General features: G+C 39.7%; 8 protein-coding genes, 2 long non-coding RNA genes and 3 pseudogenes across 13 annotated transcripts; 4 read left to right on the top strand and 9 right to left on the bottom strand.

Moving 5' to 3' along the window:
* Window positions 1-1,214: 1,214 nt before the first annotated feature.
* LOC127440378 (receptor-interacting serine/threonine-protein kinase 2-like) lies at window positions 1,215-28,020 on the bottom strand. Its single transcript, XM_051696907.1, has 11 exons — window positions 27,403-28,020; window positions 26,553-26,706; window positions 26,256-26,411; window positions 22,264-22,421; window positions 18,582-18,631; window positions 17,584-17,745; window positions 11,326-11,411; window positions 10,961-11,050; window positions 10,767-10,860; window positions 10,443-10,664; window positions 1,215-6,200 (listed from the first exon to the last, which is right to left on the bottom strand). Exons 1-11 carry the CDS (start codon window positions 27,591-27,593, stop codon window positions 5,818-5,820), a joined length of 1,746 nt encoding a protein of 581 aa, XP_051552867.1. The 5' UTR covers window positions 27,594-28,020; the 3' UTR covers window positions 1,215-5,817.
* A 5,675-nt stretch (window positions 28,021-33,695) lies between these two features.
* On the top strand, window positions 33,696-36,642 carry LOC127440385 (uncharacterized). The gene is made up of 3 exons (XR_007897127.1): window positions 33,696-33,770; window positions 33,945-34,081; window positions 35,824-36,642. It is a non-coding gene; the product is annotated as an uncharacterized LOC127440385 (long non-coding RNA).
* Window positions 36,643-115,399: 78,757 nt separating this feature from the next.
* On the top strand, window positions 115,400-119,591 carry LOC127440382 (agouti-signaling protein-like). Its single transcript, XM_051696910.1, has 3 exons — window positions 115,400-115,614; window positions 116,756-116,832; window positions 118,093-119,591. Exons 1-3 carry the CDS (start codon window positions 115,470-115,472, stop codon window positions 118,276-118,278), a joined length of 408 nt encoding a protein of 135 aa, XP_051552870.1. The 5' UTR covers window positions 115,400-115,469; the 3' UTR covers window positions 118,279-119,591.
* A 1,318-nt stretch (window positions 119,592-120,909) lies between these two features.
* On the bottom strand, window positions 120,910-197,869 carry LOC127440611 (uncharacterized). Its single transcript, XM_051697290.1, has 61 exons — window positions 197,813-197,869; window positions 196,775-196,845; window positions 196,236-196,401; window positions 193,812-193,949; window positions 191,830-192,004; window positions 191,574-191,710; window positions 191,390-191,493; window positions 189,832-189,997; window positions 189,531-189,716; window positions 189,298-189,450; window positions 188,165-188,309; window positions 187,872-188,030; window positions 187,649-187,767; window positions 180,104-180,319; window positions 179,872-180,027; window positions 178,666-178,850; window positions 178,391-178,573; window positions 178,211-178,302; window positions 177,179-177,348; window positions 176,922-177,075; window positions 176,676-176,755; window positions 176,382-176,562; window positions 176,119-176,274; window positions 175,909-176,039; window positions 175,634-175,792; window positions 175,307-175,490; window positions 174,942-175,153; window positions 173,850-174,038; window positions 173,551-173,693; window positions 172,491-172,650; window positions 171,776-171,859; window positions 171,507-171,641; window positions 171,203-171,319; window positions 170,879-171,096; window positions 170,557-170,750; window positions 167,705-167,929; window positions 167,466-167,617; window positions 166,479-166,568; window positions 166,249-166,328; window positions 166,045-166,126; window positions 165,342-165,479; window positions 165,028-165,190; window positions 164,740-164,843; window positions 164,464-164,610; window positions 161,277-161,390; window positions 160,980-161,108; window positions 160,681-160,839; window positions 160,011-160,172; window positions 159,615-159,777; window positions 157,522-157,703; window positions 157,323-157,415; window positions 155,160-155,364; window positions 153,962-154,149; window positions 153,752-153,849; window positions 141,548-141,726; window positions 127,149-127,351; window positions 126,891-127,053; window positions 126,154-126,263; window positions 123,923-124,042; window positions 123,481-123,634; window positions 120,910-122,499 (listed from the first exon to the last, which is right to left on the bottom strand). Exons 1-61 carry the CDS (start codon window positions 197,867-197,869, stop codon window positions 122,495-122,497), a joined length of 8,883 nt encoding a protein of 2,960 aa, XP_051553250.1. The 3' UTR covers window positions 120,910-122,494.
* A 4,042-nt stretch (window positions 197,870-201,911) lies between these two features.
* On the top strand, window positions 201,912-211,186 carry LOC127440381 (Krueppel-like factor 9). Its single transcript, XM_051696909.1, has 2 exons — window positions 201,912-202,702; window positions 207,302-211,186. Exons 1-2 carry the CDS (start codon window positions 202,198-202,200, stop codon window positions 207,571-207,573), a joined length of 777 nt encoding a protein of 258 aa, XP_051552869.1. The 5' UTR covers window positions 201,912-202,197; the 3' UTR covers window positions 207,574-211,186.
* A 2,633-nt stretch (window positions 211,187-213,819) lies between these two features.
* LOC127440610 (procollagen galactosyltransferase 2-like) lies at window positions 213,820-224,415 on the bottom strand (annotated as a pseudogene).
* A 9,981-nt stretch (window positions 224,416-234,396) lies between these two features.
* On the bottom strand, window positions 234,397-244,086 carry LOC127440609 (uncharacterized). The gene is made up of 9 exons (XM_051697289.1): window positions 243,072-244,086; window positions 242,190-242,259; window positions 241,615-241,755; window positions 239,184-240,391; window positions 238,605-238,791; window positions 237,373-237,592; window positions 235,259-235,380; window positions 234,889-235,055; window positions 234,397-234,763 (listed from the first exon to the last, which is right to left on the bottom strand). Exons 1-9 carry the CDS (start codon window positions 244,084-244,086, stop codon window positions 234,570-234,572), a joined length of 3,324 nt encoding a protein of 1,107 aa, XP_051553249.1. The 3' UTR covers window positions 234,397-234,569.
* Window positions 244,087-248,888: 4,802 nt separating this feature from the next.
* LOC127440377 (roquin-1-like) lies at window positions 248,889-287,412 on the top strand. Of its 3 annotated transcripts, none has more exons than XM_051696904.1 (19): window positions 248,889-249,031; window positions 255,690-256,143; window positions 256,238-256,358; window positions 257,876-258,115; window positions 258,208-258,383; window positions 265,057-265,257; window positions 265,435-265,567; window positions 265,746-265,977; window positions 269,721-269,966; window positions 270,292-270,491; window positions 274,477-274,904; window positions 275,131-275,289; window positions 275,388-275,534; window positions 275,639-275,858; window positions 281,597-281,684; window positions 281,821-281,911; window positions 282,020-282,187; window positions 282,409-282,503; window positions 282,604-287,412. In XM_051696904.1, exons 2-19 carry the CDS (start codon window positions 255,913-255,915, stop codon window positions 282,764-282,766), a joined length of 3,339 nt encoding a protein of 1,112 aa, XP_051552864.1. In that variant the 5' UTR covers window positions 248,889-249,031; window positions 255,690-255,912; the 3' UTR covers window positions 282,767-287,412. The 3 variants fall into 3 exon arrangements, with proteins under 3 accessions (XP_051552864.1, XP_051552863.1, XP_051552865.1); XM_051696903.1 differs by having other exon boundaries at window positions 281,594-281,684; window positions 282,604-287,411; XM_051696905.1 differs by lacking the exons at window positions 248,889-249,031; window positions 255,690-256,143; window positions 256,238-256,358 and adding an exon at window positions 257,375-257,766 and having other exon boundaries at window positions 281,594-281,684; window positions 282,604-287,410.
* Window positions 287,413-306,842: 19,430 nt separating this feature from the next.
* Window positions 306,843-329,852, bottom strand: LOC127440383 (uncharacterized). 2 transcript variants are annotated; one of them, XR_007897126.1, is made up of 4 exons: window positions 329,736-329,852; window positions 329,367-329,623; window positions 313,152-313,415; window positions 306,843-307,985 (listed from the first exon to the last, which is right to left on the bottom strand). It is a non-coding gene; the product is annotated as an uncharacterized LOC127440383 (long non-coding RNA). The 2 variants fall into 2 exon arrangements; XR_007897125.1 differs by having other exon boundaries at window positions 313,152-313,405.
* Window positions 329,853-332,784: 2,932 nt separating this feature from the next.
* On the bottom strand, window positions 332,785-359,216 carry LOC127440379 (dual specificity protein phosphatase CDC14AB-like). The gene is made up of 15 exons (XM_051696908.1): window positions 359,171-359,216; window positions 356,992-357,082; window positions 356,583-356,658; window positions 351,489-351,581; window positions 344,264-344,343; window positions 343,643-343,709; window positions 342,925-342,987; window positions 342,482-342,569; window positions 342,045-342,275; window positions 340,909-341,047; window positions 340,545-340,710; window positions 336,716-336,813; window positions 334,293-334,421; window positions 333,564-333,954; window positions 332,785-332,802 (listed from the first exon to the last, which is right to left on the bottom strand). Exons 1-15 carry the CDS (start codon window positions 359,214-359,216, stop codon window positions 332,785-332,787), a joined length of 1,776 nt encoding a protein of 591 aa, XP_051552868.1.
* A 15,222-nt stretch (window positions 359,217-374,438) lies between these two features.
* On the bottom strand, window positions 374,439-416,241 carry LOC127441125 (xenotropic and polytropic retrovirus receptor 1 homolog). The gene is made up of 15 exons (XM_051698340.1): window positions 415,896-416,241; window positions 408,417-408,468; window positions 391,527-391,628; window positions 390,968-391,188; window positions 390,552-390,701; window positions 389,758-389,841; window positions 389,567-389,648; window positions 388,886-389,082; window positions 383,724-383,903; window positions 383,379-383,547; window positions 383,049-383,243; window positions 382,480-382,640; window positions 382,183-382,322; window positions 376,839-377,060; window positions 374,439-376,440 (listed from the first exon to the last, which is right to left on the bottom strand). The coding sequence occupies exons 1-15, from the start codon at window positions 415,962-415,964 to the stop codon at window positions 376,386-376,388; spliced, it is 2,079 nt and encodes a 692-aa protein (XP_051554300.1). The 5' UTR covers window positions 415,965-416,241; the 3' UTR covers window positions 374,439-376,385.
* A 1,547-nt stretch (window positions 416,242-417,788) lies between these two features.
* Window positions 417,789-426,402, bottom strand: LOC127440604 (discoidin domain-containing receptor 2-like; annotated as a pseudogene).
* Window positions 426,403-433,742: 7,340 nt separating this feature from the next.
* On the bottom strand, window positions 433,743-448,366 carry LOC127440603 (carboxyl-terminal PDZ ligand of neuronal nitric oxide synthase protein-like; annotated as a pseudogene).
* Window positions 448,367-449,650: the final 1,284 nt, after the last annotated feature.

Below are 449,650 nucleotides of genomic sequence, written 5' to 3'. Positions count from 1 at the left end.
TTAATCCATAAGACTCCAGTGTTTAAATCCATATTTTCAGATGCGATTTAATAGGTGTGGGTGAGAAACAGAACAATATTTAAGTCCTTTTTACTCTAAATCTCTACTATAACTTTCACTTTCATATGTAACTTTCAGATGTAAAAGTGAAAGTGGAGATTTAGAGTAAAAAAAGGACTTAAATTTATCAATTTCTCACCCACACCTATTATATTGTTTCAGGAGACATTGATTTAACCACTGGAGTCTGGATTACTTTTATGTTTCCTTTATGTGATTTTTGGAGCAACAAAGGTCTGATCACCATTCACGTGCATTGTATGGACCTACAGAGCTGAGATATTCTTCTAAAAATCTTTGTGTTCTGCTGAGAAAGAAAGTGATTCACATCTGGGATGGCATGAGGGTGAGGAAATTGAAAGAATTTTCATTTCTGGGTGAACTATCCCTTTAAGCAGTGTCAGACAGAATCACCAAAGACTTACATTTCTCCAAAGCACCTCACAAAAACAGAAACATTACTCACAGCAGAGGTAATCATCTTGTATTGTTGATGCACTGAAACAGCAGTGGTGCATAAATGGACTAAACTTAAAGCATTAAAAAGAGACACTTCTTGCAGAAGGTTTTACTGTGCTGACTGTTATTCACTTTTAAGCACAGCAAGCTATAATCACACAAAAACGCTCTCCAAGAATTTGCGCATCTCAATTAATTTGAGAATTGTGTCTCCCATTAAAAGCACCACCACTAAAAAAATTAATGTTAGTAGTAGACTCCACTAATCGACTAACTGGTTGTTGAACGACTAGTAGATTAGTTGACCACCATGGCACATCCCTAATCATAACCCTGAAAATGTTCTTTAGATTAACACTTAGGGTTAGGGATTTGTTCAAACGTCTAACCCCAAGTATGAGCAGTAATAATAGACATGCTTTTCTTGAAAACATGTGTTTTAGAAAATTCAGAGCATGATAATAAAAACTTGTTCTAGAGCAAAATTTACCAAATACATGAAAAAGTAAAAGACCCGTGTACAGTTCAATGAGGAAATAGTTTTCAAGGTACAGTAATAACATTTCACAAGCACGCTATTGTAAAAAGTGGTCACCTTAATCTGGATTAGTAACAGCCATTGTGTAAATGCAGTTCAGGCTGTACTTTTTGTGCACCAGACAACACAAAACAAGAGAACACACATACACTTTCAGGAAATTCTATACATTTTAATAACACTTTCAAGTTTACCATTTGTGGAAGTTCCTCATCACACAGTACCAGTGAACTGCTACTTATCCATTGCTACATAAGCTATACATTATTGTCATTTTATATTTAATACTTGATGACAAGACATTTGTGTTCAATCTAACAGCTCAAAAGTCAAGAACGAACATTGATATCAGTAGTAATGTCATTGCAACTAAATATATATTAAAAATGAGATATGCATGAAAATGTTGTAACAAGCAACATCTGTATCCAGACCTATACAGACCGTTTCGGCAATTTAAAATTTGACTGAGCATTAGCACACAGCTCAGCAATATGTCAATGTATATTCAGCCTCTGAATAATTTAAAGATGCATTTAGCCACATAGCAATAACTGGATTGGCACAGCACTTTGAAACATTATAATGACATGTTCAAATGAAAAGCTATACAGAAAAATACAACTACCCAATATAAACCACTTAAGAAGCATGTAAATGTTAGCCATAACTTCATAAATAAATACAAAACAAGTACTGTTCATATATACTGTTGATATTGTAACTGGTCCCAAACCTTAGACATTAAAAAAAAAAAAAAAAAAAACTGTAAATATAAAGGACATTTCTAGAGATCTGAGTCACTGAAATCAAGATGATACTATTAAACACCAACTGATCAACAAAAGGCAAGACTGGTGTCTTTTGACACTTTGACTCAATTTTTCTACAGAAACTGAATTATTCTGATATATATGAGACCCAAGGAATTACAAAGCCCAAAATTGCACCTTCAAAGTTTTTAAAAAAGGGAACATAAAAGACAAGAACCAATTTCAGGACATTCCATGTACTAAACTGTGAAATCAAACGAGGAACATTTTTAAAATACTGTCACCTCTAGATACTGGTAGAAATTCTGCAATAAAAAGGCCTCTAAACTAACTCCGTTCACCCAGAGGGGAAATCAACAGTGTAGAAGCATGCAAAAATCAATATCACAGGCATTTCAAAGCCTTTTCAATAAGTTCAACACTGACAAAAAAGACAGAAGGGGCAAAACATTTATCAAAGACTTCATTCATAAAGCATATGATTGGCTTAATTGTGTTTTGAGTTGAAACAACACAATGAAGATCAAAGCATATTCACAAATTTAATTCATCATCCAGAATTTATATTTGAGTTCTGCTTGAAGATCAGAAGAGCCTGTATTTATAGTGCTAACTCAATGTATTGCTTTGGTCTCATTTCTAAATAATTTCAAACTTAAATAATACTTAACACAAGACTCATCAGAAACATTCATTTTGTATTCAAATCTTCAAACTCCATGGAGAATAACTGCTGGTCTGAAGTCTGAACATGTAACTCTGTTGTATAAATGGTGGCAAAGGAGTCATGAGTTCCTTGATAAAAGCGTCTAGAAGCCTTTTTCAAAATGTACCAAGCTGTGGTGATGCAAACCTCTGTATATTTTATACGGTTGCTTAATGATATGTCGATTATACTTTAAGGAAAAGTGCTGTAAACTGCAATCAATGTTTGATGCTACATATGGAGCCAGTGTCACAGGTGTCTGTATTAAACACAACACAAATCAGGTTGGGTGAATCTCACGAAACCTGTCAAGAACATATCCAGGTCATATTTCACTTCTTAATGAAATATATATATATATATATTTGACAAAAAGGCTATTTTAGGAACATTAAAATTTTATGCATTGTGACATTTTCAAGACAATTTAGCATTCAGTATTTCTTTTACTGCCTTTGAACGTTCAATAAAGTTTAAGCTTAATTGACAGCATTTGTGAATTAATAATTTAATAATTTGTGGATGTTAATAACCACAAAAAAAATAAGAGGCTCTTCCCTTTTTTATTAGAAAAAAAAATCTAATAATAATAATAATAATAATATATATAGATAGATAATAATATATATAGATAGATAATATATAAACATTAAAATAATTAAAAAGATTATAAAAAAAATTATTTATTTTTTAATATTATGGTTACAGTGAGGCACGTACAATGGAAGCGAATGGAGCCAGTCCATAAATGTTATATTACACATTGTTTCAAAAGTATAGCCACAAGATGAATACATCATCCGTGTTAACATGAAACCAAAAATAACTATCGGAAACTATCAGAATTAATTCTTTTTCCGATAGCAGATAGTTAAAAACACAACTATCGACCTTTATTAATTGTTAAATCTGATATATCGGTCAAAATCACAATTAAATCATGTAGATAAGAGATTTTATCACACTAAAATAATATTAACATATATAAATGTTTACGTCTTGTGGCTATACTCTTGAAACAGTGTATTTTAAGGTTTATTGACTGGCCCCATTCACTTCCATTGTAAGTGCCTCACTGTAACCACAATTTTTTCTCTCTTTTTATTTTTTTTTTTTTTATAAACGAAATTAGTATTTGTGGTTATCAACATTCTGCCACAAGTGCTGCCAACTTGTATTGAACCCATAAAATATTCCTTTAATTCATGCTGATTTATATATATATATATATATATATATAAAAATCACTGTATTATAGTATGAAAGTCTAACTGTAATGAAAATAGTTCAATGCAAAAAAAAATAAATCAAAAAATCCTTAAAATGTACAAAAGCTTCATTTTCTTTCTGCATAAATAAAATGTATAGTTTTCTTTGGATTTGGACATGTTTTCATGGGATTCACCAATCTTTTGTCACTATACTTATGACTATTTTACCAAGTATAATAAGCTAGGCAGGTGAGGCAAACTGCTCACCTTGTTTAATGAGTTAATGTTTGTCATTTGCCACCTAAGCATCTTTTGATAATGGCAAAAATGTAACTGAGATGGAAGGGTTTGTGGTTTTACTAATACAAAGTTCAAAGTTGACTATGCACCATTATAGAGTCCACTGCACCGCCCCATTCTAATCGGGCTGATATGGCTTCAGACCTTATTCACGCTAGCGCCATCTTTGATTTTTAATGGGAATGACAACGAGGCTGTGAGGGATGGACTGTCTCTTCAATGGGCTGTCCTGCAGTTTAAAGTGTTTTTGGATCGTTCTGCGGACAAAACTTTGAAATATCTGTCCAAGGACATTCAGTATGCAAAGAACTCCAGACAACATGAGTTGTGGAAAATCAGATGTGATCAAGGAGCTTTATACAGCTTTATACCGTTCGTGCCACTGAAGAGATGGTAAATCCATCCCCTCCCAACCTCGTTGTCATTCATAAAGATGGGCTACCGCGCATAAGATCTATTGTGTGTGCTGTCTAGTACTGCTTATGATCAGGATGCTACAGTACAAAAATGTGAAAAAGCAAGGAAAGACTGACATATCATTTTGTCTCAATGCCAACCTATTCTGACGATAAACTGGTAGAGATTATTTCCATAAAAATAAAAAAGTGGTCAAGTCTCCAATTTACTGCCCATTCCGAAGTTCATTAGTATTTTAGAACGAAAAGGAGCTGTAGTCATAAAAGCCAAAAAGAGAACTCTGAGAATATCTGTGCACTGTCAAACAAAATGGACTGTAACCCACAAACAGAATCAAACACAAAGTAAAACGACTGTCAAAATGACCAGACCTCATTTAGAGTCTCACTGTGAGAAAAACAAGCACTGGTTTACATGAAGGAAGACAGAAACTTCTTCAAGTCTGCACATGCAATCATACAGTTATGTTGATGTTCCTTTCAAGGGTGGAAAGAGGACACTGCCTCGCTGGAGTCGATTGTTACCTCATATGGTTGAACATTTTTATAAAATGTGCTGGCATGAAAGATGCTAATGATGAGGCAGGATTGATTACTTATAGGGATAGTTCACCCTAAAATTGTCATTATTTACTCACCATGTTATTCCAAACCTGTATGACTTTCTTTCTTCAGTGGAACATAAATCGAGAAATGTACATTTTATGATGCAAAGCAGCATGGACTACTTTTATTATACTTTTTTGGTCCTTTTTAAAGCTTTAAAGTGAGTCACTATATCCACTGCCATTGTATGGAAAAGACGCACCAGGATATTTAAAAAATTTCTCCTTTTGTTTTCCACATAAGAAAGTAAGTCAAAGACACGAGTTAATAACAGGATTAAATAATTATTTTTGAGTAAACTACCCTTTTAAGTGCTTCACTGCTTTCAAAGTAGCAGCAACCAGATTCTTTTGACAGGTGGAATCAAGTTTAAATATGACAATGTGGTACAGCCACAATAATCAAGATTTTAGGCATTCAACTTAAGCCAGTGACGCCACCTAAAAATCAGCAGCAGAAGTCAACATGAGCTGTACTAAACTATGTCCATTTAAGTCTTTCTTGCCGTGGCAAAGCGGTCAATGGATGTAGTATACAATTGTTCAAAAGTTCATACCATACAAAGTGTGTCACGAGTACCAACACCAACCACCAAGACTTGTCCTGGCCCACAAAGTATAGTCTAAGCAGCACGAATAAAGTAAGAGCAAGTGAACAGGAACCGTTCTTCAGTGGAATCGTAAACTGAAAGGAGGACTCACATTTCTCCAGTTCAAAAGCAGGGAATAGGAGTTGGGTTGGGAGAAGGTCAGAAGATGTTTCGAGTGTTGTTGAAGGAGTTGGAGAGGAAGGGGGCACTGGGGGCGGTATAGGGAGGTGGAGGGCTGCTGTTACGGAGGTCAGGGTAGGGCTGCAGCCCCATTTGTTTGTTGTCCTGGAGTTTACGCACCACCACACGGCAGAACTCCTCGCTATGCCGCTCGCAGGTGTCCAGAAGCTTCCGCACTTTGGCGGTACGTGTGGGTTGGTTCACAACCAGTTCGTAGTCCTCACGCATGAGCAGCTCGCGGGCCAACAGAGCATCTAAACTCTGGTTGAGACATGCCTCTGTCATCTGCCGCACAACTTCCTCACGTCGGGATGCGATCCAGCGTGCCACAGGACCTTGAGAGTCCAATGCTGTGGGTAAATCTGTAGATATAAACAGTAGGTGGACATTAAGAAAAGACCCCAAACTAGGAATGTCAAAAGTACTGGTACTGGAAAAACTGCCTGAATACGGTATGTGTGTGGCAAGATTATAAAACCTACTATGATGCTGATTTAACATGAGATCATTAGCTTTTAATGCACTTCTTATGGTCATAAGTGATTATAAAAAGCACAAAAGAATGCGATTTAATTGCATTAAAGGAATAGTTCAACCAAAAATGAAACTTCTCTCATCATTTACTCACACTCATGCCATTCCAGATGTCATTGACTTACTTCTGTTGAGCACAAATGGAAGATTTTTAGAAGAATATTTCAGCTCTGTAGGTCCATACAATTCAAGTATATGGTGACCACAACTTTGAACAAAAAGCACATAAAGGCAGCATACAAGTAATTCATAAGACTCCACTGGTTAAATCAATTTCTTCAGAAGCAATGTGAGGTGTGGTGAGAAACAGGCAGATAATTAAGTCCTTTTTTACTATAAATCTACAATTTCACTTCTTTTGTTTTTGCTGATTTGCATTCTTCGCACATATCATCACCTACTGGGCGGGGAGGAAAATAGGTAAAGTAAAATAGGATTTAAATATTCATGTATTTCTCACCCAAACCCATCATATCGCTTCACAAGACATAGATTTATTTAAGTTGTATGGATTATTTTATGTTGCCTTTGTGCTTTTTGGAGCTTCAAAGTTTTGGTCACCATTCACTTGCATTGAATGGACCAACAGAGCTGAGATTTTCTTCTAACAATCTTTGTTTTCAGTGGCAAGAGGGGAATAAATGAGAGAATTTTCAATCCCTTTAATACATGGTCTGTGCGTGCTTCAGAGTGAAGGGGTAACACTTATGTGTGCACTCGCTGTTCTCATGATACGTTGTTTTCAGCACTTTTAGAGCGGTTCATGTGCACTGTGAAAGCAAAATGCTGCAGGTTAACACATTTTTGCAATTCTAAACAGGTTGCAAATATAATTTGTCCTAGTGCTCATTTTATGAAAAACTGTAAAATTGCATTATTTTAAATTGCATTAAACATTTTAAATCTACTGTAATACATAGAGCAAATACATAACATTCGAGATATATATCGAACAGGCTCAAAAATACAGAGATATCATTTTTTAGCCATATCGCTCAGCCCTATGTTCATAGTACAATTGTAGTTATATAACCTTTATAACCTTACTAGAGTCTATATATAAGCCAAACCTTAACTATAAATTCTGACTACTTCACATTTAATATATTGCTTTTTTGACTCAAATCAGGCAATAAATAAATAAAAATTAAATAAATAATAAGAATAATTCATTAAAATAATAATACTATTATATATACACACTGTATATATATGACTCCGTGTTGGGATCTGGGCTCTGTGGGGGCCATACAATCTGTTGTAGGACTCCCTGTTCTTCTATTCTATTTGCAAAAAGGAATGTTTGGAAATCTAAAATGTATATTTCCTATTGACCCACTAAAGCAGAAGATATAAAATAACCATCTTAAGACAAATGTTTATGTGAAACATCTAACGTGCATAAGACTTTTGCACAGCACTGTGTATGTAAATGTATATAAACAGTGCATTCATAAAGTATTCAGACCCCTAACCCTAACCTATTTTCTCACATTTTGTTTTGTTGCAGCCTTATGCTAAAATGCTTTATAAAAAATAAAATTAAAAAATAAATAAAATAAAAAGAAAATTAAAAATCACATCAATCTACACTCCATACCTCATAATGACAAATAAAAAACAGATTTTTGATAACTTTGCAAATTTATTTAAAAGAAATATCACATTGACATAAGTATTCAGACCCTTAACTCAGCACTTAGTTGAAGCACCTTTGGCAGCGATTACAGCCTCAAGTCTTTTTGGGTATGATGCGACAAGCTTTGCACACCTGGATTTGGGGATTCTCTGCCATTCTTCTCTGCAGATCCTCTCAAGCTCTGTCAGGTTGGATGGGGACCGTCGGTGTACAGCCATTTTCAGGTCTCTCCAGAGATGTTCGATTGGATTCAAGTCCGGGCTCTGGCTGGGCCGCTCAAGGACATTTACAAAGTTTTCCCTAAGCCACTCTTGCATTGTCTTGGCTGTGTGCTTAGGGTCATTGTCCTGTTGGAAGGTGAACATTCGGCCCAATCTGAGGTCCTGAACACTCTGGACCAGGTTTTCATTAAGGATATCTCTGTATTTTGCTGCATTCAGCTTTCCTTCAACCCTGACCAGTCCCCTAGTCCCTGCTGCTGAAAAACACCCCCACAGCATGATGCAACCACCACCATGCTTCACCGTTGGGATGGTATTGTGCAGGTGATGAGCGGTGCCTGGTTTCCTCCAGACATGACGCTTGGAATTGAGGCCAAACAGTTCAATCTTAGTTTCATCAGACCAGAGAATCTCGTTTCTCACAGTCTGAGAGTCCTTTAGGTGCTTTTTTGCAAATTCCAAGCAGGCTTTCATGTGTCTTTCACTGAGGAGAGGCTTCTGTCTGACCACTCTGCCATAAAGTCCAGATTAGTGGAGTGTTGCAGTGATGGTTGTCCTTCTGCAAGTTTCTCCTATCTCCACACATGATCTCTGGAGCTCAACCAGAGTGACCAACGGGTTCTTGGTCTCCTCTCATACCAAGGCCCTTCTCCCCCGATTTTCTCAGTTAGGCCAGGTGGCCAGCTCTAGGAAGAGTCCTGGTTGTTCCAAACTTCTTCCATTTAAGAATTATGGAGGCCACTGTACTCTTGGGAACCTTCAATGCAGCCAAAATGTTTTTGTAGCCTTCCCCAGATCTGTGCCTCGACACAATCCTGTCTCTGAACTCTGTAGGCAGTTCATTTGACCTCATGGCTTGGTTTTTGCTCTGATACGCATTTTCAACTGTGAGTCCTTATACAGACAGGTGTGTGCCTTTCCAAATCATGCCAAAACAATTGAATCTGCCACAGGTGGACTCCAATCAAAGTGCAGAATCATCTCAAAGATGATCCAGAGAAATGGGATGCATCTGAGCAAAATTTCAAGTGTCATAGCAAAAGGTCTGAATACTTAAGTCAGTGTGATATTTCAGTTTTTTATTTTTAATAAATTTGCAAAGTTATAAAAAAATCTGGTTTTTGCTTTGTCATTATGGTGTATGGAGTGTAGATTGATGTGATTTTTTTCCTTTTTGTTTTCAGCATTTTAGCATAAGGATAACATAACAAACGTAACACATTTGCAACATAAAATATGAAGAAAAAAAACGAAGGGGTCTGAATACTCTCTGAATGCACTGTACAGTATATATATATATATATATATATATATATTTATATTAGGGATGTTCAGAAAGACTTATTTCACTGATGTCTAAATGAAAATTTGTCTAAAAAGTAAGAAACCTATAGAAAACAGTCAAAAAACATTGTGTTTATGCGACCCATTTACAGTCAAATGCTTAATCTAATCCAACAGCCATGTCTGACTCTAAATTCTGCTCAAAGGGGCATGATTGCGGTACATGAAATATTGAGCATGACACAGATATAGTATATACACACACATTTTAAACATTTATTTATATTCACTCAACATAGAAATACAAAAAGGACATAAATAGTTCAGATGCACGTTTGCGAGAAACTTGCAGGTTACATGTCAAATAATAACGCCTCCTCCACACACTGCGACTACCAATAATGGCTGATACAGAACAGTATCTGGCCAGCTGTTTGGCCTTCCTTTTGGACATACCTGTAAACCCATCTCTACAAGCCTGTGTATATGACCTAGACTCCCAAAAATAAAGATTAAGAGTTGAGACTTATACCCAATGTTGTTAATACACTGAACAAGCGGTTGATTTTTAAACAGTTTAGTGAAAAAGTCCTCCTCTAGACTACGGTCAAACGCACACCCCACTTCCAGCAAACATTCTCTGTTGCATCTTGTTTACAATGATGACATCTGGGGTGTTTTCGGTTATGTGAAATAATAATATAAAACAAAAAGGTGTGTTTAATGGGATTTCAGTTTTGGCAGTAGTATTGAAATCGGTACCAAGGATTGTCAAATTTCATATAATTTCATACAATATTAGTATTAACTAATAAAATTTAGGTATTTTGACAAACTAAATGTATTTAAATTGTTATTTTTCATTTGACATGCAGATGTTTCAGATGTTCAGATGTTCAGGGTATAACTGAAGAATGTGTGGATACCTTGTGGGTGTGGCTGCAGAGTGAGTGGTTGTATGGCAAGAGCCAGGTCGCTCTCATTCGGCGACTGTGGTTTAATGGGTATGTTGAAGTCAGACACTAGCTGGGCCATCGGGTACTCGGGGCTCGGGTTGTTCCGGGAGCAGTGGTCCACCAGAGGCTTTGGAGGATCCAGTGGAACTGACATTAATGATGACTGTGGGCCACACTGAGCAGCTGACAGACCTGATGAACATGTACAACAGTAGCGGTAAACTAACCAAAGTTAAAAATAATTAAAATGCAAATAAGATTAGATTGAATGTGTTAAGAAGTGATGATTCCTGCCTTGAGAGGGATTCGATATGGTAAGGAAGCCCGGATGGGACATTTCTGCTTCCTGGGAAGAGCAGGAGCCCGATCCAGATGTGGAACTATTGTCCTGTCATGTAACAAGAACAACAACATATAAACCCTCAATCACCAGACAAAAAAGTTTGGATAAAGACTGGATAAAGATTGGATAAAGAATTGAAACTGACTGGCCAGGGGACATTGTGTTCCTTCACAATCTTTTCCTCCATTCTTTTTCCAGTTGTATGAGTTGAGCAGCTGTTTGCTGGCCTCATATACTTGGGTAATGGAAGGCAAAAGAAATTGCAATATTATAGAGTAGTCTGTGACCTCACAACCACAGATTAAACTAAAGCCAAGACTGATTACAACATATAACAGGCAGAACTACATTCTGATAATGCTCTGTAAGTTCAAGTGTTTGACAAAAAAAAAAAAAGAGGCGTGATAAAGAACCCTGTGTGCCCCATACTCTAAAATTAAAAAAATAAAACAACTGTCTTGGCTCTAAAACACATCTATACATGGTTAGTTTAACCCCTTCAAAACTTACTTTTGTCCGTTTGACTGTCAGCACTGCTTCTAAGACATCAATCTCATCAAACCTTCTCAACATGGGCTCCAGCTCGATAAGGCAATCTTAAAGGTACAGACAAGGTAGCTTTTGAGACACTTCCTGCATTGTATAAGTGGATAAAGATATTATTTATGTGCATCAGATAAGTCTTTGAACTAGGGCTGTCGATTTAAACGCATAAACATCTGGTTGCTATATATATATATATATATATATATATATATATATATATATATATATATATATATATATATATATATATATATATTTAAATGCAGCTTGGCATTAGGAAAATTAGTCAGTTTGTGAATGATTTATTAAAAGAACGGGTTAATAAGAGTCATTTTCAACTACACTGGATGTGCTGTCTGTTTTGAATTACTAAAAAGAATCGGTTCATAAGAGTCACTCGTTTGTGAATCGGAATACACACGCTGGGTGCTGTGTTCCACCCGCGAGGACAAACTCATTTGAAAGACGTACTTGCCTTTTTTTTTTCCACCAACATTCAATTCAGACTGCAAACGGACATTCACAACTCGGGAAAATATGTTTTTTTTTGCCGTGGGGCTGTAGATTCTGCAGTTGGGGAGCACCACTGCTGGAAACAGTGCAAGACCATTTTGTTTTGCATGAAGCCGAGAAGTAAATGCAGTTTCTGTTTATTTGTTGTACAATAGATAAAATAATGGAAAAATGCAATGCCTATTCTTCCTTTTTCTCTATCATCCTCCCATTCAGGAGGGGAAAATGAGCCTTTCTTGTCCTGCACATATGAGGAATTTGTGCAGGAGACAGATATTTGTGCAGATAATCATTGGTAAGCAGAAAACAAACTGATTTGATGACGTTCGGGATTGAGAACGCCGACACACTTCTGATTATAAAACCAAACACAATCTGGATATATGCATGTATGCAGGTTTAATGACACTTCACGCTTTCACTTTTAACGAGCATGACTGACAATGAACAGATAAGACACGCCTGTTCAACACTTGAAGAATGGAGAATAAAAAGCAAACGTTTGTGTATTTCCTTTAAAGGTTTGATTTTCATCATCGATTTATCTTTTGTTGAAAAAAAGTTGTGTATATGAGCTGACATCACTTCTGTAACAGCTGTGAAGTTTGTTTTTTTTAAGTCCGTAGTTTTGACTGCACCTGCTAGCTAAGCAATTTGCATAAATGGCCTACATTTTGACTGAATAAGATGCAATAAAATGTGCTCACCTAAAAGTTGCTGGTTCATGTTTTAAATAGCAGTGTAACTGAACTAATCCCAGACAAGCTTAAACATGCACGCTTTGGTCCGGAACTGGACCATGACAGATCGCTTCTGATAAACACTGATGCTGTTGCATGTGCTGCGGAGTGTTGTTAATTATTTTTTATTTTTTTTATTTTGCGCAGAGTGCTCAGATGCTTAGACTGTGATGCAATTTTATCAAAATCCGTCGGAGGGTGAGATAAATTGCCGGTCCACATCAAATCAACCAATGTATTACATTAAATAAAGAAATTACATCGTACTGAGAGACTCTGAGAAGTGGTGGTACGCAAGAAATACTGCAGATACTCTGTTGACTAAATAGAGAAGTGCAGGTACTGCGTACCGGTGAGTACCCACTAGGGCTGTTCGATTCCAGAAATTTGAGAATCAACTTCCGATTCCTCATCGATTCCAAGAGTCGATTCTAGATTAATTTTTTTATTCTGAAAAAAAAAAAAAAAAAAGGGGAGGTAAAGTTAAATCTCATAATATAGAGCTCACTACAAAAACGTTCTTTACACTATTTATAATAGCATGAACAACATTTACTATTAATAAGTCCATTCTAAATAAAATCAGGGCCTATATACACATGCCAAAGCATGATGCTTCAATCCCATGAGATAAATTTGAGGAAAGTTTGAGTAGATGCAGCTGTATTTCGCAGTATTACCGCAAATAATCTTAAAAGCCCCATTTAACCTACATTGAAATTGTCTGTTACCACTCAAGAGTTCATGTTTAGAAAGAGGTTTAAATTAGAATGTACAGTAATTGTCCACTACCTTTTGTACATTGAATAAAATGTCCAAACAATACACATCAGTTTTAACAATCCAGGTTGATGTGGTTTATTTCATACAATATAAAAAAAAAAATAAAATGTATACCATGTATTTAAAATTTGTGTCTTTCATAAAATCATTTTATTGTAAAATTGTGTAAAATGCAGGCTAATAAAATTATACTTTATAAAGTTGAGAATGTTGAGAATGAGTAGAGAAGTGTTAGATTCTCACTTTTATAAGTGCAGCACATTGACCATTTCAACTTTAACATACCGATTTATTGATGTGAACTGGGAAGCTAACTGAACTCTGCCATCTCCTTGTTGCAGACTTGTTGCAACATCAGGAAAGTTGTTGCTGTATGCCAATTTACTGTCACTAATTTGGCATGCTACTTTTCCAAAGTAAAATACCAGCAGACTATACTGGAAAACAGGTGTATTGATGGGCTTGTGATTGCTTCATACAGATGAACTAACGGAGTGGATTTATAGATGCTGACGGACTACAAAAGACTCTAGATGCAGTAATTTTGTAAGACTTTTTTAAATTGTAATTTATTAGTGCTGTTAGGTTTCTGAAAAGAGTAGTTGTTCAGTGGTCAAGGAAATAATTAGGGCTGGTTATTGCCAGCCACCTCATGATGCAATACGTATTGCGATATACATGCCACGATTTGATATAATCGCGATACATCATGATATTATGGTTTGATTTTGCTTTTAATTTCAATTAATTTGGGTATAGTTCAGTTATAATGTCCATTTTGCTTGCATACAGTATGAAAGAATTTCTCTTTCAGCTAATGTTATTCATTATAGAGGGAACCTTCTAACTTGTTAAATTACAGACATCAATTTTACAAATTTTATTTTATCATTAGTTTTTCATCATTTTGGTGATATTTTAGCTTTACAAATGTAGTGCATGTACTGTATTACATCAATAAATATGGTTTATTATATTGCATATATACAGTGCTGTGAAAAAGTATCCTGATTTCTTCTATTTGTGTATTTTTCCATACTAAATTGTTTTAGATCTTCAAATGTGTATATATAACATAAAACAAAGGCAACCCGAGTAAACACAAAATACAGTTTTCAAATATATGTTTTCTATTGAAGCAAAAAAGTTATCCAGCAACCTATATCACCCATGTGAAAAACTAACTGCCCCCTTAAATGTAATAGCTGATTGTGCCACCTTAAGCAGCAACAACTGCAATCAAAGGCTTCCGATAACTGGAGATCAGTCTTTCACAACACTGTGGTGGAATTTTGGCCCACTCTTCTTTGCAGACCTGCTTTAGTTCAGCCACATTGGAGGGTTTGAGCATGAACTGCCCGTTTAATGTCCTGCCATAGCACCTCCGTTGGGTTCAAGCCAGGACTTTGACTAGGCCACTCCAAAACTTTAATTTTGCTTCTTTTGAGCCATTCAGAGGTGGACTTACTCCTATGCTTTGGATCATTGTTTTGCTGCATAATCCAGTTGCGCTTCAGCTTCAACTCACGGAATGATGATTGGAAGTTCTGCTTAAGGATTTTCTGGTAGAGAGCAGAATTCATGTTTCCCTCAATTATTGCAAGTCGCCCTGGCCCTGAAGCCGCAAAGCATCCCCACACCATCACACTACCACCACCATGCTTGACCGTAGGTATGATGTTCTTTTTGTGGAATTCTGTGTTTGATTTACTCCAGATGTAACGGGACCCCTGTCTTCCAAACAGTTCCACTTCTCTCATCAGTCCACAGAACATTCTCCCAAAAGGTCTGAGGATCATCAAGTGTTTTGGTAAAATTCAGACGAGCCTTAATGTTCTTCTGGGTTAGCAGTGGTTTTCGCCTCACCACTCTTCCATGGATGGCATTTTTGGCCAGCGTCTTTCTGATAGTGGAGTCATGAACAGTGACCTTTATTGATGCAAGAGAGGCCTGCAGTTCCTTGGATGTTGTCCTTGGCTTTTTTGTGACTTCCTGGATGAGTCGTCGCTGTGCTCTTGGAGGAATTTTGGAAGGTCGGCCACTTCTGGGAAGGTTCACTACTGTGCCAAGTTTTCTCCATTTGGAGATAATGGCTCTCACTGTGGTTCTCTGGAGTCCCAGAGCCTTTGAAATAGCTTTGTAATCCTTCCCAGACTGATGTATTTCAAATCACCTTTTTCCTCATCATTTCTGAAATTTCTTTTGACCTTGGCATAGTGTGCTACTGGGTGAGACCTTTTAGCCAACTTCTTGCTATTGAAAAAGTTCTATTTAGGTGTTGATTTGATTGAACAGGACTTGCAGTAATCAGGCCTGTGTGTGTCTAGTCCAGCTGAACCCCATTATGAATGTAGTTTTGTAGATTTGTGGATTTTGTAACTAAGGTGGCAAATAATTTTCAAACAGGCCCAGTTGGTATTGGATAACTTTTTGCTTCAATAAATAACATTTTCACTTAAAAATTGTAGTTTGTGTTTACTTAGATTGCTTTAGTTTTATGTTAGTTTTTGTTTGAATTTGTGAAACAATTTAGTATGCGATATACACAAAACGAAAAGAAATCAGGATGGGGCAAATACTTCTTCACAGAACTGTACAGTATAGTGTTACATATTAGTTGTTTACATGCCTAATTTGTACTATTTACAAGTATTTACTTCGATATGTAGAACAAGTGCTAAAATGGTACTTTCTCTTTAAGACAAAGCTGCAGGGAATCTGACAATAGTGTTTGTTTGGTCAAATGGCTTCTTTACAGCATCCATGCCATGTGCGATTAGAATTAAATGTTTCTTTTTGTTAAATAACTGACTGTAGAGAACAGAAAGGATATTAAGATAGACATTATTAAACAAATGGTTTGCTTGTATCTAGTCTGTGGATTCACATTACATAGAAAGAGTCAAAACTTTTACTCTCAGCACGCAGTGAAAAGATCTCTATGCTGAACTTCTATGCCACTACACCACTCAAATGGTGCATGATGCACTGAAAATATCACGATACATGGATAAGTATCAATACAATATTGTGAGAAAAAATATTGCGATATATCAACATTTGATTGTATCGAATAAACACAGTCAGAAAATATCAACCAGTTTCTCCAAAATTTTAAGTCGATCCTCGATTCCCAATGCCTTGAAATCGAGGAGTCGATTCTTTTTGGAATCTATTTCCTGCCCTAGTACCTGCCCAATTCAAGCACTGGTACAGAGAACAAACCACACTCGGGCTTTCTTGAGACTTTATATTCATGCTGTTTAGCCAGAGGTGAATTGGCCCCCCACAGTGAGCCTGGTTTCTCCCATGGTTTTTTCTCCATTAACCAACATCTTATGGAGTTTTGTGTTCCTTGCCACAGTCGCCTTCGGCTTGCTCACTGGGGTTCTAAATACAATTATTTACTTATTTATTTTTATACACAATTTACAATCATATTTCAATCAAAATACACAATGATGACTCAAAAGACTTTCATTTTCTGTAAAGCTGCTTTGAAACGATGCATGTTTTGAAAAGCGCTATACTAATAAAAATGGCTTGACTAGCGATAGCAGATGATGAGGATGCGTTCCTGCATTCAAACACAGCTGGACGGAGCACAATTACGAATTCAGAGATCTTGAGATGTGTTGTTCTAATTTTCAAACTACATTTAACTTGACACAGCGACCTAAAAACGTTGTATTCGTGAGTAACACATTTAGGGTCTTCATGATCGATCAATGCTGTCACTTCCAGCTCAGGTACTCATTGTGCCCTAGTCCTATTACACCATATCTAGAAAAATGGTTACCAGTATTGTATTTGGATAAAGTGACGCATGTTGTTGACCTTTTTGCCATCTCTTTCTGCGCACACAGCCATTTCCACATTATCCTGATCAGTCCACATCTAAACATTGTGACAATTTGCAATGGAGAAATCTTTTGAGTAAGCAAAAAAAGTGATGTCAAAATTCATTTGACTAATTTCTAATGCTAGACAAATCATGAGCAGACAAAAATGCCAGTAAAGTCATATAATAATGACACAATTCTGGTTAGATGTTTCTCCAATTAAAAAAAAAACCCCACAACCACAGGTCACTCTCTGGATTGGGACATCATGAATAACATGATGATTCACAGAGATTGGGTAAAGCAGAGGAAAGGTCAAAGGCGATGTGCAAGCCAACACTCACTAAGGAAAGAGGGACGTTCATCTGGGTTGGTGGTCCAGCCACAGGTCATGAGGTTAATGAGGGTCTCTCTGCTGGGAATGTTTGCCGACAGACTATCTAGGCCGGTGTCAGGCCGAGATCCTCGCAGAACACTGAACATGATCTGCATGGGGTTGGTGGCCTCTGCCCACAGAGAAAAATAATGTCAAATGTCACAGGATGAAAGAATGTTGCCTGAATTGATCACTACAACAGTTTATGAAATTGAGAAGGAAGTAACCTAGAGAAATATGTGTCAATTTTCTTTGCATCAAAAACATGACTCTGCAAAACTGGCCACAGCTTAGTGCAGAGTATGCCAATTGTTACGCTTTTGTTTTATAGTTCTCTAGGATTTAAGTAGCTGCATATTACTTAGCAAATCTGCAATACTGATACTACATATGTAGGAGATAATGCAATGTCAGTCAATCATTGTCACAAAATAAACCCAGACTGGGTGATCAAGACCAGACACAAAGTAGACTTACAGTATCAAATAAAATCCACTATTGAAAATCATTTCAATTTGTATTTTTCTAATGTCATACTGTTTTTCTCATTACAAATTATAAAAATTATTACCACCTTACCAAATAATTACCAAATTACTATCCCTAATACAACTATTCAGTTTATTTCCATATTAAAATTAGTCTTTAAATTTGTAAGATTTTTCATGTAGACTTTTTGTACAGCGCTGTAAATGGATATGAAAATACTGATTTGAGTTGAGATTATTTTATAATGTGAGAAGAAAAAAATAGCAGATGATATGAGATACATAAAATTAGCATAGCTATGAAGGAAATCACTTGCCTGTGTCAACGGTCAATTATACAGTATAGTGGTCACTATACAAAAATCTTTCACATTTTTATAAAGTGTGTGTTTAATAAAACGTAATACCATGTGGATCTCTACATGGTATCTCTATCAATCATGGAGCTCAACAGCTATGATTGCCCAATGTTCCCTACCTTCATATGGTATCCGCCTTGAAAGCACCTCCCACATGATGATGGCATAACTGAAAGAGGAAGCAGAGAACAGATGAGTGAGTGGTTTCCCTGCTGCCATGCAGTCTCTACATCCACACTGGGCAATCCCCTTCAGAGATAAAGCACTCTCCTATTAGTCCAATGATTTCAACATGCCCTCTGACTAAGGTCAGAAAACTTTGGCTAAAAGGTAAGATGAAGACAAGACCATTTGGCCAGTCCTGTTCAGTGCTGGGAAATAGTTAAGAGTGCCTACACACTAGAGAAAGCTCAGGAGAGTTTGACCCATGGGAATGCGAAAGCAAAAATCCGGTGGCAATCCAGACTGATCTAACAGTGAAATTGGAAAGAGTAGTTAGACTTTTCTTTAGCTAATCGGTCTGTGATTACTCAAATGCGAAACACTGCACCCAGTGGGCAAAGTGGTAAGCGTTGTTCGACCTATGGTCTTGTGTGAGCTTCATTTTCCAGAGTGTAATGTCCACAGAGGGGCGCCAAAATAGAGATGTGAAGTTGTTTTCAGCTGTCCAGGCAGTAATATAGTGAAGAGGAATGCATATTGTATAAACTGTACCCCCAACCCAAACCTCACACCAAACAATCAGAGTAAAAATTTAATATTAGAGAGAAAAGTGCAACCTCCGAATCATGCTCATCACCGATTATGCGTATGTAATTACTTCCAGGTTTCAATGCAGTATCTGAATCCGGGTCTCCCACACTGCTAGCATGGCGTGCTTCCAGTCAGTCCACAGGGGAAGGTAAACGCACTAGAGCAGATTTAAACATGTCTGATAGGAGATAGAGATCATCAGAGAGTCGGCATATGTGGCCATACCTAGGGTACCAGAACTCTCGCTAACAACATGCTGACCTCCCGTGTGATCATGTTGGCTGATCAAGGGTAGAGATGGCTATCTAAAATATATCTTTTTGACAACGTACCAGTAAGCATTGCAACACTTCATCTTTTGAGCCTGACAAGAGAAAAATAATAAGGACTGGTAATGAATACACCGCATGTATGAGTTTGTCCGCCACGTTTTTTGATTTCACAGCGCAACTAGTTGCGCCTCTATGAGATTCCCATTGGTCAATGCATTCCTTCCCTCTCCGTCTCGCCGACGCATCATCCCCTTTGAAATCAATGCATACGCAGCGTTCTCTGATGCAGCGTAAAGCCTAGTGTGTAGGCGCCCTATGTAAAAGTAGTGCCACATAAAGTGCCACACATTTTCCAGTAGCATGATGGTTGCTCAGCTAATTTCAAAATAGAGTTGCTTTTCCAGTTACAAACTACTTTTTCAGACACGTAGACGCTACAATGCTATTTTTGTAATATTGTATTACACACGTAGCTTTAAAAACGAGCAAACTGAGATAAGAAACACGTTCGTCTAAAATGTTTACGCTCTCGGTCAGGTTTGAAGCACTGGGAAATCATTTTATCATTTCTATTTAGTGAATCAGTTCATTCGGACGGTTAGTTTACATTAATTATTTTAAAAAAATTGGTCTGCCTTCACAGCATTTTACATCTTTTTTGTAGCTAAAAACTAAATAATTTTGTAATATTTATTACAATAACTTTACAAAGTCACATAACATTTTCATCACTATGTTTTCAATTTAAGTTACATTAAAGAGGCCCTATTATGCTTTTTGGGATTTTACCTTTCCTTTCGTGTGTAATATAGCTCTTTGTGCATGTAAAAGGTCTGCAAAGTTACAAAGCACAAAGTCCACACAAAAGGGAGTTATTCTCCCCACAGACAACACTGCTCAAGAACTACACAAAACAGCTGGTTTGTAGTCCAACCATTTCTTCTGTAAAGTATCTACGTCACTATGCAATACATTTGCATAATGCCTGCCTAAGGGCTACTTTGGCCCGCCCTCAAACAGAGGTAGTTATAGCCGACGCCAGGATGAGTTGGGTCAGTGTTGTTGCCATGTCGAGAAGATGCCGTTTTCTTCACTGCGAAAGCAAAACCTCTTTGTTTGGACTTCAAAAAGGCAGACAAATTGAAGTATCAGTGGTTAAAATGTATTTTTACCATTATTCCTCAGCAGTATAACCACAACCAATGCCAGATTTTCAAGTCAGTTACCCCTGAAAGATGGTGCAGTTCCCACTTTGTTGGGACAATCTGGTGCTTCAGGATCACAACCTGTAAGTATGTTTGATTATTTGTGGATTTATCCGCTATGGTGTACACCCAGTGCACAGATGTAGGCCTCTGCTAACCTGCTAGCTAATGTTATTGTGTTGAAATAGATTTGCTAATCAGCGGTGGGCCCACTTTTACCTACAATTGTGTAGAATTATGCAGATTGTTTGTCATTCTTACTATCATGAATTCATGAAAGCTTTATTAGGTTCACAGTAATCAATGTACTTGTAAGAAAGCTACTAAATTAAAACTTAACCACTGTGAAACGTCCTGCTCAAGTCATGCTTGCGAAGGTGGTTTGGGTCAATCAGCTTGTTCTTCCAAACTTTCATTATTTCATTCATTATCGGACTTGGGCTAGAGCTGGTACGGCAGAACCGACGCCACTGTTACCATAGTTACAATAGTTTTTACAGTTTGAGAGCTGAAACTCGGTTACGGTCAGGGGCGTTACATTTTCGATATGCTCTACACGGCTGACCAATTACAACAGACTAAGTCAGCTGACCAATCAGAGCAGACTGGGCTTTTCGGAAAGGGGGGCTTTAAAGAGACAGGAGCTAAATCAGAGTGTTTCAGTCAGATTATGAAGAGCGGGGAGAAGAAATGTACAGTATGAGAAAAATAATGTGTGTTTTTGAACATTAAAGCATGTAAACCTATTCTAGTAGACCCCCAAAATAAAATTATTAACCTGTAATTTAGCATAATAAGGGCTCTTTAAATGATTATTGTACTGAATTAAATTAGTAGTAAATTACTGCTTCAGTGTATCTTACTACTTTTTCTTAATAGCTTGTAGTGTAGCTAACTACTTTTTAGCTACAAGTATACCAACATGGTAGTAGTAATTTTATTTTACTGCTTTCAATTATGAGAAGTTTGTAACTTGACAGGCTACAGTTAACAAGTAGCTTCCCCAATATTGGTCTTGCTCAGGCTGACATTTTTAACATGAGCTATTAAGTCACTTCCATTTTTACACCAGAGCAGTAGCTGAATAAAATAAAGGCCACTTTATTTTTTTTCTGATACAGTTTTGGTGAACTATGAGTAACTCTTTAGAAATTCATTTGTTGTGTTCCGTTTCCCAGCCTCTCTCTGTGTTCTGGGAATTCATTCGAATATGACCAAAATCCAAACAGGGATGTGTGACTACACACAATATGAATGCAACCATCACCCATATTTTCAATGTCCTGCACTTCTAGCCTCACCACTTCAATTTTTTGGGTAAAACATGTCCCTCATCTGACAGGAACTGTGCTGAATCAACCACAGACTGGGGTAATGGTGCAATTAGAGGGACAGTTGAAGCTGAAGGGAACTGCTGAAGGGGATGCCACAAAAATATAGGAACTGAGAGAGCAGGACAAAAGGTACATTTAAAAAGGTGTAGGACTAGTTTGAAATTTATCAGGCTGAAGTTTATGCGGACAAATCGGTGCTTGCATGAATCTACATGAAGACCTGTAAAAGATACTGACCTGTACATGTCATATTTGACATCAGCTCGACGGTTCTTGGAGGGCTCATACTCCTCCGGTGGCATATAGATGACGGTGCCTCCCATTTCGGCAGGTTTTGAGCTAGACCCTTTAGTGATAGAGAGCTGACGCCATTTAGACAAGCCAAAATCAGCTATCTATCCACAAACACAGACATACAAGATGTATAGCACTTTAGATCAAACAGTCAAAAAGGGAAAGCATCTATCTATCTACTTTAATGACGTTGATAGATTACAGCTCATTTTAGAAGCAGGCTTGCTAATATTTAAAGACCCCATGAAATCAAAGCGGGAGTTTGTGACTTTTAGTCCATTCCTATTAGCTTTGAGGGCATCATAATATTAGTGAACTTCAAAAAGTTGACAAAACTCCTAACAGATTTAAAATGAACAGTGTTTCTCTTTCAGGAAAAAAAATATTGATGACTCATCTTGTACTACACACATTTTTGTCCAATAAAATGCTCACTTGAATGACAAAATCCCCTCCGCCAAATTGTAAACTCCACCTGTCTCCGATTAGCAATAGCAAGCAGCAAACTAGATAGGTAAAGTTTGTCGAGACAAACTTTGATGTTGGATTGACAAAGCCTTGTCTTAAAGCTTAACCTAGTTTAACTGATCATTATACAGACATTACAGTAACAGACCGCATTGCGCCTTGTTGCACAGACAGTAGTAAATGGATTCCCCATTCTATTTTGCCCTGCACACACTGGCAGCAGTAGTGCCAGCAAGACAAATAAACAGTTTAGAATGTTTGTTTTGATGTGCCCAGTGTAGACAGCCTCAAGGCATTGCAACAGAGAGATAGATAGACAATCATAAACCAGAATAAAGGAATATTCCGGGTTCAGTACAAGTTAAGCTCAGTCGACAGCATTTGTGTCATAATATTGATTACCACAAAAATTAATTTTAACTCGTTTCTTATAAAACAAAAATCTGGGTTACAGTGAGGCACGTACAACGTAAGGGAATGGGGGCCAATTTGTTATGTTAAAATACTGTTTTAAAAGTATAGCCACAAGACAAAGGATATGCATGTAAACATGATTTTAGTGTGATAAAATCACTTACAAACCTTTTCTGTGTAAAGTTATGGGCAATTTTATAGTTGTGCTCAAATGTTTGCACACCCTTGGAGAATTGGTAATATATGTACCATTTTTAAAGAAAACATGAGCAGGCAAAACATATTTCTTTTATTTCTTATGGGATTCATATTCAACTGTAGGTTATAATAGAATGGCACAATCATAAAACAAAACATGGCAACAAAGAAAAAAATGAAATGACCCCTGTTCAAAAGTCTGCATACCCTTAGTTCTTAATACTGTGTATTGCCCCCTTTAGCATCAATGACAGCGTGCAGTCTTTTGTAATAGTTGTCTATGAGGCCCCAAATTCTTGCAGGTGGTATAGCTGCCCATTCATCTTGGCAATACACCTCCAGGTCATGCAAAGTCTTTAGTCGTCTTACATGAACCGCACGTTTAAGATCTCCCCAGAGTGGCTCGATGATATTAAGGTCAGGAGACTGTGATGGCCACTCCAGAACCTTCACCTTTTTCTGCTGTAACCACTGGAGGGTCAACTTGGCCTTGTGCTTAGGGTCATTGTCGTGCTAGAAAGTCCAAGAGCGTCCCATGCGCAGCTTTCGTGCAGAAGAATGCAAACTGTCTGCCAGTATTTTCTGATAACATGCTGCAATCATCTTGCCATCAATTTTCACAAGATTCCCTGTGCCTTTAGAGTTCACACACCCCCAAAACATCAGTGAGCCACCACCATGCTTCACAGTGGGGATGGTATTCTTTTCACTATAGGCCTTGTTGACCCCTCTCCAAACATAGCGTTTATGGTTGTGAACATAAAGCTCTATTTTGGTCTTGTCACTCCAAATTACAGTGTGCCAGAAGCTGTGAGGCGTTTCAAGGTGTTGTCGGGCATATTGTAACCGGTGGGTTACCTGTGGGTCTTTCTTTGTATCCCGAACAATTCTTCTGGCAGTTGTGGCTGAAATCTTTCTTGGTCTGCCTGACCTTGGCTTGGTATCAAGAGATCCCCGAATTTTCCTCTTCTTAATAAGTGATTGAACAGTACTGACTGGCATTTTCAAGGCTTTGGATATATTTTTATATCCTTTTCCATCTTTATAAAGTTCCATTACCTTGTTACGCAGTCTTTTGACAGTCCTTTTCTGCTCCCCATGGCTCAGTATCTAGCCTGCTCAATGCATCCACGTGAGAGCTAACAAACTCATTGACTATTTATACACAGACACTAATTGCAGTTTAAAAAGCCACAGGTGTGGGAAATTAACCTTTAATTGCCATTTAAACCTGTGTGTGTCTGTAACAAGGCCAAACATTCAAGGGTATGTAAACTTTTGATCAGGGCCATTTGGGTGATTTCTCTTGTCATTATGATTTAAAAAGGAGCCAAACAACTATGTGATAATAAATGGCTTCATATGATCACTATCCTTAAATAAAAGACAGGTTTTTTGCATGATCAGTCATATTTTCAAAATCAATGCCAAAATTTCACAATTTCTGCCAGGGTATGCAAACTTTTGAGCACAACTGTACAACTTCGTTGCCATGACGGTGTAATGTCAACAAACCCTAAAATGACTAAAAATGACTATTTAAACAACATTATAGCTCAAATAATACACAAGTTTTAAAAGAATAATTAAAGTGCTTTTATAAAATTATAAGCCGCACATGTGTTTAAACCCTCCAAAAATTGGCCACATTCAATTTCATTGTCCCAACTCACTTCCTTTGTAAGTGCCTCACTGTAACCTCGATTTTTGCTTCTTTTAAAAGAAGAGGAACAAGTCAAAATACATTTTTGTGGTAATCCCGCTTCCTTTGGTGATTGTTGTGCTGCACTGATAGGCTGAACACGGGGGCAGGTGAATGCTCCGACATCGCAAAATGCAACTGTTGTATATGGAGATCAGAGATGGTGAAATGGGGGCTTTTTCGCCCGAGTCATTGATGCTCTATGACAGTTTGGGCATACCAAGATGGCCGCTCGAACACTTCCGGTGGCTTCACCACCTGCTGGCAGTTTACTGCTGTGTCAGCGAACCAGTTCTATAAATATGTATCAGTGGATTTTTCCCATTTTTGACCATCTGCTATGTGAAAACCTTAAGTCCAATCCGTTAGAAAAGACATAGCGCACTATTACAGACAGTGTGAAGGACTGTGCCAAGTTTGGTGAATGTAGCTTGAAAGCTCTAGCAAAAATTAGTGTTCTCGGTTTAGAAAAATTAGCAAAGTTTGTTGAATCACAGTATTTTGGCTTTGTCAAGACAGCGTAAGTCTTTGGTTGTGTTAACCAATTTATTCAATTTGAAAGTGTTTTCATTGTGTTTGTCCCTGGTAGAAGCTGTCAAGTGTGGTTTTGCCAGGCTGTGACAATGAAAATGTATTGGCTATTAAAAAAAATTAAGATGCGAGCCCTTCAATACCTTTGGTCCCAATAAAAAAAAATATGTGAACATAGGGGTGAAATTTGTGCTCTTCAAGCCATTTCAAAAAAAAAATTTTTTTTTTTTTTTTGTAAAGAGTATGAAGGAGGTGTCAGGTAGAGGTAAGACTTTCAAGCTTGTAAAAGAAATGTGAAAATTTCTAACCATGTTTCACAAGGATAGCTGTGAACTGAGAACATTTAGAGGAGGGAAAGCATACAAGACACTGATAACATACACACAAGCATGTACTGTACGACTGCAAACTCTCAATGTTTCACATACCAACAAGGGTTTGCAAGCAAAAGTCAATACATCCATAGCAAATCACCCTGACATTCAAAACCCTCAGTTAGCAACTCTTTCATCTGCAAGCTATCAGCAAATAGCATGAATCAGGCAAAAGGCAGTTAAATTGGGGCGCCTGCAAACTTCTCAATTCAAGCAACCATCACATCTGCTTGACCAAGTGCACAGACCTTGACATGGTACTCTCCATCGAGCAATATGTTCTGAGTTTTGAGATCATGGTGTAGAAGAGGTGGGGTCATATTATGGAGGAAGTTGACCCCAAGAGCAATCTCATAAAGAATACGAAGTCTTAACGGCCAGGCCACCACTGGGTACATATCTTTCTGTAACACAAGTAAGAACATACAAGAATCAAATTTGAAGAAACTTTATGCCAGCCACAAGAGAGAAAGTGAAACAGCATTGCTCAATTTAAAGTAACGGTCATTTATACAAAAAACACAATGTTGACTGTACAGTTCTACCTCATGTAGCAGCTCATCTAGCGATCCATTGGTCATGTACTCTGTCACAATGCAGAAGAATTCAGGCTCGTTGCACACCCCAAAGATCTGGATGATGTGGTTGAATCTAGCTTTGTGAAGCACCTCAGCTTCTTTCAGTAAACAATTTCTTTCCCTGCAAAGGGGTTAATAATTAGAAAAGAGCTGGGGAATTTCTCTACAAGGCAAAATAAAGGGACTATCGGGGTTCCCAGACCTTTTAACCAATGAATTTCCATTACTTCTCCAGTCGTTTTGTGAAAACTTTTCAAAAGGAATATTCTAGGTTATACAATATACAAGTTAAGCTCAATCGACAGAATTTGTGGCATAACATTGATTACAACAAAAATTATTTCTTAAAAAAAAAAAAAATGACTTGACTTCTCCAGGCCTGGAAATCACATTTTTCCTGTCTCTGGACAAGGAAATCACAGCTATAACTCATCACTCAACAGCCCCAAAACAATAATAATTGCCTGTCAGTCTGGTCTATATAACTGCCAATGAACCAATAAACTATTCAAACATCTTTAACATTCAGTTCCCCACTGTCAATAAAAAATGCTGTATGACCACATACTTGGGTCAAGGGATGCAAAACGTCAGAGGTTTGTGCCTGATTTCTATATTACCATTTCCAAGTATAAAGTTAATCCCAAAAGCATGCTATACAAGCATTGATGTCCATACATATCAGATAGGAGGGATCACAGCTAACAGACAAACGCCCTGCTCTGATCAATAACATACAGAATTTGACAATGTTTTAAGCACTGTTTATCTGAACTAACAAGAAAGCAATGCACAGATCACTCTACACTGTACCCACCTCTCCCCAACCGGTGAATCCAGTTTCAAGCACTTGATCGCGACTGTGGTGCGCCAGTCACTGTGCTGCGCCCTGAACACGGTTCCAAACCCTCCATTGCTAATGTAGTGCAAGTCTGTTAGTTTCCGATACGGGATCACCGGTAAGGTGCTGGTGAGACTGCAGATGTTGACGCAGCCGGTGTGCTCCATGCTTCGGGTTCTTATGAGACGAAACGGGCTCGTTCAGCTTCAGTGTCAGACACGAAACGGGAATTGAAAGCTCACGCGGCACAGTCAGTGAGAAAAGCACGCGCATTTAACTACATGTTGTGAACGCGGTCCGGTTTAGGCATTAAAGGATCCATAGACAAGAGTTTGAGATGCATTTAAATGACTACAAATTAAGAAAGTTAAATTACCCTTATTAAAAGTGCTACTAATTAACAGATAGAAATGAATCGTGCCATATAGCTCGCACGTGGAGGCACGCCCCCAGGCAGAACAACGCTATTATAGAAATTCGTTAAATAAACTTCGGGTTAACCATCAAATCAAATCAGTGCGAAACGAGGTTTCTCGACAACGACACGTAACTGTAGTTGAGGTCAAATGTGTCATAGGTGTATGAGTTAGTGGGTCGGACAACATCCGCACACGCAACGTTTGTATGTTTTTTGATTAAGTTTCGTCAAGTCCCGCCCTGCGGTTGCTGCGGATGTGTGAATGACTTCTCAACTGTTCAATCACAGACGTTTGGTAAATCTCTAGTAGCCAATCCTGTCACAGGAGGCGGGGATTCTCGCAATAAAGGTGGGGCAAAATCAAACGTCGATCACACGACTGTGATTTCATCTTCCGGTTGCCAGAGGTTTCAACATGCCACTTAAATAGTCCAACTTTTTTATTTATTATTATTATTTTTTTTAATATATAATTTGTAGCTGTTTTGTTATATGGCAGTTATATTGTTACATAGCATTTAGGCATAATAATGCAGAAAAAGTTTTTTTTGTTTCTTTTACCGTTTTTTTTTTTTTTTTTTAGCATTAAGGTTAATAAAAGTTCAACTATTTTTAACTTTAACACTATTATAAATGCGAAGCTCATGGCACGAGACGCGACGCAGCAGCAAGGCGTCCGTCTGACGCATGTGTACATTTAAAAAACATAAAAAAACAACCAAAAAAAACCAAACAAAAAAAAAAAAAAAAAAACACAGCAGGCCTGGGTGATTCCATTATGATGTAACAAAGGGAATCACCAACATCAGAGGCTTCTCCTCACAACCAGGCTGCATTCTGTCTGTTACTAAAAAATAGAGACTTCAAAGAAATTGACCAATTTGTGAATTTTATATTTATACTGACATGAAAATGTATCAACCCCTCAGATACTTAATTTCATACGTGCTTCTGGATTCAACAACAACAATAAAAAAAAAAAAAAAAAAAAAAACTGTTCTGCAGAGGATGGAGGTTGTCTTTGTAACCTGAAGTGTTTTGCTCTTGGCACAATATAGAAGAGGAAGTGACCTGAGGAACATAATTGTGCATCCTATTTATGGTGATGCCTTTTGTGACAACAACCCAGTATATTCTTCGAAATTCAATGTATTAAAAGAAGATATTTAATACTAGCAGCTTCCAATGTTAGTATGTTTGTTGGGGAAGAAAAATGACCATCTGACTATATAAAATTTTAAACCCACAACTATAAAATCCTGACAAAATCATGGCCTAATGTTAGTAAGTTTACATTCTAAAGGTGAACACAGTAATATTTTTTCCTCATTAAAAAAGATTTCCTCGTAAAGAAATGAATTGTACTTTTGAAACATCTGTATAAAATCATGAGCACTTACCTGAGATGAGGACTCTAGTCATATCAGTAACCTTATAAAAGCTGTTTTATTCTACATGGGGCAGGGGCGCCCTCATGGGTGCTGCCATGTTAGCACCAGCTGAATACAACTTGCTTAAACTCAATAACCGTCCTGTTATTGGACACATTCACTCATGGATTAAACTAATTTTGGCTGACCATAAATCAGTAACTAAAAACTATTGTGTTTGAATGATGCTTTTATACACAACTCTAGCTGTCAGTGTAAGTCCAAGATGGCATAAAACAATTACTGAGTGCACCTTTAAATGTGGTGTAAAGGGTAAAATGTGAGAGATATTTCTGCCTATCCTTATGCAGTTTCATGCCTATATACAGACAGAAAAAGACAAAATGACAAAACAAGGTCATACATTTAGCTACCATACGTGTCTCATGTCTGTGCTATAATGCAGAGTGAGGCAAAATTCAGTACATATTTTGTCAGAATTGATTTATAACTTAAATTGAGTCTCTTAGAAGTTGCCATGTTGATCTGTCCAATGTGTATTTGTACAACACATTTGGCTGGATGATAAACTTTGAAGCCATTTCCTCATTCATTCGCATTCATTACTTAAAGAACCTCACAAATAATGAAATGCACTTTAACAACAATAAACAGTATATTGTAATTGACCATCAGAGATCGGTTAGATGTTGGCTTGCACATCCACACCATTGAAGGCAAATATAGCAGAATAAAAAATAGATATATATTAGCAGAATGGCAAATATCCTTGTTGCAATTATCAATGACTATTAAATGTGAACAGGCAAACAATCATGAAGCTATTTGTCCCACTTTACCTGAACTCACCCTACAACAATCCATGTGGTAAAATCCAGAGTGAAAACATTAGACAGACAGTCTCCTAAATTGGAGTGCATCTTTTTGAAAATACTCTTCTGATAGCCTAAAATGATGAAAACTGTGTTCTCACAATCCTAGACATTCTTTGCTCTACTATTTTTTTTTTATTTTAAACTATCTCCAATGTTCATTGTTATGATTGTATAGTTACTCTCCCTAAAATAAAATGCGCCGATTCTGCAACACTGTTAGGAATAATGAGACCATGATGGTCAAAGCAATTTGTTGATTTTACCCTATGATTTAGTACTTTGTACATTTAAAAAAAGAAGAAACCACATCAAGAGTTTTAAACAGTTGGTCTTATAATATACAATGCATCCAGAAAGTATTCACAGCGCTTCACATTTTCTTATGTTACAGCCTTATTCCAAAATGGATTAAATTCATTATTTTCCTCAATTCTACAAACAATACCCCATAATGACAACGTGAAAGAAGTTTGTTTGAAATCTTTCAAAAATCTTGATTATTGATTTCAGAAATGCTAAAGCTCAGTAGTATTTTAATATCTGAGTGAAAATATTTCATGTATTGGGGCAGATACTGTAGCTGCCATTTTGTGCAAAAAATTTACACTTACATGACTTGAAGATCATGTCATGATAAAAATAACCAGTAGATGGCTGCAGAGATCCACTAATATATTCCTGATTGTCACAAGATGAATTTGTGTGTGTGTGTGTGTGTGTGTGTGTGTGTGTGTGTGTGTGTGTTCTGTATTGTGGCTGAATTACTGATTTTATATGAAAAAAAAAATATTTTTTGACTACAATTTCTGTGTTATATTCTCACCAATTCATTTCTATGTGTGTTTGTTAGCACAAGTGTTCTTCATTGTGGATGTGTTATAGTCTCACCACCTCATTTCTGTCTCTGTGTGTTCTGCATTGTGTATGTGTTATAGTCTCACCCTTTCATTTCTGTGTGTTCTGCATTGTGGCTGAATTAATGATTTTATTTAACAAATAAATTTTTTTTTAAAAAAAGGCTCTGTCTTATAGTCTCGCACATTCCTTTCCTATGGTCGGTCAAATTTGTCAGTGAACAACCTAGCTGTCACTTTTTTTTTGTCACAAAACCGAATCAATTCCAGTCCAATATTTATTTATTGTCTGTGTTAAGATGGCAAACATAGGAAAAGTAACCAAGCCTCGAGCTACTAAGATGAAGTATGCCATTTTAATTAAAGAAGCAAAATTGATTTCAGTCAAAAATTACCAAACAGCAGAAAATGAAATTCAAACAGCTTCTGCTAACATTAAGATTTATGATTTTGTCTGTTCATTGGGTCCCAAACAAGTCTAAACATCTGGTCAGATTATTAAGCCATTTTTTGGTAAGAGAATAACATTTATATTTAAAATGTGATTGTTTAAGTGTTAGATGCATGCTTTTGACATTTAATCATGTGCAGGATATGAATTATAGATATCTTTATTTCAATTTTCACTGTAGTAAAATGGCTAATTCTTGACATCAGCAATGGAATTACAACTAGTAAAAAATGCTAATTTTTGATATCAGTAATTCAGCAACAGCACATGAACGTGAATCCCGCGATATCTGCCTTCGATCTCGAAGGTGTCTGATCCAGTACGAGAAGTGAGAATTGTCTGACTTGACAGCTCTTATTTCACTCCTCCCCTGACTGCAGCCGTCTACTCTTGTCTACTTTCACGGCGAGGCATTTGGCATCTCAAACGAGCCTAATGTATTAGTATGTACTAATGTAGTCTTTTTCCCTCTTTCTCAGAATTTCCTTCCTTCGATTATGGGTAATTGTGTATATTTGTATTTACATTTATTGCAGCTGAAGGAGAAGTTTTCTGTGTTACTTTTAAGATCTCTGCTGATAGCAGAGCGTATAAATTTGATAATCCATAGAGAACCTTTTAACATGGGTTTAAATGGTCCATGACATGAACATTAAATTGACAACAGCATGACTGCAAGGATTAACTTGCATTAAAGGAAGCACCTTTTACATACATCTCAACACTATCACTGCGCATGTGTTTATAGGGTGATCCATAAACAAGCATTTAGCTCCTCCAGCAAAACGCAAAGGTCCACCTTGAGTATCCTCCTAATATCCACCTGGGGTGGTGGTATAGTCAGTCCCATCATGATTTCACGTACTTTTTCCTGATTATTGTGGCCCAAAATGACTGAATTTGCTGTGGCTTTGCTAAAAAAATTTAATATGCAACTGAATATGCAACTAGCAAGCAAAAAATTATAATTACACACAAAAATACAATGCGTTTAGGATGTGAAATTTGAGAAATGGCTAATATAAGTTCAATGAAAGACTCTTAATTATGTTTATTTTAAACATTTCTGCCTCAGACAATGCTAGTAAGATTAAAATAGTAGACCTACAATCAAAACTGAAAACACAAATGAGGCCTGTTGAGAATATTGCATCACCTGATCGTGATCATTTGTTTTAACTGTGATTTTCCGAGATAACTTTAATTATTGAGCACTTGAAATTCTAATCACTTAATATCCAAATGAGGGATTTTTAAGTGAATATAGAAATGAATGTTGAGTCTCATTTTCCAGTGAAACAGTGCATTATGTGAGCATTCCAAATGAACTAAGGCCATCACCAACCCGCAACCCAGACCATTTAGAGCAGCTTCTGAAGAGCATGTGAAGATTAAACGCTAGCTCTGATGTACGCACACTGTTTAAAAGTTTAGACAGGCTTTTGACAGTGAACACAACTCACACAACTTTCACTTTTACATTTGTGTTATGGCAAATGTTTTTGGTCATTGCGGGTTCATTCACGCAATGTTTATGACACACAATGTCATAGAGGAGGAGACGAGGAGATGCTTACTCCGTTACTGTGGAGATGATACAACGGCAGCTGTGCAGTTGGATATGTCTTGACTGCTTCAAGCTTTTTAAGCACTTGTTTTGCTGCTGTCAAAATGGAAAAAAGTGATCAGACTACCTCAGATTCCTGGTTTATGCAGAAACATTATGGAAATTATACAAAGTTGCAAGCTACCACAAATAATGCGGAGATTTGTTGAATTTGCATAAATTCTTGCAATGGCAGATCGCAAATTCCTGGAGGGACTGTAGTGGTGAGAATATCTGCCTTCCAAGCAGTTGACCCAAGTTTGAATCCTGGCCAACACATTCCCTTTGGATCAAGCTGTTAAATATTGAACCCCGGTCTTCCATGTGACTGGCGGAGATGCTGTCCACTATAATTACAAGGAGTGGCCTCTGAATCACTAACTGAGTGGAGTGGCAACTTAGCAGACAGCCTCCCCATTTGCAAGATTTTATTTTGAATGTAACTTGTAATCACTTAATAAAAACTAAAAATTAACATGCTGGGATATTTATGACTTTTGCTCCACTCTGGACCAACAAGGATGTTGCTTCATGAACATGTCCTACTTGGCAAAACCACAGTAACCTGTTGAGGAAACTAGCCTTGAAGCATTTTCTATAGGTGTTAGGCATACTATAACCATTATTATTACTACAGAGAGTTATTCACTGAATAATTTTGTTTTCTATATTCTAGTGAAGCAGTCAGAGAGTTCTTTTGTCTGGATGACCCACCCACTATATCCTTTGACAGTCATGAAGAGAGAAAGGTAAGCGTTCTCATTTATTAAAATTGTTTAGCTCTAAGCCACCATATTATAGCTCCAGGAACAAGTTATCTTGGCAAACCAGCTTCCAACCACATCTCTGACCACAAATTAAAACGTTTCTATAACTTCAGTCATAACACACACTGAACTAATCTATTTCTTTTTCTGTTGAAGACCTTCTGTGAGACACTGGAAGAGACCAGCTGTTGCCTTCAGAGAGAATTAACAGACAACAAAAGTGAGACTGAGTCTCTGAGAAACATCATGGTGGACAAAGAGCTCCACATTAGCAAGACTAAGAGAACAAAGAAGTAATGTAACAATTTACCTATTTGTGAGTTGCTTAGGTAACAGGGACAAGCAGGTGGATTTTGTATTCTGAACTTAATGACACAAAATGATTATTATGCTAAAGGAAATGAGGTCTGATTGGATAAATTGCTGCACATAATGCTCTGGGCTTGTTTTTGCGTGTTTGCGGCAATCAGACTTGAATTGAATTCAATTTCTGAATTTGAACTGAAGTAGCAAACAGGATGCTAATGTAGCCGGTGGGTTGTAAAGAAACAACACAGGATACAAAAATATCTTTTGGGGTTTTATTCTGACAGCTGTTTATAAAAAATTAAAATAAAACAGCGGCAGATGGGGACATATATATACAGGGTTGGGGAGAAACGGAATACATGTAACTCGATTACGTATTTAAAATACAAAATATAAGTAACTGTATTCCACTACAGTTACAATTGAAATCATTGGTAATTAGAATACAGTTACATTCAAAAAGTATTTTGATTACTGAAGAGATTACTTTGCATTTTATTGTCATTTGTTTCATTTAATATTTAGTCCTTCAGATGGAAAACATTTATACATATAAATGATGTGATCCAATGTGCATTTGAACAGCGGTGAAACACTTTCTTATGATGTGTTACATTCATATGAGCAGACAGAGAAGTAAGTTTGAAGTAAGTTTGGAGCAGAAGAAATAGAAATAAACCTTGTGTAAATTGTCAGCTTTACGCTAAGCTAAAATGCTATTTCTAGCCATTTTACATGCACGTTACCAAGCACAATCATATTTTTTATCAAGAAAATTCATGTTGGATCATAATTTCTTTTTTTTCTAGTAAGACCTTTGATATTAGGGCAAAATCAGATTTTTGATAATAATTTTTGTATTTTCCTGTAAAAATATCTAAAAATCCTTAAAACATGATCAATATGATTGATCTTGTTTTAGAAACTACACTGAACAAGATATTTAGGTTTTTCAGAGAATGTATTTTTAACGTGTATTTTGTCTTACTGTACTGGCAGAGTTTTTATAGTCAAAACAAGTGAAAAAATCTACCAGTGCTGAAGAAGTAATCCAAAGTATTTAGAATACGTTACTGACCTTGAGTAATCTAACGGAATACGTTACAAATTACATTTTACAGCATCCCAACGCTGTGTGTATTTATATATATAACGAACAATAGAAAGAAAATACAAAAACTGAAATATGGTACAACAAAATACAGTAGAGGCTAATATCCAAATGAAAATACAAACAGGACATTAGCCAACCCATATGCTTCAGCATACATCACCTTAATACATGCTTATATTATTCACAGCATTTTATGCATTTAAGTACTTGCTTAAATCACTTAAAGCATTTTATGCATTTTTAACCTGGCTTTAATGACATGTATAACAGTTTAAATAATAGAATTCACATTACACACATTTTCACATATAACATGTATTACACTTATTCACTAAACTGGAAACAGGAGTGCCGGAAAGCCTGTGTAGCAAAGCTCCGGTTCTTAAAGGGGCCACGTCCAATTTATGACCAGAGTTAAATTACATAAAATTTCTCCACTTAGTTAAACTAAATTTAAATTGAGGGAGGTAGAATTGGAATGGACAAAATTTTATGTAAGTACTGAAATTGCAGTTTTTTAATTATATAAAAATGTTCAGTAGGAATTACCCATTAACATGATAGAAGGCCATGTTGTGTTATTAAACTGCTTGTGTCTCTCCTCCTCTATAGGTCTGAATTGCAGTTCATGAGGAGCCATGGAGTGTGCTGGTGTGGATCAGCAACTGACAGCCTATGTACAAACATTCAGAGCAAGGATCTGGAGGTCCATTCCAAGAACTTCGTTAACTAAATTAAAACAAGTTTAACCCAATAAAAAAGAAAAATGTAATTGCTGCCTTTAAGTTTTAAGTAAAATTAAAATGGTTCCACAGTTACAACCTGCAATGATTAGCTTATTGCACTTTTTCTTTGACTATTTTGAATTTTAAAATTACAGAAATTATTGTGACAAGTTAAAGGGATGAAAACAAAAATTAGAACACTTTCTCCAAAACATCTTGTTTTAGTTTGTTCTTCTCCTCAATACAAACAGAAAGCCTGTTTTGTGGTTGCAAGATTAACATAAACCCAAACCAAACCATTTTTAGTGCCAAATACTGATTTGTAACACATTAGACGTTTAACGGCTTTCAACTGAAAGATGTTCTATAAAATGTTTAATGACGTGAGTACTTATGTAACATAAAAGCTTTGCATTCTATCAGTTTGTGCACTTTTATCGAGATTTTACGTGTTTATGCTTTGATGCGTTTTTACTTCTGTGTTAAACCCACGCAATACTTGCAGCCAAATAGGTAATGTCACTAGCTCTCCTACAATACTGTCATTCCCCTATTTATATTTATTGTGCACAATATTGTTTTGTTTTACTCATCACTGATGTTGTGTTTCTTCCAAGTGTATGTCAATCTGAGCATACAATTTCTGTTCAATGGAAGCATGTTACCTGGATTTTTGTATGTTTTTGACTCTGATTTTTGATTCATTACGGACATTTATTAGATTTGTTATTTGGATTATGGAATAAATTGTCTCACTGAATCCTTCTGACTCAATCTGATTCATCCTAGGGATGTGTGTTCACACAGATTTGTTCACAGATGTATCATCAAGCCATAAACTGTGAATAGAAGCTCTTGGAAAAAGAAAAGCAAAATTTTCACAAGTCCTTTATAGACATGTATTCTGACTCTAGTTGGTCACCAAAAGACAAAAAAATGCATTCTTCAAATGACAATGAATTACCATCTTGAACAGAACAAAATCATAAATATCTGCGGTTGCCCACTTGGTGGAGCAGTAAACAGTTTTCTCTGATTCCTGTAAGAATACTTAAGGTCTTCACTGTATAGTGTTTTTTTCCTCCCACTAGGACTACTACATGCTATGCTTTCTGTTGGGAAGAAACATTAGATGCTTAGACTTGTAACAACCCAATAAAAGATCATAATTAGACCTTGCTCTCATTTAGTGTCTATTCTGTCATTTGAATATTTAGTAAATTTTTTTTAATTAAAACTCCCTTCGAACATCTGTATGACTATAGCCACATGGCTATATGCACCAAATGGAATTGCAAACAGAATAAGAGTTAAAGGAATATTCCAGGTTCAGTACAAGTTAAGCTCAATCAACAGTATTTGTGGCATAATATATTGTGACATAAAATATATATATATTTTTTTAAATCAAGGTTACAGTGAGGCACTTACAATGGAAGTGAAAGGGGGCCAATTTTTGAATGTTAAAATGCTCACTTTTTCAAAAGTATAGAAACAAGATAAAAACAATATGCGCGTTATCATGATTTAAGTGTAATAAAATCACTTACAAACCTTTTCTGTGTAAAGTTATAGCCAATTTTGTTTCCATGATGATGTAATGTCAACAAACCCTAAAACAACTGTAAAAATGACAATTTAGACAACTTGACAGCTCAAATAATACATGAGTTTTAACAGAAGAATTAATGTAAGTGCTTTTATCAAATTAAAAGCTTCATATTTCTGCCTTTAAACCCTCCAAAACTTGGTTCCATTCACTTCCATTGTATGTGCCTCACTGTAACCTTTTTTTTTTTTTTTTTTGCTTTTTATAAAGAAAAGGAGGAACGAGTCGAAATAAATTTTTGAGGTAATATATGACATATAATGTGGTAAAATAACATTATGCCACAAATGCTGTTGATTGAGCTATACTTGTATTGAACCCAGAATATTCCTTTAAATGCACCCAGTGTAACTGCAAAAATAATCTCTGTTTTCAAACAGGTTCTGATGAACACTATCGCCGTCTGATAATGCTTGGACAATCAAGTAGTCACATCATTGGCTGAGGATGGCATAGAGTTGCTAATTTAACATGTTCATTTAGCGTGATTAATTATATGAAAAATGAACAATTAATCATGTAAATTCTGTAATAAGGAATGTACCAATCATCTGCGCAATTCAAGCTTGATATACTTTTTCACCTTGATGTTTTTGCTAAACTGTGGAAGTAAGGGTGAGTCAGCTCAACTCCAACTGTACAGACAACGCGCCTCGTAAAACCAATGACAGCAGGCAGCACAGTCTTCCACAGAGCGTGTCAAAGTCAGCTGGACCAAGCACAACAGAATTCAGGGATCTCAAGACAGTTTTTTCAAAGCTTCAAACTACTTTTAACTTGACACATTGTCCTAAAAACATGTCGTTTATTAATAGAGACGCTGAAAACTAGTGAGTCCATGGCAACCAAGTAGACCCTTCAAAAGCACCCATCTGATCCACACATATGACCAACAATTAAAAATAATGCAGACAGAAGTAGGCCAATAATAGGGTTATCTTTAATGATATGGAAATATATTTAAAACATTCCTATATTTGTGGTTACTTGTGGCTTATTTGGAACCACAAGAGTCGTGCATTTAATGAACTGGAAGATGAGGACTTCCAGAGACTGTTTAGCCAGAGACAAAGCACTTCTTATCAATGGGAGAAATTTAAACACTCAACATAGCGGGTGTAGAAAAGGAAGTCCCACCTTACTGTTAAAGGAGCCAATCACCTTTCAGAAATAGACATCGCCTGTCAGATAACTCGAAAATATGCATGTGCATTTGGCTGGACTAGACAATTTTTTTTGAAGAAGCACAATAATCAGATTTCAGCACTGATTTTAACTATGCTCTTTTATCATTATCTTAACCAATGGTTTTGGAGATTTTGGTTTTCTTAATTTAGGTAGACAGGAGCTGTACTTATATCCCACTTGTATCCATAGAAAATAGCCGCCAGGAAGCATTCCCATGATGGCTGCAAAGTGGACAGACTTGCCATGTCTTAACCACCTTTAAAACATGATCTGAGACATGACAAGATTTTAAGCTCTGCAAAAGGTCACTGCAGTTGGTTCACTGATGTGAATGGAAATAATGCCAAGCTAATAATTAGGCATTAGTAATGAGCCCTGTAAGAATTAATTTAAATATCCTTATTAAAATGCTGTGGCTTCATTTAAACGAAGAATTTCACATTCTTATTAATCACATTGCAACGATTGCAATAATGAATACATACTGAATACATGAATACATAATGAATAAAACTCTTCCTCTCTGAACATGCCACACAACTCCTTGTTCAGTCGCTTGTCATACTGTGTCTAGACTGGACTACTTTAATGGTCTTTTAGCCGGCCTTCCTGCATGCGCAATTAGGCCTCTGCAAATGATCCAGAATGCAGCAGCACATCTGGTCTTCAACGAACCCAAGAGAGCGCATGTTACGCCACTCCTTGTCTCTCTACACTGGCTGCCGGTAGCTGCAAGTATCAAGAGGGCCTTTCCCACTGGCAGTACTAAAGCCCGTTTTAGGTGCTTTGCACCTAAGGAACTATGGTTCCTCGAAGCCATTTTAGGGGACATTTTTAGCTCCGGGGTAGATACTTTTGGGGCATATAGACCAATTCCAGGACTGTTCGTTGGTGACGCCAAGTGACGTCATTGTTCCATGAACATTTCCTGCTTATCCAAACAGAGACTATTTAGGAGAGACTGGCCACTTCTATTAAAATGAATGGGAGAAATTGGAACGCCCAACAGTAGCCAACGGTCAACAGATGTAGAAAGGAAGTCCCACCTTACAGGTAAAATAGCCAATCACCTTTTAGATACAGATCGCCTGTCAATCAACTCGATGGTAAAAATGTGGCTTTTAGCATTATCAGAGTTAAAACGCACAATTTATTACACCAGTAGTGACAAAACAACACGCCACTCCCGTGGATCATCGTCGTCCGCGGTTACTTTTCCCTGTTTGGCGGCCCACCTGAACCCAGTGAAGAGCCTCATCACAGCTGCCTTTAAACATAGAGTGCGCCTCTCCTCGGGAGAACGGTCTCTACCTGTTGGTGTCTTTGCAGGTCCACAAATGGAGCGGTGATGTTCCAGTGTGAGTTAGATGTGTCGCCGGACCTGCACCACGGCGTGAGTTAGATGCGATGCCGGGGATTGGAGCACTCGTTGCGGCCGACGGGCCAGGATGCCGGGCCGCTATTCTTTCCCCATTCAAGTAGATAGGAGCTGCACTTACATGACACTTGTTTACATAGAATAATAGCTGCCCAAACCGCCCAAGAGTGCTCCAAAAATGGCTGCCGAGTGGACTGACTTCCCTTGAAAAAGAGACTTTGTTGAAAGGATCCAGAAATACGTTTGGACCGTTCTAATTCCTTTGTTTTTGTTTACATTCCTGAAACAGTCTATAGGAACTGTGGGAATGTGTGAGGTGCTGCAGCCTGTGATTGGACAAAAACCTGCATAGAGAAAGGAGAGGAGCTTCCACAGCCACCGTTAGTAAACAATTTTACAATTCCCTTAACAGAAATAATATATAACAAAAAGCAACCAAAGAGAATCACCCATTTCACATGTGTGTGTGACTTCATCGGGAGACACTATTTGAGTTTTCATCAAATCTGTACTGTGTGACTTAACAGAAAATAAAGTGATTTCTGTATTACTGCATCAATTTTTTCTTGGGATGATGGATATAAATAATCAGATGTTTATCAAGAGTGGGTAATTGAACTATTATATACTAAACCATCATTAAATCTAGTTTACATGAGGGAAGTATTGCATGCCTGTTACTGTGTGATTAACTTGCATCAAGACTTTAAATCAATGAGTGAGTACTTCAGTACTGTAATTTCATAAGATTCATAAAAGCCTTTATTGTAAATGATTGTGTTGATCAATAGGTTTTAGTGCATTTTCAGCATGTTGTCCGCCGAGTTCAGTGTGTGCAGCATGGTTAAACAGTGCTTTTGCCACCACGTCTCACCTCTCCGGCTGCAGCACCGCATGCACGCACGCCTTGTGGGCCCAGTTTAAACTGTAACCTGAAGACACAAGCTGCGTCTGAAAACTGGTAAATGCTGCCTTCAGATGCTGTGTAAGGATGGATGAAGGTTGGATGAAATAAGGTGCTTTTTAAACTGTTCAGATAGTTCCATTAATCCAAAAACATTGTTGTTTAAACCATTAACTGATAAGGCAGCTGTCTACATTTTCCAATTGCAGACACAGTTCGTATAAAACAGCCCTAAACAAACAAAAGTTTAGCTCCGATCCTGGTGTCCTCCGTCGGTGTAATTGATTTTTTTTTGTTGTTGTTGCTATTGAAACGCACGTGCATATAACTTCAGAAAAAATTATTGATACTAGATGACATCATTACGGTGGTTACTTTGTGAGTGTGAATGCAAAGCGCGTTTTCACAAGAATCAGAAACTATGTCACCACAGGGTAAAGCTACTTCCGCTACGGGTTTGCGGATATTGCTTTAGTTTACATTTGCCTCTAATTATGCTTCTTACCTCTTCTGTATGGTCTGTTTTCCAACAAGTTACAAAATAATGTACACAGAAATGATTTATCATCTTTTCGCAACTGATTCGGCTATTCAGGCAGCAGTCACTTTTGAAATGCAGCGCTGCAATGTTTTCTTCACCAGCTCCTGTCTCTGCAGGAATATTCATTCAACCATTTCCCTCCTCTTACCACCGTATCATACAGTATATACTCCCAGCACAGATGCAAAAATACAAATAAAATTCAATATGTCTAATTGAACCTCGTATGAAACTCCCAAAAATATTAAATGCCGTTTTTAAAAGTATAAATAATCAAATTTAGTAATGAAACCAAATCATCTTGTCCCATGTGTATTTTACCTATTTTCATAAATCATATGCAATGTACATTAACCCCGCCATCCCAGTAAAAGATCAACAGACAGCAATAAGGAACTGTGCAATAAGCAAAGTATTTAATACTAATTATAACAACAATGTGAACATGACATGGAATAAGCACAACATTGAATATTACAGTGTAGGTTTACAGACTTAAAGATGGTGATGAGCAGCCATAAGAGCCATTACAGTTTAAGAGAGTAATAATATTAGCTACATTTATCAAAAAATATTGTAACAGGTCGGGCACTTTTGGGTAACAAAACAAAATATAAACAGGTTGTAAATCCTTTCCTATTACTCACAACTGTGTTAAAACAGCAGCAGACTTTCAGAGTTTTTTCTCCTTCTCTCCTCTCTTTCAACCTCCTGCATTCTACTTAAATCCCACGCCTTCACCAGTCAGAACAGGTTGAGCTCTAAATGACCCAATCACAATATTTCTGACAAAATAATAGTAAAGCTGACAAAATAACAAATATGTAAGTGTGTGTAAGTGTTTGTAACAATGGAAATGAAAGGGGCCGATCTCCTTCCTCCAACACTTGATCTCACTCTCACTTGTTGTGTTTTATTGTTCTTTTGATGACTTTGGGATGCAGCGTCAGATGCTACTTGGTAGGCTTTCTTCAAGTCTGATCACAACTTGGCAACATACTGCTGATATTTCACCTCTTCACCGTCAGAGGTAACAGTGAAGCAGAGGTCAATAGGGAGTCTGGCTTCATGCCCAAACATGAAGAGGTAGGGCAAGCAACCGGTTGCACCATTTCTGGTACAACTGTAGGCGTACACCATTTGACTTATGTGTTGACTCCATTTCTGCTTCACATTTTGCTCAAGTATTCCTAGCATGGAAAGGAGAGTTCTGTTTAACCTTAATGGCTGTGGATCCTCCTGAGGATGGTAAGGCATAGTTCTGGCTTTTTTATCCCTAGCATCTTCAAGACTTCCTGGATCAAGCAACTTTAGAAGTCTCGTCCTTGGTTGGAATGTATGCGGGCAGGGAGACCATAATGGACAAAATACTTTGCACACAACACTCTAGCCACTGTTAGTCCTTTTGATCTTTGGTTGGGAAAGCTTGGGCATAGCGTGTGAAGTGGTCAGTGACTACTAAGATGTTGGCAACTACCTTAGAGTCAGGGTCAAGAGACTAAGTCAATACACACAAGATCCAGGCGACCATTACTGATGATCTGATTCAAGGGTGCAGCTCTCTGAGGTGGTGTTTTGTGGAGAATGCATCTTCCACAAGTTTTGATGTAATGGCCTATCTCATCTCATTGGACATTTTGGGACAATAGAACCGATCTTTGATTAACTCTGTGGTTTTTTTAAACTCCTAGATGAACTGATTCGTCATGTAAGGACTGCATCACCATGAGATGAAACTTTTGTGTAGGGCAAGTTGTGTGTTCTTCACTGGGTTGTCTCTTTATGACCTTGTACAATAATCCTTTCCTCATCACCAATTTTGCTCCCTCCCTTTGCAGTAGGAAAAGTTCAGGGTTTACATTCTTGGATAAGGATGACAACTGTCCCTTGGATATGGCATGTCATACAGGTGCAATGACAGGGTTCATTTTTTTGTGCTTTTTTTATATTTTTTATTTCTCCCCTTTTTCTCCCCAATTTGGAATGCCCAATTCCCAATGCACTCTAAGTCCTCGTGGTGGCGTAGTGACTTGCCTCAATCTGGGTGGTGGAGGACGAATCTCAGTCGCCTCCACGCCTGAGACCGTCAACCTGCGCATCTTATCACGTGGCTTGTTGAGGGCATTACCACAGAGACATAGGGCGTGTGGAGGCTTCACACAATTCTCCACGGCATCCACACACAACTCACCATGCGCCCCACCAAGAGGGAACCATGTTATGGCGACCACGAGGAGGTTACCCCATGTGACTCTACTCTCCCTAGCAACCGGGCCAATTTGGTTGCTTAGGAGACCTGGCTGGAATCACTCAGCATGCCCTGGATTCGAACTCGTGACTCCAGGGGTGGTAGTCAGTGTCTTTACCACAGAGACATAGGGCGTGTGGAGGCTTCACGCTATTCTCCACGGCATCCACGCACAACTCACCACGCGTCCCACTGAGAGCGAACCACATTATAGCGACCACGAGGAGGTCACCCCATGTGACACTACCCTCCCTCGCAACTGGGCCAATTTGGTTGCATAGGAGACCTTGCTGGAGTCACTCAGCATGCCCTGGATTCGAACTCGTAACTCCAGGGGTGGTAGTTAGTGTCTTTACTCGTTGAGCTACCCAGGCCCCATCTTTTTGTGGTTTTATCAACTCATGGGCACTTAACTGTTCAAGGGAACCAACATCCAATCGCGTTGGAAAGGCTTAGCACTCAGGTATGACTTCAGGAGTAACTCCTAGCTGCTCCACACACATGTGGGCTGTTGTTTGCTTGCACAGAGCGTTGATGCTGGAAGGTGGTATTTCTTCCCAATCAGTATCCTCTTCCTTTGAGAAAATATTGCGTAACAGGGAATCTGCATCAATGGTATTTTTCCCTGGTCTGTACTAGACACTAAAGATATAAGTGGATTAGGCCGCCAGCCACCTATGACCTGCAGCGTTAAGCTTTGCTGTGGTGAATACTTGTTATCTGTTCACACAGTGAACCTGGCACCATGTAATTAGTCATGAAACTTATCTACCACTGCCAATTTAAGTGCTAAAAACTCAAGCTGGTGGACAGGGTAACGCTGTTTTGAGGGTTTCAACTACTGGCAGGAGCTACTGGTCTTAGGAATCTCTTGGTTTAGAATGGCACTCAATCCATTCAAACTGGCATCAGCATGCAACACATATGGCTTGGTTGGGTCAGCAAAGGCCAAGACAGGCGCATTGGTCAGGCAATGGATGATTGTGATATGTTCAAGTTTGGGGCAATGGAGGAGTCAGGAGGCAGCGAACTGTCAGCGGAAGTGTTTTATATTCTTATTTCCACTCTTGGTGTACAGCGCAGTAACTCTCTGTTAATCTTCCACTCAGGCAATAATTCACTTCCAACATAAACATAAAAGGCTCTGCAAACACTCATTCGATTTTTAACACTTCGAGAACATGCCACTGCTGTACACTCAGTCTCTCTCTCTCTGCTGGTTCTCCTCCACACTGATGCTCTGGCATGCCTTATTAGGTCTCCCTCCACCATCACTATAATGAGAGACAGGTGTTAGAGTAATCACAACCCAGGTGATAAGCCTAACCACTCTCCCGCTGACAGACACATGACCACACCCCCATGCCACAATGATCTTATGAAAAGCATCCGTACACTCTGAAGTCCATCTCTCACCATATGGTTCAGACTCTTTGTAGTACTTTCCTTTGTTGATTACAGCTTTCTTACTATGCTGAGTGGGTGGGTATCCTTTGGTAAGTTCTGTGAGTGGTCGGACAACAGCGGAGTAGTTGGCTATGAAATGCCAATAATATCCACAGAAGCCTAGGAATGATCTAAGAGACTTCATATCTGTAGGCTGTGTCCAATTTGTCACTGCTTCTATTTTTGCTGGTCAGGGGTGATTCCTTTCTCGGATACAATGTGCCCTACATATTTTACCTGAGGTTGAAAAATTGCCATTTGTTGAGGGATATCTTCAATCCACTCTCTTCAAGTCTGTCAAGAACTTTCAGTAGACAATCCTCATGTTCTTCAAGGGTTTTGCTGAACACAATCAGGTCATCCAAGTACACAAGAACTATCAGCAGATTCATGTCCCCTACAGCCTTCTCCATTAGTCCCTGGAATGTTGTGGGTGCCCCAGTGATTCTTTGTGGCATCCTTTTAAACTGTCCTTGTCCTCTTCAGCCATCTTACTTTGATAGCATCCACTCCTCAGATCTAATTCGGAGAACAATCTACTACCATTGAGACAATCAAGAGCTTCATCAATATGGGTTACAGTATACTGGTCAGGGATTGTTCTTGTGTTCAGGGTTCTATAGTCAAAGCACATTCTCACATTTCTGTTCTTTTCCCGTGCAACCACAGTCAGGGATGCGTATGGGCTTCTTGACTCTTTGATGATCCCTGTTGCTTACAACAACAAGTCATCAATGTCTGCGGGGGCTAGACAACGAGACCTTTATCGGAATGGTGTATTATCCATGAGACGATGTGGTGCTCTACTCCCTTGTCTAATCCCACATCCCACTCATGCTGCGAGAACACTTCGGGCCTCTCAGAGAGTTTTTTGTCCAGTCCCTCTTTCCATGAATGGGGTATGGGGGAATCCCATCCAAACAGGCTTGGATCTAGAGAAGCTTTCTTTGAACAAGTGGTTCTCTGGGCAGTAGAAGCGACGTCAGCAGAGTACACATGAGCGATCACAGTGCCAACAGGTATAGTGGCTTCTTTTTGGGACTCATTTCTTAACGTCACAGGGAATTGATTTGTTCAACTGAATGGCAGATGACTGAATGAAGGTAGGCTTTGCCAATACATCAGCAGGCAGAGTTAGGGTTGACGGTTGATCAACTACTAAAATACTGTTCTCCACTGACTGTTTTTTCCATGCTTTTCCAGTGACCTGACACTCACTTCTAGGAGGAATTATGAGAGAACTGGGACCCATCCGCTGGACTTCAGCTACTGCATCATCAGTGTCAGTGCAAACTCTGGGCATTGCATGCTTTGGGACTTCAGATTTCTGTATCTTTACAGGTAAGGCTTGAGCAAAATCTACTCCAGTGGTATCTTGGCAGAGTTGGGCTAGTCGCTGGAACATACTGTCATTTTTACCAATAAGCACAGGAACTTGACTGGGACCACATGGCTCAGGACACACTAAGGCCAGGACAGTTATGGACTCTTGTACTCCTGTCATCTTCTGAGGAAACTTCAACTCAACTTCCACATAACCACATAGGGGAAACTGGAATTACTGATGCCCCATACAGCCAATCCAGAAATGGGATGAATGGGAACATCAGGTATGTGCTTGGAATACCAGCCTTCAAAGATGTTGGTGACAACTGAACCACTGTTCAGTAGTGCTTGGCACTCAAGGAACTGTATGGGAGTATAAGTGAGCAGGAAACCGCACACCCTGAGGCCGCGTTCATTGTGAGCCAGTTTAAAACAGTCGCACCAAAATGCCACCAGCACATTAGTTTCAACACACGAGGGGACCGGGTTTTGGACCATTGCTATTCTCCCTTCCGGGATGGCTACAAATCCCTCCCCCGCCCACCATTTGGCAAATCGTACCACTCTTCCATTCTGCTTCTGCCCGCTTACAGGCAGAAACTGAAACAGGAAGCACCCACCCTCAGAACGATCCAGTGATGGTCGGACCAATCAGACTCTACAAGACTGTTTTGATCACACGGACTGGGAGATGTTCCGGTCCGCCTCTGATGACGACATCGAGCTTTACGCTGATAGCGTAATGTGTTTCATCAAAAAGTGCATGGAGGACGTGGTTCCACCAGAACAATACGTATCTATCCGAATCAGAAACCATGGATAAATAATGATGTTCGCGCGGCACTTAATGTGCGGACCTCCGCTTTTAATTCCGGGAACGCGGAGGAGCATAAACAAGCCAGTTATACCCTCAGAACCGCAAAACGCCAGTACAGGAGCAAGATTGAAGGACAGTTTAACACCACCAACTCTAGAAGCATGTGGCAGGGAATTAACATCATCACAGACTTTAAAGGGAATAAAAACTCTGCCATGAACACCGCTGCCTCTCTACCGGATGAGCTAAATACATTTTTTGCTCGTTTTGAGGGAAATAACACCACCCTCGTGGAGAGAGCTCACGTGGCCGAAGCTACAGAGGTTATTTCACTCTCCGTCTCTGTAGCGGATGTAACCCAATCCTTCTGACGGTTGAATATCCGCAAAGCCGCAGGTCCAGACGGCATTCCGGGCCACGTCATCAGAGCATGCGGGAACCAGCTGGCTGGTGTTTTTACGGACATTTTCAACCTTTCCCTCTCTTTGTCTATAGTCCCCACATGCTTTAAAACATCCACCATTGTGCCTGTTCCAAAGCAATCAAAAATAACTTGCTTAAATGACTGGCGTCCTGTTGCTCTGACCCCCATCATCAGCAAATGCTTTGAGAGACTAATCAGAGATTACATCTGCTCTGTGCTGCCTCTCTCTCTTGACCCGTTGCGGTTTGCTTACCGCAACAACTGCTCCACTGATGATGCCATTGCATTTACAATCCACACTGCTCTCTCCCACCTGGAAAAAAAGAACACTTATGTGAGAATGCTGTTTGTAGACTACAGCTCAGCATTCAACACATAGTGCCCTCCAAGCTAGATGAGAAACACAGGGCTCTGGGCTTAAACAGCTCGCTGTGCAGCTGGATCCTGGACTTCCTGTCAAGCAGACGCCAGGTGGTTAGAATAGGCAGCAACATCTCCTCATCACTAACCCTCAACACTGGAGCCCCACAGGGCTGTGTTCTCAGCCCACTACTGTATTCCTTGTACACACATGACTGTGTGGTAACACATAGCTCCAATGCCATCATTAAGTTTGCTGATGACACGACGGTGGTAGGTCTGATCACTGACAATGATGAAACAGCCTACAGAGAGGAGGTGCACACTCTGACACACTGGTGTCAGGAGCACAACCTCTCCCTCAACGTCAGTAAGACAAAGGAGCTTGTGGTGGACTTCAGAAGAAAAGACAGAGAACACAGTCCCATCACCATCAATGGAGCACCAGTGGAGAGAGTCAGCAGCTTCAAGTTCCTGGGTGTCCACATCACTGAGGAACTCACATGGTCCATCCACACTGAAGTCGTTGTAAAGAAGGCTCTTCAGCGCCTCTTCTTCCTGAGACGGCTGAGGAAGTTTGGAATGAACCGCCACATCCTCACACGGTTCTACACCTGCACTGTAGAGAGCATCCTGACTGGCTGCATCTCCGCCTGGTATGGTAATAGCACCGCCCACAACCGCAAAGCACTGCAAAGGGTGGTGCGAACTGCCAGACATATCATCGGAGGTGAGCTTCCCTCCCTCCAGGAAATATATACAAGGCGGTGTGTGAAAAAAGCTCGGAGGATCATCAGAGACTCCAGCCACCCGAGCCATGGGCTGTTCTCACTGCTACCATCAGGCAGGCGGTATCGCAGCATCAGGACCCGCACCAGCCGGTATATATATATATATATATATATATATATATATATATATATATATATATTGTATTTATTTATTTTATTTTTTTATTGAATGTGTATCTATATAGTGCGTATTGTATACTGTACAGTGTATGTTATTATTTGTATATTGTTGAGTGTAATTATGTGTATATCAGATGTTTAAATTGTGCTGTGTTAATTTGATGTTATTGTAAATTGGTACTGTCTCATCACTGTCACGACTGCTATGTTGATCGGAACTGCACCCAAGAATTTCACACACCATTGCACTTGTGTATATGGCTGTGTGACAATAAAGTGATTTGATTTGATTTGATTTTGATTCTCTAACTTTATATTCTGATTTGTAACTGTGTTTCTTGTAGGAATTTTAGTTTCTCTCCTGTTTCTACAGTTCCCTTGACGCTCCATTCTCTTACCACTTTAGTTACAGTATTTTTACATTTTGATCTCTTCTTGCTATATTTTATACATTTCATAATCACATGTTCAACCTTTTCTTTACATTTACATATTACGCATTTATCCGTTTTTATTTTATTCATGAGGAATAAAGTATTGTTTAGTCCTGTGTGTCCCAAGTCTGGAATAAATTACTTCTGCATCTATTATAGACTGTTTTGATTTTAACTGATGGTTGGATTTTGTAATATTCTCTGCCTTCATTATCCATATCCCATCTGATTTGCCATGTTTGACTAATAGCATTCTTGATTAATGATCTTCCTTCACTTCTACTGTATGTTAGTTCAAATATATTGTTGTCCTTTATCTTTAGGGCGGATTTTGCCAAATGGTCTGCTACTTTGTTTCCCTCTATTCCAACATGAGCTGGAACCCAGCTGAACTGCACAATTATTCCAAGTCTTTGAAGATTTATTATACTAGTATAAATGTCTATTAAAATATCTTCTCTACTTGATTAACTTGTTCCCCTTCTGTCACTCACTTGATGTTGTGTCAATGTAGTGACACTAGGTGTCGCTCTCGAGAGCCCCAAACACCTCTGATTTTTGAGAAAAGGCCAATGAGAATTGGTGAGTGGAATTTGCATGCCACTCCCACGGACATACGGGTATAAAAGGAGCTGGCTCGCAACCACTCATTCAGATTTTTACTTTGGAGTCGAGCAGTTGTACTATCAGCGAGCTGAATACTACTGCTGTTCCATTCACCTCTTAAGAAGCGTATCCTGTTGGATATATTTCCAGCGGCTTTCTCTCCTTCTGCACGACGAGTGCAGATTTCGCCCCTGGGTGCTTCGACAGCGCTAAAAGAGTGTATATTCCTGCTAAAGAGTATATTTTCTCTATTAGAGCACACACATTGATGTTGAACGTCTTTTTAAAGACGCGTCTTTATAAAGATGCCTTTCGGTCTTTGTGTGATTCCTGGATGCGGTCGCTATCTCTCCGCTTCCGACGGCCACAGGCGCTGTCTTTCATGTCTGGGCAGCAATCACACTGAGGCAGCATTCGTGGATTCATGTTATCATTGCGAGAATATGACCATGGCAACCTTGCGGTCGCAGCTTTCCTTCTTCCGGGGGAAAGCCACTCTAGCCACCCCCCTCGCCTTGCCTTTTACTTCCGGGTATGAGGCTGGCCCAGCTGGCGCTGGAGGTGATTTGGGGGCTACCCTTCTGCGCAAGGGCGCGATAGAGCCTGTCCCTCCAGCCAAGATGAAGAAAGGGCTTTACAGCCCTTACTTCATCGTACCGAAGAAAGGTGGTGGGTTGCGGCCAATCTTGGACCTGCGAGTTCTGAACCGGGCCTTGCACAGGCTCCCGTTCAAGATGCTGATGCCAAAGCACATAAAAGAAAAGGAAACCAAGGATTTACCTCCTGGTGGCGATAGCCCTGAAGGATGCGTATTTTACGTCTCAGTTCTACCTCGACACAGACCCTTCCTACGGTTTGCTTTTGACAGCCAGGCGTATCAGTACAAGGTCCTCCCCTTCAGCCTGTCCCTGTACCCTCGCGTCTTCATGAAAGTTGCAGAGGCAGCTCTTGCCCCGTTAAGGGATTGAGCGTTAAAATGGCCTCAGCCGAATAACTGAATACTCTGTGGAGAGAAAACATTGAGAATTTCTGGCATGGCCTGCTTCCATACTAGATATGTCTCTTCCCCCCCCAGGGATGTGGGGAACTATACAATGTTTTTTGGGGCGTTGGGGGAGGATACGTGCAGACCGGTGCACCTGCTACTATGCACGCAGCAGCTTGCTTGCACCTGCACCAGCAGTCCGTGTAACACGGTTCAGCTAGTTGTGGTGTTTCGTATAGGGACCCCTAGTGTCACTACATCGACACAATGTTGAGTGAGTGACAGAGGGGGAACGTCTCAGTTACTGTCGTAACCTCTGTTCCCTGATGGAGGGAACGAGACATTGTGTCCCCCTGCCACAACACTGTACTAACCGCTGAAATGGCCGGGACCCTGTCTCGGATCCTCAGCACAAAACCTGAATGAGTGGTTGCGAGCCAGCTCCTTTTATACCCAGATGTACGCGGGAGTGGCATGCATATTCCACTCGCCAATTCTCATTGGCATTTTCTCAAAATTCTGAGGTGTTCGGGGTGCTCAAGTGCGACCCCCTAGTGTCACTACATCGACACAACATAGGTTATGACAGTAACCGAGACATTTTAATGCTATAAATTAAGGCAGCAGAATCTGAGCATATTACTATTTCATTGGGCTTGACTTCTATCCATTGTAAGCTTAAGGCTATAGCTACTAGTTCAGCAGTATATACTGAAAGGTGATTTGAAATTCTTTTAGCTATGCATTTTTTAAACTCTGGAATATGAATACCCAACCCAACGTGACCATTAACTGGATCTTTTGAACCATCTGTAAAGATAATTAAGTGACTGTAATATGGTTTCATTAGGTAAACTTGTGTTAAATATGCCAGGTTAGAATTTTCTCCTTCAATCCATTTCCTTTTCTTGTCAATTAACTCCATATTAACACTAGGTTCTGAGAATATCCATGGTGGGACTTTACTTTGAACAACTGCAGAGCAGAATTTAATATTATTCAAACTATATTCTTTAGATCTCTGTCCTATAATCCACCCAAACACTCTACTTGTGTATTTTCTATATTCCCAACAATCTAGAAGGACGGATGATGCAAAGTTATTTTCCACCTCTTTCAGTCGTATCCAGTATGAAAGTAACAATTTCCTCCTTCTAAGGCTAGTGGTAGTCCATTGGTTTCTATTAATAAAGCATTGGTTGGAGTAGTTTCAATTCTTAGTGCTCTATAATGAACTCTGTTAAGCTTTTCTAAGTGAGAGTTAGCTGCAGCACCATAAACCATACTGCCGTAGTCCAAGGCTGATCTCATCAAATCTCTATAAATATCTATCAATGCTCATTTTTCTGCTTCCCACTCATATACGGAAATACTCATCATCAAATTCAGCACTTTTTTACATTTGGTCTCAGTGTGCTCAATATGACTCTTCCATGTATATTTTTGGTCTACCCATAATCCAAGATATTTAAATTATTTAAATTTATAATTTAAAATTAATAATTTAACATGATTGTGAAGCGGGACATGGTCGTGTGTCTGTCAGTGGGGAGAGAGGAAGCGGTAAGAGCCATCACCTGGTGTTTATTGATGCTAAACACCTGTGTCTCATTTCAGTGACGGCGGAGATGGGTTTTAAAAAGGTCGGCGGAATGCTAGAGAGAGAGAGAGAGAGAGTCTGAGGTACACCCAAAGTTGGATGCTGAAAAGCTGTTTATTGTTTGATTTGAGTTGTACTAACTGTTATCCCTGAAGCTGTGTGTGAAAAAGGAAAAGACTTGCTGGAAAGCATCATTTGAGTTTGATTTGTGAGAATAAAATCCAATTTACATGGACTGCAACCCCGGCTCCCGCATCCTTCTTGCTGAAACCTTTTACAATGATTTTGACATAGATATTTTGAAACCCCATTCATATGACCATTCCTCAACTCTTTAAATTGAGCTTTGTATTTTTTTAACTAAATTAGTTATATTCTTTCCTCTTATAACTCCATCGTCAGTGTAGATGATGTTGTCAACCACCATGAAGTAAGAACTGATCATTTATTAAACATGCTGAGAGCATTAAATGTGACACACACACTGTGTCATGTACAACAACCACACACTAGGCATTACATGAGCGTAAGCATGTATATTACGTAAGCTCGTAACAAGTATGGTATCTCAAAGTGTCTAGACGCAATGGTAGAAATATGTATACAAGATCATCTACTCAAATGATCTACATCCCTTTCCTTTAGCTTGTGTTTCTTACAGAAAGATAAAGCAAGCATGTTGAATGATGTTAGCACTGGAACAATCAACTTGTATAAACACAGAACCTTATCACAACAATATGTCATCAAAGTGTATGACTGAATAAATTACAGATTACAAATAATCTTAGCAAACAGCAATAAAGAACATAATATAGTTATGGAAAGTATAAGCATATTACACATACCTCAGGCAATTAGAACATGTTACTACATTTCACCTCACATCCACATAAAATTTACTGATTATACTTTGGATTTGGCTTACAGATGTGACCTGAACATGTTTTGTAGGGAGTTTTGTTGACTTTAGTGGGGGAGTGTGCAGTGTAACTTGGTGTGTGAGTAGGTACAGTTTCTGTGTGTGTGTGGGTTGCTGCAGAGTGCATGCTGTAGGGGGAGCAATGTCCGATTCAGGTGGGGTTATGTCCTGAATGTTCACATCCTCTAGGATGTGTTCAGATGGTGGGGGCTCTGCAACAGGAAGAATGTGGTGGCGGTTTCTCCTGTATGTTTTCCTGTTGTACTGAATGGAGTAGGAACGTGGCTCCTTGGTCACCCCCGTCACTGTGCCTAGTCGGTCGTATCCTCTTGGGGTCTGCATTCTGACAACTTGACCCTCCACCAGTGGTTGTAATGGGTGACTTGTAGCATCAAAGTAGCGCTTTTAAATGAGTCTCTTGTTGAGGATTTGAGCACTATCTTGTTGGGCACATTTAGGGACTGGCTCCAGGAAGGGCAAAAGGAGTCTGTCGTGACTTTAGACATTCAGCAGGGGAGCCTAACTTTGGGTCGTGAGGAATATTTCTAAGATTGAGGGGATTCAAAAAGACATCAGTCCCATCAGTGAGATTTCTCCATAAGCTGCTTGGCACTGCGGACCGCTCTTTCTGCTAAACCATTTGATTGTGGGAACTCTGGACTGCTGGTGACATGGATGAAGTCCCACTGCTTAGCAAAATCTTTGAAACGCTGACTTGTATACTGTCTAGCATTGACAGAGATGAGGGTGCGTGGTGTGCCATGAACGGAGAAATGTCTCTTAAATTTTGTGATCACAGCTGATGATGTTGTTTCACGAAGTAGGTCGATTTCATACCATCCTGAGTATGAATCCATGAGCACATGGTACTGCTGCCCATGCCACTCAAACATATCTGTGGCCACTGTAGACCATGGCAGGTTGGGAACAGGGTGAAGTTGCAGAGGTTCTTTCTGCTGGTGTGACTTTATGCTGCTGCAAACTGAACAGGACTGGAATTCTGCAGTGATGTCACTCTCATTGTTGGCCAGAAAATTATACCTCTTGCTCTGCGCTTGGTTGCTTCCATACCCCGGTGACCTCGGTGCACTATGCTGATATACTCTCTTGTAGTTAGTGGGGAATAACAGCTTTGTGGCCTTTCATCACTATTCCACTGTCTACATTCAATTCACCTCTATAGGGGAAAAATGGACATAGTGAAGGTTGGATGTGATGTTCTTTGCTGGGCCACCCGCACTGAATGATTGTGCTGAAATTTTGTAACACCTCATCCTCTGCTGTGTGTTTTATTAGTTCTTCCAGACAGATTGTGGAGATGTAACTGACAGAAATGACTTCAAACGTGTCACTTTCAGTGGTGTTTGTAGAGATATGGTGTTTAGGGCCCGTGATAATGTGTCTGCAAAGTACATGTGTTTGCCTTTCTTGTACACCAGGGTGATGTCGTAGCACTGCAGCTGCAGCATCATCCTCTGCAGTCGTGCCAGGGCTATGTGTATGGGCTTTTTTCAGATGGTTACCAATGACTGGTGGACTGTCTCAACAACTACAGGTTTGCCATACACATAATCTCTGAACTTGGTACAAGCAAATACAACAGCCAGCAACTCAATCTGTGCGTAGCGTGTCTCAGTGTCCGTGAGAGTGCGGGACACATACGCAATTGGTTTGCCGTCCTGTAGACATGCAGCTCCAAGTCCGTAACTGGACCCATCACAGGGAACGTGACTGGCCATTTCACATCGTAATGCGATAGAACTGGTAGACTGGATAAACACGATTTGAGAGAGTTGAATGCCTGCTGATGCTGCTGGAACCAAAACCATGCAGTCTCCTTGTGTGTCAGCACAAGTACATCTGTAGTAGATCTCCCCTTCCTAAATCCACTTTGATACCCGTTGATTAAAGCTATGGAGAGCAATCTTTTCCAGAAACATTTTTTGTTATACTGGTTGAAAGTCTCTTCACATCCTGATAACAATCAATAATTTAAGTGGTCTAAATGTAAAATATATATATATATATATATATATATATATATATCTTCTGTGGATGGGACAGGACTAAAAAATGATCGACCAATCATTGCATTCAGTCCGAATGTAATGATAGGATGTCCTTCCTATATTTGCATACCGCCATGCAACTTGTTTGCGCAGACAATAACACATCATCAGCATGGGTTCCTTGATGCTGTGCAGAGTGAGCGCGAGAATGGAAGGCGAACCGCAGCTACCTTATGTTCCTCCTGAACCACCAGTAAAAGGAAACAAGAAAAGAAAGACCGTGTTAGAAACTTCTACAAATAAAATACGTCTGGATCAAGAGCGTGCTAAAAGCAGAATTAACTCTGCTCTTTGTGTGTGTGTGTGTGTGTGTGTGCTCAAGTGTGATAGAAGAGGCGTGGCTTTGGAGACACCTCTGAAGTGAGGGCGGGCTCTATGCTTTCAAAGCTAGCTTGCTAACTGCTGGCCTCTCTGGATTACACAACCTAGCTTTAAACCATTTCGTTCTAATAAGTAAGAAAGTCATTGTACAACTATCTTTTCCATCCATTTGCCTAAATGTGATGTTAAGGCTATAGGTCAATAGCTATCTGCACTTGAAGGGTCTTTAATTACTAATGCATTTTTCCATAAGGATGGAATTTTTCCTTCCCTCTATATCTTATTGAAAAGCTCAAGTACCATCTTCATGGCCTCTTCTGGTAATTGATTGAACATAGAGTAACACAACAGATCTTCTCCTGGAGCTGAATATTTGCTTTATGCTATAGCTCTTACCAATTCTACCAATGAAAAATCTAAGAACATTGTGGAGTTACTGCAATCTTTCCTTTTATATACCATATTATTCCTTTTAAGGACCTTTCTCCTTTTTTTTTCTATGAATTTCAGTAAGATGGTTACCACTATGGAAGGTGATTACCACTATGGTACTACCTAATAAATTATCTTTTTCTGTTATTGCATTTTCATTATTAACGGTGATAACTGGAATTACTTTATTAACTCTTTTCCCACACATTTTTTTCAACATATTCCAAACCACTCCCAAATCAAACTCTTGTCATATCCACCTTTTTCACAGGCAGAGAAATTATCAATTATGTTTAGCGTGTTCTTCCAATGCGAATGCTACAGACTTCCGCTTTGCAGCTTATTCACATTACCAAGCACAGAAATATCACTAACAATGAATTCACGTATATGATGCGCTAGATTTAATTAAATTTTTTGTTGAGCAGTTCAATATGAAGACATTTAGAGAATCTAGAAATCCTGACTGGTCTCTTTTTAAGGTTAGAAAAAAGAGGAAACATCCGTGAAAAGAGGACGTATGGTCATAATAGGTTACATTTAAAAATCTTCAGATTCGTAACTTTGCCTTATTCCTGCATTAACAAGTGCTGCCTTGTCACGCACTCACAGACAACGCCGAGAACAACTTGATCTCTCCCTCATTCACATACACACAACATGACATGAGATATTAACATTGTAAAGATGATTAATTAAAAAAATGCTTGGTTTAAATGTTTTTCATCTTTGTTATCTTCCAAAATGACAGACAGTATTTGGAATTATCTGTCAATGTTTTTTAAAAAAAGGCAAGTGACGGAGAATTCGTTTAATGCAATCTCTGATTATTAAATCTGGTTCAACTCGGAATGTTTCAGCATCGGTAGCTTTTGGGGGGCTTATTGTTGTGACATTCATTTTCCAGTAGTTTTTAAGCCACCTGTAGTTTTTATAACACCCTTTAACAGCGCATAATTATCCATTTTATTTCTTGAAATGTCCATTCTTGTATACCTTGTATACAACTTACATTATTTCTGTTATCCATAATTTCTTCAATTACTTTCCCATTATTGTCTGTATGCAAACTTTCCCATAAACTATTGTGTACGTTGAAATCCCCACACCAAATTTCCATTTGTTTGTGTTCACCAACTATTTTGTCAAAATCGTCAACTAATGAATTATGGCATGGGCTGTAATAGTTAACTACAGTAATTGGGTATTGAACACTGTATATTTCTATACAATACACTCAAACATGCTAAACCATCTTTACAAAGTATTACATCCTCCTCCTTGATTATTCATTCTGTCAAGTGTAATTGTCTAAGTGCAGTCTCAGCCACGTTTCTTGAATGCAGATTATATCAGGTTTGACTTCTAATTCATATAAATGTTTTTTAAATTCGTGACCATTAGCTATTAAGTTTTTCACATTCCAGTGTAGAATGAGGAATGCCATTAATAGACTGTTTTTTTGTGCTTCTTAAGCTTGCTTTTGTTTTATACATCCTCCACATGCTGCACTATGCTGATCGCCACAGTTACAACATCTTGGAGGGGCATCTTTATCACATTGACCATAACTATGATTATCACCACATCTTACACATCTTTCTTTTCCTTTACAGTGATTTGCAATATTTTCCAATCGTTGCCACTTAAAGCACCTCAAGACTGGTGGAATATACTCCTTAACCAGGTAGCTAAAGAAGCCTAACATAACTCTGCTGGAATTTTGTCCTTAAATTCAATCATTACTGATAGTGTCTCCACTTTTTCTAGTTTTTTTTTTCTTGTAGACAGCCTTTTAGCATCAACTATTTTTCCTTTTAGCATCAATTCTGCCTTAATCTCATCAATAGAGACAGATGTAGGACCACCAGAGATAACACTATGTCTTGTGGCAGAGCCAGGAATATGAGCCTTAACTTTCTTTTGATTCAGAGTTTGAATATTGACTATTTTCTCTTGTTGTTCTTTGTTTACCGGATGAATCATTATTTGTTTATTGCTTAGGTATTTTGCAAATTTAACCTTCCCATCTTCTTTCTCTAATTTCTTGGCTGTTGCAATGAGATTGAAATTGTCTTCAAAATGTTACAATAACTTTGAATACTTTTGTTATATCTCTTTTAGTCATCAAACTTGTATTTCCTTTATCTCTTTTGACAACATCTGTGGATCCTTCCCCTATCTTATTTCTGCTGCCTTCTCCATTCTATTTCTGTTTGTTTGTTACTTGTTGCCAGTTCATACTTCCTAATTGCCACTCATCATCTTCTGAATCACTACCAGAAGCCATATCAGCTACATTCACGATATAGTTGTTGTAAATACCACCTTGATAATCCAATTCAATGACCTCCGCTCCAACAATCGGGCGTGCTCAACATTTACGGCCAGCTCAATGTGCGAAGACCATCCCAACCCTCATTCGTCATGATGTCCGGTTCGCGTGCCCTCCTCTCTTTCAACCTCTTGATCTCTACTTAAATCCCACCCCTTCACAAATCAGAACAGGTTGAGTTCTAAACCAATCGCAATATTTCTGACAAAATTATAGTAAAGCTGACAAAATAACAAACATGTACAGTGTGTGTAAGTGTTTGTAAATGAATATGAACTGTGTAAATATGACTGGAACACATGACATGTTTCTAAGCAATATTTAGGGGAAAATATAAAATAGTATATATATATATACTTGACCGGGCTACAGTATTAAAAAATGAGAAGAAGAAAAATAAAAAAACTTCTCACAAAGAAACAGTCATGAAATGAGACATTTGACATTTGAGCCATGTGCTATAAAAAGGGCAGATGTACCTGTATATCTTAGTTGGTTTGGCTTCATGATGTGAAAAGCACAGAGTTTAATGAATATTATTGACTCGAATGTCGACTCGAACATTAACTTTATCACACTCAGTTTTATGATGGTCAAAAGCATGTGAATGAGATGAAATATCGGAGAGAAAGATGACAGAAGTGTCCCTATTTATGAAAGTGTCCATGGTGCGAGCTATCAGAAGCACTGCTACTCATTCTGGAGCTGTACAGGGAGGGGAGCAGGCTGCTGCCGATAAATTTCTCCACAACATGCTGTTTTCACTTGTGATAATACAGAGCCAACCCAAACAGACACAGAATTAAATGGGCTAGTAGCAGCTCAAATTTCTCACTGAATAAGCTGTATTCAGTCACGTTATGCCTATCTCAAAGTTGTCAGAATGTTCTTTTATCATAATCAAGATCCCAATTAGAGCTCTTTAGAGTCGACAACAAAGCAAAATGTCAGATCAAACATTTACATGCTATTTAATTTGTGTGAAGACTTTGATTTCAGCACATCTTGTTCACGTTTCAATGGCTGTTGTTGATCCTGGAAGTAAGCTTACCCTGCGAGGGCACCCCCGGAAGCAAGGAATGCAGAAGTGTGAAAAAGGCCAACAGGGGAAAAGTCTCTTAGTGTGTTCCATTCCATTCTCATCTAGAAAGTTACAAAGGAAAAAGTACCAGGACTGTAGGTGGGAGAGGGCCTAAGTTCAATGCTCTGATGCTGGCATACAAAACAGTCACTAGATCTGCTCCAGTTGACCTACAATCATTCCTGGGGGTGTATTACAGAGAAATTCCTATCTTAAGTCTTAGACAGAAGCAAATCCTAACTGTAGTTAAGATAAAGCACTTAGGAAATGATGTTCTGTTATAGCTTTTTTCCCAAATGAGATCCTAACTGAAATTGCCATGGTAACAAAACAAATAAGATAGGATGTTTCTGTAATATGCCTCCTGCAGAGCGATGTTCCCACCAGAAGCCTACGGTCTGCAAATGAGGGGTGCCTTGACGTACCAACACAAAGAGGCACCAAATCACTTTCCTGGACTTTCGGCTTTTACTGTACCTCGATGTTGGATCGACCTTCTCAACTACATACGTGAAGTAGACTCTGTCTTCAAAAAGCATCTAAAGACCATGTGTATTATGTATATGTATATAATAATTAAAATAAATAAAATAAAAAAATACATATATATTCTTGTTGCACTCTAATCTGTCTTCTGAAGCAATTAAACTTTGTCTCTTTGAATCACTTATGTTGTATTCTTCCTCTTTTTGTAAGTCGCTTTGGATAAAAGGGTCTGCCAAATGAATAAATGTAAATGTAAAATGTCTAAACATTCAAACTGATTAGACTTGAATTCGACTTTATTCCTAACATTTAATGTGAATGTGTCTTGAAGATCACAACAATTTCTCAACACTGTCACAGACGGGAGTGCAAACAAATCGTCATCTATTTCCAGCAGATAACAAATAACGCAGCTTGCTACAGTCATACGCGTGAATAAGGGCCAGTAAGCAATTTCATTTGTCCCTGGGGATAAAGTTATCAGATATTATCTCCCGTAGGCTGTTACAATCAGTTACTCCCTTACTTTACAATCTTCATGCTCTCCATAGATAACCAGTTTAGTACAGGTTAACTGATTGTCCTTTCTGGAAATCCAGCAGTGGTTTATGATGTTGTGGTGATAGGGGCATGGTCAAGCACCGGTTTGTGAATGGAGAGCGAGTTCGAGAGATGAAAGCGGTAAGAATTTTCACCTGGAGGGAATTATTCCTAACAGCTGCCTACTATTTTGCAGTGAGAGCTCGAGGCGTATAAGAGGGAGCCAGATGTAGAGTGCAGTGTGTATTGGAAGCTTCACTGCCAGGCTGAAAAGCAGCAGTTTCATAAGACGCAGAAAGTGCAATTTTCGTTTGTGTTAAGTTCAGTGTAAATAAACTCAAATGGTTCGCTGAAGCCAACTCCTGATTCCTCCTTCCCATATAACCAGAAAACCTGTTACAGTGGTGCAGAAACCTGGGATTTTGGAAGAAGGATACATCGTCATGGAGACCTTGCTGGCATCCACCAGGCTCAACATCAGGCCCTGTTTGAGCTTTGCATGGTACAGAAGCAGAGGTTCCAGGTGCTGATCCAGACTCAAGCAGAGGACCGGCAGATGTTACGGAGCTTAGTACCCCAGGAGGGGTCTTCCACTGCGACCCCAGCCACAACTAAAGCCACTTCCCAAGTCTCGCTTGCCAAGATGGGACCACAAGACGACACTGAGGCATACATCGAGGTGTTTGAGCGAATGGTCGAGGCCGGACACTCAGTGGGCAGTCCGCCTGCTGGTGACTGGAGAAGCCCAACTCGTGGCTCAACAACTCTTGGTCGACAACCTCCTGGAGTAGGAGGATTTCAAGAAAGCTATCTTGCAGTGGGTCGGCTGCAGCCCGGAGCAGCATCCCCAGCGCTTCCGCACGTTGACGCTGGGTGAGCACAGCCATCCACAAGGCTGTCCGTTCACTTACTCTCAACAGCTCTGTGATGCCTGATGGTGCTGGAGGTGGCTGCTGGACAGACAACGCTACGTTGAGGCAGTAGTCGATCAAGTGGTACTGGAACAATTTGTTACCCGGTTAACAAAGGGGATGGTGGAATGGGTCCAGTGCCACTGCCTAGCATCGCTCGAGGAGGCAGTCCAGCTGGCAGAGGACCATATGACGGCATATCCGGGGGTCGGCAAGCCCCTGGCTTCTTCTTCTTCTCTCTCATTTCTCCCCTCCTTTCTTCCCCTTCTTCCCATCCTGTTGGACTCCCCAGAAATGGGGAGTCCCCACTCTCAAACCGGCTCCCCAGGGTCGGCAAGCCCCTGGCTTCTTCTTCTTCTCTCTCCCTTCTCCCCTCCTTTCTTCCCCTTCTTCCCATCCTGTTGGACCCCCCAGAAATGGGGAGTCCCCACTCTCAAACCGGCTCCCCAGGCTCAGGGATTGGTCAGCCCACCGGTTTCTGCTGTCCCTTTGCGCTTTTACCCCCAGGTGGATGAATTCGTCACTGCGGGTGTGGGCATAAAGCCTGGACCGGTCTGTTGGAGCTGCGGGGAACCTGGGCATTTCTAGGACCGATGCCCAGTGATGGACGTGGTGTGTTGTTCTGGGTCCCCGACATGCCGCAGGCCACCCCTGATCGAGCTGGAGCATACTGGATACCTGTGAGTACTAAGGGGGTACATACCAAGCCTTGATGGATTCGGATTGTAACCAAACCTCCATCCACCAATGCTTGGTTCAAGACGAGGCTTTGGGTACAAGCCGTCGGGTGAAGGTGAGGTGTTTGCATGGGGATATTCATGATTACCTCTTAGTGACCGTCATTATACAGTTCAAAGGGCAAAAGCATAGAATAGAGGTGGCGGTTAGTCCCCACTTCGCCCATCCACAAATTTTGTGTATGGATTGGCCAGCATTTACAACTTTATTTAGGGGATATGTGTGGATGGGTCCTGCAACGAAGTGTATTGGTGTGTGGTGTGCAATTCACTGGCTGGGGAGGTAGTGTCAGGGCCGTCTACGTCAGCTCCACATCTGGGAAACTCCGTGGAGGGGAAGTCTCGGCTTCTCCAGCCCTTAGAGGATCCTGCAGGGGATTTTCCATTGGAGCTGTCATGAGACGAGACCCTTAGGCATGCCTTTGACCAAGAGAAAGTGATTGATGGTCAATGCCTCCAGCCAGACATTGCACTCTCATACTCCTATTTTTCAATTATTAAGGATCGGTTGTATCGAGTGACGTAGGACACTCAGACAAAGGAAGATACATCCCAGTTGTTAATAGAAATTATAATCCAATGGCGGGTCACTTAGGGCAGGGAAAGCAACTGATGGCCCATATCTATTGGCCAGGCATTCGCGTGGATGTTCGCATGTCAGCTGGTGAATCTACCAGCCAACCCAAGAGCACCATTGCGCCCGCTCCCATTGATCGAGGTCCCTTTGAAAGAATTGGTATGGACCTCATCGGGCCATTAGAATGGACAGCACACGGGCATTGCATTGTGTTGTTTCTGGTGGACTACGCAATGTGATATCCAGAAGCAGTGCCTTTGTGCAACATTTCAGCGTGAAGTGTTGCGGAGGCACTCTTCAGAATCATTTCCCAAGTGGGGATTCCAAAAGAAATCCTTACTGAACAAGGCACTACGTTTATGTCATGTACACTATGTGAACTGTATGGATTATTGGGAATTAAATCGATTCGGACCAGCGTTTACATCCCCAAACGGATGGCTTGGTTGAACGATGTCCTTTGGGAAAATTGGGAGGAGGGACCTTCAAACAGCAAAAACGAAATTCAATATGTTCTTGAGCTGAGAGCAAAACTCCAAACACTGGGGCAATTAACACAGGAGAATTTACTCCAGGGTCAAGAACATCAAAGCCGGCTGTATAATAGGGGTACTCGGCTACGGAAATTCACAAAGGGAGATAAAGTCCTTGTATTGCTCCACACATCCAGCTCTAAATTACTCGCCAAGTAGCAAGGACCCTTTGAGGTCACACAGCGAGTTGGGGAAGTCAATTATGAGGTTAAATGAATGGATAGAGGTGGAGCATGTCAGATTTATCACCTACTAAAACCGTGGAGAGAGGTGGTCCCTGACTTTGGCGACGGTGGTTCTGGAGAGGGAGGAGCTCGGACCGGAAGTTAACTTAAAGCCCCCAAATCGAATCACGCTGGACACATGCGGAGAGCACCTCTCACCGTCACAAGTCTCGGAGGTTGCCAGGTTGCAAGGAGAATTTTCCGACGTGTTCTTGCCTCTTCCCAGTCGTACGAATCTCATAGAGCACCATTTCGAAACAACCCCAGGGGTAGTGGTATGCAGTCTTCTCTACCGATTACCCAAGCACAAGAAAGAAGTGGTTTGGGAAGAATTAAAGGTCATGCTAGATATGGGGGTAATAGAAGAATCCCACAGTGACTGGGCCAGCCCAGTGGTGCTGGTTCCGAAGAGTGACGGTTCAGTCCATTTCTTTGTGGATTATAGGAAGGTCAATGCGGTATCTAATTTTGATGCATACCCAGTGCCTCGTATTGATGAACTGCTCGATCGGTTGGCCGTGGCTCACTTTTATTCAACACTGGATTTGACAAAGAGATATTGGCAGATCCCCTTAACGCCAATGTTCCATGAGAAAACAGACTTTTCCACACCTTTCGGATTACACAAATTTGTGACCCTTCCATTCGGCTTGTTCGGGGCCCCGGCTATGTTCCAGTGGCTCATGGACAGGATCCTCAGTCCGGATGCTGCCTATGCTGCTGCCTATCTAGATGACACTATAGTAACAACTGGCAGCAGCACATGCAACATCTGAGGGCTGTTCTGAGATCGTTGAGATGAACAGAACTCACGGCCAACCCAAAGAAGTGTGCAATTGGGTGGGTGGAAGTACGGTATCTGGGCTTCCACTTGGGGCATGGACTAGTGGACGGAGCTGTGCCAACAAGCTTTTATGCAAGTGAAAGCTGCACTTTGTGGCAGGCTGCTCTTACACTCTCCTGATTCTACATTCTCTTGATCAGACGGGGGGTTGGGGGCCGTGTTGTCCCAGGTGGTCGAGGGGGAGGAGTGTCCGGTGCTGCACATCAGCCGGAAACTTGCGATGAGAGAGGCGAAGCACAGCACCATTGAGAAGGAGTGTCTGGCCATCAAGTGGGCAGTCCTGACCCTTCACTACTACCTCCAGGGATGGGCCTTCACCCTCTGTTAGGACCACACCCCACTCCAGTGGCTCCATCGCATAAAAGATGCCAGTGTGCGGATCACCCGTTAGTATCTGGCTCTTCAGCCTTTTAAGTTCGAGGTGGTCCACAGGCCAGGGGGCCAGGCCAGGCCAGATGGCTGTTGTGGATTTCCTCTCCAGGAATGGGGAGGGGGGAGGAGGAGGGGGGAGTAAGGGATAGGCCGGATGGCTCCCCGGCCTGAGTCAGGCGATGGGGGTATGTGGTGATGGGGGCTTGGTCAAGCGCCGGTTTGTGAATGGAGAGTGAGTTCGGGAGATGAGAGCGGTAAGGATTTTCACCTGGAGGGAATTATTTATAACAGCTGTCACCTATTTTGCAGTGAGAGCTTTAGCGTAATTTTCGTTTGTGTTAAGTTCAGTGTAAATAAACGTGGTTTGCTGAAGCCGACTCCTGATTCCTCCTTCCCATATAACCAGAAAACCTGTTACAGATGTCAATACAACCAAAAATAAAACACAATACAATGACTGCATTATGTTTAATTATTGACATTATAAAGCATGTTGTGGCCTGAAATATTATTAAAAGTGCATTAGCACTGGATCAAGTGGTGGATATTTGAGATGGGTGAACAAGAAGGTGACACTCCAAGCTAAAATTTGTCTTTTGCTGGATGGATGTGAGTCTGGAAGATTTTGAGGTTTGGGGATGTGGTTTTGAGGTGGGGAACTTGATATGGTCACTATGAAGTGTCAGTTTATTGAAAACAGCAGTGTGAAGATTCTTTAGTAATTTGTCTTTTGTGTTCCACTGAAATATATTCCACAACAACATATTCCACATTTATGTTGCCGTCACTGTTGCTTTGAAATTGAGCAGACCCTCTTAAAATGATTGCACACAGACAACCTAATCCTGCTCACACAATCTGGGTTACTCACAGAACAAATCTGAGAAAAGCAAGGCAAATCAATCAATCAATCAATATTTATTTATAAAGCACATTTAAAAACAACCAAGGTTGACCAAAGTGCTGTACAGTATAAAAAGAAAAAATTGCTTAGCAGATATAACTGGAAACAAGGTAAAAACACATAAAATATTAAAATTAACAATTCACAATGATTATGGGATATTAAAAGCCAGAGAAAACAGGTAAGTCTTTAGGACAGATTTGAATGCTGAGATTGAAGGGGCTAGCCTGATGTGGAGAGGTAGACTATTCTATAGTTTCAGACCGGCGAACCTAAATGCATGATAACCTCTTTTTTTAAGTTTAGATCTAGGCACAGATAGTGGGCCAAGATCACAAGATCTCAGATTTCTCGATGGAGTATATGGATGGAGCAAATCAATCAGATATTTGGCCAAATTATTAAGGGCTTTATAAACATATGATAAAATTTTAAAATCAATTCTATACTTAACTGGAAGCCAGTGCAACGCAATTAAAATAGGTGTGACTAATTCATACTTGTGAGTCCCCGTGATAAGTCTGGCAGCAGCATTTTGCACCAGCTGTAATCGTGAAAGGGACGATTGAGAGATGAGTTGCATAATAAAGCGAGTTGCAGTAATCTAGACGAGAAGTAACGAAAGCGTGAGTCACAGTTTGAAAGTTGCTCTTAGATAAAAAAGTGTATGAACTTAGTGAGTAGCCGAAGGTGGAGAAAGCATGACTTTACGACTGTACTAAACTGATTGTCAAAATTTAGATTGTTATCAAACTGAACACCTAGGTTTTTGGCACAGTCAGGTTTATATGAAGCCAGAGAGCCTAGGTCCAGGTCTACAGCACAATTTTCCTTGGGCCCAAATAGAATAATTTCAGTTTTATTTTCATTTAGGTTAAGGAAGTTACTTTCAAGCCATAACTTTAATTCATTTAAACAAGCCATCAGAGGTTGTAAGGGGTGTTTATCATTATGTTTTATAGGAAGATAAAAGCCAAAGGGAGCATATACAGAGAAAACAACATCGGGCCAAGTATTGATCCCTGCGGAACTCCGCAATTAAAAGGTATACTAGAGGAAGAGTGATGGCCAATATGAATAGTGAACCACCTATTAGACAAATAAGAGCGGAATCACTGTAATACTGTGCCTCAAAGGCCCACTGATATCTCCAAATGTGTCAACAGGACCTCATGGTCAACAAGGTCAAACGCAGCACTCAAATCTAAAAGAACTAAAGCCATGGATTTCCCAGAATCAGTCTCAGTAAAAATATCACTTGAGACTCTTCAAAGAGCAGATTCAGTTCTGTGTAAAGCTTTAAAACCTGATTGAAAAATTTCATGGATAGAATTCAAAGCCAGATAAGATTGTAGTTGAATCAGTACAACTTTCTCAATGATTTTGGAAATAAAAGGTAGATTGGAAATAGGACGAAAATTGGACAGAGAGGATGGATCATGACACCACAGCATGTTTAAGGCAGTTTGGGAAAGAACCTGTAGATAAACATTTTTTGACAACCAATAACAGACCAGTACCAACCGTGTCAATGATTTGTCTAAGGAAATTTGGAGTAATGATATCCAGGGAACATGTGCTTGGCTTTAAGTGACTAACAACTTCTCTGAGTTGGACCAGATCGATGGTCTCAAACTTGATTGAAGAGCTTAATGGAGCATCGTTTAGAGCATATACTGAGTGAGACATCTGTGATCTTAAAGTTGTAATTTTGTCTACAAAGAATTTTCCAAAATTTTCACATAGAGAAACTGAAGGATTTGAAAATGGATGCACAGGAGGATGATTAATGGTGGAAAAGAGAACCTGACGTCTATGACAAATTTTTGTGATGAGTTCAGAGAAGTATTGACATTTTGCGGCCTTTGCCGCTTTCTGAAACAAATTGTATGAGTTTCTCAAAATTTCGTAAGAAACCTGTAGTCTGTCCTTTTTCCATTTACGTTCGGCACGTCTGCATGCCTGTCTAAGGGAGCGTGTAGTATCAGTATGCCAGGGCACTGGCACAGGCTTTTGATTTTTGTATCTTAGAGGGACAATGGAGTTCATGATATCTGCACATGTAGAATTAAAAAGATTAAGATGATTGTAACACAACTTCACAGCAGAAGGGAAGGAGAACACAGGGAAGCGGGTTTTCCAGGCTCAGGTAAGACTTTTAATCAGCCACTTAATGCTTTACAACTTCACAAACTCATCAGCTTCACAAGCACGTAGTCACTTAAACACATCAGCTTCATAGGCACGTAGTTAGACGCATCAGCTTCACAAACACAACAGATTAAACGCAACTGCTTCAGGAGCACCGTGGCCTTCCTTTTGCCAGACTCTCTCTCTCTCTCCTCTGCTGGTGGCATGGCTGCTTATATGCTGCTCTCCCCATGCTCAATGGAATTAGAGACAGGTGTTAAACATAATCTAGCTCAGGTGCAAGCACCCTTACCACTTTCTCTCTCTCCGGACGGATGCTTGACCATGCCCCCGCTGCCACAATGATCATCAGCATTCATGTTATGCAGAGTAGAGTCCATTTCCAGAGAATAACATATTTCCTGATATGATGCAGAGAACTCCTCACTGGAACGTTGATTAAGTGTATGTGATAAGCATGCCAGAGATGGATTTTTGAGTGCTCTGCCAGTTAGAGGGAGTGAGAAAAGTACAGACCTATGGTCAGAGAAAGTTTCAGTACTGCTTTCAATATCAGAAATTGAAAATCCATGAGTTAAAATAAAGTCCAGTGTGTGACCAGTACGTGGAATTGATACCCATTGAACAAAGTCAAGTTACTCAATTAAGTTTAAAAATTCAGTAGAGTATGGTTTAGAGGCACAGCATACAAGAATATTAAAATCGCCCAGCAGCAGTATTTTTTCGTGCCTAGTAACTATGTCACCTAGTAATACAGCAAGTTCACTTAGAAAGTCCTTATTTTGCTGAGGTGGACAATATATTAAAGCAAAAACAATAGGATTTGCTAAGACTAATTGTAAAAATTGCACCTCAAAACAATGATATAAGCCAATGGGTAAAGATCTGTAATGAAAAGTATCTTTAAAAACAGTCACAAGACCCCTCCACGAAAAGTTACAGCCATGAGGCACCAGTTCCAAAATGGATATAATTCGCCTGGCTTAATCCAAGTCTCCGTAACACATAAAAAATCGAGCGCATGTGAAGTAAAAAAGTCGTTTAGAATAAAAGTTTTGTTTACCGGAGACCGGGCATTAATAAGAGCCATCTTCAGCTGTGATGAAACTATCTCAGACTGTGTTTCGCAGCACAGTGAATGAAGGTTTTGAAGGTTTGCTCCTCCATGGCGACAGCGAGGAAACATCCAGCAAGGGGTGCTGAAAAGAATCCCGGTACAATAGGGCACAGCCATCGATACAAGCCATCCTGAGGATGCTGACCAGCACTGCATCGAGATGAGATCCACTCAGGAAAGAAGAGGGTTGCATGTCATAGTACCACGACAAAGCCGATCTGAGACGCACTGCGACACCCCCAGGCTTTCCGCGCCTCCTCCGACGTCTCCGTCGAGGCAGTTCCGCAGGAAGCCAACACAGGTATGCGGGGGGATGAGAGGACAATGGTGGGAGGCAGAGACATGATCCACAGACATCAAACTTAGGCAGGGCAGTGACCAAACTACAAATATTAAGTAGTGTTAGACGGTCGTAAACCAATGTAGAGTTGCAGTTGGAGGTTAGAAAAGACATATATAGAAGCATAGCAAAAGCCAGGGGCAAAATCAAGGAGGACCGCAGACGGCATGCCACAGACACTGGCGCCATCTTGGTTTCAATGAATCATTACATGATTTACCTTAAATCCCCAGTGTTTCAATTGGCACAAACATCAAAGATGTCTCTTTTGCTAGTTTATCCACAGTTCATCTCAATACAGTAAACAACAAGATCCATATTTCAAGACTTAATGAATGGTGCATGTGTTTAAGGTGCTGTGTTCTAAACCATCCAATACACTTCTTTGAAGGTTATTTTTAGAACAGTGAACCTGTGCAAATCTGCAAAAAATAAATAAATAAATAAATACGTCTTCACATCAAACAGTACAAACACTAGCAATTTATTAGCAGAAAGAAAATGTGGTAATATATCACATATGTGCAGGACTCAAAGCTGCAAAAAAGCTGCAAAAATCCCTTAAAATCATTTCAGTGGGGTGTTGGCCTGACCCAGTATTTCATGGGAAAGACCTTATGGTACATACACCATACTGTGATACTGTCATTGCTGTACATTCAACCATATGCTATGTATTTAGTCTCGGCAGGAGACAGGAATTGACTCTGTGACCTTTCGATGCAAATAAATAAATAAATGCCGTTTAGGAGCAGATAATATATTGTGAAGAACCTTGCCAACAATACTTATCTCTATGCTTGTGGCAATAAGAGGCCTGTTAGATGCAAAGTTTTATACGGTTTCAGTCACTGAACTCAACAGCATCTTACCAGTCTGCGCACGCCTAATTTCATATAGAACGGAGAATTCCCCCTTCTAGACGCTATGTAAAACGTACACATTATATGTGTTCGCTGCGCTCTGTGCTTATAAGTTAATGCACTGCACATTGCAGACTCCTTGTAATTTCATGCTTTCACAGAGATTTCATACATCTGGACAAGTTCAATATGTGTAGAGCAGAATTACAATACCTTCTGCAGTGATACTTAGTAGTACTTGATGCTCCCTGGAGAAATACTTATGGTCTTGGCTTTTCTGGATCAGTTAAAGGCTGATTAAGGTGGTCTGACTCAATCTGACTATATTGTTCTCATGAAGCTTGTTTAAAGTTTTTATGGTCAGCTGTTCGCAGTGCATTTAAATATATTGGAAGTTCTTCAACATTTCTGACATTCTGAAATTTCATCTATGTCCTCTGAATTGTGTGTGTGTGTGTTTTTTGTTTGTTTGTTTGTTTGTTTGTTTGTTTGTTTGTTTGTTTGTTGTTGTTTTGTTTGTTTGTTTGGTCCAGAAAGAAAGAAAAAATAAAAACACTATAAAAGTTGACAGCTGTCGACACTATAAACTGTCACTGTATGGAAAAGAGCTGCATGCAATGGAAAAGAGCTGCATGAAAAAATCTCCATTTGTGTTCCACTGACAAAATTGTTTTATTTTGGGGTGAACTATTCCTTCAAGTATCAACTTTGTCTTAGATGTTTCTCTTAAAATGCATTAGGAGAAATAATATTAAAAAAAAAAAAAAAAAAAAATGATGTAAAACAGTAAGACTATAGAGTTATAAATGAATGTGGATAGCATAGCTCAGTTAATTTGGAAGAATTTGCAACATGATCATACAGGAAGTCGGTGTAACAATGTGGCAAGCAGAAGCAAAACAAGACGATGAAGATGATGACGCGATGAAGTAGAACCCAAGTACGGTTTATTTACTAAAAACGTGAAAGTATCCAAAACAAAAACCATGAACTAGAAACAAGAATGTCTCCAGTTAAGCATGTAACCTCGGTTCCCTTTGGATTCAGTTAACTTCGACATTGCTATGGGGAAAGTACTTTCCTCGATGACCTAATTGAAACCCTTGTACAATGATGTTTAAGCTCCACCCCTTTAGCCGCACATTAGGCATATATAAGCGGGCACTCAAGCATTATTACTTCAGATTTTCTGACTGAGGGACAGAGGGCATTACTCATTCCTCAAATCACTGAAGCAGCAGTGCGGCCAACTTTCACAATGTCTCATTTCCTTCAGCTCAGGGAACCGAGATTACATGCATACGTTCCCTTTCGATTCAGTTCACTTCAGCATTGCAATGGGGAGCAGAATCCCATCCCGCCACACTATGTGACATCACACCCCCAGTGGTAAAACACTTAAATACGGACATGTGTAAAGAGTCACAGGCCTGTAGGCCTTAAGTGTTGATGGGGTAAGACCAGCGTCTAATCGCTCTTGAAGGCATGTAAAAATCTCAGCTATGGAGCAATTCACTGGGTCTTCACTACGTGAAGAACACCAATTTGCAAACACTTGCCATTTAAGTGCATAGAGGCGTCTCGTGGACAGTGCTCTAGCCTGTAAAATGGTGTTTATCACCAACCGAGACAATTCTGCCTGGTTCGATGTGCTCCATTCAGAGGCCACACATACAGATCCCACAGCTCTGGCTAGGGATGACAAATCGTGCCTTGCACGTGAGAGAGGAGGTCCCTCCTCAGTGATATTTCCCACATAGAGCCGTCCAATACCTCTATCATCTCTGGAAACCAGGACTGATTGGGCCATTTCGGCACAATGATGTGCCAAGCCTGCTTCGCACCTGTCCAGGTGCCGAAAGTAGGGCGTCCATCGCATACTGTGCCCCAACCCATGTTGGACGCATCCGTGGTCATCACTGACCATCTGAAAACTTGAACCAGCATAACACCTTGCTGATAGAAGGCTGAAGCTGTCCAAGGTGCTAAAGCAGCCAGAAAGCTGCAAGTTACCCCAATGTGCATTCGCCCATGGCGCCAGGCTTGATGTGGTACATGTCATTTGAGGACTGGAGAGGACTCATGTAATGGACCTAACGGTATGATGGTGGATGCTGCTGCCATAAAACCTAGTATTTTCTGAAAAGACTTCAGTGGAAGTGTTTTTCCAAGTTTGAACTAAGAATGGCCTGAACGCGCTTGCTCGTGAGGCGCGCACACATGATCACGGAGTTGAGTTGAACCCCCTAAAAGGAGATTTGACATTTAGACCCAGGCTTTTTAGATGGTAAAGCAATAAGTCTCTGTGTTCGCTCAACAAAACCTCTGATTGGGCTAGTAGCAGCCAATCGTTGAGGTAGTTCGACGCATGCACACCATTCAGTTTCAATGAGGCGAGTGCTGCATCGATACATGTGTGAATGTGTGGGGAGCCAGAGACAGACCGAAAGGAAGGACTTTGAATTGATACGCAGTTCCCGTGAACACAAACACAAAAATGTCTGTGACGCTGTTCAATTGACACATGAAAGTACGCTTCCTTCAGGTCTATTGACACCAACCAGTCCTGTGGATGGATGAGCGAAAAGACCTGTTTCTGAGTTAATATTTTTAATGGGTGCTTCCCGAGCACAAGATCCAAGCATCTCAGATCTAGAATGGACCAGAACACACCGGCTTTCTTTGGAATGAGAAAATAACAGCTGTAAACCCTGCTGTGTTGTCGCAGTCTGGGACAGTCTCTATCGCTTTCTTAGCAAGGAGATTGTGAATTTTTGCGTGTAATACCGGCGCGTCCTTTAGTGGGACCACAAATGGCAGAATGCTGTTGAAGTGAGGTGGTCACTTACAAACTGAATCACATAGCAGTGTTCTATTGTTTTAGCATCCAATTTGACATGCCTGTGAGGGCTCACCACGTGTCTGCACAGTGAGACAGCGGGCTTATTGATTCGCTCACTACAGAAGACAGAGTGCTGCTTGCCACAGGGAAGCGGTTGATCATTGTGTGTGGGGTGTGACATTTGTGTATCAGCCCGGCAAACTCTGTCGGAGAAAGAGCAACATGTAAATGTGCATGTGTCTCGCACGTTCAAGCACCTTATCTTTTGTGTGAGAACACTGTTTATGTGAGGACAATACACAGAAACACATTTGAGGTCCATTCCAACAACCTACAGTGGGAAGTGAGCAGCGTGTGAATGTGTGCTTCTTGAATAGGTGCAATAAGTACATTTCTGATTCATGCCACATAGTTTACGTAAATACAATACACAGAAACAGCATGCGTGAAGCCTCCCAGTGAGCACAAACGGGGAATGGAAACGAACAGTGTGCAAGTGCTTTCTGTTTTTGTAAGAACATTGTTTATATGAAAATCATTACACAGAAACAACAAATATGCAAACTCCCTGCGAACTCTGCTGGGGAGGGCGTATAAATGCTTGCGCGTCTCAAGCAGGTGCAGCAATTGCTTTCTCTATTGCGTGAGAACATTGCTTATGTGAACATAACACACAAAAAGCACTTTGTCTATACTCCCGGCGTACCCACTGGGGATGAGTAGCATGCGTTTGAAATGAAGAACCCGTTCACCGAGAGCTCCTTCAACAGCGAGGTGCAAAAACTTCACTGGAACACACATTGGAGCAGTAAGCCTTCTCACTGCAGGCACTAGGAACACAGGCAACGAGTCATCCTGTTAACGTCTCGCAGAGAAGAGCCGTCCACTGAATTGTGTATCTCGACGGCAAAGCAGTAGAAGGTTTCCTAGATGAAGTCGAATGATCGTAGTCGGGAAGAAAGAAAATAAATAATTATGCTTGAGCGCCCAATTATATATGCCTGATGCGGGGCTCAAACATCATTGCCAATCAGAAAATTGGTATTATTGTACATGGGTTTCAATTAAGTTGTCGAGGAAAGTATTTTCCCCATAGCACTGTCAAGTGAACTGTGAATGTGAATGTGAATGTGAATGTTGCATTTATATAGTGCTTTTTCGGACACTACACTCAAAGCGATTTACACAGTGAACAGGGGACTCTCAACCTCCACCAGTGAGCAGCATCCACCTGGATGATGCAACGGCAGCCATAGTGCGCCAGTACACTCACCACACACTAGCTATTAGTGGTGAGAGAGAGTAGTGTTATAGAGCCAATTTATGGATAGGGATTATTAGGAGGCCATGATTGAGAAGGGCCAGTGGGGGGAATTTGGCCAGAACACTGGGGTTACACCCCCAACACTTTTACAAGAAGTGCCCTGGGATTTCTAATGACCACAGAGAGTCAGGACCTCAGCTTAACGTCTCATCCGAAGGACGGTGAATCGAAAGGGAACCATGACCATAACTATGAAAGCAATACAATGAGCACCAAACCAAACAACATTACATTCACACAATACTCGACAATGGACAATGGGGACAAAGGACATGAGGGCTTAAATACATGGACATGGGCAAACAAGATAACAAGACAACCAATGACAGGACAGAATTAAGAAACAAGATAAGACTAATAAACATGATAACAAGACAATGTCTATAAACCAATGAGAACAAAACACATGAAACATGAGGGACACATGACATGACAGGGGAATCACATGACAACACATGACAGGAAACAGAAACAAGGAAACACTGAACTAAACTTCAAAATGAAAGATATGATACAAAGCACAAACAAAACACACAAAAACATTACATATTTCCACCCCACAATGGGCAGATCTCGACACCCAACAATCAACAAAAACAGGACAGAGTTCAAAAGGGGGCTTGGTGGGCCAGGGGGGAAGTGGTAGACCTGGACCTTGGGGCAGGGGCGGACATGGGCTGTGAGGCAGGGACACCAGGGGACTAGACGGGGCTAGAGACCATGTGGGACCAGAGGGTTCTGGAGACCATGGGGGACCAGAGGGTGATGGAGACCATGAGGGACCAAAGAACACTGGAGAGCAGGGTGGAGCAGGTGGACCAGGAGACCAGAGCGGAGCAGGTGGATGGCCCAGAGACCAGGGTGGTCCATGCGAGGCAGCAGGAAACCACAGTGGATCCGGCAGATGGCCAGGATACCAGGAAGGTCCAGGCAAGGCGGCAGGAGACCATGGTGGATCCAGCAGGCATGGAGCATGGCCTGGCGAGACAGGGCGTGGAGCTTGGCCTAGCAAGGCAGACGTTGGCTGTGGAGCAGTGCCTGACGAGACAGCATGGCATGGCAAGGCTGACGAGGCAGTGACATAGCGAAGCTGACAAGGCAGTGTGGCATGCTGGACTCTCAGTGGGCAGAGCTGCTGGAGATTCAGGGGGCAGAGTTGGTGGAAGTGGAGTCTCTGGAGGCATAAAACCAGGAGGCAGAGCCGCTGAAGGTGGAGGCCTAGGGGGCAGAGCCGCTGGAGGCAAAGATCCAGGGGGCAGAGCTACTGGAAACAGAAACCCAGGGGTAGAGCCTCTGGAGGCAGAGACCCTGGGGTGGAGTCGCTGGACGCAGAGGCCCAGGGGTTAAGGCGGCTTGGCATTATGGGTCAGATGTGGCTGCTTGGCATGGTGTGTCAGACGTGGCAACTTGATATCTTGGCAAATCTGAGCACAGTTTGAGATATTGTTGAGATTTCTTCTGAAACAGGAGACACATTTCTTTTCTCAGAAGAATCAGGAGGATAAACAAAAGCCTCCATTTGCTTTCCATTTAATCTCATTACTGTTTAGGAGAAACAGTTAAGATATTAATGCAATGCAGTATCAGTTAAAATTAATTAATGAAATATGCCAAACATCCTGTAAAATAAGGAATTGTCCCGTAATTAAGGGAAAAAATTGCATTCCGTATGAAATCCATATACGATGCTGTTTGTCCCATATTTTAGCTTCACACACCCAAACTGCTTAGAATGTTTCACAAATCGAGAGAAATGGACCTGAAATGCACACCTTTCATGTGCAGTGTGTGAGATATTGGCTGTTGCTTTACACGGATGCTACACTTGACAGAAACTGCTTTTTTCTGTCAGAAGCCAGATCATTTTGTCAAAATCATATAGCGTTCAAGTGCATGTTAATTGTTTCCCAACACTGGGATTTTAAAACACCAGTAAATACACCTATTCATGACATGCCATTACATTTTATTGCACATGTCAGAGCTCGTTCTGGAAGAGAAAGAGGTAAGAAAAACTGCATTACTGCATTAATTCAAAATAAAGTACAGTAGTACAGGTTTAGTTAAAACAAAATATGATTTTCTTCCATTTCCCTTATGATAAACACTATTTACTGCCAAAACAACGATACTAATCCAATGAGAAATACACTATTTTCATGTTAAGCCTTTTCTCTCCCTTTCTCTCTTCTTCCTGGTCATTGTATTAAAGTATTTTTCATTTTAAGGTTAGTAGGGGAAGTTCACACTGAATGCTTTTTTGATTCCGTCCGAGCTGTTTTTCAATGTTAAGCAGTGTCTCATACAGGAACGCCTGTAAATATGGGTCATTCCTACAATTCTGTGACATTTAAGTCCCCATTACAAGTGTGTATGGTATTTATATTGATTAATTACAATTTTGATTGTTAAAAAGAATAAAGTTACACATGTCTGTGGGTTTAAAAGTTAAGTTTTAAATAACTGAAATCCTTTTCTATTGCACTGTGCCATTTTCTCTTGTCCCAAAAACTGCATGTCAAATGTCTTTGACAAAATAAATGCTAAATCATTGGATTTCTCTTTTTCCCCCACATGCAGTAAAGAGTTTAATATTATATTCTCTCACTAACAAGTATTCATTTGTGGTAAATGTGTAATTTTAACACTGATAGTGGAGGTTTTTTGTGTATCCTTTGATTTATTGCCCACCCTGTTATGTCATATTATGACCTTTCATTGAAGATATATGTAATGAAGTGACATCACACACACTGGAGGTGTACATCAGCCATTCTGTGAAATTACTTTGAGTTATCTGAAGTTTATAACTCTATTGTTTTATTTGTGTTTTCCTTTATTTTGTGGTGTTAGTCATATGTGGTCAAGCATAACATGTCCACCCTGGGAAGATATATGGTAAATTAATATAATTTAAAATTTCAATATACAGTATTTATGTTAAAAGAAATAAAATATTTATTAGTAATTATTAGTTTACAAATATGTTTCCTAGATATCAATCACAGACCATGTAGCGGCTCATTTATCCACTGAATGTCCACCCTATTATTGTCCACCCTGATGTTGCCCATTTAACAGGATGGACATCTGAATTTTTTAGTAATTTATCTTGAACAGTATGACTAATAAAATATATAATATGAGACTGTAATGATGAAACATGAAGAAACTTGTAAAAGTATGTTTTATTAAAAAAAAAAAAAACCAGAATGTCACAGAATTGGAGGAATGACCCATTTATGATATGTACAGAGTTGCAGTTCTGCCGCTCTCTGTACACAGATTACACAGTCTGCAGTAACAGTAAAGTACAATCCAGCATCTGCTGATTGACTGTGTGTTTAATGATGTAAATAAGATTTTTCCCTTACAGTGGCTAACACTTTTTTTTTTTTTTTTTTTTTTTTTTTAGTTTGACAGCACACAGTGCCCTTTACATGTGCCTTGCTTGTCACTGTGCTTACATAAAATGCTGCACATGTAACCAGAGAATGTAAAAGAAAAGCTATGGAATAATGACCCAAAATCCCAAAATCAGTGCCATCAGTTGCTGTTCTGGCAGGTCTATCTGATATTATATGCATTAATGCAACATCAAAAGCACTATTGATTTTCATTTTCATGGTATAATACTATGTGCATAAAAGAATGAATTCGGGAGCATTTAGAGCAAGAAATATTATATTCCCATACAAAGTATTTCTATATTTCTACATTTCATATTCACTTTTCCAGGATTTCGATCACATGTTTTTATGATCACCTTGTTTACAATGTGTGATATTTAGCATTACTCCAACTCCCGAGCTATTATGATAGTTTGAATAGGCTAGTTGCTTAGTAACGCAATCAGGAGAGCCATAACAATGTGTAAAAATGCTCTTTTGAAAACATACGCCTCCAAAGCCAAGAAACATTTTCAGTCCAACCTGTTCTGGACCATTTGCTGAGGCACATTACTGCCAAACACAAAAGCAAAACTAAACACAATACCTCCATAGGGAAATAGAAAACTAACCCCAAAAAGACTAGTTTCCAGACCTCTTTAATCATTTGCAAGACACTTAGTCTGTTCCTGCATGACCCAGGTCATGGTGTTTGAGTGAATAAAGTGTCAGCTCACACCAAGATAGAATATAATGGTGGATAGAGCTGAATGAAGAGTTGGATGATGTGTGTGTGCACATTAAACACCTGTCAAGTCAGACTGAATGTTTGGACTGAATGTTCTGAGGTCTGCTTTTTGGTTTCGTACAATTGTACAAGTGTGAAGGAGGAATAAAATCCCATGAATCTACAGTTTGACTTGAACGTCATCCCGTTACAAATATAAAACACATTCTAAGGGGTGCTTTACGGCCACACTGTGGAGCTCTATTAATTAAAGAATATAACAAAACACAAGACCATCAGTTTCAGTCATCCTTTTAACCTTAAGCGTTAGCTGTCATCAAACACCTCATGTTGAGTGCGAGTGTGCGTTTGTTAGACAGTGTGTGTATGCATGGAATTTAATACATTCAGTCTGTAGTATGGGTCATTAAGTTAGGTAGTGATTTAATATCCATTGATGCCTAAGGGAGGGGAGTGAGGTTTATTATAGTGTCTTGACTCTTGAGCGATAAAAAATATATCCCTCAACCTACTTCAGGACCAATTTCAGTGTCAGAGGAAAGGCCTGACAATCAGCTCTGCTTGATGAATGTGAAAAGATCATTTGTTTCTGGAAAAGAGTTCAAACTACAAATTACTAAGCAGTAAACTCCTTGATGTTTCTGATGTAATGTGGTCTTTAAATAATAAAGGACTTTCAGTTGCAGCATTTTATGCCTTAGAGACAGTTCCCAGAGTTTTGGATTTTGCACACTTCAAGACTGAAAGTCGTCATTATTTTAATTTAAAACTTTTCTGAGTTTGATGTCTTGGCGTCTGTTGCATATTCATCATGCTTACTAGAGAAGCCTGTTCACACTGTGAATTCAGATACAGTAGGTTTGTATTTCTTGAGCTAAAAATCTGTCTGTGCTTGCTTAAATTTGAAACACTGCCACCAGTGGCAAAGTGAGAAGTGTTGTGAAACGTATGTGCATGTTTGAGCTTCAGTTTCTGGGTGAAATGTCCAAAGGTTACCAAAAGTGAGTTGTTTTTAGTTGTAAATGATGTAATACAGTGAAAAGGATGCATATTTCATTGACTCTATCCCCAAACCCTAAACCTAACGGTCAGTGGAGTAAAAAACAACATGTATTCTTATTGGGAAAATGGAACCTCCAAATCACGTGTGTCATTGACTATTTTCTCATTTTAACATGGGATAAGAACCTGGGTTTCCCACATTGCTGACGGAATACACTATTGGTTGCGCCACAAAAAATTGCTTGTACACCACTTGAACTGATTCAAAAATGTCTGATGAGATATGCCGCTTGCCAGTAACTCGGCAGAATGGGGCTGATGACGGTATGATTTTCAAGACAAGTATTTTTGTCTTGTTTTCCAGTAAAAATATCTAAACATTCTTAAAATGTGATTTATTTTCTTGACAAGCAAATTGGCATAAGATTTTAAGTCTTGTTTTGGGAGAAATCTAATCAAATTTAGTTAACTTTAGACTTAAAACAAGAAAAACAATCTGTCAGTGGGGTAAGCAAAATAAACTTGTTTTCTCTTTGAATTAAGTTTATTTTGTTTACCCCACTGGCAGATTTTTGTTCTTGTTTTAAGTCTAAAATTCACAAATGTTGTCAGATTTATATTAAAACAAGACTTAATATCTTATCCCATTTTGCTTGACAAGTAAATAAATCATGTTTTAAGAATGCTTAGATAACTTTACAGGAAAACAAGACAAAAGTATTTGTCTTGAGAATCATTTTTTTGCAGTGTACTGGAACATTCAGTCACAACATGCTGACTTCCCTGTGTGATCATGTTGGACAGGTTTGCGTTTTCAAGAGATTTTAGCATCGTTGAGCACTAAAAACACACATGAACACAAGTGGAATAGGAGAAAATATTTTAACATAGACTAAATTACACAAGTTTCTTCACAACAGAATACTGTTTCTTGAAAAAGTATTGAGCTAGAACTGAACCAGACAGTAGCTTTTCAAAAATGTTGTCCTTGAAAATGTTGAACTTAATTTGCCTCAAGCTTCTATACATTGTCTCTCAGCTCTAATTCAATGGATTTCCTCTCTGAATAAGACAAATATGGACTATCGAGGGGAGCTATTATGCTGCTAGGCTTAACTCAATCTATTTTTAATCTATTTTCATGAAATCTTTATAAAAACAAGCCGCAATTCTCAGAATTATTTTCTGCAACAGAATTTCCTCTGTTGAGTCTCAGCTTTAAAATGAGTTTGGTTAAGATGGACTTGGAATCCCACATAGTTTTTGTTCTTTATTGAAACAAGATGCACTTGGCCATCTCCAGTCTTAAAATTAAAATAAGGCATGTACTATTGATGTCTATCCCAACAACACCCCTAACTCTATTTCAGTCATGACAACTCTTGAAAAGATTTAGCATGTTAATGTGGGTATGACAGACTGATAGGATTTTGGTCTTGGCAGACTATCTGCTACGCTGCTGCTACTGTGGCAGAGCAAATACGAAGACTTGCTATCGCTAGAACATACACAGACATGCTGACTTAAGCATGTCGACATGCTGCTGCACAATTAGACAAAACACAAGACAAGCTGCATTAAGCATGTAGGATATGCTGCTGCACAATAAGACATACATACAATCCCCATATAGCAGATCTAGATAGGAGGAACTGGGGAGGAGGAGGGTTTCAAAGAAAACTCTTGCAGTGTGCTGGAGAGGGTACTGTCAGAAAGCCTGTCCTAGAAACTAAAGTTTACATATTGTTTCCTTGTTTCAGTTTTGCACACATGAAGAGATGAGCAGTGAGCTCCGTCTTTGCACCTTGGTTTTATACTGTGATAATGCATTTTTGCAAGAAATGTAATTGCAAGTTAATGTTGTTATTGACCTAGTATATATTGTTGATGTTACCACTGATGACTGTTTATATATTCATGTTCAAACGGTTAAATCGTGGGTGTCATTTACAGATGAAAATGTGCTAGTTAGCATTAGCCACTTGGATTAGTATGCTAGGCCATAGGTGTGTTTTCATTATGTCATAGTTTACAGCGGCGTGACAATACATTGTATTTATCTGTATTAATCAGGGATGTGCCCGAAGCCAAATACCTTATTCGGAAAGGCACGAATAATGACTTCAAAACATATAACAGGTTCATCCGAATAATATAAAAAATGTTGTATGACTGATTATCCAAAAAGCACAAGGATAAAGCGACATTTCAATTAAACATACATAGAGTAAATGTTGATACAGGGCTGATGGATGGAGGAGGAAAACAAAATGAATTACAACCAGAACTTGGATTAATTTGTCAGGAAAATGGCAGAGTTTTCTTTAGAATGAAATAGGAAATATTTATCCACAGAGCCTGATGATTTCCAGTCACAGAAAGCCCAGAAGACTAATTTCCTATAATTTTACTTCTTGGACTTTAAAAAAACAACAACAGCTGATGCAAAAAGCTGCAGCCAACACTATTAATGAAATGCACAATTACGTGCATTAAATTTGATATTTTATTTTCGAATTCTACAGTGGAGTCTGAAAGTCTGAGACCACTATTTAAAATGCTTCTATTTTGCATTTGTCTATACATACATACAGTATATAAAAATCAGAAAAATGTTGTGGATGATCGGTGTGTGTATATATATATATATATATTTATATATATACATACACACACACACACACACACACACACACACACACACACACACCGATCAGCCACAACATTAAAACCACCTGCCTAATATTGTGTAGATCCCCCTCATGCCACCAAAACAGCACCCACCCACATCTCAGAATGGCATTCTGGGATAATATTCTTCTCACCACAATTGTACAGGGTGGTTATCTGAGTTATCGTAGACTTTGTCAGTTCGAACCAGTCTGGCCATTCTCTGTCAACCTCTCTCATCAGCAAGGCATTTCCGGCCACAGAACTGCCGCTCACTGGATGTTTATTGTTTTGACTGTTGTGCGTGAAAATCCCAGGAAATCAGCAGTTACTGAAATACTCAAACCAGCCTGTCTTGCACCAACAATCATGCCACAGTCCAAATCACTGAGGTCACATTTTTTTTCCCCTATTCTAATGATTGATGTGAACATTAGCTTGAATTTATGCACTGCACTGCTAACATATGATTGGCTGATTAGACAACCGCATGGATGATTGTTGGTGCAAGACGGGCTGGTTTGAGTATTTCTGTAATTGCTGATCTCCTGGGATTTTCACACACAACAGTCTCTAGAATTTACTCAGAATAGTGCCAAAAACAAAAACAAAAAAACATCCAGTGAGCAGCAGTTCTGTGGATAGAAATGCCTTGTTGATGAGAGAGGTCAACAGAGAATGGCCAGAGTGGTTCGAACTGAAAAAGTCTATGAAAATGCAGATAACCGCTCTGAACAATTGTGGTGAGAAGACTATCATATCAGAATGCTATTCTGAGATGCAGGTTGGTGCTGTTTTGGCGGCACGAGGGGGACCAACACAATATTAGGCACGTGGTTTTAATGTTGTGGCTGATCAGTGTATATATTACTGAAAAGCTGATAAGAAAAAATTAGAATTAATTTAGAAAAGTTAGAAACAAATTTTTTTAATACTTAGTATGGGTGAACTACCCCTTTTGTTTTAAACGGATAGTTAACCATAAACGAAAATTCTATCATTGTTTACTCAATACATTGACAATACATTGTATTTATCTGTATTAATTAGGGATGTGCCCGAAGCCGAATACCTTATTCGGAAAGGCACGCATAATGACAAAACGAATAATGGATTCATCCGAATAATATATAAAAAAAAAAATTGTATGACTGATTATCCAAAAAGCACAAGGATAAAGAAACATTTTAATTAAACACATTTTTGAACCTGTGCAGTCAATTTTTCTAAAGTGCGCACGGTGTGATTTCAGATCGGATGGTCGCAGTCTCGACTCCGTTTGCAGTCTCTGTTAATTGTTTGCATCTGGAGCTTATCAAGTGTAACATTACGATAGGATATCATGTACACTTTCCACTTCTTAAAATGTCTATGTTAATGTATCACACGATTCACACGTGATTCTCATGTATTTATTTATAGCCTAAACCTGAGCGCGATGTTAAATTCCTGACCTGAAGTGATGATTTCACATCAGAGCTCGTCTATCCGTCTCTTAAAGTTGACCACATTTATATACACATCAATGATTAAGGTAATTAACTGGTTAAGACTTTATTCTGAAAAAAGTTTAAATGTTCCATATAGGTTTAAATGCTCCATAGAGTAATCATCTATTAGGAATATTCCCCCTTATGTAAAATGAAGAAACTGAAATATGCTCCATTTTTTTCTTACATAACACTGAAAAATGAGCATTTCATTTAGTTGTGATGCACTTCCGGTTTAAGCCACGGCCCCATACCCGTTTCTATCTGAATACAGAGACAGATACTGATAATTTTGTCATATAAACAATTACAGACACAAATACAGATAATGGCTTCGCTGCACACCCCTAGTATTAAATACACATTTAATTGATTATATTCATATGTTTACATTGCCAGTATATACTGTACCTACTATCTGATTCATGTGTATTATGCTGCTAATGCATGCAGTTGAATGTTGTGTTGGATATATGATGAGACACATGTACACAGAATACAGTTTGTAATTGTATTTCTTTGTTTTTTCTGTCTACAGACCATTATACACATAATTATTATCTACAGAACCATTAACATCAGAACAAATGTATTCCCTGTGAATTGAGAGAAGTTATTAACTCTGCCTGTTATTCAATAAATGCATCAAACTGTGGAAATCTCTTCTCCAACTCCTGATTATCTGACCGGAATCTAGTCCATATTTGTCCGCCTCAATCAGCATAATTAAAATTGTAGTAGGGCTTCGCTACAAGTAAACAAGTTGATTGTTTACCCGATTATATGTCAAAGGAAAATAATAATATTATAAAATTTGATCTCTAAGACGAATGTGTTGGTTATGGTGGCAGTTGTGGTACAATAACAGAGGAATGGTTCATAGTCATCTTTTATGTATGGGAGGTTTCCTAGTGGCCACTAGTGGAGGCTAGTTTTAATGTGAGTCCTTAATTTTGAAATTCTGTTTTTGTTTCCTGTCTCCCATGTTGATTAGTCCTTCTCTTGGTAAGTAGTCTTTATTATCTTATTAGTCCAGTGGTTCTCAAAGTGTGGGGCTAGGGGGAGCGGAGGTATTATAAGGGGGGCACAGAAGACTGCCCCATTCTCAGATCTCGTTCACTTTTTCATTTTTTTGACAATACATGCAAGAATCAATGTGCACAACTTCTTTTCTTCCTCATGTTCTCCATGTTAATACTTTTGCCTACCACCAGCAGTTCCTGTGTGTGCAGCTCTCAACAGCCCAAAGAGTTTGTGTGGTGTTAGGTGCGGTCACTGCGCTGCGTGTATGTAAACAAAGATGTCATGTGCGCCGTATTCAGTAGGTGAATTAACATTTACATTTCAGCCTGTTCCTCACACTACACTATGGTATGCCTGAAGAAAAATTGGAATATAGCACACACATGATATGGACGACTTTATGGTGCTTTTTATGTCCTTCTATCACTGATAAAAAAGTCATACTGTTTTGAGTGATGAGGGTGAGTAAATGATGGCAGAAATTTATGCAACACTGAAAGTATACAGAAAATAACAGTGTAAACCTAGTGATAAAGTTAATCCAGATAATTTATTTTCACCGAAAGAACACATTCTTTAATAAATGTTTTTAAATAAAACTTTTGTCCAACATGAAATTCAAAGAAAATGCATTTACACTTAAGGGGTGCGTGACCAATTAATACACACACACAAACACACACACACACACACACACACACACACACTGTCACGTGCTGTATGTATGAAGCGAGAGAGCAGGATCCATGTGCAGCAATCCTTTAACAATGACGAGAAGGTGAGGATATGAAGACGACAATTACTAGGGTTACCAAAACACGACAGTCGTTTGTGTCAACATAAACAGTGTAACAACTAACAACGAACAAGAACTGACAAGGATGGAACTAAACGTCCTGGTTACTTTCGTAACCTCCGTTCCCATATCGGTATAAAAGGAGCTGGCTCGCAACCACTCATTCCGGTTTTGTGCTGAGGAGCCGAGACAAGGTCCCGGCCATTTCAGCGGGTAGTTCAGTATTGTGGCAAGAGGGACACAATGTCTCGTTCCCTCCATCAGGAAACGGAGGTTACGAAAGTAACCAGGATGTTCCCTATCTGTCACTCACTCGACGTTGTGTCAATGTAGTGACACTAGGAGTCCCTATACGAAACGCTACAATAAGCTGAACTGTGTTACATGGACTGGCGGTGCGAGACGGGCAGACCGCTATGTGCCTCGTAGCCAGCGCACCAGGCCGTCACATAACCTCCCCCAATGCTCTTATGAGCGTCGAATGGTCCCTTCAGGGACAAGTCAACTGCCCAAAAAATAGGGACAGGCTAGCCCATCCGTGGCCTCTTTTCCTCTTTTTTCTCCCCAAAATGAGTGGAATCTGTTTACCGAATGGGGGCCATAAGTGTCTACGTCGGGGGGTTTGACTCCCAAGGGGGAGACACCGTGGAGACCACACCCCGCCCAGAGGGGGGGGGGGGGTATTTTGAGTGGAAATACGTCACATGGTCTTACCGAGTCTTGTCGGAAGTATGTCATGTGGAGAAGTCCCATGGTAGGTCCTACCCGAGGGGGGAGAAGCTCTACAAACGTGGTGACCGGGGCAGAGGAACCTCTGCCCAAGGAAGACACAGTTTACTGACAGGGAAATAATTTAGTGGAAGATACATCAAATGGGGTCACCTATGGGGAACCAGCGCATGTGGAGCACCTACCCCAGTACAGGGCTTAGTTAGCACATGTACTGGGTCTGCCACAGGGCTAAGGAGGAAAGTCATCCAGGGATCACAACTTTGTGAACATGACTGGGAGTCAAAGCGCACGTCTTCACCTCAGGGGAGGGTAAAGGTGCTATGCGCAAGTGGTACACCTGGCCAGCTGTCCCAGAACTTACCTGCTCGTACCTAACAATACACAGGACGAGACCGGCTCAACCCGGAGATTGTAGAACCTAGCACACTCCTAGTAGAGTGGGCTCATAGCCCCACAGAGGGCGGCACGTCCTGAGCGTGATATGCCATCATGATGGCGTCAAAGAGCCAGTGGGTGATCCTCTGTTTGGAGACAGCGCTCCCTTTCCGCTGACTGCCAAAGCAGACAAATTGCTGCTCGGAGCTACTAAAGCTCTGCGTGCGATCCAAATAGATGCGTAAAGCACGCACCAAACACAGCAACGCCAAGGCTGGGTCTGCCTCCTCCTGGTTAGTGCTTGCAGGTTCACCATCTGATCCCTAAATGGGGTAGTGGGAACCTTAGTCACATAGCCCGGTCGTAGTCTCAGGATCACGTGAGAGAAGCCGGACTGAACTCCAGGCACGTTTCGCTGACAGAGAACGCCTGCAGGTCCCCTACCCTCTTGATGGAAGTGAGCGCAGTCAGAAGGGCAGTCTTCAAAGAGAGTGCCTTTAGCTCAACTGACTCCAGGGGCTCGAAGGTAGCTCCCCGTAGACCCCAAAGGACTACCAAGAGGTCCCACGAGGGGATGAGGCGTGGTCTGGGGGATTCAACCTCCTAGCGCCTCTCAGGAACCTGATGATCAAGTCGTGCTTTCCCAAATACTTACCATCTACTGCATCGTGATGTGCCAAAATGGTGGCTACATACACCTTCAAGGTGGAGGGGGACAGCCGCCCCTCCAGCCTCTCCTACAGGAAGGAAAGCACCGATCCGACTGCGCATCTCTGGGGGTCTTTGCGTCGGGAAGATCTCCACTTAGCGAACAGATACCACTTCAAGGCATATAGACGCCTCGTAGAGGGAGCCCTAGCCTGAGTGATTGTGTCTACCACCGCGAGTGGTAGGCCACTTAGGTCTTCCACGTCCCGTCCAAGGGTCAGATGTGGAGATTCCAGAGGTCTGGTCGCGGGTGCCAGATGGTGCCCCATCCCTGAAAAAGAAGGTCCTTCCTTGGGGGAATTTGCTGGGGGGGGTGTCGCGAGGAGCGTGAGGTCCGAGAACCACATCTGGGTGGGCCAGTAGGGTGCTACTAGGATGACCTGCTCCACGTCCTCCCTGACCTTGCACAGAGTCTGTGCAAGTAGGCTCACTGGGGGAAATACATATTTGCATAGTCCTGGGGGCCAGCTGTGTGCCAGCACATCTATACCGAGGGGTGCCTCGGTCAGGTCGTACCATAGCGGGCAGTGGGAGGATTCCCGGGAAGCAAACAGGTCTACCTGCACTTGACCGAATCGGCATAACCTGCCGTGACAGCGCATCTGCTGCGGTGTTGAGGTCGCCTGAGATGTGAGTGGCTCGCAGCGACTGGAGGCGCTGCTGACTCCAGAGGAGGAGACGGCGGGTGAGTTGTGACATGCAACAGGAGCGTAGACTGCCTTGGCGGTTGATGTACGCTACCGTCACCATGTTGTCCGTCCGGACCAACACATGCTTGCCCTGGATCAACGGCCGGAGCCTCCACAGGGCAAGCAGTACTGCCAACAACTCGAGGCAGTTGATGTGCCAACGTAGTCACGGGCCAGTCCAAGAGGCGGTGGCTGCGTGCCTGTTGCATTTGGCACCCCAGCCTGTCTTGGAAGCATCCATCATAACCACAATGTGCCTGGAGACCTGCTCTAGGGGAACCCCTGCCCGTAGAAATGATAGGTCAGTCCAAGGGCTGAAGAAGCGGCAACAGATCGGCGTGATGACCAAGCGATGTGTCCCACGGTGCCATGCCCATCTCGGGACTCAAGTCTGAAGCCAGTGCTGAAGTGGTCTCATATGCATCAATGTGTGGCCACCGCTGAGGATGCCATATGCCCCAGGAGGCTCTGAAAAATTTTCAGTGGGACCGCTGTTTTCCATCTGAATGTCTTCAGACAGTTCAGCACTGAGGTGAAGCGGACACCGCTGAACCTGGGTGGGCCCCTGGCGAACTGAATCGCATAGCCGAGTCAGACGGTCCGGGTCAGCCATTGCGACGGGTTGGGAAGCGCAAGCCACGCATCCAAGCTCCGGGCGAGGGGGACCAAGGGGACAATCTCGTCGGACGTACCGGCAGGTGGGGCCTCACGGTGGGGCGGAGCCTGAGGCACCACGTCAAGAGGGCTCGAGCCCTGTGGCCGTGCTGAGTCCAGGGCCATCAAAGCACGTACCTGGCTTCTGATACCCACCATAGGATCGGCCGGGGAGGGGGGAGGAGGAATATCGTCCCCGCAATCCCTCGGAATCAACCTGGTGTGGGCGTGTTTGTGCTACAGCTGGGTGCGTAGGGGTGGGGGGCCCGCCGCTGGAGCGCCAAACCTGCCAAAATGGGATGGTGGACGGAAGAAAACTGCTCTTTTGTTGAACTTTTGGATACCGCAGCTTCTTGGGCATGCGGCAAAATTAAATGAAAATGAAACAAAAGATTCTCCTCCCGGCCCTCCACGGGGGATGGAGTGGCCTGTCCATCAGCTCCAGAGCAGCGGGTCTCCTCGTCCCTGGGTCACCCATCTCAGGGGCGCTTCGAAGCCTTCCTTGAGTTCTTGGTGGCTGGCCGTGAGACGTGTGACATCTGCTTCCTGCGGTGGGCTCCACGCCAGGGCCATGCCGTGGAGCTAGTGCTGTTGCTGCAGGAGGACACCCTTGGCAACGAGCAGACGGGGTGTGGGGTCTTGAACCGCGCCGGGGCAGGATATGTTGGATAGCCTCCATCTGCTTCTTCACCAACGAGAACTGCTGGGCAAAATCCTTGACGGTGTCACCAGACAGGCCAACCTGGGAGATGGGGGCGTCAAGGAACTGTGCCTTGTCAGCCTCCCTCATCTCGACCAGGTTGAGCCAAAGGTGGCGCTCCTGGACCACCAGGGTGGACATCGCCTGCCTGAGAGACTGCGACGTGACCTTCGTCGCCTGAAGAGCGAGGTCGGTCACCGAGCACAGTTCCTGCATCAATCCTGGGTCAGAACTACCCTCGTGCAGTTCTTTTAGTGCCTTGGCTTGGTGTACCTGCAGGAGAGTCATGGCGTGCAGGGCAGAGGCGGCTTGTCCAGCGGCACCGCAAGCCTTAGTTGCCAGAGATGACGTAAACCTACAGGCCCTGGACAGGAGCTTCGGGCGACCGCGCCAGGTGGCGGCGCTCTGCGGGCACAAGTGCACCGCGAGTGCCTTATCCACCTGGGGAATCATAGAATACCACTTGGCCGCCCCACCATCAAGGGTAGTGAGAGCGGGGGAGCTGAAAGACTGGGATCGGGTAGTAAAAGGTGCCCTCCATAATCTTGTCAGCTCCTCATGCACCTCCGGGAAGAAAGGGACCGGGGCAGGGCGTGGCCGTGAATGGCGCTCTGGGCCCAGGAACCAATCATCGAGCTGTGAGGGTTCAGGGGAGAGTGGAGGGTTCCACTCCAGCCCGACACTCACGGCTGCCTGGGCAAGTATGTCTGTCAGCTCCGTGTCGTCTGAGACTGGGCGAACATACCCAAAGGAGGAAGCCCAGCCGAAGCCTCCACATCAGACTGGACGAGCCTGATCTCCGATGCTGCGATCGAGAGCTCATCGTCTTCCTGAGCTCTGAATAAGAGGTCGAACTCACCCTGAGATGAGCCGGCGGTCTCATCTGAGAGCCCAATCAGGGCAAGCGAGCGTGCTGCGGAATGGGAGGTCTGTGGGGGGTTACCCGGTGGAGGTGCTCCCATTGAAGTCCCCAAATCGCCCCCAGCGCTAACCGATGTGGCCTCATACCTGTAGGTAGAAGGACCGAGGCGGGGAGCCGCTGGGGTGGCTGTCCCTCTTACGAAGGAAAACCATGACCGCAACGTTGCCGTAGTCATGTTCTCGCAATGAGGACATGACCCATCCACGAATGATGTCTCCGCGTGGGCAGTGCCCAGACACGTAAGACAGAGACTGTGGCCGTCAGAAGCGGAGATGTAACGACCGCAACCATGAATAATACACAAATGGTAAGGCATCTTTAAAAAGACGTTCCTGTAAGTGCCACTCTTTTAGGAGAAGAAAATATATTCTTTTAGGAGAATATACTCTTTTAGTTTGCCAAAGCACCCAGGGGCGTTCTCTGCACTCCACTGGTGCAGAGGGGGAGAAGCCACTGTAATGCACCGTAAATCCAGCAGACTGAGGTGAGTACAGGCAGCAGAGGAATTAAGCTCACTGAGCACAACCACTCGGCTCCAAAGAGAAAATCTGAATGAGTGGTTGCGAGCCAGCTCCTTTTATACCCGTATGTCCGGGGGAGTGGCATGCAAATTCCACTCGCCAATCCCCATTTTTTTAAAAATCAGAGGTGTTTGGGGCTCCCAAGACCCCTAGTGTCACTACATCAACACAACATCGAGTGAGTGACAGATGGGGAACTAGTGGGTATTTATACACAAGAGGGCTGATGACAGAATCGAGAACAGGTGACAACCTGGTGATGGGGAACAGATGGCAGTGATGAGGGCAGTGCAATTTGGGAAACCTAGTCTGGGGGAAACAGAAGACAAAGGACAAAAACTACTTCAAAATAAGAGTCCTAGGAAACACAGTCACTGTGACATTTCCTGGAAGTGTCCCGGATCTCTGCAACTCCAGCAGACCGGCCCAGGCACCACGCCCGCACCTGCGTCGGCGGGCACTTCCACCTGAGGGGGAGAGACAGGTGTTACACATAATCTAGCTAAGGTGCAAGCGCCCTTACCACTTTCTCTCTCTCCGGATGGACGCTTGACCACGCCCCCGCTGCCACAACAGTACTGTATGTATGTATATATATATATATATATATATCTGTATATATATATCTGTATATATAATTTGTATATACAGTACGGTGCAAAAGTTTTAGGCACTTGTGAAAAATGTAGCATAGTGAGAATTTCTTTAAAAATAACATCAATAGCTGTCATTCATCAATTAACATCATATAAAGTCCAGAAAACATAAAAGCTAAATCAATATTTGGTGTGACCACCTTTGCCTTCAAAACTGCACCAGTTCTCTTAGGTACACACGGACACAAGTATTTTTGGTTTTTGGCAGAAAGGATGTTCCAAGTTTGTTGGAGAATTTGCCACAGTCCTTCTATCTGTTTAGGCTCTCTCAATTGCTTCTATCTCTTCATGTAATCCTAGAATGACTTTATGTTCAGTTGGGGCTCTGTGGGGGCCATACTATCTGTTGCAGGGCTCCATATTCTTCTGTTCTATTCTACTTGCAAAAAGAATGTTTGGGGGTCCAAAATGTATAATTCCTATTGACACACTAAAGCTGAAGATATAAAAAACAACTTAAGAAAAATGTTTTAGTGAAACATCTTATGTGCCTTGTAGGGCTTTACTGGTTGTTTAGATCAGTGTTACTATCAGAAATAATTAATAATTATTTCTTTAGTTATTAATTAATATTTACATTAACTAATTGAATGTAACTCATTAAAACCTCATATGGGGCTCCAGTAAATGTAGTGCGCTACGTTTAGGAGCGGGTTTGGTTATTAGCAATAATTAATATTTATCAAAGATAATTATTAATTATTAAAATCAATAGAACATTGATGAGAATCAATGTTAGCTTTTTTTAATCCTTTAAATCAACAATTATCAAAGATAATCGTTAATTGTTAACATCGACGAAACATTAATTAAAATTAACACTAGCTTATTGATCATTCAAATTCAACAATCATCAAAGATAATTATCAATTATCAAAAATCAATAGAATATTAATAAGGATTAACATTGATGGGGCTCCACCCTGGAATCAGGTACTAATAACCAGATAGTAAAACAGTCTCAATATTAGATTGTTTTCTTAGGAAAATCGACATCCGAAGAATATCGATTTTCGGGGGAAAAAACAATGAATGAAGGCTTGAATCTGAGCGCTGACATCCCATCAGCATGACACAGGCGTATGCAAAACAAACCAAAACACTTCTCTTTGTAATATAAACAAAGTTTATTTATGCAGTAATATCAATTAATAATTAATACAATGCAGTCAATAAACTTCCGACTTACAACTACAAACTAAACAGTGATATGATTAGATATGGAAATAAAAAGAATCCTATAACACATAAGATGTGTGTGTGTGTGTGTGTGTGTGTGTGTGTGTGGTTAGTACGAGAGAGAGAGAATTAAGTGACGGCCCTAAAGCCGATTTCGCGATCGTGGGAGAGAAAGCGTCTGTTAGTTTATCACTCAGAGACGCGTGGACGGCTCGTAAAAGTCTCGCGTTCTTTGACTCTTTAATGGATAACTCAGTTTGCCGGTTTCACCCACGATGGCGAAAATGCACAACAGTCCAATTTGGTTGGACCACAATACAGCAAATCAAATTCGTGATAATTAATACCTTGAGTATTAATAATGAGCAGACATGGCGGTCCGTAAACTGTACAAACAAAAAAAACCTTGAAACACAAGAATAACACACTATAATATTCTATCTCTGCCCAGACGTTAACCTCTTACTTGAATCGCATGAGGACACAGGTAGAATGTTTGTCCCTCCGTCCTTTAACTCCGACCCAGTTCCTTGAGGCTCGTGTGATGACGGGAGGCCGTTTCCTCGCTCTGTCTGTGGGCGGTACGGCTGCTGATTCTCGGTGGGCTGGCGGAGAACTTCAGAAATGTCGACCTGATTGAAGATGGAAGAGAAATCTTTAATCTCTTCACTTCTGCAGGCAAACGGATGAAGACGCGGATTGCTCGACGGTCTCCTTCGGATCCGTTAGAGTGTTCGGTGGAACACAGAGTAATCTCAACTCGTCCAGCGAGATGGAGATTGTATGGCCACAGTTTCAAGTCGGACGTTACTTCCTTGTACCACGAGGTTGCACCTGAGAGCAGCGATGAGCTGTGTCTACACACTGCAAACAAAGTTGCTGGAAGCAAATCCCGGAAGCATTTCAGAGGTATTTCTACTCCTGATGATGTCATGGTTTGAGGGACGTTCTGTTGTGTGCCTCATGCAATAGGAGTTGAGAGTTCGATCCTTTAGTGAGCAAGGCTTCGTGGGAATTGTAGTCTGTTTTGGACTCCCTTTGTTTGATTTTGGCGCGATTATTATCAGTAAGATTTACGACTTGGTGTGTGGGGGCTGAGTTAGGTTTTACGACTGTGTAAGGCCTGCCTTTGTCTTCTATCTGAATACATGAGGCCCAACATTCCCCCCTTTGGTCTGAAGAGTTGGTTGTTGTCCAGCATCTTTAGAGCAACTGAAGGGCCGAACAGTTCTTGTCGGTTCACAGTAACCTGTGGGTTACGCCATCCATATATTCCTGATAGGAAAGAAAAATGGTTGCACAGTCCAAGTTCATTAGAGTTCACAGAGGCTTTATTGTCTGGACAGAGATTGAGGCACATCTGGGCATAGAACTTCTAGCTAATTCTAAAACTACATTCATCACACATAAACATTTCAAGTTATTGGAAGGCACAGCATTAACCATAACACAATCCTTTGTTGTTCTTTGGTCATAACACAAAATCAAAGTAAAACCTGACATTGGTTACTAGGAACAAAATGTTAGAGTGTAAAGGAGGAGGCGAGAAGCAGCTTTCCTTGTTTAGGTTAGGACCCAATTTTTTAATGTGTTTATCCCCTATATTGATGACTGCCCCATCGTCTAAAATACAGAGTCTGAGGTAAAATGAAATTTGAGTGCCCAATACATCACACATAAAACTCTGAACCTTCAACCAAAATTCTTGGATCTTAACACACCATCAAAGAATATGGGTTGTGTTTACATCTTCTGATTGGCATTGCCAGCAGGTGGGTGTGTTTTTAAGACCAAGACTATACAATCTAGAGGGGGTCCAATAGAATCAATCTAAAATTGCATAAGGCACACCCTTGCATCTCTAAATACAGACTTGACGTTTTTTAGAATCCTAGCCCACACTCCCTCCTCCAATACCAAGTTAAAATCTTCAGAATCAGAATGAGCTTTATTGCCAAGTATGCTTACACATACAAGGAATTTGTGACAGGAGCTTCCAGTACACAACAATACAAAAACAGCAACAAGACTTTTAAAAAAGAATTAAAATTGAATAAAAAACAGATAAATATTGAAAAGAAAAAAGTATATATAGAATACACAATAGACAAATATATATATATATCTATATATATATATATATCATATATATATATATATATATATATATATATATATATATATATATACACACACATACACATATACACATGTACATACATACATACATACACATTCGTATATAAATATATATATATATATATATATATATATATATATATATATATATATATATATATATATATATATATAATAGTGGGGGTTAAATGTTGATTCTGTGTATATATGTTTTGCTTTTCTTTGTTATCTGTATGAATCAATAAAAAAAATGTTAATCAGAAAGAATGTGAAAAGTCAGAATAATAGGAGAATGATTTATCTCAGCTTTTATTTCTTTCATCACATTCCCAGTGGGTCAGATGTTTTATATACACTTTGTTAGTATTTGGTATCATTGCCTTTCAATTGTTTAACTTGGGTCAAACGTTTTGGGTGGCGTTCCACAAGCTTCTCACAATAAGTTGCTGGAATTTTAGCCCATTCCTAAAGACAGAACTGGTGTAACTGAGTCAGGTTTGTAGGACTCCTTGCTTTCACACGTTTTTTCTGTTCTGCCCACACATTTTAAGATTGAGGTCAGGTCTTTGAGATGGCCACTCCAATACCTTGACTTTGTTTTTGCCACAACTTTGTAGGTATGCTTGGGTCCTTGTCCATTTGGAAGACCCATTTGCGACCGAGCTTTAACTTCCTGGCTGATGTCTTGAGATGTTGCTTCAATATATCCACATAATTTTCCATCCTCATGATGCTATCCTGCAGCAATGCACCCCCACAACATAATGCTGCCACCCCCATGCTTCACGGTTGGGATGGTGTTCTTCGGCTTGCAAGCCTTACCTTTTTTCCTCCAAACACATTGATGGTCATTATGACCAAACAGTTACATTGTTGTTTCATTAGACCAGAGGACATTTCTCGAAAAAGTAAGATCGTTGTCCCCATGTGCACTTGCAAACTGTAGTCTAGCTTTTTTATGGTGGTTTTGGAGCAGTGGCTTCTTCCTTGCTGAGTAGCCTTTCAGGATATGTCAAAATAGGACTTGTTTTACTGTGGATATAAATACTTGTCTACCTGTTTCCTCCAGCACCTTTACAAGGTCCTTTGCTGTTGTTCTGGGATTGATATGCACTGCGGGGTCAAAATCAAAAGTAACAGTCAGTATCTGGTGTGGCCACCAGCTGCATTAAGTACTGCAGTGCATCTCCTCCTCTAGGACTGCACCAGAATTTCCAGTTCTTGCTGTGAGATGTTACCCCACTCTTCCACCAAGGCACTTGCAAGTTCCCGGACATTTCTGGAGGGAATGGCCCTAGCACTCACCCTCCGATCCAACAGATCCCAGATTGAGATCCGGGCTCTTCGCTGGCCATGGCAGAACACTGACATTCCTGTCTTGCAGGAAATCATGCACAGAACGAGCAGTATGGCTGGTGGCATTGTCATGCTGGAGGGTCATGTCAGGATGAGCCTGCAGGAAGGGTAACACATGAGGGAGGAGGATGTCTTCCCTGTAACGCACAGCATTGAGATTGACAACAATGACAACAAGCTCAGTCCAATTATGCTGTGACACACCGCCCCAGACCATGACGGACCCTCCACCTCCAAATTGATCCCGCTCCAGAGTACAGGTCTCGGTGTAATGCTCATTCCTTCGACAATAAAGTCCGACCATCACCCCTGGTGAGACAAAACCACGACTCGTCAGTGAAGAGTACTTTTTGCCAGTCCTGTCTGGTCCAGCAAAGGTGGGTTTGTGCCCATAGGTGACGTTGTTGCCGGTGATGTCTGGTAAGGACCTGCCTTACAACAGGCCAACAAGCCCTCAGTCCAGCCTCTCTCAGCCTATTGCGGACAATCTGAGCACTGATGGAGGGATTGTGCATTCCTGGTGTAACTCAGGCAGTTGTTGTTGCTATCCTGTACCTGTCCCGCAGGTGTGATATTCGGATGTACTGATCCTGTGCAGGTGTTGTTACATGTGGTCTGCCACTGCGAGGACAATCAGCTGTCCTTCCTGTCTCCCTGTAGCGCTGTCTTGTGCGTCTCACAGTATGGACATTGCAATTTATTGCCCTGGCCACATCTGCAGTCCTCATGCCTCCATGCAGCATGCCAAAGGCACATTCACACAGATGAGCAGGGACCCTGGGCATCTTTCTTTTGGTGTTTTTCAGAGTCAGTAGAAAGGTCTCTTTAGTGTCCTAAGTTTTTATAACTGTGACCTTAATTGCCTACCATCTGTAAGCTATTAGTGTCTTAACGACCTTTCCACAGGTGCATGTTTATTAATTGTTTATGGTTCATTGAACAAGCATGGAAAACATTGTTTAAACCCTTTACAATAAAGATCTGTAAAGTTATTTGGATTTTTACAAAATTATCTTTAAAATACAGTGTCCTGAAAAAGGGACATTTCTTTTTTTTTCGCTGAGTTGTAAAGGAGGCCCCTCCACTCTCAGAGGTTCCCTTTGTGGTGGTCCCTCGGCTCTCCAAAATTCCTTCCTCCCAGGTCTCTGCCTCTCTAAAGTCCCCTGCCTTTGCCTTGAACACGCCTGAGTCTCCTGTTGCTCCATCTGAATCTTCTGTTGCTATGCCTGGCTCTGTCATTAATGGGACGTTCCCTAGTGGCCAGTAGTGAGCGCTAGGTTTAATGTGTCTTTTATTTTGAAGTCCTGTTTTTTTTTTTTTTCTGTTTCCAATATTGATGAGTCCCAGTTGTGTCTTGTTAATTCGTCTTCTTAACCTCTTTATTCTATGTGTATATTAATATAATTATTGTCATTGTTAGGCTGCAGTGTTGTTATGTTTTGATTTCCTTTGTGTTCACTGATGGTGCGTTCCATTAAATTCCTAAAGTCAGAATTTCCAACTTCCTAATAGGAAAAGTGCAAATTACGCCACTTGAAGTCGAACTTTCAACTTGCAAACTCGTGTGGAAATCTTCAACTCCGATTTTGCCAAGATGCAGCTGCTTGACGTCACACAAACTTGTCAGCACCTTGGGGATGTACAAATTTAGTGATAAACATTCACTTTTATTAAATAATATAAATCAGTTAGTCAAAGTTCCTACATTACATGATATTAAAGCTTGTTTAACAAACATTTGTAGAGACCGGTCTACAAAACATGGTAAAGTATATTCTCTTTTGAAGAGGTGTATAGTAACGAAGTATAAATACTTTGTTACTGTACTTAAGTGCAGTTTTTCAGTATTTGTACTTTACTTGAGTATAAATATTATTTTTGACTTTTACTTCTCTACATTTTGAAGAGAAAATTTATACTTTTACTCCGATAAATTTCTCCAGACCCTTTCGTTACTTTTGCGACATGGTAACACCAAAAAAAAAATAACAGCTGTAGTGCAAAAATGCGCGCAGATTGGCGATTGTGATGTATGATTCGTTGAAAGAATCATTTGATTAGAATCTTTTAAATTTGATTCTTTTGAACTGAACAAAAAGATTCAAAAAGTGGTCTGAATGATTCGTTTTGCGAATCATGAATCTGAATCAAAATCACAAGCAAGCAAGCGCCATATTATGTGCTCCGTCTTCTGTCTCTGCTGGGGAAGACAAGAAACTGCTCATGTAAGTTTAAATTTGTTTTTTGACTAATTAATTTGATAAGTTTAGGCTTAAACATTATGAAAGCTGTGTAATAATGAAGTTATTTGCGATCAGTCTCCTGCCTTTCCAAGAGACCTGTTCATATAAAAGTCAATCATGCGTTCACGTTTTACATTTAACCAAGGTATGATGTGTATGAATAATTACTGTACCAGCACTCATGAAAATGTCCAACAATATTCATTTTTATATTTAATGAAGATGGATGAATGGTCTTTGCCTAAGCAAAACTAGTTTTCTGGTGGTTGCTAAAGTGTTATATTTGCTTTGTAGTGACTATAAATCTTGACATTAGCAGTCTCCTTGGTGATCAGGATTTCAAGCTCGATTACACTTCTTATAGAGCCACCTAGGGCTCTGCGCATGCATCAAGCACTAGAAAGTGAAATTGAGCTTGAAATCATGATCGTGCCTAGAGATTGCAATGGCAAGATGTACAGTGAAAATTATTTAAATTTGGTTTGTTCTCACCCAAAAACCAACTGAATCGCTTCAGAGAACATGGATTACCACTGTAGTATGGTAACTTTATGCTCCCTTAATGTGCTTTTTGTAGCTTGAAATGTCTGGCCACCATTCACTTGCATTGAATTGACCTATAGAGCTGAAATATTATGAAAAATAGTGTTCCGAAGATGAAAGAAAGTAAATGATGAGCACCACCAATCAAATAAGTTGCCATGGGTTTAATGATCTGTTGCGTAATTTATGCAATTTACTTGTACTTTTGATACTTAAGTAAATTTAAAATCAGTTACTTTAATACTTTGACTTAAGTTGTTTTCTCCTGAGCTACTTTAACTTTTACTTGAGTCAATTTCCATGAAGGTATCTTTATGACAAACCCTGGTTCACAGCCAAACTCAGGGAGCTAAGGTTAGAGAAAGAAGAAGCGTTTAGGCGTGGGGACAGAGACAGGTTCAGAAAGTTAAAGTACAGGTTTAGTAAGACAGAGAGAGATGCCAAACAGCTGTACTCTGAGAAACTACAACAGCAGTTTTCAGCCAACGACTCTCCTTCTGTCTGGAAAGGGATCAGACAGATCACAAACTGCAAGCCTAAAGCCCCCCACTCCACTAACGACTTGCACCTGGCCAACAGCCTGAATGAGTTTTACTGTCGCTTTGAAAGACAATGGGACATTCCTGACACCATCACCCATGACACCATTGATCAGCTCCAGACCTGTTCCACCTCCCCCATCACAGCAGGGGCCTGGTCCTCTCCACAGCTCCTTACCTCAGAGGCCCTCTCTTCTCCACCACAATGACGACTCTCTTCATCATGGAGAGAGACGTAAACAGACAATTCAAGAGACAGAACCCCCGCAAAGCAGCTGGGCCAGAATCTGTCTCTCCATCCACCTTGAATCACTGTGCTGATAAGCTGTCTCTGGTGTTCACAGACATCTTAAACACCTTACTGGAGACATGCCATGTGCCAGCCTGCTTCAAGATCTGCACCATCATTCCCGTACCCAAAAAAACAAGGACCACTGGACTTAATGACTTCAGACCTGTCACCGTGACCTCTGTGGTAATGAAGTCATTTGAGCACCTTGTGCTGTCCCACCTCAAAGCCATCACTGATCCTCTCCTGGACCCCCTGCAGGTCGCCTACAGAGCTAACAGGTCAATAGACGATGCAGTTAACGTGGCCCTCCACTTCATCCTCCAGCACCTGGACTCCTCAGGAACTTACGCCAGGACTTGTTTGTGGATTTTAGCTCCGCCTTCAACACCATCATTCCAGCTCTGCTGTAGTACAAGCTCTCCAAGCTGAGTGTGCCTGACTACATACGCAGGTGGATCACAGACTTCCTGACTGATAGGAGGCAGCATGTGAGGCTAGGAAAACATGTATCTGACTCCCGGACCATCAGCACTGGTTCCCCTCAAGGCTGTGTTCTTTCCCCTCTACTTTTCTCCCTGTACACTAATAGCTGCACCACCAGTCACCAGTCTGTCAAGCTTCTGAAGTTTGCAGATGACACCACCATCATTGGGCTCATCTCTGGTGGGGATGAGTCCAACTACAGGTAGGAGATTGTCCATCTAGTGACCTGGTGCAGTCAGAACAACTTGGAGCTCAATGCTGTGAAGACAGTGGAGATGGTCGTAGATTTCAGAAAGAACCCAGGCCCACCCACCCCCATTATCCTGTGCGACTCTCCAGTTGACACTGTGGAGTCCTTCCGATTCCTGGGAACCATCATCTCCCAGGACCTCAAGTGGGAGCTGACCATCAGCTCTCTAATTTAAAAAGCACAGCAGAGGATGTACTTCCTGCGGCAGCTGAAGAAGTTCAACCTGCCGAAGACAATGATGGTGCACTTCTACACTTCCATCATTGAGTCCATCCTCACCTCCTCCATCAACATCTGGTACGCTGCTGCCACTGCCAAGGACTAAAGCAGACTGCAGCGTGTCATTCGTTCTGCTGAGAAGGTGATTGGCTGCAATCTGCCATCTCTCCAGGACCTGTATGCCTCCAGGACCCTGAGGCAGGCAGAAAATATTGTGACCGACCCCTCCCACCCAGGACACAATCTCTTTGAGACACTCCCCTCCGGCAGGAGGCTACAGTCCATTAGGACCAAAACCTCATGCCACAGGAAAAGTTTCTTCCCGTCTGCAGCTGGCCTTATAAACAAGGTCTAGAACCCACCTGACACTGTCTCTTATCCCACCTCCATAGACACTACACGTTACATTAACATAGTTTCCACATCTGTCTTGCGTCAACGTAAAGAACATTTATCTGGTCTATTGCACTTTTTATTATACTCAAACTGTGAACTTTTCTGTGAACTGTGAACAACTGTGAACAGTGAACATTTGCACATTCTATGGTTCATATTCTGCACATATTTTGCACATCCCTGCACAACTGCACATATTTTGCACAACTCTACATCTCCTTTGTTAAAACCAGTCAGTTTACTTTTTCTATATATATAGTATCTTAAATATAGCTTATTATTTATCTTATTATGTTTATTGTTTATTGTATGCATCAAACACCAAAGCAAATTCCTTGTATATGAAAACTTACTTGGCAATAAAGTCAATTCTGATTCACTTTTACTCAAGTATGACAAATGGTTACTTTATACAACACTGCTCTTTTGACAATCATACACCTGTAGCACAAATGCTAGTATTGCAGCATTGTTTATCAACTGAGTTGCTAGGAGACATTTCTAGTGGCAGTCGAAAACCTGATAAGCTAACGGGAGTGGTGCAGTTTTGTTTCCTTTCACATCATCTTCCAAACATCTGGCAATGGAATGCCTTTATGGTAGGAGATTGGAGATATTGAGTAGGAATATCCCACATCCGACTTTGAATGGAATGCAGCATGAGTCTTTTCTGTTATTTGAGTTTTGCATCAAAGCTGCATTTAGGTTCAACAGTCTTTACTTCTCAAGACTCCCATTATTTCACTGTTATATAGCAATACTGTATGTCCAGGGCTCAATATGTTTGGGTTGTTATAGCTGACTGACACTTGAGTGGTATGTGAAATATACACCGATCAGCCACAACATTAAAACCACCTGCCTAATATTGTGTTGGTCCCCCCTCATGTCGCCAAAACAGCACCAACCCACATCTCAGAATAGCATTCTGAGATGATAGTCTTCACACCAAAACTGTACAGAGCGGTTATCTGAGTTACCGTAGACTTTGTCAGTTCGAATCAGTCTGGCCATTCTCTGTTGACCTCTCTCATCAACAAGGCATTTCTGACCACAGACCTGCTGCTCACTGGATGTTTATTTGTTTTTGGCACCATTTGGAGTAAATTCTAGAGACTGTTGTGCGTGAAAATCCCAGGAGATCAGCAGTTACAGAAATACTCAAACCAGCCTGTCTAGCACCAACAACCATCCATGCAATTATCTAATCAGCCAATCATGTGGCAGCACTGCATAAAATCATGCATATACAGGTCAGGAGCTTCAGTTAATGTTCACATCAATCATCAGAATGGGGAAAAAATGTGATCTCAGTTATTTCGACCGTAACATAATTGTTGGTGAAATATGGGCTGGTTTGAATATTTCTGTAACTGCTGATCTCCTGGGATTTTCATGCACAACAGTCTCTAGAATTTACTCAGAATAGTGCCAAAAACAAAAAACATCCAGTGAGCGGCAGTTCTGCGGATGGAAATGCCTTGTTGATGAGAGAAGTCAACAGAGAATGGCCAGACTGGTTGGGACTGACAGAGTCTACTGTAACTCAGATAACCGCTCTGTTCAGTTGTAGTGAGAAGAATATAATATCAGAATGTTATTCTGAGATGTGGGTTGGCGCTGTTTTGGTGGCACGAGGGGGACCTACACAATATTAGGCAGGTGGTTTTAATGTTGTGGCTGATCGGTGTATTCCTATGAAAGTTAAATAGGTAAAATGTGCCAGGCAGCCATACTGCATCACTTTTCTCTAGCATCAACCAGCAACCACAAACTGTTACTCTCCAAAAAAATTTGTTGTGTTAAATTGGCTTATTTGACCAATGGGTCAAGGTTTGGCTGGTTAGGTAGATGCATTAACTAAACCATTCTGAGGCCATCTTCCCTTCTGATTATCATCCAAAATTAGACATGTTTTCTGACAAAAAAAAAAAAAAAATATATATATATATTTTTTTTTTTTTTTGTTTTTTTTTTTTGCAAGCAACAATTAATTTTATTCACCATTCACTATCATTGCATCTTTTTTTCATACAATGAAAGTGAATAGAGACAGAGATTAATATTCTGCCTAAAATTTCCTTTTGTTTTCCACAGAAGAAGAAAGTATGTTATATATGCTTGGAAGAACATGAGGGTGAGTAAATGATGACAGAATTTTTATTTTTGGTGAAATATCCCTTCAGTGCATTTCTTAAATATAAGGGAGCCATTAAAGGCTTGTCAGCACGTGTATGAATGCTGAAATTATAATATTGAAAACTTAAGCTCCTGGAGTATTACAGAGAGCAAAGAAAACAAATTCATTTTTTTTTTTTTTTTAAGTAGAAAATACAATAATAACTGACCTGTAGACTCTCTGTAGACCAGACAGCTGAGTGATAGTTTGGCAGTGTGTGGCAGATGGTTTTCTGAAAATCCAGTGATCAGAGTGCGAGCACACACACTTGCATTTAGAGGAGTGAAAACTACAAGAGACCAGAAATTACTCAAGAGCCTTCTGGGGAATTCTGGTGCCTGTGGGATGAGTCTCTACACAAAGAAGAGTAAATGTTGATTCAAGGCTGATGAATTGAGGAAGAAAACAAAATAAATTAGAACCAGAACATTAGTTTGTCAGGGGAAAGGCAGAGTGGCTTAGGGACAACTCTGTGGATGTCCTTGAGTGGCCCAGCCAGAGCCCGGACTTGAATCCAATCGAACATCTCTGGAGAGACCTGAATGTCCACCAACAGTCCCCATCCAACCTGACAGAGCTTGAGAGGATCTGCAGAGAAGAATGGCAGAAAATCCCCAAATCCATGTGTGCAAAGCCTGTAGCATCATACCCAAAAAGACTTAAGGTTGTAATCACTGCCAAAGGCGCTTCAACTAAGTACTGAGTTATGGGTTTGAATACTTAAGTCAATGTGATATTTCAGGTTTTTTTTTTCTTCTTTTTAATAAATTTGCAAATGTATCAAAAATCTGTTTTTTGCTTTGTCATTATGTGGTATGGAGTGCAGATTGATGTAAGAAAAAAATAATTTAAAGCATTTTAGCATGAGGCTGCAACAACAAAATGTGAAAAAAATGAAGGGGTCTGAATACTTTCTGAATGCACTGTACCTTCTCACGACAAAATTGATGGCATGGGCTGATGTTGAATGCGTGCAAAACCAGCAAATATATCATTGTCAATCAGCCTTTTTTAATGCTGCACTTTATACTCAGTGAGACTTAAGTTAAAAAGGAACACATGGCTAAAATGATATCCTTATCCATTGTGAAAATTCAGTGTAGCTGTGTTTCAAGCACTGCCCACACGGAGGTCACTGCCAAACCAAGCAAGTTCCTCTTGATCAATGCAGCGATTTCACCTGTCAAAGTTCACCAAACTTGAACTCGAGATGACATCAGCGCAAGGAAATTCTTCACCACTGGAAGTCCACTGCGTGAAGTTCACGATTGCTCAGATTCCCATTGAGATGTATTACTGTATTTCGCCCGCAGAATTTCGCCGTGCGAAAGTATGTGACCACGCCTATGCAAATCACCATGTTGGCCACTATGCGAAGCCTACGCTGTAGGTTCGAAGCAGAAGTATAAATTGGCCTTTATAAATGTCCAATTCAGGCACTTCAAGTCCAGTATGAGTGTCATGGTCCAGACCGCCAATCGGGTTTGTTTTGTGTGTCCACTAGCTGTCTGTTTATTTTTTCCCTTGTGTCACAGGTGTCACATGTTTTTCGTGGGTGGCATCACTAGGCAATGGTGATTCGCGCCACACACTGATTATCAGCGACACCTGTTCCTTATTTCCCTTGCCCTATGTTTCCCTTGTGTTCACAATATCTTGTAGCTAGATCGTCTTGTGTGTTATTGAACTGAGTAAAAAGTCTGAAAAGAGTGCATCTGCTGCACATGAAGGCAAAGAGAATAAAAGACTTACCTGAAGTGTGACACTGCTCCCCGTCTCCTCCTTTCCACACCCGAACCCTGACGTTGTGTCACACTGGTGCTGAAACCCGGGAGAAATTTGAGGAGATAAGTCGTCATGGAATCCTTACCACTGGGCGAGGTGATCAAGATCCCCTCAGCCAACCTCCTCATCTATGCTGACCAGAAGAGCCATCATTCACCGGGTCGGCTGGACCCCCGCTCCCTGAAGCTGGGTTCTCCCTCGTGCAGCAGCTCCGGGACACCTGCCAGAAATGGTCGCTGGCGGGGGAACCCCACAGAGCTGGACATCGTGGGCTAGGTGGTATTGGAATCGTTCGTCACTCAGCTGCCCTGTGGTGTGTCCGAGTGGGTCCAGTGCCACCGTCCGGCATCGCTGGAGGTAGCGGTCCAGCTGGCCGAGGATTGCATGGTGCCGTTTCTGGGAAGTAGTGAACCGGAGTCTCTCTCTCTCTCTCTCTCTCTCCCCCTCCTTCCCTCCCTCCCTCCCCTACCCCCAATCCTCATCCCCGCCCATCCTCTTTCCATCCCATCCCTGCCCCCAGGAAACTGGGCAGTCCTGTGCCCAGGTTTCTTCCCCGATTAGGGGGGTCCCACCCCGCCGCCACCCCTCCGTTATCCCTCCCAGGTTGGCGAGCCCGGTCCCACGGGTGTAGTAGGGGGGCCTGGGCCAGTCTGTTGGAGATGCAGGAATCCATGGCATTTCCAGGACTGTTGTCCAGGAATGGAGGAGGGCACTCTGGTCCAGATTCCCGACACTCCACAGGCCACCCCCAATCGAGCTGGAGCATATCAAGCGTTGGTGGATTCTGGCTGTTCTTAAACCACCATCCACCAACGCTTGGTACAAGACGGGGCATTGGGCACAAATAGTCGGGTGAAGGTGCGGTGTGTGCACAGGGTTATTCACACGTATCTGGTGGTTACCATTGAGATACTAATCAGGGGAAGAAAACAGAGTGGAGGCCATGGTTAATTCCCACCTCACCCATCTGCTAATTTTGGGAAAGAATTGGCCTGATTTTAAGAATTTATTAAGGGAAAAATGTGCGGATGAGTCCTGTGAAATAATGCCCCGGTGTCTGGCATGCGATGCTATGGCTGGAGAGGTGGTGCTAGGGCCATCTACATCTGCTCTATGTCAAAGTGACACAGAGGAGGGTGTCCCCACCCTCAGGGAATTTCCCTCTTGAGCAGTCACGTTACGAGTCCCTCAAACACTCATTTAACCAAGTTATAGTAATCGATGGTCAACATCTCCAGCCTAACGTCATGCTCGCATACCCATATTTTTCAATGATTAAAGATTGGTTGTATCAAGTAATGCAGGACACTCAAACAAAAGAGAATACAACCCAGTTATTAGTCCCGAAGAGCCGTCGGGAAACTCTCTTCCAGGCGGCTCACCATAATCCAATGGCAGGCTATTTAGGACAGGAAAAAACACTAAACCGAATAATGGCCCCTTTTTTTGGCTGGGCATTCATGGGGACATTCACAGGTGGTGTACGATGTGCCGTGAATGTAAGTTCATTCACGAGGATGCTAGAAATTGGGATAAATGGCTTGAACTCCTGTTATTTGCAGTTCGAGAGGTCCCACAAGCCTCCACATGATTTTCCCCATTCGAGCTGCTGTATGGGCGTCGGCTGCATGGCGTGCTTGACATCATACGGGAAGCTTGGGAGGAGGGACCTTCAAACAGCAAAAATGAAATTCAGTAAGTTCTGGATCTTAGAGAAAAACTCCACACTTTGGGTCAACTAACACAGGGGAATTTGCTCCAAGCTCAGGAACGTCAAAGCGATTGTATGACAGGAGCACTCGTCTATGGGAATTCACACCGGGAGATAAAGTGCTTGTATTTCTGCCCACCTCAAGCTCTAAATTACTCGCCAAGTGGCAAGGGCCCTTTGAGGACACACAGCAAGTCAGAGATCTCGATTATGAGGTTAAGCAAACGGATGGGGCGGGGCACGTCAAGTTTACCACCTCAATCTCCTAAAGTCATGGAGGGAGGTGGCCCCTGTAGCCTTGGCGATGGTAGTCCTAGAGAGGGCGGAGCACTATTACACCCATGCTTGACATGGGTGTAATAGAAGAGTCGCACAGCGATTGGGCCAGCCCAGTGGTTCTGGTACCTAGGAGTGACGGGACAGTCCGGTTCTATGTAGACTATCGAAAAGTGAATACGGTGTCTAAATCTGATGTGTACTCAATGCACCAGATTGACGAATTGCTCAATCGGTTGGGCGTGGCTCAATTTTATTCAACACTGGATTTAACAAAGGGCTATTAGCAGATCCCCTTAACTCCAATCTCCTGAGAAAAACAAAACTGCGTTTTCCACACCTTTCGGTTTACGCCAGTTTGTGACTCTTCCGTTCGGTTTGTTTGGGGCCCCTGCCACGTTCCAGCATCTCATATATAAAGTTCTCAAGCCACATACAGCATATGCCGCCACTTATTTAGACGATATCATCATTTATAGTAATGATTGACTGTGGCACATGCAACATCTGAGAGCTGTTCTGAGGTCGCTGCGACGGGCAGTGCTCATGGCCAGTCCAAAGATGTGCGCAATTGGCGGGAGGAAGTTGGGTATCTGGGGTTCCACTTGGATCATGGGCAGTTGCGACCCCAAGTTAACAAAACAGCAGTGATCATGGCCTGCCCAGGACCAAAAAGGAGGTGAGACAGTTTCTGGGGCTGGCTGGCTACTACTGAAGACTTGTGCCTAGTTACTCTGATGTCACCAGTCCCCTGACTGATCTTACTAGAAAGAGGGCTCCCGATCTGGTCCAGTAGACAGAGCCATGCCAACAGGCTTTTCTAAAAATAAAATCTGCACTTTGTGGGGGACCACTCCTACATGCTCCAAACTTCTCTCTCCCCTTTATTTTGCAGATGGATGCATCTGACAGAGGGTTGGGGTGGGCCTTCACCCTCTGTTCAGATCACACCCCACTCCAGTGGCTCCATTGCATGAAGGATACCAATGCGCAGATCCCCCTTTTGGTACCTGGCACTTCAGCCATTCAAATTCACAGACCAGGGGCACAGATGGCTGTGGCTGAATTTTTCTCCAGAAATGGGGGGGGAGTTGGCAGGCTGGATGTTGTCCCGGTCTGAATCGGGCAGTGGGGGTATGTGGGGATGGGGGCATGGTTGTGTGTCTGTTTGCGGGAGAGAGGGAGTGGTGTGGCTCGTCAAGCTGGCTGGCATAATTTCTAACAGCTGTTTCTCATTACAGTGATGGTGGAGAGAGCCCTTAAAAGCAACCAAAAACACCAGAGAAGACAGAGAGAGAATGAGTGTGCAGCATTAGCATCTGTTATATTGAGTGTTTGTTATATTGAGTATTGTGAAGAAGTGTGTTTATTTTGAGAGTGAATTATTGAACTGAGTGAAAAGCCTGAAAAGAGTGCATCTGTTGCATACAAAGGCAAAGAGAATTAAAGCCATACCTGAAGTGTGTCTCTGCTCCCCATCTCTTCCTTTCCACACCCGAACCCTGACGTTGTGTCACACTGTCATAATTTAGTAATATATAATAATTTCCACCCTGTCTCTGGCCCTCTGTCTGAAATACTTTGTTTTAACCTGTCTAGCCTTTAACACTTCAACAAAGCACCCACAAAGAATTTCCCAAAATGTTCACAGAGAAACAGAAGAATCTGAAAATGAATGCACAGGAGGATTTAAAACAGAATTGAATGGTAGAAAAGAGAACCTGAGGTCTATGACAATTATTAGTAATATGTTCAGAGAAGTATTTACATTTTGCGGCCTTTGCCGCTTTCTGAAACATATTATATGAGTCTCTCAAAATATCATAAGAAACCTGCAGTCTGTCCTTTTTCCTTTTGCGTTCTGCACGTCTACATGCATGCCTTAGGGAGTGTGTAGTGTCAGTATGCCAGGGCACTGGCACAGGCTTATGTACCTTAGAGGTGCAATGGAATTCATAATATCTGCACAGGTGGAATTAAAATGATTAAGATGGTCATCAGCATCCAAGTTATACGGAATAGAGTCCATTTCCAGAGAGTAACATACTTCCTGATATGTTGCAGCAAACTCTTCACTAGAGCGCTGATTAAGAGTACGAGATAAGCATGCCAGAGATGGATTTCTGAGGATTCTGCCAGTAAGAGGGACAGAGAAAAGTACTGGCCTGTGGTCAGAGAAAGTTTCACTACTGATTTCAAGGTCAGAAATTAAAAATCCATGTGTTAAAACCAAGTCTAATGTGTGTCCATGATACCCATTGAACAAAGTAAAATGACTCAATTATATATACAAATTCTGTAGAGTATGGTTTAGACGGGCAACGTGTGAATATTGAAATCACCCAGTAGCAATATTTTTTCATGCCTGGCAACTAGGTCCCCCATTAGTACAGCAAATTCACTTAAGAAATACTTGTTTTGCGGAGGTGGACGATATATAAGAGCAATGACAATGGGATTTACTAAGATTAACTGCATAAGTTGCACTTCAAAGCTGTGATATAAGCCAGTAAGTAAAGATCTACAGTGAAAGTTGTCTTTAAAACAGTTACCAGACCCCCTCCACGACCAGACAAACGCAGGGAGTTTAAAAAGCTACAGCCATGAAGCACCAGTTCCGAGAATGGATATAACTCACCTGGCTTCATCCAGGTCGATTGAAACTCAGTCGAATAAAAACGAACAAGCTCCACAACATTATTAAACAAAATTTCAGGATTTACACATAATACACATCCAACACATTGCATCTGAATATATTAATCTGTTCACTCAAACTCAGCAGCAAAACAAACTATAAAACAGTCATGACATTTGAAATATTCATGAATGAAACTGTTTTGCAGTTGGGTCCAGTAGTGTTTTAACTGCCCCATCCTTAAATAACAGTTCTTTTGTAAAGTTGGAATTAGGGGAGGGCGATATGACCAAAATCTTATGTCACGATATGAGTAATTTTATATCATGCTATTTCGTGATATAGTAATTTCTTTCTAGAAAACCAATAAAATTCGGTTAGCATAATAAATAACCATACTGTAATGCCTATTTTGGAAAATCTAGTCAGTGAAATAAATACTTTTAATGAAAACTACTTCCTCTTATATAATTTTCTCTTTATTTAGAACTTGACAAAAGTTAAAAATAAAATAAACACTAGTTTTAAATCAACCTTACTATAATACTCAATTTCACATTATGCCACATTTCAGTCTGATATGTTGTTGGCCAGTATTATTATAAACTTTCCTCAAGAAACTGAAGATCTTTTCAAAGCAAAGTAACAAAGAAAATATTCCATCATTTTAGTAAAAAAATAAAATAAAAATAGCAGCAGCAGAATGAGACGCTTTTTTAAAAGTTGTGCTTGTACCGCTCTTAAAACACTGGAAACCAATCGAAACGATAAAATACGTCCATCTAGTGCATATTTACAAAAGACTAACAATTAAAAATAGCACAGATGGGTGCAAAAACGGTCCAGGACATCTTCAAAACAGCAAGAAACAGCAGCTGAATGAAACAGAATGGGGTTCTCCTTTTTTTGAGGTATAACTTGACATGGCATCTTTAAAAGTGGCGTGAGATGCATGATAACATCAAAGCTGTTCATCTAGTGCATATTTATGTAGAAAAACATTTAAATCCAGATAGGCACATGGTGTCCTGTGTTAGTCCATTTTGGTATAGATGAATCTCCCATGACAGGCCCATCTCTCTCCTCTTCACCTGTGTGACTGACTGTGAGCACCTGTGGGTGGGGCCAAGGGTGCAATGACGAAAAATAGGCCATGATGTCTTGCTGAAAAGGCAGTCATATGCAGATGTATTTAGTCCTTGTAACGTTACAAGCAGTGTTGGGTAAGTTACTCTAAAAGTAATTAATTACTAACTACTAATTACATCTTTTACTGTTTAATTCTTTCAAATAAATCATATAAAATCAAATAAATTCACGAACTGGCCAAAGAATTTAAGGGAGCAGCGTTAAATTAGAAAACATATTTTAACATTAGATGTTAAATTTATATTTTAAATTCACTATTGTTTTATATAGAATTTTCTATAGTCTATACAGTATTTAACGCAATTACATCAGAAGTAACTAATTAAATTACTGAAAAATGAAGAGTAATCCTTTACTTTTTTCAATGAAAAAGTTATTTAATTATAGTAATTAATTACTTAGTAATGCATTACACCCAACACTGATCACAAGTTCCACAAATTCCAAACAAGTCGTTTTGCAGCTTGGTTTAAATAAATGCTCTTTTTCTATTGAGGAAGTTTTCAGTTCTCAAATTTACAGTATGTTTTTATAGTACAATGACCTCTTATATGTCAAAAGATTAAGAAAAATGTGATTCCTTGTGTCATGATCCCTTTAAACCTTTATCTTGAGATTTCACTACACTAAAATGCATTTATTTGCCAACATACTGTAGAAAACTGAATTTTAACCTTATGTAACCAAGTTTATGGTTGTTACAAAAAGGCTAATAAGAACTGTGGAATGCTGATTTAAACTTTTATAACCCATCACAGGAATACCTCTGACAACTTTATGTACACTCTGCAACAACCTCACTTCATCTTAAAAACTGCATTGGCACCATGCTAGTGCTTTCTGAGAGCAGAGTAGACCACTATCTGTACAAAAATTTAAATACAGAGTTGTTGGCAACATAAAAGGCAATGGTGGAAAAAAAAAAACAAAAAAAACATCAGGAATTGATTGTTCCAAGTACTTCAGCTAAGTGAACAATTCTTAGACTCAATAAGCTACTCTAAATATATATCTGTATGTGAGCTGATATAGTTGTAAGGGAGACTGGGTTGTACATGCAAACTTGTAAAGTAAATCATACTTTTAGATAATTCAGTCTCAGAGTGTTGATTACGGGTCGGTGCACAGCACACAAGATTCTCAAAAACATGCCTTAAAAATGTGGGTACAAAGATTTACTTAGTGCTAAACTGGATCCTTCATGTACGGTTATATAATATTGCATTTATTTATTGGATTGTTTGCTGTAAGTGGAGTCAGTTGGCACTGTTACTATTACAAAATATAAAATAGTTCCAAGAAAAAGCGATATAATTGATATTGCAAAATCTCTGTCAATTGATACTTTATACCATCGCCACAATACTTTATAGTTCCAAGAAACATGCAGCACCCCTACCAAGACATTTTTACTAGCTCAGTCAGCAGAGCATAGTGCTTGCAACACCAAGGTCATGGGTTTGATTCCTAGGGAATGCATGTTCCCTGAATGCTCTGCAAGTTGCCTTGGATAAAATCATCTGAAAGATATTTGACAATGTCTAAAATGTTAAGTAATTTCCCCAAATGTTTTAGTTATTAGAATATGTTTGAATTTACACATTTATCCATTCTTATTTGACACAACTCCATTAGTCCTGATGTAACGAATTCTCCTCAAAGGCCTCTTTATATTAGCATTTCACCTATAAAAGTGCATTTCCAGTGGAACTCTACACAACATTACAAGAATATCTGAGACAAAATACCAAGATAGCATATCAAAGATAAATCAGATAAAATATAAAAATCATGTCACGGAGTGGTGGGCAAAGTAACAATGTAATGTGACTAATTGAGGTTTAAGTTAGAAAAAGAATTAGACTACGCCACCCTGTTATTAAAAGGGAAATACTAACCCAAATCACAAAACGGGGTTTTTCAAAACAAAAGGGCTAGAGACATGGATACCAATGCACAAAAATATTTTATTTATTTTAACATTAGATGAGTCAGATGGGCACTGCACATTCATTCCATCATTTAAAACGTGTAAAAAGCGTGGTTCGCAATAAGGCTTCTCACACGCTCACACACACACACACACACACACACACACACACAAGAATAGAACAGCAAATACACTTGCTGAACACAGAGAGCTGAGGCTCTTACCAGGAGCAGGTAGACTAGCCGAGTGCAGCAGTCCCCGATAAAAAGACACTTCACCCACAAGTGTACACTCTCACAAGCACATGGGTGAATCATTTGTGAATACACAACACTCAACATGTGACAGGGGCACTACCATCATTTAGCGGGAAATGGCTAGCCCCCTACACTGGGCCCTCAGTAAAATAATCATGATAAATCAACAAAACAAAAAGACAAACTCTGGCCACAATTAAGAGGACACAGAGCTAACAAACTCAAACAATGGTTTTAACCCACACAAAAGAAAATGTATGTTAGTGTGAAGAGCAGGGGAAAGGGAGAGAGCTGATGACAAATCACCCTGCTAAGATCAACTTCACACAAACAATAACAATATAAAATAGTTTCAACCAGAACAAAACATGGTTTCCAAACTCGTATGACGATCTCGTTGGCTCAAGATATACAAATACTGAGACAAAGATATCACACTTGTCTCTATGAGTCCCAAAACAGCACTTTCAGAGATTTTAATGGAAACATACCAAAAACCAAAATGGGTCATAAACAAACAAAACAGAAACAAACAGAAAAAAAAAACAAAAGCAAACCTAAGCAGTAAAACAAAACAGCAGCGTTGGATGTTCAGCCCTGCCGACATACACATCCCGGTGAACAGTTTATTTCACCTATAAAAAAAGACAGTTACAAAAAACTAAAAACATTTAACCCACACGTGTTTTATTCACCATCGTATTTAATGATTTCACATACAAAAAGTGTTGGAGCTATAGCCATAATTACAGCCACGAATACACGGGCGGTATCTGGAACAGGCAGACTGGAGGAAGGCAGCAGTTGGCCAGCGGAGCTCGATATGAGCCTCACACAAACAACAGCTATCACATAAAAAGGAACTAACATTAGCACCTGGTACCAGAGCCAAACAGTTGGCCTAACACCTTACAACAACAACACATACCTTTGGAGCGGTAGGGTCTGATACTGGAAAAAGGGGTGGTCATTAGACCATGACGCGTGTCTAGGTGACACGTAGCCGGCCTAAAATACCTCACGAATGCTCAGTGATAGGCTACCAAACCTCACCTAATTCCAAGGGGGCATGATACAATAAAACAGGAAGAAGCGTTGTGTCTTCTCCACACGGTATAATGCAGATCGCATGAGGGAAAATCCCCACTATACACAATATAACAGAAATGACAAAACCAGGGGAATACTACAAGACAGCAGTCTGTCTCAAGCAATCAGATCAAATATGGAACGTCTATGAGTCTACATGTCAAAACTACTTTGTAATTTACATAAAGACATTCGTGAGGCACAGCCATTTGGAGGGAGATTCTTTGGTCTGATGAGACCAAAATTGAACTTTTGGGATTCAGTGTTATTGGTGCAAACCTAAGACAGCACATCACACTGAAAACAATATTATCGTGGTGGCAGCATCCTACCTTGAGGGTGTTTCTCTGCAGCAGGGACTGGAAAACTCATGATAAAGATGGAAAAATGGATGTAGCTCAGTGCAGAAACATCCTGGAGGAAAGCATGTTGTGATCCGTAAGTGCACCTGGCAGACGATTCAGTGTCCAACAGAACAGTGACCTCAGACAGCAAAATGTTTCAGACGTTTATTGTCCTGATGTGGCCCAAAACCCAGAGCTCAGTCCAGTTGCGCATCTGTGAAATGACTTTTAAAAAGTTGTTCACAAACAGTTCCCACTGAAATTGATCGAATTCGATCAATTTTTGTCAAGAGCAACAATTCTAGCTTAAAAAATTGCAATTGACATTGAGATTGAGATTGCTATAAACTTCACACAATCAAGAAAGTGATCATGTGACTTTGAATTGCACTTTTAGAATTGTCTCCATCAGTCATAATTTAACTGTGTCAGAGCAAGAGGGTGAAATACTGCCAGATTGTATAATTTTCTGTCTTTATTTTAATTAATAGTGGGGGGGGGTTACCTTTGTCATAATAGATTACTTTGTGTTGATGTGTGGAAACTCGTTAAAGTACATGATGTTTCTAATGCGGTAACAATAAACGTGCCGCTTTGGCTCATGTCCTCCTACTGAAATGAATGAGGAGTGCTCCTTAAACTGGGCGTGGATGAGTTTGCTGGCTCTATAAACGGTGGGCTTTATTACAGAGAGAACTCACTTCTTGAGGAAAGCCTTGCACTTATCTGACACATTTACAGACTTAAGTTGATCGACAAATGACGACGGTGATGATGAGAGGATTTTTGCTCTTCATCTGTTTGGTCTTCACAGCTGTTCAGTCGATCACAGGCGAAACGAGCAGGATAGATGTGCAAAAAAAGCATGAAAACGACGTGGCGCACCACAGCACCACTACAACAGGTAAGAAGATCTACATCTACATGTAATTTATATTATAAACGAGGCTATTAAATACGAAATAAAAATATCGTTATTATAATATTTAATGTAATATTTGATCATTGCATTTCATTATTTTATTAAATATTATTAAAAAATCTAATATATTTAAATGAAATGTTATTTAATATAAAAAAAATTAAAAGTTAAGATTATATCTAATTGACTTTGTAAATTAGCCTTTTAAAAATACGAAATGAAAATATAATTATAATATTTAATGTAATATTTTATCATTGGTAACACTTTACAATAAGGTTCCATTCGTTAAGATTAGTTAATGCATTAGGTATCATGAACAAGCAATTAACAGTATATTTCTACAGCATTTATTCATCATAGTTAATGTCAGTTAATAAAAAAACACAATTGTTCATTGTTAGTTCATGTTAGTTCAGTTAACTAATGTTAACAAATACAACTTTTGACTTTAAATTTATTAGTATGGTGAAATTAACATCAACCAAGATTAATAAAGGCTGTAAAAGTGTTGTTCATTGTTAGTTCATGTTAACTAATGTTGTTAATGTTAACATATGAAACAGTACTGTAATGTGTTACCTTGTAATTTTATTAAATACTACAATATAATGATACTATTTAAATATGTATATATTTAAATACATTTATATTGAATTGTTTTTTAAAGTTAAGATTATATATCTAATTTATGTTGTAAATTAGCCTATACATATAATAATACATCATACAAATATAATTACATTATATTAGAATAAGTAATGTAATTTAATTATATTGAATATAATATAAATTATAATATATTACATTACAATCAAAATGTTTAATGTGGCTGATCCTCATGCATCAGCCAAACTAAACATTTTAATAGTCAGTAGTATAATTTTATTCATATAACATATTTGATGTATTTGTATGTATAGGCTCAGAATTGTACAATTAAAATTAAGAAACTTTGTATATGCATAACATGCAAGCCATGATATTTTTTCATTTTATTATTTTTTTTATTATTATTATTGCAGACCTGTACAGTCTATTGTATTTTTGTAGATTTTGGTTTGCCTTCACAATGTGTTCTAAGTCCTAATTCAAAGTAAATGGGTGTCTATGTGTCCAACAGGAGTATGGAATCAGGAGAAGCCAAAGAGGCTCTTTGCCAGGACTCATTATCTGTCTCAGCAGAGACATCATGTGGTGGTAAGTTACTCACTTTCCAACATGTAATTTAGGAGATCTCATAACATAGACCCAAAATAACCTTTTTTGTTTTTTTTTTTTTTTTACTCATTTTTTATTTAAAACAAAATATTTATAGAGATAGTTCACCCAAAAATGAAGGTTGTATCAACTGTCATTATGTAGTCACCCTCGTGTTGTTTCAAACCCTTATGACTTTCTTCTGTAAATCACAAAAGGAGATGTTTTGCAGTGACAGCCTCAGTCACCTTCAGTTTTGGATGTAATTTAATAAAGTAATTAACTACTGTTATCTAATTACTTATTCAAAAAGGAGTGTAACCATTACCTAAATTATTGTAATCAGATTGCAGTTACTGCCTTTCAATAAAGTTAAAGGAATAGTTCACCCAAAAATGTAAATTCTCTCATCATTACTCACCCTCATGCCATCCCGGATGTGCATGACTTTCTTTCTTCTGCTGAACACAAACAATATTTTTTAGAAGTATATTTCAGCACTGTAGGTCCATACAACGCAAGTCAACAGGGTCCAAAACTTAGAAGCTCCAAAAAGCACATAAAGGCAGCATAAAGGTCATCAATACGACTCCAGTGGTAAAACCCATGTCTTCAGAAGCTATATGATAGGTATGGGTGAGAAACAGATCAATATTTAAGTCCTTTTTTAATATAAATAATCCTCCCTGCCCAGTAGGTGGCGATATGCACGAAGAATGTGAATCGCCAAAAACAAAAGTCGTCATCGTCTTAGGAGCTTAGGAAGGCTGTATGAAAGTGGAGATTTATAGTAAAAATGGACTTATATATTGATGTTTTTCACCCACACCTATCATATCACTTCTGAAGACATTGATTTAACCACTTAAGTCGAATGGATTACTTTTACGCTGCCTTGACACTGGTCACCATTCACTTTCATTGTATGAAAACGACTGTGTGAAAGTTAATATTGACAGAGGCTGTCATTCTGCCCAACATATTCTTTTGAAGCAACATAAGGATGAGTAAATAATGACAGAATTTAAATTTTGGGTGAACTATTCCCTAATTTAATGTGCGAGTTCATTTTAGATGTCCAGACCATATAATAACATTGTTCAAGTAGATTGCATGCGCATATAACCATCATAGACAATATGTTATTCCTTTCAGAAACCATGTAAATCTTTTTTACATTAAAATGTTTGAGTTAATAGAAATATATTAGTTGGTCTTTACCCTGTTAAGTCTTGTCTCATGGAAATTTGTCTCTTCCAGAGACCTAAGCCCAGACCTGAGGCAGTTCCTCCAGCCCAAACTCCAGCACGGCGTTGTGCTGGATTAATGGAGAGCTGTTCCTCGCTCACTCCCTGCTGTGACCCCTGCGCTTCATGCCACTGCAGGCTTTTTAACACAATCTGCCACTGCTGGAGACTGGTACACCTCTGCCCCAAGAAGACCTAATGACCCTTAACACATGTACAAACACACACAGACACTAACTATATATCACGCTGCTGTGCACATACAGGAATTAAACATGCATCTCGACACACACATGCGCTCTCTGATTGAAAATGCTTTATTGAGCACCATCAAACATGACGTTTAACTAAGAGGTAATTATATGTATTACTTTCTTTACAGTGTATGTTCAACTTTTACATAATCTACCAGGTAATATTTTGGACACACCTACCCACATTCTTAAGTGTTATGTTTTACACATTTCAGTATAGCAGTAAACACATCAAAGCTGTGAAATAACACAAATGAAAGTATGGGAATTAAGCAAATATTTTCACTTCTTCAAATTATTTGTCTATGGGCATTCTCTCAACCAACTTCTTGAGTTATCTACTGTACCTGGGAATGTCTGATCAGTACTGAAGTACATTCATTTTCATGCATGCTGGACACTTGTTGCCTGCTTTTCCTTCACTATCCATTCCAACTTTTAGATTTTAATTATTAAAAATACCTTGATAGCCAACATTTATATTTGCCAACAAACTAATGTCAAGCATTTGAGCATAAACCTATAGATCAAACAGGGTTTTAACAATTTCAGTCAAGTTTGTCCAAACTTTTGACAGGTAGTGTACAGTATGTAGAGTAATTTGCTAACTTTTTGCACCATACTTCTTTTATGATATGTTTACCAACTGGAGCTGACAGAATCCTTTAGGATTCATGCCTCATTTTGGCAAAGTTTCTTTTTTTAATTTTTTTATTATCGTTAGTATCAAATATTTTTGGCCCTATTAAGATAGGGGCATATACTATGTAATCTAAACTTTTTAACCTTTGTAGGCTCTGTATAACAATCCCTAAAATAACTTTATATATTAGAAGTCATTTTAGGTGCAGTAAATGTGAATGTCATTATTGTTATCCTATTCTATTGTGATTTGTTTTGGTCATATATAAAGCTGTGAGTGTAGCTTTTAAGATGCACTCATTTCTACTGTGATTATTCCAATTGTCATGTAACTGTTTTTCACAAACACACACACACACACACACACACCAAAGTTATACCTGTGGAAGAAAAATGCAAGCCCTACTGTAGATGATAAGCTCCTTTGAAAGATTGACTTTAACAATTATGTACTGGAAAAGTTGCCAGCTATACCCTTGTCATTTAGTATATTCCAACCCACTGTCAAGTCATTTTGACTGAATATTATTGAGGAAAAAATCAATGTCCAATCAAATAAATCAAATGTTTTCTTTTTAATAATAATACAAAAAAGAATAAATTAAAAACATTTAGAAGCCCATTGCTTTATGGTGAGTTCTTTCTTTCTTTCTTTCTTTCTTTCTTGTATCTGTGGTTTGGTTTTGTTTCAATTTATTGTATGTTAAAGGGTTAGTTCACCCAAAAATGAAAATTCTCTCATCATTTACTCACCCTGATGCCATCCCAGATCTGTATCTTTAGGTCCATACAATGTACGTGAATGGGTGCCAAAATGTTGAAGCTCCAAAATTCACATAAGCGCAGCATAAAAGTACTCCAGATGACACTGGTGGTTAAATCAATATCTCCAGTAGTGATTTGATAGGTGTGGGTGAGAAACAGATCAAATATTTAAGTCCTTTTTTTTACTATAAATTCTCCTGTGATTCACATTCTTCATGCATATCGCCCCCTAATGGACAGAGAGGAGAATTTGACAAAAAATGACATAAATATTGATCTGTTTCTCAGCCACACCCATCATATCATGTCTGAACACATGGACTTAACCACTGGAGACATATGGATTACTTTTATGCTCCCTTTATTTTGGAGCTTCAAAATTTTGGCACCCATTCGCTTGAATTGTATGGACCTACAGAGCTGAAATATTCTTCTAAAAATCTTAATTTGTGTTCTGCAGAAGAAAGTCATACACATCTGGGATGACATGAGGGTGAGTAAATCATGAGAGAATTTTCATTTTTGGATGAACTATTCCTTTAAGTGGTATGTGTCTTCAAAGACAAGGGCCAAGTCATCAAAGATCTAAAAAAAATGTTGATAATGAAGCCATGACATATAAGCAGCATTTTAAGAAATTAAAATGAGTAAATTTAGTTGTAAGAGAAATTTATGGGAATTTGGAGTGAGGCCCTTTACACACAGCGTCAAGGAACAAATTTATATTGCAGGTTAAAAGGGAGGAAAGTAGTTTGAAAGAAGGGAAAAATGCCAATTCACGGTCTACTAGTGTTTCATGAATTTTTGTTGGGGGGGGGGGGGATAACTTCAATTGACAGAACTGGTAAGATACACAGGTTCCTCTTCTTCAATATCATAAAGATCTGCTACTGAGATCTGCTACAAAATGCACGTATCAGTTTTTTACGATAATGTGACAGGGTTTTGATCTTAAACGACCCTTGCCAGATTAACACTCTGAAAGACGAACAAAAATATTTCTGCTATACTTCATGTCTGCAGAGCCGTGGCCAGTCATGCATCCTGCTTCAAGGAGTAACAGGAGAACACAAGCCAAACGTCTCCCACATGCGATGTGTAGATATAATTTATGTGTTGGGATATCATCACTTTTACACAAAAAAAATTGCTTTATATCTGGTAATCAGTGAAGCTTTTATTGGCAGTGAATCAGGTAAATGAAGAGAGCTAATGCACACATCTAAGTTCACAGAGAAGAATATTAATAATTATATGTCATCATAGGCAGATGCTTTAGATCATCTATTTGCAATGCACATCCATAACACAGTGAAATTCTGTAGTGTCCAAACAGTTTCATCCTTTGATTTAGTATCTTAATATTTTAATAAACAGTTTTATTCATGCTTTATTTATAAATCTATGATAAATATACATTGAACAATAAAAGATTAAATTACATTAACTGGTAACACTTTCAATAAGGTTCTTTTGTTAACATTAGATAATGAATTAGGTATCATGAACAAACGAACAATATATTTTTAAAAGCATTTAATAATCTTTGTTAATGTTAGTTAATAAAAATACAATTGTTTATTATTAGTTAGTTAAATGTTAGTTCATAGTGCATTAACTAATGTTAACTAATACAACTTATGATTTAAAAAATGTATTAGTAAATGTTGAAATTAACATTAGCCAAGATTAATAAATACAGTAAAAGTTTTGTTCATTGTAACTTTTGTTAACAAATGTAACCTTATTGTAAAGTGTTACACATTAACTAAATGTGAAATTGTTACATCTAAATTAATACATGCCAGATAGTTGTGATTATTTTCTTACATTTCTCTTCTCTTACTGAAAGAAAATGACATTTTTACTCATGAAATACTACACTACAAAAATGGTTGCAAATTGATTTAAAGAATGCAGTGTCAGGTAAAAACTAGTAATTGCACATGATAATAATAATAATAATAATGAGGGCCGTAACAGCCACAGACATTGACTATGCTTACATGCACTTATTTTTCTGATTATGGTTCATATTCTGGTTATATCACCCAGAATTACCTTTCTTTGGATGCAATGATATAAATAAATGTTAGATATTCTTAACAAGCTGTTTACATGAACCAAAATTCTGATTTATACAGCCATATGAGAGTGGTGCTATTCAGATTTTTAGAAAACAGATATACATCATTTGGTTATGGCAATCAGGGACTGTATGAATGTAGGCAATGATGTTTCTTCTAATGTTTGTAAAATTAGTGAAAAATGTACTCCTCACTAAAAAAAAAAGAAAAAAAAGGTGTCTAATATCACTTGACATAAGTGTCTCATATCACTTAGATATACAGATATGTTATTGTGGATATTCTGAACAAGGCGTTTACATGAACCAAATTCAGATTCATACAGGCACATGCCAGCTGTCTTATTCAGGTTTTTTGAAACTGGAATATTGGCTTAAATAGATGAATACATTTACGTGATGCTTAAATAATCGGAATATGGCCAAATTCTGATTAATATCTGAATATCTGTGTGCATGTAAATGCAGTCATTGAGAAACCAAAGATTCAGTATTGTATTTTTTGTTACATCCTTTGTAATAATATATATATAACTTTATAACATTAGTAATAATAAAAGTAGTAGTAATAACATATTTTGTACATGTTTTATTAATATAAAACAGGGAAGGTGACACTTCCTATCATCACTGGAATCAGCATAAAGACAGAAAACCGAACACCACTGTTACACTGAAAACAAAGCAGAAAAAAAATGAATATTAATGAAAACTTTCCACTACAATCTTTCACTTTGCTATTAAATAACACGGAATACACTTAGTAGTTATTTTATTTTTAAACCACAAAAGACTGTTATTTAATTAAATATTATCTGGATGTGCTGGGTGCTTCAAAGTGAAGGGACGGCACTCTATTCTGTCTGTAGTTTACTACAAATTATAAGCATGTGTGATGGTAGAATGTTTTCACACTCAGTTTGTTTAAGTGGTCTCAGAGTGGTTTGCAATATGTGCACACTCCACTCAATCTCTCAGGAGGAGTTCAATTCGCTTTAAGTCTTCACTTAAAGTCTGCATTCACTCACAACTTGAATTATGGAAGCAATTCCAGACATATTTTGGCTATAATAATGAAAAATGTTAAAAGGATCATTTAAAACACAATATATTACAATATTGTTAATATGTTATTCAATAGGTTCAAAACAGTATGAAAGAAAATGCAGACTGTTATAGAAAGAACTATTATAACTAAAGTGGACCAAAAAGAGATCCACTTTCAAGTCCAGGTAAAGTGTGAATGCAAAGTGAACTGGGTTCTTTTTATTTTTTCACTTTTGGGTCAGCTGAAAGGGATCCGAGTTTGGTTCTTTTAAAAGGACTTAAGTGTGAAGTGTAAGGGCCAAAGTATACTTCGGTTGTCCATTTTGCTGTTTGCTATGCACACAGTATGCGCAATGCAAATTTCATCATCAGCACAGTCTGAAAATTTCAGATTCATTGAGATTGTATGCCTTTTTGTTCTTTCAGCATATGAGATGTTAAATGTTTATCATATCACAGTATGCATTTAGCAAATATTTGTCAAAATAATGTCAATATGGTGTTTTTATCAAATCGTGCAGTCCTAGTAGTTATCTAATTAAAATATGGTATAATTTCCATATTTTTACCATCTCTGCACAGTCATGTAAGAAGGGGAAATACTGACCGCAATGAACAGGCAGCTCCAGTGGAACATAGTTTCTATGGCATAGATGGATATAGGCAGAGGCCAGTGTGCAAGGGGCTGGTCTAGAAACTGAACGTTTGCCACGTTCACACTCCAATTCTTCACATACCGACATGAACTGCAAAGGGTCCACCTAAAAAAGAAGTCTGAACAATGAGTGCTCATCAACGTGATATGAACAAATTAACAGTGTGACATGTGAACATGCAGAAAGAGAATTCTTAATCTGAAGTAGATTGTGTTGTATACAATTGCTTTTATTTTCTTGTTCATTTCCTCACTTTCCCCAAGGAGTCAATGTCTTTTGATCAATCTAATCAAAGGGGTCTTTACATACACTGGCTTGTAATAGATAGCACATGTGGACCTAGTGAAAGCTGTGCTGTTGAGTGAGAGGAAACAGAGACAGTGCGGTAGTTACCACTCTGAAACAGGTGCTCAGAGGAGAATTTGTTGAGGTGAACAGAAATTTGCATGACAGGGAGTCGGCAGTGTTGTTCTGACAGAATCCAGCTTTCCTGCTGACACACTCAGAATTCACCTACAGCAATGGACACAGTCATAAAAACAACATTAGTTACATTCGGATATATACAGTACATGTACAGAACGCTTATGCATTACAATACATTCTCATTCCTTTACTGTAATAGATGTAATTACATTTTATCCAGCTTATGGGGGGTTTTGAATCACATATACAATTACTTTGCGTCTACATGAAAACACATGTTAGACCAACAATATTCCCCCAACTGTTGTCCCTACTATCCTAACAGTGATGTCTGAAAGAACAATTACATATTAAACAATGTTGCTGATTTGCAAGTTCACAGCTGTTAGTTAACTGTTGTGTGGTGATTTTAGGAGCTCATGTAATGAGGTTTGTTGGTCGTCACCATTATTGGGGATTGCGTATTAAGGGTTGAGAATTATTTTGTGTCTTGTGCATGCATACTTTGCCTTGCAAGACATACCTTTCTTCAGAGGTAAAGATTACAGCTAACTTCATGTAAAAGTGATTGAAATGGTGACAAAATAAAAGTTCTTGTATTGCGAAATGATAGTTGGCAGAACAAGAAATTAGTAGTTCTCTCAAAAATATGTTTGCATTTAGTGAACAAACAAATTCACATTGACTAAACAAACCAATGTTACTAGGGGCCTGGGTAGCTCAGCGGGTAAAGACGCTGACTACCACCCCTGGAGTCGCGAGTTTGAATCTAGGGCATGCTGAGTGACTCCAGCCAGGTCTCCTAAGCAACAAAATTGGCCCAGCTGCTAGGGAGGGTAGAGTCACATGGGGTAACCTCCTCGTGGTTGCTATAATGTGGTTCGCTTTCGGTGGGGCGTGTGGTGAGTTGTGCGTGGATGTGCGGAGAATAGCGTGAAACCTCCACACTCTGCGGTAACGCGCTCAACAAGCCATGTGATAAAATGCGTGGGTTGAAGTTCTTAGACGTGGAGGCAACTGAGATTTGCCCTCCGCCACCCGGATTGAGGTGAGTCACTACACCACCACAAGGACTTAGAGCCCATTGGGAATTGGGCATTCCAAATTGGGTAGAAAAAGGGTAGAAAATAAAAAAAATAAAAAAATTATTATTAAGACAGTTGTTAAGAGCACTCAAAAATATTACTGCATCATGTTGCATTGATTTTTTTTCAGTTTGCTCAACAATTCTTTTTTAGAGTGTCCTTTCAAGGATCTTTAACAGAATAGTTTAGCCAAAAGCTAAAATATTGCCATCCCTCATGTTGTTCCAAGTGTTTTTGAAGAATATTCATGCTCCTCTTTTCCAACATAAATGCATATTAAACATACACTGTAGAAAGTTGTCACTTGCATTTGTTACTTTAAAGAGCTATTTCTACCTGTTCTAACCCTTGAAATGGCTTTTGTTGGTGTAACCTAATGTATTCAGGTTGATTCAGTGATGTCAAAATTATATTTTGTCTTGGATAAAATTTCTACAATTTAGAAGTTACCACCTTAAGTTTGATTATGTGCAACCAGAAATGAGGTTTAACAGCTTCAATGTAGGATCTCAGAGATTTTCAAAAACAGAAAACTTGGAATAAAGCACACAGCCCATATGGGCTAATTTTATGGTGCTTTTTTGTCCTTATTGGAGCTTGAGAGCTCCTTGTCACTGAATGCTTTTATAGTATGGAAAGGAGCAGCATGAACAATCTGCTAAATTTCTCTTTCGTTGGCTACTGTATGATAAATTGCTTGTGACTTTCCTCATTTGTTAGTCACTTTGGATATAAGCATCTGCTAAAAGATTAAATGTAAATATAACCTAAATGTGTTTCCTGGAGGAAAGAAAGTCATATAGGTTCAGAATGACATGAGGGTGGAATATTAAGACTTTTATTTTTGGGTGAATTATTCCTTCAATCCGTTATATTTTTTTCTATGCAACATTTTTTCTTTGTTCTTATATTTTCAGTAACAGTTTTTGCACACTTCTGTTTTGCATTCGGTTATATGATCCATGAAAACACCAAAGAGCATGAACACCATAAGTAAACATAATAGCAAAATAATAATAATAATAGTGCCATGGTTCATGCCCGGCTGTTAATGCTGCGCTGTGGTCTTATATACTAAACAGGTGTTCATTCCTCACAGGTTTCTCTCATTACCTGCCAGCTATGAGTAAAGTGAGGCACGCTGTGTGTGTGGGAGCCATCTGGTAGAGGAAGCTCATTAACTGCCTCATTATCATTGGTTCCTAAAAGACCAGCAGATACACCTGAAAAACAAACTTTAATTAACATAAGCTGTATTAAATGATTCACTCTATTAATGAGTAGAACTTTTTTGATAAAGCAGTTATTTTAAGTGCCATTAAATCTATTAATATGTTACAGTTGAAGTTACAGTACATTAGTATTTATAATAGTACACAATTTTAAGCAGCCTTGGTTCTGGAAGTATTTTTCCCATTTAATTCATCCACAAGCATTTGCAAAAATTCTTCAATAGACCATTTCGTAGCATATTCGTTGGTTTTGGAAAGTGACGTCTTTGTTTCTAGAATGTTTCTGGTTAGTTGTCAAACACATACAAAACAACAGTGGGAGGCACTTGTGACTCATTGATCGTGACAAAAATATCATAAAAGTACCACAAGATGACTTGGTTGCTTCAGCATTTGCTTATTTCATGTCACATTTGCTTTCTGATGCCATCGCTTAGGTTTAAGGTTTAGGGTAGGGAGATCGGTTTTGTTGATTTAAACCTCGATAAAGCATTAACCAAAGCCTTATCTGTTTGGGAGAAAAAATCTTCTCGCTTCAGAACTGCCATGATATTGCAAAAATGTTGCCACAGTCACAAAATCTTCTTGAGGACAATTAGGACACAACAAAGGTCTTACCATGAAGCCATCCATCTAAGATTACACTGCAAACTTGTAGATGAAGGTCACATGATACCCAAACTCCTCTCTCATTGGACACCTCAATCAAGTTCATATACTTTCTGATAGCCACTTCACTGCTAGTGTATGGTGCATGTGCTACATGGCAATTAACTTCCACCTGAAAAAACACACATTTTAATTGTGTTCATATTATGTGTCTAAATCAGCTTCATGTAATGATGGATATCAAAATACTGTAATAATAACTTGCACCTCTCCATTAGGGTGAATTGCAATCACTGTGTTTTGCATTTGCACCATGAGCGAGCGATGCTGGAACCTGTAGGATTTTAAAACAATGCTGAAGGTGTGCTCAATGACATCAGCTGCAAGGACGAAGTCACAGGACGCTGGGAGTTTTAACAGGTGTCCATCAAATGACACTAAATAGTCATCTGCCACTAGAAATGCCTGATCTGCAAAGAAGAATTAGAGCACAAAGGCAGATGTGAGAAAACATAGAGAATAATCATCCCAAACAAAAACAAAAAGTTTCCATAAAACATTTTGTTCCCATGAAATAACTTGAAAAGCAATTTCAGTCTGATGAATAGAAAGCACACCTACAATAAAAATGTAAATCCCAGAAGTGGCGATTAACTGAATTGGTGGTCTAGGACAGGACAACGTGTTTGACATGATGTCAAACCAAGAGATTTTAAGACTTAGTCTGACAATACGTCTGACAATACGTTTGGAATGGAACACTAGCTTACTACTTATGCAACACGCTCTCACTCACAAGGTGTCAAATACTGCCTCTTGTGCAATAGACAACATGTGGACACCAAAAGCAGCCTTCGGCTCATTGAAAGTACATTGCTTTCAGTGAGAAACCTTTGAAATTTTTATCATCATAAAATGTTATATTAGGGTACAATTTTGTCATCGTGACATATGTTGGGGTATGGTTTTCATTTAATTTGAAATCAGCAACATTTATTAGTTTGCAGTAGTTCATGTTTAATCTGTTGTTCTCTGTACACATTCTGCTCTGCTGAAGTTACCTGTTGGTTTTGGAAAGTGACGTCTTTGTTTCTAGAATGTTTCTGGTTAGTTGTCAAACATACAAAACAACAGCGGGGGGCTCTTCATTCATAGTGACTCATTGATCGTGACAAAAATATCATAAAAGTACCACAAGATGACTTGGTTGCTTCAGCAATTGCTTATTTCATGTCACATTTGCTTTTCTGACACTATTGCTTAGGTTTAGGTTTAAAGTTTAGGGTAGGGAGATCGGTTTTGTTGGTACAATTTTGTCGTCGTGACATGATATGTTGGGGTATGGTTTTCATTTTATTGGAAATCAGCAACATTTCTTAGTTTGCAGTAGTTCATGTTTAATCTGTTGTTCTCTGTACACATTCTGCTCAGCTGAGGTGACCTGTTGGGCATCCGCCATAACACATCCTACACTCGTTATAACATATAAAAAAATAGCCATCTCTGTGACGTGTGCTCATGAGAGGGATGACGTAAGCTCGTTGGTAAGGTCACGCGTCATGTGGAGGAGTCAGGAAGCGTGTCATTGTTTACATTGGTTTTTTCTATTATTATTATTTGGAAGTCATTTTTTATTTTATTTTATATTGGTTTGAAATTGTTTTGGACTGTTTTGGTTTGTGAATGGCACAAGTTTCTCTTACAAATAGTGACGCGCTTCCTGCCTCCTCCTCCACGTGACGCATGACATTACCAACGAGCTTATATCATCCCTCTCATGAGCACACGTCACAGAGATGTACGGAAGCGAACATTTGTAGTTAAAAAGTATATAAGTATTGTTTTGTTTCTAAAAATAATTAATCATTTGCATTCAGAAGAACTTTATTTGTCAACTGGAGTCATGTGGATTATTTTGATGCACCCTAAATATGCATTTTGGACCGTCAAAAAATGGAGGACATTCACTTGCATTGTTTAGAGGAGGAGGCCAGAAATGAAATCCTAAGAGTAAATTATCTGCAAATTTTCATTTTTGGGTGAACTACTCCTTTAAGAGCATTACTTTGAAAGTACATTTTAAATCATTAAGTTTTATTCTCTTTTAGTGTGCTTTAAAGAAGTATAATTAATTGGATTTATTGATCCATGAGGGGATCCAGTTCACGCTACCTCTCACGTGACGTAAGTGCGCTGGCATATTCAAATTAAATAAAAACCAATTAAGCTTTTGAACAGCGTTCTCTTGCAAAAAAAATTTAGCTGCACTTTTGGTTGTATCGCATTGTGACAAATTGGCTTCTGCTTATTGAGAAACACAACTGTTACTGCAAGGATCGGGAATTCTGAAATAGTGCAATCAGTTCAACGGTTGATATTAAACATCTTGATTACTGTTGTAACCTCTGTTCCCTGATGGAGGGAACGAGATGTTGTGTCGATGTAGTGACACTAGGGGTTTGATCTTGAGAGCCCCAATCACCTTAGCTTAAAATAGAAAAGGCCAATGAAAATTGGCGAGTGGAATTTGCATGCAACTCTCTGCCCCGGACATACGGGTATAAAAGGAGATGACGTGCATCACTCATTCAGATTTATGCTGAGGAGCCGATAGAGAATCCCGGCCATGTCAACGGCCGGTTCAGCGCAGGAGGGACACAACGTCTCGTTCCCTCCATCAGGGAACAGAGGTTACACCAGTAACCAAGACATTCCCTGTCTGTCACTCACTCGACGTTGTGTCGATGTAGTGACACTAGGGGTTCCTATAGGAAACACCGCAGGTGCTGAACCGTGTCACGAGGCACGGAAGAGTGGACATGGGCAAGCTGCTGCGTGCCTCACAGCGAGCACTCAACCACGTCATGACCTTCCAGCGAGTTAGGTAAGGCGTCTCCCTAGTCCCGTTAAGGGGGGAGAGGAACTTACAAAAGTAGGCAACCGGTGGTGTCTTTCTCAATTTGCTGTTAAGCAATCTCCCGCCGAGCACTTTCTAGAATGGCGCTGGGAAGTGCTCTTCCCTCTCCAGGAAGGAGAGCACTACGGAGACCGCATCCTGCCGGAGGGAGGTTAACATGTGGAGCATACCTCACGTGGACTTGCCAACGGGGAGTACACATATGGAATGATACCACAGGAGGACCCTATCCACAGAGAGGGTATGCAGCACAGTGGCTGAGACAGAGAAAGCTCTGACAAGGGGAAACACAGGTTTCACCTAAGGGAGAAACCGAACAGTGGAAACTCATCATACGGGATTACCAAAGGGGAATCACCACGCATGTAGCACTGAGACCAAGCACACGGGCTCACCTGAAAAGGGGAATACCACGAGTACTGGGCCTGGTGGCATTACTCCTCCGCCATGTTCATCACCGGACAGTGCTAAAGAATTAAAGAGGCATCCAGAGTTCACTGGTACGGGGAACTGTTGTGGACAAAAAACGCACATTACCACCTTTGAAAAAGGGGAAAGGTGCAATGCAAGCGGTACACCCAACCGGACGCCTGCTGTTACCGCATAACACTTGGGTCGAAACTGGGTCTATGCGTAGGTTATAAAATTTCGCAAAGGCATTGGGTGTAGCCCAACCCACAGCTCTGCATATGTCTGCTAGAGAGGCCCCCCTTGCCAGTGCCCAGGAGGATGCAACACCTCTAATGGAGTGCGCCCGGACTCCCAAGGGGCACGGCAAGTCCTGAGACTGGTATGCGAGAGAAATGGGATCACAATCCAATGGGCCAACCTCAGCTTGGAGACAGCTTTCCCCTTCTGCTGTCCTCCAAAACAGACAAAGAGCTGCTCCAAGCATCTAAAGCACTACATGCGGTCCAGATAGATGCGCAGGGTGCAAACTGGACTCAGCAACGACAAGGCCAGGTCTTCCTCTTCTGAAGGGAGCACTTGCAGGTTCACCACCTGGTCCTGAAAAGGAGTGGTGGGAACTTTGGGCACATAACTAGGCTGGGGTCTCAAGATTACGTGAGAATGTGCCAGCTCGAACTCCAGGCATTCGCTGGTAACAGAGAGCGCCTGCAGGTCCCCCACCCTCTTGATGGAAGTGAGCGCCACGAGGGGGGCCGTCTTCAGAGACAGAGTGCTGAGCTCGGCCTGCTCCAGGGGCTCAAACAGGGCTCTCTGTAGGGCAGGTAGGACCACAGAGAGATCCCAAGAGGGGATCAGGCGAGGTCAAGAAGATTCAATCTCCTCGTGCCTTTGAGGAACCTGTTGATCAGGTCGCGCTGTCGTGAGTGACTGCCATCCAGTGTATCGTGGTGAGCTGCTATGGCAGCCACGTACACTTGAGGGAGACAGCCGTCTCTCCAGCCCCTGAAGAAAAGACAGCACAGACCCGATGGCGCATCTCTGTGGGTCTTCCCCATGGAAAGAACACCAGTTAGTGAAAAGACGCCAATTCAAGGCATACAGCCACCTCGTAGAGGGGGCCCTGGCCTGAGTGATCGTGTCTACCACCGCTGGTGGAAGACCTGCTAGGTCTTCCATGTCCCATCCAGGAGCCAGACGTGGAGATTCCAGAGGTCCAGCTGTGGGTGCTGGAGCGTGCCTTGCCCCTGAGTGAGAAGGTCCTGCCTCAGGGGAATGTGCCAGGGAGGTGCTACTGTCAGGAGCATCAGATCCAAGAACCAAGTCCGGTTGGGCCAGTACGGCGCAACAAACAGGACTTGCTGCCCATTCTCCATGATTTTGCACAGAGTCTGTGCAATGAGGCTCACTGGAGGAGACGTATACTTGTGTGGCCCCTGAGGCCAGATGTGCACCAAGGCACCCGTGCCGAGGGGAGCCTCAGACAGGGAGTACCAAAGGGGGCAGTGAGAGAACTTTTGGGAGGCGAACAGGTCTACCTGCGCCTCCCAAATCTCTCCCAAATCAGCTGGACTACATGAGGGTGGAGTCCCCACTCCCCACTGAGCGTTACCTGCCATGAGAGCGCGTCTGCTGCATGGTTGAGGACGCCCGGAAGGTGAGTGGCTCGCAGCGACTTCAATGTCTGCTGACTCCAGAGGAGGAGGAGGTGGGGGAGTTGCGACATGCGACGTGAGCATACGCCGCCTTGGCAGTTTATGTACGCTATGGTCGCTGTGTTGTCGGTCCAACACATGCTTGCCCTGAATCAAAGGCCGAAGCCTCCGCAGGGCCAGCAATACCGCCAGCAACTCTAAGCAGTTGATGCTCTGCCAAAGGAGTCGGGGCCCTGCCCAGAGACTGCCTGCCCATTGCACACGCCGCCCCAGCCCGAGTTCGAGGCATCTGTCATGACTATGACGTGCTTTAATACCTGCTCTAGGGGAACACCTGCCCGTAGAAACACCAGGTCCGACCAAGGGCTGAAAGCCTGACGGCACTGTGGCGTGATGGTCACACGCCGGGTGAAGTGGAGCTATGCCCACCTCAGGACTCGAGTCTGTAGCCGGTGCTGAAGCGGTCTCATATGCATCAACCTGAGAGAGCGCTAACCAGGCCTCCAGCCTCCGCAACAGCGGCACCAGGGGGACGACTGGACTTACCGTGCCCGGGCAGGGTGGTTCATGGCAGGGCAGAGCAGGCGCCCTGCCTGGAAGACAGCCCAGTGGGGACGTGCTGCTCCGCCAGCCTGTAACGGTGGTGAGCAGGCGAGTGGCCCCAGAGACCAGCACACTTACCTGTTCGCCAGCTGTCTCTCGACGGAGAACGGGACGTATTTGCGTTCACCTGATTGACCGGAAAGACTTCCAGCGCCAGGCCGCTGCGAGTGCGCTGACCCAGGGAATGTGGAGACTGCTGCTTTACTGACCATGTGGGCGCCAAGGCCCAGAGGGCACCCGGCGATATAATACTTACCATGCGCTGGCCCAGGGGTGATGGTGGGGCTGGAGAGTTCACCCAGAGTCAGTCGCCTCATCCCCGGGTCGCCTGTGCCAGGGAGTCAGTCGCTTCATCCCCGGGTCACCTGTGCCAGGGCCGCCTCGAAGCCCATCTGGGGTTCTTGGGGGCCGGCTGACAGGCAGGTGGAGCCGACTTCCTGTGGGAGGATCTTTTCCTCTGAGGTCGGCGTGCAGGCTCCGATGGTACAGGAGCCGGGGCCGGCACCACAGGGGAATGGCTCTGGTGAGAAGCAGACAGGGTGCGGGACCTCGGTGGCCTGAAGGCGGCCAGGTCGCGCCACGGCAGGATGTGTTTATTCGCCTTGGTCTGCGAGGGCATGGTCAAAAATTATAGAGGCCAAAGGGGGTAATGTGTGCAGTCTTTTCACTACTGCTCTTCTCCATATCCACCTGCCAATAACCTGACTTTAGGTCAAGAGTGCTGAAGTACTTTGCACCATGCAGCGATTCCAGTATGTCATGTATTATGGGCATGGGGTAGGAATCCTGTGGGGTTTTGGCATTTAGACATCTGTAGTCTACACAGTATCGCAGGTTCCCATCTGACTTTGGAACTAGTACTACTGGTGATGACCAAGAGGACTGAGAGGGTTCAGTGATGCCATCTTGGAGCATCCTTTATATCTCCATTCGCATAATGTTTTTTAAGGGTGAGACTCTATAGGCTTTGCATCTGACTGTTACATTATCTGTAGGTATGATGTGGTGAGTTGTATGGTTAGTCTTCCCAGTTTGTCTGAACAGACAGTAGGCCATGCATACAGGAGACATTGTATTTCTGGAGGGTGGCTCATTATCAGGTTGCAATGCATTGTGGCCTTGGCAGAAGTCAGAAACTCAAGCTTTTCAGACCCCTCTATGGGCAAAGCCATTCACAGATTGCTTACCTTATCCCTTTGCTGAGTCACTGAGAGGCTGGTGGTGAAAAGGAAAAATGGTCATTCGTCCTCTAATCCTGAGCCCATAACTGTGCTCTCCCATATTCAGATGTGCTCCAGATCAACTTAGAAAATCAAGGCCTAGTATGAGGGGATAAGCAAGTTGATCATCAAACATAATGTGAGTGACCAGAGTCCATACGAACCCATGCCATTCATAAGTAATAGGTATTCTGCCTTCTGATGTATGTGCCTTCCCATCTGCTAGTACAAAGACCCTGCTTAACTTTTCCTGCATTTCCTCACCAGGTTTTGCCAAAGTTTCCCATAACTGCTTCCCATAACATTAATTTGTAAGTGGAACCATTGTCCACAATGGCTTCTATTTGGAATCCATGTATTCCTATGGAAACCTTAAGCAGTGGAGGTGTGGTGGACTGAACTAAAGACACATGGTGAGTTTGACCACTAGGGGGTTTTGTGATGTTGATGTGGCGAGAGGTACTCTTTTTCCCCCCTTTCATGGGCTTTGAGCTGGTTTACCTTGGCCCAGTAGTCTTTTTTTAGTTCAGGTCCCTTTCAACCATTGATCTAAGCTTAACTAACTGTTGTACTGTATGTACCGCACCTCTCAGTCTGCCTGCCAGTGAAGAGTTGCAATTATTTAGAATTCTCCTCACCACTTCAGTGTTAGGTAGTTCAGCCTTCCAATTTAAGTACAATGCTCTGTAGTCATAAGCAAAGTCTCGAATACATTGGTCAGGGCCTTGAACCATATCTCTGAGTTGATCCCCTACCTATGTGAGGTAGTCCGTAGAAAGAAAGGCTACCAAAAATGCTTTTTTAAACATAGTTATAGATCTTATTCTTCTCCACCATCCACCAACTTCTGGCAGGCCCAGTGAGTACAGCGTTGAGAGTGGCCATGAGTTCTGTATCTGACATGGGTCTAAGTGTCAAGAAATTTTCACATTTTTCTATAAACTCCAACACATCACTTGTTTCTCTCATCTCTCCAAAACTAGGGAATTCTAAATTAATTGGAGGTTTGGGGTAAGAAGCAGATGGGATGGATGAATGTTGCCCATTATTGTCAGAAGTGACTTGTCTAAAAGAAAACTGTGACACAGGAGTACTGGTTTTCCTGATATGGGCAATTTCCTTTTTCCAATGCTCATCCCTCCTTTGGAGACAGTCTACCATTCTTTGTTCTAGCTGAGCTAGACATCTTTGCACTGCTGCTTCCATATCCTCAAACCGCTGTTCAATTGAATCTTGGAACCTCTCTGTTTACAGCACTTTCATTGGAAGATCTAAAATAATTTTTCAGTGAATGTATTTCGGTCTGTAATGCTTGGACAGTCTGAGAGAGGCTTAATACTTCAGATTCAAGTCTTCCAATCACACTCCCAACAGGGTTCAGAGCTGGCTGTTCATCTTCATCACTCTCCTTCGTGGACTATCAATATACATCTAACTCAATAGAGAGCTAATTTCAACCACTGAAACTGGGTTTCTATAAGTGTCTCCAGGAGGAGGGATGCAGGGAAGGGACTCTGCACCACCCATATTACAAGGAGCATTATCAGGATTTAACTCAGCCTGAACCCTAACACTATGAGAGTCAGCAATACTCTGTGTGTATGAAAAGAATATTCAGCAATGTGTGATACAAATTAAACAATGAACTTAAAATAATTTTTACAGATTCCCCGTATGGTCCACCATATGTAACAAATTGGCTTCTGCTTATTGAGAAACACAACTGTGTTGGGCGCTTCGTTAAGGAGCGGGTTTGGTTAGGATCCATGTGCTGGAAGTTTATTATGAACACTAGCAAACAATCCAAATCGGCAGGCAAATAGAGGTAGTCGTAAAGCAAGCGGTATAATCCAATAAACCAAAAAGACAGTCCAAGGCAAACAAAACAAAGGGGTATCCAAAGGCAATAAATCCAGGAAAACAGGCAATGGTCATAACAAGAGAACAATCAGCAATGGCAATGGAAAAATGCTTGGTAAGGCAGGGTAAACTGGCAATACTTTGCAAAGTCAAAATGAAACAGCATGGTATTTATATAGTTCAAATCAAGTCATCAAAGAAGAAATGGTACAGAGTTAGTATTCAGGAGAGGGCTCCCTCTGGTGGTTGGTAGGAGGGGTAACAACCTTGGATGTTACAGAACCCCCCCCCCCCCATCTACGAACAACTCCTGGTGTTCTTCTGCTGGGATGTCCCCTTGGTCGTGGTGCTGGATGATTAGGATGGGCATGATGAATTTCTTTGATCAGGGACGGGTCCAATATGTTCTTGGCAGCTACCCATGATCTCTCCTTTGGTCTGTAGCCCTCCCAATCCACCAAGTATTGCATCTGGCTCCCTCGTCGTCTTGAACCATGATCTCTCTGACCTTATATGCTGGGGCTCCATCTACCTCCAATGGAGGTGGAGGCTCAGAATCAGTGTTTCCAGAGCCAGACGCCGGGTGGACGGGTTTCAGCAAGGACACATGGAAGGAAGGAGAAATGCGGTAATTAGCAGGAAGCTCTAAACGGTAAGTAACTGGGTTTATTTGACGGATAATTCTGAAAGGACCCACATACCTTGGACTGAGCTTCCTGCAGGGTAGCCGCAACTTGATATCCCTTGTGGACAACCAGACCCTCTGTCCTGGCTGATATTTGGGATGGGGGCGCCTCCGTTGGTCAGCCTGGAAGCGTTGTGCTCGGACCGCTCGCTGTAGCTGGACATGTGCGCTGTCCCACACCCTCTTGCTTCGCCTAATCCAATCATCCACCGCTGGCACCATAGAAGGTTCTCCTGACCAAGGGAACATCGGGGATTGGTAGCCCAGCACACACTGGAAGGGGGTTAAACCCGTAGAAGTATGAGTGAGGGAATTCTGTGCATATTCGGCCCAGGGCAGGAAGTCACTCCACTTCTGCTCTTCACAGCTACAATAGCTCCGAAGATATCTGCCAATCTCTTGGTTTAGACGTTCCACCTGTCCATTGGCCTGAGGGTGATAACCAGAGGTGAGACTAACATTAATGTCCAGTTGTTTGCAGAACGCCTGCCAAACTCGGGACGTGAACTGTGGGCCTCGATCGAACACGATGTCCTCTAGTAATCCATAGATCCTAAACACTTGGTGGAACAAAGCATTGGTGGTTTCCATGGAAGTGGGTAAACCCTTGAGAGGGACAAGTCTAAATGATTTAGAAAATCGATCAATTATTACCAGAATGGTAGTATATCCATGGGAGTTTGGCAGGCCTGTGACGAAGTCGATGGACAGGTGAGATCATGGTCTTTGTGGTATGGGCAGTGGCTGAAGCAAACTCGTTGGCAGTTCTCTGGGGGTCTTGAATTGGGCACACACCTGACAAGACTTCACATAGTTAGTCACATCATGAATCAACGATGGCCACCAGAAAAATTATGTACCAGGGTAACAGTTCTTTGGATACCAGGGTGCCCTGTGCTCAAGGAAGTGTGGACCCATTGGATAGTCCTCTGATGTTGAGCTTGGGGAGTGCTTGGTAGGGGGGCAGTTAGGTGGTGACGGTCCATGCTGTTGTGCTCATTGTATCTCCTCCATGATGTCCCAGCTAATCGGTGCTATGATGACAGATGGTGGCAGGATGGACCAAGTGTGAGGTTGGAGGTGAGGTGGTTCATGTCTGCGTGATAGTGCATCTGCCTTGCTGTTCTTGCTGCCAGGGCTGTAAGTGACTGTCAAATTGAACCTGGTGAAATACAATGACCATCGTGCTTGACGTGGGTTCAATCTCTTGGCTGCCTTGATATATTCAAGATTCTTGTGATCGGTGATAACTTGGAATGGGTGGACTGCCCCCTCTAACCAGTGACGCCATTCCTCGATTGCCGCTTTCATGGAAAGTAATTATTTATTCCTGACATCATAGTTACATTCAGCTGAGTTCAACTTCCTGGAGAAAAAGGCACAAGGATAAAGCTTGCCTGGTGTTCTGTGACGTTGTGACAGGACCGCTCCAATCCCACAATCTGAAGCGTCTACCTCAACGACGAAAGGAAGATTGGGGTCAGGATGTTTCAGTATCGGAGCGGTCATGAAGCTTGACTTGAGGGAGATGAAGGCTTGGTATGCAGCATCATTCCATGGCAACTTGCTTGGCTTTCCCTTGAGCAACAATGTGAGTGGTGCTGCAATGGTACTGTAATTCCTAATGAAACAGCAATAGAAGTTGGCAAAGCCCAGAAACTACTGTAGTTCCTTGATTTTAGAAGGTCAAGGCCATTCGGTGACTGCTGTTACCTTTGAGACATCCATCTCCACACCTTAATGGCTGATATTGTAACCCAGGAAAGTGGTATGAGAGGTATGGAACTCACACTTTTCTGCCTTGACAAATAGTTGGTGTTCCTAGAGACATGATAAGACTGTCTTGACCTGCTGGATATGTGGTTCCATGTTTTGTGAGTAGATGAGGATGTCGTCAATGTAGGCCACCACACAATGATTCAGTAAGTCTATGAATAGTTCGTTGATAAAAGACTGGAAAACTGAGAGGGTGTTAGCAAGTCCATATGGCATGACCAAATATTCAAATATTCCTGGTGGTGATGAAAGCAGTCTTCCACTCATCCCCTTCTCGAATCCTGACGAGGTTATAAGCACACATTAGATCAAGTTTGGTATAGATCTTGGCTTCACAGAGTTGTTCAAGTGCTGAGGGGATAAGTGGTAATGGGTAACAATATTTTATGGCGACAGAGTTCAGGCCTGGATAGTCGATACAGGGACGTAGACCTCCATCCTTCTTCTCTACGAAAAAGAACCCTGCAGCAGCTGGGGAGGTAGAGGGATGGATGTAACTGGAGGCAAGGGCTTCCTCAATGTAATTCTCCATGGCGAGTGTCTTGGGGCATGACAATGCATATGCCTTGCTTCTCGTGGGGCTGTAAATGACAGAAGTTCAATGGCGCAGTCCCATGGAAGATGAGGAGGAAGTTGTGTAGCTTTGATTTTGCTAAACACCTCACTGAACTCTGCATACTCCTTGGGGATCGTGGGCTGTTTCTGTGATTCGGGGCTCTCAATACTGGTGATAAGACAAGGCATGGAAACAGCAACATGGAGACAATGTTTGTGACAAAAACTTGATCATTGCGTGAGCTCACCTTGGTTCCAAGATATCGATGGGTCATGGATGGCCAGCCAGGGATGACCCAGGATAAGGGCATGCTTGGGTGAGTTGATGACATATAGTGAGATTTTTTCTACATGAAAAAGTCCAACCTTGATGGTTATCGGAACAGTCTGTTGGGTTATGCCAGTACCGATAGGAGTGTTGTCAACAGTGGTGATGTTAATCGTTGGGGAGCATTGAATGGTGGGTATGTTGAGTTCTTGTACAATCTCCTGATTAATGAGATTAACAGCAGCACCAGAATCCACTAAAGCTGTAAAACACTTTACATGATTACCAATGGAGACCTCTACAGGTAACAGAAAATTATGTGAAACGTGTGATACAGTGTTCATTGTACTCACATTTTGCCTTGACTCAGGAGAACTTGATTTCTTGTATGGGCATACAACGTTGAGATGACCTGGTGAGCCACAATAAAAGCAAAAGTTTTCGTTGCGTCGACATTCCTCCATGGAAATGCGAGTGTAAGCAACTTGCATGGGTTCGGGTGATACAGTGGATGCCTGGGTCTGTACTGAAACTGTAGAATTCAAGGTGAAGCGAAACTGAGGCCGAGAAGCATTCTGAAGCAGGTTATCAATCTTGATGGCCATAGTTATGTATTCAGAAAGATTCGTACCTTTACCCTTGCAGGTCAGTTCCGTCCTGAGTTTCAGGTTAAGCCCTTCACAGAAAACAGTCTTCAGAGCGACATCATTCCACCCACTCTGAGCCGCTAGTGTCCTGAACAAAACTGCATAATCCGCTGCTGATCGATGACCCTGGCATAGATGAAGTAGCTGAACAGAGATATCTTGGCCGCCCGCTGGATACTCGAAGACTTCGTGGATTTGTTGAACAAAGTAATCAATTGAAACCTGGATTTGAGTATCTTTATTCCAAACAGCGGCAGCCCAATCGAGAGCTTTGCCGGTAAGCAGTGACATCAAAAAAGAACTTTTCCTGGCATCTTGATCAAATGATTCAGGTTGATTTGAGAAAAATACCTTGCATTGTCGTAAAAACCCCTGGCATTTTTCAGCAGAACCATCAAACTTATCAGGTAGAGCAAAGCTTACCGGTTTAGCATGGGGAGCTGGCAGTGAGTGAATGTATTGTTTCAAACATTCGTTGGCAGCTCGTAGGTTGTTTAGCTGGTAGCACTTGCCATAGATGTGGCTGTCTTGTCGGGCAGTCTTGTCATGTTATTATCAGTTGAATGCCACTTTGGTGAATTAAAGTACCAATTTCCTTCCGAAACAGCAAAATCTGTATATTATTCCACACTTTTGGCCAACAGTGTAAATTTAGCCCCCAATTAATTGCCACTTAAGAACAATGAAGTGGCAACAACTTGTCTGAAAGCATTAAATTTTACATACACTTAAGTATGTTATTTGAAAGTACATGACCAGTATTTTAGAGCTGCTTGGATGTCACTTCCCTCCCGGAGGGGGATGAGTTTTAACGATTAAAACTTTCAGTTTCACTCTGTTCCTCACACAAAGCTATCATATGTTTTGGAAAATTATTATAGTACTTTTGTAGCATTATTTTTAAATAAATTATTGTGACTGTACTTTTATTTAGTTAAGAATTTGTTAGGTTTAGTTGTAGGAGTGGGGTTAGGTGCTCAAAAATATCTATATATAGTTAATGTAAACCAAATTATTGTGACTAGATTTACCCAACTTTTACGTTTTATATTGTAGATAACTGGTCAGGTTTGCAGGTAATCTGATAACAAGAACTTAAAATTTAATCCGTTACACTACTTTTTCAACTAAATGTTATTAGATTACAGTAACTAATTACTTTGTAATCACATTACACCCAACAATGGTACTGCTTACTATCTTTTAAAATAGTAAGTGGAACAGTAGAAAGTTGTGATGAGGAGGAGGGTGGGGCCGGGCCGTGAGGACACACGGCCGGCCCTGAATCAGGCTAATCAGCCGGGACAGGGATAAAGACTAGCCGGAGGCGCCAGTTCGAGAGAGAGGCACGCAGTCACGTTGCATGTGTGTCTGTGATTGTTTATGTTTGTTTTATGTTGAGTTTCTTATTAAATTTTATGTTTACTGTTCAGCCGGTTCCCGCCTCCTCCTTGCCCATCCTTTACTTGTTATAGAAGTATTTCCTGATAAACATTTCATAGAGTAGTATGCTACACTGCTGTCATGTGACAGTTGCATTTCCCATAAGTGGCATCCAGTTACCAATTTGAAAAACAAAACAAACAAACAAACAAAAAACGTTATCTTCCATTTTTTTTTAAAACAATTTGTGCAAAAATGCCATCCAATTTTGGCAGTTCAATCAAATAATGGCTTACCACTTACTGAATACTGCACAGTACACATTATAGTATACCAAGGTCAAAAATCAAGGGGGATTTGCATGTGATTGGTGTCCAGTTATCATCTTGGAAATACAAATGGTTATTTTGCATTGCAAAATTCAATTGTGTTTAAAAACTTTTGCTAGTCAAATCAATTTATGAGTCAAAAAGTTCATTTGTACTGGAAGGTCAAGTCAGCCACATTGCATTCCTTGCAGTGTGCTCTGTTGTACTGTATACTGCACATTTTGGCAAATGTCATAGGTCATCCAGGTATTTTATACAAACAGAAAATACACATTGTGCACAGTATACATGCATATCCTGCAGAAATAGTAGGATTACTATGTTAGTGTGCTATTCTGTCTGTAATTGTCAGGTACTCACGGTTAACAGGACTGTCCATTATCTTCCTCTTCAGTCGATAGAGCTCTGCAGTGGGGTTCACAGAGTTTAAGGCCAGAAGAGGTTTCAGGACAAACTCCTCCAGAAGCACTTCAGTCACACCTGCCTTCTTCATCTTTTGCCAGGGGCCCACAGGAAGAGGCACTCTGAACATCACCTCGCTAGAGCAACACAGAGTTGTGAAAAAAAAAAGTGATAAATGATAAATAAAAGCAGTCTTCAAGTGACACTGCACATTTTAATATGACTAAGTTCAGGTCATGGAGCCTATACAAATAAGCAGACGAATTGAATCACCCTTGTTAAAAGAGTTGTATCATGGAAAATCGGTATTCAGTATTGACATTTAGAAATAAAAGGCATTAATTTACAATGGAAACATACTGTAACTATTAGAACTCAAAACTTCCTCCCCAGTGCAAAAAGACCATTTAATGAAACTAAACTTCAAAATGGCTTGATCGACCTCAGAAACCCACATTAACATATGATCGCAAACAATTATAGAATAATGATGCCTAAATTGGTGGCCAACAATGTGGCCTGCCAATTTGCCGTGCAGTAATTAGAAGAAAGTTGGATAGATTCTATTATTCCTTAACTCCAGAAAAGAAGATACAAAGATGATACATAACTAATGTTAACAATAAGATATGGGGAAAGTCTACCAAACATGCTGTTCCAGACTATGGTGCTCTGCACAACTTTAGAAATGAGTGGTTTGATTTTAATTTTAACAATGTCCCTAATTTAATGATCTCATTAGTTTGTGTGGCACATTTCTATGAGACTTTTTATGAACCTGTCACAATGTGATGCAGGCTTTGCCTTGGGGAGTTTGCAAAGACATCTTTATATAGAAATCATTTACATAGAATTCTTAAAGGCTAATCAAATAAAAAAATTGGCACAGCAGCAAAAAAAAAAAGAAAAAAGAAATAATAATTAAAACAATAAATAATAATAAATAGCCAGTTTAATTCTAAATATCAGAGAGTTTATGGAACATCATCATGAAAAATTAAATTACGTCTGGTGCAAGAAAGCTTGACTAACTTAATAAGTGAACCACAGGGCAAAAATAAAATAATGAAAAAATTTATGTAACCCCTTTAAAGCAGCTGTAACCAATTTCTTTTGGAATACCATGTATAAAATACCCCTGGCTGTAACCTAAAATAGGTGCCCAGAGAAATCACTCTTGTCTATATGATCGCAAGAAGCTTCTGACCGCGTGTTAACCAATCAGATCAGTTGGAGGTGGCTCTCTGCCAATGCAGGGCAGGCAGAGCTACCTGTTTGACCAAACAATGAAAGACAGGGAGAGCATTTGGGAAATCTCTTTGGAAACAGTCATTATTTTTGCAAATCATCTGGTTCCGCTACCAACTTTAACCTCCTGAGACCTGTGCGTGACTGCTGTGTGCATTTTCCATTTCAGTTTTTGATTTGTATCTAGTAGGGCCTAATAAACAACAAAAAAAAAAAAAAAAAAAAAAAAACATTATAGAATAAATAGTTTTCCTAAAAAATTTATGTCCACATATGTGGACAGAGGGACTAAGTTGTGAAATTTTACATTTCTTTTGTGTGTCTTTTTTTTCCATCAAATTGTTTATGTTTCCAGGAGTGTTGGTTATTCGTGTTTTTGAGACGTTACAGACATTACAGCTGATTTTCTATAAAGCTGAATAAATAATTATTATTCAAATTAATGGCCTGCATCATCAAATCACTGCCAACCATTTTCAAATAAAATTTAGCATTATAAAATTCTGAATCTATGTACTGATTATCATTGTCCCATGTCTGCCAAACATGTTGAGTGGTCCAAACATCATCTGCAGCCTGAAACTGAACTATTGGTCGAATTTTAGGAGTGAATGCACCTAGCTGCATAGAAAGCTATAGGATGGTCACTTTTTAGTGAATTACTTAAATTCTAGTGTGCTGCCTATTGGCACTGGTCTCAGAACAGTTCAAAATGCACCTTATTTTCATCCTAACTCCATATAAAGCCTCTGAAAGCAACATTTTTCAGCTTTTGGATTAACCCATTGATTCTCCATGTGAAAATGCACAGTTAATATAGGAATACATTTACTAATGTTTATGACTAGAACAGTGTTGTACAGTGATAACAAAATAAAATATAACAAAATGTATATTACAATGAAGCGAAATGACCCACAGATGTGGTAATGTTGAAAGTTATTAAAAATAACTAACATGTTTTTTCAACTTTTGATATATGGACTTCATCTTTATCAGCGCGCTGACACGCGAAAAATGAATGCATTTTTTAAAGCGGCATATCAAACGAAACTAGAGACGCTACTCTTTACAAGCAAACAAGTTTAAAAAAAAAATTTTTTTTTAAGAGGTTTCTTTCCAGAGGCACTTTTGTTGGCTTCTGCACCCATAGAAGCGCTCCACGGAAACTGATGCCATGCTGTTGTGTCACGTGACACGGTGCGCCAGAATTTTAACCCTTAAATGACAGTCTAGATTGTTGTGAACAGTATTCAGTCAGTTTAAATTCATTTTAATTATGCGTTGCGTATAACGAAGCCAAAATACAACATCCACACATGTGGATGTGGGGCTGCACGAGGTTAAACATGAAGTTTATACAACACACATTGCATTTAGCAATAAAATTAACCTCCTTTATAGTGATAACCTCAACCAAATGCTTTCTATCTGCTTATTTTATTTGGCCTATACAGTTTCAGCTTTTTTTGGATGATTCTTGAACATTCTGCTCCAGTTCACAACACAGCATTTTAATCAAACTGAGGACAGAGCTTTGACTCAGCCATTCTATGAATAAGTAATTTCTTTGATTTATTCTTTTGTTGATTTACTTCTGTGTTTTGGATCACAGCATGATCAAAGACAGATGCCCTTACAATCTGCTGAAGATTTTCCTGTTACAAGTGAAAATTCATTGGTGCCTCAATGGCTGTAAGCAGCCCAGGCCCTGAGGCATCAAAGCAACCCCACATTATTCTTCTGACACCATGCCTCACAGTTGGGGATGAGGCTTTGATGATGGTATGTGTTTTGTTTTCAACAATACATCACACTGTGTATATGTAGCAAACAGATAAACATGTCTCAATCGCCCACAGAACATTGTCCCAGTAGTGCTGTGTAGCAAACTTAAAATAGGAAAAAATGTGCCATGGTTTCTTCTGTTGTCATGACCAGCGACTTAAACATTGGTTTTCTTATAGTACATTTATGTACACAGACACTATCAATGTAACGGTCTCTGTGAGTGTGCCGGTTTGTTCTGTTTGTTTTGGTAATCTTTTCCTTATGTGTGTCAGGTGCTGCCGGCATACGTGATCAGCGTTTCCATGAGAACACTGATCATGCCACCCTTCAGCAGATTGACGGCACCTGTCCCTCATTAATTACCTCCTTATTTAAACCCCCTTATGTCTTATGTTCGTTGCTAGATTGTGGTGTTTGTAAGAGTAACTCACCTCACTCTCTCTGCCTGTTTCGTGTTTTCTGTGTTGGTTGACAGTCTCAGCCTTTGCTATTGGATGCCGGTTACCAGCCATCCAGCATCTTCGCTCACCACCAGCCCCGCATACTCTTAGCCTGAGGGTTCCTCACGGTTCTGCATTCCACACTGCCATGGCACATACACTCCTCAACACAACACACTCTTCATCTTCATGCTGCAGTCGGTGCTGGGATTCTCCCTGCTCGCCAGCCTTTATTACTTTTTATTTACTGAGTTCAATAAACTTTGTGAACTGTTCCTCCATGCTTGAATCTCTTGTATTTTCTGACAGATCTAGCCAAGATGGATGTAGCGGAGGAGTCCATCTTTCAGTCTGCACTCACTCAGCAGGGGGCATTACTGGGATGCCAGTAGGATCAGATTTTTGCTTTAAACCAGGCCATGGAGATGATGATGTCACAGCTCACTGAGCTCACATCACTGGTACAGCAACTTCGTCAGCCTCCTGATAATGGTCCACCTCCAGAAGTGCCCATACCAGCCCCGGCGGTTTCTCCCAGCATCGGACGCTCATCACGCTCCTTACCGAGAGGGCTGTTGAGTGGGGAACCACCATGTGGGACAACGGACATCCCTGTTGTTCGTCCTTCCAGGCATTTTCAGCTGAGCTTTGCTGGGTTTTTGACCGCTCGGTCCAGGGTCAAGAGGTGGTGAGGGTCCTGTCTGGATTGTCTCAGTGTGACCAGCCAGTCGCAGACTATGCCTTCGAGTTCCTCACCCTCGACGTATCCTGTGAATGGAATGATCGAACAAAGTGGGACAAGTTTCAGCATGGGTTGTCCAACAATATCCAGGATGAGATCTATGCCTTAGACCTGCCTCCACATTTCAACGACTTGGTGGACCTGGCCATCAGGGTGGACCAGTGCCTTGCTCTTCGTCGCTGCCGCCGCCGTTTCCCACATGCCAGGACGGCCGACCGTCACATCCTGTCCATTTCTTCAGCCGTGCTGTCGGAACCGCTGTCTGAGGCAGAACCCATGCAGATCGGGAGGACTCGCTTACCACTGGAGGAGAAGCAGTGATGCCTCACTCAAGGACTCTGCCTCTACTGTGCCCATCCTGGTCATGTCTCCACCACCTGCCCAGTAAAAGGTAATGCTCGTCAGTAGGTAGGTGGTTACTGGCGAGCACAACTCCACTGAACAAACCCCCAGATTATGGACTCTTCTCCCAGTCGACTGCATGGATCGATCAGCCACACTGTTTCTGCATTGGTGGACTGCAGAGCCAAAGGAAATTTCCTAGACATCACCACGGCTTTTAAGTGGCAAGTTCCGGTGGTCCAGTTGGATGAGCCCATCACTGCCCATACCATAAGCAGCACTCCCCTGATCATCGTCAACCATTCCACCAAACCCATGACTGTAGTCTCCGGCAGCCACTCGGAACAGCTGTCATTTTATCTGATCCAGTCACCATCAGCGCCGGCTGTGTTGGGGCATCCATGGTTGGTAACTCACAATCCACACATTGACTGGTCAACCAATACTGTTCTTGCCTGGAGTCTGTACTGTCCCACTGTCTTACCTCTGCTGTCTCCCCTGTCCAGTTTTGTGTTTCATTTCAGGATGAATCAGTGGATTTACCAGAGTACCTGTAGTATACCATGACTTGAGGGTGATGTTCAGGTGGTCCCGTGCCACGACCCTTCCTTCTCATCGCCATATGATTGCGCCATTGATTTGCTTCCTGGAAATTCTCCCCCATGGGGTCGGCTTTTTTCGCTCTCTGCTCCCGATAGCGAGGCCATGAATGAGTACATCAGTGATTCTCTAGCAGCCGGTCTCATCCGCCCTTCCTTTTTTCCAGCAGGAGCGGGGTTCTTCTTCATGTAGAATGATGGCTCACTTAGAACCTGCAAAGATTATCGGGGGCTGAACGACATCACGATAAAGAATCGTTATCCTTTGCTGTTGATGTCTTCAGCTTTCAAACTCTTGCAGGAGGTGTCCATCTTTACTAAGTTGGACCTATGCATCACCTTGTCCGGATTAGGGAGGGGGATGAGTGGAAGACATCGTTTAACACCCATAGTGGGCACTTTGAATAATTGGTCATGCCTTTCAGATTGGTCAACGCCCCTGTCATCTTCCAGGGGCTCGTTAATTATGTGCTCAGAGACATGGTCCATTGATTTGTGTTTGTTTATTTAGATGAGTTTCTGATCTTCTCCCAGAATATCCAGGACCATGTTCAGCATGTCAGGAGGGTGCTTCAGCACCTGCTAGAGAACTGGCTGTTCGTGAAGGCGGAGAAATGTACTTTTCATGCGCAATCAGTTCAATTCCTGGGATTAGTCATTTCATCTGAGGGAGTGTGCATGGATCCCATTAAGGTCAGAGCTATCTCCGATTGGCCAACACCAGATTCCTGCAAAGCTTTGCAGAGGTTTCTGTGGTTTGCCAATTTTTATTGCCGGTTTATTCGGAATTACAGTCAGCTTGCCGCACCTCTGACGGATCTCAACTCCACCTATACTGAGTTTTGTTAGTCCCCATGAGCCGAAGCCGCGTATTCTAAATTAAAGGAAAGGTTTACCACCTCTCCCATCCTTAACACTCACGACCTTTCACATCAGTTCGTGGTGGAGGTGGATGCGTCAGAGGTCAGTGTTGGAGCGGTTCTGTCGCAGCGCTCTTCCTCAGACAGAAAGAGGCATCCATGCGCTTTTTTTCCCTCATCGCCTTACCCCAGTGGAGCGGAATTAAGACATTGGTAACAGAGAATTGTTGGCTGTCAGGCTGGCTTTGGGCGAGTGCCATCACTGGTTAGAGGGTTCGGGGGTACCTTTCGTGGTCTGGTCTGATCATAAGAATTTAAAGCTAAGTGTCTTAATTCCAGACAGGCTCACTGGGCACTGTTTTTCATGCGATTCGAGTTTGTGCTCTCGTACCACCCGGGCTCAAAAGTTTTTAAGCCCGATGCATTGTCTTGATGTTTCGAAGTCAAGACCTCCACCATCCCACTGGATACCATTCTACCCTCCTCTCGGGTGGCTGGCATGGTGTCCTGAAACATGGAGGCTAAAGACCATTCCACGCTGCACAACACCACCTCTCCCACTAAGTGCCCTGAGAGTCTGTTATTCATTCTGTGATTGGTCTGGACACATGTCCTTCAGTGGGGACACTCTTCCAGCATAGCATGCCATCCATTTGTACATCTAATAAGACCTCCAGTCAGTCCCCAGCCGGGCTCCTCCAACCGCTGTCAGTCACTTCGAGACCCTGGTCCCACATAGCCATGGATTTTGTTACTGGTCTCCCCCTGTCCCATGGCGACACAGTCATAATGACTGTAGTGAACTGGTTCTTGAAGGCGGCTCATTTCATTCCCCTCCCCAAATTACCTACAGTGACAGGGACAGCGGTTAAAGTCATTAAACACATCTTCCACATTCATGGCCTCCCAATGGATGTGGTTTCTGACAGGGGACCCCAATTTGTGTCACAGTTTTGGGCAGAATTCTGTCGACAGCTAGGGGCTACTGTGAGTTTATCTTCTGGGTTCCATCCCCAGACTAATGGGCAAGCGGAGTGGGACAATCAAGACCTTGAAAAAACCCTGCGCTGTGTGGCCTCTCGTAATCCATCTTCTGAGTCGAATTTCCTTGCCATTGTCGTCTACAGGGTTATCACCCTTCCAGTGTAGCCTCAGGTACCAACCCCCTCTGTTCCACGCCCAAGAACCCAACTTTTGTGTCCCATCTGCTCACACATTCATTCAGAAGTGCCATTGCACCTGGAAAATAGCCAGAGAAGCCCTCTTCCGGACTTGTGCCCATCATAAGAGGCTGGCAGACAGAACCGGTCTAAGCCCCCAGCTTATGTGTGCAGTCAAAAGGTCTGGTTGTCTTCCAAAGACATCCTGCTCCAAATCCCCTCTCGTAAGCTGGGGCCCAAGTTTATCAGGACTTTTCCTATCTCTAAGATCATTAGCCTTGTGGCGGTCTGCCTTAAATTGCCCCCCTACCTCAAACGCATGCATCCCGTAATCCACATCTCCAAGATTAAACCGTTTTTTCATTCCAATTTGTATCCCACCACACCCGTCCCACCTCCACCATGCTTAGTTGAGGGCACTCTGGCTTAGTCCGTTAAAAGGTTAATCGATGTCAGACGGAGGGACAGAGGGTTCCAGTACCTGGTACACTGGGAGGGTTATGGACCTGAGGAGAGATGCTGGGTCCCAGCTCGGGACAACCTGAATCGCACCCTCATTGATCAGTTCCACCTCCTTCATGTTAACCCTTTTGGGTATGCCAGGAGGCATCCCTGAAGGGGGGGGGGGTACTGTCACGGTCTCTGTGAGTTTGCCAGTTTGTTCTGTTTGTTTTGGTTGTCTTTTGTGTCAGGTGCCGCCGGCATACGTGATCAGCGTTTCCATGAGAACACTGATCATGCCACCCTTCAGCAGACTGACGGCACCTGTCCCTCATTAATTGCCTCAATTTCTCTGCCTCAGTTGGATCTGTTTAGTGTTTTCTGTGTTCCTTGCCAGTGTCAGCCTTTGCTATTGGATTCCTGTTACCAGCCATCCAGCATTTTCGCTCGCCACCAGCCCTGCATACTCTTCGCCTGAAGGTTCCTCATGGTTCTGCATTCCACACTGCCATGACACATACACTCCTACGAACACACTCTTCATCTTCACGCTGCAGTTGGTGCAGGGATTCTCCCTGCTTGCCAGTCTTTATTTAATTTATTTTTTAGTTCAATAAACTCTGTAAACTGTCCCTCTGCACTTGGATCTCTTGTGTTTTCTGACAATCAAGTGATAAAAGATGCTTGCGCATTCTTAGCCATCACCCAATGGCTGTTTTCATTTGTTTGAGAAATTTCTTAAACTACTCTGTTAGGACACCCACTCATAGGAGACTCTTCCATGAATACTTTTTTTGTAGCGAGAAATGTTAGATTTGGTTAAAAAAAACAAAACTACTATTGGCCCATTCTGGCATAGTTTTTTTTAAAATTGCATTTCATTTTTTATTTTTGTTTTTCAGTTTAAAAATTATGTCTATTTAATGTTGATGTTTACTGTATTTAATGTTTATTGCTAAAAAAAAAAAAATCATTCAAATCAGGGTTTGCACTGTGCTTAGACATGTCCCAAATTTTGGTTACAGAGTTGCAAATGCAAACATTGCAAACCTCACATAAAATGAATAGAACTATTGATCGACCGATATGGGTTTTTTAATGGCCGATGCTGATATCCAGAGAGCAGGGAGGCCGATAAAACGCAGATATATCACACAATTTAATACAGTAAATAACATAAACATAAAATTGCTATTTAGCACTATATTTACTCAATTTCACACTAAACTTTAACTTTTTAAAAAAAGAATCTAAAAAAATAATATTGTATTTTAAATGGTAGATGGCAGTTTCTTCTGATTTCTGTTTAGTCATCAAATTTTAGTAATTTATTTGTACATGAAGAAATTGTTAAAATATTAGGAAGAAGGAAATAACAGTACACACAGTAGTCCAGCAACCATGGATTGCATGTGCACGTTAGCGATCGCATTTTCTCAAAAAATACAGAATCAAACCAATTGTACATACAGTGCATAGTGAATAAGACATTTACTTATAGCACCCGTGAAGCGCTTTTACTTTGAAGTTGCTCTCACGCACTCATGCACATCCAGCATGAGCAGAAATCTCCAGACATTTTACACGGCCTAGATTGCCTGCTTGGATTGTCATAGACTGACCTTCATGACAGGAACTTTTGATACTGATCCTGAAGTTTTTGATTCTGGCAGACTGAATACGTGCTTCAGAGGAAGATATTAGATAAGTGCACAACGGGAAGAAAACGCTGGATTTTCATGAGGTTTGTGAATTACATCTTTTTAAACGAGATATCTGCATATGGTATATAATAGAAGTTTTATTTATATTAGATTTTTATCATTAGAAAAGTTACAGGGAACTGTTTAGGAGAGACTGTTAGAATACGTACTTCAGAGGAAGAATTATGAGTGCTCCACAGGATGCTGGATCTGCTGAAGTTGTGTGACGTTGGTTTATTACATCTGTTTAAATGACATATGCGCATATTTGCAGATGGTATATGATATTATTTTTATTGATATTTGCCTTTTTATCATTAGACAAGACAGTTAAAAGTTACAGGGAACTGTTGAGGAGAGAGAAGGAGAATGAAACAGGCGAGCACTTTAATATTATGAGCTCAAATGCATCTGTCGCAGCTCTGATATGCGGACCGTTTGAATGACACTGTGTTGCACACCTGTATATTATTGTAGTAATACAATGGCACATAACAACAAAACAAACCGTAACTGGTCATTTACATGTCTCAGTCACTTCACATGCAAGCAGGTGATTCTCTGCGCCCTCAAGAAACAAATCAGCCAAAATGGAAAATGTATCGGCCGATGCTGATAATTAAAAAATTCAGAATATCAGCTGATTTAACTGCCTCAGTGATATATCGGTCGAACACTAAATAGAACAGCTCATATAATATTTAAAATATAAACATTTTCTGAAGGTTAAGCACCACCTTTCACTGACCATTTGTTAATAAAGAGCCTATTGATTTCATTTTTAAGAGTTTATGGCCTTGCTTTATACCCTATTCGTGGAAAGTGCTAGCAACATTTTCCTTGATTTAAAAATCTTTTACTTGAGGATAAATGGAGGTTAAAGTCTTGAGAAATCCTTCTATAATCCTTTTCAGTCTAACACTGAAATCCCTCAAAATCTCTTTTGATTAGGCCATGTCGCACTGAATATTCTAAAATGGGGAAATGTGCTGTTTGTTAAATGAGATTATCTTTATTTATTAGAATGAGTTAAGATGAGGATAAGACCACATTTTAGGAGTCATTCATGCAGAAATCCTGATATCTTTAATCCACTGGCCTATTTATAATCCAGATCAACTTTTTCTCACAAGAGCCATAAATGTGTACAACGGAAAATGTTATTACAGACTCCCATGAAATCACAACTGGTAATTTGTGGCTTTTAGTCTATGTCTACAAGCTCTGAAACCACCTATACGCTAGTGCACTCCTAAAAGATGTCAAAATTAACTTTTAGCAGATTAACAAATTTAAACTAGGCAGTCTTTTTCTTTTAGGAAAAACATAAAATATAGGAAAAATGTAAAATATTGATGATTCATGCTGTATTACACAGATTTTCTTTCAATCACATGCTCTCTAGAAAACAAATTATGGTTCATGACTGTGGCGTAAACTAAAGGCTATCGGCTATTTAAAAGGACGAACCTTTTAAAATGTCACACCCAAACTCATAGAATGTCAACACAGGAAAGAAAAAGCTCGTTTTCAGAAGTGATTGTTCTTTTTGGGGAAAGAACAAGTGTGATGACATTTAGAACAAAATCGTTTTGAGTTCGTTTCCATGGTTCATAACAGCTCGCCAGAGTGAACTTTCAGGAAAACTCTATACATTGATTACTGAACGGCACATTATTTTCTCAATACGTTTTTGAGGCATCAATATATTAACATTAGCTGACATTTAAATCATAAGTCTAATTTGTATGCTTTCCAACTCACTGTCAGTTGGCCTTCCGTTTAATGTAGTCTGCCGTAATAGCTTTGGGAGACCACAAGGGGGTGATATAGCATTTACTGTACTTCTTCTTCAACATAACATTTTTGTACTTCTTCAAGAACAAACAAATTGACGATGATGAGTTTGCAGGTTAGTGTCCAAAACTGGTGTAACTGCGCAAACTGAACAATTAGAAATATCAATGTTTATTATGCAATTTCACTGTATGTTGCCTTGAATAGGTTTCATTCAAGCTCTCAAACCACAAAAAGACATACTTGTAACTGAAAATACATTGTGTAGGCTATTTAAAATATACATATACACAATATATCATCCAGTGATGGATAAAGTAAATAATCTATGTCCTTTGATAATGATTTGGGTGGAATATAATGGAAAACTATGAGAGTTGCGCTCCGTGGCTCTGCAGAATTTTGAGCAGCCTCTGGAGTCGTAGTGGCGACGGTGTTCATACCTTCATAGAAGCATAATTGTTTCAAATTTTTAAATTCACCATGTCTTCAGCCAGACTTTACTAAAGTTGTGTTGAGAAATATGTATGAAGAGGCAAAGACTTTTGCGCTAAGAGAAGCCCTATTTATATCTGAAAAAATACAGATATAGATTGATAAACATCAGGAAAAGTTTCTGATAATCAAGGCAAGAAAATGCCCTGAAATTGATCCCAAGCCTAGTGTACATACTGTAAAAGTACACTCATATCAGCTGTTTATTCTGATTTATTTTCTTTTACCATTCTACAAAGTGTTTTTGCTGGAAAAGTGCATCTCTACTTTGAGAGACAACTGATGGTTAATGCTACAGTAATATCTAACTACTGGGCAGGGGCGCATTAAGGTGCCTTTTTTTTTTTTTCTTGAAGGGAAAACAAGAGATTCTTTCAAAATTACTATTAATATTTTCACATACATCACTGTGGTCTCTGGAGCCTCAAACATAAAAATTGTAAACTCAGGGTTAAACTTATCAGCTCAGTTGTGTGAGCATACTTGTGGTTTTCAAACAGAACAAATGGCAATGAGCCACGTTTCCATTGGATTCACTACATACCTTTTTGACAAATTGTACATAAGTGCAAGCTGTCTTCTTGCTCCAACCAGCATGGCAGCCAATCTGGCCTCCATCCACTGCAAGGTCTGCTGGCTCACCTGAAAAACATGACAATACACTCAACAAGCTCTTTAATAATGTACTGTGCACAAATCTCACTCAATCAATGGTGTAAGACTGCAGGAAAACAGATTAATGTATCTTTCTTGCCATGTCCAACGCAAAGATCGCAATCTGCAAAGCTGTCAGTGACGGGACCATCAGGTGGTGATCATGCAGTACTGCAGGCAAAAGCTCGGTCATTTCTGTGGTCCACAGCTGCATTCCTTGCTGCCAAACTGTGTCCAAACTTTCCCCTGTCACGTCATGGTACGCTTCAGCTAGAGTGGCCAGAGGCTCTGTGAGAATTTAAACCTGGATTAACACTAATATGCACTGACAGGCAATTTCAAATGAATAACGATGACATGAAACATGAAACGGTCATGCTGGTGCATAATAGAGCGCAAAAGTAACAGGACATTTTTTTATTGGCCTCGGCTCTGGAAGTAATTTTCATATTCATTTTCTCCTCAGGGATTTCAAAATGTCTTCAAAGAGTTCTAAGCCATGAACCAAACCATCCAGCTCTGACTGTGATTTAAAGCACAAAAAAAAAAGAACAAATACTATATTTATATACTGACACTGACTTCTGGCTTATACAGAAGAATATATCATCACTTTAAGGGATAGTTCTGTATAATTCTGTCATCATTTACTCACCCTCATGTCAATCAAAACCAATATGGCTTTACTTTTTTATGTGGAACACATGCTGATGCTGCTCTTTCCCTTAAGTGAAAGTAAAGAGTGACTGAGGCTGTCAGTCCCTAACATCTCATTTTATGTTCCACGAAAGAAAGAAAGTCGTATGTGTTTGGAACAACATGAGGGTATAAATAATTACATAATTTTCATTTTTTAAGTAACTATCCATTTAACAACCACTGAGCTTCTGGTAGCTCTGTTTTGAAATATTTATATATTATCGCTTAAAATCAATTTCTCTATGGAGAAAAGGAATGAGATTTTTACTTCCGAAACCCTGCTGTTGTGCTCTATTAGAACCTGGTTTATAGATGCCAGTAGGGTTTGCAAAATCTCTTTGTTAGAACCACAAACTTATGTAACTAATGCAATATGACTAGGAAGCTGTCAAGATCAATTAAAGGTCATGTGACTGCAGTCATCTTAGAAAATAATTTACACATGTGTTTAGTGTCTTAGCTATGTGTTTTCTGTCAATCATCCAGCATAGCTCAAAGGGAATTCTATATACAATTGTAAATTAGATTAGGTCTGTCAAAACCAGAGGCAATCTGAAATAATTATTAGCGATACTCAGAACTGGATAGAGCAGACTCACTCTTGAGTTCTTGTTGGACCTGTTGGGACATGAGATGCAGGTGCTGGAGTGTATCAGGTAGGCTGAGTGTGAGTGTGTTTCGAAGTGTGCCGGTGGTCCACGCGTTCAACGGAACTCCTGCTCTCTGCAGCAGCAGGGTCTCGGCTCGCTGGGTCAGAGACAATGGCCCCTCACTTAGCTCCTGCAGGAACGTGCTGTCCCCTGCCTAGATGTCAAAGATAGACAGCTTAAGGTTTTTTGCAGATGGAAAGATATCTGAAGTCAATGCAACATCTCTGAATGCTTGAAATTTAAAACATTTATAAGATAAGGTTATCCCTTATAAAAATGTTAAGTGATTGAATTAGATAGTAATACATGGTACTTTTATATATACCATATACCAACGATTACCATATTTATATACCATAAAACTTCAATCTACTTCAAAGTATTTCATTGTACCACCATAGCACCAGGTCCATAAAACATAGTATTACCATGGTGCCATGTTGCAAAATATGGCAATAATATGCATGTCCAAAATAAATAATAATTATAAAAAAACATGGTATTATCATTGTACCATGTCCAAAAAGAATATATTACCATGGTACCATGTCAAACACATGGTATTACCATTGTACCGGGTCAAAAAACAAACAACAACAATAAGAACATGGTATTAACATGGTACCAGGTCTGAAAAACATGGTTTTACCATGTTACCATTTCAAAACACATGGAATTCCCATTGTAACAGGTCCAAAATCAAAAAAGAAACAGAAAAAAACATGGTATTACCATGGTAGCATTTCCAAAAAACATGGCATTACCACTATTCCAGGTCCAAAAAAACAACAACAAGAACATGGCATTACCATGGTACCAGGTCCAAAAAACATGGCATTACCATGGTAACAGGTCCAGAAAAACATGGTATTACCATAGGTACCATGTTTAAAAAAAAACGAGTAACTATTTGCATTAGGTGTAAATAGCACCTGCCACACAGTGCAGCTATTTGCACTCAACTCTGAAATTTAAGGCAAACTGCGACCTCAAGTGTTGTTGCAGTGTCTAATGTTGCAGGTAGAGCAGGAGCAGAACGAGACAAAGATGATGATAATGTGACAAACCCAAGTGCAATCTATTTACATAAAGTGAAATCCAAAAACACGAAAGTAGCAAACAAAAGCATGAACTACAACTAGACTTAACTAGGACAATGACAAAAATACCATGAACAACCAATAGGACTGCATTACAAATCCACAATACACAACCAGGAACCAGAGAACATGAGAGCTATAAATACACACACTAGGGTAACAAGGTAACATGACAACCAATGAACAGAAAAGACTTATAAAACAAAGACCAATAAGAACAAAATATGAAACATAAGGGTTACATGATGACAAGAAAATCACATGACATGAAACAGGAAGCAGAACAAAACTTTCAAAATAAAAGACATGAACAAAAAACACACAAACATGGAATGTGTGGCAGGGACATGAAGGGGTCTGACGGCACTGCCTATCATGGGGACCAGACGGTGCTGCAGACGACGGGGAACAAGACAGGGCTGGAGAACACAGGGGACCAGACAGGGCAATGCTGACCCGGGGGACAAGACGGGATTGGGGACCACGGGGGATCTGGCAGATGGCCAGAGGGGATCCAGGGGATGTGGCGGGGCTGGAGACCACAGGGGACCAGACAGGCGGCTAGGGAACCATAGGGGGACCAGACAGGCAGCCAAGGGACCAAGGAGGCCCCAAAGGACAGCCATGGGACCAGGACAGACCAGCCAGGAAGCATGGGGACCAGGACAGACCAGGCGGGAGGCCAGGGCACCAAGGCGGACCAGGTGGGTGGCCAGGGGAACAAGACAGACCATGCGAGGCAGCAGGAGCTGCAGGGGAATCAGAGAGCAGAGCCACTGGGGACTCAGGCGGTGAGGTCAAGGCAGTGGGGGATTCAGGTGGTGAGGTCAAGGCAGCGGGGGACTCAGGTGATGAGGTCAAGGTGGAGGGATCAGAAGGAATCTAAAGGATGCCTTTATTCGAGCTTGAAGCACAAATAGCATCTTATTTTAAGGAATGATTGTAAAGTAACTCTTTACACAACACTCTACATTGCACAAATATTTAGTATGACAGCCTAGATATAACAAACCTGTCTTCTAAATGCTAACAGAAGATTTTGAAGTCTCTGAACCCTGTCCAGCAGTTTAATCCTTACACAAGACCCCAGCTGCTGAAGGCGTGCCTGTAAAGATACCATATCAAACCAGACATTAAATATAATGTTTAACAAGGTATGCACCAGATTTATGGATATTATGAGTTACATTTTAACTGTTTGCTGTCCTCACCTCTGTGGCCAACAGGCATTCCCTGCATCCTTGAGCTTGAAATAGAAGACTCTGATTGGCTACTCCTACAGAAATATGGGTAAGGGTCTCATTCTCAATGCCACGCCCTCCTCTCTGAACCTCCATGGCCAACCAATGATGCCCCGCCAAACAGAGAGCCACTCTGATTTCATCAGATGTTTCTGATGGCAAGTACAAATATACATAAATATACACATTCAATATACAGGTGCATCTCAATAAATTAGAATGTCGTGGAAAAGTTCATTTATTTCAGTAATTCAACTCAAATTGTGAAACTCGTGAATTAAATAAATTCAATGCACACAGACTGAAGTAGTTTAAGTCTTTGGTTCTTTTAATTGTGATGATTTTGGCTCACATTTAACAAAAACCCACCAATTCACTACCTCAAAAAATTAGAATACATCAGAAGACCAATAAAAAAAAACATTTTTAGTGAATTGTTGGCCTTCTGGAAAGTATGTTCATTTACTGTATATGTACTCAGTACTTGGTAGGGGCTCCTTTTCCTTTAATTACTGCCTCAATTCGGCGTGGCATGGAGGTGATCAGTTTGTGGCACTGCTGAGGTGGTATGGAAGCCCAGGTTTCTTTGACAGTGGCCTTCAACTCATCTGCATTTTTTTGGTCTCTTGTTTCTCATTTTCCTTTTGACAATACCCCATAGATTCTCTATGGGGTTCAGGTCTGGTGAGTTTGCTGGCCAGTCAAGCACACCAACACCATGGTCATTTAACCAACTTTTGGTGCTTTTGGCAGTGTGGGCAGGTGCCAAATCCTGCTGGAAAATGAAATCAGCATCTTTAAAAAGCTGGTCAGCAGAAGGAAGCCTGAAGTGCTCCAAAATTTCTTGGTAAACGGGTGCAGTGACTTTGGTTTTCAAAAAACACAATGGACCAACACCAGCAGATGACATTGCACCCCAAATCATCACAGACTGTGGAAACTTAACACTGGACTTCAAGCAACTTGGGCTATGAGCTTCTCCACCCTTCCTCCAGACTCTAGGACCTTGGTTTCCAAATGAAATACAAAACTTGCTCTCATCTGAAAAGAGGACTTTGGACCACTGGGCAACAGTCCAGTTCTTCTTCTCCTTAGCCCAGGTAAGACGCCTCTGACGTTGTCTGTGGTTCAGGAGTGGCTTGACAAGAGGAATATGACAACTGTAGCCAAATTCCTTGACATGTCTGTGTGTGGTGGCTCTTGATGCCTTGACCCCAGCCTCAGTCCATTCCTTGTGAAGTTCACCCAAATTCTTGAATCGATTTTGCTTGACAATCATAAGGCTACGGTTCTCTCGGTTGGTTGTGCATCTTTTTCTTCCACACTTTTTCCTTCCACTCAACTTTCTGTTAACATGCTTGGATACAGCACTCTGTGAACAGCCAGCTTCTTTGGCAATGAATGTTTGTGGCTTACCCTCCTTGTGAAGGGTGTCAATGATTGTCTTCTGGACAACTGTCAGATCAGCAGTCTTCCCCATGATTGTGTAGCCTAGTGAACCAAACTGAGAGACCATTTTGAAGGCTCAGGAAACCTTTGCAGGTGTTTTGAGTTGATAATCTGATTGGCATGTCACCATATTCTAATTTTTTGAGATAGTGAATTGGTGGGTTTTCGTTAAATGTGAGCCAAAATCATCACAATTAAAAGAACCAAAGACTTAAACTACTTCAGTCTGTGTGCATTGAATTTATTTAATACACGAGTTTCACAATTTGAGTTGAATTACTGAAATAAATGAACTTTTCCACGACATTCTAATTTATTGAGATGCACCTGTACATTCTACATAAATATACACATTTTGAAAATTCATAACATTCAAAAGGGGACACAGTAAACAATCTGCTCTATTTACTGGTACATGACTTGCAGATTACCGTAGCCTAGAAGCTGCAACAGTTACAAACAAAAAAAGTATTACACCATGGTACTTTTGGACACTTTTTTGCTAGTATAATAAACTAAATCAATTGTTGTGAAACTGGAAATAAACAACATCAGTTGGTGAAATGAGTCATGCTGACTGAGATACATGTTGATTTGTGAAGTAGCATCCACACCATTTTCATAACCAATAGCAGCATGCAGGCAGCGTTTCCCAAGCGCCCCCTGCAGCCAGAGCATCTCACTGCGGTCTAGTCTTGCGTGAACCTGCACCCCCACATTCCTTCCTGAAGCTTGGGAACTGCATGCCAGCTCCACACTCCAGTTTCCTACCTGCCACTATAACACACACACACACACACACACACACAAGAAATAACTACAAATGTCCTTGTTGAAAGCAATCAGGTATTTCTTATGTGCTTTCGACTCCTTTGCAGCTCAGATAAGCATACAGAACAGTATATACAGCACTTATTGTATAAACTCAATGAACTTATAGAATAAGAACATTCATGATCTGGGCCTATAACCACCCATGATGATACTCAGTACATAATCAGTGTGAGTACCTCAGTGAAGAGTGAGTAGTTCGAACGCTGACTGCTACTGATATTTCTGAGGGACAGTGTGAATGTGTTGTGCTGGGGTTGTCCAGACACAGACAGATGGGTTTGAGTGTACAACATCTCCTTGCCTGAGTTCACTCTGTGAGATCCAGACCAAATTAAAGCCTATGAGAATCAAAGAAAAACAAACAAGCAGAAACACAGAGATCAGTGTTACAATAAAACTGAATCAAAGGCATCTGAATATAATTATAATGTGATTATTGCCATGTTGCCCATTGGACTAATGCTTGTTCAAAACTAATGGCAGCACATTTTCAATCTCCTGACATCTTAAAGAGATAGTTCACACAAAAATGAACATTTTGTCATCATTTACTTACCCTCATGTTGCCTTAAAACCCATATGACTCCTTAAATGGAACACAAAACGAGATGTTAAGTACTCTCATTTTATGGAAAAGAGGAACTTGGACATTTTGCAAAATATCTCATTTTGTGTTTCACAGAAGAAAGAAAATCATATGTTTCGACAGCGGCATGAGGGTAAATGAACAAAGTAAATGATCGCAAAATATTCATTTTAAGGTGAACTATCCCTTTAAATTGATATTTCACTATGTTGCTGTGTTGTATGCATTTAGTGTAATTGTCAGAAAGTATGTGATCTCACAGGCTGTGAAGGACATAGGCCTATCTGAACATGGTGCTCCATACGGTCCCTCAGGTTGGTGTGTATTTGGGTCAGAAGAGTGTGAGAAGGACAGGGGGATGGAGAGATATTCTGGGCTCCCAGCTCCACAAGGAGTGTGTGCATTCCTTTCACCCCACCCTAAACAACAGACAGCAAAGAGAAAGAAAAGTACACAGTGTAGGGATCCTCTTTTGGAAGCAACCTCAAATCCTATAACCTTAAATAAATACAATACAACACCAGGGTTTTTAATTTTATTTATTTAATTTTTTTTGTACCTGGTATTTCATGCTTTGTACGATTCTCTTGTCCTTCCATTTGAGCTCTGTGTTTTGGGAGTAGGCCTTCCCCTCCCGAGCTGCAGCAACACAGCCCTCCATCTCCACTAGGGGGAGCAATGACTGTATCTAAAACAATATACACCAGCAAACTATATAACAGGAACATATACTAAAGCATATTTTAAAAAGTAGCTATATGTTGTTATACATACTTTAAAGTACATGGCTGTGTGTGAAAAAATTACATTTTATATAAAAAAAAACTGCAAAAGTTAAATTTGTGTTTTGATGTACCTGGCCTGGTGAGAGAAAGACACAGGCCTGCCCTCTGCTGGAGTCATCATACCAGTGTTTGCTCATTGTTAGAGAAATGTTTATAGGTTTCCTGTGGTTCCAAGAAGCATGGGCCTAAATAGAAACAAAGAGACAGGAGAAAGAGTAAAAGCACTGAGGAGTTTGCTTGCAGTATGTAATGTATTTGAGAGTGTTGAGAGTGTTTGAGAGTATAGAGACTATTTAAGAGTTTTTGAGAGTGTGGGAAATATTGGAGAGTATTTGAGCATGTTGAAACTATTTGAAAACAAAGTGTAGAGACTACTTGAGAGTATTTGAGAGTGTAGAAACTATTTGAAAGTGCAAAAACTATTTGAGATTATTTAAGAGTATAGAGACTATTTGAGACTCTAGAAACTATTTGACAGTATCTGAGAGTAAAGAGTATTGGAGAGTGTAGAAACTATCTGAGAGTATAAAGAGTAGGCTATGGAGAGTATTTGAGAGTGTAGAAACTATTTAAGAGTATTTGAGAGTGTGGAGTCAAACTTTCATATTTTTAAAAAGCATTTGAAGGCATATATTTTAAGCTATCTTTCGATTAATGATATTATGTCTTTTAGTCATTTTTTTTCTTTCAATTTTGCACCTTTTATTGATTTTATTTTACCCAAATTTATTTTATTCTTGTTCTTTTTTAAAATGAATTTGTAAGCATCCTGCCACTACTTTTGGTCTTGTTTTTTTTTGTGGCTGGATCCTGACACCCATGTTGTGTCTCTTGTGTTGTGTGTGAGCACATGGTGTTCTTTTGCTATGTGCACTTTTTTCATTTTCTTTATCTGTGTTCAACTTGAACTGCAATTTGCCTTATCAATCGGCAAGATTTTTCGGTTGTAGTCGGGGGAGGAGTTGAAAAGAGAGCCGTCAAGGCCGACACTTGTGCTTCTCGTCGTGGCTGTACCTACATCAATCACGGAAGATCACGCAAAGTTTACTTTCTTTATTGCAGATGAAGTTGAATTCAGATAGACAGACAGACAGATGTTTGAATTTTACATAAAATAACCAGAAACATTATTCATTTGAAAAGGTTATTTGCTGCTTGATACAGTGCTTGATGTGTGTACAAGAAGAAAGTCCAATAAATGCCTATATTATTTTAATACCATGAAAGGAGTCCATATTTTTTATCATTTTGAATTGTTTTTATGAATAAACATAATATTACTGTGATAAACATAATATAACATGATATAAACATGATATACTTTTATAAAAACATGGATTTGTGAGAGTTTTTGCTGGAGATGTCAGAATAAACACCTTGGAATTGGCATACCACCATACTACTCTTATTTCTGCCATAGACTGATATAGCAGAAGTAGTAAGAGTAGTATGTGAAGAATGCCATTGCAAACTCAACCTTTGAAACTCATGTGACCATTGCCATCGGAGAGATTTGACCAATTTTAGAATAAGCTGTGTCGTCATCAGAGCTCGTGCAGATGCTTTTGGAGCAACTGCAGAGGCTGATCCAGGCGGCTGGTCTCAGCTTGATCTTGTGTTTTTTTTGATGACACATGTGACCATGACGTTGTGCAGGGGCAGACAAATGTCGGACAAAATTTGGGGACCAGACGTGGGGAGCCTGAACCCCTACGTTGAGCGTACCATCCTCCCACTCCTAGTTAGCCAAATCCCCAGTCCTCCAATGACCCCTAAGAAGAGGAGGAAGAATGGTCCTGCCTCATTCCTTGCTGCAGCTCCCCAAGAGCCCTTGGCTTTACTTCACCCTCGTAGGAAATGGAGTAGGACAGTTCTTGCCTCGTCCAGTCCTGCCACAGAGTCCATTTCTCCTGTCCTGGCCACGGAGGCCATCCCCCTGCCAGCAGCGCTCCTGGCCACAAAGGCCATTCCCCTGCTGCCAGTGCTCCCGGCCACTGAGGCCAATCCCCTGCCGCCAGTGCTCCCGGCCACTGAGGCCAATCCACTGCCGCCAGTGCTCCCGGCCACTGAGGCCAATCCACTGTCGCCAGTGCTCCCGGCCACGGAGGCCTTTCCCCTGCCACCAGCACTTCCTGCCAAAGAGGTCGTCCCCTGCAGCCAGCGCTCCCAGCCCTGGTCACGGAGGCCAATGTTCCTATTGAATTTACCATCTTCTAGATGGCAACTGCTCTTCTGTGTGCCTGGGCCATACATGTTTCCCTGAAAGCTCCTCCAGGCTTTGGTCTCATCTCCCATTCTGATTCTCCAGGTCCTGCACTCCAGTCAGTCCCTTCCCCGCTCATCCAGCCCACTCTTTAGTGGCTGTTGCTGAAGCCCTTGGCCCTTTGTCCAGCCTGGTTACCCTGTCGGTTAGTCCTGTCTCCCACCATCTAGTCTGGGAGACCAGGCGGGAGGCCAGGCCTCGCTTTCCTGTCAGACCCACTTGACTCTCTTCCCACTACGGTGCTGCCCAACCTCATTCCCACTTTGCACCTTGAGTCCTCGCCCCTCTCTATGAACCCTGACAATTTTACTGTCTTGTTTTGATTTACTTTGTTGGAACTATCTTTTCCTTATAATGTTTTTATATATTCACAAGTGAAGCACTTTGTGCTGCATTTTATGTGTGAAAGGTGCTACACAAATAAAATATTTTATTATTATCTGAGAGTATGGAGATTTTTTGAGATTGAAACTGTTCAAGAGTATTTGAAAGTTCAAAACCTATTTGAGAGTATGGAGAATGTTTGAGAGTGTAGAAATTATTGGAGAGTATTGTGAGTATTTGAGAGTGTAGGAACTATTTGAGAGTACTTGGAAATGTAGAAACTATTTGAGAGTGTGGAGAGTATGAAGATAATTTGAAAATATGGATAGTACTGTATTTGAAAGTATTTGAGAGAGTATTGAGAGTATTTGAGAACATAAGGTGAGTATTTGGGAGTCTTGAGAGTATTTGGGAGTGTGGACATTATTGGAAAGTGCAAATATTATTTGAGAGTGTGGAGAGCACAGTGAGTATTTGGGAGTGGTAAGTATTTGAGAATTGAACGTTTGGAGTATTGATAGTGAAGAAAGTTGGAGTACTTGAAGTGTTGGAGAGTAATTTAGAGTGAGTAGAGTATGCTGAATATTTGAAAGTGTGGATAGTATTCAGAGTATTTGAAAGTAATGGAGAGTATTTAAGAATGAGCGTACTTTAAAGTGGGAGTTCTGTACCTGGTTGTTGCTGCTGTGTCCATGGGCTGGTCTATGTGATAGAGTATGTATGTGAAAGTGAGACAGTGTTGAGGTAAAGGGTTGTTTCTGCTGAAATGAAGCCTCGGTGTGTCTGCTCATTAAAGTCCAAGCGCCTTGAGCTCTGACCTGAACACCCACAACACAAGAGACAGTTGCCTTACATCTGGGATATTCTTCCTAATAACAGATGCCCAAACCAAAACCAGAACGCCAGCAAAGTTTAATCAGTATTGTAGAGAAGAAACCTGTCGTCACCTGCTCATGGTTTCCAAACAAATTCCAGTAAATACTCAGATCACAGAGTTTTCTCAGAGTTTCATTTTCTACTCTAAAATTCAACCCCCAACCCTGAGCTTCTCCTAGAATAAGAAACACATTTCAGCATTTTAGAATAGGGTGTTTAGCAGGGTGCGACATGTGGCCAGATCAGTAAATGCTTCCTTGATGGCAATGTCAGTCACTTCTACAACCATTTATGGCATTAATGCACTAAATGTGTTCTACATATTTGTTCAAATGTGCATTGGTAAGGCCTCATTCCACCTATCATTTGTAGATAACTGTGCTGTAACTGTGAAGCATCAGCCGAGGGGGTGGCTTGTTTTAACTCCTGATTCTCCCACTGTGTTTGGTGTGTTAAAGTGTGTGACCCTTTCTTTCTACCATACAGTGTCCTCACTGTCATAGTGCTGGGCAGTGACTGCAGCTAGAAGTACAAGAATAACACACATTATTAAGGATGTAATGTAACAGAACCTAATGTGACATAATATCATGAAATGTAACTGTCATGCTCTATGAGAAAAAAGAACATATTTAACATATTAAATCTTATGTTTTCTGAATAATCCCACTACCTGAGGCATCGAGTGATTGAATGCCAGTGCTTGCTTAAAGCCAGAGTTGGTGCTCGAGATCTCTCCTTCAAAAGCCAAACCAGTCATGCCAATCAGAAGTTCTGCTGTACCCTTAACTGTGGAGTGCGAGTGGCTCAACTGCATGAGAAAAAATGCAGACTTAATACTAAACGAAATACTCATGGGTTATGTTATGCTACTGTTTGAAATGTTTATTATTACATAATACATACTGTTTTACATATTATTTAAAAAAATTAAGTTCCAAACATAAGTTTGGGAGGAACTTGTTCATCTAGGTATGCCAATCATATTCCAAGGATATACTGTATAAGCGGCTGCTTCCCTCGCACCAGTGTTGATTCTTCCAGCATCACTCCATCTCCACCTTTATATTTCATAATGCCTATACCTATTATTTCAAAATTGTCTTTCTATGTCTTGCTTTAGTCAGATAGTCCCACTGGGGGGGGTCTCAGAGCACAAGCCCCGTCTTGTGCTCGAGCCCCTCTGTTATGTACAACACCCCAAATACATTTTCCTTAATGCGCTCTTGTACTATATGAACTAGTGAACTTGTGAAATAGTTGTTTAAAACAGTATTAGAGTATATTGCGCAATATGCAGTACAGTAGTAGTACATTCTCAAAATAGCTATAGAAAGGATGCTTTGATTAAACTAAGATCCCTGATTGTGTCATACCTGTGATTTTGAGTGAAATTCAAATGGCAGGTAAGTTTGTAAAGTAGATATGTTGTGGAAAACGTTCACCATTAGACCAATACTGGAATAAAGAGCACACCATATCAAAAACATATGACTTTCTGAAGACACGTTCACATTAGAAGTTAGCACTTACAAGTTACTGAAATTGACTGATATTTGTTTAAGAAAAGAATACTGTACCTGGAGGTATTGTGGTGACCTTGAAGATCAAATGAGAAAACTGAACTCTGATCGTTTGAAAAACTCGGCCCGATTCCAACCTACAAAAACATCAGGATGAATTCAATTACTGTATGTCTCTCACCATATAATGCAAACACAATCAAAGGCCACACGCTCTTTTTCTTCTCCACAGTGATCATTGAACCATTGATCAAACGAAAGAAATTATCCTGAATGTTCTCGCTCACTTCCATACATATCTTCAGTGAGTGTTCCTGGTTCTGTCCACAGCATACACCCAGCAAGTGGTCCGTGTTGATTCCCTCTATGCAGTTCACCTGTAAAAACAAGCCTCCGTGCCTTCAGTTTGCTTTACTCGTAGGAGAAGAGTGTGGAATCAGAGGCATTTCCCTCCAACAACATGGAAACTGACCCATAGTGTCAAAGAGGTTTCTGGAGCAACCATATGGATAGTAATGCACACTACACTGATGCTTGCTTATTCTTCAAGTCATTATGGCTGTGTGTTTGATTAAGGCAGGCACCACATGTTGTTTTCACAATAAACCCAGAAACGAGTGGAAAAAACTTGTCCATATACAAACCACAGATTTTAGCGTGGTTTCAGAACTTGCTTATCTGTTTACAGTGCTGTTTAGGTATATTTGATATGTAATCCTGTACTGATTACAAAATTACAAAACTCAAATTATAATCAGTAACATAACCTTGTGGATTAATCTATTTGGTCATCTAATTGGATTACTTTTTGCATGTTTTGATGACAATTTAATTTTAAGTGTGTTAAGTACCAATTTACACTCCTTTCATTAAGCATAATTAAACATCACATCAAACAAAATTAGCTGTTTGTCAATCTCTGAATATCCAGAAATCAAATCAAAGAAAAAAATAATAAAATGTTATATACTAATACAGTAAATCTATGAGAACAATACTCTAAAGAGGAAGAATTTTACATTAGTCTGAATTTTATCTAAAAAAAGAAATAAGTATCTTTCTTTAAAAACAATGAAAAACAATGCCATTGCATATTTTATCAAACTGAAGAAGATGTGAAAAAATACTGTACTGTACATTATAGAAATCTTTTACATCTGCTTTATATCAGTGTATCATATAAATAGTTATTGGAAAAATCAAATTGTTCCTACACCTAAACATTCTCCACATGCCTTAACATGCAGAATAACTGACAATGCTTAGACTCTAACCTGAATTTGTACAGTAGTTTCTTTGGTGTGGTGTAAACTTTGCTTCATTATGGCTCTTAGGCCACGGGTCCCTGCTTGCAGCTCTGTCTGGGCACACAAACTGGTGTTGTTCCAGTTTACATACACACCTGCACTGCTGTTAAATGGAAGCCCTGCTCAAATAGACGGAGACAGAAACATACTACATGTCCATACAGTACATATGTATAACAATATTCTGGTAACATTTCTGAGCATACCTGCAGAATGTAGCCAAGGGAAGGAGTGAGACAGTAGTGTATGAAGACTTCGACATCCGTGCTTAGATGAACTACTGCTGATGTTGACACACAGTGACTTTTCCATGGCAAGCACACATAGTAAAGCATGTTCATTGCCAATCAGATGTTCTTTAGAGTTTCCTTTATGCTGGTGAATCAGTTCCAGCCCATATACAGCATCATCTATTGTTACTGTCAGCTCTCCTACACCACGGACACACACATGACAGTAACAGTGACAAAAGAACATCCCAGTATCAAATCCTAATACACATATACTTTATATTTGTTACGCTATTTGGAAGGACAAGGTAAGAGGCTCCAAACACAGTACTATTTATATTTATTAACTCAGAAGAAGATGAAGAAGGAACAACAATGAAAATCAAACACTGGTACAAAAGGAAACAATACACAACAGCAGTTTGTTGGCTAACTTTGTATGTTACTACATCAACTAACATACTAACAAACGAACAAGAACCGACCAAGACTAAGGGAAACATGAGGGCTATATACACATGAAGACTAATTACTAAACGAGAGACAGCTGGAAACAATGAGGGATGAAATCAGGAACACTGGCTTGACGAGGAAGACAAAAATACATTTCACACTAAGAGTCCTTGGACACAGAAAGATGACAAAAAGGGGTTCACACTGTGAGGAGTCTCAGGAGAAGCGGACGGAACCGCTGGAAGTGGAATCACAGGAAGAGCGGAGAGGACCGCTGGAGGAGGAGTCTCTGGAGGAGCAGGCGGAGTCGTGGAAGACTCAGAGGGCGGAGTCGCCATGGTCAGGAGTGCTGGCAATGACTGGGAAACGGCCTCCGTGGACACTGGCAGTGACAGGGAAACAGCCTCTGTGGTCGTAAACACGGGCAGTGACAGGGGAACGGCCTCCATGACCTTGGGCATTGGTAGTGACAGGGAAATGACCTCTGTGGTCATGAACATGGGCAGTGATGGGGGAATGGCCTCCATGGCCGTGGGCACTGGCAGTGACAGGGAAATGACCTCCATGGTCGTAAACACGGGCAGTGACAGGGGAACGGCCTCCGTGGCCAGGAACACTGGCAGTGACAGGTGAACGACCTCTGTGGTCGTGAGCACTGGCAGCAACTGGGGAACGGCCTCCGTGGTCGTGAGCACAGGCAGCAACAAGGGAACGGCCTCCGTGGTCGTGAGCACAGGCAGCGACAAGGGAACGGCCTCCGTGGTCGTGAGCATAGGCAGCGACAGAGGTACGGCCTCCATGGTCGTGGGCACTGGCAGTAACAGGAGGACGACCCCCATGTCCGTGAGCGCTGGCAGCGACTGGAGAGTAGGAGCCCTTCTTATCTTCCTCCTCCTCCTCCTCTTCCGGATGGCCGTGGGCTCGGAAGGCAGAGCCGTGGGAGGCTCGATGAAGGAAGGCGGAGCCGTGGGAGGCTCAATGAAGGAGATCTCCAGGACCACGGAGGCTGGGGAGAAAGTGGTCTCCGTTGAAGGGAGCTCGGAGATCACTGGAACCAGAGTAGCCCCCCAGAAAAATTCCTTTAGAGATGAAGCAGGCGTGAAAGCTGGTTCTGGGATGGACACGGCTTCAAACGCTGGCTCTGGGTCAGATGAGGCTTGCAACGCTAGCTCTGGGATGGACGAGGCTTCAAATGCTGGTTCTGGGACGGACAAGGCTTCAAACGCTGACTCTGGGACGGACGAGGCTTCAAACGCCGGCTCTGGGATGGACACAGCTTCAGGAATTAGCTCGTTGACATGTTGAAGCTGTGACCACAGAGACTTAAACATTGTTTGTTTAAATATAAAACTTACCAGACCACATGTCCTACTGTTGCATCCACCATGAGCAGGAGGTGTGAAAGGGGTACTCAGAGTTATTGCTGACCATGACATTTTCTGATTTACTCAGGATTATAAATTAAAAAATCATACGGAGTTGACGCAAAGTGAGGACACAACTTTGATAGGCAGTTTTATTTTATTTTATTTTATTTATTTTATTTATTTATTTTTTATTTTTTTTATATAAAGTTTACTTTATGTATTGTTTGATATCTTACAGCTCACTACCTTTCATTTGATATTTATATTTATGAATTTGTTGCATTTTAAAACACTGCTTTGCATTTTAACATTTGCTGAGGACAGGTTAAGTTACATGTGCTTCCAATGTTTTGTCCTCTTCCCCTATCTCAAGAATCAGTGTACTGTTACAATAGAAAAGAATATTGTGGCAAAAGTGCTTAGCAGCGACCCCCATGCATTGTGTGATGTGATGGAGTCAGTCTTCCAACACTCTCAACCTACTTGTATATTTGTATATTAATGAATATTATGCAATAAACTTAAAATGTATTATATTTATAGTCAATGACTGTAAATGATTTTTTTTTTATTATTGTATTATTTTTAATGTGATCATGTCATTCGCAATGCTTGATGGGATGAGTAGTTAATTCCTCATTAAAGAAATTAAGTACACAGTCATATACTAGACTGCTGTCTGTTTGTTTTTTTTCTGATTTTCAAACATTTTTTTGCTTCAAATCAAAGTATGTAATGTTCATCTAAGAGCTGCTTAGGTTGGTTTAAGGCTTACCAGTGCTGCTGAAAAAGTGTGTGATTACTGCTTTTAAATATGGAAGATGTTATATAATGTAATTTGGTTTTAAATACTCCATTAATCAAATGAATAAGTAAATTAACCTCAGTGTCAAAAAAGAAAGACAGGGGAAATAGAAATCTCGATTTGCTGTTTATCTTTGCAGTTATTGGCAACTGCAGATTTTCATGAATGAAATGCATTTGTGCAGACATGTTTCTCTAATTTACCTTCAGTCAGACCCTTTGACTGGTTTAGGACTCCAACCAAACTAGCTGCATTAGGCAGGGCATTAAGATCTGTCAGTGAATTGACAATATCCCCTGAAAGTGATATTCGCAACCTTTGATCATGTTGTAAAGTTCCGCTCAAGTGAACACTAAATGTTTCCTCTTCTTTTTGTACTGTGCACTGTAAGAAAACACTGGACAGAGAGAGAGACAAAGAGATATAGTGTGAAAAGTTAGACTATAAGAAATAAAATAGTAATTAACACAGAGAATATACTGCAACCACACGGTAAGAAAAAAAAAACTGCTGTTATCAGTATACCTTTCAGAAGAAGAATTTGCAGCTAGACGAATATGTCCATCTGAGATGACTGCTGGGAATAAGGCCTGATGAAAGCCAGCATAGATGTGCACAGCATTAGTGCCCATTGGCTCAGTGTTTTCTAGAGTAAAGTCAAGTGTAGCATTTCTTTCATCTGCCTTCAAGCTTATAGAACTGCCAATGTTTCCAAAAGGGGATACAGTTATTGTTGCATGAGCCTAGATTGTCATTAAAAAAGAAAAAACAGAATAGAAATCAAATACAATATATCTATGCAATTTATTATGCAATAAATATGCAATTAACAATTTTAAAGGCATTTACCTGGTAATCATTGTTGCCAATGGCTACTTTCCCTTCAGAATGATACTCAAAATCACTGTTGTTCTTATGACTCCTGAACACCTCAGTTTCTAGGCTGACAGAGTTTGGGATTTCTGTCTAAAAAATATAAATAAATCATTACATTTCACCTAACAAGTGTAAAACGTATATTCTCAAGTCCATAAATTGCAAACAGACAAGTGCCATGGAGGTTAACTACAGGAGAGCAGGCTACATTCAACTAGACACAGGTAAACTACACACAACTAGATGTATATTAATGTGATTAAAAAGATTGTATTACCTGAAACAGCTGGGAGAGGTTGGCTTTCACTGTACAACCTTGCTGAGAAGTTAGGTCATGAAGTTGTACATGACCAAAGGCCACAAGTATTTCCGTCTTTCCAGTCCACAATCTAACTTGAAATTCATGCACAGTCTTCACAGAGAGGTTACAAATCTTTAGCCACATATTGACAAAATATGGACCCACATTTTACAGCCATGTTATATTCAGGTGTAATTTAGCTCTACAATAGATCTGACATTCATAAAATATCTCATCCTGTTTACCTGGTTGTTTTGGACAGTGACACAGATCTTGGAGTCTTGTGGCATTATCTCACTGCTGAAAGATTGGACTATTGAGGAGCAAACCTGACAAAAATCACAATATATTATTTTAAATGCATTAATATAATAACATGAAATACAATTTTACTAAATTTAACTACTTTAAAATTGTACTGTTAAGATTGCAGGCGTACATGGATTTAGCTTTTATTTTGACCAATGTTATTTAGCAAAGCTAACCAGTGAGCCAGTAAGCTAGTACTCTGACATAATGGTGAAATATATCCACCATAACAGGCAATGTAAAACAACTGATTGACTAGCTTTACTCCATAGCATGTAAAAAATTACATTTTAACATTTGGTTGCCAAGTCACTGCTTTGCGGCTGCTAGCCTTTACAAAAAAAAGCCCTTAAAAAAGAGTCAACCTCACTCTCTATGATATTGTCATCTCCAAATGTGGCTTGGGCACCTCCTAAATGTACATTTATAGGAATTATTCACTAATTTTCTTTTTTCTTCATCCTCCAGGAAAAACAAATTTTTTGATGAGTACAAGCTGCACAATAAGCTGCACAATTTGAGGTGTGATTCCTGTCGGTTGTAGAAACATCGAGTTGAGTACAGAATATTAATACTTAGGGTACGGGTTTTAAAAAGCAAGTAGGCTACGACTACTTATTACAAAATGTGATCATAAGTTTCTGAACTCACATATGGATGCTGGGGTTGGTAACCCAGAGTAAGTACGTGCGTGGCTTTTTTGTTTCCATGGACAAGAATCTTTGACTCCAAAATGTATTCTCTCTGATATAAATCAATTGTGAATGTCTCCTGAAGGATGAGACTCTGTGGAAGAAACTTGAATGGCTGTCTGCTGGAGGGGAAAAAACCATAACCAAACACAATTATGGATTTACAGTAGAAGTAATACAATACTGAAAATGGAACCTTTTCACAGACTGTGATGATGCATTTTGGCCTGGTAAATCCATTTATAAAATTTTTAATGTACAAGTGGATTTTTTCTTTTGCTCTTGGAGCAAATGGGAATCCAAAAATAACAGTTACCCCCACAAGTTTACCTCACTATAGTTTATATCCATGCTCCAAACCAGGAAATGTGAAAAAATGTCCAAATGCAGGGTTCCATTCAACTCAGAAAGTCAGAATTTCCTACCCGGAAAAGTGCAATGGAATGCCACTTGAAGTCGGACTTCCAACTTGGAAACTCATGTAGAAATTTAGAACACGGATTTTGATGAGATGCAGATGCACGACATCATGTAAACATGTTTGGCACCCAGGGAGATTTACTGTACACAGCTAATGGTAATCTTTCACTTTTATTCAAATAAAATGCATCACTGAGTCCAAGTTCCTACATTTGATGATCATCAAACTTGTTTGGCAAACGTTTGCAGAGAGAGGCTTGTAAAATATGGTGCATTATACTCTCTTTTGATTATCTAACACCTGTAAAACAAATGTTAGCATTGCATAGAATGGTTTATCCTTTACTTTTCTTGTATGGTTCTGTACATCTGCTATGCTAATGGGAACATTACAGTTTTGTTTCCTCATAAGCCATCTTCTAAGCATCGGGCAATGGAATGCCTTTAAAGCTGGAGATATCACATAGGAATATCCCACATCTGACTTTGAATGGAACACAGCAATGCTCTCATTTGCAGAGTCATGTCAGGGCAAGCATTGTTACTACTACAATGATGATACTCAACACAAAAAGTGAATTTTCACATTTCAAATAGACCTGAAGTGAAGCTTCCATCTTTTTTGATAAATTCTCTTGTCTTTCCTCATCTCCTCTATGCCACCCTCCATCTGGAACTCCACAGAAGTGTTTTTAAGATCTGACACAGTCATTGTCATCATCAAACATCTTTTCTTTAGCTTCTGCAACAAATAGCCAAAGGATTCCATCAAATTGAAAATAAAGTGTAATATGGTTTACATTCATACAAATATGTCAACGTTTTAATGACTATTCTTTTGGAGTACACAAACAGGAATGCTTGTAAGCAGGAAAACACATTATTTAATCTTTTATACCTTCTCCAGAGTACTGAGAACTGTGGAAATGTTAAGGTTCTGCTTGCCATAGCCTGCATTTATTTCCAGAGTCTTCACTTGCTTGCCATTGCCTACAGAGATTTCCCCATGCAAGACTGGTGTCCAAGCTGTGCTGATGGAGTATGAAGCTTTTACCCCACGCTTGCCCAGTATGCTCAAGCCACCAACCTACAGCAACACAAATACAATAAATATCAACTCAAGACCAGAGTTTACAATCCTGAAGCCTTACACTTTACAGCAATGGTGCCAAACAGTTGTTATATATCAGCTTTGCTGTAACCAAAGTCCCTTTCAAGGCAAGTCAGTCCACTCAGTGGCCATCTTTGGAACGTGCAGCTATTTTCTATGGAAACAAGTGAGATGAAAGTACAGCTCCTATATATATGAATAGGGGAAGATGGAAATCTCCAAAGTGGTTGGACAAGATTATGACGAAAGAACATATTTCAAATTAGCAATTAAATCTGACAACAATGGCATCATCAATTGTGCTTATTTAGCTCCGATCACGCTACATCTATGCTATTTTTCAAGCTGGTCCAGCTAATGCGCGTGCGTGTTTTTAAGTTGACTAACAGGGGATGTCTGTATCTAAAAGGTAATTGGCTCTTTTACCTGTAAGGTGGGACTTCCTTTTCTACATCTGCCATATTGGGTGCTCCAATTTCTCCCATTCATTTAAATACCAGTGCTCCGTTGCGGGAGAGTAAATAGTCTTTGGTGTAACCTACTGGATAATGATCTAGGCTGGTAACCAAAAGGTTGTAAGTTAAAACCCCATGAAGGAGAATCCATTAACCCTTACCATTGTAACCTTGAAAAAGGCACTTTACATTGGTCCAAGGAGACCATCCCTGCAATTTGTATTGTACTATAAGTTTCTAAAGTTGATAAAATTGTCTTAATGGCAAATTTTAGTAAAAAAAAAAAAAAAAAAAAAAGAAAAAGGAAATTAGCCTTAATCAGACTTTAGCAAGGTCTAACAGTTAGACTGCCTGTAACATGAGAAAAACTCTTTCATCTGTGTGAGAAGAGACATAATCAGGTTTGCACAAAAGGGATACGCACCTTGATGTAACTGACAGTGGGCGTGAAAACATGAAGCTTGCCCTGCCTTTCTTTACCCCTATCTTTGTAGAATCCCTCCATTGTCACACTTTGGATGTCTACCAGCTTCCGAGTGGAGATCTCACAGGTGAACTGTGTGATGCCACGCTGAGGCTGTGTTAGTTTTTGAGATACGTAGACATACAACCAGGGTGTATCCATGTTAAATGACCCTGGAACATAGTGACGGAATAAGCACACCTTAACATAAACAAGACAACTCATGACTGTGACACTTAGAAAAGGGTCCTTCACAACTAAATCGAGTACTTTACAAGAAATAAAGTGTTTCGGGTGACCTTCAAGTGAATATCTCACTTATGTACCTTCCCACTTCTGAAGTGAAGCCTTCACTGACATATCCTTCCAGTGTACACCAGCTACCAGAGGTATTTCATTGTTGTAGTTGATTTTAAGGTGGGTGCTGCTCTCAGATTTTTGTCCCTTGAAATGAGAGTGCAGAAGCTGTGTTCTGTAGTTCAGTCCTCTGTCTAGAAGTCGCAGATTGAGCTAGAAGAGGCAAAATACTGTGTCATATTTACCTAAAAATCTAAATTAACTTATTTTAATCAATTTAAAATATTATTTACATCACTCAAAGAACCTGAATATGTTAGGTTACACCAACAAAACAAATTTTTAAGAAATAAAACCTCAATGGCATAACTGGTGAGGCTGGATCCAGACTGGTTTCTGAGCGACTGATTGAAGAGGATCCTGTGTTTGTTGCTGCTCTGGTCCCATTGCTTTCCATAGCTTATATCAAGTGAGGACTGGACGTGGATTGGACTCCATTCATGTCTAAGCTGAATCTGTTGGTCAAACAATCCACCGATCAGTTGGTTGACATCTCTCAGTATTATGAAATAGGATAGTATGTGCATGTGATCACCAAAACTTTGAAACAGCCACAGAAGATAAATATTACCTTGTGGTTTAAGTTGATGAAGTGGGAACAGTGGAGTTCATGTGCGGCTGTCGTACAGTATGTCTGGACTGGGTGAGACTCACTGTGCAAGTTCTGGGTCATGCGACACTCTTGCATGCTCTGTGAATCCTCTGAAATGTATGTAATTGAATTAAGGATTGCTCGTAGTCTTAACTTGTGGTATCACGCTGATCTGAGGAAATCTCTTACCTTGTACACCATATCTAACCCTCAAAGCAGAGCTCCACTCTGGGCCCTTTTGCTTCACTAAACCAAGAATTCTGATGCTGACAGTGCTAGGCAAAAGAAACCCTGCATCTACAGAATAGTGTCTCTGGCCATCTTCCAGACTTCTCTCCAGCTGCACTGTGAAGTGAAGCAGGTCATAAAGATCTCAAATCTACTTGCCGCATTATGAATTATATCCCAGAAAAGTAACAGCTATTGAAGGTGTATTAGCAGCAAATTCTTGCCTGAGAGCGAAGCTTCCTTATTGAAGACATTTCTAAGCAAGGCCTGTATTGCGATCTTCCCGCTGCTAGCATGTGTGGTATTGACAGTAAGGGTAATTGGATGCCCATTTGCTGCTACTTTGGCATCAAGGTGAAAGTGGACTCTCATCTCTGTCGCAGAATTCACTGTCTCCATTAGTCCCTTAGGCACAACAGTGAATGATTTTGTGAAACTCATTCTTGAATAAGCTGTATGTTTGAGTAAGACTGCATAACGACTTTTCATGATAATTCTCCTCGCAAATTCTTACTTACCTTGATAAAATAATGGTAGAGGTTGTCTATCAGAAGTTCAAGTCTCCCTGTATATTGCTTGTTTAATTCCTCAAGCTGCCCTGTGAAATATTAATATTAATATTAACATCATAATATCAATGTAAATACTGTATTTTGTAAATACAGTTGCTCCATGTAATGCAAAGTGAGCTAATTTATGACAATTTGGCAGGTTTCTTAGAATATCAATTTAAGAAAATTGGATATTAGAAGTGCTTTTGATACCTTGAATGAGAATAGTTTTTCGTGGATGGGTTATTTTCAGAATCAGTCTTTTAGGGCTGAGATTCAGGTCCAGGGACACATCTCTGGCTATAGTGGATTGTGGTGTGCCAAGAAAGAGAAGCAGAGTGGCTTCCAGAGGGATCCAAGAATTCCGCTGACATAGTAACAATGGAAAGAGCAATTGAAGAAGAACATTATTTTGACAAATATTATTTTTTAACTTGAATACACAGATCACATGATTAAACTTCACCGACCTGTTGTTCAAAAGTATAGGCTGCCTCCAGGAGGTACTGTTTAAGACCTTTGTCCAGCTTTTGGAGTCTGACTGTGAACAGAAGTGGGCCCAGTGGTGGAAAGCCTTTTTCCATCAGTGTCAATGGATAGGTGACATCAGAGCATAACTGCAATCCAACCATTTTAGACACTGCAAAAAAACAATGCAAAAAAAAATGTGTATCTTCTGTATGAAGGCAATCACCAAAAGACTCAATGCCTTAGGTAGAGGAAGATTAGTTCCTCTTCATGGATATTTATTGGTTAGGGTTACTGGTGTGGCTAGGTTTCTAAACTTTGATTTTTGGACTAGGAGAAGGGGTGTGCGTAGGGTTGTGGGTGTGGTTATGATAATGAATGTGGTTATCATTATGGCTATGAATGTGTGGTTATCATTATGGGTGTAGTTGGTGATGTGGTTGTGGTTATGATAATGAGTGTGGTTATTATGGGTGTGGTTGGGGTTTGGATAACAGGTGTGGTTATCATTATGGGTGTGATTGGGGTTGTGGGTGTGGGTAAAGTAATGGGTAAGGTCATTCTGGGTGTGGTCAGAATATTGGGTGAGATTATATTTATGGGTGTGGTTGGGGGTGTGGTTATGATAATGAGTGTGGGTTTTTTGGCTGCTGGTGTGGTGAGGATAAAGGGTATGGTTATCATGGGTGTGGTTATCATTATGGCTGTGGTTATGATAATGAGTGTGGTTATCAATATGTATGTGGTCATCCTTGTGGGTGTGGTATGTGTTTTGGGTGTGATTAGGATAATATGGTTATTAATATGGGTATAGTTAGGATAACGATTGTGGTTTTCTGTGTGGCTAGGAAATGGAAGTTTTTATCATTATGAGTGTGGTTGGGTTGTGATAATGAGTGTGGTTATCATTGTGGATGTGGTTAGGACAATGATAATAAGTATGGTTATGGTTTTAATTTGAAAGAGAACTGAGGAATGGATTTAGGGCAACTGAACAAGATTAGTTCTATTCGTTTTCTCAAATGTTTTCTCACATGTCTTAGGAATGCAAGTACTCTTCTCTTTGAGATTTCTTGTAGCTGTGAGTTCCTCTCTGCTATCCCCACTCACCCGAAACATCCTGGAACTGTTTTACGAAGAAGAACAACCAACCATTTTTAGTTAAGACAAACAGCTGTTTATATATTTGAAACACAAAGTCTGAGTTTTCATACCTGAAGTTCAATATATCCATGGCATCTTCTGGAGTGTTTAGGACCACCTTAAGGCTCTGTCCATGGTGCACATATACACCTCCATCCAAGCTGGTGGAGGTTTTGAGTTGAGTAACCCACTCTGATCCCACACAACCAAATGCTCCATCCACTCCCACTTTTGCAGAGATGGTAACTAATACACTGTGAGAAGACACACAGGATTTTACAGAGACTTGTCATCATGAGTTTGACCTGAGAGCACCTTGTTATGATTTAAATTTCATCAGACATACTTTGGTTTGACATAACCGGCCAGTGAGAAATGCGACCAATTCTTAAAGTTAGGAGTTCCCTTAAGTCGGAAAGAGAGAAGAGTGGACATGTTGATGCTCAGCTTCATGGGTAAACCAGAGAGGGATGGTAAAACAAGTTCTTCTGCCAGAACAATTGGCCTCTGGCTAATTTTAATCTCTTGACCCTGAGAATGGGAAGAGAACAGTGAAATCTAATTATAAAGGTGTAATCTTAAAATTATATCCTAGTACACAAAATTTCTGCTTTTCTTAAAATAAATGGGAGATCATGACATGAGAATGGCATGCCTCTTTAATGTGCAGTATTTTAGAGCAAATCTCTGCATCTTATTCACTAACCACAGGCAATCCATCTGAAACAGGTACTATCTGCACTGGTACAGCACTGTACCATGCCTATTTAGATTAAATAATTGTCATTCTTTACATGACAATTAGGCTTATTACAGGCAATTTGCCTGGTATTAACCAAGTAAATTTTATTCAGCATTAATTTTGGGGCATGTCTGTCTCATTACCTGATATGCATACTTCTTTTAGTGAAATGGGTACTAAAATAATAGACAGCATGTGCAAATAAATGGCGATATCAGCAGCACAATCAGTTCTTAGTGAATTCCCCCATCATTTTTAAGTAGCTGTCACGGTATCTGAGAGAGGACCCCAGTGCAGAGAGGCAATATCAAAAGGGCTTTCTCGGAAATAAGCACAATACTAACCAAAACTCTAACAAGGGAGCAATAACTAAACAGAGCAATAAACAAACTAAAAGATAAACATATAACAAGGGAGATTGATTAGGGAAACAAGGAGGCGGAGTTGGATAAGCACATGGCAGAACAAACACAAAGCCATGTGCTAACATACAAGACCAAACAGACATCGAGTGCACATGGCGATGAAGAACCAAACACAGCCATGTGCACTCACACAACACACAAGACTGACAGAAGAGCACAAGAGAACCGAACCTGAAGCCATGTGTTTTACAAAAAAGAGACATGGAGCACGAGTGTCTGGATCCCGACACCGAAACCGAAATAGGCTAAAGAGACAGGACCCAGACACCATGCTCCGAACATGAAAACAAAGAACATGGGCGTCAGGTTGCTGTCACCACACAATAAACATGACTGACCAAAGTGACAGGACCTGACAGTAGCATCTTGAAAATAATTTTCCTACCTTTAGCAATTTCACAATTACACCAGCTGTGCAGAGTGACAAATTTCTCTGAAATGCAAGGAGGTCATCACAGGTCATAAAGGTGAGGTCATTGCCCAGCATCTTCACAGTAATCCAGCATCGGACGTTCCTGTCTCTTTTCCTCTTCCATGTGAACTTAAACAAAAAACCTGGTCATGCCTGATGTAGAGCCAATTGACAGACACAAAACCACAATCCACAAGACTCTCACCTTAGTCTTAACGGAACTTAAATCTGTGGATTGACAGCCATCACTCCCTCCCTGTCCAGTGATGTCTACCCGTTCGTCATCTCTGTTCTTTCCCTTCTGCTCATGCATCATTGATTCTGTTTGATCCTTAGGTCTGGAGTTACCAGCAGGTGTCAGAGGATTCTCCTCAAACATGTTCTTCAGCATAGGCTCAAGGTTTTCCATTCTAAGACTAATCTAAAAAAAAGTATAAAAAAGTAAATAAAAACAAATACACTGCAAAAAGAATTTTACCTTTCCTTTAGTGTGTAATATAGCTGTTTGAGCATATAAAAGTTGTGCAAAGTTACAAAGCACAAAGTCCACCCAAAAGGGAGTTATTCTCTCCCACAGACAACACTGCTCAAGAACTACACGAAACAGCTGGTTTGTAGTTCAGCCATTTCTTCCGTAAAGTATCTATGTCACTATGTAACACATTTGCATAATGTCCGCCTAAAGGCTGCTTTGACCCACCCTCAAATAAAGGTAGTTACAGCCGATGCCAGGATGAGTTGGGTTAGTGTTGTAGCCATGTCGAGAAGATGCCGTTTTCTTCACTGCAAAAGCAAACCCTCTTTGATTGGACTTCCAAAGGCAGATGAATTGAAGAATCAGTGGTTAAAATGTATTTTTACCACTATTCCTCAGCAGTACAACCACAACCAATGCCGGATTTTCAAGTCAGTTACCCCTGAAAGATGGTGCAGTTCCCTCTTTGTTGGGACAATCTGGTGCTTTAGGATCACAACCTGTAAGCATGTTTGATTTGTTTGATATTATTTGTGGATTTATCTGCTACCGAGAGTTCAAATGCGGAGTTTTGTGTTGTAGCTATGGTGTACACCCAGTGCACAGACGTAGGCCTCTGCTAACCTGCTAGCTAATGTTATTGTGTTGAAATAGTTTTGCTAATCAGCGGTGGGCCCACTTTTACCTACAATTGTGAAGAATTATGCAGATTGTTTGTCGTTCTTACTATCATGAATAGAGATCAAGTGTGGAGATAGATTTATTTTTACAAACGGTCATTTTACGTCTGCAATCCACGGTAGTGCTTGGCTAACTTGCTGTGTAATGTAATGCTGTGTAACTGTGTAACAAAATGGTCGATCTCAAGAGTCTTATATAATTATATAATTACAAGCTGTAATGTTACGGCCACTATCCACGGTAGTCCACGGCTAACTTGCTCACTAACCAGGAGTAAGCCTCTGTTCTCCATTCATATCTCGGACGAAAAAAGTTCGGCTACACCGATTCCAGCAAAAGATGATGACTAACTTAGATGCACTACGTGTCTTTTACTTGAAGCTTTGTTAGGTTCACAATAATCAACAGTGTAAAACTTAACCACTGTGAAACTTCCTGCTCAAGTCATGCTTGCGAAGGTGGTTCGGGCCGATCAGCTTGTTCTTCCAAATTTTCATTATTGGACTGAAACAGATAAGGCAAAAACCGATGCCACTGTTACCATAGTTACAGTAGTGTTTACAGAGCTGCGCAGAAAGACACGGGAGCTGAAACTCAGTTAATGGCTGTGTCTCGTTTGGAAGGCTGCGTCCTCCGGAGGTCGCATTTGTCGGCCGCATACGTCATCGAGGCGGTCTCGTTTCAGAAAAGCGAGTAGGACACTTTGAATGCAGCCTTCGAATGCAACCTTTTTTCATGGGAATTCGGAGAATGCATGAGGTGTATCCTGTGTGAGCACTCACAACAACCCACAAATCTTTGCTTCAACGATGTCTAAAACAAATGACGCCAATTTGCCTGTAAATATGATGTTCAAACGCAACTAATGTTAATTCCCAATTTGAAGTACCTCAGTAGATGGGTGCAGAGTATATAATATGTATAATTATATTAATATATACAGTTGCAATCGAAATTATTCAACCCCCCTGACCAGCAATACATTCTGGTGATGTGAATTAAAACCTCAGTAAACAGTCAAAGTAAGTTTTTAATACACATTTGAGTGATTTTGAGAACAAAGAGTTCATTTTATCCAAATTGAAAATAAAAAAATAACTAATTCTCTCCACAAATGTCATGTCAAAAATATTCAACCCCCAAAGTCAATCATTTGTGGAGCATCCTTTATCCTTAATAACAGCAAATAAATGTTTCAGGTAAGTGTGCTCAGGCTTCGGACACCTCTCTATTAGAATTTTTACACATTTCTCATGAGCAAAAGCTTCCAGCTCATTGACATTCTTTGGTTTCTGTGCTGCCACTACTTCCTTGAAATCCCAACAAAGGTTTGCAATGGGATTTTAATGATGGACTGAAAGGGCCATTTAAGAACTGTGGTGAACATCAGTTAAGATGGCATTCCAGGGACCAGTTTATGGCAGGACCCCTCTCTAACTGCTGGTGTAGAAGAACACATCCACTCCATCTTCATGCAAAGCATAGTTTATATTAATGGTTACTGACTGTTAACACAACAGTTCACGGGACAGACCTATTAACAGATAAACTAATGCATGGACGATGACTTAACCGTTTCTTATCATGTTTGGTCTCTATCTGTTCCATACGATTCTTTAATAATATGAAAGAGGTTTGGTAAAGAAATAATGCATGGGTAAAATGTTAAAGACACTGTTTTAACACTGTACTTTATGCTATCAAATGAGTTCCACACTAGGTTGGGCAACACCGTGGCCACTTCAGACACCAGTGGCCAGTCACACTCCAGGATCGGAAAGGCACCAGATTTCAATCTCCTCCTCATCAGAAAGGGATAAATATGTCCCCCGGGTAGACACACCTTTGTCCTGCATTTCCAACTAGATGGGGAAGGAGACATTAGCAGACACACCACGTCCTGAGTTTCTGACCTGACGAGGAAAGAGGCTACAAGATAGCTGAAGTTAAGCTTTTGCGAGCAAAACCTTTTATATTGCTTTATTGCTATATTGCTGCACTCTAGCTGAAAAAGGACCCCAGCAATGAGGGACCTTATCTGACCCTTACGGCCCCTCCAGCAGTGCAGCCCAGTCCACAAAGGACTTCTGCATCGGCAGACATTGCCTGTCCCACACGGCTCCTCAGTCCAGGTTCAACTGACCCAGCTGCCCAGTCCACTCTTTCAGGACCCTCTTGGCGCAACCGAAGTTCAGCATCCTCCAGCCCAGCGTGGCAACAACTACTGGATCGCAATTCTGCGCCATTCCCACTGCACGCTACCCATATCGCCAGTGGAAGACATCTCTATAGCCGGACTGATCACCCAACTGTGTGGAACGTAAATATAAACTTACCAAACCTCTTTCTAGGGACCTTAGCATTTGTTTATACCTGCAACATATGTTTTTCTAACTTGCTTAGATAACAGTTACCTGGGGTCAGCTTGTTACAAATAATAGGTATATTATTTGTTTAATGATAAATAAGCATTATTTATCACCATATTGCCAGAGCCATTAGGTAGTTTCCCATAAGGAGCTTTCCCATACAATTCTCTCCCATTGCTACATTCAGTTCAACAGCATTGCATTTATCCACTCTGTGTTCAAATAATTTTTTTATTTTTTTATTGTTTAATTCAGTACTTTCCTTTTTGGTTATTAGTTTATTATCCTTTAGCAGTGCATATTCGTTATTAGCATTATTAATCGTTGTGGTATTTACTCTTGCATATCTACTGTTAATAAATTTCATTAATTTGATTACAATTGTGTCTTCATTGTGTTGATGATCAAAGACTCTACTAGCTGTCCAGACTCTCACAAATCCTTCAGATAAATCAGCTGACCAACTCCCTCTAGTTTACATTCATTCTAAATTATCGAACAGCTCTTTTGGGAGTGTTCTTAAATTGTTAAGATAGTATTCTAAACTGGTGCCCCATATTGCAAAGGGGGAGGGGTCATCTGATACACTCATAACCACACCTTATGTGACATGTGATCAAAAATCACTATATTATCGGTGAATTGAGTAGAAATCACTACAGAACATTCCACGACCTATCCCTGAACCAGATTTTGGACAACTTGGATCTATCCTTGGTGTTATTATCTTGCTGGAAATTCCAGTGATCACCGAGCTTCAATTTACACACTGAAGGCATCAAATTGTTCATGCCAAAACAATTTGCCAAAATCAACCTTTGCCCTTGAATTTAAGCTAAAACAATAATTACTCTTCCTAATTTATCTTTAATCTGTTTGAGACATTTGAATTGTAAATGTTTATTAATCAATATAATGACTCCCTTGCTCTTACTTGTGCCAGCACTAAAGAAAGCATGTCCACCCCATATCTTCCCAAATTTTTCAGCTTCCTGTGGGGAGAGATGTGTCTCTTGAAGAAACACTATATCATATTTCTTACGTTTAAGAAAAGAAATAACCTTCCTTCTTTTTATGGGGTGCTCCAACCCATTTACATTCCATGTGGAGAGAGATAGTACACTTATATTAACAACTGACATCTTGATATAATAGAAAAAATACATTGTGTGCCAAAAACAAAATTATGAAGACCACATTCCCCATTAGTGAAACAATCAACCCCCCGAACATCCCCCCCTAACAAAACAAACAGAAAAAAGACAAATGTGCGCATTAACCACGCGCACGACAGTGCCAACTGGCAACAGTCCCTCTAAACTCAAAAGGTCCATGAACGCCCATGAGTCCATACGACAACTTTGCCGTTTTGAAAGAATCCATGGTGTCAGTCACATAGTCAGGATAACCGTTTCCTGCAGCCGCAAAACACCCCCATAACAGGACTGACCCACCTCCATGCTTGACTGTGGGGATGGTGTCGTTCTTGTCATCACCTTGTTACTCCAGACGTACTGCTGACCCATGGGTCTAAAACTCATTTTCAGTTTAGTGTCATACGTCTATAAAACCTTCTTCCAGGACTCCACAGTTCTTTCCTAATTACTTCTTGAATATTCAAGTCAACATTTCCCTTGGTGAAGTTTTGCTTTCTTCCACACCCCAAGAAGGTTGCTGTTGTACCATATTTAACATATTTATGTATGAATGGTGCTGCCAACTTTGTCTATTGGAAATTGAAGTGCCTTGGAAATGTACTTTTAGCCATGACCTTTCTTGTGTAATGAAATAATCTCCTCTATTTGCTTTTGAGACAGCTTATTTTTAATTGCATTTTTTTGCATAGAAATACAGTTTTGCTTACAACGCTAAACTTACATTTTAAAACTTAAATAAGTGCCATTGCAGATTGATGACTTAATTTTGTTTTAAAACAATTACTTGTGTAGCCTTACATATTTAAGAAACAGTTACATGCAATAGGGGTTGAATAATTATGACATGGCTGTATTTAAAAAAAAATCCTGCTATTTACAAATATTAGGTTATATATTCACACTATGATTTGAATGTGTCACTCAACTGATATAGATGTAAATTCTGGGTCATCAGAGAAGCTTACCTTTGTAAATCCTTACTGTCTTGGGGGGGTTGAATAATTTCGATTGCAACTGTAATTAAAATAAAGTATTAGACTAAAAGTACACTTGTAAAATCTATTTTCTTTTCTCTTTACATCATTATAACTCTCCTAAAATGTACCTCATGCATTCCCATCCAGAGGGAGTTTGTTCCCTTCTCACTCAAAACGCCCGCGCTTGTTAAAGAGTGGTGTGCTGTCATAGCAACCATGTTACGTTACGTTTCCGTTTGTCCTACGAAGGCCGTCTTGTTTAAATGAGATTTGTTTAAAGGAGGACACTCAGTATACTGCAGCCTTCAAAGGACGCGTCCTACCTTGCGCGCAGCCTTCAAAACGAGGCACAGTTATGTTAAGGGGCGCTACATATCCGACACGCGGTTGACCAATCACAACAGACTGGGCCAGCTGACCAATCAGAGCAGACTGGGCTTTTCGGAAAGGGGGACTTTAAAGAGACAGGAGCTAAAACAGAGCGTTTCAGCCAGAGTATGAAGAGCAGGGAAAAGAAATGTACAGAAAAATAATGTATGTGTTTTTGAACATTAAAGCATGTAAACCTATTCTAGTAGACCCCCAAAATAAAATCATGAACCTGTAAATTAACATAATATGGGCTCTTTAAGTCTTGTTTTAAAAGAAATCTGACAAGATTTTATGAACTTTAGACTTAAAACAAGAAAAAAAAAATCTGCCAATTGGGTAAGAAAAATAAACTTGTTTTACCTTTGAATTAAGTTTATTTTTCTTACCCCATTGGCAAACAGTTTTTTCTTGTTTTAAGCATAAATCTCACTAAATTCAGTTAGATTTCTCTCAAAACAAGACTTCTTATGCCAATTTGCTTGTCAAGTAATAAACCCCATTTTAAGAAGTTTTAGATTTTTTACTGGAAAACAAGACAAAAATACTTGTCTTGAAAATCATTTTTTGCAGTGTACTTATTAATAAACAAAACTTACCACTATTAAAACTATTACAGCTGAGAGTTGGAGTCTTCATCTTGTGGTACATGAACTAGCCCTTGATCTGTGTTTTGATCCAGATTTGGATCTGGTCCTCGGTTAATGGTCCACACGACCACAGTCTTTTTAAGTATCGTTTCATTTGGATCAAAGTTTTTATTTTTTTCTTCAGTTTTTAAGAAAAAAAAAAGTTATTTGTGGTCAATAAATTGTGTGTGTGTTTTTGTTCAGTCCATTAATATTGACAACCTGGTGCTTGGACCAACTAGTCTTGGTCTGATCTTAAATGAATATTCCGGGTTTAATACAAGTTCAGCTCAATCAACAGCATTTGTTGCATAATGTTGATTATCACAAAAATTAATTCAGACCCGTCTCTCCTTTACTTTAAAAAAAAAGAAGATGCAATAATCGAGGTTACAGTAAGGCACTTACAAGTGAATGGGGGCCAGTTTTTGGAGGGTTTAAAAGGAAGAAATGTGAAACTCATAATTTTATAAAAACACACATTAATTCTTCTGTTAAAACTCATGTATTATTTGAGCTGTAAAGTTGTTTAAATTGTCATTTTTACAGTCATTTTAGGGTTTTAGAGTTTGTTTACATTACATCGTCATGGCAATGAAGTCATAACTTTACACAGAAAAGATTATTAAGTGATTTTATCACACTAAAATCATATGTATACACATTTTGTTTATGTCTTGTGGCTACACATTTGAAAAAGTGAGTATTTTAACGTTCAATAATTGGCCCCATTCACTTCCATTCAGTGCATCACTGTAACCCAGATTTTATTTTTTTAAGAAAAGGAGGGACAAGTCAAAATATTTTTTTGGTGGTAATCATATTATCATAAATGCTGTTGAATTTTTTTTATTATTATTATTATTTTTGACTTTAATCAAAAAATTATTAACATGTCTGAATCAGCCTGATATGAGGTTACACCCGTATTTTTAATGGTTAGCTCCTTAAGGTAACAATTGCAGGTTATCACTTTTTTACAGTGTACTACCTCTACTTTTAATAATAATAATTATAATAGCAATCCATCAACTGTTAAAAATGATTTTTACTGTTGGGCAAGATACAAACAGATGTCTATTTCTTTCTTTACCTCCAGAAGATTGAATGCCCTGCCAAGAATGAAAACTGTCAGATTCGCCATGGCAAAACGTGGAAGAAAGGACTCTGGGGAGAAAACCACCGCTCCTTCGATGTTAGCAGCAGCCACTCCTAGGGCAGACATGAAACCCAGACATTACAGTTACAAACTCAATCTTAACATTGCAAATAGACTTCCACTGGAGACAGCTGAAAAATGTTTTTTTGCAAAGTACCTGTGTCCACTGTGTAGTCGATGTGTGTGGAATATTTCCATGGTTCAGCTTCAAAGTCTTTACTTATGATATCATCAGGAAGTGACTCCATCAGGTCTTTCTTTAAAGGGTCTTCTGTCTTCTGGATATTAATCAGGTGACTCCAAATAAAGGACCCAACTGAGGAGATGTCAGAACAACAAAATGAATTTCAGTCTACAGCTGAACCATTTTAGAAAAAAAAGAGAGCTGAAGACTTTAAATGAAACAAACTTGATGCAGATTTTCTTTTCATTAAATTTGATAACTCAAACCTTGACTGGACTTCTCATTGCTCAACATTGTCTTCACAATTTTGAAGATCTCCTGGTTTGGACAGTGCATTAGCTGCTGATATGCTGCGATTCTGACCTCCACACTCTCTTGCTGTCTTTGAAATGCCCAAGCAAGGACCCTCCTCTGATAAAATACAAAAGATGCAAGTCACATAAAGAGCATAATGTGCTCTAGATGCAAATTTGTTGTTAGAAAGTTGCTGTCTAACAGGTTAAAGAAAAAAACATACAAAAATTCAATACATAAATAAAAAAATTATTTGTTTCTCTAAGACACTGAGATTTAATTGAGAGCAAATGGAGACTTTTGCTGAAGCCTCCAGCACAAAATTTCCCCCATAAAATAATCTCACATGCACTAAAAAATGGCCTTTTTTAATATTTACACATTTCAATTTCATGCAAAATCCCATCGAATTGAACTGTGTAATGTTTAACTAAATTAAATGAATGCAAATTTAAATAGTTTAAATAGTTTATATTTTTATTTTATATACTATAAAGTATAATATATATTATAATTTATATATATATATATATATATATATATATATATATATATATATATATATATATATATATATATTAAAGATTACCGTTACTCAATTCAATTTGATAGAATTTTGTTATAAAATAAAAATGCTTAAATCTTAAAAATAAGCTTCTTCTTTTTTCTTTTTTTTTTTTTTGCATGATTCACACTAGTTTTATTGAATTCTCATTCTTTTTAGGAGAAGGTTTGAGACAAAGTTGATACTAAGTGAAACATCACTGAGAACATGATGTATGAAAGAACAATACAATTTTTCTCTGAGAAGCTATTATCTAGGAATTTCAATAGGAAATTTATAATTAAACACATTCATATCCATATACACTGTAAAAAGTGGTAACCTGCAACTGATACCTTAAAGAGATATTTCTACCTGATCTAACACATTAAAATTTGTTTTGTTGGTTTAACCTAATGTATTTGGGTTGATACACTGATGTTAAATAATATTTCTGACTTGAATAAAACCAGTTCATTTTAGATGTTACCACATAAATCACATTTTTAGGTTTTGGATTTTTTCAGTATACTCCTCCATAAATTGTTAGGAGATACTGACATCATTTTGGCATGGCATTCTCCTGAATGCTCGTATAGCAGCCAGTCGAAGCTCCAGTGGCACAGAATGATCTTGCACACAGCGGCTCAGTGTTGGCATTAGTTCTGAAACAGCAACGCCTGCATTCTCCACTGCTTTCAACACATGCAGCAACTGCATGAGAAACAGCACAGAAAAACTTAGCCTATAGTCATTTCAGAATGCTGTCTGATGGGTCATTGTCCTCTTTCTACCTTTGAGATCTGTGATTGGTCATGCACTTTACATCCTGCCTCCAGACTTTGCTTCAGAACATGGACAAACTGTTGGACTTCTGAGATCTCGTTGCAGGGGGTCTGCTCCTGTTGACAGAGTCCGTGGACCAGTGAAGACACAACCAATAATGCTTTTGGAAGGATAAGAGGCATATGCAGCAGAGCCTGAGGGAAAAAGCACCACCAAAATCAACATATCAAGCTGGACACATGCTGTTCTTTACATCTGTTATGGTTAATTTAAAGAGTGATGAGATCATTAAACAACTTTAAAACTTACACTGATGTGGCTAATCATGTATGAAGTGGGGTGGGAAGCAAAGCTGATGGTATTGAGAAGGGGCAGGATTTGTTCCTGGTCAATCTCTTTGTTAAGTATGAGATCTGTGGTGAAGAGGATGCATTCTTCAGTTCCACAGGCTGACAGAGTCTCTAAAAGGGGCTGCCTGCCATGCCACAAAAATAAACATTACCATCAGGTAAAGAAAATATAGCTTATTTGGAAATATCAATTTGCTTAATTGTCTTAGTTACAGAGATGTTTAAAAGTCTCTGACACAGAGTCCAAGTCAAATCTACAGTCTTTTAAGGCCAAGTCTAAGTCAAGACTCAAGAATTAGTCTTTTGTTATGAGTCCAAGACAAGTCTTAAAAGGGTTAATTCACACAAAAATGGAAATTCTCTCATCATTTTCTCACCCTCATGCCATCCCAGATGTGTATAACTTTCTTTCTCCTGCAGAAAACAAATTGAGATTTTTAGAAGTATATATCAGCTCTGTAGGACCATACAATACAAGTTAATGGTGACCAGAACTTTGAAGCTCCAAAAAGCACATAAAGGCAACATAAATGTAATCCATATGACTCCAAAGTTTAAATCAATGTCTTCTGAAGCAATCCAAGCAATGACAAAAATACAACTCCTTTTTCACTGTACATCTTACCATTGCAGTCACTAGGTCATGATTTCAATTACACTTCCTAGTGCTTGATGCATGTGCAGAGCACTAGATGGCACTAGGTAAGTGTAATCAAGCTTGAAATCACGCTCGCCAAGGAGACTGCTGATTTATTGTGAAAAAGGAGTTATATTTTGGTCTGTTCTAACACAAAACTGATTTGATCGCTTCTGAAGACATGGATTAAACCAGTGGAGTCTTATTAATGACCTTTTGGCTGCCTTTATGTGCTTTTTAGAGCTTCAAGGATTTGGTCACCATTCACTTGCATTGTATGGACCTACAGAGCTGAGATATTCTTCTAAAAATCTGTGTTTGTGTTCTGCAGAAGAAAGAAAGTCATACACATCTGGGATGGCATGAGGGTGAAAGAATGATGAGAGAATTTTCATTATTGGGTGAACTATCCCTTTAAATCTCTTTCAGTAACACTTGTCTATATGCTGCAGGTTAGTTTTAAACCTTGTTGCAGGACAATTAATTTAGTATATCTTTTTTTAAATACATTATTTCTAGGGATTTCATAGAAAATGTGAGCAAATCTGAGTTTCGGACTCAAGTAGCCATTTTTGCTTAGTCATCAAAAAATCATAATGGTCCTAAAATGGTCTGTACATTTTTTAATGTTTTGTGAGACTAAGTAAATTTGCCATTTACTTATAATAACAAAAAGGTATTCTTTGAAGTATCTTTGAGTATCATGTAAATACCATGGTATATGAATAGCCTATGGTAATCATTTTGTACCACAGTATATTTCAAAGTACCATAGTATTGCTGTCCAATGACAATTAGTGAACAGTCCTTTTTTTGTCAGAAACAACTCCTCATTAATAAATAAAGTTTGAATGCATGTAAAAATTGTTGAAGGACTAACCAGTCATCTCGACACTTGAAAGAGGCCTCATGCCACAAGTCTGTCAACAGACTGGATGATAAGGTTTTCAACTGGAGGACAAGACTCAGGAGAAGCTCTGATTGCTGAGAGAGATTTAGAAATTTGTGAGAGACCAGAAATCATGAGTGAAATTAGGTATTAATGCTGTAAACTAGCACCTGACCTGTTGTTGATCTGCAAGGTGAGCACACAACCTCCTGACTGTGCTGGTAACCTGTTGAACTGAGGCTCCACCTTGTCTGCCTGAGGTTTGGGCTTCAGCCTCAAACACAAGACTGGTCCAGTAGCCTGTGTTCTGCGCTGGAATGACAGTGAAGATGTGGCAAGCTTAATCACAGAACATGTCCTTATACTTTTTTTTTTTTTTTTTTAAATGTTGATTGTACTGGAACAACATCTTTAGACACATAGAGTCTTACCCAAACCCATTGGTATTTCAAGGGTTCTGAGGTGAGTTAGGCTTGAAATGGTCTTTGTTTCTGTTACTTCTAACTGATCTGGTAAGGGCACCACTGACATGGTTTCTGTACAGTTGACCTTATTCATCATTGCTCCATCATGAGTCTGGATGCATGTGAGGGTAGCACTCACTGTCTAATAAAAAACAAAGAGGGACTCAAACTTTAGCCCAACTCAGATTTCTTGAGTTGATTGCTTGGTATGACATGGGTGATTAATAAAAGAGTGTATTAGCATGATTCTGTCAAACTTAAAGGGATAGTTCACCTAAATATGAAAATTATCTCATCATTTACTCAACCTCATTCCATCCCAGACGTGTATGACATTCTTTCTTCAGCAGAACGCAAATGAAGATTTTTAGAAAAATATCTCAGCTCTGTAAGTCCATACAATGCAAGTGAATAGTGACCAGACCTTTGTAGCTCCAAAAATCACATAAAGGAAACATAAAAGTAATCTATATGACTCCAGTGTTTAAATTAATATCTTTAGAAGCGATATAAAATGCGTGGGTGAGAAACAGAACAATATTTAAGTCCTTTTTCACTTTAAATCTCCACTTTAACTTTCACTTTCAGATGTGAAAGTAAAACTAAACAGGCACCACATGTGACTTTCAGATGTAAAAGAGAAAGTTAAAGAGGAGACTTAAGGCCTCGATATACTTCCAACGCAATCAAAGAATGAATGTGTGACATCATTTAGAACAAAATCTAGCCAAAAAGAAGGTGTTTTTGCTTTTGTTTCGGTGGTTCGTAACAGCTCGCTGGGGCGAAATTTTAGGAAAACTTCTAACTGACTGCTAAACACCTTGTTACTGCCATTGGTCCACATCATCGGTAGGTGTGACTAGCAGCTCCACCTACCTTGATGCCAACAGCTAATTCTGTTTATGTTGTTCAGTCAGTCAAAATCAGTCAAAATGAACACATCGATGTGCAGAGTTATTAGCGAGCTGGTGCAAATGTACCTACATCTGCATGATTGTTCGCTTAGAGATATTTTCCGAGACCAAGTCATGTGACTTTTTTTGTTTGTTTTTTTGGTCTACTAAAGGAATCAAATCTTCTCAAACACTCTCAAGTGCCCATTCACTCATGTGCCATCTGCAGCAAAAGCCATTCACACATCTGTCTAAAGTTAAATATGCCTCTATCATTGTTTTATCTTTGTTCTGCACATTAACACTTTTATACACTCATCTATGCAATAGTATCAGTGTTATAATAAATTACAATAACCTGTGCATATTATGGCCGCATGTAGCATGTTAGCGCATTAGCATCATGAATTCATAATGTAAACAAGACACATTAAACATTTTCTACTGAATATATATTACTTTAAATCATCATTGAGTGGTTAAAACAGCTTCTTTTACTCACCTCATGTGAATTCTACTCAGAATGAGGCATAAAGTCATTGATAACAATTTTTTAAGGTTTTACATCTAGCGTCCTCATATTTAAATGTACTTTTAAATGCCTCCCACATCGGTGTGGCGGGTGTCTGAATGTTCGGAAACAGTATACAGTTGCTCGGCTGTTTAGAACTTCTTTTTACCCCTGAATGAAGAACGAAGAACTAATACGGAAGTATATCGAGGCCTTTAGAGTAAAAAAAAAGGACTTAAATTTTGTTCTGTTTCTCACCCAGTCCTAATATATCACTTCTGAAGATATGGATTTAACCACTGGAGTTTAATGGATTACTTTTGTTTCCTTTATGTGATTTTTGGAGCTACAAAGTTTTGGTCACCATTCACGTGCATTGCGAGGACCTACAGAGCTGAACTATTCTTCTAAAAATCTTTGTTTGTGTTTTGCTGAAGAAAGAATGTCATACACATCTGGGATGGCATGAGGGTGAATAAATGAAGAGAGAATTAAAATTTTTGGGTCAACTATCCCTTTAAACCATTAATAAAAGTGGAGCCCACCACGCCCTCCTTCAGTGGGACAGAGTGTCTCCAAAACTGATTTATTCTGTCACTGAAGCACTGCTGGAGGTTTCTTCTCTTCATCAGTGATGGTCCCCTCTGTTCATAGAAACTCATGCATGTGCCATACACATCAGTCTGTAGAGAAAACAGATAGTAATTCAACACCATTAATTAGTGGTGCTTGCTATTTCTTGTACTTTTTTCACACATTCACAACCAAAAGTTTGGAAACACTATGAAACTGTACGTGAAAGAACATTTCAAAAGAAAATTATTTTCACCAAGCATGCTTTAAATTTATCAAGAATTACAGTAAAGGCATTTATAATGACTATTTATATTTAAATATATGCTGTATTCTTCAAACTTTCTGTTCATCCAAAAATCCTCCACTTGCAGCAATAACACCTCAGGTGTTCTAGCAGTAAGTTTATTCTAGATTTTCAGATAATGTTTCATCCCATGCTTTCTGCAGTACTTTCCAAAGATGTAAATGGTTCGCAGGGCACTTCTCACGGATTTCCAACCAAAGTTTTCAATCAACAGTGCAACACCTCAAACTTTGATTTATCAATCCATAATACTTTTTATTAATTTACAACTTAATTGTAATTAACTTATTTTGCACATTAAACAATTTTCTTCTTATTTATCAGTTACAGAGGTTGCTTTTTTGTTTGTTTTTTGTTTTTTAAGTCTGCCTAAAGTGGCAACAATAATTTGCAGCATTCCTAAAGTTTAACCCTTAAATTCATGGGTGTTTTGCCAAACATTAATACATACTCTGGGTCTTTAGTAACCCGGCACGTATATCTATCACAAATGGATCTACAAAATGCCCAGATAGATAGTTAAATTTTCAAAGCATTTTTAGAACAATTTGAAAATAATTCAACAGAACACATTTAGTCTATAAGTGCAATTTTTTAAGGTCTAAATATACGTATACTCAAATGGCAATAGCCAAATCATACTGCTCATGTGTTGCACTTGCTATAGTTTACTTCCACATTGCTTCTAAGTCAAACAGCAATGTCAAATGTACATCAAGTCAATCACTGAAACAGCCAACCTACTCTTATAGAATGAACATTACTATAACTACATTTTTGCAAACTGAGTTTTATGTGCCATGTTCTACGTTTCGCTGCAGTTTCCTGGTGAAATTAACAGTAGAGGTGCTACAACAATATGCATTTTATTCACTTTCCCACAAATCACGACTACAGCGTCTGATTATGACTTAATAGACACTTATTTTTCGATCTATTACTCACACACTGCTATGTTATGATATCGAAACACTTTTACTCTAACCCATAATTTGAAAAACTATACATTTTAACACTTGTATTAAAGACCAACCAACAATAACGTAAATGTTCTAGTAAAAGATTACATCGTGATCAACTTGCATGGTAAGCTCACCTGATAGAGTGTTGGACTAGCCAAGCACGTTTGAAACGAAAGTGTCATAGAGGTGACTCAAAATGATGAGGTTGCTTCAGAAAATGTGCTTTTCATGTCACATTTGCATTTTAAAACACTATTGTTTCGGTTTAGGTGTTGATTAATGGTAAAGATGTCTGTTTTGTTCATCTCTCATTTATCTTTTAGGACACTACTGGTTAGGTTTAGGCCAAAATGTTTGGTAGGGGAGTTATGTTAAACTCGTTAAAACCTCAATCTAAAATTCACCTTAAAAACCTCGTCTGATTACCACATCATTTCACTTGCTTTTATCATTTTCATTGTTACACTACTCATAAGAGAAAGACTGAGGAATACTTAAGAGGTCCACAAAATGGATGAGGTAAAGGGGGTGGAATCAGGTACCGGGTCACTAAAGACCAGAGGTATGCAATAAAGTGTTAAGGTAGTATTTTTGATCAATTTAATGTATCTGAAGTGAAGCATCAATTTCTTTCAAGAACAAAAATGTCTTAGTGTTTCCAAACACGAAACCCCTAACACTTGTATTAAAATTTGGCACATAACTTGTCCCCGCTGTTTGTGCTACAGATGTAGATTATACCCCAAATTGTGCAGCTAGATGTTCCATTAATTTTGTAAGTGATCAGACAAGGGACTTTTTTTTGGGGGGGGGGGATTGCTTGGGGGGACGATAAATCCCATAGATTTACATTGAAGGACAGACCATAGCTATATCTCAAGACCAGAATGTCTTAGAAATGCAGCAACCTCTAGTTCTGCCCTGGCAACCACCTTCAGAACATTAGCATCAATGTGATGAATTTTGCACCACTAAAAATTTCATCAAAAACTGTAGAAATCTAGTTTAGATAATTAATGATGCTTAAAATTATCTATTCAAATCAGATATGTTTTCAAAAATAACTACATCATTTTTGGATGAATGTGTATAGAAGTGTCTGCAGGGAAAGTTACAAACTTTCTCACCTCTCTAACTGTCTCCATGGCTCGTCCCGAGTCGGAGGTCTGTAGCAAGCTCAGAATGGATCTCTTGATGTTGAGGGTCCACACCTGCTCAGCCTCCTGTGGACAGAGCGCTGTGACCTTTCCCCCCTCGAGCGAGAACCGCAGGGGGTTCTTCTCCAATGACTCTCTGAGAAATCAAAACACCAGATGGAACTTCGACCTCTCAGCAGCACACATCCCAACCATGATGATTTCAGACTGACTCTATGCAGCAGCAATAGTGTGTCAATAAAGCATTTAATTGAATGTTAAAGATAAAAGCCTTCATGTTGAGGTGTGACACCATTTGAAGTACTATGTATGTCAAGCATTTCAAAAGTTTATGTCAGTACTATGTTAAACCAAAAGTATTCATTCTGACGGATCACTGTGAACCTAAAATAAAACATGGCCACATAGTGTTTTATAATCATTGAAAGCAAACACATACAGAAACAGTGTTGTGAGAGGAGCATGAGCACATTATAAATGTACAGCATCAGCAGAAACTTTAAAAATACCTTATGTTCTTCAAGCGTAACACAGAATTGTCTCTTTTCGATGAGCTATGCTTTATCTGTATGTTCCTCAGCTACCAACAAATCAATAAAACATTGAATAAATTAAATATGGAAGAGATGAAACATGATATGAAAGGTACAGGAACATGAACGTGAACTTTTTTCTGAAATAGCATCACACAGTTCATATGTATACATGAGTTTTATAGGTGTCTATAATGCTTGTTAACACTGAAATCATGCAGCCTGGTCTCATGAAATTTACGTGAACATTGCAATATTTTTGTAAAACTGAAATTAAGTGCTTCATTACATGTTTGGGTGCAGTTTCCAAGTGAAATGTCCAGCGGGGGGCACCAAATCCGAGTGAAATGAGATTGTAATCAGACAAGGTTTTTAAGGTGAATTTTAGATAGAGGTTTTAATAAGTAAAACGGACCTCCCTAACCTAAAACTTTACCCTAAACCTATTCAATAGTGTCCGAAAAGATAAATGAGGGTGTAACAAATAAGACATCCTTACCTTTAACCAACACCTATAGTGTTTTAAAATGCAAATTCAAACTTGTGTGTCTTTAGCTTGATTTACACCACGGCCATTGAGCTCAATGTTCAATGCTCTTTCAATTGAGCTACCAAGCAAGCTAAAGATACAGGAATAAATGTGTATATGTAGGTGGGTCTGTAATACAAGCGTTAAAATGTTTCGTTTTTCAAATCATAGTAAAAGTGTTTTAATATCATAACATAGCAGCATGTTTTTATAAAATCAAAATCAGCAACTGTACTCGTGATTTGTGTGACAATGATTAAAGCAAACAGTTGTTGTAGCGCCTCTAGTGTTCATTTCACCTGGAAACTGCAGCAAAACGTAGAAAGTGGCACGCAAAAGTTAGTTTGCAAAAATGCATACAGAGTAACGTTCAGTCTATGAGTATCATGTATTACCATTACATTGTGAATACAGAAAGTATACACTACATTATTACTTATTAAAGCTTATCAAGTTATATATAAAGGATACAGAATAGAACAAACCTTTAATGTCATCTCTGGACATCCCGGTCGCACATCAATGTCAACAACACAGTCCATTGCTAATTGACTGCCTCCCGATGAAGGACCTTGCAGGGCACTGGCTATTGTTGTACTGTATCTATAGGTGTGTCTCTGGCCTTTCTGCACATCTGTATAAACATATGAATATATATGTATAGCATATCCACATACATATGTATTATTAAATAGAAAAAAATACACATCATATGTAACTTACTGTGGCATGTAGATTTGCAAAGTTGACCTTGGTGCAGACTGTGGCAGTCAGCTATATATATATATATATTTTTTTTTTTTTCAAAAAGTAAACAGAGTTAAAAAGTGATAAACAAATTGATGTGCTATTTATTGATCAGTTCATTTATTATGCAAAAGTACAATTTAAATTTATCTAAATTAATCAAATGAATTATACAATCTAATCAGAGTTCAGTATGTATACTCCAATAAGTCCTAACAGTCAAAAACAATGTATGATATTAAACACTTACCACATAAGATGACGACCAAAAGAATTAAACGGAGATCTCGGATCCATGTAAGACAGACTGGAGACATGGCCATAAGTAATTGAAATTAAATTAATGCCTTACACCAGCACTTCGTAGGAGAGACCATTACTGGGAAAGTATAGCCACAAAAGTAAATGGAGAGATGTTGAGCCAAGCCTTTGTAAAATCCACAGGACACTCAGACACCAATAAGAAGACAGCTGCCCACCAGGGGACCATCCAGCTAACAAAATCTTACAACATGCCAATGGACATCTTGAGCTGTATTCAAAATCAGCCTTTGTCTTCTCATCACATGGCCACAGATTTGGCAAATTCTGTTTTATGTGGGAATGGTGGGCAAGATCATTGGCACATTGCAATATTGTTTTGATTATAATTCTGGTTCATTTTTTAATTTACAGTATTGAGCTGGACAGGTCACTCAAACAAACAGAACAATGTTTTGATAGCACCATAGATCCACTGTGTTACAATTTCAGGGGAAATCAGCCTACAAATGGCTTACTTACAGTATAGTTGACTCTGCATATTAAGCTGGGATAAGAGAAAGAATTTTAATATTAAAAAAAAAAAATTGCTTTAGGAGGTTCAGGCTAAATTATTTGCAGAAAAATACCCTAACCAGAATGTTTGAACAATATCACTACAGTGCTACTCAGCAAGCACATCAATAAAATGTGCTTCAGTTATCTGAAAGGTTTCCTTAAATGAATGGTTCACCCAAAAATGAAAATTATCTTGTCATTTATTAACCCTCAGGCCATCCCATATGTGTATGACTTTCTTTCTTCTGCAGAACACAAACCAATATTTTTGAAGAATATTTCAGCTCTGTAGGTCCATACAATGCAAGTGAATGGTGGCCAGAAATGTGAAGCGGCATAAAAGTAACCAATATGACTCCAATGGTTTAATCCATACCTTCAGAAGAGATATAATAGGTGTGGGTGAGAAACAGATCAATAGTTAAGTCCTTTTTTACTATTAATCTCTACTTTCACTTTCTTCTTCTTTTTTATTTCTTTTTGGTGATTCCCATTATTTGTGCATATCACCACCTGCTGGTTGGGGCTAGTCGAAGGTGGAGTTTTATAGTAAAAAGGACTTCAATATTAATCTTTTTCTCACCCACATCTGTCATATCACTTCTGAAGACATTGATTTAACTGCTGGAGTCATATGGATTACATTTATGCTGCCTTTATGTGCTTTTTGGAGCTTCAAAGTTCTGGTCACGATTTATTGTTTTGTATGGACCTACAGAGCTGAAATATTCTTCTAAAAATCTTCAATTGTGTTCTGCAGAATAAAGAAAGTCATACACATCTGGGATGGCATGAGGGTGAGTCAATGATGAGAGAATTTAAGGCCTGTCTGCACCCTCGAATGCATTTCACTGGCACCATCTGCTGGGCTAGCTGTGCAGTTAGGCCTCTGGATCACATTTATTGTAATAATTTTAGATTCAACCTAAAAAACATACCTTATATTTTGAGAAAAAAAAAAAAGATTCTTAACCTGTATCTATGTCTTATTTTCCAGTAGAAATATCCAAATCTCTTAAAACAAGATAATGTGTAGGGGAGAATGGGTGTGTTGTGACGTGAGGTGAGTTGTAACACCATCAGTTTAACCAATTAAAAATTAGATACAGAGGTAGTATTACTATCACATGAGGAGACAGTAGAAGTTAGTCTCTGTGTAAAAGGATTTACATGAGAAAAACAAATTTGAGGTAAGCAAGCACGATTTCACACCTGGTTTATAATTTGCAGTCATGTTAATGGATGTTAAATAGCAGACATTTTAGGGATAAGTGTGAATAAGTACATTTCTAAACCACTATAGTTTGTAGCAGATAAATATGGAAGTACTATTTACAGACATTATGGCAAAATTACAACACCTCCACACACTCACAAAGTATTTGGGCAGCTCTAATGTTCACTGATACATTATTCCATTATTCTTTTCATTTCATCAGCAGCACTACCAAGTTTACCACTGCACCTTTCACTTCAGTGATGCTGGACACAAAGGGAGGAGGTCATCACACATGAATCACAGCAACTGTTTGGATTTTGAGGTTGCCCTCCTTTATGCAGTGTGTTTAGTCTCTCTGATAATCTTGCTGTTTGGCATGGTTTGTTCTTCTGTGTATTACTATGACATGCTATATACAACAGACTCCATCTGGTCTTTATAGGAGAGACTGAAGCCCTGTGTTGACCTTAGTCTATTCTGCTGGAGTTTATGGTGCATTCTGATGACACCAGTTACCTGTCATAATATGTCTTAATTACATAAGAGTAAGGGCTTTTTTCTTTTCTTTCCTTTTAAATAAATGAATACTGTTGTTCACACTTCACAGTAAACTCCATAAAGAGTGTGTGTTAAGATGGGGCATGTCGTAATCAACGCTAATTTGGGGCGTCCATTGAAAACAACAAGAAACAAAACAAAAATCGCATGCCATAAACTAAACACGGCTAGTATGTGCACCATGATGCCTGTTTTCTTGGCTTGTAGATGAGGTTCCTTTAAAACATATAAAGTACCAAGTTGAGGAAGGCGCATGCACCACCATCCTCATCTTCACAAAACTCTATCCGACATAATGAACCGATTATCGTTCATTTCAGTAGTTACGATCACATTGCCCACTACACGAAGGTCATAAATTCGGAGCAGACAGTACTGTGATTAGTTTTTTTTTTCACAGTTTCAGAGTGTCATTTGAGAAAAGCACTCTCTCTGGTCCACGCCCGTAGTCCGCGTCAATTCCCTACGTCATTCGCTGTGTTTCTCTTTGCATGCTGGCGATATTTCGATTTTCGAATCCTACTATGAGAAAAGATAAACTCACGAATATTACGGCACGCTGAAGTTGCTTTGTAACCTCCCTGGAGCGTCCTGTCACGGTTTCTTAATAAATATTCATAGCACAGGCCATGCTTTGTTAATCCAGAGCCCTTCTACCAAGGTGAGCCTACAAGGTTAGCAACAAAATGCAAATAACGCGGCACTCCCATAGACACTCTAAGGGCGGTACACTGGGAGACCAGAGGCCGTTTTTTTAATGGATGTCTATGGAGGAGACGCTTCAGTGTGCTGAATAAACTGCTTTTCTGAGGAAAGAACTCATCACTTAACGAATTGGACGCATGTAAGCTCATTTTCAACATGTTTTACAGTAAATAATCCTTTTAAAGTGAACTATGTGTAAAGTTTACAATGATAAAATTGCTGTTTTATAAGAGAAGACGTGGACAATTTTGCGACAGGTAGGTGTTAGTTTACGGCTCTCCCCATTCATTTATAAGGTATCCGCAAACGGTGACTAACTGTCGTAAAACGCTAGTTGACCGTTACGCTCCCTTTTATGGTAGAAACGTGTAATTTTGAAACATGTAAAGAATCTTTGGTTAATTTGCTAGGTGAGCACCGCCTATTTCCCAACGTCTGCCTATCAGCCGGTCAGTTAGGTCTGACGGCGCATGACGTAATTAATATTTATGAGCAAAGCCCTAGCCATAGTGAGTTTAGTAAATTCGTTACCGGGGGCGTGGTGTGGGCTTTACCGGCTCTAGCAGCAGACACAATGAAATGAGGGGCAATGTAGGATACCACGTTGGGGCTTGAAACGGAGACACGCTGGTAGTTTATTTTTTAACTTCTTTTTTGGACCTTTTATCTTTAGTTTTATTTATTTCGTTTGAATTGATCATAGATAGCGAGAGCAGAGGCCGCTCATCGAGCTGAACATCTTTGGAGAAGAACTGAACGGGCTCAGGAAACGAGGCACCCCATCATAACTTTTGCTTTGTCGTTAAACACAGTCGCGAAATAATGTCTGTCGCCTACTCGGATTATTTTGCCGCCGAGTGTTTGGTGTCGATATCCAGCGGTCCCGTCCTCCACAGACCCACCCCGGTGTCTGGTGCGGCTCAGGCCCCTGCTCGGGGCCTTCCTCCCGGGGAGCCGGACGGGTCGAGCGAGGACAGGGAGGTGCGGGAGACGCTCCAGTTAGAGGGGGCCAACATGATGACGGTGGCGGAGATCCTCACGGACCTGCACGGCAAGTTTCGTCCTATGTCGGCCTACTCCGAGAGCAGCAACTCGTCGTGCGGAGAAAGCGGTTACACCACGTTGTCTGACTCCACCACCCCGACGCCGACCATGACCCCCTCTGCCACCCCTGTCCCGGGACAGTACAATAACACCCCCCAGCAGGCTTGGGGAGGAGGGGGCGCACCCCGGTCGCCCACCAAGCGTCACCCCTGTACTTTTGACGGATGTGACAGGGTGTACGGAAAATCATCCCACCTGAAAGCGCACATCAGAACACACACAGGTGAGCTGAACCACATGGGACAGGATGAAGTCGGTAATGCGGCAGATATCATAGGGATTTATATCTAGACATATCTAACCCTCTGATATCCACACATATATAAGCAGTTTTCAATCAACTGCTTTCTTAGCTGTTAATAGTGTCTGGCGTTTGTTTGGTGAGTGTTGTCAGGGGCTCTTCTTGTCAGCACTCCCCAACGGCACTGAATATAGATATTGCAAGTGAATTTGTGGATGATAACGTAATTCATTATTCGTTAGTTAAACAAAAGAGGGGAAAACTCCCAACTGTGGCCTCCGAACAAAGAAAGTTATTGAACAAAGGAAGGAGCACGAGGAAGGACCGAGTATAGTAGTGTAGTGACGAACCTCATATTTGCATATGAACGGAGCCCGAGCACAGACAGCGCGCGCCCGCCGGTCACGCGCAGGTTCCCGTTTAAATGCACCTTCTGTTATTTGACTGAAGCGAAAAGAGCTCTTTAAGCCACGCACCTGGCCCCTCTCGTCATGAGCTATTCAGTTCACAGACTGTCTGTAAACACTTGGTTTTGTCCAAGAATTAAAGTGCAATGTGGGGGACAAGGTGATGCCTTTTAACCGAACACCAGTACAGGAGTTTGTACACTTAAGAAAATGGTAGTATATTAATGAGACACGTGTATAGTAGCTAGTACACTAATGCAACTGTAGTACGGTTGCTAGTATACTCGCAAGTCAGTACAGTGGGTACTAGTACACCAGAAAAAGCTACGGTGCTTCCCAAATCAAGTACTGCAATATCCTACGCCATTTTGTCCTGCAAGTATGTGTTCACACTGAAAGAAGTGTACTTCTTGTACCCGATGTTCTTCAACCGAAAGAATGTTGGACACTCAGCGGTCATGGCTTGCCCTAAGTAGCGGAAGGGGTGGAGTTACCTGGCCAATGCTGGCCTGACAAATCAATTGTAATTAAAGGGATAGTTCACCCAAAAAGGAAAATTCTCTCATCATTTACTTGCGTTCATGCCGTCCCAGATGTGTGTGACTTTCTTTCCTCTGCTAAACACAAACAAAGATTTTTAGAAGATGATATTAGCTCTGTAGGTCCATACAATGCAAGTGAATGGTGACCAAAAACTTTGAAGCTCCAAAAGGCATCATAAAAGTAATCCATACAACTCTAGTGGTTTAATCCATGTCTTCTGAAATAATCCAATCGATTTTAGTTGAGAACAGGCCAAAATATAACTCCTTTTTTACTATAAATCTTGACATCAGCAGTCTCCTTGGCAATCATTTTTTTAAGCTTGATTAAACTTCTTAGCGCCATCTAGCTTTCTGTGCATGTGTCAAGCACTAGGGATTGTAACCGAGCTTGAAATCATGATCGTGCCCAGAGACTGCAATGGCAAAATGTATAGTGAAAAGGAGTTATATTTTGGTCTGCTCTCACCCATAATCACTTGGATCGCTTCAGAAGACATGGATTTAAGAACTTGAGTTGTAAAAGACTCAGCCATGTAGTGGATGAATTTTCAAAGTGTAGTATCGTCCCAAATGGAACAATTATAATTTTCTTTTATTACACGGAAGCATTTGCCATTTTTCAGATGACGAAACTGACATTTCAAAAGCACTCGATGCGTTGCTGCTAGCTTTAGCGTGGTAGCCACTTATGGGGCTTTTCCACTGCACGGTACAGCTCAACTCGACTCTGCTCGCTTTTTGGAGGTTTTCCACTGTGGATAGTACCTGGTACCTGATACTTTTTTTAGTACCAACTCGGTCGAGGTTCCAAGCGAGCCGAGCCTATACTAAATGTGACGTCAAAACCCTGCAGATCACTGATTGGTCAGAGAGAAAGTTAGCAACAATGACAGCAATATCATTTGTTCACGCAACTTTTGAATTGTAAAAAGAAAAGTCTGTGTGCAAAACCACGCCGTGGTCAATAAACGAGTTGCAGACGTTCCTCTCGTTAGCGACGAACGAAACGACGTGAAACGAAAAAGTCTTTCAGGAAGTGTCTCAGCTGTTGACCGCACCAGACCTACCAACAGTGTAGGGAAAAGTTAAAAAAAAAAACTTAAAAGTGACTACAGAACCATCAAGGACCACAACAGCCGGAGTGGTTCAAGCAGAAGAAAGTGGAAGTGGTTTGACCAAATGGACACTATCTATGGCAATGGGAGGGAGAGTGCCCTGGACTTTTCTGGATGGTACGTTTTATTACGTTAACTCTATATTCTGCTTGAAAACTTCACTTTATTTAGTTGACCAGCTGCTGGAAAGCTTGCTTCTAAAACAACCAGGCCAATTTAACTGTCACACTTGTGTAAAATCACCATGCAACAACTGCTTTATACAGCACAATGAGCTAGTATCTAACAGCTAACGGTCGTGTTATTGTTTATGGTCAGTAATGTTTGTGTCGCGTTTAAGATGATGTCACAGCAGTAGAGGCGGCGCAACTATGACGATCAGCCTATAATCCCACCCACAATGAGGTGGCACTAAACTGCAGTGGAAAAGCAAGCTCAGAAAAGTAAAGCAAGCAGAGTAGAGTCAAGTCGAACCGTAGCGTGCAGTGGAAAAATGCCATTATATCTCCAATAATGTACATATTCACACCGTGTGGGATGATGGTAAATCATTCAACTTACATTTGTAAGCTGCTGTCTTCACTGAAGTTTTGCTAGTTGCCACATTCACCATATCATTTTATTAATTATTTTCGGTTGAAGAAGTACATCATCTGGGTACTCGTAGTACACTTCTATTTTGCATTTTCAGTGTAAACATACTACTAGCACTAATTACAATACAAAATGGGGTAGAGTCATGCAAAAGTGTGAGGTTTGAGATGCACATAATGCATGCACATGAACCTTCACTTCTGTCAGCTGAAAAACAGCGAATACTTCTGTATGATAAAAAATCATTAGTGTTCTATTTGGTGAGTGTAGTGTAAGTGCGTAGTGTGTCAATTGGGACAAACCTGTATTCAATTGGTAGTACACTGATGAAACACCGGTACATTAGCTAGTAGGGCTGTCAACTGGGCTGTGAAACTAAATGTAGATTTTTACCTTAAATATGAGCAAAATTAGAATTTTAAAGTCACCAGATTTTTAAATTGCCGTTATTTCTTTAGTCCACAAGAGGGCGCAACAAATACATACAAGCCAAACAGCACCATGTTGAATTATTGCAAAGAACATTCTTTCAAAAAAAGAAAGTGTATTTTAAACTAAAGTGCACAAAATAAAATAAAAAAGATTTAGCCAGTTCATGTTCTCAAATATTAAGTACAAAGTAAAATGAGGGGAAAAAGTCTTCAATAGGCAGTTCTATATTAACATAGTGTAGCACTGGTGCCACAGTACAAGTTAAATTACATTTTGGAATTTGAATATTTGTAGAATTTAAGAAAGAAGTAAAAAATAACTTTTTTTTTTTAACACGGCATCTAAAAAAGACAGCGCTCCTGCACAAGAATAAACTGGCTGAATAAACAACAAAACGTGGTGTAACAATCAAAGATGTTCATCTAGCATGTGTTTACATAGAAAAACAAATGGTAAACTGGATGGTTGCAAAAGCATTCGATTTGAACAGCCCCTTAGGTGGAGGTCTTTTTTGGTTGCGTCTTGCTCTCTTATCAGCGTTTCTCAGATTATGCAGTGGGGTTTAAAACACTGTCAGGAAAGGAGTCCTATTTGGAAATGTATGTCTTGAAATGCTCTAATTTTGTTTTGTTCTATTCCGTTGTGCTCCTTCTGATGCTCTTAGTTTGAGCCACTTCACCACAGAGTTCTGCCGAAAAGCACTGCTATCTGGGAATATTACTAACATGCAAACAACTGTAATTAATAAAAAACACTGTAGTGTTGCGTTATTACTAAGCTTGAGTCGGGGGTAGTGTACTGTGGCCATAGAGCTGTCTATTGAAGCGGTTTTCCCCCCTCGTTTGATTTTTTTACTTAACATTTGAGAATATGACCCAACTAAAACGTTATTTATTTATTTATTTATTTATTATTAGTTCAAAATAGAATGCTCTTTTTTTTTTTTTTTTTTTTTTTTTATTACAACCAGGAATGTTATTTGCAATAATTTAACACTTTGCTGCATGGTTTAAGTATTCAATATTCCCTCTTGTGTACTAAGAAAACAACATCAATTTAAAAATATACTGACTTCAAAATTTAAATTTAATTCAAATAGTGGTAATATTTAAGGCACACATTCAAAATTCAAATGCACCGTTTTAGCATTAGAGTGCGTTTTCATCTTAAATTCAACACGTTTTCGAAATTTACCTTGAAAGCCTTACTAGTAGCTAGTACACTAAGAAAATGCAAGTGCAGTTGCTAGTACAGTAATGAAACACTTGTAGCTAGTACACTTGGAATACAAGTGCACATCGAGGGAGCATAAAGGGTACAGTACAGTAGCAAGTGAGCAAAAATATGCTCAATGTTCATGTGTTGTTTTGGTGAGATCTGTTTGCAGTATACTTGCTGTTCACACATAAAAAAAAAACCGTTATGACAAAGAGTAAAGCAAGTAGTTGACAAGAAATTGTATGCTAATTGTCCATGTGTACTGTCTAGGCGAGAGGCCCTTTCCGTGCACCTGGCCCGACTGTGAAAAGAAGTTTGCCCGTTCTGACGAGTTGGCCCGGCACCTTCGTACCCACACCGGCGAGAAACGCTTCCTGTGCCCACTCTGCGACAAGCGCTTCATGCGCAGTGACCACCTCATCAAGCACGCCCGTCGGCACCCCAACTTCCACCCCTCCTTGATCAACCGGAAGGGCCCGGCTCAGGGATCTGCCTCAACCCCGCCAGCTGTTGCCTCAGAGTACGCCAGCACTGCCTTGTAGACACCCCCACTGCCTCAGCACCCATCTCCGGGACCTCATCATATCCTTGCCCTCTGCAATATGACCACCATCTCGGCTTGATTTGATCACCGTGCATGCTGGGATCCTTTTAAGCTCAGTCCTCACTTCCACAGGCCAAAAATGTAGAACTTCACCACGTCTTCCTCCGAACCCCTTCGCCCAACTAGAGATGACCAAAATGGGCAAAGGATACACAAAATGCTCGAGCACATTCCCCTACAAAGAGCCTGAGTCATGTGTTTTATATTATATATCGTGACTGATAAGTGATGCAGAATACAACATTGGCCTTAAATTGTGCCAGCTTTTGGTGGAATATATTGTAAGCTTTTCGTTTATGGTGATCTAGGCAGAAATATGTAAAATAACAGTAAAACAGAATTTTTTTTAATGCATCCTGACAAAATTACCGCCAGTGTTAGCACAATGTTTTCTAACAAACATTTTGTTGTTATCTTTCATCTAGTTATATCGCTTGTCAGCCATGTTTAAGAACTTCCAAAAGGATGCATCATGGTTTAAGGGAAAGTTTTCCTGTTTAACAGCATTTTTTTTTTTTTTTTTTTACAGTTGATTCATCTATCAAAAATTTAGCACAACCTTTTAGTCTTGTCTTTTTGAATAGCCAGAGTACGTCAGAATAGCAAACCCTCTCTGGTGCTGTTGTTTTGCTTGTCCATTCGTGCTGTATGATACAATAACCAGAATGAATTGTATAATTATTGCGAAGCATTTTTGTATTACTCACAATGTTGTCACATGCAGCGACATTGTGCGTTCTCAAAAGGTTTGGTACACATTCAGTTAAACCAATGAGGTTTAAAGGGATAGTTCACCAAAAAATGAAATTTCTCTCATCATTTACTCACCCTCATGCCATCCCAGATGTGTATAACTTTCTTTCTTCTGCTTAACGCAAATGAAGATTTTTAGAAGAATATTTCAGCTCTGTAGGTCCATACAATGCAAGTGAGTGGTGATCAGACTTTTGTAGCTCCAAAAACCAAATAAAGGAAACAGAAGTAATCCATAAAACTCCAGTGGTTAAATCCATCTCTTCAGAAGGGATATAATAGGTGTGGGTGAGAAACAGATCTAATTTAAGTCCTTTTGTCTTTACTCTAAATCTCCATTTTCACTTTTACATCTGAAAGTCACATGCCTGTTTAGTTTCACTTTCACTTCTGAAAGTTAAAGTGGAGTTTTAGAGTAAAATGGTTAATCGTAATAAGTAATTGTCATTTTTTTGCTTATTTCCTTGTGTTTTCTATTAGCATCAGCATGGCATCTGAAATATTTGGTTTTAATTATTATTAGACCATGTATCTATTATTATTGTTTTCCGCTTGGAGGAACTCGTTTGTTCATGTAATGTTGACATGTTTGTACATGTAGCAATGTCTAATAGTAATGTGGATACGTGTAGATAAATATCTATGCCTGCCGCTTCAATGGAAAAGATGTTATTATATGAACTACTAGAAGTAATACTTATACACCTTATATTAGGGGTGACAGTACTCGCTTGAATAGAATAGTTCTGCTTGTGTGCGAGTGTTTGTGTGTATGTATATTCATGCGGGAGAGGAGGGGAAGCTATCTCTCTCTTTTTCTCCAAACTGTCACGCCTGCGGAGTGAACCTCTTACAACTATCTCAGAGAACAAAAAATACATCAGGAAACTCAAAGCCTTAAAATCCTTTGATTGTTTTGCACCATTGTTTACTGTTTTATATTTTCTACAGGTGTGCCATCAGGCACGGATTCTCTCAACTAAAGAAATACACATGCAATATTGCACTTTTTCTTACTGGTATTGTCAATGAAATACAATTCATGCTAGTGTGATGGGTTACACTGTGGAGATGCTACTGCATAGTGCTTCTACAATACTGTGGAAGGGGACCTATCACAATAAATTGATACAATAGTCTAAGTATGCACCTTTGTCCGAGTGCTTCAACCAGTGTGAGAACAGACAAAAGCAAAGTGGACTTGGATTTTCGTGGACTTTTCAGTTTCGTCTGTAATGACCGGTTTAATGTTAGACTCTCACAGTTATTTCAGTTACGGATACAAAAGCTCTGCCTTGCAAATGTGTTGTTTATGTCATTTGTCTTGTGTCTTCCCTTTCTAAAATACAGATAGTTTTTTGTATTAGTTTATGATACATTTAGTCTGAAAATTGTTTTGTCTATGCTATTCATGCAATATCCATAGTGCTTTAGGTAGCTGCTGGCAGTTATCTGAAGTGCGATGATCAACTCTGCATTCTCAGCTACAATTACAGAACCAAACTAGTATCTAAAACTATGTATTCGTTCTGTAACAAATTAAATTATGTATTTGTTAAATGCTTTGTATGTTTGGGCATTATCTAAAAGGTTTTTCTTTTCAAAGGCCTTCTAAAGAGCTGTTTCCCTGTCGTCTCGAATCAGATGCGTGGTTTGAGTTGTCTGTGGATCTGTTGTACTGCATTTGGCTGATGCACTATGACATCAATGGTACACTGTGTTAGGCTGCAGTGGGCTTTGTATCTGATACTAAACAGTCTTTTGATTTTCAATTACAATGTCCTCTTTTAGCAGTCCGGATCCAACTGATATCCTCCCATTATACCAAACACCTTTGCAGCTAGTGCTCTGGACAGGCGATGCTATCACAAACCACTGGATCAAATCTGATTTGTTTGTATTTGTGTTTTGTGGTCTTTAAGTTCAATTATTAACTTTTCTATTGTTTGGTTTGTTGTACTGGAAAGTCATGTTTCTTATGCTTTGAATTACTGCTCTGTTTATGTACTATAGATGTCTATAAAGTATGCAGTCTTCTAGATAGAGTTTAGGATGGAGCCCAGATATCTGTTATAGCTTAGCAATCATATAGAGAAGAAAACTAGTATTCTATAGTTCCTCTGGGAGAAATGCTGCATCATTTGCTGTGTTTGAGGCATCGTGTCTCTGTATATCAAATTCAAGTGAACTGAGACGCGTGTGAGTGTTGTTGCTTTTACTCATGCCACTAGATCGAGAATTTAGAGGACCGACTGTATTTTAAGAACTGCTTTGTTGCTTGGCGTACAATCTAGACCTTGTCCATCCTTAAGTTTTCTCACACTAACCTGATTATGCACTGATTGGCATATTGTCTATGGTAATCACACTAAAAGGACGTCTGATGAGATCTGTTCTAGGTCTCAAGCTATCTATAGCCATGTCTTCTATCAGTAGGCCAGCGGGTTTTGTCAAGACAAAAGTTTCTGTGTATCCTCCTCAGGTGATAAAACTTGATGCTGAAGACCTCTGTCCTTCATGAGTAGGACGTAATGTTAAGCATTCTTTTCATTTGCTTTGTTTTGCATTATTCTGCAAATTTGTATTTATTACATGCTTTTGTTTCGGTGTGCTTTAAGATTATTATTATTTTATTTTTTTTTCAATACTTATGTTATGAGACTTGACTAATCATTTGATTTGATTAATTGATCATTGTTTGCTTCCAACAAAAACCCTCCAGTGCTTTTTAAATAATAAATAAACGGATGAAGAGTTGTTTGGTGTTTGGGTGTTTTTTGCTTATATTTGAAAACACTGAAATAATGGGGTGTCATTGTAATGTAGTTTTTTTTTAATTAGGTCATCTCATTTTCAGTAAGATTGTTTTACTAATATTCAACAGCACCTAGTCTAGTTGACAAGACATATTTAGCAATGTTCACAATGCTATAGCAATGCTACACTTGACTTAAAACCATTTAACCCTTAACTCTTGTGCACTGTTCGTTTGTGAGTCACACTTGTGATGTTCGGGGGTCAAAAGTGACCCGAACATGTGTAATATTTTCCTTTTTTTTGTGCTTTTTAAGTTGTGCATTTTTTGGGGGGGGGGGTTATGGTATTTAGACCTTATTTAGCACTAAATGACATCATTTTCATATAAAACAAGCTAATTTTATCTTATCTTTATTAAAAAAAAATCTTCATTTTAGTAAATTGAAAGTGTCAAAACATCACCATTTGTCATGCATTGGGGGCTCTAGTGATATCTGCTGGAATTTCACAAAAAAAAAAAAATTACATGAAATAACTGTGGCCAGTAGATGACTTCAGTGCTCCATGCATGTTCTAACAAACTTAACCCTTCGAGACATTTTTGTCTTTTTCATTTTTTCAATATGCCAATGGCATAAATTTTGCCAAAGGTGTGTATTTTGGGGGAAATTTTGATATTTCAACCTCAGTTCCTAAAATACATCTATAATACACTGTGTACACAAAATAGTTACACGCAGGACCTTCAGGACAAAAATGTCCCCATTGAAACGCATTAAAACTGCAATATTTGATCCCAGTGCCATTAAAGCATAAAATCATGAATTCTATGATATTATGCTTTCATTCCGGAGCCCTGGCTTCAAAATTTCTCATGTTTAGCCTATGGAGCAAATACATGCTTTTTTCCTATTTTCTGTTAGCTGTATTATAGAGCACTGCAGGCCAACTGAATAAATGATGCAGCTAAACTTGTGTGGGTGTGCTGGTATGGATGTCAGAGTGTGTTTTGTACGTGTGTGTGTGTAAAAACAACAGTGGCATTATGTAAACAAACTGGAATTTAAAGGGTTAAAATCCTGAAAATGAATGAATATTTGGTAGTTATCATAAGAACCGATGTTGGTTAAAAAATCTAAGTCAGATTTTCGGCAGTTTTTTGACGTGGACATTTTTGTCCTCTAATGTCCTGAGTGTTTTCTTTTTTAATCTGACACTGCATCAACAATGTTGTTGCTAATCATTGACATATCCCAGACTGTGATAATCTAAAAAAACCTCTGAGTAACCTTTTTTTTATTGAGTTGTAGTGTCAGATTTTTCAATGATCCTCCAATATGCTGCCAATGCTCCACAGACAAATTTGACCGTGTAACAAACAAAAGACAGAGTTGTTATTTTGTTACCTGTCATTTATTTCAAACATCAAAATTCTAGCCCTAAACTTTGTCACACAGGGGTCAGACTCAGACTTTGACCTGTGTGGTATGTTTGGTATATAGGCCAAATGTCCTCATGAGTAAAAATAAGTGTTTTCTGCACTGTGGATGTTTTATAGTCCTTCATTTATGTGTGGTTGTGTTCTGCATTGTCTGATATGGCGGGCCAAAAATGACCCGGAACAACACAAGTGTTGGTTTTTTTTTTTACGACCTCTTAGACTTATCAAATCAAGTCCAGATTTGTTTTGTGTGTATGTGTTCAGATAGCTAGTGGAGGAAAAGTCACCAAGTCTTGTACCACTCAGATAAAGGATAACATTTTTATTAAAGAAAAATAATCAACACGTCCAAATAGCGCACAAAGTTTAAAGGGATAGTTCACCCAAAAATGAAAATTCTCTCATCATTTACTCACCCTCATGTTATCCCAGATGTGTATGACTTTCTTTCATCAGCAGAACACACACACAAGATTTTTAGAAGAATATCTCAGCTCTGTAGGTCCTTACAATGCAAGTGAATGGTGACCAGAATTCTGAATCTCCAAAAATCACATAAGTCAGCATAAAAGTAATCCATAAGGCTCAGAGTATTTTCCTTTTAGGGTGAACTATCTCTTTAAGTGCATGGGTATTTCACCAAACATTATAAGGTACATAGTCGGGTCTTTAGAAACCTGGGACATACATCTATCACAAGTGGATCTACAAAATGCCTAGATTGTGTAAAATGTCCAAAAGCATTTTCAAGACGATTAGAAAATAATAGAATAGAAAATATTCTGATATGTTATATTTTTCATTTATTAAAGAGATGATGCAACAAATTAGGACAAATATAGGACAGGATTCATTACTTCCGCAATGAAATTTCATGAGACGCAACTGGCTGTCAAACATATATTGCGCTAAACATGACATATAAGCTACACATACTTTATGTATTTTCTTAGATACTTTTTTCCTCTACATAGGCGCACAACTTACATAATTTCAGTAGTAAACACAAATGACAATAGCCAAATTATATTCTGTTCATGTGTGACACTTGCTATATAGTTTACCGTCATGCAGCTTCTTTGTCAAATAGCAATTGCAAATGTAAATCAAGTCAATTACGGAAACATCAGTGCCACATTGTGAAACAAATAGCATGGTAATATGTATGTGTACATAAATATGAAATACTGATTCATCATTGTTGCACAGAAAATCGACATGATATAGTAGTCATTTGTATGACTATAGTACTCATTTGACTTACACAAAAACATATACAGTATATCCTGTGATAAATAATCATACAAATATGATTTATGGAAGTGAAAAAAAAGTGACACTATATACATATCTCATGTGTCTGAACCTTTACACTTTTGATTCTGGAAATTATGGAAAATATATATATATATTTTTTTCTTCAATTTTGGCATTTTGTTCGTATTCATTAGAAAAAGGTTGAGGAATACTAAGGAGGTGTGGTCACAACTCCAAAAAATGGATAAGGTACAGGGTGTGGAATGAGGTTCCGGGTCACTAAAGAGGTATTAGTTTAAGGGTAAACATTCACCTCATTTTAGTTGTGAGACTACAAACTGACTACCGCAGAACTATAACTGAACTGCACATATAAAGTGATTAAAATGGTGAACACCTTGAGAAATAGTGACCTTTTGAAAAAGGAATTAACATGGTCAATGTCACAAATTTGTTTAATTCTAAAAACTGTTTATTTCCAGGTGGAAATAAAAATAAAAAAAATCTAAATTTTCATACTTTCGAAGCCCCCGGTATACATTGATTTGAACCTAAAATCTTGATCCTCTGAAGTTTAGTGTGGTCAAGAAAGCATTGAACAAATTCATTCATTATTTCATATTAAATTTTCTTAAGACATTCGACTCATTCCTTATTGATTCTGCACTAAAAAATGTTTAAGCCTATATAAGCCTATTTTTAAGTTTGACTTCAATTTCATAACAAATTTCCATAAAATTGAATTAAAATTAAATAAAAGAATATTCTGGGTTCAATACAAGTTAAGCTCAGTTGATAGCATGTGTGGAATAATGTTGATTGCCACCAAAAATACGTTTGACTCGTCCCTCCTTTTCTTTAAAAAAGCAATAGTCGAGGTTACAGTGAGGTACTTACAATGAAAGTGAATGGGGACAATGTTTTGAGGGTTTAAAGGCAGAAATGTGAAGCTTATTATTTTATAAAAGCACTTATATAAATTCTTCTGTTAAAACTCGTGTGTTATTTATGTTGTAAAGTTGTTTAAATCGTTTTTTTTACGGTTGTTTCAGGGTTACTAAATTATGTCGTCATGGCAACGAAGTTGTAAAAATGGACATAACTTTACACAGAAAATGTTAGTAAGTGATTTTATCACACTAAACTCATATTAACACATATAGTTTACATCTTGTGGCTAAACTTTTGAAACAGTGAGTATTTTAATGTTTACCGATTGGCCCCCATTCACTTCCACTGTAAGTGCCTCAATGTAACCTCAATTGTTGCTTTTAACAATTTTAGTTGTTGCTTGAAATTAGTTTTTGTGGTAGTCAACATAATGCCACAAATACTGTCGATTAAGCTCAAGATGTATCCAACCCAGAACATTCCATTAATAAAACTTAAATGAACATTAATAAACGTTTTTTTTTTTTTTTACTATTATTTATTTAATTTTGCCAAAGATTGCTTATGAAAGCAATTTGTTATGAAGATTTGTTATGAAATTTAAATGCACAAATCTTAAAAATATTTAGTAGTAGATCTAGTTTAAAGTTAATCTTTTGGACCATTCTCAGAGACGGTTGTGGGGGTCTTATCACCATGACTGTGGTCTCCAGGGACATGATGGCTGTCCAAGTCAGTGGCCACAGTCTCATCATTCCAGATGGTGGAGGTCTCAGTGTCCATGAAATACCCCGGCTCCCCTGTGTAGTGTGTAGGAAAGAGGAGCAGAGGTTCTACAGAGAAAGCCCTCAAGTTTCTCTGATTAAAGTGATCCATTTATTCCTCCCCACCGACAGAGAAAATACCAAAGTACCTGATGTATGTTATAAGAAGTCCAATTCTTGAGAAATGAAAATGTCTCAATAAACGGCGTCTGAAGATGCATACTCCCCTACTAAATAGTGTACTAATAGAAGTCAAATGAGTAGTATGTCTGAATGCTGCAGTATCCATAAAACAGTAGGCGAAATACCAAATAACCAGCTACATCCGGCGAGATTCTGACGTGTGCATCCTCTGGACACTTTACTATCTCATAATGCCATGAAAGCTGAGGAGCATCAAATTCCAAACGTTGAATAAAATAAAAAAAGCTACGAATCGGGTATAACTGTAAGTACTAGATATACCAAGAAACTTGCTCCTTGTGGTTGAATTACTTGTTAAACACCGTTTATGTGATTGTGACTATGTCATATATTTAGGTTCCAAGACAATGCACACATTCACAGGAAGTATGTCCAGGAACCTATACCTAAAGAACATGCTTTAATATTTTTAATGGCCAAGGAGTGTGTTCTTCATCAACTGCAGTACATTACAGTATGCAAATTTGAATGCAGTTAATTGCTAAAAATAATGGGGAGCAATACTGCAGAGCTACCTAGCCAGAAGGTGTAAAAAGTAACTGTAAAAAAAAAAAAAGGAAATAACTTAAAACAAACTGTAAATTCAATCATACCCCAACTTGATTGGCAGGTCATTTCAGCATTATATTCATGATGCCAAACACCAAGTTTAAATGGCATAAATTTGTCCCATGTATGTCAATTGATAGTCAATGTTCTGCTTTATAGCTCCAATAAAAGCCTTTCTGTTGGCATTATGAGCAGAGCTAAAACAAAAAGAGGTTAATTAATTGGAACTGGTGTAGCCTAAACATCTACCAACACTTACTTGGGGTGCTTGTTAAACATAACAGGATGGAACTCATCCACCAGCAGCATCTTTCTGAGGGGCTGGGCTTCATGAAGCTTCTTTGCCCCCTGCAGTGAAAGGGCATAGCCCAGTGTCCAATAAGAGTAATCTGGGCTCACCAGATACTTCACTTCCTCCACCAGATGCTCTGGATGCTAAATTTGCAATCGTTTACAGCCCACATAACTAAAAAAAAAGGAAGAGTGACAAAGCAAAGGGAACAAAACAAGATAATCTTGTTTGCTTCACAAAATAATTGTGAGATTCAACAGTAAAACATAATATAAATAACTATAAGCTAGTTTTGGTTGCAGCAGCTTAATTTTTTGTTATACTGCATTGCTAATTTATATTGTACATATTTATTTTGCCCTGTGGAAGCATCAACCCCATATCTTATTTAACTGCATGTATATAACTGCTTTCAGTGCTTTAATTCTTGTTTTAAACAAATTTAGATTTTCAGTCCAAATTACCCCTAAACATGTTTTCATAAACACAACATATGTGGTATTTCCAGAAATATTACATTATGTTAATAATCAATGTTTAACATGCCACCTATGGACATGTTTTTGAATTGCAATTCAGTAAATTCCTCTTCCTGTCATTCCCATTTAAATTCCAATTCAACGTCCTGTCAGAGCCCCTCCCCCAGGTTCCCATCTAGAAGGTAACCTAAAGTCTCGCAAGTGTTGCATGCGATGTTCACACACTGTGCTTATTGTGTTTATTTGGACTCCTACAGAAACCCTATACCTGCCCCTAACCCTAACCTTAACCCTACCACTAAATCGAACCCTAAACCTAATCTTAATAACAGTGAATTAAACTAGCGAGACTTAAGTTACCTTCTAGACACAACCCTCCCCCAGGAAGAGCCTTCAAGGTTAACAAAACGTGACGTGGCAGTACACTGGTGAGGTGACCAGAGGACGTTCTCATTTCTGTGCCACTGACACATTTGGCTCACTGGAGGATTTGTAAGCAGGCCTGGCTCCACAGGGTGGGTCGGGTGGGCCCGGCCCACCCTGTCATGAGCTTGGCCCACTTTGGCAACCCCACCCACCACTCCAACTGTTTGGTCCACCTGAAGGGTCCTAGGCCCACCTTACGTCTTATAGCTGGAGCCAGGCCTGTTTGTAAGTCACTTTTCTTTGTAAAACTGCTTTGGAACAATATGTATTGTGAAAAGCGCTATCCAAATACTTTGCACTGATTTGAATAAATGAGGATCTGAATCCGAAGTTATCAACATAAAACCACGACTCACATTAAGTCCCATTCGAGACCTGATTGTTTTACATCCTCCATTATGGTGTTGAAGCAGCTGTTGTGTGAAGTGAAACCTCACATCATCCTCCAGGACAAGCACCTGATGTTGCTGAAGCTTCACCACCTGGGGGCAACACAACAGAAGTTTCGTAGTGAAATCATTTGCAATTCATATAAGTTTTAAATATACCATTTATAATAATATCATTGCATGTTATTTCATAAAAAGTATATTCTTGTTAATGGAGTGTGGAGCATCGGCTTTGCTGTGTACCTTTTTCCAGATGTTGTAATGACTGAGGAAGCAACCAATTCACGCTAGGTAAGTACAGGTTTAGAGTAAGGATCTTTGTAGCCAAGCAGCATCTCAATACCTAAAGCCCTTAGCTGAGAAGAGTTCAGCGCTCTAGAAGAGAGAAGAAATAGTCATATTTTACTGTTTTATATAAACAAACAGTATGATTGAACTATGAAATTGTGTGTAACTAATTAAAACGTTTTAGGAGCATTCAGTGATTTATAATATCATACTTGCCATCCACCGCATCGGTGAGGGTGATGTCTATGCCCAGCATTTCCAATGAGTGCAGCATCTCTGCGATCTACCCAACGCTTCAGATTAATCAGGTAAACCTGAAAGATGAAAGCCATAGTTCCATACTGAATTTATATAAGAAAGTAATTCACAAATTACTACAGTGAGCATTGCACAATACAAATGAAATCTGAGTGGTGCTTGCCAGTGGTTGCTAGGGTGCTCTGGGCTTACTGGTCAAAGTAAAAAGAGCCCACTCCCAAGTCTCTTTGATATTCTGACCCCTAACCATAAGTATGGGCAATAGAAATGGCGATGCTTTCCTTAGCAAGCACGACTAATAAAATGCAACTTTTTCCAATATTCCATATCAAGTATTTTCGTTATCAGTATCTGTACCTGACTGAATGTCATGGTGCCTTTGGGTTTGGAAGGAAAGATCCGATAATGTGAAGTCTCCATTTTGAAGTCAGCTGAGGAAGATATAAGAACTTGAACTGGTTATTTGTCTTATAACTGCAAGTTAACATCTGATCATACTGGTTATACTAATTAAAGGCATCAGTGCCTGTAACTGCATCTGCAGATACAGTATTAGTGAAATGATAAGATTAGAATATGTCAAATATCTCAAGCAGTCAAGAGGAGGTAATGATGTTAAGTCTGCACATTCAGATTTTACAACACTCATTATGTTCTAGCTAATCTGATGAAAGGAGACAGCAATATTAGGAAAACAAGTTTTAAAGGAATATTTCACCCAAAAAAGAAAATTCTCTCATCATTTACTCACCCTCATGCCACCCCAGATGTGTATGACTTTTTCTTTCCTGCAGAACACAATTGAAGATTTTTTGAAGAAAAATTCAGCTCTGTAGGTCCTCACAATGCAAATGAATGGCAACCAACATTTTGAAGCTCCAAAAAGGACATGAAACCTGCATAAAGTTAATCCATACAGGGTTCTCATGCATCCTGGAAAACCTGGAATTTTGCAATGCCGTTTTCCAGTCATGGAAAAGTCATGGAAAATAAGAAAAATACCTAAATGTTCTGGAAAATAAATATTTGTCCTGGAAAATATTTTAGTATAATGTAGAACTGTTTGACTGTCTTTCTAACAAGGTTTTTGTTATATTAACAGAAACATGGTAAAGATCGGGACTCGGAATAGGAGTCAAATGCACAAATTTGTCTGCCACCGACTGCGCATTGTGTAACAACATCAACGAATAACTGTGATGAACGATTCCCTGTTACATACTTTCTCTGCTCATCTGCTGTGATCTCTGCTTTGCTCCTATGAAATAGTTTAAGTATTGATATAATGCAAAATAAGAGTTTTTCGTTCCATAAAAATATGAGTTATACATTTTAGACAGCAAATGCAGTCGGACCACTGATTTAAAAAAAAGAAAAATAATTCACACCCTGAGTTAATGATTCGGCCTTCACACCTCGGGTTAATTTTCAATACTTCAACGATCTGAGTCTGCTTATACCGCATTTAACACATGTAGTATGCAGAAAACATGGATGGAATCACAGAATCTAGTCATAGAAATGGCATTAGCTATAAAATGCAGAATGTTATGGACATATTTAGACAAAAATGAATGTTTCAATGCACAATTAATCAAATAAAAATTGTGATTAGTCCTAGTGTGATAATTAAACTGTAAAAGTCTGTAATTTGATTGAATAAATATATAATCTGCAAGTGATGCATGCTTCATCATGATCACGCTCACTCTTGTGTGTGTGAGATGACAGAGCAGAACACGCTGAAGTGTGCAGCACATACAGACTATGTATTTATTTAATTTAATCAGCTTTACGGGGATTAATAATCACACTGGGCCATGTAGTGAACTGCTTATCTGGAGGTGAAAAACTACAGTCAAAAACATACAGAAATGTCAAAATAAAAGCTCTATTTAAATGGACGCATGTATTTTTGCTTAAATATTACACTTGTTGGGCACATAAAATGTCCTGAAAATGTCCTGGAAAATTGTGCCTCGAAAAAGAGTGGGAACCCTGCCATTGTGGTTAAATCAATGTCTTCAGAAGTGATCTAATTGGGTTTGGGTGAGAACAGACCAAAACATAATTCCTTTTTCACTATAAATCTTGACATTAGCGGTTTCCTTGGCAATCATGATTTCAAGCTCGATTACACTTTCTAGCGCCATCTAGAGCTGTGCATGCGTCATAGCCATAGATTTAGGTAGGGATGATAGGGACATGTCGGAAAAGTCCTGACCAAGATTTGAGCAGTTTTACCATACAGAAAATACTTTAGCTTTATACAATGTTTTTATTTTAATTTTGAAGAACTATCTTTAGTTATAGTCTTTAGTATAATTATTCATGTGTAAATTATTGTCCTACTTCTTTCGAAGTGGCGTATAAACAGTGTTGTCACGTGGCACCTGTTACTTTTCTCAGCACTCTTCAGGATGCACCAATCACAACTGTTTATAAGATAAAAAAAAAAAAATTGAGATTACACGGGCAGATTTTCATTTTTTTTTCATCCTATCCTTGAAATTCATGTGTAAATTCAGAGTTGGAGAGTGGGGGAAAATGCCAATGTTCCATTATCCCCATAATTTGTTTATCTGTGATGTCATTTTGCCCGTGTAAATTGTTAATTTACCCTACCCTTTGTTTAGATTTCCATTTGTTTAAAGCTGGATAATACATTTTACAGAATACCACTTTATATCCCTTGGACATCATTTTCTCAAGGTAAATCTTTTTGAAAAAGATAACATTTGATTTTGACCCAATAATCTTAGGTTTATCACATATCACAGTCACATTATCCAAGTTTATCACATATCACATTTTCAAGGCAGCGGTAGTTACCCATAATGCTCTTTGTTACATATGAACATCTGCACACAGAAGAAAAAAAAATTTGTAATTATATATATATATATATATATATATATATATATATATATATATATATATATATATATTCAAATGAATAGGCTACATGGCTTAAAATGGATACATCTAAACATAATTGAGTGCAAAACATACAAAATTTATATCAATGAATGTAGTAACAATGGGTTGGGTAATTTAGATTAAATTGGAATACAGTGGTGGTCTTGCAGAGAAGGCAAAGACCATGATATCATCCAGAGCCCAAAGATAGTAATGGTGGACAGGGTAAAAGGCCAAAGCTGCACTAGCACTGCAATGCAGGTCTGTCAGCATGGTAGAGTGAATCATTGGAACCGAGTGGCAACCAGTTTGCTTCGTTTCGAATGGAGACGTAATGTGGTGTTCGCTCATAATACCCCTGCAGAAAGTGAAGACTACTACCATTTACGAGATCAGAAGTAATTGAACAAAGTCATTCCACCATTTTAAAGAGGATCGTAAAACCAATGAACGATGGTCTACCCCGCCTCCTGGGAACCTGGGGAGAGATGAGGGTAGGGAGAGGGAAATGCGAGCAGGAGGGACACAGAGAGAGAGGAGAGAGAGAGAAAAACTTGCTCGCCGGTCCCTGGACACGCTGTCGCCTGGTCCTCAGCCACTCCTCCGCCCTCTGGCGGATGACAGCCTCTCGTCCCTGGGCGGACGGCAGTGAGTCCTCTGACCCCTGGCGGATGGTAACTGCTTCTCCGCTTCCTGGCAGATGACAGCGGTTCCTCCGACTCCCAGTGGCAGCAGTGGCGAGGACTAAAAGACAGTGCATCCCTCCTTCTTCCCGGGTTTCAGCACCAATATAACGGATAAAGGATGGGCAAGGTGGAGGTAGGAACCGGCAGAACAGTCAACGTAAACTTTAATGACAGAAATGAACTTAAAACAACATAAAACACATAGACCGCACGCACGCACACACGCACGCACACACGCACACAACAGCCGCGTTTGTCTCTCTCTCTTGAACTGGCATCTCCGGCTCCCCTTTATTTCTCTCTCTCCCGCTGATTAGGTGACCCAGCGCCGGCCGTGCACCCTCACGGCCCGGCCACGCCCTCCTCCTTGTCACACACATTAATTAATTCTAAAAGACTATTTTTAACTTGCTATTGCATTATTATTTATCAAGTATGCATTTTAAAGCTGAAGTATCTAACTTTTTTGATACTTGATAAACTGTCAACTTTAAGCCATTTGTAGGCCAAATTCACCAAAAATTGCAACATTGTGGCTCTGTGGAGCTGTCAAAAAAAATATTCTGCTTGTTTGAGCAGCCCATCTAGCTTGACACAGCAACGTTGGTTTGACTATCTGTTTTTACAACCAATGAAAGATGAGGGGCATTTTCTGGAATCTGTTTGAAAAAAGTTATTATTTTTGCAGTTCCATTTGGTGCAAATGGCGCAGACATTACACACTTCAGCTTTAAAAGAATTAGACCAAAACAGCTAGGACAGGCAGAACAATAACATGACAATATACACTGTGTTGTCTGTACCTGTTGGGTCATACCACACCAGAAGTTTGAATAGATTGTCCTTAGGTGCAACCAGCATAAGATTCTCAGCAATAAGATGATTCAGAACTTGTGTGTTTAACAGCAAGTTATCACTGTCTGCGAACTGGAGAAGAGATCATTCAAGCAAACTTTTAAGAATGTATCATTCAATCCAAATTAAATGTTACCTTACCTCACCCATGGGTGCAGCAAAACATCAAATGCCAAAACTCATTTAGATTTAGCATTCAGTAAAAAATTTGAATATTCAGCACAGATGTTTACCAAAATGGGCATGAAATATTCTAATAATTACTTATCGCACTCACATTAAACATCACAAAGCACTGATTTTTATCAGGGTTGTAATGTTATGTCCGCAACAGGATTTGAGGGTTGTTAAAGGGACCCCAACAATAGTAGTTATGCTGTTGAATCTAAGGATTGGATAAGATGATACACAGGTACTGTAAGTCAGCAAGAGCTCATACAGGGACCATGTGGTGGGGGATACCAGAAACTGACTTAAAATCAGAAAAGAGTCATAGAGAGGTAGTCTCATCAGGATGTTGTCTGCCCACTGTGCCCTGGCTGACGTGAATGCAGCCTGCCTCAGCTTCATCACGTTGGTAAACCGAGACTCAGGCCAGTGCTTGGGGCCCAATTCATCCTTATAAATGCTATAAAAAGACACAGACAAATATATTCTTGTATGGAAATTCTGCTTACAATAGATAATGTATACTCTTGTTTTAATAGTAGGAGACACATACTCAAAAAATGAACTTTTACGATCGTTAGTTTTACTCAATCCTTCCATGTTTATATTACTCAAAATATTCATGTCACCAAGGGAACTTAAATTAACTGAGTTGATTAAAAAAAATGTGTCTTGTCAGCTTTTACTTAATCCATTTGTGTTGGGACAACAGTGATTATTTATTTGTTAGATTAACGGAAACTGTGCAGATGATTTCTAGTTCCCAGCATGCTTTGCATGGGACTCAACAGGTAGAGTAAATGTTAAATGTTTATTAAAATGTTAAAATTTTCATCTTTGTGCAAGATGAAAATAAAGGGGGAGACTTGTTACTGTTTAAAGATTTGTTATGTTGTGATTTAGAAGAATTTCTGTGTAGTTTTACCATCTTCGTGAAGACTGGAGCTTGATTTTACGATGAGGATCAATACATTTTGAGTATTCTTTTTTTTGTAATTAACCATTTTTATTGATTCAAAGAAAATAACACAACAGAGAAAAACACAACATATACACACCGAATCAACATTTAACTTTTAACCCTCATTAATGTCCCTCCCCAAACACCAACCCCACCCTACCCCAAAGAACACCCCTGTGGTCACATAAAATAATATACACTCACACACAAACAATAAAAAAATAAATAAATAAATAAATAAAATATATAATAAACATGCATAATTAAACTAAACGTCTCTCTCCTCATCCCTTCCCCTAGAGTCCCCCAAAACCGCCAAATACCTACCCCACTTCCCTAGAGTCCCCCAGAACTGCCAAATACCTACCCCACTTCTTGAAAAACAACTCCTCCAGCTCCAGCCTTCCATCTGTCATCTTCTCAAAAGCCGCCACCCTCCCCATCTCCGCACACCACTCCGGTAATGGTTGTGCTCTGTCTGACATCCAACCCCTTAAAATAATTTGTCTGCCAATCATCACGCCAGTCAGAACCCAATTTTTATATATTTGTCCCCCAAATTTATAACTTCCCAATCGCCCAAAATACAAAAGTAAAATTTGAGTGCCCAGAATGTCACACAAATAATTCTGAACCTTTAACCAAAAATCCTGGATCTTAACACATCCCCAAAAAACATGGATTGTGTCTCCAATTTCTGACTGGCATCGCCAGCAGGTGGGTGTGTCTTTAAGACCAAGCCTATATAATCTAGAGGGGGTCCAATAAAATCTTTGTAAAATCTTAAACTGCATAAGGCGAACCTTTGCACCTCTAGATGCAGACATGACATTTTTCAGAATCTTAGTCCACACTCCATCCTCCAATACCAAGTTCAAATCTTTCTCCCATAATCTCTTAATAGAAGTTGAAGCTCCATCCCCCAGACTCTGAATTAACAGGGAGTAATAAATACACTGATGCCTCATGACCTTTTCCAAAAGCAGTAATCACCTCTCCCAAAGTATCTGCCATTTTAGGGGTGTGTGTGCTACTTCCAAAAACAGTACAGAGCATGTGGTGCAGCTGTAAATACCTATAAAACTGAGATCTGGGAATCCCAAAATGATGACCCAAATTCTCAAAAGATCTCAACACTCCACTCTCATACAGGTTGCCGAGTGTAGCAACCCCCCTCACAATCCACTCTGACCAACAGAAAGGGGACTGGTTGATACATCATTTTGGGTTAAGCCATATGCTCGAGGCAACATTTAAATAAATGTCAGAATTTAATACTCTGGCCACTCTTGTCCAAATCATGTGCAAATGTGAGATAACGGGGTGTGACGTAACATCTCCGGTAAATTTGATAGAAATGCTTTGCAATGGCGAAATAGGGGCAAGAACTTCCTGTTCAATAGAAAACCAGGGAGGGGCTCTTTCAGGTGGAAGCGACCAGTGAGCCAGATGCCTAAGACCGAACGCATAATAATAAAACAAAATCTGAGGTAGGCCTAGCCCACCTTTGTCAATCAGCCTATGTAACTTGTTGAAATGCAGTCTGGGACGTTTACCATTACAAATGAAGGACTTCGCTATGTTATCAAATTGCTTGAAATAAGAGAGGGGGACATTTACAGGGAGAGATTGTAGCAGGTAGTTGAATTTTGGAATACAGTTCATTTTAATAACTTTAACCTTCCCAATCATTGATAAATGTAATGAAGCCCATCTGTCCACATCGCTTGAAAATCTTTTAATTAAAGGGTCAAAATTAACTAACTAAATTAGACAAATTTGCTGGGAATAAAATACCCACATACTTAATGCCCTGTTTGGGCCACTGGAAGGCACCTGGTTGGAAGGCTGTTACCGGGCAGTACGCTGTCAGAGCCAAAGCTTCGGATTTAGACCAATTGACTTTATATCCTGAGAGCTTGGAAAAGGAATTAATAATTCTGTGGAGGCAAGGCATAGATCTAGTGGGGTCAGAGACAAATACTAAAATATAATCTGCGTAAAGCAGAAGCTTATGCGCCACACCTCCCGCAATCTCCCCTGGAAAATCATCCTCCTTTCTTATCGCGGCTGCTAATGGTTTCAGGGCAAGACAGAACAATAATGGGGAAAGAGGGCAACCCTGCCGAGTGCCCCAATCCAGAGTAAAATAATCTGAAATTAATCCATTTGTTTGTACCGCTGCTACAGGGTGTCTATAAAGTAACATAATCCATCCAATAAAAGTACTCCCGAACCCATTAATTTCCAAAATCGTAAAAAGATAATCCCATTCAGCCATATCAAACGCCATTTTGGCGTCAAGTGAGATGGCAGTGACTGGAGACTGATCATTTGCTACTGACCACATGATATTAATGAAACGCCTTATGTTATCAGAAGAGCTACGGCCCCGAATAAACCCCACCTGATCTATATGTATAAGAGATGTCATAACTTTACTTAATCGGTTAGCCAAAATTTTTACATCTAGCTGGATCAGGGAAATTGTACAGTAACTTTTACACTCGCTTGGATCCTTTTTTAAGAATCAGACTGATCCGGGCTTGTGTCATGGTTGGCGGAAGCTTTCCATTCTTTAATGATTCTGTATAAACTTCTAACAAAAGCAGAGCCAATTCTGTAGCATAAGATCTGAAAAATTCAGCGGCAAAACCATATGGCCCCGGAGCCTTGCCTGTAGGTAAGGCCTTAATTTCCTCGTCAAGCTCCTCCAAGGTTATCTCAGAATCAAGAGAGTCTTTTTGCTCAGTCGTCAATTTAGGAAGTTCTAATGGTTCCACAAAGTTTCTAATATCTTCATCAGTAGACGAAGATGTGGAACTATAAAGATCAAGATAGAATTCTTTAAAAGCATTATTAATATCAATGGCCGAGGTAAAAATTTCACCTCCAGCAGATTTCACTGAGGGAATGGTAGAAAAAGACTCTCTCTGTTTTATATATCTGAGGACCAGTAGGTCTCCATATAGACATTGATTTCAGTCTTTAACATTTGTTGGAAATCAGGATTTTGCAAAAGGGATACATTAAAGCGGCAACTATATGACCCCCCCCACCAATATATTCCTAAAACTGTTTAGCAAATCATTCCTTCAGTTCAACAGCAAGTGACTATGACGCAAACTGAAGGTTGATTTCAGCTGTTCAGCGATTTCTTTTTTTCTCAAATTACATTATTTCATCGCAAATCAAAATTTTATGTCCATGTATTTATTTATTTGGTTAGTAGCCATGTAATAAGCGGGAATATTTACAGTCAGCCAGTTGTTATCACAAAATAAACCCCTTTGGCTGACTGTACATTATCCCTTACTTAAAGGTGCAGTATGTAAGATTCAGAAACCATGTAAGATTCATGTGCATTAAAATACAAATATAGGCCTATGACAATATATTAATTAAAAATTAGTGGCATTTCAAACTATTTAAAATGTACTTATCTAATGATCTGTTAGCATTACTCAATGTAAGAATTAATGTTTACACTACTGCGTGTAGTGTGAATATTATATCATGTTCAGCTTTCATTCAAAATCCAATAATTAGTCATGGAAATGAAGTTCACAATTTGTTTAGACTAAAATGAGCACTTGTTGAAAACATAACATGACACAAAATCCAGTTACCAGATAGAGATGTGGTCCTTAGGATAATCCAGGGAAGACAATGTTCACCGTTCCGGACCAAAATTGCAATGACTACTTTGGGCTTGAGAAGAGATGACTCCTCCAGCACAGGTTCCAGGTCAATGAGTGTATGAATAAAGCTGAGCCATGTCTTTATCAGTAATGCTCTAAAGAAAAGCTTTACAGTGCATCTCGAGTCCATCTGTAACAGCAGATTCATGCTGCACTATAGGATACCAATGAGAGAGTGAAGACAAACTGTGTACTGAGTGGAAGGGTCCTAACCTACAGGTAAAATATGTACACTCATTTGAGTAAAATGACTGTTAAAGAATAAAATTAATAGGTTATAGCTAGATGCATGCATGCATGTATTTTATTTATTTAGGCGCATGACAGTAAAGAACATTTATTTAAAGGCTACATTAGCATATAAAAAATTTACATTTGACTCACATGTGGACACAATAAAGTTAACTGATGTTATTACATACCTCTCTGGAATACTTGATTCTGATTGGTCAATAGTGTCATCCAGCAGTCAGATATTGCTCTGTAACAACCGCACATCCGGGGATTTAGACATATCAGACTGCTCATCTGGGTTCTGCTTCTCGGATCACTGTGCGTTCTCTACAAGTAAGCTAATAAAATATTTTCAACTCAAATCAATGTTTCATGTGCATTTATTTATTTATTTGGCAAGTAGTGCTGTAATAGGCTGAATAATGAGGAGTCAGACGGTCATTCTCACAAAATAAACAACAACAGAACTGACGCAAACTGAAGGTTGATTTCAGCTGTTCAGCGATTTCTTTTTTTCTCAAATTACATTATTTCATCGCAAATCAAAATTTTATGTCCATGTATTTATTTATTTGGTTAGTAGCCATGTAATAAGCGGGAATATGTACAGTCAGCCAGTTGTTATCACAAAATAAACCCCTTTGGCTGACTGTACATTATCCCTTACTTAAAGGTGCAGTATGTAAGATTCAGAAACCCTTGCTATTAATGACACCTGTGGCCGTTAAGTGAACTGCAGCCAGCTACCTGTTGCTTGTGCTCATGCACACACTCCATAGGGACGCGAGCGAGCGAGCAATGGCCAAAACTGATGTAACGTACAAAGAGACTGAACGAGATCCACCGGCATCATGCTGACAGATGAGGTAGCATAATTAAAATTACACCGTTATGATTGTTTTACTACAAACTTTGATACCAAACTAAAACTACTTATCGCTAACATACACTATATTGCCAAAAGTATTCCCTCATCTGCCTTTAGACGCATATGAATTTAAGTGACATCCCATTCTTAATCCATAGGGTTTAATATGACGTCGGCCCACCCTTTGCAGCTATAACAGCTTCAACTCTTCTGGGAAGGCTTTCCACAAGGTTTAGGAGTGTGTTTATGGGAATTTTTGACCATTCTTCCAGAAGCGCATTTGTGAGGTCAGACACTGATGTTGGACGAGAAGGCCTGGCTCGCAGTCTTTGCTCTAATTCATCCCAAAGGTGCTCTATCGGGTTGAGGTCAGGACTCTGTTCAGGCCAGTCAAGTTCTTCCACACCAAACTCGCTCATTATGGACCTTGCTTTGTGCACTGGTGTGCAGTCATGTTGGAACAGCAAGGGGCCATCCCCAAACTGTTCCCACAAAGTTGGGAGCATGGAATTGTCCAAAATCTCTTGGTATACTGAAGCATTCAGAGTTCCTTTCACTGGAACTAAGGGGCCAAGCCCAGCTCCTGAAAAACAACCCCACACCATAATCCCCCCTCCACCAAACTTCACAGTTGGCACAATGCAGTCAGACAAGTACCGTTCTCCTGGCAACCGCCAAACCCAGACTCGTCCATCAGATTGCCAGATGGAGAAGCGTGATTCGTCACTCCAGAGAATGCGTCTCCACTGCTCTAGAGTCCAGTGGCAGCGTGCTTTACACAACTGCATCCGACGCTTTGCATTGCACTTGGTGATGTATGGCTTGGATGCAGCTGCTCAGCCATGGAAACCCATTCCATGAAGCTCTCTACGCACTGTTCTTGAGCTAATCTGAAGGCCACATGAACTTTGGAGGTCTGTAGCGATTGACGCTGCAGAAAGTTGGCGACCTCTGCGCACTATGCGCCTCAGCATCCGCTGACCCCCCTCTGTCATTTTACGTGGCCTACCACTTCGTGGCTGAGTTGCTGTCATTCCCAATCGCTTCCACTTTGTTATAATACCACTGACAGTTGACTGTGGAATATTTAGTAGCGAGGAAATTTCACGACTGGACTTGTTGCACAGGTGGCATCCTATCACAGTACCACGCTGGAATTCACTGAGCTCCTGAGAGCAGCCCATTCTTTCACAAATGTTTGTAGAAGCAGTCTGCATGCCTAGGTGCTTCATTTTATACACTTGTGGCCATGGAAGTGATTGGAACACCTGAATTCAATTATTTGGATGGGTGAGCAAATACTTTTGGCAATATAGTGTAGCATACTGATACACATATACAGCTATATACTACCGAAATATACCAGTTTACTGTTGAACTGCACTGTTATGTTGCACTATTGTATGTTTTGTGTGTCATATGTTGTACTACGATCAAGAAACCAGCATATTTGCTTAAATTTATCCTGTATATACCTGACTTTTAGTATAAAGAGAAGATCGTTTAAATTATTTGAAAGTTACGAAGCAAGGTAGCTTGCAATTCGTCAGCGTTAGCAGGCAAGATCAAGTTAGCTAAAATTACACAGATCAATTCTCATGGCACTATATTTCACATGCTTTGCAGTTATGTAAGCTTACCTGTCCAATAAGAAGAACAGCAATTCAGGGTCGGTTTTGATCCCCAAAACCGAACAAAGGTCCCTCCAGGAATCAAATGCCCTGCCGATGTTCACTCTAGTTTTCGTTCGACCACGATCCCATTCCCACTTAGCCAGACGGGATTCAGTAGAAGGCTCTCAGGAGCACACATAAACGTCACATCCTTTGAATTTTCCCGGCAAAACCGACCCGCTCCCTTCACATGAAAATCAGTCTACAGGCTTTAATAGGCCACCTAGGAAGTCCGGGAAGGGCTCATTTTTTAAGTGCGTTACAAGCCGTTCACACATCGACAAAAAAATGGTGAATTTTACATGAAAATTGTTACATACTGCACCTTTAACAAATACAACTTTTGAGTTTTAAAATGTATTAGTGTATGTTGAAATTAACATTAACTAAGGTTAATAAATGCTGTAAAAGTATTGTTCATTGTTAGTTCATGTTAACTAATGTTGTTAATGTTAATGTGACGAGGAGGAGGGCGTGGCCGGGCTGTGAGTGTGCATGGCTGGTTCTGAGCGGCCCAATCAGCGGGAGAGGGATAAGAGGAGGAGTCGGGAGTGCTAGGGAGAGAGAGAGAGACACACACGGAGCTGTGTGTGTGTGTCGTCATGTTATTATGTTCAAGTTCAGTGTTCTAAGTTGTAATTAAAGTCTTGTTGAGTGTTAATCTGGTTTCTGTTTCCTCCTTTACCGACTTGTCTGCCACAGTTAACTAATGATATTACACGGCTGTCTGGAATACTCAATTCTGATTGGTCAGTGGTGCCATCCAGCAGTCCAATATTGCTCTGTAACAACCGCACATCCACATATCAGACCACTCATCAGGGTACTGCAAGCCATCTACCCTGCTTCTCGGATCAATGTGCATTCTCTGTAAGTAAGCTAATCAAATAATTTCTACTCAAATCAATGTTTCATGTCCATGTATTTGTTTATTTGGCAAGTAGTGCTGTAATAGGCTGAATAATGAGGAGTCAGACGAATATTTTCACAAAATAAACACCAACAGAACTCTGACGCAAACCGAAGGTTGATTTCAGCTGTTCAGTGATTTTTCTTCTCAAATTACATAATTTCATCGCAAATCAATATTTTATGTCCATGTATTTATTTATTTGGTTAGTAGCTGTATAATAAGCGATATAATGTACAGTCAGCCTGCAAGTTCCTGATCACCCTGTCAGGGTTTATTTTACAATAACAACCGGCTGACTGTATTTTATCCCTTATACTTAACAAATGGAACTTTATTGTAAAGTGTTACCAGTTATATTATGTAAGCATATTATATGAAATGCTACTAGATTTTTTTTTCTCAGAAATCCTTGCCTGTTTTATTGTAATGTTAAGATTTTAGTTAAGAAAAAGTATTGTGTATTTTATCTTTTTCAATTTACACTTTTTTATTTACAACTTTGCATCAATCAACTCTGCATTAAAGGTCATCAGACTTGGATGAGTGGTTAAAAGAGTACTTATGAAGAGGCATGATTTCTGTAAGAAGAGAAGCGATAAGGGGGCCTGGGTAGCTCAGTGAGTAAAGATGCTGACTACCACCCCTGGAGTCGCAAGTTCGAATCCAGGGCATGCTGAGTGACTCCAGCCAGGTCTCATAAGCAACCAAATTGGCCCGGTTGCTAGAGAGGGTAGAGTCACATGGGGTAACCTGCTTGTGGTTGCTATAATGTGGTATTCGCTCTCGATGGGGCACATGGTGAGTTGTGCGTGGATGCGTCTGAGACCGTCAATCTGCTTATCTTATCACATGGCTTGTTGAGCGCGTTACCACGTAGACATTTTGCGTGTGGAGGCTTCACGCTATTCTCCGCGGTAACGCGCTCAACAAGCCACGTGATAAGACGCACGGATTGACAGTCTCAGACGCAGAGGCAACTGAGATTTGTCCTCCGCCACCTGGATTGAGGTGAGTCACTACGCCACCACGAGGATTAGAGTGGATTGGGAATAGGGTATTCCAAATTGGGGAGAAAAGAAGAGAAGCGATAAGAAGAGAACCTTCAGGGCCATTCTAAAAACTGTAGCAATTATTGTACAAAAGTTTGTGTTTTTCTAGAGGAAAATGACCTATGCTCATTTAGGGTTATTCATGTTTGATACAGTGCCTTAGGGCCGGCAGTGTAGCCAATTAGGAAATTTAACTAGCTAGTCCATGGCTAATAGACTATGACTAATTTGACAAAGTATGCTATCACAAGTACAAGCTACTGGGTTATTTGTCGAAAGCTAGCAAGAATCAAAACAAACCTGTTGTGTAGAATTTATATTATTGGTTTCTAATAACTTTTTTTTTTTATAATATTGCACAGTAACGTTGGAAGGACTTTTGATGATAAATGTAAATTAGTAAATTTAAAGTAAAAAAAAAAAAAGAAATGGGGGAAAAATGTTTTGCAACTAATTGATCACAAAGCGTTTCCAGTATAGTTAGTTTTGAGTAGGGATGTCCTGATACCATTTTTTATATATATTTTTTTTTTTATTTGAGAATGAGTACGAGTACCGATAATTCATTATTAGTACTCGCCGATACCAAATCCAATACCTTTTTTTTTTTCTGAACTCCATATCAACAGTTTATTTAAATTTTATCATCAAAATGGTGTTTAAATAAATGAATTCACTAAAACTTTAATCAAATAAAAAAATAACAATTAATTTTCAACATAATATTGTATTATTTTTTATCAAATTAAGTGCTTATATACAGAACCTCACAGCACAATCCAAAATACAACATTGGAGTTATATTTTGTTAAATAAAGTGCTGCATAACAGAGCATCACAGATGTTAGATATTGCTTAAGTATAATACAATTACTACTGATTTATTATTATTATTAGTAGTAGTAGTAGTAGTATTACAGTGAATATTACATAACTTTACAGTAGTGATATATTTCTCTCATACTTTTTCCTATAAATGTACCTTTTTTTTTCTCCCCAATTTGGAATGCCCAATTCCCAGTGCGCTCCAAGTCCTCGTGGTGGCGTAGTGACTCAATCCGGGTGGCAGAGGACGAATCTCAGTTGCCTCCGTGTCTGATATCGTCAATACATGCATCTTATCACATGGCTTGTTAAGGCGCTTTACCACGGAGACATAGCATGTGTGGAGGCTTCACGCTATTCTCTGTGGCATCCACGCACAACTCACCATGCGCCCCACCGAGAGCGAACCACATTATAGTGACCACGAAGAGGTTACCCCATGTGACTCTACCCTCCTTAGCAACTGGGCCAATTTGGTTGCTTAGGAGACCTGGCTGGAGTCACTCAGCACACCCTGGATTCGAACTTGCGACTCCAGAGGAGGTAGTCAGCGTCTTTACTCGCTGAGCTACCCAGGCCCCCCTTATAAATTTACCTTTAATTTTGACAGAGCTTTTATTTTGAAGTGTTTCTGTGTTGTTTTGACCAAGGAGCTCTGATGTTTGATGGCAGCTACCCAATCTGGAAAAGCCGGTCGCTTCATGACTCAAAGTGATTATTAAACCGCAAAAGGCTGCTATTTAATTATATAAGTATGTACTCTGTATGTGCCTTGCACTACAACGTGAATTTGCACTCTGTTTTCTGTGATCTGCTACAAACAGAGCATGCGATGCTCATGATGGTGTTTTCCCTGTATGAGCCAAGGAGGAGCTTTAAAAGGTATGAGCAGCCGGCGTCAGCACAACACTGTCTCCACACATTCACAAGCGCTCATTTGAATTACATGCAAACTGTATATTTATATCTTTTGTGGTTAAATAATCTCAATAGGACACAACGTGATTTTAATTTGTGCGCTGAATGTTTACGTTATGACATCCTTTAATTAGTCATCTCATTTAAATATCAATCTATCTATCTATCTATCAATCATCTATATGAGACATTAAAATTAAGAAGGAGATAAATGGAAGGTATTTAAAAACCCACAAGGTTTAAATATATTTATTTCTTATTGCTCTGTGAACAATGCATTGCACATGTTATTGATTGTACATGCCCTTCACTATAACTTGCAGATAAATAACAGTGTAAATTCAATGTTTTGTAATTTGTCCTGTCCTTTGTTGTCATCTTTACAATTCCATGGTCTGTAGTTTGCTCCACTTGCATCAATGCTTGATCCAGGAATGTTGAAGGATCCGGATAGTGGCTTTGCTATCACGGGTCATTAGGCGTGTAACCTGATCTAGGGTCAGTCCAGCTATGATTTCCCCATTGACTTCTAAAATCTCATCTCCAACACCCAGTAGCCCAGTGTAGATGTTCTCTGTGGGACTGTCTCCAACTCGTTCCACATATATACCTGTAAAATCGCATTCCAAATCTGTGATTTTGTTAAATACCTTTAATTACTTTGAATCATCTCAAACATCGTAGTTTTTCATAGAATTAAAGGTGGGAATAGTCACTAGAACCACATAAGTCTACCTGAGTCTGGTCTCCCTTTACCCCTGGAGATGACAAAGCCGAAGGGTCCATTGGCAGGTCTGATGAGCTCTATAAGTAAAGTTCCATCCGGAAAGGCCTGTATCAACCGCCCTAGTGGACCTGTCCCTTGAGAATCCTCCGCTACACTCTCTTCCTTCTGAAGTTCCCTGCAACAACAATATAAAAATCCAGTTAAGAATATATCACAACTATCCAAAACTTATCATTTTAAAGTAGAATTGTATCATCCAGACTGCAGAGCTCTTACTTACAGTATCTTTCTGTATAACTCCAAACGTGTTGAAAAATAAAGTGTGGCTTCAGTGCTAGGAATAGATAGCAACTTCATCACATGTATTGTTTTACACACCTGGGTCCCAAACTCAATGGCAATGGTAACTCTCCTAGTATAGTGGAGCATTCAAACTTCCTTTTTGGGGACTGTAGACTCTGTACTGAAGATGCTTTACGTAACTGTGTCAAAGGAGACACCTGGTGGCGGATGGCAACAACACAACATTAAAACACTTCCTTTTTTATATACAGTGGCCCGAAAAGTATTTGTACACTTTAACCACACTTAAAAATGCATAAATAATTTACATTAGACAGCAAAATATAAAACCATTTATTATTAAGAAAGATTGCATGAATCAGTATTTGAAGACAGACCAAAGCAGTGCATACACTTCACTAGCCATATGGCATTTACTGCTCAAATGAAACAACCTGGCAGCAGAATTCAGTGCCCATGAGCTGCCATTGTAACATATGAGACCTCTCTAGCAGCCAGTAAGAGGTGCTGGTTATATTAGACTTTTATTTTGAAGTTAGTTTTAGGTTCTTGTCTTGTCTCTGTTCCTGGTTTCCCTCTGATTGCTCCCCAGGTGTGTTTTGTTTACCTTGTTACCTCTTGTGTATTTAAAGCCTTTGTGTTCTCATTGTCATGGTCAATTCTCATCCTTTCTAGGCTGTAGTGGTTGTGCTCTTGTTTCTTGAATTCTCGTGTTTGTTTCTTGTAATTGTTTTGAGTTTCATTAAAACTGCACTTCGACTGTCAAACTGTCTCTCGTCTCTCCGCACAAGTTACAGGATCTAGCATCTGCTGTTGAGGAACTATACTGGGCAGGAATGCCTATTTTGCAATATTCAGAACGATTCTGTGTTTTAGCAAGCCTGTCAAACTCCCATTTAAAATCCATTTATAAGATAAGCTTACATTTGTATAACAATGTGAACTTGCCAGAGATGGGAGAACTCACATGGAGGGAATATGATAACATCACTCTGGAAAGTGTTTTCCTCTCATGTGAGGATGAACCCAGGGCTCCCTATTTAACATATGGGTCCTCCCAAGCAGCCAGTAAGAGCTGCAAGTTATGTTGGACTTTTATTTTCAAGTTAGATTTGGGTTCTTGTCTTGTCCCTGTTCCTGGATTCCCTCTGATTGTCATGGTTGGTTCTTGTCCTTTCTAGGCTGTAGTGGTGGTGTTCTTGTTTCATGAATTCTTGTGTTTTTTGTATTTCTTTTGAGCTTCATTAAAGCTGCACTTAGATCTGTTCTCTCGTCTCGTCTCACACGTTACAGCCATGAGCAAAGATGGCAAATTTCAAAGTGTGTACTTCTGGGGGGGAAACCTGTGCTAGCCGAGCAACTTGCATTGAAATGAATGAAAATGCTAACACATTTGCTTTCTCCAGGTATAATAGACTGAGTTGGTTAAAATAATTGCAAAACTTGCTGGGAAACATGAAGTTAGTTTTGAGAAAATGTCTTTTCAGGTGCTACTTGGTTTGATATTTTGTTGTCTTATGCAACAATATTCATACATTTAATGTGTGGCTGAAGAATCCAAATATTTTTGGGGCCATAGTGCATACACAACCATTATTAACATTCTGATTAACTTAGATTTTACTGGCACGCTCAAACCTTTGACATCACATGGATTTTATCCACGATAGTCAACGTGTTTCAATGATCTCAATTGGTCTAAAATTTCAAATGATGAATACACCCTAAAATCTCTAATTTAATCTCTAAAATTAAAATCCGCTGATTACATTTTTCTTTGGTGTTACTAAGTACTTTTATAAGTAGTAGATTTTGCATAATTTGTGTAGTATTTAGCACTTTTATTGGTAGTAGAATTAGCATTATTTGTATTATTCTATAACCTAATTATCTTCAACAAGTAGATTCAGTAAACTTGTTTCTTTGTTCAACTTGCCTCCCTAGACAGAAAGCAGCAGCTTCGTTTTTTTTTTTTTTCTTCTCTGTTTGGTTTGCCAAACTGTTCTAAATGTGTCATTACATAAGTCTGCAAATGTACAGTATTATGATCAGCTGTCTAATCACAATGTGTTTTGCAGTTTCATTAAACAAAGCCAGAGATACAGTCCAAACTATCTCTCAGGATATTGCAATGTTGGTGGTGCTTGGTGGATTAACTCTTTAACAAACTATTCTGAATCGAGGCTTACTGTGTGGAGTAACTGGAGAGAGGGGGTTCTCAGCAGAGGGGCCAGGCCTCTGTGTGTAGAGCTGGGGGAGGTAGAACTGTAGCGGGCTGTGGGGGAACACAGATGCTCCATGCTGTTGGAGCGGCTGCCCGTCACCAGCTTACCCACACTGTTCAGACCCATGGCTGAGAAAAAGCGGCGGAGAGATAACTTAGGCCTCCCTTCTCTCTCCCCTCCTCTCCTACACACAGGTAATGGGGAATAAGCCCACAATGAGAGCAATAAACAACAATATATAGGAAAATGCACAGTGAGACAATTATTATCACAAAATATATCCCAACAGGGTGAACAGGACCCCAACGTGAATGTGGGAATGTAAGCACATTATCCCACTTACCACAGCTACTTACCAAATAAGTAAATATGTGGACATGAAGTATTGATTTGAGTTCAAATTATTTGATTATGTGCGATGACAGAGACTAGAGAGTGATATGAGAGACATGAAACTAGCACAGCTATGTAGGAAATCAGTTGCCTGGGACAACAGTTATGCAATTTAGAGGTCAATATGCAAACATATTTGTCTACAGAATGACGTGATTGACCGATCAGAATCAATTCAAAAAATCACAAAGAACTGTGCAATAAATTATGTTTTTGCTGTAAAGATATGTGTTATCATAAAGGTAACTAGTTAACTTTAGGGGCACTTCACCTGGTGAATTTGACTTCAGTTTCTTTATGAACCTTTATGCATTTATGATGCAAATGTCAACATACACTACTGGTCAAAAGTTTTGAAACACTTGACTGAAATGTTTCTCATGATCTTAAAAATCTTTTGATCTGAAGGCGTATGCTTAAATGTTTGAAATTAGTTTTGTAGACAAAAAATATAATTGTGGCACCATAATAATTTAATTATAAAACTAAAATTTAATTTAAAAAAAATACAAAAAGGTTTTTGAAATTGATGAGGGGTGACTACTTTGAAGATGTTAAAATATAACACAGTTTTGATTTATTTTGGATTTTGTTTAGTCATATCATAATTCCCATAGTTCCATTTATGTTATTCCATAGTTTTGATGACTGTACTATTATTCTAAAATGTGAAAAAAAAAAATTATAATAACGAAAGTGTTTCAAAACTTTTGACCGGTAGTGTATATAAAACCATTGTATACAGTATATCCATTATAAAGATCAGCAAACTCAGTCTTAAGAAAGGAACTTATTTGTCTTACCTAGACCCAGCTACACTGTCATCCCAGTGCATTTCAGCCTTTTGGTGCTCTGCTCTCAGAAGTTCTGCCCTCAGGTCATCTGCCTTGGACAAGCCCATAGATCTCAGAACTGAGCGGCACTCAGAGGGAACAGGAGGTGCGCAAGAGCTTCTGGGATCCCTGCAGACACCCTCACTTGCCAAACGACCTAATGCACATGAGAGCAACAAACCACGAAGGGTCAGGATTTGAGTGAGCAAATCTTGTAGGTTTGAGAATCGCGAACCTGTTCTTGTTCAGGACAATGCTGCATTAGAGCCACCTTAGAGAATGCACGAATAGAGAATGCAAGTGTCTTGAGATGCATTTTTAACAGTTTAAGTTCTTTTTAACTTGACACGACATCTAAAATAAAATGTTCCTGTTACTGTTGTCACGACATTGCCATCAAAGATGTCTGTTTAGCACATGATTACAGGAAAACCAGCTAAGAATCAACAATCAATTTTTTTGTGTTTTATACATTGTTTACCAATAAAATTGATGAGTAACCTGTTTTTCATCTAAATCATTTGAAAACTTCATTACAGATAAACTTACAAGTGACTGGGTCTGCTGCAGGGTCCCATATTTTTAGAGCCTGGATGTCTGTTGTCAGCATAGATGAGGAATACCTGAGAGAGGATGGTCTGGTACAAAAAGTCAGTCCTGAGGTGACTGGAAGAACCCGGGGGGAGGCACTGAGAGTGACACTGTGGTGTTCTTCAGGCTGAATACTTTCGTGGTGAGAGCCTCCATCCAGCTTGTGGTCAAGGTGAATTAAGCGGTACTTAACTGAGGGCATTAGCTTAACCACCCGCTGCCCTGTCTGCCTGCTCTTGGAACCTGATTTCAGAGCCGATTTGATGGGAAGCTGGGGAGTAGGAGAGTCCCTGACATTGGTGGTGAGATCATTATTCTCAAGCACAGATGAGGTTTCTGTGGCAAAAGCGACACCTTGTGCTGGTGTCTTCATAACTTTAGAGCGAGTAGTTAGATCCTCCAGACTTGACCTGGTTTTGGAGTTTCTTCTCTGAGTCCAAAGATCCTGGCATCGGGCATAGGGGCCATGGCCTGTTTCACCTCTGCTCTCCCCTTTCCTGCTCCTCCTTCGCAATTTCCCAAAAGCTGACATACTTTCACCTGCACCACCCACACCTCCCCTTCCAACACTTTCAGCCAGGCTGTGGCCTCCAGTGAAAGTGATCCTTTCCATGAAGGTTGGGCTCATGGTTTGACTGGATTGGTCAGGGATGACCCATCGAGGGACTCTCTTCACCTGAGATTCTATGCTACTGTGTGTTGTTGTGGCAGGAGAATCTTTGGCCTGTGCAGGTCCCAGGATGCTCCCACAGGCCTCACACGTCCTGACAATTTCTTCATTTGGCACCATGGCAGCTAGACACTCTCCTTCTTTGGTCAATATGGCCACAGGGAAACCAACGTTTAACCAATTTATCGACGTCCCCCTGCTTTCTTTTGGGATGTTGAATGCAGGTTCTGCTTTTAGCTGCTGGGTGGAGTGGGATTTCTCCACCACCACTGGCCCACGTTCACGAACCCGCTCTAGGTACCGTCGCTCAGCCTCCTTTTCTGACTCATCTTCGAAACGTACTCGTGTAGGTGAGTGTCCATAACGTAAGCGCACCCCATGTTCATGGTTCCTGCCTCGGATGTCCAACTGCTGATGAGGGGAAGCCACCTCCTCCTGAGCCGTGACAAGAACAGCACCGTGCAGTATAGATGAAACACTGATTGGTAAGACCTCCCTACAAATTAAAGACTAGAACTATTAGAGAACACCTCTAATAGAGATCATTTCATGATCTCTATTACATCACTTTATGATGTTACATAATTATCATTCAACTCTAATAACAAAAACAAATGCAAAATTAATTCTTGATTTTAATTTTATCAAATTATCCTCTGTTTTTTTTTTTTTTATTCTTTTGATGTGCACATTAACATACTTATGTTCCCAGAAAATATGACAATTATTAATTATTAAAAATATGATGATTAATAAGAAAGCATTTCCAAAATATAGATGCAATACATGTGATTATGTAACACAAGAACAGACTCATGAATTAATGTTTTGAGATTGTTTTGTTTAAATATTTTTGTGTATTAAAGGACAGGGTTAATGAATTTAGAAGGGACACCAACATTTCACACATGTCTTTGAAAGGTTTGGGAAAAGGTGGTACAGGAACACAGATAATGCTGCGCAGCTGCCTTTCTACACTGATCTGAGAAGAATGAGGCATCTCTATATAATGCACAACAGTGTCTGCCCACTTTTTCAACTGTTGTGGTTCTATATGTATTTTTCCCATTCATTTTTTCCATAGGGATTTTATAAAATCCTTTATAAAAGAGTTCTAAACCATGAACCAAACAAACCAGCTCCGAGGTGAATCACAATATTACATACTTTGATTTGAAGCTAAAAAGTATATGAAAATTGGACAAAAAGACAAAAGTACAAGAATGTGTACTTACTGTCTTTCATTAGGGAATGAACCACAATCCCATAAAGCCTTGCGAATGACATCATCAAATTCAAAGTGATATATAAAACTATTGATTTAAAGTTGCTGACTAAAAGTATAGAAACAATACATTTTAAGAATATTGCAAATTATTTATAAATATATAAGTAGTTTGAAAGTGTAGGAAGACCGACTCGATTGCTTCATTCACATTAAACACGATCTTTGAAAAATGAAGTTCAAATAATGCAGATTGATGTCTTCAACAGCAGTATAAACCATTGTTTAAGAACCTTGGAGCTCATAGTAGATCTGTCTTCAAAAGTTAATAATTAAGCATTTATAATCAATTCCCCTATGGAAATATTTATGCAATATTTACTTCTGAAACCAAATTGTTGCACTCTATAGTTTGAGGATGTTAGTAAAAGTGTACTAGGACAACCTTTATTTGGAACAACACAAAGCCAATAAAAAGTGTTGAGGTCACTTACAGTTCCTCCCTTTGAGCAGGGCAGGTAGGGTTGTCACTTTTAGGGTTTTGAGAACGTGCTTTGAATCGAGCTCTCGCTAACAGACGCTTTGCTTGCTCATGACGTGGGCTGAGAGTTACTTCAGTGGTGGCAATCAGAGGTCTGTCCACAACAGAAAAGGGATATTACACTTTTCTGATTAATTTCTGAACATTTTATGAAAGATTGACGATATGTCAAATGTTTTGATGTGTCTTACAAGACATCCAAACTTCTAAAAGGCTCTCTGACTTTTTAATTTATATTTTCCATGCTCATACTTGTATGTATATAACATTGAACACTACTAAGATTATCAATATGATGATCTTGCACCATACTTGCCACAAATCACAAATCATTCAATCTACAGAACATCAGATTCATTTAAATCTGTTTTATGTAATCTCTATCATGGGCATGTAGTGTACATACTAAGTGGTGGTCTTAATCTTGAAATGGTGGGATACGTGTCTTTCACATGGATTTGTATTCTGTCTACCACAGAGGTCTACTACAGTTCAGTGATGTGTTTGGTTGAGCACAGTGTCTTTTACCTGTAGTTAAAAACAGGCTCCTTTGTGAAGATTGCTGAGTCCCAGTCATCTACTTCGTAGGGTGGTAAATCTGTGACAAAACACATATTGCTGTAGAATAACATCAAGCACATCCTGATAATGTACAGAGGTTTCAAAAATAAAAAGTCCTTCCACAGTGTTGAATGGTGAGCAGTAAGGCGAATATGATATGAGGTCAACAGCTTCTTGACGGGACCCAAGATCTCACCAAAGCAAGCTTTATGGTACCTGCAAATGAAAAGATAATTCAAACCCACTGAACCCTCATCCTGTAGCCCTCCGAGCCAACAGATTTCAGTCTGCTGTTACACAACACTCCTGAAAACTAAGCTGGCAGATTCCAGGCTCTCCCAACATCATACAGTATTAAAACACTGTTATCTCCACTGCTCCACTCTCTCCCAGCCCCTTCCCCCACATCTGTTATTATGGTGACAGGCAGGCACATCTGTTCTGAAAGATTATACTAACCTCCCTGCTGTGAGTTTTGGCTCAGTGACCAATACATGAGTCATGCTTGTTAAATCATAAATACAGTGAAAACTGGCACAAGGCAATTAACCATAAGCAATTATTGATTACTTTGTGTTAAGTAGCATTAAAAAATTTTTTGGTAATGATCAGAGATGTTTTTGTGTGTGGTGTGTAATAAAAGTTAGAATACTAGAAACATAAAACTAGATTTTTTTACCTATCAGTTTTGAGAAGTAATACTTACTTAATATAAGTAATAGAGATTTGTTTCATTGGCGATTAAGGGGACTGCCCATCAAGAGCTCTGACTTATTCCGAACACTAACATTTGGTAGGTAAAATGGTTTGTGAATGCTGTTTCGTGTAGATTTCAAGCAAAGAACTTACCTCTGTATGGCTTCTTTGGTGGTTGATACTGTCCCTCTGGATGCATAGAATTTGTGATATCAATGGCCTTGACTTGGTATTGGTGCCTCTTGCTAATCTCTACTTTCTCTGCAAGAGACAAAGTCCCTCCTCTGGAGCACACAGTCTCCCAGCTGTCTGCCTTCCATAGGCCACCGACTGGATCCGCCATGCCGGTTTCCTTCTTGAGACACCTACGAAAAGCACTTTCCAAGCTGTCAGACCTTTGCAGCTCCTTGTGAACCATTGCACCCACAGCCTTCACCTTTGGCTTCCATTTTGGATCCTTCTCAATTATAGGTGGTACATCCTTTGGAGTTGCCTGTGTGGAGGGACTCTCTGAATTTAGAAATAACGTCTCTGGTCGGGCCACTCTCCAAAAGCCCTTGGGAGGAGCCCAATGCCTGGGAGAAGACGTTGTTGACTTTGATGGTGGGGTGTCCCCTTGAGGCTCACCAGCACCACCTACTGCAATGTTTTCCAGACTAGACCCTTCACAAAGCCCACGGGACATCCCAGCTGCACCCTGAGATAGGGTGTCTTTCCCACTTTTGCTGCAAGTCTCCTTGTCTCCTTGCATCACAGAGTTGGTCAGGGCAGTGGACACCTGAAACTTGGGTTCCAACACTTTTTCATCACCAGTGCTTGACTTCCTGCTCTGCTCAGTGTTTTCTGTTTGACAAGGAAACAACACCTCATCATCTTGACTTTTCTTGCCTGACTGTTCTTTAGAAATCTTGTTCACTAGATCATCTCTCTCCTTCCCCTTGAGCTTTCTCTGGGACACTGCCTTAACTTTAGATTGCAGAGCAGAAACAGCTGAACCAGAGAGAGTTGTTGGGGATTCAGGGTAGCAGCAAGTAAAAGATGCTTTGGATTTCAATGCAGTGGATGGCTCACTTTGAGGGTCATCTGTTAGCTCAGTACCTTTCTCTGCCCCACTTCTTAGTGGGTGTATGCTAGAAAGATCTTGGCTTCCTTCTGTCTCCCCCTCCATTGACAATGAAGGGACACTTAAAAGTAAAAAAATGTCATAGACACAAATTTAAACTAGATAAAGGGGCAGCATTTGCTACGCTATATGGATTCCATGCCAATGGATTAAATACTCTTGAATCCATTTTACACACAGCATACTGCATACACATTTGCATTATATGAATACTTCCATAGTGTCACATCAATTCTGTCAGCAATCTAAAATTATAAATTTAATTATACTACAGGTTTGTGACAATATGACAATCTCCAATAGTTAATGACAAATGCACACAAAAATGAATAAAGTGAAATATTTCACTGTTTCTTCTTAGGCCTAAAGAACAATCTAAATAAAGATATAGTTAAGTAAACAGAAAACAGTTCATTTGCACTGATACTTTGTAAACTGAAAATGTATGTTAACATCTTACCTCTTTCAATGATGATCCATTTGAGTCACTGTTCACAGTTTCAGTGGTATAAAGTGCTCGAACAAAACATGTAGATTAATTCCTGCCTCTCCATGCTCAAACTTGTAAAGGCCCAAACCAAGAATAAATGTTCCCATTCCAAACCGCTGAAATTAGGAATTATTCACATTACGCTCCTCTTCTTTCTGGTATCACCAGCACATATCACTGTGCATCCACTAGTGGTTGATTTCATCTCCAACCTACGAGCGCTCGCTCAATATTCATGATTGGTCTGTTAATCCTCGCAGAAATCAGACGGATTAGACAAAAATGGAAAATAAATGCGTACTTTAATTCCTATGATGTCAACCGTAGCTTTTTATTGCATAAGTTGGTGCAATCCACACAAACAGTATTTAAAAAATGGGCTCAATATATAAAGGTTACATGTGATAGAACAGAAATTTTGAGAGACATACTGATTGCAATTGCACACAAAGATAATCCATGTGAGAACCTCCAGTGCTGTAAATATTGAAATTTTTCATGAAATAATATTTAGGATGATCTATCTTCTTTTTCGTTGTGTATGCAAGACTCACAGAGATACATATTTATTAAGACCTCTTATGCAACCACTTCCATCCCATGTGTACTACACAATATGCCATTTTTATTTTAGAATATCAGACTGTTTTGATGACTAAAATAGTTTGGCAGCATGAATGCAGTGTTCTGAGAACAATTTTAAACAATCTTTTTTAAGCACAGAACAATTTTTTATAGACATTTTGTTAAAGAAGAGCATGGGCTTCATATGATTTTAGCAGTTCTTAAAGGAAAAGCAGTGCTGGTTAATATACTATATAGCCTATTGATTACTATACCATCTATTTCAAACTCCTTGTTTATTTAATTAAAATATATATATATATATATTTTCTCCCCAATTTGGAATGCCCAATTCAAAATGTGCTCTAGGTCCTCATGGTGGCGTAGTGACTCACATGCCTCAATCTGGGTGGTGGAAGATGAATCTCAGTTGCCTCTGCATCTGAGACAGTTAATCCACACATCTTATCATGTGGCTTGTTGAACGTGTTACTGTGGAGACTTCATGATGTTCTCCATGGCATCCACACACAACTCCCCACACTCCCCACTGAGAGCAAGAACCACATTATAGTGACCACGTGGAGGTTACACCATGTGACTCTACCCTCTCTAGCAACTGGGCCAATTTGGTTGCTTTGGAGACCTGGCTGGAGTCACACAGCACACCCTGGATTTGAACTCATGACTCCAGGTATAGTAGTCAGTGTCTTTACTCACTGAGCTACCCAGGCCCCCCAAACTCCTTGTTTATTAACATGCTGCCTAGAACAGCACATAAAAGCTCACCTTCATTGTAGTTTCAGAATTATAGCAGAATTATGAAATTCTCTTTAATTAAACTTATTGAACAATAAAAAAAACTTCAGACAGATCACTTTCACTTTCCTCTTTCTTTCTTCTTTAATGTAATCAGTATTAAAGAATTGACCAATTTTTCTACTCTGGAATGATCCAAGTTCACTCTGAAATCTTAAATTGTTGCCTGGGACGAGTGCCGGCCCTACCTATTAAGCGACATAAGCGGCTGCGTTGGGACTCGCGGCCACCAGGGTGCCCCGTACCACTGGTTCAGCATAGCCAAATAATTATTTGCAATAAGTGGAAATAGCACTGGCCATACAGCCCGGCTTATACACGTCAATAGTCTGATGGAACCTGTCAAAACTATACAAATATAATAGAAGCTTTGAAGAAAAGACAGAGAGATAAATGTATGAATTTGACAAGCTGCAACCTAAGAACTAGTGTGGCAGCATTACTATGACAGTTGATTAGTAGTGCGGACGATCCGGGTTCAAGTTCGCCTTTTGCCAATTTCACAATTCTTCCCTTATCGATCCATGTAAGCGAAGATGGACTGTGACTGTATATCATCGGTAAGTCATTTATTTTAAATTAAAATGAACACAAAAGGTGTAAATAAAGTGTGTTAGGGGACTGTGATATCACTGAAAGTAAATGACGTGTTCTAGTCATGGCTGAGTTGTGCAGAGACAGGTTTGGTTTAGGTAGGGAGGGGGCACTGGACCAGCGGCTCGGCGTCTCATGGGCTGGTGGACAGCAAAGGTCATGATGACGACATGATTACCCGATCCCTGGAGCTGAAGGGACTGCTCTCTCTAAAGCTGCGCTCCGCATTTAAAGGTAGCAGTGACGAGCAGTCGCGATTTCTCCGAGTAGGCAAGGGAGGGAATGCATCCTCAAAAATTCAGGAGAGAAAAATAAACGATTGTACATAAATAAAACAAATATAACATTCCAAAATGTGAGCTCAAACAATGTGTATAGCAGTCATATTTCTAAAGTCACTCGCTCAAACAGCAACACCCAGTGGAAAAAGTGTTAGTGGGAGGCAGCGTCTCTCACGCCTCCCTTCAGCTCATTGCAATATCACTGAGTTCATAAAGCGTGTGGTAAATGTGAGGGGGGTAACTGCTGAATATAGATGAAAATTCACGTGAGGGGAGACATTGGCTCTGATTAGCGGTAATTCGTTCAATACGCTGTCAATCAATCAATGCGACAGTGCCCGCCTCTCATCTCTACAGATGGCTATGAATTGGACAAACTGATGGAAGTAGAGAAATTATCTGCACCGAAAACAACTAACTGACACAGACACCCGCACTTTTGGTCACATCCAAATCAAAATGAACTTAAAATTACTTGAAATCTGAAATGGTATGTGAGTGACACACTTTTTAGTGAGCATTCTCTCATAAAGGTACAGATCCGTGCCATCAAGAACCCTGTGTTTACCATGGAGTAGATGATGGATGATCCAAAAATAAGATGACTATAAAAAAATAATAGGTGAACAGATGAAATAAACACGAAATATGCTTGTTTCTGAATTCTTGTAAGTATTGTTTTTGAGGCAATGAAGAAAATAATAATTATAAAACAATGCATACACTTATGAGTCTTTGATTTAACTTGATTAAATAAATAGTGTTTATATCAACTTACAAAAATATGCTTATTTACAGTGTAAGTTAAATGTATTTCATATGCCTTCCCATACGGAAATCGGATATATGGCAATTAACATACAGTATATAATGTTCATTTTGTTTGGGCATATATGTACATAGCCTATACAAATTTGATGAAAATAAACTGATTTAAGGAAAATACAGTATATGTTACAAATAGAACAACAGCCATTTTTAGTATTTTGTTATTATGTTGTTGTATTTATAAGCAAAATATGTGACTTTTTATATTATATATTTTTATTTAGGCTTACTTTTTCATTTCATATGTTGTGATAAATCAGATTTCAAATTTGTGTGGGTTTAACCTGAAAGCTATGTAAATGTCAACTGGAACTGAAAGAGGAATTTATATTGGACAACAAGGCTGAGATGCACTCTGCTTCCTCGTTTCAAAAGTCCACCACACGCCACTGGTGAAGAGGTACCATTACATGTCACATCAGGTATGTTTCGCCCCGCTGCCAGCGATGCATTTAAGTTCTGTCACAATATTATACTACATACACTGAGTATGTTGTTAGATTACATGCTGTTTTATCATACACCAGCGTGCAAATAGCATGTGCTATTTACAAAGAGTGTAAATTGCACCTACCATACCTTAATTTGGTCATTTAATTCTTTCTTATTAATTGACACATCATTTTATTAAAGATATTTATTAAGTTTTGCATGTGATATGTGTGTTTGGTTTGTTTGAAAAATAATGTTCTTTCTTTTTTTTGACTTGTGAAGTAGATACACCTGTTCTGATAATCCACATCTGATAGTTTTACAATTTTAAGCTTTGCGCTTGTGAATAAATAGGCTTGTTTATTTGCACAATTATAAGCTTGCCTAGTTACTGATTTTGGGTTAGGACCCCATTTTGAAAATTTGATTAGGCCCCCCAAAATGCTCGGGCCAGCCCTGCTTGGGATCAAAATGAATTCAGACTCAAGGCCAGTCAATACCAAGTACGATGTGACCAAACAATAAAGTACATACTTGCAAACAAGTTTTCGCACAAACTATTTACATCGACGAGTTCGATGCCATAGTTTAGTCTTTACCTGAAAAGTGTTTGAATACCTGAATGAATTGTTCTGACATTGTTTTAATCAGAACAACAGCGAAAAACAAAATAGATCAATCTCCTCATCACAGTGCAAAAATGCAGATTCTATTAGGAATTCTATTTGAGTCCGAATAGATGTTGTTGCCAGGCAACAGTTTACGAGTCTGCATGCAGTGCGCTGCTTGACCAGAGGGGGCGCCCCGGGTCTGACCCGGTTCTTCTCTTCCTCGTTCAACTCGAGCGCTGCTGTTAGTTTTTTATGCGAGGAACTCCCGAGCTACTTCGGCAACCCGTTATAACGGTCGACATGGCGACCGAGGAAATAATCAAGCGTTTTCTTAAGAAAAGATGAAGATAGCCGATTCTCCACCAGAATGAGTGAGTGTTTGTATTTGTATTGTGTTTTTGCTTCAGTCCGTTGCAGAACGGTGCATTTCGCGTGTGCAGTATGTGTGTGTTTCTGGGTGTGGACCGCACACTGCTGGCTAACGGCTAGCCTGTTTAGCTTCGACTTGAACTGTTTATAATATTTTGTTTCGAGTGTGGAGACTTGATTTGTGATTATTATCACATAATTCATCTACGTGAGTAAATCTGATATTGGCGGCATATTCGATGGAAACTCGTTAGATTGCTGAAGTTAGCAGATGTAGCTTGTTAGCTTTAACCAGGCTGGCTAAACAGAATGCTGTGTTTACATGGGGCCTCTGCTTACAAGAATGGCTATTTACAGTTATCCACGTGACAGTGGCAAAGTATTTGCGTGACATATTTCCGCCACAGTGTTGTGAGAGTGCTGCGGGTAATAACCGTGTGTGTTGGTCAGGTTCGGTGGCCGCTGTGTTACATAATCGCAGGATCTCTTGTACAGATAGCCTGCAGTGTTGCACTTTTCGCCCTTTTCATCCGCATTTCACCTCACTGAATACTTAATAGCAACAAACATCTTGTGCAGTCAGTTTAGCTCTTTCTCGATGTACATAAGTTGTTTTTGAAACGAAAATTGGGTTGCTATCTTATTTAGCCCATTAGTAGTGCCAGTGGACACTATGTTAGCTTGATAGCTAATGCACTGTCGAGAACAAAACATTAAACAATAGTTAAGCAGTTTTGCTCGCTTATGGCGGGCAACTGAGATGGCTTTCCATACGCTACTGCGAATGATATGCATATAAGTTAATGTGATACGTATAAGTAAATTGCTTAACCTATAGAGTTTATTGACAGACGAGTTAGCATATACTGCTGTTCTCAGAGCCATAGTATTTTCCGTATACGATTATTTGTTGTGATGAATTAAGTTAATGACAGTCTTTTGTGTTTTAAATCTCATGTTCCTAACTCAATAGGGTTATAAGAATGTAATATTATAGTTTTATATATATATATATATATATTGTCCTTTTGCTGGCTTTTTTGCTCGTTTTGGTAGTAACTAGTCATAGACCGATATATCGACCAGGCCAATTAATTAGCTGATATTTGGCCATTTTCGATTATCTGCGTTGGCCTATTAAAAGAAGTGTTAACTTTCCTTTGTGTCAGTTCTAAAATCTACCAATAGATTTATCATAGGATAGTCAACACTTTCTGTTTACAAGTTTTTTACTTTTCAAGTTTATGCAGTATTTGAGTATGTTTTGCATAAAATGTTTTTTTTCTCTCTCTTATTTTTCTTCCCAATATGGAATGCCCAATTCCCAGTGCGCTCTACATCCTGGTGGTGGCATAGTGACTCGCCTCAATCCGGGTAGTGGAGGATGAACCTCAGTTGCCTCTGCATCTGAGACAGTCAATCCGTGCATCTTATCACGTGGCTTGTTGAGCACGTTATCGCGGAGACATAGCGTGTATGGAGGCTTCACGCTATTCTTCGCGGCATCCACGCACAACTCACCACGCGCCCCACCGAGTGCAAACCACTTTATAGCGACCATGAGGAGGTAACCCCATGTGACTCTACCCTCCCTAGCAACCGGGCCAATTTGGTTGCTTAGGAGACCTGGCTGGAGTCACTTAGCACGCCCTGGATTCGAACTCGCGACTACAGGGGTGGTAGTCAGCGTCAGTACTCGCTGAGCTATCCAGGCCCCATAAAATAAGGGTGTGTTCACACTTGGCAGGTTTGGTTCGATTAAAACGATCTCTGGTGTGATTGCTCTGTTAGTGCAGTTTATTTGAGCAAGTGTGAATGCTGCCATCCGAACCTTGGTGCGCACCAAATAAGCGGACCGAGACCGCCTGAATAGTGGGTCTCGGTCTGCTTCCAAACGAACTCTGGTGCGGTTTGATTGATATATGAACGCAGCATGGACCAAAGACGTCTAAACAGACCAATAACAGAAGTAATTTGCCTAATACTGACCTCAAGCATACCTGGTTCTTCTCATCATAAGAGCTATGGTGCCCATTATAGTTCGGTACAGGCATCGGAACCTCGGTCAGCAGTCCTTACAGCATATCTTCGTTTGTGTGTGCACTGGAGGAATTCCTGGCGCTGTTTTGACTCCTTTACACATTTTATTAGCTCTTTGTTTGTTCTCAGCTGGTAAAAATACTACCATATATAAATATAACGAGTGCATTTCGCCCAGCAGCCTACATTGTTTTGGATGTTCGACAAGTTGCTTTGCAAAATTTACATCTTAAAAGTTGTCCAATCAGGTTGTGAATTTTTCCTGATGCCTTTTTGTTTTGTATCTTTAGGTTCGGTGTTAAAAATGCCAGTTTGAACACTAAGCGAACCAGGACTAAATGTATCATTTTCTTTTTTGGTCTGGACCAAGAGGACCAATAGAACCGAACTACAAGTGTGAACACACCCTAAGTGTTTTGAAAAGTGTACATCTGATTTGCGGTTGTTAAATTGTATTATGTTAATTGCCATTTATATTGGCCATCCTTGGTCATTGAAAAACCCGTATTGGTCGACCACTTCTAGTAAAAACTGCCTGATGTTTGTCCTCATTGTGTGTAGGGCTGGGAATCCTGAGGAATTTAATGATTCCGGTTCCGATTCCTCTTTAACGATTCCAGTTCCAGTGACGATTCCAGAAATTCTTTTAGTACCTTTTTTTTTTTTTAAAGAATTATTTGGAATTGAGAAATGCAATTGTATTTATTCCCTCTGCTGTGTGTTACCCACTGAGATCATTTCAGATTTGTACAGAGCAGATACAACAAATCAGAAATATATTTAATACAGTTCTTTTTAAAAGGTGTGTTTGCAGACTTAAGAGACATAAATACAATCCAATAATAGATCCTTTCTCTATTTTAAAAAAGCTAATCTAAACCAACATGAAATGTGATGGCATATTTCATTAATGCATTTATTCTTTTATAAAATTCCACATATTACAACAAAACTTGTGTATCTTTAATTATACATTGTCATATGAACAACCAGTCAGTAACTACACTGCTTGATTTAACAGAGATGCAGGTCATCATTAAATAAACAGTAACAGTTCCAAAGACAGTTTAGACTGTGTTGTTTGTAGCCTAATGTTGTACTTCAGGCTTGTGAGATTTCAACAGTTCTTGTTTAATTTCGAATTGGACATTCATAACTTGCACATCAGTATAAGATTACTTGTATACTGGACTATAAATGGAAGCACTGTATGTTTCACGTTGTAGATTTACACTTTTATTTTGACATTCTGAACTCACCAGGAAGTCCTGTATGTGTCTGTTTGTAGGCAAGTTCACAGTAGTTTAATTCTCTTATTCAAATTCTGGTAAAATGCTCCTCTGGTGCCGTTCTAAAAGCATATTATAAGTGAACCAAACTATTGAGTATCTACATCTGAGATGCTGTGCTTGAGTAGTGCTCAAATATTGTGCACCGCGTGAAGGCTAAAAATAGCTGCGAGTGCATCACCAGCCTGTGCGTGAGTTTATGTCAACAGAGCAGCACCATTCACTAACGTGCTGGCGCTGCGCATACTATATATTTACTTATTAAACACATCCTTTTGTGATTCACAGAGCTATCGCATGTCTTCAAGTGGCTTTGAATGAAATGCACGAGTCATATGAACTGTTTAATGGTGTTTTTATGGTTCTTTTATGTCATTTTTGGAGCTTGACAGGAACGAACATGACTAACACACAGTATGGGATTTGGATCGGGCTCATCAGACCGATACCTGATCCGTCTAAAAGCGTCAGTATTGGAGCCGATACGATCCAGGTATTGGATCGGTGCATCCCTAACTGGAAGCGTGTATGTTTCGTGCTGTAGATTCAAAAGAGCCGGCTCGTTAGATCAGGAATCAAATACACTGGTAGAACTGTGTGTTTTACGCTGTAGAGTCAATAGAGGGCAGTGCTGCTGAAGAGATGCGCTTCTGGAAACACGGTCAGAGTATTTGAGGATGGCGTTCCCGCCACATCAGCAGAAAATTGCATGCTAGAGAACCGTTGACGGAACCAAAAGTGACGAAGATCATACGACTCCGGTATTTCTTAAAGAATGGAACCGGTTCGCGGTTCACAACCCTAATTGTGGGTGATCTAAAATAAGACCATTTTACATACAGACAACTGTATTTTTACTGCATATTTGTATATTAATAATTTATACCACCTGAATGCAGCATTTCAGTATCTAGTATATATGGGACGTTATGGTAATCTCACAATTACTTCGCCATATATTTATAATAAGATGTACTGATATAATAACGCTTTTATGACAAAGTATGACACACAATTGTTTATTTCTTTGAAAGATGATTGAGAAAAATGCACCTAATAATTTTTCCTCAAAATAAAGTTCTTTAATACACAATATAAGTGCTCAAAGTTTAAATAATTAGTGTTTCTCATTTACCTTTATTAGAAAACATCACAAACAAATAAGACTTCAAAAATAGTGGGATACATTCAGGCTGATCAGGTGCCGAACACAGAACCTGTCCTGAAAAGTATGTGAACGTGTATATTTAATTTAATTTGTTTGTCATACTTATTATAATCACTTTTTTAAAAATATAAAAACTCTATTTTTTTTTTTCATGAAATATATATAACATTGATATGAGCTGTCAATGTTTGAAATAATGTACAAATTACAAGTTATAACATTGAGTTTACATTAATTTGTATAACAAGCATTAAAATGGTACTGTCATTTTAAAGCCTGATTTATACTATGGAAGAAGCTGATTTTCTTTTTTCTTCTCCTGGCGAACTGAAGCGCCCTAGGCGAATGAAGCCACCGTTTATACTACTCACTACTTCGTTTTAAAATGAGTTAGTTGAGGGTGTTGTCACAGTGTTTAACGTACTGTTCCAGCCACACGATATACAGTGCATCCGGAAAGTATTCACAGTGCTTCACTTTTTCCACATTTTGTTATGTTACAGCCTTATTCCAAAATTGATTAAATTCGTTATTTTCCTCAAAATTCTACAAACAATATCCCATAATGACAACATGAAAGAAGTTTGTTTGAAATCTTTGCAAATTTATTAAAAATAAAAAATGAAGAAAAAATAAATCACATGTACATAAGTATTCACAGTCTTTGCTCAGTACTTTGTTGAAGCACCTTTGGCACCAGTTACAGCCTCAAGTCTTTGAGTATGATGCTACAAGCTTGGCACACCTATTTTTGGGCAGTTTCTCCCATTGTTCTTTGCAGGACCTCTCAAGCTCCATCAGGTTGGATGGGGAGCGTCGGTGCACAGCCATTTTCAGATCTCTCCAGAGATGTTCATTCGGGTTCAAGTCTGGGCTCTGGCTGGGCCACTCAAGGACATTCACAGAGTTGTCCCGGAGCCACTCCTTTGTTATCTTGGCTGTGTGCTTAGGGTCGTTGTCCTGTTGGAAGATGAAGCGTCACCCCAGTCTGAGGTCCAGAGCGCTCTGGAGCAGGTTTTCATCAAGGATGTCTCTGTACATTGCTGCTTTCCCTCGATCCTGACGAGTCTCCCAGATCCTGCCGCTGAAAAACATCCCCACAGCATGATGCTGCCACCACCATGTTTCACTGTAGGGATGGTATCGGCCAGGTGATGAGCGGTGCCTGGTTTCCTCCAGACATGATGCTTGCCATTCAGGCCAAAGAGTTCAATCTTTGTTTCTCATGGTCTGAGAGTCCTTCAGGTGCCTTTTGGTAAACTCCAGGCAGGCTGTCATGTGCCTTTACTAAGGAGTGGCTTCCGTCTGGCCACTCTACCATACAGGCCTGATTGGTGGAGTGCTGCAGAGATGGTTGTTCTTCTGGAAGGTTCTCCTCTCTCCACAGAGAAATGCTGGAGCTCTGTCAGAGTGACCATCGGGTTCTTGGTCACCTCCCTGACTAAGGCCCTTCTCCCCGATCGCTCAGTTTGGCCAGGCGGCCAGCTCTAGGAAGAGTCCTGGTGGTTCCAACTTCTTCCATTTATGGATGATGGAGGCCACTGTGCTCACTGGGATCTTCAATGCTGCAGAAATTTTTCTGTACCCTTCCCCAGATCTGAGCCTCGATACAATCCTGTCTCAGAGGTCTACAGACAATTCCTTGGACTTCATGGCTTGGTTTGTGCTCTGACATGCACTGTTAACTGTGGGACCTTATATAGACAGGTGTGTGCCTTTCCAAATCATCTCCACATCAACTGAATTTACCACAGGTGGACTCCAGTCAAGTTGTAGAAACATCTCAAGGATGATCAGTGGAAACAGGATGCACCTGAGCTCAATTTTGAGTTTCATGGGAAAGGCTGTGAATACGTATGTACATGTGATTTTTTTTTTCGTTTTTTTATTTTTAATAAATTTGCAAAGATTTCAAACAAACTTCTTTCACATTGTCATTATGGGGTATTGTTTGTAGAATTTTGAGGAAAATAATGAATTTAATAAATTTTGGAATAAGGCTGTAACATAACAAAATGTGGAAAAAGTGAAGTGCTGTGAATACTTTCCGGATGCACTGTATAGCCTTGAAATTTCATATATTGTCCCATCCCTAGTAACTATGCGTTTTTTTTTTCCATACTTATTAAATTATTTTCATCAGCTGCATCTCTTTTGTTCCAGGTTTCTGGTTTCACACCATGTGATGATCATCCCGGACGTGTGAACTTATTCAAAAACTCCTGTGTTGAGAAGATTTTTTGATTCCAGTGGAATCTTCAATTTTTTTCTCCCAATCTAGTTTGTTCCTTTTTGTTAAATGAAACACCCAATCACACACAGACACGCACGCACACCTTGGAGAAACCCCCTCACCTTTTTTTACATGTAGATCACCCTTGCTACGATGCCTGTACAAGCTCCACAATGGACAGAATTTTTACTGTGCCCAATATGCACCCAAACGTTCGAAGAGACGGTGCGTCGGCCCATCAGTCTGGGTTGCGGCCACACCGTTTGCAAGATGTGCCTCAACAAGCTGCACCGCAAGGCCTGTCCATTCGACCAGACGGCCATAAACACTGACATTGAGCAGTTGCCCGTCAACTCTGCCCTGTTACAGCTGGTTGGGGGTCAGGTGGGACATTTTGACCTCTTTTGCTACATCATAGTTTTTTGTATCTCTAAATAGATTATCTGTGTATGCGTCATCTAATTAGTCTTTCTCTCAGGTGTCCAAACAGCAAACTGTGGAACTCATTACCTGTCCAGAGGACAACAAGCATTATGATGAGGCACGGCAGTGTGTTGAGGAGCTGGCCCTCTACCTCAAACCCCTCAGCAGTGCTCGAGGTTACTGACTTGCTCTTGTACACTCATTAAACCTCTTCAAATCTGCGAGGCGCCATATGGCAAGCCGTTTTAACACTTAAACACTGAAGTCCCTGGATGCATAAGTTTGGCATATGTGGTATCATTTGAAAGCTTAGAATCTGAATGTTTCAGAGAAAACTTTTGCTTACATAAGTTACATAAAATAACAAAATAAGGCCTGAAAATATTTGTGTCGCAAATTGGCCCCACCAAGAGGTTACATTGTAGAAATCTTAAAATGAATATAAAAGTCCTTCACATTTAAAGAGACAAATCATATATCAAATGAAAGCTCTCGTTCTTAGGAAGGTGATTGTACAGTTTTTGTTGCCATAATACCACAGTTTGGATTGTTTTAAAAAATATCACAAAGTGAAATTATATTTTGGTAAGGCATAACATGCAAATGTCTATTTTCTGTGCTAACCACTGATCTGTAAGCCCCAAATAGCCTCCAACTTTATACCAAATCTTACCTTGGGTTGTTAGCTTTATAATGAGTTAAAGAAATTACTTGTTTACTTGTTTTTTTACTTGCTTGGATGAATAATCAAATGTTGTCAATTGTTTTTTGTTTTTTTGACAAAACATGAAGTCTGGTAGAAAAAGTATGAGAAAAATCATCAGCAAAATAGCTTCCCATCAATAGAAGATGAAATGTTACACATCATTGTAAAGCTTATCTGCTTTCTAATGACACCTTTAGACTCTAGACTTTTAGACACCTCGGAAGCCAAGATATTCAATAAAACAGTGTGGAAGCTCTCAGCACTTCAAAAAAAGACTTGTTGTCTATGGGTGATGGCTAAAATGTGTTAGAGCACCACCTACATTTCAGATTAGTATAATGTGATGGAAGATGATAGAGGAAAAAAAAAAATTCTAGTACTTGCTGCCATCCAGAGGATTAAAATAAGACTTTTTGCTTGTTAACAGAGGACACAGAACTTAAATGGCATGCTTTTAAACTTTAGACATAAAAAAAAGATTGAATTTTTTCTCAAAAAAATTCTGTTTATCATAAAATTGTAAACATATACAATGTTATTTATAAATTATTGCAATCATTTCTTAAAATATAGGGGTTATCTGTAAAATGAGACAGTTTTTATGAAATTAGTCCACTGTATGTGTAAACAGGGAGCTTTTAGATTTGAGTGTGAACATTTTCAGGCAGCAGCCCAAAAATCCTGAAGAGTGTAAGAGGTTAAAATGAAAATGTACCTAAAACACACCTCGTATGACTGTCCGTCAGCCTCAGTCACCATTCACTTCCAAGCACCTTTTTTCCATACAAAATTGAATCGTGATTGAGGCTTACATACTGCCTAACATTTCCTTTTGTGTTTCACGGAAGAAAGTCATATGGGTTTGGAACAAATTGAGGGTGAGGAAATTATCATGACAGAATTTTCATTTTTAGCTGAATTATACTTTTATATCAATGCATTGGTCTTGACCAAAATCCATAACATATTTTTGTTTGCTGTGTCTAGGAGTGGGGTTGAGTAATGCTGCTCAGAGCATGCTGAGCCGCCCCATGCAGAGGAAGCTGGTGACTTTGGTGCACTGTCAGCTGGTGGAGGAGGAGGGCAGAATCAGGGCCATGCGGGCAGCCCGCTCTTTGGGCGAAAGAACTGTCACAGAGCTCATCCTGCAGCACCAAAACCCCCAGCAGCTCTCCTCCAACCTGTGGGCTGCTGTAAGAGCCAGAGGCTGCCAGTTCCTGGGCCCAGGTAAGATGACATTGTAAGAGTTTCATTTGACATTTTACGGATGGAAATTTTGATTCTAGTGTCTTATCTGTTGGCCCTGCATTTATCCATAGCCATGCAGGAGGAGGCACTAAAGCTGGTGCTGTTGGCATTGGAAGATGGATCTGCTCTTTCCAGGAAGGTTTTGGTCCTCTTTGTGGTTCAGAGATTGGAACCAAGGTTTCCTCAGGCCTCCAAAACCAGTATTGGACATGTAGTTCAGCTCCTATACCGTGCCTCCTGCTTCAAGGTTGTTCCCCTTTTTCATGAATTGGTGATTATGTTGTGTTAATCAGATTCAAAGCTAATGGGAGTTAATCAGATTCGATTCTTTTGCTCAATGTACAAGTAACCTTTTCTTCTCTGGATTGCCTTAACAACTTACTTGTAATAACATTAATGAGGTTATTAAAGTGAAATTCTGTCATAATTTACTCACACATGACTTCTGTGAAACACAAAAAAAAGTTGGGCAGTATGTTGGTCTCAGTCACCATTAGGACTGGGTAAAAATATAGATTTTCCGATGCATCGTGATCTTCATCGATATCGATTCTTAAATCCCAAAAACGATTTTTTACTTTATGCGCAACCCTCTACTACAATAAGAGGAAATCACTTGCTTTTGCAAACAATTTCACACTGTCTATAAATGTCTGAGATTAGGTGGGTACGGCACAGGAGCCATCTTTATGACGGTAGCCCGTGAAAGGAACAGTGGCGCGCTCCTTTTTTTTACCTCTTTACTATTATAAGAAATAGGAAAAGAGACTACTTGTTTGCCGAGAGTAGCGACCCGTGTCTGTGGAGGAAGAGATCCTGGTCCCTGAGAAATGCGGTTTGCTGCGGACTCCGTTATTTCAACACGGTACTTTAGCTCCTGCTTCACCTAGGCGGGAGGTTGGAATGGCTCGATCCAATCAATCGGCTGGTCAAGACTTGCCTGGGACTGCTCTATGTAGGATAACTGAACCTCAGATATTTCTCAGACTCCCAGTAGGCGTTGGCTAAGGGTCAGTCAAGTAAATTGAGCGACTTGTTGCTCAGTTTGCTTGAGTATATCATCCCTGGATCCCTGATGCATAATCTGTTGGAGATCCCCGCGGATCTCTCGCTGTGCATCCCTCTATTTTGGGCTCCAAGGTGGGTGGGGAGCAGAGATGATGAAATTGAAAACCTAAAACATGGCTACAAAACGCACCTCAAAAAAACAGTTTTTGGACTTGGACACTGATAATACTTCAGAAAACAAATGTGCCTCTATACCGAATAATGATGACAGGCAAAAATTTATCATCACTGAAGCTGCTGTTCCAGTCTTTCCAATCAGCAAGTTTTCCCCATTTGCTATACAAAAGGGAATTGCAGGTACAGTTAAAGAAGTGAAAAAGCTTCAATCTGGTCAAATTCTTGTGGAGTGCAGTAAAAAGGCCAATGCTGAAAACCTACTACATGCCAGCGTGTTAGCTGGAGTACAGATAAAGACCTTCCCTCATCCAAATCTGAATTGCAGTAAAGGAGTAATCCGCACTAGAGAGCTGGACGACGTGGATGAAGAAGAACTAACGCATGAGCTCAAGACTCAAGGAGTAACGAATGTTAAAAGAATAATAATCAAGAGAGAAGAGCGAACAATCAAAACTAGTACATACATCCTCACTTTTAATAAACCCCTATTTCCAGAAAAAATTCTAATTGGATACCTAAGTGTTCCGGTGGACCTATTTGTACCCAAACCTATGGACACAGTTCCAATGGCTGCAACAACAAACATACTTGATGCAACTGTGGGGAGGAGGGCCACGACAAAGAGGGTTGTGAAAAACCACTTAAATATTGTAACTGCTCAGGTGACCACCCAGCTGCATCAAAACAGTGTCCCATGTGGATCAAAGGAAAAGAAATACAGAAGATCAGATGTACTAAGAGAATCAGTCATCTTGAAGCAAAGAAAATGGTGGCTGCTGTCCCTGTATTTACTCTGAAAAAAACCTTCGCCTCTGCTGCAAAAAAAGCTGTGAGAACAATAGATTGCCAGACAGATATTACCTGGATGCACAAAGATAAACCCCAAACTAAAAATTATAGTAATACTCCCCCAAAGATAAAGAATACAGGAACTCAGAGTGAAACTCTTCTAAATGACATTCATTCCAATCACAGCTCAATAACAGAGAACCAAAAAGCAAATAAAAACAATAGAAAGGCAAACTCTTCACAAATAAAAGCACCCCAGGATGACAATTCAAAGACCAGGCAAACTAGAGATGTGGAAATGAAAGAGAGTGAACATCATAGTAGAAGTCCGTCCCCTAAAGGCAGAATCAGGCCAACTGTCCCTATTCTTCCTAACAGGTAATGGAGAATGTTATCATCCAATGGAACTTTCGTGGTATCAGGGCTAATTTTATGGAGCTACAACGTTTAATTGCAAACACCAATCGTATAGCCATATGTCTTCAGGAAACACAGTTACCATCAGATTGTACTCTATCTTTTAAAAATGTTACAATTTTTAATACCTTCGGTCCCAATGACAAGCGGGCTTTCGGTGGTACAGCATTTTAATAAGAAATGATGTGATCCATAGTCATAAAAATATGAAAAGCAACCTACAGGTGACAGCAGTATGTCAGAAAACCATCACAGCTATTTCTGTCTACATTCCTCAACTCAAACTTGACACACACTGACCTAGATCACCTTGTTGCTCAGCTCCCACCCCCCTTTATTCTCATGGATGATTTTAATAGTCACAACTTTCTGTGGGGCAGCAATCATTGCAATACAAAAAGTAAGAAGATTGAAGATTTTATAGATAACCATACTTTATGCCTTCTAAATAATTGGTCAAATACCTACTTACACCTGGGACATGGAACATACTCTGTGATCGACTTAACAGTTTGTTAGCCTGGATTGTACTTGGACCTATCATGGGGAGTCTGGCATGACCTCTGTGGTAGTGACCACTTCCCAATCATTGTAATCATCAAAGGAAGAGAGGAAGAAACAAATGTGGCAAATTAAAAAAGCTAATTGGTTTCAGTTTCAAACCCTTTGTTATGAGAGGCTTGCACGGTTTCCAGCAGACAGCGCTGATGCTATGCAGAATTTTACTAAAACGCTTATAGCTATAGCTAATAATACAGTCCCAAGAACATCTTTAAATATAAAACGTAGGCGACTTCCATGGTTTGATAATAAATGTAAGGAAACCATAAAAGAGAGGAAGAAAGCTGAAAGGCTTTTCTTTAGACACCCGTCAACTGAAAATATAATCAAACTCAAGATGAGTAGAGCACGAGCAAGAAGAATCATAAATGAAGGTAAAAAGGAAAGCTGGAGAAGATTCGTTTCCAACTTGACAACAAGTACTTCATCAAACCAAATATGGAACTTGATACGGATAATGAAGGGAAAAAACAATGGCCCTCAAATACAACACATCAAACAGCATGGTGCACTTCTGACGTCAAAACAAGAAATTGAAAACATTCTAGCAAAAACTTTCGAAAGCAATTCATCTATTGAGAACTGTCTTCCTGCTTTTTGAACATTTCATGCTCAACAAGAAAAAGAGAAGATTAACTTTGGCTCTAGCAATGCAGATTCCTACAACCAGTCCTTCTCCATGGAAGAGCTACAGCAAGCTATTAAAAAATCCCACAACACAGCTGTTGGACCAGATAAAGTTCACTATCAATTTTTAAAGAATCTACCTCACCTCTTTCTGAAAATGCTCCTTAGAATTTTTAACTCCATCTGGATATCCGGAAAAATTCCACCCGCTTGGCATGAAGCAGAAATAATACCTATTCCAAAGCCAGGAAAAGACCATAGTGATCCCATAAATTATCGCCCATAGGCTTAACCAGCTGCTTATGTAAAGCAATGGAGAGGATGGTCAGTGATCGCCTGGTCTGGGTACTGGAATCTGAACATCACATAAGTAATGCCCAATGTGGTTTCAGGAAAGGCCAAAGCACTACAGATCATCTTATTTGTCTTGAAAGCTACATTCGTGATGCTTTCATTAGAAAGGAGCATGTTGTAGCTGTCTTCTCTGATCTGGAGAAAACCTATGACATGACATGGAAACGTGGCATTTTAAAGGATCTGTATCGAATGAATTTTAGAGGTCACCTGCCAATCTTCATTGAAAATGTTTTATCGAACAGACTTTTTAGAGTAAAGATAGCAAACACCTTGTCTAATCTACATAAACAAGAACTCGTAGTACCTCAAGGTAGTATTCTATCAGTAACTCTATTTAATATTAAAATAGACAGCATTGCGAAAGTCATCTGATGTTCATTGTAGTTTATATGTAGACGACATCTGCATTTGCTACAGAAGCAAGTACATGCATACTATCGAGCGAAAAATCCAACTGAAGATAATCAATATGCACTCCTGGTCAACTCGGAATGGTTTCAAGTTCTCACAAACAAAAACTGTCTGCATGCATTTCTGTCAGCTCCGTTCATTGCACAATGAATGAGTTGTTTATGGACTGAGTCCCCATCAAAGTCATTAAAGAGAACAGGTTCCTTGGTATCAACTTTGATAGTAAGCTGTCTTTTATCCCTCATATTAAATTATTGAAAAATAAATGTTTTAAATCTTTGAACGTTTTAAAGGTTTTATCCAAAACCAAATGGGGAGCAGACAGTTCAACTCTTTTGAATCTGTACAGAACCTTGATTCGCTCAAAGCTGGACTATGGAAGCATCATTTATGGATCAGCCAGGAGATCATATCTACGACTTCTAGATACTGTTCTCCACCAAGGTATTCAACTGGCCTTAGGAGCATACAGAACATCACCAATTCAAAGTTTATATGTGGAAGCCAATGAACCTTCCTTGGAAATCAGATGCCTAAAGCTGGCCCTACAATATGCAATCAAACTGAAAACAAATAAAAAAAATCCAGCCTATCCAGCAGTTTTCTCAACTCAACATTCAATACTATATGAAAGAAAACCAACTCAAATTTGTCCATTTGGCCTACGTATAAAAACCCATCTGGAGAATCTGAAAGTGGATTTAAACATTCTGGAGAAGACACATTTTTGTGAAATCCCCACATGGAATCTCAAAAAGCCCAAAATCCATCTGGATTTAATGAGAAAACAAAAATCTAAAACTTATCCGAATGAGTATTACCAACAATTCCTGGATATAAGAGCAGTGTTCCCACAACATATCCCAATATACACAGATGGATCCAAATCTGGAAATCAAGTGGCAGCAGCCTTTGCTACAAGTCAACTGTGTCAAGGCATACGCATCCCTGACCAAAGTTCAGTTTTTACTGCAGAGGCAAATGCTTTATTACTAGCACTGCAGTTTATTGAGACTGTTCCACAGAAATCTATTTTTTTAATGATAACTGATTCCAAATCATGTCTGGAAGCATTGGAGTCTATAAAAACCGATCACCCAACAATCGTGAAGATTTTAAACAAATTGTCATCTCTGGAATCAAAGAATTTTAGTATTATTTTCTGATGGGTACCTGGCCACTCAGGAATCTCTGGTAATGAACAAGCAGATAGAGCTGCCAAAGAAGCATTATCCTCAGAACCAGTAAAATGCTCTATTCCGTTCACAGACCTAAAACTAACATTAAACGTATACACTAAAAACAAATGGCAGTCGGAATGGGATCATTGTTTAAACAAATATTATGGGAAATAAATCCTGTTGTTGGGAAAAGACACGTATTCCCTTTTAATAATCGTTGGGATCAAGTCACTTACACTCGATGCCGGATAGCACACGCAAGGCTCACACACCAATTTTTAGTATCTGGAGAAAATTAACCAAAATGCCCATCCTGTCAGAACCCACTAAACATTAAACATGTCTTACTGGACTGTAATGCTTCTACACACTTGAGGAACCTGTATTATTCTGTTGACACTTTTGAAAAGGTTTTAACAAAGTAAATCCAAATTTAGTTTTAAGGTTTTTAGAAAAAATGACTCTTAAACACCTTTTTTAGTTTTACTCTTGAATAACTAAACTGACTTTCGCCATGAATATTGCCATAGAAGCTGGCATGGCGTTAAAAAGGAAAGAAAGTCTGAGATTAGCCACTGGCTGGTAAATGTTCAGATTTCACTCAGCAATGATTGAGTGGTATAGTGGTGAAGTATACAGCAGCAAAATCCTTTCACTGTGTGTTGAGAATAAAAGTTTGATTTGACTCGTGTCCAAAGACGAGATCCACGCAACTCATTTGTCATTGAATAGTGTCTCTTTTAAAACCCTTTCTGTTCTTTATAGTCAATTGTTGATCAAAAACAACAAAGAAATAAGCATTTAATTAAAGCCTTTCGAGTCCTCTCTTGTTTATATGCGCTCATTTGTAGATGCTTTTTACAGAAATGCCAGTTGTCTTGGAGACAATATCGGTTTTTAGCACATTCAACAAATCAATGTAGATAAACATGTAAGAAAATATAATGTATGCAATATAATATCATATTTATTGATTGAATACTTGGATTTGTTCATTTTTAAAAGCTAAAATGTTACCAAAATGATGAAAAACTAATAAAATATAATTAGTAACATTTATATTTTCCTAATGTACCTAGTCAGAAGGTCCCCTGTATAATGAACAGCAATAGCTGGGAGAAAATTTCTTTCATATGGAAGCAAAATTATAACTGAAATATACCCATATGAATCGATATTGAATAGATTTGAGAGCTTGTGAATTGGAATCGAATCAGGAAATGTGTATACCCACCCCTAGTCAACATGCACTTTCACTGCATCTTTTTTCTATACAATAAAAGTGAGTGGGAACTGTGACTGTCCTTCTGCCTAACATCTCCGTTTTTGTTCCACAAAGGAAATTATGTCATCCCTCTAACTACTGTAGTTTCTCTTGAATCTCAATTGTAGGTGACTAAACGAGACGAGGATTCATCGCTAATGCAGTTGAAAGAGGAGTTCCGCACGTATGAGGCACTTCGGCGGGAACATGACTCTCAGATTGTTCAAATTGCCATGGAGGGAGGACTCCGCATCGCCCCCGATCAGTGGTCCTCTCTGCTCTATGGAGACCAGTCCCATAAGTCCCACATGCAGTCCATTATTGACAAGGTCTGACATAGTAAAAGTTCAAAATCATTCAGCCTAAACATGACCTCTCAGTTGTACTAAATTATACCATAGTGTCCCAATACCTCTTTCATTTCCACCCACTTTCATTTCCTTTATGCACTGCTTGAAGGTTTCTTACCTACCTTCACATTGACTATTACCATGCTTGTCTTTTAGCTGCAGACACCAGCATCGTTTGCTCAGAGTGTGCAGGAGTTGACCATCGCACTGCAGAGGACGGGTGACCCCGCCAACCTCAACCGGCTAAGACCTCACCTCGAGCTGCTCGCTAATATTGACCCCAGTCCAGGTTTGTTACAAGACAAACAAGTGACGTTCTGAATGTCTGTGTATTATGCTGAGGTATTGTGAAGGCTATGAAATCATCAGCTGGTGTTGCTCAACAAACTAGTCCTGCAGCTTTGTTCTGACATGTGCCCTGATTGTCTGCTCACATTTTGTACACTGATCTCTGTTGCGATCTTCAGATGCTCCTCCACCGACCTGGGAGCAGCTGGAGAAAGGGCTTGTGGCAGTAAAGACGGTGGTACATGGCCTAGTGGACTTCATTCAGAACCACAGCAAGAAGGGTGCTGACACACAGCAACTGCCCCAGCACAGCAAATATAAGACCTATATGTGCAGAGACATGAAGCAGAAAGGAGGCTGTCCCAGAGGAGCAAGCTGCACCTTCGCCCATTCACAGGAGGAGCTGGAAAAGTGAGTGCCACTGTATCTGTCTTGTCTGGTAGTGTTAAGACTTCGATACACTCATGGCAAAGTTCTTTTCTATTATTTGTTCAGAGCTGAAAAGAAGGTCGAAACAGTTGAGCAACGGTATACTGTTTGTTAACATTCAGACACCGGCCACGCTGCTAGGGGAGGCATTTAGAGGAGCATTTAAAGGGATAGTTCACCAAAAAATGAAAATTCTCTCATTATATACTCACCCTCATGATTGGGGTGTAACGATCCAACGATCTGGATCGATGCATCAATCCAATAACCAACGATCCAGTGTTATCGATACAATGCGTAAATATCGATATAGACATTTCTTTTGAGATGCACCTTTATTTTAATACTCTTTTGTCAGCCACGTCCGTAAACATTTCCGTTAGGCGATGAAGCAACCTTATTACATTAATTTCACTTTATGAGCACTAAATATGCTTTTATTGTGGGACAAGAATGTGCGCAGGGTCTTTGAAGCCAAATTGCACTCTGATTTCCGCACGCTCGCATCAGCCGGGCTTCCCGCGAAATGCAAGCTCCAGACCAGTGACAGGATCTGTGTGAGCATGTCAACCGGGCGCTCCTTAAAATGCGAGCTGTCGTGACAGACAGAGCGGTTCACATGCACGATTAATTCGGGCTTCCATCGATATCGTTGCGCATGTGACCCATTTGAATTTTACAAGAGAATTTGCTATTTAAAAGTACCATGGAGCAGTTCAACCATCATGGGAAACATCTTGACAATGCCAACATTCTGAACAGCACTAATGAGGGAAAGAGAAATCACATGCTGCCCAGCACTAGCATCAGTTATAAGAATTTACACATCAACACCCTTACTAACATTTATCCCTGTAACATAATTTTTCATTACAACTGTGGACGTTGTAGCCAAGAAAACTGCAGATAGCATGGATAGTTAGAAACAAGTCTGTATACATTTTTTTTCAACATCTGATTTACCTTATTTTGTTGTGGATGTCCCAATGTGGATACTAAATTTGCACTTTGCAGAGAGTTCAATAAAATATTCAAATTATATTTTGGTTACATTTGAAGGCAAAATGTTTTTAATTGATTGTGTAAAATAGGCACATAATATCGGAATATCGGTTTCGCTTACATGGATGCTGCTCACTTGTCACCAACAACCCAAGGCATTCGTAAACTTGTCCGGCAAATATTGTACGCCAGTTTTGCTAGGATGCAGTCCGTCCGCATGATAAAATCGTGCTCGATCCCAGAAAAGATCCCAGTTATTAATAAAATCCAAGTTCTGCTTGTTAGACCATGTTGCCAGCCAGTTATTTCGTGCAAGAAGTCTACTAAAATATTCATTACCTCGTTTGTAGGTCGGCAATGGTCCTGAGATTAAAATCTGTGTACCCGATGTTGTTTCTCGCACAGTGTCAACCAATGTGCTGAAGACCTTTAAAATTTCCGATTGTTGGAGTTTAATATCATTCACTCCGATATTAACAATAACCGCCCCAATATTCATGGCCTGATTCAAGACAGCAGGTACTTGAGCAGCAGCATCAAGCACTCGAGCACCAGGAAAACAGTGATTGTGCACCTTTCCATGCTTTGTGGCTACTTTCACATGCCGAATGATGGAATTGCCGATGATGACATTATCTCAGGGTGGACACAGAGTGTGCAAGTCTGGAGAGCTGAGGAATGTTGGTATCGAGGAAACTGGAGATCTGATCTGAGTTCGAGCTTTCCGACATTGTTATAACTAGGGACCCTAAAAGGATGGACCAGGGGTGAAGCAGACAAGGACAGTCTTAATCCGACGTGCTGTCTGATCGCTATGGTAGATTCCTGGAGTAGATGTTGATGGGGCTTCAGGGTCCTCACCGGATCCTGGTGCAATCCCTTGCCGTGACACGTCAGCAGCAACCCGTGTAGCCTCCAGCAGAATCTTCTGCTTACGGAGTTGGTCCTGCTTCTCCAACAGTTTTTTTTTTTTTTTTTCTCCAACGCCAACAGTTCAGTCTCGATCGAGCACATCTTGAAATCTGTTTCCTCAGCTGAGCACATCTCCACAGTCCATTTGTTTCCCCTCAGCTTAGCCATGTAGTGTTGTATAAAATAATAAAATGTCCGATAAAATTATTAAAATATGATAATACAATGAAATAAAATACAATGAAATAAAACACCAACTAAAAAGGAATAAGATACAACTTAGCGTTAAAATAGAATAAAAATAAAACGTAGCAGGGATCAGTGCTCAAGCAGCATGCAGCATGTTGCTGTATTGCGCACCAATAGCAACTGGAAGCAAAAGAACATTATGAAAGCCAAAAGATGTGCTCCGCATTATTTCAGTCATGTATGTTTTTGCAAGAAGGGTTTATAATTATTTGACTTGTATTTTCTGCAAGAAGTGTTATTTTCCTTGTGTTTTTTTTTTTATTATTTATTATTTTTTTTTTTTTGTTCTTATGTAGCCTATTATTTTGTTTGTTGCATTGTTTTGGGAAGATCTTTAAATTCTTGAGGAAGGTTTATCATAATAATACTGCTCAACAACATATCAGACTAAAATGTGGCATAATGTGAAATTTAGTGTTATGGTAATGATTTAAAACTAAGTTTTTTTTTTTTTTTTCTTTCTTTCTTTACTTTGACTATTGTCAAATTCCAAATAAAGAGAAAATTATATTAGAGGATGTATTCAATTCACTAACTGTGGTTTTTTTAATATATAACCAATTTGTATTGATAAAAAAAAAATAATAATTACTATATTGTGAGCCTATAGTATATCGTTATCATGATATAAAATTACTCGCATCGTGATGTAAGATTTTGGTCATAGTGCCCACCCCGTTATATCATATAATTTCTCACCTTGGCTAATTTCCTTGGCTCTTTATTTTTATGACTATTTTCATCAGCTTTTTCATAGCATAAAACTCCTCCAAAAGACTACAACTACAAAGTTTTAATGTGATTCTGAACACGCACGCAAGACGGGAATAATGGCTGGTTTTGCCAGTGTGCGGGATACACCGCACTGTAGTCGCGGATTAGAACTCCGCAAGCTTCGGGAAAGTTTAAACCTCTGTGGCAGCGAAACGCTGTTATCATTGGCTTGGCGTCACTGCTGTACACTTGTGGCATCAACTAAATAGGTTGCATCGTGTTAATATTTTTACTTGACATTGTGTCGGACCATGTTTTAATTTGTCAGACAATGGGACATTTTAACGGTTAAAAGCCGGTATTTACTGGCTAACGGAATGATGTCTAATTTTCACAGAGGTTGCTCTATTTGCACTTCTAAAGAAGTAAACACACTTTTTACCAATTGTAGTAGAAAATCACAATTACCTCTAAAAAACCTTCAAATATGCTGATAGTTTTAATTTGATCAGTAATAGGCTGATACAGTACATTGGTCCATCCTTAGATTTGATGGGGAGAAAACATTTAAAATAGTGTAAATCATCATTTAAAGTGTCTTCACATTCATGTTGAATTTATTGCATTATACCAAGATTTGATATAATTGGCTGATATGTTGCTTACTGTTGATAAGGCTCACCCTTCTACCAGTTTGCCCTTTTACTTGTCACAATAGTCAAGTAAATACCAATAGTCACACTGTCTGGTTTTTATTTCTTCTTATTTTCCATTATGAACATACTTTTATGGATGTGTTCAGCAACACTGGCTTTCAAATATAATCTTATTTGGTGTCCTCATTGCAGGTACCGTAAAATGAACAAACGTATTGCAGCACGCGTGCCCTGTTCTGCTGGCTTGCTGCCTGATGAGGTGGTTTCTCTTGAGCCTGGGCGGAAAGCATCAGCTCTTACCAATGGCATTGTGACATCTGGTCCTGGGACCCCTCTCCCCCAGCTCATTCCCAGAGGTACAGACCCCTCTGCATATGACCTCTTACCCAAGCCCAAGATGGATTCTAGCCTGAGTGCTTCTGGGTCACCACCTGACTGGTAAGCTTTAGTTTCTGTTTAAATTTTTCAGAATTGTCAACTTCATTACATGGTAGAATTTGTTCAGGGAATGTGCTTGTAAAATCATCTTACTTAAAGTACTTAATTTTTATGAACCTAATAAGGAAAACAGAAATAAATGGATCCAGTAGCTTAATCCCCAAATAAACAACTTAAGCTTTATCAACAATTACAACAAATATCATGAAAAGCATATCCTTCTAAAGGATCCCAGCGTTATAAACAAGTGGCTGAAGTTTATTTTTAACAATTTCCCTGATCTTTTCAGACTGACCTTTTTATGGCTCTTTTTGTTTCCTTTCAGTTTGGATAAATCTGGCCTGGCCCTGACACCCCACCCTGTGCCTCACCCCAGGGTCGAGCACTTATCCATACACAAGCAGATGCCAGTCATGCCCAGAGGTGCACCACAGATGTATCCACAACAGCAGCCCGAGCTCTTCTACCCAGAGCCAGGCAGACCTCCTCCCTCAGGATCTCAGTATGATGCTCAGTACCCAGCAGGTGAAGGGAGTTGAACATATGGATGGTTGTCTGAACACATAATGAATCATTTAAATCCTTGGGACTGACTATGATGTTGCATTGATCAACATGCTTGTTTATCCTTGAAAAAATTCAATTCAAAATTCATTTCAACCAATCAGATTTTAGGGTTAGGTTTAAGGTTAGGCCTATGGCAGAAGTTTGAGTTTGTTCCATTCTTACCAGCCTATAGCTTCCACGGTTTAGCTTAGGAATATTTTTCTTTGTCAGAAATGTTGTTACAGGACTAATAAAAGATGTCTAACTAGGAACATCTCCTACTTAGAAAAATCGCAGTGACCATTTTATGACAATTTTACTGCTCAAAGTCACACTTTTGCAACAAAATTGCTAATAAGTCTAAGATTTGTCAGTTGTATTATTTTCAGTGTTTCAGTGTTTGCACCCAATCAGAATAAGCCTCATGCTAAATTCCTAACATTTTGGTCAAAAATTAAGTGACACCATGAAACCAAGCTGGTTTTTAATGAACAAACGTTTATTGTTCATTTGACCTTATTGTGTTGTAATTATATCACAAACAGTTGAAGTCAGAAGTTTACATACACTTAGGTTGAAATCATTAAAGCTCATTTTTGAACCACTCCACAGATTTCATATTCGCAAACTATAGTTTTGGCAAGTTGTTTAGGACTAAGTAATTTTTCCAGCAATTGTTTATAGACAGATTGTTTCACTTTTAATTGACTATATCACAATTCCAGTGGGTCAGAAGTTGACATTAAGTTAACTGTGCCTTTAAGCAGCTTGGAAAATTCCAGAAAAGGATGTCAAGCCTTTAGGCAATTAGTCAATTAGCTTCTGATTGGCTAATTGGAATCAATTGGAGGTGCACCTGTGGATGTATTTTAAGGCCTACCTTCAAACTCAGTGCCTCTATGCTTGACATCATTGGAAAATCAGCCAAGACCTCGGAAAAAAATTTTTTGGACCTCCACAAGTCTTGTTAATCCTTGAGCAATTTCCAAATGCCTGAAGGAGCCACGTTCATCTGTACAAACAATAGTATGCAAGTATAAACACCGTGGGACCACGCAGCCATCATATCTTTCAGGAAGGAGACACATTCTGTCTCCTAGAGATGACTGTAGTTTGGTGAGAAAAGTGCAAATCAATCCCAGAACAACAGCAAAGGACCTTGTGAAGATGCTGGAGGAAACAGGTTGACAAGTATCTATATCCACAGTAAAATGGGTCCTATATCAACATAACCTGAAAGGCTGCTCAACATGGAAGAAGCCACTGCTCCAAAAATGCCGTACAAAAGCCAGACTACAGTTTGCAAGTGCGCATGGGGACAAAGATCTTACATTTTGGAGAAATGTCCACTGGTCTGATGAAACAAAAATTGAACTGTTTGGCCATAATGACCATCGTTATGCTTGGAGGAAAAAGGGTGAGGCTTGCAAGCCGAAGAACACCATCCCAACCATGAAGCATGGGGGTGGCAGCATCATGTTGTGGGGGTGCTTTGCTGAAGGAGGGACTGGTGTGAGAAGCTTGTGGTATGCTACCCAAAACATTTGACCCAATTTAAACAATTTAAAGGCAATGCTACCAAATACTAATAAAGTGTATGTGAACTTCTGACCCACTGTGAATGTGATGAAAGAAATACAAGCTGAAATGAATCATTCTCTCTACTATTATTCTGACATTTCACATTCTTAAAATAGTGATCCTAACTGACCTAAGACAGGGAATGTTTTCTACGATTAAATGTCAGGAATTGTGAAAAACTGTTTAAATATCTTTGGCCAAGGTGTATGTAAACTTCTGACTTCAACTGTACATAGTCCATAGCGTTACAGTGCAAAATAAACAGAAATGAGATGACCAGATTTTTTTTCCAATTTGTCCGGTAAACTTGTTAATTCCCGGACATGTTGGCCGGCACCAAAATTTCTTAGTGGAAACTCTGGGTCATGTAAACAAAAGAAAATTGGCAACTTGGTCCCTGAACTGGCTAAAGTTGTGTACTAATGTTGAGACTAAATAATTGTCTTTTAGAGTCAATAGAGGAAAGTATGTCTCACAGGGCTCCAGACTAAAAAAATGACTAAGGAGCCATTGGCTCCTAAACTGAAACAGATAGGAGCCAAATGGCTGTTTTAGTTGCCACATCACAGAATTGCTCGATAGAAAGCCTAAGACAGCTGGTAACTCATTAATCAGGTGTTTAAAATACTGTATAGTTGTGCACAAATTTCATTCCCCTTTTGTTTTCACACCCCTTTCAGAATTTATACAAATATAAGAGATAAAAGTTTTTTTATTTTATTTAGTACTGCCCTTCAGAATCTACATAACAGGTATTTACAGAAAGTATACTATGTATATAGTAGTGTGTTGCCTTCTTGAGCATCAGTGAATGTTTGCACCTTGTGTAATAGTTGTGTATGAGTCTCTCAATTATCAAAAGCTGGATCTCACATCATAAATAAAATATACTGTGTATATATATATATTCTTTACTGTGACTAGATGGACCAGACACAAAGACTACAAGAGTGCAAATTGAATGAAATCCCAGATGCAGTTTATTGTGCTACTCCAATCCAAAATAATAATAACCAGAGGGGAAAAAAAAAATATTTGGAACGTAACACGGGTTGTGTAACACGGGTTGTCCCAGTTGTGAACTCACAAATGATTGATTCGCTGAGAAGTGACTTGAATTCAAACCGTTAACTTGAGCTGCTGAGTTTAAATGAGCTCTTGTTGGGTGATTCATTATAAAGATCCGGTTCAAAAGAGTAATTTGTTTACAATTCAGACATCATGGCTCACGCTGTGTTTGTTGTTGCGTGCAGCCAGGGAGCTCATGTAATCAACAGAATGGGTGTAAAGCAGCGCGAGACACACTGGCGTTCTAAAGATGATTTCAGTAACTCACAAGATGATATCTGATGAAACCGCATATGAAAGCACACATCCCGACTATCGCCAGTGGCGACTAGATTTTAAATTATTGTTGCAATCGTTTATTTTTGGTCGCATTTGTGGCTATTTTAATCGCAGTCTGGACCCTGTCTCAGTTGATGATCATGTCTGATATTAGAGTACTTAAAAATAACTGTACATGTTTATTTAATGATTTGGCCCAATGAATGCAAATACTCGTAAGGATGATCATATGGCCGATAAAATAAATATCAACTTTCTCTGATACTTTATGTATTTGAACCAAGAAACAGAAATGTGTCAAATTTCTCTACCGCTTAAATTGGTTAACTTGATCAGTGATGTAATTCTTCTGGATTAATCTGGAATTCAGTTTTTTTTTTTCTGACCTAAAAATGTGACCCTTGTGAATTGTGTAAATCCATTGGGGGGGGGGTAATATTTCCTCCTCCGGGGGTTCATATGTTATCGACAGTGTCTTGTCCTGTGCATTCTCGATAAGCATTTTTCACCCAAACAGTCTGTCAAACTTCCCTTGGAACTGCTTCATTCACTTAAAATTCACTGCTGCTTCTGTCATGCACACTCTGTTGAGAATGTGCAAGACAGAGGCTCCTGATTTTCGCAGCCAGGACTTCATTTAAGTAAGACAGGTTTATTTTACAACCCCAATTCCCAAAAAGTTGGGACAGTATGAACATTTTTAATGAAAAACAAAAAGGAGTGATTTATAATTAGATTCACCCTTTGCTATATTGAAAGCACTACAACTACACATTATATGAGGTTTTACCTTGTGAATTTCATTGTTTTTTGAAAATGTACAGTAATTTCAAATCAGATGATTGCAATACGCTCCAAAAAAGTTGAGACGGGCAGTTTAATACTAATGACAATTTGACGAGTTGAAATAAGGCAATGGGAAACAGATGTTCGTTGTCTCCCACTAACTCTGTACGTTTTCCTGCTTTTTTGTGCTTAGCCGATCACATGCCTGTTTAATGTAAGTCATAATTTTCATATTTTTTTTCTCGTACAGGCAACCCCTACCCTTATCAACATTCACAGTATGTACCTTCCCGCTACATCCGTAACCCACCTCCCCTGGGCGAGTCTGCAGTGCCCCCTTACCCAGAGCCCTACACAGGTTATGGCCCAGAGCGCCAATATCAGGGCCACCACTCTGGTCCACCTTTCTCAGCCCACCCCTACGCACCATCCTCCCATTATAGCCGCAGACACGGACATTATCCTGCACCCCCACCTCCGTTTGCCCCTTCCAGAGGCGACTTGGTCAGGATGAGCCCGGTTCCTTTGGACGTTCCCCCAGCCCCTATGCCTCCACCTCCAACAGGGTCTGCAGGGTCTCTGTACCACCCCCAGGAGATTTTATCCCGAGACAGATACCCACATGATGGGTACTATACTCCTGGACAACACCCCAGCCAAATGAGGTCCCACATAAGAGTGAGTTCTGATCTTATTAAAGGCCCTTTCCTAATTGACTAGTTTTTGGCCAGAATAAGCTAGAATGTGTATTAGATGTTATGCCGATAGTTAAAAGTCTGGCTCTGCGAGACTACCCAGAGTGTAACATGTTTTTGCTACTGGCTGACTTCCTCAACCACCTCATAGAAATTTGTCAATGTAAAGCTCCCCTCTTTATGGTGCTTTGTGTCTTCTGTCCCGAAAGGACCCATACAGCCGCTCTCAGCCCAGTCTGGACGACTTGCACCGCAGGCGTAAGGAGCTGCTGGTCCAGCTGGAAGAGAGGAAAGTCATCTCTCCTCCACCTTTCGCTGCCTCCCCCACCCTGTCCACTCACCCATTCAGCAATGACTACCCTCAGGAGGTGAGACCATCTCCTTGCAGTCTTGAATGAGCCCCTTCCATGGTTTTTGTCTTAGTGCATGATAAATATAATACTCAACACTTTTGAAATGTCTGCAGTATTTGGAGGATGGGTCTAAAGCCTTTGGAAGTCGGGAGCCGGACTATGCTGGGCAGTATTCCCCCTGGTCATGTGACACCATAGGATCATACATTGGCTCCAAGGATGCTAAACAAAAAGATGTCAGTAGTGCTGCGGAGATGATGGTAAGTAATGCATCTCAGCATTGTTGTTTCATCATAACATTAAAAATAGTAACTTTAGGTTAGAAGTTTAATATGTCTCTCTCTCTTTAACTCACTCACTAAAGAATGCAGAAGCAAAAGTTCTGCGCGAGCCTCCATTGGACACCCAGCGACGCTCAGCAGAAGCCAAAGACGACGACCCCATCATTCCCTTTGGTCCTCTGCCTACAGTGTCTCCCTTTGGAGCCATTTCACGCACCTCTAAAACGGGTTACCAGACCACTGGGCCAGTACAGGCCATGGCCTCCTCACAGGCCTCGGGCTCCAAACACATGACCATGACAGGTGAGATCTTGATTATGTAATCATAATAGTTGAAAATCTTCTTGTCAGTCATAAAGCATAGCATGAAGCTTGTTCAGGAATCTTTAAAGGAATATCCCGGGTTCAATACAAGTTAAGCTCAATCAAGAGCAATTGTGGCATAATATTGATTACCACAATTTTTTTTTGGACTTGTCCCTCCTTTTCTTTAACCCTCAGAGGTCTGAGGGTGTTTTGGGCCCTGGAGAGGTTTTGACATGCCTTGACATTTGTGCTTTTTTCAGTTGCTTAAAAACATATTAATGGCTAAAGTCTGATAACACTGTATTCAGCACAAACTGGGCTACAACAATATGTGGACAGCATGTACGTACATGTTTGTATTTTTGAGAAAATAACGTTTATGGACAGTTTTTGAAAAAACAAAAATTAAGTCACTGAAATAAGGCCATATAACACATACTAAATATTTCTTCACAAGACTTTTGAGAACTGGATCTTGTAGCTTAGAGTTTTTGCTACAAAAAGTATGTGAAAACCATCCTGATCACTCATTCATACAAAACAATATAGTCATTTAACTTTTGTAAGACACTTTTAGTGTTAGAAAGGCCATATGCGAGGAGGCGTGGATGATCATGAATATTGATGTGATTCACACTTGAGGAGACAAAGACCCTCCCCTGAGAGAGAATGAATGTGAGGAGACTTAATGATTGAATGTATTGTTTGTAGCTTATTCATAAAATCAAGTTTAAGTTAAAAGAAGTAATCTGACTATACATTTTCTTTACATAAAGACTTTACTTAAAAACTTTAGACCTACTCTACCATTTAAAAGTTTATAGATCTGTAAGATTTTTTAAAGTTTTTAAAAGAAGTCTCTTCTGCTCACCAAGACTGCATTTATTTGATCCAAAATACAGCAAAAACAGTGATATTGTGAAATATTTTTACAATGTAAAATAACTTTTCTATTTGAATATATTGTCAAATGCAATTTATTCCTGTGATCAAAGCTGAATTTTCAGCATCATTACTGCAGTCATCAGTGTCACATGATCCTTCAGAAATCATTCTTATATGCTGATTTTCTAATATGGGCATATTTACAGCACATTTGACACATTTACACCCGAACAGATATTTGCAAGCACAAGCTTCGTTGATGATGAGGCAGTATAAACACTAGTTAAAATCTAATCTAAACATTCATATTATTTTTATATCATATTACATATCATATTTATATCATACAGCATACAATTTAAATACCTGCTTTAGCCGAAACAACATTCAAATGTAAGTAAAACTTGCCTATTAGGACATATTTCAAATTTCAATACTCTGAATCCTGGCTGGCAAGTCTGGAAATAGTCCAACTAGTAAAATATGTCCATGTTTATATAAAATTGCATGTCAACTAATAAGTAAAACTAAATTACTTACTCATCTGGAATTGTATCCTCGGCTGGATCAAGTCGCTCTTCAAAATGCAAATGTTCCTCGTCGGATTCCCGCTATTCTTCTGAGGAAAATGTGAACTCTTCATCACTATCAAGGAGCTTCCTCACCTGTGTAGCGTGCCATCTTCCAAACGCACAGGAAAGCGAATTAATCTGATAAACTTGATGCTTTTTAAGGCACTGTTGGGCGTTTACCATTTGCATTGATCGCCTAAGCACATTACCGTATGAATAGAGCGCTCTGCTGGTGGGTGTGATCACATTAGGGATAATTAGCTGAGCCAGGAGAAACTGTACATCACTTTGTTTCATACTGATTACATTGCAGGAGAATATTTGTTTTAAATTTGGATTGTTTTATTTAAAAGTAGACATTTTAAGCTTTCTTTAGACATATGTTTCATGTTTGTGTGATAAATATTCGCGGAATTTCACTTCATTTTTGTGACGTGTTTCAGAAAGATGCTCGCGGAGACAGAGACGGCTGAAAGCGCACCCTGTTTATTTTCTTTATTTTACAAAAGCACAAGGTTTTGTTGTTATTGTGAGTGTACACAAATAAAAGTAGACCCTTTATAGTTTCTAATGATGTCTTACACTTATCTGTATGCCCAAAAATGACGGAGTATTTTAAGTTGTTTCCGCTGTTATGAGGAAAAAATCCAGCAGGACGTGCCGGCGCTCAAAAAATGACACAAAAGAACCATCAAAATACAATTAAAGTAGTTCATATGACTCGTGCATTTTATTCAAAGCCACTTGAAGACATACAATAGCTCTGTGAATCACAAAAGGCTGTGTTTGATAAGTAAATATATAAAATACACGCCCAGCGCATCAGTGAATGCCGCTGCTCTATTTACACACACCCACGCCTATTTTTAGCCTTCACGCGGTGCACAATATTTGAGTGCTACTCACGAACAACATCTCAGATGTAGATACTCAATAGTTCAGTTCACTTATAATATGCATTTAGAATGGCACTGGAGGTGCATTTGACCAGAATTTGAATAAGTTCATTAAACTACTGTGAACTTGCCTACAAACAGACACATACAGGACTTCCTGGAGAGTTCAGAATGTCAAAATAAAAGCTTGAGGATTTAAAAGTTAAAGGTGCACGATTGAGATATAATACTATTATAATATATTATTATTATTATTTGTTTACAAATTATAAGAATATTTAAATTGAATGGGTTCCAAAAAATAACTGTAATAAGTCAGCTGATATCGTACAACTAAATTGAACAAAAAAAGAGATCCTTAAGTCTAGATACAAGTTGAAAAAAAAATTGCAAAAAAAAATAAAACGACTTCTTTTTTACTGAAGACTGGAATTACTGTTAATTTTGCTGCTACATTATCCAGTATACTAGTTAACAACGTTTTCCTTAAGCTATACATTTTTATTGAAATAATGTGTAGTTAGAGGTTTGTGTTTCTTTACATATTAAAGTACTCCCAATTAGTTTCACACAATAATGTAAAGATATTCTAAACTGATTATGCAAAAAAACAACACTGGTATCGGATCGGGATCGGTATCAGCCGATACTGAGATTTCCGATATTGGAATCGGATCGGAAGAGAAAAAGTGTTATCGGTGCATCACTAGTTTTTATAAAATTACAAGCTTCACATTTCTGCTTTTTTAAACCCTCCAAAAATTGGCCCCATTCACTTCCATTGTAAGTATCACTATTTTCCAGATTTTTGCTTTTTTCGTGAAAAGTAGGGACGAGATGAAATTCATTTTTGTGATAATCAACATTATGCCACAAATGTTGTCATTTGAGCTCAACTTGTATTGAACCTGGAATATTCCTTTAAAGATTATTTGAAGACTGAATTGAAATTCACTAAATTACTTAATTTGATTGTAATTGTGATCAAATTAAGTGCTGAGTATCGATAAATTTGCATAGATATCGATGCAAATGTAACTTCACACTAAGAAGTGGTCCAGGAGCTATGATCATTGTGCCCTTGCTGTGCACTAGTCATTTAATCTCAGGTTGCTCAATGAGGACTGTCCCTGGAATAGCTATAATTTCAAGCACTTTGGATAAAAGCATCGGCTGAATGACGGTTTTTTTTTAATACTTGCATACTACACATAAATGTGAACATGGTATTTAACATATACAGTATTTAATTACATAACATATGAAAGCTGAAAACAATCAATGTAGTACAATAATAATATCAATACCATAGGGTTAAATAGGACCCACATATGCAATCTAGGGGTAGTGATGCAAACTCTTATTTCAAAATATTCAACTAAACCAGAGGTTCACAACGGGGTCATTCAAAGGATGCCAGGGGGCACTGAGAGAAAATTAGTGTGGGGGTGGGGGGGGCGTTATGTTACAAATGGTGGGTGTTTATCAGTCATAATAATCAAATCTATCGTCAAGTTCCTCTTTGCATTAAAACGTTTATCTAGACTTGGAGTTTATCAGTTGGTTCTCAATTATACGGGTTGGTATGCATTTGTACCACGGATCATTTGATTTTGAAGTCTAGTGACGCATCTGAAATATCTGGTTTAGCAGCATCAAATACACAGGCAGAGGTACAACCTCGGCTAATGCACCTGTATGACTCTGGACTGGTCATACACTGGACAGAGCAGTGTGAGCGCAAAGCAGGTGTGTTTTTACATGCAGACCGGTCTTGAGGTCTTAAACGCACAGCTTTGCGGGAATCAGTGAGAAGCAGAAACCATTTGAATTGGGCACAGAATTCTTCATCACTACCCTTGAATTTAATATAGGAACACTGCCTGTACTTTAGGCAGAAATAGATTGATAATAAATATGATCATATCACTACTTCAGCTCTATTAAATTTGTTATAGGCTACATTAGGGGAGTGAGGGAATATAATACATTTTGTTACAACTTTTGTTACTTATTGTTTTTATACATGTTAATAGAGTAGGTCTATTGTTTATAACAAAAATGCCATAGTTTGTTTTATAGAAATCATGTTACATCTAACCATATGGTAGTGGAAAAAGATCCATGCTTCCTTGTGCTTACTATGGTCTTGTTACAAATACCACTGTTAAAACTATAAAAAATAAATAATGAATACATTTAAATTTTCAAAAGGGAAAATGCAAAGTGCACTCTTTAATTTTTTAGATGAAATAGAAATGCATAAATCCTAAAAAAATAAGCTAAAATATTTTTAAGACAAAAATGGGGTAAGGGAATGAAGTAGGGGGGGCGTTCATCAAAAAAAGGTTGAGAACCACTGAACTAAACGTTAAAAAAAGTCTTCACAAATGATAGACACCTGAATTGAGGAATACCTGGAGTGGCAGATCAAAATTATGCCCTAAAAACTAGACGCTGGGGAAATGTTTTTAACAACATACGCGTTCTAGGGTTAATACTTCTGCAAGACGGGTATTTTCACCGTTAAGCTGTGTATCCGCATTGCTGCAACTCTGCATGCACTCTCAGAGCACACGCCCACATCTAAGCTGCTTGTCAGTCTGACAGACAGCGCCTGGGTATCAAAATGAAGAAAAACTTGTGGAATGAGTAAAAGTGGACTTTTAGGATTTTCATTATTTGTGTAGTTTCTCTCTACTGTTAAGCAGATCAACCAGTGGTTGTCTTGTGGTCGTAATAAGCACCCTTGTCATTAAAGAAAAGATCAATCAATCTCTGAATTATTTTTTTATTTCATTTATTTATTTATTTACCAAAAATAAAATTATACATTGAATTTACGTGTACTAGAATACTTGTAAGTGGCAGCAGTGATTTATCATGAAAACAATTGTGACTTGGATTTGTCTTTTTTTTTTTTTTTTTTTTTTTTTATCAATAAAAAATTACATTTTTAATAATGTAATATGGTTATGATGGAGTTAACTAGAGTTAACTAGTGGTCCAATTGGTTAGATTCGTGGCAGTAACAGTGCTGAACGGTCTTGTGTTCAAAAACATGTAGACCGTGCAACTGGTGGAATGGAATGGAACTTGATGTGTTCTTAAAGGTTACAATTTTGGTTTCAACTAGGTTTGGATGATGCAACTGCCAAATACATCAATCTAACATAGTCCAGCAAATACAAATAGTGCAGACGGCACTTTCTCCATCGCCCTCCCTGTGCCACTGCGAATACTCAGCTGTATATCTATTGAGCATTTTAAAATGACCAAAATGCACATCTCTAACTCATACTTGGTTGATTTAGACATTTGTTGTCTAACAGTTGGGGAAATGTAGGTTTCTTTTTAGTAAACTCTGTTTTCCTCACAGCAGACTACTCGTATGGTAACCACAGTGGTTGGGGTGGAGCATCGTACCCTCAACACCAGAGCATGAACTCTCAGGGACACTTCAGCGAGCGGTATGCATCCTTACGCCTATTACCCCCTGATACCATAGCTAAATCAGGATACATGATTTAGTTAAATCATACATTTAGCACAATGGAATTACATGTATCTGCTTCTGTCTCATTGCTGTTTCTTTTTTTTGGACAGTGTGCCCGTGTCTGGCCCTGATCGTGAGCAGCTCAAGATTGAACTACAGCAAGTCAACCAGCAGATCAACCAGCAGACCCGTGGCATGGAGGTGTGTAAAAAGTCAATCTAAATTCATCATGCCCAGTTTACACCCCTGACTGTTTCCGCCTCTGTAATTTATTAACTCAAATTATATTTTTTTTATCCGCACACACAGGCTGCCAGTAACTCCATGCTCCTGCAGAGGGAGGCGTGTGCGCTGGCATCTCAGCCTGCGCCGGCGGTGAAGTGGTCCTCAGGTGGTGCTGTGTCCAGTGAGCAGCTAAGCATGGAGCTTCATCACGTAGAGCGAGAGATCGGAAAAAGAACCCGTGAAATTGCCATGGTGAGGCTCTGTTAGTGACAGAAGAAACTCTTCAGTCAGAAACATACTCTACGCAAGTACCCAAATGCAGATGTGAATGCTTTGCAGTAACAAACCTCAGTGCTCAAGGGGGCAATAAAGTTACCTTCAAATATCAATGCCAAATGTGATGTTATTATTCAGGTAGCTAGATATAAAGATGTTGAAACTTGAGCTCGCTGAATCTATTTCCATGATTGTAGGAGAACCAGGTGGCCCATGAATACAAGCTGAAGGCCACAGAGAACGGGCAGCCTGACCATAAAGCCCAACTGGAGGAACTCTCTTTAGCTTTGGGGTAAGTGAGGAAATAAAGCTTACACGTGTAACTCCTTGCTCATCAGGCTAATGTATCCACAAATACACTCACAGTTTCTCTCTCCTCTTCTCTCCATCAGTGAGGTGTCTAATGGATCCAGTGGCATGAAGCCAGCCAGTAATGTGGGTGGATCTTTGCTGTCTCTGACCAGTAAGACGTCTTCTCTCACCCTTTGCTCACCAGAGCAAGCGGCGAGTAGCTCAGACCTTCAAAAGAATGGTGTTGTGCACTCTTGCTCATAAGAGTGTATTTACACACATACACTCACACAAACAACCTCACCACCTCCAAAGGTCAATTTCTTTCTTGGTGGGCTTAAAAACATCTCTTGACTCATTCAGCTTCAAAGACGTAGGATCATTAGAATGACGTCAACATGCATTTTGTAATATTCAGACAGAGCTATGATGCTGAGGGATGCATTCTCACACATGCGCACACACATTTGCATGCTGCTACATGCATGCACAAACACGAACTTCTCTGTTGTTTTATTTAGAGAAATGAGCAGTATCTGCCGTGATATAAATTTTCTTTCTTTTTGTTCTGTGAATGAGCTTTTTGTTTTAAATGACTTCTCATCCCCTGGAAACCAGGGCATCTGAGCAATGCTGGCTTTTTGTTGTGTTTCCCTTAAATCGACAAAGAACAGTAAGCCCGAAGCTAGCATGGAAAAGATGACGCAAATTTGATAATTGTTGGAGTCAAAATAAGAATCAAACAAACTGTATTTTTAACATTAGGGCTAGTCGGGGCCTCTGTTGAACTCCTTGGATCTATGCAGCCTTGAATATGATCTGACTCACCTGGTTTCAAGTAGCATGGAGAACCTTTTGTGAATCCATTTTTATGGACCGTTAACACAGGTCTCCCCACATGAAACGCAACCGTGGCAGTGTATCGCTGTAAGGCAGTTAGACTGAACTCTGGATAACACAAGGGAAGAGATATTTAATCGGTTGTCAGGTTTAGTTTAATTTATGGTTTGGCTATATAACTGTTAAGGAATTTATAAATGTACGAAAACTAACGCACTCTGTTTTATAGAATGCAAACAAATGTCTTTAAAAATGAGCACTTTTTTCAATGTTTTTCCATGAGTGTATGCTTTTTAGTTGAGGAGGTGCAACACTTCAAGTCCCTTGTGTTCTTCAGAGCTTTGTGGTTTGGGATGATTTTCTTTTTCCTCCTACTGCCACAGTTATTTTAAGATTTCAGCCTATTAGGAAATAATTTCATCAGTTTCCCCTAACTTCTGTGAAGTTGCTTATTCGGCTCTCCTGGTTGAGTTTGCATATTCGGGTCTTGCCGCAAAATCGCTGCATAGAAATATAGGGTGCGTAGTTTAAACCAAACTGGGTCCCGTAGAGTTACAGTTTTGACACTCTGGAGAAAATTCCTGAAATTTGCATGAATAAAAATCCTGATGGGTTTCCATCCATGTGTTCATATTAGATTAGCTATTTTAATGTCTTTAAAATTACATAGATCTGTAAATGACCTCTTTATAAATTCGTTCATTTGTTCAGAAACAGTTCTCCAGAGACAATTACGAATTTCTGCAGAAACATGAGAAGCAAATTTCTGTGTAAATAGCTTGTTAACACCATTCTTGCATAAACAATTGCAATGAATTGAATGCGACGGTGTACGTAGGGAATGGTTTTACAAACGATTTACACAATTTGTTTTGCGCGTTTTATGAAGGAGGCCCATTGAGTGTGTTTTTACACAATCTATTCAATGACTGTTTAAAAACAAGGCCCCATAAAACAAAGAGAACAAGATTATTTGAAGTCTGAAGTCTTCCTATAGTGATGACATTCTTCACGTGTGACATTTTGTTCAAGTCTCTTGAGACCGACTATTATATACAGCTCCAATTTTGGGTGCAACCTCTTAACGTGTAATCGTTGTCATTTTTGTGCTATAGCCATGGTGATTATAGTTGATTTGTCTTATTATTAGTATGACGATGACTTGTCGTCATCGGCATTATTTGATTTTCTTGCTCGTGACAGAGCACACAGCCTTTTCAAGCAATCGTCAAGATTGAAGTCGAGCTGTGCTGACACGAAGAGATGACGTCGACCCTCCTGATGAGGTGTAAACTTACTGTGTGATGTTAATCACACTCGCTTAGCAAATTCTCCAGAATATCATCTTTTTTTATTGCTAAATTGTTACCTCCTCCCACTCCTTGAATAGGAAATACAATTCTCTATGAATTTTAGTAGCGTTTTCCATGCTGTTGAAGATGAAAAATCCCGTGACCTAATTAATGCCTTGCCTGATTTGAGATGTGCGGTGTAGGGCTAGCAAATGATTTCTCAGCTGAGCCTCTTGTTTCCTCTCTGGTGAAACTGGCCCCTGACTAGAGCTTCAAGATCTTTCCATCTGCCCTTAAAAGTTTTAGGATTTATAGTATCCTCTAATTAGAAAATTGGGTCACACTTCACCCCAAAATAAAAAACATCTAAAATTTTATTTTACATAATGTAAATTAAGCAGATTTTTAGGGCCATTAAGTTTTTTTTTTGGTATTGTGGCATTATTTTCATGACAATTTATCTCATTATCGTAATATTTTAGGGAATTTTACTTTTTAATAATAATAATAAAAAAACAAAAAAAGTCCCATTATTTTCAATGGGGATTCTCATTAGATGCATTGTATTGCAGTACAATTTTTTTGTAATTAATTTCAGTATTATAGTAAAAATCACTGTAACAGTTATTTTATTTAAATCAGCATAAATTAACAGCAGTACAACAACTTCTACAATAACATATAAATACTTTGCTTAATGGTCCTAAAAATAAAAGTAAAATCTAATTTTCTTTTTTACACAAGGTAATTGAAGCCGATTTTAAGGACCATTAAGATGTCCATTAAGATTATATTCATGACATTTGAGTTCATTATTGTAATATGTTAAGACATTTTGTAATACTGAAAAAAATCTAATTTTCAATGGTGATTTTCATTAGATGCAAGTATTACATTCATTAGATACTGTAGTACAATATTCCAACAAAAAATTACAAATACAATTTATTAAATCAGCATAAATTTAAAGGCAGTACAACAAATACCAACATTATGTATAAATGCTTTTTTTTGCATTACTGTAATGAGAATTTGATTTGTATTATTAGTCATAAAAATAATGGCTCAATTCATAAATTGTTAATGTTCCTAAAATAGGCATAATGTTCTTGATGCAAAATGTAAATTAGTTATTTCTTATTTGGGGGTAACATTTGACACGGTGAATACACTTTGGATCACTCTTACATGCCACCTCACCTATCATTTATCCAATAATAATAATAATAATAATAATCCATATCCAATCATCCGTTTCTTCAATGATTTCCTTCTGAATTAGCCAAATTCATGAAAACAATTTTTTTAATTAAACTGAGGAACATTGCACCAGGAGGATATAATACGCTCACTGAAATCCCTTTATTTTTAAATGGGGGGGAAAGGAAATGATTGCTTATTGCTTAAACTTTCATAGGATATGTTCAGAAAGTGGCTACTCGATAAGTGACATCGATAAAGGCATATGAACCTGATTTACCACAGTACATGGCAAGGCTTGGTATACGGAGGAAAGGAATTTTGCTTAGAATTGTCCTCCTCCAGCTAAATTTACAGGAGCTTTGCTAACATGCTCCAGTCAGCATAAGTCACCATCTTTTGTTCTGTACTAGCATGGTGAGCATTTGATTTCGCAATGCTAATCGCTACTATGACAAGTAAACAGCACCTGACACATTAGCCAACGCTTGGCGGGTGTACTGATACTTTTTCGTTTGGCTTTTATAGAGTGCCCAAAGCTGTACTACAGTAAGCATTCTCGAGTGATGCATTGCCAGTGATGCTTTTTATTTTAATCTTTGGATTATATGGGAATGTGCTATCTTGTATTTAATATTTGGCACTTGCTTGGGTGCTATAGAGCTTCATTTTTTTCTCTAAATATCAGTGATCTCACTGAGCTAATTACTTCTGCGTGGATATTTTTAGTTTGTTTCACGATCATGTCAACCCTCTTAACGGGAAAAGACTTGGTTAGGCTCATTTACAGTTTCGTGCATGAGGTTTTTTCCCTCAACAGAGAAATTGCAGGATAACGTGATTTTCTTTGAGAATGGGTCTGTTCCTAATAGATGATATTCATTTCTCTGCCTTGATTGTGTCTGTTTTGAACAGACCTGTTGAATTCATTTAAATGAAAAGCAAATTAACTCATTTTGAAGCTTATAACACTGTTATGGCTGTGTCTTTTTTTGTTTTATTCCTAACTTTTTTGGGAAATGTAATGGCTTTTTTATGATTACTTCCAAGTTGTCTTGTAAAATCTCTTAAATTAAGGTACAGGCTCAATTTCAACAAGGAAAGGTTTTATATATAAATATATATTATACTCCATTAAGGAATGTTTAGAACCATCTTACTCCAATGTGGATGTAGCCATTATTACGCCATTTTATGACTTTGTAAAAGAATTCACTGTGTGAAAATTGGTTTGCATTTTTGTATAATACAATCTGCTTTTTTTCGTTTGTTTGAAAGGAAAGGGAGGTGAAACTGGATGTTAGAGGACAAGATTTTTAAAAAATTATAATTTAACATAAACCTGTGATATTAAGAAGAAAATGTTACTTGTGTACAACAATGAATCTAAATGAGAGGGATGGAATAAACAATATTGGGAACACTGCTATAAAAATGTGAGTCTCTGTTGTTTTCTATTCCTAGGATTTCTTTTGATGCCAGCACTAATATCAAGATATTTATCATGTTTTTCTCAAATTGAAGAGTGTTCAAGTTATATAGAATAAATACGGTTTTTGGAAAGGAGTTAAAATTAATTCAGTGTCCAAATAAACTAAGGTGGGAAAAAATACTAGCAAACAGAGTAGTTGTTTTTTTTCTTGATTTTTAAAAAACTCTACGTGAGTGGAAAGCAAAATTAGACATAAAAACATGGTTTAAGAAAATTCTGCACTCCATGAGAGAAAGTAGAAAACATTTAGTACTAATTGTTTGTACTAAGACCACTGAACAACTACAAAGTATTTCAACTTGCCTGTGTAATGTACTTGCTCTTTCATTTTAAAAGGAACATATGTGACATCAGCAGCATTTAGGAAGAAATCACTGGAATTTTGTTGACTGCATTAAATCAATCACTTCCATGAATAACCTTCCCTTTCACACTGAGATACTTCACTTTAAAGGAGAGTACCATTGTGGTGCACACAAGTAATCGGCTAATTGAGTACTCGTTCAGCACCAACTAATCGACCATTAAAAAAATACTACTCAAAAATCATAAATTGATTTTCTTTTGTGCATTTGACTGCCATAGGCAACGTTGAATTCTGCTGTACTTTCCCTCTGAATCTCTTACCAAGTCTCACAGTTACAACATTAATGCACTGAGAATTGTAATGAGAACTGAATTAATACATATTGGTAATTTTTCCTGAAAGAAACGCAGAGTTTGTTTTTTTGTTTAGAGTACTCAACCACAAAATTACTCTATAATGCCAATCCGTAGAGTAAGATTTATCCAAAAGCAAATCCCTTGGATTTCTTTGACATGTTATACTTTCCAGATTTGATCATTGAGATTAACATCTGATTAGTGTGTAAACTACTAATGAAGTCCATGTCTTCTTGTCTTACCTGTAATGATGAAACAGAAATGAGAGTCAAGAAAGCGAGCTCAAAACTAACATAAACTGGACATAGAAATATTGTCTTTGAGATCATCCTTTACATTTGGACTTTTTGATCAAGAAAAATAATTTAGTATGCTGTACATAATTACTTTCACTTACAATGACTGGTTGTTTGTGATCATAAAAGTTATTATAATACATAATCAATGAAACTGACAAATTCCATCAAAACAAATTAAATCTATGATATATATATATATATATAAACAAAAATTAAAATAAACATGAACCATTTCAATATTTTTTGAGTGAAAATAATTTAGATAATAAATATATAAACAATAATCCGTTTAAAAAACAAAAATACGACTGTACCACAGTTGTGGCGTCAGTTCCACCACTCCCTAATAAAGATTTTTTTATTTGTTAAGTCGACAAAAGTGTCAGTGAAGAGCATGCTTGAGGAAAACAAAAGGAAAATCAAGGTAAATGTCAATTTTGAACAGAATATTTTTACTAGGCTCTAGGGATGCCAATTTTGGCAAATTCTTTTAACCGGGTAATCGCCAGTATTAACCGGTTATTAATCGGTTAATCGGTTAACCGATGAGCCATGATTCAAACAAGTGACCGAACAGGCATGAGTCATGACAATATGTTTTGTCAACAAGTCAATACTTTCATCCATTACGTATGTTCGGAGCCGTGATATACTGGATGTTTTTAATGCAAACATTTTATTCAGTGTGTACAGTATGTAGCGTTATGTGTAAATAAAAAGTGAGAGAGTGCAATAATGATTGTATTTCCTTAAACTTTTTTTTTATATATATATATATATATATATATATATATTAGTAGTTTAGTATAACGTACTAATAACTTTTGAGCACCGGGGATTTTAGTTTTCTAAAGAATATGAGAAGTTGCTGACTATTTGGAGTGAATTTGTTTGGTATGGATGATAACTATTATGTTGTTTTTTAATTCATTTGATTCTGTTTCGAGAACACACAGTCTTATTTCTTCTTTAATTTGATTTGGGATTAAAATCTTATTTTAATATAACATGTCTTATGTACTTAAGATGACAGGAATAAAAAGAATAAAAAATGTGTCTTTATGCATCCTGCGATGGTATATCTCAGTACGGCACAAGTAGTTTTGTGGAGAAAAAATACCAAACAATGCATATGTAACGGGGAGCCAGCTGATAGATAACTGTGTAATGTGTATCAACCTCACTCTCCTGACCTCAAGAGGTGCACTAGCGACTGACGCTAGGGGCTGTAGCCTTTAGCTTCCTTGTTAGCGCACCCGCCTCCCATGCCGGTTCGAGTCCCGAACGGAGCGGGTAGAACAGGAGCGTCACAATGGTGCCGTGACCTGGATGGGAGTGAGGTTTAGGGGGGTGAGTGTAACGGGGAGCCAGCTGATAGATAGCTGTGTAATGTGTACAAACCTCACTCTCCTGACCTCAAGAGGTGCACTAGAGACTGATGCTAGAGGCTGTAGCCTTTAGCCTCATTGTTAACACACCTGTCTCCCATGCTGGAGATGCCGGTTCCAGTCCCGAACGGAGCGGATAGAACAGGAGCGTCACACATATATCCAGTATTTCAAATAAACACCAAACTTTGAAGCTGCCAGAGAGAAAATATCATTTGTTATATGGATAAATTTAAACATTAAAGCTTATACAGATGTCTACTGGCAGAACTTAAACTACTAACTTTTAGTAGCCAATATAACCTGTCAAACAAAACTGCGGATAGGCTAAATGCCACACGGACAACACTAAATAACATAATATTGTAAAAAGAATCTAATATAATATGTAGCTGTGCATATGCACATGAAAAACATCCAGTACGTCATTGAAGTCAAGTACGTAGTGGATTAAATCAACTATGTCATCGCGCTACAGTCCACAGCGACTGAGAGGAAAACTGTGGTTTACGTGTTAACAGTCTCCCTTGTGTACATAACATGCTTTACATGTAAAACCCATGAAATCACATCTCTGTTATTTCTTGAATTAACCTCTCAGTTAATTTTTAACCGAAATTATTAGTCGAGCAAATTGTTAATGCTGGTTTATCGGTTAGCCGACATTAACATCCCTACTAGGCTCTATTTCTAATCAAACTCTAATTTTACACAATTATGCTGAAAGAATGAACATACTATTAAATTGTGTGTATTTAGGATAAATACAATGTTAGCTATGAAATTACACTTAGCAAGTCACAGCAGTCATCCATGTTATTTAAATTATATATATATATATATATATATATATATATATATATATATATATATATATATATATATATATACTGGCGGCCAAAAGTTTGGAATAATGTACAGATTTTACTCTTATGGAAAGAAATTGGTACTTCTATTCACCAAAGTGGCATTCAACTGATCACAGTGTATAGTCAGGACATTAATAATGTGAAAAATTACTATTACAATTTGAAAAAAATGTTCAGAACTTCTTAAACTACTTCAAAGAGTTCTCATCAAAAAATCCTCCACGTGCAGCAATGACAGCTTTGCAGATCCTTGGCATTCTAGCTGTCAGTTTGTCCAGATACTCAGGTGACATTTCACCCCACACTTCCTGTAGCACTTGCCATAGATGTGGCTGTCTTGTCGGGCACTTCTCACACCTTACAGTCTAGCTGATCCCATAAAAGCTCAATGGGGTTAAGATTCATAACACTCTTTTCCAATTATCTGTTGTCCAATGTCTGTGTTTCTTTGCCCACTCTGACCTTTTCTTTTTGTTTTTCTGTTTCAAAAGTGGCTTTTTCTCTGCAATTCTTCCCATAAGGCCTGCACCCCTGAGTCTTCTCTTTACTGTTGTACATGAAACTGGTGTTGAGCAGGTAGAATTCAATGAAGCTGTCAGCTGAGGACATGTGAGGCGTCTATTTCTCAAACTGGAGACTCTGATGTACTTATCCTCTTGTTTAGTTGTACATCTGGCCTTCCACATCTCTTTCTGTCCTTGTTAGAGCCAGTTGTCCTTTGTCTTTGAAGACTGTAGTGTTCACCTTTGTAAGAACTCTTCAGTTTTTTGGCAATTTCAAGCATTGTATAGCCTTCATTCCTCAAAACAATGATTGACTGATGAGTTTCTAGGGAAAGCTGTTTCTTTTTTGCCATTTTTGAACTAATATTGACCTTAAGACATGCCAGTCTATTGCATACTGTGGCAACTCAAAAACAAACACAATGTTAAGCTTCATTTAACAAACCAAATAGCTTTCAACTGTGTTTGATATAAAGGCAAGTGATTTTCTAGTACCAAATTAGCAATTTAGCATGATTACTCAAGGGCACGTTCAACCCCAACAAAACGTAGCAAAACGTTTATTTAAACAGAAACGTTGGTGCGTTGAACACCCTGATGTGTTATGCAGGCGTTGCAAATATGGCAGCTGAGAAGGCCATTCTTTGTGTTCTTTTCAAAGAATTTTAGGAGCCTGATGAAATCGGTTTAAATACGTGTTTAATACTACAAAATACGCTCGATGTTACAGTCACTGCCCTTGCCGTCCAGAATAGCAGAGAACATTCCAATCGAGTGAAGGGATATGTGGAAACTGTGGTTCCTAATTATGGTGATCCAAAATTTGCCTCGCATTTCAGGATGACAAGGCAAACATTTCTTCTAATGTCTTCAGTTGTTGCATAAACCAAGCTGCAGTGGACACATTTATAAAGGACTTTAGTTGGATTCATTGTGCGCACTGCCTTTTTAATACGGCGGGGTTTACACGTCACTGCTGATTGGATAACACCTCTGACACACCCACCAAATGAGAGAAAACGTACCTCAAAGCACGTTGCACACTGTTTCACACTGTTTCGAGGAAACATGTTGTTCAACCCGGAAACCGTAGCAAAACGGTACACCGTTTTGAGATTGAACGTGCCCCTGGATAAGGTGTTGGAGTGATGGCTGCTGGATATGGGGACTGTCTAGATTTAATCAAAAATGACTTTTTTCAAATAGTGATGGTGCTGTTTTTTACATCAGTAATGTCCTGTCTATACTTTGTAATCAGTTGAATGCCACTTTGTTGAATTAAAGTACCAATTTCCTTCCGAAACAGCAAAATCTGTACATTATTCCAAACGTTTGGCTGCCAGTGTGTGTGTGTATATATATTACATTGGACCATGGTACTTCTGTGGTATGTTTCTGGAAATGTACCATGGTAGTCATTCAGTACATAAATCAAAGTTCCATGGCATTATTAACTTTTGATCTAAGCACTGTACTATGGAAACACAACAGTACTTTTTTAGTAAAGTGGTTGTAATGAGTATTGATGTCATCTAGTCTAGAGGGCAGTAAGAGTTTGTATAAAACTAGGTGCATTCCCAGTGGAAGAGACAATGTAATTTACATGTGCTGAGTGTGTGATGAGGAATAAATAACAGAGCACAATAATTTGAATGACTTTGATTTAATACAACCAAACAATACATGGTACCAAGAGTGGGGTTCTTCAAACAATGGATGCGATTAAACCACCAGATTTATTGAAATTGACTGGAAATGTCGACGCAAACTGGAGGAGTTTCAAACAGCAGTTTGAGGTGTATGTTGCAGCTATTGGTCAAGTGGATGCTACTGATGAAAGAAAGATTGCCATGCTACTTACTATTGCAGGAGCAGATGCAGTGGAAGTGTATAACACGTTTACTTTGGCTGAAGAGGCAGATAAGAAGAAACTGGACAAGGTATTAGAAAAATGTGATGCCCACTGCCTGTCAAAGAAGAATGAGGCATACGAAAGGTATGTTTTTCGAACACGTATGCAACATGAAGGAGAGACAGTTTTCTCACAGAACTTAAGATCAAAGCTAAAACTTAATGAATTACTTATTCAGCTTAATGTAAATTTAATGAATTACAAGAGTCAATGATTCGGGATTAGATTGTGTTTGTTATATGTGATAAGGAACTCCGAGAAAGACTGTTAAGAGAACCCCAACTTACATTAGACAATGCTGTAAAATTGTGTCAGTCCAGTGAATTAGCGAGACAGCAATTGCTGAAGTTTGATGTTGCCGCAGTTCTTTGGATGGCCTCTCTTAAAGGAGCAATATGTAACATTGACATCAAGCGTTGTCCTTTGTACTGCAGTCCAAATTCAAAATATTGGAGAGAGTTGTCCCCCCCAGAGACTCTAAGTTCACGTGGGTTGCCAGGTTGAGGACACGCAACAGGAACGAGCAAACTGACAATGGCAAGCGACGAGCCTTACATTAAGTTGATCAGCTAATGTATACGTTTGCAATGTTTTTATTGTTTGCAAATTATAAACCAGCTCATGTGGATTTTTTATAACTCTGTAATGTTAGCTAGATGTATTGCTGGCTTCCATGGCAAATCCATGTTTCAAATTTGGCAACCCGGGGTGTCTAAATACTTTTGGGAAATGGGCAGTGGGCGGGATCACACAGGCCAAAACACAAACAGAAATTCCGGCCCGGAACAGACATTTCAATGTAGAATATACTGCTGTATGTTTTCGGAGAAGCCAGTATTTCAACTTAGCATGTTTCCTAAATCTCTGATAACATATTATGATAATTTTATGCTTTAATACAGTAAATATATTACATATTGCTCATTTAACGCTGACGTTGACAATATTTCATTCAGGAAAAAGGGACGCTCCAGGCAAAGATACAGAAACAGAAGCATTCTACTGCAAACGCTGTGGAGACAAACATAAGCCCAGACGGTGCCCAGCCTTTGGCCCAAATCATTATGCAAAAATGTGTTTTTTAAAAAAAAAAGTGAAAACATGTAGTGCATGTAGTGGATGACACAGATGACCGTGACACGTTGAGTGATTCATTTTATGTTCAGACGGTGTCACAACAAGAGGTAAAATATGCACAGGTAAAAGATTTTGATAAGTGGATTGCTCCTCTAGTTGTTAATGGGACTATTGTGCCTTTCAAATTGGATACTGGGGCAAAGGCTAACTTAATTAGTATCAAGGATGTGAAAACGTTAAAAGAGAGACCTTTAAAGATGTGTAGTCCCACTCAAAGCCTGCAACGGACAACCGATTGAGACACATGAAGTGTGCCGGCTGAAGGTTCAAGTAAAAGGAAAGACTTGGAATATGATGTTTGTTGTAGTTTCTTATGGACATGAGTCTCTCTTTGGAGATAGGGCTTGTGAAGGACTTAAGCTGGTCAAGAGAGTCTATCAAATTAATGAGTAAAATGTGTCTCTACAGATGGGTTGTGACAAAGTACATGACATTGTGAAACAATTTTCAGATATTTTTACTGGTCATGGAACTTTGCCATTCAGCTATAAAATACAGTTGAAAGAAGATGCTAAGCCAGTTGTGCATGCTCCCCGGCGAGTACCAACACCCCTGGATCAAATGACACCATTAGGAGTTATACAATGGACCTACAGATTGGGTGAACTCCATTTACGTGTGTTAAATAACCCAATGGTATCTTAAGAGTGTGCTTGGACCCGAAATACCTTAATGAGAGCATCAAAAGAGAGCATTATCAGATTCCCACTCATGAGGAGATCACTAGTGAAATGTCAGGTGCCAAGTTTTTTAGTAAATTAGACACTCCTCATGGTTTTTGGCAGATCAGACTGGATTCTGAGAGTATCAAATACTGTACATTCAATACACATTTTGGAAGATATTGTTTTCTTAGGCTTCCATTTGGAATTATGTAAGCCCCAGAAATTTTTCATCACGCCATGGAAACCATTATTGAAGGTTTAGAGGGAGTTACGTGCCCTGGGCATGGTGAATTTCCTTGGCAAGTTTGTCCCTAATCTTTCAGCTAAAACATCTACAAAGGTTGATTCAAAATGACAAAGACTTTGTGTGGACTGCCGTGCATAATAAGGAATGGAAAATGTTGAAGGAGATGCTTACGTTTGAACCTGTCCTTATTTCATTTTTTTGATCCAGCTCGTAAAACTACGATTTTGACTTACACCTCTAGGGATGGTTTGGGTGCTGTGCTTCTACAGGCCCATGATGATGATTGGAAACCAGAATATGCTTCTCATTCCATAACAGAGACAGAAAAAAAAAACTCTCAAATTGAAAAAGAAACCTTGGGTTTGTTGTTCAGCTGTGATAAATTTCATGGATATCTATGAATTACCTACCTTTACAGCAGAGACTGATCACAAACCATTAATCTCCATTATTAAAAAGAACCTGAATGATATGTCACCTTGAATTCAACATCTGATAATGAAGCTGCAAAGTTATGGTACGAATTTACTGTATACACCTGGTAAATATCTCATTGTTGCAGAGCCCCTGTATCCTCCACAGTCTGTGACATCTCAAAGGAAGTTGAAAGACATGTAAGCATGATTGCTGCATCTCTACCAGTCTCAGATGAGATGTTGAAACTGATAGCAGAAGAAACAGCTAAAGATGATGTACTGCAGAAGGTAATGATCAATCTTCAGCAAGGATGGACAAAAGGCAAGTGTCCACAGTATTTTTCCATTCAGGCAGAGTTGAGTGTGGTCAATGGATTGCTGTTGAGAAAAAATAGAACTGTTATTCCAAGATCAATGCACCAGAACATGCTTCGCCGAATACATGAGGAGCACTTGGGCTTTGAAAATGCAAAAGAAGAGCGAGGCAAGCCATTTATTGGCCTGAGATTAATCTCAACATTGAGGCATTAATCAGTAAGTGTGACACCTGTCTCAGACAGCATTACAAGCAACCCGAAGAACCAATGTACCTGTGGAGCCATGGTAAAAGGTTGGAACCGATCTTTTTCATGTGAACGGTAAAGACTTTTTGCTAGTAATCGATTACTACTCAAATTATCCTGAAATTGCACAGCTTTGACATACCACGGCAACTGATGTGATTCATCACATGAAAAGCATGTTTGCAAGGCACGGAATACCACAGATTGTGCAAAGTGGTAATGGCCCACAGTATGATAGTCGAGAATTTAATATTTTTGCAGAGCATTATGGTTTTTAAACACACTACTGCGAGTCCTCTTTACCCGAAGGCTGAGAAGGGTGTTCAAATTGTAAAAAAGACTTAAAAATGGCAGCTGAGAGTAACTCGGATCCGTATCTGGCCTTATGTTATCGTTCTTCTCCTCTGGGTTGTGGATCATCTCCTGCCGAACTCCTTATGAATCGAAAGCTGCGTGACACGCTGCCAAATGTGGCATCTAAAAGAAAAAACCAAAGCCAGGCATGGAAACACATGCAGCTTTTGAAATGGAAGCAAAAAGTGTACCATGATAAAGCAGTTCAGAGCCTGAAACCTCTTGCAGAACGAGATGTGGTGAGAATTGAAGAACCGGCATCATGGAAGAAAAAATCTGCAGTTTTAAAAGGGGTAAATCCCAGGTTGTATATTGTTCAGACTGAAGATGGACATATTCTAAGGAGAAATCGACGGAGTTTGCTTAAGTCTCAAGATACTTTCACAGAATCATTCAATTCTGAACTGCACCCTTATGAAGTACCAACTCCTGAAACGCAATTTCCTGAATTTCCACAGTCGTTTGAACAGCAGGCCTCTGAACCTCATGAAATGCCATCTCCTGAACCTTCTCTATCTAAAACAATTACTGAAGTTCCAGTGTTATGCAGGTCTACTAGGGCTCAATAAAACCCTGTTAGAATGGACTTGTGGATAGAGGGACAGTAAAAAACAAACAAAACAAACTTTATAATCTGTCATGGTTAAATGTGGGGAGAATTGAGTGGACTATTAGTATATGAATTGTGTTTTTGAATTGTGAATATGAATTGTCTTTGATGCAAAGAATATTGGAATGTGTTTTACTTGTTGTGATGATATTGAATTCTTGTCTACTCATTGGTATTTTATGGAATTATGTATGTGTGGTGATGTGTGTTAAAAGATCTTGGTAATTTTCCTTATTTCTTAACATGTAAAGGAAAGGGGATGTAATGAGTATTGATGTCATCTAGTCCAGTAGAGGGCAGTAAGAGTTTGTATAAAACTAGGTGCATTCCCAATGGAAGAGTCCATTAGACAGCGAGACTGTAGGACAGGAATGCAGAAGAGCTGCTGGGAATTGTCACCATGTTTTAACTAACTAGTTTGCTCTTCTAGGGACGTTTATTAAATTACACAAAACAACTTGATGCGTAATCACCGAGTAAAACCTGTAAGTGCACCTATTCTCATGTCAGTCATGTGCATTGTGCATAAAATGAAGCAGAGAATTAATGTATAGAGGCATTTCTCCAATGTCGTAAAACTGCTTTGCAATGATGCCAATTGCATTATGGCAGGTAGTCCAAAATATTTATGAATTAAATATCAAAATTCACCATAAGTTAAATACAGTTTGCTTACTTGTTCATTTCATATAAAGTATTTTATATGATAAAAGCATTTATACATGTATATAAATATTTCTTTATTTTGTAAAATTGCCTTTCTTTATTTAAAGATTGAATACCAAGCTTTTCTGTTGACTTTAGCAATCTCTGTGTGCATGCGTGAACTGGCCAAACTTCCTTCTTGAGTTTATGATGAGAGTACAATGAGGTACTTGTTGCTCTAGTTAATACGTTTTTGTATCTTTAATACAAAATCTTTGAACAGATCTGATGTGATTATCTACTTCATGGGCTAATTCATCACATATATGTTTGCTTCGTCTCATGTATGTAGAATCTTTCGTGTAATTCAACGTTTAAGTGTCTAATCACAGTGTTTTCTGCGAGAGCAACAGGCACTTTGAGCAAAAACTTGCCTTGAGCTGATAGAGCAGAAAAATGGTGGGAGACTGTTTTCAGTAGACTTTAAAGATTTAAGGTTGTTTATACCTTTCATATAAATCCTGCTTCTTCCCCCTTTCAGTCGCATGAGCATGTATGTGAGAATCTGCATTTTTTAGCGCTAAACAATGCAAGTTCTCGCATGACCGCACATGCCAACAAGCTTCTCGGTAACGCTAATGACCGCCCAATGGACGTCAAGATTTTCACTTGAAAGATGACTTAAATTTCTGGTTGGTCTGGGGTGGTGTGTCACAGCATCATTGGACTGGGCTTGCTGAGATTGCAGGCAATCTCAGTGCTGTGCATTACAAGGAAGACATCTTCCTCCCTCATGTGGTACCCTTCCTGCAGGCTCATCCTGACATGACATTCCAGCATGACAGTGCCACCAGCCATACTGCTCGTTCTGTGCTTGATTTCCTGCAAGACAGGAATGTCAGTGTTCTGACATGGCCAGCAAAGAGCCCGGATCTCAGTCCCATTGATCACATCTGGGACCTGTTGGATCGGAGGGCGAGGGCTAGGGGCATTCCCCCCAGAAATGTTCGGGAAATTGCAAGTGCCTTGATGAAAGAGTGGGGTAACATCTCACAGCAAGAACTGGCAAATCTGGTGCAGTCCATGAGGAGGAGATGCACTGCAGTACTTAATGCAGCGGGTGGCCACACCAGATATTGACTGTTACTTTTGATTTTGACCCCCACTTTGTTCAGGGACACATTATTCCATTTCTGTCACATGTCTGTGAAACTTGTCCAGTTTATGTCTTAGCTGTTGAATCTTTTTATGTTCATACAAATATTTACACATGTTAAGTTTGCTGAAAATAAAAGCAGTTGAAAGTTTTTTTTTATTTTTTATTTTTTTTTTTTTGCTGAGTTTATTAAAGCTTTGTATGTAATAGCTCACCATGTTAATTAAGCTTATGGTGATGTTTGCTTGTGAGGCTGAGCAGTGTTAATTGTCCACTTCATGGTGAGCAATCATTAAAAGTCTCAATAACACCTACATTCTCCTGTTTTTAATGGAAAACCTGAGAGAAGATGTGCACTTATTGTCATTTATGTCCCTTGATCTTTTCCCCAGTTGCTTCTGTCAAGTTTTGTGTCCGTGTACCGGTGGAGCAACAGCAGATATGAGGGCTCTACCGTGAAAGGTGTCTGTTTCAAGTCTATTTCTCAATTTGTTTTCCATTCTAATCTGTAATTATTAACATTGAAAACTGTGTGAAACTGATGCAAATGCAAATATATATAGAGCCTATAGGGTATATAAACATTCTCAGCAGTTTGGATGTGAGGCGCTAAAATACGGGACAAAGTACGTCCCTTGTGGATTTAATATTAAACGCAATTCTGTTTCCTTTAGTACTGAACGATTCTGTATTATACATGACGGTTTATATTTTGAAGAACAAATGAAAGAAAAGCTGTCTATGTGCATGTCTGACTCGCAGTTTACACAGAATGTGCATTTGAAGAAGTTCTCTCTCTGTGTCAGTGGCCGAAAACAGTTTGCAAGAATTTTGTCTTTTGTGAGCGCTGCATATAATCTCAAACCATCTCAGGAGGTGCTCAGAGTTTAATTAACGTTAAATTCAGCGGTTAACATTTTACTGTACATGCATAGCCTATATACCAGCATATTTTCCACTATTCTTTTGAATAGGAAAAAAGTGGCTTGTAAAAAAAAAAGTAAGCATTAAAAAGCTGACAGTGAGACATCCAAAAGATGTGGTGAGGGGACAAGACAAGGCAAAAACAATGTGCTCTCAGCAAAAAAATAAAATAAAACTTTAGGCTATTGAATTATTACAAAACAAATGCTTTATCATTGCTTTAGTGGTATTGTGTAAGGTGTATGTTGTTTTGACTGTTATATACACAATGCTGAATTTTATTTTTCACAAATGGGGAGAAACTAGGGCTGTCAATGGATTAAAAATTAAACAAATTAATTACATGATATGGCAAATAATTAATTTAATTAATTGCAGTTGATCGCATATATACATTTTTGCTGAGAAAGCCCCTCAAATAACAATAATTCAATAATATATAATGATCAAATAATTATAAATAGTTATATCTAAATAATTATAAAAATAATAATTCAGGTAATTAAAATGCATTACATTATTGAGGCAGACGAGTAAAGCATTGATAAGACAAAAAGTGGCTTTAGAAGGCAATATATTTATTTCCATATTATTGAACATAATCCTGTCACTGGCCTACAGTCCACAGCAATCAGAGATATATTTATTTATAAGGACTTTTCTAAGGACGCATCAATGTAAACGTGCATCAGATAAACTCTTTTGGGGCATCTCACTTTGGTTGTGTCACGCCATAAACACAGTTTTTATTCACTGTGTCAAGATAAACGTGGTTTGAAACGTCTTGAGATGTGTATTCAGAATTGCGCTCATTCCAACACAAGAATGCATCCTCATCTTGTGATTTCGCAAGGGTCAAGCATGCCTGAGTGTGGTTTGTTCTACAGTTGTGCTTTGCCCATACATCTGGAGTTTCACTAACTGCCCCCTGCTGAAAACGGGCAGTACTTCAAGCTTGAATTGCTCCAATGGTAGAAATATTCCTTATTACACTCCAGGGACATGAATAACTGCATTAATTTGTTTAACGCATTATTTTTATATATAATCAATCGCACCGAATTAACACATTAAATCGACAACCTTAGTAAAAACATTTGAAAATGCTGCAAAAGAGTTTTGGAAATTCATGGAAAAGTCATGGAAATTTACTAGTCAAAATGTGTACGAACCCTGCTTGGAATATGACACACGGGTCATATGGAGGTCTTTCATTGTGCTTTTGGGTTCTTTTAAAAACTTCTCACTGAGTTACTGTATCAACTCTCATTGTTTTGAAAAGACGGACCAGGACATTTGTCAATACTTGTCCTTTTGTGTTCCACTTAAGAAAGAAAGTCATACAGGTTTGGAACAACATGAGGGTGAGTAAGTTATGACAGAATTAAAATTTTTGGGTGAACTGCTTAAACTTTTTGTGGCATGCCATGATATGTGACCTAGTAATGTTGAGCTTTTGTAAGTGACTCAAATGTGATTTAGTCCAGCTTGTACTTTAGTTATGCTGAATTTTGTTACATGCACATTACTATATTCTATGTCCTTGATGGTTTACATTACTAATTATTTTAAATTTGGACATGAGTTGTTCATGTGTACTTTAGAGCATAAAGACTTTTTTTTTTTTAAACAAGTCTCTATACTATATAACAACAAGCAAGCAAGTCATAATCAAGAGTAATTCTATGTAAATAGAAAATGGTTTGTATTACTAATGGATTTTTTTTTTTTTAGGGCTTTGGTGTAATTTGGCTTGTATAGCTTACATCTGTCCAGTAGGTGGGGTATGACGTTTTTATTAGCACCTCTACCAGTACAGTATAATATCAGTCTCTTAGTGTTATATTTTAGATTGTTAATGTGTTTTCTTTACTGAAAATTAACTTATGAATAAAACATCAGTATAATTTTGTTAACTACTTATTTAAATGGTACTTTTGTCAGTTTGCTTAGAGAAGTGTAGGGTACCCCAAATGCTATCCTTTCACTTATTGGACAGTTATTGAAAAATGCTTGATTTAATGACCTTAAAAATGAAAATGATAAATATTTTGTCTCAAAAGAAATGTTAATTTCAGGGATTTTCATTAGCTACATAAATTTGCAACATTTAAAAAATAATAAAAATTCGATCAAATTGCCTCAAAATCAACTTTTTGACACCATACACACAAATCTCATGCAGTGAGAAGTGTATAGTGTCAAACAGGTGTTTAGGAAAGTACTGTGGTATAGTTTTTGTTGCTATTTAGCGTTTTGGGATAAAAAAAAAAATAAAGTCATAGGAGCCTTTTACACCATGGAGCCTTTAGCCCTGTTGTACCCAATTCTGCAATATTACTGAAAATTACTTTGACTGCATCAGTTTTGCTCAGAGTGCTGTAAATGGCATCAAAAGAGATTTGCCATGCCAAAATATATTTCCTTAGAACAAAGGTAATTTTCACTGAGCAGAATCCTGTAAATAGAACGGCTTATATAAAGTTAGAAAGAGGTCACTTGAAATGGAAGTAGTGAAAGGTGTCTTTAGGGGAAAGTTTAATTGACGTGTTTTTTTTTTTTTTTTTTTTTTGACAGAATAACTGCATGGACCAACTGAGCAAAAGACTTCATAAAGTAAATCAGTTTCAGTTTTAAAACTTTTCAAGAAAGAAAAAAAAAACTAACACTGCATTTAATTTATTACCCTGCTTCTGTTAAAGGTGTACTGACAACAAAATCTTGGAAAACCAGAACTTGCATCAAAATTGAATCCACAAGTGCAGTTATTATGCTCCATTTACTGTAAAAACCAGGCAGCAATAAAGTTGTTACATAGTTCGTATAGGAATTCATTCCTTTATTCATTCCTATTTCTTCCTTTGAAGAAATAACTTTTACTTTTAATTGCAAATGTGCAGAAGCCGCAACAGGCGGGACAGAACACCACAAACAGGATTATTCCTTTCCGCTGCTGGAACAATGTACAGTAGGTGGTGAAAGATATACAGAAGACCATTTCCTTTGTACACAATGCGCCTTATATGGTAAGATGCACACAAACGTTTCAAAACAGTATTTAGAGAATCCAGTTAAGGTGGAACAAGATTTTAAAGTTATTTTTGATGATATGTACATTCCAAAAATTGGTTGGACTGCAAAAACAGGTACAGTTAAAAGTAAAAAAAAGCCATACCCTAAAAAAGACAGTGAAGCCTTACGTCTTGTATGTGTACAAAAAATATATACTGTAATTATGCCACTGAAAGTTACAAAAAAGTATTGATAAAATAATTTAAAATGTTGGGGCAAAATATGCCCTCATAATGAATTACTCTGTTTGTTTTTGTTTATTTTTTGTACCATCTAATATAGGTCTTAATATTCTATTCAAGGATTAGTTATGCATTTTATATCTTGTTATGGTTAATATATTACATGTATTACTGTTTATTTTGGTATTTAACCTGAAAAGATGTCTTGCATTATGTTTTTTGTATAGTTAGAAACCAATTAGCCTCAAAGTTAAAAACTGCCCGGAGAATCAAATGCAGAGGGGAAATATTGCCCCATAATTGTGAAGTTAATTTCTATATAAATATATATACAGTATATGAAATTGCCCTGTATTCTCCCTATAATACAAACCATGCATATGATTTGGAATACCTAACAATCTTTGTACATGTTTCCCACACTTTTTGACCAGTGAATTTCCATGATTTATCCTTGATTTTTCTGGTCTCTTGAATTACTGGATAAGGATTTGTAAAATTAATTTACAGAACAATTTTTAGCCAATAGAAATTTTTACAACCCCTGGCAAAAATTATGAAATCACCACACTTAGAGGATGTTCATCCAGCTTTTTTACTTTGTAGCAAATAAACAAATCACAGATATGACAAAAAAGTTTTGTTTAATAGCTGAACATTCTGACTTCGTGGAAACATCCCTCAAACAAATTAAATTACATTATTTTAATTAATGGCATATTTTTTTCCATATCAAGTGAAGTTAAAAATTATGGAATCACTCAATGTTGGAATCACCTTGTAATTTGCATTTCTAAAAATGCTAATTAGTCTGCAGTTAAAAGAGAGTGCTTACAGACCTTAACGAGCTGTTGGCTAATTGAAAGAAAACATGGCTCCAACAAGAGAATTGTCAATTGAAACAATGGAAAGGATTATAAAACTCTTTCAAGAAGGAAATCCAACACTGAGAGTGGCAAAAGAAGTTGGTTGTTCCCAGTCAGCAGTGTCTAAAATTTGGTGCAAGTATAAACAAAATGGCAAGGTTATAAAAGAAAAACATACGGGTAGATGAAGGAAGACGTCAAAGCGTCAGGATAGAAAACTCAAAGCAATATGCCTTGAAAATAGAAAATGCATAACAAAACAAATGAAAAACAAATGGGCGGAAACAGGAGTCAATGTTTGTGACAGAACTGTAAGAAATCAGCTAAATGAAATGGGATTTACATATAGAAAAGCCAAACGAAAACCAGTACTAACACTTAAACAGAAGAAAACAAGGCTACAGTGGGCTAAAGAGAAGCAATCATGAATGTGGAAGATTGGATGAAAGTAATATTCAGCGATGAATCACAAATCTGCATTGGCCAAGGTGATGATGCTGGAACTTTTGTCTGGTGCCGTTCTAATGAAACATATAAAGATGACTGCCTGAAGAAAACAATCATATTTCCCCAGTCATTTATGATATGGGGTTGCGTGTCAGATAAAGGACCAGGAGAGATGGCAATCATAACCTCAACAGTCAATACACAGGCGTACATTGAACTTTTAGACACTTTTCATTCCATCGAGAGAAAATAGATTTTTGGTAATGATGAAGTCATTTTTCAGGATGATAATGCGTCTTACCACAGAGCATTAAAGCTTTTCTTCAGGAAAGGCATCTCAATCTGATTGAAAATTTATGCTGGAAATTGGAAGAAATTGGTCCATGACAAGGCTCCATCCTGCAAAGCTGATCTGTCAACCACTATTCGCGAAAGTTGGAACCAGCTTGATGGAGAATATTTTTTTTTTCATTAGTGAAGTCCATGCCTCAAAGAATTCAGGCCATCATAAAAGCCAGAGGAGGAGTAACAAAGTACTAATTTAATAAAAACAAATTTTTTTATTTATTTATTTTTTTTAATTTTTTTTTGATGACTCCATAATTTTTGTTCTCTACTTGATATGGAAAAAAATATGACATTAATTAAAATAATGTAATTTAATTTGTTTGAGGGATGTTTCACAAAGCCAGGGGTTGTATTTATTTATTTATTCATTTTAGATTTACCTCTTTTCTGTTACTTTTCCAAGCCTGGAAATCCCTATTTTAAAATTCCCTGATGTTTCCTGGTTTTCCATGCATGTTGGAACTCTGCATTGTAATGCTTATCATTTGAGAAAAACCTGTTCCTAACCAGACAGAATGATATATCCATCCAGTCCTTTCACCACCAGTCGAGTCCACCTACAGCTCTACGAAGGGGCGGACTGGCCATAGGGAGAACCGGGACTTTTACCGGTGGGCCGGCCACGAAACAGGGCCAAACGGGCGGCGATAAGCTGAAACGGGCTGCCACATTATGCCGAACGTGCCACAACTGGCTGAAGAGGGCCGCAAAACGGCGCCGCGATATGCAGATAAGGACAGCACCGCCCCTGAATATACGTACTTTCCTGAGTATGTCACTGTGAGAAAAGGAACACCTCTTAGTTGACCTCTGAGTTGACCTCTCAGTTGACATATGTTTAAGCTGACATTTGACAGCTAGTACTCAGTTCCTATTTTCGTAGTGTGTGTGCATGTCTGTAACGGAAATCATGTGGAAAGTGTTCCCTGTTTTTCTTCTCTGAGTGTCTCATTAAAGGTTAAATACCACTCGTCTGTTCTAGAATATTTTGTTTCATTTACATAATTAATGTAGAATCTTTATGTATGCTTTCTCCAAATAAGGTAATGATTGATTTCATTGGAAAAGGTAGTTAATGTACTACTTTTCCTGTTCTTACAAAGATGTACACTACCGGTCAAAAGTTTTGAAACACTTATTCTTTATTATAATTTTTTCTTCACATTTTAGAATAATAGTAAAGTCATCAAAACTATGGATTAACATAAATGGAACTATGGGAATTATGTTGTGACTAAACAAAATCCAAAATAAATCAAAACTGTGTTATATTTTAACATCTTTAAAGTAGTCACCCTTTGCCTAGAATTTGCAGACATGTACTCTTGACATTTTCTCAACCAACTTCTTGAGGTATCACCCTGGGATGCTTTTTAAACAGTATTGAAGGAGTTCCCATCTATGTTGGGCACCTATTGGCTGCTTTTCTTTATTATTTGGTCCAAGTCATCAATTTCAAAAACTTTTGTTTTAAATTAAATTTTAGTTTTATAATGAAATAAATTAATATGTTGGCACAATTATATTTTTTTGTCTACAAAACTAATTTCAAACATTTAAGCATACGCCTTCAGATCAAAAGATTTTTAAAATCATGAGAAACATTTCAGTCAAGTTTTTCAAAATTTTTGACCGGTAGTGTATAATGCTGTGCTGAACAATAAAGTACGAGAAATTTTGACGCATGCTCTATGTCTGTGTCACTCATTTCTCCCCTCATGAGGATCTGGATCGAGACAGCGACTGCAGACCTGACTTGATACTTAGGGGCCAATCCTGAAAATTCCTAACAGTCACTAACTCCCAATCTATGGAAACAGCTTCTTATGCATGAAGATAGCCAGATCTTTTTGGCCCTGCAGAGCTGTGGTCCATGCAAAAGCACAGAGATGTAACTATAGGCCTGTCAAAAACTGACAAAGAAATAAAAGCCATTTCTAAAGCTCTTCAAAGTCACAGCACCTGTCCAGAATTAAATATATGAGTGAAGGTAATGTTACAAGGAACTAGAAAGGTAAGTGTGTCTCAGGACACAGTGGTGGTAATCCAGGCCAACTCGAGTTTTCAAACGGATAAGTGTGGACATGACTCCAGTGGTTGGAGGCGCTCTAAGAGAACACATTTTGGAGGGGAAACACACCATTGATTATGTCCTTAAATATGTTGCCAATCCAAACACCTACCCAAAGGATTTCCATACAGTTTAATGGTATGTTAACAAAGAGGAAGTGCTAAAAGAATGGCTAAAAGTGTTTGTCATATTTAACAGGTCTAGTACAAGACTCAAAAATTATTGTTGCATTGTTTTTTGGAGGAATAACCGAAGTGTGTGTTACTACAAAGTTTGAGGAATGGAGTTTTCTTCACTTCATGCAAAATATGGCAATGTTTTACTTTTTTACATTAATCTGTTTTTTTACATTATTTTATGTAGATATGTTCAGTATAGTAGCTGTTTAAAAGTTTTAGTGAATAGTTCATTGTCTGGAAAAAGGAAAACAAGTTCTTTTTTAAGTAAAAAAAAGGACTTAAATTTTTATCTGTTTCTCACCCACGCCTATTATATCACTTCTGAAGATATGGATTAAACCACTGGAGTCTTATGGATTACTTCTATGTTTCCTTTATGTGATTTTTAGAGCTACAAAAGTCTTATCACCACTCACTTGCATTGTATGGACCAACAGAGCTGAGATATTTTTCTGAAAACCTTCATTTGTGTTCAGTCGGAGAAAGTCATACACATCTGGGATGGCATGAGGGTGTGTAAATAATGAAAGCATTTTCATTTTTGGATGAACTATCCCTTTAAACCCCATAAGTGGTTGTCTCTGCATATTTATACAGGACAATTTAAGTATTTTAACATTGAAAAATAAAAAATTACCTAGTTACTCAAATTACCTAACATAATACAGAATATAATACATTTTGTTTATTAGTATCAGTAAGTAGTAACTAATGTAAATAAACTATACCATTAAAATGTAACGTACAGTATAAAATATGACACTGCAATGTAAAGTGACCAATATATACATTGCTTTTACACCCCACCGCATCGTTCATCAAATATCTATCTTAGGTGTGTAAGAAAATGACACTGCTATTCACAAAGTTTACAATACAAACAAAACCAAGCCATCCATATATCCATACCAGTCCACAAGATATTTTAAAGATAATGCACAGATAAAGGTTCCTTTCAGCAGAAAATTATTGTGTTGTGGTAATGGGTCATCTCTGTTTAATTCATTGAGATGTCACTGGAGTCACTCCTGGATTTTCTAAGGTATCGGATAAGCAGAGCTGCGACAGTCAGCAGGGACACAGATGCAGCAGCAGGCAAAATGGCCGTTGGCAGATCTGGCATCTCTGAGACATTGTGTTGCTCTAGATTAAAGGTTGAAGAATGATGTCATTAGTTGAGAGCAGAAAAAACCACTGTAACTGTATATTACTTTCTACAACACTTTTCACACAAAAAAAGTTGTTTGTTTTTCCGCTCTAATTGAAATGTTTGGTCGCATGCAAGTCACACCACACTCCTCTCTATGTAACAATACTTCTTTTGAATTCCATGCTATTACAACAATGCAACCCACAAAAATCCATGTTGCTGTCATCTGTCGCCCTCCAGGTCAGCTGGCAAACTTTTGCGAGGAGTTGGATGTCCTGCTGTCCACCTTCCTGGAAGATGGTAAGTCACTTGTGGTTCTTGGAGATTTCAACATACACCAAGACAAGCCCAAGGCCACTGAACTCTCATGCTCTTCTGGCCTCGTTTGATTTGGAAAGACTAAGCACTACAGCTACTCACAGATCGGGTAACCAGCTGGACCTCTTTTTTACACGTAACTGTACCAAATCAAATATTCTTGTTACTCCTTTACATGTCTCTGATCACTACTTTGTTCAATTCAACATGACTCTCCCATCTATATTAAAACAGACTCTGCCTTTGGTTTCCTTTCACCGTAACATAAAACTTATTTTCCAACTTGGATGTAAACACTGCCACAGATACACTAAGCTCTACTTTAACAACCTGTCTAGACAGCATCTGTACTCTCCTCTAGGCCAGCACGTAATACACCACCCAGCCTCTGGCTCTCTGACATCCTTCGTGAACATCAGACTGACCTCAGCGCAGCTGAGAGGGGATGGTGGAAATCTAAAGATCCAGCAGATCTGGGTAAGTATCAGCCTCTGCTTGCAACTTTTTCAGATAATGTTAAATCTGCAAAAACGTCCTATTACCAGAACACGATCAACACCACCACAGACACTTGCAGCTTGTTTAGAACATTCAACACACTTCTCTGTCCTCCCCCTCCACCAACTGACACATCACTGACAGCAGATGTCTTCGCCACATTTTTTACTAATAAGGTTACAGCCATTAGCAATACATTCTCAGCACCACACCCTGTCAACACACCTGCCTCCTGTATGCAGCTCTTCTGTCTCTATGTTCTCTCCTCTGACTGTCACTGAGGTCTCTAAACTCCTCCTTTCCAACCACCCCACCACCTGTTCCCTTGACTCCATTCCTTCCCACCTTCTCCAGGCCATCTCTCCGTTCATCCTACCTGCACTCACACACATAATTAACACATCTTTACTTACAGGCATTTTTCCCACTACATTTAAGCAGGCTCAAGTAACCTCGCTGCTGAAAAAACCTGCACTTAACCCCACACAAGTAGAACACTACAGACCAGTCTCTCTCATCCCATTCATGATGAAAACACTTGGAAGGGCAGTTTTCAATCAGATCTCTGCCTAGCTGTCACAAAACAAGCTTCTGGATGACAATCAGTCAGGCTTCAAAAGTGGACACTCCACCGAGACTGCCCTGCTTTCTGTCACTGAGTCGCTGAGACAGGCGAAAGCTGGATCCAGATCATCCATCCTGATTCAACTGGACCTTTCTGCAGCCTTTGACACAGTCAACCATCAGATCCTACTCTCCGCCCTCTCTACTCTGGGCATCACAGGAACTGTGCTTGACTGGTTTAATTCCTATCTCTCAGGTAGGTCCTTCAAAATAGCCTGGAGAGGTGAAGTGTCCAAGTCACATCAGCTACTTACTGGGGTACCTCAGGGCTCAGTGCTTGGGCCACTTCTCTTCTCTATATACACATCATCACTGGGACCCATCATTCACATGGTTTCTCTTACCACTGGTACGCCGATGAGACACAGCTCTACTTGTCCTTCCAGCCCAACGACACCACAGTGACTGCTCGAATCTCTCCCTGTTTGGCAGACATCTTGGCCTGGATGAAGGAACACCAACTGCAACTTAACCCAGCCAAAACTGAGCTCCTTGTCTGTCCAGCCAACCCTGCTTTTGAACACAATATCACCATGCAGCTGGGTTCAACTACAGTAACGCCTTCCAGAATGGTCAGACATCTAGAGGTAACATCGATAACCAACTAATCATGTAGATTTACACTACAATATCAGGAAGATAAGACTCTTCCTCTCTGAACATGCCACACAACTTCTTGTTCAGTCACTTGCCATAACTAGACAGGACTACTGTAACGCTCTTATTGCAGGACTCCCTGCATGTGGAATTAGACCTCTGTAAATGATCCAGAATGGAGCAGCACTTCTGGTCTTTAATGAACTAAAGAGAGTGCATGTTACATCACTCCTTGTCTCTCTTCATTGGCTGCCAGTTGATGCATGTATCAAATTCAAGGCTCTGATGCTGGCATACAGAACAGTCACTGGTTCTGCTCCAGCATACCTAAAATAATTTCTGCAGAGCTACATTCCCACCAAGAAGCCTGCGGTTGGCTAAGGAACAGCACCTTGTTGTACCAACTCAAAGAGGCACCAAAACACTTTCCCGGACTTTCGGTTTCATTGTACCACGTTGGTGGAATGTCTTTCCCAATTCCATCCGTGAAGCTGACTCACATTCTGTCTTCAAAAAACGGCTTAAAACACATCTTTTCCATCCTGTTGCACTTTAATAGTACTATTCTGATGCTAGTGAAACTTTGTAATACAGCACTTTTCATACCACTGTCTCCTTAAGATGATTCGCTTACAATGTATTCCTCTTTTGTAAGTCGCTTTGGATAAAAGCATCTGCCAAATGAATAAATGTAAATGTCACACATTTAGCACCATGTTTCTCCCTTTAAATTACTCGCTAGAGGGCATATACCCTTCAGTCTCAGAACTGCAAAGAAACGTACAACCCCAATTCTGAAACAGTTGGAACAGGATGGAAAATGCTAATAAAAAAAGGAGTGATTCGTAAATTCCATCCACCCTGTGCTATATTGAAAGCACAACAACAACAACAACACATATTTGATGATTTACCTTGTGAATTTATTTATTTATTTTAATATACACTCATTTCAAATCAGATGATTGCAACACACTCAAAAAAAGTTGGGACAGTTGAGTGTTTACCACTGTGTAACATCACCATTTCTTCTAATAACACTTAAGTGTTTGGGCACTGAAGACACAAGTTTGTTAAGTTTAACAAGTGGAATATTCCCCCATTCATCCATTATGCAGGTCGACAGCTGTGTAATTCTACGGGGCCTTCATTGCTGTATTTTGCGCTTCATAATGTGCCACACATTCTCAGTTGTAGACAGGTCAGGACTGAAAGCAGGCGAATCTAGCACCCGCAATCTTCTTACACAGCCATGCACATGTAATCCGGGCAGTATGTGGTCTGGCGTTGTCCTGCTGGAAAATTCAGGGATGTCTGTGTAAAAGATGTCAGGATGGAAGTATATGCTGTTCCAAAATTTGTACATACACTATATTGCCAAAAGTATTCGCTCACCCATCCAAATAATTGAATTCAGGTGTTCCAATCACTTCCATGGCCACAGGTGTATAAAATGAAGCACCTAGGCATGCTTCTACAAACATTTGTGAAAGAATGGGCCGCTCTCAGGAGCTCAGTGAATTCCAGCGTGGTACTGTGATAGGATGCCACCTGTGCAACAAGTCCAGTCGTGAAATTTCCTCGCTACTAAATATTCCACAGTCAACTGTCAGTGGTATTATAACAAAGTGGAAGCGATTGGGAATGACAGCAACTCAGCCACGAAGTGGTAGGCCACGTAAAATGACAGAGCGGGGTCAGCGGATGCTGAGGTGCATAGTGCGCAGAGGTCGCCAACTTTCTGCAGAGTCAATCGCTACAGACCTCCAAAGTTCATGTGGCCTTCAGATTAGCTCAAGAACAGTGCATAGAGAGCTTCATGGAATGGGTTTCCATGGCCGAGCAGCTGCATCCAAGCCATACATCACCAAGTGCAATGCAAAGCGTCGGATGCAGTGGTGTAAAGCACGCCGCCACTGGACTCTAGAGTAGTGGAGACACGTTCTCTGGAGTGACGAATCACTCTTCTCCATCTGGCAATCTGATGGACGAGTCTGGGTTTGGCGGTTGCCAGGAGAACGGTACTTGTCTGACTGCATTGTGCCAACTGTGAAGTTTGGTGGAGGGGGGATTATGGTGTGGGGTTGTTTTTTCAGGAGCTGGGCTTGGCCCCTTAGTTCCATTGAAAGGAACTCTGAATGCTTCAGCATACCAAGAGATTTTGGACAATTCCATGCTCCCAACTTTGTGGGAACAGTTTGGGGATGGCCCCTTCCTGTTCCAACATGACTGCGCACCAGTGCACAAAGCAAGGTCCATAAAGACATGGATGAGCAAGTTTGGTGTGGAAGAACTTGACTGGCCTGCACAGAGTCCTGACCTCAACCCGATAGAGCACCTTTGGGATGAATTAGAGTGAAGACTGCGAGCCAGGCCTTCTCGTCCAACATCAGTGTCTGACCTCACAAATGCACTTCTGGAAGAATGGTCAAAAATTCCCATAAACACACTCCTAAACCTTGTGGAAAGCCTTTCCAGAAGAGTTGAAGCTGTTATAGCTGCAAAGGGTGGGCCGACGTCACATTAAACCCTATGGATTAAGAATGGGATGTCACTTAAGTTCATATGCGTCTAAAGGCAGATGAGCGAATACTTTCGGCAATATAGTGTATCTTTCTGCATTAAAGGTGCCCTCACAGATGTGTGAGTTACTCATGCCATGGGCACTGACACACCCCCATACCATGACAGACACTGACTTTTGGACCTGATGCTGATAACAGCTTGGATGGTCCTTTACCTCTTTGGTCCGTAGAACAGGACGGATGTTTTTTTTTTTTACTATTTGAAATGTGTACCCAGAGAGTCAGCAATGAATCTGGACAGTGTTGATGTATGGCTTCTGCTTTGCATAATAATGCCTTAACTTGCATCTGTGGATGCAGTGGCAAATGGTGTTGACTGACAAAAGGTTTACCGAAGTATTCCCGAGCCCATGTCATGATATCCATTACAGACGAATAACGGTTTTTAAGACAGTGACATCTGAGGGATCAGAAATCACGTGCATTAACATAAATTAACATAACATTTGAACATTTTACTTTTCATTTTGGGTGGTTTTCATAAATCTTTTGTAATGGCACTCCAATTATTGAATCAAATTGACAAACAGTGCTTACCAGTTTTTCTGCTCAACTGGAAGGTGTGGCTCTCATTACCAAGTTCATTCATGAACCAAACTGTGTAAGATCCTTCATCATCAGATGTGAGGTGAAGCAGGTGAAAGACTCCATCCTGGGACTGCATCTCAAATCCATCCCTCTCTCTCCTCAGAATGGTGGAGGGATGAGGAAAGCCTTTGACAGTGGTGCGCACGGTGACATTTTGACCTTCCATCACCTGTAGGGATGGAGAAACCTCCACTTTGGGGTCCCTGGGAGGAGCTTGGCAAAATAGGCAAATGACTGGCATAAAGATCAAAGACAACTAGATTTTTACATTTTCTTTTTCCGATAAACACTTTTTATTGATTCACACAATTGAAACAGAAAAGCAAAGCATATATTCACAGAATCAAATTTTAACCCCCATTATTACCTTTCCCCCTCCCAATCCCCAACCCCACCCTGACCTTCAACAAATATCCCTGTGGTCAAAGCTTGAGTATACACACAAAATAAAAAAAGAAAAAAAGAAAATTATATATATATATATATATATATATATATATATATATATATATATATATATATATATATATATATATATATATGCAATTGTGCTCAAAAGTTTGCATACCCTTGGAGAATTGGTAATATATGTACCATTTTTAAAGAAAACATGAGTGAGCAGGCAAAACACATTTCTTTTATTTCTTAAGGGATTCATATTCAACTGTAGGTTATAACAGAATGGCACAATCATAAAACAAAACATGGCAACAAAGAAAAAAATGAAATGACCCCTGTTCAAAAGTCTGCATACCCTTAGTTCTTAATACTGTGTATTGCCCCCTTTAGCATCAATGACAGCGTGCAGTCTTTTGTAATAGCTGTCTATGAAGCCCAAATTTCTTGCAGGTGGTATAGCTGCCCATTCATCTTGGCAAAATGCCTCCAGGTCATACAAAGTCTTTGGTCGTCTTGCATGAACCGCACGTTTGAGATCTCCCCAGAGTGGCTCGATGATATTCAGGTCAGGAGACTGTGATGGCCACTCCAGAACCTTCACCTTTTTCTGCTGTAACCACTGGAGGGTCAACTTGGCCTTGTGCTTAGGGTCATTGTCGTGCTGGAAAGTCCAAGTGCGTCCCATGCGCAGCTTTCCTGCAGAAGAATGCAAATTTCTGCTAGTATTTTCGGATAAAATGCTGCATTCATCTTGCCATCAATTTTCACAAGATTCCCGTGCCTTTAGAGCTCACACACCCCCAAAACATCAGTGAGCCACCACCATGCTAAACAGTGGGGATGGTATTCTTTTTACTATAGGCCTTGTTGACCACTCTTCAAACATAGCGCTTATGGTTGTGACCATAAAGCTCTATTTTGGTCTCGTCACTCCAAATTACAGTGTGCCAGAAGCTGTGAGGCGTGTCAAGGTGTTGTCATTTGTGGCATTGCCACAGTAAAGGCTTCTTTCTGGCAACTCGACCATGCAGCTCATTTTTGTTCAAGTATCGTCATATTGAAACAACCACACCGTCCTTTTCCAGAGCAGCCTGTATTTCTCCTGAGGTTACCTGTGGGTTTTTCTTTGTATCCCGAACAATTCTTCTGGCAGTTGTGGCTGAAATCTTTCTTGGTCTACCTGACCAATTAGCCCGGTCCCCCTCCTGTGATGTGTACTGATTGCTGAGAGCTGCCTGTGACGTTTACTGATCGCTGAGAGCTGCCTGTGACGTTTACTGATCGCTGAGAGCTGGCTGTGATGTTTACGGATCGTGTCTGAGAGCTGCCTGTGACGTTTACTGATTGCTGAGAGCTGGCTGTGACGTTTACGGATCGCATCTGAGAGCTGCCTGTGACGCTTACTGATCGCGTCTGAGAGCTGCCTGTGACGTTTACTGATTGCTGAGAGCTGGCTGTGACGTTTACAGATCGCATCTGAGAGCTGCCTGTGACGCTTACTGATCGCGTCTGAGAGCTGCCTGTGACGTTTACTGATCGCATCTGAGAGCTACCTGTGACGTTTACTGATCATGTCTGAGAGCTGCCTGTGACGTTTACTGATCACTGAGAGCTGGCTGTGATGTTTACTGATCACATCTGAGAGCTGCCTGTGACGTTTACTGATCGCTGGCTGTGATGTTTACGGATCGCGTCTGAGAGCTGCCAGTGACGTTTACTGGTCACGTCTGAGAGCTGCCTGTGACGTTTACTGATCGCTGAGAGCTGCCTGTGACGTTTACTGACCGCTGAGAACTGGCTGTGATGTTTACGGATCACATCTGAGAGCTGCCTGTGACGTTTACTGATCGCTGAGAGCTGGCTGTGATGTTTATGGATCGCGTCTGAGAGCTGCCTGTGATGTTTACTGGTCGCATCTGAGAGCTGCCTGTGACGTTTACTGATCGCGTCTGAGAGCTGCCTGTGACGTTTACTGATCGCTGAGAGCTGGCTGTGATGTTTACTGATCACGTCTGAGAGCTGCCTTTGACGTTTACTGATCGCTGAGAGCTGGCTGTGATGTTTACTGATCGCATTTGAGAGCTGCCTGTGACGTTTACTGATCGCTGAGAGCTGGCTATGATGTTTACTGATCGCGTCTAAGAGCTGCCTGTTACGTTTACTGATGCCGTCTGAGAGCTGGCTGTGACGTTTATGGATCGCGTCTGAGAGCTGCCTGTGACATTTATGGATCGTGTGACTTCTGGCAAGATGGCGTGTTGAACAGTCACTCGCATCAGAGACGGAAGCAAAAATGTCCCAAATCTTGATTACGCGCTTGTAAAGGCACTCCAAATATTTAAAAAAAAAGGATAACGAAGTATATCACGCAAGCTGTGATGAGCACCCTAAGGAGGTAAAGATTCTAGAGCAATCTGCCGACCATGACTACACTACGGAGGTTAGCACAATCAGTAAAAGAAAAGACTCCGTGCCAATAACTCCAAGATTCCAGCCAGGAAGATGAGCAAAACTACATCAAAGGAAAGTGAGGCATCTAACCTAACCATATTGGAAGCCATTCAAAGTTTGGAAAATAACTTTAATGAGCAACTGGTGCAACTTCGAAAGCAAGCTAAACAGAGTAGCAGCATGCTGAAGAAGTAAAGGAATGTAAGGGGAAAATCAACGAGCTGGAAAAGTGCTATGAACGTCTGTGTAAAGAAAATAAAGAGCTTAAAGAGAGAATCAAGGACCTGGAGAGATACAAGATGCGATAGTGTCTGAAACTGAAAGGTTTATTAGAAATAAAGGACGAGAACATTAGAGCAGATGTCGTACAACTCTTTAATGAGATCGCCCCCGACATGGAGGCGCGACAGCTTGAAGAAGCAATCGACATTGTGCACAGAGTTGGCCGAAAGGAAGACAACAGGAATAGACACATAGCTGTCTTATTTGTCTGGAGACTTGTCAAAGAGGAGTTATGGCGTCGCTGCAAGGATTCTCCGGTGTGCAGAGAGAAAGGCGTCTGCCTCGTGGAGATGCTACCGCTAGAGGATAGGGAGGCAAGGAAAAAACTGTGGCCGCAGATTGAACAGGCTTGTCGAGATGGAAAGCGTGCTTACTACCACGGACCGCACGGATACATAGAGGGTCGACGGATTGGTTACACGAAGGAAAGTTTTGAACTACTTGCACTAGATATAAAAGGAGTGTGTTAAGAGGACATGGGACTATTTTTGTAATTGCTAATCAGCATAAATAAGCTTTGAACTAAGTTCTTTACTGTTTTTTCTTTTCATTTTCTTTGTTTTAGAGTTATCTCCATTATCTTCAGCAATGTTCAACTGTTCAGTCTCATTTGCTTCGTTAAACGTGAGGGGTCTAAAAGATTTGGTCAAAAGAAAGGCACTATTTTTATTTTGTAAAGGGTGAAAACCACAATATCTATTACTACAAGAAACTCATTCTTCCAAATTGGTTAGTTTTGGTCTAACCAATGGGGTGATCGAATATTATTTAGTCATGGGACCAATAAGTCTGCTGGTGTTGCAATTTGTTTTAATAGGTTTCCAGGTGATATGATTACATGGAGGGCAGTTAGCCAAGGTCATTGGCTGATGGTGGTTTTAAAAATGTATAGTTATTTTTTCATATTAACTAACATGTATGGTCATAGAACTACTGCCCAAAATAAACAAATGCTTGAAGATATTACAAACACTTTATCAGAGCTCAAAACATTCTATCCAACAGACTTTATTCTAATGGGAGGTGACTGGAATATGACACCCGATGAATGGGAAGATAGATGGCTCACTAAATTTGACAGCTACCACTTTAATCATACAATTGGAGAATTTATGACTAAAAATCACTTGGTAGATATTTAGAGAAGTTTAAATTCAGGAGTAAAACAATACTCCTGTTTTAAACCTAATAACACCTGTAAATCCAGGGTTGACTACTGGCTTGTTGATTACTCGCTTAGAGAATTTGCCTCAGACATCTTGATTTCCAAAGCCCTGTTAACAGATCATTGTATTGTAGAAATTAAATTAAATCCGATTGATAGAATAAGGAACAATAAAGACTACTGGAAATTTAATTCCGGTCTGTTAAAAAATAAAGTATATTGTACAAAGATAAAAGAAATAATAATTGAAACTGAAAATAATGAAACCATACGCAGTTTTTGCAATAAATGGGAATTTGTAAAATATAGAAATAGAGAATGTTACATAAAGTTTAGCAAGGAGATTGCCATGAAAAAAGAAGAGAAGAATGTAATCTGTTCCAGGAAATTAGTAAATACTGTGATAAGGCAGATTTAAACATTGAAGATAAAGACAAACTATTGATATTGCAAGCCAAACTAGACAATATGTATTGCAAAAGAGCTCAAGGTGCGTTTGTGAGATCGCGAGCAAAGTGGATAGAGGAAGGAGAAAAGATCACCTTGTATTTCAGCAAGTTAGAGAAGAGAAGACAGGAAAATAAGGCAATATCAATTTACTGATCAATGGAGTAGAGTGTAAGGATAATTCAACTATTGAAAAGGAAGTTTTCACATTCTATAATAATCTCTACACTTCTGCATATTACCAACTAGATTCCTCAACTTTTCTAAATAAAATTAAGGACTTCATACCCAAGATTGATGATTCGTTTAAGGAAATTTGTGAGTCAGATTTAAAAATAGAAGAACTGGATGATGTGAGCTTGAGATTGTCATTGAATAAATCCCCTGGTACCGATGGGCTCACAGCTGAATTTTATAGATTCTTTTGGAAAGATATCAGACAGTTGTTATTTAAGGCAATTCAAGAATGCATAGTGAAGAAAGAAAATAATGACAAACATGAAGTAAGGCCTAATAATACTTATTCCTATACATGGCAAAGATAAAAGATTGTTAGATAATTTAAGACCTGTTACACTTCTTAACACTGATTATAAATTATTATCCGGAATTATTGCAGCTACAATGAAAAAAGGCCTGCCCCAGATAATAAATGAAACTCAGTCTGGCTTCCTTGCTGGAAGATCTATCCATAATAACATACGATTGGTACTAGACTTTGTAGAGCAGGGTTTCATTGTATTTTTAGATTTCTACAAAGCATTTGATTCAGTAGAACATTCTTTTATATTAGAAACATTAAATCATTTTGGTTTTGGACAGAAATTCACAAATTTAATTAGTCTACTTTACAATGGTATTAACAGCTGTTTATCTCTGCAGCACGGCACATGCTCACGATTCACAGTCAAGAGGGGCATTAGACAAGGCTGCAACACCTCTCCTTTATTATTTATAATGGTCGCTGAACTACTGTCTATTATGATTAGAATTAATAACTCTGATGGCTTTAACATTATGGGAAAACACATCATAATAAGTCAGTTTGCGGACGACACGACTTTATTTCTAAAAGACGAAAGGCAAATTTCCACAGCGTTAGATTCAGTCAGTCAATTCTCGAAAGCATCAGGTGTCAATGCTTGCTTTGCATGATCAACCAGCTCGCTTAATTGATAACTTACAGGTTAAAACAGAAGTCAAATATTTAGCATCATGGTCACCAGAAATAAAGAAATAAGGAAAACATTCTTAGAAATATCGATAAATGTAAAGTAATATTGAATTCCTGGCTACAAAGGGATATAAAAATTTTCAGCAGGGTTTTACTATCCAAGATGTAGAGTATATCAAGAGTTATTTACCCTGCCTTTTCATTAGAAATTTCAGACAACATGATCAAATTATTAAACAAGATAAATTTCAACTTTATTTGGAAGGATTAATGCCATTTCATCAGAAAAGCTGACATTATTAAGAGTATTGAAGAGGGTGGCATGAAAGTCATAGATTTTTCTGTGATGAATGGTGTACTAAAACTGAAGTGGCTGAATTCCTTTGTTTGTCATAAAGACTCCTTTTGGTTTAGCATCCCGAATGCAATTTTTCAAAAGATGGGTGGAACTGATTTTCTATTGCGTTGTGACTATGATTTATACAAACTACCTGTAAAATTATCTGTTCCCTATCTGTCACTCATTCGACGTTGTGTCGATGTAGTGACACTAGGGGTCACTCTTAGGAGCCCGAGACACCTCTGGTCTTTGATAAAAGGCCAATGAAAATTGGCCAGTGGTATTTGCATGCCACTCCCCCGGACATACGGGTATAAAAGGAGCTGGTATGCAACCACTCATTCAGATTTTCTCTTCGGAGCCAAACGGTCATGCTCACTGAGCTGAATTCCCACGACTGTTCATTCACTTCTGCTGGATCTGATGGCGCATTTCAGCGGCTTCTCCCTCCTCTGCACTGGTGCACTGCAGAGAATGCCCCTGGGCACTTCGGCAGAAAAAAAGAGTATATTTCTCTAAAAGAGCGGCACACACGGAACGTCTTTTTAAAGACGCGTCTTTTTAAAGATGCCTCTCCTTTGTGTGTTATTCCTGGGTGCGCTCGTTATCTCTCGCCTTCTGACGGTCACAATCACTGTCTTTTGTGTCTGGGCACTGCTCACGCGGAGACAGTGTTCGTGGATGGGTCATGTACTCATTGCGAGGACATGTCCATGGCAACGATGCGGTCACGGCTTGCCTTCATAAGAAAGCAAGCCACCCCAGAGGCTCCCCGCCTCGGTCCTTTTACCCACGGGTATGAGGCCAGCGCGGCTAGCCCTGGGGGCAATTTGGGGACCCCAATGGGACCACCTCTGCCGGGTATCCCCCCGCGGACCTCCCATTCCCCAGAACGCTTGTCTGCCCCGATTGGGCTTCCGGGTGAGTCCACCGGCTCGTCTCATGGTGAGTTCGACCTCTTATTCGGAGCCTGCGAAAGTGATGAGCTCTCGAGCGCAGCATCGGAGAGCGGGCTCATCCAGTCGGACGCGGAAGCCTCAGCTGGGCTCCTCCCTTCGAGAATGATTGCCCAGTCACAGGCTGACGCGGAGATGATGACATGCTTTCCCGGGCAGCTGCGAGCATCGGGCAAGAGTGGAACCCTCCGCTCTTCCCTGTACCGCTCAAAGCCACGCCCCGCCCCCGTTCCTTTCTTCCCAGAAGTGCATGAACAGCTGATAAGGTCGTGGGAGGCACTTTTTACTGCCTGGTCCCGATCTTTTCAGCTTCCCTGCCCTCACTGCACTTGATGGTGGGGCGGCCAAGGGCTATTCGGCAATCCCCCGGTGGATAAAGGCGCTCGCGGTGCACCTATGCCTGCAGAGCGCTGCCACCTGGTGTGGGTGCCCAAAGCCCCTGTCCAAGGCCTGTGGGCTTACATCGTCTCTGACGGCCAAGGCCAACGGTGCCACTGGACAAGCCACCTCTGCCCTGCACGCCATGGCTCTCCTGCAAGTCCGCCAAGGCGCTAAAGGAACTGCACGAGGGTAGTTCCGCCCCGGGATTGATGCAGGAACTGCGCTCGGCGACCGACCTCGCTCTCCGAGCGAAGAAGGTCACAGCGCGGTCTCTCGGGCAGACGATGTCCACATTAGTGGTCCAGGAGCGCCACCTTTGGCTCAACCTGGTCGAGATGGGTGAGGCCGACAGGACACGGTTCCTTGCCCCATCTCCCAGGCTGTCCTATTCTTGCCCAGCAGTTCTCGACGGTGGAGCAGCAGATGGAGGTTATCCGGCATATCCTGCCCCGGTGCAGCTCAAGATCCTGCACCCCGTCTGCTCGTCGCCAAGGGCGTCCCCCGTCCACAGCCCGGCGTAGAGCCCACCGCAGGAAGCAGACGCCACCCGTCTCGCGGCCGCTAAGAACCCGTGAAAGGCTTCAAAGTGCCCCTGAGATGGGCGACCCAGGGATGATGAAACCCGCTGCTCTGGAGCTGGTAAGCAGACCACTCCATCCCCTGGTCGAGGGCCGGGAGGAGAATCTTTTTGTTACCTTTGCATTTAATTGCGCTGCATGCCCAAGTGGCTGCAGTACCCAAGAGTTCAGCAAGAGCAGTTTCCTTGTTCCCTGGGTCACGTATCCGGTGTGCATGGCTGTCATCACGACCACCGTCCACCACTCTATTTGGCAGGTTTGGCGCTCCAGTGGCGGTCTTCTGCCCCTGAGCGCCCAGCTGTGGCACAAATCTTCCCCCAATGTGACAGTCTCCACGGGTCACAAGGACTGGCCTCTTCCTCCCCTGTCCCAGGCTGTTCCGGGGGTGGTCACAAGGAGCCAGGTAAGTACTTCGATGTCCCTGAACACAGCACAGCCACGACATGGTGTGGCACCTCGAGCTCCGCCCTGCCGCGAGGCCCCACCCGCCGGTACGTCCGACGAGACTGTCCCTTTGGTCCCCCTCGCACGGAGCTTGAATGCGTGGCTTGCGCTTTCCAATCCATCGCGATGGCTGGTCTGGACCATCCGACTCGGCTACGCGATTCAGTTCGCCAGGCGTCTGCCCAGGTTCAGCAGTATCCACTTCACCTTGGTGAAGGACGAAAACGCTGCTACCTTGCGCGTGGAGATCGCCACCCTCCTACGGAAGGGTGCGATAGAAACTGTCCCTCCGGCCGAGATGAAGAAGGGGTTTTACAGCCCCTACTTCATCATACCGAAAAAAGGCAGTGGGTTGCGGCCAATCTTGAACTTGCGAGTACTGAACCGGGCTTTACACAGACTCCCATTCAAGATGCTGACACAAAAACGCATTCTGGCGATCGTCCGGCATCAAGATTGGTTTGCGGCGGTAGACCTGAAGGATGCATACTTCCACGTCTCGATTCTACCTCGACACAGACCCTTCTTGCAGTTTGCATTCGAGGGTCAAGTGTATCAGTACAAGGTCCTCCCTTTCGACCTGTCCTTGTCTCCTCGCGTCTTCACTAAGGTCGCAGAGGCAGCCCTTGCCCCGTTAAGGGAAGTGCGCATTCGCATTCTCAACTATCTCGATGACTGGCTAATCCTAGCTCACTCTCGGGACATGTTGTGTGCACACAGGGACTTGGTGCTCTCACACCTCAGCCAACTATTTAATTAATTAATTTTATTTATTTATCACACATTATACATTTGCACATATACGGTGAAATTCTTTTTTTTCACATATCCCAGCTAAGCTGGGGTCAGAGTGTAGGGTCAGCCATGATACGGCACCCCTGGAGCAGATAGGGTCAAGGGCCTTGCTCAAAGGCCCAACAGTGGCATCTTGGCGGTGCTGGGGCTTGAACCCCCGACCTTCTGATCAGTAACCCAGAGCCTTAACCGCTGAGCCGCCACTGCCCAAACTAGGGCTTTGGGTCAACTGGGAAAAGAGCAAGTTCCTCCCGGTTCAGAGCATCTCTTTCCTCGATTTGGAGTTGGACTCAGTCTCTTTGACAGCACACCTCACGAATGAGCACGCCCAGTCGGTGCTGGCCTGTTTGAAGGTGTTCAAACAGAAAACAGCAGTTCCACTGAAACTCTTTCAGAGGCTCCTGGGGCATATGGCATCCTCAGCGGTGGCCACCCCGCTCGGGTTGATGCACATGAGACTGTTTCAGCACTGGCTTCAGACTCGAGTCCCGAGATGGGCGTGGCGCCACGTGCTCATCACGTCGGTCTGTCACCATCTTTTCAGCCCTTGGACCGATCTCTTGTTTGTATGGGCAGGTATTCCCCTAGAACAGGTCTCCAGGCGTGTCGTGGTCACGACAGACGCCTCCAAAACAGGCTGGGGTGCTGTTTGCAACGGGCACGCAGCTGCCGGCTTGTGGACGGGCCCGCAACTGCATTGGCACATCAACTGCCTCGAGTTGTGGGCAGTACTGCTCGCCCTGTGGAGGTTTCGGCTGTTGATCCAGGGCAAGCACGTGTTAGTTCCGACAGACAACATGGCAATGGTAGCATATGTCAACCGCCAAGGCGGTCTGCGCTCTCATTGTATGTCACAACTCGCCCGCCGTCTCCTCCTCTGGAGTCAGCAGCACTTCAAGTCGCTGCGAGCCACTCACATCCCGGGCAACCTCAACACTACAGTGGATGCACTGCCATGGCAGGATATCCTTGGGAGAGTGGAGACTCCACCCTCAGGTGGTCCAGCTGATTTGGAGACGATTCGGACAGGCACAGGTGGACCTGTTCGCCTCCCAAGAATCCTCCCACTGCCTGCTCTGGTATGCCCTGACCGAGGCCCCCCTCAGCATAGACGTGCTGGCACACAGCTGGCCCCCTGGCCTGCACAAGTAAGCCAGTGAGCCTACTTGCACAGACTCTGTGCAAGGTCAGGGAGGACGAGGAGCAGGTCATCCTGATAGCACCCTACTGGCCCACCCAGACGTGGTTCTCTGACCTCACGCTCCTCGCGGCAGCCCCCCCGGTGAATTCCCCTGAGGAAGGACCTTCTTTCTCAGGGACGGGGCACCATCTGGCACCCACGACCAGACCTCTGGAATCTCCATGTCTGGCCCCTGGACAGGACACGGAAGACCTAAGCGGTCTACCACCCGCGGTGGTGGACACGATCACTCAGGCTAGGGCCCCCTCTATCAGGCGCCTGTATGCCTTTAAATGGTGTCTGTTCGCTAAATGGTGTTCTTCCCGATGGGAAGACCCCCAGAGATGCGCAGTCGGATCAGTGCTTTCCTTCCTGCAGGAGAGAATGGAAGGGCAGCTGTCCCCTTCCACCTTGAAGGTGTACGTTGCTGCTATAGCAGCACACCACAGCACAGTCGACGGAAGCCCTTAGGGAAGCACGACCTGATCATCAGGTTCCCGAGAGGCGCCAGGAGGCTGAATCCCTCCAGACCGCACCTCGTTCCCTCATGGGACCTCTCTGTAGTTCTTCAGGGTCTACAGAGAGCCCCCTTTGAGCCTTTGCAGTCAGCTGAGCTTAAGGCACTCTCTTTGAAGACTGCCCTCCTGACTGCGCTCACTTCCATCAAGAGGGTAGGAGACCTGCTAGCGTTCTCTGTCAGCAAAACGTGCCTGGAGTTCGGTCCGGGCTACGCTCAAGTGATCCTGAGACCCCGACCGGGCTATGTTCCCAAGGTTCCCACGACCCCTTTTAGGGACCAGGTGGTGAACCTGCGAGCGCTGCCCCAGGAGGAGGCAGACCCAGCCCTGTCGTTGCTTTGTCCGGTGTGTGCTTTACGCATCTATTTGAATCGCATGCAGAGCTTTAGGATCTCTGAGCAGCTCTTTGTCTGCTTTGGTGCACAGCGGAAAGGAAGCGCTGTCTCCAAGCAGAGGATCGCCCACTGGCTCATTGGCACCATAGCTATGGCATATCACGCCCAGGACATGCCGCCCCCGGTAGGGCTACGAGCCCATTCTACCAGGGGTGTAGCGGCCTCCTGATCCCTGGTCAGGGGTGCCTCTCTAACAGACATTTGCAGAGCAGCGGGCTGGGCAACACCCAACACCTTTGCAAGGTTCTACAACCTCCGGGTGGAACCGGTTTCATCCCAGGAAGTGGCACGCAATACAAGCGGATAAGCCCGGGATAGCCGGCTGGGTGTATCACTTGCACATAGCACCTTTCACCTCCTCTGAGCTGAAGACGTGCACCATTAATTCCCAGTAGAGTTCACAAACTGTGTTCCCTGATTGACATCCTCCGAGCCCTGTGGCAGTCGAGTTTTCGGAGAGACTCACTGCCGGCCCAGTACACGTACTATCTAAGTGCCCTGTTCTGGGGTAGGTGCTCTGCATGTGGTGGTTCCCTGTAAGGTATCACCATGCGATATATATTTTCCGCTAATTTGTTTCCCTGTTGGCAAACTGCGTCTTCCTTGGGCAGAGCCCCTCTGCCACAGTCTCCATGTTTGTAGTAACTCCTCCCCCGTTGGATAGGATCTACCTTGAGACTCTCCACATGGTCGGCAAGACCATGTGATGTATTTTTTCCACTTAAATATCCCCCCCTCTTTGGGCGAGGTGTGGTCTCCGCGGTGTCCTCCCCTTGGGAGAGACACCCCCTGACTAGACCTGGCGGCCCAGTCGGATAATCCCCCTTCTTTTTTAGGGAGTGGAAAAAAGAAGGGGAAAAGAGGCCACGACTGGGTTAGCCTGTCTCTATCTTTTGGGTAGTCGACTTGTCCCCAAAGGGCCGTTCGACACTCATAACTATGTTGGGGGAGGTTACGTGTCAGTCTGGTGTGCTGGCTACGAGGCACACAGTGGTCTGCCTATCACACACCACCAGTTCACGTAACACAGTTCAGCCAGTTGTGGCGTTTCGTATAGGGACCACTAGTGTCACTACATTGACACAACGTCGAGTGAGTGACAGATAGGGAACCTCATGGTTACTTGTGTAACCTTCATTCCCTGATGGAGGAAACAAGACGTTGTGTCCCTCCTGCCACAATGCTGAACTACCCGCTGAAATGGCCGGACCTTGTCTCGGCTCCTCAGCATAAAACCTGAATGAGTGGTTGCATACCAGCTCCTTTTATACCCGTATGTCCGGGGGAGTGGCATGCAAATACCACTCGCCAATTTTCATTGGCCTTTTATCAAAGACCATAGGTGTCTCGGGCTCCCAAGAGTGACCCCTAGTGTCACTACATCGACACAACGTCTTGTTCCCTCCATCAGGGAATGGAGTTTACACAAGTAACCATGACAATTTCCATCAGCAGGTTCTTCTGTACTGGAACCTAATGTTTAAACATAATTTTACACCACATAATACACCCATGTGGAACAACAGGTATATTCTGAGTAATAGAAAATCTTTGTTTTTAGGGACTTGGATGGAAAAAGGAATATGAGCAGTAACACATTTGATGGATAATTTTGGTAATTTTTTGGACTACGGAGATTTTTGTGATAAATTTAATTTCCCATGCCCAATTAGAGAATACAATAGAGTGATAAAGACCATTCCAGCACCCCTGAAAACAATGATTTTTGTAAGTTTGTAATGTAAGATGAGTTTGTAATGTACTCTAACACTCTATCAGAAATGAGACCACTCTGTATTGAAGGTATTAATTTAAATAGCAAACAGTTTACAAATAAGTTTATTAGAAATGTTTTATCCAAACAGTATTACCCAAGTCAACTGAAAGGAAAATATGTTCTTCAAGATTTCAGTGATGAAGAGGCAAAAAAAAAAAAAAAAATAAGGAAGCAATATTTATCTTACCCAATCTTTCCTAAGGCCAAAGAAGTGACATTTAAAATCTTGAACAACATTTATCCATCCAATTGCTTTTTACATGAGAGATTTAATTGGGAGAACAATTCATGTGGATTTCGTGAGAAAGAAATTGAAACGGTAGAACATATTTTCTTTCATTGCGAATTTGTACATTAATTTTGGCTCTCATTTCAAAGTTGGATACAATCTAAAGATATATCACTACAACCTTTGAATGTGATCTCAATTAAAGTTGGAGTGTTTTTGAATGATAAGAACCTAGAATTTTTTATAAATAACCTGATTGTTTTAGGTAAACACTTTATCCACAGATGTAAATATTTAAAGATTAAACCCCATTTCAATGGATGGAAGAATGATCTTAAGCTATTTGCAAAATCTCTTCAGTGGATGTCAGACAGAATTGCCCTGAAAGAAATTTCTGCTTTGAACTTGTTTGTTACTAGATTAAGGCCTGCACCCTTTCCTTTTTTTTTTTTTTTTTTTTTCGGGTGTGGTTTGTTGTTTTGTTTTTTCCTTCAAATGCTGTATCAGCACGAAAAACATATGTATGATCATTGAAGTATGCCATAAATATTTGTACTTGAATTCTGTTTAATAAAAAAATAATAATAATAATTTATGGATCTAAGAGCTGCCTGTACTGGTATCATTTAAAAAGTCTAATCCTAACCCTTTAACCCCATTGTATCCATATGAATTTATTAGCTCATTATAAATCATTACTAAACTAATCTTTGTGAAGTAAACAAAAAATGTTCACCCCAAAAAATAAAAATCTTTCATTATTTCCCTAATGCCATCCCAGATGTGTTTGACTTTCTTTGTTCTGCTGAACACATACAAAGATATTAGAAGAATCTGTCAGATCTGTCAGTCCATAGAATGCAAGTCATCACAGTACAAATCCTTTAAGCTCCAAAAAGCACATAAAGGCAGCACCCTTTAACTTGACATTAGCAGTCTCCTTGCTGGTCTTTCCTGTATACTGCAATTGCAATATTTTTAGTGAAAAAGGAGTTACATTTTTGTCTGTTCTCAACCAAAAAGACATTAATTAAGCCACTTATGGATTATTTTATGGTGCCTTTGTGCTTTTTGGAGCTTCAAAGCTTTGGACCCTTTTGACTTGTGTTGTATAAAGCTACATACCTGAGATATTATTCTAAAATATTTGTGTTCAGCAGAGGAAAGAAGGTCATAAACATCTGGTTTGGCATGAAGGTGAGTAGATAATTTTCATATTTGGGGAAATTATCTCTTTAAATTTTACACTGGGATGTGTGGCAGAGCTCATTTCATTAACACCGGTGGGAAAAGCATTATTTAAAAAAAAAAAAGAGGTGGAATTTGAGGTGGAATGTTTGTAAATGCTACATAATTATTTATGATGTAACAGTGTATAAGACATTTTATTTCAAATACTGTGTAGATATTTTCTAGAGAATCATTGTTCCTCTGAGATTTTGTGAAAAAAGTGTCTTTGAAAGTTGTACTCAGTATTAAGAATTTCTCAGTTTTTGCTTTTGCTTAAGGTAGAAGGCATCCTAAGATTTCTATAAAGGTGTAATGTTAGGTTATGTGTGTTTGGATCTTAATTAAAAGCATCAAAAAATATACAATTTCCAAAAGTTTCTTCTTGACCATATTCACCCAAGAGTATTAAAAACAAAAACTGAGGGGCCTGACGGGGTGGAGCTCAGACTCAAGTGCTGCTTCAGCTTTGGGCATGCGATTTGTGAAACAGTTGTCACACTTTGCTTGTAAGCATCAAAGAATAAATTCTGACTGGATAAACTTTTTGTTTTCTCTATTTGTTTGTAGATTAATTAAGAGTGTAAAGCGATTAAAAATACATAGGCAAAAAGGTGATTGAGAATGAAAGGATGAGAAATATTTATTTATTTGGCATGTTAGGCCAGCAGAGAAGGCTTTGCTGGCCCTGAGAAATCGCCACTGTTTAAAAGTTATTTCAACTCATAATACGTTTTCCCAATTCATTATTTCACATTTAGATTGTTTTTAAGACTATATGTAAAATAATGCAATTAATTTTTTGCAATAATTTTTTGTAAAAATTATTTGTAAAATAACTTGCAAAGCTATGTTGATTTAACTTAAAACTTTAAGGCAGCAGTTCAACTTAATTTTTTAAGTTGAAGTGCATGTACATTTTTTACAGCGTAAATAAATGTAATCAGCTCACCACATAAGCAAACATAATGTTTCGAGCTACATGCAGCATACATACAGCATGCTACCTTCATCCAGGATATTTGTGTGTTCCACGCAAAATTTTGCCATCCCACTTGTTCCTAGACTTTGCGCATCTTGCACGAAAATGCCAAAACTTCCTGGCCATGTCCACTGACTTTGCGTGTATGGCTTATTGCGCTGAGCTTATCGCTAGCACTCTTAAAATAGAGCCCCATATCACTAAAATAATGCAAATTCATCTACTTGAATAAATACTGTGTTAACCATTATTTATAAACTGAAATGTATAAAATGAAAACCATAAATAAAAGATGTGTTTTCAATTTTTATATCACCCCTATTTTTTTTAGCCTGTTTTATTTGTCTATATGATGCTGTGCTGATCTAAATGTTAAAACAGCTTGCCACATCCATAAACTCAAAATCAAGTCTATTTAGTACTATAAGAAGGAAATGTACTTACAGAACACATTTGTGTTTTCCCGCAAGCAGCTCTGCACAAAACTGTATTGCTGTGTTTGGTCGAGATGTTCCTGAACAGCAGGTAAGTAACCGTCTGTTCGTCCTTGACTTGTCCGCCGAGAGATTTATCCAAAACTGCTTTCCACATGAAGGTCACATTTGTCAGGCAACCATTTATCCGACACGTCAATTTCAAATCATTATCAGCATGAATCACTGGCATTGCTGGTGTTAGTTCCAGTTTAAAAGCGTCGTTTACTGAGAAAGAAAAACATAGTTTTTTAGGTACATTGTGAAAGTCATTAAATGTAAAATATTACAGGTAAAATGGGAAGAAAACGTATCAATACAATGCTGTGCGAGGTCTTACCTGTTACTAAATTCAGAAAATTAAAGTAAACGTAATGAAATTCGCTCTACACATTTTTACTTTACGTATTTTGTGTATAGAAGACGTGTGTGTTTGGAGTCCAAGGATTAAAATCAAAGTTTTTGATACTCCCAGAAATGTCGTTTTCTGAAGATATGATCAACCATCCCGCCTTTTCCTTCACTTTCTTTTTCTTAAACAGAACCTACCCCATTTGGTCGGCTCACTTCTGTCCATTTCAGAATCAAGCCACATATGTTCACACTTGTTTATATAATATGAATTCATATAATATCTATCTATCTATCTATCTATCTATCTATCTATCTATCTATCTATCTATCTGTCTGTCTGTCTGTCTGTCTGTCACTTATCTATCTATCTATCTGTCACTTTTCTATCTATCTATCTGTCTGTCTGTCACTTTTCTATCTATCTATCTGTCTATCTGTCACTTTTCTATCTATCTATCTGTCTGTCACTTTTCTATCTATCTATCTGTCTGTCTGTCACTTTTCTATCTATCTATCTATCTGTCACTTTTCTATCTATCTATCTATCTATCTGTCTGTCTGTCACTTTTCTATCTATCTATCTGTCTGTCTGTCACTCTTTTCTATCTATCTATATATCATCTATCATCTATGTATCTATCTATCTATCTATCTATCTGTCTGTCTGTCTGTCACTTTTCTATCTATCTATCTGTCACTTTTCTATCTATCTATCTATCTATCTATCTGTCTGTCACTTTTCTATCTATCTGTCTGTCTGTCACTCTTTTCTATCTATCTTTCTGTGTCTGTCTTTGTCACTCTTTTCTATCTATCTATCTAGCTGTCTGTCTGTCACTTTTCTATCTATCTATCTATCTGTCTGTCTGTCTGTCACTTTTCTATCTAGCTGTCTGTCTGTCACTTTTCTATCTATCTATCTATCTGTCTGTCTGTCTGTCACTTTTCTATCTATCTGTCTGTCTGTCACTCTTTTCTATCTTTCTGTGTCTGTCTTTCTGTCACTCTTTTCTATCTATCTATCTTTCTATCTAGCTGTCTGTCTGTCACCATTTTCTATCTATCTGTCTGTCTGTCACTCTTCTATCTGTCTATCTATCTATCTATCTATCTGTCTGTCTGTCTGTCACTCTTTTCTATCTATCTATCTATCTATCTATCTATCTATCTATCTATCTATCTATCTGTCTGTCTGTCTGTCTGTCTATCTATTACAAAATCCAGTAGGCAATATATCCAAATCTGATGAAGAATAATATCACAAAATTTTTGTGAATAAATGAATTACTTATTTTGATTGAACAAATTGTGAATTATTACACTGAAGAACATGTCAATAAATCACAGTATAAAAGGTCACATTTTTCATTGTCTTTTTATGAGCACAAAATAAAAATTTGCGTGATATCAATACCTTAATGCCTCTAAGGTATTTTCAGTTGTAATTCCAGTGATTCTCAGTAATTAAACTTTACCTACAGACAACTATCTGTACAAATTTTTTTTACATTCTGTAAAATAATATGACTAAACATACCAAACAAATCATCGACATGATCATGTGAACATATGTACTTAGCCTATATAACTTACAACAACACACCCATGCTGTCACACACTTGCACTCAGACCCACAACCTCTGCGCTTTTCATTAAATTGTGACATTCAAAAAATAATAATAATAAATAATATTAGTCACATTATATTTTACAGTTTTTCTCAATGGCTTTGGCTCAATTCTCGAATGAGAATTATTATTTTTTCAAAATATTAATTTCAAATCTCTGAACAATTAGTTTCTTGTTCACACCAGATTTGAATTTCTTATTAATTTAAGCAAGTTGCACGTGTTTTGGCATGTGTGCAAGAGAGTAAGTACAATTATCTACAACTAAATGCACATGGCTTGCTGATCAAAACTGATGAGTTGATTCTCAGTGAAATGGTCATACTCTTCACAACTTCTAAACATTCTTTCATCATGATCCATTCAATTATGAAAATCTGTCAGACATACATGTATAAGCCATAAATATCTATGACATGGAATGTTTGTGATGTCTGCTAAATCTCTGGCCAGACAAACAAGAGCGACAGGATGTCCACCAGAAGATGGGAACTTGTAGTTTTGAGTACTGTGAGGAGGTACAATTTATTGTTTTTTACAGAACTACTGCAAGTTTTTTCATTGTTGCAGGGTTTTTTATTTTTTTTGAAAGGATGTAATTTTGTGGCAATTGTCTGTTCACTATATATGAATTTACATGTAAGAAATGTGTAAAAATGGACTTGCAAATGTGCATATCCTTTTTCTGTGTACTACAGTATTGTACAGTATTGACTTTTCCCAGTAAACTTTTACCTACTGTTGAAATCGGTATCTTTAAGGCTCAGTGTGATACACAATAGTATTCAGCTAGACAAAACTGACATTCTTGTGTAGTACAGTAAGCAGTTAGTGTCAACAAAAATTAAATTTGTATATAACAAACATTTTGTCCAGTAAGGCTCACGATGACAAAAAAAAGAAAAAGAAGAAAAAAAAAAAAAAACTTTTCATTTTGGTGGCATAGGCCAATTTACTGACACAATAACTAGGTTTTGAAGCATGAATAAAATGTTTTGAGTGAGTTACTACATTTTGCAGACATGCAACAGCGTTGTGATGTCCTATAAAACAGTTGTGACAATTGCACTTACAGTTTAGAGAATGTTAAGACTATTTCAAAAAAATGAGCCAAAGCGATTGAGAAAAACTGTAAAACAAATGCCACCAGATGCGTTTGATTTTGGATGCAGACAAAATATAAATGAATAAATAAATTTGTTTGTAAAAAGATGTAATTTTCTAAATTGAAACCAGTATTTGAAAACAGTTGAAACATTTCATAAAATCATTAATGAATACTGAGTCCAGAATGAGATTTTTTTTATATTTTAAGAGCTTTGTAGAAAGAATGAGGAATGATCCATCCATGGTCAGAAGTTCAGCTGTGATCACCATCAGTGTATTACCATAGCGTTAGTACTGAGCCTATTCAGACTGAAGGGACTGGGGAAAGAAAAATAGATTGCCATTAAGAAATGGATATGAAATGGCATGTGCAGTCAAAGTAATGATGGGGAAAGTGATCGACTTCCAAACACAGAACAATTGAGATAAGAAGAAGGTTGAAATTTAAGGTGACCAAACTTCTGTTAACTACCTTAAGATCATACTTGGTTTTGGCTTTGATGTCTTATTATAATAATTTTCTTGTATAAAGACACCTGTTAATAAGAGTTAAATGTCAAAGTAAAGATGAGTAAAGGAATAGTGCACCCCAAATGGAAATGCAGTCTAAATTTATTATAGTACTCTCAAGTCTAATATGAGGAACATATCGAAGTCGTTATTCATTGAAAATCGTACCCTCCACTGTAGCTCTCAAATCTCATTTGTGTTCTTATACATTCAAATATGGTGCCTCGGATGAGGACTTCACCATTAAATTTCAGTCTGTTTGTCACACAAACTACTGTATGGCTTCAGAAGACTTGAAATATAGCATGTGAGTTACATGGACTTACGTCTTTTTATTTTTAAATGAACTACTCATTCCTTAAATGATAAAATCATACTGATTACCAAAATCTTATATCAAGGTCAAAATAAAAAAAAAGGGAAATTATAATGAAAACCTAAAGTGAAGGAAAATTAGTAGCAGGAAAAAAGAGCTCTAAGAGGAACTCAACAGCATAAACAGTGAGTGAAAACCAGGGCCAAAGAGTAACCAAAGAGGCTGTTGAAGTGGTGGCCAGACGGTCACTCACTGGAATGGATTTGCTGAGGTAGCGTCCTGGAAACCCACTGAGTCCAGCACACACTGGACCTTTATGTGGGCCTGGCCTGCCCCTGGAGTACAGACTGTAGACAGTTCTGTTCATAGGTCTGACTGTGCGGGTAGCATTTACAGTATTAGCACCAGTTGGGCTGTTGAGATTGGTATTGACCTCTTGGTTGTAGTTTAAGTGGGAGGGAGGCAGTGGGGGATCAGTGGTGGGGTAGCCAAAGCTAAAGCCAGATGGAGGTGCTGGGGGGCATTGGGTTACGGCAGGAGACAGGGTGGGAGTGAAGGATGGAGGTGGTGTGCTGCTGTCTTCTTCATGGAAGTTGTTGTCATCGTAGAGGTTGCCGAGGGAGTGGGCTAAACGGGGACTAAAGCTGTGCAGGGTGAATAAACTGGTTTAAATAATTTCCTCACCCTCATGTTGTGTCAAACCAATATGACTTTCTTCTGTAGAACATAAAAGGAGATGTTCAGCTTCAGTAACCATTCACTTTAATTGTATGGGGGAAAAGTTGCAATGAAAGTGAATGGTAACTGAGACTAACATACAGTACTGCCTAACATCTCCTTTTGTGTTCCATTGGAACAACATGAGAGTGAGTAAATGATGACAGAATTTTAATTTTGGGGTGAACTATCCCTTTAAGGATAAGCATCTATGCTAAAATCAGTTTAAATCACATAAGCTGTGCAGACACATTAAAGTACCAACCTTTTAAGGTTGCCGGCAGAGGAGGAAGGGCTGCGTGTTAGTCTCCATGAAGCAGGAGAGGAAGAGATAAAAAGAGGAGCTTTGGAAGATTTGGGAGGGGAAATGTTGCCTGGAGCTGTGTCTATCCCACTAATAGAAAATGACAAACATCTATCAGGATTCAGTAGAGTATTTAATTTAGAGTTACAGTAATAATTCATTGATGTAGACATATAAGGAAGGAAGTGTCCACATGAAAGGCAGGAATCTTTCTTCTCATTGCATTGTGTACCTCTTTATTAAGTTGATGTTAAAATGAGCTTAAATGAATAGTTCACCCAAAAATGAAAAATCTCTCATCATTTATAAACCCTCATGCCATCCCAGATGTGTATGACTTTCTTGCTTCTGCAGAGCAAGTACGAAGATTTTTTGAAAAATATCTCAGCTCTGTTGGTCCATACAATGTAAGTGAAAGGCAGCTAAAACTTTGAAGCACTAAATATCACATAAAGGCATCATAGAAGTAATCCATATGACATCAGTGGGTTAATCCATGTCTTCTGAAGTGATTAAATCGGTTTTCTGCAAGAATAGACCCAAAATGTAACTCCGTTTTCACTGTACATCTTGCCATTGCAGTCTCTAAGGCATGATCATGATTTCAAGCTTGATTATTTACTAGTGCTTGATGCATGCACAGAGGGCAAGATGGTGCTATGAAGTGTAAACGAGCTTTAAATAATGATCGCCAAGGAGACTGCTGATGTCAAGATTTATAGTGTAAATTAATGATATTTTGTTCTGTTTTCATCCAAAATCGATTGGATTGCTTCAGAAGATATGGATTTAACCACTGGAATCTTATGGATCTTTCTCCTATATCAGCTTATTTTGCTGAGACAACTATAAATAAGCCATTCATAGTCTTTAATAACTATAAACACTGTGTCTCTTTGGCACAGTAAAAATTGGTCTGTTTGTTTTGAGCAACCCGACACGGCAACTTTGACTCAACCAATGATGTAAGTTTGGGGTGGGAATATTTGTTTTGTTTGATTAATGACAGACAAAGCTGGTGAAAAGGCTGTTTGAAAACAATGTTTATTTTCGCAATTCTGTTTGGTGACGCTAGAGGTGCAGAAATTACAAACTTTAGCTTTAACGAAACTTGGTAGGTGTCAGTGCCACAATACCCTAAAAGCACTATTCCAATATTATGTTGTGCCTGTGATGAGTGGTTCTACCTCAATATAAGCCATGCTGATGATAAACAAGCTATGCTGATAAACAACATTGACAAAAGAGAAAACAATCTTTTACACTGAGCTATTTCTTATTTATAACTCTACTATACTCTATGAATCTCAGCCATGGTGACTACTTTAAATTCTAAAAATTATAGTATATTATTAAGCCTAAAATCTTCCTCTTGTTTTACAACTCATTAAAATATCAGAATGACTCATTTTAGCATCAAATTATTTGTGAGTTTTTGGTAGGGATTCCTGTGGGGATTCTTGGGGAGTCTTGTGTGCATCTGACATAATTATTCAGTTCAAACAGGGTAGGCAGTCTCATGCTTTAGCAGATACCAAAAAAATTTCTGCCACCACATACGATTTTCTACCGCAACACTGTCATCTTTCCCCACATTCATTTTATTAATGCATTGGAGTTTAAGAGTGCCAATGCAGTAACATGGTCAGAGATGTAGTGTATTTAATGAACACAGTATGAAGCAGAGAAAACATAGCGAGCTACTGCAGAGAATAGAGCAGAGAACTAAGCAGAGAAAGAACATGAGGCAACAGTGAAACTATTTTTAGTGTTGGGCATCTCCAGGAGATATTAGGAGATAATAGTGGGGGTGGAAGGAGGTGGGGGGGGTGGGGGTGGTGATCAGTGTAAGGGGACCCCCCCAAGTGCTCTGACTCAATTCAAACACTGCCTAAGAGTACCACATCAATTTGGTGACAGTGCTGTCTACTGGTCAATAATTATTAAACTTTAAATAATACATAAGCATGGAAGGAACAAAAATTGTAAGTGGAATAATTTGGCTTTAACCCATTATTTTACTCTCTATATATTCCTGAAGGCTTGTGGATTATAATGATTACAAAATTTTCAAGGTCTGTCAAACACAATTACACAGATTTGAACGGATTCGCATACTGTTTTTTTGCAACTCCTACAGTTTATCAAAGATCATATTCAAACCAAGCCTCACAAAAGTCACCAAATGTGTCTTACTTTTATATACTTTTGTATACTGACACAAATTATTATTTTCTTTTTTATGTTTGATTGCCACATTGCCCTGATAGTACCACATAATTAATTTGTAAGTGTTTTCTTTGTAAGCCTTGAATGAAACTCTGGATGGCGTCACTTTCCTCAATTTACAGTCAAATTCTTATTTAGTGTAATTTAGGGTATACCTGAGCATTGTGGTGGTAGATCTCGGTTGGCATTGGCCCTTTAAAGCTAATAGTTTGTCGCCTTGAGTGGGAATCATGTCCTCTTCTTTGTAGTTATTCTAAGTATGACAAGACAGTTTCAATATCAATATTGTAGCATCATCAGTGACCTAGCATGCTTTGCGGCTGGTCAAGGACTGACCAGATAAAAATGTGAATTAAAGGTGCTGTAAGCGATTTTAGCGTTCTGAAGCTTTCACGTATTAGCCACGCCCCCTCATTCCAAAACCCCACACTCCAAATATAATTTTGAAACCAAAACAGAGCAAAAGAGCAGCATTGTTTGTTCCTGTGGCTGTCAGATTTAACAGTGGCACAATAGTGCCCTCAACTGACAAACATTATGAATCATAGCCTCAATGATCCACTTCAAATTAAAATGAGCAAAATAATTGACAGGTGAAAAGCTTCAATGTTCATGGTCCGCTGACACATTTTTGTTTGCTGTTTACAAAGTCTACAGCTGTCATAGAGACCAGTGAGATATCTCAGGACACTTATTTCATTAATATCTTTAAGGGAGTAGGAAAATGTTTGCATACTTCTCCATGAAAAAAAAAATCACTTACAGCAGCTTTAAGTGAAACAGTTTTGTGGGGGTGTTTGTGGACCTATTTACAGTGTATTTGCCACATTTGCATGGTCTTGCTGAGGCATCGGACCAGTGGGAGTTGGCTGGAGCCAGTGAGACCCACCAGGTTCCAGGAGGCCGATGCCCGTCTCTGCCACGGCTTGATCGCCTCGAGCTCAGAGCCCCCGCAACCGGGACCTGGAGGAAGATGGGTTCCTGTTGAATGAGAGCAAGCATGCCAGGCTCAACCTTCTCAGGATGCGGCAACAGGTTTCCAAGGTGCGAACACGGGCCAAGGTGGTGAATCATACCTCGCGCAGATCGGCTGGTGACCTGGCACGGTGGGTGGAGGCAAGGAGACGCAGTGGCCCACCTGGCCTTGGTGCTCAAGGGTATGGCCCTGCAGATCCTTCTCCATCTTGTGCCTGTCGAGCATCGGGATTACGGGACCCTTGTGGAAGCACTGGAGTGACGTTTTGGGGAGTGGTGTACCCGGAAGCAATGGCGGGACCAGTTAGCTACCCGTTGGAGGAAGGAGGGTGGGGAAGGAATGTCTGGGGTCCCTCACAGTGGATGTCCAATTCTACACCCGATGTGGTACCCACAGTGCACGGTGGTGGCAAAGGGGGAGAAAAACTGAAAGACTCCATGCTGAAAGACTCTGGCAGTACGTCCGCCTGGCCACCCCCAAGTCCCTGGCGCAGGCACTCCAGGAGGCAGAGTGTGCATAGGCTGTCTTCAGCCTGTCATGGGTACTCCGGCGGGGATGGCATCAGGTAAATCGAGGAGGTCCGCTAGGTCAACACGGTGGAAATGTGATGGAACTACCACCACCTTCCCTTGGGCCAAGGAGGTGAGAAACCTGGCAGGAGCCCTCCTACTATTGCGGCGAGTTGGGACATGTGGCGTGGATCTGCCCGGCTCTGGCACCTTGACCATGCCCTCCATCGCCATTGGGAAAATACAGGAGAGTGGCCAGGAGGAGGGACTGCCGTTCACCTCATCTACTACCCCTCTCCATGGAAAATGTACCATGGTGGTCAGATTTACGGCCTCTACATGTCATGCACTATGGAGGGTCGCCACTGCCGAGCCCTCGTGGACACCGGCTCCACCATCTGTCTTGTCCGCCCGGGGTATCCTGCCAGGCACCGCAGCCTCGCAACTGGCTGGCTGGCCTTCCACATCAAAGTGCATGTGGAAAGTGACTGGTGTGAGAGCCATGTTCCAAGGGAAGAAGGCCATTCATGTGAAAATAGGCATGGAAAGTGTTGAGCACAATGTTTAGTCGGCTGATTGTGGTGATGGGGGCATGGGTGTGTGTCTGTTTGTGGGAGAGAGGGAGTGGTGTGGCTTGTCAACATGATTACTAACAGCTGTTTCTTGTTACAGTGATAGTGGGGAGAGGCCTCAAAAGCGACCAAAACATGCCAGAGAGGGAGAGAGGGAATGAGTGTACAGTGTTGGTGTGAGATCTACAGAGTGATTATGATCTAACGAGTGTTTTGAAGAAATTTATACTGATGTTGAGAGTGAATTATTGACTGAATGAAAAGCAACAAAAAGTATCTATGCTGTACACAAAAAGAAACAAGAGAATAAAAAGTCTGACCTGAAGCGTGTCACTGCTCCCTGCCTCCTCATTTCCACACCCGAACCCTGACGTTGTGTCACACTGATATAGAGGACGTGTGCATAATGGGGCTGGATCTTTTGCACCATCTGGAAGCACACATTGACGTGCTACCACCCCGACCTAGCCAAAACTTTGCCTGAATCCACTGAGTCCCCGTCGGTAGAGACCAGTCGAGCAGTGCAAAAGTTATGGCAATGCATCAATGGGAGTAGCTTAAAGGACTATTGAATGGATATTTGGATATTTTTGCTGCCCAGGACATACAGGGTTAGTGCAACATGACATCGACATGGGCGCTACACAGCCTACATCTGCCTGCAACGACACCATCTGGCGTTTACCAGACTGATGGAGCAAGAGCACCGGGACATTCCTTGCAGCCACTGTTTGGTCTATTTGGACGATCTCCTAGTGCACGCGTGGGACTTTGGAGGGGCACTGTGCAATTTGCGGGAGGTCTTTGAAGTGATTCGTCTGGCCGGTTTGGGATTGAGTGCCAAGAAATGCACGCTGTTGAGAAGGGAAACAGTGTACCTGGGACACATAGTGAGTGCTGCTGGCATGGCCACAGCTTACCATCTTCACCAGCAAGCATCAGTGTGATTGGGACCAACACCTGGCTTTGGTCCTGTGGACAAACCGGACAGCGGTGCAGGAGTCAACTGGACTTACTCCTGCAGCTCTCATGTTTGGGCATGAGCTACTAACACCCATGGATTATATTTTTGGGGTACCTCCAGAGCCAAAAATTCCTTGTGGCTCCAGTATGGATTACCTCTGTCGGCTGGGTTTACTGCCCCATCAGAAAAAAAGGGTGCTCTCCTAAACTGGATAGTCATTGACTAGGACCCTGTGAAGTTTTGAAAAAGATCTCAGATGTTGTGTACATAGTTCGTATGAAGTCCCGGCGGCACTGGACAGTGGTGCTGCATAGGGACCGCTTAGCACCGTACCAACCACTGGAGGTACAGACAACTGAGGGTTCTGAGGAATACAGATAAGCATCAAGCCCTGTGCCATAGATGGACGAAGTGGGGCTGCCACCGCCAGCACCTCTTTCCCCGCATGGACAGATTGCGAATGAGGTACAATGGCCAAGCCGAGTACAGTGACAGGCTGGGTTCCTACAGGACTATGTTATGTCAGATCACTAAATTGTTAAGAGCCACTGGGGATGGCAGCCTTTTCATTTGGGGGCAGTGTAGCGTCATCGGGAACCCAGCTTTGCGGCTGGTCAAGTACTGACAGGAGTTTGGTTAAATGAAACAGCTAAAAATGTGAATTGAGTGAAATTACTTTGTGGGGGTGTTTGTTTACCTATTTACAGTGTATTTGCCACATTTGCATGCTCTTGTTTGTGTGTTACCATCATGTAGCTTTGTAGTTCACAGATAGTAGTCATAAGGATTGTTCTGTATATGTGTGTTTATAAGATCTGCCTGTATTTCATCTTGGTAACTTCAATAAAGGAGATTTTGTTGAACCTCAAAATCTGTGTGGCATTACAGTGTTACTGTATTGTGGACTCAGATGTGGGATGCGATTGATGGGAATCAGTCTGTCTCAGTTCTCAGATATCTCACCTCATCCACACTTTGTGGCTTAAGCATGGAGCTGTCGATGGATATGTCGTCCATGTTGGAGATGAGACAGAAAATATCTCTCTCCTGCTGCTGGCTTTGTCTCAAATGCTGTTGCTTCAGTTTTGAATGATGGAGGTCATGCTGCACCCACATACTGTGCTGCTTCCTAAAACAATAAAATTGAATGCTGACTTAAGTCTAATATTCTGCCTAACACTTCCTTTTGTGTTTTACGGAGGAAAGATAGTCATCCGTGTTTGGAATAAATGATGACAGAATTTTCATTTTTGGGTGAACTTTCCCTATAAATAAGCTGTTTTATCTCTGTCTCAGTCTGTCTGAGTCTGTCTATTTCTCTGCTTACTGTTCGAGAAAGTGCTGCTGTGGTCCAATAATGGAGCCAGGCCTGCAGATTCTTATCCAGGCAATGGCCTCAGGTGCTGTGAAACGATAATGCTTCATCAGGTAGCAGCCTATCAGAGTACCTGTCCTTCCAAGACCAGCTGTGAAAAGAGTGTGAGAAGTTAAACATTTTTTGTCACTTTTTCACCAGATTTTTCAACTTAACATTTTGGCTGCATTCACATTCACACAAATATGTTAAATGTATTAAAAATGATTATGTTCATACACAGTTTGGTTATTAAAGGAAGTGACAAATGCATTCTATAACCAAAGTGGCTAACTTAAATCTGATTGCCTCACCTGTTTAACATCTGTTTCACATCACCTCGTTATTTCAACTCGTCAGATTGTTATTAGTCCAAAATTGCCCAGCTCAACATTTTGTGGCGTGTTGCAATCATCAGATTTGATATGAGTGTATATTTAAAATAAAACAATTAAATTCACTCCTTTTTGTTTTTATTAGCATTGTTTGGTCATAGAGCGAGACAAACTCCTCTTATGTGTTTGGGTGGATAAGGAAAAACGGGGTGGAGGGGGGGCTTAAACTGCACAAAAGGAACAGCAATGTTTGAGCATATAAGTGAGAGGAAGGCAGCAGGAGTTCTCTGAAATGCCATACAGTTTAGAATCAAAATTAAATCCTTAAAGATGCAATTCAAAGTCTGGATATTTTCTAGACTCTAGAAGGCCTGTGCATACAAACATTTTTATCCACTCCTGTAAACTGTTGTATATACAGGACAATTTGAGAGTAACACCTGTTATTAAATACGGTTTACACTGATTGTGTGAACGTAGCCTTTTTGATAACCATCAAATCTTTTGAATTAAAATGAAGAGCATTACATGCTGCTTATCTAGATACATTGTTGGCTCTCTGAGCCATGCATCTGAAAGGGAAATAGATTAGTTTATTCAGTTTGTGATAACCTGGTTCAAATCGGTACATTTTACCGAATCGAGTGGATGTCTACTTTGAAATTAGCTTGGATCTACACATTTATTTGTACATAAGAGTTGCAAGATCATAGAATGCTTCCACCCAAACAAGAACAAGATACTGTTTCTTCATAAATATTTAGATCCTCTCACCCTTGCAGTGGACAGCTACAGCACCCTTTGCACTCTCACAGATGTGCAGAAAGCATCTTGTGATCAAATCACTAGGTGTAGTGCCATCTATGAAGAACAAGTCGTGATGCTCAAACCCGGCATCTGTGAAGCGCCGACCTTCATAGATTTTCTTGTTCAGTCGTACCACGTCTGTGACATTTTGCTGGCAGAAGTAGGGGAAGTATGCTTCAGGGGCGTGGAGCAGATAACCTAATACAGCCAAAACAGTGTTATCAAGTGTTTTTGATGTGAGTTGTTCAATTGCTACAATGAGTAACTCTCTTCATTTGTTGATGAAAAGGGTTTAATCACCACTGCACTGGTCTGACAAACCATTTTCAATGTTTTTCTATAACTACATCTTCAAGTTCTGTTTTAACATGATCTTTTGACATATAGGGAGCAAATCAGCTCACCATTCTCTATTTTGCTCTTGGGATGAGGTCCACTGAAGGCCAACAGTTTTCCTGGCACAATCCAGTTAAAGTCACCATTTTCCACACACTTCAAATGTGAAAGGTGAGAAGGGAAGATCACAAAATAAATCAGACAAGGTAATTAGGACCTTAACGTGAAGCAGAGGGGTCTTTCATCACCCTGGAGGGCTTTAATTTGCTAAAATTAATGGATGTCTGACTGCACATTATCCTGTTAATACCAAATAAATAAACAAATTAACTTATAGTATAGGTTTTGGGTTATAATTGTTTTTTATTTTGTGAAAAGGAAAAGACATTGCAGTGATACGAGTGACATGAAACTAGCACAGCTATGTAGAAAATCAGTTCCCTAGACAACAGTTAGTAAAACAGTTTAGCGTATTTGACTACAGAATGCCGCTCAAAAAGGTAACTGATACCTCATAATGTTCATATTCTTCAACATCAAAATTCTCAAAGTCAAAGAAGCCATGCTGCAGGGCCTGAAGGGATAAAAATGATTTTTTCATATTATTAAAATCAATTGATGAACATTTCATGGGCAACAAATTATGCATTTGTCTTACTTTAATGTGTACTAGAAATCTAATTTCTTCTAAGGGAGTGTATCTTGAAAAGGAGCCAATTATACAATATATCCAGTAATTTTTACTTAAGCTATAATAAAACATTCATAATTTATGGGTATAAGGACATAACAAACTGATAAGGTTGTGCTCTATCCTACCCTGACAAATTATATCTCTATTACACGCACAATCATCCTAACTGTAATATGCTTATTTTCTTAAAACTCTCCAAACACTAATTTTCCTCTTTTTTTGTGTGCTTCCTGTTCATTATCACATTGTGTGGAAAGTCCTTATGTAATCCATCTGTTATACAATGTGTCAGTTCATTCTTCTGTGTCACCATTGAAAAGACAGATAATTGGACTAAAAGATTATGCACTGGGGAAGAAGTGCATTCCACGTCTACGCATTCCAGGCATTGTCCGAAAGCACCTGTATAACCTAACACCTAACTAATGGGTCAACAATGCTGCACATTCCCCTTGCAAAATATTCACAGTTAAAACAGGTGGTGCTGCTATAGCAGAGGAAAGCCATGCAAAACCACCTCCTTTAATATACTTACCTTGCGGATTCCTTGTAAACAGTCTAAAATGGTTAGATTATATGTGCAGTTCCCAAAAGCAGCATCTCTGTATGAATATAAAAAGGCGTTAAATTGATGATGTAAGTTGAATCCAAATCATATTATTTTTGTAAAGAGGAAATAGCTATACAACTGTTGGTCCCTCAGTATTACCTGCATAATAACAGTCTAATGTAGTGAGGTATTTACTAGTATGATGATTTTGGAGTTGAAGGAACCTCAAAATCTGGTAGTGATTTTTGTACCATAGGTAAGACATGACATGACACCCAAAAAAAAACAACAACAACAAAAAAAACCTTTTGTGAAAGTATTATATAAGCAGTTGGTTAGAAAACAATATGTTTCCTCTACCAGTGTAGGCCACAGACTACAGGGCAACATTAATATGGATGGTCGGATGGACGGACGGACAGACAGATAGACAGATAGCTTGGATCATTTCTTTTTTTGCCCAGGAGTGTATAGATATACTGTAGATATAATGTATTTTAATCAAAGGTGCTGGAACCAGTTTCACATCATTCTGGCACAATTTAAACCCTGACACATGATCATTAGAATGTGACGTTGTTTCAGACCGTGTGTGTAGCTTCTCACCTGAAGGACAGGTATGACACACTGGTTCCAGAGATAAGGGCCTGGTAAACCTCCTCTGGAGTTCTCTTTAAATAGATTATCTGGAGAAAAGCATGAGCAAAGATGACTAACAATTTCTCTCAGGACAGACTCTGAAAAATGGGTTAAACTCAGTGTGAATAGCTCATTCTTTACACCTTAGAACCAGTTTTGTCTGTGCATATCTTGTCATTGCCCAGTAAGGCCTATTCACACCAATCCCATATTTTCAGTGTGAATGTTCGTTCCGAGCAAGCTTTTGAATATGAGTAATGGATTCCTATGGTTCTATTTGCATAGAATCTGACAAATTGTCCACCAACAATCTGAAGGAGAGCAGTCAGATTTTTTCCCCTTCTAACTGTGATAAAACTGACAGACCAATTAAATAAGAGCTTTTTGTCTTTTTTTCAGTCACTGCTGCTGAACAATCCAGCGTGTTAGTGGCGCTGATCAACTGGCAAACACAGGTGCTCTGCTCTTCTGCTTGTCTTATACACAAAAACTCTGAATTCAATGCCAATATGCAGTAAATAAATAATATAGAAACAATAAAAACACACTGTTCATTTAAGAGGAAAAACAAATTATAAAAAAAATAATAATAATTAAAACAAATCCAAATAGACAACTGGCAGGAATGTACTTATACAGTGTGTATACCAATCAGAAAATCAGAGTATGTGAAAATTCATTGCATTTATTCATGTTTTATGCATGCGGTTTCTGAGACCTCAAACAGAAGTAATGTAACAGTTATCCAGGATTAAATTCTCAAATTTGAAATGTACTTTATAATCAGCTCTCATAAGATTGGAAAAAGTCAAGAAATATCATCCTAATAAATGTTAAGTATGTTTCTTGAGATATTAAAATGCCTTTGGGTATCTCAGAACAGAACGTCATGGTTACTGGTGTAACCTCCGTTCCCTGATGGAGGGAACGAGACGTTGGTGTCGATGTAGTGACACTAGGGGTCACTCTTGGGAGCCCGAGACACCTCTGGTCTTTGATAAAAGGCCAATGAAAATTGGCGAGTGGTATTTGCATGCCACTCCCCCGAACATACGGGTATAAAAGGAGCTGGTATGCAACCACTCATTCAGGTTTTACGCTGAGGAGCCGATATAAGGTCCGGCCATTTCAGCGGGTAGTTCAGCGTTGTGGCAGGAGGGACCAACGTCTCGTTCCCTCTTTCAGGGAACGGAGGTTACACCAGTAACCATGACGTTCCCTATCTGTCACTCACTCGACGTTGGTGTCGATGTAGTGACACTAGGGGTCCCTATACAAAACGCCACAAGGCTGAACTGTGTTAGGTGAACTGGCGGTGTGTGGTGGGCAGACTTGCTGTATGCCTCATAGCCAGCACACCAGGTTGACACGTAACCTCCCCCAACACAGTTATGAGTGTTGAACGGCCCTTTTTGGGGACAAGTCGACTACCCAAAGATAGAGACAGGCTTAACCCAGTCGTGGCCTCTTTTCCCCTTCTCTTTTTCCACTCCCTAAAAAAGAAGGGGGATTATCTGACTGGGCCGCCAGGTCTAGTCGGGGGGTGTCCCTCCCAAGGGGAGGACACCGCGGAGACCACACCTCGCCCCAAGAGAGGGGGGGATATTTAAGTGGAAGAATATGTCACATGGTCTTTCCAACCATGTGGAGAGCCTTCAAGGTAGATCCTGCCCAATGGGGGAGGAGTTACTACAACATGGAGACTGGGGCAGAGGGGCTCTGCCCAAGGAAGACGCAGTTTGCCAGCAGGGAAATTAATTAGCGGAAGAAATAGATCGCATGGGGTTAGCCTTACAGGGAACCGCCACATGCGGAGCACCTACCCCAGAACCGGGCTATTAGTTAGCACGTGTACTGGGCCGGCAACTCGAATGCCACAGGGCTCGGAGGAAGCCAACCAGGGAACAACTTTTGTGAACACTACTGGGAATTAACAGCGCACGTCTTCAGCTCAAAAGGAGGTGGAAGGCGCTATGTGCAAGCGATACACCCGGCCGGCTATCCCGGGCTTATCCGCTTGTGTTGCGTGCCACTACCTGGGACAAAACCGGTTCCACCCGGAGGTTGTAGAACCTTGCAAAGGTGTTGGGTGTTGCCCAGCCCGCTGCTCTGCAAATGTCTGTTAGAGAGGCACCTCTGGCCAGGGCCCAAGAAGCCGCTACACAACGGGTAGAATGGGCTCGCAGCCCTACCGGGGGTGGCATGTTTTGGGCGAGATATGCCATAGTTATGGCGTCAATGAGCCAGTGGGCAATCCTCTGCTTGGAGACAGCGCTTCCTTTCCGCTGTGCACCAAAGCAGACAAAGAGCTGTTCAGAGATTCTAAAGCTCTGCGTGCGATCCAAATAGATGCGTAAAGCGTGCACTGGACACAGCAACGACAGGGCTGAGTCTGCCTCCTCCTGGGGCAGCGCTTGCAGGTTCACCACCTGGTCCCTAAAAGGAGAGGTGGGAACCTTGGGCACATAGCCCGGTCGGGGTCTCAGGATCACGTGAGAATAGCCCGGACCGAACTCCAGGCACGTTTCGCTGACAGAGAACGCTTGCAGGTCACCTACCCTCTTGATGGAAGTGAGCGCAGTCTGGAGGGCAGTCTTAAGGAGAGTGTCTTAAGCTCGGCTGACTGCAAAGCTCAAAGGGGGCTCTCTGTAGACCCTGAAAAACTGCAGAGGTCCGATGAGGGAACGAGGCGCGGCCTGGAGGGATTCAGCCTCCTGGCGCCTCTTAGGAACCTGATGATCAGATCATGCTTCCCTAAGGACTTACCGTCGACTGCGTCGTGGTGCGCTGCTATGGCAGCAACGTACACCTTCAAGGTGGAAGGGGACAGCCTCCCTTCCAACCTCTCTTGCAGGAAGGAAAGCACTGATCTGACTGCGCATCTCTGCGGTCTTCCCGACGGGAAGAACACCACTTAGCGAACAGATGCCACTTAAAAGGCATACAGGCGCCTCGTAGAGGGAGCCCTAGCCTGAGTGAACGTGTCTACCATCGCAGATGGGAGACAGCTTAGGTCTTCCGCATCCCGTCCAGGGGCCAGACATGGAGATTCCAGAGGTCTGGGCACGGGTGCCAGATGGTGCCCCTTCCCTGAGAAAGAAGGTCCTACCTCAGGGAAATTTGCCCAGGGGGAGCTGTCACAAGGAGCGTGAGGTCCAAGCACCACATCTGGGCGGGCCAGTAGGGTGCTTACCAGGACGACCTTCTCCTAGTCCTCCCTGACCTTGCACAGGGTCTGTGCAAGCAGGCTCACTGGGGGAAAACGCATATTTGCGAATGCCAGGGGACCAGCTGTGTGCCAGCGTGTCTATGCCGAGGAAGGCCTCGGTCAGGGCGTACCAGAGCAGGCAGTGGGGAGGATTCTTGGGAGGCGAACAGGTGCACCTGTGCCTGTCGAATCGACTCCGAATCAGCTGGACCACCTGAAAGTGGAGTCTTCACTCTCCCTTGAGGGTAACCTGTTGTGACGGTGCGTCCGCCGAAGTGTTGAGGTTGCCCGGGATGTGAGTGGCTTGCAGCGACTTGAGGTGCTGACTCCGTTGGAGGAGATGGCGGGCGAGTTGTGACATACAGCGGGAGCGCAGACCGCCTTGGCGGTTGACATATGTTACCGCTGCCGTGCTGTCTGTCCGAACTAGCACGTGCTTGCCCTGGATCAATAGCCGGAACCTCTGCAGGGCGAGCAGAAGTGCCAGTAACTCGAGGCAGTTGATGTGCCAATGCAGCCGCGGACCCGTCCAGAGGCCGGCGGCTGCGTGCCCGTTGCCAACAGCGCCCCAGCCCATTTTGGAGGCGTCTGTCATGACCACGACACGCCTGGAGACCAGTTCTAGGGGAACACCTGCTCGTAGAAACGAGAGGTCGGTCCAAGGGCTGAAAAGATGGTGACAGACCGACGTAATAGCCACGCGGTGTGTCCCGTGGCGCCATGCCCGTCTCGGGACTCGAGTCTGGAGCCAGTGCTGAAGCGGCCTCATATGCATCAACCTGAGCGGGGTGGCCACCACCGAGGATGCCATATGCCCCAGGAGCCTCTGAAAAAGTTTCAGTGGAACTGCTGTTTTCTGTTTGAACGCCTTCAAACAGGCCAGCACCGACTGGGTGCACTCGTTCGTAAGGTGCGCCGTCAAGGAGACTGAGTCCAACTCCAAACCGAGAAAAGAGATGCTCTGAACTGGAAGGAGCTTGCTCTTTTCCCAGTTGACCCGAAGCCCTGGTCGGCTGAGGTGTGAGAGCACCAGGTCCCTGTGTGCGCATAACACGTCTCAAGAGTGAGCTAAGATTAGCCAGTCGTCGAGATAGTTGAGAATGCGAATGCCCACCTCCCTTGACGGGGCAAGGGCAGCCTCTGCGATCTTCGTAAAGACGCGAGGAGACAGCCGAAAGGGAGGACTTGTACTGATACGCCTGACCCTCGAATGCGAACCGCAGGAAGGGTCTGTGTTGAGGAAGGATCGAGATGTGAAAGTACGCATCCTTCGGGTCTACCGCCGTGAACCAATCTTGATGCCGGACGCTCGCTAGAATGTGTCTTTGCGTCAGCATCTTGAATGGGAGTCTGTGTAAAGCCCGGTTCAGTACTCGCAGGTCCAAGATTGGCCGCAACCCACCGCCTTTTTTCGGTACAATGAAGTAGGGGCTGTAAAACCCTTTCTTCATCTCGGCTGGAGGGACAGGTTCTATCGCATCCTTCCATAGGAGGGTAGCAATCTCCGCGAAAGGTAGCAACGTTTTCGTCTTTCACCAAGGTGAAGTGGACACCGCTGAACCTGGGCAAATGCCCGGCGAAGTGAATCACGCAGCCGAGTCGGGCGGTCCGGACCAGCCCTCGTGACGGACTGGAAGGAGCAAGCCATGTGTCCAAGTTCCGCGCAAGGGGGACCAAAGGGACAATGTCATCGGATGTACCGGCAGGTGGGGCCTCACGGCGGGGCGGAGCTTGAGGTGCCACACCACGTCGTGGCCGTGCTGAGTCCGAGGACATCGAAGCACTTACCTGGCTCCTTGTGACCACCCCCGGAACAGCCTGGGACGGGGGAGGAAGAGGCCTGTCCTCGTGACCCATGGAGACTGTCACATCGGGGGCGGATTTGTGCCACAGCTGGGCGCTCAGGGCGGGAGACCGCCGCTGGAGCGCCAACCTGCCAAATGGAGTGGTGGACGGTGGTCGTGATGCCAGCCGTACACACCGGATACGTGACCCAGGGAACAAGGAAACCACTCTTGCTGAGCTCTTGAGTACTGCAGCCACTTGGGCATGCAGCGCAATTAAATGCAAAAGGTAACAAAAAGGCCTGGCCCCTCCATGCCGGGGCCAGGCCGAAGGGGCAGGCTGCGGCGGAGCCGGTGCAGTCACCGCAGGGGGATGCCCTTGGCGATGAGTAGATGGGGTGCGGGATCTTGAGCCGCACCGGGGCAGGATATGCCGGCTAGCATCCATCTACTGCTCTACCATCGAGAACTGCTGGGCAAAGTCCTCGACGGTGTCACCAAATAGGCCCGCCTGGGAAATGGGGGCAGCAAGGAATCGTGTCTTGTCGGCCTCACCCATCTCGACCAGGTTGAGCCAAAGGTGGCGCTCCTGGACCACTAGTGTGGCCATCGTCCGCCCGAGAGACCGCGCCGTGAGCTCCGTCGCTCGGAGAGCGAGGTCGGTCACCGAGCGCAGTTCCTGCATCAATCCCGGGGCGGAACTACCCTCGTGCAATTCCTTTAGCGCCTTGGCGGACTTGCAGGAGAGCCATGGCGTGCAGGGCGGAGGCGGCTTGCCCAGCGGCACCGTAGGCCTTGGCCGTCAGAGACTACGTAAACCTACAGGCCTTGGACGGGGGCTTTGGGCACCCGCGCCAGGTGGCGGCGCTCTGCGGGCATAGGTGCACCGCGAGCGCCTTTATCCACTGGGGGATTGCCGAATAACCCTTGGCCGCCCCACCATCGAGGGTAGTGAGAGCAGTGAAGCTGAAAAGATCGGGACCGGGCAGTAAAAAGTGCCTCCCGCGACCTTGTCAGCTCTTCATGCACTTCCGGGAAGAAAGGAACGGGGCGGGGCATGGCTTTGAGCGGCGCAGCGAGCCCAGGAACCAATCACCGAGCCACGAGGGTTCAGGGAAGAGCGGTGAAATCCACTCTAACCGACGCTCACGGCTGCCCGGGAAAGCATGTCGTCATCTCCGCATCAGCCTGTGACTGGGCGATCGACCCCGAAGGGAGGAGCCCAGCTGAGGCTTCCGACTGGATGAGCCCGCTCTCCGATGCTGCGCTCGAGAGCTCATCACTTTCGCGGGCTCCGAACAAGAGGTCGAACTCGCCATGAGACGAGCCGGCGGACTCACCCGGAAGCCCGATCGGGGCAGACGAGCGTGCTGGGGAATGGGAGGCCCGCGGTGGGATACCCGGCAGAGGCGGTCCCATTGGGGTCCAAAAATCACCCCCAGTGCTAGCCGCGCTGGCCTCAAACCCGTGGGTAAAAGGACCGAGGCGGGAGCCTCTGGGGTGGCTCGCTTTCTTACGAAGGCGAGCCGCGACCGCAACATCGCCATGGACATATTCTCGCAATGAGAACATGACCATCCACGAACGCTGTCTCCGCGTGAGCAGTGCCCAGACACGAAAGACAGTGATCGTGACTGTTAGAAGGCGAGAGATAACGAGCACAACCAGGAATAACACACAATCGGAAAAGCATCTTTAAAAAGACGCGTCTTTAAAAAGACATTCTGTGTGTGCGCTCTTTTAGAGAAATATATACTCTTTTAGAGGGGAAAAATGCTCTTTCAGAAAATATACTCTCTAGTTTTTCTGCCGAAGCGCCTAGGGGCATTCTCTGCAGTACACCAGTGCAGAGGAGGGAGAAGCCGCTGAAATGCGCCGTCAGATCTAGCAGAGGTGAATGAACAGTAGTATTCAGCTCAGTGAGCGTGACCGTTCGGCTCCGAAGAGAAAATCTGAATGAGTGGTTGCATACCAGCTCCTTTTATACCCGTATGTTCGGGGGAGTGGCATGCAAATACCACTCGACAATTTTTATTGGCCTTTTATCAAAGACCAGAGGTGTCTCGGGCTCCCAAGAGTGACCCCTAGTGTCACTACATCGACACCAACGTCGAGTGAGTGACAGATAGGGAACTTGAGAGTTAAAATCAACAATTAATAAAATATCAACTTCTAAGGTCAGTGAAAGATAGCAACTCACTGCATAAGCACTAATGAGGACGGCTGCATTGGCTCTCTTTCGTTGGTCATAACTGGTGTAGTGGATGATACGTTTTCTAGACAGAGTGAAAGACTGCAGAAATGCACAAAACACACATTAAGTACATTCAGTGTAATGGATGTTACAATAATAGCACATGCTCTAATTTATTATATGCTTTTTTGCTTTCTTAAATTTTGCTTTTGGTTTCACATTTTCTGAAGAATGGTACTGCATATATAATGTCTTGTACAGAAGAAGGCAGTCTTTGCAACACTACTCAATTGATCTGTAAAAGTGGATTGCCCACTTTAAATGGAAATTACTTAATGTAAACATCCGCAGCTTTGGTTTCATTTAATTAATACACATGTTAAGCATTCACACGATGACGGCAGGTATCAGGATGAGGCGGGGCCAGTACATCCACCCATCCATCTTCTATAGCCGCTTGTCCTATGCAGGGTCGTGGGTAGTGCTGGAGCCTATCCCAGCTGTCTTGGGGCGAAGGCAGGGAAACACCCTGTACAGGTGCCCAGTCCATCACAGGGCAACACAGACACACAACACAAACATACTCTTACTCACACCTACAGGCAATTTAGGGTCTCCAATTAAAGCCGGACAAACACGGTGCAAGTTCTTACAGTCAGGAGGTCGTGAGCCCATGCACACGTTACGGGTCAGTTTATCTGATAGTCGTACAGATGCAGTGGAACACGACTTTATGACCTGCCGAATTCTGGACCAATCGCACAAATTTTTGCGCTATTTATCATTATAAGACATAAAACCAGAGGAGGACATTGCTGTCATTCCTTGTAGCTAGCGATTTAGAAATGAAAAGAAGACTGGCATGGCCAGGGGCTGCATTAGCTGAAAACTCAACTGCCTATTTAAAAAATATATGGATAATTATTACAAATGCTGTCTGACATTTGACAGATTCAGATTTTGAAGGGAGGCTGTGTGATTTCATGGCTGCATACATCAATCATAACAACAGTGTGTTGCTGCCAGTACTGCTTGATAATAAAGCGCACAAAATGAACAAGATTAAATAGAAAGTGGAAAATTCACGCACCTTTATACATGGATTTAATCTAAGTGCAAACATGACATTTAGTGCAGAATTCTGAGTTATTTTAGTGGAGAACCTGTATTACTCAGCTTTAGATGTAGGCTACGTCCTTCTCATCTGTGTCACTGCTTGCATGCTGATAGCAGACATGCTAAAGAAGTCTTGTCCATGTAAATGCGCTTTAAAGTCACACGTAGCAAAGTTTAAAAATCTTGTTTTAGCGCTGCGGTTGATTGACAGGTTGAACTTTCATCCTTGGTATCACCAGACTCGCGCATGGGGAGTTGAAAAATCTCTCTCACATATCCACTATCATGTATATACAATTATAACAATGCTATACCCCCCTAAATGTCACCCTAGAACTGAAACGAATACAAGTATGACGAATAAAAATAGACCATGTCGTCCATTAGAGTGATAAAGATTTGTTTTCGCAACCCCTATGGCTAATTATATGTTTGAAGAACAGAGAACAGCATGGCAATTCTGCAGAATCATTCCCAGTGATGTGGTCATGAATAATATGGGAAAAACAGTTTTAACTCGACCATTTTCTCCAAATGTGTAAAAGCTTCATGAACACTCAATTTTCATTGATCGTGTGAGTTGTAACATCTTCTCCTGATTGGTCAACTTCAGGTAGATCACCAAATCGGCTCGTTTAACCGCACTCACCTCACGAATTCAAGCCGACAGCGGCCAACTTTTTTAGACAGTTTTAAAAATTATCAGGAGGTTGTGAGCTGCTCGTAAACCGCTCGGCTCCGCTCGTAATTCCTCTCACACGATGCGAGCTGCGACCAGACGAGTGCCAACGATTTCCACACGATCTCTCCCGACTGGAAAAAAATTGGTCGGGAGCTTGCACGACAGCCAAAAATTGCACCCAGTAAGCCTGCAGGTTTTTGAACTTGTGGAGGAGACCAGAGCACACCCATGCAAACACAAGGAGAACAAGCAAACTCCACACAGAAAGGCCCAGTTGAGCCAGGACTTGAACTCAGGACCTTCTTGCTGTGAGCCACCATTAGTTTACTTAAGGAAAGTAAAGTTAGTTCTGTGAAAAGCTCGAACATCATTTGTTTGCAGATGTCACTTGGTTTGTAATTAAATCCATACACTTTTGAGAAAGGATTAAGTGTCCAATTACTTTCTGGTGACACTGTACATTCACAGGATGCACAAGTAAAATCTCAACATGACACCCTTTATGTGTCAATTCCAAAAACTAAGCAAGTCATTTCAGGAGAAAGCCACTAAAGCTCAGATTTTTCTTTAATTCATGCCAGAAACTTCTGTCTCTATCTTCATTTATACAGAGAAGTGTAACTCACATGAAGCAGCAATAGAGCACTCTCTCCTGCTCACTACAAATACTGCTTGTGATTTATTATAATCAGAACTGTAGTCTCGCAGTTGACCTTTAAAGGAATCGTTCATCTATGAAGGTCCAAAAAGCAGATAAAGGCAGCATGAAAGTAATTGATTCCAGTGGTTTAATCCATGTCTTCTGAAGACATCCAATCGGATTTTGGTAAGAACAGAAAAAAACCCTCTTTTTTTCACTGTACATCTGGCAATTGCAGCAGGGTTGTGCACCATTCAGAAAAGAATGAATTCCAATTAAATTAAAATGGAGTTCAAAGAAATTCATCTGATTTTTCAGTATAACATGAAACAGGTTATCATATCATATGCATGACAAATGGGTATTCTAGAAATATCACACTATAAAAAATTTTATGTCAAGTAAACAATACTGAAAAAGCACTTAAAGATTTACTAATTTTTACTTATTTATTTATTTTTTGTAAAAAAAAAAAAAAAAATGTATATATCCGCAGCTTTGGTTTCATTTAATAAGCAGGGATTTGGATGAATGCATGTTTTTGAGTTCAAATTGGCCTACACAAAATGTTTGTGGTTTAGTTCCATTTACCCTCTCCCCAGCATGCACTGGGGCATGAATAATATATTATGGTTGCATGTTTTTGGCCATTTGCATGGTTTTGTTAACATTGTTGTTGCTGATTTTGTCACGGTAGGTAACTTGATGTTTTGCGATGTCAGAATGAGTTTGTTTCTCTAACAAAATTATCAATTTGTTGATTGTAACCCTTGTCGTGTTTAATGTCAAGGTCTTTTTAAAATTCTTTATATATTTTTTTTTTCTCTCATAAGCATTCATATGATGAGTACAAATGTGAAATTATTACTTTAAGATGGCAAGCACATCACTTTCCGTGAAATATATGTTTATATAAATGCACATGAGATGCTCAGAATATTTAACAGTTTAAAACCATGTAAATTATGGACATTTCTTTCTTCTTAAAGTTACTTAATTTAAATATGTATTTGTTAAATTTATCAAATTAATATGTAATATGTACAGCTAATAATTAAAAGTCTTGGCAGGTTGACATTTTAAGTTCAGTTAATTTAATTAAAATGAAGTGGATTAATTCGACTTAATACAAAAGCAATGCAAATTTAAAGAAATTAAGTTCTACAAACACATCACTTCTTACAATATGTATTATGAATAGTAAATATAATAACTTAATAATGTCATAAAACAAGTAATAATGATGTTACTGATTATGTTTATCACAATAAACAAGCAATAATGTTTAAAATGCCACCTACATAAAATTGTATTTAATTTGTTTCATAATATTTAATGCATTTTCATTTTATGGACCATGGTAGAAGAACACTTCATTTACAGGAATGCTCTAATTTTGAATCTATTTTCATGAAGTTATCTGAAAACAATGTGGTAGACTATTTCTGGTGCTGTACAGCAAAAACAAAATCTTTTGATGGCAATGTTAAAATATTTTTTTAATGATGTATTGAGTTTCTTTGAATTGCAAATCAGTAAATTCCACTTCCTCTCATTCCAACTCAAATTCCAATTCAACTTCCTGTGGGGCATGCCCAATTCAATTAAAATTCCAACTCTTGAATTGAAAGGGAGTTAATTCTGAAATTCTTAATTTTGCACATCCATGCATTGCAGTCTCTAGGCACAGTCATGATTTCAATTACACTTCCTAGTGATTGGTGCATTCGCAGAGTGCTAGGTGGCGCTAGGAAGTGTAATCAAGCTTGAAGTCATGATTGCCAAGGAGACTGCTGTCAAGATTTATAGTTACATTTTGGCCAGTTCTCACCCAAAACTGATTGGATCACTTCAGAAGACATGGATTTTAACCACTGAAGTCATATGGATTAATTTTACACAGCCTTTATGTGTTTTTTTTGGAGCTTCAAAGTTCTGGCCAGCATTCAGTTATATTGTATGGACCAAAAGAGCTGAGATATTCTTCTAGAAATCTTCATTTATGTTCTGCAGAAGAAAGAAAGTCATACACATCTGGAATGGCATGAGGGTGAGTAAATGATGTGAGAACTTTCATTTTTGGGTGAACTATTATTTTAAGCCTGTTACTGTCGACTCTGGAGGGTGGTGATCTACACATCTTATAAGACTCTTTAATACTGAACTAATGGTCATTTTTTATTTTAATTTATTTCAGTGCAAAGCCGGGCTTAATCTATCTATCTGCAGGGGATCAACTCTCTCTGTTTCCAAGACTCTCTCTGTATTTCCAATAATCTGTAATCTATGATTCATCCAAGAAAATGTAAATCCAGTGGCCTCAGCACTGTTATTTGTTCTCTGTTATAGTTCAAGTGCTGCATTATGCAAAACATTTTTTCTCCTTGGGACAAGAGGGAAATGTTTGAATGATTTTAGTGTCCCACTGCAACATTTTCCAAAAAAAAAAAACATTATAATAAAAAATACTTTTAGGCAACTACTGTGTGCATGTATAAAATGTTCTTATCAATGTCTAACAATGAAAATGCAAAACAACCTATAAAAAATTATATGAATACCTGGTGAAACCCACAGGAATATGACAAAAACAGCTGTGTGATACAAACACTGAGCTATTTAAATTATGGTATGGATAGCAAAGAGAAGAAAATTATCTTACCTTTAGTTTTTTGTTTAGTTTACAGCAGTATCTGTACAGCATTGCTAGATTAAGGGGTCCAAAATCTGCATAAAAGCTGAGAACAGAAATGTGCCATAAAGTAATCATTATTAAATAATGAGCGTTAACAATCAAAAAATTGGACAAAAAATACCACAATGACAAAAGATGAGAGGTATTTTTATGTGAGGCTATTCTATAGTTATGATTTTAACTCTTTCATCTAACATCTATATCTTATTTCTAATTCTAATTTCATGCAAATACTATAAACTGTTCACTCAAACCTCTTTTACAAAACATTTGATCTCAGTATGAGACTTGTTAGAGCAAATAGACTCTAAATTTACTAAATTTGCCACCAGTGATAAAACCATTGAGTGGCCTAAATTCAGAACTGATGACTCACTTTTCATAAATAAATTCATCATCTGTGCAGAAGAAATGAGTATTTGCTGTGCTCTTTGGTTTGCTTCTAAGAGTAGCAAAATACAGACGATCTGGAAAAAGGATCACAATTAAGGGAAATAAAAATAAATTAGGATGAAACTTAAATCCCTTACTGTACATGCAGAAAGATTGACTCTATACTGTCGATTTGTACTGGACTAAATTCTAAAAACTTAAAGATAAACATGCAATGTAAATTTATGGTGACAATTTATTATGAAATTAACAAATATTAACCTATTACATTTACACATCACAAGTTTCAAAATGTAACATTCAAAATGTCATGAAACTCTGACGCATATAATTTCATATATCTTGAGAATTGAATGAACTTGAACTGATCATATAAGTATTGCAGTATATATATATATATATATATATATATATATATATATATATATATATATATATATATATATATAATTATAAGGTAAATAAATGTACAACCCCATTCCTGAAAATGATAATAAAAACAAAAAGGAGTGATTTGTAATTTATATTCACGCTTTATTGAAAGCACCACAACTACACATTATATGACGTTTTACTTGTGAATTTCATTGTTTTTTGAAAATGTACAGTAATTTCAAATCAGATGATTGCAACACACTCCAAAAAATTTGAGACAGGGGCAATTTAAGACTAATAACAATTTGACAAGCTGAAATAACAAGGCAATGTGAAACAAGAGATATTAAACAGGTGAGGCAATCATGTCATAGTATATAAGGAGCCTCCAAAAACAGCCTAGTCCTTCAAGAGCAAGGATCATTCGAGACTTGTCAGTTTGCCAGATGCTTCAGCAAATAATCCAGCACTTTGAGAACAATGTTCCCCAAAGACTAATTGGAAGGATTTTGGACATTTCACCCTCTACAGTGCACAATATAGTTAAAAGTTTCAAAGAATCTGGTCAAATCTGCGTGAAGGGCAAAACCACTTCTGAATGCGCGTGTTCTCTGATCCCTCAGACGTCACTGTCTTAAAAAACATCATTCATCTGTAATAGATATCATGAACATGGGTTTGGGATTACTTTAGTAAACCTTTGTTAGTCAACACCACTCGCCACTACATCAACAGATGCAAGTTAAGACTTTACTATGTAAAGCAGAAGCCATACATCAACACTGTCCAGAAGTGCTGCTGACATCTCTGGGCTCGGTCTCATCTTAGATAGAAAGTAGAACAGTGGAACCGTGTTTTTTGGTCCGATGAGTCCATAATTCAAATAGTTTTTGAAAAACACAACCGTCGTGTTATCCGGGCTAAAGAGGAAAAGGGCCATCCAAGCTGTTATCAGCGTCAGGTCCAAAAGCCAGTGTCTGTATGTGCCAAGGGTGTGTCAGTGCCCATGGCATGGGCAACTCGCAAATCTGTGAGGGCACCATTAATGCAGACAGATACGTACAAATACTGCCATCCAGCACCGTCTTTTCCAGGGAAGTCCCTGCATTTTCCAGCAGGACAACTTCAAACCACATACTGGCCGAATAAGCAGAGAGTGTGGGTGCTAGATTGGCCTGATTGCAGTCCTGACCATCTCCAATTGAGAATGTGTGGCGCATTATTAAGCGCATTAGATGGCAACAAAGACCCCGTACAATTGTGCAGCTAAAGATACATAATGGATGAATGGGGGAAAATTCCACTTTCTAAACTTAGCAAACTTGTGTCTTCAGTGCCCAAATGCTTAATAAGTGTTATTAGAAGAAATGGTGATGTTTCACAGTGGTAAACACTCGACTGTCCCAACTTTTTTGGAGTGTGTTGCAATCATCTGATTTGAAATTTCTGTACATTAAAAAAACAAACAATGAAATTCACATGGAAAAACAATGTATAGTTGTGGTGCTTTCAATATAGCAAAGGGTAAATATAATTTTCAAATCACAAATTTGTGCTTTTATTAGCATTTTTCATACTGTCCCAACTTTTTCAGAATTGGGGTTGTATTAAGTGCGTCTAAAATATGCTAAGACATGGATATTTAAGACATTTAGGCTACATATGATACCTAGGTAGCCTAGAAAATGGGTTGTAATAGCGATCTGCCTTTTAACTTTTTACTCATAAGCTATATAGGTATCCTACAGCTAACTTATCCTATTACTGTAATAACTAATAATAATTACCTTTGATAAACTCAGAAGCTCCGAGCAGTTCATTTTCATCTCCCATTTTCCTCAACAGTAAACTGCAGAATGTCAAGAAACTTTCCACGAGTTTCGATTCGTTCTAAAGGATTTTACCTAATTGTAAATTAAATGTTCTTCTGGCGAAGAAGTAATTGCAGTCCTGTTATAACCCACTAATATGTTTCATGTCGAGTAGGCTATAGACAGCAAATCCTCTAAATATCTTAAAAACACGATGTTTCATCATTTCAATGTCAAATGTTTTCAAGTTCATTTTTTGTTGTTGTTGCACTTATAGTGTGCTAAAGTTCCCGTGCTAGTTCCTCCATAGCTGCAAACTTTACGATGCACTGTTATAGGGACATTGCCTAGTAACCACGCGCCATACCACCCCACAAGGCGCGTTGCTAAGGAGTCGATCATTTAGACCAATCAGCGTGCGAGACGTGACGTCTGATAAACACTGGATGAGATTTTGGATTAGTTGACTCTCATACACCAGTGTCATGTATATAACGCAAATGTCGAATTAATACTGCAAAAATGACACGAAAACTAAATAAAATATTTATTACCAGTGAAATTATACCAGCAGTCACACTTACTGAAGTGTGATCTTAAAAATATGAGCTTAAAAATATGAGCTTAAAGGCTCATGCTCATATGCTTGAAATTAGATTTATAGACCACTATAAATTACAAATTAATTTCTAGTAACTTTTTACAGTAGGTTCCTTTCGTTAACATTTAATGCATTAGGTATCATAACTAACAATGGACAATTTGTGTTTTTATTTCTATTTTTATACTGTATAGTTTTGGTGACTTCACAATTATTCTAAAATATAGAAAATAGCAAGAATAAAGAATGAGCCCAAATGTTTGACTAGTGTATTTTTAGATTGCAAAATAAACTTTTATTAATATTGAATGTATATTATTACTATAATATTAAAAATGTTTTAATGTGAAATAATTTTTGCAGACTTTTTAAATTAATATGTTATTATTTTGTATTGTAATATATTATAATTATAATAATATTGTTATATTTTGCAGAATTAATGCTGCATAAATGCAACTTAAAACAACCATGATTATTGAAGACACTCTCATCTTTCAATATTCAATCAAATAATAATAACAATAATAACATTTTGGCCTATTTATAAGATTTACACATTTTAATTTCATAACAAATTCCATCAAATTAAATATTTAACAAAATTGAATGAGTAAAACATAAATTAATTCAAGTTTTATTAATTTAATTTTGTAAAAGATTACTTTCAATTTTATGGAATTTTGTTATGTAATTAAAATATGTAAATCTTAAAAATAGTCTAAAATATGTTTTTGAGTGTATTGCAGTAATAATGGCACTGAGGGTGTGTATACAGTCACTCACTTTTGTATCATCTGGCCTCTTTCACCATCAGCTGCTACATGTGTAGTGGATATACTTTAACTCTAAAACTTTTTAATATGATCAGGCATGAGTCAGCTCACGTTCATCCACAACTACAAATACCAACCTGCCATCATTTGTGCAGCTCAGACAGCACACCACACTGTGTGCACTTTGTATTTCCAAAAGCAAAGTATTAAAAAGATACAAAAAGGCATGCATTTTTTGGCGTACTTACCAAGACCAAACATGCATATGTGTGTACAGTATGATTTTCAGTGGACAGAAAATATCTACATATCTATCAGACAGACAGACAGACAGATAGACAGATAGACAGATAGATAGATGTTTTACCTGCGATGTGGGTTATCCAGGCCGTTGGTGGCACCATGGTGGGACGCTTACACTTCACAAGCCGATGTCCCCCCCAGAGGCCGGCAAATGGGATATGCCTTCATTGAGGTCCTTAAAGAGAGGAAAAGGATATTGCCAATGTAGTGTTTATGTTGGAGAGACACATCCTTACGGTATACCCCATGCAAATAAGAAAGCATCTGGAGGCGACAAGAAGTTTCCTTGAGTCAGAGAATGTTGTTACTCTTAATTCCCATAAAGGTGGGGATGTCACTCCTCAAAGCATGCTCTGATTAGATTTGTCATATGGACTCAGTGACACATTCATATTGTCTTTATTAATCTATGCCGCAATATAGTAGTTGTAAATTTCACTACACTAGCAGTCTATGGAGTCCCTTTCTCTTTTTCAAGGGCCAGTGGCTGGGAGACTTGGCAAAGGTAACACCAGAGATGAGGACATGGTGTAGAGGCCAAATGGAAGAGGGTTTCTAATAACAGGCAAGGCCACCCATAGTGTTATTGGATAGGTTTATCACCATTGTATGTAGATATTTGAGAAATACTAAAGAAGAAGCTCTTTACCTTACCGGATGAGATGGAATGAAAAAGACACAGAGGTACCATAAGTGAGTGGTTGACATGACATGCTGTTTAACGTGTACAGGGTTTCATAGATAAATAATTTATGTCATCCTTAACTAGATAATACATTTGTAAAAAAAAATAAAAATAAAAAAAATAAAAAATAAAAAACTTTGATGCTGGCTTTACAAAGCCTTGTCTGAAAGTTTAAACTAGTTTTAAAAGTTTAAAGTTAATACAAACATTACAAGACAAACAACCAGCTAGATAGATAGGTAGATAGATAGATAGACAGATAGAAAGATAGATTTTTTTTTAGCGTGTAGCTGTGCATTGCAATTATGTTGCTAGGCATTGCTAGCACATTTTAGCATGTATCTAGACATTGCTAGCATGTAGCTAGGCATTTCTAGCACTTTTTAGGACAGAGGTACTCTGTTCCAAGAGGTCCGGTCTCTACATTTCCTTCCCAGAAAAGTTCCGGATAATAATAAGTGGCTTACATAGTCATATGGCTATGAAATTATAGAATATACATTTTTGAATAGTTTTTATAACTTGCCACATTGGCAGCAATAGTACTTTGTAAAAAAAAAAAAAAAAAAAAAAAACATCCTAAACAGTCAAAATAGTCTCTTCAAAACTCTCAGAATAAGAACAACAGTTCGTTTTGACAGCAGAATGACAGCAGTCCAGTTTTTGTGTTTAAATATTTTTATATTCAGAATATATATGTATGGGATATGGTATAGGAGGCCTTTTGATGGATAAAAAATACTATTTTGTCCCCTGCGAGAAAATTTATAAAAATGTAAAAATCTGAATGGAACATTTTTATATTTTCCTTAAAGTGAGAATCTATAAACAAACAAACAAACAAACAAACAAACAAACAAACAAACAAACTATTTACATAACAACAGTAAAGCATTAAATACTGATTGCTTAATTTAAGTATAAATAGGCTTTCGTTGCCATCATATCATGATGACATCTCTGATTAATTTTTTTTACAAAATTAGAACAAAATATATTTGTTTATTATGAAAGCCTCGTAACATGCTGATTAATGAAGCTAAATGTATACAGAAAAAAACTTTATAGTCTAAAGGTGGCACGTTAACTTGTCCTGACTCAAACCTGACTAAGCTGAACAGTCTGAATCACTCATCAGACAGATTTGCTTCATTTTTGTGAACACTTTGCTTCATTTTTGTTTTCTGCAGTGTTTAAGCGAAAGATGCCAGTATCTGTAGTGGTTTCTCCGTTGTTAAAATAACCATGCCTTCAACTACGTTCAGTTCAGGCTTTATGCGGCACCTCTATAGCGGGGAGAGCACTAGAAACACTTTATTCCCGCTCCGCACGTGTATACACATATGCTTACACAATCACTTAGCCAGGTGTCAGATAACTAGCACAAATAATTATATCCCTGTCCAGATTGAATTGTCATTCGGTCCTGATCTGGACCTGAGTCCGCCTATTGAATACCCCTGTTTTAGGAAATAGATAAGCATTGCAATTATGTAGCTAGGCATTGCTAGCATGTTGCTAGCATGTAGCTAGGCATTTCTAGCATGTTGCTAGCATGTAACTAGGCATTGCTTGCATGTTTTAACATGTAGCTAGGCATAGCTAGCATGTTTTAGCATGTAGCTAGTTATTGCTAACATGTTTTAGTATGTAGATAGGCACTGCTAACTTGTTGCTAGGTTTTGCTAGTATGTTTAGAGACAGAAAGAGAGAGTGTGAGTGTGGTGCGGAAGCAGTGTAGGTGGCAGTACAAAGTTGTGAATAGTCACCATGCACACAAAAGTTTTTGTCTGTCTTCAAGAATGAACAAAGTGAAGTTGATGAGTTTGCAGGCTAGTGTATTAAACTGTTGTAACTGCGCAAACTAATGGCAATTATTATGCAATTTCTCTGTATGTAGCCTTGAATAGGTTTCTTTCAAGCTATCAAACCACAAAAAGACACATTTGTAACTGAAAAATACATTGTGTAGGCTATTTGAAAGATACATATCACAGTACAGTAAATCATCCAGTGATGCTAGAGTAAATAATCTGCCCTTTGATAGTGATTTGGGTCGAATTTAATGGAAAACTATGCGAATTGCACTCTGTGGCACGGCAGCCTCAGAAGTCGTAGCTGAGCACTGCCGACAGATGTATTATTATAAGCTGTATTATGACATGGATGCTATAGCTCTTGTTGGTTCTCCTCTTGTGGACACTGAAACAGACAGAGCACTAGATTAGTCACTGCCTGGTTTTATAATCATGGTATTCAAACAACTTTGTGGTGTCTTTCCTGTTTTCCTTTATTCTGTAGTAATACTGTATGACACTTTTTGTCCTGCAAAGGGTGCTCCAGAGGAGGATGTGGTCGAGACTCCAGCAGTATCCCATAAACAACCACACCAGTAAATCAAGGACCAGAAAACCCAGGCAACACCGGCAGTCCGCCGTCTGGTCATGGAAAACCATGTAATTTTATTTGAACAAATGTACATTACTTAAAAGCAGCATACTGAACAGTAGTTTAGCTGCAGCAGTGCAATTCTCACTGTAAGTATGCAAGGATTGATGAAACCTTCTGTGCACTGGAAGTCAACAAGTAGCTGCCAAATTACAATTTTTGGACATTGTGTAGCAAATTCCCTTTATATTTTTACACCAAAACTTTATCTTAAAGAAATATTCTGGGTTCAATACAAGTTAGGCTCAATCGACAGCATTTGTGGCATAATGTTGATTACCACAAAAAATAATCCCTCCTTTTCTTAAAAATTAAAGCCAGAGTATGAGTAACAGTGAGGCACTTACAAAGAAAGTGAATGGGGGCCAATCCATAAATGGTAGTTTCAAAAGTGTAGCCATAAGACATAAACAATATGTGTGTTAATATGATTGTAGTGTGATAAAATCACTTACTAACTTTTTCTGTCTAAAGTTATTTCCAGTTTTATAACTTCTTTGCCATGATGTAAGGCCTGAAATGATGTGAAAATTGAGATTCAAACAACTTTACAGCACAAATAATGCAGTTTTTACAGAAGAATTAAAGTGCTTTTGTAAAATTAGATGCTTGACATTTCTGCCTTTAAATCCTCCAAATATTGGCCCTATTCACTTACACTGTAACTGTCTCACTGTAACCACATTTTTTTTTTTTGTTGCTTTTTTTTTTAAGGAAAAGGAGGGAAGAGTCAAATGCCCTGTCCCAATACCCACACTTGCGGACAGGAAGTAAGTGTTCAAGACTGTCCCATGTCTAAATCATGCCAAAGTTCAGTGCACTTAACCCACACTAAATCCACACTAGCACGAATATCGCTTCGGAGCGGTCTTTCAGGCTAAGTGTATCCCAGAGTTTATCACGTTCAGGAGCCCACACCCCGCCTACCTGAGTGATCGTCTTGGTTACGTACGTAACCTCGGTTCCCTGAGACGAAGGGAATAAGACATTGCATTTATTAACGCATATGGGGAGTGCCTTTTTACATGACCTAGTTGAAACCTCTCTACAATAATGGCAATATTCTAATATTGGCTATGGTGTTTGAGCCCCGCCTGTTTTGGTGTGAAACTGTCCGCTATATAAACAGGTGCACAAACACTGTTTCCTCAGAATTTCTGACTAAAAACAAGGAGCGCATTGCTTCAAGAACTCTGAGTCTTGTAGTGCGGCTAGCATTCAAATTGCGGATTGTGTTTATTAATGCATATGGGGAACAGAATCCCATCACGCCGCACTACACGACATAACCTCCCAGGAAGGAAACATGATGCCGCAGTCTCGTGGAACGGCGACCGACATGAGCATGCCACAGTAAGTGACCCTTGTGTTGGGCCAGGAGGGGAGCACTCAGAACGAATATATGAACTATAGTCATATAGTATGAATTAACTCCTTCACAAACCCAATCAGGAAGGGAGTTTATTTATAATGTGTTGTGTAAAAGATGGGGAGCTCATCCTAAAAGGGGGGAGCAAAAGTATATATATTTGGCCAATGAATAGCAAGCGCTCTAAACAGAGGGGACTTGTGAAGAGAGAGACGTTACATCTAGGTTGTAAAACCATGTGAATGTGTTTTGAGAGGACTATCCTGTTGCAAAACATATGTCTTGTAAGGACACACCATTCGTCCATACCCATGAGGAGGCCATGAGTCTAGTTGAGTGTGCTTTAACACCAACTGGGCAAGTCTAACCCTGTGACTCATAAGCCAGGGCAATTGCATTCATACTCCAGTGAGAAAGTCTTTGCTTGGAAACAGACAGTCCTTTTGTGCATCCTCTATAGCATACAAAGAGCTGATCAGACAGTCTGAACTGGCATGTATGCTCAACGTATGCGTGTAGTACCTGCACAGGGCATAACAAATGCAATGATTGTTCCTCATCCGAATTAAATGGAGGAGGGAAAAAGGCCTGAATGTGAACCACCTGCGCTCAGAAGGGTGTGGTTAGGACCTTAGACACATAGCCTTTTCTGGGTTTGACTGGCTTTTGAAAGACCAGGGCCATACTCCAGACATAAATTGTCGATTGATAGTGCATGTAGGTCACTGACCCGTTTTACTGATGCCAGAGCCAGCAGTAGTAGAGTCTTAACAGAGAGCAGGCACAAATCAACTGAGTCCAAAGGCTCGAAGGGGGGCCCTGTGAGAGCATTTAGGACTAAAGTTAAGTCCCAAGTTTGGACTGTAGCCGGCTGAGGTGGGTTTCATTGTCTTGCTCCTTTAAGGAACTTTATGATTAAATCATGCTTGCCTATAGAGGCGCCAGCTTCATGTGCATGATACGCAGATTTAGTTGCCAAATACACTTTGAGTGTTGACGGAATGAGTCATGCATCTATCGCTCTTGAAAAAATATGACAATTTCATGTATGGGGCACTGGGTCTTTGCCATGTGAGAGACACCATCTTTGCCAATGGCTCAAGATGGCGCCGAGTATGGCTGCTGCGTTGCGAGCTCCAACACAACATGGCAGTGTTTTGTTTGTTTTGTTCATAATTCTTATGTTTTTTTGTCTTGGATGTTGTCTGCCTTATTGTCTATGACAGACAAACACTTTTGGACATTGGTTCAGCAATTTCACACCGTAAACCGGACTTCAAATTCCTCAATGCCGACCCGCTGTTTACAAACACGCAAGCGGAGCCCTTTGTCTGGGCAGTCCGGACGCGGAAACGCAGGAGGAAAAGGGGAAACAGAGCCGGCGTTCTCATCAGAGTAAGACGCCACGCAAATCGACCCCCGCTACCCACTATTCTACTGGCAAATGTTCAGTCTCTGGATAACAAGCTCTGCCAGCTGAAAGCGTGGATCTCTTTCCAACGAGAGACGAGGGACTGCTGCATTATCTGCCTAACAGAAACTTGGATGTCTGCGGAGATTCCAGACACAGCCATTGAACCCGCGGGGTTCTCCGTGCACCGAGCGGACAGAGCGAAAGACCTCTCAGGTAAAAGCAGAGGTGGTGGTGTATGTTTTATGATCAACAAATCCTGGTGTGATCACAGGAACGTACATTCTATCAAGTCTTTCTGCTCTCCTGATCTGGAATTTCTCATGCTTCTGTGTCGACCATTCTGGCTACCGAGGGAATTCACAGCAGTCATTATCACAGCTGTGTACATTCCCCCACAAGCCGACACAGACCGGGCAATCAAGGAACTGTATGGGAGTATAAGTGAGCAGGAAACCGCGCACCCTGTGGCCGCGTTCATTGTGACCGGGGACTTTAATAAAGCCAGTTTCAAATCAGTTGCACCAAAATACCACCAGCACATTAGTTTCAACACACGAGGGGACCGGGTTTTGGACCATTGCTACTCTCCCTGTTTTTACAGACATTTTCAACCTTTACCTCTCTTTGTCTGTAGTCCACACATGCTTTAAAACATCCACCATTGTGCCTGTTCCAAAGCAATGAAAAATAACTTGCTTAAATGACTGGTGTCCTGTTGCTCTGACCCCCATCATCAGCAAATGCTTTGAGAGACTAATCAGAGATTACATCTGCTCTGTGCTGCCTCTCTCTCTTGACCCATTGCAGTTTGTTTACCGCAACAACCGCTCCACTGATGATGCCATTGCATCTACACTACACACTGCTCTCTCCCACCTGGAAAAAAAGAACACTTATGTGAGAATGCTGTTTGTAGACTACAGCTCAGCATTCAACACCATAGTGCCCTCCAAGCTAGATGAGAAACTCTGGGCTCTCAGGTGGTTAGAATAGGCAGCAACATCTCCTCATCACTGACCCTCAACACTGGAGCCCCACAGGGCTGTGTTCTCAGCCCACTCTTGTATTCCTTGTACACACATGACTGTGTGGCAACACATAGCTCCAATGCCATCATTAAGTTTGTTGATGACACGACGGTGGTAGGTCTGATCACTGACAATGATGAAACAGCCTACAGAGAGGAGGTGCACACTCTGACACACTGGTGTCAGGAGCACAACCTCTCCCTCAACGTCAGTAAGATAAAGGAGCTTGTGGTGGACTTCAGAAGAAAAGACAGAGAACACAGTCCCATCACCATCAATGGAGCACCAGTGGAGGGAGTCAGCAGCTTCAAGTTCCTGGGTGTCCACATCACTGAGGAACTCACATGGTCCATCCACACAGAAGTTGTTGTGAAGAAGGCTCATCAGCGCCTCTTCTTCCTGAGACGGCTGAGGAAGTTTGGAATGAACTGCCACATCCTCGCACGGTTCCACACCTGCACTGTAGAGAGCATCCTGACTGGCTGCATCTCCTCCTGGTACGGCAATAGTACAGCCCACAACCGAAAAGCACTGCAAAGGGTGGTGCGAACTGCCAGACACATCATCGGAGGTGAGCTTCCCTCCCTCCAGGAAATATATACAAGGCGGTGTGTGAAAAAAGCTCGGAGGATCATCAGAGACTCCAGCCACCCGAGCCATAGGCTGTTCTCACTGCTACCATCAGGGAGGCGGTATCGCAGCAGGACCCGCACCAGCCGACTCCATGATAGCTTCTTCCCCCAAGCAATCAGACTTTTGAACCCTTGATCTCCCATGATCAAAATACATCAGCACTGCACTTTATTACTCTTACTCTTATATCTCACACTGGACTGTCATAAATTATATTATTATTATATATATTCTCTCTTAACAACTTACTATCAACCGACAGCCTGAAAGTCAATACAGTACAATACAACCTACTGTACATTCTATATATACTACTATATATACTTTTTTATTTTTATTGATTAATGTGTATCTATATTGTGCGTATTGTATACTGTACAGTGTATGTTATTATTTGAATATTGTTGTGTGTAATTATGTGTATATTAGACTTTAAATTGTGCTGTGGTAATTTGATGTTATTGTAAATTGGTATATGTCTCATCACTGTCACGGCTGCTATGTTGATCGCACCCAAGAATTTCACACACCATTGCACTTGTGTATATGGCTGTGTGACAATAAAAGTGATTTGATTATTTTTTTTTTTAATTAGTGAACACATTCCATTTTAGCACATAGAGGCATCTCATGGATGGCGCTCTGGCCTGTAAAATGGTGTTCATGAATGAATGTGTCAGTTCTGCCGCGTTTAGCGCGCTCCGTTCAGGGGCCACACATGCAAGTTCCACAGCTGGGGCTGAGGATGCCAGATTGTGCCTTGTGCCTGAGAGAGGATATCCCTCCTCAGCGGTATTTCCCATGGTGAGCTGTACAGCATCTCTATCATTTCCAGAAACCATGGCTGGTTAGGCCATTTCAGCACAACCAATAGAATCGTTTCCTTGTCCTCTCAGATTTTGCATATGACAGAGTGTATCAGGAACACTGGGGGAAACACATATTTGCATTTTGCTGGCCATATGTGGGCAAGCATGTCATGGCAACATATATACGCCACTACTGTTGTGTTGTCCGAACGAATCAGAATGTGGTGATTCGCAATATCGGAATGAAAATCTCTCAAAGCTAGAAAGACAGCCAGTAGCTATAGGCGGTTGACATGTCACGGCCGTTTCGCACCTGTTTCCAGGTGTCGAAAGTTGGGCGTCCATTACACACTGTGCCCCACCTGTGTTGGATGCATTTGTGGTCAGCACTTTCTTTCTGAAAACTTGACCCAGCATAACACTTTGTTGGTAAAGGGCTGGTGCTGTCCATGGTGCTAGAGCAGCCAGACAGTGACGAGTTACTGCAATGCACAGGAAAATGAAATGAATTCAGTGGTAATGTTTTTTTCAGTTTGTACTGAAACAGACACAGAAGAATGGTCTGTACGCGCTCGTTCATAAGGGGCGCATGCATGAAATCCTAAAAAGGAGATTTACTGGCTGGGGAAAAATGTGCTTTTTGCCAGTTGACATTAGACCAGATGTCTCTGTGTTTGCTCAGTAGTGGCTCTGATTGGCTGGTAATAACCAATCATTGAGGTCATTCAAAACACACACACCATTTATTTTCAATGGAACAATCGCTGCATCAATACATTCCGTGAACGTGCGGGGAGCCAGAGACAGACTGAAATGAAGGACTTTAAATTGATACGCAGTTCCCTCGCCTGTAACGCAGTGCAATTTGTACGTGAAGTACGCGTCCTTCAGATCTATTGACGAAAATTGTCATTATGAATTGGGCGCGTCACGAGCACGCGATTCAAGCGTCTCAGAACTAGAATGAGCCGAAACCCGCTGTCCTTATCCTGAACGAGGAATTAACAGCTGTAAATCCCTTTGTGTGTGTCACAGTCTCTGCATGCAACACCGGCATATCGTGTGGTCAGACCACAGATTGTGGTCGATTGTTGTAAACACCAATCGTGTTGTAAGCACGAGGCACCCACACAGACCCCAAATAAGGACTGTAATCTGATCTGTTTCTCTATTATATCGCTTCTGAAGATATTGATTTAAACTTTACTTTACTTTTATGCTCCCTTTATGTGATTTTTGGAGCTACAAAGGTCTGATCACCATTCACTTTCATTGTATGGACCTACAGAGTTGAGATATTCTTCTAAAAATCTAATTTGTGTTCTGCTGAAGAAATAAAATAATACACATCTGGGATGGCATGAGGGTGAGTAAATGATGAGAGACTTTTAATTTTTGGGTCAACTAACCCTTTAATATCATCAATGAAATTATTGACGAAAATGTTCGGTGACGGGGGAGCAGTTCCCCTCTGGCTATTCAGATAATAGTAATTACAAATAATAAATAATATCCACAGCATAAACATAACATCAACTGAAGACAGAACAGACAATAAAGGGAATGAACAGGTAATCTTGAACTACGTTATGCACTTCAGAATGCATAACTTTTGTTGTAAACACGCTGTTTACTGAACTGATTTTCTAAACTGTTTAAACGAGAGGAATTCTCAACTTAGTAACTTCTAAAAAGTTGCCAATACTTCAGGATATTCATTATATGCTATTATTTCAGGAGCTCATGTTTCAGGACAGTTTCTCATGTTGTTTAATCTTACACATTAAACCTATTTATCATTGATATGTTTGATACATGACAGTTTTTTTGTTTGTTTTTTTTTTTATTAATTATGCACATTATCGTCAACAATGTTATTTTTGTTGTCTAAAATTAAATGCCATTTTAATTGGAGTAAAATTGACTAAAATGAATGAATATAACATGATGAAATATTGGCTAAATGTAAAGAACATTAAAAAACAAAAAAAAACAAAAAAAAAAACAAAAAAATTAACACTGGTTTTGTGGTACCCAGTCTTTTTCTAATCACATTGAATTCAGGTTTTAAACTCACAACTTCTGCAATCTATTAAATTATTTTTAAAAGTCCTTTTCAGTAATCACAAATGACTGTAGAAGTCTCAGAAATTAATTGGTCAGTGGATAGCAACAGTTTGTTTAAAATCAGCTTTGATTGCTATGTGAATATTCCAGGTGTGTGAGGACTGATTGTATTTATTAAAGTTTGCTGTGGTCATACAATTTTTTGTTCAGGCTACATCACTTGGCTTCCTGCAGGTCCCTGTTCTCAATGCCTCTGTGGATGAATGCTGCCAGAACATTACATACAAGGCAAGACAAAACCCAAACATACTCCAACACTTAAATAAATCACAACTTTCATTTTAAGGGTCATGGTTTGCAAAATATAAGGTGTGATGTACTTACACACAGCCTTCTGCAATATTTTATTAAACAACATATCATTGCCATTATTTTTTCATTGGTTTTCCTCTAATTTCTTTTAAGCATCTCATCAACATCGGCTTGGCCATGGACACTTCTCAGGCGCTCCTGATGCCCAACATAAAGAGCGTTCAAAGCCTCAGTGTATTTGACATCGCTCTGGAGCTCAGCTGGGCACTGCTGACCTCAATGGAGTAACCTTCACTCTCTCAAACATCGGCTCGATGAGGCTTCACCCTCCTTCTGAGGGCCAAACCTGCTGAGGTCAACTACTCAAAGGTGCATTGTGTAATTCCCACTCCAATGAATTGAATTGCGAAGAGAATTACTGTTTTCACACAGGTTTCCCAAAAACACTTCTATCTGCTTTTGTCAGTCAAACAGGTGGACTACTGCCCCAAACTCACGCCAATATTGCAATGTAGGTCCACTGAAAAAGATTTCCGTTTGGTGCTTGTAATTGTGTAGAAATGACCAAAATATCACCCCATGTTGGGCCTCCACTGCTGCCTGCCCCTGAATGTCGTGTTTGGAGGTTATATAAAAGAGGCTGAAAAGTCGAAGCACCTTTTAATTGACTAAGTGCACAAACAACAGCAGGCTTTCAGTGGGCTTCTATCTGCAATCTAGCGATGATCTGATCTCTCATCATATAAGAATTAGTCTAGTAAATGATGGTGGTATTTTGCATACTTAGATTGGAGGGACGTACGCCAAGCCAGTAATTCTGCGCCCGGAGGTGGCTATCAGAGCTTTGGGAAAGATCCAAATAAGCTGCTCGTTTTCTTCACCCTTTAATAAGAAATCCAATAGCACATCCAATGAGATCCTATGCCATCAGTTGATCTACGGCAAATTATTGGAGTTATGATATATCTTTTATATGTAAAATGTATAGCTTGAATGTGCTGCAAGTCATTTTGGATAAGAGCTTTGGCAAAATGCATCATTGTAAAATGTCTAAATCAGTCAGTGTGCAAATATACTACAAAATTGCTGCATTTCAGTGGCTTTGTAAAAACAGTTTATATTCTCTGCCACAGGTGCTACCCAGGTTTAACTCCCGTGAAGAGGTGGTCAAGGCATATGTAATGAATGTCAGCTGATCTGCTGATCATCCCGTCATAGACGGCACCACCATGTGCCACTTCTTCAACCTGAATGAACCTGAATTATGTTCATACAAATTTTACACGTTAAGTTTGCTGAAAATAAAAGCAGTTGAAATTGAGAGGGTGTTTCTTTTTTGCTGAGTTTATATATATTATTTAGTGATAACCTCACAAATTTAAAGGAGTCATGACATGCATATTTAAATTATTTAAATATATTCCTTGAGGTTCACTCATAACACTTCACATATAACAAGTTTTTTCTGACCCTCTGTCAAAAATGCTCGGTTTTGGTTCTGATTCTCCTTTAAGACTTGACAGTAAACGCCCACTGTTATGACTGGCTCTCTGCTCTTGACTGACCAGTGGCACGTTCAGCCCCAACAAAACGTAGCAAAACATTTATACGGAAACGCTGAACACCCTGATGTGTTATGCAAGCGTTGCAACTATGGCAGCTGAGAAGGCCATTCTTTGTTCTTTTCGAAGAATTTTCGGAGCCTGATGAAATCGGTTTAAATACATGTTTAATACTACAAAATACGCTCGATGTTACAGTCACTGCCCTTGCTGTCCAGAATAGCAGAGAACATTCAAATCGAGTGAAGGGATATGTGGAAACTGTGGTTCCTAATTATGATGATCTAACATTTGCCTCGCATTTCAGGCTAAGGCAAACATTTCTTCTAATGTCTTCAATTGTTGCATACACCAAGCTGCAGTGGACACATTTGTAAAGGACTTTAGTTGGATCCATTGTGCGCACTTCCTTTTTAATAAGGCGGGGTTTATATACACGTCACTGCTGATTGGGTAACACCTCAGACACACCCACCAAACGAGAGAAAATGTACCTCAAAGCCCATTGCACATGTTTCGAGGAAACATGTTGTTCAACCTGGAAACCGTAGCAAAATGGTGCACACTGTTTTGAGATTGAATGTGCCCCTGCTCTTTCTCCTTGCCATCTCAATGCTCACCGCTACTGGGTGGGTTACGTAAGTGATAAGGTAAACTAAGCATTGATGTGTTATTGAGGAGGTGGTCAGAAGCAAATGTCTACCACAGTGTGACATCACAATGTGTAGGAAATAGAGAATGAGTTGTTTTGGCAGCTTGGTATCATCATGCTGTTTTTGCTGTGAGGAAGTTTTGAGTTCTGAAACTTACAATATGTTTTTTTTAGTACTATGACCTCTCGTATGTTAAAAGACCAAGGAAAATTGCATTCCTCGTGTCATGACCTCTAAAGGAAAGGGGTTTGGTAATGTGCTGATATACACCTTTTATTCAGTAATCCTGACTAATTTTCAAATTACAGGACTTCTGTAAAACATTCAATCCACTTTGCGTTTGGAAATTTTGGCAAAGAATTTCAATGTCTCTAATGAGGCAATCTGATCTCTTTCAAATGTAAAACAGTGGGAAGGAGTCAAGCATGTCCATTTTCCGATTACAAAACGTAAAACAGTGAAGACCTCTTGATGCGGTTACAAGTACCCTGTCTGACAGGACATTAAGCACATGAGATTAAACACAACACACCAGACTTCAGGCAGGGGAGTTGAAATGCCATGGGAGGAGAGATGCACACATCCACAGATAAATCTTTTTATTTTTTGTCCAAGTGTTAACTTGGGACAGTAGTACATGACATGGCATGTGAGGTGGAGCCGGTGAGTTATCTTTTGAGTTGAACCCATGTTTCCATGATGGCAGTTACACTTGTTAACCACCAGCAGTTAATGAATGTGTGACTTCAGTACCTCCTGTTTTACCTGGATTTTCTGGGTGTGATCATGTAGGGAATGTAACAGAGTTTGCAGTCATAGTCCATTTCCTCATGACCTAATACACTGTACGTCCCTGTCAAGTCTTCTTGAATTGTTCACAGACAGCTGTTATTACAGAGGTGCAAATAGACATTTTGATTGAGAACTCAATTCTAAATGGTCGTAATCAGCTGTAAAACCAATCCTATGTAAAACTGTCACACTGAATTGAATGACAATTTACGTAAAAAAGGTTCTACACACAATTCGCTCATGTTTCTTGAGTAAGGCCCAGTGATGTGGTCAAGGATTCAAGAGGAAGGAAAATGGAAGGTATTGTTCCTCCCTGAAACCCTCTGGCGGCATAAGCAAAATAGATCAGACCCTGGAAGATAATGGCTAAAAAACAGAAAATACTTACATGGAATGCTACTTCAGGAATGTATCGGGTGAATAATAATTCACTGTAATGTTAGGTGTGCACTTTAACAAGTATTTAAAATTAAATAAAGGGGGTTTCAGGACTATCATGTTGTAAGTGAGAATTGTCAAGACATCCCCCCCTTAAAACCACTACTAGAAAATGTTTATGGAACGTTTCAGACATTTGGCTTGCTCTAACATGAGCCTGACACTTTTAAAGCAAGATAATTTTTCTTTTCCCAAGCCTGTAAAGCAGCACTTCTTCAAATTGCATTGACTTCATGCTTTAAAACACACAAAGGAAAAATGTTTTAAAACAAACAAACATAGGCATAAAGTCCCATTTGGCATTTCAGACATTTACCCAGGTAACTAGGTCGGTGGTTAAATATGTTTTTCTTGGTGATGGTTGATGTTTCACTAAGACCTGCAAAGTATTGAAAGCTGCAGTGTGCAATTTCTGCACTACAAAGCAGAAATAGTGACTGTTTTCAAACAAGTTTCAAACACATCCCCCATCTGCTGTTGCCTAGACAGGGAAGTCCTGCCCCAAACCCATGCCACTGGTTGAGGCAATGTTTCTGAGTTAGGCCATTTAAACAGATTGCAATTCTGCTTGACTCTAGCTTCAGTTCTCATGATACACTGCAGCTTTATTAGAATTTTGAAATCTGTTTGCATTCTCCAAAGCTACCTGAGGCATGTTCAAAAGCATATGGAGGTCCCATCTGAACAGGTCAAGAGTCCAAGGTAAATCCTAGCCATTGTTTAAAAAAAAAAAAAAAATCCTTAAAAGCAACGTTCAAGGCATCTCTCCTTCACATAAATAACAATGAAATGTACAAAAAGCAGAAATTGCCATTTTCATTAATGAGGGCAAACCAGTCCAGGTGTCTGCTTCATGAATGTCACACTACAGTCTTCATACCCTCCTCATAAGTCTTTGAAGCCAAATTGTTCAAACCGATTGAGCACAATTGCTGCAAAGAGTTTTTCACGTCTGGAGCCTCCACAATCAAGGGTATGATTTCAATGGTCGCACTTCAATCAAGTGGTTTGTGAAGTGGCATTTATATACACTGTCCTTTGATTTCGTTCTTTTTTGTCTTCCACGTATTGGATCTTAAAAAAATGATCAAGAAAGTAACAAAGGAATCAAAAATATAAAAATAACTAGGTGGCAGCTGCATCCATTGTGAGCTTGTATGTGTGTACGAGTCAGTGAAATGTGTGTGGTGTAGTCAGGCAGCTTTGTGATGGATTGATTGGATAGCTTTTCAAGAGTTTTCAAGGTCTGAGGTCTATGGTCCGTTAAAAAATACTTTATCAAGCCATTTAGGATGTTGGGGTCAGGTGTCATCATCTGTGTCCTCTATCAGGACCTTGGTGTCCCGGATCTTTGACCTAAGAAAAAGAGCAGATAAGCTTGAGTAGTGACTCATTCCCTGATTCACCAAACACATCACCATGAAATTATCTGTATGATGGTGCTAAGAGTTTTACTAGGCACTTTCCACAATTAGGGTACAAATTAGTGTCTCATTTCTTCTCATAGCAAGGCACAAATCGCATGTTCAATTTCTCAATTTTTACACAAACTTAAAGTGTTTGCAGCCTTTTTCAAGCTCAACCATTCAATCAAATATTTTTCTTCAATTTATGGGAAATACGTTTAGCAATAACTACAAACCAACATACGGCCCAATTTGGCCTCTTCTGAATGATGCAACCATGTTGCCATTCTGGTATATATATCTACTGTATATACTGTATATATAATTTCATAAATTTGCTGAGCGTACTGGGAGGAGAGACGTGGTCTTCTCAAGGATACACTGTAGCTCCTCTTCCAGTTCTTCTTTCCAAATCTATTCCTCACTCCATCCTCCTGGTCCATCATCTGCTCCAGCAGAGTTTGGTCGTCTGCGTTCAGAGGCGCTACTGAGATGTCCCGCACCGCTCTGAACTCACCACAGTTGTTCAAGTGCTCGTTCTCCAGACGAAAGAAGTTCCAAACAAAGCGTCTGAAAACGGCCCACAAATTATGAGGATGAGTTACTTTGTTGTGTCCTAATGAAAATTCATATGGCACTACAACAACTCTCTCCTTTATGAACATGACATTCAATGTTCAACACAATGTTCAACTATGTTGTCATTTGCAAAAATAGCATTCATTTAAACAGACGTTTATAGGTTTGGAGAACTGATGGCGTAATGATAAAGCAATACAGTGCGTTAAAGTTCTTTTACAACAGGTAAGGAGCGTTCTTAAGCACAATGTAAAGCAGAAATCCTAAAACCCCCTTAAAGGGATAGTTCACCCAAAAAAGAAAAATCTCTCATCATTTACTCATGCCATCCCAGATGTGTATGACTGACTTTCTTCTGCAGAACACAAATTAAGATTTTTAGAAGAATCTCTCAGCTCTGTATGTCTATACAATGCAAGTGAATGGTGACCAGACCTTTGTAGCTCCAAAAATTACTTAAAAGAAACAAAAGTAATCCATATGACTCGTTCGTTTCCTCCCGCTCCCGCTGCCCGCGCTGGTCTCTGTTCACATCATATTTTTTGTGTCCGAACTGCGGCCCGATTACGTCATCAACATGAGTACAAGCGGCAACTGTTTACCACTGTATCTAGGTAACAACTCGAGAAGACATCACTGTGTTAAGTGAAGTATTAAAGTTAGTCTCTTTGGGGGAGTCGCATGGCACCATGCGAGGGTTGGACGTGTGAATGGCGAGCTCTGAGCACTTTGCTAGTTTTTAATACTTTTGTATCATAAACCGGTGAGATTCGATACACCCTGATCCACAACTGTTCTATGAAGACAATGTGTCAAAGAATTCAAAATCCTCGGGCTCTGGAGACATTAAAAGACACTTACGTGCTCAAGCTGATACCCCAGACAGGGCTGCAGACCAAGGACTCAATTTGGACGGTGCAGCGGGAGAGATTCAGCATCAACTGTCGAGCATGTCGGCAATGCTGGCGAAGGTTGTTGCAGACTTGGAAGATCTTGCTGTAATACATCGATCGATCACTGCCATGGAGATTAAATTATCTGAATAGAATGGGGGACGTCGAGAAACGGATCGATTATCTGGAGTCATCGGAGAGGGAATTAGCTGCTAATCCGCTAGTGACCAAGATAGACTTGCAACATGTTTGGGAAAAATTGGAAGACCTTGAGAATCGTAATCGGAAAACAACATCCGAATTGTTGGAATTCCTGAGAACGAAGTAGGCAAAGATATGGTGAAATTCCTAGACGAGCCCTTTCCGTGTCTGCTCGACATAACAGGCCATAAGCTGGAAATTGAGCGAGCTCACAGGGTCCCAGCTTGGAGATCCTGCTTTAGCAGATTATATTTATTATCGTCTCTGACCCCATTAGATATATGCCTTGCCTCCACAGAATTATTAATTCCTTTTCTAAGTTCTCGGGATACAGAGTCAATTGGTCTAAATCCGAAGCTTTGGCTCTGACAGCATACTGCCCAGTAACGGCTTTCCAGCCGGGCGCCTTCCAATGGCCCAAACAGGGCATGAAGTATTTGGGCATTTTATTCCCGGCAAATTTGTCTGATTTAGTTAGTTAATTTTGACCCCTTAATAAAAAGGTTTTCGAGCGATGTGGGCAGGTGGGCTTCATTTCATTTATCTATGATTGGGAAAGTAAATGTTATTAAAATGAATTGTATTCCAAAATTCAACTACCTGCTACAATCTCTCCCTGTAGATGTCCACCTCTCTTATTTCAAGCAATTTGATAGCACAGCGAAGTCCTTCATTTGGAATGGTAAGTGTCCTAGATTGCATTTCAAGATTGCATAAGTTACATAGGTCGATTGACAAAGGTGGGCTAGGCCTACCCAAGATTTAGTTTTATTATTATGCATTTGTCTCAGACATTTGGCTCATTGGTCACTTTCACCTGAAAGAGCCCCTCCCTGGTTTTGTATTGAACAGGAAGTTCTTGCCCCTATTTTGCCATTGCAAAGCCTTTCTATTAAACTAATCGGAGAAGTTACAACCCCGTTATCTCGCATTTGCACTCGGTATGGACAAAAGTGTCCAGAGTGTTTAATTCAGACATTTATTTAAATGTTGCCTCAAGCATATGGCTGAAGCCTAAACTATGTATTAATAAGTCCCCTTTCTGCTGGTCAGAGTGGACTGTGAGGGGGGTTACTACACTCGGTGACTTGTATGAGAGTGGGGTGTTGAGATCTTTTGAGAATTTGGTTTAACATTTTGGGATTCCCAGATCTCAGTTTTATAGGTATTTCAGCTGTGCCACCTGCTCTGTATTGTTTTTGGGTGTAGCACCCCCTAAAGCTGCAGATATTCTGGGAGAGGTGATTACTGCTTTTGGAAAAGGACATGAGGCATCAATGTATTACTCCCTGCTAATTCAGAGTCTGGGGGATGGAGCTTCAACATCTCTCAAGAGATTATGGGAGAAAGATTTAAATTTGGTACTGGAGGGGGGAGTGTGGGCGAGGATTCTAAAAAATGTCAAGTCCGCATCTAGAGATGCAAGGGTTCGCCTTATGCAAGTCAAGATTTTACATAGATTCTATTGGACCCCCTCTAGATTGTATAGGCTTGGTCTTAAAGACAAACCCACCTGCTGGCGATGCCAATCAGAAGTTGGAGACACACTTCTTTTGGGGGTGTGTTAAGATCCAAGAATTTTGGTTGAAGGTTCAGAGTTGTTTGTGTGACGTTTTGGGCACTCAAATTTTACTTTGCCCCAGACTTTGTATTTTGGGCGAAGGGCGTCATAAATTTGGGGGATAAACATATAAAAAAATTGGGTTCTGACCAGTATCATGATTGGCAGACAAATTATTTTAAGGGGTTGAAAGTCGGTCGGAGCGCCATCATTTCCAAAGTGGTGTGCGGAGATAGGGAGGGTGGCAGCTTTCGAGGAAGTGGCAAGTAGACAACTGGGGTTTGAGGACTTGTTTATCAGGAAATGGGGTAATTATTTAGCGTTTTTGGGGGACTCTCGGAGAGGGCATGGGGAGAGCGAAGTCTAGTTTAATTATGTATGTTTATTATATATATATATATATATTTTTTTTTTTTTGTGTGTGTGTGTGTGTGTGTGTGTGTGTATTATTATATGTGACCACAGGAGTGTTCGTTGGGGGTTAGGGTGGGGTTGGTGATTAGGGAGGGATATTAGTGTGGGTTAAAAATTAAATGTTGATTCAATGTGCATGTGTTGTGTTTTTCTCGTGTATTTTTGAATCAATAAAAATTTTATTACAACAAAAACAATTTTGGTCTCTTTGGATTTACCATGAAAACTTGCCATGCACAGAACAACACTTCTGTTTGTCTCCCGCAGATGCATTGAAAACGCAATGATGTGATGAATATTAGCATTTGTCTGCCGCAAGCCCGCGAATGCATTACAAGAGATGTGAAGAATGTGAGCTGCTCTCTGAGTGTGGTGTATTCGGACATAAGCAGGTAGGAGAAATGCATTATACCATAATAATTGCGATTGGGAGCCCGCAAAGACGCAAATTAACGTAATCACAAGCGGTTCACTTCCGCGATTTGGTACGATTGTGTTCATATCAGCAGCGAACCGTACTAGAATTCACATGAACCGTACCCCAGACCACCTTTTCAAGTGGACCCGGGTGTAGTTTGCAGATGCGCACCCGAGTTCGGAAAACAGCGTTCACATTATCCAAATGAACCGAACTTTGACGTCATCCGACCCTGGGTGCACACCAAAAGTGCTAGTGTGAAAGCACCCTTAGAGTAAAAAAGGACTAGTCTTATGGATTACTTCCATGTTTCCTTTGTGATTTTTGGAGCTACAAATGTCTGATCATCATTCACTTGTATTGTATGGACCTACAGAGCTGAGATATTCTTCTACAAATCTTTGTTTGTGTTCTGCAGAAGAAAGTCATACACATCTGGAATGGCATGAGGGTGAGTAAACGATGAGACAAAATGACTAGATCTCATTCATTTTTAATGAGCGTTGGCGACTTCCGGCGACAGCAACCTCTGGTGACTAGATATGGTTGTGTCCAGCAAATTCAGAAAGTTGACAAAAAGTTTTAACTTTATGTGAAAGAGGAGCGACTTTTGGGACCGATAACCAATAGGAGTCAAGAGGGTGTCAATGGAGCTCCTGTCATCCATCTCATTTAGAATAACGGAGTTGAGTGCAGGCAAGACAGAGGAGAATTTTCTGTGAGCAATTTCACTGTTCTTTATGATTTGTCAGTAACCACATACATGAATAAAATAAAAAATTATCTTTGGGAAAATAAATTGTCGGCAGTCTGAGTGAGTTTGAGTCATTCATTGATAGATTGTTTATCTTGTTAATGATTGGATGCAATGAGTACTTCTGCAGTTCACATCGTATACCATGAAGAATATGCATTTTTAGGGATAAGAAAATGAATTCCTTGTCATATTAGAATGATATCTAAATTTTACTGACAAAATGCCTCAACTGTGATCAGATTTTCAAGAGATATTGCCAGACGTGCAGTCCACCAATAACGTTAAAGCGACAGAAGTAGGAATGCCCACCAGCAACTTCACAGTACAGGGACTAGCGGCATCAAGCAATAAAGTCACTGCTGCATGTGTGTACTGGGCTTTACCCGTGGTGAAATCACTATAACATATGGACACCAGCGGCATATTGCTTTAGGCCTCCATTAACCATAAATGTCAGCTTAAATTAATGCAATTTTTCTTACCAAATTATAATTTTTTTAAATAAATAAAATAAAAAAATACTTTCTGGGACGTTCACCCTCTTTTGATAGAAATGTCTCTCTTTTGAGAAAATACCTTATAAACTACAGACACATGATTTTCCCAAAATGCCATTTCTAAATCACGAGACATTAAAAGTGTAAATGTTAGATTAACAGAAGAGACGAACAGGGTTTCAAGTATGACATTTCTGAAAGTTCCTGTAGTTGAGGAGACATCTGTAAACAACTGAAAACATTTTAGTGATGAAATATACAGTAATTTCCAATAATGTATTCAGCAATGTTTGAACAAAAACAAAGTTTTTGTATGGAAGTGGGCTGATTAGTCAGGAGAATAGGTGTGCACATATTTGCTGGTCTACTCACCTAAAGACCTCCAGCGGTGCGAGTACAGTGGCCAAAATATCAGAGGTGTTCGGATATGCAGTCACAACCCCAAGAGAAAGAGGAATGGTCCAGGCAAAGCGCAAAATGATATCCTCTACTATGGCACAGTAGTAGTAAGCCTGTTCAAAGAGAGTACACAAGCAAATCAACACCAAGATCCACAGTGTAATCGCCAGGGATGTGATGTTTACTATACAAATATTTCAATATGAAACATAAAAAAATAAAATAAAAATTTAATTCCTTGACAGTAACCATCTGTGTGTGCTTTCTTACTTTCTGTGGATATACAATCTCCTCTCTGAGGAGGGTGTTTTCCCCTGCGTTACGGTCAAACAGACCCCAGTCCATCTTCAGGTCCCATAATAAGGTGTAGCAAGAGTTAATGATCAGGCAGGCAATGAGCAGGTAAAAGAAGACTGGTTCTTCCTGAAAATCTAATGATAACAGGGAGGCAATAAAGGTTTGAATCAGACTTCGCTGACATAAAATAATTCAGGACTGCATATTTAACAGCACAGCGTTCCTCAAGGTTCTATGTGTGGTCCACTTTCTTTTCTAAATACCAGATTGTGATTGGTCTTGTCTTCTTTGCATATCACTGAGAGTCGCCTTTACGCTGCACAGTGACTCAGTATTGATTCTGTGTGTGCTACATTGCAACTACTGGTTTTTCTTTAGGAAAGACAAATTCAGTATCAAACTAAAGTTTACCCCAAGGCAGTGTCTTTTACACTTGTTTTGAGTGGAAACAAAAAAACCTCATGTTGGGTAAATAAAGAATTTAGAACATTAGCCAAAACACCTGACATTCAGGTTAATAATGTAACACCTCATTTGCTTACTTTTATGTGTTTTATAGAGTGCAGAAAAGATGACCACGAAAAAAGTAGTAGAGTATTTGCCAGCATTGACTAGGTGAGGGAAGGCACGCTTTGTGTCCCGGTACCGTCTCAAGCACTGCACAAATCGGAACCAGGCAGGCAAGCACTGGATTACAGCTCGTACACCGTATGAATACGTGTGACAAATCCCTCCACCTGATAAGGAAAAGAACAACAAAACACATGCATTTCTGCTTTTAAACCCTCAGTAATGTCTTGGGCCGTGGACTTTCCTACAACACTCTTTTAATGTGCTTTTGGACACATCAGTGATAGATGACTGAGTCTCACCCTCTTTAATCTCTAGCTCCCCATAAGACTCTGCCCAGTTCAGCTCCATACTGTAGAAACAGATCATGTACTCCAGGTCCATCAGAACTACCACTAGAGAGTTGAGCTGGTCAGCCAGCCAGAAATCTGCAAACCCCACTCTGTGAAATGGAGCTGTGACCACTCGAAACTACGAATGAAAAAAAAAAAGGACGATGAAGCAGGGGAAGAGAGATAATTAAACAACTGAATCCACTACTTAACAGAATGCTAATATGGCAAGTATATGCTTTAATATCAAGTATGACACAAATGCTGTTTTTAAATTTTCATATTGTTATCAAGAAGGACTCTGCTGGCCCTTACCAGTAATTTGAGGAGCCAGAAGCGAGATTTGTAATAGCAGGTTTTGAAAGGGTTGATGAGGAAAAAGAAGAAGAATCCATAGAGCGCTAGAGGGTTTGCTTGTATAGGGATCTTTATGTCCTTAGCGAAGAGGCAGGACAGAATACTGACGCACCAAAGGACTCCAAGAAAACCAGCAATCTGCACAAAGAGAGAAAGAATCACATACAGTACTGTGCAAAAGACTTAGGCACACAAGATGTTTCACAAAAGCATTTGTCTTAAGATGGTTATTTATATCTTCAGCTTTAGTGTGTCAACAGGAAATATAAATGTTAGACTTCCAAACATTACTTTTGCAAATAGAAAATATTAGAAGAACAGGGAGCCCTGCAACAGATGACATGGCCCCCACAAAGCCCCCCACTGAACATTGTGTCAGTCTGAGATTACATAAAGAGACAGAAGCAACTGAGACAGCCTAAACAGATAGAAGAACTGTGGCGAATTCTCCAAGAAGCTTGAAACATCCTATCTGCCAACAACCAAGAAAAACTGTGTCCAGGTGTACCTAGGAGAATTGGTGCTGTTTTAAAGGCAAAGGTGGCCACATCAAATATTGATTTAGCTTTTTTTTTTTTTTTTTTTTTATGATATTAAGTGATAAATGAAAACTATTTATGTCATTATTTTTGAAGACATCCTCACTATGCAACATTTTTCACAAGTGCCTAAAACTTTTACACAGTACTGTAAATCTGGAGCCAGATTCACAAAAATGTTCTTAATAAAAAAAAAAAAAAGAAAAAAAAAGAAAAAAAAAAAAGTTCTTAGGATAAATAATAAAAAGTTTGTAAGAATGTTCCTAAGTGCAATTCTTGAAAAATTCTTAAGGAATTCGCAAATATTTTCTTAAGAACGTCTTAATTTTTTTCCCATAAGAATAAATTGACATTGTCTGATTATACTAGCCTGCTCATGAGGTCACCTTGACTAATACAATAAATTCAACATTTCAACACTGGTAAATCAATGATATATGTATCTATTAACCTTTTAAGTAGCACGCACCAACCTCGCTAACATTTTTTACATTTAAAGTGCATGGAATGTGTTAGTTTAATGACATTAACCATTGTATTCAATATATGCAGCTAGTATTATAATGTTGTGATTCTTAATATTTATGACCCTCTCGCCATCATTTTGAGTCACTTTGACCCAGAAATTCATTTTGAGTTTTACGCACTGAAGTTAAAAGGACAGTCTCAGTTTTCTCACTTTGTTTCTATGGACTCTTAAGAGCGTGGCGAGAGAGCACTATGCAGCGCATCCATTTGAACTGACTAGCATGATTGGTCAACACATTAAGAAGCTTCAAAACAACACTTATTGTTGAATTTCGTGACAACATTTACATGCTTTGAAAGCTGAAAATAAAAGTCAAAAACTTGTTTTGGTAAAAAAAAAAAAAAAAAATAAATAATAATAATAAAAAATCATTTCTAAATAAACAGCCTATCGCGTCTTCCAACTCAACATGAGAGCACGCATCACATTTGAAACAACCCAGTACATTTATTAAACATTTTACCTTTTGGGATTTAAGACAATTGTGAGGTTGTCCTAACTTAAAGATTTTATTTACAACGATTTTTAAGAATTTTTTTAAATTCTTCTTATGTTTTTTTTTCTTAAGAACAATCTTAAGAAAAAAGATAAAAACTTTAAGAAGTTTTTTTATGGGGGAGGTCACGTGACGCCATGTGGTAAGCAGACGTGTGAGCGGCTAGCTCTGCGCACTTTGCTGTTTTTTTTAAATTATTTTCACGTTATAACCGATGAGATTCGATACACCCAGTTACATTTTTGCTCTTTGAGGTAACCATGACAAAGAAGTCAAAATCCTCAGACTCTGGAGACATTAAAAGACACTTAAGTGCTCAAGCTGAAACCTCTGGCGGCCCTGCAAGCCGGGGACTCGATTTGGACGGCACATCGGGAGAAGAAATCCAGCATCAACTGTCCAACATCTCGGTGATGCTGACGAAGGTTGTTGCTGACTTGGAGGATCTCGCTGTAATACATCGATCGCTTACAGCGATGGAAACACAATTCTCTGAGTTGCTCACAAGAGTGGCAGATGTTGAGAAACAAATCGATGATCTGGAGTCATCAGAAATGGAATTATCCGCTAATCCGCCCGTGTCCAAAACACAAACGGAATGCATTTTGGAAAAACTGGAAGATCTCGAAAATAGGAATTGAAGGAACAATATACAAATTGTTGGAATTCCTGAGCATGAAGAGGGCAGAGATATGGTGAAATTCCTGGACGAGCTCTTCCCAAGTCTGCTCGACATAACAGGCCATAAGCTGGAAATTGAGCGAGCTCACAGAGTCCCTGCTCGCAGATCTGCTGAAGGAGACAGGCCCCGATCAATTCTGGCCAAATTTCTGAGATCATCCGATAAAGATCTTGTGTTACGCGAGGCAAGGAGCAAAGGAAAGCTTTCTTGGAAGAATCACAATATTTTCTTGTTCCCAGACTTTGCGAATTCGACGAGAGAAACGCGGTCAATTCAAGGAATGTAAGAAACTCTTACATCAACGGAAGATCACTTTGCACTGATGTTTCCGGCCAAACTGAGAACAGACACCAAGGATGGCAGCAAAGTATTTTTATGCCCCAGAAAAGGCACTGGCCTTCATACAAACTATGGGTGAGTAAACCATTGGGCGTTCCTTATGTGAGTGGACTGACTCGCTGTTCAGTGTCTCAACTATCTAAGGAAGCTGGGCGCCATTTTTTTGTTTCTTTCTGTGTTGGCTCCGTCTAGCGGCTGGAGTTTGTTTTGTGGCATGATATTCCAAGAAACTTTTGCATTGACGGAAGATCGCTTTTACACTGAAGTTCCTGGTCAGATTGAGAATGGACACTATGGATGACTGCAAAATATCTACATGCTCACATAAAGGACGTCTTTTATAAAGTTGATGGACTGAGTAAGTCATAGTGTATTTTTTTTATGCGGCCTCCGAGTGAATTTTACTCTTGATCATCCGAGGAACCGGGATGCCTGTTTTGTTTCTTTATGTGCTGGCTCCGCCTAGCGAGCTTGTTTTGTGGAATAACACTGCTTCGGGTCAGCTGTGGATGATTCTGATCGTTCTTTGTGCTTATGCCTCCTGTTGGCTGGAGTTTGTTATGTGGAGTATTTTTAAGGGACATTAGAATGATTACGTCATCTGCCACACTCATAACAGCCGGCTCACTGAACATTTGTTTGTCTGTCCGAGGAAACTGAACAGCTTTATACCAGCTGGAGTTTGTTTTGTGGAGGATCACACCTTCAAGACAGTTCTGTGAATGAATCTACATGTTCTTTGTGTTTATTCTGCCTGTTGGATGGGGTCTGTTTTACAAGTATTTTCTGTTATGTAATTTTGCCTCACAGGATTTGTATAGAAGCACCGGACTTGAGCAATCTGATGGCAAAGTTGTCGTGGGGACTCTCGTAGGCATACATGGACCTTCTGAGTTTAGAAGGATGGACGCTGGTTGGCGCTGTCGTATGCGGGGTTAATGCGCATATTTTTCTTTTTTCAGTTCGGGGTTTGATTGTTGCATTAATGGGGAATGTGGTCTGTATAATCTTGTTTTTGACACACAATTTATTTTGATTATTATATCAATATGTCAAATGTTAGTATGAGTGGAATATCTCTCATCACATGGAATGTGAATGGATTGGGGCACCCAAGGTTATTTCTTTTCTTAAGCGCAAGAAATATGATATAGTCTTTCTTCAAGAAATGCATCTTTCCCCACAGGAAGCTGAAAAATTTGGGAAGATATGGGGTGGACATGTTTTCTTTAGTGTTGGTTCAAGTAAGAGTAGCGGAGTCATTATACTGATAAATAAACATCTACAATTCAAATTTCTCAAACAGATTAAAGATAAAATAGGAAGAGTCAATATTGTTTTAGCAGACATTCAGGGGCAAAGGTTGATTTTGGCTAATATTTACGCACCTAACACTGATGATCAGGGATTTTTTTATAGATCTTGAAGGGATGTTGCATGCTGCTGGTACCCCTCATGATATAATATTAGGTGGAGACTTTAATCTTTTCATGGACTCAGTCCTTGATCATAGTGAAGCAAAAGTGTGTAAGCCCCCTAGAGCAACATTGACGCTTCACAGGATGTGTAAAAATCTTGGTCTTGCAGATATCTTTTGAACCCATCTGGTAGGGACTATACGTTTTTTTTCATCAGTTCATAAGATTTATTCTAGAATAGATTTTGTTTTTTAAATATCTAAATCCCTCATTTCATCTGTTGTTGACTGCTCAATTGGAAATATCTTCATCTCAGATCACACCCTGGTGAGTTTAGAGATGTTGCCACATACAGAGAAAAAGAAATCATATAGTTGGCGCTTTAATGTATCCCTTTTGCAAAATCCTGATTTCCAACAAATGCTAAAGACTGAAATCAATGTTTATGTGGAGACCAACTGGTCCTCAGTATCTTCTGTGGGCGTGGCTTGGGAGACACTTAAGGCAGTTCTTAGGGGTCGGATCATACAATATGCCTCATTCACCAAAAAATCCAAAGCACGTGAACTTGTGGATTTGGAAGAGAATATTAAAAGTGCCGAGGCAGAGCTTAAGCGCCGAATGTCGTCTGATGGCCTCAGAGAACTGACCTGACTGAAATACAGATATAATACTATTTTGTGGAGGAAAGTGGAGTTCTGGTTGTTCAGGGCAAGACAGTCATACTTTGAGTCGGGGGACAAAGCAGGGAAGCTTCTGGCAAGATATATAAAACTAAAATTTAATGTAACAATTAATCGTGAAAGCCCTAAAATGAAAATTAATCATCATAATCGCAATTATTTGTTTGACAATTAATCGTCAGCCAAATTTCATAATCATGACAGCCCTACCAACATTACTTAAGTGCAAAATAAATATAAACCTCATCATAATGAGCATAATAAACAAATGAAATTATCATAAAATAATTCTATAACGTTATTACCATCATATCTTAATTTAATAAAACAGCTACAACAAACCAGGTGGTTTAAAATGACCTTTTTTAAGATTAAAAAGATAAACAAATAATTTACTTTATTTTACAGAACTTCAAACACAGCTATCTAGTTACCTCAAAGAGATGTTGGTGAGACAGGTTATTGCGGGGGTTGAGCTCAAATATTAAGACGTGGTTCACACCGGCCTGCCTCCAGCCATACGTGTTGATGCCCAACAAGAAAAGGAACTCGATGAGAAGGAAACCACCCCGATAAATTCTGACCAGGGGCCACACATTCTTCTCTTCTCCTATTATAAGCTTTACCACACCTGCATATAAACAAAACACCTTGTATTTGTTAAAATTACAAAACTGTTAATCGTTGAGCAAGGTTACATATCTGTTTATATTCATTTGAATGCCTCTGATAAAACTTTCAGGTACTCATAACTTTAGAGATAGTGGAAATGGTAGCCTATGCGATAGTTCTAGCAGAGGATTGTAAGCATTACATCATCTTTTTATTCAAATCAAGCATCTCATCCAATCACGATCCAGCCTCTGCCTTAAAAGCTCAGCAGAGCTGTCCCTCATCGCTCGGCTTCTATCTCGAACCATCAGATCCAACATTCCAGCAGGATCTGAAGGTTCGAGCAAGAATCCGATCACTGAACCGTAAGACGGGACTTGCGCCAAAGGGAACTATTCTTTCACTAAACTCATGTTATTCTTATAATCTTGAGTCCTCTGAGAGAAATATCAAACCTGGTAAAGTAACTACAAGCAAATACTGAGAGATCAGAGGCTGTTTACCTGTGATGATGACAGTGACTGTTAAAGCAATGAAGACACCACAGTACAGTCCAACTCTGAAAGTGGTCCATGATGGTGCAGGCTAAGAAATAGAACAAAGATGGTTGGGATGTTCACGTCATTTTAATGAGGTTTTCTCAGTAAAAAAAAAAAAAAAAAAAAATCCTTGTGAAGGCCACATGACGTCCTACCTGTGCTGCACCCAGTGGGGGCACTCGCAGCCTCTTCATGGCCTTCTGTCTGTCTCCCCCTTCCAGCTCTGTGGTAACGAGGGTCTAGGGGTTTGAAAACATGCTGTTAAATTAAGTAAACTAATCATTAAATTAGTCTGACCAGTTGGACACAAATCTGTTTAAGGAAAAGAGAGGTTGCATAAACATAAGCTGTGATTCTGAGAAGTATGAGAACATTTGTTTGAGATACAGATGCTTTTGAAAGGTCAGAACATGGAGAAAGTCATTTGGGTATACACAGTTAAAGCCAAAGTATACTTTGGTTTTGACGCGAACGTTTTGCGTCAGCGTACAGTCGAATGCTAGCCTTTCAAAGTATACTCTATTTGACTGTGCGCGCATATACATGCGGTTGGCGTGCTACGACTGCTATGAGATACTGGACTATTTCTCTTTAGGAGTTTAGTCCCATAAAGATGTCTTTATATTCCTTCAGACTCGAATTATACAAAGGCAATTATCTCCTGACCTCCTTACATAGGTGCTTTTCAGACGAACATCCACTTTTGTTGTGTCTATCTTCATCTCCTGATGTTTAGTGGCGATTACATCTTCTAGCACTTCTTCTAAAAGCAAAGGCTCAACTGTGAGTGTTGCCACCTTGTGGACACAGCAATTAGTGCAAATAATTCCAGGTGCAAGCGTTTAGTTCTCGAGCACTATGCTGATGATGAAATTTGCATCAACCGTAGTGTACGTCTGGGTCTGACCGAAGTATACTTAAGCCTTTATGAAAAATGTGTAAATGGTACCTCGGTTTCAGAGATTAGCTGAGTGATTTTTTTACAGGTGTAAAAAGGAGCCACTTCCACATGGGCAACACGCCAGTCTGCCCCTCGCACCGTCTCAAAGATCTTGTCATGTTTCTTTAAAATCTTACGGAAACCTGTGAAGTTTAGATTCTGAAACAGAATACAGAGCAAAGTCAAAGCACAGCTGAAAGACTGCAAAAACAGCCAATATGAGTTTTTATTAGGCAGTAAAATCTGATTTATTGTAAAAGTTACTACTGATTGAGTGTTATCTTATGAGCAAAATGTGCAAAAGATTAAACCTGGAATTTTCCAGATTTCATGGAAAAAAACTAGGCTAAAAATGTCTAGACATCCTTCTATGTTTGTTCCAACACTTTCATCATCAAACAGTTGAGCACTGAGTGATTTCAGACCTGGTAGTTCTGCAGCAGGATGAGGCTGAGGTAGAACTCGCTGAAGGCCAGCTGCAGGTCTTTGATATTGCGATGTTTGCAGCGCTCTTGCTGCGACAGGTGGAACACGGTGCGCCGGCGACGCAGGCCCGTGGCTCGACTGCTCTCACGCTGCGCGTCCAAAGACGACTGCAGCTCGTTCTGTAGCGTGGCAAAACGCCGTTGAGCTTCTGCGAGCTTCTCTGTGTTGTGAAATGAGGGAAACATTGTTAATACATAAAGTCGGATGGATGGACAGACATACGGACGGACGGACGCATGGATGGATGCATGGACGAAGTAAAACAAAGAGAAAGCAGGTGGTTATGTATTGGGGTATGATAAAATAATTGCAGTCTTTGTTTAACCCCAGTCAAACACTTTGGCAGTATTGCAGAGTGGTTTAATGTCTGTTTTAGTTCAGATAAATCTCCCTGTGATGGGTAATGACAATGTATAATAATGACATAAAAAAGGACACAAAAGGGAGCAGACAGAAACTGTGAGGTTTACATTAAGTCTAATATTTACACTTGTTTACCTGAATAGAAAGTGTTGATTTTGGCCAGCTCCTTCTCGCATGTTTGGAAGAACTTCTCCTCAAACTTGGCATAGTATCTCTTGACAGTGTCTTCATCTGCGACTAAAATCAAGAAGAAAGAGTAAAACGTTAGGCGGGAAAAAATAAAGTGGACAGTGATTACATTTACATTTTAAAAGTTCTATTTAGGCCGAACTAAAACAATAATTTGCGTTTTTAATTTGTCAAAAATAAAAATGCTTTAGTCATACTGAAATTGTACACACTGTTTTTTGCGAAGTGCGACTAACAGACCTAGATAATACAATTGCAGCTCGGCTTTGCCCTGCAAGTATACACATTAAATTGGACCACAACTGGCCTCAGGATTGTGTGCATGCTCTGAAAGTCAAAGGTGATGCGGTTGTGTATTTAACCAGCAAGTTAAACGCAACACAATGGCAAACGCTCGGAACTTACATTTTTGGATGGATGAGGAGACGGCATTCATATTGTTGCAGATGTTGTAAAACTCTGTAACATTTTCCATGTTGTGTCGATTATATGAGTCTTGCTGTTGAGAAGCTAAATAGCTGACTTCTTTCGTTTGGTTTTGCACACCAATATGACGCAAAAACTGGAAAACATCTGTCACTTTCTCAGCTGATGTCCTTTTTCAAATATTCTATTACGCATTGTCTCATGTATACTTAGACAGACAGAAAAAGAATGTAGTTCAACTACCCAAAAACCTGGTTTAGCATGATTATGACTGTGCATGTAAACATACTGAGTGATGCTGAGTGAGATGTAGTCCTATCTAGCATGAGAGGAGAAATGAAGGGAAAACACCATTCTCCCTCACAGCTCCAACACCTGAGGTTGCGCATGTATGTGAGGTATGGAGAAAACAAGCAGTGAAGCTCTATTTGCAGAGCAGTAAATCAGATAAATCAGGCATGTGTTAGATTGTGCTAGTGTGACAATGACCAAATGTCTGAGGCATCATTGGAGACAAAATAGCAGTTTCACACACAGGCCACAGAAAATCTTATTCCGAGTTCACGTCACAGTTTCTGTGCTAGAGATCATAAGAATGGGAGTTCTGCTATCAAGTCATTACATGCACTCAAAAAAAGATTCAAATGAACCTTTTTTGATAGTCAAATATTAAAGCAATATTACAGGTGAAATACAAGTTAAGCTCAACTGACAGCATTTGTGATTAACATTGATTACCACAAAAAAATAATTTAAACTCCGCTAATTTTCTTTAATAAAAAAAAAAAGCAAAATCGTGGTTACAGTGAGGCGCTTACAATAGAAGTGAATGGGGTCAATTTTTGGAGGATTTCACCTCATGCGACCCCACATCCTTCTGTGTAGACAGTGTGTTTTGCCTTCGCTATGTGTCATTTCATTTCATTTAATCCGATCTGTTCAGGACAATCTAGGCTGTCAGTAAAGGGATAAACTTTTGACGCACCGAGTCAAGTGACAAAACAACACACATTTAGACCACTCAACATGTTTGGCAGACATGGGACAATCGTAATCAGTACATAGATTCAGAATTTATAATGCAGGGTTTTTCCTGCAGTGAAAATGGACAAAAATGTTATGACAAATCGGCAAAAGATGCTTCTCATGTGGTACGTGGATGTGCGCGGGTTATTTGAAGACTGTTATCACTTGCATGTTGCGCGATCCACCGAGAATCTCACGGGCAAGCGACGCACTCTTCTCTATCCTACTACTGTGTACTGGAGCACCTGTGTGCACGTCAACCGGGCTTCCCTCGATACGCGAGCTCCAATGAAAGGACAGCGCAGAGTGGATCACATGTGCGATTAATGGGCTTCCCTCGATGCCATGGCACATAACAAACCTCATGCAACCCATTTGAATTCTACATGAGAATTTTCTATTTTAAAGAGCTATGGAGCAATTCAACCATTTCAAATGGCAAGACAGCTCATACATTCTGAACTCTACTGACGAGGGAAAGAGAAAACACCTGCACCAGCATCAATAGATCATTTCAAGAATGTAAATAAAAACAAAGAAATTAGAACGATGCAGATGTATTTCCGGGTCCTTTTAACAAAGTCTCTTTTCAAGGTAAGTCGGTCCACACAGCTGCCGTATTTGGAACGTTCTTGGGCAGTTTTGGCCGCTATTTTTCTAAGTAAAGAAGTGGCATGAAAGCGCAGCTCCTATCTACTTCAATGGTGAAAGACCAAAATCTCCAAAACAGTTGGTCAAGATTACGATAAAAGAACATATTTCAAATAAGCAGTCAAATCTGACAACACTGTGTGGCTTCGAGCGGTCCAGCTTCCCTGGGCCTCGGCACTCGAGGGGAATAGCAGCCCCGCATCCTGGCCCGTTGGCCGCGACGTGTGCTCCAACTCGTGCCGGCATTCCGGGGTGCGGGTCCAGTGCAAGTTAGATGCGGTCCATTTCTGGAGCTGTAAAGACACTAGCAGGTAGAGACTGTTCTCCCGAGGAGAGACCCACTGTGTTTGAAGGCAACGGTGATAAGGCTCTTCTTTGGGATCATGCAATCTCCATTATGTGAGGTGGGGCAACGATTATCCACGGGAAGGGCATGTCGTTCTGTCACAACTGGTATAATAAATAGTTTTCTTTACCTCAGATTACGCTATAAACGCAATTATACCATCCTGTATAGCTTATGCGCATGCATGTTCTCGAGTTGATTGACAGGTGATTTCTGTATCTAAAAGGTGACTAGCTATTTTACCTGTAAGGCGGGTTGACTGTTGGGCATTCCAATTTCTCCCATTCATTTTAATAGAAGTGGCCCATCTCTGCTAATTAGTCTCTGTTTTGACAAGCAGGAAATGTTCACGGAACAATGACGTCACTTGACATCACCAACTAACAGTCTATGACAAGACTTTTTACATCTACACATCAACACACCCTTACTAACATTTATCACAGTAAACTTTAATCGATGTTTTCATTACAACTGTGGTAGTTGTAATAAAGTTTTTAAATTTATTTAAACTATTATTTTTTCAGAACAAATGAATAGTTTATTTTTTTTAGAAAGACTACCTAACTATCAAATGAGGAGCAATCCATGGTGTTAACTATGGTAAACATAAGGGCAAGTAGGCTACATTGTAGAACATAAATTATGAAGAAAGTAGTGTGTAATAATTTAATATATTTCCTGTTCTAATGATGTTTGATATTAGGAAACAAACTGACCTGGTCAAATATTCCTAGAATCACAATGATTCCTAAATTATTAAGAGTCTGATAAAAGAAAGAACAATATCTGTTATGAAGTAGGAAACAAACATATTTACAGAGGCACAGTTCCAAATCAGTAAAATGGTTTATTCATATTATAACTAGCCCTATAGAAATAAGGTGTTAAGTTAGTTTGATTTCCCACAGCACCTTTCTAGATGCTCAGACGATCAAAAATAAATAATAATATAAATAATACAAATAAATAAATAATATTCATTACAAACTTGAAACAACTTATCTTATATATTAATTGCAATTATGTAAAAAAAAAAAAAAAAACGTGTACGTTGGCCACCACCGAAAACCATTTTTGACCTAGGAAAAACCCTGTATTGTATAATTTTATATAAACATGGTTGGCAGTGATTGGGTGATGATGGCCATTATTTTGAATCAGAATTACTTATGCTAATTTCTGATTGGTAAAATGCTTCAACACTGGCTATCAAGTGTTTGTTTGACAGCAAAGAGAGAACGTTGAGATTTTGTTGCCAAAGCAGAAAAACATTGTAACAAGTCAAATCAAGTAAAAAAAAAATTGATTTGAATATTTTTTTATTTGTGCTTTTCCCAATACACATTGTTCCAAAGCAGCTTTACAGAAAATCAGCTGTAATGTCTCCAAAAACATGAGTAACCAACACTTCTGGAAACATAATAAACAAAAAAAAAAAAAAAAAAATGTATATATGACTTTGGTATTATTTAAAATTTCACAACATAGTCCTGCTGTCCACATATCTGGACCTCCTCTTTTTTTTTTTTTTTAAGGAAAACTATTTGCCCTTTTCTCTGCATGTTTACAAGGTGCTACTAATTACAAATCAAAAAGGGAAATGGAAAATGTACACAGCAGTTACATTCTGATCTCAGGAGGTTAAATGAAGAACTGTGAAGCCTGGAAGTAATTTGATAAAAGCACTTAAATCAATTCATCTGTTAAAACTCATGTATTATTTGAACTGTAAAGTAGCTTAAATCATTGTTTACCAGAATCCTCATCGTGGCAACAAAGTTGTAAAATTGGATTTAACTTAAGACGGTAAAGGTTAGTAAGCGATTTTATTAGTGGTCTACCGATATGTTGTTTTTTTAATGGCAGATATCCAGAGAGCAGGGTGGTCGATAGGCCGATACAATGCCGATATATCACAAAATTTAATATAGAAAATATCATAAACATAAAATTGCTAAAAAATAAACTTATTTAGCACTATATTTAATTTCACACAAAACTTTAACTTTGTAAAAAATAATATTGTATTTTTAATGGTAGTTAGTTGAAGTCAAAAGTTTACATACCCTTAGGTTGAAGTCATTAAAACTCCTTTTTTTAACCACTCCACAGATTTCATATTAGCAAACTACAGCTTTGGCGAGTCATTTATGACATCTACTTTGTGCATGACATGAGTAATTTTTCCAACAATTGTTTACAGACAGATTGTTTCACTTTTAATTGACTATATCACAATTCCAGTGGGTCAGAAGTTTACATACACTAAGTTAACTGTGCCTTTAAGCAGCTTGGAAAATTCCAGGAAATGATGTCAAGCCTTTAGTCAATTAGCTGCTGATCGGCTAATTGGCTAAATGGAGTCAACTGGAGGTGTACCTGTGGATGTGTTTTAAGGCCTACCTTCAAACTCAGTGCCTCTTTGCTTGACATCATGGGAAAATCAAAAGAAATCAGACCTCAGAAAAAAAAATTGTGGACCTCCACAAGTCTAGTTCATCCTTGGGAGCAATTTCCATACGCCTGAAGGTACCACATTCATCTGTACAAACAATAGTACGCAAGTATAAACATCATGTGACCACGCAGCCATCATACTGCTCAGGAAGAAGATGCATTCTGTCTCCTAGAGATGAACGTAGCTTGGTGCGAAAAGTGCAAATCAATCCAAGAACAACAGCAAAAGACCTTGTGAAGATGCTGGAGGAAACAGGTAGACAAGCATCTATATCCACAGTAAAATGAGTCCTATATCGACATAACCTGAAAGACTGCTCAGCAAGGAAGAAGCCACTGCTCCAAAACGGCCATAAAAAAAAGCCAGACTACAGTTTGCAAGTGCACATGGGCACAAAGATCTAACTTTTTGGAGAAATGTCCTCTGGTCTGATGAAACAAAAATTGAACGGTTTGGCCATAATGACCATCGTTATGTTAGGAGGAAAAAGGGTGAGGCTTGCAAACCGAAGAACACCATCCCAACCTTGAAGCATGGGGGTGGCAGCATCATGTTGTGGGGGTGCTTTGCTGCAGGAGGTACTGGTACACTTCACAAAATAGTTGGCATCATGAGGAAGGAAAATTATGTGGATATATTGAAGCAATATCTCAAGACAACAGACAGGAAGTTAAAGCTCGGTCACAAATGGGTCTTCCAAATGGACAAAGACTCCAAGCAAGGAGGCCTACAAACCTGACGCAGTAACACCAGTTCTATCTGGAGGAATGGGCCAAAATTCCAGCAACTTATTGTGAAAAGCTTGTGGAAGGCTACCCAAAACATTTGACTCAAAGTAATCAATTTAAAGGCAATACTACCAAATACTAACAAAGTGTATGTAAACTTCTGACCCACTGGGAATGTGATGAAAGAAATAAAAGCTAAAATAAATCACTCTCTCTACTATTATTCTGACATTTCACATTCTTAAAATAAAGTAGCGAACCTAACTGACCTAAGACAGTGAATGCTTTCTACAATTAAATGCCAGGAATTGTGAAAAACTGAGTTTAAATGTATTTGGCTACGGTGTATGTAAACTTCTGACTTCAACTGTAGCAGTTTCTTCTGATTTCTGTTTAGTAATCAAATTTTAGTAATTTATTTGCACATGAACATATTGTTAATATATTAGGAAAAAAGGAAATAACAGTATACACAGTAGTACAGCAACCATGGATGGCATGTCCACGTTAGCAATCACACTCTCTCAAAAAATACCGAATCAAACCAATTGTACATACAATGCATAGTGAATAAGACATTTACTTATAGCACCCGTGAAGCGCTTTTACTTTGAAGTTGCTCTCACACACTTATGCGGATCCAGTGCGAGCTCCATACATTTTAAATGGCCTGGATCGCCTGCTTGGATTGTCACGGACTGACCATCATGATTTGTGAATCAGAGGAATTTTTTATACTGATCTTTAAGTTTTGATTCTGGCTGATCGAATACACGCTTCAGAGGAAGATATTAGAGGAGCGCTCGATGGGTAGAAAATGCTGGATTTTCGTGAGGTTTGTGAATTATATCTGTTTAAACGAGATATCTGCATATTTGCAGATGGTATATGATATTAGTTTTATTGATATTTGCCTTTTATCATTAGAAAAGAAAATTAAAGGTGACAGGGAACTGTTGAGGGGAGACTGTTAGAATATGTGCTTCAGAGAAAGATTTATGAGCGCTCCACAGGGATCTGCTCAAGTTTTGTGAGGTTTGTTTATTACATCTGTTTAAATGAGATATGCGCATATTTGCAGACGGTATATATGATATTAATTTTATTAGGGCCCAAGCACTGAAAGTGCGGAAGTTCTGTAGTGCCACCTAGAAGATGGGCATGTTCAGGGGGCTCTGTAGCACATCCCTTTTGAGCTACCATCACCAAACTTTGTACACATATATTTGCCTATTTATCATTAGACAAGACAGTTAAAAGTTACAGGGAACTGTTGAGTAGAGAGAGGGAGAATGAAACAGACAAGCACATTATGAGCTCAAACGCGTCTGCAGCAGCTCTGATACGCAGACTGTTAAATGAGATGGTGTTGCACACCAGTCTATTATTGTAGTAACACGATGGCATGTAACAACAAAACAAACCATGACTGATTGTTTACGTCTCAGTCACTTCACATGCAAGAAGGCAATTTTCTGCGCTCTCAAGAAACAAACCGGCAAAACGGGAAAATTTATTGGCCGATGCGGTAATTAAAAAATTCTGAATAAAGGCCGATTTATTGGCCTCTGCGATATATCGGTCGACCACTAGATTTTATCACATTCAAATCATCTCAAAACACACTTACAGTATTGTTTACGTCTTGTGGCTGTACTTTTGAAACTGAGTATTTTAAAGTTTATGGATTGGCCCAATTCACTTTCATTGTAAGTTCCTCACTGTAACCCAGATTTTTGCTTTTTTTTTTTTTTTTTAAAGAAAAGGGACAATTCGAAAACAATTTTTTGTGATAAGCAACATAATGCCACAAATGCTGTCGATTGAGTTTAACTTGTACTGAACCCAGAATTTTCCTTGAAATTGAGGTACAATTTAAATATTATTAATGTGTTAATTTAATCTTTTTAATTTACAGCATAGTTTTGCCAGATCTCCAGCTTATAAAACGCTACTCAAGACTAATTAAGTAAACATGGTCTTAAATCACAACAGTTCATGGGTCATGACTTCAAACATTTACAGTTGGAGGGCATGTGAAGTTGTTTCTGTTGACTGTAAATACTCTGACACCATAAAGACGTATCTGTCTGACATTTACCTGTGAGGGGACAAAAAACAGGGCACTCTGACAGGGAGTCTGGTTGACACAATCCAGACAGACAGATGATGAATCACAGTGTGATCATTTCCCCATAAGAACTGTATCATTTCTCCATAAGAATGTTTTTAGCTGCACTGTTTTCAAGTCTACTTTGAATTTGGATTTTCAAACCAGTCAAATGTGGAGACCCATTAGGAGTAAAACTGGGAGATCAACTAAGAGTAAGCCGTTACATAAGTAAGCTCACAAAGTGTGCAGCCCGAAAGCACTTTGATAAGTGAGGAAGGAGTGGGAGGCTTACAATATTAACATCATAACTAACAGTTCCTACACATGACAAAGCTAAAATGCAGTTGAATAGTAAGTACTGTGGTCTGTAAGTGCTTAAAAAACACCTGTCCTGTAGAGAAACAAAAACAACCTCACTCCCAGCTGTGACTTCCACCACAAACACAGATTGACTGACCAGATTCTTTTACGAGTTTCAGATGTGCTAGAAAACGAATTATTAGCCACTTTTCATGAATAAAGAACATGTTGTTTGAACCCGCCCAGAATCACTGATGTGCAAGTTGGTAGTGTAAGTATTTGGTATATAAGATTTATAAAGAACTGCTTTCTTGGTCAAAGTACTAAATCACAGTCACGTACAGATTCAAAATCCCTTTCAGGTCTACAATCTCACAGAGCAAGCTGATGACTTATCAAAATACACTTATCAGTTACTATAAAATCCGCAAGTAAACATGTAAGGTAAAGAAAGGAAGAAAAGATTTTGGGTATCCTCCATTTAAAGTGATGATACCCATGTGAGGTTCAATGAGTTTAATATTGGGCCACATGGAGAATGAATTTAGATCTTGCTCATCTTAATACTGAAGGTTTTAGAATCAGAACGAATATATATATTTTATTTTTTATTTTATTTTATTTTTAACGAATCCAGTCTATTCCAGCTCTACCATAGGGGGTCCCTCTTAGTACTGGTTTAGGTAACCCTCCCCTGTGAGACATTCAGCAGGGTCATTGTTTCTGGCCTGCTATGGAAACACACTCAGCTCAGTTTCATATCTGCCTGGCAGGGATGAACATACACAGCTCACTAGATGCAGCTGGAGCTCCTGAGAGAGAAAATAAACTACAGATTGCCTCAGCACTTGGGAACTTCAAAGTATCATCCAGCGAATGCTTGGCCGTATCACAGGACCTTCAGTGGTTGGTAAATCTAGAACCTGGAATGGTTTTGTACTGAGATTTCAGATTATCGCTTTCAGCCGATATTCGTCTTAAATCTGTTATTGACGATTGGCCGATTGTGCTTAGATTCAGGGCCGCTCTTTTTCTTAATTGCAGCATGTGCAGAATTACACATACACAGCTACTCCAATGAATGAGCACTTGCTAGGCCCTCGAAGCATGACACTGCAGCCACTGGAGGGTGAATTATTGGCATTTGCAGATTTACACTTTCAGACATGCTGAAACTCAGAATATGCTGGTTTGTTTTAAAAAATATAATATTGGATGTGTATGAATTTGAAGGTGCCCATTTTCAAGAGTCATTACGGTAGTAATTATGACTTGCTGTACAGTTAGGGGACAAAGAAACTGCAAACAGATGTAAGAATGAATTAAAAAACAAAAAGATGCAAATATAAATCTTGATGGAAAGTTAATCGCGACAGTCAGACAGCAGTTTGAGCGAATATGCGTGCTCTCAGTTTCACTCACTCCAACATGCTTTGCATCCCACCGATATCTGGTGAGAACCTAAATTTAAATCAGAGATATATCTGTATGTTTGCGCAATACTACTAATAACAGCTATTACAGTTTAACCTTCAGTAACGGAACCACGTCTTCATGCAGATGCTTAATAATTAGTATTTGCAATATATCAAAATGCCAAAGACAGTAAACAAATCAGAGATCCTAATGATTTCTCACTGGAGCCAGTATGTCACATTGATCTTTGATAGTGACAACAGAACTATTCATAACTGTTTTCAATTCAAATAAATGTTAGCATTTCACAATTAATGTAAACAACGTAATTTTTAAGTGTGGGCATATAAGTGCAGTATAAAACTGGTAAGTATGACAACGGGGCACTTTAAAAATAAATAACGGTGAACAGATCATATCGGCCGATCACAGTGTTAAAATGTCGGTGATTGCATTGGACTCAATTTTCCTGACTGGTGCATCACTAATTAAACTCTTGATAAACCTGCTTAAATGCACCTAGATATTGGAGCTCTACTGAAAAGATTACGTACTGGGGTGAAACCTCTCATCTCCATTAAGGAGTCTGGAGCCCATGATCTCACTGTCGAGGCTGTCATAATCATGCGTATAACTTTGCACACAAAAACTCAAAATTAGATGTTTATGACTCTACACATCAGCCCTTTCTGACATACGTCATCAAAATAATCAGCATCTTATTAACCAAAACCCTGCTCCTACAATTTCCCCTCCAAAATCATAGCTTCATTTAAACAATCCCATTAAGTACACTTACCACCACCCAGAGAAACCACAAACTTTGACAGAAGATTATAGTCATTTCTAGATAATCATAACTACCTTTTATCCCACTGCTTAGAAAAAACACAATGCAGTATGCAGGATTATGGCTCTTGGGAACTTTAGCACTATTGTAGGAAAAATGAGCATCTGGACACGTGCGTGTGATTTAGTGCTGTAACCTTTGGATGCAAATCACTGCTTATCTGAGAGCTGAAACAATCTTCCATAAGTTTCCCCATCAGCTGTGGGTCTTGGGCTAAGCCCCGAGAACTTGAACTGTTAGCATGAGGGTTACAGTCGAGTCGAGACAAAGGTTTCCTTTATTGCATAGGTTTAGACATGACATCCTGACAAAGCAATTCGGTTACACTCTGGAGCCAAGGATAACTATGCTTCACGTGTGCAGAAGAGAGGTAAACTTACACTGATTTTAGGTTAGGATATGTTATCTGCTATCCAAGCACGTGCAGAGAGGGTGGCTCTAGGGGCTCCAGCCCCTGCTATTTTGCATGAGGTGCCCCTCAAATGCCACCCAAAATGAAAGCTTGCACACCCAAATTAAATTATTATTTTTTTTTTTTAAACGCTAAATAATAGTATGAAGGGGTGTACAAATGCATCAATATTATGCTGAAACTTTGATTACAGAATTTAATAATAATGACTGTAATAACACCAAATGTGTATCAGAGGTCCTCTCAGATTACATGTGCAGTGTGTTGTTCTTTTCTTCCCCAATTACTATATATTAAGCATATTGTGGAATATTTGGAGAATACACTTGGAAGGTAGGCGATACTATGTCTTGACTTGAATGCACACATCAAGTTTTTAATTCTTTGAGCTTGCTTGGTTTAAAAATCTGACAAATAGTATGCGCCTGTATAGATGACAGATTTTATTCAGGGTATCTGCAGGTTCGAAGGAATGAAATTTAAGACTTAAGGCCAAATAAAAGAAAAATGTAAGACCACTTTCGCAAAAAAAACATTAGCTGGTAAATACAAAACCACTGAGGCTATATATTTTATTGTGTATTTATGTTTCATTAAGAATGCATGTAGCCTGTGGGCCTGGGTAGCTCAGTGGTAAAATACGCTGGCTACCACCCCTGGAGTTCGCTAGTTCGAATCCCAGGGCGTGCTGAGTGACTCCAGCCAGGTCTCCTAAGCAACCAAATTGGCCCGGTTGCTAGGGAAGGTAGAGTCACATGGGGTAACCTCCTTGTGGTCGCTATAATGTGGTTCGTTCTTGATGGGGCGCGTGGTGAGTTGAGCGCAGATGCCGCGGTGGATGGCGTGAAGCCTCCACACACGCTATGTCTCCATGGCAACGCGCTCAACAAGCCACATGATAAGATGTGCGGGTTGATGGTCTCAGACGCGGAGGCAACTGGGATTCACCCTTCACCACCCAGATTGAGGCAAATCACTACGCGACCATGAGGACTTAAAAGCGCACTGGGAATTGGGCATTCCAAATTGGGTGAAAAAAAAATAAAAATACATGTAGCCTAAAGTATGTAGCCTATATCGTGATCCTTCTCTTTAGTCACTTGCTTTCCAGCAAGACGTGACACAATAGACCAATGCTTTGGCAACGTCACCACTTATGTCAAACACAGAAGTGTTGGCAAAAACCATGCGCAAAAAATAAATTTATTGGATTACATTGTTGAAAAATTATTCCGAGGGCTCTCGTTGACTGCTGTGGCTTCAAGATCATCAACAGAGCCGACTGGACTAAGGAGATCATTTCAACTCACAACTTTGCAGCATAAATTTATAGCGAACATGATTACGTTTGTTATTAACTCATATCATTATAGTAATTGTATCGCTAAGAATATGTTTGTATTTATTATGGTTTTGTGTCATACTTTCATTTAATCCTCTAATCTGTCAAATCTAACACAACAATCAGCGGGCTTTCTGCCACCGCTTACTGCACATGCGCTGAAATTTTAAGAGGATTGGTCTATAGACCTTATTCACAGTAGCGCCATGTTTGATTTTTAATGGGAATGGAAACGAGGCTGTGAGGGATAGACTTACCATTTCTTCAATGGCATGCACGGTGTAAATCTGTATAAAGCTTCAATATCCCATCTGATTTTCCACAACTCATGTTGTCTGGAGTTTTTTGTCAACTGAGTGTCCTTGAAAAGATATTTTTTCAATGTTTTGTACACGGAATGATCCAAAAACACTTTAAACTGCAGTATATCTCATCGAAGAGACTGTACATCTATCCCGCACAGCCTTGTTGTCATTGTCATTAAAAAATCAAAGATATCGCTGCTGTGAATAAGGTCTAGCATGTGCTGAATAACATTTATATATTTTGTTCTTGGCAGATACCTTTAACAAATACTTTAACAGGTAGTTAAAAGGCAGTTCATTTAAAAATCTGTCATCACTGCTCACCCTTGAGTCTGTATGAATTTTTCTCTGCCATGGAACAAAAAAGGAGATGTTAAGCAAAACGTTTAGTCTCAGTCTCATTCACTGTCACAGCATCTTGTTTTTCATTCAATGTAAGTGAATGGTGACTGAAACTCCCTAATATCTCCTTTTGATATCCACTAAAATAAGAAAGTCATACAGGTTTGCAACAGCATGAAGGTAAGTGATGACAATTTTAATTTTTGAGTGAAATATCTCAAATAAAAACTCATTAAAAATGGCCGTTTAAAGTTGACAAGATGTATTGAAAATGTTAACAGATTAAATTATGAAAGAGAAGGAGAGGGAGAGACGCTATGCTGTTGTTTTCCCCCGATTGGTCTGAATAACTTGCAGCATCATGCAGCTGCTCTGTCTTGTCTGTCCATGCGCTGTCAGTGTCCTCTTTGCTCCGCGACGTTATCACTGCGTGAGAAAAGTGACGTGTGTCATGAGAGCGCGAGAACAGTGTCAATTGCGTTGGCAGCCCTAGATCTCGAGAGATGAGATATAACAGGTGTAACTCTGCAGCTGAGTAGTTTTGTTAGCTTTACAATTATTGTCAAAGGTAGTGTAAAATAAGGAAATGCCAAAATTTGAAAGGCGTCAAAAGACCGCTCCAACCTCGTGCGCTTGCAAATTCTAACGTTGACCGCTTTGTCGATTATAAGCAGGAGCGACAGTGTTAGCGACGCAAAATAACGGCATTTGCATTTCGGATTAACGGGTTTATGAAGGTTTATACATGTGTAACATCATAAGTTCAATAAAAATGCGCTTCCCTGCACGCACTCACACTAAACTCAAGCGTCAGCTGCTAAATGCACGAGAGAGTGAGAGAGAGAGAGATGATTATGACTCGCGCAGATTCTGCTGTTTTAAGCGTCTCCTCTATTCACGCCCCAAAATTTAATACCTCAACAAACGAAATTTAAGACTTTTTGTAATTTATTTAAGATATTTAAGACTTTAAGTCCTTCAATTTTAAAAAGTAAATTTAAGACTTTTTAAGGACCCGCGGATACCCTGTTATTTACATTTCAATAATTGGTTCAGTAAATGTTCCCATGATGATATGCAAATCTATTATGCAAAATCATCAGTCTACTTGCCGTGTGCTTATGTTAGTTTGCATAAAGTCAGAAATTATATTAACCTTTTTTTAATATTGGCTCAATAATTAATGTAACAGTAGCTTATTATTATTTTTTATTATGAACTAACCTCCCCGTACTCCATAAATACAAAGAATGTTTCGAAAAGATTTTGAATCCTCTTACAGTTGTCCATTCAAATTATCCCACCATTTATATTTTTGTTTTTTATAATTTTTTAGAAAATAATTATTAATACAAAACATTAACAGGCTCACGTACTCCATTGATAAAAGTGTCAGTAATTTGTTTAGTTACCCCAGCCAACCTCCCCACCACCCCCGCTTTTCATGTCGAGTTCTAAGCAGCGCTTGACGCTGGTGTTGATGCCTTGACGCGAATCATGAATGTCACTTCATGATTGCTGTTACAAAGTGGATAGCCACAGTCAGCCAGGCAATTAATATTGTGGAGGATGACAATTTAAGAGATTTAATGCCCATTGCAATGAATACACAACTTATGGGGACTAGTTATTTTAATTAAGTCAACCTCCCACTTAGACTTTGGGAAATATCTAATGCTTCTTGAATTGGTGCTATTTTAGTGCATTTCTGTCTTTATACTGTGGAAGGCTTTGTTTGAAATATGTTATGAAATATTGTTGTTACATTTTGTTTTGTTTTCTTTCATAAGGAGGAAATAAATGCATGTTGACAGCAAAAGTATATAGAGTCAAATTTCAGCATTTTCCAAATCTGCGATTAATTGTGATTAACTATGAAACATTATGCGATCAATCGTGCTAAAAAAAATTTAATAGACTGACCATACTATTAAAAACATATCACAGAACTATTTGTTTGCAAGAAAAATGCTTAGGTTTAATTTCATTTTAATTCATTACAGAGATGTGAATGTTGTTCAGGCCAGTCATTCAGCCCTTAAATTACTGATATGTAAGCAAAAAACAGTAAAGTACCATGACATCAAAGAAAGAACATTCTGTAACTGCTGAAACAGCACAAACAAAACAAAATAAAGCTTTTTTTTCTTTTTCTGAAAACATAGGGGTGCAGTCTAACCCAGAAGAATAGGGCGGCAGAGACATTAACAGCCATTTATTTTTGTACAAACACCAGCAACTTACAAGCCAAGCAATTTCAGAATATACTATCAACACTCGAGTTAACGGGTTATGTTTCATGCCCGAATGTAAAAAAAAAAAAAAAATTGTTTGTGTGTGTGTGCGCTTATCAGGCATACTGATGCAAACTCAGCTCTGTGCTACGCTGTTATCTGTTGAAACTATGACACCATAACTTAACAAAGGCTGAGGTTAACCTTTGCCCTTCCTCTATTAATGATTATCATCGATTTTGACTGATTACTGATTTTGGCTTTTTATTGATGTTAATAAACTATTCCCCTATTGAAATGGGTCTGTTTGATAAAAGCAACTAGACTGAACAGAGAGAGAGAAAAAAATGGAAAGGTACATAACTCATAGGGTATCGTCTAATACGATCAAACCATGAGGTTTAATGAAGGAGAGTGTCCAAAGCCGACTGTACTACACCATGGTAAAATTCTTAAAGGGATAGTTCATCCAAAAATTGTAATTCTCTCATGATTTACTCACCCTCCTGGCATCCCAGATGTGTATGACTTTCTTTCTTCTGCTGAATACAAATTAAGATTTTTAGAAGAATATTTCAGTTCTGTAGGTCCATACAATGAAAGTGAATGGGTGCCAAAATTTTGAAGCTCCAAAATCCACATTAAGGCAGCTTAAAAGTAATACAAATGACTCCAGTGGTTAAATCCATGTGTTCAGACACGTTATGATTGATGTGAGAAACATCAATATTTAAGTCATTTTTTTGTCATAAATTGTCCGCCCTGCCCAGTGGGGGGCGATATGCACAAAGAATGTGAATCACCAAAAACAGAAGGAGAAAGTGAAAGAGAAGGAAAAATTACTTAAATATTGATGTTTCTCACCCACACCTATCATATCGCTTCAGAAGATATGGGTTTAACCACCAGAGTTGTCTGGAGTGTTTTTATGTTGCCCTTATATGGATTTTGGAGCTTCAGAATTTTGGCACCCATTCACTTGCATTGTATGGAACTACAAAGCTGAGATTTTCTTCAAAAAAATCTTCATTTGTGTTCTGCAGAAGACAGAAAGTCATACACATCTGGGATGGCATGAGGGTGAGTAAATGATGAGAGAATTTTCATTTTTGGGTGAACTTTTCCTTTAATTCTGACTGTTGACATACATTTCAAGGTGTTGATTAATTTTCAGCTAACTGAATGGCTATAGACCTTATTAACAGCAGCGGCAAATTTCATTTTTCACAGGCATGAAAATGAGGCTGTGAGAGATAGACTTAGTCTCTTGAATGGCATGCATCATATAAAGCTGTAAGGGTCCTACATCATATCAATTTGTGTTTTCTTCGGGGTTTTTTTGTCTACAGATTTTTTTATTTTTTTTTTTGTAAGATGTATTCCTAAAGTTTCATCAGCACCAATCCCATCAGAGATTAAATATGGCACTACACTGAATAATGTCCACGAAGTAGTTCCAGACTTGTTGACTGTTTTAGAGTTCCACATCACTTTGCCACATTCTTTTTGGACTAATAACAGTTGCTTGGGCTGTTTTAAGCATGATACTTATTCAGTGGCATAAAGAAGTAGCCAGTCAGCAGTTGCTGGTGTGTACTGTGCATTTTGAATAGCAGTTGGAATAAGAGAGGATTACACTATTACTATTAAGGCATATACAGTATGCGCTTATATCTGACTTGTGAATTTGACCCAGTTCTGGTCTTAAAGCACACATCTTAAGTTTATGGGTTGGTTTTTAAGCTATCTTTTTTCTCTTTCATTCTCTTTCTTTCGGCCTGTCTGTCTATTATCTATCTATTTTTACCTTTACTTTGGGGCCAAATAAGATGATGCATGTCTGCATGAAAACAGACACATGCAGATGTTATCAGTATCACTTACCTTCAACTGATGGGGCCTGGTCCTGGGCGGCATACAACATTTCTTTAAAAGCCTGCGGAGAAGAGAACAATATATGATACCAGAGATTTCAGAGATCATACAACTGGCTTTCATATTACACAGCAACATGTGACTTGCCCAGTGCCCATGCTGACAGACAAGGGAACTTTTGCCAGGGTGTAGAAAGAATGAGACAGAACAGGAATGAGACCTTGAGTACAGAAGAGGAAGTACTAAATCTAAAAGCATGATAGAGGAAATGGCTGTTTTTAACTTTGTTCCATCAATTCCATTTCAAGAATCTAGAGACACATCCTAGTGCCCTAATACAAAAGATAGAAAATAGAAAGAAATGACAAAGCACTGGTTACAAAAGAGGCTACTGAGAATGACTTTGCTTTTCTAATCAGCAATAGTGAGTAATTAAGTCTAGACACAGCTTAGCATTAAGTGGATATTCATCTGAAAACCTATGTTTTAAAATGCATAGTCACATGGAGCTTATAACAACCATCTACTTCCAAGAAAAACATTTTGGAAAAACACTTCAATTACTATTTGGATTTTAGTTGAAACAGAAAACTCAAAACATTGAATATCTGTGGTCTTCTAAAATAATATATTTTTTTAGTCTAACCTTCGTATTTTTTCCTTTAAGCAGTGATTTGGGCCAAGGTGCATTTTAAAGTGCACTAGATCAATGGTTATATATATAATTCTGTAGGGCTGGGCGATATGACGATGTCTTACAATGATCCCCATGCCGACTGCGAACAAATGATGATCGACAATATTGGGAAATGGCAAAACCATGGATCTGGGAAGTGGCCAGGGTGTGAAACTAGCACCTGACACCCGCAAAATGCGATGAGGCTGAATCCAGTTCGCAAGCTCCTCGTCCAAATGTATTTCATGCGTGAGTAATTTTGCACATCTACCCGCAACAGGCTGTGGGAGAGGCAGTAACTGTGCCTGTGGAATGCACACATCAATAATAACACATCAATATTTTGTAAGCTCTCTATTGGTCATCATCACTCCTCATTGTTACATCACAAGATATTGACAGGAGAGAGAGAAAAAAAGACAGCCAGTTACAAAACTCCCTTTAATCACACAACTTCCAGGTAAAACAGAGCCAATTAACAGCCTAGCAAGATTAGACAAGCAGGTTTAAGAAAATCAATAAGAATTGCATTTTTAAAATACTAAAAGAATGGAACCATTAAGGAACCAGATTTGTTAAATTCCTCATGATGCCAATCCCTAGGTCAGCCCCAGGTCAAACAATTTCATGTTTTAGAGTTGTGAGCTCACAGTTGGAATTGAATGTGATGAGAGGAAAAGACTGGGTGTCATGCAATAACAAATTACAATTTTCTATTTTGCCTATTGCTTGTTGCACATAACAGCGAACATGGAGTGTGATGTTGTTCAACTAGAGATGTCCAATTCATGTGTAAATGCATCAGGGGAAGGGGGATGGTTCATTTGTGCAGAGGTCACCCGGGTGCTATACTGCAAAAAACTGAGTCCTGTAGTACATGTTAAACTGTTTGGTGTGAGGAATTGAGGTTTAGAGGAGATCACTGGCCTGCAGGGAGAAATCTGACAGGCATGAGGGATGTTTACTTGTTCTACCAGCAGGCATATATAGCTTGACATACAGGGCAGCATATACAGAGTTCCCATGACTGAGAAAAAGCTCTAACACAGGCAGTCATGCTTTTTTTTTCTTTTCTTTTTTTTTTAAAGAAACTGCTGTTTTTCAAGACTGTTTGAGATAGTGAAACACTTTCTCTTGCTTCTTCTCTTTCTTAGCATCATGGATCATGTGATAGAACCCAAATGCTCATATCTCTAAATAAGATGACATCAGATTTGTCAAAACACTATGACACAAAATAAAGGTCACAGCAACAATTCAGAATATAACAAATTAACACACAATCATAGCTCCCAGAGACAAAGTCTGAAATGTTACAAAACAGAGAATTAAGAAAAACAGCAGCAGGTGAGAGCACATGGAATAAACAGGAATAGTTTGCCCAAAATTCTCATCATTTACTCACCCCAGATGTGTATGACTTTCTTTCTTCTGCAGAACACAAAATAAAGATTTTCAGAAGAATATTTCAGCTCTGTAGATCCATACAATGCAAGAGAATGGTGACCAAAGATTTGAATCTACAAAACTCACATAAAAGCAGCATAAAATTAACCCATATGACTCTAGTGTTTTAATCAATGCCTTCTGAAGTGATGAGATCGATTTTGTGTGAGAACAGACTGAAACAGAACTCCTTTTTCACCGTACATTTTACCATTGCAGTCTCAAGGCACAATCATGATTTCAAGCTTGATTACACTTACTAGTGCTTGATGCATGCGCAGAGGACGTGTAATCGAGCTTGCCATCATGATTGCCAAGGAGACTGCTAATGTTAAGATTTATAGTGAAAAAGAAGATATATTTTGGTCTGTTCACATCCAAAACTGATTGGTTCACTTCAGAAGGATTGATTAAAACACTAGAGTCATATGGGTTATTTTTATGCTGCCTTTATGTGCTTTTTGTGGCTTCAAAGTTTTGGTCACCATTCACTTGCATTGTATGGCCCTACAGAGCAGAAATATTCTTCTAAAAATCTTCTTTTGTGTTCTGCAAAAGAAAGAAAGTCATACACATCTAGGATGGCATGAGGGTGAGTAAATGATGAGAGAATTTCAACTTTTGGGTGAACTATCCCTTTAATTCCTTTCATTATTATTTAAATTTGATTTGAGCTAATATATGCTCGCACACCCATCTACAAATACAAAAAGCTGTGTACTACTCTCAAATAAGGATGATGACGAATTAATTAGCATGTGTCCGGGGAAAAAGCAATAATCTCATTATGTGTAGGCCATTAAACCCTGAAGGAGCTGCGGTACACTGAAGCCCTGTGAACTAGCCCACTGTCAGAGACAAAGAAAGCGGCCTCATATGCACTCATGTGAAATAATTCAATTATATAGTCTACAAAGCATTGCTCTGTGAAGGTGTGTATCATCATAAATGTTTGTTGTGAAAGACTGACATCCTGCAAGTAATTATAGACCTGAAAAACAAGAAATGGCAACTATATATACAATACAACTTGATCAAATTGACTGAAGGTTCAATGCAATGTGTAATGGACTGCCTCTCCCACGTGCACTATTTTACTAAATAGAAACCAAAAAGCTCAAGATTTTATTTATGCAACACTATGCCAGATTTTGACCAGTAGTGTAACAGAGCTACAATTGATGAACTGAAATATTCATGGTTAGGGCTGGGACGATTCATCGATGTAATCGACGTCATCAATTACAGAAATACGTTGAATTGCATAACATGCGTCGGCACGTCGCAATGGAGTAATTAAAATGGCAGCGCCCAGTTTAAGTATGGATTCCCCCGAAGAACAAGCTGCAGCTAAAAAAAACTCACCTACAGTCATCTAAAGCATGGAAGTATTTTAGCCAGAGACCCAACAATGTGGTGCTGTGTAAGCTATGCAAATTGGAAATGGCTTATCACAGCAGTACAACCGCCATGAACGAACACTTGAAGCGAAAGCATCCCGGAGCGCTTTGTCAAGCAAGGCAGCACCGTAAGTCCTGTTTACTTTTTGTCCCCACCCAAGCATGACATATTAATATTACAACACGTGTTTCTGTTAGTAGTAGTCACTTTAAATTTATTTTCTAAATGTTTCCTCCTCGCCCCCTTGTTAAAAGTAATTTCTGCACCGCTGCCAACGTAGGATGACCATATGTCCTCTTTTTCCCGGATGTCCTCTTTTTCGGACCTTAAAAAAGCGTCCGGCCGGGATTACTAAATTTGCGAAAATGTTCAGCTTTAGTTGCATTATGATGTGCATCTGGTCTAACACTTCATTGTGTGTGTGCGCATATTTGCATTGCTTTAACCCCTCTTTGTAAGTCCCGCCTTCTCGCACTCCAATTGGTCGATTATAAGAGGCTTGCAGCAACTATTGGCCAAATTCCTGCCTGTCAATCTCTCCGCGAATGCGCTGCTGTGTTCGGCATCAAACAGTTGCTTGACAGCAGCAGCAAATGACAGCTGAGTGGAAACAATGCCCAAACGAAAGTGCAAATTTACAGAAGATTTGCACAAAAATTTCCCATGCTTTCGTCCAGGTCGAGATCCGTTGAAGCAGAATGTATGACATGTAAAGCTGGCACTTATGTGTCAGTTGCTAATAAAGGTGCAAGTGATTTAGAAACACACATTAGCTCTGCACAGCATAAAGGGTCAGCAAAAGGTGAAAGTTCATCAGGTAAATTAACGGACTACTTTTTGTGACCAGGTAAAATTGTTATCACATTGCTTCATTTTCCATGGCCATTCAAAATAATAGTAAATGAAGGTACACTCATGGCATCAAATATTTTATTTTAGTACATGGACATTCAAAAGAATGTTGGAAATTATTTATTTATATTTATTTTATGCTAATAGAGTGTCTTTTTCACTGTATTAAAGTTTGCATTCATAGTAACACTGTTTTTTGTTGCAGAATAATGCCCTGCAGTGCACATTTTGTTTCTTGTACATTTGTTTGTGTTTAAGAGAAAATGATTTAATAAAATAGTGAAATATTAATGAGACAAGTTTTTTATATTTTTTTTTTGGTTAATTAATTGTTATATTAATCAAGTAATAATTATAAAAAATCTTTAGAATAATCGGCGAATTAGTCGTTAGATTAATCAACTAATTGGAAAAATAATTGTTAGATTAATCGATAAAAAGAATAATCGTTAGGTGTAGCCCTATTCATGGTTAAAAATAAGATTAGACATTCATTATTGCGTGAAAGTGTGTATTGGCTATCATACAGTTTTATATTTAGATCTGCATGCCAAAAAAATCTTAATTTTAATGCCCAAACTGACTGATCAGAGGTTTCTTTAGAATTAAATCCAGAGATGCAGCATAGGTAAACAGGTCACTGTTTGAGTGACACATACATGATACAGCTGTCCCCTTCTTTATTCAGTATATATATATATATATATATATATATATATACACACACACACACACTCATAACATACTATCTCAAAATATAAAACTATACTGTATAAAGAAATATATTTATATAAAAAAACTATACTGTAGGGCTGAAACGATTAGTAAACATTATTGACAACGACGACAATAAAAACTGTCAACAAAAATTTTCATTGTCGAATAGTCGTTTGATCTCATTTAACGTAACGAGATCACATTAAACTCTAATGATGAATGAGCAAGAGCAGAACTACAGTTCACGAAGAAAACAGCTCACAGTCCAGACGCACTCTAAACTTTCCAAATTGTTTCAGGTGATGTAGATCGCCAAGTATGAGGGAATTATAATGCAAAAATACAAAATAAGTAAATACAGAAGCACTCTCGTTGTAGAATAAGCAGAGCGGAAGCTCTTTAAATAAACACCCAGGCGTTAAATCTTTAATGCAGTTATATTTAATGCGTTATAGCTTTATTAAAGTTCAAATAATACAGAAGCAGTTCATGTAAATAATTACAAACTTCGAAACAGGCATTTCTCTGTGCGGTCAGCACCTCTTCTATGAGCTGCGCGAAGGGTCCCGATCTGAGGGGGAGAGATTGAAACTGCACCCGGCTGATGTATACTCTGTCACAGGGATGCTCATCCCTCGAGTGCACACACGCTTAATGCAGCTAGATTATAACGTGATGGCTCGCGACTTATTGCATCATAATATATGTGTATCGTGAAGAAAATTGGCAATACACAGCTTTGTTATAAAGAGAGAGTTTGTTTTTTTGTGAGTTAAAATTGGATTGAAGTGAACAGAAAGGTGAGAAAGGTAGTCTTCGTCCCATTATTCACTGCAACAAAATACATTTTTGATTTGTTTTGTCTTGTTTTCCCTTATAAATATCTAAAACACCTTTAAAACAACGTACATTTTCTTTAGCAGCTATACTGCAGTAGAAAAAAAAATTGTTATCTGAGAATGTTGAATATAATATTAAAAATACAAATATTTTAAAATATCTAAAAATCCTTAAAAAAAAAAAAAAGATGCATTCACCTGAGAAGCAACACATAAGATATTTAGACTTGCTTTTAGAGAATAGATCTTGAACAGAAGTATATTAAGGGTACATTTACACGACAACGATGTACTAAAAACGGATATGTTTTTCCTTTGCATTTTTGAAAAGTTTCGCGTACAGACGACAACGTTGTCAAAAGGATCCCAGTTCACACGGATCCGCGAAAACGACTAAAAACACTGTATTATGCATGCCAGGCCAGTAGCTGCCTATGTCACTTTGTAAAGAAACACTACGCGCCTGCGCACATAAGCATTCTTCCACAGAGCGGTGAATACAAACAATGAACAATGATGGCGATTGCTGGTCGTAGTAGTGATGCAGTAAATCTACACTTAGCTGGAGAAGCAAAAATAAACTCAAAATCTTGAGCAGCACAAACACAGTCCTGTAGTCCGCCATTGTAGTTTTGAATGTCTCACGTGTTGTTTTGAATTACTCGCACGCTGTTTTGAAAAACTGGCGCGCATGCCTATAGACTGAACACATAATATGCGTGCGCATGACGTCATCGTTTTCACAAATTCGCGTTTTTGTATGTTTACGCAGAGGCGATAACAGCATCATTTTCAAAAACTTTGCGTTTTCAGGCCCCAAAACGCCGTTGTTGTGTAAACGAACAGCCAAAACGCATAAAAAGTTTTCCGTTTTTAGCTGAAAACGTTGTCGTGTAAACGGCCCCTCAGTCTTTACTGCACTTGCAGAAGTATAACAAAGTGAAAAAATACACTTATATACAAAATACACTTATATTTGTCTCTTAAAGCAAGTCTAAATATCTTACATGTTGCTTCTCAGATAAATGCATCTTGTTTTTGCAGTGAATTTCTTTACTGAATTAAACTTCAAAAAGTATTTTTTCCCCTTAATTCAATGAGTCATTTAGAGGTATTTTAAAAAGATGATTTTGTCCTTTTTATTATTAGTAAGCAAGTTTAAATACAACCTTTTAAGTCGGGCACAAGCTGAATAATCAGTTAAGAGCTAATGATTAATCATTGCAATAATCGCTGAATAGTCGAATAATCGCTGAATAGTCGAATAATCGTTAGATTAATTATCAAAATAATAGTTTGTTGCAGCCCTACTATACTGAATAAACTTAACACACACACACACACACAAGCTGATCATGACCAAATCACCCTCATCACTGATGTTCACACAGACTCATGTTAGCTTTAATGCTACCAGGTGTTCGCTTTACAGATCTGACAGCAGTTAATTACATAAGGAGGTAAACCAGTCTTTTGTCCTAAGATTGTATTATAATGACGGGCGATTGGTTTTAGACTGAGATAAAACAGCTCAGCGTTGGTTTTCTTCGATCTTACCTCATATTGAATGTATTGTTTCCTCCACTCCGGGGTGATGTGGGCAGACAGGTGCTCGGTAAATTTCATCTTTATGAATATTTCGGGGTGTTTTTGTCTGAGGAGACACTCGCGCTGCTGGAAAATTACCAGTGAATCATCACCCTCAGATTAACGGCTGTTTTTCGCTGCTCCGCGAGACACATATTCAAGGGAAATATTGCGATATTCATCACCAACCGACCCAATTTTCCTCATTATCCCTTCGAGTGTTTTTAAGTTTAAGCAGTTGTTTAAAGGGGCGTAGGAGCTATAGACAGACGTTTTTTCTGTCTGATATTTGAAGCAGCAGCTCCTGCAGTCGCCATCATTGTCGGAGAATGACGTCACCGCGCATCGCGCGAGAGGATGTTTTGTTTTCCTGCTCGCGCGCTTAAAAATTACTGTGAATTAAAGGAACGCGAAAGGATGGCCAGGTTGTTTTTAATATGCCTAAAGGCACACACAAATATATTACAGACATTACAGAACAATTTTTGTAAAGCCATTTTGAAACGATGTGTCTTGTGAAAAGCGCTATACAAATAAAAATGACTTGACTTGACAAAAAGTGCATTTGACTTCATGCCACTTGCACCAGTTGTTTATAACTGACCGTCCCTAACAGTGTATAGGCTTGTTAGGTTTCCCATGTAGGAGTCCGAGGCTCAATATGCAACGCTGTATAAATATATAAATGGCTGCGTTGTGACGTTTAATTGTCTCTAGGGCAAAAATGCAAATAATAATAATAAAAAAAAATAAAAAAAAATAATAATAATAATTCTGTAATTAATTCGGGGGCTTTATTTTATTTTATTTTTTTATTTTATTTTTTATGAATTAAGTTTTTTATTTGTAACATCTAATGTAGTTCTTAATTCTATTCGAATCCTAGTTAGGCATATTATGTCATAAAATATGGGCTGATGTTGATTTAACTGTATAGGTAGCAGGTAATATTCCTCAATCTAATTATTCAGATGGAGAACGTTATAAATGAATCTATTAAATGAAAAGATGACACACTGTATATTTTTTATGTTTTAATGCATTTATAAAAGTACAAAATGGCCATGAAAATCAGATCCTGGGGTCCCTTGATTAAAAATTAAATTTCGGACACTGCTTGACAGTATGTTGTCTGTAGTTTGTTGGTAGGCTTTTAAATTCTGCTCAAGTGAAAAGAACATTACATTTTGGTAAAACTGACTTAAACGAACCGATCTGGCATCAAATTGCTTGCATTAACTTTGTTTTTATTCTTTATATTCATGTGGCACATGGGGAATAATCTGATTTCATAGAAATAGGCCTACTGTATGCAAATTCTCAAATTTTAAGATAATAAAGATAATAAAGATAATAACAAATATAGGCTGATTAATGCCAATACAATAGTTCAAAATCAATTTTTTTATATTTCCAAAAAAGGAGGCATGTCTCATCAAAAACCAGTGATAAATGTATTTATTAAAAAATGACAATAAAATCAAAGAAATGCTGTCTTAACAAATTGCATGTGATGACTATTGAAAGAAAAAAAACAAAACAAAAAACAAAGAATAAATGTCTCCTGAGGTGATCCAGAAATCAAACAAAAACCTAGACAATGTATGAAATAATTAAAAATATTCTGGCCATTTATTTCCCAGAACCTTACTGAATATAGAGAACACGATCATGCGATATTTGCAGAAAAGTCAAATTCATGATTTCTCATTAATATATACTGAAAAACAGGGATGTTGTAATTCTTTTTAGTCAGATGCCGGCACATCTCTGAGCAGGGCCGATTCATAAGGGTTGAACCACTGGAAAGGCTGAATGTGTGGGGGAAACAATGTCGCTTTTCTGTGACTACCAGCATGGGACTTAAACTTGGAATTCCATCAGTGTGCTGTGGATCTCCAGGAAAGTGAGGCTTTTTTTGGCGTTTCTCTTCCAGCAGCTGAGCATGAGGCTGTTAGACTGATTCAGGACAGCAGGCAGGCCTAAGCAGATAGACCTGAACACATCAACAGCTCATCACTGACACCTTCTGTTTTTGCAAGTCATTGCATGTATCTCATCAGGCTGTGTGCTAAATGGAATACTAGTGCACTGCTTAGTGTATATCGCACAGCATGCACTGAATAATGCGTACTATTCTTTTCAAACTGCTCATACGAATGCTACATTGCTGTCACATGACATCTCAGAAATAAAAACTTTTACTCATGTGTAGAAATGTCTTGAAAATGATTGATACAGAGATCAGAAGATTTAGGTGGCCAGTAATAAGAGATGTTGATTGCTTGCTTGAATCTCACCTGCTTGCTTTGATCTTTAAAGAACTTGCCCGTGTTTTCGATCACCCGTTCATCTGTGAACTGAGCAAATGGCTGCTCTTTGCAAAGAGTTAGATTCTCCCATAAAGTCACACCGAATATCCAGACATCACTGGCCATGGTGAATTTAACCTGTTCAAACAAGTGAGGACAAACAGATAGAGTAACACAACTTTTTTTCAAATATAGTTGGCTTTGCACTGCAGATGTACTTCAGGCTTACCAATAGGATACTCTCCCAGGACATCCAGCGGATGGGCAGCACAGCTCATCCCTGGATGTGGTAGTAATCTCCACGGTACAGATTTCTGCTCATGCCAAAGTCAACAATCTTGATGGTATAATTTGCACTCACTAAACAGTTGCGAGTGGCAAGATCACGGTGAACAAAATTCAGGGATGACAGATACTTCATTCCAGAAGCAATCTGAGAGGCCATGTTGATCAGGATACAGTGGCTACAGAGGAAAAGAAGACTTTTTTTTTTTTTTTTTACAATATTTAATTTAGCCTTTAAGGTATCGTATTATATGCCAACTGATCTTGTACTGGAAAAAGATTAAGTATATTTTTAGAGAAAGTGCCAATGCATGCAAAACCTTCACAATGCTGAGGTGTTCTGAGTGTTTATTTTTTTTTTTTTAACACATTGGTTTGTGGTTGCTAAAATGTTCTGGGTGGTTGCTAGTTGGTTACTCAATGGCCTAAATCAAAAGAGCCCACCCCCAAATCTTTTTGATATTCTGGTCCCTAGATATGGCAGGGTTCCTCGTTCAATGTAAGTATATGGGATTTTCTTTACCTGTTTTATCTCTCTCTCTCTCTCTCTCTCTCTCTCTCTCTCTCTCTCTCTCTCTTTCTCTCTCTCTCTCTCTCTCTATACTGTATATATATGTATAGTTCATATATTTGCGCATATTCTTTTGTACATATTCAAATTCCACTGGTATTTGAGAAAATATATGTTCTATGTATACAAAATATGTGACTTTGTATATCAGTGAAATCCATATATGAACATACAAATATGTGTTTTATATATATAGCCATATATCAGATTTCTGTGGGCCTGTTGAAAAGACCAGGATTGCTGGTCACCAGCATATGTTGTGTTTTGGATACTGTTCCCCAGGGATGCTGGTGCCTACCAGGCCTCTGAATTAGCTTAACCAGCAAGACTTCCCCGGGGTCCACCAGCTTCACCAGAAATACCATGCATGTTGACCAGCACCAAACCGGCATTAACCAACTTGGACCATCATGAAAATTCAAGCTGATCTAAGGTGGTCTGGTCAGCAGGGTAGTCATCAGCTGATATATCAGCCTGAACTTCCTCATCATGCAGCTCATGGCGGGACAGGAACGGGTTAAGATCTCCGTTCTCCGAGTACTCTGTTATCATGCACAGCAGGTCACTCTCAACACACACCACCAGCAGATGGATGATGTTTGGGTCTCTCAGTTGTGACATGATCCTGATCTCTTTCAAGAATTCGTTCCTGAAAATGATGATTTCCTTGAGGAAATGTTAAAATGTCCTAAAATGGTCACTATGAATGGACAGCATCTGTAAAGCAAAATGCAGTGCAATTATTCATACAGCTTTTTATTTTATTAACTGAAAAATGTGATATCATCACCCTACTTAATCTCTGTGCCTGATTTAGAATAGGCAAAACTCTACATCTAAAGAAATGTAGATAAATTTAACCGTTAATGTTATTCTTCCAGTTGAAGTTTGCGCTGCAAACTGTGCCATACAGCCATGAATTAGGCTATCCTTTACTTAAAGCCAAGTTTTGGGAAAATGCCTAGTCAACGTGTCAGTCGTAAATTAAGTCCTTTAAGATTTATTTCATACAGTCTGACATAGAAGACAGTTGATGTCATACAGTCTGTCTTGGCATCTTTACTGGGGTCATATTGTACAGTATGACATGCAGCAATCGTAAAGGTCGGAAAAAATCGTACAGTGTGAACCGGGCTAAAGTGGGCAGTTCTTGGCCAGAATAAGCTGCAATGGGATCCAGATTTTATGATGTTAGTCAAAGATCTGCTGATCACTGACCTCTCCAAACTGCCCTTCTCCGAGTTTCTCTTTAAAAATAGTAAGTCTCTCCCTTGGAAACTCTTCCAGAGCTCCATCCCTTCCAGGAGACAATGGCATGTTGACCACAGGACGCGATATTGGTGGGCACCAGCAGCTTCCTCCAGGCTCACTATGTTTGCCTCTGCGTAGTGTGGGACATCATCTGTAGGCTGGGCCGATGAGGGTTCTGAAGTAGCATCAATCATTGCTGTAACTCAACCATAGGATAGATAGGTGTTGGAATAGTTCATCCAAAAATTAACAATTCAATTTATTTATTGAATAATAATTAAATGAGAGTAGTGAATAGTGAGACTTTTTGAAGAATCTTCACAGCTCTTTTCCATACAACGATCACCATAATAATAATGCATATGACTTGTGTGATATATTCCAAGTCCATATGATAGCTTTGATGATCAGACTGAAATTTATCAGACCAGAGCAGATTCTTCAAAAATTCCCCTTTTGTGTTACATGAACAAAATACTGCAGATGACTTTATGATAATAATGAATGATGATAGAATTTTTATATTTTTGGATGAACAATTTCATTAAAGGGATAGTTCACCCAAAAATGTAAATTCTCTCATAATTTCCTCACCCTCATGCCATCCCAGATGTGTATGACTTTTGCTCTTCTTAAGGGTAGGGTTGCACCAGCTGTGCGTAAGGTCTCACTTCAGTTGAGACGTAAAGTTCACACTATGGGCTTAGTAACTACTAGTTAGTTTGTAACTAAGTCACCAGTTTGTAACCTGTCCTTTAGGCAAGACATAACTAGTAGGTTTAAGCTCTCCATAAAGTAATGTGTAATCGCATAATATAACATTTACTTGTATTGATCCAATAAGCAGCCTTCAAATGTTTATGCAGAAGTGTTAAAAAGCTGTGAATTTCAGTTTGATCTTGTTACGGTTGATGTTCAAACCTTGTTTGCTCACATAACTGTCAGCTGTAATGAATTATATTCCCACTGAAATATGATACGTAATAAAACAAGATTTAATTAATGGTATATTTAGCCTATGTAAACAACAATATTCAGTAACTGTATCTAAAATGAATAAGGGGCAATAAATAAACAGATACTAATACAACAGGCTGGAAAAATGGACATTTATTTATTTTAATATCTTATATATTTTGTATGTTTAAACTTGACACCGGGTGGCGTACACAGGAAAGTGCACCAGTTTCATGCTGAAGAAGTCAGTTTTTTACTCAATGTTTTCTCCCGTAAATGTGAAGGAGTGTAAATGCCAACATCATCATATATGTCGAAAGGACTGAAGCCTGTCAACCAAAACATGAGCTCATTGATATCATTAAATGAGTCTGCTTTTTTATTCCATCCGTTACTCCTGGTCGGAGGCTTCCGTAAATATTTAGTTTATACGTAGGGTTATGGCCTACCTAAGTTTAATGGTGCAACACTCACATATTTAGTAGTGCGTAAATTGTGACTTAGTGCCTGTTTACGACACAACTAGGCTAAGTTGTAACTTATGTATAGCTGATGCAACCGGCCCCAGAACACAAATATTAGGTAGGTCCTCCAAGTGAATGGTGACCAAAACTTTGAAGCTCAAAAAAAGATATAAAGGCATCATAAAAGTAATCCAAATGTCTCAAGTGTTTAAACCCATGTCCTCTGAAGTGATATGATAGGTGTGGGTAAGAAACAGAGCAATATTTAAGTCCTTGGCTGAATGTGTAAGTGACAGTGAAAGTGAAAGTGGAGATGGATAGTAAAAAAATGACTTAAATATTGATCTGTTTCTCACCCACACCTATCATATTGCTTCTGAAGACATAGATTAAACCACTGGAGTCTTATGGATTACTTTTATGCTGCCTTTATGTGCTTTTTGGACCTTCTGAATTCTGGTCACCATTCATTTACATTGTGAGGACCTACAGAGCTGAGATATTCTTCTAAAAATCTTCATTTGTGTTCTGCAGGAGAAAGAAAATCTTTCACATCTGGGATGGCATAAGGGTGAATTAATGATGAGAGAATTTTCATTTTTGGGTGAACTATCCCTTTAACATACACATAATGAACACCCTCCTAGAATGACAAGAAATAACAATCTTCAGTGGATATTTCTGGTGACATTAAGTAACCCACCAAGGTTTTCTGTAGCCTGGAATTCTGGTAGTTTCTGTAAAGGCTGGGATGGCTCCTGATAGTCAAACCCCATTGGGAAAATCTGCTCGTATGTGGAGTTTCATTCAATATCACTGGACAGAGAGGAGTGGCGGTGGCTGAAAGACTCTCTCTGAACTGAGAAACGGGTGGTGAGTTCATGGTCCAGTATCCGCTGGGAGGCCTACAACAAAGTAGAGGTGTTATCATACGTGCTAGATTCTCTTTTAAGGACAGAAGGGTTCAAACTCAAACTGGGGGAGATGTTGTACCTGATGTTGATGTTGAATATGATCATCATACTTTCTCAAGCATCTTTTGCCAGACTTGTCAAAATAGTATGATTAATATTATGACCAACAGAATAACGATAATAGCCACCAAACAGCCTATCAGGATCCTTGTGTTGCTGTCATCGATTTTGTGGGTGAGGTCATCCCCAGTAGAGTGTTCAGGGTGGAATATACTGTATATAAAGCCAAGGCGTTTGTATTTTCTAAAGTGAAACGTAATAAAAATGTGAATTAGTTCAATATTGTGGTCTATTGAACATTGGCAAAATTATCCAAAAATGATTTGGGGTCAATACTATTTTAATCTATGTAAGTGGGGAGAATCAATTGGAAACCCTACAGGAACGGGAGAGTGGTGTCGCTTTGCTGAGTGAGTATGCCGCCGAGATGTCACCCAAACACCCTGCTGCAGGGGCTCTACAGCTGGAAACAAAGTGCGTGTGTTGCTCACTGTTCTGCCCACATCTGGAACAGTATCTACTGGCTTATCTTTCTTACCCATCCTCCTGGCATTCCAGATGTGTATGACTGATTCTTCTGTAGAACACAAATGAAGATTTTCAGCTCTGTTGTTCCACACAATGCAAGTGAATGGGTGCCAAAATCCACATAAAGGGAGCATAAAAGTAATACATTTAACTCCAGTGGTTATATCCAATTGTTCAGATATGATATTATAGGTGTGGGTGAGAAACAGATCAATATTTATGTAATTTTTTGTCATAAATTCTCCTCCCTGTTCAGTAGGGGGCGAATGTGAATCACCAAAAACAGAAGAAGGAGAAAGTGAAAGTGAAGGAAAAAGACTTAAATATTGATCCATTTTCTCACCCACACCTATCATATTGCTTCAGAAGATATGGATTTAACCACCAAAGTTGTCTGGAGTGTTTTTATGATGCCTTTATGTGGATTTTGGAGCTTAAACATTTTGGCATTTACCCATTCACTTGCATTGTATGGACCTACAAAGCTGAGGTATTCTTCTAAAAATCTTCATTTGAGTTAAAAAGATGAAAGAAAGTCATACACATCTGGGATGGCATGAGGGTGAGTAAATGATGAGAGAATTTGCATTTCTGGGTGTATTTAAGCAGGGCCCTTCTGAAATATTTTTATTTTTTCCCAAATTCTTTTATTTTTTCCTTTGGAAAAAAAATAATAACAAATTCTAGAATTTCACATTTTAAATTTTAATTTAATTTCATTATCAAAATGGTGTCTAATCAAATTAATACTTGAAACTTATTAAAAAACCTTTAACAAGTAAAAAATTACTTTTCAACATATCATTGAAACTTTTATTCAGTACAAAAGCACTCTTGCTTGTGACATATTGCTTAATTTTTATTATTATTATCATTATTCATTCATCATTATTTATTATCATTATTAATATTCTTGCAGTGAATATCACATTTGTATTATACAGTTGTTGCAATTTCTTCAATATACGTATATATATATATATATACACACACACACACACACACACACACACACACACACACACACACACACACACACACTGGCGGCTAAAAGTTTGGAATAATGTACAGATTTTACTGTTTCAGAAAGAAATTGGTACTTTAATTTACCAAAGTGACATTCAACTGATCACAAATTATAGTCAGGACATTACTAATGTAAAAAACAGCACCATCACTATTCGAAAAAAGTAATTTTTGATCAAATCTAGACAGGCCCCATTTCCAGCAGCCATCACTCCAACACCTTATGCTTGAGTAATCATGCTAAATTGCTAACTTATTTCTAGCAAATCACTTGCCATTATATCAAGCACAGTTGAAAGCTATTTGGTTTGTTAAATTAAGCTTACCACAGTATGCAATAGACTGGCATGTCTTAAGGTCAATATTAGGTCAAAAATGGCAAAAAAGAAACAGCTTTCCCTAGAAACTCATCAGTCAATCATTGTTTTGAGAAATGAAGGCTATACAATGCTTGAAATTGCCATAAAAACTGAAAAATTCATACAAAGGTGTACACTACAGTCTTCAAAGACAAAGGACAACTGGCTCTAACAAGGACAGAAAGAGATGTGGAAGGCCCAGATACAACTAAACAAGGATAAGTACATCAGAGTCTCTAGTTTGAGAAATAGACACCTCACATGTCCTCAGCTGACAGCTTCATTGAATTCTACCTGCTCAACACCAGTTTCATGTACAACAGTAAAGAGAAGACTCAGTGGTACCGGCCTTATAGGAAGAAGTGCAAAGAAAAAGCCACTTTTTAAACAGAAAATCAAAAAGAAAAGGTTAGAGTGGGCAAAGAAACACAGACATTGGACAACAGATAATTGGAAAATAATTTTCTGCATTGCTTTAATAACTGTGTTGGATATACCTGCCATATCTAGCTGCAGTGAACTCTGACCATTGACTGGAAGCAGAAATGTCTTCATCCTGAATTTGGCCTCCAGTAATCTACATACACCTATCATATGATGAAATTTAGGAAGGGTTGGTGACATACTAAACATTGCAAATAATAACAATACAGAGATTTTAACAAAACTGTGGATATTCAAAGACAAGTGAAGGATTTATTTTTATTTTTATGGGTGAATGAACAAAATGGAATATGGTATCTATTACCTGTACATGAAAATGCTCTTCTGATTGTTAGAATTGTGGCTATAGATGTTGTTTGATTGCCATGTAACAAATATCTTTCATCTAAAGCTGTACTGTAAACATAGTTTTAATCTCTAATTTTATTGGCTGGCTTTACACTGTGGTGCAGACATTTTTAACAATCTGCTTGGAAACAAAGTCACATTTACAAGGTACTGTGTTGCTATAATGAGCACTTTTAGGATGCACCAATCAATGTCAAATATTGCCAAATCTTTGAAAGATAATCTCTGAAAATGCTGAAAAACTTTTGTTTGAGGAAATTGTTAGCAATTTACTTAATTTACTTCAGTGGATATCATTAATTTACCAGATATGCACAAGGAGAATAATATTTCCCTTTCAAAAAGGTAACTTTGACGTGGTGTCAGAAGCTGACGCTATGGGACACCTCCCAGAGGCAGTGGCCTTGACCTTCCGGGCTACCAAGACCACTGCCCAGACCATTGGTAGGTCTATGGGTAACATGGTGTCCGCTGAGTGCCACATCTGGCTAAATTTGTCAGATTTGAGCAACAGGGACAAAACCGTCCTATTTGATGCCCCAGTGTCTCAGCAGGGCCTCTTTTGGTGATGCTGTTGATGCTTTCACAGAGATGTTCCGATCGGCAAAGAAGCAATCGCTTGCTTATAGTAATCTTGACAAGGCCAAGAAGTTCTGCAACCCAGACGATTCTCTCCACGTCCAGCTAAACAGAGTGTTGCCATGACTAACCCTGTGCCATCCCACATAGTGGAGACAGAGCTGCCATTTAGGATACAACCCAGTGGCCTACAGCCATGAGTAAGGTGGCACTTTCTGGACCTCATCCTAGTGGATAAGTTCCTTCTGGGCAGGCCAAGCATTCCTGATGGTTTTGAACCTATGAAGCGGAGTTGTACACACATGGACCAGTCTAAAGAAGGCACGGAACACTTCTCTGTGTCCCCAAAGCATTCCTCTTGCTCTTCCCATGGTTCCATGCTGGGACTGGGACCAAATGTCTGTTTTTGTGTTCTCCATGCCAAATGTCTGTTACAACCAAATAAAGTTTGCAGACCTCGCTGCAGTTGCTTGAGGCACAAATAATTCACAAAAATGGGCAAATTTCCAGCTTTAACCAACCTGGATATTCTGAGTTAGGCTGAAGGTAGGCAGCACTCAACCCACAGTGGACACAGTTCAACCGCTGTGTCCCCTGACCTGGTATTTGAAAGCATGGCGGGGTCTTCCAGGGGTATCCAGCTGGATACTGAACACTATCCTGTCAGGACAGTACTGGTGTGGGATATGCCAATTGTGCCAAGTTTACCAGCAATGTGTGACACTTACCAATATGATCAGATGCAAAGGTATCACTATGAAAAGTCCAAAGCAGAATGGGGAGCCCAGTGTGATGGACACCACATGTTTGGCACTTGGACAGGTGCACAAACTACATGGCACACATGGCCTCAAACTGCTAGCAGTCTTTTTGGCTCTGAAACCCTTTCTGTCAGAGGTGAAAGGAAGTCACATTCTGATTTGTATTGACAACACAGTTGTGGCATTTATAAATTACAAAGGAGGAGGTCGTGTTCCAGTGAGGGGCGGTGGGAGTATTTAAGGAGAGGAGACAACAGCAGACGAGAGAGAGAGAGAGAGAGATGCACAAAGCTATGTGTGTGTTAAATGTTTGGCTGAAAAGCCCATTGTGTTTGAGTATATTTATGCAGATGCTGAAAAGTATAACGTAGTGTGAAGCAGTGTGTTACTGTGGGTGACTGAATAGTGCAACAATAAATGTCTAAGTGTTTTGTCAAGCCGGTCCCAGCTTCCTCCCTTCCTGAGTTGTTACAAAGAGGTTCTGAGATTACAAGGAAAATATTTCTTTTAAGAGCTTAGTTGGTAATGGATCTAACATACATTTTGTGGCTTTTGATGTTTCAATAAAAATTTTTTTAAATTTGAGACACTGTTTTCTGAGGTACTGTGACAGAAGATTGCATAATTCCAATTTAATTTCTGATTATTTCAAGCTTATCAGTAAAGAAATTCATTTTCATGTCATTACTATTGTGCTGCGACATAATAACTGGTTCAGTCAAGGCTTTATTCCTAACCAATTTAGCCACAGTACTGAATAAACACTAAGGATTGTTATTGTTATTTTTTATAAGTTTGCTAAAATATGCTGACCTGGCAGCTTTTAGTGCCTGTCTGTAGCTACAGACACCATCCTTCCATGCACCGCGAAATACCTCTAATTTTGTATTCTTACACTTGCGCTCCATTTTCTGAGCTGCTCTCTTGAGAGCATGAGTGTGATCATTGTACTGTGGTGCGGGGCTTTTTTCTTTAATTTTCTTTAATCGAAGGGCAGCAACACTATCAAGAGTACTTCAAGTTCTTCTAGACTTTTTGGCTTACTGAGTATATAAGAAAAATCTGGAAGATTATTAGTGAAGCTATCTTTAGTGGTCGAAAGAATAGTTCTACATGAAAAGCGTGGCGTAGATTGAGCAACATTAGCTAATTGCAGCATACAAGAGACGAGGTAATGATCTGAGATGTCATCGCTCTGCAACTCCAAATGACTATTAAATCTAGCGTATGATTATAGCAATGAGTTGGTCCTGTCACATTTTGTCTTACTTCAAGAAAGTTGAGAATATCGATAAATACTAATCTTAATGTGTCATTTTCATTATCTATGTGAATGTTGAAGTCACCAACAATTAAAGCTCTATCCACAGTAACTACGAGATCTGATAGAAAATGTGAAAATTCACCAAGGAAATCAGAATACGGCCCGGGTGATCTATATACTGTAGCAAGGGAAAAAGATGACAGAGATTTTTTATTTGTATCTGACTGTATCACATTAAGCATTATTAGTTCAAACTTATATCCTGTCCTCTAAGTAACACCAAAAACTTCACTGTAAATTGTAGCAACACCTCCTCCTCGACCCTTCAGGTGAGGCTCATGTTTATAACAGTAACCTGGGGGAGTAGATTCATTTAAACTAATATATTCATCCGGTTTAAGCCAGGTTTCACTCAAACAGAGTGCATCCAAACTATGATCTGTAATCATTTAATTTACAATTAGTGCTTTGGTAGAAAGAGATCTAATGTTTAGTAACCTTACCTTTATATGATGTTTACCTTCAATTTTTTTTTTCAAGTTTTACATTAATCACATTTTTTCTAAATGATTTAATGAGGTTTGTGTTTGGTAGTTCGGGGAACAGAAACAGTCTCTATGTGAAATCTAGGTGATACATTCTCTATGTGTTGTAGTTTATGTGACCTGTGTGACATCTCAAGGCAGGTAGCAGACATTCGGATTAGCCAGTTTGTCTGCTTCCTGACCTGGGCCCCAGTAAGTCAAATACTATCACTATTAAGACTATGATCCAAATTACTAGAGAGGAGAGCGGCACCTTCCTTACGATAGAATCACCTATAACCAGGGCTCTTTCAACATGATTCTCAGTGGGTGCATCACTGAGTGGGGAGAATCAATTGGAAACCCTACAGGAACGGGAGAGTGGTGTCGCTTTGCTGAGTGAGTATGCTGCCGAGACGTCACCCAAACACCCTGCTGCAGGGGCTCTACAGCTGGAAACAAAGTGCGTGTGTTGCTCTCTGTTCTGCCCACATCTGGAACAGTATCTACTGGCTTCTCTTTCTCATTGACCTCCACTAGTGTTCGGATGCGTGCCTCTAACTCATTAAACTTCTCCATCAGCCTGACTAATTCCTTACATTTATCACATGTAAACCCCTCACTGCTGACGGAAGAAGCTATAGTAAACGTGTGGCATGCAATGCAGGAAGCAATAATATGCCATGACTTACTGCAATTGTTTGTTGTTGTTGTTATGGTTGTTCTTGAGCGGCGAGGGTTTGAGATTTATGTGAATCCCTCACATGAAAACAAATGCATGCAGTCAAAATGTGAGATGAAGACAAGTGGAAAAAAGAAAAGAAAATGAAAAGAAAACGGGTGCACGCCGTAATATACACGCAGTTGAAACAGTAGAAAAGCAGAAAAAAAAAACAAAGCAGGCAGGTAAATGGCAAAGGATAAAATGATGAGCGTAGAGTAATAAGCAATGCTAAGCAGGCTAGCAAGCTACAAACAAATAGACTCATGCAGAGTGCCGGCAGCAATGTTCCCCGTCAATGAGGCGGCTGTATGCCTTAAAGTGGCAACTCTTTGCTGTTTGGTGCACCTCCTGGGGTGAGGATCCAACGCATTGCCCTGTGCAAATGATACTTTCCTTCTGCAAGAGCGTTTGGATGCAGGACTCACTCGAAGTCAAGCATTCTCTCTTCCTCCCTTTGAGTCAGATGGGGCTGAGAGACTACACATGCTCTGCCCTGTGAGGGCATTATGCATGTACAATGACCGAACAAGTCAATTCAGAGTATCATAACAACTCTTTTTTTTTGCTTTGGAGGCCATTCACAGGGTTTGGCTATTTCTAAGCATGATTCGCAAGGCTACAATACCCCAAGGGCGTAAAAGCTCATTCTACCATGAGTATGGCCTCGTCCTAGGCATGGGCAAAGGGCATGCCACTGGCTGCAGGTTGGGCTTCCCCTAACAGGTTTTGTAACCTGCAGTCTTCTTCCCTCTATCCCTCTATATAAGATCTTTACAGAGGAAGAGGTTGATAACAGACCATTTGGTTAGTATCTGTGTTATCATAAACTGTGGCCTCTCTCTTACCACTGGTGTGAATGAATGAGACGATGTTATTTAATTGAAAAATTCAATATCATCTGATAGTTAGATATTAATTTAGGGTGACATTCCCTTATGAATATTGACCATGGTAGTACAGTAACCTCAGTTTAACCATGATATTTGTAGTAAAAATTAAGTATTACTGATGTAAAACCATGGTTAATTGTATAAAAACCATGGTTTCCACCAAAAAACATGGTTACTACAGTCATGGTTAGTACATTATTACTATAGTAAAACCATGGTTAATTTTCATAAGGTTTCAAAATAGTGTGACAGCAATAGGTTGAACGTACTTAATATACATTAGAAAATACCCTATTTTATATAACTGAATTAAAGTACAATGATAAACAGCAGTAATAAACTAAATATTTTGCTACAAAAAAGAAGGGTGTGCAGGGCTCAAGTTAATCATTTATGTGAACTAGATCATTTATAATCCAAAAGACAGACTCACTTAAATTATTCTGATTTCCAAACACTAAATATAAGAGAATTGTTTATTTTAACTGGTTCATTTACATGAAGTGTTCAAAAGAACTGATTCACTGAAATGATTTGGTTTTCCCAGTGCTACATGAGAGAGAGAGAGAGAGAGGACGGTTTAGGTGAGCGTGTTGCCAGACTTTAAGCTGCAATGTGGTCCAGACTTTATGCAAACCAAAAGTTTGATTACGTGAGACAACTTCATCCACAGTAATCTAATTGCAGACACATTCTCCCCATAAAGGAACTTTGGCCTTTATCAAAGGTTTAAATCATAGAGCAGGACTGTGATGATCTCTGCTCTCCATTTCCTGGGTCAGCCCTATTTGGGATTGAACCTAAAATTTTTTTTTTTTTTTTTATACATCCTAAAGCTTTAACCACCAGACCAGATGCACCACATACAGAAACACCAGATTAACATTTACAGAGTTTATCTAGTGTTACAGTAGAGGTGGGAGCCATAGCTCTTCTCCAGGAAGGTTGTGCATATAGGTGGACACAAACTCTGTAGCATGAATCCACACCCCATAAGCAAATACCCAAAATATTATTCATGCCAGGACAAGCTCAGTTTGAAATGAAGGGCTTTCTCAGCTTTGTAAAACAATTGAAACAGGGGAAATATCTCATTATTAAATAAATATTTTTTCTCCAAAACTCATTGGCCATAATTATTGGCACCCTTTTATTCAATACTTTTTGCAAACTCCCTTTGCCAAGATAACAGCTCTGAGTCTTCTCTTATAATGCCTAATGAGGTTGGAGAACACCTGGCAAGGGATCTGAGACCATTCCTCCATACAGAATCTCTACAGATCCTTCAAATTCAGAGGTCCATGTTGGTGGACTCTCCTCTTCAGTTTCACCCCACAAATTTTCTATGGGGTTCAGGTCAGGGGACTGGGATGGCCATGGCAGAACCTTGATTTTGTGGTAAGTGAACCATTTTTGTGTTGATTTTGATGTTTGTTTTGGATTATTGTCCTGCTGGAAGATCCAACCAGGGCCCATTGTAAGCTTTCTGGCAGAGGCAGCCAGGTTTAGATTTTTTATCTGTTGGTATTTGATAGAGTCCGTGATGCCATTTATCTGAACAAGATGTCCAGGACCTCTGGCAGAAAAACAGCCCCACTACATTAAAGATCCAGCACCATATTTAACTGTGGGCATTGGGTACTTCTTCATCTCTGTGTTTGCCAAACCCATCTCTGGTGTTTGCTGCCAAAAAGCTTCTTTTTTTTTCATCTGGCCAAAGAACCCGGTCGCATTTGAAGTTATAGTAGTGTCTGGCAAACTGAAGACGCTTGAATTTGTTATTGGATGAGAGCAGAGGCTTTTTTCTTGAAACCCACCCAAACAACTTGTGGTGATGTAGATGATGTCTGATATATATTTTTTAGACTTTCTGACCCCAAGACATACTAATTTCTGCAATTCTCCAGCTGTGATCCTTGGAGATATTTTGGCCACTTGAACCATCCTCCTCACTGTGTGTAGAGACAATATAGACACACGTTCTTTCCCAGGCTGATTCTTAAGATCTCCAGTTGATTGGATCTTGTTAATTATTGTCCTGATGGTGGAAATGGGCATTTTCAATGCTTTGACTATTTTCTTATAGCCACTTCCCATTCTGTGACGCTCAACAACCATTTGCCGCACATCAGAACTATATTCTTTAGTCTAACCCACTGTGATTGATGATTAAGGGAATATGGCTTGTGTGTTACCTCATATTTATACCCCTATGAAACAGGAAGTCATAAAGTATAGATTACTTTAATGCTGCCTTTATGTGCATTTTGGAGCTTCAAAATGTTAGTACCCATTCACTTGCATTGAATGGACCTACAGAGCTGAAATATTCTTCTAAAAATCTTTATTTGTGTTCTGCAGAAGAAAGAAAGTCATACACATCTGGATTCGAACTCGCGACTCCAGGGGTGGTAGTCAGCATCAATACTCATGGACTACCCTTTAAGCTTTTAAAGAGCACAAAGCATTTTTATTTATTTATTGTTTCACTGGACTTATACTGACACATATCATCAAGGATGAAGCATCAAGTTTTCAGTTACTGATGCCATGGCTGAAATATTCTATGCTCAGATGAATTTGTCTCCCATGATCAATTTAATTTAGTAATGATTTATTCCAAAACCAAAAGTGTATGATAATAGGGAGTTACACAGTTAAAGTGAGTAGTATTCTTCTGGTCGTTGGATCTCAATGTAGAATAAAACAGCCCCATGTAGAATAAAACAGCATTTTCTAGGTTTTACATTTTAAATAAAGTACCTCAAGTGCATTTGACAAACAGTGTGAATTTGTGTAAACTGGGCCACTTTTTAAATTAAAATGAATTGCAAAAAGTAGCCCAATTTACCAGATTTCACACTAATCATCAAAAGTACTTTCCTGCTGATACTTTATTCCTTTTTTACAGTGAAAGGGTTACTTATTGCACCTTTGCAGAGAATAACTTCTAAGAACTCAGAAGTTAGAAGAAGGCATTTATTTATTTCCTGAATGGGACATTTCTTTTCAAGCCCATATTACAAGAATTTAAGACATAGTAAATTGACATTGTGTGACTAATTTTTACGAGTATAATGAAGGCAGTCTGGACTGGCAGGTATTTGTATAAATGAACACAAAGGGATGTTTAGCATCTTTCAGATTGCAATTAATAATTTGTAATTTTCTGTAAAAACACAACAAACAGGTGAACATTCTGAGGCTGCAATGCAAAAAAACAGAAAGTGACTTACAGTATATAGAGAGCTATACCCCTGCTGAAAACACCATCATTGCTGGTTACCATGTTGTGTTTTGGATGCTGGTTACCAGTTTGGAAAACTAAATTGCTGGTGGACCCACCAGGTTTATTAACTATCTTAACCAGCAAGATTTTCTTGGAAAGACCATGGTGGTCAGCCAGCTTCTTAAGTTTTTCTGCATTGCTATGCTGGCCCACTAGCTAGACCAGTACTAAACAGACTGGATCAGTATGGAAATACACAATGATTTAAGCTGGTCTTTTCAGCAGGCACAGTCTTCACACACACACAAAAGCATGCAGTTACTGTCCTCAGCTGACCAGGTCATTCCTCTCATCAGTGTTGGACTCATATCCAGAGGCAATGCCAGACACTCTAAATCCAGGTGTCTCTAGTGCGCTGAGGAATTGGTTACCTGGAGGAGAGCAATCGCATGACTGATCTTCATCCTGACCAGAGTCACAGTCCTGCTCTGGCTTCTTCTTCTCCTGGTCTGAAGGTTTCGAGAAGATAAAAAAGCTGTCCAGCCGAACAAGGATGTTCGAGAGAGGAAACCTCCCTTGAGCAGTTTGGGGAGGGTTGGGACTGGGTTCAGGTGGTACAGCTGGCATGTTGATACGCAGGGCGATTTCCAAAAGGCTGTCTTGAGATCCCACTTTAGGGAGGAAATGACATAATGGCACAGTTAATGACACAATCATTCTGATTTTATAAAATCATCCTGTATCATTAGTTTATCAAGCTGGAAGCATTAGCTCTAGACATATTATCGCTAGAGAAAAAACAGACTGTGCCACCAAGCACTAACTTAACCTGTCAGACATAGGGGAACTAGAAAGAAAAATCTCTTGAATGCATTTGTTTGCCGATATACATAGATATTAGAGATGCATTCTAGGTGTATCACAATGCTTTCTAAAACCATTCTGCATTGATGCACAAAAATAATAATCTAAACCATAAACAAAAATTATAATTTTAAATTAATTATTAAAGGTGCACTCTTTTGTCTTTGTGCCATCTTGGACTTACACTGACACCTAGCAGCTTGAATGCAGCATCATTTAATATCAACAGTTTTCAGTTAAAATGTTAAAAGTTCCATTGTAGAAATGTATTATTCACAGTCAGCCATGATTACTTTAATCAATGAGTGAAAGTGTCAAATAACAGGACGGTTACTGAGAATGAGTAGAATTCGGCTGGTCATGTGATTCTAGCATGGCAGCCCCCATGTGTGGACCCTCTCCATGTAGAATAAAACAGCTTTTATAAGATTACTGATATGACTGAAGTCTTCATTTTAATGTGAGTGGTCAAGATTTCCAACATATATTGCAAAATTACAATTCATGTCTTTAGAAGTCTTTTAGAAATTTTTTAATGAGAAAAATCACTGAGTGCACCTTTAATAATTGCATTTATTGAAAGAGCATATGCAATATATTTCAGATACAGATAGTATGCAAAATCTGCCACACTAAATTAAAAAATTTCAGAAGCAAGAATAAAACATCTTAAGACTGCAAAGACAGCATGTAGGGTGCATCTGAAACAGCATAAATAGGTTTATATAGGAGACACAGTTGTGGGAAACAATATCACACTCTGAAAGCTGATTATCCATTCTTAACCCTCCTATGGTATTGAAAAATGGCACCTCCATTTTGTACAAATGTAAAAAAAAAAAAAAAAAAAGCTCTGTGTAAGAGTCTCACTGGTTCATTTTTTTTGTGTAAGTTTGTTTGTGTGTGAGTGGGTGTGTATGTTTTGTACTGAGGATGTTTTAGAGTCTCACCCTGTAATTTTTGTCTGTTTATTTACGAATGAAAATATTTGTACATTTATACTGTATATTAGTACAACTTTTATGCAGTCGCCTTAACTCAGCAGTGTAAAGAGACATTAACATTCAAAATCATATTGTACATTCCCAGCCAGAGCTGTCACTTCAAAACAAAACTCTTGAGCTGGTATCAAAGCTTCCATATACTTTGGAAAGTACAACACAAATCAAAATATTTCAAGATTTTCACCCCCTTTGATGATAAAAAATTGGTCTTATTTACAGCATAACATGGTTTTTCAGTAATCGGAATGCAATCGGATAGCACTTGACCACATTTAATGCCAGGAGTACTGTAAATGCACCTAAGCTGCATTGTGATCGGATCACTGAAACCACTTTCAGGGGTGGTCAGGGAAGGATTCTAACCGCATTCAAAGAAGGTATGTGAAATACACAAAAGACACTGTGGTCTTACGATCTGGTCACCCATTTTAATGAATATCCTAATCATTATTCCACTGGACTAGACTTGTAATCTCTAATTTCTCTCCCAGTCTGTTTTCACCAGGGGTGCTTTTAAATAATCAACCCCTTTTTTAGTACTAAACCCTATTTGCATTCTTTACGGTGAAAATATTTCTAAGGTGGAGAAAGCAGTTGACCAGATATCTTATTTTTCATGTGTCAGTGTGATGGAAAGCATTTGAATTATCTGTCAATGTTTTCAAAATTCAATAAATGATGGCAGATTTTTAATTAGCGCAGCCTTTGATATAATATGTAATAGGTTTTTTTCATTTTCCGTGAGTAAGTGCGATCGGATCTCTATCCGATTACGCTTGAGATGCATTGAGATGTAAGATGTAAATGCAGTCAACTATTAGGTTACAAAATGCATGTTAATGCCAAGTGTAAAGGGTCCACTGAGATGCTCCAATACAGCATTGTAATCGCAGCTTGATCCTTGTATTGAAATGGAACTGTGAGGCACATAGACTGACCTATTGAAGTGAGGCAGCAAAACTTACAGGGTGAGTTTTTGTGTGGCTGAGTACGTAGCTCCAGATCTTGGACGTGTTTCACCAGCAGAAGAGATGCTGCAGAAGTTCAGTGTTCTGCTGCAGGAGCTGCTGGACTCTGGCTTGTGCCTCCATCCTGGCACTGGACTCCACCGACAGCTGCTGCTGCAGCAGAGCCACCTAAACAACAACAATTACTCCATCACTGAATGATTCATGAAACAAGAGCAATGCCACCGATATACTTTGTACACTAATAATTGTAGCCTGCAATCAATAGACAGCAATCCAATTAGGCACAGAGAACATAATGACTCAATGTAACATGTGATCCGACCTGTGTGGAGGCGGCCTGACTCCTCTGCTCCTGCTGTTGTAACTGTCTCTGCAGGAGCTGCACCTGATGGCTCACAGTTAGAGGGCTGGAGAGAGGAGATGCCAGTCTGGAGGACACCAGCACTGAGTCTTCACACACCTGCGAGTAAAAGACTGAGCATGAAGTTTTAAAAAACATCTGATATTAAGTTTGAAATTTTTATGAAAAGGCGCATTTTGTTCATGTGGTGTAACCCTGAGAAAACTTCTTGATATTTTTGACTCAAAAATGTATAATATTTATATAAAAAAGATTTGTTTATTTTTGTCTTGAAAATGTGTTTGGAAATTTTTTGGAAATTAATGATTACGTTGTTTATACTCTCATGTATTCAAGGTGCAAAGAAAGTATTATAAAACTTTTTACTTAATAGTTACACCACAATTTTATATATATATATATATATATATATATATATATATATATATATATATATATATATATATATATATATATTTTTTTTTTTTTTTTTTTTTTTTTTTTGAAAGTTCTATAGAGGAGAACATAACACAAGTGTTTTAAACTAGATTTTTAAAAGATTTCTCATTATAACACCTTGTACAACCTTATTTGTCAATATTTATGGAATATATATACACACTGGCAGCCAAACGTTTGGAATGATGGACAGATTTAGCTGTTTCGGAAGGAAATTGGTACTTTAATTCACCAAAGTGGCATTCTACTGATCACAAATTATAGTCAGGACATTACTGATGTAAAAAAAAACAGCACCATCACTATTTGAAAAAAGTTATTTTTGATCAAATCTAGACAGGCCCCATTTCCAGCAGCCATCACTCCAACACCCTATCCTTGAGTAATCATGCTAAATTGCTAATTTGGTACTAGAAAATCACTTGCCATTATATCAAACACAGTTGAAAGGTATTTGGTTCATTAAATGAAGCTTAACATTGTCTTTGTGTTTGTTTTTGAGTTGCCACAGTATGCAATAGACTGGCATGTCTTAAGGTCAGTATTAGGTCAAAAGTGGCTAATAAGAAGGCTATACAATGCTTGAAATTGCCAAAAACTGAAGATTTCATACAAAGGTGTACACTACAGTCTTCAAAGACAAAGGACAACTGGCTCTAACAAGGACAGAAAGAGATGTGGAAAGCCCAGATACAACTAAATAAGAGGATAAGTACATCAGAGTCTCTAGTTTGAGAAATAGATGCCTCACATGTCCTCAGCTGACAGCTCCATTGAATTCTACCCGCTCAACACAAGTTTTATGTACAACAGTAAAGAGAAGACTCAGGGGTGCAGGCCTTATGGGAAGAATTGCAAGGAAAAAGCCACTTTTGAAACAGAAAAACAAAAAGAAAAGGTTAGAGTGGGCAAAGAAACAGACATTGGACAGCAGATAATTGGAAAAGAGTGTTATGGATCTTAACCCCATTGAGCTTTTGTGGGATCAGATAGACTGTAAGGTGTGAGAAGTGCCTGACAAGACAGCCACATCTATGGCAAGTGCTACAGGAAGTGTGGGGTGAAATGTCACCTGAGTATCTGGACAAACTGACAGCTAGAATGCCAAGGATCTGCAAAGCTGTCATTGCTGTACGTGGAGGATTTTTTGCTGATAACTCTTTGAAGTAGTTTAAGAAGTTCTGAAAATTTTTAATTAATGTCCTGACCATACATTGTGACCAGTTGAATGACACTTTGGTGAATAAAAGTACCAATTTCTTTCAATAAGAGAAAAATCTGTACATTTTTCTAAACTTTTGGCTGCCAGTGTGTGTGTGTGTGTGTGTATATATATATATATATATATATATAAAACACCTGGAGAAAACAATCAGGGGAAAACCAATCATGAAAAGAAACTACAAAGGACTACAAAATTAACAGGAAACAGGAACGGGGAACTAAACAAGAATTTCAAAATTAAAGTCTAAGCAAAAACACAGGGAATACGTGACAGAGCGCCCCTTTTAAGGAGCGGATTCCAGACGCTCCAAAAAACAAAACAAAAAAACAAATTGTCCATGGGATGTGGGGGAAAACAGGTAGTTCAGGGGGGGCACAAGGGGCAAGGGATCAGAGAAACAAGGCAAAGTCAGGAAGGCTTGAAACTAAGGTGGCGCTGGAGAGATGGAGAGCCAGGGTGACGCTGCAGGCTCAGAGGACCAAGGGAGGCAGCCGCAGGGCAGAGACAGGGTCAGGAGGCCTGGGAGGTGGCCGCAGGGCCGAGACAGGGTCAGTAGGCCTGGAAGGCGGCCACAGGACAGGGACTGGGTCAGGCGGCGGAGCCGCTGTAGGAGGAGTCTCTGGGGGAGCGGGCGGAGCCGCTGGGGAAATAGTCTCCAGGGGAGCGGGCGGAGCCGCTGGGGAAGAAGACTCTGGGGGTGGAGCCATGGAAGACTCTGGGGGCGGAGCCGTGGGAGGCTCGAGACAAAGAGTCCTGGATGAATGGGAAACGACCTCTGTGGTCGCGATCATGGGAAGAGACTCGGGAACGACCTCCGTGGTCGTGAACATGAGCAGAGACTATGGAATGACCTCCGTGGTCGTGGGCGTGGGCAGAGACTCGGGAACGACCTCCGTGGTCGTGTACATGGGAGGAGACTCGGGAACGACTCTGGCTCTGGGACGGACGAGGCTGGCAACGCTGGCTCTGGGACGGACGAGGCTGGCAACTCGTTGGCCATGGCAGGCGTGGGCGCTGGCTCGTTGACCGTGGCAGGCATGGGCGCTGGCTCGTTGACCGTGGGCACAGGCAATTTTTGAGGTAGGGTCTTCATGGACCTACGCACCGACATCAGTGGCAGATCATACAACTTGGAGACAGGGGCCGTGGAAGGCTTTGAGACAGGGGCCGTGGAAGGCTTCAAGACAGGGGAGCCAAAGACGAAGGTTTTGGCCCAGGGTTCCCGCCATAATCCACTGTATAATGGGAACCACAAAGTTCCAGAGCCTTCTCCACATATTTGCCGAGCATCCAGTGAGGATCAGCCGGAGGCATCAGTTCCCTCAGTGCACTATTCAGACCGGCCCAGAAGAAAACCACCAGAGAGCGGTCTGGATAGTGCACTTCATTTGCCAGCTCTAAAAACTCATGGACATGATCCTCAACTGGACGGTAGATCCATATATAGATGCTAGGCCACCTTTCCCCTCACACACCACGGCCCCAGGGAAGACAGGCCACCACAGAAGCCGCAGCCCCTTGCGTCCTGGACCATTAAGAGGGGACCATGTGTGGCCGTCGGACCCCGCTGATTACTAGACCATTCTTTGGACACTCCCAAAGAGCAGCTAGATCCATTCCTTGGTCAGTCTTTCTGTGGAGAGACAGGAGAGGAATGAGGATTTAAATGCAGCTTTAATGAGGACAAAGGATGAACAAAGGAACTCAGAATTAAACGAAACAAAAACACGGCAAACCAGGCACAGAACATGACAACACATGTAAAGTCTGACAAAGAAGCTTCACAGTGGGGATGGTATTCTTTTCACTATAGGCCTTGTTGACCCCTCTCCAAACATAGCGCTTATGGTTGTGACCATAAAGCTCTATTTTGGACTCGTCACTCCAAATTACAGTGTGCCAGAAGCTGTGAGGCGTGTCAAGGTGTTTTTTTGTGGCATTGGTGCAGAAAAGGCTTCTTTCTGGCAACTCGACCATGCAGCTCATTTTTGTTCAAGTATCGTCGTATTGTGCTCCTTGAAACAACCACACCATCTTTTTCCAGAGCAGCCTGTATTTCTCCTGAGGTTACCTGTGGGTTTTTCTTTGTATCCCAAACAATTCTTCTGGCAGTTGTGGCTGAAATCTTTCTTGGTCTACCTGACTTTGGCTTGGTATCAAGAGATCCCCGAATTTTCCACTTCTTAATAAGTGATTGAACAGTACTGACTGGCATTTTCAAGGCTTTGGATTCTTTTTATATCCTTTTCCATCTTTATAAAGTTCCATTACCTTGTTACGCAGGTCTTTTGACAGTTCTTTTCTGCTCCCCATGGCTCAGTATGTAGCCTGCTCAGTGCATCCACGTGAGAGCTAACAAACTCATTGACTATTTATACACAGACACCAGTTGCAATTTAAAAAGCCACAGGTGTGGGAAATTAACCTTTTATTGCCATTTAAACCTGTGTGTGTCACCTTGTGTGTCTGTAACAAGGCCAAACATTCAAGGGTATGTAAACTTTTGATCAGGGCCATTTGGGTGATTTCTGTTATCATTATGATTTAAAAAGAAGCCAAACAACTATGTGATAATAAATGGCTTCTTATGATCACTATCCTTAAATAAAAGACTTTTTTGCATGATCAGTCATATTTTCTAAATCAATGGCAAAAATTCACAATTTCTGCCAGGGTATGCAAACGTTTGAGCACAACTGTATATATATATATATATATATATACGCTACTGGTCAAAAGTTTTGAAACACTTGACTGAAATGTTTCTCATGATCTTAAAAATCTTTTGATCTGAAGGCATATGCTTAAATGTTTGAAATTAGTTTTGTAGACAAAAATATAACTGTGCCACCATATTAATTTATTTCATTATATAACTAAAATTTAATAAAAAATAAAAAATAAAAAAAAACTTTTTTGAAATTGATGACTTGGACCAAATAATAAACAAAAGCAGCCAATAAGTGCCCAACATAGATGGAAACTCCTTCAATACTGTTTAAAAAGCATCCCAGGGTGATACCTCAAGAAGTTGGTTGAGAAAATGTCAAGAGTACATGTCTGCAAATTCTAGGCAAATGGTGATTACTTTGAAGATGCTAAACTATAACACAGTTTTGATTTATTTTGGATTTTGTTTAGTCACAACATAATTCCCATAGTTCCATTTATGTTATTCCATAGTTTTGATGACTTTACTATTATTCTAAAAAGTGAAGAAAAAAAATTATAATAAAGAATGAGTAAGTGTTTCAAAACTTTTGACCGGTAGTGTGTGTGTGGGTGTGTGTATATATATATATATATATATATATATATATATATATATATATATATATATATATATATATATATATATATATATATATATTGATGATATAAAGCATAACCAGAGGTGGGTAGTAACATGCTACATTTACATTACAGTTATATGTACTTGAGTAACTTTTTGGAGAAAATGTACTTTTAAGAGTAGATTTAATGGTGGGTACTTTTTACTCTGAAAAAAATTTACTCTTACTCCGTTACAATGGGGGATGTTACTGTCGTTCCATTACTGGTTTTAATTCAATAAGTGTTAATAAATGCGTAATTTATTGAGAGAAATGTGAGTGGGACTTGTAGGGCACCGGTACTTTACAGCGGCACTCTGTCACTCGACTCAAGTTCATCACTGCAGCAACAGCAAAGTGCTCAAAATAAACACTTTATTTTCACACAATGAAAATGAAGAAGTACGTTTATGTGATGCCTTCACTCAACACCAAAACAAGCAGAAATTTCAGCATACAGAATTACGGATTCAACTAAGAAAACATGTAAGTTGTGGTGATAATGATAACGCAGGCTTGTTTGTTATGGTAATGGTCAATTTCAGCATGATTCTGTACCTACGGGCTCTTTTAATTATACATTTTCTTATATCAGTGCTGCAATACATCAGTACATATAAATCCATGTTACAAACTGTCTACAATGGACGTGAGCGATGACCCAACACCATGCGGCGCATCCATTGTAGACAGTCATTGATTATGGGAGAAATCGGTTTTTGTTGCATCGTGCCGCCGTGTCTGATGTAGACAGAGTGTTATTTTGCTCTGCTGATCGCATGCTTGATAATGCAGCACGAGCATACAGCAATATGCCTTATAAAGCATGTGTGTGATGCGTTTTTCTTAAGGACTACAGAGAACAAGCTCTGAACTAGAATAAGCCTAAATTAGCTTCTAAACACAGAGATAAGTTGCAACTTCACTTTTTTATTGCACAAAACGAATTATCTAAATTCTTTTGTCAGTGTATATACTGTAAGCTACAGAATATTCTGATCTAAGAATCCATGCAGGACTTTAAAAAGTTGTGAAATAGCGATATTAGGCATTAATAATGCATAATCTTGCTTTGATTCATAACTACAAATATACAGTATTGTATGCATAATAATATAATTGAGCCTGTGAGCAAATCTTTTTTTTTTCCTGTAATAATTGCTAAGAACGTTTTCAAACTTTTCTTCTAATTTTCAAACCCAATCTATCAAGCATCCTTAAAGCATTAGTTCACCCATAAATTAATATTCTGTCATCATTTAGACTCACTCTTGCTTTTCCAAACATTTGTGTCTTCATCTTCTCTGGAACCAAAAACAAGGTGTTAGGTAGAATGTTATGGACTGACATCCTCATTCACCATTCACTTTCAAAAATGACAAACACATGGAAGCGAATGGTGACTGAGGCTAAAATTCTGTCTAATATCTCCTTAATTATATTAATTGTGTCCAAGTCATACTAATTTAGAACATGAATTATATCATCATTTTCATTTTTAAATCACTGTAACAGTGCTATAAAAGATGACATAGGCACATGATTCATCCACACAGTTACTCACTAGTTACTCAGTACTTGAGTAATCTTTTAATTCTATACTTTCTTAGTCTTACTCAAGTAATAATTAACATTTGTACTTTTACTTCTACTTGAGTAATTCATTTTGGCTAATCTACCCACCTCTGAGCATACCTCCAAAAAACATATTTACTTGAACACATTAGTTTCATGACTACAAACAAATAAATCAAGATGCCATGCAACTTTGCTTATAAATGATAATGATGATGATGACAATGAGGGTGTAATTATGATGTTGATGACCTACTGTGGCTAATTAAATTTGTTAAAAAAATTAATTTGATAAGCTTTATTGGTTTATGTCTGATGCAATCAATAGTGAGTCAAGGTCACTTAATGCCTTCTCACCATCAGCATTGTCTAGACTTTGTTTATGGCACACCTCAAATGCCTGACCCACTGTTCACACAATCCTCGTAGCCTGGCTCTAAAAGAAAGACAGTAGATCTTTCAGTTACCGAGTTTTATTGAAAATGCCAACCCTGCTTTTTAACATGCTGATAAACATCTGTAGGTGTTCATATAATGTATGACAGAAAAGCTGGGTTGGGGATAGACAGAAGAATTAATTCACATCACAGAGGAAGAGGAATTTATGAAAGAGAGTGACAGATATAAAAGAGAGTGTGAGAGAGAGAGAGTGAGCATTACATTTATGAGTCTATCCCACATTGTTGTGGTGCTGTCAAAGTGACTGATTAGTTCATTTCAGATGGTCCCTGGGGCTGTGAACAAAATCCAAGCCAAAAACTCACGACCAGCTTCTACCTACATTGATTTCCCTTCCTAAAGAAAAAGGCTAAAAGAAATCAGAGACAAACTTTTGATGTTTTAAAATCTCCTATGAGAAAAAGCCAAAGATGCAACAGAATAATTTAGATTTGTCTTGAAAGCAGTTTGTCCATTAATAGCAAAGCATAATTTTTGTGTGGAATTTGAGGTATACTGTTTGTGGGGGAAAATACTAACAGGTAGGTTCACTGCAGCTCTATTTAAAACTTTACGTTCTTTTTATAGTCACAGCTTGATTTATGAATGTCATTGAAGGGTTTGATTTCTCTTATTCCTTCAGTTTAAGAACAAACACATGGACAACAAAGTGGTTTTCAACTGATGGGACTCAGAATAATAAAAATACATTGTTCTAATAGGGTTGTGAACAACAGGGAAAACACATTCCTAAATTAAAATAAAAAATACTTAAATGCTTACAATATCAAAAGCTGTTGGACACACTCTGCTTAACGCTATAACGCGGTATGTATCAAATATGATACACAATGTTTGACAGCTCCTGTAACACACACTGTTCAAGTTGAAATGCAAAAAAACTTTGGTATGAAAGTTTCACATGTTTATGGCACAATCTAGCAGCTATTTGTGAAAAAAGGTGGATTCAATGTTTATATCGATCTATTTAAAATGGCGGCAGACTTCCGCAAAAAATGACTCTTATATTGGGATAAATTACAGCTTATTTTAATAAAGTAAAAATGACAATAATTATTATATTTTCACTGAAATTTTATTTTTTAAAATGAGTATTTGCTAAATATAAGCAACTTATGCTTGGTTAAATTGTTTTATATTATTTTATTGAAAAAGCCTGTTAAAATCCATATGTATCAAATATGATACAATAGGCTTCCGAGGTATCTCTCAATCACCATTCCATTCCATTCATGCCCACCACAAAAAACAAAAAACAAAAAAACAAAAAAACACAGAGCATTGAAAATTCTGGCATATACTTTTGATAAGATATATTTAAAATGTGAACTAATATTTCTGTGTATTTTCATATATGCAGCCTGCTCTGTCATTATAAAGATCTCATTATTTTACATTACAAGCTATGATGATGTCATCTTACCATAAGTTCCTGAGACCCAGCAAAAAAAGTTTTACAATTTCCCTTTTATCAATGTCAATATAGTGTTTGGTGCATAAAATACATTTGATTAAAATTGTTTATTTAATTTTTTTTATTATTCATATTGAATTTGATGTGCTGAATTGAACTGTGATACAATTCAATCCATATTTATAGACCAAGGAGAGGACGTTGTCATGGCCAAACTCTCAAACATTTGGTATCTCCGAAAAGCCCAGGGAGTCATCTGATAATACCCCGATATTTACCACTGTAGCATGTATGGGCTAAGAAAAACTTAAATAACAAATGCCCTACACAAAAATGAATTGCTGGGCCTCAGGAGGATAATGACCTTTAAATCCTGATGCATCAAATATGAAAAAAACAAAACAAAACAAAAAAAAAAAACATGCAATTTTTTGTTTTACGATTTCTTTTTATATGTTGTCTAAGCGACTCTACTTCTTGAGAAGGCTGAGGAAATTTGGCATGTCAAGCAGAATCCTCAGCAGCTTCTATAGGTGTACAATCGAGAGCATCCTCACCAGCTCCATCACAGTCTGGTTTGAAAGTTGCACAGCTCAGGACTGTAAGGCTCTACAGGTGGTGGTGAGAACTTCCCAAACCATCGCTGGAGAGCCCCTACCAGGCCAGGGTCATCAGGAGGGCCCACAACATCATTAAGGACAATAGCCACCCCCAGCACAGCCTATTCACACTCCTACCATCAGGTAGACGCTACAGGAGTGCAAAAGCAAGAACAACCAGGCTGAGAAACAGTTTTTAAATGCAGGCCATCAGGCTTGTGAACGACTCTCATCCGCTGCCCCTCCCCCAGCACTGCAGACACAGTTTTCCCTCTGTTTGTAAAAGGTGTTAAGCTTTACCCCACACTGCCTACACACACATATTTATGATTGTAACAACATTTTGGACCACTACTAAGGCTACCTCCGCAGGCCTTTGCACATGGCCATCTCCATGTTTACAATGCATAAACACACTTTCTCTTGTACACTATTTTTAATTTATGTTTCTATTGTTTACACTAATATGTACATGTATACACTTTTACTTGTGCACTATTTGTAATTTATTATTTATTTTCTCTCCTTATGTCCTGTTTAAAGTATGTCTGAGGTAGCTGGGAGGATTCACAGAGAAAGAATTGCATTGTACTGTGTAACACTGTTTAATGTACATATAACAATAAACTCTTAACTTAACTTAATGGTACTAAAAACAGTTTAATGTCAAACAATTAGAATTTTCTGAAAATTCTATCATATGTCAGACTTTACAGGGTTAATTTTGTTGCAAATTCATGTAACTTATATGGCTGATAATAATGCAATATTTAGCCCAGTGTTTGTTCTTTTGCTGCATACAAAATTACATAACAATAATAGTCAGGATTTGAGTACAGAGAACCCAAGCGCAGATAGTCAATGCTTTACAAAGTCTTTATTAATCAAAAAATAAAATAATCACAAATCCCCGGACAGTGGTAAACAGGGCTGTGAAAAAAAAGAAAAAAGAAAAAAAAAAACCCATAAGAGTTCAAAACAGGAAAAGCAAACAAAAACTAGAACAAACAAACTAAAAAACCTAGAAGACTAAACAACCCACAGGGAAAGATCATGACCAACCAGGAGGATGAATCCAGCACAGGACAGAGCACAGGAGAAGAATGCGAATGTTTGTTTCGTTGCGAAGAAGAAGGACCACACCGACGCGTTAGCTGTCGTCTGGATTTCCAGTTTCACCATCTATGGAGAAGGCTTGCCTATTAATATTCATGTGACAAGCCCTTCACCACTGGAAGGTTAACAAGGGTAATTGGCGCACAGACGTGGAGGTTCCAGATGTCTGGTCACGGGTGCCAGATCGTGCCTCATCCCTGAGAAAGAAGGTCCTTCCTCAGGGGAATTTGCCAGGGAGGGGCTGTCGCGAGGAGTGTGAGTTCTGAGAACAAAGTCTGGGTGGGCCAGTAGGGCGCTACCAACAGGACTTGTTCCTCGTCCTCCCTGACCTTGCACAACATCTGTGCAAGTAGGCTCACTGGGGAAAATGCATACTTGCGCAGACCCCGGGGCCAGCTGTGCGCCAGTGCGTCCATGCCGATGGGGGCCTCGGTCAGGGAATACCACAGCGGACAGTGGGAGGATTCCCGGGAGGCAAACAGGTCTACCTGTGCCTTGCCGAATCGACTCCAAATCAGCCGGACCACCTGGGGGTGGAGCCTCCACTCTCCCCTGAGCGTCACCTGCCGTGACAGCGCATCCGCTGTGCGATTGAGTTTGCTGGGGATATAAGTGGCCCGCAGCGAGTTGAGCCGCTGCTGGCTCCAAAGGAAGAGATGGCGGGCAAGTTGCGACATGCGGGGCGAGCGCAAACAACCTTGGCGGTTTATGTACGCTACCGTTGCCGTAGCAAGGACCAACACATGCTTGCCCTGGATCAACGGCCGAAGCCTCCGCAGGGCTATCAGTACCGCGAGCATCGAGACAGTTGATATGCCAACGCAGACGAGGGCCTGTACAGGAACCTGCGGCTGCGTGCCCATTGCAAACAGCACCCCAGCCCAACTTGGAGGCATCTGTTGTGATGACGACTCGCCTGGAGACCTGCTCTAGGGGAACCCCTGCCCGTAGAAATGCCAGGTCCGTCCAAGGGCTGAACAAGCAGCGGCAGATCGGTGTGATAGCCACGCGATGCATGCTGTGGGCCATGCCCATCTCGGGACTCGAGTCTGAAGCCAGTGCTGAAGTGGTCTCATATGCATCAACACGAGTGGCGTGACTGCCGCCAAGGATGCCATATGCCCCAGGAGCCTCTGAAATTGTTTCAGTGGGACCGCTGTTCTCCCCCTGAATGCCATCAGGCAATTCAGCACCGTGAGATGAGCGGTCATAGCGACCGAGTCCAACTCCATCCAGAGAAAAGAGATGCTCTGCCCCGGGGCAAGCTTGCTCTTTTCCCAGTTGACCTGAAGCCCCAATCAGCTGATGTAGCTGAGCACTAGGTCCCTCTGTGCACACAACAGATCTCAAGAGTGAGCTAGGATCAGCCAGTTGCTGAGATAGTTGAAAATGCAGACGCCCACTTCCCTTAGCAGGGCAAGGGCTGCCTCTGCGACCTTCGTGAAGACGTGAGGCGACAGGGACAGACCGAAGGGCAGGACCTTGTACTGATATGCCCGACCCTTGAAGGCAAACCAAAGGAACGGTCTGTGACGAGGCAGGATCGAGACATGAATGTACGCGTCTTTTGTTAAAGCACTTACCTTGCTCCATGTACCCAACGTAGGACTGGTCAGCGACGGGGGAGGACCACCCTCATGCAGCTCTTTCAATGCCTTGGCTTGGTGGACTTGCAGGAGGGCCATGGCATGCAGAGCGGAGGCGGCAAGCCACTATGCCACCACAAGGATTTAGAGCGCATTGGGAACTGGGCATTCCAAATTGGGGAGAAAAATCCCCCCCCCCCCCCCCCAAAAAAAGAAGAAGAATTAGAGAGATCGATAAATTATGAAAAATGTATCACCTTTGCCAGATTAATATGTAATCGTGAAATCCATAAAAAAGTAACTGCAATCTGAAAATGAGTATTTTAAAATGTAATTTAATCTAATTACAATTACTTGATTTTTGTAATCTAATCTGTTACTACCTAGCACTGAATATCTTGGGTTCGAGCAATTCTAAGGATAATCAAGGCTCAAGTGACAAATGTTTTATCTTATGATTCATTTGTTTAGTTCATCCAAAAAAAAAAAAAAAAAAAAAAATTACATTCTGTCATAATTTATTCACCCTAATGTTTTTTGGTAAGGTATCCCTTTAACAAACAAACAAACAAACAAAACCAAAAAAAATTTATAACCCATAATTTCATATTGTCTTAATTGTTGTTTTCTAACAAAAATGTTAGAGCCCCTACAGTATAAGTTACCGTACCATGTTTAGTTCTTCAGGGGAAACTTACTTAAAAAGACCTTTGACAAATACATCTCTCAGTCCCCATAGAATAATGTCTGATTGCAGAGACCCAGTGTTTGAAGTGAAGTTGGTACTCAACAAAATAAACATAATAATTCAAAATACTGACACCAGCAGCTTTATAATACTGGCACTGTTGCAAATATGTAGCTGAACCTACATTTACAGGCATTGACAGTGTCTCTTTTCTGAATTGTACTATGTGTATAAAATGTGAGTAACATCTACCATGTCTTAAAGGCTCATATCATTCACCCTTTTGTTGGATAACAAAAAAGCATTGAGCTTTGTGTTCCGCTTTGCAATGCTGCTGCATTACCACCACGGGTGTGCATTCACTTTCAATAATTCAATGGCATGTCGTCAATTATTCCTTACATATTCTCAACTAATTTATCAGTCTGCTTTGAAAATGGATTGAGTTACGTAGTCTGTACTAAGCATTTTGATCAGCCTCTAAGAATGTTTTTTTTGTTGTTTTTTTTTAAACATACAGTGGAGGTATTAGATTTTTAAGTATTAACATTTTAAAGTCTAGATTTACATTTTCTGAAGGAAAACTAGTGCTTGCAAAGCAGC

Source organism: Myxocyprinus asiaticus, chromosome 5, assembly GCF_019703515.2.
Source record: "Myxocyprinus asiaticus isolate MX2 ecotype Aquarium Trade chromosome 5, UBuf_Myxa_2, whole genome shotgun sequence".
Taxonomy (NCBI): domain Eukaryota; kingdom Metazoa; phylum Chordata; class Actinopteri; order Cypriniformes; family Catostomidae; genus Myxocyprinus; species Myxocyprinus asiaticus.
This window is presented reverse-complemented; position numbering and strand designations above follow the sequence as displayed.

What these genes read in the sequence shown, in the direction of transcription:
- LOC127440378 (XM_051696907.1), bottom strand. Translation starts at nt 27,593, where the DNA reads ATGGAGCACACCGGCTGCGTCAACATCTGCAGTCTCACCAGCACCTTA. An exon ending in TAGATGAGCTGCTACATGAG is followed by an intron (nt 26,412 to 26,552) that starts GTAGAACTGTAC and finishes CTTGTGTTACAG; the next exon opens with AAAGATATGTACCCAGTGGT. An exon ending in AACACAATGTCCCCTGGCCA is followed by an intron (nt 10,861 to 10,960) that starts GTCAGTTTCAAT and finishes GTTACATGACAG; the next exon opens with GACAATAGTTCCACATCTGG.
- LOC127440382 (XM_051696910.1), top strand. Translation starts at nt 115,470, where the DNA reads ATGACGACGGTGATGATGAGAGGATTTTTGCTCTTCATCTGTTTGGTC. An exon ending in CCACAGCACCACTACAACAG is followed by an intron (nt 115,615 to 116,755) that starts GTAAGAAGATCT and finishes TGTGTCCAACAG; the next exon opens with GAGTATGGAATCAGGAGAAG. An exon ending in AGCAGAGACATCATGTGGTG is followed by an intron (nt 116,833 to 118,092) that starts GTAAGTTACTCA and finishes TGTCTCTTCCAG; the next exon opens with AGACCTAAGCCCAGACCTGA.
- LOC127440611 (XM_051697290.1), bottom strand. Translation starts at nt 197,869, where the DNA reads ATGGACTGTGTTGTTGACATTGATGTGCGACCGGGATGTCCAGAGATG. An exon ending in GCAAATTCTTCTTCTGAAAG is followed by an intron (nt 170,751 to 170,878) that starts GTATACTGATAA and finishes CTCTCTGTCCAG; the next exon opens with TGTTTTCTTACAGTGCACAG. An exon ending in CCCTTGGCTACATTCTGCAG is followed by an intron (nt 167,618 to 167,704) that starts GTATGCTCAGAA and finishes CTATTTGAGCAG; the next exon opens with GGCTTCCATTTAACAGCAGT.
- LOC127440381 (XM_051696909.1), top strand. Translation starts at nt 202,198, where the DNA reads ATGTCTGTCGCCTACTCGGATTATTTTGCCGCCGAGTGTTTGGTGTCG. An exon ending in GCACATCAGAACACACACAG is followed by an intron (nt 202,703 to 207,301) that starts GTGAGCTGAACC and finishes TGTACTGTCTAG; the next exon opens with GCGAGAGGCCCTTTCCGTGC.
- LOC127440609 (XM_051697289.1), bottom strand. Translation starts at nt 244,086, where the DNA reads ATGGAGGGGGAGACAGAAGGAAGCCAAGATCTTTCTAGCATACACCCA. An exon ending in CCTGCTCAAAGGGAGGAACT is followed by an intron (nt 240,392 to 241,614) that starts GTAAGTGACCTC and finishes TTTAATTTGTAG; the next exon opens with GGAGGTCTTACCAATCAGTG. An exon ending in CTCTCCAGTTACTCCACACA is followed by an intron (nt 235,381 to 237,372) that starts GTAAGCCTCGAT and finishes ATCCGCCACCAG; the next exon opens with GTGTCTCCTTTGACACAGTT.
- LOC127440377 (XM_051696903.1), top strand. Translation starts at nt 255,913, where the DNA reads ATGCCTGTACAAGCTCCACAATGGACAGAATTTTTACTGTGCCCAATA. An exon ending in ACCGTGCCTCCTGCTTCAAG is followed by an intron (nt 258,384 to 265,056) that starts GTTGTTCCCCTT and finishes TCTCAATTGTAG; the next exon opens with GTGACTAAACGAGACGAGGA. An exon ending in AAATGAGGTCCCACATAAGA is followed by an intron (nt 274,905 to 275,130) that starts GTGAGTTCTGAT and finishes CTGTCCCGAAAG; the next exon opens with GACCCATACAGCCGCTCTCA.
- LOC127440379 (XM_051696908.1), bottom strand. Translation starts at nt 359,216, where the DNA reads ATGGGAGATGAAAATGAACTGCTCGGAGCTTCTGAGTTTATCAAAG. An exon ending in GTGTCATACCTGTCCTTCAG is followed by an intron (nt 343,710 to 344,263) that starts GTGAGAAGCTAC and finishes ATATTCATACAG; the next exon opens with AGATGCTGCTTTTGGGAACT. An exon ending in TGTAGCTGTCCACTGCAAGG is followed by an intron (nt 341,048 to 342,044) that starts GTGAGAGGATCT and finishes CTCTTTTCACAG; the next exon opens with CTGGTCTTGGAAGGACAGGT.
- LOC127441125 (XM_051698340.1), bottom strand. Translation starts at nt 415,964, where the DNA reads ATGAAATTTACCGAGCACCTGTCTGCCCACATCACCCCGGAGTGGAGG. An exon ending in AATCAACACTTTCTATTCAG is followed by an intron (nt 391,189 to 391,526) that starts GTAAACAAGTGT and finishes TTCACAACACAG; the next exon opens with AGAAGCTCGCAGAAGCTCAA. An exon ending in AGCTAATCTCTGAAACCGAG is followed by an intron (nt 389,842 to 390,551) that starts GTACCATTTACA and finishes TCAAACCCCTAG; the next exon opens with ACCCTCGTTACCACAGAGCT.